Source organism: Siniperca chuatsi, linkage group LG4 (genome assembly GCF_020085105.1).
Source record: "Siniperca chuatsi isolate FFG_IHB_CAS linkage group LG4, ASM2008510v1, whole genome shotgun sequence".
Classification (NCBI taxonomy): domain Eukaryota; kingdom Metazoa; phylum Chordata; class Actinopteri; order Centrarchiformes; family Sinipercidae; genus Siniperca; species Siniperca chuatsi.
Genome location: NC_058045.1, coordinates 14,525,670 through 15,078,250, shown reverse-complemented (window position 1 = coordinate 15,078,250; position 552,581 = coordinate 14,525,670). Strand labels below are relative to the sequence as shown.

Sequence of the window (552,581 nt, the reverse complement as noted above, 5' to 3'; positions counted from 1 at the left end):
CCACAGCAAAGTAATTAGTTTACAGTAACTTCACATTGGACAGACTACCAAAATAGCAAAAAGTGTGTTAATGATATAAAAAGTGTCAGATGTCAGAAATACATTCAATACGGTATGTCAGGTTAGTCCACTTGGTTCGTTTCACTGAAAGGACACTCATCAGCCCCTATCTCTTTATTTGTTTTCTACATTAATGACACCGGTCATTGATAGGCAACAACATAACAGGTTAATTGTTTGCCTGACTGGCCATAGGATTTGGGCTCCTAATTGCTAAAAAGCAATGCAGTATTCTAATTTAATGCTATTAAAGGTGGGGTATGCGATTCTAATCCAATACACGTCTTTTTGTCAAAATTGATCTCCTCAGGGTCCGCTAGCTTTCGGTTCAGTGTGTGCGCTGAAAAAAACTCCGGTGTTTGTACACAGCCCTGTCTCTGTAAATGGGAACAAACAAAGTCGCTCGGACCGAGCCACACAACACTATTCCAGCCATGATTTGTGTGTCAGGTAATGTTAAATGACTTGCCCGCGAACATTCAGCGTACATTCTAGTTTGCCAAGTTATGCTGTTGTTGTGATGTTTGCTATAGTAGCAGGAGAGTTGTGTGTGTCGCTGTCTGGAGCTGGTTTGCTGGCTCTGGGAAATCGTCTCGTGCTCTCTGGCAGCAGAAACTCTAGGGACAGTTTGCTAACCCACAACCTAGCTAATGTTAGCTATATTACGTACTGTGTCGTTGTTCGCTCTATATCATGGTATTTGTCATGGTATTGGATTTCTCCAGAATCGCATACCCCACCTTTACATTGGCAAAGACCTTGGAATTTGCGTCTACCGCCAGTCTTCTTCTTTTGTTTTACGGCAGTTGGCATCCAGCTTATTGGTGCATTATCACCACCTTCTGCTCCGGAGTGTGGAACAGACAATAGACATAGAATCTAAATCCCTTCAAAATAAAATAAAATGAGGGGGGAAAACACGTACACACACACACACAAGGCTGAACTACGTTTTATCCTCCATGCAATCCATGTCAGCCACCCTATCACCCTATTCCTGTTTTTCCATCATATACTATTAAAAACCCCTATGTCCCTTAGAAAAGCTAACAGTACCCTGACCTGTGCGCTCTCACCCATGCTCAGTAATTCTTTTAATCTGAATTCTTTCACCCCTAATTCCCTCAGGTTATTTCACATCATCTCTCTCTGTGTCCCATACCCCCTACAACAAAGAATTACATGCTCCACTGTCTCCTCTTCCTGACATCCCTCACACAAACCACAGTGCCATAACCTTAATCATGTCAACACTGTTTCTCTCCTGTGTCCACTACCTACCCTAGTAACTGTGACACTTTCTTTGAATTTTATATAGACGATTTGTTTTTTTTCCCAGATTAAACATTTAACCTCTGCTTTACTGATACTAATTTGCATTTCTATATTTCTTTTCTTTAAAGCATCTCTTTGCTAACTCATCCACCCTCTCATTTCCCCTCACCCCTACATGCGCTGGAACCCACAGAAATTTTAACTGACCTTCCTGATGTGCTATTCTCGTGACTGACTGAAGGACTTCATATAGTATATCTTGACGGCTTTTTGAATGGAAAGACCTTAAACTTGCTGGGCTAAGGATGAATCTGAGCATATCAACACCTTATCTTGTTTACTTACTAGTTTTCCACGCACTGAAGTGTAACCAATGTAGTGTTGGTTACACTCCACTGTGTAAACCCCTAACATGTTGTTCTCCTGTTGATTCCAATTCCCTTTGCTGGTCTTGCCACCCCAAATCCTGTCACTCCTGTCTCAGGTTTCTTAGCACCATCCGTATAAATTTGTATAAAATCACTATACTCTTTCATTACATGGTTGAAAGCACTTACCAAACCAATTTAATCTTTTTTCCCTTTTTACCTCTAAGAAATACCAGTCTATTTCAGGCCAAATAAGCATCAATGGAGCCACCACAGGATTGTTACCTTTAAGAAGACGTCATTGATCATAATGATGAAAAATAACGGGCTTATCACACTGCCTTGAGGTGTGCCATTTCCAAATGTGTACTGACTTGACAAGTCTGACCCAAGCCGTACTTTTTGATTTTTCTTCCAAACAGAAATCCTTTACTAAGTTAAAAACTCTCCCACCAACACCCATCTTGTGCAGCTTAATTAACAATCCTTCCTTCCACGTCATGTCATATGCTTTTTCTATGTCAAAAAACACTGAAATTACTGACTCTTTATTTGCCTGGGCCTTTCTTATTTCAGTCTCTAGCCTTATTACTGAGTCTATAGTATTCCTTCCTTTCCTACAACCACTCTGATAACTTGCCAGCATTCCTCTGTTCTCAAGCTTATACGATAACCTTTCCATTATCATCCTTTCCATTATCTTGCAGAGATTTGATGTTAGTGCTAGTGGCCTATAACTAGTGGGTTTATATGGATCCTTGCCAGGTTTTCTTATCGGAATCACTACTGATTCCTTCCATGCACTTGGTAATCTTCCCTCCTCCCACACTCTGTTATAAAGCTGCAACTTTATAACAAGCTAAAGATAACAAGCTTGATCTTTTTTTTGCTCTCACCATCTCTGCCAAAGAAAATGGTTAATCAATTATATCATCTGCTTCTTCCCTCCTGTCTAACAAACCTGGATGGTGACTCATTGTTCTTTCCCTTCTTCTGATAAATTTTCTGAACTATGTATTTTTGTGAATGACTTGGCCATGATCTCTGCCTTGTCCCTATTGGAGACTGCTGTTTCCTCCTCAAATGTCATAACTGGATACTCCCATTCCCTTCTGTCTCCTCCCATCTTTATCATTGCCCATACCTCTCCCACAGGTGTTGTTCTTCCTATTTTATTGCAAAAATTTCTCCAACTTTCCCATGAAGCTTGCCGTACTGTTCTTCTCACCACTGCCTATGCCTTCTTATACTGAATTAAATGTTGCGTGTTATGGGTTCTTTTAACTTGTCTGAATGCTCTGTTTGGGTTTCTTACAGCCACTTATGTATATGTATATACACTTATGTATTCCTGATCATCTCCCGTTTCCAGTACCCTATATGGAATATCTTGTTTGATGAAAGTAGCACACATCTGTGTGACCAAACCTTTGACAATTAAAGCACCTCAGTGGCTTTGGCACTTACACTCACTGGGTAACTCATAAAACCCAGGAATACTTTATTTGGCACACTCTCTTCTTCAAATTTAAGCAATACTGTTTCACTATCCTTTTTCACTCCTTTTGTTGTTTTCAGTCTTTGCGCATTCACTACTTTGCGCATTCACTACTTTCACCCCCTTCTCCCTGAGATTCCTCTTTAGTTCCTCCACACCTAAACTCATTGGTACCCCTGTGATCACTCCTTTACATCCTCCACCATTTTGTGCTCTTGTTTAAGTTGTTCTTCATCCGCACATCTCACCACTAGATTGCCATCATTAAGGACCTTCGCATATAGTATCTCCCCTATCTTATTTGCCAGAGTTGTTGTTAGCATAAATGGGTTGACTTTCTTCATGTTTTCTTGAGCTTTTTCATTAAACCTTATTATGACAATATATTTCTCATGTCCTTTTTCCTCACTTTCAGATCTCTCATCATTGTCATTTCTTATTCTTTTAATCCCTTTGCCTCGTTTTTCATTCATCCGTCCCCTCATTTCCCCCTCATACTCTTCATCTCTCCCTTCATCATAATCCATTTCTGCCCAACTGCCTACCTCTGATCCATTCATGGAGCAGTTGTGCTCAACCGCCACCAAGAGAGTATCTTCATCTCGATTCGAAATTCCTGCAGTTTGCTGATTGTTGTTTCCTTGTTCACGTCCTGATGATGTCACCGAAACAAAACATCAACCGTCTCTTTACCACCAGTCAAATTAGAGGGGCTACTTTCACCTAAAAGGAGGCGGGGGCTTGACGCAGGGGCAAAATACCTGTATGTGCTGGGAAATTAAGTGTTTGTTTTCGGCTAAGTCAGCGGCTACACCTTTGTGGTTTCATAGAAAATCAAATGAATCAGTTTTTTTTGGTGCAACCATGGATTTGGGGAATATTATAGTTTATGATTGTCTACTGAGATATGGTGTGGTGTGATATATATTTCACCACCCCTTGTGGGGGTCCCAACCACTGGGTGGAAACCATTGGCCTATTATTTGTCATTTTTCTTTTACATTACAATGAATTGTTGCCTTAACATTTTTAATTACTTTATATTTTAATTTACAACTGTAATAACCAAATTACAGTACTTAACCATATTTATGGTAATTACATAACCATAAAAAAATACTGAATGGGCCTCAGATTGGGCATTTTAAAACATTTTGTTAATTGCGATGAATTGTCAGCAGGGTATAGCCTGAGTGGTAATAAATGGGCAAGGACATTCAAGAACACTGGTATTGTCCTTTAAAGAAAACACAGAATTTAATTGGATATATCCTAACAAATATAAGTTATATAATGGAATTCAAAATGATCACAAATTGCTCAAATGTATTAATAGCTTAATACAGTATATGTAACCAGGGCTAAGTCAGTTCATTTATTTATTTATTTAGTGGTTTTAATTTATTCAGAAATTTAAATTGACAACACCACAAGTGGGATGCTTTTGGACAGCCACTAAATAGTGTCTTTATTTTGGTTCCCATATTACTGTGAGAACACACAATAGTTTCTGATCTGATCTTCTAGATGTAAATTGCTTTATGTTGAGGCATCGATATATGTGTATTTTCTACAGTATTAGTATTAGCTTTTAGGTTACTTCTGTAAGGTCAGAGTATAAATAATGTATCTGAATAACGTTTTATTAAATCAGACAACACATTCAACAACTTGGAAATTTATTTGAAACTCAATAACTTTTCAATAACCATCGGGAACAGATATTTCACAATAAGAGGTTTCTGTCTGGATGTTGTTACTGAATACTCCGCCTTGGGTCAACGATGACAAGCTCCTGACTGCTAACCACAGTGGTCTCAGCTCTGAAGCCTCTCTGGACAGAAGCAACAACATCTCTCCCTGTGTACAAAACATGGCATTGGTCAGTTGCTGTCAGACTTGAGGATAAATAAGACACAATATGATGTGAGACATCATTTAAACTTGAGCATATATTCAGCTTTTCTGATTTTCATACCACAAACATGCTGTTCCTATATAACACTTGACAAACATGATCTATTTAGCTTCCTGTATTCATCTTAGTCAAAAACAAGGGAAACAGACTTCAGACCTACACCATATTGATGGTGTATATATCATCAAAGTGAATACTGTACTACTCACTCTTCCTGAAGCACCTAGGGTCACAATTATTTCCAAGAGAGGGTTGGCATACAACTGCATTGCAGTGGATATACACCTGGTCAAAACCAAGTGCATTGTTTGCAAAGATGTAGATAAGGTGATATTAACAATAATGTACAAACCTTTTTTTTAGATAGTAGGATTCAACCTTTTTCTTGAGAGGAGTCATTACCTCTGGATCTGCAGCCCCTCCCTTGCCTGGATTGGCAGCTCCAATAGCTACAAACGAGATCCTCTTGAAAATAAATTGCTTGTGGTGAGTTGGGTACAAGAGTTCTGATGAGGCACCCACAGGGACCAGTGTGGACTGGTAACGGTTATCGCAGTAGGGGCAGCTATGACAAGAGGAGTGTGGAAAAGGGATTGAGTATAGTATCAAAAAATGTACTATAAATGTCTATCTCCAAGTCAGACCAACACTTACTTACCCATCAATCAGCAAGTCCTACTGAGGAAGACTAAAAAGATCCCTGACCACCTTTTTGACAGGGTAGTTGGCATCCGGGTAAAAGGAGCTGTAGGTCACCTCCTCTACTCAAGCAGAAAGAGTGGTTGGTGACACAGTCACTGCCAAATGGGACTAATTGCACAAAATATCTCCTTCACACTGACCTTCCACACAACCCTTGCCATTACACTGTCTGTTGGCCAGCCAAGAAATAAGGTCTATATCAGTCAGTCAAAAAAAACATTTGAGTGGGGTTTGGCTTGTAAAATATCATAATGAACTAACCCTAACCCCTCGTAGAGAATTCAAGGTCAGATCACTGAGTCTTCTTGATACCACTGAATTCTCTGAATACTTTAAGCCTTAGCCTACATGTTGTAATCTTTTATGTTGTGACCACTCAGTGTTAAAGAAAGAAAAACATATCCTCATAGTTACTGTCCCTGGTAATGGCTCATGTTCTCAGATTATAACACCAGGTTCCTCCTACAGTAAATTGGCAGTATTTCTATCTTTATTACTACCTGATAAAAATTTATACAAATCAAATCGAACAGTCAAATGAGTCACAACTGTTACCATCATGACAGTTACCATCATGGCAGGTAGTGACAGGGAACTGGTAGATAGCAAAAGCTGAAGTGGTGCCAACAGGATTACAGTTTTGATCATTGAGGAAAGTGATTGACTCCAAGTTGATGTTGGGTAGGGTGGCGTCTCTGGCTATCACCAAGATGTAGTGGGCGTCCTTGGTGCACTGAAGAGTCACTGAGAACAACAAATTATTAAGTAAAGACCAGTGCTCATGCTATACTCTTTGTCACATCCATGTAGTTCTGTGAGGAATAAAGAAATACTTACCAGATTTGCCATAGTAGCACATACGTCAATCAACGCAGCGGTTTATAGTGTCACACTCTGCAGCAGGGATGCTAAGAGCCCCACATTGTATCTTGTAGTGCTCAGCCACTTCACAAGTGAGAAATACTTCTGTAGGCTGCTAGAGCCGGGAACCTGTGGCCTCTGAGGCTGCTTCAATGGTGGTGGTGGTGGTGGATATTTCGGAGCCTGAGGCTCCTGAGGCTGCTCGAAATATTGAGCATCAGCCAAACAGCCAAGCAGGGCAACTGCCAGAAGATAACCACAAAAGAACACCAGGTGCTGTGAAAAGCGTGGTGCAAATATGCTGACTTTTATAAGGTATTGGTAATGCTGACTTGTTGATAACTCACACCATATTTGCTGCCTGCAACTGCCAATCAAATGCTCCAGTTACTGGTTGGTCTGTGGTGATGCACTGAAGGGATTAACGGTAATGCCAAAAAAGTAAACTCAAAACAAATGACAGCAATTTCACAGAGATATTGCATCAGGAAATGTTAACAGTATACATGATAGAAAACTTAATTACTATTGCGTATACATTAATATTCATTGACTAGTATCTAATCCATGCTTGCCACAGAGAGCCCGGTGGTTGTTATTGATGCTGAGTGAGTGAAATTCCAGCTTGTTTGAACAATTTCAAAGTAAAATCCCTCACAGGGTCTGTATGACCTACAATGTGCAGGCCGTGCTGTATTTGTGCGGCACTGCTAGACAGAACAAATACCTCTTCTTATCTCTAAGTTTATTTGCCATTGCTAAACATTTAGAACATGATGAAACATAACCTTCTTGTATGAGATATAAAATGAAATTCAATTGAGAAGCATCAAGAATAACTTCCAATTCATCCAATCTGTAGGTATATGGCAAGCCTTTCAATATTCAATAGCTTGACTGGATCCACATTACATATACTGTCAATTCATTATGACAAGTGAAAATATTAGTTTAAAATATCTACAGTTCAGTTTTGACTTCCAAATATCTCCATTGTTACTATAAATGTAACACAACAAATATATCCTAAATGTAGTTCTGACTTTTAATTCAATTTATTTCAATTCAATTTTATTTATATAGTGCCAATTCATAACAGAAGTTATCTCATATATATATATATTAATTACAGAGACCCAACAAATCCCACCATTAGCGAGCATTTGGCGACAGTGGCAAGAAAAAACTTCCTTTTAACAGGCAGAAACCTTGGACAGAACCAGATTCAGTGGTGGGCGGCCATCTGCTGCTGTTGTGTTAGGTTTAAACCTGTCAGACTTGTCATGATTTTAATGAAAGATACTATCTTAATTATCCTTTTGGATATTTCAAGCTAAGATCTTAGTCAAAATGAAACTGTAGATATCTTGAATTGGAGTTATGACTATAGGCAAAACTAAAAAGGAGATATTACTATTACTTTTCAGAAATATACTAAGAAGATATGAATATTTGAGGTATTCTGGAAGCATAGTACTGGCTATCAATAATTAAATTCTGTATATCTACAAAAGCATTGTGACAAGTCACAGTTACAGTGTGACAGAATAATAATTCAAGTAGTTTTACTTATTTTATAAGAAATTCCTTTTAAGATATTTAGAATTAAATTACAGAAATAATCAAATAAATTCTATTTGTAATATCTAATTTCAGTAAAATACTGAAAAGAGATTCATATACCTTAGCTGGGGAAATATTGTGAGAATTGCGCACTTATTAGAAACAAAGGTGTAGAAAAAACACACATTTTTCATGTCTTCAGTTGGATTTTGACTCAAATTCAAAATAACTTTTTAGTTTTTACTAATTATATATTGAATGTGCAATTGCATTTTGACTATATCTTAGTTTAAGATATTCAAAAAGACAATTATATTATATTAATTGTGATGAATATATATCTAGTAGTAGTCACTTAAATGGAGATATCTGAGATATATTTAGTTTGATGAATAATGACAGCTCCATATGTTACATTTTCACTCAATAAATAAATAAATTAATGTCATTAAATGCACCAACAATAATATTAAAATTAATGTAGGCATTAAATAATTGACATAAATTGATATTTCTGTTTTAATTTGCTTCTGTATTGATTTACATTTGTATTAATTCCCCTATTTATTTACTTTCCTATTTACTTTATTATTTTATTTATTAATTTGTTCATTTATTTATTCTTTTATTTTCATTTATTATTTATTCTTTTTTTTCTGTAGTACAGGTGCTTTGGACCACCATTGTTTCGAGCTCCCACTCCGGGGAGAGTCAGGTAATCGGACCACAGCTGCATGGCTAAGTAGCTGAGGGCAGCTAACATTACAGTTAGCAGCAAGTGAAGCTATCTGTTCATCAGTAAACTCCATAAATCATAGAGAATTGAGGCAGAGCAGCCAGAGGACATCAGAGGGAAAACCAGAAAATATCTTCTCTATAAAATATGATCCAGATCAGAGCCCTTGTCAGAGACAGCTGTAAATCTCCTCGGTATGATAGTTGTGAGCCAACTGTTCCTCAGGAACACCACCGTTGTGGCAGCAAGGCATGTATAGTTGATGTATACACTCTAATGTCTTTCAACCAATAGGTGAAAAGTTAACCCCATGACACACAGCCCCCCTCATTTGCATAATGAAGCAGAAATGCATATAGAAATGTAAAAAGAAAAGACAAATAAATAAGTCTGGGGAACTAAATGGGGGGAAAATTCAAAGGGAAAATAATACATAAATAAATACATTAAATTAAAAAAACGAATAAATAAATAATGGGAAAGTAAATAAATAGGGGAATTAATACAAATGTAAATAAATACAGAAGCAAATTAAAACAAAAATATCAGTTTGTGTCACATTTTATAAATTGTTTAATGCCTACATTAATTTTAATATTATTGTTGGTCCAAACCTCATATTCCAAACTGTGCTCACATTTTCTTTATCTGAATCTTTTCTGTATCCTGTAATTTTTTTAATCCGGTAGCTACAACCTGAATATGAGATCAGCAGCATAAGCGATGAAATAATGGAATATTTGTCAGTGATACAATAATCTGTATTATTTGAAATAATTTTGTAAATGAAAGAAAGAAAAGCAAAGAAAATAAATAACTCTGTAAACATTGTCCCTGCTCTGTATTCACGGGGGATGGTTTGGATATTATAAATTATAAAATGAAATCCAAAAAAATATTTCAATCGAGATAGTAGTTAGACTAATATAATTCAAGATCTTTAACTGATGCAGAGGAGAGACAGATCTCTAAAACCTGAATCAAAATTTTGGTCATGTCACTACATGAGTCGTGTGTAGTGTTAAAATCATTTATCATGGTGGTGAATGTCACAAAAAAGAAAATGTTCTTTAGGAAATCTTAGACAGAGAAAGCACAAATGCATATTAAAGGCCTTGATTTAGTCGAGCATATTGTTTTAAAACACTAAGCCATTTCAAGCTCACAGGGTCCTCATCAGGTCAAAACTGGTTGGTGTTTTAAACCAATAAAACAATATGCCAAACTAAATAAAGGTTTTTAATATATATTTTCTCCTTATATCTCTTTGCTAAGAATGCTTGAAGAACATTTTCTTTTCTGAATACAGTTTTTTCATCTTTGCACCTTGAGGTTTTCTGGATTTACTGCAGGTGAAACTGACTGAACACTTGGCCTCTGTGTTCTTTTTGTATTTGGTGGTTAACCTCACTGGTTGGAGACATATTGATTTGTAGTCTTTCACAAAATGTACTTTGGCAAAATACAGAGTTTGACATGTCATGTTGAGGGCAGGTAGACCTAACCCACTGTCAGCATGACTTTTTGTGTCCACTACTTTCTAAGTAGTACTATTTATGTATAATTTATCGTAACTTTCAAATTACCCTTATGATGCTATTATTTATTTAATTTGGTACATTACCCTTATATTTATTTGTGACAGCACAGCACAACATAGTTTTGTGTTTAGATGCCTCACCAGAGCTGTATGCATCACTTGGTCAACAGCTGCAATGATTTAATTGGCTAAGATTTATGCTCATCGGGCTGTGGGAGAGGCCAACAGAAGGGGCGGAAATTTTATGGAAGTAAACATGCTCACCGTATTATAAAAGTAGGTGCACATTTCAACCTTCCTTACAGCACCTAGTGAACTGGACAGATCACTTGTTGTGAAGCCATGGTGAAGAAGTTCCTTGCTGTGTGCCTTCTGGCACTGGCCTTGCTTTGCAGCTTCTGTGATGCTCAATGGAGAGAAAATGTTTACAAGCCCTCAGTACCTAGATACCAGAAGCCAGAAACACCTGTGAAACCGGAGCCCAACAAACAAGTGCCTCAAGAGCCCCAACAGTCAAAGCAGACATTTGAGAAACCGCTCACCTGGAAATACCCTGAAGTTCCCAAACCTGATCCCCAGCCTGAGGTGCCTTTCGAGCTGAGACATCCTGTTGCTGCTGCAACTGTTGCTGTCGAGTGCAGAGAGAGGGATGCTCATGTGGAAGTCAAGAAGGACATGTTTGGGATTGGCAAATTAATCAATCCTGCCGACCTTACCCTGGGAGCCTGTGGTGTTATTGCAGAGGATGCTCAAGTGTTGATTTTTGAAGCTCAACTGCAAGACTGTGGCAGCACATTAACGGTAAACACAATGAAGATGCCAGTCATTGAAAAATAAATAATAAATTGAAATGAATATTAATCAAAACTATGGTAATATATGTTGATGTATGATGCTTTTTGTTAGTACTAATATTTATTTCTTTGCTAGATGACAGAAGATGCCCTCATCTACACCTTCACCCTGAACTATAATCCCCAACCCGTGGGCAGTGCTCCTGTGCTGAGGACCACCAAAGCTGCTGTAATTGTGGAATGCCACTACCCAAGGTATGCAGACTATCACTAAGAGGTGTGGCAAAAAATATACAACATAATTTGACGTAAAAATCTCATGAAAAAATCTTACTGATATGTAACCCATAGCCCTTGGCCTACGCAAATTATGCACATTAATCTCATAATTACTTTAGTTTTCTGATTTCTAAGGAAACATGTTTCATTTAGGAAGCACAATGTGAGCAGCCTTCCTCTTAACCCTCTGTGGATCCCATTCTCTGCGGTAAAGGTGGCAGAGGAATTCTTATACTTCACCCTGAAACTCAAGACTGGTGAGTTAAAGAAAGATTTTCTGCATATTTTAACTTTTGTGGAACTGAAATTTAAAATATATCCCATTTGTAGGGTTGCCACTGCGCTCTGACCAACTTGTGCATTATCCTAGATGCATATATCCATACAAAGAAGAGAGGGTCGCACTCAGAAATATGTCACTCAAAAAGTTTACTTAATCATCTGGCTGGCAATGAAATATATATTTGTCAACATTACTAAAATGCTGTTATCTCATTGCACAGATGACTGGCAAAATGAGAGGCCAAGCTACCAGTATTTCCTGGGAGACATCATTAATATTGAGGCTATCGTCAAGCAGTACTTCCACGTGCCCCTCCGTGTTTATGTGGACAGCTGCGTAGCTACTCTTTCACCTGACATGTCCTCCAGCCCCAGATATGCCTTCATTGAGAACCATGGGTGAGGTAGTTTAATGAGTTGTTGAGTACAGTGATAACAGATTATCACAAACACTAAAGCATTTTTTACATCCCTAATGTTATTTCACATGTTTTTTTCTGGGTGCAGGTGTTTGCTTGATGCTAAGATCACAGGCTCTACCTCTAAGTTCATGACTCGCACTGCAGAGAACATGCTTCAGTTCCAGTTGGAGGCCTTCAGGTTCCAGGGTGCTGACAGTGGCATGGTGAGCATCACCAAGACTGATTTAATATTTTCTGCTTTACATCAAATGCAGCAGAATTACATCTAATAATAACCCAACCCATCTATTATTCTAACAGCTCTACATTACCTGCCACTTGAAAGCAACATCTACTGCCTATGCCATCGATAGTGAATATAGAGCTTGTTCCTACATCAATGGGTGAGTCTGTGTGTGTGCATGTGTGTAAATGAAAAAGTGTGACTGGAGAATTGATCCTGTATCTACTGCTTGTATCTCTCTTTCTTCCTAGGTGGAAGGAGGCCAGTGGAGCTGATGCAGTTTGTGGCTCCTGTGACTCTGTTGGACCATCTGACACAACTGGTGGATCCTGGGGTTCTCAGACTACTCCTGGAAGGAAGACCCGTGATGTGACTCAAAGTGAAAGTATGTTAATAAAAATGAATTGTCTAAAGTATTTGATATTATATAAGGAAAATTGAACAGTCAACATATTACAACATTTTATCAGAGTTGATGTTACCACTATCCCGATGAGTTAACTGCTTACTGTATGCTTGCCTGTGTTGTAGGACAACCACAGTGGTGCTTACTGTAACACATGTCTTCTGTCTTTCTTCCTTAGTTTTCGAATGGGAGGGTGATGTCACCCTGGGTCCTATTCACATTGAAGAGAAGGTGATTGCTTAACTCAATTTCCTGCCATGGCTATGACCATCAAAATAAACATCTCATTGGTGCATAACTGTCTGTATGTTATTCTCTTGCTTCTTGATAAAAGTTAAGTTTAAACAAGGAAAGAAACCCCATTTACTCCATTAAATGTAATCAAAATTTGACATATCAAAAATATAATAAGTGTAAGAAATCAGAAGGCCTTAGGATGAAAGTGTAACTCGTTTTACATTGCCCTCTGGGTAATGATAAATGTTACATGTGGACCACATCTACTCAGTTCATATACTGTAAATCCTTCCATTTGATGGAAATAAAAATGCAATTGTGTGAAAGGCTTGTGATCACAGAAAATGTTTTCCTATTCTACTCTTATGCTGTACACTGAACATACAGTGAATTACTAGATGAATAAATGGACAATGATTTCTTATTAGTAAACATCATAAAGTGAAACAATTAAATAAAAAAAGAAAACTCATCACTGTTTGTTAGCTGAATAACTTAGTGAATCCTGCTATTTAGTGAATGAAGGTCTAACATTATAGGCCAATACAAATGCACTTGTTCTGTCAAAGGCTAGTCAGGATTTTACCAAGTGAGTGAACATTTACCGCCCCCGTCTGGCACAAATGGTAAACTGCAGTTTAGCGGTATACACTTCAGCACCACAGACAGTGAACAGCTCCACACTGCGCCTGCTCAGTACAGCATAATACCTCCTTGAGGTATCATGCTGTCTGAGGTGTGATCCACTGATTTATTATTCATTTACAATCTGTGATCCAGTGGTAAATAGAAAGGAAGGAAAACTTTAACCTCTGATCATCTTAAAGCGATGCCAATCTCAATACAAAATATAATAATATTCAACTATTATTATTTTCATGATAAGTTACAGTATACATACTGTACATTGTTTTAAATACATACAGTAAGTGCACAGAGAAACTATAACACCACCATCTTTTTGTGTGGCACCAATTCGTTGTACCTTACGTGTAGGAGATTTTCTTCTCGCATTTTATTTTGTGGCACTTTATTTGTAATCTTTTCTGTCCTGAAAACTAACCAGTTCTTCATTTAAATCTTTGCCATAGTGTTCGTTCTGTCTGCCTTTGCGCTCTGCATTGACCTGTTGTGGTTCATTTTGCACTGTGCTCTTCTGCTATCAGCAGCACTTTCTCTTTTCTGTCTCTTTGCCTTTTATGTCGTTGTTTCGGCGCCTGCTCTGATTTCTTTGTGTTTATGGACATCAGGATCAAGATGACTGACACAAGCGGGATGTTAATGGGGTCCAAATAAACAAACTCTAAACAATAAACAAGAGTCCATCTTAGCCATACTTTAAAATCATGTAAATCATGGACTTGAATATCATTGAAACGCATGTGTTTTCCGAGGAACTCCTAAGGACCTCTGGTGGTCCCCGGACCTAACTTTGGCAAGCACGTTTGCTCTGGCTGCAGATGTCACTATCAGTGTAATGCTATTGCAAACACTTTACGGAAATTGTGTTTCTACGCCAGTGTTTAGCTGCTTGTTAAGCTTGCGGGCTTTAGCTCTGCCTGCATCCACTCAGGACAGCCTGCTCATACGGTAACGGCACTGACGTTATATCGTCTCTGCTCCACACCCCCCCCTCCTCCGTCTCTGCCTGTCTCCGCACTGCTGGCCCGTATCCGCTGGGTGTCACATGCAGCATCACAGCAGCAGACATTTGGCGAGGAAAAACACGGACTGCGGGTGCATACTGTGCGCTTATGCTTCGCGTGGACGTATCGGGGGGAAATAGGATTGTATTTTAATTTCCGCGGCGTTGTGCACTGCCTCTGAAGATCATTTCTGCCTTGACACCCCTTCCTAGCCTGCTTGTGTGGATGGTTGACTGCAGATTTGATGGTGCTGAGCAGGCTCGTCTGATCGAAGGCTTGCGGCCAGGGGGCATCTGTGGGGCCGCAGAGAGAGAAACCTCTGTCCACGGCCGCGTCTGTCCTCTTCCCTGTGATTGTGAATGGACTGCGCTCCCTCCGTGATTTTCTGCAGTCGCTCTGAGTCATTTGTGGAAGAAGATGGCGGACAGGGCTGAGATGTTTTCCCTATCTACTTTCCATTCCCTCTCTCCCCCTGGCTGCAGGTAAGAGTTTACATGTAGAGCGACAGTGGAGGGATGATGGGGGACGATGCGCACGGTTTATGAAGAGGAGGAAATGACACTAAAGATCATACGCATATTTGTCCGTTTTGTTTTGATGACTGCAACAAAACGCACATTCCCTACCAGGGGTAGTAGGCTAATAGATATTTTGAATAACCTGACAGGCCTGCGACTGCCTGCCTGGGCGCCAATAGGTGCTGCAGCTGAACAGGGCCGCTTGTTTGTGTTTTGGAGCTGATACGTTCCTTAAAGGCAGCTGTTTTTTAAAGACAACTTTTATTATTCTCCGAAAAGTGTGAAGAAGGGTAGGTTAAATGGTAAAATAGATGGCAAATGATTGATCTGTAGCTGTCGCGACAGGCACCCGCCTTGCGCATTCTCTGTGTGAGGCCCACGCCCTGTTGAGTCCAACCCAGGCAAGGGCATGTTGCTGAACAATGATGTACGGAATTCCTGCTGATGTTGACGTTGGTTCAAACGCCTCTAATGTGACCTCTGCAACACACAATATCTGCAAATCTGCTTTCGTTTTCTTCTTGCCTAAACGCAATTGTGAGTGGGATTCTCCTGGCTGTTACCAGATATCGTTAACTTGTTCAGATTTAGTGATACAGCTACAGTATTCTCTTCAAGGTTGTCTATGTTAGGTTAAAAGGCATGACATGGGGTTTCTTTAGTGTAATTGTTTTTGGGGTGTGAATTAGGGCTGGTAAGATGTGGAATATTGCAACACTTCTGTGTGATTTGGAAATTGTGTGGAGGCTGCTGCAATATTCATATGTCCTCTTGCTTGGAAATATATAGGTATATTTTGTAGAGATATGCTAGATTTCATTGCATTTCTAATTTGATGTGATTTCCATATGCGATAATCTCATGCCTACTGCTGCTGCTCTAAGGCCTTTCTCTCTGTCACAGGAGAACAAATCCTATAGGCTAAAACAACAAAAACAATTATTTGTATTTGTCTTGCTTTACCATATTGTTTTGCTACTATAAACATTTTAACTCACCCCCATAGAGTGTTAGAAAGAAGAAAAGTAAAAATTGGCAAAAGTATGTATTTGATGTTGCTCTGAGGACCAGAAAGCTGAAATACAGGATAGTGGAGGCTCTCTGCACTAATGCCACAACATTTCATTGTCCCTGTGTGTGCCTCCACATGCCCCCTGTCCTTATAGAATGCAATCACATTAGCAATCCAGGTCCCAGTGGATTTTATATCCACAGCATGCACTCATGTAGGATTTAGTTACATACTGTAGCTTCATCTCATGGACGGATCATATCAGATCAATAGACCTGATTTTTTGCATGACTGCCAATGACCTTAGTTCAGAGCACAGAGCCAAGCTTTGGCCATTACATCAATATTTTAAATTTACAGCATTGGCAAACAGCTGGAGCAAGCTAATCTTTATCGTATCAGAGGAATAGAAGTCATTTCTTTATGCAGTCTTTTGACCTGCTTATACATTGTGTCACCAACTCCAAATCTAATAATCTTTTCAGTTTACTTCTCAGCTCTCAAAAATAAAGCCACTGTTACAGAACACTGAAGACATGTGAAGAGCTGCTGCTTGCATCACTCTATTAATTTAATGGGGTGGGGATTGATCATTTTCACTCTATTGTCTTCATTTAGTTTTGTGTGCATTCAAGAGAGTATTTATTTTGGGTCAGCTATGGATCATTGATTTCAGACTGTGAAATACCAATAAATCACTTTAAAGGAATATTAGTATTTGGAGCATATGGAGATGAGATGCCTGCATCTGTAGATTGTTTTTTCTCTAAAAGTGCATACATTTGTTCATTTGATAATGCTCGTCCATGTGTTTGTGTTTTCTCACCAATATGTTTGTGTGTGTTGCGTCTCTTTCTCTGTGTTTTTGTGTCTGACTCATTCATGGATGAAACCACCGGTGGTGTGATCGTGGGATACAGTCATTTGCCTTACATAACCCTAACTCTGTTTCCAATGGGCAACATAATCTGTAAGAGTCTTTCTCTCCTGCACACCAGAAATTTATGACTCCTGCACTGAGGGAGCACTCTCTCCACTGGAAATATCAGTCTGTACAGAGAAAATATGGTGCGCTTTTCAATGAATGTACATCTGTTGCTAAGAGAATATGTGAGTATATTCCGTCCAACATAAACTACAAGACATGGTTCATCAAGGCTTCATCTTACAGAAATATTTATATAGAAATGAACTCCATCCAGGTCATGGTTTGCCATGGTTTTTCAGAATAAATAACCCCTGCTGTGGTTTGTTGAAGCCTAAAACAAAAATGCTGACATATCAAAACGACCCATACCTTAGAATTCATTCATTAAATTTTATGACAGGATTGTCTGTGCAGTCTTTGGTAGATTTGCTGAGGCAGCAGTCTTAATGCTGCCTGGTGGCAGGTTGTTAGGCTGTGAGTATGTGGGAGGGTTGGGTTCAGATAGAGGGTTCCATTTTGGATCTGGTTCCAAGATGGTAAAATGTGTTTAGCTCAGAGTTAAACAAATTACTTACTGACTATTTAATTCTTGTGTTTTCAATGTACAAAACATTCACATAGTGATTTAGCTACAGTAAATAACAGTATGTTATGTGTGAAATCTGAGCTTTGGTTCTTTGTCAGTCCTTATGTTTTATTTTTAAATATAAAGTAATTAATTTTTTGTCATTAAGATTTATTTTTTTATATAAATCTTATCACTTAAAATTGATGAAAGCTAAACCTAAATGGATTCAGGCAGAGTTGGAATTATTAGCCAATTAATCAATTAGTTGATCAACACAAAATTGATCAGCAATTACTTAGATAATTGATTAATCATTTAAGTCATTTTTTAAGCAAAAATTCATTGGTTCCAACTTGTCAAATGTGAGTATTTTCTGGTTTTCATAGTCTTCTAAGACAATAAATTTAATGTATTTAGATTTTGAACCATTGATCAGACAAAACAAGACATTTGAAGACGTGATGGATATTTTTCACTTTTTTTCGTCGGATTAATCAATAATGAACATAATCTTTTATTTTCTTTTGAAGGTTTTTGATTTAATAAGATATTTTGATACCAGATTCAGATTTGATATAATTCCATCAAACCCCAGCTGTATTCCATAGTAGTACATCAATATTTTGAAACTACTACGAAATGTCCAGTAAGCATCCGTCTGATTTTCCCCCTCTATCCCTCTCATATCTCATATGTTTAGCAGTCGATGTTCCACTTTTGCCTTCCGACTCTTTGAAGGCTGTTTGAGTAGGCAGAGGGAGGGAAGTGAGTGGTGGTGGGTATGGTTACCATGGGGTAAGAGGCTTAAATCAAATACAGATTCATCTCTGCCTCCCCCTGCTGTCTTTCTATCTCTCTCTTTGTATTTGTGCATTTCATCTCTCTCTCCCTCTCTCTCACACTCTGTGTACAACCAACACTTGCCATGTTTTTGAAGGTCCATCTTTGCGGCGGCTGTTGCTATAGCTTTGTTTTTCCATTTAACAATAATTAAATGAGTCATTTACACAGTCCATGAGATTTGTTTTCCATCAGTATGACGGCAGTGAATGTTTCCCATCTATCAGCAGCATTCACTCTCCATTTGATGACTTCATTAATCAAAATCCAGCTAAATCAACATGAAATCATCTGCTCTTAGCAAACTGATGCCTCACCTCCACCTTTGGTTAAAAAATGGCGTAATCTTCGGGTTTGGATATGACACAGACAACAGAGAGTGCTTCATTAGGTTAAATACATGACTCGTGTGTGTGTGTGTGTGTGTGTGTGTGTGTGTGCGTGAGCGTGTTTGCATATGGGTGTGTATATGTGTGTGTGTCTACATCACTGGCGGTGAGTGAAAAGCCTGGGAAATTGATCTTGTTAATGATTCAGTAGCAACCACATTGAATGTCCTTGGCTTTTAAAGATGATGATGTCACTGTGAAGCAGGTGCTGATGGTTAAAAGGCAGCTTGATTACAGCAGAGACCTCACCGCCCATCCCCTTAATAATATCTTTGATATTATTATTGGAGTATCTTTTTCATTTCTTCTCAGGTTCTTATTTTTGTCTCATTTCATTTTTTGACTATGGACATCTGCTATTCTGCTATTTATACATATATACAACTTTATAGGCATTTACTTATTACTTACTTATTTAAAGAATATCTTATCTGGATGAAGGGTGCAACTACATTTTTATTTTTGTTATCAATTAATCTGATGATTATTTTCTGGATTGCTCTAACATCACAAAAAAGTGAAAAATGTCCATCACTATTTTCCAGAGTCCAAGGTGACATCTTCAGATGTCTTGTTTTGTCCAAAGAGAATCAATTTACTATAATGTATGACAAGAAAAAACAGCAAATTCTCCCATTTCAGAAATAGGAACCATCAAATGTTGGGCTTTAGGTCTTGAAAAATGACTTAAGCGATTAATCAATTATGAAAATTTGGAAGTGTGTAGTTGCTCTTCCTTATTACAAAACTCATAAAATTGTTAAAAGTAAAAGACAGCTTAACTCAATGAGACAGCTGTGTGAGCTTTTATCTCGGCATGTGTGAACATGCAGTCAGTGTATATACAGTATTATACAAGCCAAGATGACACTGAGCTGGTTTGACAATTTCTGGCCTGGATATGACAGTATCAGAGATGACAGAGAATAACTGTGGGCTGGAGAGATTGTTTGAGTCTGAGAAGGACGGGAGGGAGAAAATGAAAAGAAGGAGCAAGACCTGAAGACACACAGATGGGAGCAAAACCTTAGCAGTGGTAGTGAATCTGGGTGTGCCATTGCAGCAACATAACCGGCATCACTGAATGGTAATTTGTGCTGACTTGTTTTCTTGTGGTCAGACTCTCATTTTGCTCAGTGTCACAATTCAGAATAGGTAGAGACTGATGTGATGCAGGCCTTTATTTCTGCTCAATTATGGAGAGTGGTATAGTAATAATTGCTCTCCAGCTGTGAAGCCTCAGCTTCAAAGCCTAATTATTAAGAATCATCACAAGCAGGGGTGGACTGAGCGCAAGGGACATCACAGTGCGGTGCCGGATAAGCAGCGAGCGGTGCACGACATGGTGTGACGGGGACTGCACGCTCAATTGGATGCTGTCTAAACACCAAGCAGGAACGTGGACATGTAATGTCAACACTGCAGCAGTGGCGGCATCTCACTATGTGATATATTTCATATTCTGAAATCAAAATAATACATAATATTTCAGAAAGGGACATAGAACATCTAAGAGAAAAGAGGAAATGAGGAGAACAGGGAACTGATAGGTGTGTTGATCTTAAAGATGAGATGAAGAAGTGTATGTGCATGCATATGAGGTGTACCTGTATGTTTGTGTGCACGGCTGGGATCGGTCTATGTTTTCACTCTTCAAGGAGAGGACAGAGAGGCCTTTGGTCCGGGCATTAGTCTGTGTCTACAGTTTTTCACTGACACACATTTCTCAGGTTTTGCAGTTTAGGGGAAATGGGGCCACACTCTGTTGTGGCGTGTATTGCAGAGCTAACTCCAACACTAAGCAGATGAGCACACAAACAAAATGGAGTCTGGCAACACAGCAGAATAGGGAGCAATGGAGGAGACTGGATAAGAGATAAGAGAAAAGGAAATGGAAAACAGATGTCAGCCAATAATAAAGGGCCAGTTTATCCAAATTACAATCAATTACCTTTGGTGGTATGTAGCGATGCAGATAGTTTAGTTTAGTTTAGTTTAGTATAATTAATTTTAAAACGAGACCATCACAAACAACATCAGAGGCCTCCACAGCCTGTACTAGATTTGCAGTGGGTCAGATTTAACAGGAAATCAGTTGCATTGCTTCTTGTCACCATGAAAAATTGCTTCATGCCATGAAGCAAAAAAAAAAAAGATTTTTATTTCTCCAGTGCACTTGTACCTTTTGAATTCAACATTTCCACTTGCCTGGCTATAGGATTCTCATCTTTCTGCCTCCTTGTCCACCTCAACTCCTCTGATTACGTCCCTGTCTCCTGTATTCCTCTGTTTCTCCATCATCATTTCACATACAAAAAATATGATGATCTTTGAACAGATTTTTAATTATATGTCATTATGTGTCCCAGGATTGTCAGACATTTAAAATATCCATTAGTAGGAATTACACACACATACACACAGACACACACAAGCTCAAGTTTAATTATAAAGGGGGAAAACCCCTTTAATGTCCCTAAGCCCAGGACCTGTGCTGTTACAATAACAAGTGCTCATTTAGAAAGACAAAATGTTAAAACACTTGCAATTTCATCTTTATTCTGCATTAGCATGATACAATTTCATGGACACATTTAACCTTTTTTTCTGTTTTGAACATACAAATCCAACTAGATCTGTGTATACCAATTTGAAGATGTAAGAGACATGTATAACAATATTATATACTGTAATTTGCAGTGACAAATATGTTAATTGAATTAAATCCGGATTGTCCAAACTGATCATTTAGAATAATGCCAAAACAGATGTTTGAAAATAACCAAAGCCACAGTCACACTAATGACACTTAGGCAGCTGCAGCAAAGCCGACACGGTTGTTGGTGCGGTCGTAGATGGAGTAGTACTCTCTGAGGAACACGTCTCCAAAGATCCACAGGGGCTGGCCATTACGAGAGGGCAGGTAGGTGGGGGTGATGCCTACAGAGCAGTACTGGTATCCATTCTGTGTTTGCTGGAGGTGGAGACGGGAGATTGGAAATGTTCATCATTGCGCGTACACACAAATAGAAAAACATGGCATGTACATAAAGGGTCACACACATAAATACATGCTTATGCTATGCACTCATGTAGTAACTTGCCTCAATGATGTAAGCAGAAGGAGGTAGAGGGAAGGAAACGCCGCTGATAACAAAGGTGAGAGTTGGCAAGTTGTTGACCTGGCTGCAGTCCACCATATACTGGAGATCAAGACAACAAAGAGATACTGTTTGAGAGGGACAGGAACTCCAAAACAAACTGGTCCAGTTTGTACATTGTTTCATTACATTCCTGCTTCTCTGCTTTTGATATACATGTATGTTTTGTGACATTGACCTCCACTGCTAATAATGACTTTTAAATGATGCAGCCTGTGGACAGAGTTGGATCTTTATAAGGAATAATAATGGTGGCTTACTTTTCTACTGCTTCAGCTGTGTGTGTGTGAGAGAGAGTGTCGGTCTGTCTGTCTGTCCATCCGTCTTACCATTCCATACTGGCTTTGTTGGGCTCCAATGGCCTGCATGATGTAACCCAGAAGCTGGCTTGGGGCTGTCAGCATGGAGGTTCCAGTGTCCACAATGGACTGGCAGCCCTGAGAGCACCAGCCGGACTCTTGACCATTGATCTGGAATCTGCAAGCCATCGCACATGCCAAAAGTTGTTTTTCCTTGCAGTCATATTAGGACATAAAATATTCTCTAATCTAGGCAGTAATGCTCAATAGTAATCAGAAGAACATTTGATGTTTCATGTTGATGAAATGTTGAAAAACACAGACCCTTGAACGCCAATCTGCCAGTAGGTCTCAGAGGTGACAGGGGTCCAGTAGATCTGGCCCTGGTACATGCTGCTGTCCACTCCTCCAAAAGAGAGCTCACTGCCCTGCTGCTCTCCACTAAACCAGACAACAGACCAAAACTTAGCTGCCAGCTCTCCATGTTAGATCATTTGTTTAGTGCCAGTAGTGTGGATATGCAGTAATAGCTGATGCAGTATGTCCTGTATGTGATACTTAATGTGTTACAGTACTTAATAGAAGTCTTGTGTCTTGTTATACCTGGAAAGGTAGAAAGCAAATATGTCGGCATTCAGCAGGTTTTGGGAAATCATGTTGTCCATGACGGGAGTCGCTCCTCCAGCTGAGATGGTTGGGTAGGACAGGCCGAGGATGCCATCAAACTGGGCCACCGCAAAAGTCTCACCAGGTTCATTTGTGCTCAGACCAATCTCCTGGTTAGTGATCACAATGCCGCCAACCTATGGGTCCAAAACCAAGCAATATGATGAGTACGATGCTAACCATAGACTGTATTTATACAAGCTTCATACCTCTGTTGACTCTATCACAGTACCAAATCATTAAAATTATTCTAATTATACATTTTTGTAATATTGAAAGTATCTTGTGTATAAAAATACATATATTTTCTTATCTTTTCACTAATTCAACACTTAATACACACATAAAACAGAAAACTTCTGCATTGATCTTTATGTTTTGACACTTTCCAGCATGAGGGAGCAGCTCAGTACCTATGACTCAGTCCAGTCTAGTCTGCTACAAGTGAATGACAAAGGTGACAACTTGAATACTAGTCTTTTCATTTACTGATGTACTTGGTTTGTTTGGTGGGTTTGACTCACATCGACAGTGTCATATCCAAAGACTCCATAGAGGCTTCCAGCTCCATAGGGCAGGTAGAAGGACTGTCCCTTGGCAGTGAAGGTGGAGGACTGCTGGGGGTTGAACTTTGTGTGTGCGTCTGTAAATGGCATAGATCAGGATTATCTCTGGAGCCATTTCCATAAACATGTCATTATGCCTTGCAGAGCAACATACTGATAATTCACTTGATTATAGAAATCATAAGCTGAATTTTAACTAACACAGTAGCTGATGCTTCCCAAAGACCGAAAATGCTTCGTGGCATGCCTGTAATTACACTAGAAGTCTAAATGCCATGTATGTACACTGTAATCTCTTAGAAACAAGATGACAAACTGATAGCTCTACATGCTTAGCTTATATCAGCTTTAAGTCCTCTGGAGAAGTTCTTCAGATTCAAATATGCTCTGAAGAGAGTGGCAGATGAGGGATTTTGTAGTGTGAGGGGTTTGTACTCACTGCAGGCCTCAGTGTTACAGTAGACGGAGTCCACCCACAGGTTGGCAGAGCCAGTGTCAAACAGCACCTGGAAGGACTGGGGAGGTGTTCCAATGCTGATGGCTCCATAGTAGGTGGTCTGGGCAACAGATTGGTTGGAGGTAAAGAAAGAGAGGAACAGAATAAAGAAAGAATAAAGTACAAACCCATCAGTCAGTTAATGCTTTCATCAAAATGTTGTGTAAAGTATGTAAAAGTAGGATTTCTTACATCAGCGTAGTTGTTGATGTTCATGTTGGCAGAGCCGGCGAACTCATCGGCCTGGTACTTGAGAGCTGGATCCTGGTAAGGCAGCTCGATCCCTTTCTCTCTCAGGGCCTCACGCATAGACTTGTGCTTTCGCAGAGGGATCCTGAAGGACAAAGCAAAAACACAAAGAATTTTTACTTTCCATGGCTGTCACTTTAGCAGTGGACCTTAAAGTCAAAAGTCAGCAATTCTGCTGATAAAAAGAGCGTTTTTATCACAAAGCAGGCGCAGAATTGAGAAATACAGAGTGATAGTTTCCTTACTTGACGATTCCCTCGGCAAGCACCACACAGACCAAAACAGCAACAAGACACTTCATGATCCCTCCTGTACACACAGCACTCCTTGATGGATACAACTCAGCTTGGATCTGAACAGGCTTTATATACACGTTTAGGCCCATATCAGCCAGACCCTTATCAAAAATTCAGTCACTTCAGACAGGGTGACCCTTAAAAGCTACATACTTAAATTTGCACATCTCACATTAATTCAGTAAACACCACCCTGTGATAGCTACAGTCCACAAACACAGTCGAAAATTTCCTAATTAAAAATATTATAAAACAATGATATAATAAGATGTTATTCAGTTGAGTATATCCGATGGAATAATGTAGTGGTGACAATGACTAACTGTGGGTATTTAAATTCAGCACTTTAAGTAAAGTACTTACTTAACTCCTATTTAATGTACCATGATCAGAAACGTACCATAGGTAAATGATGTTCTATGTGAAAATCAATAAAATATGTAAGAATCAGTTCACATTTTTACATTTAAAAATCCCACAAGACGTATGATTAATGTTGTCTTTTAAGAGATTGATGCTGAGTACTGAGCTATGACTTTGAGTTTGGATTATTAATTCATTTCCAGCATTTTGTAATAAGCGCTTTCTGTTGTTTCCCCCGAAATTGTCTGCATGCTGCTGCAGCTTTAGTACAATTTTTGATATAAATATCAACAGCAAGGTCAAGCTTAATAGTTTGTGTGCAACTGTAATTTTCCACAAATGGAAAATGAATGTGTTATATCTAGGCTTCAGTATCAGTAGCACCTTAACCACACAATTTTATCTAAACCTTTCGTGCCATTCAGCTTATCATACCTTTTAATATTATTTAAATTTGATAGCTTTTTTTACTCTGATAAAATCAAGATTGGACATCATACAATTATATACATTTTATAGCAGTTAAAATGAAAATGTCTTTATGCCCATTAATTGATTTTATACTTTGTGCTTTGACTGAACTACAGTGGCATAATGGACCAAAGGCTTACTATAACAGGCAACATTCACTTATAAGTTTGATTGCATTCTCAATAACTTTGTTTACCCTTTAACATCTCCACATTGAGTAACTTTCTATTTTCCCAATATTTTCTGTAGCACTTTGTTGTACATTAAAGCAGACCAGTAGCATGGAGGTGCTCTATTAACTGTGACTTTTTCATGACACCCTTTGTTTTACTTTTATATGCATCAGCATGTCCTCATTTGCTCCACAGGACCAATGACATTGTGTAGACAGGACTCTATATTATTGCGTGATATAAGCTTGCATCCATACGTACTATGTGGAGTGTCCTTTTCTTAGTACAAAAGCTGCAATGCAGCATTTCCTTCAGCATATTGCAAGCAAACTGCTGTAGAACTGAGAGCCTGCTGAAACTAATGGAGCAAAGATGAGATAGAGCCTAATCAAGAAAACTTGCCATGCCACGGCTCATTACAGAGATATATACACTTCCCTGCTGTAGTGTGCTGTTGCTGTAAATAGAAGTTCAGACACTCTGGTGTAAAAGGCAACTGCCAATAATTCACTTCCAACACTTGTTTATAATATCCACAGCTCATACATATATACAATAAAATTCAGCTAACTTAATTTGAAATGTTGGCATTTCATTTCAGTATTTTATGTGTTGCTGTTGTTATTCTGCACCACTGAAATGTGTCACACCTTGTTAGTGTGGATTGTTATAAGGGAAGAGAAGATAGAGGACGTGGGTGTTTTTGTTGCTGCCTGTGTCCAGCATATGAGACTAAGACCCAGATAGACCGTGACAGGCCATGAGGTAGAGCAGGTCTCCCCCTAGAAAAGGACTCAGTGTGCGGGCATAAATCAATGAGAAATTCCCCTCTTGACTGTCACTGATGAAAGAGGCATATTGCAGATATGAGTGTTCTTCTTCACAACATGTAGTGAATATACTGTCTCTCATGTCTTTCCAGGCCAGCCCACGACATCAGCCTGGAGGAGTTTGATGATGAAGATCTCTCTGAAATCACAGATGACTGTGGGATTGGACTCAACTATGACTCTGATCCATATGAGAAGGTGGGGCCCTCCTTTGTTGTTATGCTGTTTCTTTTTATTGGCCTTTCCGTCTCGAATATGTGAAAATGCAAACTTTTTGTCCGCTTGCATGTAAAGCAGTTTACATGTGTACAGTGCAAGTCGTTTCACTGTTTGAAAACTTTGAGTATTATATGACTTGTAAACCTTTTGAAATTATGTATATTTTTCTGTTTTCTGCCAAATGTTGTAATAATTCCATAGACACACAGCTTATCTGTCTGTTGTTGCTCCTCTTTAGTTGCTTTGGGTGACTGCTTATCATGGTTCATTAATTACAACCTTCATGTAATACAGGCAGAAAATGACAAGAGGGAAACATGCAAGCAAGCTATAGTGAGAATGAATGAGCTTGAAAGTTTGATGTATTTAAGGTGACAGAAAGAAAGAAAGATAGAGACTGACCAGGTGTGTATAGCTCTTTAGTATTGAGAACTACTTATTTGCATATGGCTATCTTATGTATGCATCTGTGTAGCTCTGGATTTTCATCTACAGGCTTAGCTTACCAGCATTGCAGTCATTACAGTAATAACCATAAGCCTCAGGTATCCATATTATAATACCAGGGACAAAATGAGAAACATGCATGGCTTTGGTGAACAGAGTGAAGCATACTCCATGTTCTCTGATCAACATATAGATCATCATCATACATACTGGAGCTGAGCACACAGCATACATTCACTAAATTCCTCAGTATATAATAGAAATTCTAAGTAGCACTTCCACTAAGCATCTTATTCAAGTGACCGTGTTATGAAGTATATGCACATAATTGAGTCATTAGCTGTATCATCCCACATGTCCGACCAGCTTAGACCTTAATTACACAATTTCTGAGAACTATTAGCTCATACCCTCTCTCTCGCTTTCTGTCTTTCTCTCTCCATCCTGTGGGATGTAAATGTTTAATGCTGGTGGCATGGCGCCACGGCTGCAGCAGAGGGTGGGTGACCCAGTGCAGTTTGCTGCTATGCAGAGACAACTTCCTTCCCTCCCTCCCTCCCTCCCATGTGTCTTCCCTTCCGTCCCTGCTATGCAGAGTGTTGCTCGGAGACAGAGCTCAGATTCCCTCCTCCCTAGTTCTCTGCCACTCCCCTTCCCCCTTAAAGCTTTCCTTCCTTTCCTTTCTCCCTCTCTCGCTCTCTTCTGCCGAGGTGACTGGGAGCGGGAATTTAGCTCAGGGATGGTTGGTTCCGAGGGTTAAGCTCTCGCCATAAATCTGAGCTAGATATTTTGCTTCCTCCACTTTAATCCTCCAACAAAACACATTATGGATAGCCAGCAAAGCCCTTCTGTAACAAAGCTGTTTTTGCGTAACGTGAGGAGACCTCCAGAGAAAGAGAGAGATTTTTTTGTGCCAGAGAGGTCATACAGTAGTAAACCATGCATCAGTGCCCTCTTTCTCCTCTCTCCCTCCCACATGCGTTCACACACACACACACACACACACACACACACACGCATCAGACACATGTCAGCAGAGGCCCTGACTGCTCACTTCACAAATAAGAAAGCACAGGACAGGGATAGTGTCTGTCCTTGTTATGTTACATCATTGCCCAGAGGAGGTAATCTTGCTGACATGGGATGGATAGGACACACACCCAGTTGCCCTTTGAGTGTGTGCATGTACATTTAAATAACAGAGACAGAAAGACAGTGTATTTCACATGGTATTTGATTTTGCCTGCATCAGTAGGGTGGGTGACACTCTGTCAGCTCATCATCATCAGCAGTCGAGCGCTGCGCCCTGCTGATGAAGAGAGAGGTTTTTGGTTTTTATGTCAGCATGATTTGGTCATATTGGGCAGCACATCTTTGATGTTTAGGAAGAACAGCCAATCTAAACAGTGAGATTATCCTCTGGCCCCAATCCCCAGCTCTGATTAATTCCAATTTGTTATGGGGTTCAGGTTTTAATCTGCATAACCCTTTAGATCAGTACTTAGCCTTTGTGACAGGAGCACACACATACATGTGAAAAAAAACAAATAGACACACACAACACCTTAAAATATCTTATTCTTATTATAAAATTCTTATTCATCCGGAGTGAAGGCAGGCAATTAAAGATAGTTCACATGGGTTTGTTATCAATGTCTGATTTTATATCTCTGAGAAAATGGTAATTGCTATAACATTTCTGGCTCAGGCTGTCCTTTCCTACTGTCTGTGATGTCACTGGGGGTTAGGTTTGAAAATGTGTTTTCAACCGTGTGATTTGTTTTTTTCCCAGGACCTTTAATTTTTTAAACCCACCATATCAACATAAAAAGCAGAGACCACAACAGAGGGAGCCTCTCCCTTTTTTGTCTCCGAATCTTTCCACTGAGTCCCACCACACACACACACACACACACACCCTGCTGCTTTCTGCCTCGTCTCCCACCCGATTCTTCACTTCCTGTCTCTCTAACATCCATCTCTGTCACTCCACAGCCCTGATTGAACACCATGAGCACATGCATAATTCAGTATGTGAGCAATGGTCTCTGTGTCTCAACTTTGGTGCTACTCTGAGTTTGAAATGTGGAAATTTAGAGATACACTGATAGATGGAGGCCCTCGCTCACTAGGTGGTCTCCAGGCTAATCGACATCTGTCATACATTCCAGCATAAAATTCACCCAGATTACGAGCTATATTTGGTAAATGGGCTTTTTGCGGGCGTACATGCACCCACACACACACAGACACAATCTATACTATCATTGAACAACCAAAACATATGGAAGAGATGCATTTGTGATTATATCGATTATGTAGGCATAGCTTCATTTTTTATCATGATGTGAGCTAAATGAGCAACGAGTACAGATGTAGTAAATAATGAATCACCTCCCTTTTTCCATTATTTTAACAGTACTGCCCGAGTGATCTAAGACTAAATGCTTTGCAGGTGAATAGAGCCAACCATGCACCAGTGAACGTGTAGCCAGGAATTTATGCACTGAAAATACCCACTCCAAAATAAAACACCTAGCCGAACAACTGACTTCAACATGATCTCAGCCACGGCATAGAGGAATAGATAACTCCCGCACAGCTGCAGTAATTGGGCAGCATTGCATTCATGGTCAATGAACAGTTGTATATACGTAAGTATCTGCAAGGATGTTTGGCACTTCCACTAGACCCTTCCTGTTTTCTGTTGACCTGCTGCCTGTTAGATCTTAAAAGACCACTTAATTCTTGGAGATTTACCCTGGCGTACACTTTATTCGCAAAGCCACACAGTCAGTGTTCACTTGAGGATCATGTCCTCAGTTTTTCTCATCTGTCCAGTGGTAAGCACAGGAAACAAGATGGCCCTGCAGTTCAACCCAAAGCCTGTTCTCTCCCCACTGCTGAGAGCAGTGCTGTGTAGTGGAGCTGCCATCTCACTATCTTCTGATGTGCAGCAGCAGAGTCAGTAGGTTTAGAATTAGCCATACTGAACAAGCCTGTGGTCCGATAAATAGAGATGAAAAAAGCCGCTCTGACTTCATCTTTTTTTTGTTACAGTGATATCTCTTTGCCAACTGATCAGCATCCAGAGACGCTGCTACTGTTGAGGAGCAGAAATTACTATAAATATTAGTCATAAACAGAGCTGTTTAAAGAACATATGAATAATACATGAGTGTGTTTATGGACCAGAACAGTTGTATGCGTTAGGGTGTGTCTGTGTATGATACAAGGAATACCATTTTAGACTAATTTAATTTCCATTGACTGCAGTTGTACTCTCCAATGTGTGTGTATGTGTGTGTAAAAGGGCTAAACTCATTCATAACGCCTCCCTTGCCAGCAGGAGAGCATGCTTGTGAAAGTCAGCTGGGTGACAGAGGAGGGACAGTCATGGGGCTGGATGGGATGTCCTTGGGAACTGGAGACCATGGGGATCGATTCTCACAGACACACAACTCTTATTTATAGTTCTCTCCTTTTCTTTAAGCCTGCCAGCCTGTCTGTCAGGTGGCCTCGCTAAAGGATGTCTCCTGACAGTGCAGATTATTCTACCAGGAAGATGTGACATTTTCACAGCCCCATTGATGGATTTCTGGATTTTTACACTGTCATGGAGTTATAGGTCACATATCCCCAGCGATGGATTATAATGGGTCAGTGTGAGGAAACGTCATTGTGAATCTTGACAGTAGATTGTGAACTGAGAGTGCATATGCTCGATTGAAAGGTTTCTCATCACACACCAATACCTGACTCTTGTAAAAACATTTCATCACATCTTAACAGCTAAATCACATAAAAAATACATATGTTAATTAGTAATAACTATGCATATTCATGTGTACTTTCCAAGTAATAGATTGAGTCTTGATTTCTGTTGGTGTGGCATAAAGTGGATGCACCAGGCGTCAGCAGAATTATGTGCAGTGGATGGGCGAGAGGGAGAGCTTTGATTCCTACATTAAAAAGACTGCACTGAAAGGCAGAGAAACTGCTGTGCTGTTCAAACTGCAAACCAGATAAGTCAATCCTTGTGTTCACATTGTCATATTCAAAGTAGGGAAGAGATGATCAGAAAAAAATAAATACAAATGTTTGTGGAATTGACCGTGCACTCTGTCCATGAAAATTATGATGTAGCAGCTTTTATTGATATTAGCATTAGCAACACTTTTCACTCAATGCTTTTAGGTTTATCAGGGAAAGATGATGTTGTGATGTAACTTTCTCTGCTCTGTAAGGTTGAATGTAGGTGAGAGACCTCCTAGACTATTGGGCTAAATATAACATTCTTTAGCAAACAACTGGTTTTTATATTACAATATTGTAACGTGTAGTTAAATTGGATTCCACATCGCAGCTATATGATCAATTTTGCCTTGTCACAGACAATGCAATTGCCTCGTCTTCCATGTTTAGCAGACAGCATAAGGTGTGTGTCAATAAGCTACTTCATGGACCTCGCTTCATCATTATACCTTGTTTCTGGCAAACATAAAGGCTACATGTCAACACACACACTCATGGAGGTGTGGTCTATTAAACCTCAAAATCATTTTGTGCACTGCTTTCCAGTAAACCAGCTGAAACCTGAGAGATATCTGATTGATCCACTCTCATTTCATTGCTCCTCCTATGTTTTTCTTTTATCTGCAGAAAGAACATATCAGCAAAATGTAGCTGTTTATGTGAACTCTGTTGCAGAGTTGGCCCCTACAATGCTTTGATGTGGTGTCTGTGTTTTACAAATGCCCTCTGTGTAATCAAAGAACATTTTGTTGCATGCCGTCCATCTGCGCTCTCCTAGTTCTATTCATCTCTCAAACAGGCCTGTTCTTGGCAAAGCTTTTAAATGAAAAAGGACGTAGTATACAGTGAATAGAAGGTAGCAACCTTTTCCTTCATGTTGGTTCACAACATAATAGTTTCTTCATCTGCTGTCAGAACAGAAGATGCCTTAATTAGTCATCTGAAATATGCTGACGTGGTGTAAAAAAAAACATAAACCACCTTTATTTTATCCTCTTTACCCCATTACAAGTCTCTCTCTCCCTCTCTTCCGGCACTAGGACTCCCTCATTCTGGAGAAGAATGACATGCACCACCCAGTTTGTTCCTTCCAGGATGACTTCCAAGAGTTTGAGATGATTGATGACGAAGATGAGGATGATGAGGAGGAAGATGAAGAAGATGAAGAGGTTGACCCTGATGCACCCCCGTCCCCTTCTGCCTCTCCTCCTCCCTCCCCGACTCTTGGCACTCTTAAGAGCAGACCCACCACACTGAACCTCACCACTGCTGTGTCGCAGGTAAGCAACTTGAAGCTCTGGTCCTAAACACACACTAAACACAGATTATGTATAGTTCTTAGTATTTAATAGTGCTGTACAACTTTGTTGAATATCACCCTCTCTCTCTTCTCATTAGGACTCACTGAATAACAACAGCAGTCTGTCCCCAAAGAAAGGAAGCTGGCAGGACTCGTTACGCAACCCAGCCTCACAGGGTAAGTACATGATTAATTATCTGTAATAAATTATGTGTTTTTATTGTATTCATTTGTTGGTATGCCACACATGATACGTCACATGCAAGATCCTGCTTATTTTGACTGACGAGATTTTGATAAATCTTTCAAGAAATAATGAGAAAGAATCACTTCTACATCGTTTGTTTTTTCATCCATGCAGTTGCATGCAGTTCTTTACCCAACACTAATTCAGTAAATTTATCTGGACAACACTGAATGAGCTACGGATGACCCAATCACCTTTATCCCTTAATCAAGCCATTTAATATTGAGTATCTTCTGAAATTGAGTCTCATCCAGTATTTAGACACTAGAGGAAGCACATCCCTAAATTCAACATAATGAAACTCAAGTTGCGTATCTTGTGAAAATGACATGGATCAGCTTAAGTGAGGCAATTAGAAGGAAACAATTAAACATGAAAAACATTTTAATAATTAATACCTTGCCACAACAATCAATGTACATCATATTAGATTTTACAGTATTTTAAGTTTCTTGATTTTTTTTTCTTTCAAGGCTTTTGATTTCTGAAACGATTGTCCCAGATGGGCAGGGTTATTCTTGCCTTGTTTAAATTAAGCTCAGCTATTATAAATTATCATTTACAAACCACAGGCATTACACACAGTTAGAAAATATATATCTATTTCCAGGCCGTCTGTCTCCAACCCACTCATGTCTGGAAGATGGTAGCCATGTGACAGGCCAATGCCCAGCCTCTCCAGTTTCCCAGGCACCAGGGTCTCAGAGCAAAGGTACTTCACCAAAACAGGCAGGGGAGGGCGGGAACCCCCAGTCCCCTCACAGGCCCCTACTTTGCGACATGGAGGGCAACAGGCGGGAGAGGCCCGAATACGGTAACAAAAAGGCCAACCCAGCAAGCTTAGAGCTCATTCCATTATCATCAGTGTCATGTAGTGCTGTGATGCGAAAAGAAGTAATGTGATGTGAATTTGACTTGTTAAGTAATATACTGTATATGTAGTGTGTTTCTAATGAAGAAGCATTTGCTGAACTTGCTCATCCCCCATCCTTTTTTTAAAAACTGATTATGAACTCAAGGAAAATACGTGCAACTTGAATCTCTCTTCATTCATTATTCTTTATGCTCTTTCTTTTTCTCTTCTCTTCTCTTGTCCAAATTGCTCTTGCCTCCACAACTCCTCTGACCTTTCTCTTTTTCCATTCTCTGCAACATCTAGTTCATAATCCTCTATGTCATCCTGTATTTTCATTCTCTCATGGACTCCCTTTTTTCTCCACACCTTTTTGTCTTCACAGGCTCATTTGGTCAACACAAGTCCCACCCTTGCTCAGGCAATGTCAGTGAGCCAAAGTCAGACCCTTCAATCCAGACAGCAAGGGTACCTTCTGTAGACGAGCACTCCCAGTGTTCGGACACAGAGGTGGACCATGACCTCAACAGCGACCACAACCACAAACACTCAAACCGGCGTGCCACTGACACCTACACAATTACCAGCGAGTCAGGTATGGAACCGGAGAATGACCTAGACCCAGATGGAACCAGTCGCTGCTTGTCATCCACTGCACCCATGGGAGCCAACGACGGTGCCGATACACCCTTGTCTGATGAGGAGCTGGAGAAGGACTTTGAAGTGGAGTTCATGTGTAAGGAGACCTACGATATGGTGTGTAAGGAGAATCGGTCGTCATACGTGGAATTTCCCTCCATTGAACCCTCTGAGCTTGCCTCCTTCTCCAGCTATGTGTCCTCCAGCCGCTCAGACACTCTTGACCAGTCCAACAGTTCAGATGCTGCAGCAGTTTCTGCCATGGAGGCAGCAGCTAACGACTCCACCTCTCCATCGTCAGACCCAGGGATAGCAGATATGAACCAGCAGGGTTATGTGACTTCAGACCAGGACAAGGACCTCAGCTCTCCAGGCTCTGACTCTGACATTGAAGGGGAGTTGGAAGCAGCATTTGCTTGTGGAGGTCCTGTTGTCTCCAATATGATCTCCTCTATCTCAGAGACAGAGCTGGACCTGACCAGTGATGACAGTAGCAGTGGACGCTCGTCTCATCTCACCAACTCCATTGAGGAGGCCAGCTCGCCTACATCAGACCAGGAACTGGACCCAGATACAGAGTTAGAGCAGGATAGTGGCATCGTGGGACTGAAAGCGTCTCTACTTCTGGGCCAGCCTGACCCAATCAAAGAAGGGTCTCCTCTACCCTCTCCTTCCCCTCTACCCTCACCCACTATTGCTACGCCATCCCCTGTTGACTCACCCATCTTACCTCCTGAGTCCTACGATGATGGTCAAGCTCTGATGGGGCTGCAGAATGTGGACGATGAGCTGTCCTGCGAGCACCAGGCTGACCCAGATGAAACTCTTCCTCCAGCCCAACGCTGTGAAGACAGTCTGTCCAGACAGATGGTGCTGCAGATAGAACCAGACCACAGTCTGGAGAGCTTCAAACGCTCCTTCTACCTGCCAGTGGGACCCAGGCTAATGCCCAGTGCAGATGAATATGATGGAACCAGTGAGGGAGACTCAGAATCAGAAAGCGAAGACGACCTGAGTGAGAACTCAGACTCACCCTGGCTGCTCAGCAACCTGGTCAACAGGATGATCTCAGAGGGATCATACCCAATCAGTTGCCCTGAGGAGTGCTTCAAGAGGAAGGCGTCAGTGTCAGACACCATATCACCATCCTCAGACATTGGAGAGGGAGATGGTTTCAATGATGAGGACCAAGAGAAGAAAGCAGGGATGGAGGGATCAGAGGAAGAAGAGAAGGAAGGTGAAGGGTACAGAAAGGATAGGATGGAGCCAGGTCAGAGGAGGAAGAGTGTTGTGTCTTCAAAAGAAGGAGCAGTGATAAGTCCCTGTCTCTATATGAGCAACACTACTGTTGACGCCATAACTCCTCTGATCTTGGAGCGCTGTGCAAACAATGGGAGGGGAACCACAGATTTCAACTCCTCATATACCACTAAAGACTCTGAGAAGAACTTCACTGACACACTGTCTAAGAACGCCAGGAGACATGAGGAAGATGAAGAGCCCAATAATGACTTGATGATGCTAGAGGGGAGGAAGGATCTGGACTCACCAAACCTCAGTGAGAATGTGGTCAGCGACAAGGATGAAGGACGAGAGACTGAGCCCAGGCCAACGAGCCGTTCCTCAGCCTCTCTTGAGCGTATCACAGAGGTTAAACACAGCCTGACACTGGACATACCCACTGCCCAGACTAACCGCTGCTTCAGCCTCACCTACTCCACAGACAATGATGAAGAAGAGGGCGACGGGGACTCTTACCCATTCATGGGTGGCTTGAGGAAGCAGTCCTACAGGGGTAGTGATTTAGAGCTTGACAGTTCACCACCCATTGATTCCAGTGTGCAAGACCATCCCTTATCTGACCATGACCTCACACTATGTGAGAAAGATCTGGCTCTGAGGCAGCCGAATGAAGATGATGGACTAGCCTATGACTCCATGAAGTACACGCTAGTGGTGGATGAGAATACTACGTTGGAACTAGTCAGCCTCAGAAGGTATGCTCTGACAATAATATGTGTGAAAGCTAAGAATAAATTTAGAGTATGTATCTGTGTTTAAATTAAGCAGAACAAATGGAATATTACTTGCATTATTCTCCTTTTAGAGATAATATTGTATAATATTTATTTTTGAATTGAACACTGCTTTCTGTAGGGTGTGCCTTCTAGTGGTAAATCAAGCAGTTTACAGTAATAGTGGCTGTCTAGCCCTAAATTGAGATTTGAAACTGACAAATCTTGTCCTCTCAGGTGCACCTCCGTTCTGAGTGATGACAGTGAGCTCTCCACGCTATGTGACGAGGAGCCTTTGGAGACGGGAGAGGTGGGCTACGGTTGCAATGATGAGGAGGTGAGGCCAGAACTTCTCAGTTCTTCTGAGGACTCCTCCCCTGAGGCTGACCTCCCATTCTCAAAGAAGTTCCTCAATGTGTTTGTCAACGGCACCTCCCGCTCCTCCAGTAAGTCACATGCAATTCAGACACTGCACCCCTCTGGAAAACTCTGAGATGTGTACTTTCAATCAAAAATGTAATTTTTTCAAGGGATTCAAAGAACAGTTTAACATTTTGGGAAATACACATATTCGCTTTCTTTCTAAGAGTTAGATGAGAAAACTGATACAACTCTTATCTGTAAACTAAATATGAAATTACAATCAGTTGACAGTTAGTTTAGCTTAGCATAAAGACTGGAAGAAGGGGAAACAGCTAGCCTGGCTCTGTCCAAAGGTAAAAATATCTGACTCCTGGCTGCAGCTTCATATTTAGCGTACACAAATGAGAGTGGTATTGAACTTCTCATCTAACTCTCTGTAAGAAAGTGGATAAGCATATTTCCCAAAATGTAGAAATACTCCTTTAACTTAAGCCAATGTAAATTATATACCCTACAGGTTATGGCATTATTGCTAAAACTGTCCATTCAGGGTCCTTAGAGTGAATATACTGCATTGGGGTTAAACTCATCACTGTCAGCATGATACATTAACATGTGATCTAAATTTGGCAGGAAGCCCACACAAGACCTGTGGGAGGTCTCTGCTTCCCAGTACATCCATCATCAATCAGTGCTCTTGCTTCAAGATTCATATCCCTAATGAAGGGTGATTTGCATAATGAAAAGCTCATTACAAATACTTTCATTGCCATTTCTTTTTTGACAAATCCAATTAGCTTCCATTTAGACATGCTCACATAAAGTATACATGAGAAAGGTTCCCCTAACAAATAACAGGTTAGAGGAACAAAAAATTCAGTGTATTATATTTTGGACATTTAGCTTTCAGTTTAATTGGAAAAACTGTAGTTTTCAGGGCATTAACAGTCTAAGTGGTATCTGTTTGCTACGTAGGCACAGAATCCTTTGGACTTTTCTCCTGTACCATCAACGGAGAGGAGAGGGACCAGACACACAGGGCAGTCTACAGGTAAGACAACCTACAGTACACTCATTTTTGACAATGGAACATCAGTGCGAGCAATGAGAATTACAGCAAAAAGCAGATTAATAATAAAACATTGCATAAAATAGCAGTTGATTGTAGAAACGTTATGGTGGAATGAATTGCGAATACCATTAGCTCCAATTTTCAAATTACCATTTTGTGTCTGGGGGAAAAAGTCCTTGTGTAGATAAACAAAACAATATTTCTTTGAGGTTTCATGGTTTTCAGTGTGCTGTAGGGGTCATGTAGCAATAGTGAATCACTAATTATGTTAGGCAGGAGGGAAGATTTCCAAGCTACAGCTGGGCTTGAGAGCCACAGGGTGGCCAGTAATAATCACATCAGCCACCACCTGTGTCTGTGCTTTTGTGTATGTGTGCAAGGGTGAGCATGAGAAAGAAAGCTACATGTGCCTCCCTTGTATACATGTACATGTTGTGCACATTAAGCACATAAGTATGTCCCTACATGTAGAGTTCTTTGTGTCCCTCTACCCACCCCACCTCTGTCTGCTGTTTCATCACTCCTTTCACTCTGCTCCCCAATGGGAGTCATCTCAAACCCAAACAGATGCTTCCTGATCAACAGAGACGATTGTCTTTTTTTTGTCCTCCCCCTCTCTGCTGCTCTCTGCAGGTTCATTCCCAGACATGCAGATGAGCTGGAGCTAGATGTGGATGATCCTTTATATGTGGAGGAAGAAGAGGATGACTACTGGTACCGAGGCTATAACATGCGGACAGGGGAGAGGGGCATCTTTCCTGCCTTCTATGCCCATGAGGTTGTAGGCCAGTCTAAGGAGTTACTGGGTGAGTTGAGAGATACATCCACTGTCTTTTATTCTGTCTCATTGGGAATGGCAGAAGAATCACATGTTCTGTATATATGTGTCCACATTACACCCTGTAGGAATGAAAAGAAATCCAGCATGGATTGAGACTTTCAGCGTTCAATTTTTGGGGTCCGTTGAGGTACCTTATCACCAAGGCAACGGCATTCTCTGTGCCGCCATGCAGAAGGTGCGCTAAGTGGAAAACAGCAAAACACTGTGTGTATGTTATACTGTATGCACCATTAAAGCATGTTTGTTTTTGACATGAAAATATTTTCTGTCTCTTAGATTGCGATATCGAGGAAACGGACAGTACACGTGCGACCTCCTTCTCTGTGTGAGTTGGAGATTAGCTTGCAAGGAGTGAAACTGATCATGAGCCTGGAGGATGAATATGACACCCTCGATGAGGTATGGACAAATAAGTAAATTAATCAATAAATTACTCAGTCATATAATTCAAGTCAGTTATCCCTTCAAATATCAATTATCCCCATGCTTCATCGATGATTTAAGTGAGCTTTTTTCTTTCTTCTTGTCTGTCTCGTGTCTGTCTTGTGCATCTCTCTCCATCTTTAGTATGACAGATGTAGTCACTTCTTCCAGATGAAGAACATCTCGTTCTGCGGGTGCCATCCGAGGAACAACTGGTAAACAAACATGCTAGTTTCTCTGCCTTCATGTCACCAGTGTACACTGTAACATCTGATTTCATCATATTGTTCTTCTCTTTCTGCAGCTACTTTGGTTTCATCACTAAGCACCCGATACTGAACAGATTTGCTTGCCACGTGTTTGTATCCCAGGAGTCCATGCGACCTGTAGCAGAGTGTGTTGGGTAAGTCCAAATCACATTATTATATCAATTACTCTATATGAAATCTATACCAAGGGACAGTAATGACCTCACATTATTTTTGTGTTTCTGTGACTTTGTCATACTATAAGCCATGTCTGATTTGACATATTTACTCCACTTATACTGTAAATGCACTTTAATGACCAAAATGCTAAAAATGGTAACAGGCCTTAAAAGAGATTGGAAATAATGCAAACTATTTAGCAGTAAATCATTTAAATTTAAGGTTTAATTCATTTAAAGTGCTCTTTGATGGTTTTCTATTGTAGTCTGATCTCAAGGTCCTGGATTAAAGTGAATCTTACTCGCCATCACTCTCATCTATAGCTGGATAAGTGAGCAGTAATCCAGGTGTATTTTGCACCATAGGTTTTTATATGTGTGCGTGTGTGTAAGGTTAAATAATGATTGCAGGCGTAGTCATGTCTGATTCAGCCATATTAGGTTTGAATAATTAAAGATACTGTCTCTGGATTGAGCAAGGGCAGGCAGCAGAGCATGGGATGGGAAAAGCTGTTTCATCTATCAGCTTCTCATCCTGCTCTGTCTGTGGAATAGACCCTATGAATGTGGTTTTGTATTTGCACTAGATTTATTTTAATTAAGCATTCTTTGTGTTTGCACCAGCCATTTCTTAAACATGACGTGTAAAACGTGTAAAATTTGTCGCTACAAGAAGGATTACTATGGAAGGCTGTCTTCTAATAGCTGGCAGGTTTATCTTTAGTCATGCTCTCATCTGTCTGTGTTTTCTGCAGACGCGCCTTCCAGGAGTACTACCAGGAACATCTGGAGTACGCCTGCCCCACTGAGGACATCTACCTGGAGTAAGAAGTGTTGCCATGACGACCATCTTCTTTCTCCACAGCTTGTGTATGTTCATCAACTTTGCCACCAGAGGGCGCTGTCAGTGGGGTCTTCTCTCCATTGGTAAAATACTCGTCTGTGTCCCTCTAAAACTGGAATCTTCATTTCTACAGTATGCCAGGCATTTGACTGATTTCATTCATCTCTCTCTTGTTTATTTCCATCCTCTCGATGGATTGATTGCCTGTTTCTTTTATCTTTTTTTAATGATATAAAACTAAGACGCTGAGCACCTGTTTATTTAAAGGTTCCTCTTTTGAAATGAAAACAATATACCTACTACTACTGTTTCACTTTTCAATGCATGGCTAGTAGGGTTACTGCACACAGACACACCAAGAAATACACATATCCAAGTGAATGGCAAGCAGCTCAACAATCAGTAAAGGAATGGTGTAGAATCAAGAGGTTAGCGTTTAATTAACTGTAAATATGTATTTGATTTCTACTGATAGTGACATTGGAGCAAAGTAGAGAGATTACAGTGAACTGCCCTTGGTCCGAGCCTACCCCTGTGTCGCGTACAAGACGTAGTGTGTGTTGTAAATACATGTATAGAAAGTAGACATACAGGCGCCTCATCCAGACTAATTAAGAAACACTCACAGCTGAGACTGATGGAGCTGGTTTTGTTTAGTTGTGGGTATTACTGACTCACTCTGACAGGAGTAACTGCAGGTGTACAATTTTTTAGAATGACTTGGAATTAACTTTGAATGTCATTAGCCCTGCAGATACTTTATTCAGCTTGGATTATGTGCAGTACCTGTCAGCATATTTGGATGTTATGACAGAACCATTTTACTCTTGTCCAGTTCTCAAAGTTGCACTGCTTGCTGACCTTCACCGTGGGGAGCTTTCATAGGAAATCATTCAACTGTGAAAATTGCAAATCATAGATCACTGTATGCTTTGCTATGATTGATGTGACTTTTAGGTCAAAGAAAGCAAAGGTCCTCTGAAAAGCCATATTCTCACACCTCTGACTGTTTAACTCTGGTTTTCAGTGACATCCTAGTCTCCATTTTCTTTTGACTTGGCAGTTTCAATGAGGGAAAAGGAATGACTAGATTGAGTGGTAGCCACGTGTCAGTAATGCTGTATTGCAGTGTGCCTACCGTACAGTGAGAGCATCCTGCTAATACTTGGTCCTGGTATCACAATGTAATCAAACATTTAATAAAGCATTAAAAGGGAGGTTTTGTAGTTATGTAAATGGTTAAACTTGACTTGACTTTTTTATTTAGGATGGATAAAAGAGATGGCCACGTTCCCACATTTATGTATTGATTTTAGTCTAGTCAAAGGTTAAAGCATCATTCACACATTACACAATAACCTACTCTGGGGTTGTTGTAGCAAACCATAGCTTACAGTCTAGCACCTTATATAAGGGAGGCGGTATATTTAAAAAATGATGCGGTCACTACGGTCATCTGAAATTTCAAGCTTTGAGGTTTACCACTCTCAACCATCCCCATTGTTTTTTCAGACACTGTTTAGCCTTGTGTTCTGCTGCTTTCAGTCCACCAGAACAAACAACTCAGATCTGCAGGATTTCAGCGTTCACTGAAAGTTGATATGGCAGGCGGGAGGTAGGGTGTTATCTACATATGTATCGCTGTCAGTTAGATCATGTAAATACAATAGCGAATCTAAGATAGTGCTGTGTCCTTTATGTTGAGTATGTTATGAAATTAAATTAATATGTACAAAGAAATTTTAAAAAAAGATCACAACCAGACAAAAACCCCTGAAAGAAAAGAAAAACACATAAATATCTGTGATCTGCAATAATTTTATTTCAGTGTCTTATGTTGCCACACAAGATGTTAACTCTGTATCTGTCACACAGGTGGCATTTGGGTTCCTGCCAACTCCATAACTCTCTACAGACATACTTCAGCAGCACATTTAGGGCACATTTGTGAGATGTGACATCATTAGTGTGTGACACACCCACCAGACAACTGACCAATCTGCTGTTATAGCTGAATAGTGACTGAGTCAGCTGCCACTGAGAAACTATTATTGTCTTGCCGACTATAGTAACCGCCCTTGAGCTCCAACAGTGTGACCCATCTCTGATCTGTATCTATTTGCTTCTGATTATGTTTTTCTATCTTGTTACAGCGTAGTTAAAATCTTTCTTTCCACACAGCTACACAAAAACAACCTCTGAGGATGATCTAGTCCCATATAACCGCTGAGACATACATTAACAGTTAAACCAAACTTTTGACTTTATTACATTAACAAGATTCTTCACTGTATACCTAGAGCAAAACAGTATGTGACAGAACAAACATATCCTATCTTGTATCTTTAAAAACAAGGACTTGTAAAATTCCAGGGAAAAACAAAGAAAAAAATGACAAAAAAAATCACTCTGCCTTGTCATGGGTTTGGTCTTATGAATAAAATATATGCTTGATGTCCGAAACCTTTATTGTTGTCTTTATTGTACAGATCTACTCTTGATTGTGGGATTGAAATGTGTTGCAAAGCATTTTCACATAAAGCACCACATATTTATTCTAAAATGTATAATTTTAAAGAATGTTGAGGTGGAAATTACATAATCAAATAATAAAACATGTATTCAGATAGATTAAGTCAGGAAATATACAGTACATTGTTACACATTAGTTCTAAATGTAGTCATTAACATTAAGAAAAGCATCTCCTCATCGAGGAAACAGATGTTGCATGTTTGCAATATTACTTTTCAGTATGAACAGTAATTAAAGTGTACCTGTCCATAAGCACGTATCGATGCTTTATCAGATAATGACAAACTCAGCGTCACATCTTGTGCTTTCACAGAGCAATCTGAGGCAAAATCAGTGCAGTACCTCCAGCCTTTCCCACATTGTCATCATTAGCAGTTGGGAGAATTTGTCTCATCAACACTGGCAGCAGCTGGGCTTAGGGGTACACTGAGGATTGCAGCAAGGCTCCAGGTTCGGGTCTATTCCTTTTGATATCTGGCTCTCTCCAAACACCATGGAGGCTTCAAACTGCTGCTTGACTTTCTTGATCCTCTCCAGCAGGGCTTGGAGGTCTGGTTTTCCCATCAAGGAGAGAGGGTAGTTCTCCGAGGGGTCAGCCTCCAGGTCAAAAATAAGAGGGGGGTCATGGGCCTTGAGGACTGCAAATACTGGGCAGTCTTGGTCTGGGGTAGTACCGCTGTGGGTAGCACCTGATGCACAAACGGACAAGCAGGAGTCAAAAACACCTCAGTTCTGCCTGTGCGATTATGTTTGATCTTGGCATTTCAACAAAGTGCATATATGAAGCCTACTGTACCTCGTGTATAGAAGTGAGCCTTGTACTTCCCTAGCCTGAGAGCAAACAGGCCATACATCTCACTGGGATCTGTGGGGTAGAACACCATCATCTCCCTTTTACCCTGCAAAAAAAGACAAAAATGAATACATCAAGCTTGGTTTTCAAATTATTTCAATCTCTACAGAGTGAGAGGTATGATGCCACTACCTTTCCTTGTTTGACAAGAATTTCTGTCATATCAACCCCATCCAGCATCACCTGGGGTAGTTTGGCTCCTGACAGATTTGCGATAGTGGGGAGGATATCTAGAATGCTGGCCATCTCATGAGTCACACCTAAAGCGATGCATACAGAAAAAGAGCAGAGGTTTGTATTCATTTCATTATTGTATTTATTTTCATACTGAAATCAAATCAAAGGAGTAGTGTAAAGACTTGTGGTGTGCTTTTGAAAACAGTTAGCAGTAAAGCTTAGTATATGTGACTGAAATATGCAAAATCACCATTATGGTCTTGGAAAGAAAAAACTAATATTAGCTCAGTTTTCTTTAAACACGTAATCCCCACCAAATGATTTAGGGCAACAGAATTTTTTTTTGTCTTTGGAAGCATCACCCAGTCATTTTGTGAAGATGACTAGGGTGTCCTGACCTGGACTGATGATCCCTGGCCAGAAGGCGATGGCTGGCTCTCTCATGCCCCCCTCATATGTGGTGCCTTTTCCACATTTTAGAGGGCCAGAGTTACCTCCACGGGACATACGCATCAGTTCAGGCCTACACGCAGAGACAGGAATAACCCACCATTTGATTAAGGCTATAAATGCAATATCATAAGAAGGCAATAAATCAAAGATATAAACAAGGGCAAAGACATAATGCAACTTAACCTTTGAACGGAGGAAAAACACGCTACTGTGGAGGGAGATTAAAATGTCTGCATAAGAAAGTGTGAAAGGGACTACGAATATATACAGGAAATAGATTCATCTGTATATAAAAACAAACCAGGGGCAAAAACCAACCCATTGTCTGAAGTGAAGAAGACCAGGGTGTTGTTGATCACTCCGGTCTCCTCCAGGGTTGTCATTAGGTTTCCTATTGTTTTGTCAAACTCCAACAGAGCATCTCCAAATGGGCCCCGTACAGACCTCCCGGCTGCCTCTGGACCTGCATACTGGGGGTAGTGGGTGTGCTGTAGGAGAAAATAGAAGCAGGTGAAATTATTGTAGTATTTACTGTCTCACTGCACTAAATTGCTATAATCTATCTACATGGGGTTGAAAACATCGTGGCCTTTCTTGCTTTAAAAAACTCACTTGCACGTGGACATGAAATACATTTGAAAACACACATTTAGTCTTTTGAAGAGTTTAATTGACCAGGAGAAAAAGCTGAAGTCTAAGTGTTATTTTGCTCACTTGTGGGGTACTCTATCACAGACTGTTTTTGTTGCTTACATGTGAAGGATAGTAGAGGAAGAAAGGTTGTTTTTTCTTGGCTGATGTGGTTATGAAATTGGCTGCAAAGTCACTGTAAGCCCTTTCCAGATCGAGGAAGTTGACTGGTTGCTGCTTGATGATGTCATTGTGCATTAGTGGGACAGTTACAGTGCCGACATCACACAATCCAAAACACTTAACATCTGGAGGGAAACAAGTCAGGTTCCAACAGGGGCCCTGGGAAAGAAAGAGGGACACAGAAGAACAAATATTAAAATGGATATTGCAGAAAAGAATTTACTCTTAACAAATAACATCACAGATTACAATTCAAAACTTTTAATCATTTGTGAAATGCAGTTTGGAGCACAATTCAATTTGCACTGACCATGTCGTGGGAGTAGGGGATCCCCAGGTATTGGTCAAACCCCTGCTTGGTTGGAAGAAACATCCCGTTGGCCCCAACTCCCAAGTGCCACTTCCCTATAGCAGCAGTAGCATAGCCGAGAGGTTTCAACACTTCGGCTATGGTGGTCTCATTCAGAGGAAGACCGCCTATAGAGCCTGGGTACAACACTCCAGGGTAGATACCTGAGCGGGTCTGATAGCGCCCCGTCAACAATGATGCCCTGGAAAGCCATCAAAACAAAACAAGGCCGTTATTTAAGTGAGGTAGGAAGGACTGGAAAGTGTATAGAGGTTTGGGTTTTCATGTTGTGCAAGATAGAAACTGGACAGTAGAATCTAAACCATGTATTAATTTACAAATCTCTTAGAATTTCAACAACGTGGAGGTATTCTCATTGTGAACCAGCTGTTGTTGTTACACCCAGAGAGAATGTGAATTAGGTATGTGGATGAAAGATGAAAACAGAGAAGAATATGCATAGCATGTGTCTATATTCTATACCAGCTTACCTTTTCCAGGGTGAAACATTTTACAACATGCATGTATGCTGGAGTTTTAAAGGTGTAACTTATATGCTGTATCATACTGTGTTGTTTAATATAAGACTCTTAATTCCATCCTCGTTCACTGTGTTCAAACTCTGCAGAACAATGCAGTGCTGAGGTTGATGAAGTGATGTTTTCTGTTTTGGTCACCACATCTAGTTGTTTTTGTGTAAGAACCGCTTATTAGTCATGTGACTTCATTCCTCATTAAAACAATATGATCTGTTTTCAGTACCTCTCTCAAGTGTTGTACTCTACTGTAATGACGGAAGATGTCAATGTAAGCCACACTGTCAGACACTATTTAGTTTTGCAGATTTGGTGACACCATCCAATTTTTAAAAATAACACCTCTAAATAATTCTTCTCTCCCTTTTGTCCTGGCTATACACACACACACACTGAACTAGACTGGATTTATAGTGTGTCTGCTAATCAGCAGTGAGTTTATATTAACCACTTTATACTCATCTCCATTATTCTCACAGTTTTGCTGATATAGTTTCATCCTTCAAACAATTATTGAAGTATTCATATATGGGGAGCATCCATATAGGAGGATCCATTCGTTAAATCATTAGACCCCAGGAAATATGCATACTAAAAGTAGGCCTATGTGTGAAAAAAAGATGCAAAACACGAAGTAATCCTGCAGGTCAAAAGCATGTCATATACAGAGTGTTACTTTTACTCCTCAGTCTGCTCTCACATATGTGATTAAAGGATTCAACGACTTGCTGTAAGGTACACTTAACCGTCGCGTCCGTGATTTTAAAATGAGAGAGGGTTAAATAAAATTACGGAACTTAATGGGACCCTAAAATGATCAAATGTGCGTGCATAGATTAAAAAATGATTTGTTTGTCCAGTAGTGATAAACACTGTTTCTTCCTCTCACACACGGACATTAAATTCAGTCAGTCCTGCATGGATTACAGATACTATATCTGTATAGTTAGATACCTGGACGGGCTGCAGACGGGGCTGGTGCAGTAGAAATCTGTAAACCGGAGTCCTCCCGCTGCCAGGCGGTCCAGGTTTGGAGTAATTGAACTGGGGTGTCCATAACACCCCAAGTCCCCGAAACCCAAATCATCTGCTAAAAGGAGGACGAAATTCGGCGGTGAAGCCGAGCAGGCGCAAAAAAGGAAAACGTTCAAAAAGAGGATTAGGCCCATTCTGCGTCGTCCTGCGTTAAGATGACGATGAACCGCGGATGTATTATTGGAACTTATTATTATGGGAAGAACCGACAAGTCTGTAGAGAGGAACCAAAACAAAAAGTCACGTGTTTACTGTCGCGTACAGTTGACGTCACACACGCACGGCCAGAAAATGTAGTCTCACTTATTATTTCGGACTAGCCTACATAATGCAGAAACTGATGTAGTCTTCTGAATACAGGGTTGTGTTTTTATCTGCTCATACAGAGCGGTTGGGGACACAAGAACAAGAAAACAGTGTTCCAAACTTCAGACTCAACTGATACTTTTTTTTGTATCCCTAAACAATGTCTGTAACAGAAAAGCACGAAATGTTTTGTCAAGTCTTTCATATTTATTTTTTAACAGTCATGTCAGCTGGGATTGGCACCAGCCCCCTGCCAGCCCAAGAATAAGCGGTTATAGATAATGTCATGTCATTTAATCTATTGTTATACTGCTTTATGTTACGATTCTGGTGCTGCTGCATATATGCAGACGTTTGGTAGAAATTCCTTTTTTGCATAGTTCAAAAAAGTTGTTCAAAATTGTGCTTTATTTATGAGGTCCCATTTGTATTCTGTCTCTCCAAAGACATTTCATAAGGAAGGTAAATATTATCAATATGCTTAGCATTTTACTGGTTACAGCTGCTCCGCTGGACTTTATAGCAAAAGCTTCTAACACATAATTTGTATCAATATGACATGTCCACTGTGGCAGGACAGAGACTGTCCAGAATGTCCTAAACTGTTTTTGTACCCTGCACGTCTGATGTTTTGTCTGCCTTTTGACTGAAGTTGTTCGTCTGAGGGCCTGCGGCTGAGTTTCTGTCCTCTGTGGCAACCTTGGTTTCTGCCACTGATTCGACCTGACACATGGTCAATTACGCAAACAAGAGAAGAAATAAATCGCTGGCGCAGTGCTGCAGGAGCCACCAGTTTGAGGAGAAATGGCTGTCACAGCTGGTTTTGTACCATAAAGACTATAGTCCAGTACAGGGCAAATGTATTTATTTAAAAATAAGAAATAAGAAAAGGACTGCTTGCATTTAGATAAACTGGTATTGTGTGTGTCCATGAGACACAGAGAAATAGAGTTGAAATGAGTACATAGAATACATAGAAATCCCAACACATATGTAATTTTAATCACCAGATTCAGGTGATTTAATGCAAAGTAATGCTAACACCTGAAACAAATTCAGTGAGGAGTGGCCTGCTATTGGAATTCAGAAAATGGCTCTTTGGTCCTGATGAATTATGCAACACATCCACTGTACCTTTTTTCTACACCAGTGTGTGTGTGTGTGTGTGTGTGTGTGTGTATGGTTATCAGTTAGCTTGCATGCTGTTTAGCACCGCTGTTTAGCCTCAGGGAAGCGTTGCGCTGTGGCATCGACTGATAGATAGTTTTGATTTACCATTCACTTTCACATCTCTCTACAGGACTGACCTACATTCAGCAGTTACTCTGTGTGTGTAAAAAGAAGAAAATGAGAGCGAACTGAGATAAAGGAAGGTGGATGCTCCACAACTACTGATTCAACTTTATCAGCTGTTTTCTTATTTTCTGCTGTTTGGCTTCTCTTACTTGTATTTTTTTCATGCTGTGGGAATATCAAACTCACCCAGCCATCCATGGATAATTGTAATCTACATTGGTTTTGTATATACTTTATGTCATGAGTGTAATGAATAGAATTATTGTGTATGTATATAGCCAACAGCATGATCTTGGAGGAGGCTTACTGTTTGAAGTAACATCTTTTACTGTGATACTTGACCTACTGAACTAAAGAGAGTGCACACACAAACACACACTTATACACAAATATACATATGCATACACGCATACATAAAAGATAAGTAAGATAAGTAAGAATGAAGCTGTTGCATGCAGGAAAGCCAAAGAAGAGAACACGATCACTGTGAGCTTTTGAAGAACTACCTCGCTGCAGGAGCTCTCTTCATCTAATCGTCCGGAACCCTGAGCTCTGCAAACATCTCTGCAGGGAATCACATGATGCTACAAGCCTGGAGGGGGCCACTAACATTCCTCCTTTTCCATGGCGGGTGTTGCTTTTAAGCTTTAAGACCACGATGCTTTTCAAGGCATCATGCTCATTTCAGGTAAACAAGGTTTTGTCACCACTAATGAGTTGTCTGGGTGTTTGCCAGACAGTCCATCCAATGGGCAAGCATGTCTATGTCTTGTGGAGAAGAATGAGGAGAGCCGCTGTGGATGAATGACTGTGTGCTAAACAGCCATGCCTGCACTGTGATTCAGTAAAAGATGACTGCTCTGACCTTTTACTGCGAGTAAATGAAAACTATTGTCAGTGACAAAGACGGAGCAGAACAAGTAGCTTGAAGCAGCTGAGGCCACAAAAAGGTCCTCACCCCTGCCTGTGTGTGTGTGTGTGTGCCTGCAAAGCATCAGTTGCCATGTTTTCTTGACTGTTGCTCAGGATGGTGTCACTGCATTTATTTGGGATTGTTTTTTGGGCATCTTTATATAAGATGGATTGTCCTGCCAGAAAAACTCATCTGATTTAATGTCCCTTGACAGAGAGGGAGTGTGTGTGTGTGTGTGTGTGTGTGTGAATCATGGGCAGCTTTTTGCTTTGAACATCTGCTTTCACTGCTCGTGTGTTTATGTGTGTGTAGTTACAAGTTTCACACCTGCAGGGAGAGTTTCTCTCCCCACCTCTTCATCCCCCTCTCCTCACCTCCTTCTCCTCTTCTTAAGAATAAGATATTATGCTCACAGTTTTCTGCACAAGCTGCTAGTTTATTTGGCTTCACAAGAGGCACAGCAGGTAATAAATGGGATGTGAGCCAACAGTAAACAATCACCAATGGGGTATTATGGAAAAACACTTGTTTCTCGTCTTCTTCTTGCTGTTTGTCGTTTCAAACAATATTAACAGTCTGAACTGTCAAGTATAATGCTGCAGAGTTTGTGGACCACTAGTCTGGCTGAATCAGCTCCATAAGCTGCAGGTAAACTGTTTAAGCACTAGTGGGCACCATTGGATCACAGTTCCCCTCACATCCTTGCATGTATTTGTCGTAACAGTGTCTATGAAGGGAAAAAACCTCCATTTAGTCAGATGTTTATCATTAGTTCCACAGACAATCTCTGTTAAATCTGATCTGCCATGCTATGCTACACAATACACTCTGCAGTAATAGGGCCATTGAGGGTTGATATGTATCTGCAGCACATGTTAAATTGCAGCTCAGCTTTCTGACATTTCTAGGCTGAGTAGAGCTGGTCTTTCATGACTCCATGTAGTTTCCTCATGCTAGCCTTTCCAGCTCTGCCCTTCCTGCCATTCCTCTTGGTGAAGAAAATCTCATCTTATTCTCTCTCACCTTTTGTGGTAACTTGCAAATTGCTTAAGACTGTTGATAGATAGGTAGTTAGATAGATAGATAGATAGATAGATAGATAGATAGATAGATAGATAGATAGATAGATAGATAGATAGATAGATAGATAGATAGATAGATAGATAGATAGATAGATAGATAGATAGATAGATAGATAGATAGATAAATAGATAGATAGCAAATGAGTGAAAAAGAGGGGGAGGGGATAGAGAAAGGGAGGCAGGAGGATAAATCAGCGGATAATTCAGAACCATGGACAGCTCTTAATACTTTGATTTAGCTCTGCCCTGACAGCGGAACGTCTCTAAATGAGCGCGCCTGCTATTATCTTGTCGTCATGCAAATACATTTTGAGCACCATACACCACAACACTTTTGAAGTTGCTCCTGAGAGAAGATACAGTGATGAATAAGGGCAAATTGTAAATCATACCAAAAGTGTTTCATATCCTGTGGTTTTCAATATAAACTTCACAGAAAAACTGCACTTCATCGTGATGAATAACAGTTATTACACATATTGTCAGTATGATATTATAAAAGCATAAAAACACAGTGTAATTTAGTTTTAATAACAAGATTACATTCAAGATACTGTGAAGACAGCCTGAGGTCTTTGCTGAAGGTAGTTGTGTGAGCAGCAATCTGCTCAATGAGCAGGGATCAACCAATCCTTTCGTCGATGAAAAGTCATTGTTTATCTGGCTTGTGAGCTGAGGGAGCAGTGATAGAAAACATCCAGGCAAATAAACAGAGGTTCATTGGCACAATAGAGGCTGGAACAGAGCACAGAATTATGCAATGAAATCTAACAGGCCTCTGTGGAGCAACATGAGCTGAAGAACTCATAAATGTTTGAGGACCTGCTGGGGTAATATGCACTTTTGTCGACGTTCTCGGCTCACATACTGAAGCTCTCATTGTACTAAACATAGAGCAAATGTTCTCTTGAACTACACGTCACCTGTGCACAAAACACTGAAGAGACATTTCAGTCAAAATGAGTGTTATTGTCATTTTGTCTTCGCTCCATTACCACACACACTTTGACAGTCAGATATATATTTAATCAGCACCATCAACACCAACAACCCTTGTGATCCAGTTGGTGTGTCTCTGTGTGGCCCTTGGTTTCTCATGATGAACTACTGGTGGTAAGAACGACCTGCCCTTGTAACCATTTCCTCCACAGCTGCCTGGTAATATCATAAAGAAAGACAGTCTGAGTGGTCCTCACGCCCGCTGCCATCCTCCAACTCCCCTTCGGCTGTCATCTGCTGCCACACTGCAAAGCTGCTTCCACAAGTGATTTATTCTTTTTCAGGCTGACTCCTGCATCACCCCTGCTCTTGTCATGCGGACAGACGGGCCTGAGAGATATGACTCGAGAGGAACGGGCCTGTGCAGGGTAAGACATAGACTCAAAATGGAGTTTCTGCTGCATTTGTTGGGCTATGAGATAACTGGTGTATGCTAAGAGCTAAGCTAAAAATATCCAGATGAGTGTTACATGACATAAATGCCAAAAATGTGTACAGATGTTGAGATTTATCATCCCATCTCCTCCATCTACTGTTCAGCTCACCTTGAGATGTGCCTCGGCTCAGCTCATCCTCAGGGACAGAAAACTCTCTGCTTTGACTGTAAACAGCTCTGTCTGAATTTATTCTCATCTTCCACGAGTGTATAATAACAAAGACCAGTTCCTCACGTCTACATTTCCATATTCATGCAAATGTTGCTTTTGAAAGTAAATGGTAATTTCTTTCATTTTCCAATTTGAATTTTGCATTGTCATCATTTGTAATTAGAACAGACATAGCCAACCCACTAAGCTGCACCTTACTCATGCCCTAGCTTCTTGTGATTGATTAAAAAGAGTAACACGGAGCACTGATTGGATTTAATAAATTCTGAGTCTTACAGTACTCAGGTTGACAATTTCTTTACCTGTAGTAGTGTTGTCATCCTACTGAAATTCACAACAAAGAAGCTTTTTTTTAAGGATACATTCATATCACTGTGGAAAACCATACTTAAATCTTTTCACTTATAAGATTTATCATTCATCACACAGAGCAAACTGATGTCAAACTGATAAATGCAAACAGAATATATGTCACAGTAAAAGATGTAAACAAGATTGTTAGGACCTTCATTAGCAGCTTCAGTGCTTTGCTCAGTTACAGTGTGTGACCAGATCACTCCTAACTTGACGTGACTTTGGAGCCACACACAGTAATGGATGCAAAATGCATGAGCTGACTTAATGATTATCTTCCCAGTTGAGAGTTTATCTTGATCAGCTGTTGGTAGACGTGGCTTCCTTTGCAGCTCGTCCTGGGTACTGGGCGGACCTGATAAAGGCAAGAGTAGATAACATGCAAACAAATGGAAAGGTAGAGACTTCAAATGTCAAATGTCATTTTGTAAGTGTGAATCGTAGGATGCAGAGATAGTCTGTCTTATGATGATTTATTATTTACAATTTCCTTCATTAAGGTTTCATTGGTAATATATTTTTTAGCAGAAGCAATATATAAACACTTATTATTGTTTATAACACACAATATTACATTTGTAAGTATTGATAATGATTTTTAAGTGCTTGTCATAAATGTTCCTATGAAGCATCTGTAACTGGTGTATAAACAGTTATTAATGATTGAAACAGTGCAACATAGGTGTAATCATATTGAGCTGAAACTCGCTCTCCGTCAAATGGGTATTCAAGCTATCACACTGCATATTAGCTCCCATACAACAATGTTCCTGGGGTCAGCCTCCAAGCAGATCTAGATCCTTGAATCAATTACCACCCCAGTGCCCACAAACCCAAATCCCATTTCTCTGTGTCACGCTCGATAAAAGCTATTCCCTGTCTTTCTACTCTGTCTGTCTCTCAGCGCTGAAGCTGCTTCTCATTTGTCTCATCTGATCTTTAAAGGGCTGGCTATTTCACATTTTGTGAAGTGACTCAGAGCTCCAGCTGGAGTAAGACAACTGCCACAGGTGTGAATGTCATAGTTTAAGTTGTGACTTTACCTGCCATCACATTGACAAGCTGAACTCTCCTTTTTCCTCCCTGCAGAAAGAAACAGCTGACGAATACAAAGAATGCACATGGTAGTGTCCCCAAAAATTAAGTTGGCTACTACATCACTCACTGTAAACTTTTCTGCAGACTTGTACCTCTTCATCTACGCTTGAAATAAATTGTCTTTCATGAATGTACAAAACCCTGTCTGTTTAAATATGCTGATATTCAACAATTTCAAACAAGAATGATCAATAGCTGTCATCGCCAGAGACTACTGTAGCCCACTACTCACACACAGATTTACACACACATCTTCCTTTCTGTTGGGGACAGAGGCTAGTGTCATGTTTTCCTTGATGACAATGCAGCATCTACTTTGCTGACAACAAAGTCTTACGTGGTCCCTGGTGAAACAGATGGATATGTACATCACGTCCTTGCTGTCAACAAAATAAAACTGCCAAACACAATACAATTGTTGGCAAAAGGAAACAGTTGAACATGGGGATAAAGTCGTGATAGTATAAATACACAAACAAGAAAAACATATTCAAAGAGGTCCATTGAGGGTGGTGAGGTAAGTGTTGTGATGGTTTAAAGTAAATTAATGACAAAAGAGGGGAAATAAGGATAGAAACAGAAATTATATTGGATTGGAGTCCTGCACATTGCATTAGTGATTGAATTAGTACCACATTTTCCTAAATATTTCACTGGTAAGGGAGCAAATAATACAGCTGCAAGTATTGTATGTAAAAGCATTCATTGAGATCCTATTAACTGTTCTGCTTTTGCCTTCTTCTGTCTATATAGACAGCATTTGACACTGATCAGCCGAAATCAGCTGCCCCTTTCTTTGAAGGTGACCCTCATCAGATTTTGTCAGCATTGTTCCATTTCATCATGAATATGTAAATTGTCTTTTTTGGCTCCAATTGAGATGAGATCAATTTGAGGCTGAAGAGGATTGACTCGTGGACTGTTAAATACCCAGAAATCTCATTGACATGAGTGACAGGCGCTGCCCTTCTCAGGTGGGAGAGTGAGAGGAATATTAGGACAGTTGAGCAAGCATATGTGAATGTGCGTGTGGCTATGTGAGATGTGTGTGTGTGTAAAGTATAATTGTAACTATAAAGATGTCATGCCACAGCTTGAGAGAGGTAATTATCAGAAGTAAATCCTTATCCCCTTAATTCAGATCTGCTAAATTGCCAACCAGAGAAACTTTTGCTGACTTTCAATGCAGAAAAAAATACAGGGTGCAGATATTTACTGCACAGTACAGATAAACAATGGCTGGATTCCTTTCAGGCACACATACACAGCATTCCTCAGTTATTAATGCAGGTGTGGATTACCTCTGCAGAGAGGGCAAGTTTACACATAGTAACAAGTGATCCATTTCACTCTATCTGCCCCATTTCCTATTCCCACTTTCATCTCCATCAGACCCCCTCAGCCATAACATCCCCTTTAACTCCCCTACAGAACCTCTGAACCTGCCTCATGATGAAACATGCACACGCACACACAAACACACATTGATAGCTAATGACTGGCCAGTTGCTGAAAGGCTTGCCTCCTTCCTTCTCTCACAGAGGAGATATTCAGTCCCCCCACCTGCCTCTGTCTGGTCTGTCCTAGCCTGGCTAAGATTGGCTCAGTGTGACTCAGTTAAGTCTGTTCATCTCCCTTTGAATAGCCAGGTATTGTTTTACTAGCCAGGATCCTCTTACCATGGACAACAAAGAGAGGCCGCCTTACCTTCCTTACACACACAGACGCACACACACGCGCAGAGGGTCGACAGCCAGAGAGCAGTAGTCATATTTTTCCCAGGCGTCTGCCTAGAAAGCTGCAAAGGAATCAAGTTCTTTCCAGACTTTCAGAGGAGCAGATACATTATCTTCCTTCATGGTGGTTGGAGTGTTCTTGTGTACTTCTGAAGTAAATCTGTTGGCAGGACTCAGCAGTGTTTTCTCCTCCTGCTGTTTGGGGTCCATCTCTTCAGGTAGGACAAAGCAAAAGATGCATGAATTGTTTAATCATCTCTTTTCTTGTTTCTTGATGACTCAAAAAAATGGATAATCATTATCAATACATGTTTTTTCATACCTTAATAATCACTAAGTACAGGCTGACTAGCACTGTTTTTCAGCAATGTTCTTACATGAGGTGTATCTCTCGTAGATACATTGTGTTTACTTGGATGTATTTATTGGACTTAAATATAGTACATTAGTTTTGGACATATTATAATCGTATTGTTGGTCTTTATGAATTTCCTCGCCCAATTTCCGAATATTTCTTTGCAGTTTTCCTTTTTTTCTAGAAATGGGAAAAAGTTTGAAATGGGTCAAAAATTGTCGCTGTTTTAGGCCTGAAAGCCCATTGAGACATTGCATGTGATATTCAGGTATACAAATAAACTCAACTTGACATTTAAATTTAATTTACTTGTACATCTTAGCCAACTAGTATATAATCTTATCCAGAAGTTTGAAACAATAAAGCTGTAATTCCTGAAACAAGACCAGCACTCATAAGACCAGCACAAATATCAAGGACTGAAAATGCCAATACAACGATGTCAAGAGAGCAGGATAGGTGTATATTTTCCCACAAGTCTTCAATATTCAGGTAACTTCAATAAAAGAAACCAGGGAATAATAAAATAGCACTAGGTAATAACAGTGGAAGAAAACATACATTCCTGCAATATCTAAGTGTCACTATTAAATCAAGGACACCAAAAAGACAGTGTGAGGAACCGAATGAGAACCGAGGTTTCTTTTGTTCAAGTCAGAATTGGGAGGAAGTACAATAAATAAGAAAGCTTCCCCTCCATAAATTTACCAAGTTGCTCTGAGGACTTGAACTTGGAGCTTTGCTAGCACAAGCTTTAGTATATTTAAACAGGGTCTTTGGCAGCTGCTAACCTCTTGTGCTATAGTTGATATTACCTTTAATAACTTTGGGACAAATTAAAACAACTTATATGCAAAATAGTAGTAGCACATCTACTGATACAATTTGATGAGCTCTCTTTGCCAAAAAAAAAAGTTCATCTCTGTTATGTTATATATCTGACTTCAGCACTGCTCATTAAGAAGCCTCAGTTGGTAAATAGTGTTTGTTTACATGCACAGGAAAAGTGAGTGGGTCCTCTCTGCGTCCTCTCTTGATGGGTTTGACATGCTCTGTCTGTGCCTCTTTTCTCCTTTCATCACCTCTGCCCTGAGGGCTCATCCTCACCCTCCTCAACTCCTCCATCTGTTTCAATTAGCCGGAGTGCAGGGTGGAGTACAGAGGTCGATCACACAAGCACAGACCTGCAGGCGCACCTATACAGTATAGCTCACAGCTGACAAAAAGGAGCCACTCTGTGCCTGTTAGGGGGTACATTGTCACAGGTGAGAATATGAGGCTGTCATTGCTATAAGGGAGCTGCAAAGAGTATTTGTGGGATGACGGGACCATTTGGGCACATGGAGACAGGCAGTCAGTGCCAATCAGAGCATCAGAGGAACAGACACAAGCATACATTATCCACCCCCCCTCTCCCCCTACTTACTCATCTCTTCCACCCCTTACCTAACTCCCTCTCACACTGACTGGACTTCCCTCCTGCATCAGTGTGTCTGCTTTGCGTTAATAAGAGTGTTGATATGAGTGCTACTATTCACCTTGGATTAGCAGTGAATGTGCCTTCCTGAGTTTAGTTCTGGTGTTCCAGTACTGCTGAGCACAATGTACCCTGATAGGAGCTACTGGGAGATATAACTCCAGCTTTACACACTATGTTATTGGTGAGTGAGTGTTTTGCTTAACAGCATGTGCATCTATTTGTGCCTTGTGCCGTATATTGTGTTAATACATAGGTGTAATTTAACAAGAAAAAGCATTTAATTTGGTGGGTTCTCCAGGAGGATATCTGGTATGTAGGCCTATTCTATCATACTCTGTACAAATTAATTGTGTTGTTTATAAGGAGGAAGGGTGCTGCAGAATATGTTATTTTTTTTATTTCAAAGTGTTTTTATTGTTTTAAATGTACATAACACAAACCGACCAACATACATTCTCTTATGTCATACAAGGCATCCCCATCCACAAACCTCATACTTTGTATATATTATTTCACATATCTCCTTTCATTACAGATTTGCATCCAAGGTTTGTACAAGTACTGAGAATGTATACAGAACACAACAAACAAAAAAAAAAGAAAGAAAGAAAAGAGGAGAAGAGGAGATGAGAACCTGAATTTTTTAATCTAAAGAATTAGCATCAAATGCATTTTCATAATAATCCAAGAAAGGTTGCCATACATTCTGAAACCTTTCTGCTGAGTTTTGGACTGTAGTTCTTAGCTTTTCAAGCTGGAGGAAGGACATAGTTTCGCACACCGAATGTGAGTGTTTTGGGGGTGAGGGAGATTTCCAATTTGTAAGAATTAGTTGGCGGGCTAACAATGTAGAGAATGCTATTAATTGAGATTGGCCTCTTGAGACCCCAACTTTACTGTGTACAATCCCAAATATTGCAATGATAGGGTCTGGATCAATATTCTTTTTACAAATGTAGGTAAATGTATTAAATATCTCAGACCAGAATGTGCCTATGCTTGGGCATGACCAGAACATGTGAGCCAGAGAAGCAGGCGCTGGGTGACAACGTGTACAGTTGGGATCCACATTAGGATATATTTTGGCCAATTTGGTCCTAGAGAGGTGCAGGCGATTAAATACTTTGAATTGTATCAACCTGTGCCTAACACTATATACACAATGTGTATATTTCATGTATAGCTCTTTGCCAAATTTCATCCGTCAATTCTGTATTTAGATCCTCCTCCCACTGTACCTTAAGAGACAGAAGAGATGGGCATTTCATGGCCTGAATATCAGTATACAGCTGGGAGACACCACCTGAGAGATGAAGCTTGACCGTCAGACAATGATCAAGAGGGCCGATATTTGGTTTTGAGGGGAATGAACGAAACTGGGAACGGACAAAATCACGGTCCTGAAGATACCTAAAAAAATGTGTCTTTGGTAAACTTAATTCATTAACCAAATAGTCAAAAGAAATGAATGTGTCATCTACAAAAAGATCTCCCACACTGTTTATGCCTTTTCTAGCCCAGGTGAGAAAAGCCGTATCTATAAGCGATGACTTAAAAAGAAGGTTTGAGGACAAAGGCATAGACACCAAAGCTTGTATGTGACCAAAATGTTTGTGAAATTGGGTCCACATGCGTAAGCTGCCTCTTACAATAGGATTGTCCGTGTGTGCACCCACTGCCACTGGCAGTGGAGCACACAGCAATGAGGCCAAAGAGACAGACGAGCATGAATGTTGTTCCATTAGACACCAACTCGGACTAGTCCCACCAATAGAAGCTCCATACCATATTACTAATTTGTGAATGTTTGCAGCCCAATAATAGTATAAAAAATTTGGTAAAGCTAGTCCAGCATTCTCCTTACGTCTCTCTAGAACTGTTTTCCGTACGCGAGGTATGGTTTTGTTCCATATAAATGTACTGATGTGCCTGTCAAGTTCCTTAAAGAATGATTTAGGTATGAAAATTGGGACTGTTTGGAATAAATACAAGATCTTAGGTAGCGTTACCATCTTTATTGAGTTAATACGTCCAGCCAGGGACAGAGGCAGAGTAGACCAACGATTAAGGTTCTCCTTGATCTGTCCTAAGGCTGATTTGAAGTTCTTTTGGAATAGGTCCTTATATCTACTTGTGACACTTACTCCCAGGTATGTCATAGGGCCCTCTGTAGTCCTGAATGGGTATGAGTCAAAGGCTTGATTCCAAGCCAGAACATTAATTGGGAACAAAACACTTTTGGTGAGGTTAATCTTGACCCAGAGGATTTACCAAATTGAGAAATGGTGTCTAGGCATTCTGGGATTGAAGTCTCCGGATCTGATATAAACAACAGCAAATCATCGGCATACAATGACACTTTATGAACCAGGCCGCCCCTCGTGATACCCCGTATATTGTTGTTACATCGCAATGCTACGTCAAGTGGCTCAATGACCAGATCAAAGAGACGAGGGGACAACGGACAGCCCTGCCGTGTCCCTCTCTGAACAGTGACGTATTGTGAATTAAAGTTATTAGTCCTCACTCTAGCATGGGGTGCTGCATACAACGTCCGAATCCAAGAAACAAAGACTGGGCCAAAGCCAAATTTGCTTAGAGTTTTGAAAAGGTGTCCATACTCAATTCGATCAAAAGCTTTATGCGCATCTAGTGAGATCACAATTTCTGGCGAGTGAATCGAATGTTTAGAATATATTATGTTAAAGAGGCGACGTAAATTGTGAAAAGACTGCCTGCCCTTTACAAAGCCTGTCTGGTCAGGATGCACAATTTTTGGTACTATAGATTCCAATCTTAAGGACAGAATCTTTGTAAGTATTTTATAATCACATGTGAGTAGGCTGATCGGACGAGAAGACTCGCATTTAGTGGGGTCTTTGCCCTTTTTGGGAAGCACAGATATTGTGGCTTGGGTCATACATGTAGGCAGCTTCTCTTGTTTGAGTGATTCATTATAGACGAGGCACAGTAAAGGTATCAACTTAGAGGCAAAAGCCTTATAAAACTCAATTGGATACCCATCTGGGCCTGGTGCCTTTCTATTTTTGATTTAATTGCTTGACTAATCTCAATTTTAAGTATCGGCTGCTCAAGGATGGCCTCATCCTCCTCAGCTATAGTTGGGAGACTTACATTGTCAAGAAATACATGATCACTAGGATTATCTGAAGAGTATAAGGATGAATAAAATAGTCTGAATTGCTCATTAATGTCTTTGGGGTCAAGCTTAACTTCTCCATCCGCAGTTTGTATTTTTGTAATAAAATTGGCAGCAGAAAATTGATGCAGCTGGTGAGAGAGTACCCTACTTGCCCGCTCTCCATGTTCGTAAAAGTTTTGTCTAGATTTCAGAAATTTCTCTGCAGAATATGTTAAACCACAGCAGTGTGAAATGCTGGCTGCAGTATTTGAATAGCTGAATTCTTGGTGGACATGTAGCATCTGTTACTCACAGAATCTTGCTTAAATGTGGTCTCAAATTTAGAGAGAGTGAGACTAAAAAAAGTTCTCAACTCAAAGTAGTTGAAGATGTCTGTATATAATGCTCACACATGCTCGGAACACTTTTTGAGTGAAGAGCACCCATAAGAAAGAAAATTATATGACAAAAGGTACACCCCGGCATAACTGATGTGATTAAGTTGATTTTAATTGAGGTAACCATGGTTGGTGGCAATTTGTCAAGGAGATGTAAGATGCCACCTTTGTTGCCTCATAAGCTTATTGTAGGAGAATACAGCTGCAATGAATGATCAACTCATTTTACAACAATCACTCATCACTATGAGCAACTCCTTTCACATAGTGATTTCATCCATAAAAATATTAGAAAAAGGAATCTAAACACTGTTTATTGCTTTGTTTATTTTCAGTATACTTCTTTGCAGCCAGTGGGAACTTATGTCGTTATGTACGAGTCAGAACCCACAAATGCAGAACACAAGGAGTGAAATAGAAAAGTCAGTCTTTATTCAGACTACGGTAAGTGCAAGAATACAGTCTTTTCTTGAGGGAGGGGGAAAATAGAGCCGTCCACTGCGGCTCTTGACGAAGCGGTAATTCAAGGGGGATGGACTGCTCTGAACCAAGATTGGCGGGTGGTGATGTGAGACTGGTCACGGATCCGTAGAGCAAAGTGAGCTGGCTCCGAGTGGCCTGGAGGTTTCCCCGGTGGAGTCGAGGACACTGTTGGTTGGCTGGCCAGCTGGGAGACTGCTGGTAAACTAGCTGAGCAGGCAGTTCGCTGGTTAGCTCGCAGAGCAGGAAATTCACTGGTTGACCGGCAGAGCAGGGGAACCGCTGGTATCTTGTAGTGCAGGGAAACCGCTGGTAAGCTAGCAGAGCAGGCAGTTCGCTGGTTAGCTGGCAGGGCAGGAACAAGACGGGGTAACAGGTTAGCAGAAATCTGTGAGGTGACGTGGCTGTGATCACCGGCGAGAGGGATGTCTGCGGCAAAAAGCAAATCAGAGATTACTAAACACGAGATTTACAAGACAGCGCTACTACAGTACTTAACTGTGAGGCGCGAGGGGCTGTTACGTATGCTCGTATAGGTATACGGAGATGAGGAAGAGCCCGGTCTTTAAGCTGTGGAGACTGATGATAATTGATGACAGGTGCGCCGGTGATCAGCAGCAGGTGGGAGCCGGGGAACCTGGAGCACATACACACAGACACACATTGCAGACAAACAGAGGACACACAAGACATATGGGGAAAGAGAAACTGCAGGGACACCCGGCAGGGTGGCTGACCATGACATGTTAACTTATAGGGGCATGTCAACCACAGGGAAGATTTAGCTCCTAATTATATCTCTCAGTGTCAGACAAAATACTTTGACAGTCAAGTGCCACCGGTTTTTGTTTGCTGTCATAAAGTAAAACAAAACATCCTTCCTTGCTTGAAAGAGGCAGACAGACCATCAGTGGGCTTTCTGTCTAAAGGGTGAAAGAGTACAGTCATGTCCTGATTCGAGGTTTGGAGGCTTTTTAAGTTCTCAAGCCATGAGACTACAGAGAATTTTTAACATATAAAATTTAAATCAGGTCTTTTGAACAGTTAAAAGTTGAATTGGCATCACTTTCACTTTCTCAAACTTAGGGCCAAATTTTAACTCTTAGCGGTTTTATAATTGTACATATAGGTCCAGATGTCTGCCAGTCTGTGTTCCTGCTCCCGCACAGGAACAAGCGACTGAGTCATTTCAGGCCTGAGTCCATCTCTCTGTTCTAAGCAAAAGGCTCCCAGGCTGCTGGAAATGTCGTCATGAAGGTGATCAAAAGCCTTTAGATCTGTACATCTGTGTGCCCTGCAAATATTGCAAGAGTTACAGCCTCCTAGCAACAAAGGGCTCTCTTTGACCCACATGCTCCGCCACTGAAATAAAACAGAGGACCTCTAGGTTTGTGATTGGCCTAACAAATGGCAGTCAGGTCAGCCAATGGCACAATGCTACTGTGGGCCTCGAGAGATGGGTGATAGAGGATGTGATACCAGCAGAACAGAGGCAGATGTTGTTTAGACTTCCTGTCAGACACAGGGAAAGATGCTAATGACATTGTCCCTCAAGCGCTGAGGAGATATAGAGAGAGAAACACTAATGACTCTCTATTTCTCTGGTCACCAAGCCTGCAGACAGCTTGTTAAATCTCACAGCAGAGTAACAAGATGTTATTCTGAATGTTTGGATGCAAATACACAGAGAAAATGTCTGGCAATTTAAGGCATTTGTGTAATTAACAGGGTCTATGATGGCAATTTGAAAATGTTTTACGGGGACGTCCCCAGTGCGGTTGTTTCCCCTTAAACACCTGGCGACCTTGTATCCATTTTCAGTGAGTGTCAAACAAGAAGGTGGTTTTGTCTGTGGAGAACAACTGTACTGTGATGGTTCGACATTTTGGCAAATGTGCGTATTTGCTTTCTTGTGGAGAGTTAGATGAGAAGATCAATACCACTCTCATGTACGATGAATATGAAGCAACAGCCAGGAGAGTGAACTTAGCTTAGCATAAAGACTGGAAACAGCTGGCTTGGCCCAACTACCAGAACCTCCAAAGCTCACTAATTAACATGTTTTATCTCATTTGTTTAAAAACAAAAAACAAAGTGTAAAAATGACAAGATGTGACATTACTGAGCAGGGACTTCCTGGAGTCTCAGCTGGTTTCCTGGAAACTGTTTCCAGTCTTTATGCTAAGTTAAGCTCCTGGCTGTAACTTCATATTTAGTGAACAGACACGAGAGTGGTATCGATCTTCTGATCTAAATCTCTGCAAGAAAGCGAATAAGCGTATTTCCCACAATGTCGAACTATTCCTTTAAAGTGAAATGCATAAGTAAGGGCACATGCTGCAGTGTGTTCTGAATTCTGCAGTTCTGCATTTCAATTAAGGACTTTACCTACTTGCTACCTCTGAAACTAATATCTGTAATTGTTAATGGTGGAAGGCAGAGTAATTGGCTATATTACAGTCTCTTCCTCTGAGAATCCTTCCATGATTAAGGAAATTATCATGCCCCAGTGCGTGATACAGATACACGGATATACATGTGCAGGTACACACTAGTGTATTCACACATACAAACACTTACTGGAACTTCAGTCATCAGAGGGTAAATTGTGTAACAGAGAAATTACTTACGAAGCTGCTGCCAGTTTTAAAGCTGTTATTCAAAGCTGTATAAACATCCCTCTGACTTTTACTTGTTTTTTACGTGTTTTACTTCTATCTGCATCCTTGTGACTTTGTGTGGTTTACACAACCTTATTATTCTCAGTTGCAAAGCAGTTACATATTTAAAAAAACAAAAAAGAAAGCTACTACATATGAAAAAATTATTGGATGGCTGAGCAATATTACAAACCCCCTCCTCTCTTGAGAAAATTTCAGCATCATAAAAAACTTTGTCTAATGTCTTCCCAGGTGCCCCAATAAGCATTTCAACTTCACAAAGAAGAATTTCTCCCTCCGTCTGATACGTTGTTTCTCTATCTAGACATGAAGCTTGAGGTGAATTCCGAAGCTCTGCCTCTCCTTCATCCCTCATTGGCTGAGAGATGCCTACAAGAGGAGCCACCGCAAAGAATGATTGACTGTTTGTCTCTAACCTCATATCAAGGATGAGCACTTTGGGGCGAGAGTCACTCATCTGTCAGTTTCAGATTCCCTCTTACTGTCTCCTATGGGTCATTCACTGCTGTTATAATTTCACAAACATGGGGTGGGGAACTGCAAAAACACCTGGCTAAGGTCAACAAACTTATGGGCAGCCACTGTAAGAGGTTAAGCTCTGTGTGTGTGTTTCATGTTCTTATATCCCGGTGCGGACTTTAACCTGAATGCACACTAAACCAGACAACAATTGAGGTCCCCATGGGTAGAGACTGCTTTTTGAAGGTTAAGACTTGGTTTTAGGGTAACAATTGGGTTAGGGTTAGGGTTAGGGTAAGGGTTAAGGTTAGCCATTTAGTTGTGATGGTTAAGGTTAGGGTAAGGGGCTGGGGAAAGCATTATGTCAATGACTGTCTCCCACCAGGATAGTGAAACAAATGTGTGTGTGTGTGTGTGTGTGTGTGTGTGTTAAAAAAGCTCTGTTTTTTGTTTTACATTGTTTTGAGCTACATGAGCACTGAAATTAGACACTGAAATTGAAATTAGCTCCAGCTGCATATTTCAAATTTAGAAAACAGCAATCAGTTGAGGTATTGTTGGAAATAGAACATCCAGAGTTGTACAGGTGGTATTGATGGAGTGCAATAGAGTCTCTTTCAAACATGTGTTTGGCAAACTTGTATTTAAATTTGTTTTCATAAGAACTGGGTCAGACCAGGAAGCCATCAACCTCAAAACATATTCTGATGTGTTGCATAGAGTTGAGTTGACATTTAGCCTCTTCTTTCAACAGATAGTATCTGATTGCAGTAATGTTCCTCAGTCTACTGACGCGATATGATCTTCTCTGGAATGTGACACCACACAGAAGCTCACAGGGTTTAGAGTTCAGTGTTTTGATTTATTTAGACATTTAAATAATTTATCATGCAGATTAAAGGAGGGACAAATTATTGAAACAGCAGTACACTATGATATCATCTCTTACAATACATTATATAAACGGTGTCACCAATATAATGATCAGTGGTGGAAGAAGTATTCAGATCCTTTGCTTAAGTAAAATTAGTGACACAACAATATAAAAACTAAGATAAGATAATAAGTAAAAGTTCTGCGTGCAATCCCTTGCCTAAGTAAAAGCACAGAGCAAAATGTACTTAAAAGTATCAAAAGTAAAAGTGCTTACTATGGCCCCTGTCAGTTATGTTATATATTATATTATTTTTATAATAATTATTGTTTTAATTCTATTATATTATTTTAATTACTCTGTGTACTGCTGAGTGGTTTAATCTATAACCATGCTTAAAATATTATAAACTGATCATTAGGTTTTAGGTTAAATCTTAATCTGTAAAGTAACTTAAACTGTAAATGTAAAAAGTGAAATATTTCCCTCTAAAATGTACTGTAGAGGAGTAAAGTAAAGTAAGTAAAGTACATGTATCTCATGACTCTACTAAGTACAATATGTGAGTAAACGTACTTAACTTTCCACCACTTATGATACATTCTCTTCAATGTACAGTAGGTGTATTCTTGATTCTTAGATCATACATTTGTACCCTGGAAGTGTTCTGCTTTCTGTCAGTTTGCTGTCTTATATTACTTACAAGATGCTGCTGTGAGAATTCAAAAGGCCAAGACAGTTAATTACATATAGTTTAATCTCAATTGTCAATACAATTCACCCAAATTGAAAACACTTCATAATGCAGCGAACAAATTGAGGTAAAACTTGAGGTAATATATCTTGCATATAATGCAGAATCACCACTGTTACCTATCATAGGTAATGTCTCATTATAATATGTTACAGCTCCCCTCTTATTTCTGCCTATAATACTGATGATTCTGTTATTGCTTTCTGTGTTAGTTTTGCAGGGTCATGTGAGTATTGAGTCCCAGCAGCATTAGTGGTTATCTCACAAAGGTCATGTCAGAGCCTCTCAGCTGTGTTCTGAGGTGTTTAGTGTGTCTTCTCCCTGGTTCACCCCTCTTGCTGATCTAATCGTCACTGTAATGACAGTGTTGACTTTGCTGCCGGCTTCGCTGGTCTCTCTCATTTTCACTATAGTTTTGTCTCTTCATCTCTTTCTCTTACTTCATGTGTCTGCCCTCTATCCCTCCATCTTCAAGGAGTGATTCAACATTAGCATGACTTCAAAAATGCACTCAAGTACACCATCACTGCTCTCCATGTTTTATTATCTTTCTCTAATTCCCTTCATGTGACTTTTCCTCCCTCTGCCTTCATCTTTCTTGTTAAGGCAACCCTCTCTGGCCACTATGGACGAGGTCTGTATGTGTTTGATGTAATAACATTGTAACTGTTGATTGAATTTGATAGAGCTAATCATTCAATATTTCACATATGAGCTTGGTGAATAACTGCTGGTAGATGAGAAGTTCACTTGCATCCAATTATTGTGCATGTAGATCAATAGAACAAGAGGTTAAATAAAGTCATGGATTGTGTTGTAATATAATTCTCTTGCAGCCACCCAAGCATTACATTTCACTCAGATCATCACACAGGAATGTGCATTATGATTAAACATATGTTATTGGGTTACTCTAGGCTGTTGTCATGGCAAACACCCAAACTGTAATTGAATGCAATGTTTTCAATCAGAGAAGCCTTGCATGAATCATGTTGTTGTGTGGTGGAGCAGATATGTGTGTGCATGAGTGACGTGGGTAGGGTTGTAGCAGGAAAACAAATTAACATGTTGCATCCCTTAAGGTTTATCCTGGTGTCCACGCACAGTGAGTCAAGGAGCAGCCAAGCAACAGGGTTCCACCTATGCTGGTAGAGCTAAAGTGAAAATGCACAACCTTGGCTTTATTTCATGCAGGTTTTACCCTCTAATGGGCTCTATGGGCTTCAGAGTGTGAAGTCAGATGCTTGCACTCCCTGCCTTGACACCAGCACAACCCAAGGTTGCACTTTGGGTTATGCAAATAGGCGGGCTGGCGCTCTATCACCTTTCTGCAGTATGCAACGGCATTTCACACTCCTTTGTGCCTAAGCTTGTTTTGTTTTGCTACAGTTGTTCAGTGCATCTGTGCAGCAGATGTGTGTAGTAGCAACACATAGTTGACATCCATTCTATTTACTTTTTTGCTTTATGTGTCTGAGCCCTTCTCAAGGTCCATAGTTAGCATGCTCCCTGCTCTTCTGCATTGCAGAAGGTAGGTGAGAAGAGGCTGTTTATCCCTGACTGGTTTCTTCAGTTCAGACTTAAAGAGGGCTCTTGGATTAGTGGCAAAACATCTTCAACTCTGTAGCTTCAATTTAGTGGATGATTTTATTTTGACTTGATGTTGTACCACCTGGATGAATGAGGTGAATCAGTCTGTGACAGGTTGTGTTCTTTGGTTCATTATTATCACTTACAGACCTGTAGGTGGGAGAGATTTGAGATTGCATCTTACAGTGTTTGTACTCTTCTAAAGCTACTCTTGTGTCAGCTTTGACTTAGTGACCTACCACCATGGTCTACAGTGACTGAGGCTTGTGCCACAGGCTTGGGTTATAGGACTGAGCTTTCCAACAGGGTTTTACACAAAGCACTTCACCTATGCTCACAGAACTAAGGCTACAATATCTAACCACTCCTGTTTTTAGAACTTTTTCATCCTTCCATTGCTCTCTTATTAGCAGCCCCTAGCACTCAGCAGTGGTTAACTCAATTAAGTAGCTCCATTATAATCAGTGAGAGCTGAAACGGCAGCCTCATGAAGCTGCTGGAGGGCTCGGCTGCAGCTGTAACCTGCTGTTTACATGCAAAAAGAACTCACTGGCCTGGTTGGGCTCAGAGACGGAAAAAGGCACAGTTGGACATTGATTGAGGGCCTGCAATTTACATGCTGCAGAGCTGTGGAATAAGGTTTCTCTGAGTTTTACAGCTTCTGCACCTGGGGTTTTCGCCCCACTGTCTGGTATAAGCTGCAACACAGACACAGACTTTAGTAAACGGGCAGCATCAGATCTGTTGGATGGAGAGGATAGACAGCCAGGTACCCATAGAAACAGACAGAAGAACAGGCAGACAGACAGACAGCAGTCATGTACAAATGTGCACACAAACACACACTGAGTGAAGTAAATGCAATAACAGAGAACCACAGGGGAGCATATAAAACAATATGGTTGTTACACTTTCATTATCAGCAATATCAGCAATGCTTAGCCATTACAAATGGAGGGAAATTATTATAATAATAAGAATTCAATGATTGCAATCTCTTTCTGAAACATATTAAATTTCTGATTGAATTACTGTTTTGTTTTCATGTAAAATGGCCTAACCTAATTAACAGTGCTGAAGCTGAGTTCTGAGGGTGTGTCTTTGAAGTCTTGCCCTCTGCATACAGTTAGAAAAATGCGTCTCATCTGTGAAGCAGTTCCTTTTCTCTGCTCTGTGCCTTGGTAGCACACTCACTCTGATCACGATTCAGCTGTTGGCCAAAAACAAAGAAAACAGAGAAACTCATTACTGCTCTTCTGGCCTTCCAGTTGGATTTTTTTTCAAGGGAGAGCTTGCAAAACATTCCAGAAATACATACAGCATGTGTGTATCTGTTTTTCATGTGTGCCTGTGTGCATATATGAATCAGTAATGCTTAGTCCTGTCTCATAGGGTAAAAAGACCTCATAAATCTGACTGGGTGTTGGCCTTGCCCAAATAAGGATTTCTCTTAATGCCTTGTCTTCAACTAAGGCTATTTCAACATATTTTTAGCAACATACATTTTGTCTCTGTATTGGCCTTGGATTCATTCAATTCTACAAACATTTTCACAGAGACTGAGGCTGATGCATGCATGCAAAATGCGTAGCTTTAGATCCTAAAATCCATATTTGGGCAAGGCTAATGCAGTCCTACCATCCTGATTAATCTGTCTCTGTCACATCTCTCAGAAGTATTTCTCTTTATCAGATCTGGGCCCAAGTTGTGCCCTCATTGTCTGTCTCTGCCTTGCCAGAAGTGGCCACTGGACAGACATAGCCGGGCAGAGGTCTCATAGCCTCACATCTCATAGCTGGGCAGACGTCCAGACAATCCCTTTAGAGGCAGCAGATCTCTTCTCTTCTCCTAACTCTCAGTGGCTTAACACCACCAAACCATCAGCCAATAGCTCTATGTTGAAGCTGAGAGGCAAGCTGATAGGAGGAGTAATTAGTGCTCGACACAACACTGTGGTGGGATTCTTTGTGTGTGTGTGAGGCAGAAAGAAAAGGACGTGAGATAGAGAAGAGAGACAGAGGGAAAGAGAGAGAGAGGGCTCGTCCTTGTGGAGTCACAGTGACCCCACTACAACAGAAAACCAAGAAAAGTGATTGCTTGTAAGGGTGGTTTTCCTGACCTCATTAGCAAAATGGTTTCCCGTGGGGTGAAGGTTACGAATCAGAATTCAGGCCAGGGTGTCTGTAAGGGTATAGGTAACACATGCAATTATGATGGCTACTGTAAGTTTTAGGGCTTTAAACGTGAATGTATATGAATAGGATCCATTTGTGTGCATGTGTGTGCATGTATGAGTGTGTGAGTCTGTCTTCCTATTGACCTAAGTATGTGGTTTGCTTTCAGAACAGATGCTCCTGGGAAACTTTTGCTGCGTGCATAGGTCAGTCCTTGCTGTGTCTTTTATTAAGTGCGTCCCTCAGTCTGTTTCTGTCCTCTGAATGTCCTGTACAGCATTTGTTGCTAAATGACAGCACTGGACAGTAAGGTCAGAGCACAACGGCCACTGAAAACATACTGCTGTTAAATACATTTTTCAGTCCTATACTAGGACTAATTATACTTGGTAATGTGAGCATTGCAGAGATCTTTGGTGGTTTTAATCGCATGGAAATATGTACATTTCTAAAGTAAAAATTCCATCACAAATGACCAACCCCACTTTGATGAGAACTGAGGTCCCCTGCTAAATTTGTGTCAGTGAAAGTCGTTATAATTTAATCTGCATTTTGTTTTTGGTGCACAATTTCTTTTATTTCTTCCACATTATCATTTTGTTCTTTGTCTAGAGTCAAGAAAATTTTGAATAATAGTAATTCTGAGGAAGGCTATGATGTAGTTTTGAGCAAAGTTATGAATGCACTTTCTGCACAAAAAATAAAGTTTTCCCTCGCTAAATCAGAAAGTTAGAAAATGTTCGGTTTAAACCAAAGGCTTTTTTCCCCAGTAAATTTTATTGTCATTTGCAAATGTGTTCCACGAAAGAAAAGAAATTAGAGCCTTGGTATTCCCATTACAAATTTCAGTGTATCAACAACTAAACGGATCGGAACATGACGGAAGAGAACAAGAAGGAGAGCAATTTCAACTGCATTGTGTTTACTCCAGCTAGTTTTTATACCTAAATCTAGTAATGCTAAAATAATTTCTCTCTAGTATACAGAATAACAACAGCAGCTGCAAAGATATACAATGCATACTTATTACTGCTGGAGCCAAAAAGACACCCAGCAATGCTCTAGAGAACCACACTAACTGGCCACATAGAATCAAAAAGACTAAGTTTCCAATAGTGAGCTATTTTCCAATAAACTGAATTAGTAAGTAGAAATCTTTGTTCTTTGCCCCACCACAGTCAGTGACATTAAGGTTGCTTGGTTTCAAGGGAGGCTAGGCACCAGAAGTTTGATTTCCCTGTTGTCAAAGAGACTCTCGAGAAACCTTCACCCTGAAAAACCAATGTAGAGAAACGCCTCAATAATCACACTTTGACTGGAGCTCTAATCCCCAAACATCTGACACAATTACACCTTTTAACACAGGTAATTAAACTCCAAAAAGCACACACACATGCACTCCTTTTGTATTGTGTGAGTATATGAGTTGAGAGAAAGAAATGTTTTGCATGTTTTTTTAATTCTGTATGTAAAAGCAGACTTTTCTCTTGATAGAGTTAATTATTAGTTACTTTTATCATGAGATAAAAGCTGATGTGTTTTTTCTAAAGATATATGTATTTTATAATGTGCAAAATGCAGCAGAAATTGACATTGAGGGGATTTTGAATCTGTATTTTGCTGGGAAACTATATACTTATTGAAAAGAAATCTCTCCATGCCACAACAAAGAGTCACCACGCAAACAAACAGCTAATTCACTTTGTGAGATAGGTGGAGGGTTGAGGAAGATGAGCACTGAGGGCTATCTGAGCTCAACTGATGTCAGCTGGAGTTTAAGGTGGATTACTGATATGCTTTGTGCTCCTTGACAACCAGGCAAGTCACAGAGAGGTGAGAATAGGAAGGGCAGACAGACTGACGGACAGGAGAGGAAAAGGAGGAAATGAAGAAAGGGGGAATATCAAATCTGGTGCATTGGAAGTGATCTTGGCAGGAAACCTAAGTTACCATAGCGACCTGGTGAAAGCTCTGCAGCAACTAAGAGGTGAGAGAGAGACAGAAAGAAAGAGAGCAGACCTTGTGTCTCTCACTGTCTTGGTCTTTTGTAGCAACATTTTGAACATGGCTGTTTATTTAATGACTGTTTATAAATAGAGGACTTTGGCACAAGTGCACAATTGACTCTATCCATACTGAACACCTATTAGTGACATAATTCATGTAGTATTTATCTTAATGATCATGGTAACTCAGGTTTCTGCTATTTACTTCATCTCTTTCATTATTGAAGCCCAGTCAGGTTAATCAAAGCCCTGTTAGGCTCATCAGTGCACAGCTCCACAGTCTGACAAACCCTGGCTGAAAGGATATGAAGCAGAACTACACATACATTTACATCAGTACGGTCTTTGTAATGTGGATGGTAATTGCTAGTCTTTGATGCCCTGGACTGCTGGGACTGCTGACTTTAATAAGCTTATTCACGAGCATGAAGATTCAGATAGGGGTTCTGCACATAGTAATGCAAGCTATAAGAGCACATAACACTATACAGTCATGTCAGCCCACAAGCGCAAAGACACACACCCACAGATACACTGGAAAGGTGTCAGAGTATAGGTTTATCTGTCTGTCTATGTAACAGGACCTGTTAGGATTGTTCAGAGCTTGATATCCATCTCCCCAAAGATGCAACAAAAGATGGACACTTAACAGGACAAGATTACCATAGCTGCTACAGTTATTCCTTAACTCTTCCTCATACTATTCCTCTATCTCTCTTCATTTTTGTCTCTGTCACCACGACACGCTTTCATGCAGATTTTTAATATAGCCACCTGTTCGGTCACAGGTTTGGACAATCACCACCATCAGACAGATGAGGACCACCAAAGTAAATGACTGAATGATAACTGATGTCCTATCAATATTTCATTTCTTATTTTATTTATTCTGGTTCTTTTACCAGAAGTTCTGCTGAAACCATTTTCTAGTGGTGTAAGAAGTATTAACATCTGTTATGCAAAAGTTGCAATACCACAATGTCAAAATACTCCAACTTTTACAAAAAAAAATAATGTTGCAGCTGATAAAGGTGGAGTGTCAAATAAATGTAGTGGAGTAAAAATACAAAGTAGCATAAAACTGAAATATTAAAGTTGAGTACAAGTAACTCAAAATTGCAGTTAAGTATTTAAAGAAACGTATATAGTTAATTTCCACAACAGACATTTTTCCTACAGTTAGAGCTTCCTTTGACACCTCTTACAGGAGCAGTGTTTAGGCAGATGAGCCTTTGAGAAACCTCTGGTCATGTTTAGTAAGCACTGATAGACAAATGGGACTCATCCATCTCCTCTATTACATCCTGGTTGTCCAGACCCATTCCTGTTTGATTGCTCTCTCTCTGTGAATCCTCTACAAATGTCAAGCAAAGGCATTCCTTGGCCAGTTCCTCACTCTCCTTATCACCCGGGATTTTTGTGTATGTGTGTCATTGTGTTTGTGTGTGTCTCTGTGTTTGCATGTGTGTCTTTGTCTGTGTATGTCTTGGTCGACATTGCTGAAGGGTTGCTTTGTTTGTATGTTCTGGAGAGGCTTAGGAAATGTCAGTCAAACTCTAGACAGCACAACGTGACTCGCTGCCATCACATTTTTTCCATCCACTTACATGAAGTCACCTTTTTACCCAAGCAAGAGTGGATGGGTAATAAATCATTCCATGTTCAATCACTACATACTTTGTCCCATTTGGAAAGATTGCCAAGTTCGCTTCCTGTTCACATCCATTTCTAGGCGCGCGCTCTATGTGTGTGTGTATGTGTTATGGTGTGTTTGTTTGTCTGTCTTTGTGCAGTGTCATCTGGCACCATGTGTGAAAGCGATTAAGCATTTCCCACAAAAATCAAATTTCTCTCTGCTGCTCTTTTCCTAAGCATTTGTCACCATCCCAACAACTCAAACACTGAGAAGTCCAAGGGAGGGTATCCAGCATGTGCCTGTGTGTGTGTGTGTGTGTGTGTGTGTGTGTGTGTGTGTGTGTGTGTGTGTGTATGTGTGTGAGTGTGTGTGTTTCATGTTCTTATAGGAGGAGGAGTGAGGAGATGGTCAGGGGAGGCCTATGAGACACTGCAGGAATGCTTTGAGGTGACAAACTGGGATGTACTCTGTGAGCTTCACGGAGAGGACATTGACGGGCTTACTGAGTGCATCACTGGCTACATTAACTTTTGTGTGGACTGCAATGTCCCAACCAAGATGGTCCATTGTTATCCAAATAACAAACCGTGGATAACAAAGGACATCAAGGACATTCTGAATGCCAAGAGGAGGGCCTTTAGGGAGGAGGTGAGGGCTATCCAGGCCGACCTGAAGGTGGAAATCAGGGAGGCCAAGGAGAAGTACGGGAGGAAGCTGGAGCGGAAACTCCAGCAGAACAACATGAGAGAGGTCTGGAGCGGCATGAGGACCATCACTGGCTTCAGACCGAATGGCAGCAGAGGAGTTGAAGGCAGCTTGGACAGGGCCAACAAACTTAATCTGTTCTTTAACAGATTCGACACACCAGCACTGTGTGTCGGACAGCGTGGTCAGTAACACTGGGGCCCCTCAGGGGACTGTCCTCTCTCCCTTCCTCTTCACCATCTACACCACAGACTTCAGCTACCACACATAGTAACATACCACACATAGTGTTTTATAGTGTATTATATTTTTTTGCTAGTACTTTCTCCTGTGTGCACTGACGTAAAGGCGAGCTACTGTAACAAAGAGTTTCCCTTCGGGGATCAATAAAGTATTTCTGATTCTGATTCTGATATCCTGGTGGGGACTTTAACCTGAATGCACACTAACCCATGTGGACTTGTATCGTGGTGGGGACAAAAATTGAGGTCGCCATGCGTAGAGACTGCTTTTTGAGGGTTAAGACTTGATTTTAGACTACAGGTTACACTTAGGTTAAGGTTAATGTTAAGGTTAGGGTAAGGGGCTAGGGAAAGCATTATGTCAATGACTGTCCCCCACGGGGATAGTGAAACAAATGTGTGTGTGTGTGTGTGTGTGTGTGTGTGTGTGTGTGTGTGTGTGTGAATGTATGCTGTCAAAAGGCTACAAGAAGTGTTGAAAGCTTGTTTATTACTTCAATTAAAACTACTACTACTACTACTACTACATGATGATCGATTTCATGTTTTGCTGAAAGTTATGTGTTACATTTACTCTGTTACATGTACTCAAGTAACTTTTTTTGAGTAAATTGTACTTGTCAGAGAGTAGTTTTAATGCAGCATACTTTTTACTCTTACTTGAATAGATTTATAGAGAAAAATCAGGACTTTGGATACATTCATCGCGCTATTTTATGCTTTCATGATCCGTTAAGAGGCAGGTGGTCAGCTGGTCCCAGGTCTGCTGGCGCTCTGTTATCCTACCGCAGCCACATGACTCTGTTCAGAGGCAGAGCAGCATGATGGCTGAACAGGAGTATGGCTTTCAAATAGGGCTAGCAGCTAATATATTTACAGACGAATTAACAGCGTACAGTGCAGCGGGCTTCGGTTGTTAAGTCAGTACTGACACTGAGAGAGAGAGCAGTAAGTGTCTGTTGTGTTAATGCTAATAAGAATATATACACGCAGTATATCATGCTTCAAAATTACTAATACTCCTGCTCTCTGCCGTAATGTAAATATTCAAGCTAACGGTGTGCGAGCGGTTAACTAGTCATGCTCATTGGTGTAGCCTGATGAAGAGAGACAGAAAAGTAGAGACCAAATTCTAAGCACGAATTAAAAGACAAACTACTGTTATTTCATGTGGACATGACTGATATAACGTTTCAACCACAGATGGTCCTCCTCAGGTAAAAGTAAAGAAGTGAACACACCTGTATTTAATAGGCAATTAATGATAAAACATCACAACATTATCTCCTAATTAGCCTAAATGAGTCATCTGGTATGAGACATTTTCAGAACGATAAGAGACAGATTTTTTGGCCACTTCTCTAATATTATTGTCTTCATGTGATTGGAGAGACCTGAAAGTGGGGGGCTCACATCTGTTCTGTGGCTGTCTGTGATGAGAACTGGAACTTCGGACATCTGTACTGGAATAATCCAAGTTTAAGGACACATGTGACATGTTGACCCTCTTTATATCCTTTTTACTTTTTACATAACAGACACGGTCAAAATTAATGTACATGCACAGGATTTACTGATTGATTTGCCAAATCATAACATAATATAGGAGACAACAAGCAAAGAATGTAATAAAAAAAACACATTTGAGAGATACAGACTGGGAATATTGGCTTGTATATGTGGCAGGTTATCTAATCAGGAGATGATGACTTGTCATTTCATCACAAATGAATACAGGTGTATGTTCACTTCTTTACCTTTACCTGAAGAAGACCATGTGTGGTTGAAATAATTCCAGTCATATTCCCATCAAATAAAAGACTTGGGGAAAAAGACAGTCATGTGCTAATGTTTTTTTTATTTATGATATATTAATTTACTTGCTGAAGTAATTTTTTGTAGTTAGGAGTCATCAAAATAATTACTTTTACTTCTACTTGAGTACTTGTTTTTGCAAAGTAACAGTACTGTTACATAAGTTACAGTTTTTGGCTACTCTACCCACCTCTGGTTGTATGTTATCTATTGTGCCTTTGTGCATGTGTGATTTGCAAAGCAGTGGGTCATTTGCACAGAAATTGTCTGACAAAAGCTTTCTTCTGTGTCGCTCTCAGAAATGCTGCGGGGTCTCCATGGTTACCAGCAGGCATGCTTCTCTCTCTAATGTTCAGTAGAACAAGATTCTCCCATGTGGGTAAACCAACAGAAAACATCACTGTATATAACAGTGTCAGCTCATTTTTACAATGATAGAAATGCTCTTTTTGTTCACTTCCCTTTACTATTTATTTTTTTTTACTGGCTGTAACATTATAACATAGACTTTTGCATTCACCGTTTCACTGTCTGGGGCTCATGCCATCCTGGAGTCTTGTCCAGCCAAGTACCTTTATCAAGTCATATTTTACTCACCACCTTCAATTGTCCATTTAAGGCAATATACCAAAAATAATTCTTATTTTAACATTTTGAGGAAATGGTTGCCTTTTGTGTTGATGTAATCATGCATGAAAACTAAAAAAATAAGTCAACAAGTAGCCAACAACCATTCGCCCTGATTCACAACACACACACACACACACACACACACACACATATACAGCAAGACAAAGAAAACAGGGGGAGGGGACAGTAGATAAATGGCAGCTTATGTTTCATGAGCAAGTGTTTGTTTTTATGTCAATTAACAAAACAAGGGTTCAGCTTAATGAGGCTAATGAGGAAGCACCTCATTTGGCTCCGCTAGTTAAACAATCTGTCAGTGGAGGAACAAAACACACTTACACACATACATGCATGCACACACACATTTTCCACTCAGAACCACACATAAAAAAGTAATGGCATCTTATAAAACAGTGAGTAGAAAAGTTGATCTGATCTGATTTAAAACTGAAATCATAATAAAAAATATTGAAACTTAAAATTGACATTTTAAAATGGTTACAATAGAAACGATTTTCAGCCAAAGAAAATAAATATTTAATACACATTGTACTCCACCTAGTTAGACCTATCAACTTGATTATTTAAATTACTAATCAGTCCGAGTCATCATAACTAATAATGACTGTAATCAGAGTCTGTTTCATGGCTGATGATGAGTACTTTCCATTTCCATTATCATCATCATGGTAATGGTTGTCTGTTTAATCTACCCCATACTGAAGTTTGATGATGCTGACAAGGCTAATCAGCAAATATTACTGGTGGAGAGAGAGAGAGAGAGAGAGAGAGAGAGAGAGAGAGAGACGGAAGCCTAATAAAAAGCAAAACGGCAACAAATCATTTGATCAAGAATGCAAGACCATCAGAAAAGACCTGAGAAAAATAGCAAATGAAAAACATCGCCAACCAAACAACCCAGCCTTACGCACTAGGTACAATGAAATTTAAACAAATATTATCGTACAGTTACGAACAAAAAACAAAATTATACCCACATGAAACTTGAAGATATTGAAAACGCCATTAATCAAAATCACTTCCGGGAAATGTGGAACAACTTCAACACAGAGCAACCACAAGCACTACCCATCCAAAATGGTGACATCTAGAGAGCACATTTTGAAAATCTATACAAAGACATACCAATAAATCTAATTAATTCAGATCAATGTATTATGAAAGAAAAACTCCAAACATTAGAAGAAACTATTAAAGACAACCAAAACCCCCTTTATTTCCCAATTACTTGGGAAGAATTGACCACACAGACAAAGTCTCTCCAGCCAAGGAAAGCTTGTGGTCCAGACAGCATTAAAAACGAAATGCCCAAATGCAGTACCCCAGAGATGCAATATCGTATACAGTGAGGATGTTTCCCAGCATCTTGTGCAAAGGGCTCATTTCCCCCATTCATAAAAGTGGGGACAAATCAGACCCTTGTCACTACCGTGGCATCTGTGTCAGCAGTTGTCTAGGTAAACTATTCTGTAGTATTCTAAATAAAAGAATACAAAATTTCCTTGAAGAACACTCCATCTTGAGTAAAAATCAAATTGGCTTCCGACGAAAACACGACCATGTATACACCCTTCACAATTTAATTAACAAACATGTACACAAAGCAAAAATTGTAACATGTAACAGTCTATTTGGCATGAAGGGCTCTATTACAGACTTCTGCATTGTGGTATAGGGGGCAAAATGTGTGATCTGGTTAAATCAGTGTATTTGGAAATAGATGTGCTGTTAAAATTTGAAGATAAACAAACTGAATTCTTCACCCAGAGAAGAGGGGTTCGTCAGGGCTGCAACTTAAGCCAACTTTATTTAATGTGTATATAAATGATCTTGCTGTACAGTTGGGTCAGTATGCTGCTCCTGGCCTCTCCCTCCTAGATAGAGAGGTGAAGTCTCTGTTTTACGCTGATGACCTTGTTCTACTGTCTCCTACTGAACAAGGACTACAGCAACAGCTGGACATAGTAGAAAAGTATTGTCAGAGCCTTGGCAGTAAATATGAAGAAAACTAATGTCATGATTTTTTCAAAAATGCCCCAGATGTCAGGAGAACAAATACCAGTTTACCATAAATAATCGTATCATTGAACACAGTGTGAGTTATACCTAACTTGGTATAACCATAACCATAAGCATAAGAACTCTAAATGCAGCTAAGTGAATTTCCAAATTCCAATTAAAATTTGGCTTAAAATATTTGATAGTGTCATCCAGCCCATTGCGCTGTATGGTAGTGAAGTATGGGGTCCACTCAGTCATCATAGCTATACCCGACAAACATCCAACAGAATCTTTACATGCAGAATTCTGCGTATACATTTTACTCATACACAGAAAAACACCAACAAATGCACGTAGAGCAGAATTAGGCAGATACCCACTGATAATTAACATTCAAAAGAGAGCGCTCACATTTTTTAATCACCTTAAATCCAGCCCCCTAGACACCCTCCATTCCAAAGGCCTCCAAACCCAAGAGCTGAGCCCAGAAAAGACTCCCTTGTTAGTTTATGATGAGACTAACTGTCCCCCATCAGACACACTCTGACCAGTCTCACAACAGCATTGCTTTCCAAACACCAATAAGAGTAAACCAAATTATTACACAATGTAAAGAAACCTATTTGGAACATTGGAAAGAAACTAAAAGCCAAAGCCGATCAGAATGTTCTCTGGCCCTAAAAAGAGATTATGAAGTGGCAGAATATCTCTTTACTGTCAGAGATAGAAAGCAGAGACAGATCCTAACCAAGTACAGGCTCAGTGACCACAAACTGGCAATCGAAAAAGGAAGACCAACCAAAAGAAAACAGAAAATGTGTCACTGTTCGAAAGGTGAAGTTGAGACAGAGATGCACGTCCTCCTACAATGTACAACATTCAATGAAATAAGAAACTTTTGAACTTTAACAAGTTCAGCTCTGTAATCTCAGATTTCAAAGAGTTTAATGACCTCTCAAAATTAAAAATACAGGGCACAGGGCACATCTTGCTGCCCAGTATGTATCAACATGTCACAACCTGAGGGACAATGAATGACCTACACACACACACACACACACACACACACACACACACACACACACACACACACACACACACACACACACACACACATTCAAAATAAAAAAATGTTGCAGTGTTTATGTAGTTTTCACTTATTTGTATTTGTATTTTTAACTGCAAGTCTACAATTTTTTTATTATTATCATTATTATTATTTCGTATCTTACCTATCTGTATATATATTAATAGCACGTTTCTTCTGTTTATGTATATGTTTTTATTTTATTTCACACATGCTTTGGCAATGTTAACATCTGTTTCCCATGCCAATAAAGCCCAATTTAATTAAATTGAATTGAGAGAGAGAGAGCAAGAGTGTCTGTCCATGTCTATGTGTGCATATTTACGTGAATTTAAATGTGTTGTTGAGTATGTGTTAGCATGCATGTTAGCCTTGTTAATTGGCTTTGGTGACAGCTGTGTCAGAGTTAGTTCAGTTCACCTCTTCCAGCAGTGGTGGGGTTGTTGAGACAAACTGTGCAGTAACAGTAAACACTGGCAAAACTATGTTCCAGTGAGAGCTGTAAGCACCTTCAAAATGAGTTCAACTCAAAACATAATGTCTAATTATCTCCATCGGTCCTAGTCCAAATCAAAATTCAATTCAGGTAGGACTCAGAGGGGTTCGAGCTTATCTGTATCTACTTGGGGAAGACTCTCTTCATTTCCATTTTGCCCTTTAAACCAATGATTTGCTTCTAAGTTGTGTGTGAAGAATATTTTGACTGTTCATCTGGAGGGAAAAAAGAGATTAGATTCAACACTTGAGATTTAAGTTGACGTCAATTTCAAGTTTCACTCTATGTTGCATCAACTTTTCATTCTCATAATGTAGTTGCCATTTGTTTTGAACAAAGTGACATGAAATGTAATTTGAGAAAAGGTTCAGTGAAACAAAATGGCTTTGTGACACATGTTTGAACAATAGATTGATTCCATTCCTAATAACTAGTTGAGAAAAGTGGGGCTCTGACTAAACGTTTAGAATACAATACACTTGTAACATTTCCAACATGCTGTTTTTGTGTATTTATTATTTTATAACTAAAGCAGATAGAGGACCACACAACTTAATATTGTCTGTCTATCTTGTCTGCAATACAGCTTAGAATTGTTAAAAGTCTCTTCATGCCAGGTAGCACTGTGGTATTTGCTAAACCCACAACCTCTTAAATGGGTGTCCTTCACTAATGGCTAACCATATTCCCAGGTTGCTACAGCTATTTTCATAGCAAATCCTTGATGGTGGGCTAGAGACTGAAGCCCAGCCAAATGTGTGATAGCAGGTGTTCCAGGTTGTAGTCATGGTGGTTTGTTTTTGCCTTTCTGTTTGATTACTGTTTCTGTGTTCTGCATGGCTGAACACTGAGCCGCACAGCAGTACCAGCTATCTATCTTTCTGCCCAACACACACACACTCACACTCACACACACGCAGACGCAAACACACACAGTGAAACAAAGTAGAGACCAATTTATTTACACCACCAGCTGTTCACACCCATCAGAACTGGCTATCATAAACACTGCAGTGTCTGAGACAAGGTGGACACAAAATAGAATCTCTTTTACATGAATTAATTCAACCAACTGGCATATAAATATGAACTAAAGTGACACCACAGATGGGACAAAATGTGGCTGTTTAAACACTGACTTACACCCCATACTGCAGGTCAGTAAATGGTTTACCTGGCCTCTGTGGCCCCACAGCAACAGTTTTGAGAGTGGGCACTTTGTCTAGTTCTGACCTTCATTTATCAGGTTGTGTATTCACCCAGGACTACACACTATCCAGCCTGGCAGCAGGGATGTGGGAACAGTTGATGATGGATTAACAGAGGAAGACACTTGGATTGGTTTAAAGCCAGGAGATGAACTCTGTGATTTGGTTCATTATGCTTCCCTCCCAACACCGTTACTTCCTCTAATGGTCTCTCTCTCGCATTCATTTACAGGCCTTCCTGTTATTTTCTCAAATTTTACATAACACTTTTTTCAGTCATCAATCTTTTATCCAGTAGGCGATTTTAGTTCATTTTTAACAAGGGGTTGGCCCATTTGGAACACCACTCCCACCCTCACCCCTCTGCTATAGAGAATATAGATAAATTATTGAGAAATTTTGACGGAGCGTTTCTATTTTCAAGCCTTTACGGCACTGGTTTAGCGGCCGAGGAAACTCACAGACCAATTGTATGCGTTGTAAATCTTGTCACGTGATGTTACTCAGCCAATCAAATCTGTGCATTCTGATAAGCATTGCGACTCGAGTCAGTGAGTGAGATACACACACACAAAACGAGTTGGAGAAATATTTTCACATGCCGTGCTCTAAAAAGAGAAAGGTTGACAGCGGAAACAGAGCTTTTAATCAGGAATGGACAGAACAGAATTTACATATTCAGGCTTTCTACAGGTAGTTCAAAACCACTATGTCTCATATGTTCCGAGACCACGGCGGCTATTAAAAGCGGCAATGTAAAGTGCCACTATGAGACAAAGCACAGAGCATCTTTTGAGCAGGTTAATAAGGGGGATGGATTTTGGTAATTTTGCTAACAAGAGGGATAGCATCCCCCCTCAAATCGCCTACTGCTTTTATCATTATCCACACGCATTCAGAGTTCGGCGGGCAATCATTTTATCAGTCTCTTTATTCTGTTTTCTTTCTATTATCTGTTCAATTTGTCTTCTTCACAAACAATTAATCAATCTCCCCCTGCCAGGTGCAAGTCATCTATCTCTCTCCACCCTTCTCTTGCTCATCTGCATGCTGGTCTTTTTTATGCTCTCTGTCTCTTTCTCTATTCATTAATTCTTTCTCTCTGTCTCTTAAGTGGCTGTGTGTGGAATATAAACTTCACAGAGAGAGGATGTCATGATATTGTGTTTCCCCTGTTCACATCAAAATGTCTTGTTATCTTGTATATGCTTGTTTTAATTGAGCCTGACAACAGCTGATCAATATCCTTAGTATAGACACTCATCAAACAATAAGTATTCTTTGCAATTCTAATTTTAAGTCTGTATGTTAATATACCTGAAATATACTGTATATGATCAAAATAATTATGGATTGTCTTTAAAAGATAGAAGGGGTAATTTATCCTGTGTTGTTTTGTAAAACTCAGTACAACAGAAGGGGCCTGTCCAGAATCAGTGCTAAATTACCTCTACTCTAAAGATGGACTGATGTAAAAATACCTGTGGCGTGTTCTGAGTTTTTCCTCAGCTTTTATCTAACTCAGTAAAACCTGCTTCTTGGAACAGGTACAAGTGTATGGGACTGTCAAAAGAAACTTCAAATGACTACGATGTCGTAGCAGACTTGACTGTTTGTCATTTGTTTTTATTTCAAGCCATAATTTACTCCACAGAAAATGACAAAATTATTTCCAAAATGCAGGCCATTAATAATGCCAGATGTTCTGTTGTCTCAACTGATCTTAATTAGCAAACTGTAGCATGATATGTAGTTAGGATAATTCATTTATTGAGTTGCCATGTTTTGATTTAGTCCCATCTCCTTGTACAGCCACCTAACCTCCTCCTCATACTGCCTCCACTACTTTTCTGTCTTTTACTATTGCTGTAAAAGGGCTTTTCCACTGCTTACTGGGCAACAGTCCAGCAGAGGTTTTTGAGAAGATGGAGACACAGAGGTCCGCGGAGAAGAGAGAAAAGGGAGCAGAGGAGTGGGGTGGAGGTGGACTATGGGACTGCCCACAGGGTTGCTCCTGCCAAGGCGGCACAGAGGAAGGTTTGTATCTATGTTTGTGTTAGCAGTCCCACATGTCTTATCAGGCAGCAGAGGACCAGTTTGCCAAATCACAGATCTATTGTTGAGGCTCTGCTGCCAAGGCTAACAGTGGGCCCACACAGCCATCTGTTTCCATATACTGACCCACTGGTTAGCAGCTAACCGCTCAGCCAACCTCTCCCGTCTGCTGCCTTATGGAGCCAGAGTTCAACTGAGCACTAAAGGCATGATAAGCTAATATATGACACAGAGTGCATTTCAATCATTTCAATAGCTATGAGCCATTTGAAAGGGCATTATAAGTAATAAGTAGTATTGCAACAGCAGTAATGGAGGTATTATTCATACCTCTATTACTGCTGTTGCAATACTACTTATTACTTATATTATTACATTGCATTATTACACCGGTAAACCCACTTGGTACTTCACACTTATTTTATTTTATACTTATACCCACCTGGTACTTAATTTATTTTCTGACCTGTTTTTATAGTTTTTATAGTGTATTATATTTTTTTTTGCTAGTACTTTCTCCTGTGTACACTGACGTAAAGGCGAGCTGCTGTAACAAAGAGTTTCCCTTCGGGGATCAATAAAGTATTTCTGATTCTGATTGTGTGTCTTGTCATTAAAGCATTTAAATGGCATCATATTCTCTCATAGCCTACCTCATTACAGGCTGCCTTCAGACCCAAGGAGAAATATAATCAAAGGCAGACTCAAGCCCATCCTTTATATGTGACCCTTCAACAGCCCTATGTCCACGTCACCTTAGTCAAGGTCAGTTGTGCTCATTGTTCTGCTCTGGTAGAAAGGAAGTAAGGGCATGTCATTGGTTTTTGCTTCTGGGAGTGTTTTGTACAGGGTGGTGCTATTGATGATATCAACAACATACACAGTCCCTGCTTGTGAGTTCATTGTATTAGTTTGTGATGGGAGGACTTTGATGGCACAGAAATAACTTGTTATTGTAAAAGATTTTGTCATTCATGGAATTTCAGGTTAGATATAATTCCTGGCTAATTTTGATGATTAAAAAATGTCAGATAAATAGTTTGAGGTTTTTCTTTGTGTGACTTGTGACATTGAAAGCATAATAATAATGATAATAATAGCAACATAATAGATGGTTGATCCAGAGTGTCCTCTTCCTTGTTTTTGGAATGTCTTTTAAAAGGCATGGACACACAACTATACACAGGTGACATCTAGGACTTGCTGACTTTGGCATCAACTTAAAATGCAAAAATGCATCGGTTGCCCAGCATGTGTTCTCTTGTTTTAGTTTGTTGCTCTCAGACACACAAAACACACTTAAACACACACACACAGTCTCGCATGATTTGAAATTTCAGAAATGTCAGCTAATTTTTCACAGACAGGTTGACTTTTCACTAATGCTGTAAACACTTGACTCTTTTTTGTTTTCCCCTCCAGCACTCAACTTGAAACAGCACAATGCATTCAGGAATATTCTTGGGGGCTAGTACATTTGTGTTTTTTAAGTTTGTCTCTTTCATCTGACAGAAGGTTGAAGGAGAAGGAGATAAATAAGTTGGGTTGTTGTTGGGTGTACTATGCAGTATTTAGACAGTCAATTACTTCACTTGTTAAAGTGAAGATCATATTCATGAATATCTTAGAGCAAACAACCTTCAACCACAGGAAAATAGAATGCAAAGGCAATAGTGAATGCATTTCCAACTTTTCCCCTATCTAAAAAAATTCCTAACTTTATATTTTTTTTATTTCAGGCTCACCCACGCTACTACATTCTAGTTGGGACTCTCAAATGTTTTTATAGATACCCTAATATGCATACCACCACTTTTCAGCACTATATGTGGAGAAATATTGTGATACACCTAATATTAGACGAGGCATGCTTATACATAATTTAACTGAGGCAATTGCTTTTAAAACAGCATCCACTCTTGTGGAAAGCTTTTCCTCAAGATTTGGGTATCTGGCTGCAGCGATTTGCTCCTATTTAGTTACATGAGGGTCAGTGAGGTCAGCCACTGATGTTGGGCAATAGGGCCTGGCGTAGAGCTGGTTTTCCAAATCATCCCAAAGGTATTCGGTTTTGAAGTCAGGGCTCTGTACAGGTCAAACCTATTTCTTTTTTGGCCTTGCTTTGTGCACAGGGGTAGGAAGGGCCTTCCCCAAGCAGTTGCCATTTAGTTGGAAGCACACTATTGTTTAAAATATTATTGTATGTTGTAGCTACCATACAGTATTATTCATTTGTTTATTATAATTACAGGCCCCAGCCCTAATAATGAAAAACAACGTGGCACACAAGTATGCTGCACAAAAATATGATATGATAATGACTACTATCCACAAACGTTTGGCTATATAGTGAAGCATGCAGCCGCTCAGCACTGGGTTTTCAAAATAGAATTGTCCCATCCATCTTTAATAGATGGTTTCAGCGAAAATGACCTAGGATGCCTTTATTTTGGTGACAGTATGTGGTTGAGCAGTACTAGTAGCTAGACTAGCCCATCTCGTTCATCTGTGAGCAGTGTTTTGTCCGATGATAGCCCACGGTCCACAGTCACTGGGCACTTCTACATGCTTTTTCAGGTTCAAGATGTTTTCTGTTTGCAATTTTCACAGGCAGGCTAAGGTTACCTTGCTAACGTAAATTGTTTGAAAAAAGTTTGTAAATATTAGCCCTCATACAGGACCATTAATTAACGTTATCATACCTGTAGGTAATCAAAAACAGAATAACAAACTACATGACTCACTACCTACATGAAGCTAACGTTAGACCTAGCGTTTTGTAAATGCTGAAGAGAAAACCAAATCATAACCTAACGTTAGTTAAGTTGTCTCATATTGTATACAACTAAAGTTAAGTAGCCTAATTTATTGATAAGTGCAGTATGTAACTTAGAGTAACGTTACAGCGCAGCTAGCTTAGTTCTTACTGAAATAACGTTACTTAAACAGCAGACCTTTACAGCGGACATTCTGACATGTCAAACGCAGGTGTAATTAGTAACATGGCTGCATTTCATTTAGGTGTAGCGTTGCAATAGTCGTGGTATTGTGCATGCTGCCTCACTGGCATAGCCAACTGGCAGCTTAGTAAAAGCAGGACCATAATTAATGTTATTACTTACGCCTGTGGTTTCTCTGCTATGATATGTCAAAGTGAGAGAAGACTGATATGAAGTCTTGCATTGAAATTTAATGGCAACTGTTTTTTTGTCAAGCTTTCCTCAGATGTTTTACATGCATCCAGCTCAGGATGCAAGTATGCAAATCTGCTGCAGACATCCTGAAGCCTGATGGGGTTACGCTGCCCCCAAATCTCCCAAGTCCATCAAACTAGTTGACTAGTTGACCCAAAGAGTGAGTACATTCAACAGTTTTCAGTTCATAATGACAGAGTGACCTCCTCAAATCTCAGTCCACCACATTTTTTAGATGCCTTTAGCGATCATTTTGTATACCAATTGTGTTAAATGATATAAAGAGCAGTGAAATCAGGGATACAAACTCTTACCTGGACTATTATGTATGGTACTTTTGCCACAAGTCATCAGTTTATGCTTTTTGTTGATATGTGTCTTTTTTACTGGTAGATTGCCACATAAAGTAAAGTAATGTCAGTGTTAAATATTGAATTGGATATAGTTCACTGTTGAGTTTCAAGACATAAAATTTGATAGCACTCTGGATATCACTATATCAAAATCAGGGAGTGTATCTTCAATCTCAGATTTAAAGAGTTTTAATGGGATCTTTAGACAATGCCTTCCACTGAATGCCAAACACACTTTAATTAAGGACCCATCATCATAGGATTATTGTAGATAATACCCTGAGAAATATACTGTATGTCATAGTATTCAGATGTTCTGTCCTGTGCCACCTTCTGTGTTGTCACTTCCCAGATGAATAAGAGTATTGAGGTACAATGTGGGCAGGCAGTCTTTCCATCTATGTCGTATTAAATGGTTCAATGCTGTGCCCTGTGTTTCTGAGCTCTCCTCTGTGTTTGATGTCTCATTTGGCATTCCCTCTGTGCGCAGCCCTCGTTGTCGTATTCCTATGGAGTGCACTGGCATTTGACATGCAGACACTCTGGCAGCATTGCAGATCAACTGTCTCTCACAGCAGTACTCTGTCTCTGTGGCATTGTGTCTCTTCCTCTCTATCCTGTCTTACCTCAAACAGGTGATGGACCTTAGGGATCAGGGCTGTTGTCATTTGCTTAAGCCTTCATTTGATTTGAATCAGATCACTGTGCCTGCGGTGAGAGGAGTGTGAATCTGTGTGTGGCGTAGGAGATGACAGAGATAGAAGGCATGCATGCAGCTGGTTAAAGGAAAGCTTTTTGACATTTGAGGTTTTTCTCATTTGCATGGACACTTTAATGAACATGAGCAGGACATGGCTCTGAATTATTCCGATTTCTACAAAAAAGCTTCTACAGCTTCTGCTCACCAGAAGATACTGTTGTCATGATGGGAATGTCTCATGTTCCTTGCAATTGCAACTGGAATGTACCCTTTGCCACCTAGTAAGGACTTTATTTTTGTGTTGTCTTGTGTGCTTAGGACAGCTCTTTGTGTTTTTTGGTGAAAGATGTGACCATTTAAATTTAGGGAAAGAAAGATACTATGAGTGTAAAAGTTAATTCTTGACCTTGTGAACAGTAGAATTTTATTTTTAAAGATAAAAAAATCGTAACTCAAGGTCAAGTCAGTTTTTTTATATTGCCCAAAATCACAAATTTGCCTAGAGCTTTACAATCTGTACAACATACAACCCATCCTATTCTTAGACCCTCAATTTGAAAAAGGAAAGACTCCACAAAACATCATTTAGCAGGAAAAAAGGTAGAAACCTTAGGAATAACAGGGGAGGGATCCCTCATCCAGGACGAACAGACATGCAATAGATGTCAAATATACAGAGTAGACAACAATAGTAAAATCACAATGTGGAGAATCAATAAATAACTAAAGTCCAAATATAGCATATATGATCTACTTACTAGGCTTTTCTGTCCAAAAGAATGTCATATTTTCATCCTTGTTCAGTTATTGCTTATCTTTGAGTGGTTTTCATTTTGAAAAGGTAGTGCTGATATTTATTCACTTTGGCTTAGTGTCCCTTCAGTTTGTTCCCTTTTGAGCCTTGTTCCTCTGAGAAGTTAACCTGTTTTTTTAATCCTTTCAAGTTTTATTGATCGAGTATGACTTTCTTTAAGTAGTGCTTTAGTCCTTGCCGCCTTGAGGCCATTCGGAATCCTTTAATACTGATCATCTGCCTGATTTTGCTGCTACACAACTGCACAGTGCACATTTAACCTAAAGAAGCTATGCATCAGATTTAGCAAAGTTAGTCCAATTTTGACAAGATACTGTAAGAGTGACAGCTGAATAACTCTTCAATAAGAATATATATCCTGCATCACAGCTTTCCGTTAAAGGCTTCTTTTAATATTTTGTAGTGTCATGCAGTATTTTGGGAAATATTGGTGGACTGAAGTTCAGTGTGGAACTGTTGTAGCAGGAAGGTTTGGACAGGATTAAGACAACCACTTTTCTTCTCCAGCTTGTTGATAAAATGGGTGTCCTGGTGGCCAAGAAGCACACCACATAACTACAGTGTCTTGAGTTCAAATCTCAGAGACCCGCTTCACCCCATGTTTCTTGTCACTCTACTGTCAACTATTCAATAAAGGCCAAATGCCAAACACATCTTAAAAACAAATGGCCATTGTTTAAACTGGTGCAGCACCACTTGCCGACACTCGCAGTCAGCATGGATCTGCTGGTGGCTATTTATTTGTTCGTGCTGCTCCATGGTTCACTTGCTATGCAATGGTGGCATTTCAAAAAGGTTCCAATGTTTCGACGGGGCATTTCTGACAGCCGCTATATCTGGAGCGCAGTGGTTTGCAGTAGGGCTGGGACGATTCATCAACGTAATCGACATCATGAATATGGAAACATGTTGATTTGCATATCGTGCATTGATGCGTCGCAATGAAGTATGGCTGCACCCGGTCAAAGCATGGATTCCCCCGAGGACAAGCTGCAGCATTAAAACTTTGCCTCACCTGCTGTTGTGAAAACAGAATCGCAGGTGAAAAAAAAATCCAACACGGGAGTTGTGTTTTTTGGGCTGACAAAGAAAGTCAACAGTGCAGACACATACGAGGAGAGATAAACAGAAAGAGGCAGGCGAGGCAAGCCGGTGTGTTTGTGCAGAAACCAGAAGTGTAGGTGTGTGCGGGGAAAAGAGAACTGAAGGGAAAAGCAAAGTGAGCAGATTAAAGTGGTTTGTGAGTAAACACTAAAATAAGGTGGTGAATTAAGTAGAATTAAAATGGTAACATAAGAAATAACTTAGAAATTGTTACGGACAGAGCAGGCCGGAGACACCAGAATGAGATAGGATGCTTTATTGTACACAAGGTTAACAGGGAAAGAGGGAATGCTAACAATACCGTCCCTTGGTTAGCCGAACTGGAGTGTAGGAACTGCTGAGACACCCACAGAAGACTGGAGGTTTGTGGCAGTGGAGATGCACACGAGAGACTGGAGGTACACAGAACAGGGATCGGGAGTTCAGGAGCCAAAAGGGCGTCTTGATGAGGCAAGGTATGAGTCCGTAATGTCATTTGGGCTAGATACTGATATCTGTCCTTCTTTGAAGGAAACCGGCCCCTGACTGAGGGGATGGATGGTGTTTTATAGGGGAGTGGAGTGCTGATTGAGTGCAGGTGTGTGATAGGTGACAGGTGTTTTGGATTATTACTCAGATGAGGGAGTGCGATGTGTATGTGGTTACCGGCTGATGAGGACATGACAGGCTGTGACAGAAATAGGGTAACATTAATTTATTCTTTCAAATATTTTAAATATTAGAAGCATTACAGTAAGACAATCAGAGACAGTATAGACAAATATATTTTTGTTGCAGAATAATGCCCCGCAGTACATACTTTATTTCTTATTACATTTGTTTGTTTTAAAGAGAAAATGATTGAATAAAATATTAATGAGACAAGTTTCTGATATTTATTTTGGGTAAATTAATTGTTATATTAATCAAGTAATAAAAAAGGAATCTTTAGAATAATCGATAAATTAGTTGTTAGATTAATCGATTAAAAAAATAATCGTTAGGTGCAGCCAGACAGACAGTTGACTGCCTTGATCTGCCCCTAATACTGTAGATCAGTTTGAGACATATGTTAAAAAAATTTCATAATTTTTGTCATTTGTACAACAGACTATACAAAACGTTTTGATGAGATGTGTAAGTAAGAGTGTCACAACACTTCCTATGGCCAGGGGACACTTTTTAGGAAAAAGTCCCCCCTCCTTGGTGTTTAGATAAGCGAAAATAAAAGCTTTGGAACATCACTGGGTCACTGTTATGATGACTCATTTGGCAATAGAAAGTAGTAAAGTATCGTAGAAAAGGTTTCAGTCATATGTTAATCAGGTACTTAACAGTGATGAGGTAGGTGCAGCCAGAAAACAATAGGCCTGATTACTGATTACTGGGCCATCATTGAAACAATTAGGTCAGTTTCAGGTGAAACTAGCTATTAACAGATACTCAGGTAGACTCCTTCCTGAGGGCAGGGCTTAAGTAATCACAGAGTAGCTTAAATTTCTGAGTTCCCGGTCCATTTTTCACAATTGAGAATGACTTCCGGATGGGAGCCAAAACGTCTTGATTCTGAAAACAGTGTCCAGATGACTACGCCTGAAACCTTTTCTACGATAAGACGGTGTAGTCCCTCATTCGTCCAGGAGTGTTCTATCGTAGAAAAGGTTTCAGTCGTAGTCATCTGGACACTGTTTTCAGAATCAAGACGTTTCGGCTCCCATCCGGAAGTCATTCTCAATTGTGAAAAAATTGGACGGGAACTCAGAAATTTAAGCTACTCTGTGATTACTTAAGCCCTGCCCTCAGGAAGGAGTCTACCTGAGTATCTGTTAATAGCTAGTTTCACCTGAAACTGACCTAATTGTTTCAATGATGGGACGTCTTGATTCTGAAAACAGTGTCCAGATGACTACGACTGAAACTTTTCTACGATAGAACACTCCTGGACGAATGAGGGACTACACCGTCTTAAAGTAGTAAAGTGCACATATATTTTTGTGAAAACATTAGACAGAGTCTTTCAAAAAGATATTCGTCATTCAATCACAACATTAAATGGGTTCAAAATGTCTCCAAAATCACTTTAAATCAAGTCATAACCTTTTCCTTTGGTTGCATGAGCACACTAATTGTCTCTGAGTAGGGAATCAACAGTATTAGCTATTGAGGTATTATTTATAGCCTGTGGCGTGTGTTGGGATGAGGCCAGATGGACAGGCATGATCCTGTTACCTCTGTTACTTCTCACTGTTGTGTGTCTGCCTCCATATCCTGCATTCCCACAGTAGACCGTACACACAGACAGGTTTGGTTCTTCTGTTCATTAACTCTGAGCAGATCGAGTTCCCTGCCTATCCATTCAGAGAGCAGGACTGAGCACTGTTCATGGTATGTGTCTGTAGAGAAGGATTTTGTTGATCTTTGTTGTTGTGATTAGATGCTTGCATTAGTGCATTGTATTCTGTGCTGCGTGTCTTTTTAGTCTAATGTGGCAAAAGTATGCTCTCACAGATGCTAAAGACGGTGTAGTCCCTCATTCGTCCAGGAGTGTTCCATTGTAGAAAAGGTTTCAGTCGTAGTCATCTGGACACTGTTTTCAAATTCAAGACGTTTCGGCTCCCATCCGGAAGTCATTCTCAATTGAGAGATGAGAAAGATTGTTATATACCTGATGCTCTGATGATATTTTTATATTATTTGCAATAACATGGTTTCAAAACCTAAACAGGCAACACAATACAGCAACACCCCAGACTAAAACCTCAAAAAATATGATTTTAAACAAGACAGCTTTGACAAAAAGTTAAGCATCATTTCCTGGTGGTATCTATACATATGCTTATATCATATTTAAATTTTATACCTGCAATGGAAAATGGCACAGAAAGAAGTGTCAAAAGATTAACAATGATGAAAGATGAAGACATGAACTAGATATAATTCTTGTTAAACTGTTTAAATGGCTGTCTCCAAAATGGCAGTGATTGTCATGAGGATGCTTTTACATTTGAGACATTTTTATGATCTCCCTCGTTAATATGTATGATGACTTCATTTTCTTTTCCCTTTTTCTGATTCATGTCGCTTTTCTATTTTTTGGTTGGTAGATAGGGACACGTGGTGAGATGTTAGAGATCTTATCTTTATTTCCTTTACAGGAAGTCTTGGTGGGAGTAGGGAAATGATTTTTGATATAGATTTGTTTTTCTTGCATTTGCTCACGAGTAAATAGTTACATTCATCTACATGGTGGTATATCTGTCAGTAGAGACATAGTTTTGTTTCTGTTTGTAATATTTGACAGGATTCTGAATGTAGTATTAATATTTTTTCCATTTTATTATTAGATAATTTATGAGGCATTCAATAATTGAGAGGCCCTGTAAAAATGTATAAAGTTAGACTGCTTAAGAACAACTTGCAGCTTTTGGAGACCTTGCTCTAATGTTCTGATTCTGTGACATACTGTTCATAATTAATAAAAAAAAAAAAAAAGATATGGTACTGAATTTAAAGACCAGAGCAACACTGTCTTTCCTAGATTACTCTCTGGCAGCATTGGCATGGTCCCAGTGACGCAGGATGTGAGTTTAGTTTGTCTGATTTTATTTATTTATTTTTTAGACTACTGAACCCTGGCCGCTGCAATAAGGACTCAGCCTTAAAGATATGCGTTATACCAGGTGAGCTACCGTGGCGCCATTTTGTCTAATCTTATATTAAGGAAAATCCTCCAAAAAATCTAACTACAGACTGATTTCAAAACAACTTTCAGGAGACACACAACACCAGCTGTATTTTCTGTGCTGATGTATTGACAGGCACTGCTGCATTAGTGAGGCAATGGGAAGCAAGTGTTGTGTGTTTGTCACTAAGTCTGCTTGATCTTTCTGCGACAACAAGTTACTGTTTGTCACTTTGATCATGAAAGTTCATATCAACAGACATACATTTGATAGACATCCGTGATCCGTGAATAATACAGCAATGGTGACATGCTGCTACTGAATGTCTTTAGGGGCGATTTTGAGCATACTGCTTGCCAAGACTTGTTCGTATAAATCAGCATGAAAAATTGGAGTGTTTTAGCTGATTAATTTGTATTTCAAAGGAAAGTTTGTATCTTGACTGACTGATTTTGACTTAGAGAGCACAATCCTTTTTAGTCAGGTTTCCAAGCTAAGGCATATCTTTGCTCTTTTCAGTGTTCAGTGTTGGCTTTATGGAGATCAGATGTAAAAGTGAAATATATGCTTGTTTATGAGGTGCTTTACTTGAGGTAACACTGCTTACCTCCTCCCACGGTGAAATTATGAAAATGAGGCATGATGGGTCATTAACACAGCTTAATATCACTCAGACCTTGAAAATGGAGATGCATTTTACTGACTAAACGAGTGCATTACTCTGCACTGCCATGGGAAATTATAATGTGCACACAATAACTATGTCTCTATCCAGAATCCCAATCCATCAGTTGTTTGAAAGTGAACTTGCTTAACCACAGTTGTGTTATGTCATGGTACATCCATGGTAACATAGAGTGGCTTTTAAAAATTACTGTAATTAATATTGGGCAGTTAATATTTCCTTTCAATTATGCTGGCTATATTTTATTTTAAATATGCTCATAATATGCTTTCCAGTACTCAAAATTTTTAACATTCATTTATAATTTAAAAAAAGTCAAAAATCAGAATTTCTTCACCGAGGACATTGCCATCTTCATCAGACTCACCATCAGCACTCTCAGGGGCGTGTTCACAAAAGGATTGCACTGCTTTTGGGGCCAATAAACCCACACAAACAAGACAAAAAGAAGCTGTGTAATTCTCAAAGCACCTGCAAAGAGTGAAATGCACCTCTAACTGAGCTGCCAAGCAAATAGTGTCTCAGTTCTCCAGTGCTATTTGCATGTATTTAAATTAGGTAATATTCATGCATTTGGCGCAAAATTGACTTTCTGTGCATATGAGCCTCATTGCAAAAAAAGTCCAATTCACAAACACCAGTGCTAATAGCCACGCAAAGAATTAAAATTATTTCCGTTTTCAGAGAGTTGGTGGTAACTGAGGCACATTTATAAGGGGTGTCACACCCAGACTTTCCAGTGATCATGGCAGCATTGATTGTAGTCAGGTGAAGCAATAGCGCATCACAGTACATCATATAAGCAAAGACAGTAAAATAGGCTACCTGATATCCACCAAATAGAGACAGTGGTTATGCACTGTAACAGTCCAGCATAGAGCAGAGCAGGAGAGAAAACAGCTCTCCATGCGCCCAGAGGCATGAGGGAGAGCGCATAGTTAAAGCAGCCCAAATAACAATCACACTGGCAAAACACCATACTCCATACAGAATGAGTCATAGAAAAACGAGAGACATGCCACAGATAGAAACGAATGAAAGAGCAGAGAGAGTTAACAGATAATTAGAATAAGTTCTCTTTCAAATCAAAATTATAAGATATGAGTGGAAAGTATTATTGCTCTTACAACTGCATTTATACATTTATAAACTTTAACATGTCATATGCTACTTTAGTACACCTTAAGAACAAATATTACTGGGACCACTACAGAAAATTCCAGCAAAACAATGGCAAATTGCACTCAGCTGCAAAACCTTATGGCTGTGTTTGCGCTGTAATATTCAAGTCAATTTTGTTTATTTAGCGGCAGTTCATAACAGTAGTTATCTTATTGCACTTTTCCTACAGAGCAAATCTAGACCGTACTCATTATAATATTATTTACAGAGACCCAACAAATCCTACCATGAGCAAGCATTTGGCAACAGTGGCAGGGAAAAACTTCCTTTAAGAGGCAAAAACCTTGGACAGAACCAGACTCAGTGGTGGGCGGCCATCTGCCGCTGCCGTGTTAGGTTTTGAGAGAGAGAGAGAGAGAGAGAGAGGTTTTGGTGGTGGGGGAGAGGGAGGCACAATGCAAATACCACCTAGAATTTTTAAAATGGTAGTAATGTAATTGTAGTGTTAATATTAACTAATTTATAATAATAGGAATAACAGCTATAGGAAAAATAATGACAATATTAGTAGAAAAGGTTTCAGTCATAGTCATCTGGACACTGTTTTCAGAATCAAGACGTTTCGGCTCCCATCCGGAAGTCATTCTCAATTGTGAAAAAATTGGACGGGAACTGGAAATTTAAACTACTCTGAGTTACATAAGCCCTGCCCTCAGGAAGGAATCTGCCTGAGTATCTGTAAATAGCTAGTTTCACCTGAAACTGACCTAATAGTTTCAAGATGGCCCAGTAATCAGTAATCAGGCCTATTGTTCTCTGGCTGCATCTACTTCATCACTGTTAAGTGCCTGATTAGCATGTGATAGGCGTGACCAAGGTGATAATACACTCTGATAGACTTTGGGCAGATTAAATCTCAGACCACCATTTCTGTTCAAAGAGGGTTCTCTTTCTTCACAAAAATGGCTTCCTTGACGCCCGTTCAAACCAACTCTTCTCTCTACTAAGAATCTTCACCTCGCTGTCTTCAAATGTGTGGTTTGTAGCTTTTAAATGCAAATGCACGGCGCTCTGTAATCCTGAGTTAGCGTGTCGTCTGTGCTGATAAAGTCTTCTGTGAAGTGGCTGTTTGGTTTCGCCTATGTACCGTTCTTTGCAGTTTTCCTCACTGCACTGAATGGAGTAGACAACATTGCTCTGTTTCTGTGTGGGTAACCTGTCCTTAGGGTGAATGAGTTTCTGTCTTAAAGTGTTGCCTGGTTTAAAGAAGACAGGAACATCGTGCTGTCTAAAGATCCTTTGTAGTTTTTCAGACAGTCCAGACACATAAGGAATGGAGACACCGTTCCTTCTTGGTTCAGTTACACTTTTGTCCTGTTTTTTGGCTCTTTTAACTTTGTTGATAGCCCAAGTAGGATAACCACAGGCTGAGAGTGCATTCTGGACAATATTAGTAACAGAGCCAATAACAACAACTGTAGTAGCAGTTGGCCCACAACCACAGATCCGGTCTCTGCAGCTCCGGAGGCAGAAATACCTGCTGAAAGCGACAGAAGGAGAGAGGAAAGAAACGAGAAAGCACAGAACTACAGAGAGAAAAGATGTCAAGTTAGTAACATGCAGTAATGGGATAAAAAATGTATACAATCGAGAGGGCGAGAAGGAGAGAGGAAAGAGGTGCATCACTAGACTCCCGGAAGTCTCCCGGCAGTCAAGGCCTATAGCAGCATAACTAAGGGCTAGTTCAGGGCCAAGCCAGCCCTAACTATAAGCTTTATCAAAGTAAAGTCTTAAGCCTACTCTTAAATGTGGAGATGGTGTTTCCATCAATATCATTACTGCAATATATTTTTGTGAATCGGACCTTGAGACGGGGCAGATAAGAGGTTGCAAGTGATGCGCAATTCATGGTGCTATCAGCGGCTGCAATCCATTCTTCACCAGCACCTCAGTGTTATTCTGCTTTCAGCCATCAGCGGACATTTACATTCAATAATTATGCAACGTCACTTCAATTGCTGGTTGCAGAGAATGAGGAGATGAGGGTGAGGAGATAGCAAGTGCAATGGCAGATAAGATGGAATGCAATGTAAAAGGCCTATAGAGGCAGAGAGTGGTGAGCAACAAAGAGAGAGGAGGGCTAATAGTTGTTAAGTATTTTAATGGACTGTTAACCAGTTATTTCACTTGTTGGTTTTACAGGCTTAGTTTCAAGTTAAGAATTAGATAAATGGATAAATACCCATTTAGAATTAGGGCTTAAATGTTTGTTTGCCCACTTCGCTCTCTCTCCTTCTGTCATCCTGACTTTTTTTCATTTGCTTTAGTCACTATCTTCCAAAACATGCAAATTGAATCATAATTATGCAGACATCTTAGAAAGTAGTATGGAAGGGCTGTTTTCCATCTTGCCTGGTTCGCCATTTCTCCAGCACCTCTGCTTAAGAGTCTGGCTGCTTCCCCAGACTCACGATCCCTTTTGTCTGGCCAGCTGGTTTCAAAGTAATGTGCTGAGGTTTGATGTTAAAGAGCCATTTCTTTTCCCATGCTGGTTTAAAATCACCATCTGTCTCAGTGTCTGTTCTGATTTGAGTGGTCTCTCTGCCAGACTGGCCTGCAGCTGCACCTCCATGAGTCCAGCATCACACCCTGTTGCCTGTACAATTTTATACAGTGTATGTATATATGTATATATATATATATATATATATATATATATATATATATATATATATATATATATATAATACTGTATTTATTTCTTGTACTATAACATCTTCTCAAAATAGAATTGTTTTGATTTTTTGCCCAAGACACTGTTACGCTGTGGTGTGCCAAATAATTTGTGCCTTTGCACCCACTACATGCCATTTTTGTGTAGTTATTGTGGCCTATATATTTTCCCTAACCCTAACCCCCCTATTTTTGGTAGCTGGTCATCCAACAGAATCGCCTTAGTTACTGTCTTTGCATGGATATCACTGCCTTTGATTATTTTCCTTTTTATCAAAGGCTGGCTTAGGCAGCAGATTTAGATATCTGTGTATCTGTTCACTTATACAAAAAGGTCACAAACAGCTGGATACACACAGTATTTTAAATAATAATTATAAAATGCAGATATAAGACCCATTCCTTGTAAGTTGTTCCAACAGCAGCCTTTGAGAGAAGAGATTAGCATGATTTGCATTAGCATATTGGTAAAAGAGAGGAAAGAGCTACCTTTACATTGGCGGTTAATTGACTTAATTTCAAATGCATGCTTCTCTCTCGCTTTCTCTCTCTCTCTCTTTCATTATCTCTCTCCCTCGCTGTCATCCTCTGGGCTGAATTAATGAGAGATCAGTGAAAGGATGTTTACAAGATTAACAAATGCCTCAACACTTAGTCTGTGTATATGAGTGTCATTAGGGGTCTGTGTTATCCCAGAGGGGCTGTGAGGATTACACCAGCATACAATTTACCAGATGCATAAGTTTTCATAACAGCCCTGCATAGCACCAAACTGATATGAAACTATTATATCTGAACAATCTGAAATGACTTGTATATTATGTATTGGAATTACTAGTATGACGATGATGTCAATAAATAACACAGAGGTCATGAAGTAATATCTTTTCCATTCTCTGTTTGTACTGTCTGGTCAGCAGACCTAATACTGACCCTAAATTCCTCAATGTTCTTTGCTCAAGGGAAGCTTATTATCATAAAGTTATGTATTATTTTTTTAAACCATACTTAATCACATTAGTGGGCAAATATGGACAGTTTTTGGGAAATGCTGCTTGATTGATTTTTCTGCTGCTTTATTTTTCACTGATCATCCTCTCACTCTTGCTCTCCCTCTTTCTCTATTACTCCCTCTAAGCCTTTGTAGGCTTAGAAGTCATTCCACTAAAGAACATTTTTACACAAAATCTGCCACCTCAATCTGGGACTGTTCCTTGTATGTAAATGTGAGTTAGCATTGTAGAAGATATTTTATTCTTTTTCTAGTTTTTATGTGTCATAATTAAGCCCATGGTTAAATATTCATATCCAAAAGAATGTCCACAAAGTCCATGAAAATGCAAATACAAAGTCATATGTTGATATCAAGCAAGTTTCTGCAAAAAAAAATGGATCTTGACCATCTTTCCATATCGGTAGAACATCTCCTGCTTAAGTTTAAGAGAGCAACAGGTAATTACCATTGGCTAAGGGTATTCACACCACCGAGGAAGAGATGAGAGGAGATGCTCCACTAAATTATTCCTACTAATGACTTTCTCCCATACACCTACGGGAACTGTGTATGTGGGTTTAGTGTGGTTTACATGTACATGTGTATTTGAGTGTAGAATGTGAATTTGTGTGTGTGTGTGTGTGTGTGTGTGTGAGAGAGAGAGAGATGACTGTGTTTTTTTGCCTCCCAGTGCCAAAGGGGAAGCTATTGCAGTTGTCTGTGTCTGGCAGAAAGGCATCTTCAAAAGCCTTTAGCAAGCTGAAGGCGCACATTTTCCCCTAACAGCTACACTAAAAAACAATTTTAGCTTCTTTTGAACACGGAATTACTCCAATACTAAATTTGGCAAATATTTTTGTGACTGTACTATTTGTTTGGTATAATTGGTATTTTTTTAGCGTTAAGGCCAGTTTGTATGAATCAGCAATCTATTTCGTCAGTGGTATGTTGCTTTGCAGACATTACTAGACCACCACATTTAATCATTATGTGTCCATCTGGAAAAGATTTTGAACTCAGGATACACTTCATGTTACACACGTGTGTGTGTGTGTGTGTGTGTGTGTGTGTGTGTGTGTCTCTGTCTGTCTGTCTGTCTGTCCATGGTCCTTTTTGTTTCTACTTTTGTCTGTGTTTATGCATATTCCTCTTCTCAGAGCTTAAGGAAGATGACCCCATACTACAGGGAGTCCTTTTAATTATCCAGAGAAGGGAATCAAACCTGCATACATTACAATGTATGCATGTTCAACAATGTACAATGTAATCCCAAGACTGGCAATCCACTCATTACTCACTGTTAATCTAGATCAACCTCTTGAGATAATATTGGAGTCAAACCCAACTGTGATATACAAGCTCTTAACCTCTCGTGGGGCTAAGTTTTCCTAACAACCCCTCTGACTTGCATAATAATTTTACAACAAATGTAAGGTGATTGAAAGTAGACTAAATGGTGTGTGTAAGTAGATGGGAGGCAGTGGAAGAAGTTGAAAAATGGATGAGAGAAGTATGCCGATGTTAGAGCGTATGTGTGTGGGGAGGAGGGGCATTGAGTAATGATGCTGACCACACTCCAAAAAATTACAAAGCTTTGGATCAAAAATGGAAATGCAGGTACTATCCCATTATCCCACACAGGCTTAGTGAGTGGCATTTCAGTGAACAACATGCCAGTTCATTTAGTACACAAACAACTGTTCAAAATGGAATACAAATAGTATGAACATAGTGAAAAGGGGTTTGTGTGCACATTTGAAATGATTGCGATCACTGTCTAGTATTAGTATAGTTAGTATTACTCATGTGTAATACTAACTTCTTATGTGTGTGTTTCATGTTTTATCTCAGTCAAGAGCATATTCACTGTATCCACTTTTAAATGAACACAGAAATCAAAAATTGATTCATTATAAATCATCTTTAGCTTCTCTCTAGTAAGCAGCTGTGCAATTTTTGGTCAATTATTTTTATAGTCATGTGACTGGAAAGGGATGTTTTTATTGAAGCCTACTCTGACAACTTAAATGCAACCAACACTGTAGAAATGTCATATTTCTCGAACACAACTGAATTCACCTGGTGTACAGTATGTACAATGTAGCAAGGAACTGTCTGGCAAACATAGCAGTATCAAGCATTCACACCATTTTCATGTTTTCGGTGATGTCTGCCTGACTGATGCACAGACTAATGTTTAAACCCACTGGAATTCACCACATAAGTACATGAATATAAATGCACAAAACTGCTAATTGTTTCCCAATATGAATTTTTGAGTGCATTTGTGCTACCAAACAGCTGTTTTACACACACACACTACTGCCCTCATTATGACACCCCTGAAGATGCTCAGACATTTATGTGGTAAACATCTGGTTCAGTGGCAGGGCCAACTATAGAGCGAGGTCAGTGTTTTTATGCACCAAGCTGTTTTGGAATGAGAGTGCAGTGAGCTGTGCTTGACTTTTTCTTGCATTACACATTCACTTTTTTTTTTTATCTACAATCTTACCTTTCCATAGTTTTTTCCTGTTCTGAGTGGTGGGTGTGCTTTGTGAAGCAGAAAAAGGCATTGGACGCAACAGCTCTTAATTCACTGCCCAAGAGAGAGAGGGGAATCATTTTTCTCTGCTGGCTATTAGGCTGAAAGACCACAATTTCACATGCAGGCAAATGCACAAACACACACACACTATACACATGTGTATATAAAAACACACACACAAAAGCACACAGATCCCTGTGGACCTAGAAGTGGAGGTATTAGGTCATTACTGTGGCTTTAGAGAAATGAACACTTCATCTCCATCCCCTCTCTAGAGGCTATTGATTAGCCTTCCCCCTGCATATTTGTGTGGTAGTTTTGTGTACGTGTTGATTTTTAGTTTCAGAGCATGTTGCATCCTTCAGGAAATGTCAGATATGAATAAAGAATGGGAATATGAGTAACATACAGTAGTCTTTACCCAACTTCTATATTTTTATATTGCTGCACCTACAGGTCTCTGCCTCTTTTACCTTGATTTATAGTTTAAACAGTTGGGAATGGGAACAGTACAGTCAGACTGCTTACCTGTTTAGGTTCACATATTTATAGTTGGTGTGCATGATAAAAGCCTGGTGCGCCTCGGACGGACGACCCAGGGATTGGACCTGGGTGTTACGAAGGACTTCAGGCGGACAAACCGGGGATTGAACCAGGGTAGCTGAGGCCCTTGGGTGGACGACCCGGGGACTGGCCTGGTTTGGGGCTGAGGCCCTTGGGCGGACGACCCGAGGGCTGGCCTTGTGCGGAGCTCACCGCATGAGGTCCGTGACAAAGATCAAAGCCATCTAGAGGCCTGACGGAATGTCGGCGGTGAAGGCTGGGCGCCCTTGGAGGTCTGAGGCGAAGGCGGGGACCCTCTGGAGGCCGGAGGTGAAGGCGGGGACCCTCTGGAGGCTGGTGGCGAATGAGGAACCCCTCTGGAGGCTGGAGGCGAAGGCTGAGATCCTCTGGAGGCCGGTGGCGAAGGCGTAACCCCTCTGGAGGCCGGCGGCGAAGGCGGAGATCCTCTGGAGGCCGGTGGCAAAGGCGGAACCCTTTTGGAGACCGGTGGCGAAGGCAGAGATCCTCTGGAGACCGGCGGCGAAGGTGGATATCTTCTGGAGGCCGGCGGCGAAGGCAGGGATCCACTGGAGGCCGGCGAACCAGATCAGGAGCCGGCAGCGGGACAACTGGAGCAGGAGCCGGTGGCGGGACAGCCAGACAGGGAGCCAGCGACGGGAAGATTGGTAGAGGAGTGGGCTGTACCAGTGGAGATCGCTGGAGAGGGAGATCGCTGGAGAAGGGACGTAGGGAATATGCAGTGTCGCATGGAAGTCCTTGTACAAAACGAGGTCAGACAACTGGCTGGGGTAAGTGCTGGGCTTTTTATGCTGGCTGTGATTAGTAGCTGATGGGGAGCAGGAGTGTGATAGGGAGCAGGTGTGCTTCATAAGCAGACGGTGGAGCCTGGCGTATCCGTGACAACATTAACCTCATATATATATTTATGTATTTTTTTAATACAGGCATTACACAAAATCATAAGAGACTAATGTGTTTATAGTGGTTTATGTAATTTTTCTTGAGACATGTTACGTCCTCTCAGTATTTTACATGACATCTATATTGTCGGCTCTGTTTCCTCTGTAATTTTAGTGGCAGTTGGTTAAATGTCTGGCAATTCTGTGTATTATGTTGTAACCCCTCACCAGCCCACGCTGTCTGAGTAGCGTTTGCTCTCCTTCGTCAGAGAGTCTGCCCCCTTTGCCTACGTCACTATTGTCTTTGAGGTGCATTTGATAATAAAGTTATTTTTAACTGTGCCTGTTATTCCCAACATCATAAACTATCCACTGCTCTGGGCCCACTGCCAGTACTGTCATTGCAGTGTAATAGGCGATACATCAACAAGTGTGTGTGTGTCTGTGTGAAAGTGAGAGAGAGAGAGAGAGTGAGAGAGGGTGTTTGTGTGAGATCTCAGCATTTTTAGACATAAAGTAGGCATGTAGGAGTCTAGAATCACTACGTTTCTCACAGTACTCATCTTTTTATCAATGGACTACATCTAATAGATGTGCCCTGGGAAATGTGTGTGAGTGGCCTGGTCAGATATTAAACCTGTGACTCATTTTATACAATATACAATATGTTATAAAACTGATTTCAATGGCTGTGTGATATTTATAAACTCTAAGTAAATACATAAGGATAAATGAAGACAGTAAAATTTGTTGGTCTGGTGCTCTGTGTCATGCGGCAGCCTGTAGTTCTGAGAATGAGTTTTTACACCCATTGCCCTGTGCAGTCATGTTTGATATGCTGCTTCTCTCTCTATTGCTGAGCTCCTACTGCTGTACTGTAATTACTGCACTTGGCAGACAGTCACGACACATTGACAACAGATGAATTTGGGTGTAGGCAGGGGATGAGCAAAAGAAAAGAGAGATGTGGGGTGGGGATGGGTGTTGTGAGGAAAAAAAAGAGTACCAGGATCTTTTTCACAAACTTTTACTGAAAAAAAGACAGCAATGCAAGCAGATGCAGGTTGAAATATTTGTATGGTTGTGTGTGTGTTTGTCTCTGTGTCTGATGTGACATAGTACAGTGGCATGCTCACCTCGATAATTAGCAAATCTAGGTGTCAGTGTTTATATCTGATTAGTCCAGCAGAATTGCTTTGTGTGGCTTTCAGCCATTGTTGATGAAGAGAGTGATGACACCAAATCTCAAACTCAAATCATTTATCACTAACAAATCACTAACTTTTTTGCTATTCACTTTGAATGAACATCCAATCAAACCAAGATGTATAATGGTCGTCTCTGAGTTTTCATATGATATTGTTCCATTTTAACATTGTGTATTGGCATCTATCAGCATGAAATAAGGACAACATAATGTATATAGAACTGTGGTGTTTTGACTTAAATACAGCTTTAAGTTCAACAGCATAATCTATCTTGTAGGGCTTCAAGAAATTATTAATCTATTGATTATCAAGCTTGTGTCCATTATGAAGTTAAAATTTCCTATGTTAGGTATTTTAATTTGATATAATCTGATATGACCGTGTCCTTCACAAGCCAAATATTTCGAAATATCTTAATATAATTTAGTTGTTAACTTGTAACTAAAAAGAGGTTGTCAAACATTATTGCTCTTTTAAAATGTTTGAGAAATTTATTTTCCTCTCCTTGTAAAAAACAGCAACAATGTAAAAACCTCTGGTTGTTTTGGATGCGCTGCACAAATATATTATGTAATTTGAAACACTGTATACAATGGAGAAAAGCAAGAAAAACATTCTACTAACCTGTAAGCTGTAACCATGTATATTTAGCTTTTCTATAGGCATTTTAGTATGTTATATATGTATTTGTGTTATGATGTCAAAATTGTGCTGTCATGCTGTAATATGTTATGCTTGACTCATGAGTCTGATGGCAAAGTTTAAGGAAGAAATGCAAGAAATTCCATTACTGTTGGAAGCTTCTGATTAAGGAAAGAAGTGTGTGTGTGTGTGTGTGTGTGTGTGAGAGAGAGAGAGAGAGAGAGTTGTCACGTGCTGTGATAATATCAGGAGAAGGGGAATGGGAGTTATGTGAACGAAATTTAACAGATTTCTTTACTGTAATTTTAGCTGCATGTTGCAGACACAAACAGTACAAACTGCTGTCAAACACAGAAGAGGAGTTCCATTAAGCAACAGTAACTTAACCTTTTGTATTATGTTTGTCCAAGTAGCAGAACTTCTCTTGATGATATGGTGATCTGACAAATCTTCAGTTGGTGTGGTTCATTTCAGTAGTAGGTAGTTTATTGAAAGATGATAATCTAATTTTGTGTTGGAGGCCTTCATTTTCATTGTGAATGTATCACCTCAAACTTAAAGCAGGAAGTTGATTGTTTTACCTGTATGTACGAGTAGCGCAATTGATTAGTCCAAATTGTATTGAGTATTGTTTATAATTGTTAGAGAAAGCGTGCAACATTTGTTGATAAGAACAAAGGAAAATGGAAGAAAATCATTGTGGACATCTGAGCACCCTATAAAGCAATATGAAAGCAACAGAGCAGCACTGCAGCTCTAACAGATGAGAAAAAGCCTATGTGAGTTAACTTCTAGTCACCACCTTTAATGCACTCTGCACACCAGGTAATGTTGGTATGCAGTGGCAGAAGAGGGAAATAGCTTTTCGGAATCGATGATGCCTCCCAGAAAAGAGTTTTGCTAATGCATAAACTGGAAATGCAGGTTCAGAACACATTTTCTTAATGCTTGATGAAGCTGAAAAGGATAAAGACTATAAAGAACAAATCAACATGGAGAACTGAACATAGTGGTCAAAATCTATATGCCTTGAAATTATATGACTCAACAAATAAAAATATTGATTCTGGAGTCATTATAATAAATTGCCTTTGCAAAACCTTGTATTACATACAGTACAGCAGGGACAAACTGAACTGAAAATGTTTACAGCAACTAGTAATGATGAATGGTAGTGATGAGTAATATACTTGTTAATCATTTGCAAGCCCAAAAGTTAAAAGAGCATGGGCTCTTGTACAAATTATTGTGAGCATTTCAGTCTACAAAGAACACTGAACAAAAACATACATATTTGGCTAGCACGACTTCCTGTCGAAAGCATCTGGACAGCAAATATCAAAGCTAACGTAAAACCTGGCATTAGTATCAATGACAGCAAATATCCTGTTGGTAAAGAATGAAAAAAACATTTACAATATTTCATGGTTGTAAATACTCTAAATACATATAAAATAGGGATGTTCCAATCAAGTTTTTTAGGGCTGGTACTAGTACCTTTTTTAAATGTCATTATTCAGCTGAACAGGGTGCACGGAAATATTTAGACATCTCTGTTTCATGGTATCTGGGGACATGCATAATGGCAGCAAGCAGGCACATCAAATAGTATTTATACTGGCAAGTCATTGACACACAAAGCCACACAATTAAAGAGAGATTGAGGCTCTATCCATGAACAAATTCTCCATTCAGTGAAGGGCTGTCACTTTTCAAATGATGTCTTGATACCATCTGTGCACCATTGTTTTGCCATCTCCTTTAATGATTCCTTAAAATCTTAAGCATATAAATGCCACATCTTGTTTGCATAGCCGTGAAGAGGCTCACATTAAATACTATTCCATTTTTTCATACACCAATCAACACAGCATTGCACAGTGTAATTCACTTCCTCCTTTTACCTCCTCTTGATGTCACTGGCATCTATTTGTATGTAAATTAATTGTGATACATCAGGCAACTGATGCAAGCACTAGAAACATTGCAGGGTTTCAGGCATGTTAGGTTATGCATGTGAAGTTGATCATATTCATCATTCCAGTTGTGCATTTTGTAGGAAGCATTCACCACTCTTAAATTCAGAGTTAGAATCAGTTCAGAGAGATGCCACACACAAAAAAGCAACATTTTAGGCATGAAAGCACATCGCTTACATCAAGATCTAAATGCTGCTCACACATCAGGCAGCACAGTTGAAGTCAAACATGGATCAATCAACATGAGACTGGTGCACTGTTGTGTTCAGCAGTTGTTTTAGTATGACATTGCTATGCTAAAATAACACCGTGGTGTTAGCATGTTGAGTTTTCAACGTCAAGAAAGTTTAATTTGTTGCAACAATGCCACCTCCTAAGCACAGAAAAACCCCTCTCATACTTGTTTTCTTCAATATCTCCTTTGCAATAACAGAATGCAATGAAATCAATTAATGAAATCCAGTTCATTAATTTTGGATATGAGGCTAAGACTTTTTGCAGCAAGCAGCCATATCTAGGAACTGCCCTTTAGTAATGTGTAGCTGTTATGATCTACCCTTTTCCCTTCTCTTCCCATTACTCACAGTGATGGGGAGGGTTGGAGCTGAAACACTGTGATTCCTCCCAACCTTTCTGTTTTTATATCAGTGAAGATGACAGAGAGGAACAGTGGAAAAAGGGGCTGCTGCAAGGACTGAATAATGCATCTGTAGAGACTTAAAGTACTTGAGAATCCTGCATCAAAGATCTTCTCTTATGAGAGATTTGTTTACATATATGTTTTTACATATATGTAAACAACATTTTTTTCAAATTTACCTAGTGATAATTGGCATGCATGTGTTCGGCAGTGCTTTTCACATCCACACATTTGCACCTGGTAAGTGCCCAGCACACCAATGGTTATCTATTGCCCATTAGGCAGCCCTGTTGCAGGAGTTGTGGGTTAACTGGTTTTGCTCAAGGGCACCTTGTCATCTCTGAGTCAGTGTTGGTTGTGGACACACTTCCTGATTGTTGAGCCGATTATTTTGGTATCTCAACTGCTCACATCAAGTTGGATCCAGTCTGCTACCATCTGGGCCAGAGTCAGGAGATAAAATCATACAGTGTGTGGTGTTAAATGATTCTAATCATTTACTTTCTGATCGAGTTGCTGCCTGTAGTTATCATTAAAATAATTTTCTAAATGTTTGATTTTTACATCAGGAATTGGGACCACTGATATCACAAGTGAGTGGTAGAAATGATAAAAATAAAAAAACCCTCTCTGAAAATGTCAAATAAACAGTAAATAATGTGGATTGCTGTGAGGAAGAATTATTGCATAGCTTATTTCAGTTCATGCAAGTTTCAGTGCAGAGCCACAGTTCACCTGAAGTTCACCAAATGCTGTCCATATCTTTCCATCCACCGTGTCATTCAAATGCAGCATTTTTCCTCCATTTAATTTCCTTTTCATTCAAATTTGTTACATGAATTAGCAACTAACAATTTTTCTTAAGATGTGTGTTTTTATTTGATTTTGTGTTCTTGCAGGATCAGGGGGGTTGCCTAGCGTATTGTCCTCTGTATTAACTCAATCGTTATCTAGTATTTATAGATTTCAATAATCCTAATGTCCTTTCCCAGCACACACACAGTCACACTCACACACACCCACATACACACACCCCTTTCAGATTTTTTGAGTGATGTTTCTTTGCATGACGTCCCAGATCAGAGCTCCAGTCTGATGTGTCAAACTGCCACTGGACTGGATTGTGACCCAGATACAGTATGTTTCTCTCACAGATGACAGATGCAGATCAATAGTCATAAAAGCTTAGGAATAGATGGCTTAGTAATAGCTTATATCCCTGGTTGAGAGGGATAAAATGGGTTGATCTTATGTGCTAATGAATAGTGGCTTACCATCAGTCTGTTTCTCATTTCTTTCCCTAATGAATTAGGAGAAACACTTTTCTTTTTTCCATACCTCTCAATGTAAATTTTCCCTTATTATATCCTCTGTAATTTCTTTGGGAATTTTGCATAGATAAGGGTGCATACAAGCACACGCAAAGATAGAATGCTGTGGGGTTTAAGGGCAGCAATGGAGTAAACATGAAATATTTATGACTGTATGGAGGGAGGATGCCAGGCCATAGCGCCACATTGTAGTTGGAGACAAATATTATAAGTTGCAAAAAAGACATCCATATTAACCTCCCTCCATTATTATTCCATCATGATTCCTGCTGCTTCAGCAAGAATATAGTCAACAGTGTCTCACATGTCACAGATACAATATATGCACTCAGTGTGCATTTGGTTATTTAGCTAATTTTGTAATTGTAGGCCACAATTTGTTCTATTACAAAATTTATATCACTTCAGTCAGGTATTTAATTGTTTTCAGGCTCAGAAGATTGCAGAGTTTCTTTGATGACTTTTGACATTTTTTTATTCAAATATATCATTTTATTTCACTATGACTACTTCAGGGATTCATTGGGATTACCCCACGGTCCTGCTGTTGAATCAGCAGCTTCATTTTCTGATAGGGTGTATATGAAAATAACAGAGAAGGGAGGCTTTGGGAGAAAGTGCTTTGATGAAATGTACTGGTTTGGAGATACTTCCTTCTCTAACTGCAAGACCTACATGAACATTCAGATTAAAAAAGCGGTGGTACTGCTTTTTACCCAGCGGTACAGATTGTACTTTCTCTGTGAAAATGGAAATTTTATCTACAGTGTGTACCTTATAGAATTCATTAATGTGGCATTTGTAACCAAAATAATCTCACTTTCAATGAGATACTTTTCAAAGAATGAGAAAACAAAGGTTCACAGTTGTTGATCCACCTTTGGCAGTTTTGTATAATGAATTACTTGCTAATCTATGCCGATCTGCCCATCTTATTGTTTGTATACATATGCATCCCCATTCTTAAACATGTGACATACCCATATGGTGTATGATTGTATATAATCATGATTTGTATAATCATACATATGTAGTGTATGATAGTAGTGTGTATCTCTTTTTCTCATAAATCTCGTAAATCAGACGTTGTTTGCTGGTGAGTATAATTGCCTCATGTCTTCTTGTTTTTCAGTACTTTGATATATACTGTATGCATGTGTGGATGCAAGCTTTATTGTAAAGTTAAAGCTCTTGACCAGATAGAGAATGTCCCCAAAAGTGATAGAAAATGGCAGTTGTTTCATCACAGAATGAAAACTATGCTGCCACTGCTTGATTCCTTTTTTAGTAATGTGCAGCTGACTTAAGACCACTGGTCAGCTAATGTAGTTAGAGTCATCCAGACATTTCTTTGGTCTTATATTGATGGTCTGCACTATTGAAAATGGTTATACAGTAATATCTATTATTATATGGGGGAATAATATAATTTGAAATTAGGGTGATTGTGATATCGCTTACAGTAAATATTGACTTGTCATGGTCTGTAATTTTACATTACGTTGAAATTAACAATACATAAAGTTGTCCTTAAGCCTTGTTTTGGCTTTAAGGTTGCTTTTGGGATAGTCATTGTTTTAGCACAATTATTTCTACAGGTGAATGATCACCAAATCACAAACTGCTCTGCTGCGGTACTTCTTTGTATGGGTTGATATTTTCAAGTGTGTTGCACACCCTTATTAGTGATATCATAGCAGAGATTTGTTTTGGCAGCTATTGGGAAACACCTGCTATTACATAGCTTGGGTATATAGAAGTGCAGTGTGAATTTACCCTTTGATATTACTTTTCCATAACTTAAGCCATTAGATCTAGCTTACCATTTTGCAAACAGGAAAATATAGTGCAGTCAGTGTGCTCAACATGCATGGTTGGCTCTTTGCAGGAGGAGGTGTGCTGACAGTTAGCCTAGCAGGAGGCTGCTATGTGACAGCTTCTAATGAGGGAGCAAACATCTCTTTGTCATTGGCCATCTGAGATGTTTGATTGGGAAATGTCACGATGTCTAAATGTTAAGCATCCAGCAGCCCTAGTCTAGATAATGCTCTCAATTATAATCTTAGTTTGTTCACTTAATTTATTCATTTTTTATTGACATTTCATAACTCTTCATGTTTAAACATGGGTTATTTGATTTCATATCGTAATAAAACACCTGTATGTGTCTCACTTTACTAATGCCACCCATTAGTCACCCATCTCTTGTAATAGATTTAAGAGAATGCTGATTGTGAATAGTTCAAAAGCTCTGGTACTTCCATTTCCAGTAGTGTATACAAGTTAATATGTGCTCAACTTATTGAATGAATGTCAGTATATCAGTATATTTGATAGCATTAAGTTGAACCTGGCACAGTGACATCCTTGACCTCCCCAGCCTGCCTTTTAAGAGCTGTGGTGGTTTGTGGAGAGATAATGCAGTGCATGCTATGAAACAGGTCTTAATTGGCTGGCAGGCTTTATGAAATTCTCTCTGGGGAGCCCCACTGATTATTAATAGGTAGGCTGCATCAAAGAGCCAACTGCCACTCCAGCAGCAACCCAAGAAACACAGAGATCAACAGATACTGTACATCCACAACTTTCTGTGGTCATAGAGAGAGAATTTATAAACAGACAGACAGATAGTGAAAGAATGACTTGCATAAGAACAAGAGGAAACAACAGCAAAGATAGAAGGAGAAAAATCAGTGAGGATCCTGTGTGGAAATGTATTTTGGTACACAAGATGTTGTCCTCTGGATCCCTACAAATATACCTTAGCCATATACCTTACACACAACTTGTTTGAGAAACCCGTGTTCCTTGATGGATACCCTCTGTGATTATTTGTCAGAAGTCATCAGAAGAATGTCTAGGGCAACATTTTTTATCTTACAGTCGCCTCAGTCTCATGTTGTCTGCATTTGTTTCTTGCATATTGTTTAATTTCGCATATTAATAGAACTGTATGCATGTGTCTATGTTGTTGTCTGTAAAAGGATGGGGTACCACAAACCAGTGTTAAAAATGTCACATCAGCTCCAGTGATGCATTTCCCAGACTCAGTGCTAAATCTTTTCTGACAGAGCCTAGACATAGCTGTGTCCTCAAATGTACTCTTTGCAGTATAGGCAAAAAAAAAAGATCCATTAGGTTTTCCATAAAATTAAAATGTTTCTCTCTGTCAGTTTGTCACATTTCCAGGCATGTCTGCAGGGGTGACGGATTAAAAAGCCATAGTGAAGGAGCTTGCCAAGCGGGATTTCTACCCTGCCAACCAAATCAAAACAAATATTGATATTATAACTCGGCATAACATTATGATTGCCCTGCTGTGAGCCTAGGAATATCACTGTAGTTTTCATGTATGTCAGCTGTGTGTGTGTGTGTGTGTGTGTGTGTGTATGTGTGTGTGTGTGTGTGTGAGAGAGAGAGAGAGAGAGAGAGAGAGAGAGAGAGAGAAAAAGGAGGGGCACATCTGCTTGCTGCGTCAGCCCATGCGAACTGGATAGAGACAGTGGCTTTGGGATGTGGTGGAGCTACTGTACAGTATTGATTCCAAAAGCTTTTAGCGCATGGCTAATTTTCCATATGGGGCCTCTGCATGTGGCCCCGGGGCTCTGGATGGGTCAGGCAGTGTTTTGTTTACACTGAGTGGCTAATCCAGGTGAGCTGGCTGTGTATGCGTGTGTGCCAGAGAGAGAGAGGGAGATTGTTTATGTGTGTCGGATGATACTTTGATTTTGAAGGAAGCTACTGTAACAAAGCATCTCTCTATTCTAACATACATACAAACACGCACCGGCACACAACAATATTTGCAGTTCTATATGCTTCATATATTACACATTAAAATGGGCTTGGAGTGTATTTTATAGAAAATAATTGAAGTTATAATTTCAGACAGGCTACATACAGGGCTTCTCCAAAAGTCCTGCTTGGAGTAGAGGATGACTTCTCTCCTGCAGCCTCAGTAAAGTCAATCCAGGCTGTTAATCAAATGTTTGATGGTTTCCAAACCTTCTATTACATAAGATAGCAAGTGTTGCAGCTTGGTAATGCCCCCTCTCAGAAGTTCCTGGCATTAGGATGTCAAAACATTTCCACATTTGATTAAGGAACAGAGATGTCACCCATATGCACAAGCATAATGTTCTATGCAGTGCACACCTTGTGCCTTATTTCCACTGCATGGTATGGCACTGCTCGACTCAACTTGCTTGGAACCGTTTCCCATTGGCAAAAGTTGTGGATAGTAGCTGGTACCTGGTACTTTTTTTTGGTAACACCTCAGTTGAGGTTCCAAGCGAGATGAGCCGATACTGAAAGGTGGAGTTAAAACACTGCAGACCATTGATTGGTCAGGGAGAATCATCACAAGAATCGTCCAACTCAACTCAGGTGTACCCTGTACAGTCCCATCTCATGTCCTTGGAGACCACTCAATTATTGTGGAAAGGAACCCTCCTCCAAGTCCCACACTACAGTGCCTTCCCCCTCATGGTCCATTGGTGGCCCAGCCCAGTCACTGGTAGCACTTTGGAAAGACATGCTGCTTTCAAAAGCCTTCTCCTGATGCAGGGAGATAACACCACTGCTCCTGCCAGAGAGTGAAAGAGGGGAGAGAGACACACAGAAACAAAAAGAAAAGCTATAAATCAATACAAATTAAAATTAAATTCTGTGACTCGCGATATCTAATTCTCACCCAGTAATATCACATTTCTCATGCTAACTTAAGTCTAGGATGAAAAATTGATATTCATCATATTTATCTTTATTTAAAGTGAAAAATGCCTGTCTGCTCTCTTCTGAGGTCAGCTCTATTGAAAGACAAATCAGCCTATTACGCCTGGAAACCTGGTAGGAAGTGCAGAACAGACAGCTAAAACCTCATTCACCCTTTTTGTTTGATGCTTCTCAGCCTTACCAATAAATTACCTTCATTCAAATTCACTATGAGAGAGAGGTAGGTAGCAAGGGAATGGAAGATGGAATGAATGAAAATGTTTTAAGGGACAGAGAGATAATGTGTGTGTGTGTGTGTGTGTGTGTGTGTGTGTATGAATAAATGTGGTAAATGTGGCCCTGGGTGACTTCAGTTTGTGAGTGGCCATGACATTTGCTTTACCAGGTGTAGAGGAGCGTGAAGCAGACTGTGATGGGGTCTGTGAACAGTTATCACATTTACTCCAGGCCATGGGCTATGTGGCTGGTTTGTCAAAGCTGACTGTATGTAATGCTCTCCCTCCCTCTCTCCCACCCTCTCGCTGGCTCTCCCACCTTCCTTTTCTGTCATCACTCTGCTACCCTCCCTTTTTCTTCCATGCTCCCTTTCTCTCTACTTTTTTTTGTGGCCCACTGACTGTCTCAGCCACATCCTCTCTGACCCTCTCTGCTTCATGCAATCTTAGCCAACTGCTTGCCTTTATCTTTCTCCCTCCTTCTGCCCCATCCTCCTTTTTTTCCAGTGTGGAAGTCTTAGAGGGGAGCAGGTAGGGCTGGCTGATGGCTGGTAGTGAATTTCAGTTGTGTTTGTGAATGTCCTCATGTACAGCTCTATGGCAAGGACTTTTAAAGCCTAGCGGATGTTTCAGATACATGCATACATTGCACTGGATCCATGCACACGCTGCTCTGTATGGTCATGAATTATTCACTTTGTTTTCACTGGGCTGGAGCGCAAGAGATGGGGTGAGAGGGGATAGGGTGAAAAAGATCTGAGCTGAAGAGAGAGGCAGTGGCTGATAGCTGAGGCAGGGGAGCAAGCCTCCTTATAATTCTAGTCCACTCTCTTAATTTTTCCAAGCAATTGGAGTTAGACAGAGTGTCTGTACTGCAGTGTTAGGTACAGTCCTAGCTCCCAAATGTTTTTAAGTTAGCTCTGTTGCCAGCCAAGTCTCTAAAAAGGTATAAGATATCATCACACTATACTATACACATCATTAGAGGTGCAGGTGAATTTTGTCACTTTGCAATTATAGAGAAATATGAAAAATTAAAATATTGAATTATTATCCAGCCCTAGGTATGCCAGTGTATTTTTTCTGGCCAGATTCAAGGTCCAACAATTTCATTAAGTTGCAATTTCAAGCACTGAGCATTTATTCAATTTATGCTGTTTTCAGTAGTATAATGTTACAGGTACTGTCTGGCACCACGTAAACAGCTTATATGCTCTCTCTGGAAACAGGAGAAATAAATGAGACAAGGCAAACTCTGCCTCCGGTTTTCATCTCGCTCAGCAGAAAAAAAGGAAAACCGCGAAGCGGACAAAACTGACGTAAAGCCCCGTGGAGCACAATAAGCGCCACACTACCCCCTTCTGGCGAACTCCACAATTACTCCTGACCTCTATTTACATATTTTAGTGCATGGATGGTGGAACCAGGTTAATTACCCCTGAATAAATATTCAAAAACATTCATTATAACATTACAGAAACTACCACAAATGTGATAACACTTTAGTGGGCATCACACGCTCCCTGACAGAGAAGAATGGCTCCCGACATTTCCAAAAATCTTTATCTCAAAACAGTTTAACTATTTTTCAATTTTTAACCTTGATTCTCAAATCTCTATTCAACAAACAAGCATAGTAGGTGGAATGTATGTGGCTGGTGCTTGGTAAGGGTATGGCATGTATGGTGTCTGGGAGTAAAGGAGTGGGTGTGAATATGGCATACAAAGAGGCGGGATGTATGGATAGATGGAGTGTGCAGGTGTAGTGTGATGAGATGCTCCTATGACAGGTATATAGGGTCCTGTGTATCCAGTCACTGAGTTAACGGTGGCGTGTGTTTGGACTGATGGCTCACCGAATGACTCATAGGTGAGAAATCGGCGTGGCCTTTTCTCACGAGCGGACTTTCTAACGTCTGACTGAGTGTGCTCTACAGGAGGGGTCAAAGGTCGAGCTTCTGAGTCAGAGTCTTGGTGTCCATTGTTTCCCTCCCCTTCCACAGGTCCAGTGAGTAAAGGTAGGTTTTCATCAGCGTGGTGTCTCTTCTCAGTAGGATTTGGTAGGTATTCAGGTACAGTATGACTTTCTCTCCTTACAGGTGCTGGTTCTGACCCCCGAATCTCTGAATACCTGGTGAGTTGCTCCTGGTAGGTAACAGGTCTTTCCTCTATCCTTTCGGTCGGTCTCCTTAACCAGTATCCCGAGCCAGAATCATCATCTGAATCATTTTCACTGTCATCACTCGTGTCTGCTTGTCTTTGAGTGTCTGTCATTCTCTCTTGGTTTTGTCTGTTATGTGTTTTCTTCTCAGGAATAGATCTGGTGTCAGGTGGAGTGACGTCGACAGGTAAGTCGTTCACCAGCAACAGGAGATTACGGTGCAGTGTCCTGCTTTTCTGTTTGTCTCCAGTTTCAGGGCAGACAACGTACACTGGGTTCTCAGCAAGTTGACGTTTGACTATGTATATAGTCTTCTCCCAGTATGCCCTTAATTTTCCCGGCCCTCCACGTTGACTGAGGTTCCGGACCAGAACTCTGTCCCCTGGTTGCAGTACAACCCCTCTTGCTTTCTTGTCATACGTCACTTTTCCCCTTGCACTGGACTTTTGCTATTCTCGCTGGCAATGCGGTAGGCTTCTGACATCTTTTTAGCCCATTTATCTGCAAATCCTCTAGGTGAGTATGGTTCCCTTTCTCCAACCAATCCAAACAGCAAGTCGACTGGGAGATGTGGGTGACGGCCGTAGAGAGGAGAAAAAAACGGTGAGTAGCCGGTTGACTCATGTCTGGTGCAATTGTATGCGTGTAAAACATGCGGGAGGTGATCCTTCCACCGTAGTTTTTCACTATCAGTCAATGTTCTTAACATCTGGAGGATGGTGCGGTTCAGGCGCTCAGCTGGGTTGCCTTGTGGGTGATAGGGTGACGTCCGCGAGTGGCCAACCCCTGACAACTGCTGTAATGATTGGAACAGTTTGTTCTCAAATTCACGACCCTGGTCATGATGTAGTTTGGATGGATATCCGAACCGGGGTATGAAGTCATTGAAGATGCGCTCAGCAGCTGTTTTCCCACTCTTGTTCTTCGTGGGATATGCCTGGGCAAATCTAGTGAAATGATCAAGCACTACTAGAATATATTCATATCCCCCAGAACTGGTTTCCAGATGCAAATAGTCAATACACACAAGCTCTAAAGGGAAGTTAGATGTGATGCTGCCCATAGGAGCTCTCGTGTGTGTTGTGAGTCTCTTAGACCTGATACAGGGACATTTTCGGGTGACATAGTCTTCAATTTCTTTAGCCATAAAGGGCCAGTAAAATCTTTCCCGAGCAAGATGGAGCACTCTTTCTGTGCCTACATGACCCATCTCATTGTGTAGGTACTTCAGAGCAATCGGCCTGTGTTTCAGAGGGAGGACTAACTGCTTTTTCTGGTTCGTCCTTCTGTAAAGGAGGCCGTCTTCAAGTTGCAACTTACTCCACTCATGCAGCAGCTTTCGGGTGGCTCCACTTACAGTTTGGCGTATGTCATCTGTCAGTTTTGTGTTTGACTCCTTTAACTCAATAATCCTGCCTATGGCTTGATCCTCTCTTTGAGCCTTAACAAGATCATCACGGCGGATAGTTGGTAGGTGACAATGAGGTTGTGGTGGAGGATCTGGGCAACACATGTTAAGTGCTGCAACCCAGGCCACATCCTTCCGTTCTGCTGCCTGACTCCCATCCCATGTAGCCCGCACTGCCTCGTTCGAGAGCTCCTCTGTACAAGCCACCTCATATTTCCCCATGTCCAAGGGGAGCTGAGAGAGTGTGTCTGCATCCATATTTGATTTTCCCGGCCTATACCTGATGTCGAACTGGAAATCTGAGAGTTCTCCCACCCACCGATGACCAACAGCATTGAGTTTTGCTGTACTCATGATATAGGTCAGGGGGTTGTTGTCCGTGTACACAGTGAAGTGGGGAGCGTAGTACAGGTAGTCCCGGAATTTTTCACACACAGCCCATTTCAATGCGAGGAACTCCAGTTTTCCACTGTGCAGGTGATAGTTACGTTCAGCAGGTGTCAAAGTCCTCGAGCCATAGCCAATGACTCTCAGTTTTCCATTCTGGCGCTGATAGAGGACAGCCCCAGGCCCTGGTCTGAGGCGTCTGTATGCAGCGTGAAAGGTAGGTTGAAATCAGGATACGCTAAGACAGGTGGGGTTATAAGGAGAGTGACCAGTTGCTCTAAAGCTTCCTGATGTTGAGTGGTCCAGTCAATAGGCTGTCGGGAAGGCAGCTGTGGGCGTTTGGTGGTTTTCCCACATGTTTGAATCTGGGCTTTCCCTGATTTAGTTTGGAGAAGCTCATAGATTGGCTTTGCGATCCTGGAAAAATCCTGGATGTAGGAGCGATAATATCCCAAGAAGCCGGTCAGTTTCCTTACTTCACCAACTGTCTGTGGTGTCTTGCTGGTCAAGGTTTTGACTGCTTCAAGATCCCGTGGGTCTATCTTGATACCATCAGCTGACACAAGGCGCCCCACGTACCTGACTTCTTGTCTGAAGAGCTCACACTTCTCAGGTCTCAGTTTTACTCCGTGATGTTGAAGAGCCTGGAGCACTTTGCGGAGGGCCTCCACGTGTTCATTGAATGTTCTCGCATAACAGAGCACGTCATCCAGATAAGGGATGCAGCATTCATCCCTGAGGGTGCCTAGCACCTCCTCCATGCTCCGCTGAAATGCTGCTGGGGCATTTGAGAGTCCGAATGGGATACGGACCCATTCATTGAGGCCCCACGGGGTGACGAAGGCAGTCAGGTGACGTGAACCCTCGGCGATGAAACCCTGATGGTAAGCTTTTCCCTGGTCAAGGATGCTAAACCAGGTGTAGCCCCCCAGTGTGTCTGTCAGGTCCTGTATTCTGGGTAGTGGATGTCGATCAGGCACAGTCTTTTTGTTCAGGAGGCGATAATCAATACAAAGACGTAGGCTGCCATCCTTCTTCCTAACACAGACAACTGGGGCAGCATATGGGGACTTGGATTTGACAATCCAGCCCCTCATCAGCAGCTCCTGCACGTACTCCTTTACCTCTTTAAACAGTGGCTTCGGGACTGCTGATTATGCTCTCTGTACAGGTATCTCATCTGTGAGAGTAATCGACATTTGTAAGCTTGGTATGCATCCAATATCATTGCTGTCACGTGCGAAAGCCCCGGCTTCTTCACACAGCATTTGGTTGACTTTTTCCCTTTGTTTATCATCAAGGTGACTGAGGTCGACGGGAGGTTGCCATGATGATGGATGGGCATCAACAGGGGTCGATACAGCACTGTTAACAGTCACAGTGGGCTCGGGTGCTGCAGGTGAGTCTGTTGCGATCACTTTTTCAACACAGTGGATGCTGCCAAGTGCTGTCTTTCTTGGCAGAGTTACCGCGTGTTTAGTGTTGTTACCCACAGGTACAGCTACATAAGGTTTTCTTGGATTTTGTACCTCCAACAGACCTTCACCCATGTCCAGTTCTGTCAACTGCACATTGTCGTCATCAGGCTCAAATAGGAAGACTGTGCCATAGGTACTCATGTGGGGAGGGACTTGGCACTTGACCCAGGCTACCTGACCTGCTGGGATAACCATGTCCTGTCTGCCTGTCCGTAGGAGCCCGCACTGCACAGAGGGTTTGCTGGCTTGGATGAAGCTCACCATTAGCTCTGCCTTCTCTGCTGGTATACACAAGGCATTACAGAGTAGGACGACGAGGGTTGAAATCAGCTTTTCAGGTTGTTCTTGTATCATCTCTTCCAGCACGTTGAAACCCAACAGTGGTCTCTCCAGAGCAAGACTGCTGACAAGAAAAGGCACAGTGATTGACAGATTAGGGTCCTCATTCCCCATCAAATTGACTGTAAGGGCAACCCAGCCATCAAAAGGGAGGACATTACCGTTTACTGCATACACCCTTAACTTGTCTTTTTCGCCTATAATGTCACTGAGTGCCCTCACAGGAGTGTCAGGTAGATATTTACTCTTCCAGTCTCTATCAATCATACTGACTTGAGCCCCAGTGTCTAGCAGAGCACTGACTGCTAATCCATTTAGGTTACAATGGGTGAGAGCCTTCCTTCCAATGAGTTTGGCTAGACGTTCCCTTTTGCTGTGAGGTAAGTCATAAGTGAATGGATTGGTTGTCTTGTTTGGTTGTTTCCGTCTCTTTTCCATTATTTTGTCTTTTACCAGTCTTTCAATTCCAGGCTGATCAGTACGACAAGTGTCAGGTTGGGACGATCGCTGAGACCCGGTCACTGTTTGTCCCTCGGCAGGGACCGGCTCCAGTTTCCCTGACGTGTTGGTCTCTTTAGACAGCCCACTGCCCGGTGGCCTTCTTCACCACAGTGGAAACAATGAGGGCAGTCGGGACGATTCTGTTCCACGCACTTGTCACAGCAATATGGTTTCTCTCTCCTGCGGTCTCCTCTACCTTTCCCATTGTGGCTGAACTGTCCTGCCACCTGTGTCTGCATTGACTGTCTCATGAGTTCAACTGTACTTGTAAGCTGTTCAAGTTTTTCCGTTAACTGCTGGATCACATCTGTTTTTGGTACCTTCTCCTTTACACTAGGACACTGTGCAGCATTAACTTCAGACTGAGCACTGTGCACATTTGTTAGTCTTTGGCGGGTGGCGGGACCTAGCCTTCGCTGCCTTTCACTTTCTTCACACATCACTTTCTTCATCTGTTTTAAGATTAACTCATCCGATACCCTGGGGTCCACAAGCAATGGCTTCAGCTCTCTGCGGACATCATCATGCTTATGACCTAAACCCTGATATACGGTGTGGAGGAACACATCCTGCACTGTGCTTGCATTGTACTTTACATCAGTGTCAGCATGTTTGGAGGCCAGCATGATCTTCTGCTTAAGTCCTATGACTCTGTATAGGAACTGTTGGGGTGTCTCATTGTCTTTTTGTTTGGTGCACATGAGCTCCTGGAACAGCTCTGTGTTACTTTGCTCACCCAGGTGGGAGTGGAGGAATGCTTTTAGCTCCTCTACAGTCAGATCATCCTTATTCATCAACATGTCTTTAAAAGTTCCTGGCTTGACGACTTTGAGGACGGCTCTTACAACCTCTGCATCACTGAACTGCTCCTTTAAACCGTCTTCCATCTGCCGACAGACACTGTTATAGCTGAGATCTGACCCCTGGTCCCCAATCTGACCCCCCTGGATCTTCAGTTCCCTGCGATGAAGGTAAGACAACTCTCTTAAGGAGAGCAACTTGTCATGTGTTAATGGTGTTGAGTGTTTACTTAAACCTCTGGTGCCTGCTACGTTACTACTCTGTGTGGTGCATCCTATCCTTACAGATGACTGAGGTACAGACTGTGGAGTGGGTGTATGTTTGCACTGCATAATTTTCTTACTCGGCTCCTCATAACTAGTAAGTATTTTCTGCAGCTCTGTGTCATGTGTGTCACTAGCCGTAGATAGTGCCATGTGGGTTGTATTAGTAATCCCAGCACCGGTAGCATCACTATCATCAGTTGGGTTAGCATTATCATTAGCATTACTTACATCCCCACTGCCCGATACATCAATTGCTACAGCAACTTGTGAAGCACGACCCTGAATGACTATGTCGATTAACTCCCTTAAGTTTAATAAATGTGCCATCCCAGAATCCTCTAACTCCAGTAAAGGCTCACTGGACATGAAACTGCAAATGTACTCAAAACAACCCTCCTCATCTGTCGACTTGACGTGAGACTCGTCCATTCCCGGCACTGGACCCACTGACTTGGCAATCTGGAACAGTTCATCTACAGAGAGAGTGAGAAGGGTCTTTATTGATGGCCCACACCAACCTTTTCCTCTCACCATCCGCCATACTGCTTCCCAATTCCTCGCACTTGGTCACAAGAGTCCAGGATCACAGTTCACGCTCTGTTCTTGATGAGTGGTGATTTCAGCACGGCACAGTCATTGGTCTTTATTCCTTACAGGTAACCTCTTCATCCGTGAGACAGCATCGATGGTATCTGGAGATCTTTTCACTGGCTGCAGCTCGTTGGTTGCATCAGGTCACTTTTGGTCCAAGGTTGCAGTATCACTGGATCAGCTTCCGGCCACAAGGTGGGAGTGATCCCGGACGAGCCCCCAATAAACTGTTACAGGTACTGTCTGGCACCACGTAAACAGCTTATATGCTCTCTCTGGAAACAGGAGAAATAAATGAGACAAGGCAAACTCTGCGTCCGGTTTTCATCTCGCTCAGCAGAAAAAAAGGAAAACCGCGAAGCGGACAAAACTGACGTAAAGCCCCGTGGAGCACAATAAGCGCCACACTACCCCCTTCTGGCGAACTCCACAATTACTCCTGACCTCTATTTACATATTTTAGTGCATGGATGGTGGAACCAGGTTAATTACCCCTGAATAAATATTCAAAAACATTCATTATAACATTACAGAAACTACCACAAATGTGATAACACTTTAGTGGGCATCACAATAACATGGAATTAAACATATACATGAAAGTGGGTGTCTGTAAATATTACTCATACAGTACACTGTGCTAAACATAACATTGTAAGTAGGGCTGCAATGTACAATCTATTGACTGTTTTACTTGATTCATAGATTAATCAAATTAAATGGTGGAAAATAGTAATGACAATTGACAAGGTTTAATCAAGTTGACTAAAAAGGTGTACTGCATATTAACCCCAATTCTTTGTTCCCTGTCTTTTTCTCTTGCCATTTGTCCAGCCAAATAACTTGTTCCCTGTATCTATATAGATCTCTTCAAGTGCTGTTGCTCACACAGTTTATCCTTGTATGATGCAAGTAGGATGAAATCCCTCCCTGCCCCTGCCCCATCTAGGGGAATCATTATTGCTTATTGGCAAGCCATCTTAGGTCCCTTTGCCACATTCCCAGAACTTAATCCTTCTAATTTTGTGATCTGTTGTTATTTATTATACAGCTCATGTACTCAAATGATTCTAGATATCAGTCATTCTGAAAAATTCAAGTGTTTCATTCTGGCTGCTGATATTAATAAATACACAACTCAAAATTTTAAATATCTTATCATGTATCTTATATCATGTTGTTTGAAACTAGTGGCTAAATGTGTTGTTATTTGTTGGGAGATGTTGGTTATCCATTGTGTCAAATTTTATAGTACATGGAGAGTCATTTGGCCGGTACTGTAAGGGCACAGAATTGCTTTATAAAATGTGAATATTGAGCTACACTACAAGGTCTGGGTAAGAGTTTTCAATTTTCCTTGCCCTAAAGACCTGGCAGGCCGAAGTCGCATTCAGGAGATAGAGTGATCTGCTAAATCCTCTAATGTATAAGGGCTACCTGCCATGCTCTTTCTCCAATGCTAATGTGATTACATACTGTAGAGTGTCCAGGAGTGGCAGAGCACTCACATGCAAGCCTCTATAGTGCATTGAAATACACACAGTGTACCTTCTGCTGGGTGAATACAACATGCAGCCGACAATTTCCAATGAGAAGAAAATGTGTGACTTTGAATGATTTAAGTCCACATTTTCTTTTAAACCTGCGATGGGGTTAATTTTGTGAGCCAAATATCTTCACTAATAATTTGTGTTTACCTCAGCTGAAAGCAAACACGTGCCCCCAAATTAGCACATTGGTATCTACTCTGAGACTCTCCTGCCAGTTAGGTCTTTCCACAAGGTCGTTGAGCAAATAAGACAGCAGAAGGATTTGCTTTTAAACTCTTTTCTCTGAGAAGCTCTCTGCAGGAATCTGAATCTTTTCTGATATAATGAGGTGATATTTTGGCTAAAACTATCATCACAGGAAATCCAATAAGACATGCTAAATCTTTACAAGAGCAAGAACCACTGGCAGAAACTCTATCCCCACCCTCTCTGTCGACAGTCTGTCGTCTGTCTCTTCAATCACATACAGTAATACCATTTCTTAACTTTGTTAATCTAATCTGTTAATTGCATGTAGCTATTCTTTTAGTTTGTGTTTCTGGGTCTTGATATCAGCAGCTTCCATGTCTTCTCTCGGCCAACTTTTACAATACCATCCGGATGTCTGATGATTAGAAGAGCTTGAGTGATGATGGCCTTTAATCTTGCTCCCTCCATTAAATGGTAAATGAACTGCATTGACTACTCAAAGCGCTTTACAACACATGCCGACATTCACCCATTCACACACACATTCACATTCACACTGATGGCAAGGGCTGCCATGCAAGTTGCCAACCTGCTCATCAGAAGAAGTTAGGGTCTCAGTGTCTTGCTCAAGGACACTTCGACACTCTCTCTGGAGGAGCCGGGGGATCGAACCAGGAACCTTCTAGACGACCGCTGTACCTCCTGAGTCATACTGGCCCCAATTAACCTGACACTTCAGTACCTTTACCTGAAGTTTATAAAATAAAAAATATGTACTGTATGTGAATTGTATAATCAATTATTATGAAGACTTTGTCTTCATAAATCACCCGTGCAGAGGACATAAAGCAGAATGTCTGATTAATGTGTATATAATATAATATTCCTACAGCCTGTATTTTTGTAGGAGTCCCTTGTGTGTGTTTGCGTGTATACAGTATGTGTATGCATATATATTAGCATGTGTGTGTCCCCTCAAGTACCCACATTATCTTGTGTAACAGCAGCTTCAGAGCTTTCATCACTTGTATTCTCCCTGAAGTGCTTGTTTTAAATTCCACCCAATAAAAAAATGCTATCTTGGGGCTGTCAGGTCAACTTGAACAATGATGGCACTGAAAACACAGTGGAGCACAGCACTCACTTAAGATCACAATTAATAATTTACAGACCTGCCACAAATGTTTCATGGCACATTTTCCTTGCATGTGAAGCTTGCTTGTTCAAATGTTGGGATTTGAAACTGGCAATACTCAAGCCCTTAAGTATTTGTCTTACACACCACACAGAGGTCATGTAACTCTGATAAGCATTTCCACTGTTATCTTGAGTCCTGAGTTCTATTGAATATGACAGCAAGAACTGAATAGGCCAATACCTTAAGCATGTTGCTTGGTCAAGTCTTTCTTCATAAAACATGACAGTCACAGACTATGAAATCGCTTTGGGATGCCAGCGCACTTAGATTGAAATCAAGGTCAGATTGACATTATTTGTTTAGCCCTTAATCACACTTCCAGTCTCAGAGCTTGCATGATGAAAAAGTAAATGAAAACAGCACCCCCTATGAGAATGACCCTAATCTTCTTTATGGTAGCTTGTTCTGTCTATGTGTCCCGGTGTTTACCAGGGAGCCATTTGATCAGCAACACCCCACACAGATAGATAAAGTGAAGCAAATCCTGCCCAACATTGATCTGAACAAACAATCCCCCCTCCCCGTGCTGTCCTGACATCACCACAGTGTCAGCACACTACAGCAAGAGCAACAGTGTGTGACAGCAAACAATGTCACACTATGTGCAGAGTTCATTTTTATGTGGTACTGGAGATGTGAAGTTGCTTTACATTTGATGAATTTAGCATATTAAAAAAATGTGTAATATCAAACTAAAGTGAAAATGTTATCTTTTTGTATCAGCTGTCACATTAATTAGGTAGAGTTAAATAATTTTACACTATTCTATGAATGTAATTCCTTCAATCTTCTCAGTTTTATTTATGTATTTTTAAATTCCCCTGGTACTTATCTTTTCTTTTGTTTTTACCCTTCATCTCTTATTACCCCCTCCTCTTTGCCCATTCCCTCTCTGCCACCCTCCTTCCCTGCCTCTCTCTCCCTCCCTCTGTTTCTCTCCCAGGCGAGTGATGCACGCTGTAAGTGGTGTGTGCGTGCAGTGTGAGGTAAGCGAGAGCCATCGGTGTGTGTGTGTGTGCTTGTGTGTGTGTCTGGAGAGAGAGACATAGACCGAGCCCCTAACACGGAGCATGCCTCTGCGTCCGGCAGCCGGCAAACATGAGCCGCCCAGCCCTCCACGGCAGGACCAGCAGCAGCAGCAGCACACACACACACACTCATACACACTCACACACCCTTACACACACGCAGCAAACGGCAGCCAGGGGGCCAGCACTGACAGCGGCAGCTCCCGGGAAGAGGACAGCGGCGTTCCCATTCCTGTCGGTGTTCCGGCTTTCTGTCCCAGTGCAGAGTGGAGCCACAGTGCAAGAGCACCCATGGAGGAGCCGACAGGCAACACCGTGGTCATCCGCATTGGAATCCCAGACCTACAACAGACGGTAAGAGCTCATTCTGTAGCCACTGCTGGAGAGAGGATAAAAGAGAGGGAAGCTGCCTCTCCCCCTTCCTCTCTGACTGGGTGCTTTCTACCTCTCTTCTGACTGCTTTATGGATTTTGCTTTATTTCTTTTAAACATCTTCAGTTCTATCTTTTTTTCTTTTTCTTCACCCTCCTTTCTTTATCCCATCCCTTTTTTCTCTCTTTCTTTTTTGGTATGCACATTAAGTGGCTGTATTTGCTTGCTGGCTTCTGGGGGTTCCACTCCCTCCCCCAATAAATCTACCTCTTCATTAACTGGGCTTCAGCTGACTTTGACAACTGACCACTTAGGGTGAGAGCGGGAGTGGGAGGGTGGGGAGAGTGATAGAAAAGGCTATAAGGCTAAAGAAGGCTATGAGACGCATTGTAAATCCACAGGAAGACACAAAGTAGAGAATCAGGATATTGTGGGTATACCAGAACTGTGAAACTTTACATCAGCCTCTGTTTCTGTTGTTAATTTGTGTCTGACAGAAAAAGAGATCAAATCCTACGTTCCTCTTAATAAAATCTTTGTGCAGGAGTTTCCCTGAAGATGAAGCCTGTGCCTGTGTTGTATTGCAGCCACTGGAAAAAATGCAGAACTATTAGATTTTGATGTTGAACTAATTTTCCTATTTTCAACATACAGTATGAACTGTACAAAATCACTGTGAGCATACTGAGGTGTGTTTTTGTTTGTATTTGTTCAAGTTCAAGACCTTTATTTGTCCCAGAGGGTCAATTGGTAGCACATATTTGCTTGCTACAGAAGGTGATATGGAAGTGGACAAATGTCCTGATCCTAAAAAAGTTCATTTAATTTATTTTTCAAGCTCTGCTATTGTAATTCATGTGGATTCAGCAACAGCTATTCTATCATGTTTGAGTAAATGTTTGGGCAATACAACAACAGCCAATCTTAATGACTTGTTGTCGTAATGTTTCTTTTAGCTGTCTTAAAGTAAGTACTTCATTCTTTACTGTAAAGTAAGAACAATATTCCCATTAAAATGTCCTTTACAAGTCACGGGTTAAAATGATCTTGAACAGAAAGTGATTGCCTAAGAACTGTACATAAACGCAGAGAAGAAGAAACATTTCACCTTCCACTGGCTGTAGAATGAGATGAAGTATTATCGATTATTCAACATATCTCTAACCCCATGTGTGCTCTCTCTGTCTACCCGTGCTCTCTCTCTCCCTGCCAGTAGCACACATAAGATCACACTATTAGAGAGATACCATGTGACATTTTCTATGTAACAACACAGCATTAAGCGTTTTATCACTAATTTGCCTCTGTGTCAACACTTCTCTACTAACCCCTCCTATGCTGCTCTCACATTTTCACTGGAAACATCCTCTACTAATGGTATAGCAAAAGATTTAACTTTTACAGCCAGTCATTGTATATTTGTGCTCATGTACTCAGTTGGATTTCTGTAGGTGGTTTAGTTTGAGTGACCTTTTTGATTCTTTCTCCAGACATTGATGGCAAAGGCAGGAGGCTGTTTTTGTGGTTGTTATTGTTGATTACCTCATTGTTGTTGGCTACTTGGCTGAAATAACCCATTGAATCTGAGCGAGGCTCCAGCACCGTATGCTAGAAATAAAGACAGGAAGTAAAAGGAGAGCAGTTGAAAAAAAAGCATTCCCCAAAGGTGCTGCAGAATCGCCGTCTGTGAACAAAAACGGTTTTCGATCGAGCTCAAACATTTGCACACAAACACACACACATACATTCAAGCATATATATACATATCATATAGACACACACAAAGATGTATGCATGTACACACAAGCACATGCACAACATGCTCTTACATGCATGCACGCTCACACACAAACATGCACATATGCCCATAAATCCTAATCCCATTGCCGACTTCCCTTAATGTGCTTATGTAATGTAAAGATGCTCAGCAGATCATTAGTTTCACTTTCAAGGAGTCACATTTAGTCCAATATACGGACAAACAGGCAACAACACATACAGCGTGACATAGTGATACGGAAAGACAAACAGAGAGAGAGTCTGAAAGTCTGACAGACAAACATACCAGCAGATGACAGATGGCTAGACTCTGACAGTTTGAATCTTTTATCGAGCAGTCAAAAGTGGCTTGTGTGTACTCTGAGTGAGCAGAAGATTACACTAGAATAGTCCGCCTGAAGTAGGATTACACACCTCCTGCTGTGTTTCAAGCCTGGATGAGGAGAATGAAGCACCATGCAAAGATCACACCAGGCAACACAGAGAAGGGAGGACCGAGGCCTCACATAGAAGGAGCGAAACCTCATGTCTAAAATGGCTTAATCCCCATGCTTCCTTTTTTGGTGAATTTCAGTATTCAGTGCCCAGTCCTCATTGCAACTTTAACTAAGTACTGTGTCTTGGCAGTAGGAGACAGTAAAGTTGCATTAACAGTTGATACCACCATTGGTTCAGTCAGGCTATTGGGCAAATTATTTGCAAAGATTGTGCTTTTTTTCGGATCATGGGTATCATTTGTCATCCATCATATCCAACTCAACCAAAACTCTATTTCTATGATGGGAGCAAAAAGAGACATCTTCCCAATACTGCTAATGGGTGTCATTCATCTCTTAACAGGGGAGAGGGAGACACTGACATGAATAGTCATCCCCACTCCTCTGTACCTGCATTTATCCTTATTCTCCCTTTGCTTCTCTTTTTGCCTTTTTTAGTGCATTCTCTCTATTTATTCACAGAAGGTGAATGGAAAATTCCACCTTTTCCCACCCAGGCCGGCATGTGTCCTCCTCAAGTCTGGGTTCTCTACCATAGACCTATGAATCTGAGGGTTCTGCGCAGTATGTTAACTGTTTATAGAACAATTTGTGTGGTTGTGGAAGTCCCAAAACTCAGCTCTATTATTCTCAGCTCTGTTATTCTCAGCCACCCTTATGTCTGTTATCGAGAAAAAACAAAATGGTGTCCAGCCCTTACTAGGTGCATATTTTCCTGTGCGCATGTCTCACATACTTGGTTGTGCCATGTTGTTCCTGCTTGCATCTTACACCTTATACTATGTGCCGAACTTTCTGAGTGTCATGTTTGCACATTCTGCAACTATGGTCTTGTCTAGTGTGGTTAAACCTTGCTTCTGTTGACCTGGTGTTGAATGTCTACTCTTGTGCTGCTTTGACTTGTGTCCCGGTGCTGTCCTTTAGTCCATTGACCATTTTTAGCCATTGGTAGTATTTTTGGTTATCTGCCACATCTTCTGTCTGCCCATGTTCCTGTGTAGGGGATTGGCTTTCCAAGGGACCTCCTCTACCCTCTCTGCAAACATTCTACCTATCTGCTGCTGTTTTGAGATATTCTCTGAGCAGTTTATTTGGAGGAGACATTTCACTGATGTACTCGTGGATGCTTCATGTTACATTTAGTTTCCTTTACTAATGAGAAGATTTTTTAATGTTGCTGATGTTTAAATGACCTTTATGCCATCAACTACCCAACTATTCTTATAGAGTTTGAGAGTGCGAAAGAGAAACTAAACTTAAATTAAATCTTATTTTGTTACTTATTTGCAGGGAAAAAAATCACAGATACCACATAAGCAGAAGGTCAACAATAACAATGAGCCAGCAGCCATAGCTTTAAGTTTTGCAGGCATTTTCCTTCTACCACACAGGTAGACCCTCACTAATTTGGAGAGAGTGTGTTTGAGAAGTGCTAAAACTACACAAGGCACAGATTTTAGTTTAAATGACTACTGTTGTTTGATGTGGTATAGGAAGGCACTTCTACAAAAATTTCAGTCCGTGGTTTCTTAGACCTGAAATCATTAGCTTCCAGGTCCTGTCTTGGCCAACTTACCAGGTGAATATCTGATGAAAAGTAGGGCTTATGTGATGGCCTTGGACTTTCTCTTCATTGAGCTGACAGTTGAGTTATTGTCTTACTTACCTATAAAGTAAGTAATAGGTATAGTAGGTATAGGTAATAGGTATAGTAGGTATAGGTACAGGGATCGCTTGTGGAATCTCAGGTTCTTGTAGCAGTCCTGTTTACAGCACCTGCTATGTAGCCTTCTGGTAGTTCGATCCCTTTAGTCCCAATTATCCTTTCTCACCTAACTGCCCATGTGGTCAGTCTGAATGACATTCTCATGTCATTGTTGTAGTTCCAGGTAAGGTGAGGGTGTTGTTTTGCCTTAACTGTGCTGCTGGTAGGGCTGACCCTATTTGGTCAATAGATTGGTTGGTTGGCTGATATGCATGTGTACAACCAAGATTTCAGTGGCCAATTGCCATGAGTGATACTGCTCTCTTTTGACAAAATTCATTGTATATAGGGTTGTCGCTGTAGAATGTTTGCAAATAAAGAAACAAAATAACAATGACACTTGGATAACATAGGTCTTTAATGGGATGGTCAGCAGTCCAAACTGTACATGGTGGTTCAAGGAAGAAATTATTATTAAGCTACTCTCTTTTATTGCATTGCTTTTAAACTATGATTTTAACAAGATATTACTTTTTTTTTCAACCAACATTTTCTTTGGTTGTGGACAGCCCTAGATACTAGGCACCATCCAGTGCTGTTAGTTACTGTAAGAAGCAGGTGTGAATCAACTCAGGCCCTCATGCTATCCAATTCTTCATTTGCCTGTTGTTGGATGTCTCCTACTGTGGTGGTGACTGGTTCCTGCTACGGGAGAATGTAGTGGTCTGCTTTCAGATCTGTTACCCACTGAGCATCAGTGGTATGTGATGATTGTTTCTCCCAAATGCTCTTCCAGTAGTCTTCAGTTTCAGTTCTTGGTGGATCTGCTCTTGATATATTTCAGCACTGCAGCTGGTATTGCACAGGTTTTTTTTTGTTGTTGTTTTTTTTTTAAATCAGAGCATTTATCATTTTGGCCTGTGCTTCTCTGGTGTGTTTCCTTAGTCTGGCTGCCAGCATTGTGAACGTTTTGCTTAGCAGTCTCCTGGGCCTCAGTTATGGACATCCCATTGTATTTCTTCAGTAGCAAGGACCGATTCTTGATTGTTACACTTTTAGTTTTCCAAGGAGGACACTGGTTATATCTTGCCTTCCTGATCGTGTGCCTGACCAACAAATTGTTTGTATGGGGTAAAGTGGTAGTGGTGATTGTGACATCTCCTCAGTATTCATCATTTTCCAGTTGTGGTAACAGCTTTATTTTTGCCATTTTAGAATGTTCAGTCATTACTGTGGAGTTTGATTATGGAGATGATGGTTTATCTATATTTCCCCTGTCAATGGGATTTCTGTCATAGTAGCATTCCAGCAGATTTTGGTTTTCTCTTGTTGCCTATGAATCTTTTTTCTAGTAACTTCTTATATCAGACTGTCCTGGTTCATTAACAATTGATGTGGACCTTGTGTGTTTGTTAATATGTCTGTCAGTGGACCATGTGTATTTATATCTTTCTGCCTGCCTGTGAATGTTCCTATATATGTACATATACAATATGTATGTTTGTGTATGTATGTATGTACTGTATTCTATTATTTTATTATTTTTCTCATTATCTCTCACTTTGATTACTTTCATTATATCCCTTTCTTTTTGTCTCTTTCTCTCTGCTTCCTCTCTTTTTTACATCCCTTTCCACTGTCTTTCATCCACACTTCATGTCTTTCTCTCTGCAACTGACTTGAGTCTTACATGCAACAGTGGTTTGACAGTTCCTCCAAATACACTCAAACATTCAAACAGATTGACATATACAATGTTGAATCAGTGATTGGTGGGCATCTCTCTGGAAGTCCTCCCACATCCCCACGTTGCTATTTTTAGCTTTGTTCACAGTGGCAGCAGGGGTGCAAGACATGGCTAGCATATTCCTACCTCCATTTGCCCACAGCACCCATTAAGGGAGAGAGTTGGAGAGGCATTTGACCTAGTGTAACACCCCTTCTTCTTATTCTCATCTCACTTTCGATTCATCTCTCTTCCTCCCTAACGCCTTCTCCATCTGTCCATCAGGTCCTACCCAAAGAGAGATAAACCAGAGAGGGGGAAGCGGGTGTAAACAAGAATAGTGTAATTTTCTGGCATATCTGAGAGCAAGATGGGCAAAGCATGAGTGTGTTTTGAGATCAGCTATGCCAAACCACCACTTTTCTTACAGAGAACACAAATATTCCAGCATCAGTATGACCCAATACAGACCATTTTGATTCCCTGTTTTGAAGCTATCCCATACTTTCCCATCTCAATTCCTAAATCACATGGTACTGGTACAAGCTTGTTCTGTCTTTCATGCAGATACTAACGGTCTTGCATTAGTGAAAAAGGAAAGAAGACTTTGTGACTGTGATGTTACGAGATAATAAATGTTGTTTTTGGGACAATGCATTTGGATACTAATAAATTAAATCATAAGACAATTAATGTTCAGTCAACGATTGCCAATTCTCAACTCTGTAATTAGTTTATTGATCTGCTCTCCTTTTGGGGTAACTCTATTACATAGCTTCTTTTTTTATCTTTCCCTCTCCCTGTTACCGTCTTCTATGTTGTTTTTCTGTCTTTGTTTTCCTCCATCTCATTCTCTCGGAGTCTGGTCTGAGAGAAGCCTGGGAATAGATGGAGACATTAATATTAGCTCAATCAGACTGAGCTTTTGTTACAGGCCTGGGCTGAATATTCTTTGTGTTTGTGCAGGGGGAACACCTCTCACCTTTGTAATATTATCTCTATAACCAGAAAGGAGAAGACACTAGATTTTATTATGTGATTTCTTTTTTTAGGCATTGGATGGCTGGTGTGGCCTCCACCCAGAGATGAAATAGTCTAATTGAGTAATATTTTATGAGACTTAAGCTGTCTGGCTATGCAGATGAACTGAAACTGTATGTACAGTGACAAGTGCTCTTGAAGAGCGTTTGAACACAATCCTTGCAGTGAATACAGTAATACTATCCTCTCCACTTGTTGCCAATGGGAAAAGGTCCCCCTGGCAATTTACACACGTCCAATAAGCTGCACTACAATAGTGCTCTGCTACATTCCTCTTAACAGCAGGGGACAGTTTGACTATTATTATTAGTAGTTGTAGTAGTAGCTCAAAGGTAAGCTTCAAAGTAGAATGTGCTTGTTTTTCACTCTCCAACTTTACAATCAAATATAAAAGTAACCACAACTTAATTGCTTTTGCTTGAAGCTACAACCCTACAGCAAACTTTACAAAGAATCTAATTACATCTGTTAGTCATCATGGAAATCCATATTTAGGATCTCAAACATGTTCATTTTCAGACTCCGGATGAAGGTTCTCCTCTCTAAGGGTGGGTCGGCACGTTGTTTTAGCACAGTGCTACACTTTTCCTGAGATGATATACATAATGTTTTCATTCCCACTGCAGCTGCCCGCACCTCCATATTAACTTGATTTGGCCACATGGATGCACGTTGTGCACTCAGAGGTTGTAATTAGTCACGCGTTATGGAAACACTTTATAAGCCACACTGGGACTATTACTGTTACTTAATCTACATAATTTTTAATTGTGAAATTATAACATTGTTATTCATAAATAAGTACAATAATAAGTAATAAGTACTGGTTCATTCCAAGATATCAAAATGACTGGTTGTAGCTATTTGTTTTATAAACTTCATAAATTGTTGAAAAGTTGACTCTTACCTAATCTGGCGCGCCAGAAGGTTTGTTACACAGAACCATCTAAGAAGTCGTCCTTGGAAACTATTTGGAAAAGGGCAGGCACTTTAAAAAAAAACATCTGTCTATCACAAGCTAACTCAACGATTCTTGCCGACTTTGTAAGGAAAATTTGCGCATCTGGGGTGTCAGGTTATGCTATAGCAGCATCTACACTAACATCTTAAGGAGCAGCCTTTGTTGTTTTTGAACAAACAGTTGCTTCTCGCTGTCGTCACACCTAAACCACGCCCGTAGCTGCAAGTAATTCCTCATAGGACGCTGACTGGTCCAAACCACTGTTGGCAGCCACAAGCACATTACTTGAAGCCTGGCAAGATGGATTCTCACGTGATCTCATGATCTTACATGGTAAACTCTTACCAGGAGTAAGAATAAACATACACTTTATTTCTCTGCAAATATCTGTGTGTGTGTATGTGTTGATATGTGTGTCTATACTATATGTTTGTGTGTCTGTGTCTTTATTAGTGTTCATATCTCCCTGGTGACTGACGTTAAATGTAGATCTTGTTGGCATATTCTGTCTTGCCTGTCAACAGTAATGGAGAAGATGACTTTAATCAATATTTGTTGTGTGTCTATGAGTGAGGCAGATGTGAAGTAGAGGGCTGGAATGAGAGAACCTGCCCTTTACTTCTGACAAATGTTAAATATATTTTATAAAGCTCTGTGTATGTTTGTGTGTCACTGTGTGCACACATTAATGCATGGGAATATGCGCTATACTTGTGTCATGTGCTTCTTCTATATTGTAGCTTCTGTAGCATTTTCCTTATGACTCCAACTCACAACTGGAGTCACTCTTGTAGTAAATCTCTAGAAGCAGCAGAAGAGCGGCTTGTCACTCACTATATCACCTCTAATTCTAGTTGACTCCAATCTGGTTGTGTCCTCTTGTATCATGTTGTTTCTGCATGTGGAATTGTGTGTGCACTTCTGTAATTATGGGCGAGATTTAATATTTACAGGTGTTCCTGTGGCCAGTGAAGGTAACAGCTGAGCAATCAGACCTGTGTGCAACATCACAGCTTTAGAAAGGTGTTGACTGAACGTTATGATCATTTTAAAGCCTATAGTTTGTGGTGCTATTGTGTGATACTGAGAGGTGCTTCTAATATTTGGTCTAGCCTTATATAAATGGGGTTGACAAAATAGGAATACACGATGTATAATAAGAAATGTATAGGATATTGCAATCTTTATGTTTTAGCATGCAAAATAATGCAAATATATCCATTCAGTTGTACATATTGATGATAGAGTTGCATTATTAAGTAGTATTATGCTCTTCTTTTACTCTAGCAGCAACACATTTTTGGCATGTTAAGGCAGTCATTATGTAAAATCTAAAATAAGCTTTCTGATGTGCATTCGAAATGTGTCAAACCCAGCCCCGGTAGTCGTAAGTGTCAGGGAGTAAATACAGAAAGTGAAATCACGTCCAAATGCATTAACTATCATGCTGTATATGGATATTTTTAGAAGTGGCAAGGTGAAGGGTCACTATAATTTGTAACCCTCTTTCAATCCCTTGAAATCATGTCCCTTTACTCTTTGTTTTATTGCATTTTTGAATTCCATTTGTGTTATTACCAATAGAATTTAAAATGTTATGAGTTATACATGTGATTCTTTTACTGTTGTTTCATTGTTTCATGCCATACATTACACATTAAATCAATGACTGACACATAGATGACATTCCCACATGACATTCAGTCCAGTAGTTTCATCACCTGTTCAAAACAAAAAATGTGAGTTGATTGAATATTTTTTAAGGAGAAAAGGACTATTTAGAGCACATTCTAGTAGAAATACATTGCAAAGAGAACCCAGACAGCATCTGATGGACAGATAACCAGGGTGACAAAGCAGGACACCACCACAGTGGTGCGCCTGACATGTGGGAAAGGCAGGTTGACAGTGACATGTAAAATAAAAAGCTTACATTCGATGAAAAGCACACAAGGGATATTGGCAGGTGATGTGTCAGTATCGTACCATCGGTTCAGACATGCCAACAGCAATTACACTTGAGAAAACAATCCAGCCATACGACAAAAGAAACTACAACTCTTTTCTGATTTTGTCATTCCAGAGCTTTACCAGATGACTCAGGGCTATGACAGTGGACAGATAATACCAGCTGAGGTTTTTCTGCTTTGTGACAGGACCTGATATGTCAGTTGATTGCAATCTTCAGTTTCAAAAAAGAGACGGATAAAAAGTTTGACAAAAACCCCACAATTTTAATCAATCAATAAGATACTTTTTGAATCGTAAAAATCATGCACAAATATAAAACTAATCCTTTTAGAGCAGTTTTCACATAAATGTACAATATTAAATAAATAAATAATTACACACAGAAAATGAGTAATGAAAAGCATAAATACAGACCCAAATGGAAAAAAAGCTTGATCACTATTAAGATTAAAGATGCTGTACCACAGTAAAGAGAGAAAAAGCAAATAATAGCAGAAATTCATAATAACTATTCTATATCTTCCAATTTGCCTTTAGTTCGCCACAGCTCTTTTCTAACATTCTTCAAAGCAACTACAAGGAACTTTCATTTTGTGTTGATTCTGGTGGCCCCTGTGGACAAAAGTGGTAGTGTTTCCACTGCCTTATGTCGTAAAGATCTTGATCTGGTTAGTGCGTGCATTAGTTTTGGAAGCTAGTGAAAGAATGATGCAACTTATTTTTAATACTATTTTTCTGCTGTTTGCAGGACGCATAGCGATGAGGTAATGTATTTATTTGTGGCTATGTAAGATTAATAACTGTAATATGATGATGGTGAAACAAAGTAAACTTTGTTTTAGTACTGTTGATACACCTAGGTTACATGTAAGCCTACAGCTAACAGATGTGGTTTCGCTGTAATAGTAATTTTGTTGAGAAAAGCTAAAGTTATCAACATCTCCCAGTAATGTTATGTCTTCATAATAATAAGCCAACAGCAAGATATAGCTCGGTAGCAAGGCCAACATAAAATGTCATGTTATAAGCAAGTTGTATTACAGTAATGTCCACCGTGACCTATACCTCCATGGACTGTACACAGCCAAATAAAATAAACATATTACATACCTGTCTATAAAGAAGAGGGCCAATTCAAGATCAGTTTTGAAACCTTACAGATCCCTCTCCATGTGCTGAATGACCAACCAAGGTTGGTGTTGGTCTCTCTGTGCTGATCCTGCCCCAGTATCAGCTATGGCCACAAAATATAACAGCAGAAATAAGATTCTCTAAAGAAAAATCTCCTCCTGCTTGCTTTTAACTGGCTAACATACTACTCAGTGTGAAAATTTGCCTGGGAAAATGTAAACATAGGCTCTTCCTGTCTGCGTGCCGTAAATCGTTTCGTCTGATTTCGCTAGGATCGGACCCGATGACAGGCATAAGAATAACTATATAGAAATAGCCAGTGTTCTCGCTGATGGTCTCGTTTGCTTATGCATCCATATAGATGCATCTATATAGATGCAGCAGTATTAAATTGAAACTGTTTCTTAACCAGTTAAAAACTCCTTGTAGTAACTTTAAATGTCCTAAAGAAAAAAATCTGAATGCAGAATTTTTTTGCAGTTATTTTTTATTAACAGTTATTTAGTAGCCTATTTATTTGCATTTTCTAAACTGCCCTGTCTCTTGTCATTTAGCATGCTTATTTTGTGGGTATAGGTTTTAAATTATTAATAAGTTTACCTTGGAAAATGGAATCAATCAAATCAACTGTAGCATTGCTACACCAATGGTCAGATATAGTGAGAAGTGTCATTATACTCTGTAGTGGTTGAAGAAAATGTATATGCCCAAAAAGCTTCAACCAACAGGCCCTATTGGCCAGTTAGAAAATTTCTGCAAGTTTCCTTGGCAACCAGTTAGGGTGCACTGCTCCTTGGCACAGCCTGAGAGTAACTAGCTGATGATATGCAAATTTCGGGAAACAGAAGCTAAAGTGGAAAAAAGAAAGACTGCGAGGCAGGATAAATCTGTCCTGTGAAACAAAAATTTTTCATCCATAAAAATCTTCAGAAAATGTATACAGTAAGTTTACAGTGTGTTTACTGACTGCAGACATTGTGCCGCATCTGTCTGATGTGGTTATTAAGATGCAGGATAGTTCTCTGTGTTGTGCTGCTGTGGTCGGGGATGCTGAGAAATAAAGTGTACATTCAAAGTGTAAACAGACTGAGGCAGACTTGGAGTTTGGCATAGAGAAAGTGGCTGCTGAAGAATATCTTTGTGGCAGCACCTGTTTCTAACTGCTGTACGTTCGTGTATGTGTGTGTTGTGCCCTGTACATTATGTGGGGATTTTGGTAGTCAAGAGGTTCTCCCATTCACTAATTTTCCATTAGGGCCTCAAGTTTTCGTAAACAAGTTCCATTAGGGATAGAGTACTTTCAGTTCCATCTATAGTTTTGATTCTATGTGTAACAAGTTGACAGATAATTATCACTGTAGTAATGATAACACAATATTCCCATGTAGAAATCTGACAGTTTTACCACCTGTGATTCACAGGGGTTCAGAAAGGAGAGTTCAAGAAAATTTTGAGGTCGCCGGATGCTAGTGAGGGAGAGTTTGCAGTACAAACAAGGCCATATGCTGAATGTGAAGTGGCTGCCAGTGGCCACTGACCGCCGATTACAGCCTGCTACCTCTTTACAGATTCAGGTCCAGGGTTCTCTGCAGATGAAAGATAAGGTTTCTCTGAGTCTCAGCATTTAAAGCTGCTCAATTTGAAGCTGTTAGAACTACACATCTATAATCTCTCCCTCTTAACCTGGCACACACTAATACACTCCCTCTGTTTCTCTTTCTGGACTCATCTGGACACACACACACACACACACACACACACAGTGCCCCTTTTTACAGTAGTACTCTTCCTCCCTCCCTCTTGGCTTGAAGAAAATACTGTAAATTCCAGTCTGTAACTAGGTCTGACATAATAGATATCCCCTGGCTTTGGCTGGTGTGACTCATAAGAAGTACTCATGATAAACTGTCCTGGAATTAACCTGCTATATAATTACATGCAACATTTGCCTTCAGACAGAGAACATGGAGAGTTGCAACTACTATAAGATTCTGATCTTGTCAGTCATGATATTTGTTACCCAAATCTTTAATAATTTACCATTTCTGTTATCTACTATCTACATTTTGTTTGTGGATTTACAATAGTTTTTGTTGTCTTTGTAGGTAACAATTTCTTTGTTGGTCATTGTGCACTATCTTGTAAGATAAACAGGCATTAAAACCCCTTTTTATCACTGAGATGTGTGAGATTTGTACTGCTGCTTATAGCACTCAGCAGATTACACACACACACACACACACACACCTTAGCTTTCCTATCTGCTTTGCTTAAAAACATGCCACTTCTACACAAATTAAACTCAACTATTTGTATCAAATGGACAGCATTAATCACGCACCATTGTCCATAATTAGGGAAAGTCAGCCTCACCATTTTCTGTGTGAATAGTGTGTAGTGTGTGTTCACATGGCATCTTTTAAAGGTGTCTGAATCTTGATGGTAGCCCATTAATCCGAGTTAATTGAATCTGTGCTGTTTTCCCCTCCTTGTCTCAAGGGTGTAGGATGGTAATAGTTCAGATGTAAACCCCTGGGTGGTGTGTTCATTTTATGCTATGGGATTTGGAGATTGACTATAAAGTCCACTGTAATAAACCCGCAGTTAGTTTCCTATAGCCTCTAAGGCTTCAGATTAAAGAGAGAGGCTTGTTCATGGTATTTCATTTATAACACTCCATATCAAACAGATTGTGTTTTGTGTAGGACTGAGCTCAGCTGTAGTATGCGATTACCAAAAGGGGTCAGACTGTCTCATTCTACAACAAATGCATGTGGATACTGACTGTGATAGACACAAATGGAGACATGTCTATGTTTATATTAGTTCGTCCGTAGCCTGATGTGTCCTCATGATCTGTTCACTTGTAACAACAATGTTTCCTGGGTGACTTGTCACATGCAGCGATGGAAGGATCACAGGTGGAAGTAGGAAGCTTACGGGGACATTTTATTTAAAGTTGATGGGCTGGTTTCAGTATGCTGACTTAAATGTTCTTTGATATTAATTTTGGATTCATTTCACTGTTGCGAAGTGAAAGACCATGACTTTTAAATAGTTGTAGTCACAGAACCAGCTTTACAAACAAACAAACAAAACAAAGAAAGAAGACAAAGCCAAACAAGAAAAATAGGTTAAAAACATGGGCTACCTAGAACCTGTCGAAGCTTTGTGTAAGAAAAAGTAGGCTTGCCTTTTTAGCACTTGCTTAAAAAAATGAGATTGGAAGATCTGGCAGTGATCCATTGCTCAGCTCTTTAGCATATAGCTAACGAGGCTAAACAGAGAGGAAGGAACTTGTATAAGATATCAGCACACCACATTTTAGTGACTGTGTCTGCACACTACACACCAGTGAACGCCTAACAAACTTGAGTTTGGGGTGGTGAAACTTTAATTACACCACCCCAAACTGTGACTGATTTCCATACTCCATTCTAATTTGTCACTTCATATAAGGAACTCATTTTGTGTGACAGTGACTGTTTTCCCACTTCACAAACTTGTCGTGACAAATTTCATCAGCATAACCTCAAGGTTAAGGAAGTTGTTCTATGCCCAACAAATGAATGGCCAAGTTCATTCCCCTTAACACTCATATTATTAAAGAAAAGGTAATGCATCTACTAAAACAACAAAATATCATGAAAATATTATTCACTTTGTTCATTAAAGGTTTTAGTCACAGGATAACATAGAAACCTTTCCCTAATAAAGCAGAAGAATATCTTGAGCATTGATTATTGCTGTTACTGATGAATATGCATCTCAATTCTTTCTCGTGTGCACTGCTGTGACATATCTTTCTGATGTGAAATTGCATGCCAGGTCCCCTGTTTTACAGTGAATATAAAGTGTAGCCTGATGCCACTGATGTCATGTTTAATATCACATGGTGTTTGTCTTCTGATGCAATCTGGTACTCTTTTGACAAGAGTGTAAGATGAGCTCTCCCTGGCTTAACTATTCTGAAATTGATTGTTGCCTGTACTTATATATATGCAGATATATATGAATATGCAGATTGACCATTTGATCACTGAATCACATTTACATCACAAAATACATCTTTGGACTGCAATACTTCTTTAAAGCTGTAGAACAGGTAGTTAGAAATAGGCTAAGGTTGTGGATACAGAGGGTTATATTTGGACGTTTTTGAAAATATTGTTTATGTAACATCTTTGTTAGTAGCATATTGAAATATTCTCTTCACCCTTTGCTTATTATGATCAAGAAAAGGAGTCTTAAACTGGATGTTTTATGAGTCTATGGTGGCCAGTGCTATCCTGTATGCTGTTGTTTGCTGGGGCAGCAGGTTGAGGGTAGCGGACGCTAACAGACTCAACAAACTGATCCGTAAGGCCAGTGACATTGTGGGGGTGGAGCTGGACTCTCTGTCTCCCACCCACTCCATGACGTGCTGGTCAAACAAAGGAGTACCTTCAGTGAAAGACTCATCCCCCCAAAATGCACCACAGAGCGCCACAGAAAGTCATTCCTGCCTGTGGCCATCAAACTCTTTAACTCCTCCCTCTAAGTATCAGTCTATATGACCTTAAGTCGATAAACTGGACATTGGATCATTAACATCACTGTAATACTTGAATTAATTGTGCAATATTCTCTGTTTAATACTCCTGTGCAATATACTCTGTTTTCAGTTTAATTTATTGATATTTATTCAGAATTCCTATAACTGCTGAGCAATATCCACCGTCTCATAATGATCTTAATAAGCAACACTTAACTTGATGGTACATGTACTATTACTTATTACTTATATTATTACATTGTATTATTATATCGTACATACTTATCATCAACCAGTAATCCACTTTGTACCTTACACTTATTTTAATTTTACACTTACTTACACTTACTTAAGTACCCACTTGGTACTTAATTTATCTGACCTGTATTATAGTGTATTATATTTTTTGCTTAGTACTTCTATTCCTGTGTGCACTGATGTGATAGTGAGCAGTTGTAACAAAGAAGTTTCCCCTTGGGGATCAATAAAGTATTTCTGATTCTGATAAACATACTGTAGACAGAAAGAGACAGAGAAGCAGAGATAAACAGACTCAGTAAGCAGGAGGTATAAAGAGACAGAGTGAGTCAGTCACACGTCAGGCACTAACATGTGCTACGTCTTGCTGCTCATCTATTGTAAATTGCTGCTTTAACTGTGCTATAAAATATGGAGGGCTGAAAGATGAAACGGTATTAGTTTATATCCCTGTTGCAGAGTCTACTCCTACAGGATCCTCAGATTGAGACAGAGAAACATATGCACCTGTTATCGTCTTGGACTCTGGCCAAACAGAAGGAAACCCAAAGAGCAGAGAGCCAGGGGAGGGTACTAGGAGAAGACAGAGGTGGTTCATTTAGTCCTTCTGTCAAATAAATCCAAGCTTGTCCATGAGCATGCATACGTACCATACAGTAGTATCTGGTGGCAGAACTCTCTTACCAAACACATCCGCTGTTTGATCCAGTTCACAAGGGAACAAACACGTTAGCTATACTAGTGATCTGTATCATCCCTTTAGGGCATTGGTTAGGACTCTTAGCTCTTTCCACATCCAGTAGGAGGCTCAACACTGTTAATCAGTGCATATGTCATCTGGGCAGCGACAGCCAGAGGTCTTGGGAGATAGAGACAGGGCTGTGTGAGAGTCATTACACTCCATCATCTCAGCACTTCTCTCTTCTTTCACTTCACTTTACCACTACGCTTCACCCTCCTTTCTATTCTCTGTCGATGCATCATTTCTTGCTAAAAGGCAATAACAATGCCCTGTCTCTTTCTATTGTGACTGGATGCCATCTGTGCCTTTAGAGATACTGTAGTCATGTCCGGCTCCATTCATCATCCTTGCTTGAACAAACACACACAAACAACACATCTTAATTAGTAAGGCACTTTTGGGCCGTGTTTTGAATTCAGATGTGGAATGATGTAATGTGTGTTTGTGTTTCCACTTAGTTGACCTGTTTGCACTTATTTGAACTTGTGTTCACATTGGCTTGTATTTTTTATTTCCCACACAAACAAAACCCCTCTACCCATAGCCCTAACTTGTTTAAAATTTTCTCTGAGTTTAATGCATTTTGCCTTATTTCTGGGGCATTACAAAACAGAATACAGCATACTAATTGTGTCCATTAATGTGCATGCAGAACTTCAGGCCAGACCTGTTAATTATCTCGGCCAGGCGTAATCCTGGAGGGGATCATGCGTTTGGTCGTGTGTGTGTGTGTTTGTGCGTGTGTGTGTGAGTGTGTGCGTCTGTGTATCTGTCCGCAGCTAATCTTGCATATTACTAGACCCATCAACCTAATATTTTTTGTGCACATTTATGACTGTATGCTCAAGGGACCTCTTGTGGTTTCGGTGATTCACAATTTCTGAAAAACCTATTTTATTAGCGTTTTCAGCAGTATTTGCCATTTTACGATAAGCAAAAGGCGTTTCCGGCAATCGGCTAGGCTAAAAACAACGCTTACCTAGTCTGTTGTAGGCCACATTTTGGCCTTTGTTGTGGCTCAAAAACTGACATCCATAGAAAAGTTTGGTCTCATCTTGAACTGGAGCATCTGCAGATTAATTCTATACCTGATATGTTATGATCCACTAAAGTTAGGCACGATACAAGATGAATACATCCGTTTTTGTTATCTTCGCTGCCATCTTGACTGTAAGGGAGTCGGGATGGACAACTGAATGAAATTCAACTCTTTGTTTGGGAGGGAAGAGGGAGGTAGGGAGAGGTTTTATTTTGTGTGGTGTGTTAAAACAAAATGTTCTAAATAAATAATATAATGTTCAAATATGTTTCAATTCAGAAATTTGGACTTATCATCCCGTTGATTGTTTCCTTATTAAGTTTATACAGTTAGGCGAAACCCAGGATGCTCGGTTACAATACCATTACAATATTCTATACATCTTAAAGAAAACTGAGACTATACTATACAAAAACACTTTATTAAAAACTTGCATACATCTATATATAAGAAAACTTACCTTAACTATACCAGGGGTTCTCAAACGTATTACTCCAAGGTCTGCATCTAAATTTTATTCAAGGTCAGAGGTAATGATTGGTGATTAAAAACATAACATTTTACCAACTCATTTATAACTTTTCAGCAACATACAAGTTCAAGATCGTCACAGAGACACTGATCCAGATGTTCATTGGTCAAGCTGCTGCGGTATGAGCTTTTCACCACATTCATTGTTTGAGAGACAGCGGTGGTTGAGCGACCTATAGAGTGAATGAGGAGAGGGAGCGCCAGTAGCGAGAAAGCCGGTGAATCAGAGAAATAAAATTATTTTTTTATTGTTTCACAGGTTGGAATGCGGACCCAGGTCCGGACTTTGAGAAGCCCTGCCCTATACTATACTATACAAAAAAAACTTTCTCCCCTTCATTCCCCTACTTTGATGCATACACGCTGGACACACAGCCTGCCCTGTACTTTCTGTTCCCCACCCACATACCCCCAGACACATCTGGCGGAGATCTGCACTCTACTGAGTGCACTTTTCTAGTTAGTTAGTACAACTAGTCAAGAAATAATACTTTTTTTGCATTAGTTTAGTTTTTCACATCTCGTCTTTAGATACATACCTGCAAAGTCAACTAGGTAGGTAGACAAAGAGTTGTGCCTTGCTTATACAGCATGTTTTCATTCACGTCACATATAAAGTGCTGTGTTCAGACTGTAGAATCGTAAGAATTAATATATTTGTGATTCTTAGAGGCATAAAGAAAGACTAACACCTTTAAACCTAGTTAGCTTTACCCTCCAAATGCCCAGTGATCCATGTCTAGCTTCAGGCCATCTAATGTAGTGATTAATTGAAAACACACAGCCTTCTCTGTCTTCTGTCATGCTTCCTCTGTTCATTCTCCCACCATGCTCCACAAGTGTGACCTACAGTTTGTCTCTCATCTCCTCCCTCAAGCCCCTACTCTCCTCTCCAATCATCATTCACTTATGTCTCTAAGCAGACAAAAGATCAAGGCTTGGCCTTTGATGAAAGAGTGTGAAGATGAGAGGGAGACTGAAGAGAAGAATGTTACACCCCAGGATGTCTGACCTCAACCAGTGTGTGAATGAGCGTGACATGGAGGGACATTAATAAACACGCAAGGCCACACTGGCTACACATGTAAACAAACGGGGACACAACCAACACATACACTTTGGCAGAAAAACGTGATTCAGTATCTCTCATGAAAAATTACAGCTAAAGTGTGACCAGCCACATCGCTGTAATGTAGTGAAGCACCTCACTTAACTCTCTCGAAACATATGCCTGCTGCTGTGTCTTATTCTTAGATTCTAATATACTCTTATCTTGAAGTAAGCCCATCCAGCTCTCTCTTTTCTTTTGAGATTATTTTAGTGTCACAGGAGTGTTACTGTACCAAGATTGTATGGCTCTGATGCTTTCATGGACTGTGTAGAATTCTAGATTGTTCTAGTCATTATACGTTTCTAGATTAAAAACAGCTGCATTTCTAAAATGTAAAAAGGACATTTAACCATAGCAAACCATTAATGTGTATACGGTCCATTATATAGATCTAGGGCTGCAACTAACGATTATTTTCATTATCGATTAATCTGCAGATTATTTTCTTGATGAACCGATGAATCATTTAGTCTATGAAATGTCAGAAAGTAGTAAAAAACGCCCATACTGTACCAATTTCCCAGAATCCAAGGAAATGTCCTCAGATGTATTCTTTTGTCTGTCCAACATTCCAGAACGATAGATATTTCATTTACTATCATATTTGACAAAATATTGCAGCAAATCCTCACATCTGAGCCATCAGCTAATTTTTTTGCTTGAAAAATGACTGAAACGATTAATCGATTATCAAAATAGTTGGCAATATTTTTTTTTTTGATCAGCTAATTGATTAATTGATTAATCATTTCAGCTCTGAAAGAATCTGTCCATAGTATGTGTACATACATACTGTAATATGATAAAATAATAACACCAGACAACATTCAGAATGAGAGCTACCTCTTACCTTATTCTCCTTTTGTGTCAGTTTTCGTTTTTTCTTAGACTTGTGGCATGTTACGCTCTGTAAACACAGGGTCAAGATCAGGGCTTTGTAGTAGGAGAATGTAGTTACACATGGTTGAACATGGCATGAGAGGATGAGCACTTACTGGCCATTTCAGTGAGGATATACCCAGTTTGACACACATGCACATGCATTAACTCACATGCACTTTTGTATTTTCACTGTATCTCTCCCCAAACAATGTTGTGTAATTTGGCAGCAGGGTGCAACTGTACCATCGCAGCTGCTGGCTACCTATGGCATATTAAGTTAAGCTAATTAATATCATAAACATTGTTTATTGGCCCAAACTTTGAAGCTGATCTTGGTCCTTGCAACACATTATTACTTGTTAAAGTGAGTCTCTGATCAATCACTTGCTCATAAGCCAACAATGTCTTGCCTCAATAAGCATAAACGTAACTATAACTCCAAAAATTTAATAAATAAATAAAATAATCGTGGTTATCCTTGTCATAATTCAGTTTGACATTGCATGGCCTTTCGATATTGGGTGTAGGTAGTGTGGAAATACTGTATTAGAAATAAATCTGTACTTAGTGTGAGAGAAGTTATGACTGTTATGACTCTTGTCATTTGATATTAAAGTCCCCAAAGTTTCTTAGAACTAGAAGAGTGGCGACTTATTTTATGGAAAGAAATTTCAATGCTTTGCAAAGGTTGTTGTGATTGCGCTGTCAAAACAGAGCCCTTTGATCGACTGGCAAGCAGACACACAAACACACACATATAGTTGCATATACTCAATTGCACACTATCCTTGCTGTGTTAAAGGCATTTTTCACTATCCTGCTTGCTCTCTCTCTCTCTTTCTCTCTCTCTCTGGTTCAATCACTCCATTAATTTGTATTCTTTCTACTGCACTCACACTCTTTCTTTCCCTTTCACACTTTGAATGTGGTATCCAGTCTGGCTGACTCTGCATTGCAGTTCAGAGGCACCACTGGGAAGAAAGAGAGATTCATTCCTTTATTTAGACCTCTGGGACACTTTGGGGGAAGACCCTTGCAAAACAGTAAAACACGTGTCCATTCATTCAAAGCGTGTGTGTGTGTGTGTGTGTGTGTGTGTGTGGAGCACAGCAGAAAAATAGGACATGGAGAATACAGAGACAAGCAGAACAGAGACAATAAAGCAGGAGATTTAAACATTTTATTAGAAATAATTACCAGTGGCAGGTCAGCTGACCACAAATTTTCTCTTTATTAACAACATCCTCCACAATAACAATCACAAATAAACATTAAAAACTGTAGTCTTCATTTTGGTTTCATTGCATTATAAACACATTGGGTATGCCAGTCCAACATATTGTGCAAACTGTAAAAGAACTGACTCTGATATTGAGAAACAAAGAAAAATAATCATTTAGTCAACAGAAAGCAGTCAACTACCACAATAGCTCATGTTCTGCTGCTGTAAAGGGGGCAACAGCCTTTCCATTTCCAGAAGCCCTCTCAACAGCAATCATACAGTTTACATGTAGAGGCCAAATAAAATCACAGTGTTCTACCCTCGGCTATAGTCAGTGTTATTTTCTATTGGAGATGGGAATACTGTTCACTTCATCCACCAGGTCTTTTCAGTTAATTTGGGAATTTATACTGTCAATTTGCAGTCAGGAAAGACTGTGTAACCTTTCAACCTCATTTGTGTTGTTACATAATACTCTAAGTTATTCTATACTTGTTCTTAATGTCGTTAAATCTTTTAGACTAATATGGATTATGATACACAAGCTAGCAAATCTCCACTAACCATCATCTTCACTGCACTGATGTGCATTTGATTCATTCCTTTCAATATTCTTCATATTATTTGTCACTCTTGGCTTGAATAGTTGACTGCCAGGTTTAGGTTGTTTGTTTTGGCTTAAATTCATTTAATACTAATCTTAAAAAGATTTATGACTATGGATTGCTCTTTGTTGTTCTAGATATTAGAAAACCTTTGCTCAATGTGAATGAATAATGGGCATAATAAGGCAGAATAATGTCTCATTTCCAGACAGCATAGGCTAATGTTAGTGTTCGGCCTACTATGCCCAATGCACTGAACTCTTACAGACTTTAATTGACACTACCTGCATGCTCAAATTGAATTAGTGAGTGGAAGTGGGTGCAGCACTTTGTGACATCAAGGATAGAATTATGACTTGTGACTTTTTGTTTCTCCTCCTGTTTATAAGCAAAATAGTAGTGTTGATGGATTAAATCAGATTAAAAGAAGAGTCTGTGATTAAGGACATTGGTATCGGAACCATTACTGTTTAACTTGTGTGTTAGTCACTGCCATTATATGTTAGTTTCTCAATTGCTTAAACACATTTCTAGAAATTATGCCTCCTTTTCTCAAAACTCTAAACACAAATCCATAACTTCTCACCCAATTCCCCAAACTTCCTATTTTCAGGTCAAAATGAAGCTCTCCAGTCAAAACCATTCAATCTTGCTGAAAATCCAAACTTTAGCCTCAGACATGACACACAAGCCCTCAAAAAAAAAAACCACACACACTACAACAGTCTTACACACTGATGAGATAAATTCAAAACAATACTACAAAAACCAGTAATAAGTTATGTTGCTTGTGGTTCTCCCCCTCAAAAACCTTTTCACATGATGAACACAACAAAAGACACAACAAATGCATACATGTGCACATTTTTTATTCTTTAATGTACTGTACAGTACAATACACCAAACAACAACAAAAACATTATTCTGCCCCAGCTTCCCGTTTATGGTCTTGGACAGGCGAGAGAATTTCGTCAACATTACAGGCTATATTGGCCCTAGCCAGGCAGCGGGGGTAAAATCCTCTTGCTTGACTGATCCACCCACACATCAACTGAAATGTCTAGGCAGGCTTCTTCCTTGGCCTGGAGGAGGTGAATACAGATATGATGTTCTCAGTCATACACGTTCCACTGCCATGCTGGAAAAAAAATGGGTTTAGAAAGGGAGAGTATGCAGGCAGAAAGATGTTGGAAAACCTCGGGTTATGAAACCAGAGCAGCACGATGGAAGCTGACGTTATCCCAAACAAACAACAACGTAGCGATCTCTGGTTCTGCTGGCTCCTTCTGGTCAAGCTGGAACTCATGCTCTCTTAGACCATTAAGGAAACCAAGGAGGAGCATAGTGTTATTGGGTCCAAGAATGGCATGGCAGTGGAGTACCCCTCGTTTGCTGATGGCTGTGTACATAGTGACGTTCCCTCCTCACTGGCCAGGGACATTCACAATAGTACACCTCCCTGTTTTCCTCCCTGAAGGTTCTTATGATCGAGGCAACGGTGAAGAGACTCCAGTTTGGCTGTACTTGTTGCCCAGCCTCCCTCATAGTCATACCATGGACAAGGGCATGGTCATCTAGAGTGGCACGAATTTCAACCTGAGACTGCTTGTCTCCTTGCCCTTGCCCTTCGGCGGCGGCGGCATCCTCCTCCTCCTCCTCCTCCACTACCTCCTCCTCCTCCTCCTCCTCCTCCTCCTCCTCCACTCCCTACTGCTCCTCCTCCACCTGTGTACTCAATCTCTTCCTTCACGTTTCTCTGGATCCATTGTTCCAAAACTGAATGAACTGACTCGGGTCCTTTTATCTATCTATTGAAGGTTCTGATTGGTGTGTGATCAATTTTGACTCTTAGTGTTTCCACCTGGGTAATTGTGTGCTAATTAAGCTCAAGCTGTGCTGACTTGAGTGAACTATATTGAATGCTAGTGCTTTCTAAATGACCACATTGTGTAGGCAATGAGAAATGAAAGGATTTGTGTGTAGAGTTTTGCAGTGTCAGTTCAACAAATTTGACTCATGTGTCAAAACAGGGGAATAGTGTTTATAGTTTAGGGAAATGGGTGTGCTTTTTGATAAATGACGTTATGGTTTTGAAATTTTAGTTCAAAATCTGGTTTAGTGTTTAAGCAATCGAGGTGCTTAACTGGTGCAGTTGTATCATATGGTTTTCAGGTAGTATGTGAAGTAATAAAAACAGCCATGGAGCAACCTTACTGTTAATTCGTGAGCTAATGTAATTTAACTGGCTTTTTTTTTTTTTAGTGTGGTGTGTAAACATTTTGATTAATCAGATATTTTATTAAATTAACAATAGAATGACTGGACCAAGTATCCTAATTATGTGTGTAGAAATTACCATATTGGCCTGAACCTAAGATAAAAAGTGGGGTCCTATTTAAAGAGAAGACATTTAAATGTCATATTGAATTCACAACAGAAGATTCCAGCGCCAGGAGTGACAGATGGAGAGGTACGGTGATTGTTTTGGAAAGAGTGGCTCAAAAGTAGGCGGCATAAACCAAAGCTTCACAGGAATTATTGTGGCAACTTTAAGATCAAGGTGATTAATAAGACTCAGTGAGAATCATCAAACAACTGTCAAGTGACCAAGGAACACAGTGTCACAGAAAGTCATGTTAGAAGATGTTCGCCCAACACTTTCACTGTCAAGAAACAGATTGGTCTTATCAAATAGTCGGGCCAGCACAAGTGGTCTTTTCCTTGTTTTGTTGACTTACATTTGGGAAAGGGATCCCCTTTTCTCATATTTAAAACCCAAACAAACCAGTTGCATATGTGATTTACTCTAAAACAGCCAAATACAAAATTGGTGCAAATATCACATATTTGAAGAAAATGGACAGTAACTATACTGATACGGCATGGAAACAAGGTGCTGATATTTCATCTTCGTCTCTTACATCTACACATCTACACACTGTGATGTGTCAAACAGAACCTGCTGTCTTAATAGTAGGCAAACAAACAAACAAACTTGGTAGTTGTAGACCGGACAGTAACTTGACTTTTCTGAAACTGTTGGATTAAAATAGCCATTATCTAGAGGGGATGAGAAAGTGTCTGCTATGAAGTTCAGCTGACATTGTTGGTGCAGTTATAAACGTTTCAGTACATTGCAGCAATTACTCTTTTGGCCAGAGAGCCCTGCATGGCTTGGAACACGCAGAGTGAGAGACTGTAGATTTATCAGTGGAAATCCAGACAGTGATTTTAAATTAATCGTTGGTCCAGTTTGGTCTTGAATAAAGTTCAATCATACCGCTTTAGGTGCATGTAATGTTGGCTACATAATTCAGCCAGTGTAGAAACATAAACAAGGCTGACTGATAATTTGAAGACAAGACCCAAGTTCTCCTGGGGATAGAGGATAGAGAAGATGAGGGAATGGGGCCGTCCCATCTCCAACAAATCAGTGAACTTTGAAAATGCTGACAATCTAAGCCTTGTATGACTGTATGTTTTTCATTTTCAGTGGTAGCAGAGACTAGAGGCTCTGCTGTATATTGAATGAATAATTTCACAGATGAAGTTCTTTATTGAATATTTATATTTATGCCCTTGAATGAAAGTTTTACTACTGATGCTTCAATGATTACCAAAACAGTAACAGCACTGTACAAACAGGTGGGATGAGGTGCTGGCAGGAAAGAAGACGTGATGCAGTGAACGGGTGGACAGCATGCTGAGGTGTCAGGGTTTCATTCTAGCGGCAGTTGTGTTTTTTATGTGGATTCGAGCAAACTCAATTTACACACAAACAGACAAGGAGACACAGTCAAACACAGATTAACAAGGACGAGCAATGTACACAGACTCAAGGACCCACAATTACATAAATGTACATCTTGTGCTGCCAACTTCGAGAACTATAATCCTGGTTATTTTGCACAACAGATGTGGCTATACATGGGGCTGATAAGAATAATTGAAAGTCACCCTATATTGTTTGACCACTTTCCCAGTTTTAGATGTGTGCTTGAAAATGCTGTGCACACGTGCATTGTGTGTACAATGAGAGAAGAATTTCTTGTATGGTGTATTTGCATTGAAAGATGACACTTAGACACTTAAACATATACTGAAGGAGAGGAAACATATTTCAAAAACAACAAATAAAGAACAAATAGATAAATACGTAAATAAATTAACAACAAGAAGATGCCTCTCATAGCTACAATTAACAATCCATGTCTCTTTCCTTTTCTTAAAAAAAGCTCTTTGATGTCCCTCCCTTGTTTTGAGTCACCCTCTATACTGATAAGTAATCAACAGTGCCTAACTCTCTCTGTGTAACTGTGTTTTATTAGAAGTTGTAGTTTTCTGATTCCTACTGTATGTAGTGTGTACTGTCTCCAGTATAGAAATACTGTACCTTCTGCTCAGTGTTATAACAGTGTCCAGACTCCTCCAGAAATCCTGGAGGTAATATGTTTTGTTCAAAGTCACTATTAAAGAGGAGATGATGTTCACCTCAAGGAGCTTTTTTTTAACCTGTCACAGTTTACTCTCCACAGTAGCACCCTATTATTTTTGTACAGTATGTATCAGTTTTCACTTTCTATAATTACTTACTCACTTGACTTTGCTAGCTCTGACTCTTTCTGATTGAGTTTAATTTCTCTCAAGTCCTACACAAGGCTAATAACATACAAGGTCATTTTGCCATGAGTGAGCTTGTTTTATGGGTATTTCCATGGCTTTTGTTTTTGAGGTGAACTTTTCAAGGGTTGACCTCCTACATGTAGCAATTTGCTTGTGGTGAAAGAAGTGAGAAATGACTTCTGGTAAAGGATGGAAGCCTTGTTGTTAAAAAACACATGCACTCAACCAGATATTCAGTGAACATTTATCTTAAAGATGTCTCATGCCTTAACAAAATCAACACAGTCCACATACAGAAAAAAATATATAATAGGCATGCACACGCACAATAGAGAAGACAATTCATTAGGCTATGCAGGATGATAAGTCTCATAATAACATTTGATCATATATTCTTTTTTTGAAGTTACAGATATGTGTTTTTGTTTGTTTCTGTGTGTGTGTCTGTATTCATTCATTGCTGTGTGGCTGTTTGTAGATGGTAAAAGCTCACCGTTTCGACAAGACTATCCCAAGAGGCCTTCTTAAACCTAAGCCTTCAGTCTCTCCAACCCTCCATCATCTCTCAGTGTAATGAAAAAGACAACCTATCTCAAAGAGAAGATGCAGCTTTTTTATAGCTTTTCAAAGCTGTATTTGATGTTAGTTTTTGTTACATTGGGGGAAAACCTCTTCCTATCTCTTGTGTTCCCCAGGTTTTCAAGTAGACAGTGCCAGTACATTAGAAAAGTAGCCAACAGAGGGTTGAAGTTTGGAAATTTTGCTGCAAATTGGCATCTCTATGCATAAACACAGATTTAAACCCCTGGAATTTTGTGAATTATCCTGAAGGTTGCTGTTTTGATGGATTGTTACCACTACTCAGATTGGAAATAATTGTCACCATCAATGTAAACATTACTAAGAGATAACTAAAATGGTAGTGTCGAAAGGCAAGCAGTAGGCTTTTATTTTGGAGGAAAGATATGTGGCTGAAAGGGTTATATTATTGAGCTGCTTGTTACCACAACCTTTAAAGTAGCTATAGGCAGTTACAGTGCAGCAGTTGTCTTCTGTACTATATATAGCCAATTTTGTAGAATTTCCACTGCAACCAGACCAACGCAGATAGAGGCCTCCTAACAGAACGATAAAGAATCAGCATGTTTATGGTGTACAGTAGCACAGGCTTTTTGTAGGCTGTAGAGATATACATTTTAGTAATGGCTGGATTTGATGGCCTCACACAGCCAGACTACATGTCATGAGCTCAGTTTTCATGAAGCGATTAAAGTCCGGAAAAAACGACTTGAGAACCAATTTAGCCCAATCAGTTACTTATCAACCAATCAGTGAAAGTTTAGATGATAACATGACTCACTGGCTCTCTAAACTCCCAACATCATTATCTACTACATGTCTGAAGGAGGAAACTGTTGATCATCTGCTGCTTTTTTTATCAATAAGATTTATCATATCAAGGGTAATAGCACTTCTATTTTTGCAGTTTCCTTTCCCCTGAATTGCTTTAGGCTTATACCACTGTGTGATCTAATGGATACCATGCTGAACAAGACTGGTTCACCTAGTTCTCTTGTCATTATCCCTTTACAACTGTTAAGAGAGGTAATACGGGCTGTTGGCACTAATCTGCACTCTAATCTGTAATAAAAGACCACCTTCTTCTGGATGTTTACCAGACATTTTGAAATGTCTTATGTTCAACTGCTGCTAAAGACAACATTTCTTTTCATATCTATCACATCTATGCAGATGATGCTTAGATAATCATTCAAACCATGAATGGTGTCAAAATGATGTCAAAAAGCTGTCAGTCAAACAATCCTGAAGATTGGAGCTGAACATCTCTGCCATCAAATACAGCCACTCCTTTGCCACCTCACCCTAACATTATGTCTGCCTTAGTGTGTCTAGGTTTTTATTTTGCTAAGTTCAAGCCTGGAGCAACATACAAAGACATTTGTTCAGTCATGTTTTCTTAGTAATACTGTGTGAATTCTACATGATTATATGTCTTTGCACTTGCTCCTACTGTTATACTTTTTTTAAATGGAACAGAACTGCCTGTGTGTATCTGCATCTGGCCTGTGGTTGTTATAGTAGTTGCTGTGTTGCTGTGAGGAGAGGTGATTTCTCAACAGTTGTGTCTGAGTGTCAGAAACATAGTGGTGCTGAACAGGATAGAGTTGAGGTTCTGAATCAATATAGCAGGCAGCATTGATTGATTTATTACTTGTGGGTTTTGAACACTCCCTCTCACTCACTCTCTCTCTGCTCTCTCTCTCAGGCTCAGGCTCCACAATGTGGTAAATACAGGGAAGTGCTCTGCCTAGCCACAATAACCATAGTCCTTCACACTCTGAACAGACTGGAAAACAGCATAGTAATTTATTTCAAGTGTTAAATTTAGCATGACATTCCAGTCTGTGAGGTTCAGTTAACAGTCAACCAACCTTTATCTCATTTCTTAATATCAGTAGTTTATGGAAAAGACCACTAAGGTTATATGTTAGAGTTTCCTACCTGTGAACTGTTTCATTTATGACTGGAGACAGAGCTACTGCAGCCATTGGTGTAGCAGTTACATATTGCCCAGCTTAATTTTCAGAGCATGAATAATGCACACTCACATGTAGCCTCAAATTTTGTTGCTGAAAAATGGGTATCAGGAGAATGTTTCTTTAAGAGCTTTTGCTTATATTATTTTGTTGACTTCAGTATGGTAACTACCACTGCCTTTTAGGATGACCTTTTGTGAAAAGTAATGGATAATGGTAAAATGCTACCATACCTATGTGAATTGCTTATTATAATAAAAGACCTAACTTCTCCCCAGGGCATGACAATGGAAGTTCAATAAATTCCTCTCTGATGAAAGAGGTCCTATTTAATATTCTAGCACATTTTTCAGCACCTAAATGTTATGTGAATCAGTAAAGTATCACTCTTCAATCTCTTAGAAAAAAAACATGTGCTTAACCTTCTCCCCTCTTTTGCTCTTGTCTGCAGAAATGTATGAAATTCAATGTGGATGCTCCTATTTGGCTGTCCAAGCAGCGGATCCTGTGTACTCTCAACCAGAGCCTGAAGGATGTACTCAACTATGGCCTATTCCAGCCGGCTTACAACGGCAAGGCTGGCAAGTTTCTGGATGAGGAGAGACAGCTAAGGGAATACCCCTTCCCATCCATCGCTCCTGTACCTTACCTGGAGGTAGGTATGGATCATGTGTATGTATGAGTGTCAGTAGGAGAGATCAAGAGGTGGAAAGAGAGGTGGTACATGCCACCACACCATACACCATACCACACTTTACAAATCTTCCACCCACCTGTGATCAGGTGAAGAAAATATCACATCATATCATATCCTGTTTCACTCTTAAAGACCCGCAGTAGTACTGTGTTGTGGATAACGATGGGTTTCCCTGGTACTAGTGTTACAGCAGAGAGGGTGTTCTCACAGCTTGAGATATTAGTAACATTAGTATAGTAATACGTAGATCGTACTGCAAAATGTGACGTGCAGTGCATCTGTGGCTTTCGGGGGGCGAGGGCCCCTGGGATTTGGGGCCATTTACCTGCTTTGCCAGGTGAGTAATCCAGCCTTTGGAGAAAGAGAAGAGACTGATCAGATATACAAAAAATGTAGGAGTGAACTTCCTTAAAAAATGTTGAATTACTAGGTAACAACAACATGAGGGTATATGCAGCCCCCCAATATTCAACTTAATCATTTCAAATTGACCTTTAAGGGCCACTGTAGTGGTGCCTCAGGATATTTTCTTCATATAGACTAAACACGCAGTGCCTGTTAATCATGAATTGTGAATCATCTTATAAGCTATTGTTATTGAAGTATCTGGGGTAGTCTTTTTGAAGTTGTCTATATGCGTGTGTATGCATCACAGGCACACATATGCAGGCTCACACATGTTGGTGTGGGTTATGTGCATCATTGTGCATGCAGCATATGTTTTTTTTTTTGTCATGGTGTGTCAGTCAAACCTAGCAGCAATAATACCACGCTCAATGACAGTGTGTTGACTGCAGCAGCTGTCATCTTTCTGAGATAATTGTTGTGCTTGTCCATCAGGGTTTTTGATGTGAGAGAAACACAGGCATATAAAGATGTCTTGCTTTACAGACAGTGGTGTAAAGATGTCAGGTGGTTTTCTGACTGGGCGTCTTTGTTTTCACTAGTTTTATGATGTGTCAAGAGATGGAGAGCAATAAAGATTTATTTTCCCCCTTGAGCCTCAGTTTAATGTCAATCCCTGATGCATTGGGAGATACTGCTATTATTATTAACTACATTATTGCTTATGATAGTCCCAGCTTGCTTCGGAAATTGTAATATATCTCTTTAATAAAAAGGCTTTCCTATGTTTTCTTTGGTGGTACAGTTTTGACTATATCAACAATGATGAAATGTATAAGAATGTTGCAGGCTAGCGCTAGACCTATTTGTATTCTTCTCTTCTTTTTGTATCATTAATTGTTCTCCCTCACCCTCCCTTCTTATCATGGCTCTTGTTATTTCAGATTTGATATACTGTTCCAGTTGGGCACTTCAGCGGCAGTCAGTCAACAAAAGCAGACCTTTGAAAACTTTCAGGCAGGAGTTTCTTTCCAGGATTTCACCAGCCTTGATGATTTGTCATAGAATCAGAGACATATTTTTTAATGAATGCTAATATAGACTTGATTCAGAGGTGTTGAGAATTGACAACCCACCTTTAGTAAAACATTGTTTGATGTAACACACAAAAGCTGTTCATGGCTAAAACTATTTTTTGAGGAACTCAAGTAATTTGAGTAATAAGAATCCTTTATTCAGACATGCTGTGTATTAACTATCTGAGCTGAAAGCGATTATGATGGAAGAAAGGGGTGGTGGGGAGAAGAGAGTAAAACCTTCCATGTAACATCTATAGCCACACAACAACATATAGCCTGATAGGGTCAGATGTCTCTGACTAAGGGGTTATACCAGTAGAACAGCACTGACACATGCCAATACTTCAGGCATATGTCATTAAAACAACAGTTAAACTGTACACAACGAAGGATGTCTTTTTTTGTATGAGTGTGTACCAGGGAAGAAGTTAGTTTATGGAATGGATATTATGGATTTTTGTTAATATAGAATATTCACTGTTTGCATCGTACATTTCTTGTTCACTCTGAACTGTACTTGTTTTATCTGTATCATCTCTAACTTTGAGTCTATGGTTGTACTTGCAAAAGCTTACGATCTAGCTGAATACGTGTGGCCTCTGATTAGTTGTGTGTGTTAGTGTCAACTGCTACTCTGTTGGAGCACTGTATGTGTCATTGATTGACCAGCAGTTATTCCCTGAGGCCTGTGGTGTGTAGAGATGATTGATAGGTTTGGATTAGCACCTTAAAACCCCCTCTGCTCTGTCGTCGATTTGGTAACACCACACATCGGTGGTCGAAAAAGATGTGCACACACTAACACAAAGAACTGAAATACATTGTGAGTCCTGGGCAGTGAAAGTTACACATTTTCAAAGCTATTACAGGCTGTCAGTGTTCAGTGAAACCTGTCTATTAAACAAGCAGCTTGCAACAGACTTAATGAATGATCTGGCTTTTGACAAGTTGGGAAATGGTCCAGAGACCAGAGCTGCATAGTACAGAAAACAGAAACCATGCCAGATGATTTTGCAGTGGTGAAAGCTGTCATTGTAAAAGTGCAGAAGTCATTTTTAACAGTCCTTAAGAAACTTAATATTTACATTAAGGCATTTAAAAATGTTGTGAAGAAATTCCTTATAATTACCTGAATATAACTACATCTAAATACAAATATGAGTACCTTTTGTTGTCTTAAAATATTTAGTACCAGAAAAACATAAATATGTCTCAGTGGGCTAAAGCACATGCCATACACAGTAATTGCATTCCAGATTTCACTCTAAACATGGTCAAAAATCATCCAATTTATAAACATTGATATTGCAACACCGCGATGTGGAAAGGGCTTTGATATTTTTTAAAACTTTCGTCAATGTATTGTTAATTAGAGATGCAACAATACAAATACAATTTGGTTTGATTCACAGTAGATGAGTTGCTGCTTTTTGTCTCAGAAAATTGCTTGTAGCCACAAGACAACTCTAGTGGTTAAATAATCCATCCCCAGTTCGCACTGCTAACATAGCTAGTTGATAAGATTTTGTTGCAATTTTCAGCTCTATGATGTGAATTGTCACAATTTTATATTGCATAATTTTTGCCACAATATTCTTTTTTACCTTCTCATTACCTTTTAACTTTTTGTTATACAGTATGCTGTGTTTTCAGGATTGGTATAATCCAATCAATGTCTGGCCATCAGAGTTCAATGTTGTTGTTTTTTAACTTCTATTAACTATTTCATATACCACATTGACATTTCATTTGTATGAACAATTTTCAGTAAAAGTGGGGGAAAAACACTTCTATTTATTAAATGAATCCCCTCGCCTTTTCTAATTTGTCAAACCCGTATGCAATGTTCCTCCTGCGCATTTATTCAGTTGAAATTGAAAACCTTTTTTTATTGTTTTGCAATTTCTATTTTATGCTTAAGCTTCAAGGACCAGAAGATACATTTTCAAGAAGATGCAATATGTGGAAAAGATGACAAGCAGGAGCACTGGAAAAAGATGACAGCTGTATACAGGGAGATATTTGGTTATTAAATGAGTCAAAATTTCAGTTTCTGTCTCTGCTCTCTCTCGCCTTCTCTCTCATAAGACAATATTTAATTAAAAATTATTTGACATAGTTTGGTCTGAGGAGCTAAAATCTTTCTCCAAAAACCTAGGCGTAATTTTTGACTACCAGCTGAAATTTGATAAACACGTCACGACAGTTGGTCAGTCCTGCTACTTTCACCTTAGTAATATTGCAAAAATATGCCCACTGTTATCTCTCCAGCAGTTGGAAATCCATGCGTTTGTGTCCTCCAGCTTAGACTACTGTAATGCTATTTATTCCTGCCTAAGCCAAGACACTGTTACCCGGTTACGATTAATCCAAAACTCTCCAGCGAGATTACTCACTTAGACCTCATATTGCTCTCACATCACCCTGGTTCTGATGTCACTACACTGGCTTCTGATTAAATTTAGGTTTCAATTCAAGATCCTCCTCCTCATCTATAAGGCTTTCAATAATCTTGCTCCAGAGTATATTAGCGAACTGCTAATGCCTCATACCTCTGTTAGGCCTCTCAGGTCCTCTGAACGAGGCCTGCTAGTTGTACCTCGTTCAAGACTGAAATCACTGGGGGACTGCGTTCGCTGTCCTGGGTCCCAGGCTGTGGAACAGTCTCCCCATGGGAGTCAGGTCAGCAAACTCTCTTGGGAGTTTTAAGTCACAGCTAGTCAGACCTATCTCTTTTGTTTTTGTGCTTGAGTCATGTACACCATTTAGATTTTTGTTTTGTTCTTTTAACATTTTATCCTTTTGTACTTTGTAACCTAGGTTTTGAAATGTGCTATATAAATAAAATTGTACTTACTTACTGATACTGTGTGACAAATGAATTTGGAATGACTTTAATAATTAACACTATTATTGTTTATTTTGTTTGTAGAGTTTTTGTTAGGCAGTCAAGACACAAACAAAAAGAAAGGGTTAAAATTAAACTGCTTAGCATCTTCTTTTGTTCTTGTTGTGTTTCAGTTCCGCTATAAAAGACGTGTCTACACCCAGACTCACCTGGATGAAAAGCAGCTGTCTAAGCTTCACACCAAGGTAAGCTGTGCACTGTGTCATCCTGACATTTGAAGAGCTTATGCTTTGTGTAACCTTCTAAACTGAGTGAATGACACATATGCAGTACAAAAAACTGTGGTCAAAGTTTGGATAGCATGGTGGCCAAGTAGCTACAGCAAGTGCAGGGAGGCTCTGGTTACGTTTTATTCTCTAATCTTTCTAAGATGCTTGAAAAGACGACATCAGTAATCACTCAGCTATGTGCGTTTATTGGTTCATTCATGTGTAATTGAAGTTCTCTATTTAGGCCATGCAGAGCCCTAAGAGCTTTGTATAAGGACAATGTGTGCTCTTACACAAGGCAGCATGGTAGATGTCACACAGGCATGAACTGGATCTATTTTGTGCTGCTATAGCATGTTAAAATGAACAGGTGGAGATTAAAGTCATCGTGGTTTCACTTATATCCGGTCATGTGTATCACTGCAGTCCTATGTAATTGCTTCTGTCAAAATACTCAGCAGGTAGTACTATAATTTTCTTCCTTGTTGGCTTAATATGTAAAGCACATCACCAGCACACTAATGTTTTATTGTGAAAGTAAGACATACTGGGCATTTATGCAACCTTCTGTCAAATAATACTGACAAAGTCTGTATCAAATTTGATCTCCGATCAGGTTTAGAATATTTATATATAACAAACATTTGTGTATTAGTGGTTTGTTGATTACTGACTGGGTATGAACAGATGCATAAGGTATGAACTGTTGGATAGGCAAGCTTATAGACAGCAACAAAAAGGCAGTCCAAACTGGCAAACAGAACCAAAGAGGCAATGCTGGCAGACGGTGGTCAAGCTCAGGCAGGTGGTCACAAACACAGATACAGAGAGGCAGAATAGGACTAATAAGACTGGCACGGTAAGGCGTGACCTAGACAATCTAGCAGTGTGGCTGTGTTCAGAATCACATACTAACGTACTATTCATACTAAGTATGATGTCAAACTGAGTATGTAGTGCTTTCTGCATAGTAGTGGATTTTGTGTATACGAAAAATGCTCGGATGTATACTAGATTAGCAAGAATTGAGTATGGCACGGGAAGAGTATGCGCCGTGGCGATCATGTGATGCAGTCGCATGACTGTCTTGCATGAGTATACTTCAGTGTAAAGATTCTGCTGGCATACTTATTGGTTAATTTAGTAGGCAGTATGCAGTACATACTGATTGAGTATTTAGTAGGAACTATGTTAGTATGCGATTTCAAACACAGCCTGTGACTACTGGCCAGTGTTGCCAACTTTCGCGAGACAAACCACAGCTTCAAAAACAAGCCCAAAAGAAGCCCAATATTAATATAGTCTGTTACAGCCTCAATGTAAACAGGCTCAATAAATGTGCCATATGTGATTGTTGGACTACTCACAAAGCGTGATGTAATCTGATTACATTTAGTCTGTATAGCCAGAATATAAAAAGCCTGTAACAATGCTAACTAGGAAGAATCATGTGCTCCATTAACTTCTTTTATGATCTATAAAAAAAATTAATAAATCTGAGTAGCCCATATTATTTGGTACAAATAAAATTCAAATAGCCACCGATAATGGCTCGGATAAATGCCTTCATTCTAAAATGAAAGATGTGTTTAAATTTAATTAGAAACAACCAACCTATAAACTATTGTATTAACGTACTGTTTGTCAGTGTATGTCAAAATGTCTGAGAGCAATGTCAATTCATAAGAATGGTGCATTCTAAAAATAAAACTCTAAACCTATGAAATCCGGCTCGTAACTGGGAAGTAACCACAATACAACCAGATCGGTTAGGCTACAACATGACTGACATGAAATAGATTTTTCACTAATGAGGAGGAGGAGGAGGGGGCGGCATAGGTCCACATGGGGATTTGTGGGAGGGTGAATTACACTACAGCACTGATATTATTTTTGAGGCTGTGAGCCGACTGTGTCAATCAATGCACTGGAGAAAATAGCGATCATTAATGTAAAAAAATTAAGTCGCAGATTTTCCTAACAAGCAACCATATTTTTTAAAACAAGCCCAAAACCCACAAACAACCGCAAACTGTGATTTTTTTCAGGTGACTTAAAAAAAGAAGCCCAAAGTCGCGGATTATAAGTGGACTTGGCAACTCTGCTACTGGCTGGGCTCTGTATATACTATGATTAATTAAGTAATGGGGAACAGGTGTGCAAGCAGGTGACTTATCAGGTGATCGTCTGAAGCAGGAACTCAGTGGGGATGACTAGTGGACAGGTGAATAATGGCAGGTCTGAAATACCAGGATATGTTACTAAGTGTAGATGCAGATAAGGTAGAAGCAGCAGCGCAGATGAAACCATGTTTGTGTTTGTGTGTGTGCATATGTGGGCGTGATAAGTAAAACAGACAGCACAGAGCATTGAATACATTTGCATCAAATCCCATCAGGGGGCGGGAGATTTACACTGGAGGGAATTAACAGTCTCAATTGTGTGTTAGAGAGGAGGGGGAGAGAGAGAACAGTAGTGGGGAGCTGCTGTTGTGTACAAATCGTGGAACTGCAGTTTTGATAATTTATGCATCAATCAGTTCTTTTGACCCTTGTCATTGTCAAAAGCCCATTTTGCAATTTCAGCTCAACTTCACTGAGAAAATAATATTTTAGTTTTTCAGCATATTCTGATTTTGTCATCAAACACTATTGAAACATGCTGCATCACTTAATAATCTGATGAATAAAATACCATTAAGTTAGACCACAAAGTAAACCGCTTTCACCTCTTAATGTGTGACTAATGTTCTTAGATGGGCTTTTCTTATATTTAATATAATATTGCTAGTGAAAACAGTTTAATGGCTTATAGCTTTGTAGTGAGCTCCATACATATCCCATGAGAAAATTTTATTATATTGTTAATCCTTGCTATAATAGTTTGAGGAAGTAAACCAAGTGCCAGGCAAATATTAGGTGGTTTCCCTACTAACAAATTATGTTTTCCTTTTTCTTTTTTTCAGTATTAGTAAAAGGGCCTATACATACATTTTGCATTATTGGTGCATTGGTGTCTGCTACCTTTTATAATTGTCACAGTAATAAATTCGGCTGTCTTTACTGCTTTTGTATGTTTCTCAGTTGCTAGACATCAGTCTAGCCAGGATATTGCAAAATACTATTCTGCATACAATTTATGAACAGAAATTGTGGCCATAGGCATTGTTTTGCAGAAATGTGGCATACAGTAGGGCCTTTTTTGTCTGGGTCCAAATCCCTGTGAGAGACTTTTTCAACATTTAGTTGAACATTTGGAATGTAGAGGCCAAAATGTGGCCTGTTAAGATTCCTCCTGAAGTTTTGGGAAATCATGGCTGTGTCCTGGATTTGTGTGTGGGACATTTAAAATGTCAATGAAAATGGTTGGAGGGAACTTTGAGTTCATTGTTGGGTTTCTACTGTATATTCATGGGCAGTGAGTTTTTTCTGCTGTGTACTTATATTGAGAGTGCCAGAGAGAAAGAGAGTGAGAAATAGTGAATGAGAGGGACATGCTGAAAAGCAGTGATGAGAAGGATGAGTCATGCTCTCAAATATTGTCTCTTGTCTAACCAGTCTGTTGTGAGGTGCTGCCGTCTGTTACTGTGCTACATTGCTATGACAAAGTATGTGAGTGGTACTCAACTGACAGACTCAGCCAAGATCAGTTTCTGTCCAGTTGCAATTAGGTGGTAATTTTACACAATAAATCATCTATAAAGAGAGAATTAGTTGTGATTGCCCTGCCTTGCAGGCCAGTAGAAGTGAAACTGGTAAAATTCTCAAATGGAAAAAAAGAGTGTGAATCTCCCAGCCAAAAAAACACTATCTCACAGAGTAGAAACCTGAATGTGTGAATGGGCTGTGTGAAAGACACCGTGTTGGTTGAGCTACGTGAGTATGAGTAATCCAGGACAGCTGTGTTACAAGCTCCAGAAACCATAGCCATAGTAAATTATTGTTTCCTGCATGTCTCTGAACATAGAGACATCAGTCATTATAGTAGATAGCAGGTCTGTCAAATCTGTCATAATGCATGTACTTAAAATAGTGGTGTTTGTCTGTTTGGAAAATATTTTGTACAGATTTACATTCTGAATGATTGGATAGTTCTAATTGCAATTACTAAACAACCTGGCTGCTGTAATAGCTGCAGCTCAACTTGTGATACTATTCGATTCCATGGTCATATCCAAGTTAGATAGTTGTTGGCACTGACTTCATAATGTTTGCTGTACTTCAGAAGAACAGATATGCTTAATATATGCAAATGTATGAAAAAATGTCTGTTCAGTAAGTGGTATATTAATTATTTGTAGCAATAGCAGTAGTATGCTGATTATTCAATCATGAATGTTAAAGGCTTTTTACAGGTCTAGGCAGTGGTAATAAGCAAAATATTATCTTGTGCTCGCGTTAGTGAAGATTAGTTTTAATCTTAGCAAGTGATGTTACAAAGTGATGGAACAATGACTTTTGTTCACCTGTCTCCTTCTTTTGGATGGCAAATGCTTTTGTTGCATAATGACTTCCAGGGGTAAAGAGGGATATCCTGTTATGGGTGACTCTTGCAACCTTGGCAGTTAGGATGTTCACTATCCATCCTGCAGCAAGCTGCCTTGTTAGGCAGAGGTCAAGCATTAGCCTACTTTGCTGGTATGGAGCTCATTAGCTGCAGGCTAAAGTTTAAAATGAGGTCATAATTGATAGGATTTTCCCCTTTTTTTTTCTTCTCTTCCCCCAACCCAACCAGACTTCCACATGAAATCTCCACGCGAAACAGTCCTGGTTAACCATGCAGCATAGCTGCACAGAAAATTTACATAGTATACTTTTAAGAAAAAAAGAGTGCATGTGTGTGGGTGTTTGGTGTAGGAGGTCGGCCATGTGATAGACAGGACTGAAGAATGCGTGGCTTTCTTGCAGAGTGACAAAGGGCTTCCAGTGATAGAAAGTGTCCAACCCATTTTTTATCAGTAGCTCTTTAAGCAGTTTACTCAAACTGACTCAGTGACTGTTTAACATCTAAAACTTGATTAGACCCTTACATTTTCCCATATGTTAAGAGAGAACAAACTGTGTCTTCACTGTATTACAATATCACATCTATACCATGTATATATTCCAACACTTTGCATTAATATTTAACACAAGCTACATGATGCCTACAGTGTATTGAGTTGTAATTTTAAAACCAGGATGCCATGTACCTGGGTGGTGCCTTATAAAAAAAGTGTTAACTAACCCCATAATGACAACTAAACACATTTGATGAGGCAGGGAAAGACAGTAAGGTCTGTCACCAAAGAATGTTCTATGCGACAATGAGCAGATGCTGCAAGAAATTACAAAACCTCAGAGAATGTAAAACTTTACAGCAGTGGTAAGCAAATAGCGGCATGTGGGCCAAATCTGGTCCCTCATTGTTAAAAACATTGACATGATTTTCCATTAATCTACCATAGATAAGAATGTAAAAACAAGGCTTGTATAAATCCCAATAAATATGACCTCATACAGTAACATCTAACACTGCCCCAATGTGCAGAGAAGCAGCAGGCTTTCTGAACAATGCATGGTGCTGAAATTTTGTCTAATAAAAGTACCAGATGAATTACGTATAAATAATATAATTTAGCTTATTTTACCAGAACAGATTTGTGTCAACAACAGTACTTTTATACAAACATAAATGGAGCTAAATCAGCAAAAGCTCATTATTGTGGATTACAGTCATTCTTAAAGTGATTTAAAAGTCAGTGGTGCACAATACATTTCTTCAGATACATATTTTGTGGTGTGGTCTCAATTTATAAAGTTTTGCAGCAGGCCTCTACTGCAAAATGTATATAACGGAAACACTGTGCTGTATATGAAATTATGAATGATAGCCCTGGGCATCATGGCCATAGAGATGGAAAGGGAGGGGGTGGGTTGGAAGAAACTAAAGAGGCATATACAGTAGTGGAGAGCATTTAGTAACGCACTATTTGGTAATGTGGTCACGGACGTCACAGAGCACATGGCCAGAGTGAGGTCATTTCATATGAATAAATGAATAAAACAGTTGAGAAAACGCATACAACTTTAAAAATATAAAATGTGCTTAGTCTTTGGATATAAATGATTAGTCTTGTTTAGTATGATTCACAAGATAAACCAATGCTTACATTATGCCAATTTTTTGTTGTGTACAAGTGTGGGAAAGCATAATTCACAAAAGGCTCCCCCATAAAACATATTGCCGAGTAATGCTATTCCTCCTACACTAAGACTTTTTATTGTCAAGCTTATTGTATTTGTGACTGAGAATTCCTGCATTATTTTCAATTTACAATGAAACTACACAGAAAATGTAGCTCATTGTAGGTGTGATATTGTTCTGAGATGACAGATACCACCGAGCATTTGTACAGCGCCCAAACTCTCCTATCAGTGCAGTGTAATTGCAACTGCAGCCACAATGAAATTTGATGTGAGATTTCTGCATAATACACACACGTGCATAGGTATACATACATACACACACAACTGCATGGCACAGGATGAGAGGATGTTTCCAATGGGGAATCCCTCACACACAAAGAAGAAAAATGTAGTACTTTGAACAAAGTAGAGACATATTTGGGTAGAAACAAGAACACTCACTCACTTGTGCATGCACACACACACACACACACACACACACACACACACACACACACACACACACACACACACACAAACAAACAAATACAGACATGGAACTTGGGATTTAAAAAAAATATTTTCCCAGTTGTAGAGAGGGCTCAGCTGAAATTGTTTGTGCTGTTTCTAATTTGAGATACTGTATGTGTCTCTGTGTTTTTGTGTTGATGTGTGGAGTTGTGTAAGTGGGGGTATTTGTACAAACAATTTGTGGATGTCAATGTAACCATATTTTCAGGAACACTAAGATACAAAAACATGAGCATTACTTAATAATCATAAAGCTCCCACTGTCATGTAACACTTGGTTTAGCACGCTGCTGCAATAATGGAGATTGCACCAGCGCCCTACAGTATTTTCATGTCTACTAGAGATTTCCACTCTTCCCTTACTTCTGCCCATTATTTTCTTTATTTCCTCTCACTTTGGCTATTCATATCTTCCCTCGCTTCTACATCCCACCCACTCTCCATCTCATATTCTGTTTTTTCCCTCCCTCTATCTTACGTTTTCTCTCCTCCCTCTATTTTCCCTCCCTCTTCTCTGGCTCTCTCTTTCCCCACCCTCCCTCTGTTCTTTCCAGAATCCTGCAAAATCACCCCTTACCATCTCTCCGTCTGTCTATGCATGCACAGGAGTCAGTGTGTGCGTCCGTGCTCGGGTGAGTGTTTGTGTGAGTGACCAGTGTGCATGTGCTACTTTGACAGGACGAGAGGTAGTGAAGGAGAGAGAGAGAGAGAGAACAAGAGGAGAGGAGACAAGGAAGACTGGGACTGGATATGGCCATGTGGATGATGTTTTGGCATTGGGACTGTAGCTGACCTACGAGAGTTGGTGTGTGACGGGGAGTGTGTCCGTGTGTGTGTGAGTGTGTGTGTGAGATGGGATCTGCTCTGGGCAGAAGACAAGCAGCTGGGAGAAGGGAAAGCAAAACTAAAGTAACCAGGAAGGCCAGACTCAATAGTAAGGTACCCCAATTGCTCTCATCATCTCTTCAATTTAGCTTTATCATTATCTCTGGTGTTAACATATTATTCTTCCTCTGTCTCTCTGTTTTTCATACTTTCTATCTCCAGTTACACTTCCCAACCCATCCCTGTCTACCTGTCTGTGCTCTCTCTCTCTCTTTCTGTCTCTGGCTTTCGTTCTGTTGCTATGCTCTGCTGCATGTTGGCTGTGTGAAGAGCTGGTGCAGTCTTGTCTGAAACCCTGACAGAATGCTAATGTTTCTCTGTGCACTGGTTCAGTTACTAAGCGTGCGCTTGCATTATTGTTTGTGTGTGTGTGTGTGTGTGTGTGTGTGGATGTTTGTGTCTAGCTGTGGCCAGTGTGAGTGGTTGTGCTTTGCTTTTGGATCTCTGAGTAATTAAGGCAAACATATTTTTGTGTGCGCTTGTGTCTGTATGTGGCAAGCATTCCTGTATGCATGTGTGTGTCTGCACATGCAGGTGCACATGTGTATGACAATGTGTTTATGCACGCACATGCCAATGTGTCTGTGAGGATCTGCCAGTGGGTCTCTGCAGGACATAACTTGGCTTGTGGTTATCACTGTCTGTTATCATAATGCTCTCCTTGTGTCACATTGTTGTCATATTGAAGCTCTCTGATGGAGACTTTGTGTGTGTTTGTGTCGGAGAGAGATAAAGCTGCAAAGAGCTGAAAAGACAGTATAATAACTTGGGTACAGTGGGTAAACTTGTTAAGCTAAATTACTGCCATATACAGTATTTTCTGTGAACCTCTGCTGAGAGTCTCAGAGCTGTCAGTCTCAGTCAGTGAGGGCTCTGCAGGTGGCAGCTGTCAACGAGACAGCCAGCATAACTATTGTACAAATGGGCATCCTGACCTACTCTACAAAATATCCCATACAAACATGCCTCCCATGAGTCCTTCAGAAGTCGATGTTGTTTTGTAACTTTGTTATTCATATGCAAATTCAGCTAGTGTAAGTAACAGCCATTAAAACTACACTCTGTGCATTACAATCCATACAGTGGGCTACTTCTCCCAACCTAATGTATTTGTGTCTTCTGTGTGCTGCTGCTTTTCTAGCATGTGTGTAAGTTCTTCTATGAGAAATTGCAGCACTGTACTCTAATGTGTTATCGCCACAAGAGTATCTCACCTCCCCTCTTAATTTTTATTTAAACTGAGTAGGGTGGGTACAGTATGTGTGTGTAAGTGAGAGAGACAGTGATTAGACAGATTAGAAAGAAGGAATTGATTTTGTTGTGTTCAGTATAATATGAAACCAGGCCATGCAGAAACTATAGCCCCAGGCTCTTCAAATGAACCCCAGTAATAATAACTTTATTTATATAGCACCTTTCAAAACTTTACAAGTTTCCAAAAGTTACAAGTGCTTTACAAACAGTAAGCTCTATGTGGGTCTCTGCTTGTAGGTACTGCTAATGTTAATTATTCTTTGGGCTCTGTTTTTGTGATGTAAGTTAAGTATGATGTCAGTACAGTAGAAGACAGGGAGGAATACATTGTCCATAGCACCTCTTTAACTTAAATTTTAAACCAGATTATTCAGATTTTTACATGTCAAGTTCTGCATTGACATGTAAAAATGGGTGACATCCACAAATTAAATTAGGAAGGAGAACACCAATGTGGTTAAAAAGTGTTGCTCTAGTCTTAGTCTTTAGAACCATAGCTAATGTAGGAAAAGGTTCAGTGACAACAGGCAATGAGACAAGCAGAGGTTGGTTAAATCCAACAATTTCCTAGTTTGCCTTCGACCAGTCAGTCTCCGACATCTACAGTATAGAGAATGCAGTCACATTCCCCACTCTGTGCATTATGGCTCATACTGTACAAACATTTCTGTGGTAGATGACTTTACAGATACTATACACCCAACAGAAATGAAATTTAGCTGGCACAAAGCTCCACACACTCTCTGCAAAAATGATGTCTGTCCTTTTGTTTGTTTGTGTATGCATCTGCAATCTACAGTAAGGGGACATTTTAGACACTACTGATCATCACTGTTGTTTTTGTCAAAAAGTGGAGGTATCATGCATTTTGTATCCATCCATCCATTCATTCATTCTTTCATCCATCCATCCATTTAATCGAACTGGAAATGCACTTGCTGTTTGGTCTTGATGATGTTACACCTCATTGCACAAGTTCATTTCACAATAAAAAAATAACACATTGTACAGCTCTTGCTCCATACAGTATCCTAGCTGGAGACTCTATAATTCTAGGTCAGTCAGTATGAATAGATGACTGTAGAATAGGATGCCAGAGGCATAAAGTACAATGGAGTTCTAATAACCATCTGACTGAATAAATATGCAACCCACATACCCCTGTCTCAGCCTAGAGCTTGCTGGCTGCCCTCTTCTGTTCACTCTCTGTAGCCCGTACGCCTGTTTGCAGCCAAGGTTCAAATATAGGGGAGGATCATTTTTGCTATATTTTCAGCTTTATTTTGACATATGTTTTACTAGGCTGAGCTCCAGTTCACCTTTGGTCTGTTTACTTGTGTTTCATCCTCTGGCTCTGTCCCCCTACTGTCTGCCTGCCTGTGTCCTAGTGTCAGTCTGTGTATCTGTCTAAAAACACATGACTGGACCTGATTCAGCTCTTTCTTTCTCTGGACTGTTTGATTCTGATGACAGCATGCATTCCCCTCAACCTCCCTGACCACCCTGCTTACAAACACAAAAATACACAGTCATGCATACAAACAAACAATAGAGCTATGTTGTCATATTTCATGTGACATAATTTATGGACTGTAACTCAGGCTGCACACTGGTTTTTAATCATTACTTAACCCAAAATCTATCTTTTAAGTAACACCACGTGTAGAAACGATGGCTATGAAAAATATTTTCATCTACACCTGGTCAGCTTGCATTCATGGTGGTAACAATGGGTTTTTAATAATGACACAGTGGAGAAATGTATGATAATATCCAAAGAAACTTCTCAAATCACTGCTGTAGCATAATCAACCTCTAAATTATCCGTCTGTATGCTCAGCATGTTCCAAACAGTCATATTTCTACTAAAATATAGCCAGATACACTTTTGCCATCTGCGTCAGTCCTCACACAAAACGTTGTCTACCTTGCAAGCAGGTGCACCCAGTGGTTTGCAGGTGTCTGTCACCTGGTCTTAATTGTAATGAATTGTAACTTCCTTATGTTGAGCCTCTATTTACGTGAAGCCTGCAGCACGGCGCAGATCGCAGTCAAGTGTGCCCTCCCCCACCATTTGGTATGGGATGGGATCAGAAAAAATATTTTATCATACATTATAGGTGGGCGTGTTAGAGGTTGCTACAATCATGTACAATCACATTTGCTAATTGCATCCCCTTTAAACACAGGGCTCTGAAAATTTGGGAGAGATGATGACTCTTTTTAAGTTGAATTCACTAATCTGGACATGTTGAAGATCCTACGGTCATCATGTTTTCTGTGCGTAATAGTATGCGATTTTATTTGTCATCACAATGATCTGTACAATAACCATCTTCAATACCATCATAAATAAAATCAAAAGTAGAATTAAAAATGCAGTCAAGTTTTTTCATGTTATATTTTTGTATTTCTGAAATTATTTTCACTTTAATTCAGTTAGATTTGAAAAACAATTGCATGCAAAAATGATTTCTGACATTCCTACTAGCTGTCATGGATTACAGGTCTGTCATTAACACAGGTCTGCACATTCACATTTGTGTGTTCCTCTGTATGCTTATGCCTTCTTTTTTGCATTAATGGGTTGGCAAATAAGCCAGAACTCAATTGTAATGATGAATGAGACAATGCTGGACAAAGCCATGCTGCCAGTGTGGCTAGGAGGGTGGGTGGAATTGGTTGAGGATGCAGCAGAATGTGTTTCGGGGTCCACAAACAATAAGCCAGTGCTCTGCATGTTTGTGAGTGTGTTGATGAGTGGGAAAGAGGTAGTGGCTTTGCCGTGCTTTGTTCCCGCCTTTAGCCAACCATAGCAGAGTTAGCTCACACTGTCCCGCCTGCCCGAACTGTATTTCATCAAGAGGAATACTAGATATTATACAGAGCTAAAACATAATATTCCAGCACTTCTGAAAAGGATTACTCTGGAGGCACCATGTTACTACGTTCAGAGAGAGCTACCAGGAGCTGGGCCGCAGAGGTTAGACACAACACACTACTGCTAAAATGACTCATGTGATCAAGAGTATTTGCAGGTAACTGACACAGTGGGGCTATGCACTGTTCTTATTTATATACTCATATAGAAAGGAGGTTTGTGGAGCAACATTTAGGTTGTAGTGCAGCAGTGTTTGTTTGCCAGCTTTGGATTTTCTCGACTTCCTATAGTACACATGTTCATCTGGTTGTGACACAGTAAGTCATGTGTGTAAAGTACAGTTCAGACATCAATTTTGACGTGTAAGTGTACTTCATAAGACTGCCACTGCTGAATTTTTACTGTTTCGTTTATGAAGATTTTATGTTGACAGGAAATGACTGACCAGAATACATGAACATTTAGTGAAGCCTGCTTTCACATGTTCCATGTAAGAGAGATTGGGATTATGTTTCATTTTATATGGTTTAAAAACAGATAGCCCATATAATAGGGTAACTATACTGGTATGTGCATGCTGTGTCAGCAGATGGCATGAGTCCAGGTAAAGGCTGGCTTTAGGCTAGAATGCAGAAAGGCATTTTTTGTTTCTCTTTCTTTGTCTCTTTTTATTGTTGTCCTTTATCTGCTTTCTATTACCCTTCAAAAAACATCAATAAAGATAATATCAGGAATCCACTACATAAAGACAAACAAAACAAGTCTCTGTTAAGGGACTGTGTAAAATTCTCAATCTCTAAAAAGCACAAGGGACACTGGAGGGAGCAAGTTATTTAGAACGGGTATTAGGATTATTATGATAATGACTGTGTCTCAAGGAGAGCTAAGCAAGCTGTGAGATTGGGCTTCTTTCTAAATCTTCACCAGAGAGGAGTAAAATTGCGCAGAAACTTGTACGGTCAATGATGTGTTAGATGCTTTTGCTATAGTAACATTTTTTTTGTTACTGCACTCATGCATCATGAATAAAATGTGTGTTTAGTGTGCTAAATTATGAATCAGTAACTTGTTGTTGTTTTATGTGTGTGTGTGTGTGTGAGTGTGTGAAAGCTTGTGTATGTACAGTGGCAAGGAAAAGTATGTAAACCTTTTGGAATTTCTTGGTTTTCTAAATAAATTTGTCATAAAATGTGATCTGATCTTCATCTAAGTCAAGGGTACAAACGTGTCTAAAAATAATTACACAAAAAAATTAAGATCTTTCATGATTTTCATTTCTCTATTGAACACAGTCATTCAATATTCAAAATGGCAGTGTCTAGTCCTCTAAGTACAATAAATTTCATCCTCAGGCCTCCAATGCTTTTTCATGTGGTGTTAGTCTCCCCCTAAGCTTAAGAGTGTATTAAATTACTCAGAGATTTGTTTTGCTGCTATACAGTAAGGGTTGAAGATTCCCCTCACAGAAAATCCTATTCCTCAGGATCAAGTCCATACTCAGTCATACAGTATATTGGTCTTTTTGTAGCTGAGAGCATTACACGTTAAGCCTGTTAGGTATGGATATTGGAGATTACTTACTCTCACTTTCTCAGACAAGCATAGTGTAGGCTGAGGTCCGAACAGACATAGATACAGGCAGAAGTGCTTAAAGGCACACACAGCTAAAATGCACAAATAAACACCAATCTGTTCTAACAGGCGTGAAGTAGTATGCAGCAGCTTTGTGTCTTGGGGGAGTTTAAACACCCACATTAAACCAAGAAGGTTAATTAATATGTTCTTTTATTGGACAGCTTTACTAAATCCACCAGCAAGATATAATGCTAAACGTACAATCTGCCCCTGTTTGTGTGTGGTAAACATTTTACCAGGCAATGTGTAAACCAGGTCTTTTTGAAGGAATACTCCACCGAAAACCTTTTGTTTTGAGTCTCAAACACTCATTTGCTGAAGGCTTACAAAGTGCTTCCTTTTGGAGGATTTGCAGCAGTAGTTAACTCAGATTTACATAGTTTTCAATAGTTATTTAGATTCACTGCAAAAGGCACAGCACAGTGCCTATGATACACTGGAATACCCAGTTACAGTATATACAGGCTAACCCGATAACTTCAGCTCTTGTACATTCTAATGCATTCCAAGGCAATAGCCCTCGCACAAATACATATAAACTTAATGAAGCTTCAGTTTTTGTTAAAATAGTTTCAGAGAAGTGTTGATTTAGCTCTAAATAATACAGTCCAGTACAACACTACCACAAATTATGGCCCCAAAACTGTTACCACAGAGTGAAATTAACAAAGTGAAATATGTAAGCAATGAATAGTTGAACAGGAAGTTTAAGGTGCTAGTGCTTTGTTTGCTGTCATCGTATCAGACAGCCAGTCAGGATCCTGTTTGACTCAGAGCCATTATTTTGCTATAATAAGATTGGCTCACAGTCAGAGAGAGTGTACAATAGACAGCAAGAATAAAGTCTGGAAATCGTATGTACTGTAACAGAATTTCAAATCATCCAAAAATAGTTTGTGGTGACTCTTACTGATGTATCCACAAAAGACACATTTAACTGGTCTTTGGTGCTGGGCTGGTGTTTCAGCAAACCTGGGATGGACTGAAAAGAAAAAAGAATAAAAAATCAACAAATAGTCTGACTCTAGGATTTCTAATTAAATAGACTCGCGTTTGACTGTTTATAATACATTACATAACATCAACAGTAGTAAATTAGAGACCATCTTGCGATGGGCTCACACACGCCGCGGCACCAAATCGGTGTGTGTGGTGGAATGGAACATATGACATGAGAGGAGTGAGTCTGGTGAAACAGGTGAACTGTGCCAGATTTATTCTATATGTCTAACCTTCCTCGCAGGGGGGGCAATTGCAGCCGGTAATAATTATGTGTAGATTAAAAGGAAAGTGGGCCAGGGGCGTAAAGTAGGGGGGCAATGGCCCCTTCCCTACTTCCTACCCCGCTACTTCCGGGGCCCTTGCTCTGACTTTTGATGGAGTCTTTTATTTGCTTAAAGTTTTAAGAGAAACCAATATTGCACAGGATAAGAAAGACTAGAGCTGTAAAAAGATTGCTGCTCTGTTCTACTCTAATTTATCTTCTTCTGTCATATCTTGGCACTACTCTCCTCCACTCCTTCCCCTCACGTGACCCCAGTTTCTTGTGTTTCTTCCACACCATGTCATTGTGTTGCATTTTTAATGGGAACATGCTTCTAGATCTTCATACTCTGCAATAAATCCATGAATTATAGAATAAACTCACAAATAAAACTAGGTAAGCCATTTGCCCCCCCCCCGATGAGAAGAGGTTTAAAGAGAGGCGCCTCTGTTTTGATAGTGAACCTTAGTGATAGTGAGTCAAATGGAAGATGCAGTAGACCAGTGACAGCAGCTTAACTATACAGTCTCTACTCTCACTGTTTGCTTTGAGGTTTTGCCAAAAACTTGAAGTGCATCTTAGTATGCTTACATGATGCCTCTTGCCTTTATCCTCAGCTAGGGGACTGAGTGAATAGACTGCACGCTTCCCTTTATTTTCTTTACTTTGTGATTTGAGTCTGTCTCCACAACTACAAGTCCATATTTATACAAGATTATCAAAAAAGACCCATTTTCGTGAGCTATACAATACAGCATCAGATTTACTGTGCAACTGTAGTTTGCCATCGTCATCTTGTAAGAACTTGCCTTGTTTGTCCTGCTTATTAATATATCTACATGTATACATGTTATCTGTCTTATCAATCATACCTTCCCTTCCCTCACTCAGTTTTTTTTTACAGCTTATGACTCACCCTAGCACTATTTAACAAAGCAGAGCCCACATTTGTTTTGTCTGTTATAGAATATGCCTCATATTCCAGATTTAGAATAGAATCCAGCACTTTTTAGTCTTCATCTCAACATACACTACTCTGAGGATGTGCGTTATTATGTATTGTGTGATACTACAGTACATTCATTTAAATCCATTATTCACTTCAAGTTATTTTTGACAGATGTTAACTGTAAGGAAATATGGCGCACATATGCAAAAAAAGCACTATGACAAATGGTGTTGCTTTCTCACTGCTGTTAAAAGCTGTTGCGTGAGTTGGGGTTTGAGAATGTAGCCAGATTCTGCATGTATCTAATAGGGAGTTGTGTCTCTCTCTATTTGTGTCTCTAATTAAAATGCATTGCCCCTGCAGGAGGATGGCCTCTGTACAAAGCACCTGGGAGACGAGGGTCAAGGCCTGCCCTCTCTCACTCCAGCCTTTATATAAGTGACTGTCAACAAAGCACAGACAGAGGAACACTCTGTGCCAGATAAGAGTCTTTGCATTTGCTGATGTGACTACACACCAGAATAGGCACTTTTAACGTGTGACTGATTGTTGATTCCAGAATTTGTAATAAGAGCACCTCTATTTCTTACAATGAAACATAGTCAGCTTTTGGTAGGGTTATATTAATGGACACTGAATCTCTGCCCCCATGATGATTGTAATTTGGAATATTATTATTAATCAGACTGACCACAACAGTTTCAGCTGTTTGGGTCTGATTTATCAGTCAGTGTCAAGACCGTTTTCCGCACCACTGTCAGACAGGCTGAATAGACGAGTCACCTGGCATCTGAATAGGCGTCACTACACAAATATGACAGCTCGACGCTGGCGCTACCTGATGAGTTGGAAGATCGAAGTAGCCCCATGTGAGTCAGTTGTTGTAGCCACAATAAAATCAGTGACCATTTTTAACAGTCTACTTTGTTGCCAACTATCAGGTATTAACCTATGAAATGGCTCACTTCATTACACAACGCAGTAGGTCTAAACTCCTTCACATGGACTTTAAACACATGGGTGTTTGTCACACGTACGCGTCGGCAATAGGCCTTGATGTAATGTGGAAATATCTTTGACTCTAACCATGTGCTTGTCTTCACGATACAGAATTTGTAATGCGGCTGGCACTGACAGCAGGACTCTGTGTTGACGGGGTAAAGCATTACTTCCACGTCCGCTGGAGGCCTCTGCTCTTTCCCAACTGTTTAGGCTGTGCTCATCATCCTGATGTATGATGGTCCCCAGAGCATCCCCATGACCCACTGCACTGGCTCACTGTGTTTATTGCCTAAGCAGTTGTGACGCTTTAGAGCATGTGTGTATTGTACGGGCCAGCTCACATTAGGCCAGTATATGATCCTCCTGAATAAGCATCATGTTGCTGAGCATTGTAATTACTGCTCATCCATGGCACAGCATACTTTAGGTCAGCTGTGAGGGACCATGGGCTATGTAGCCATGTGGTAATGAGTGTAAATATGTAGTATAGTGTCTGACACACATATGTACATGCTGTATGGATCACACATGGATGCACATGAGGTATTGAGGTATTAAGTGTGTACACCTCCTTTTATGACGCTATGACAAAAACACTTAAAAAAAGGAGGAGAAAAACCAAAGAAGAAAAGCTACAGAACATAGTGAGTAAAAGAGGCAGGGAAGTCAGCAAGTGAGGCAGGGGGAGTCGTGTTGTCTCTGTAATTTCTGGCCTCCTACCCAGGCTTTTATCAGGTAGTGGCAGATAATCCCCCCTTAGTGGTAGAGGAGAGAAGAGCCTCCTCAGGGTACTGAACTAAAAGAAGGAACCTTTATCCACTCATTGTCAGCCTCTGATTGGTGATCATTTACAAGTTGCTGCATAGTATTCAGGACACAAATGCAAAGTGCTAATATTCAAACAAAGTCTGTAGGGGAGGGCAGAATCCTGAATTAGTCAGAGATCTGAAGTCCTCCAGGTGTAATTCTGATGACAATTCCCTGCAATTCCCTGCTCTTAAATGCAGTGGTTTTAAGAGTAACAAGGCTGCCCCTCAATATCAGGAGGTTCCCTAAACCCTGGCTTCTGGCTAAATAGTCAGCTACTGTTATATACTGCGGTGAAGTGTAGTTTTTGGGCAGGGGGTGTCTCACAGGTTACTGAATGAAGTCAACATTAACATTAGTACCAACTACTAATGTTAATGTTGACTTCATTCAGTAACCTGTGAGACACCCCCTGTGTCATTAATATATTACATTCCAAATTTCAGATGACTTTTATTAATAATCTATGTTTAGCATATTCGTTATCGGATTATTTTCTGGAAATTTCCAGTAGTATTAGCGTAAAAGTTTTGTTGCTGTCTGTGAAAAGAGTGGGTGGAGACAAAAATAATATTCATATCAAAAACAGCCCAAATCAAATGGTATGGTTGACGAGTAATTTTTAATCATAATATGGAGAGCAGGCGAGGACACCTCGTGCTCAGCATCAAACTGAATCTGCAGGCTATTTTCTTGGTTTAACAAGTTGGTAAATTGCCATAGATTTTAGGAGCTGATTATTGCTGCGGTATCTTGCACTGCTGCACTGAGATGAAACACTATCTTTCATTTCTCTGTTCCTCTTTCTTTCTCTTGTCTTTTCTTTGTTTGTCTTCCCTTTCTATTTTCTTGATCCAGCACAGCAGGGTTACTTCATCTTCATGACTATAGCATACTGTATGTACAGAAGCTGCATAGACTACCAGTCAAACTTGTAGTCAAAGTTTGGGGTCTAGACAAGCACTGCTAAAGTAAATATCTGAATGACTAGTGTTTAAAAGTGATAGACGAGTATTAGCTGCCTGAGAGTTTACTGCTGTATTGGTAATCATTATTGAATGGCTACTGAAAAGAAATGGGAACTGTCCTTCATCGGCCAAAATTAGTAAAGAATGACTAAGAGCACACCTGTCCTTCTAAAGTAAAACAGGAGTTGTGTGTTGCTTTTTCATAACACTGTGCAGCAGTCCTGTACGTCAGGATATGTGACTGAGGGGCTTTTTCTGTCTGTGATAAATTACTTTTTGAAGACTGTAGATTTCTTTTGTACTTACTTTTATCCAGATTGAGCTTCTCTCAGAGTGCCCCTCAACACTTGGTGGTATGGTAATGCAGAGTTACTTACTTGCCCCCCACCCCATGTGTCAGAATGTGTGCATAAGCATGCACAGGTATGTAGTAATTATGTCCATATGTGTGTACATATGTGTGTGTGTACATGTTGGGCACCACAGTGTACCACATCTGTCATTTTTATTCCTTGTTTCCTCTTTTTCTATCTCTTTGCTAGGGTTGCCCTTCCTCCCTGGAGAGGACAGTGGTTGCAGATCCCCATAGTGACATACAGGTGCATTTGTGTGTGCTTGTGTATGTGGTGATATTTTACTAGTGAACTCACGTTATCTATGGAGGTAACTACAACAGATGGGCATACATGACAAATTGTAATCAAACTGTAGAGCTGTAAGAATGTATACATGGGTGAGGCATAGCCGAGTCTGATGAAGAAGAGGTTATAAAGTACTGCCCCCTTTAGCTAATTGCAACTGGCACCCGAGAAACAACAGCAAACTGCCAAGTTTAAGGCTGGTAATAAAAAAAATGGATTTGTACTTCGCAAAATTAGGGGCATATATTGCACATTCAGGGACTTTCCCTAAGCAATTATTGTGCTTTTATCTGGAAATAGTTACCTACAACACGGTTTCACCAGTTCAAATACACATCCACTCCCTCAACAATGAGCTCAATCACAGCTCCCAACCATCTCCTATTAGTGTGATTGATTGGCGTTACTGTGTTAGTGGGTTACAACTTCCTACAGCAGTTTATTCAGTGGTTTTAGACCTGTCATGCTGTCACAAGAAGGGCTGACTGCCAGAGAAGCCTACATGCATGCCACAACATTTTGCTTCACACACCTTGTAAAGCCTATATAGTATATCAAGTCTGCCACAGTCTGACACAAATGTTTGTGTTTGAGGCTGAGTGATTTATTATTTTAGCTCACTAGATCTACTTTCAGGATCTTTGCTGATTATTGTAATGGTCAATATTTAGTTTTTCTATGAATTTTTGCATTGGAGTACAATAGTACTCCACTATTAAGGATGATGTCACTGGTCTTGATTTACCACCTTGTGCTTGGTCCAAACTAGTTTATCATTCACAGTCTGGCGTACTACTCATTTTTTTCTACTCCTTTTAAATTTTTCCATTTGGATGATAACGGCTTGGATGATATAGCAAAAGTAGATATATCTACTGTAAAGTAGTTGCTACTAAAAGTATTAGGTGATCAGTGCACAGATGGTTGAACATTAAAATTATCTACATTCATCTCTCTGTACCAGCTGAAGGCTTTTTCGCAATATTTTGTTCAAGCTAGGAACATGACAGGGACTTTTTGACTAAGTCAGTAAGAAAGAGAATTCCAGTACCTAAAGGAGGAGACATAAAAGAAGAGCAGAGATTAAAGTTTGGATGGTTTTTTGATCTTGTCAAAGGATAAAATTGGGGCAAATTAGAAAATGTTTTTGAGCTTGAAATATAAACTGTCTTACCTTTATTAAAAGTTAGATGAGTGGGTTTGGAATGTAAGTGAAATTAAGTCATTTTAAAATGTTATTTAGGATTTGATTGAATTTCTTATACAATTCTCTTTTTAATGGTAGATATTATTTCATTTTCTTTTATCATTTTCATGGCAAATTATTGGTCTCACAAAAATAACGAGCAGTTTGTGTTTATTCACTCCACCAGTACTGCACAGAGCTTTGACTTTCAAATCTGATGTATGACAGACTGTCGTCTTTTTGATTTTTTTATCAGAATATTTAGACAATTGTCAGTACGTCATGGTGACTTGGAAAAAATATTAAGAGTTTATTAAGACCCTCACCAAAGCAGATAAAACAAAGCCTTTTTATCAGCCCTCTGTTCAACAGGCAATAAAACACACATCAGATCCAGCTGATCACTGCCAAATCACCCCCGAGCCTCTTCAAGGCATTATCCTAGGCATTATGCAGGGTACACACACACACACACACACAGAGACACACACACTCACAAACACAACCTCAATGCTCTCCCCCCTCATGTGTACATTGGCTGCCAGAGCTGTCTTTGTATCCCATCACCATAACAACTGCCTCACAGAACATCTACAAAAAAGGAAAAAGCCAAAGTGAATTTCTCTCACTCACTTTGACTTGGAGATGGTGAGAGTAGCGGTCGGCAGCTCCTCGCAGCATGTCAGTGTGGTGTGTGTGAACAAGAGGCAGACTTGTAGAGGCAAGCGGGCTGCAGATGACTTGGAAGTGAAGAGAAAGGGGTTGTGTGATTGTGTGACTTTTCAGAACGAGGGATATACAGTATGATGCTGCACATGGTGAGTGCCAAACGGCTGCTGCGTTCTATTCGCATTCTTTCATGTGAGTGTGCGTGTTTGTATGTATGTGTTTATGTTTGTTATGTTACAGTAAATGCCTTGTGCTAAGTAAGTAAGTTGTGTAAAATGTATCTGTGTGTGTGTGTCTGGAGGCTTTGCACATGTGGATGTTACATAATGACTGAGGCTGAGAAACCTCAGAGAATGCAATAGTAATGTCATTTGGGATACTGCAGATATTGTGTAATTATACATCGTCAAGATATGTATTAGGCTGTCATCCATGTTTTCATTGATATTTTATATGTTCAATATTAAACTATAGTGTAGTACATTTGTTTTACTAGTTCCTTTTTTGACTTGATGTCTTTTGTAAGTACAGTACATAGTCATTAGATACATTCTGGCCTATAATGTTATGTCTCAGATAGTCCAAGATCGATTGTTGCCCTGATTCTTCAGGCTATAGTAATCTATTATGAAATGTTAGTGCTGGTACCTTGCTTATAGCTTAATTTTTCACTCTATACTCTACAGGCTTACACCCATCAGCAGAGGTGATGAATATTTTTAATCATAAGTCACAGAGGAAATTAAGTGTATGTGTGTTTGTGTACACTATGTGTGTATTATGATTTGGGTGGGTAGGATTTGCAGGTTTGTGCATGTGTCTGTGCTTGTTTTATGAAAATGGTTTTAAACATCAATGTTAGACCCAATGATGTAAAAGTCTTATCAAGCAATGTACAATATTATTAGCATTACATTTGAAGTCAAAATGTGACATTAGCCCCAGGCTCTCATTGTTTTGGCACTAATCTCCAAAGGAAAGGTCTTCATTTCAGTGTTACTTTAAAGCCCTTTTCCTTTTCTTTTTGGTCTATCCTATTATAGCTTATATCTACTGCACATGGTCCGTTTGCTTGGCATGACAGAGCAGAAATAAAACCTTTAAACATGGAAGGAGAGAGTAGCGACTTTAGCTTTCATCTCTGAACTGCATTATTAAACATCCCCATCCACATGAGTCTGACATCACCCAATCACAGATGTCTCTTCCTCTGCTTCCCCCTCTCCCCATTCTCTTGTCTCCCTCCATTAGGCTAACCTGAAGAAGTTTATGGAGTATGTGCAGCAGAGGAACATTGAAAAGGTCTCAAGGTTCTTGGAAAAAGGCCTGGACCCAAACTTCCATGATCCAGACACAGGAGGTGAGGAAGTCTGTGCTTAGAAATATTCCATCCCTACCCTGCTCTAATTACGTAATTGTCTTTTTTCAACCTTGATTTGTCTTTTCTCTTGTGCTTTCTCTCTCTCTCTGCCTGTCTTCGCCACAAAATGACCATGTATGGATTTTCTGCAATAAGCCTTCTGCATACTGGGCAAAGCTGGATTACTCTCTTTGCTAATCTCCTCTCATTTATGCAAATGTTTGTCCAGCCATAAAGGAGATTTCCCTGTTGGGTGACGTGTAGTCTGACAGAGGCACTGTGAAGCGAGGGGAACGTGAGAATAGGTTGGTTTAACACCAGCAGGAAGCAGCCGCTTAGGCAGACCGGCAGGTGACAATCACGACAGCCAAGGCAGTATCCAAACACAGAGTCACTGAAAACGCACCCACAGTTTTAATAACTGTAGTGGGCAATTTTGTCATCAAATATTGACAGCTTCAATTGTTGGATGTTCATTTTCTAAGAAGAATGCACAATAATGTCACTGGAAATATGTTGATTTTTGATGTTCTTTGCTTGCGCATCCTTGGATTTTACAGAATGTCCTCTAACGCTGGCAGCACAGCTGGAGGGATGTGCAGAGCTCATCAAGGTGCTGAAGAGTGGAGGGGCACATCTGGATTTCAGAACAAAAGATGGCATTACTGCCCTACACAAGGCCGTGCGCAGCAAGAACCATACAGCGCTTATAGTGAGTATATCTCTCACACACACACACACACACACACACACACACACTCATTGCAGAAAGCTGACTCATCTTTTTTATTTCTTTTGCTACACCAAATGCCTGCTTGCAAACTTTTCCTCTGAGAAAGGAGAGTTTACAGGCAGGCAATCTCTGGCAGAGGGTGCTTGAGCAATTGAGTACAGAGGGTGCTTGAGCAATTACTAAATAGGTGAGGCTGAACATGCCCTCTTTAAAAGGGCTGGCATATTCAATGAATGGCCTTGCATGTGTCTGGTTTGAGGAGGCTTGTAACCTAAATGAAAGGTTTACATGAGTCATATCATTAATATCTTGTTGAGCCAGAACTGTTGAAATTGGAATTGGTTATTTCCGCTCAGTCATTGTCATTATCCAAATATTTAATGTCACTGGACTGCTGTTGTGGGTATCATAAGTCTACGAAAGGTCATACTCTAGCTAATGTTTGCTAATAAAATCTATAATACTTTATTTACAAATATTTGAAGAAGAAGAATGTTCATAATACTGCACTTGTGGCGGTGTGACTGAATTGATCAGTACCACTGAATGAATGATTCCTTTGTTGAGGTTTCTGGATTTTTTCTTGAGACAGCATTTACCTAGTGTTAATAACATATATATAATATAGCCCTATGTACTGGTTTCTTTGTTCTTCACATTGCATGCTGATCATAGATGCCACAGAGACTGTGGACTGTATGATGTCCTTTAAGCATTATTCCCCCCTAACCTTCTTCTTTTCACACTAGACACTGTTGGACTTGGGTGCATCACCTGACTATAAAGACAGCAGAGGGCTGACTCCTCTCTACCATAGCTCGATGGTAGGAGGAGACCCCTACTGCTGTGAGCTGCTGCTGCATGATCATGCACAGGTTGGCTGTGTGGATGAGAATGGCTGGCAGGAGATACACCAGGTAATACACACTGACACACACACACACACACACACACACACACATACACAGATAGAACAATGATGGGTTGTGTGCAGAATACAGATACAGGTGCAGGGTAAGAGGTCTTGTCTGGTATTCAGAGTTTCATTGAATTGATTTTTGTGTTTTCCTCAGTTTGAGAATTTTTGTGGTTGTTGAACCCCTTGGGGGGGTCATGTGCTGGTGGAAAACTCCAGCTTGGGAAGGAAGTCTTTTTTTTTCCAGTCTAAAAGATTAGATATTCACCATTTTGGCAGACTTTTCAATCAATCTGCACTTTCAACTGCATTTCCAAGCTGAAGAAATAAATACAAATACTTGAAAAACTGTTTAGTTTTTCTGCAAATGTATGTGGGTTGTACATGGCATACTTAATTGTATAACCACCCACACCTATACATGTACACATTCACATTTTGACACATTTACTCAGAAGTATGCAGTACACCAGCACAAACACTGACAATAACTAAAATGTCATTACCTATACATATGTGTTTCTATATTTAGTGAAGTAGCGGGCTCCAGAAATTAGGTGTTACTGGGACTTCGTTGATACCCACAAAGTTAGTCATTCTACTGTTGCTGCAGCTGTATCTAAGCTAGTGCCTGGCAGTCCAGGTGGTGTCTGTCTCTGTCAAGCGTAGAAATAGGTCCTTGACTTACGAAGAGCAAACAGCATATTGTGTGCATTTTATACACATACCGCCTCAAGGCATGCCCTGCTCTGTAAACATAATGGGGACTTTTGCCTACATGCTGTTTTTGTTAGTGTCAGGACTTTTTAGCTTATATGTGAGAAAAACACGGGAGGTCTGAAGGTTCTTGTACTGTAAATGGAACCAAACAGACAGCTGTGAGATTCATCACTTCTATCGCTGACACTGAATATGAATAAGTGCAGAGGAAATGTTGAATGTCAACATTTTGCTGTAATAAGAGTAGGGGAATCAAGCTAATCCTGATGTTAAATAAACACTCAAATGTGGTATATTTGTATGTAAACCTACTTGAGTCTTTTCTTGAAAAAATGTCTCATCAATATTTTTATCATAGGAGATGACACTTTTTATTTATACTATTTTATCTGTTGCCACATTAAATATATTAACTAATTTGAGTAGCAGGAGAAACCCAACTTGGCAAATACAATTGCAAAAAGAGTCAGTGAATAAACCATGTCAGTCAATATTCTATAGTCTCCTTCACCACCTTTCATTACTCGCAAGTTCCCACCAACTTCCCCCCTTCATCTGTTATTCTCTCTTTCATAATTACTTAAGCTTCACAAGTTGCTTTTTTTCCTGGGAAAAGCTGAACTGAACTTTGTAGTCTAGGATAAAACAAAAAAAATTAACCAAACATTTAAATTAAACTCATCAGATAATGGTGAACTGTGCTAACCGTTGTGGAGTGTTTCATTGAACATGCCAGTTCAATAGAAACTCACTTAGAGGCACATTGGTTCAAAAATTCTGTACTGAAAGACAATGGGCCTCATGCAAGAATCAGTCTGTCATACGCAGAGATTTGTGGCACATTGGACCGATTTTGTCGTGTAGTACGAACTAATGGTAGAACCCACAATGCAGAACACACGAGCGATAGTGATTAAAGTCACTCTTTATTGCCAAGCAAAAGGCGGAGAGGGAAAGGGGGGGGAAGATCTTCAGGGCGGAGTTCCCAGTGTAGCCTCGGCAGAGACTGGCCGTCAGTGGGAACCCCAACTTAGAGCAGGACGGTATCACCCGGGTCTGGCTCCGTGGAGAGGTAGATGGGAGGAAACACAGTGGAGCATAGGAGGGGCAGGCAGGCAAATGGAAATTCAGACAGGAGCAGAGATGACTGTGATCACCGGCACAGAACAACCATGTGGCAGAACAAAGACCAGAATAAGAACGAGATATCAAAATACTCAATAGTCGGTACTTATCTTGAAAATACTTGGGAGCCGTGCCGTAGTGGTCATACTAGTGTACGTGGACGATCTGGCGTTGGTGTTGTGGGAAAGCCTGGTATTTAACTGTGGAGACTGATGAATGATTGCAGCCAGGTGAGCCGGTGATCAGCAGCAGGTGTGGAACCCACGGAGTCAGACCAGGTGACATACATACATACACACAAACACACACACACACATATCCAAGGACACGTTGGGGGACACACAAGCCACATGAGGAGGGGGAAAACAACAGAGAACACAGGGCTGGAGGAGGTAAGGTGGCAAACTACCACAGATTTAAGAGAATTTGTGGCGTTCACCAATTTTCTCGCACTTCATATTTTCTCTAAAGTATGAACGGAATTCACAAGTGGGCCAGACCTGTCGTACAAGTCATGAACAGATGGTTTTCACAGGGGGAAAACACTTGTTTAATCTAAGAATTAAAATTAATATAAAACAAACGTAATTCAATATTAATATTCTGCCTATTTACTGAGAGGTTGGTCACTGTCCAGCATCATCTTCTGTTGCACCTGAAAGTGTAACACCTAAAATTCAGTCGTCCCCTTGACTGCCTCTCATATTAGTCCTGGACTGCTTTCTTTAGAAAGACATTTTTTTAACATCTAACTTCATGTAGCCCAAACTATTCCCTCTTTATGTTTGTCATAATATACAGCTGCACTGATGACACGTCGTTGTACTCAGCTGTACTATTAATATTTTCCTGTTTAGGAAATATTTTAAACAACGAAGTGGTCGTCTAATACAACCACTGACACTGCTAAATTGGTTATGGGTTTGTATCTGATTTCTGATGGCAGGCTCCGTGAAATTATTCTTTTTACTCTTGTATGACATTTTTGTGAATGCCCACACACAGAGTGGAACATTTAGCCTTATATGGCAATTTTCGGGGGGTTGATTATGCTAATGTTTAAATCTCATGAATGCGCATGTCCTCATGACCAGGTGGCAGCAGAGAATTTTAGGATGAAAATGTTCTTGCGTGAGGCCCACTAATTGATTTCTGGTTTCTTGTCTCTGGGCTTCTTAGTGTTCAGGTGCTACCGTAGGGAGCAAAGAAGATATACACTGAGGGAGAGAAGACTGTGACGGGTTGTTTTTATACGTGTGCCCTTTCAGTGTGCGGATACAGTAAGGGGTTTAAATGAAAAGAGTGGTAGTTCAACGCTGAATCAGATCATGTTTCTTTGTTTAGAAATTCAAGATACTGTACAGTAAATCCAACAATCCGTCAACCCTACACATGTTCTCCCCATTTAAATTCTTTCGCCTCCTTCTAGTCGCTCCCTTTTTCTGTGTTCTTTCCAGCATTAGTGTCAGGTTCAAGATACCTAGAACATTTAAATCATATACAAGGAAAGAAAGACAAAGGCATTAACTTAAGTTTTACTCGAGGAGAGTAAGCATAGATGCATTCAGTTACATCTCCTACTCACTCTGAAGTGCATCCATGCAGCCTCCTCTTTTTTATTCAGTTTAGGAGATTCCCTGTTACATAGTTTTCTAAAGGGTGGGGGAAGTATATACTGCTACAATAAGAAAAGAAACAAAGTGATGTTGTTAGGTCTATCTCGTGAGAGCGGCCTTGATGGCAGCCACAACTCATGAGACCATCTGGTGCGGTGTCAGCCTGCCCTGTCGGTATGGCAGGGTGCGTTCCTGTTAATCTCACAGACACAAGTTTAATAACACACATATACACACAGCATTGCTGTGTACTTTAAAGGCTACTAAGAACAAAACATAAATGGGATAACTTATGTACATTTTTATTCTAACATTCCCTCCTGTTTATCACATTTTGTTCTCAAATTCTCATATCACTCAATCAGTCTCTTCGCTAGATTTTCGACTGCAAGATCATTTTTATGAGTCTGGCAAAATGTTTACACTCAGAGTGTGTGTTAGATTACTTACAGGGGCGACTCATAGTCACCTGGATCAGGGAACAAATCAGGCCAATATTCTGATTCGTCATCTGTGTCTTCATCGTCATCTTGATTTTGTTGCAGAAGTGGATACATCTGAGTTAAGCGGTCCTCCATAGGTGCAATTGCTGTGGTGATGAGACGAGTAGACAAAGAACGCAGGCACGGAATACAACAACATCCACATAAGGTCAATATTGCAGCAAAGACTGCTAGAGATATTAGAATTGAGGACACCAGGGTTCGGTATTTCCCAAAAGCATCCAACCAAGAATCCCACATAGTGGCGTCTACACCAGATTGATCTTTCATCTTACCATTCAGAGTTTTCAACCCTTCTATGGCCTTGGTGAGACTGCCATCCGCTGCAGTGTTGTTAGGAATGAAGGTGCAGCATTGCTCTCTGAACATAGCACACACACCTCCTTTCTCTGCAAGCAACATATCAAGAGCTATGCGGTTCTGGAATGCCATCAGTGACGTAGAGGAAAGCTGTCCATGAACAGCCTCAAACCCACTCTGTGTCCAATTGCCCAATTTCTGTACGTTATAATGGATGTAATTGATTCTGTCTACGTTTTTGTTATTCGTGCACCACCAACAGAACAGGGACTCAAACCCTGCAGCCACCTGATCTGCTATCTTGTACTCGTCTGGTACGCCGCGAGGAACTCCTATAGCGTCTATATATGTAGGATCAGTTTCAGAGCGCCAGGAGGAGCGTTTCTGTCTCCACTCACTGGACATTGTACTGGTTATTTGTGTATACAGAGCGTCAGCTGATATGGGTTTACTGGTAGCAATAGGGTTACCAATGCCCACAATCCTGTATTACCTTTAGGCAATTTGTCAAATAATCTCTCATCCCCACACCACCACCATATGTCAGCCCGAGACACTGGGGTGAAGGGTGTAAAAACAGGAAATGTAACTGGACATGCTATCTCTGCAAGGCTACCTAAACGCGGTCCCCTACCGGTCAGGTTAATACATGAGAAGTTTCCTGGTGCTACATGTTTAGAGAATAGAGGTTTGATTCTTACGCCTTTTGTTACTGGAAAGATACCGTCCCAATAACTGCAATTTGGTCCTGGAAATGTCTTACTCATGACAGTCAACAGGCATTCAGCTGGAATAGGTGCAGGAACTATTTGTAGTAAGGGGCGGGGGCCCATACACACAACACAGTCGGCTTTAGTTGCATTTGCTGCCTGTTCTACCATTAACAGCCAATTATTGTTTTTCCCTGAGACTCCAGTGGTTACTTGAAACCACTCGTCAGTGTCAGGTCTTTTATTGAGGATCTTTATCTTTACTTTAGTTGTGGACCTAGGCCCCAACGTCAGTCCTGGCACAGGTTGCAAATCTGAGTCTGTTGCGGCAGTGGGTGTTTCTGTAATGTTAGGGCACAGTGCCACATAAGTGCATGGGTCTGTATGACTTGGCCAATAGGCACACAGAGCTAAAATGTAACAAGGTGGATTTGGATAGTTAGGCATTGACGGGGGTTTTTCCAATAATGGATTGACTGTGGTATTAAATCTTAAAACTAAGGAGGGTGAGTTTCCAAGTTTTATCTTTTCTAGAGTTAACACACGTGACCAATATTGTGCCCATGGTCGCCAGCCATAGGAATCGGACCTCCAGGTTTTATCAGTGGTGGCGAAAACCCATCCCCAGTCTATACCTGTTTGTTTAAAACCCACTGAGTTTAAATAGAATGTCCAATCATACCACTCGCTTCCTACATAACCGCCCAACTGAAAGGAGTTCATAGGGATGATTACTGTGCTGATAAAGGTAGTGGTATTGTAGCAAATATAGGTCCTAGACATCGTTTCTCCGGTCGCATTACATGGATTTTTGGAAGTCGTCAGAACGCTAGTGGGCCGATAATATCCTACTCCGCGTTTTACTCTAGCATGTGGTTGGGTGATACCTTGGGATGAAGTGGGCGGAACATGAGTGCTATTTAGGGAAGTTCCAGGAGCTTCCCATAAGTACCAGGTAAAAAAAAATTAATATGAATACAATTGTCACTCCCCAGCACCTAATTGCATCGCTTATCCATCTAGTCGCCATCTTCCCCGAGAGTGTCCTCTAATGAGTCTGGTGTCTTGGAAATACTTCACTGACTTTCGAGTCTACTCAGGTTCTACACACCTGAGTCCACTCTATTATCAGACTGTGAGTCACTTTTCTCTGCGGAACTATCGGAGGAGATGACCTTTTTGCAATGAGTAAGATGTACCCACGTGGATCTTTCAGCTATTTTTATGGCTGTGGGAGTGTTCAACAATACCTGATAAGGCCCTTCCCACTTGGGAGAGTGCCAATGTTTTCTCTTAATGCTTCGTATCAGCACCCAATCGCCTGGTCCCACTAATTGGATCTCCTGTTGAGAAACAGAAGGATTTTCATCAGCTTGTTTTCCTTTTTGTTTTTCTAACATTTTTCTCATATAGTCTGCTAAGTTGGTTTCTTCACTCAGCTCCCATTGATTTTTAAACTGTGGCAGCCTGTATGGTCTACCAAACAACATTTCATATGGAGTTAAACCTGAAGTTGCTGTTATGTTGATGTACATTTTCACTAAATCTATGCACTGAGTCCAAGGTCTCCTTGTTTCTTCAATACATTTCTTTAAACGGTTTTTATAGTGCCATTCATTCGTTCCACTAATCCTGCACTTTGAGGGTGATATGCGCAGTGGTTTTTTAGATTAATGTGAAACATTATTCCTATCTTTTTGATCAATTGGTTTACAAAATGTGCTCCATTATCACTATAAAGTTTTTCCGGAATTCCATAACGGGGTATTATGTCTTTACATAACGCTTTTGCCACTGTTAATGCGTCTGGGTGTTTGGTTGGAAACAGCTCTACCCATTTAGAGAAGGCATCTATTATGACCAGACAATACTTTTTTCCTTCACTCTGATTTAACTCTATAAAATCCATATGTATTACTTGAAACGGATACTGTGGTGAGGGGAAACACCCTCTTCTAGGTCTTAAGTTTCCCTGAGAATTGTGCTTAGCACAGATCAAGCATGCTCTACAAAAATGTTTTGAATAAGAGTTAAATCCATAGGTTGTGTAATGTTGTTTTATCTGTCCCACCATCCCTCCTGTTGAGACATGTGTAACACCATGGCTCAATATTGCAGCCCATTTATATAGGTTGTGTGGAAGGATTGGTTTTTCTCTGGTCATACATAGATGTCATTTTGTAGTTGTGCTCCGTGTTTTACCCACAAATCCTTTTCTTTCTGTGGTGCTTGTTGTTGCATGTCTTGGAGTGTTGTATCAGTCATAACAGTGTCCGAGGTCAGCATAAGCACTTTTATCTGTCCTCGGCTGCTTGTTTAGCTGTTTTGTCTGCAAATGCATTCCCTAGTGATACTTGATCTGTCCCTGAGGTATGAGCTGCGCATTTACAAACTGCGAGGTGTTTTGGTAACACTACTGCCTTGAGCAGGTTAGATAAGAGGTCTGCATGTGTTACTGGTTTCCCTGTGGATGTGATCATTCCTCTATTTTGCCAATACTGTGCAAAAGTATGGACTGTAGCAAAAGCATATTGACTATCTGTATAGATAGTAGCGTCTTTATTCTTCATTAATTTACACGCCTCTGTTAGAGCCACTATCTCTGCCGCTTGGGCAGAGTAGTGTGAGGATAATTGTTCAGCTTTTAATATTTTATCTTTGGTCACTACAGCATAACCTGTTTGTGTTTTTCCTAGATAATTTTTTTTTTGAAGAGCCATCAACATAAATAGTTTCTCCTGTTGTTAAAGGTTGATCAGTAAGATCAGGTCTGCTTTTTGCTGTTTGTTCAGCAAGTTCCTGGCAGTCATGTGCATGTCCATCATCAGGAAGTGGCAGAAGTGTAGCTGGATTGAGGGTTGTGCATCGCTCAATAGTTAAATGAGATTGTGAAAGCAACACAGCCATACATGACAGATGTCTCGCTGGAGACAGAAAAGTCATGTTTGTCTGCAGCAGCAGCGCTGAAACTGCATGTGGTATTTTCAACACCAGTGGGTGAAATAACACAATAGCAGCGCTAGTTTCTACTGCGATAGAAGCAGCCACTACCGCTCTAACACAGTGTGGCTGGGCACATGCTACGCTGTCTAATTTAGAGGAGAAATAGGCTATAGGTTTCATCTTATCGCCATGCTGTTGTGTCAAAACAGAAGTCATAAATTTCCCTTTGCAGTCTACCATTTGCACAAATGTTTTGCTGTAGTCAGGTAATGCTAAAGCTGCACTGGAAACGAGAGTTTGTTTTAAAGTACAGAACGCATTTTCTGCTTCTTCTGTCCATTTCAATGGAGTAGTCATTTTAATGTTTTCATCATACATTAATTTCTGGAGTGGAGCAGTTATTTCAGCATAATTAGGTACCCAACACCTGCAGTAATTCGTTAACCCTAAGAGTGAACTCATTTTTTTTTTGTTTTTTTGTGGTTTTGGAGCCTTTAAGATTGCTGTCTTTCTGTCTTCAATTATTGTTCTTCCTCCTGAGCTAAGATTATGACCTAAATATTTTATTTGTGTTTTGCACAGTTGCAGCTTATTTTTACTTGCTTTGTGGCCTTGCTCAGCTAAATGTGTCAACAGTGCTATGGAGTCTTTTTTACAAATGTCTTCGTCTGGAGAAGCTAAAAGTATGTCATCTACATACAACAAAACTTGACTGTTTCCTGGGGGTTGGAACTTAGCCATGCTAGCACTCATCACTTGTGAGTATATTGTGGGACTTTCACAATATCCTTGGGGCAATCTGGTATATGTATAACGTTGACCTTCATAAGTAAAAGCAAACCAAAACTGACTATTTTTGTCAACTGGGACTGAAAAGAATGCATTGCTGATGTCAACTACAGTAAAGACTTTAGCATCTGGTCTTAATGAGTTCAAAAGGGTGTGCGGATCAGGCACACAAGGTGCTCTTTGTATTACAGCATTATTTACAGCCTGCAGATCTTGTACCATTCGCCAACCCACTGACGGTGCTTGTTTTTTTACTGGAAATATTGGTGTATTACATGGTGAATCGTCACACTTTATAATGACTCCTGCAGCTATCAGATCTTCAATCACTGGTTTAATGCCTTCACGTGCATCTGCTTTCAGTGGATATTGTTTCACACAAGGACGGTATTCTGTTTTAACTCTAATCTGGACAGGTAATGCTCCTTTAACTAGCCCTACATCTGTTGGTCCCTTGGACCATAATGAGTCAGGAACACTTTGAATTAGCTTTTCTTCTTCCTGAGTAAAAACACATGTCAATTTTTACACTAGCACCACGGAGGTGCACGCCTTTTGGACTTGGACTGACCAAAACAGTGCTTTTTTAGTCAGGCCTGTGGACGCGCTTGTCCATGTGTTGACGGAGGTCGCTGTCCAGTCAGTTGCCGCTTTGGCTTGCTGAACCAGCTTCCCCAGGTCTTTCCACTGCAAGTTTTCATTTTTGTACAGCGAAATATGGGATGGAAGCCACAACCTGTTTAGTGGTTTTAAATTATCTGGTATGATTACACCTGCAACGGCAGTATTTTCTGCATCCGAATAAATGTAATCTATTGTGATTTTAACAGGTGTCGCTCTGTCTAATTTTGCTTCATACTCTGTGTCTGGTCCTGGAGTGATTTTGAACCATAGAGTGACATGCAAATTTCCTTCCTCCATTTTGTCTTGTGGTCTGGAAATAACTTGTCTTCCCTCTGTCATTAATGCAGTTGCAGTGCCGTGTGGGGGTTTATTTGGGACATCTAAAGAATAGTAGTAATAAGGTAGCCCTGAACCTTTTAAGACAAAGATGTCTTCCTGGGTTAGTTCTGCTTTTCTCTTTACCTCTATCCTTCCCTGTGATGTAGGAACAAGAGCTAATCCCAACAAAAACAAAGCATCTCGTCCCAACAGATTTACTGGACACTCTGGGAACATCAAGACAGATATCTGACATGACTGTCCCTGCGGATCCCTCAACCAGACTGGCTCAGATTCTTCCACGAGTCAATTTGCCATCTGCTGCTCGTACTGCAATACTGCTATTACTAGATTTAGCCCTAGGGAAACTTTCCTTACAAGTTGTTCTGCATGCTCCTGTGTCACAAAGAAAATCAATTGGTTTTCCATTTACACATAAAGTCACCATTGGTTTCTCAAAATGTACTGCAAGCAAGTCCTGGTAATTTATTAGAACTTCATCGTGATCACTGACGTCATCTAATCTTGGTGTCTGAGTAGCATTAGCTTCTAGTCATGCTTGTTGTTTATTCTCAGGACAATCTACAGCAAAGTGTCCATCTTTCCCACAGTTCCAACACCCTGCTTCTCTCTGTCTGTTTCTCTGTCCAAAACCTCCTCTGCCTCTGCCTCCTCTCTGTCCTTTTCTATGAAATCTACGCCCTCTATTGTTTCTCCCCCTCTCTCTATTCTGGTCATGGTAAAACACTTCCTCAGTCTCTTCCTCACCAAAAAACGTTCCTACTGTCTTTTTCTTTTTTTCTTTAGCAACTTTTTCTGCGTGCAAAGCATGATTAATGTACTCATCAAGGGTACCAGTAGACAGTCCAATGTAGTGCCTCTGCACCCAGCTTCTGATTGCGTCTTTTGAGCCCATATGTAAAGCATTTTTCAACTGTTGTCTGTAAGCTCCTTGGTCATTATTGTCGTCAATTAGTCCCGAATGGATTTTAAACACTGTAGTCATGCGGTGTCTATAGTCATCAAAAGTTTCATCGTCTTTTTGTCTTGCTCTGCCTATTTCAGTGTAATTTGCTTTTTGTTTAAACCTGGCTGTGGCTCTGGTTGCCAGACCGTTTACTTCTACTGCCATTTGTTGGCTGTCCCATGGAAGGGGAGCGTCACCTGCTGCGTTCAGAGGATTCCAATCTCCTCTAACATTATGCCAATCTGGTCCCAGAGCACACATCCAGATTTGTTGGACTTCTTGTCCATTTAGATGATAGGATTTTCGCACATTTTCCATGTCAATTACAAATTGCGTGACATCTTCTTTGTATGGAGTTATGCCCTCTAAGGCTTTTTTAACATCATTCATGTTCCAAGTTCTATAAACAAGGATTGTTGGTGGTTGGCCTTCGTTCGTGTTTGGATTAGCTACTTGTATCATAGGATACTCATCTGCTACTTTTATATCAACGATTGGAGTATTAGTTGGGGAAAAAACTGCTCCCAATGTCTTAGACCATTCGAGGCCTGCAGTACCTCGGGTTGATCTTAGTGCTCTGGGAGGTGTGGTATTATACTCAGGGGGTCCCTCTTGGGGAATATCAGGGTATAGTCGAGCTGTAGGAGGAGGTCCCCCTGAGGCACCTTCCTCATTTCTCTGTTCTGCCCTTCTTCCTACCGGCCCTGTCTCATCATCCTCCTGTCTGTGAAACATTACTTGTTTTTCTTCAGTTTTCTCATCTACTTCTCCTATTTTTTCCCTCTTTTTTCTGTCTCTTTCTCCAGCTTCACGTTTTTCAGCTACTTTTATCCAATATTTGGTTTCCTCATAACCTGACTTTTTCATCTTTTTAGGATCTTTGTTAGTGTTGTTTTGTATTGTTTCCTGTAGTAGCTTAATTGTTTTGACGTTTAGTTTACCATTAAACCCGTAATCTTTTACCCATTTATCCAAATATTTTATTTTATCAGGATCCTGTTTTTCTATATACTTCCAATCTTTACACTGTAAATCCTCCCTAGTTTTGGGCTTACTTTGACTCTTGCCCATACTGGAGCTGTTTTTTATGTATTTTGGTCCAACGCTGGGTTAACACCTAGGGTGTTCTAAACGTTGGGATGTTATCAGTGGGGCAATAATTAAAATACCTTTCCAGGTAATTCTCACTTCAACTCTTTCGAGTGGAGAATTCTTGCCTTTGCTTCCTGTAAGGTTTATTGCTTTCTTTCCCACTGTTTTGGTATGAGAAAAAAAATACCAAATGGTATTTCTGTCTCCGTTCACTCACACAATCATCCACACTCCTATTTACTTATTTACAGACGTCTTTTTCGCACACTTTTGAGGCCTACTAATTTACCATGGAGTTTTAACTTTTAGTCTCACTAAAAGGGGATTCCACCCAAATTATTCTCTTGCCTGATAGGGTCTAGAATCCTCAGGGCTTTTCTTTTTTGACGCGCTAAACAGCCGCAGTCACAAAGGTTTCCCTTTTGACGCGCTAAACAGCCGCAGTCACACAGGTTTTTAACTTAAAACCTACTCACGGAATTTAAGTCAGCGACAGGACTCCGCCATCCTCAGCCTTTCGTCTAACTCCTCCAGATTCCGTCAATCCTCGGTTTCCAGCCAACGAGGAGGAAATCCAGTTCCTCTCAAAAGGATCTTAGGAGCCCACCTAGGGGCCGCTGTGCACAGTCTTCCTGGAATCCTCCGTGTCCACTGGAAACTCTGGATATGTTGGAATCCGGCTCGAAGGACCAAGTTAATGTCAGGTTCAAGATACCTAGAACATTTAAATCATATACAAGGAAAGAAAGACAAAGGCATTAACTTAAGTTTTACTCGAGGAGAGTAAGCATAGATGCATTCAGTTACATCTCCTACTCACTCTGAAGTGCATCCATGCAGCCTCCTCTTTTTATTCAGTTTAGGAGATTCCCTGTTACATAGTTTTCTAAAGGGGTGGGGAAGTATATACTGCTACAATAAGAAAAGAAACAAAGTGATGTTGTTAGGTCTATCTCGTGAGAGCGGCCTTGATGGCAGCCACAACTCATGAGACCATCTGGTGCGGTGTCAGCCTGCCCTGTCGGTATGGCAGGGTGCGTTCCTGTTAATCTCACAGACACAAGTTTAATAACACACATATACACACAGCATTGCTGTGTACTTTAAAGGCTACTAAGAACAAAACATAAATGGGATAACTTATGTACATTTTTATTCTAACAATTAGTATTCTAGTGGTATACATCGTGTACAATAGGATACACTGCTGAAGGTCTGATAACCAACAACAATCTCAGCATCATTTGTGTGCTGTCTCACTGCTGTCACACACTCTTAGCGAGACAGAACACAGGAGGGAGAAAACAATGCTGTGGGGGGAGTTGGTGTGCTTCTTTGTCAATGACACAGGACAAGTGGGAGGGGGGAAAAAAGAGAGCAGATAGATAGAGATTAGATTAAACGTTTATTGCTCCCAGTTATGTGAAATAAAAAAGCAGAAAAAAAGCATCACTCTTGTCAGAATAATTTTAACTCACAAATTTACATTTAGCCTCAGGTGGTTTTGCTTTTAGAGACTGCTAACAACTTGAGTGAGGAGAATTAGCCCAAGGAAAAACACAAGGATATGATTCAATAGTTTTAACATTTCTGAGGTTTACATGTTTTAGTTTTTGTTCACATTTGTTGTGTAGGTGATCTGTGGAAACATGTATTTGGGCTACCTTTTGTATTTGAGAATATTATTCCATTATAATCACTGCTCTAACGCTTTTTTGTGGCAAAGGAAAAAGGAAGGTTACATTTAAAATACTGTCTGGTTTCAGCCAAACAGGCAGAGCCAGATAGGGGCTGCTGCCAAACTCTCGATTGTTTATGTAATATCATTGTTGTATTGTTGACTTATTTGGCTAAGTTGTTTTTACCCATTACATCCCTGGTTAAAATCCAGCGTGGGACCTTTTACACACCTCATTTCTTGATCCTCTTCAGTACAACAAATATGACTGTCCTGCTCATGTACATTCTTTTCTCAGAGACTTTTGTTTTTGTAAGTAAACAAGGGTTAATTTTGTAAAAAACTAAAAAAAGTTAATCTGTTCTTTCAGGCATGCCGCTACGGCCACGTGCAGCACCTGGAACACCTGCTGTTCTACGGAGCTGACATGAGCGCCCAGAATGCATCTGGAAACACTGCCCTGCATGTGTGTGCTCTCTACAATCAGGTACCAGTTATTAAAAAAATGTATTATGGCTTGTGTGCTTGGGGAGTGGTGGTGGGTCAGTCTCTGTGGAATTGCATTCATATTGGACAGTTGCGCATTACACGATTTACATCCAATGCCAGTGTTCTTTCGCAATGCAGGAGGAAGTCTCATATTCGCATAGCAGGGCAACATGTTGGAGTTAAACTGCCATTTGACATGTTTACCTTAGATACCAGTGGCCGGGACTCATGTCCCATCTGAGAGTCTTTCTTAAATGATTGGCTATGACCACAATCTTTTCTTAACCTTCTGTGGTTTTAGTCGCCTAAACTGTTTTTGCCACTCATAGACCTTGTATCAAGAAGGACTCAAAAGAGTTTGCAGTGAACATTCACAAACATGGTCATTGAAGTTGTTCTGAAGAATCATCCAGTGTCAGTGTTCTTGTTCACAAGTGGGTTGGTGTGTCTATATGTGAAGTGCAGTATTTATGTGTGGGCATTATGTAAGTATGTAAGCATGTAAGTTTTTGTCTGTTTGCTTGTCAAGAGTTGTAGGAGCAGTGTGCTGCAGCATTGAACCCGGTGGCTTGTAAAGGACACTTATGCAATACAGAGACTTGCTGTTACTTTTGATTTGCAGCATAACAGTAACACCATGCTTCGCTCTGTGTGTGTGTGCAGGCACATGCACACGTGTGTGTACTTGAGTGGCAGTCGGAAGCAGAGGTATCCTTTACCTGGTCATTATCTCCACTGTATTTGTTGTGTGTTGTGATAATGGACTGAAAGGGGAGATTGAAGAGAAGTGGTCCAAGTGGGAGTGTGGTACCAAAATGGCCAAAGATTAGGGATATTTCTGTCATGTGGGTTTCCATCATTGCACATTAATGCAATCTGTGTGCTGCAATTTGGATGACAGCAGCAAACAGTTTTTTGCTTATTTTTTGATGCTTTGTATTTAATATGTGACTGATACCTTAGAGACTATCAGTACCAGACTGGGTCTGTGTGCAGTTGTACACCTGTCCTCCATAAGGACCAATGATCAGCTTTGATTCTTTGTAATACTGTGACAACCACAAGCTCTAATTCATGACTACACACTGAGGTCTTTATTGGTCTGTAATAATTTTCTCTACAGAAGAGTTCAATCTTAAAAGAAATATATAGTTTTATAGATAAAATAGGTGGACATTTTGTAAAACAGCTGGGCAATAAAAAATATATATAGAACATTTCCTAGCCTTATCCTTTAAGTCATTTTCTATAATTTCCCCAAAAATCCAAACTTTGCAGTTCCCAAGTGAGGAAATTTTCACTGCCTGAGTAACAGTTGGGGTGGTGGTATTTGTATCACATTCTATGTGAAATACCGGAAAACTTAAATGGTAGTAACAGCTAATAAAGTAATATGACTTTGGGGTCTTATCAGGTTGTGATAACAAAGAAACAAATATATAGAGTGGACATTTTAAAATATAAATGAATGTGTTCTATATCAGTAGCGGTACAAGAGGACAGGAGATGAGGGCAGTTATAAACCAGCATTCTTCTGGGAAAATGATAAGTGTTGTTAGATACAGTATGCCCATGTGCTGCGTGTCCTGTTTGGTTAGAGGCTGCTCGAAAAGAAACATGTAACTGGGCATTCTGGAAGAGGCTTTTCTGCTCCTTCATTGGGAAATAGAGAGAAGTGCTCAGTTCATGAACATTACATGAGCACTTTACTCCTCTCTCTCTCTCCGACTCTCTGTCTCTCTCTCTCTCCCATTTGCATACAAACAAGTGTGTGTGCATGTGTGTGTGTGTGTGTGTGTGTGTGTGTTTGCGTGTTGTAATTGTAACTGTATTGCTCGGCTAATTCATGAGGAATGACCTGCTTCAACTGGACTGGAACACCATAGTCTCAGGAGTGAGAAACTGTGTGTGTGTGTGTGTGTGTCAGCATGGGTTTGGGAAGCACAGCATCAAAACTTAATACAAGCTGTTTGTAACACATCCACGTGACTGAAGTCATTATATGTTCCAGGGGTTGTGTGTGTGTTTGTGAAGCAAGGGGGGATATAATCAAAGATAGATTGGGTGAATAGTTTAATTTACAGTCAGTTGTACAACTTCTTGTAAACAGTCTGGTAATGGACCTTGCCCGAGCTCCTGTGTGCTTCCACTGCTAAGGATGGCTGTTATCCTGCCAGTGGAAGCCCAATACCACGTTGAGTTGATTGATCCCAGAAACACTGTCCCTTAGCAGGGTTCCAGCAGGCTCAAAACAGGCCTGGCTCGGATGATTATGTACCATTACAGAAAGTATTGGGCTGGTAGAACTGACCGTGAAACTAGTTGTCCAGTGGCAAAGATTCTCAGAAAGAGGGTTAGATAGATGAAGGTGGGAGAGAGTGGATGAATGACAAGATAGCATAATCAGCAACAGAATAAGTCCCAATTCTGGGGCATGGCTGGCCATTAACATTTACTAACTGGGCTTTTAGCTTGGCAGGTGTGATTAGCAGCAGTGAATGAAGGCACGGCAGATGCATTGGAGGTGGTTGGATGAATGATTGAGAAAGGACACATTAGGTAAGGGCAAGTGGGGATAACACTGATGAGTGAAATTAAAGAGATGTGGCACAAGACACACATAGAACTGTCCAAATCAGTCAGATCAATGAAATCTTAGGAGAACTCTATAATAAGCTGTATAGAGGAAGTATCACTGTATTTCATGCTACATTATTTGTATTACACTATTGTTGTGCACACTAATGAGAAAGAATTCAACTCTTAAAGTGTTTCAGGTTTAAATCATGCAACTTATGTGCTTTAGATGTCAGTCACAATCCAATGTAAAAACAAGCTCTACATTCAGTGGAGGATGCCAAATCTGCTCTTTCTATTCTAATGAGAGAAGGAATGCTCAACTGTATAAAACATGGCTATTTCAAGGTACCATCTGTCACACTCTTTATACGTGACTGACCCACATCATTACTGTAAAGCTTGACTTAGCTCACTGTGTATTCCTATGTAGCTAATGTAATCACATCTAGCAAACCATGGTGAGGACTACTGGAATGGTTTCCTTAATGAATTCCTATAGGAAGCCTTGGAGAGAAGAACAAGACAGATGGCCAGCACTGTAATTGGCCTCTGTGTGTGTGTGTGTGTGTGTTCGCGCACGCGCCTGTCTGTGTATGCTATGCATCTGTGCAAAATAGTGTAGAATGTCAGTCAGTGGCACGAATTCAATAATTCAGCTGTTGAGATTTGTTTGATTATTTAAGACACGTGTTAACTTCGACACCAGGCACAGACACAATAAAACAAGGTTAATATCTTGTAACATGCATGTAAATGTAGAGATTCAGGTGTACCAGATGGGCTCTGTGTGTAACCCTTAGACCAGTGGTTTAAGCAGAAGACAAGTGGGTACCGCGGCACCGTGGAGTGCCTTGAGGATGGGCCAAGGGTGCTGCAAGTTTTATCATATCATTGTTCATTTATTGTGTGTTTTTGATAATGTTTCACTACATAAAAAAATTGCTGACATTTACATTAACTATGTTTTATGTTACGTTTTCAAACATATCAAAACAGAAGAAAAAAGCAATACATATCAAAATTAAAAACTTAATATGCAGTTATGCCACAGCTAATGACATGACAGCTCAAGGATGCTGGTTGTCATAGTAACACAGAGTTTTCCAGGAGCTCAATTTGGGGTGCCATGACAAAAAATATCCTTTGAAGGGGTGCCCTGGTCTAAGCCTGTAAATAGACAAGAGAAAGGGGAACTGATTGTGCCAGCTTTTGTGCTTCACTTGAGTATGCCCTGTATCGTTGGCAATAATTTTCCTTGTAACATGTCTCCAGTTACTCTACGTACCAGCTACCTCTTTCACTAGATTTATCCTTAAATTTCTGGTAATAAATACATTTTGTCACTAAGGCGGAGAAGTACAAATACACATGTATTTGCACATGCACTCAAAGATCTGTCTGAATAAAACAGAAGCTCATGCACAGTTAACTCGTCACATTTTGTTTAAATTACTTTGGAGATGGTGATCATTGTGACCCTGAAAAATGTGTGTGTGTGTGTGTGCATTGTGCATACAATTTCATAATGTATGGGTGGTTAGCAATTAGCTAAGCTAAGAGGCGTTTATCTATATAGGTTTTTAGATATTTTAGACCCTTAGTGGTTGTATAGGCTATTAGCATCAAGAGTAATCATGCATTATTCATAACACCTGCTCCATTTACAAATAACCCCATGTCTTCACCATCTATGTTTACATGGACTTTACAGGTTTATGTAGGTTTTCTGTGTACCAGCTGATACAATTTTAGTCATTATACCCTCTACTCAGTTCAGGGCAGAATCAGGCTCAGCACCCACATAGCTACCATCTGTGTGTTTTACCAGAAGAGGGTGCTCCAGTTCATCAGTGTTAGCCTCATAGAGTAGTCTATCTGATATAATACAAGAGTGGTTTGTCAGATATACCCAGCTTGATGAGTAAAATCACATTAACGTTATTAACTGAACCACGTGTTCAGTTCATCTGTGCGTGCATGTCCCTGAATGTGTGACTCAGTGGTGACAGGAGTCACCAGAGTCATTGTGCTGATTGTAGAGCGAGGCTAGTCCTGTTAATTCTGCTCTCAGTGTTAAATTACATATCGACCCTCAGCCAGCCAGGACATGGACACATAATTATGTCTATCAATCTAGAATTGGGCTTTTTTTGCCAGAGGGGCCTGTGCTCATTTACACACACACACACACACACACACACACACACACACAGAAAAATATGGCAATAGTCTGACACACAAAAGACAGAAATGTGTGGTGGTGAACTAATGAGGATGTCAGTTTTGTGCTTTTTGTATTATGTTCCTTGTATTAAACTAATTTCAGCCACATGTTGCTTTTAGTTATAGTTTAGCCATTGCTTTGCCACAGGCTCTACGTTGAATGCCTTTTATGATAACCATTGTCTTACTACACTTACTTGTACACTTGCCCGTGCCAAGAGTGTGTTTCTGCAGGGCAGGTTTGGGTCTCTTTATAAGGATTGTCTCTCTATTTTATCTTTTTTTTTTCCTGCTCTCTCTTTGCGTGGCAGTGTAAATTGAAGTTTGGAGACTAACCATGTATATCAGCATGTATTTTTACCGTCATAATTTTTTTGTTGAATGCAGTACAAGTAGGCATGGGACGATATGAAAATTTCATGTCATGTTATCCTGGCCAGATTATTTGCGATTCACAATATTATCCCAATAATCATCAAAATATGCTTAAAACTCATAAAATGGCACCAAAACATACTGGAATCACTTTACCTTACATTTTGTTAAGAAACTAATATTTTTATTGCATCACAGATAGGACGCAGCTTTTAGTGAACATCCTTTTTAGTGAAAAACAAACAAACAATCTGAAATAAGGTCATCATAAATCATAAGGTCCCCCTGCGTAAATAAAGGATAAATAGATAAATAAAAAATAGCAGCATTGTATGAGTCTGTTCTTTCTTAGATAATGCTTGTATTTTTTTTTAAATCAGGCTCTATTTTTCACTTCTCTATCATGCTGTCAAATGGTACAGACAACAATGTCATCAATTGCATCAGTATATATAATTTACCGCTGATTGAAGAAATACAGTAATTATCTTTTAACCAAAATAAAGTCCAACTGGCATTGTGGCATAGAGTCAATCTGTCCTACTTTGGACCCATTTTAGTAAAAAAAAAAAAAAAAAACAGTCACTCGTGAGTATATTCATGATTATCCCGATAATGGAAATTCACCAAGATGAACTTATCTTGAGTGTTTTTTTTTTTTTTCCAATCCACCAAAATATTGTATATCCCCCCCATCCCTAAGTACAAGACTAAGACCCTGCTAAAAGTTAGTTATACCTTACAGTGGTTGTGGTGCCAGAGTTTCATACATGTTGAAAGCTAAGAGCTTATTTCTGCAGAGCTGATGCTCTGTGTATATTCTGTTCTTCCTTTTTCAGACAGCTGTACAACAGCTGCTATACAACTTCAGGGTTGCTGTGCTTTGGGTGAAATGTTTGCAGATTGGTATTACATACTGTGAATACATGTTTTCATGAATGCCTCAAAGCCTTTATTTGCAACAGTCTGAATGGGAATCATGTTTTTATGTAGACTCACAGTTGCAGCAGCTATAATGTCCTTCCACCACTGGCTTTTCTTATCATAATGACATTGACTAGTAGTCAGTGACTCAAGCAAAGATGCTGTGATTCCTAGAAGCACCTCATGGAACTGGCTTGTCACAAATTCACAAACTCATTCACATTTAGCCGCCTGCTGATTTTCCACACGAGGGAGTCAACTGTCAGGTTGTTTTTCTTTGCATTTGTCATTAGCGAGGACATTAGTATGAATAAGTTGTTTGTACTAGTATACAAAAAAAGTATTGGTTTTGCTGCCAGTGTGGAAACTGAAAATCTTTTTTGCCAAGGCAAGCAGCTTTCCACTACCTTCATACACAAATCGACGACTAATTTTTGTACCAACCTCATGCAGCTTTAAAATCATCTGAGTGTCTGAATTATGTGACCGGGGCTTCATTTTCAGCAGTTTCTTTCTTTAGTTTCCTTAGGTATTTACTATGCTTTTGAGAGAGAGAGAGAGAGAGAGAGAGAGAGAGGTGCAGCAGGTGAGATGGTGTTGATATATCTGATGTAATAGTAGAGTACTGAGGTAAATGTAGTAAAAGAAATATCATAAAAGTTCAGTTGCAGCCTGTGGTAATATTACAATTATTTGAATGTCAAGTCCAAATTCAAGTTTATCACAACACAAACCACAACTGCCATCTGCTTTTACAATCTGACAGAGGACATTTAATATAATTTTTCTCTAATTCTTTCAAAGAATTGTTTTTTACGTTTTTGTTTTATTAGTTTAGCTATTTTAGTTAACTTTGTTGCTCTCTAGATAATTGTGTGGTGCGCTCACTTTTAATCTTATGTTATTGATATTCCTGTAGATAAAATGAATGCAAGTTTCTTTTCTCAATCACAACCTTCCTTGTGTCTTCCATTCTGTGCTGTTTTTCCATCTGCTCTTTTTTTTTTTAAACATACACCATATAGTGTATGTCTGGGGAAGAATGCAATACATTTGCACCTAAACACTGTCGACATCTGCCCCACAGTGACCTCTCACGTGATTCTCAAATATCGCGATTATTTAATCCAATCTTGGATTTTCTCCAAATGGAATAATCTTGTAATCAGTACACCTGGTTTGAGATCAGTTGTGTATTTTGTGCACCTTCATGTCAACAGGACAACAGTCTGGGACAAAAAATGTCTTATGGTGTGAGCAGCATAGCGACTTAGACCTTTTCAAAGTCTTGTAGTCTGCATGTGGCTTAAGGAGCATATGTGAGTGTAAAATAGTTAATGAGTAAGAGTAAGGGAATTACCTAAAAATGAATATTTAACAAATTTCTTCACTGTATTTATACACATTACCTCATCATAAAATATCAATTTCTTCACCCCTATATTCCACCCAAACCTACATAATCTTACCTCAGCTAGGTTGTGGAGATAACCACATGCACAGGACAAGGGTTACTCAAGTGGTATCCTTATTCGTTTTACACTGAAACTACAGCTGCCTCTGTCGGAGTCATTCTCAAACAGTCCTGATACTTGCAGGCATGTTTCTTTTGGAGGTGATCAAAGAGGTTGCTTGTAATGCTGCCTCTGGCAACAACTGTCACACTGCAAAGCCCAGTAATAATTGTGTTTCACCTGATATTTGGCTTTTTAAAACTGAATCATGTCCAAATTGTATAAAAGTTTGTTTTTCTAACAATTTTGTAATCATTTAGTCCTGCCTCTGTAGCAGTGTGTTGTCCATTTATTCACCTTCCTTTATTTATTATTTGTTTTAGCGAAATGAGTAAATATCTGCAGATTTAAAAAAAAATGTTTTGGCCTATCAGTGATATTGCCATAAATAGCTGCACTGGCTAATACACAGTGAGTCGATTTGATGCTTTAAGTGGACTTTGTGACATTTAAAATCCTGTCTATACTGATTCAAACAGTACAGCCAAAATCAATTTGATGGCACATGATTTATACTTTGTATACCACCCACCTTTGATAGAGTGACCAATTAGACACTTGAAAAAAGGCACCCACAGGAGCTCCATACATCATTGTGTATGTGTGTTTGATTGTGTATAAGAAACATGTGTGCATGCATTTGTTTGTGTGTGTTTTTGCCTATGGTAAAATCGAAAACAATGACTTTCGAAAAGTTGTAACACACATCTCTTTGTTGTCATTCAGGATAGCTGTGCACGAGTTCTCCTATTCCGGGGGGGCAATAAAGAGATAAAGAACTACAACAGCCAGACCGCCTTTCAGGTATGTGTGGTATCCAAGAACCACTGATTGTTACTGTGTGTATTATCATGCCTTACATCTTTGACATGTCAGAGCTGAATGAATTGAATGACTTGTCTTACTCAGCTTAATGCTGCTACATTGAATATGTTGATTGCTATTGAAAATGTAAGCAGCGTAATGTCCCCCACCTACGCTCACCATTGTGGTCTGTGTCTGAATTCCAGCCTTTCTGGTTGATGAAGTCCTTGTGAAATTGACACCGACACAGATTTCCTGTGCAGATCAAAGTTAATTTGTTTGTACACAAGGCAGGCTGGTCCACACAGTGCCCAGAACATTGCCACACATACAGTTTCTACACATCTGCTACAACAAAGGACTAAATGTCTAAAACATTTAATAGGAGAGTGAGTGAGAGGAAAAATGGGATATATAATTATTCATTTATTTTTGTGAGTTGTTTGTTTTTTTATTTTTCCATAGAATAAAATGCTGTTTTCCACTTTCCGTCACTTATGTGTATGCCACTTTCCCTTCCCTGTACTCCTCTCTTTTCCCCACCTCCAGGTGGCTATTATAGCAGGAAACTTTGATCTGGCTGAAATCATAAAGGTCCACAAAGTATCAGATGTTGGTAAGTTGACAGCAGTGGTAGTATATCACCAGGCCCCCTCAGTGTTTTGTAGGTTTAAACGTGAATGTAGTGTCAGGGAGAAATCAGACTGAAGAATGGCTGAGTGGAGATAGTGGAGAAGCTCTAGGAAAGTGATAACAGGTTATATACAGAGGTGTGAGGAATTAAAGGAAAGCAGATGGAAATGAATTGCATGTGGAGAAGGTTTCAGGGCTTTTTTGGATCCCTGCTGAGTTGTGACATGGACATACAGGAAAACTCTGCCATCTAGTGTGAACAGAAGGACTGCCCCACTTTTTACATTGTGAAATAGTATTATTCAAATATTTGATGCCTTAAAATAGGAATCACATGTAAGGTTTTGGAAATTATAGTTTACAGTACATTTTTAATGATGAGAATATTTAATTCACAGCTACAATAAAAATCCAGTAATGCTATTATCAAATATCCTAACCAGCTTTCCTTATTCTGTATTGGGTTCTTCAGTTTTCAGTGATCAGTATTAAAATATCATTATTAATATAAATATACTATGTTGTAAATATAATTGATAAGATTAATTCAGCACTGCCATGGTTCAATAATCTCATCTCTAAGGCTTTGCTGCAGTGCCATCACTGCCAGATCCATTGTATCATTTAATCCTTGTGTAAGAGTTTGCATATAGTTTAAAGCTATGTAAATACATTGCAAATTAAATGGAATCACAGCCTACTGTCAGATTAGTGTGACATAGTAGCAAGTTTTAAACAAATCTGAATGACCTTGAGATGTTTGGCGTTACAGCTATTTCCCCATCAGTTCTGTTCATTCTGCTTTTTACATAGTGCAGCTTTATATAATATGATAAGTCTGTTAAGAGGTGCTCTTGGCTTGCATGTGTCTCTTTCTCCTCTCAGTGCCTTTCAGGGAGACCCCCTCCTACACCAACCGCCGACGTGCAATTCCTGGCCCCCTGCCCTCGCCACGTTCCTTGCTCCGCTCTGCAAGTGACAACAACCTGAACGGGGACCACGATCACATCCACGGTCAGGCCCCCAGAGAAATGCGTGGCCGTCAGGGTCACTCCTCTGTCCCCTCACTGCGCAGTCTGCCAGCTCTTGGGCAGCAGCACAGCAGCTTTGGAGAGGTAAGATGGAGCTAGTGAGGCTATGCAGGTGTGTTTGAATTTTTGTGTGTGTGCACATTTTGGCATGACATTCAGAGTAGACGAAACAAGTAAAGGTAGTAGTTTTGGTCCATATGTTACACAAAGACGATTGCAATGTTTTACACGTAATACCGATACACGATAAACATGATACCCGTCTCTTCTTCCTCTCTGTGTCAGAGCCGTCATGGAGAGATCCCTGACAGCAGTCTCCAAAGTACGGGCAGCTCAAGATCCTCCCATTCTCGCTCGCCTTCACTACATCACATGCACGAGGAGGACAAGCCGGTTCCCAGAAGGTCCCACAGCCATGGCTACCCTCACGGATACAGCCATCGTGGAAGACTCAGGTCTGTAAGATCTGGTTTAACCTCAGCTCAACCTAATATGTTATTTTCATCAATTACTCAACTAAACACTTAGAGAGCTTTGTAAGCAAAATATTTTTCTTCCTGTTCCCAATTCATGTCTCACACTTACCAGTCTTGGTAGCTATTTACTTTAAATAGATAATCTGTGATTGGCCCCATGATTAAGCACCAACTTTGATATTTAAACCAAATTTCAAGTTAGTCACCAGGCAGCATTCTGCATCTTATTCCATCTGCTACCGTCTGCTACTAGTGATAAACATGACATAACATCAATCAGTGCAAAATATTGTGGATTTATTCATACATCAATCCCAGGCACATATGAACGTCGTTTTCCTGTCGAAAATGTACTTGCAAACTGCCCAGAAAAGAGGTCTGTTACAATTGCATTTGGTGTAGCCGTTGTGTGGCCCATGATCTTGTTAGGGTTTGAGGGCAATGATTAGTGGCATGGTGTGTGTCTGGCATAGACAACAGCCCTGTTTATGTAACAAGCTGGGCTGAAATGCAGCATTTGTCCTGCTGGGAGGACAGAGGGCAAATAACATACTTCAAATCTGTGTGTTTGTTTATCTCTGTGTATGCGTGAGCGTGTATGCATAGACACTTGCACACAGCTTTGTGCATGGGTTCTTGCACAGTTCAGAAATAGACAGATGGAAATCGGCTAATAATGATCACCATGGGGACCAATTGAAGGCAGCCAAGCTGTGAATGTGTGTGTATGTGAGTTTGTATGAGAGAGAGATTGAGAGACAGAGGATAGATTCTGAAATTAGAGCGACGAGTAATGTCATTGGACGGGCCACTCAGTTCAAAACAGCTTGTCACTTGATTGATACATAAATCGACAGATGTAGTTGTGCTGCTGGGGTGCTGGAACAAATCTCCTTCCTTGTACACTGAACCTTTAGACAAACTGCAGTAAACTAGGGCTCTGATCTTATCTCGACGCGATACATTTAAGTGGTTTACTGACACTTGGTTTGTTAAGCTTTTTATTATGATCATATGTCAGAGCAAGATCACCTACGTACAGCACACACCTAATGTGATTTTTGGATGCCATGCACTGGGTGTATGTGTGTGTTTGTGTGAAACTGAGTCTGATGTCTGACAGGGGAATTGCATTACAGACACAGCTCCGGCCGTACTCCCCTCTCCCGCTAATACTCTCCTGTCACTTTACTCCATCCATCCATCCAAGACTCTCTTTCTCTCTCTCTCTACCTCTCATTCTGTTACTCATACACACACACACAAACACGTACACACAGTACCATTATTCTGTGGTTTGCAGCCAGAGAGCAGTCAACATCCTTTATTAAAACATGCACACATCACACAGCATAGAAACTAAAGCTCTGAAGGACTAAATTGTAAAGGCATTGTTTCCACAGTTTTAAATTTAATTATATGAAGTGAATTTAGTTCATTAATAAATTCACACTGGAGTGTTTAACCGGCCTCTTCTCTTTCTATCAAATATTATGCCCCATAATGGTAACAAATTAAGTGCATCATCCTCTGCTATATCTGGTAATACATTGGCATAAATGTTCACTGACAGCAATACATATCTTTTGCTCTGTCACTATGCTCATTTTGTGCTCAAGGTTGATTAGTGCGAAGAAAGGGAAAAGGATAGATCTGAAAAAGAAAAAGGAGGATAACAGGTTTAGTATGTCCGCTGTGTCCTGGCCTAAATGGCCTTCTGTACATAGGGAGTTGAGACCTTGTTCTTCAGTGTGCATTACCCTTACAAGTATTAAAGTGAGGTGAATGTATAAAAAGCCAAAAACAAGCAGCTGGTCTCCATGGCCAGAACCTGCACCCAAGAGCGACTGATGCTGTCCTTGAATATTTTCCCTCTAATATTTCTCCCTCCCTCTCTCTGTTTCTCTCTCTGACCTTCTGTTTATGCCCATAGTAACTCTAGAGGCATTATGGATACCAGGGGAGTGTGAAATTAGCTTGGCCGGACAACAGCCCGCCCAATGGCAGACTCCAGCAAGTTCCTGTGGAACTCACCATCACTTCCTCCTCGTTGCACGTGTGCAGTGCTGCCAGGGTTCAATAGCTTGGCCAGGCTTCAGCAGTAAGTTTAGATGGAGACAATAGAGAGGATAAAGATAGGTCAGAGTGGCATAAAGCATAGAAGTGTGAGTATAACAATCACTCCCGCTGATGCAGTTGACAATATAATAAGACATGAAGCTGGGTCATAATATAACATGGCAACATTTTATTTAGAGCAAAGCCAATTTGCCTGTGTCATAAGAGGTTAATTGGTTACTTACCAGGACACTTGACAATGTCAATTTCAGAAATAGGAATATTGAGCTGTGTACCTTAGGACCTAGTTGTCAATCTTGGTTTGGAAGAAAACCTCTCAAGCTGCCAGATAGACATTTTCAACCAACCTCCTTTGCAATTGTCATAGTGAAATTAGTTTTTCACCAGTATTTATTAGGTAAAAACAGTTATTACATGTCTTCTGACTGGTTTGGGAAAGAGATGGATATGTAAGATGTTTTGAGTTATTAAAGGACTGCCAGCACAGGTTCTGTAAAATCCCCACCCAGGCCTTTGTTTGGGCAAAATGTTGAATGTCAGGATAAGCTCTTGCTACCCTTTATTTGAAAATTGTGGGAGGAGATTTGGACACAATCTTCATTTCAAATGAAGATTTAGTCACACACATTACCTGAAACATGTTGTCATGTAAGGTTGTTGTGGTAGCTTGTGGTGTCAATGAGTAAGAAACTGGGTCCTGCTGAAGTGCTGCATTGTGCCCCCTCATGTGATGTATAATGGCAACAAGCCCAGCATGGGGGTGTCTCATTTCCTTCACCTTTAATTCTTTGTTTTTTGCTGTTCTCCTCACCTCTTTTTCACCCCACATCCCTCCATTTCTCTTTGCATTAGTCACACCAGTGGCTGTTGCTGTGTAGATTATCCATGGCGTCTTAACACAGCCAAAGGGCTGGGGTACACAGAGAAGAAAGGAGGACAGGAAAAGGGAGGAAGGGGAGGAGGAGATGAAGAGTTGAGCTTCTTTTGCTTCACCTGTGGAGAATCCACATCAAAGGAGGTGTTGGGATTTACAATGGTTAAAGGGGGGCACCCACTTGTGTAGGTGTGATCAATTAATTATGGCTTCAGAATTAATCAAAATTATCAAAGATAATCATAAATAACAAATGAATGAGTTAATGAATAAAGTCCCCGGGGGCACCACTCTTCTGAAAGAAGAGCAATGATAGCCAATGAATTGACTGAGTCTCATAAAATACACTAAATCAATCAATTTGGAGCTCAGATTAATAATTAAATTCATAACTATAACCATAATTACCACCAATACCTAGTAGGTTGAAGGATTTAGAGTTCAACATAGAAGAGGTTGGCAAATTACTCACTCTTGTGCAACATTAAAGAAGCCAGCATAATTATACACCAGCATTTATTTAAAAGATAAACAAAGCAAAAACATACAATGTGAAGTCTAACTCTAAAAACGAAACTACAGAACAAAGAGAGTGTATGTGTGTGTATGATCTGTTTAGGATAACTGTTAAAGTTAAAAGGAGTTAGTTAGCATGCAAAGACTCCGTCTGTGTGGAGATCATGAACATCAACTTAGCGGTGGTGAGAACTAATACTTATTACAATAATAACCTCACGTTAACCATGGAAAAGATGACAACAATAAAACCTCAATGAAAACATCAGTAATGTCACATGTACAAAAGTTAAACAGTCCTTTTCTTAGCTATATACACTGTTACTCTATGATATAGCCATCCCTGGGGGGGAAAGAGAGATGGCTTTGGTGCTGCTGTTAACTTGCGGTCGAGCAAAGTTGGGAAGAATTGTGGTTCTGCTGTGGAAGCGTCTTTTGCTGTGCAGTGCCTGCTTGTAGAGATCAGAGGAAGCCGGTCACTCTGCCTGTGGTTGTCCTTACAGAGTTATCAGCTCGGTATTAACTTTCTTCGTGCTTCTTAAAGTTAGCTAGCAGGCTTTGTGCAATAGACGTTGGTGCTAAACTTTATTGCAGAGATCTAACAGGTCTTCGCAGCGCTGCGGTAGATCAGGAGACTTCGTTTCTGTTGCATGTTGCATTGCTGTTTCTGCTCGGAGCAGATTACACGGGAGTGGTAGGAGGAGAGAGTTCAGGTGGGTGTGTGCTGGTGAGCAGGCCACACTGAGAGGGAGACAGTCACGGCTGTCCACTGCAGTGAAGGATTCCAGGAGAAAGAGACAGAACAAATGGTCGCTGACTTTTTTATTGACCTGGTGACATCCGGGTCACAGGTCAGACTTGCCAATCCTGTGTTCAGTGGCTCTCGGGATTGTGGGACAAAAGAGAATGCAGTCTCCTAACAATAGTTCAGTTAATAATCACCCAAATTAATGAATTCATCTGTAGAGTCCCAACAGAGGACACTATTGGTCTGTGCACATCCAGCCTGGCCACACACAATAAATAAACACTACGGTCATGTCATGCAGTATACAGCCCTTTGATTCTAAGTGTTAATCAGGATCAGAATGCATCAAACAATGTGGATATGGTTAACAAGCAGCAGAGCTTCCTCCAAATATGGTGACTGCCAGTAGTTGCAGGCACAGAACTGTAACATGCCAGTACCTCAGGTACCTAACTACTCTTTAGGATCGTCTGCCACTCATTCTGGTGCAAGTCGTGGTAGCAGTAGGATAACCATGGTAGCCTTATGTCCTTGCCAGCCACATCCTCAAGCATTTCCTGGGAGATTCCAAGGTGTTCCCAGGCCAGATTTGATATGTAATCCCTCCAGTGTGTTCTGTGTCTGCCCTGGGGTTGCCTCCAGTTTGATGTGCCTATGAGGTTTTACTCCAAGCTCCTTCTGCATATCTAAGCCCTTCACCTTGTCCCTGAGGGGGAGCCCAGAGACCCTGCTAAGGAAACAAATTTTGCCTTCTTGTATCCGTGAGTTCCCAGCTCATGACCATAGGTGAGAGTTTGAACATAGATCAACTGAGAGCCTCACCTTCAGGCTCAGCTCCCTCTTCACCATGACAGTCCAGTACAACACCTACATCACTGTAGGCGCTGCATCGATTAGGGCTGTAACGGTTTATGTATTCATGCCGAACCGTCATGATACAGGGGTCACGGTCTGGTGCACGCAGACTACACGGTATGTCTATTAATGCAAGTAATGTGGAACCAAAGTTTACAAGTGTGAATTCTGCCTGGAAACTTTTAGCTGTACACGTCAGCATGTGCTGAGGTTAGGACAACAAGCTGATTGGCGTGCCAGAGAAAATGTAATGCCGGAGCTGGAAGACATGCCTGCATCCTTTAAATCTGTTGTTTGGGAACAAGCTCTCTGAACTGTGACTCCTAAACCAGGGTATGAACCGAACCATGACTTGTCTCCGAAAATATCACAGTATCATGGTTTACGGTATTACGCAATTATCATCATCATTATTATTATTATTATTATTATTATTATTATTATTATTATTATCAGTTACAGTGACCCTTAAAGGAATAAAAACAGAAGGGTTTTTTGGTTGAACAAAGGCTTGAATAGTGTACTAACAAATGTTGTCAGTATGCGCAAAGTGGTTTGTTTATCCGGTCCTCCTCCCCTTTCTCAAATTGAGGTGGAGTTTAGGGTTATGTGATGATCACACCAATTGACCCTTTCTTCTAATTTTGCTTAATGGTAAAGTCTCTGCGAAGCATAAGCTGTCCATGTACAAACAGATTTGCTCACAATCTTAATATGTTCTGGCCAATGAGTCCACATTCTACTTCCACCTTGATAGCCATAAACACTCCCACGTTGTGCAAGAAAGAATGAGAGAGCATATATTCATTCAAGTGCAGCAAAGCAAGGAGAGACTGATTATCATTAGGATGCAAAGTGTGATGCTGATTATGACTGTGTTTACAGTGTGCTCATATCACTTTAGAGAGCTGGGCTATTTTAGAAAAAAGCAATTTACCTGAGAAGGCAAGGCAGTCATGTGAGAAAATGCTACACTGAAGCTGCTTAGTTTGATCTGTGTAAATGGCATTTAATGACATTTGCAGTTGCATCTTCAGAATTATGTGGGCAGTTCATATATTTTGACTTCCAAACTGAGGCAGCTAGACTCATTATCGAGCCGTTCAAATGTTAACCTGTCTTTAGTGGGCTCATTGATCCTAATCCAGCATCTGATAGCTGGCATGCCCAAGTTATTGGCTTTAGGACTTCTGATAAGGGCCACTTATCTGGAACAATCTCAAGTTTGGTCCAATCTCGAAAACACAGATGAAGAGGTGAAAGGCACGTAATAAATAAGACGCAAAATGTACTTGTTCATGGTTGCTTTGAGCAACTCACAACCTAAAGTGAAGATATATATTCATGAACAGTTTGTTTGAATTTCAGTTATTCCCAGTCTGACTCCCACTATGAAAACCAAATGATTTTTGGTGAAACCACAAAACAGACAACAAACAACAAAATCATGTTTCAAAGATATAGTTAATAGCCATTATACCACTTTTTCACAATGGTTGGAACCCCACGTACTCTACACCATTTAGGATAAAATTAATATTTTCATCTTATTTCATCTGATATCCCTTTTATTTGTTTGAAGAATAAAGCAATATTGGGAGTCAAGGTCACTATGATCTGTGCAACCTGAATTACTACTATTTCATTCAATAGCTATAGTGCACAGTTTTTTTGTAAGATTACTTAAATGTGTGAGATGAGAATAAAGAGAGAAAATAGTTAGTTGGGACAATAATCTTTGTATTTTGAGGCAAATGATTTATGACAAATTGACGGTTATAGAGATCCAAGTTCACACTATTGACTTAGTGCATTGTTGGCTATATTTTCTTTCCTTTTATTGACAGTTGCCATCGTTACAGAGGCAAGGCTGGTGTGCTAGGAAATGATGGAGCTTTTGTAATAGACTGCATCAGAACTTTGTGTATATGTGTGTATGTGTATACTTGCGTGTGTGCATGTAATGAATCCTACATCTGTATCTTGTAGAAGCCACATATAATTAGGCACAGTGAATGAGAAGGAAAGAGAAAAAGGGTGCAATGAAACAAAATAAGCAAGAAAAAAAGCTATTGTGTCAAATGCTGGACAATTTTGCATATGTAAATGGAGAATCATGTCATCATATATAATTCATCGAGCGAGTGGCATGTTTAAAATCTAAAAACCAGGCATTAGATGTGTAAATCTTATGCTTATGGAAAAAAGAATAAAAATCATGCTGAAATAAAATTATAGATCTAGGTAGAATACTATTTTATGTGCAGTATCCAACAGTAACATATGAACAATGAAACAAAACAGGCATGAAACCTTTTAAAAAATATCAAGACATACAACTCTGGAGAAAGGCAAGGCAAGTATTTGTCATGTCCCTCTTGAGTGCAGATGAGAAATAGATTAGAAATGTATAATTAGAAATACAATTTTTTCAAGCTTCCTTGTCACTATAACAACAAAGAAGAGTCTTTGCTCTCATTTAGTCTAATTTCAAAGTGGCCGTACAAAGCTTTCTGCTAGACTATTCCAGTGGGCTGTTAAACTGTATTACAGCCAGGAAGGATATGAAATCACATAGATATTACCAAAGACAACTCATGGGTGGACCATGATACTAATGCTTGCAATTGTAACTTAGACTATATATATAGTAGAAAATAGTAGAAATTTAATAAATGTGATAAAAGACATTTAGTTTTAGAGTTCTTGAATTTCTGATATCTAATCTATGGTCATTCAAATGTTGTTCATTATTTTTTATCTAAAATGTTGCAGTTGGCAATTTTAGCCTCATCTCGTGAATCATGTGTCAACCCGACCATCATCAGCTCAACTGCAGGGAGCAGCTGAGGTCACGTTGTGTACATAACCTCGTAGTAGGTGTATGCTGTGGCAGAGGTGTGTGAATGGAGGAGGCAGATTTGAATCAATGAAATAGATCCTTTAAGGGATCAAATCTGGCTGTCTATGTCACTTTGACTTTAGCCTCATCTCCCTGCTTCTCCAGCCCACCCTCCTCTCAGCTGTGTGTGCTGCTGATGTTCAGTGTTGGGGCTCAGACATTAACATGCGGCAGCCATCCCGGCCCCTCGGTCCCTGCAGTAATTGGAAAGCCGCCAGCAAGCCTTTGTTTCAATGGAGAGGGGGACGGAAAAAGAGAGGCTGTGTGAGATGGGGTGAGCAAGAAAAGCAATAGAGAGTTGGGGAGACAAACAAGGCTTGAAATCAGGAAAGGGGTAGACAGAAGGATGGAGAACGAAGGGGAAAGGGCACAGGAGGCTGGAATCAGGTGAACGAAAGAATGAAGGCTATAAAGTGACTGATACAACGTGCCGGGGGAGGAATGGCAAGAGACTGAAAGAGGTTGAAAGATGGATAGACAGGGATGAAGGAGATTTCTAGTCTTTCAAGGAAATGTTGCAGAGAATAGAATCAAAGTCCCAGTTCAGGGCATAATCAAGTCACTTGTTACAGTGAATGAACAGTGAATTTGTCTGTATTTGTAATACACACAAACACACACTCAAGCAAATCAGGTAAACATCTGATTTTATTAAGTATACACTGTATGTAATTATTATATATGTATTACTTGTGTTTTTGATGTATATCAAAATATGCTTGAGAAAAAGCTTTGACAACACAAGCAGCGGAATGTTGCTGAATGCAACTTACACAGTGGTGGTAAAGTAGTGGTGAATGAAGACTAGGCGGAGCTCTGCCACTGCTGTATTAGAATTCACTGCCAGAGAGAGAGAGAAGGAAGGAGCGAAAGTGAAGATGCAATGCGAAGAAATGTTGAGAAGGAGAGGGATAAGAGGGTGAAATGGAAGTGAGAGAATGCGAGAAAGGAGGGGATTCAAGGCTAAGGGAAAGAGGGAGGAGCGACAATTAAACCAAATGGGCTGGAGCTTTTTGCCCCCCGCCCCACTGCACACAAGCACCCACACTCATTCACTCTCTCTCTCACACACACACACAGACAGACAGACACACACACACACACACACACACACACATACACATACTTTCACAGCCTGCCTCAGGGAGCCATGGCACATGCACGCTCGCAGGCAGACAGGCAGGGGGAGATCAATCGTGCTCTGGGAGTGAGTATCAGCGATGTGTTAGCAACATGCTGGTGATGGCGTATGCCATGCTAGTGGAGGTGCAATGTTAGTAGGAGCGGAGGGGGCTGTCTGTGTATGTGCCTGTGCGCACGGCTAGAATGCACACAGAGGGCTTGTGGTGTGTGAGTGTGAGCGAGCCGTCAAAGGGGAGGGGAGCCACGGAGCGCAGCAGCAACAGCAGCAGCATTGCCAGAGTGTGTGTGAGTGAGTGTGTGTGTGTGAGGGGTGGAGGGGAGAGGAGAGGCAGACGCGGTGGGACTCCTGGGAGAAGGAGCGGGAGTCGGGGAGCAAACCCAGCCTCTCTCCTGCACAGCAGGAGAACCAGAACCCAAGGACAAGGCAGGATCTGTAGCCCCACCTGGAGCAGCTGGAACAGGGGACACACGGGCGATCTCTGTCCCTCTCTGGAGGGGGCTTCTGCTGGAGCCCCAACTCAAGATGTGTTTGAGTCCAGACGGATCTGACAAACCCACACAGAGAAAGAAACAGTGCAGTCCCTCTTACCGTTAAACATTTTTGCTTCTACCTCGGTTAGGATGCGGGGGAGAGGGGAGAGATAGAAGGAGAGGGTGAAAGGGAGCAAGAAGGATATTGTCTTTGCTATTAAGGAAGGAAGAGAGGGAATAAGAAGAGGAGGGGAGAGAGTGCTTGGGAGGAGTGTACTCTCCTCTCATGACTCTCCCATGGAACACTGACTGTTGATCGGCAGGCACTGGGACTTGTTTATGAATCTCTCCCTGGCCACTGTAACAACAAGGGGGTGTCACCAGGTTGCTGTGCCACTAATGACCATGTCGGTGACCACGGGCTTCAGTTACCAGCTCCCTGGAATCACTACAGTAACATATGTGTTTGTTTACAGCCCTGGCTCAGTGCAGCGAGACCCAAGCCCCCCTCATCACACCCCTGCAGCGCTGACGGGCCCCCGCGGGCCCAAGCGGAAACTCTACAGTGCTGTCCCAGGACGTACCTTCATCGTGGTCAAGCCCTACACGCCACAGGGGGAGGGAGAGATCCAACTCAACCGTGGAGAGAGAGTCAAAGGTAGGTTGTCTACTATTATTTGTCTTACTACATGTTTTATTCCTTCACTTACCCTACTACTGTAACTAATACTTTTTTACCCTACTGCTGTTAATATTCTGTATTTCATAGCATATCAACAACTCTCTATCATCACCTCTAGTGATGTTTAGGATCTCCTGTAAAGCTCATGGCTACGTGTGGCTTTTATGACTGTCAGAGCTGGGTATGTTGCAAAATTAAAAAGCAGACATTCCTATGCTCTCATACTTCTCAGATACAAAGCACACCATTACTTCACTGTGTTTTGACTGCAAAGCAGTTATGTAACCTCTCAACCTGGAAGTCATTTCAGTGTCGTTTGAGCTTGACATTGTGAATTATCATTTCATTCACTTTGTAAATGTGCTGTTTTCTGCTTTACACAGAGGTGCAGTGGCTTCACTTTCATGTGTTTGTGTGTGTGCTTTTGTCTCCATCCATGCCTCACTCAAGACTATGACTGTAATGACGTAGAAGGTAAACTCCATAATATTCTCCTCACCCTGTATCTCTCCCATACACTTCAGTGTGTCAACCCTGCACCTACAGTGTAGCAATTAGTTCCTGGCCCTGTTTGAATCCACTTGAGATATGTGTACAATCTCAGTATAAATCTGTTATTACTTCAAGGAGAGGGCATGCAAATTCAAACAGGTCCCGTGTGTTTTTGGTTGTCGGTATGCATACACACACTGTGTCCTTCCTCCTCTCTGAGAGTGCTTCTCCCTGAACATACAACTGCTTATCACCTGCCCACAGACACCCAGCTCCACATTGCCCCCGCACCCTACATCCTGCCACTTCACGTACATCACCATGGATCAAACCCACATTAGCTTAATGGAAACAGTTCCCTCATGTCCTCAGAAAGGCCGTAGAGAGAGAGGCCTCACTCATGCTGAGACCTCTTATGTTCCTTTCAGATCTACAGAGGCACAGGAAGTACAGATTAAGGGTCAATTTGGAATTTCAATTTGGAATTTGTGCAAACAACTGCAACACACACAAACACTGTTATCTCTCTCTCCCTCTTTCTCAGAAACATTCAGTAGCAAACACACAAACACTATTCTAAACCCACTGAGAAGACCTCTTCTCTCTGCCTGGATACATACTCAAGTATTTCCACCCCTTCCTAGATGTTCTCTGTCTTCCAGCTTCTCTGACCTTAAAAACCTTTACCAGCAGACCTCCTCCTGTATGCTTTGATGCCTCTTCTTTATAGTGTTGTGTCTGTTTTATGGAAACATTGCTGTCATTTACACAGGAATTACTAAAACAGATGATAAACAATTCAGATTCAACTATTCAGACTCATGTTTTTGCTGAAAACAACCGAATGATACAGCATTGTCTGGAACTGTGATGCATACTGATGTTGACACAAATGTTATCGGAAATGTGATGACTCAACAGCAGCCAGTATGCCTCCATCTACTGAATGGATCTGCTGTCAGTGGCTTTTCTGTTGGTGCAGCTGAATCCATAACCCTGCCACTAATGTGAACACACAGTTTTTTGCCATTCTTTCATGTTGGCCATGCAGGAAACAAGCTTGCAGTCGCATGGCTGCCAGCACCATGGCCCAGCCAAGTAAACCATCTGGCTCTGTTATGCAACACTGACCATCATAACCATTACTGTGTTGCATTCACTATGCTTCTGTAGCCCTGGGATATAAACTGAGAAACACATCATTGATGTCAACTGGTTGTTGGACAGCTTAAGGCCCAGGCAGTTCAGGTTCTATGTAAAAGATTTGTTTTGGTAACCAAATTCTGTTTAGTCCTAGCATGTAGTCCTAGCAGGGAATGACCGGCCCTCCTGGTGCATAGAGAGGCTAGGCCTGAAAAGCCACTTCCTTTAGGGATGGATGACCCTTGGTTTGATACATAATGCATTTCATCTAATCTGCATTCATAAATGGATGAGTTGCTAATAGTGATAGGGCTCATTTGCAATGGAGGACAAGAGGAGGTAAGGCAAGTAAAAGAGGAAAACGATAGGAGGATTTATTCCTTTATCTTTTCTAGTCTCATCCTCCTGATGAGGGTGACAAACATATCAAAAACATCTACACCTTTAGTGATGTTGATTAGCCCCAAGTAAAGACTAGTTTGCATGTGTGCGTGTGTGAATGCACATGTATGTGAAGTAAATATGAACAGCATTGTTTGTACCCTGTGGCTAACTCTGATTCTGCCTCAGACTACAAACATGTTGATGATTCAGTTATAGTTATAGATTACCCTCCCCTAAACCCCCAAACACACGCACTCTCACACACACACAGTCACTCATACACTCATCGCTGTTTTCCTTTTAATGTCCTCACACCCTTGTTACTCACCAGCCATACCAGAGGAGCATCTTTATGACGAGATCAGACTGGGTAAATCTCACTGAATGATTTAACTGTTTGTGTTTGTGGGTGTCTGTGTGTGTGTGTGTGTGTGTGAGACACTGTCTATTAGCTGACCTGTTAGTAGGAAACATTGAAGGCCTATTGAGGCAAGGAATATTAGTACTACTACATAATACTGTATGTACAGGGAAATATGTGTCACATTGTGTAGTTTAAGACCATTTATTTTGTTCTGGTCAAGTGTGTTTATAGCTAAGCTTTTTTTTAATATAAGATTCTTGAAGATTTTAGAATTGCACAAAATGATGATTTCTTGTCTACTTTTTTGTAGTGCAGGGTGACTATCTGGACTCAGATGGTAAATACAGTAAAGCTTTATAGCAAAACCCACACCTGAACTAACTGGACTAGACTGTATCATGTGACTTAACTAGGACATTTGTCTTAACATGAAAGCCTTGGTATTGTGATTATTAGTATTATTATTGGTTTTTGCTCACTGCAAGATATTCATCACAATTTGAGTGGAAAATTACATTTTTCAAAATTGAATGAGAGCAACTGAAAAGTTCTTTCAAATTCCAAAACCCATTTTAGGTAAACTGAACAGTCTTCCTAAATAATATATTGCTTTTTAAACAGCATGACAGTTTTCTGGCAGTGTACAATAGCCACCTAAAATTCAAAACTCCTGTTATTTCCTGTTAAGATTCCCCATAAAAGTTATCAGAGATATACAGAATGTAATCCATGCTGTAGCAGTATGGAAGTATATTAACAACAGAAGATTTGAGCACAAAACAAATTCTGAGCTCTACTCAGTCTGCAAGTCAACATTTGAGAGCACACAGGCACGGACTCGTAAGAGCAGAATCAGAATCCCATGCAATCCCGATCATGTGCGCGCTCATTTCTGAGTTTGCTCTCTCAATTTTCTCTAGCTGTTTTGGCAGCTTCTGAGCACTCAAGAGGTCATACCCTCATCCAGACGTCAGGCTCATGTCTTTTTCAAAGTTAAAGTCTGCACAAGGAAAAAAAGTCTGCTTTTAAATATATTTAAAAGACCATATGACTATTTAGGGCAACATTTAATTTACATATTTTATGCTTATATGCCTTATCGTTTAGCCTACGCTTTCAATTATTGAGGGTATGTGGCTCTGCGCTGTAGGTTCAAGTTCAGCCAAATTCTGGTGATCTGAATCCCCTTACTGTTGTCTAGTTTATTTATACTTGTATGTCGGATTTGCACCATGCCTATTCTGAAAATGCTATAATTCTGAATGCAGCCACAGCCCATAATGATTTTATTATGGCCCGAGCGCTAACAGGCAGCGAAGGCCCTATTGAAATGCAAGGAATTATTATTCTTCTTTATGATTCCATTTTTCCAAATGAATCACATTTTTGAGGGCCTAAAGGTGCTCGAAAAGTTGTGAAACTTTGCACACTCATCAAGACTGGTGAAAAATTTGATATTTTATGGGTTTCAGAAATGTGCAGGGCAAAATGGCTCTATAGCGCCCCCTTGAAAGTTTTAAAAATTCCGCCCCTCCTTGCGGTTTCACCCACATGTACGAAATTTATGCACATGTAAGATGCCAAGACGAATAAAAAAGTCTCTTGGAGCTATACCCTGAACCCAAAAGGAAGTCAGCCATTTTAAATTGAATGTGTACTTTTCAGCCATTTTTTGGCATTCAAATTTCAATGTTTCGCCATGAAACGGGAACTGGTTGTAACTTTACTGTACATGGTCCCATCTGAACCAAACTTCACATGTATGATAAGAGTTCCGCCCTGAACACATCTATATGACATTATTTAGTTATTGTCATAGCACTACCTACTGGCAACAGGAAGTCAGCATTCTGTGACAAACATCATCCGATTTACATCTGATTTACATGGTGTGGTCTACACATGATATCCAGCAAGTGTTTGTTCTGTGTGTTCTGTGTGTTAGTATGTGTTCTCTAGCGCCGCATAGTGGACACCGAAAGTAATATTTAAACAGGAAGTTGCTGTAACTTCAGTTTACACCATCTAATCTGCATCTAATTTCATATGTTTGATAAGAGTCCCACCCTGATCACATCTACAGGCCAATAATGACGTAAAGTCATAGCACCACCTAGTGGCAACAGGAAGTAAGCCTTCCATGGCAAAGATTATCCAATTTGCATGAAATTTTCTGCATGAAATTTTCGGTGTGGTCTACACATGATATCCTTCAACATGGCGCATAAAGTGTGTTGTCTAGCACCACATAGTGGACACAGGAAATTACATTTAACTCCTGCATGCAATGACCAAAACACAAATCACAATTTAGAGCTGCATCCAACAGTCAGCGTCCAGCAAGGACGCCACGGCTGCAGCACGCGATGTCACGGTGTGAGGCCCCAGTTATCGCTGTTTGCAGCTGTAATTATTATTATTATTATTTGTTTAATCCAGTGGTGTTTTGAATCCCACATGGAGTCGGATCAGATTACAGTAAACCCAACCACCCCGTGTCAGGCTCATTAGATTTCTGAGGGCAGCACTCGGTACAGAAGTGAGAATGAGCATCATTCATGAACGATTTTCTGATAATGGTTCTAATAATGTAATGTTAAAATTATTCATAAAAACAGAAAAAGAAGAAATAAGAAAACTCTACATCTGGTTCAGAAAATCGCGAAGCTAACATGGCCACTATGATATATAGCTAGTAACTACTAGTGACGCTCTGCTCTAATTTTGAGTTTGCGTCAGGGTATTCAGACCGCCAAAAGTGAGCGCAAAAGTGATCATTACGAGCATGAGAATCCCTATTGCCGGCTCAAATGTAGTTACAAACAGTAACTACAATTAGCAATTACGCTTGCATGCTCAAATCATCTGTAATGCTCTTACAAATCAGTGCCTGTGCGTTCTCAAATGTTGACTTGCAGACTGAGTAGTGCTCGGATTTGTTTTGTGCTCTGTCAAATCTTTTGTCATCAACATACTTCCATAAAGTAGTAACATACATTAGTGTATGTTGTGGTGGGATAGTGCTAGTAACTTAACTGTAGACAGCCAGTACGAATGTTCAGATTTAAGCATGTGGTTTTATTAATTTGTTTACTTGTACCATTGACAGTAATGAAGTATAAACACTATAATGAAAAAAAAGTTTTTTATCAGTTATGTATTAATGCATGTGATGCCTTATAGCTGACCTCCTGTATAATGAAGATGATGACGATTATGCCAATGACATTAATGATGATGATGCTGAACATGAAGGTAAAATTAATATTTATTTTTTTTAATTTTGAAAGAAGGATGACAAAGTGGTTGAAAGTGTAAATCATTAAGGAGACACAATTATTTACCATTCTGCTACCATAAATAAATGATGTGAATGTTGCAGGCTTGGTTTCTATTTAGGGACCTCAATGACTGAGAATCTTCAGGCTTATTTTCAAGTTCACAAGAAAGACTTTTTTGATTCTCAAAAGTGGCATGTAATTCCACATTTTCATTCTTCATTTTCACTTAGACTAACACTGATAGATGCATATACTGTATAACCCCCATGAACAACAGTAGATGAGCCTTAAATGTGTGCTTAGTTTCAATGACTAAATCAAATGCTAGTCCCCATGAGCACGTGTTTTATCCAACCAGTTTCTCCTCCATTATGAAGAATTTCTTGGAAACACTCCCAATCTTCACTCTGTGATTGTCAGTCCATTGGTCTGCTGTCTGAGATCAATGTCTCTAGACTGCCTTCGTCTAGACAAACAGCCCCGCTGTTCGCCATTTAGCAGGGTCATCCACATCCAGCTCTCCAAGCAGACTGTTATTCTCAGGTAATGAGATCTGTTTGTCCTTCCTCACTCACAGGACCACAAAACTAGAATGCACTTGGTATCATGGGGTGTTTGAGGGTGTGTATTTGTGTGTGTGTGTGTGTATGTGTGCTTATGTCAGTGAGGTGGTTCAAAGAAATGGATGCTTCCAAGATTATCAGATTTTGTGGTCTGCTTGTGTGTACATGTGTGTCAAATCACAGCTGTTAGTGCGTGTGTTTGATGATCCCTTTGGTACACTTCATTAACAGGTCACTCAGGCCCATGCCCCCCACCCTCATACATCCCCTCTCTATACTCATTCCCCTTTCACCCCTGTGTTTGTTTCTGTTCTTTCCCTTCATTGATGTAATCTGATCTCATCATCCGGATGGACATCTCTTGAAAGGCCACTTACAATCACCATGGTAACAGGGACACATGCCACCTTAACCTGGTCAAGCTTTTTGCGCACTTGTGCACCAATGCACACCCACACTCACAGATACAAACACATTCACACAGATGTACACACTTGCTCAAACTCAAAACACAATTGCAGGTGCAAAGGTAACACACAGAAACACAAAAACACATTCAAATGAACAGATGTGTGTATCACCGTGCCCCCCCCCCCCGGGAGCATGAACTGCACGTTCAGGACATTCTTCTCCTCAACAAGGTGACACATTTAAGACCATGCTTCCGTAACAATGTATTACATCTCACACACACACACACCACATACACCTTCTCCAAACGCCATTATAAATCTTGCAGACAGCCATGAAAATGAAACCAGTGCAAGTGACGTTGAGATTAGACATTCACAAACATGATTAATGGGGTTTGGCCGCACCCAGTGTGTGCAGAATATTAACACTGCTTTGGGCAGTGGAGGATACCTGGACCAGCTATACCATCACAAACGCATATATATACTGGGTTTTAATGGATTATTCCAGGTCTAGCTTCACACAGGCTCAGAAAGCAGCTATTACTGCTGTTATGATCTCTGGGAATACACACAGTAGCTCAGCCATTTACTAATGCTGGCATACTGATCACCTGTCACAGAACTAAATCAGAATCAGCTTTATTGCCAAGTAGGTACACATACGAGGAATTTGTGCCTGACAATAAACATAGTACAAATATTAAGAAGTATAAAGAAACATAAAGCAAGTACTGCAGGTCAAGAATCGTAACTATAAAGTTGACAATAAGATATTAAAGAATATCAAAACAAAAATATTCTAAGGAAATAATAATAAAGAAAATGTACAATATGACACATATTACAGTGTGTGCAATGTGCAACATATTTACATGTGGTTTACAGTATTACTGTACTATAACGTGGGGAGGTGGGGGGGTATAATGCATCAGTGGGGGTCCCTGGCCTTGTTAATGAGGCCAGCTGCAGACAGAAAGAAAGTTTTTGTGGCGTGAGGTTTTCTCCCCTGCGGTCCAGCAGGGGAGTGTCTGAAACAGTTTGTGTCCAGGGTGGGAGGGGTCAGCCACAATCTTTCCTGCTCAGTGTCCTGGAGACGTACAGGTCCTGGAGGGAAGGTAGATTGCAGCCAATCACCTTCTCGGCGGAGCGAATTATACGCTGCAGTCTGCTCTTGTCCTTGGCAATGGCAGCAGCGTACCAGATGGTGATGGAGGAGGTGAGGATGGACTCAATGATGGTGGTGTAGAAGTGCACCATCATTTTCTTTGGCAGATTTAATTTCTTCAGTTGCCGCAGGACGTACATCCACTACTTGGCTTTCTTGGTGAGGGAGCTCCCACTTGAGGTCCTGAGTGATGATGGTGCCCAGGAAGCAGAAGGACTCCACAGTGTCGACAGGGGAGTCACACAGGGTGATAGGGGCGTGTGGGCCTGGGCTCTTTCTGAAATCCACAACCATCTCCATTGTCTTTAGAGCGTTGAGCTCCAGGTTGTTCTGGCTGCACCAGGTCACCAGGTGTTCAATCTACCACCTGTAGGCAGACTCATCACCAACAGAGATGAGCCCAATGAGGGTGGTGTCCTCCGCAAACATCAGATGGACTGGTGACTGGAGGTGTAGCTGTTGGTGTACAGGGAGAAGAGCAGAGGGGAAAGAACACAGGCTTGGGGGGAACCGGTGCTGATGGTCCAGGAGTCAGAGACATGTTTCCCCAGCCTCACGTTCTGCCTCCTGTCAGGCAGGAAGTCTGTGATCCACCTGCAGGTGGAGTCAGGCACACTCAGCTGGGAGAGCTTGTCCTGTAGCAGAGCTGGGATGATGGTGTTGAAGGCAGAGCTGAAATCCACAAACAAGATCCTGGCGCAGGTTCCTGAGGAGTCCAGGTGCTGGCGGCCATGTTTACTGCATTGTCTACAGACCTGTTGGCTCTGTAAGTGAACTGCGGGGGGGTCCAGGAGTGGGTCTGTGATGGCCTTGAGGTGGGACAACACAAGGCGCTCAAAAGACTTCATTACCACAGAGGTCTGGGCGACAGGTCTGTAGTCATTAAGTCCTGTGGTCCTTGTGGTGTGTTTTTTGGGGGACGGAGACGATCGTGGAGGATTTGAAGCAGGCTGGCACATGGTATGTCTCCAGTGAGTTGTTGAAGATGTCCATGAACACTGGTCAGCTGATCGCACAGTGCTTCAGGGTGGATGGAGAGACAGAGTCTGGTCCAACTGCTTTGTGGGGTTTCTGCCTCTGTTCAGTCTGATAACGTCGAGTTGTTGTTGCAGTAGGGGAGGGGGCAGCCTCTGGGGTGGGTGTTAATGGAGTGGAGGGGCTTAGGTTTGTAGTTGGTGATCTGTCTGAGCCTCCTACAGACAGAAGCAGAGTCTCTGGCTGAGAACTGGTGGGTTAGTCTCTCTGAGTACCGTCGTTCTTTCACCACCTTGCTAAACCTGTACTTTGATTCCTTAAACCTGTCCCTGTCTCCACTCCTGAACACCTCTTCCTTTTCCAAACCTTTAGCTGTGAACCAGGGTTTGTCGTTGTTGTAAGTCAACCTGGTACACAGCAGTCCTCACAGAAGCTGATGTATGACGTCACAGCCTCCATGAACTCATCCAGACTGTTGGTAGCAGTCCTGAAAACATCCCAGTCACTACAGTCCATGCACACTTGAAGGTCCTCCATAGCTTCACTGGTCCACTGCTTTGATGTCCTTACAACAGGTTTACAGAACTTTAATTTCTGCCTGTATGCAGGAATCAGGTGGACCATGACATGGTTAGAGTGTCCCAGTGCAGCACAGGGGGTGGCGTGATACACTGCTTACTGTAGTGTAATAGTGATCCAGGATATTCTCTTCTCTGGTTGGACATTTAATAAACTGTCTGTATTTGGGGCGTTCATGGCTAAGATTAAAGTCACAAAGGACAATAACTAAGGAGAATGAGTTTCCCCGCTACAACCACAGTATCTGGTTGGCGATCGGTGGAATGTAAGCACCAACCAGAATGAATGAAACAAACTCACGGGGGAAGTAAGGGTTTGCAGTTGATGAAAAAATATTCCAGATCAAGAGAACAGTGCTGTTGAATCACTGTCATGTCATTACACCAGCCACTGTTGATGTAAAAACAGATACCTCCACCTTTCGTTTTGCCGGAAACTTCATGATCCAAGAGTTGGAAGCCTGCCAGCTGCAGGCAGGCAGGCAGAGTCCGGTATCGATCCACAACCACCACTCCGTGAAGCATAAAACGGAAGATGAATAAAATTCTCTGTTTTTCCTCACCAGTAGCTGAAGTTCATCCAGTTTATTGCACAGTAAGCGCACGTTGGAGAGACCAGTGTGCCTCCCTCTCCTTCATCGTTTCACTGCATGAGCAAGGGTGAGAGCACCTTTGACCAGAATGTCTAATAATTCCACTGATGGAAGCAGAAAAGTGGGAAATAAGGCTGCTGGTGTAGTTCCCCTGATGTTCATGAGCTCTTCTCTGGTGAAAGAGCTCCAGATATCACAGAAAACTGAATTTACAAGCAAAACAAGACAAAACAATGCACACCAAAACACAGAGGCAGCCACCCATGGCACAATCTTGAACTCGAACAGCTTTCTGTTGAACCCATTGTCTAAAGGTATGCTTCTCTTCTCATGTACTCTCCAACAACAGCTACACATATATGCATATTGATATGCGTGTGTGTTTTGCACACGGCCAAGAGCCAGTAGATTAAACAAATGATGCGGTGCACAATGCATTATGTTTTTGACAACACAGCTTGCTAAGACTAAAATGCATATGCATCTATCCGTTACCAAGCAACAGGTGGTAAGTGCATTACAGCTCAGATCTACAGATCTGCTACTTGCATATCAGGTTGGATGAGAGTCTGTGTGCTAAGTGCTGAATTTAGGCTAAATATCTTCGTTAGTTTCCCACAGTGAGCTTAGGTGGAATTAATTAGACTTCCTCTCTGTCTGGTAGTAGCATGAAGTGTACTGTGTGTGCGTGTATGTGTGGGTATTTCTGTGTATGTGCAAGTATGAGCATCTCTCCATTGCTGTTTACATCATGCAGTGTGTGTGTGGTGTGCGCACATGTGTAAATATGTAAGTGTATGTCTGCCTGTGTGCTTGCCTTTGTGTGTGTTTGTCTTTGTGCAGCATAGTGTAAGTAATTGCCTCCCACAAGTTAGATAAACAGCATCCTTCAAGTGTTCAGCAACCAGCTGTCCTAATATCCGAGGCACATATGGAGCAATGTCTCTCTCTCTCTGTTTTTCTCTGTCATTCTCTCTGTCAGTCTGTCTCTTTCTGTCGTTATATCGTTATATCTTATATATATCTATATATCTATATATATATATATATTTATATATATATCTCCACATACAAAGTATACATTTATTTTTTCCATGAGTAGCAGATGTACACTATGCTTATACAGGTTTGGTGTTTTTTGGTCATTTTTATTTTGCAGTTAACGTTCTGCAATAGTTTCTGCATGTCTTCCACTCATTTACTAGCCACCAAATGTTTGTAGTGATTTGTGTAAAGAAAACCCCTGCTGTCCTGTCAACATGTGCGACTTTTTGCATGTGGAAACCAGATTGCCAACGGACCAGAGGTTGTAGTACATGTGACCTCTTTAATATGATTTTAACAATGGCACTATTAAGCCACAAAAATAGTGGAGATATTAAACTTTGACTGATTAACTGACAGAATCCATATATGCTATAAATACACAAAGTATGTGTCATGCCAAGGAATAGTAATGTAGATGTGATTTTGACAGTGGTCACATCCTTTTATTAGTACAGTATTCAGATCAGATAATCACTTTTTCAGGTATGATAAAGTAATTTATAAAATATATTGACTGCCATACTATGTTTGCTGTTATCACTTGAGATAATAAAAGATTAACTAGAACCCCAGGAAACAAAGTGTCAATTCCTGTGAGGTTTTTTCACTCAGATACTGGACAGGAAAAACTGCAGAGAAACTGCAGCCACGTGCCCTATTAAATTATATATTCCCCTTTATTGTGTGCACTGTGTTCCTAAAAGAACCTTTCTTAAGACTAAAATGATAGAACCCTTTTTAAACACATTCTTACATTTGCGAGGCAAATGTTTAGCTCTTCTTATTCATGAACCATATATGTGAAAAGTGTAGCTACAAGAGAGGTGAATAAAATGTAATATACTTGAAAAGCTCATTTCAAACATATTATCTGTTGATAGTATGTTCTCATGCCCCTCGCCAACCCCCACTAGGAAAGCCTGACAGACCACAAACATGTTTAATAGCATAGTGTAGTCTTAATGGGAGTATTTGAGGAAAGAGTGTGTTGGGGATGAGGGTCTTAGAGTGTGTGTCCCATGTTCCCCTGGAGAAATTAATGTTATCACAATATGGACCTGAGGCTAGTCAGTTTATTAACAGATTTCACACATTGGTCATTCATAATGTTCCAAGCTGTGTGTGTGTGTGTGTATGTGTCGGTGTGTCAGTGTTGGTGTGCGTGTTATTGATACTGGACAGGGTCACAAGCCTAAGGCAAGGACGTTGATGTCACAGCTACCCTTCTAGCTGTCCAATCAAAGTAGCAGCAGGGTGCAAAGTCCCGCCCACGCACCTACCTGCTCCCTGCTGAACACACCACCTGTCCTCCTATTACACTCTCATCTTCTTTGTTTTTTTGATTTTTTTGTTTTCCAAACATGCCCATATGGTGTACTTTAGCTCATAGGATCATCCCACACTTACCCTCTCATTGAAATTAAAACCCATGCTTGCCTAACATACATGCAATTTATTGAGATGTAGCCTCACACAAAATGCTAATTAGAAACACAACAGGAACAGCAGTTGCAGAGTTAATCAGTGTATGAATAAACATGAACAGGAAAACTGCTGCATAAACAGGAGCCATAGACTGACGCAGATACATATTCAACAGAAACACTGATATGCATTTGATTTACAATCACTCTCTCATGTACAATGTGACACACACTGAGTCGGGCACGGCAAGGGCAGAGTTGAACTGACTTATTGACTCCTGATGGTTGTTAGCAATAGGTGTTTTCTTTCCTGCACAATGACAACCTATTTTGCAGTTGTTGATGTGAAAATGCGCATGTAACGGTCATGTCCTTACCCGGTAATGTCAGGGAGAGTAGCTTTTGAAAAACCTTGTGTCTTGACCTCTTCTTGTTGAGCTCTCTCCAAATGCATGCAGAATGGACTCAGTTTCCTAAGAGATTATCCTTGTTATTAATGTCCTTGAATTCAGCCCCATGACCACTCACCAACCCAACAGCAGCCACATGCAATTTCCAGCCAGTAACAGGCATTTTTGTCATGTCATAATATGTAGCAGAGACTGGAGCAAGGGTGCTGGTCAGCCCATTACAGCATGTTCATTTATCACTGCATAAACACCATCATTTATATGACACCCTGACTCGTCAATCAAACGATCAGGTGTGTGATTAACAACTCAACAACAAACATCTATCACTGATCTATTAACAGTTAACAGACAATCAATGGTTGGTCTACAGCTAATCAATCACTGGCATACTCCATTATTTTTTCTTCCTTGCTGGTCAGTGTACCAGGTGATAACATTTGGATATTATTTTGTCATATCCGTGTGTGTCCATGTTTTAATGTAGATTGTCTTGCGTGATAATTCAGCATTGTATTTAATATAGTTTGATCCTTGTTTGAAAGGAACTGTATTGCACCAATTACTACTACGGTGTCAACCGTCTCAGAGAGTCATTTACCACATCTGATGTCCAATGGCCACGAGAGAAATGAAGAGGAGGCAGTTGTAGTAAATCGTATTAATTTACTCTTTAAGATGTTGAATATCAACAATCAAATACATTGTGTATATATTTACCTTCAAAGTAGATCACAAAATAGCAAATATAATGTACATTAATATACATACATGAAATCGCTACAGAAAGAGATCTTAAATTTGAATTATTTTGCTGCTTAACAGAGAAGACTGCAAGACCTATGCTTTCACTCTGCTGTTTGCCCATTGAAACTGATCCGCTCTCGCGCGATCGTCAAACAGGCCACGCCCTCTTAATTCAATTCAGTGACCAACATAATAGCTGTACAGCCATTATGATAAATTAACACAAACTGAACATGGGCTTTTTTACAATCCTCTTTCTGTGCCATCAGAGCCAGGCGTGACGTGATGTGATATTGCCCTGGAGTGAGAAAAAAAGACAGAGCATAACTATTAGGTAGCCTGTTCTATTTTTGTCTCCACCTGAGGGTTAATACAGAAGGAGAAAAAGGAATGAGAAATGGAAAAAAAAAGCAAGTGAGAATGAAAGAAGAGGAATGTCGTGTAGCTCCCCTCAAACCTGGGAGGGAGGGAGGAGATGAGATGAGAAGAGAAGAGGGATCCCTGCGAGTCAGCCTTGGAGTTTTCCTCCCTCCTCTCTTCCTCCTCCTCCCACTATAATTTACAACACTCCCGCCCTCCTCGCCTTTCCTTTTTTCTGTAGCCTTGTTCCTTTGTTGCACTCCTTCTGACTCTGCTGTCATTCACAAAAAACGTTTCTCATTGTTTCCATATTTTTTTTCTTAAACTTGTCAAGTCTTTCAGGCTCCCCCTCTGCTGTCATTCACAAAAAACGTTTCTCATTGTTTCCATATTTTTTTTCTTAAACTTGTCAAGTCTTTCAGGCTCTCTCTCTTTTTCTCCCCCTCTGTTGAATACTGATGAGCCAGAGACTGCGCCATTCCCTCGCCCTCTTCTAAGCAAAAGAAGTCCTGTGAGGACGAACACACAACAAACCACATTTGACTCAGAGCAGTGTGACTATCCCTCTTCCTTCTTATTTATTGGCTCTCTACTTCATTCAGTCTTGTATCTACTCTGGGGTCCACTCGCCCTTTTCCACATCACCTTCTTAATTGCCAGCTACCTCTACTTCTCCTATTCCATGTCCACCTCCATCCTTATCATTAAACTTCTTACCTATTCATCTCCTTTTTTGCTTTGCTAACTGCTACTAGCGGTATATTTATATGGTCCCATGTGTCCTCTGTTTTCCCCCCAGAGCATTAGTATGTATCCTGCCTCTCAAATATTACAGGTAATATGTTGCACTACTGTACATAGTCATCCCCCTTTCTCTTCTTGTTGTGTGTGTATGTAGGCATGTCCACCTTGTTTTATAAAGATGCAACTCTGCTCTCTCTCTATTACATTGAATTGAACTGAGGTTTAATAAAGAGTGCAGGGATCCAAATCTAATAACAGCTCCACTCTGGTTATTGGAATGCTCTCCACGCTCACCTTCACACACTTTGTGTCACACACACAGACACGGCCATGTAGGCTCAGATATATACTTCCTGTTTATTCAGAAAAGCCTTACTCAGCAAGTCCATCTTTCACATTATATTGCACTAAATGTACATTGCATGTAAACACACAATAGTGCTGTAAATTGTTTTCAGTAAAGCATTATAACAATAATAGAGAATAGTGGGATCTCCACATGTGATTGTGGAAGCTAACCCAGAAGTCAGGACCACAGGTGGGGTAGTCATATTTGTTTGATATATTTATCATTAAAAATTAATCTGAATACTCTTAAACAACTTTATCTCCTTTAACTTAAACCTAATTTTTGAAACTGTTGGTTCATTTCACTTGAGGTTGAGGTTTTTGTCTGTCTCACATGGTAACACCTCTGAATGTTACTGAGTTACTCATTACGCCAAAGAGAGACAGGAAACTGTGAAGCAGAGCACTGGGCATGAAGTGAACAGCAGGGAGCAGCAACAGAATGGCGAAAAAATTACATTAGCCTGTGTTTCGTCAGAGCTCCTAGTTACAAATGTGTGTGTAAGTGGATGCTATCAAAAGTAGAGCAAGCTACCAGGTGTATCTATCAGGTAGCTTACTAATTGCTGTCATTTCTTCACTCTGTTTCACTGTTTCCCTATGCTGTTATGTCTGCATTATGCAACTGTGGAATATGGCTGCAGAAAATGTATGGTCCATCAGTTTAAATGTGATTCATTTGGATATATAACAGCACTTATTTATGTCTGCCTGAAGACCACAGTTAGAGTGGAGTCTGGAAAAATGAAAATTACATATTTTTTTTATAGAGCAATTAAATGGAAAGCATTAAGAATAGTATGCAGCAGATAGAGAGACAAATTGAAGAGGCAGGTTACCTGAACAATGGTACCATGAAGCAGCACATCTACTTATCAGCAGTTAGGAATTAAATAGTTGTACAAACTAGTTATTCATCACCCCAATATATCATTTTACTCCTTTAATATTACTACATCCCAATATTTCCATTTGGTATGTGAATAGTGACATCAGAGATGCACAGTTTCCCTGTGGTACAGCAAATCCAGTGTGCAGAAATCTTATCATGGCCTTTTATGGAAATCAAGCTGTATTTTGGCTTTGGCAAGTCCTCCATGGCATCTCCGTCTGAATCAATGTGAGTGCATCAGTGGCAGAAAGCCATCAGCTTCTCTCAGCACAGCTGCATCCTTTTATTGTCTGTTTCTGCAGGCAAATACAGGAGTTCAACGCACCCACTGGTACTTGTAAAAAAAAAATTTGTGTGTGTATTTTGAAAAGTCTACTCCTTTCCTCACCAGCTGTCACTCATACATTCATTCATTCATGACAGTTGACCTCACTCTGTATGAGTGCATGCATGTGTGTGTGCGTCTGTGTGTGGTTTCTTGGTATACAAGCAAAGATGATGGTAAACAAAGATGATGAGAGAAGGAGAAAGAAAATTAATGACTCAGCTCAAAGCAATAGAGCAAAGCAAGAATTAAAATGAGCTCAATCGGTCGTCACGTACACAGGCACGTGCGTGCGCAAGCAGGAATGCATTGAAGCTTGCAGGCAGGGTGTGCGAAGAGTATAAATAGCTCTGCATCCTCACTGATGCTATTTTTAAATCAGGAGCCGTGACTGACTTAAGGGCAAAACTCAGAAGTAACGTACGCACGCACGCACACACACACACACACAAAGAGACACAGAGAACAATACTGTACCAGACTTTTCACCAGACAGCAAACTTCTTGGACAGTCATGAATAACTATGCGCTTGTGGAAACATAGCTCTTTCCCTTTGTCAGTTTGTGTCTGTCTTTAGCTGGCTCTCATCTCTCTTTGTCATTGCTGAATGCAAGCCTCTTTCTGTCACATTCTTTCCCTTTATTTCATTCTCTGGGGCTCCTTTCTGGTCACATTTCATGCCTTGTTTGTATGTTATTTCTATATAAGCTCAGAATTTTCCATTAATGGCCCACTGAGATGTTGTACAATCTACTGTGGGAACTTGCTGTGAATTTCTATGAGGCCTTACAATCAGTATTTTGTACTTTATAAGTTCATTATTTTTAATGTCTCATGCTGGCTCACATCTGATTTGTTTGTCCTGATTCATACAATATGACCCCAAATATATTCTGTACTTCTGGACTGGACTTTGAGCTGATTGACATGTTGTATTCTCAGTTAAATTAAAGTATATAGGATTATATAGGATTCAGACAACTTATTCAAAATTGTGATTTGTGAAAGAACTGGAACATCAAAACCGGTCCGTTAAGGAGAGTAAAATTCAGGCCGCTTTTGCATTATGCTGATGAGAAAAATCAGAATTTGGCACAAGCAGCATGAATCCACAGAGCCATCCTGTTAGGTGTAAACATCATAGGCTGGTTGTGGCAGTGTGACATTGTGATGAATGTTTTTTTGTTTTTTTTTTGTATACATTAGCACATTAGGGTTCCTGATACCCACTGAAGAATGGCTGAACAACACAGCATATCTTAACACAGTTGAAGACCATGCCAGTCCCTCATGGCTACAGTTTATCCACACCACCAGCATGATGATGCATCATGTCACAAGGCACATATCGTCATCAAATGGTTTGAGGAACATGACAGTGGGTTTCATTGCTTCAGCGGCCTGCACAGTTCCCGAACCTCAACCTCGGACACAGTCAACTCCACATTGTACAATACTCCCACTCAACGCATCCAGCGACTTGCAGAATCATTACCAGACAAATATACAGTATGCTGCACAAGGTGCTACTACTGTAAATAGGTGTACATAATAAAGTGGCTACTCAGTGTATTATCCATGTGTGCAATGTGCATGCTCATGGGTGACTGTGTGTATGAATGCATGCCAACATATGCTGTGTCTTTACTCCCACTAATTTACCTGTGGAGGTGATTATGACTCAGCATGGCAGGTCACTGCTTCTAGTCATACAGTCGAGATAGGCCTGACCTCATATTGTGTAGTAGAGGGAAAAGCTGGTGTCCAGCTGAGATGCTGATTGCCATATTTAGTGAACCATTGTTTAGTTAAGCACCAATAGACCTCCATAGAGAGGAATTTATTGTTTTGCACTGAAGCAACTCTTCTTAAAAACAGACTTCAGTCTCCATTGTATGCATGAGTCCAACCTACAGTATCTAAGTGTATTTCTTTTACAGCCTGAGCTCAACTCATGCGTTCGTTCCATATAATTATTCCTACAGGAGACGTCCATTAAAGAAATAATTGCATTATTCATTCTGACCCAGGTACACTTTAAAATTAAGTTAAAAATAACATGACCGTTCAGTATGAACATCAGGTGTTGCCTGTCCTTCTGCTTCAAAATTCTACTTCTTGGTTATTTCTTTGGCTATAGAACACACTCGTTAGGCCATAAAATCACTTCTAGTGTCCACCCAGACAAAACAGCTACACCAAGTGTGTGGTCTCACCTGCCCTGACAGACTGTGTGATTTGGCAGTGAGAGCTTGAGGAATACTACCTGAATCTTAGTCTTGAACAGAAAACTAGACTGTATGTAGTCCCTGACAGTGTTTGAGTGGGGACATTTTTGCATATGACAAATGCCAAAATTAACAATATCAGCAAAAGTTTGTTGAGATCGATAAACTTGTAAGAGCATCTGAAGAACTAATTGCCAAATGTCTCTGCGGTTTATTATACTTTCTTTCTGCAAAGTGACCAGCAATCTGTACACCACTCAGCTAGAAATACTTTATCTCAGAATGTGACCTAACAACTCTGAGAGTGGATGAGTGAATATAGCTTTCTCAAATGCAGTTTCATTTGTAAAGCTAACCTTTTTGCAAACTTGCAGAGATTGTTTTGGATTTGATCTAAAGAACCTTTGACTTTGATAAATTCAATAATGACACCAGCCCAGCTCATTGTGTTAAAATGGTCCAGTATGGAGGCCAATAATACAAACAATAAAATATAGTAGTAGTAATATAATAGTTTCACAGTTGTGACATATTGTAGACTGCCTTGACTGTAGACATGCCTCTTCCCACTACTATCTACAACTGTAGCTCTGCACATGGCAGTGGTCCCAAAGCAGTCTAGTTGGACGAAAACATCAACACGGCACACATATTGTAAATCCTCCTGCACAGACATGCACTGTTTGAGTTCCTTTCTGCCACTTGGCTCCTGTGAGACCACATCTGATTCACAAGGACAGTTGTCATGCCAACACAGTGTTGGCAAGCACCAAAACAGTGTGGCAGTGTAAGGTAGAGGCTACTCACACAGCAAGGAGCTCTCTAAGTACACGTAAAGGCATATGCATACTGTACATGTGTGCCTTTTTGCTGTGTGGACATATACCATACATGCATGTGGTTGTAGTGTCTGTTTGTGCCTGGTATAATGTAAAGCCAATAACTGGGAGAACTATGGTATTTGGAAACATATTTACTGTAAAAACATGGTATAACTTAACTCTATAATTTTGCCAAAATAATAGCCCAAGCTGTTTTGATTAAGGACTTTCTATGAGTGTTAGAGTGGCAGTGAGATTTTGTTTATGGTGTTTATTTTTTCTTGTGTGTATGCAGACTCACTGCTATGCTTAGGGCATTGTGATGATTAGTAAGCATGTTATGTATTAAAATACTTCTTTGCCAGTGTGTGTGTGTGTGTGTGTGTTTCATCGACCTTTTCTTGACTTTACTGACAAGCCATTAATTGGCTTGATTACAGTATTTAGAGCACCTGGGGTTTGTTTAAAGTTAATTTAAGAGGATGCTTGTATGTACATTATATATTTATGTGCGGAAGAACAGCCTACAGTATGAAGGTGTACATGGATATTTCATATGTGTAAAATAGTGAATTTTGCTCGCATTCTTAGATACTCAGTGGTCGATTCTGTCCATATTGTCAGGTGTTGGTGTCAGGGACCAGAAATGGATTAGTAGTGGGGGGATACAGGAGTGAGTGAAGTAAGTTAGGGTGGCCTAGAAGATCAATCAGAGGTCTCACCTTTTCTTTCATTTCTGTCAATGGGGAACAGAGAGCACAGCCGGAAACTGTCTACTGCAGGGACACCATTACAGTATAGACGGACACACTGACAGAGACAAAGAGGGGGATGGAGACAATGACCAGGAAATCATTCAGAAACACAACAAAGGGGACTGGGAGAGAAAGATGTGTATAGCAGAGAGAGAGAGAGAGAATAAAGGGTTTAAACATGGGAAAAAAGAGACAGAGGGACTCTGTTCTCAGGAGAAAGGCAGGAGAAAGTTGTGTTAAGCTGAGATCAGAGAGGGGGATCAGTCCATGCATCCTGGGTGTGCTGAGTGTCATGTTTTTTACAGCAGGAAGTCGATAAACAGCCAATCTCTCCTCTCGCATGCCACTTCACTCTTAGCGAGTGTATGTTTAGCCTGGCAGAGGCGAGCTATGGATGGGTTAGCTGGGTTTGCATCTTCAGTCTCCAAGTGGATATCAAGATTTCAAAAATGATTAGCATGTACTTACGCTATCTTGTATTTTTAGCAATGATAGTAAATTGTTTCAGCAGCAGTGTAGAATAACGACTTGTAGAGGTAGCTTATTTACAAGGAATCCTATGAATCCTGATATTTGAACTTTTACTATCATATAACTTAAGATAAAGTCCAGTTGGCTGTTTCTCATAGTGCCCCAGGTTACATCACTGTGACACATCCCCATGCCAGTGTAGAATATAGTTTAGAGGAAGTAGACTACATCATTTAGTAGGCTGTCTGCTGGCTGCAACATCGTACTGCCGTATCCTAGCAACCAGTCTAGAAGAAGGGCTTGCTCTGGCAAAGCTTCAGTTCCAGCTGGTGATCTCTGAGGAGTGTGTGCGTGTGTGTGCGTGTGTGTGTGTCTGCTAGCTTGCTGGGATAATGGATGAGTGTTGTAGAAATGAGTGTGCTGGCTCAGTCCTGCAGGGAAGATCAATATCAACTATACATTCATCTCTAATTACCACAGCGGAACTTCGAAGGAATCTCTCTCTTTCTCCTTCCCGTCCTCTTGCTCTCTTTCCCCATGTTTTTTCTTTCATTCTTGATCTCCCTCTGTCTATCTCAGTCTATCTTTCTCTGTATTTTTCTAATTTATTGGCATGAACGAGAATAAAACCTATGTTGCCCAAGCACCTCGATACAGTACATTAGCTACAGACCAATATTTTCACATTACAGTTTCTCCCATCTTGTAACAGTGTGCTTTATCTGTGTGTATTTGTAAAGCAAAAATCTTTCTCTCTCCTTCTTTTTTGTCCCTCCTTCCCTCTCCCTTTATGCACACTCCATTATAATTTATGAACCCAGAACATAAAAACCTAAATACCTCACTCTGCTATATGGCCCTTTGTCCTTTTTTGTCTCTTTTCCAAGGCTCTACAGACTCCACAACCTCACAATGATGACAACTAGGCTTGTTTTATGACAATATTTGACTGATTTAGACCCCCTCCCTCTATTTTTTCTCTCTCTGACAGTGCTGAGTATAGGGGAAGGAGGTTTCTGGGAAGGCACGGTCAAAGGGAGGACAGGCTGGTTCCCAGCAGACTATGTGGAAGAAGTTCAGATGAGGCAGTATGACCCACGGCTAGGTAAGAAGTCTACATGCACACAGACACACATGCACACACATACATGTGCATACTGTACACTCACACTGTTACACTCCAACAAGTTTCTGCTATAGTGTGTTGCACTGGTGTTGGGCCATAGCTCTGTCCGTGGTGCTGAAAAGTAAAGTAAGTCCTATAGCTCTTGGTATGGTGTCAGAATATCTGCATATGTATTTATCAAATAAACAAAAAAATCTGGCAGTCAAAATATTTTAACATTTATGTTTATGTCTCAAGTGATGTAATTGTTAATTAATTGTAAATACCCTAAAAATATAAATAGGGGGAAAGTACATTGTAAATTCATTGAAAAATATTTCCATCCATCCATTTTCTGCCACTTATTTTGGGCTGGATCACAATGTCCAGACTTCCCTCACCCCAGCAATGCTCCTCCTGGGAGATCCAGAGGCATTCCAAAGCCAGATGAGATATATAATCTCTCCAGCGTGCTCTGGGTCTACCCAGGTTCACCTACCTAGAAAACCTCCAAAAGAAAGCACTCAGGAAGTATTCCTGATCAGATGCCCGAACCACCTCAACTGGCTCCTTTCGGTGCAAAGGAGCAGTGGTTCTACTTTGAGCTCTTTCCAGATGTCTGAGCTCCTTTCCCTATCTCTATGGGTGAGCCCAGCCACCCTGTGGAGGAATCTCATTTCAGCCACTTGTATCCATGATCTCATTCTTTCGGTCACTACCCAAAGCTCATGACCATAGATGAGGGTTGGAACGTAGATCAGCTGGTAAATCAAAAGCTTTACCTTCCGACTCAGCTCCCTCTTCACCAGAATGGTCCAGTACATCGCCTGCTACCACTGCACCAATCTGCCTGTGGATCTCATGCTCCATTTTACCCTCGCTCGTAAACAAGACCCCAAGATACTTGAATTCCTTCACTTGAAGCAGCAACTCACTCCCAGCCTGGAGGTAGCAATCCACCATATTCCGGCAGATAACCATGGCCTCAGACTTGGAGGTGCTGACTCTGATCCCGACTTCTTCACACTCAACTGAAAACAACCCTAGTGCATGCTGATGGTCATGGTCTGATAAAGCCAACAGAACCACATTATCTGTAAATAGCAGATGAGCAATTCTAAGGTCCCAAAACTGGACACTCTCCTCCCCCCAGCTGCGCCTTGAGATCCTACCTATGAAAATCACAAACAGAATCCGTGACAAGGGACAACCCTGGCGCCCAACACCCACTGAAAACGTGTTTGACTTCCGTCAGACACAGCTCTCACTCCGGTTGTATAAGGACTGGCTGCCTCATAGCATAACAGACCCCCATACTCCTGCAGTACCCCCCACAAGACTCCCTGAGGGACACAGTTGTAAGCCTTCACAAAAGCCACCTCAAAAGCCACCACAAAACACATGTAGACTGGATGATCCCTCTAGTAACCCTGCAAGAGTAAAAAACTGGTCCACTGTTCCATGACCATGACGGAATCCGCATTGCTCCTCCCGGATCTAAAGGTTGGACAATCGGTCGGAGCATCCTTTCCAGCACCTTAGCATAAGCTTTCCCAGGGAGGCTTTGCAATGTGATACCCTGATAACTGGAGCACACCCTCCAGTCCCTCTTTTTAAAAATGGGAACCACCACCCCGGTCTGCCATTCCACAGGCACTGACCCTGACCTCTATGTGGCATTGAAGAAGCTTGTCAGCCAAGACAACCCAACAATGTCCAGAGCCTTCAGCATCTCAGGGTGAATCTCATCCACACCTGGCACCTTGCCACTGAGGAGCTTCAATTTTTGTTTTAATTAGCCACCATTGTCAACTACAGAAATTCTCTCAATAAAAATAGCTCTCCTGCAACCATCCCCCACTGCCTACAAAATTGAATATTGATTTTGAAAATTCTAAGTAGGGGTTTTAATGATCAGGAAAATATTGAACCACAATGCACAAAGTGGCAATGACATTACTTGTGCATCCCCAGGACATTGCAATATTATCTGCAAATTTTGTCAACAATAAGTGAGCAGAATGTGCATACAACTCACCTCTGACCATGTAGATATAGTCTTATTGTAAATAAACACCAGTTAGACCAGTTTCCTCCTTCATTAGTTGACATTTGCCTCCCATGCTGACTGCCGACTGTCTTGAGTTTTCCACCAAAGACTGTCAGGCTTTTAGGGACATATAATTAGTGCTTAATTAAACGCAGGTGCACTGAAAAGGTTGACTAGTTTAGCCTGTATTAAAAACAGGACCAACATCAATTGCAAGATTGTCAATTGTCATGCCATGTCAACATTTCATCATTCACATATTTCTTATATATTTTCTTAATTTAAACATGTTCCGTTTTAAAGTGTTTTTAAATTTTAGCATTAATAAAAAATGCTCAAATTGTGTGATTAAAAACTTGTGGCATAACGCAGCATCAAGTGTGAAAAGCACACACACAGATTTACAAGTGACAAGCTCAGTTCAGTAAATTGCACTGCTAAAGAGCATGTTTACCTATTATATTTTTTTAAACTGATTAACCCACAGCTTGAAACAAAATGCCATCCTTAAATCCACCCACACTGTTATTCATGGTATCATTAATCTGTGATGTTCATCAACTTCATCAGTTTGTTATTTACCTGACTGTTAACAGCCACCTGAGAATGTGCATGAACTTGAGTTTCAAATCTATCATGTAGGTGAAGAAAGCAATCGTACTTAAAATTACATAGTATGACCAAGGGAACTTGTCAGACGATAGGCAGAGAGTAATGGCCCGTACTCAAAATTACTCAAAATGCAACATGCCTCATTAAATTTTATTTTGGCTCCAATACATCTGTCATTTCAGCAATAGATTTATTGCTTTATTATTATTTAACCTTGACACAAAATCAGGCTGGCAAAAAATCACCAATATTTGGCATTAATCCCTGATGTTTTAGAAAGCTGATTAGTTTGCCAGCAAAATCAACTTTTACTGCACTAAAATGACTCATTGTGATATCACAACCAAGAATTGAAAAAAACAACAAAACGGGCTTAGTCTTGCAGTCACTAATGAAAGGGTATTAACACTGTAAATCTGTTCAAAGGTCAGCATTTTTAAAAAAAAACTATTTTGTGTGGATTATCCTCCTTATTACACACTGTAAATATATGCTGACCATGATGAATCGTCATCCATGCTACTATGAAAGATTTCAATGGAACCATTTGTAAACAACTGGTTACAACTGGTACATCAGATTAATGTGACCACATCCCCATTTAGTCATTTAATTAACAGATGGCATTTTGTTTGTTGTGGTCTCAGGGGCAACAACATGTGCAGCATCATGAAAAACATCTGGTCATTGTGTGAAAAAGTTTAGCGAGATGCTGCAGCAAGTACGTATATTGGAAATGAGACATGGACAAGTTTGTCATAAATACCTCCCTATTCCTTGCGTGTTTATCATGTATCTCCTGGGACCTATTTTTGAGGCAATTGGGGCATTTTCCCTTTTCAAAGGGTTGTTGAGGGATTGAGGTTACCTCAGAGTAGGTGTGAAGAGATGAGAAAGGCCGGAATCTCTAAATACCCCATTTAAATGCATTGTGAGAAAAAGGTAGGGGAATGTGGGAAAGAAAGAGCCAGATAGCGAGGGAGACGGATGGTGGAGCATACTCTAAAGGACAGCAAAGTGGAGATGGCAGAGCGTATCTTTTAGAGAGCTAGAAAGAAAAAGAACGAGGACAAGGAGGGAGGGAGGGAGGGAGATGGGCCTGATATTGAGCCCCACTCACTCATAAATCCTGAAAATCTCAGAACCCACACATACCTTTTTCTCTGGGATTAAAAGTGTCTTCTGCCTCCCCTGTCCTTCTTCTCTGAAACTACGTATTGTTGTTTCTCTTTGATATTAAACTGGGATGCTTGGTGTCAGCATACATTTATTCTTACTGTTAATGAAAAGGCTGATAGTTCACCAAACATCTTTAAATACACAGTGGGTCCCTGTGTTAATTGTTCCGTTATGTCTTATTATATGCCAAATGTCAAAATTCCTCTTTTTTCTCTTCTTGGAAAATGTTAAAATAGTTTTCTTGACTCATCTTGAACTTGGGGGTGTATACATAAATGAATCCCATCAGATGTGATTTGAGCCGACTAGCTAACTCCATCATATAAAACCACACTTGGTCATTAACTCTTGGGTTGTAGTAGCTTGCAGAGAGATATCATAATAGGGGGTGTGTGTTTGGATGGAACACTTTGTTTACATTTCCAAAGAATGTGGTTGAGGTCTAATTTATTAATTTCTCTCTCGTCCTCCGCCTCCTGATCTAGTAACACTGTTGAGGGAGGTGTGGGTGGAGGCCAGCAGTCGTCTACAGCCCTGTATCTCTTTACAGCTCTGTATCACTTTGTTTTTACTAAACCACACCCACTTTTAATGATCCAATCAAATCAAACAGTTTGATTTAAATCCCTCTCATCACTATACTCCAACCACACATGCCGTTTCACTCAGAAATACGTCACATTAGATTGTCTTTATCTTTATGTAACTTTCACTGACCCTTTAAACCAAGCACCCCAGGAACAGCGCTAGGCTGTGAGGACATTTTTGGCAGTATTGCAGTATCACATGACCCACAGTGGTCCCAAAAGCCTTTTTCCCATACACAATCACTACAAAAGGAATGGCTGAAAAACAATGAATACATTTTTTTGAGTGTCACAAATACACCAAAATGACTTTTTGAATAATCAGAATTGTATCCAGGCGGTCCAATAATATTTGGAAAGTCTAGAAGAGCTGTATTACTAAATTATTGTCATACCATTTTTGTGTGCGTGGAGACAGCAAACAGCTGGGCCAGAGAAGGCCTTTTTGAATGGATTTTCTTGATATATCCATGCTTTAAACTCAAATCTTCGATCTGTAAGAGTAATTGAATACTTTAAGTACTGCATAAAATGTTGACAAAATATTTTGAAATTGTGTTTAATGATCAAAATTATAAAAGTATATTATGCAGTGCAATATATTTAATATATTATTTAGTAACATGGTAATTTCTCAATCTATTGAGGCATTTCAAAGCTAATCTCACCCTCATCCTTAGATTCATCAACAGCAGAATAACACATACTGGGACACACTAAAACACACACAGTGTTGTTTATCTGAAGGCAACCACTGAGGCATCACTGAGAGTTAGGGCAATATGTCTCGCCTAGTGAAGCAGGAAAGACAGCCCTGTCTACAATTAAGTAACCCAAACAGTACTCTCTCTCGCTCCCTCTCTCTCTGCCACTGTACATCATCCATGAGTTATGACTCTGAAAGTGCTATCCCTCTTTATCTATCTCTGCCTCCATCTCTTTTCTGTCCTGTCTGCCAGGTTTGAAAGTGCAATGATGGAGACAGGGTAAAGACCAAAAAATGGGATGATGTAAAAAGCAGTTTCAGTTTGGGAGAGCGAGAGGGGATGGGTAAAGGTTGCTAGCAAGCACTAGAGAGACAGAGTGAGAGAGAAAGAAAATGGAAGCAGGTGACCATGTCAAAGAGGCTCAGTTTAAACCATCACTGACTCGCTTGGCTATTATCTGTCACCACACTGCTTTTCTCTCTCTCAGCATGGCCAGGGCTACCTGCAGCCAACAGTTCATCTTCAACTGGTGCTCGAGGGGACAGAGAGAGGGAGGAAAGACAAAAGCGAAGTGTAGAAGTCAAAGGGGAAAAAAAGACAAAATAGGAAAGACAAGAGCATGAGCGACTGATGGAGAAAATGAGTGCGAAAAGCGAAGACTTTTTATTCATTAAGAGTACAGTGAGTGATGCAGTGGTGAAACTCTAATGGCTGTGGGCCATGGCTGATATGTGTTTTTGTCTGGGAGGTAGCAGTGTCCACGTGTTATTATAAATCATTGTACTGTTTAAGGTATAAAAAAAAGAACTGTGCTCTCCAGACTACTGAGAGTCCAGCATTTTTAAAAAGCTGAACAATTGTTAAAACTGTAGAATATGTCTGAATATCTTTACCCATCCTGCTAACCCCACTCCCTCTAACACACACACAGCACACATGCTGCTGGCCTGTATGTGGGGGTTAATAGTAGATGTTTACCCATGGTAATGGAGGGGATAATGATGTGAGTATGAACTGCTCTTCCCTTTCTAATGATGCTACCAAATTGCTGGGGGCTACTCATTTTCAGCAATAGTACTGTTAATCTGTTGGCTACAATCTGTTGGGATCTTATAGTTCTCCAACCGAAAAAGACTCCACCCCCTACTCTGCTATGCCCCAATAAGAAATCGCCTTGCTACAGCCAAATAGACAGACAAATTCTGCCAAATGGTAAATGAAACAGCCATAAATTTTTACCAGCCCCAATTTCCATTATATTAGCCTTAAGTTTTCTTAGGTTGCCCTGCAGCCTCAGATGTCCTTAAGGACCTCTACACACACACACACACACACACACACACACACACACACACACACACACACACACACACACACACACACACACACACACACACACACACACACGCAGCATAATAATGCACATTTTTCTCTGTGATGGGATAAGCAATGCTTGATTTTCTCAATGGTTTGATATCTTAACAAGCGTACAAACTTTTATTTCTTTTCTCTTTGTGCTCGTTCACTCTATTCCCTTTCTCTCCTCACACCGCGGCACAGTTGAATGACTCACAGCCGCATGAATCAGCCCAGTCAGATCCAGCCTGAGCTATTTTTAGCCTGCCCATTAAGAAGTTTTGGAGTGTGTCTGCACTCCCCTAGAATGCTTAAACATCAGCGTTGCTGCGGCAGCTGAGAATGACATGGGCAAAGCAAGCTGGAGGGTAAGGTGGAAAAGAGAGGTAAGAAGGGATAGAGAGATGGTGCAATGGATTATTGAGGGATCATACAGGGAGTCATCTGGTCAAAACTGTGACTCTATCAGCATAGTTTCCCCAACAGCAGTGGGTCTGCGTGGGCTGCGTAGCTTTGTTCTTCCCCTCATGTCCAAGATGCAAGGTCAATAGTTATTGCTGCTACAATGATGGATGTAAGTAATCATCTAAGCCCATTTAACGATAGTAGTAGAAATTTTTTGACACTATTTCACAATGAGTTGCGATATCCTTCATATTGTCACTTTAAAAGACGGTTACTGAGGATGTATTTCAATGGTGCAATCGCAAATACGATTTAAGCCTCCTGTATATTACAGAGCATTTGCCTACTTGACAGGAACCTGGCAACTTCAACCTTTTACCTCCTTTCCATCACCCTTTTCATTTTCTTTCTTTCCTCTCTCATCTTTATCATGTGCATTTCAAGGACAGCTGCAATCACCACCCTTTACACCTAGAATTTCATACTAACACAATGAATATGAATGTTTTTGTGTAAGGCCAGTCACACCAAAGACATGTTGGTAACAACAGATTCTTTCTTATCACACCTTTTCCCTCTGCTTGCTGTGGAGGGGACAGGAAATCACAGTTATTTCTCCCCTATTTATTTTATACCTTCGTAGAAACCATGCATGTTTAAGGCTTAAGAGAATTGCTCAATGTCAGCTCAACATAAGCTGTTAAGTGAGACAAAATTTAATGCCTTAAGTTGCATGCTTTAGAACCCAACATCTGCCTACCAGGTTTAACATAATTATTAGAATATAATTTTTCAATATTATATATTTTAAAAATAATATTTTTAAGCGCATTGCTGTCATTTAAAAGGGACTAACTGACTGACTTAACCGATATATGTATGTTCATTTAATTTTGATTCAATATAGTCCAATTCAAGACCATGAAAACCAGAAAGCTAAAGACCAGATCTGTGATGGTGGCAAAATGAAAAATGCAGAGCTGCTCCATAGAAAATAAATAGAATACTTATTTGAATATAAAAATCACAAATATTGCTCTGATCCTCCAGTGTGTCCTCATCCATCATCAAGCCCGTTGTGCTCTCACAGTCACCTTGTCCATCTTTTATTGTGATTTATTATATCAGCAATTCTACATTTTATGCCTTATTGTTCAGATTTATTCAATCTGTAGTTTTAGTGTTTTCAAAGGTTAAACTGAGCAAGCTCATAAAAATAACTAACAGAAAAGCATTTACCTTTCAATGACAAACTACTCTCTGTTAAGTTCTCTCATGGTGCGATAAATTTGTCAGTACAGGCCCACATTGCAAATCACGTAGATAACGAGTTCAGTCAGTAACTCTCTAGTGGCGACTTGTAAAATACAGAGTGAGTATGCAAATGCTCACGCCACAGAGCATTGTATGTGCACGCGCATACTAATGGACAGGCTTTTTTACACATGCATACTTATACACACGCACACACTTCAGTTATTGTATATACTGTGTGGAGTCAGCAGATAGATTAGCATAGCCAACTAATCCAGAGAGAGAGAGAGAGAGAGAGAGAGAGAGAGAATAAACCACAGTTTGGAAGACATGTCTTTTGTAATAAAGTTTAGCTGAGTCAGTGTTATAGACTGGCAGTTCAAGAGGAGTCCTGCCGTTTACCCATGTAAAAAAACTTGTGTCCTACAGTGGAACATCTCAAGGTGTGTGTGTGTGTGTGTGCGCGCACGCGTGCGTGTGTGTGGGTGTTTGTTTGTTCGCAGCAGAGTGATGGCCACTATCTGTACTTTTCATCAGAAGTCAGTCAAGTGTGTTGAGCCATCTCTCTCTCTCTGGAGGACAGATCCATATCAAATCATAATAGATGGCGATGCTATTTGAACAATGAATCAAAGCTGAAGCCGGTCCCACAGTGGAGCAGAGACATATCACATTTGACAGGGGCCACATTGGGTGACAACAGGTTACCTGCACACACACACACACACACACACACACACACACACACACACACACACACACACACACACACACACACACACAAATAAACAAGCACGTACACACATGGGCAGGTTACTGCATTTCTAGTCATTTTTACACTCTGCATACACAGTTGGTTGAATAGTTTTGTTTACATAAACTCTTTTACTGCCATGACTTGACTGCTACTGTGTTTCATTGTTGTGGGGTGTCACATAATGTGGCAAGGCACACACACACACACACACATGCACACACACACACAGCAACTTACCTGGCAGAGCTATAAAACATCCCTCTGACTGGGCATAACTACTGTAATCCCACGCCTACCTTTACACCAGGGCACCCCTGTTTTTCTCTTTCTCCATATTTCACTCTCCCTATCTCCATCTCTCTCTCAGCATCAGTCCCCCACTCTCCTGTAGAGTTGGAAGGTGGAAATTATGAATCTCTTTTTTGCTTTGAATTGTTTTGCTCAGTTCAGTTAAAAGATTCATAGTTTCTGACTATGTAGTTCTTTTGATTTTTTAAGCTAAACGAACATCATAAACCACTAGAACCACCACAATGCTCGCTTTCGCAGTCTTTTAGTAAGCCTTTAAACAGGACGTAACACTGTATATCATACTGCTGAGCTGACAATGACGCTTTCAGACTCCAGCGAGGGAACTACCAATGCATAAATGCACTGACCAGTGACATTGATGATTCAGTACACTCAGTTCAGCTTGAGGATTCAGTGTTAAAGATACATTTGTACCTGTGCTGAACACTCCTACTTTTCCGCTTCCCTTCTCTTTCCTAAAATATGTGTTTTTGTGTCTGTTTGTCTGAATGCATCTTTGCTTATCTTGACCTTGACTCAAAGGCATGTCGTGATGAGCTGTCACAGCATTTGAAGAGCTTGTACAGTAGTTGCTTTTTGTTGTCTGAATTTGACTGAATTATTCAAGGCTTCCACTTTGACAGAGTGGAGGTATTTATAGCTGTTGGTCTCTGCCTCCGACACTTACACGGTAACAACGAGCTCTCTGAAGGCTCTTCAACAAACCAACCAATTCTGAAGGAGAGGAGGAGAAATAAAGACAGCAGAGAAGCAGAGATGTGAAATATATGCTGGAGTTGTTTGCTGGAGGCTGAAACAGAATGGGACATTAAAGCCAGAGACACTGACACAATTTTCAGTGCTACTCGTCCAGGAAGTCTTATTTCACTCTCAACAGGAAAAAAACTGGAAGTCCTTTTACAGGAAAATGGTGTTGAGGAATTTTGAATTGCTGTCTGCACAAAATGGAAGTTTCAGGAGTGCTTTTAAGCATCTCTAGGCGAGGATCAGGGGAAGGCCAGACCCGGCTCTTCTCAGTGATTCAAGCTGTGAGACGGACCAGTGGCAGGGTGGAGGGACGACCTCCTTGTCAAAGTCTTAGAGAGGAAGTTGTAAAGATAGAATTGAAAAAATGGACTGTTGTCCAGTCATGGTGTCAGATCTGCCTGTGCTGTGTAGCAGGATAGACGGGGTGGTAACGGTCGTGAAGGCAGAGCAACCAAACTCCATATATCATAACCGGTTCTGGGGTAAGTCACTCCCTGTCCTCAACTCTCTTCACTGTTCTGAAATTAGCACACTGTTGTAGTCATACTGCATGTAATGTTAAAATGGTATCTTGTAGGAGAACCTAAAAATAGCCCCTTCTGTAAATGTGTGAAACTTACAATATGACTCAGCATAAGGGGGAATGTAATAAAGACAGAAGAATATTGTCTGTCTGCAAGTGTACAACTGTAACTACTACAAATTTAAGTGACCATGACTGATAGCTTGACTGATGCTCAAAAAAACACATTATAATTGGAGCGAGTATTTGACTACTTGTCAAATAAATATTTTATAATGAAGAACTCATTAAAGGTCTTCTCAATGTCCACTTAGATGATAATCGAAGGTCCTACCATTTGTCCACTTTTTCCTTTGTTCTTGCTATCCTTTACCTCCTCTTCATCTCAGCCCTACCCTGCTCCACAAATGGAAAGCTTTTTTTTATTATTATTCTTGAACATTTTTGTGTTTGGTGATGGTTCTTACTAGTGTGTTCCTTTTTAATATAGATATGTCATGATTATCAAATAAATGCCATCACTCAAGCGTCCTTCTATTGCTCTTAATGAAATAAAAGAGGGCAGATCTGATGAACTTATACAGCCCAGGCAAAACGTTGTCCAGCTCTCACACTTGATAGCTTTGTTGAACTCTTTTCTTTTAGTGCTGGCATTATTAGATCTCATCTCCTATTCTTTTTTATTGAAAGTCTGTCTTGCAATGTCATTGGCTTAGTCTGTGCTTTGATCAAAACGCCTTGATGAATTTATATCCAGAAACAATCTCTGCCCTCCCTCACTCCCTCTCTCTTTATCCTCCCTTCTTGGCGTCTACAGTGTTAGACAGTAAGTAAAAGTGCAGGACGAGACTGTCCTTACCAGAAATATGACAGCATTGGTCATTTGTTCAAAAACATGAAACAGCTTATGTTTACGACTTGTAAACTCTTGGTATTGTGCAAATAGTGTCCTTCACTACAAAACCTTTTACTGTAAGGACGAGTTCAGAATGATGTTTGGGCGTACGAAGTGCGTAACTTTGACACCAGAAACTGCAGTTCGCGTTATGTCTTGGTTTTAATGATGACAGCCATCTTTCCCTAACATTAGCTATGCTCATGATTTTTCCCTTAAAGTTCTGGTTGATTTAGTTACACCAATGGTTACCGTGGTAACAGCACTTACGATTTAATATTACAGGCCCCATAATTCTGAGGGCAGCAAACACCCCTTGAGCAGCTGCTCTTTCAGAAATACAACAGAAGAGCAATTGGTGTATCTGTTTACAGCACAGCCAAACAAACTCACATTGTTTTAATAAAGTAGTCAGTCAAAAATAGTGGCAACCGCAATCTGATTTCATGCTTCGCACAGCACGAGTAATTTTCCTTGCAACAGCAGGTCACAATAAAGTTGGTTACCTTTGAGGAGCTGGAGGTGTGCAGCCTGTCATCTGTAGCTCTTAATCTAACAGCTCACTGTGGCTGCTCCTTCTCATTCCATTACTCCCTGCAATATTTTAAAATAATCATTGTCTTGTTTTGTATATGCATTATTTCTGAACGATCACGGTCAGCACTAACCGCAATAACAAATACGCTGTGTTTCCTGTGGCTGCGTCACAATAAAAGCCACCCCGTGTTAGACCAGTTGAACACTTCTAATGTGAAGCAGCAGCATTAGGATGTAACTTTTGTTGTCCAAACTGGTCAAGGCAGAAGTAATTATAGCTGTTCCAAACGACCACACTCCAAGGCGGAGTGAAAAGCCGGCTGTCATAGAGAGGGCAAGACACGATAATCATTTTCAAAAAGGGGATAACGGCACACATTTTTGGACTATTTTCATAGTGTTGCACTCTGTTGAACACATGAAAACTGACTGAAATAGTTGTGTCAAGAATGAAAAAAGAGAGCTAGAAAGAGAAGTTTAAACCCTGGCTCCTTTCTCACCCCCACACAGCTGGCCAATCACGGCTTGAAGTGGGTGTGAACGTTGGATTGTCAGTTTCAGAAAGTTACAGAAATTGTTGAGCACAGCAACCCTAATTCCAACATCGGAAAGATGTGGGGGGAGGGAGTTTTCGAAGCTATTCGACCAACCGACAATTCTGATGGAGCACTGAATACTGGTGCCATTGACAACGTGTAAAGAGACGAACAGACTGTTATCAATGAGGTAAACTTACATTGGATTACATGCATGCATCGTTTCCTGTGAGTTCCTCATGCGTGTGAAGGCAACTTTACTCTAGCGTTGGGATGGCAGACTCTGCCACTAACAATGAAAACTACTATATAGAGAGGTAACTACTGAATATAAATACATCAAATAGTTATTGCAGAAAAAATGTAGATGATAGTAGTATCAAAAATGGGGTTTGATTTCATAAAATCTTCAGGATTATAACTTTAGATCAGAAAATGATCAATGTGAATTAATCATTTCTGGAACTGTCATATTGGTTGTTTTGGAAGATACTAATGAGGGCTATTGGGCAGGATGCAGATTTATTAACTATTTGAGATATTTTCACTGTCAGTCTGTCATCTAGTGCCCTCCCTCCCTCTGGTTTACTCAATTTCAGTCTTCTAGTTAATCTGTCCTCCCTGTCTTTCCACTGTAACATTCTTTCTCTGTTTTTTTTTCCTCTACATCTTTCTCATTTGGTCCTCAATTTCACAGTTAATTAAGCTACCCTACATTCTCCTTATCATGTCCATGTATGCAGAAATGATTTAGTAGTGCATCATACCCATATCAAAATATGTGCTTATACAGTTTACGTTTTGTCACCTTTGATGTTAAATATTATCCTGCATATCTATTTGATTATTATTTGAATTCCCTGTATGTACAGAATAGATAAAGATTAAATTGATACAGAGCCTGCTTTAAGTCGTTCTTTACTGACTTTTCTTTTCCTTCAGTGTCCTCTCTATCACACTGTCCTATTGTGAGCATGACTAATTTCATCCAGGAATGGAAAAACTATTCTCCTTTCTTCTAAAGTCTTATTCAAGAATTGTTTGGAGGAATGGGAAATCAGGAATAGACACAGGAAGATGAAGAGGAAAAATAAAATGAAGACATTGCTCTGTCCTCTGTGTTGTGTGGAAGTGGGTTAGCCTTGTATCCACCTGCACGGTCCAGCGACTCCCTGTTGGATCTGTGGAACGACAGGCACATTGTGTGACAGCACAAAAGCGAAAGAAAGAGAGGATGATTCTGTCTTTTTTTTTTTTTTTTTTGTCTTTTGCCACAAGCATCTCCTCACAGGCTGTGTGGCTCTTGGGAAGTTGTTACATCAGGGAGTCCAGCATTGTTCTGGTTCATTTAAACAGTGTTTTATTCATGGTCTAGGGAGCCCTCAGAGTTTTGTACACCCCCCTGCTTAGTCTTCCATCCACCTGGTTTAGGAGGTTAATGTGCATGTAACATGAATGAGGAGGCAGAGAGAGAGAAGGAGAAAAGGAAAGGAGGGATAAGTGATGGTGTGGAAGCGAAGTATTAAAAAGTCAATGAGGCTCACTTGATAAGTGTGTTTGTGTGAGCGTGTGTGCATGTTTGTCTGCAGCTCTTATCACTGGTAAAACAGCATAGGTTAATTCTCATTCAGCAGGGTTCAGAGACAGTGTGTGTGTGTGTCTGTGTTGGTTTGTGTTTCCTTGCATCTGTGTGTAACTTTTGTGACAAGGACAGTGAAGGTGGTACAATCTGTCCAGAATGGAGAAGCACTGTGGGCTAAGACAGGGACTTTTACAACAGAACTCTCAGAGATGTAGCAGGTTTAACAGAGTGGCAGAAAGAGCTGCATTGTTTCAGCACGACATATAGCTTGATGTGCTAACTATGCTTTCGTCTCGACTATAAAACAATGTTCACAGCTATCGCCAGGGAGAACAGACAAACAGCTTATTCTCACATTTTTATGGATGAGTTATTGCTCATGACACATAGAAACGAAACCTTTCAATCAATACCACATTAAGTCTGTAGATCAGGCAGACGCAGAGCGCTTATCTCTGGAAGTTAGTGAAAAATCAGTGCTGTTGGTAAATTCAGTACAATACAAAGAAAAACAACCTTTTTTTTCTGTGAAGCTATAATGTTAGCATTTGTTGACATAAAAAGAGTGTGTGCAAAAGAAAACAAAAGGCTAGATTTATAGTCATGTGGTGCTGAGAAGAAAAATATGACCTTGTGGTTTTTTGGGGGTTTTTTTGGTGGTACTGTAACTAACTGTTACCATGGTTAGCAAAATAAAAAATGATCTTGGCCTTTATATTCATTATGGAAAATGCTTTAATAAGTCTTGCTAAAATGAGCTACTAAAATGAGCGAATAGGTTGAAGAGCACAAATATTGTCCTTCCTACAGTGCTGTATCAGACATTAAAATTCACAACACCTTTACTTTAATGAGCTTGGGTGTAGAAGTGTTGCTGCGTCTTATCAGTCTGTGATAGAGACAGGGGCGACTCAAGAAATTGTAATTCTATATATTGTACCCGTCATACCTATTGGATCTATCTATGTCTGTCCATCAGCAAGCAGCTCAAAATAACGCTTTTACTTAGACCAAATGTTTCCATTCTACATTTCATGCGCTACACATTGTTTTTCTAAGGACGCCATTACCGCGTCACCAGATGCAGCATCTACAGTCTAATGAAAATGTCATTCTCTCAAGATCTGTTTTATTAAACCACATGCTGAGGTCACCTCCTAATGTGCACTCACAGGCAATCGGCCCTCATTTTGTTCTCAGAGGGAAAGGACCTTCCTCTCTTGCTTTCTCCCTCTGTGTGTTTACTAAATGCCATGCAGTTATACTTCACTATTTCTTTGTTTTTTATATATTTTGCTAATGTTCAGTATTTTTATTTTCTACTGTTTCTTTCTTTTCTTTTCTGTTTATCTGAAAGAACTGTAGCTCTTTCAGTATTGTGTGAGTGGTTTCAAGGAGAACAGGAACTGAATTTTTCATCAGGACATCGATAATCTCCACAAACAGCGACAGTATGTCTAAAACCAACCAACTGCCGCTTTTGACATGGTACTCGAAATAGGCGGTAATCCTTTAATATGCTTTATTTTAACATGACTGTATATAAATAGTTTACTGAGTAGCACCCAAGGAGTTCATGATTGTCTTTGTTCTCTGAAATCTTAGTATGCTTATCTTCCCCTCTGACAGCTCAGATGTTGTAGCTCTGGTGCAGATTTAAAGGTGTTTCTCTTTGTTTTATTCCCATCTGGTGCTAAACTACAGCCTGTAGTAGAAAGCAAACCAAAAAAAAACCCCAAAACAAAATAATAAACCCTCCTAATGTACGTTAACTTAAACAACAGCTTTTACTTACAGTGGACGCCTGTTGTCCTGTCTCTCGATCCTTGTGTGTGTGTGTGTGTGTGTGTGTGTGTGTGTGTGTGTGTGTGATAGATGGAAGTGGAGTTTAGGTTATCTGTGCTATCAGGGCCCTGCCTTTAGATGCTCCTGGGCTGTACAAAATAGATGACAGCTGTGATGAATGAGCTGCATTTCACACTCTTAGACTACATCTGGTATCACATGGTGTGCACACAGGCACACACACATACTGTTTATACACAAATGCATATACCACTCACACACACAAAATACTGTCAGTGGGCACATTCACACTCACCAGCTCCCAACATTGTCCAGAATTTGGCTGATTTTCTTTTTCTTTTTGATGATGTGTGAGTCTGAATTAGTGTGTGTGTGTGTGTGTGTGTGCGTGTGACAGACTGAATGTGTAGGAGAAGGCAAGTGCTGACTCATCTACAACTTTCTCCCCAAATATCACCTCTTCTTTCATCACTACTTTCCTTTGACATCCAGTGCTAACAAAAAGCCTCGTCTTTAGTAACCTTCTAACCCAGACAAAATATCAGAAAGTTCTCACCTAACCTCTCTTTTCGCCCTTACCTCCTCTGATAACCGATAACCTCACAAAAACACCTACTCAGCTTCATTCTTAATTACATATCACATTATCTGATACTCAAAGACTCTTGATCAAGCTACACTTTTTTTGTTTTGTTTTTTTTTTCATGTTTTTGGGGAGGAGGAAATGTACTTCATTTTCATGCAGCCACTTTCCCTCAACCAGCCTTTTCTACTTCTATTTTAGTTTGATTTTGCACATTTCATGTCTGTGTGCAGTCGTCTTAATCATTCAGGTTGTAAGATGCCAGAGCAAATGAAAAACAATTGACTGTGCTTCATTTTGGCATCAGAGAAAGCTAAAGAAAGACAGTCTGATTGGAGGTAAGGGACGATGACACCACTTATCTGCTGCTTACAATATTTCCATAACATCATTACCTCTGCAGTTTGCCAACACACCTATAAACCCAGTCCAGGGAAGTGGGTGCCAAAGGAAGATACCCTCTGCGCCGTTGTTTTCAACTACATGTCATCCATATGATTTATCTCCACAGGGAGAAATGTTAAGGATTTCCTCAGATGAACAACTAAAGGTTTTCATTTCCACAAAGTCCAGTGGATTTTGTAATTTGTTCTTACACACATTTCCCAGATTTACTTTTGTCTGCCCTCAGGGAACAGGCATGAACTTGTTGCATTCAGTTGTGGGTTATTTGTGTAAGTGGAGAGAGCAGTAATTGATAGCATAGTAAGGGCAAGATAAGGAGAGACAGACATAAGACGTGTCCTGATGAATAAAATTGGACTTTCAGGTCAGTCCTTATTTTGATTAATAAAGAAACACTCAGCCTCTGTTGTCTTAATGAATGCATTTATTAAAGCACTTGTGCCAGCAGCAAATTCTACATGATAGTGGCTGCATATGATTTGCTTGACAAAAACACTTTAAATAGGCTAGATATACTCAAGAAAACAAGGTCACAGAGAGGGGTGTGTATGGCTCTTTTTAGCTATCTGGTCTAAACAACAGAATTCAGTCTCCATCTAGCATATCTCGAGAAATTGAGACACCCCAAGGTCTTCTAATCTTTCAGACTAGGCAGTCTGAACCTTCTCTGATGTCAATGGTCACAATGCCCATTTTGAGTTGTTCATTTTACATATACTGTACATTTCAGCAACTTCAGTAATTTTCTACCACATGTCCCTTGAATGCAGATGCTGCTGTTGGAGAAACTGGTGTCTCTTTAGCTTTTTCAAGCTGAATTTCTCTCTGTATTATTGAACACTGCAGCAAAATTATGAATCGCATGCTTTCTTCTCCTGATAGACTGAACCCAAAACTCGATGTTTGATGTTGACGTTAAATACCAAATAGCTGCCAAACTCTCGTTTGTGGCTGTGCTGCAAATATCTTGACATGCTGATGATCCATGAAAATAACAAAAATACAATTTATTTTTTAACCTTGAAAAATGTTTTGGGTGAGAATTTTCCTTTCAACTAAGCCACAATTCAAATACACAGCCAGTGACGAGGAGGTGACTCACTGACCAACTGACTGAGGTTCTTGCTCTGGGAAGAGATGGGCCTTGTTGTCAAATACTGTAGGCAGAGCTTGGTCTTGTAATTTCGGGTGCTTTCATTAAAACAGCCTCCTTCCTGTGAGTGGGGTATGTGTAGTGAGGGTAGAGGAAAGCATCACATTTGCAATCATGCTGAAACAAATGAATGTGTAAGAATCAGAGAGGTTGAGATTCACACAGCAATGCTCTTGGAGAACGAAGAACACAGCACAGACAATCAAGATTGTAATAGAAAGGCAGCTGAAGAAAATGAGACAGCAGGTGAGAGAGAAAGAGCAGAGGACGATGGTTCAGATTTAAGCAAAAAATTGAGAATTTGGAATGGCTGCTAAATGCTTTTTCTATTTCTTTTCTTCTGGTGTGTCACCAAGTGTCAGTAGATGCAGTTATCAGAGCTTCAGCTGACAGTCTGTCACTCACACACAGTCAGATGGACAGGCGAAGAGGATGAGGATGCTAGCCACTTCAAGTCCGCTCACTTACTTTGATCTCTTTCCCTATTTGCGCTTTACATGTCTCTTTCTTTCTCATACACACATATATGGGATACCTCAAACAGCTTGATGTATTGAGTTTAATATTTAGCAAACTGTAAAAAGTGACAGGAAACAGAGAAGTGGGGGGACATGTGACCAAGGTTACAAGCCAGACTCGTGGCTTCATGCTGTGTTTCTCACTTCGCCACCAGGATGCCCCTCGCTCTCACAGCTTTGCCCAATTAAGAGTTTCTGTGTGGCCTGAAAGGGTCTTGAGGTGTGTAGTCAGCACATTGCTGTTTAGTGGAGTTGCAGTGTGTATTATAGGGATGGAGAGAGGGCATCGATCTCTATCAGCACTCCAATAGGATAAATCCACCCACATGTTGACAGGAACCACACACACACACATACTGTGCACACACTATATTAATTGAGCTCAACACATTCCCATTCTAGGGCATTTGCCCGCTTTTAAAGAAACACTTGTAGAATTGTGCAATTATTTTACTGTTTCAAAAGCAAAAAATGACTATGCAACAATTATACTCTGGTAGGTTGTGATAAATGAAGCATGTAGATGATAATTACTTCTCTGTGGTAACTTAAGTCCTCTAAGTGTACTAACTGAATTCAATTTTTGCTTGACATTTTTATACTAACATGCTAAGAGCTGGGGCGGAAAGAGCCTTGACATTTTTGGATTTTTATGGATTTGTGCAAAGTCACTAGCAGAACTTCATCTAATCCAAAAAATAAACCTGTCCTTCCTACATCATATTTAAGCAGTGCATTCCTGGGAAGTTTTGAGATTCAGCTCATTTACTCAATTCTGTGACAAAATGCTGCAAGAACAACACACACTGGCAAATTCGGCTGACCTTGCTTTCAAGACGCTGCACTGCACTAGGAATTTAAGCCTTGGATGATGTGTGGGTATTTGCAATCAGAGTGCCTCTGATATGAAATTTGATGGTATTCCTATTCACCATTCTGTGTGTGTGTGTGTGTATGTGTGTTATAGGTAAATCAAAACCAGGAGTGGTTTGTTTTTTCACAGTATATATATCTTATCTTCTCTGTTAAATTTCAATTGCTCTACTTAATACCAAAATCAGGTGTACTTATACATACAAAAGAATTACCAGATGAGGAATTGACAACTTATAATACATTATTTTAACCCAATGTGAAAATATTAATAAAATTTAGCCTTTCAAGAAGTTTTCAGTTCTTGATGTCAGCATACAATATGGGGTCATATTAATGCAGAACCTGGAGGTACTGGATTGTCTGATTAGTTGAAAAGGTATTTAATCTGTTTTACAGAGACTCGGGAGGACCGCACTAAGAGACTGTTTAGACACTACACTGTGGGATCCTACGACAACTTCACCTCATACAGGTACAGCCTCTTTCTCTGAGCTAGCATGCTACTGCAATGTGCAGGCCATGTGTATTAGTGTATACTGTACTGCACAAACCATATCTGTCACATCACAGACTGCTTCCTTACCTGAACATGGGTAATGAAGTTCATGTGAGAAGGTGTTGGAGTGTTATGGAGCTGCTGCCATCTAAAGGCATAAGGCTGCCAGTGCACTCAGTTCTAAATGTAAAATACACATTTGTATTGCATCACTCTGTTTAACAGTTTGTTTTTGTGTGTATGTGTGGGTGTCTGTGCACTGTGCATACACACGCATAATATATACTCTACATGAATGCATGTGGGCACATGCATGGTTTTTTGCTTCATATTTCTGTGATTTGCTACCAGGATGTTCTTCAATCTGTTTAATGTTTTATTTTATGACTCTTAGTCCATGTCTTTCTTTTCTTTTTGCCGTCCCTGTCTCAAACTGGCATTTATTGTGTAGAGAGAGAGAGCGTGCTCCCTGTCTTCTAAATCAGATTGTTTTGCTGATGGTGGAGTAGCAAGCTATGTGTGGTTTTGTTATGATGCATATTCCCGCTTTAATGCCACATTGTGTCAGTTTGAGATGCTGCGCTAGTCTGAGTGAACATTGTTTCCACCCACTTTCTCAGCCTTTTATAAAATGTCAGGTTCTTGTATTATAGGTTTTAGTTGGATTAAATGTCACTTCTGTTACCAGGGCTCCAGGTTTGTAGAATTAGCATTACCACAGTCACACTAGCTTGTGATAGTCTACATACATGGTATGTATATATTTTTGTTTTGGAATGGCAGGTACTACCTTTAACCAAATACAGTTTAGTTGAGACCTGGGAAATAGAAAATGAAGTAAATTTCTGCTTTCTTGCTTTCCAGAGGTACCACAGTAAAAATGAACACAGCACAAAATCATTGCAGGTTACAGTTATGAGACTGAGGTTTGAAGGAGAAGATGCAACATGAATGTCTGTATAAATACCAGTTGCACATGCCAACACAAGGCCGAGATAGGACAGAAACTTATTGAGTTACATTTTACAATTTCTTAGATTGATAACTGAACTGCAGTCTTGGGAATATTAGAATCACAAATGTCAAAGGACAGGTTCATTTTGAGGAAACATTTACCATTTTAAATTGTGAGTCTTACATCAGAGTTTTTTCTTTATTGAGTTATGTAGGCGGATAGAAATTCTGAACAAGGGCAGTGAGCGTATTGCATTAATGCAGCATTTTGGGGCATAGAGCAGAGATGAAAGCATAGTGAATAAAAGGGTTTGGACTGAAACAAAGCATCTGAATGATGCTTTTTTTGTGCATAATAATTGGTTCAAAAGTTGATAGATAGCTTTTTATGAAACCAAACCTTTGACCTCCCTCCTGCAGAAAGGTTTGTTACGGGTCTCCTGGCTCCAACAGCAGGAGCTCCGTGTTCCCTTGGTAAGTCTGAGAGAGTGGAGTGTAACTAAGCTAATGGAGATTGTTGCAAGTCTCGCCTAGTTGCAACCTGAACACTAGCTCTCTACATCTGCCTCAGCTGTGAGGTAGGATGACTGATAATGCTGAAAATCACAAAATACTACAAAACTCTTGCCTTTTGTCAGGGTGTTCAGGCTGTAAATTGGCAGCAGTCCCCTCAGTCAAAGTGTGGTGTGAAAAGACTGGAATATACAAGTAACGCAGCAACTTCTTTGTCGTTTGTACCTTACTAACTCTGCTTTGGTTTTGGCTCAAAGGCTCTGGACACAGATGCGCTGAAAAAATAAATCTAAGTGTGTGCAGAGCAGCACAGGTTAACACCATTTAATAGCCTCTGCCCCTCAACACTCAGGAAATTTGGGCAGTGATGAACTGCTCACTTACTTTTGCCTCCTATTCCCTCTGTCATTAGTCAGGGGATAATATTGCATCTGAGCCATCTCTGTCAGTTTCTTTAGCAGAAGCCCTCCCACCCTCCTCAGCTGCAGTCTCATCTGAAGGATCAGCCAGAAGATTGATTCACTCTTAGGTTTTATCCCAAAGATACTTCAATCATGAGGGGGTACTCTATCTCGCCTGCTCACTCTCTCACACTCTCACTCTTGTTCTCTGTCTCTCTATCTGTGTGTGTGTGTCTCTCTCTCTCTCAAAATATGAGCACAACCCCTGGGAATCCTGAGCTGTGGTTGCTTCCTTGGCTTTTAACTTGATTAGTTAACAAGAAAGGAAGTACAGGTGTCTGTTTGTGTGTGTGTGTTTGTGCGCGCGCCTCCATCTCCTTCCACTTGTCAACCCCCTCCTGACCGACCCTGTTTACTCTCCTGCCCTCCCTCTTGCCCCTCTCTCTCTTTGTTTGTGTGAGGATAGTGTTGGATTCATACATGCTTTCCCTCTGCTCTGTCCTTCACAGTGACTATGTCATAGAGGAGAAGAATGCTGTTTTACAGAAAAAAGAAAATGAGGGGTTTGGCTTTGTCCTGCGGGGAGCCAAAGGTGGGATACAAACACACACACACCTTTGCGAAAACATTCACATTCACTACCTTTCAACGTGTGAGAATTTTGATGCAAGAAGTAGTTTGTTGTTTTGAGTCACTGAGTACGGCTCAGTCTGTATTGTTACTGTGTGAGTCAACAACATAACCAGCTTTGGTCAACACTCAGCTTGTATACTCAGATGCACTCAGTCTTCTGTGTGTGAGTGTATGTGTGTGTGTGTGTGTGTGTGTGTGTGTGTGTGTGTGTAGCCCTTTTGGTGGCGTCATCCTTGGCTGAGCTGTCGGCTAGCTGTCCCATCTGTTCCCCGCACATGGCGTTCAGCTTTAGTAGAGACACACTCCTCTCTCCCCTCTTCTCTTATTTCTCTCATCTTTGCACTGTCTGTTCTTGTTTTTGTTCTTCTCCGCTCTCCTCCAGCTCCTTCCTGTCCATTATCCTCTCAAAAAAAATGTACGCAGTCGCTTTCATACCTTCCGCATTTTAAACCAGAATCCCCTCTCTACTCATCTCCATCACCACAAATTAATTTTACTCATGCACATGCCAACTCTCTACTCAGGCTGGTTACCATGGCAACCCCTCTCAGCCACCTTGCCAGGAGTCTGAGTGTGCTTCACTGCTCCATCACTCACTAACATGGATCTTGGCTCACCCCGCTCTCTTTTACTCACTCTGTATTTAACTCCCCAGTACCCTTAAACACACACTCCAGGTCTCTTAGTGGTCCTCTGAGAACTCTCATGTGTCAGTGATTTAGTTGGATTCGCTCCAAGATAAAATGGAGTTTGTGGTAGTGCACTCACTTAACAAAGTGTGCTTGTGTACTGTACGTGTGTGTCTATTTTGTTGGAACATGCATGTAGTTGAGCAAAGGAAGCTATAGCTTTCACTGAACTGTTCTGGGCGGGGTTCTCTGTGTTTCTTTTCAGCTGAGACGCCCATTGAAGAGTTCACCCCCACCCCAGCGTTCCCTGCCCTTCAGTACCTGGAGTCTGTGGACGTGGAGGGAGTGGCCTGGAGGGCTGGTCTGAGGACAGGAGACTTCCTCATTGAGGTCAGCTCTTCACTTGCTGTTTCTTCGTCTTTATCTATCTCATTACTGAACAGACTGGTGATGGGCTTAAACTGTCTGCTGATTGTGAAAAGTTTCTTTTGCACTTTGCTGGAAAGGTGGAGTTAATAAGATCTGGTATCATCCCCAACCCTGCCTTTTTGGATGCAGATCATCTGCTCAGGGATTCTTTGAGCAATTTTTCTGCTGTTACTCTGCCTGAACTTGCAGACATCATGTCTCTTATAAGAGTATCCTCCAGCCCTCTGGACAAAATCCCAACTAGGTTTTTATTGGAAGTTATGGATTGTATTGCTCCCCTTTTACAAATTATTTTTAACAGCTCGCTGTCTACTGGCTGCGTCCCTGATTACTTTAAAACTGCATGTGTCCAGCCAGTCCTAAAAAAATCTGGGCTTGATCCCACCCTCCTGGACAACTATCGCCCAATCTTCAAACTGCCTTTTATTTTGAAGATTCTCGAAAAACTTGTATCTAAGCAGCTTCTTGCTGCTGTGGAAAACAATAATGCCTTTGATAAGTTTCAATCTGGATTTCGTCAGCACCACAGCACTGAGACAGCCCTTCTCAAAGTCACTAATGACCTTTTAATGAATGCAGACGCAGGCATGTGCTTAATTCTTGTGCTACCTTTGACACAATTGATCATGGCATTCTTTTAGATAGACTGTGTCACTGGGTGGGCATATCTGCCACTGCACTAGACTGGTTCTCATCTTATCTGTCCAATAGGAAATTCTGTGTCAGCATTAATAACTTCATCTCATCCTCCTATATCAAGTACGTGTGCCTCAAGGTTCAATTCTGGGACCAATACTGTTCTCCTTAAACATGCTTCCCTTGGGTGATGTCAACTGCAGATATGGGATTTCTTTTCATTGATATGCAGATGACACATAGTTGTACCTCCCTGTCAAGCCCACTGACCTTAGTACGCCGAGTTCTCTGCAGGACTGCCTGTCTGACATAAAAAAATTGGATGTCGATAAATTTTCTTCAGCTCAACTCAAATAAAACCGAAATCCTTGTTATTGGGCCCCAACACATCATTAAACAAATACTGCCATCTACTGGTAACCTGTCACAACATATCAAGCCTGTTACAAGAAATCTTGGTGTCCTGTTTGATAGCAATTTATGTTTTGAGCAACATATCACTAAGCTTGTCCAATCATGTTTTTATCACCTGAGAAATATTGCAAAAATCCAATCTATTTTAAATCTTAGTGATGCAGAAACTGTTGTACACGCTTTTATCTCCTCACGCCTCGATTATTGTCTTAATCAAAAAACTTTGACACGACTGCAGACTGTACAAAACTCAGCTGCTAGGCTGTTAACCAGGACCAAGAAGTACGATCACATCACACCTGTTTTAGCCTCTTTACATTGGCTCCCTCTTGGTTTTAGGATTGATTTTAAGATCTTATTGATTACTTTTAAGGCTCTTCATGGCCTGGATCCAGACTATATTTTAGGCCTTGTAATCCCTTCTGAACCTTCACGTACTTTGAGATCTTCGGGCAGGGGTCTTCTGTCTGTTCCTGAGTCCAGGATGAAAACTAAGGGGGACAGAGCTTTTGCCATCAGTTCCGAGGCTCTGGAACAACTTGCCCAAAGAAATTAGGTTGTCTGAGTATTTGTCTTCTTTTAAGTTTTTTCTCAAAACACATTTTTTATTGGAAAGCATATCCTGATTTTACCTAAACTGGCTGTCTATTTTAATGCTTTTATGTATTTTATGTATTTTCTTTTATATTTCATCATTCACTGTGGTACTATATTTCTCTTTTTGTGAAGTACTTTGTACTTTGTTTTGATAAGTGCTCTATAAATAAAGTTTTATTATTTATTTTTATTAGAAGAAAAACTTAGCAACTGCAGGATTCTGTACAGTCCTATAGTGCATTTATGGATATGATGCATAGGTCTTCCTGTGCCTGCAAAGAGGGTTATTAGAAATTTGTGATTATTTGAAGTTAATATACGAAGATATGTGAAGCGTCTAATTTTTTTAATTAATGAGATACTGCTCGATAAGAGAATAGAGAATGAAGAGTAGATGAAGTTTGATCATTTGAAGTATCCCACCCCGATTGACCAGAATTTGGTAACTATGGTGCTTTAATGTCTGCAGCATTGGGAAAAAACAAGGTTACACTTACGTCACCATGTCTCATTCTGCCTTTGTATGTGCTTTCTCTTAGGTAAACGGGGTGAATGTAGTGAAGGTGGGCCATAAGCAGGTGGTATCCTTGATCCGGCAAGGGGGCAACAGGCTGCTGATGAAGGTGGTGTCTGTCACACGTAAACCTGAGTCTGAGGAAGTTGTTCGCAAGAAAGGTAAAGACCAGAGGAATGGGATAAGCTCCTCTGTGCTCACCCTTTTAAAAATGTACATGTTAAATTCATATTTCCACATGTGAAATATCACAAAAACACATGTATATTGTGTGAACTGTGAAATCACATGAAATGCTGCTTCACATATGGGCTTTTTTTTGAGAACCAGCTCAATTTCTATTACACTTATTCATTAGTATAAACAATGATTTCAGTAGAGCACTAATTATATAGTATGTCTTAATTTAAAAAAAAATGTTGTGTGCTCATATAGGGATTTTAGCATGGCACATGTCATTTCTCATAGGATGTCTTAGTTATTTGATAATGAATTGTACTGTAATGTGATGGAGATATGTAAGTTGGTTTTATGTACAGAGAACTTACAAAGATAGGTGTGTTTCCATTGTCAAGGTGATTTCTACCATGTTTCCCTGCTGTAAATCCATGTGGTTTCCATGTCAACCACAGCTCGCCATTACTCAGCTCCCACACAGTACTGGCACTATGACCTCAGGACTGTGTACACTTCAATTGTGTGTGTGTAGTAGAGTGGTGTGTGCACCTCCTTTGTGGTTATTGAGATACAGAGACAGTGATACATGGGTTTGACCTAGTTTCATTGGGACAGTACTGTATCAACTATATCCTGCTACCCACGGTCTCTCTTAATCTATCTTTCTGTCTGTCTCTCTCTCTCTCACCCCTCTTGTTTTTGTATCTTTGTATCGTTCCTTCAAAGAACGATACATGTTTATTTACATTGGCCATCATTCTTCTAGCTATTTTTGGAGCTTTGACCCGAATGTCACAGTCTTCCTCAGTGGATTGAGTTTGCTCAGTTGTCATAATTTAATTAAAGCAAAAGTTTGACATTTTGCAAAATACACTTATTTGCTTTCTGGCAGAGAGTTAGAAGAGAAGATCAATACCTCTCTCATTTCTGTCTGTTAAATATTAGACTACAGCCAACAGCTGGTTAGATTAGTTTAGCACAAAGACTGGAAACAGAGGGAAACAGCTGGCCTGACTCTGTCAAAAAGTAACAAAATCCTCCTACCAGCATTGCAGAAGCTAATAAAAATGATATATCTTGTTTGCTTAATCCATACAAAATCTGAAGTTTAAAAATTACTATTTGCCGTTTTATGGGGGGTTGTGTGCCAGACTATTTCTTGGCTCTGGTCTCCATTCTGTTACTGGTTCCGACCAAGAAATAGTTCCTGTAAAAGGAAGAGTTTTTGAATGGACGTTTTTGAAGCAAACGAGAATGTGTTATGTAATGAGCTTTAGAGGTGCTGGTAGGCGGGGTTTTTTTACATTTGGACAGAGCCAGGCTAGCTGTTTCCCCGTTTCCAGTCTTTTTGCTAAGCTAAGCTAACCGGCTGCTGGCTGTAGTCTCATATTTGACAAGATATGAGAGTCGTATCGACCATCTCATCCAACTCTTCGCCAGAAAGCAAATAAGCGTATTTCCCAAAATGTCGATCTATTCCTTTTAACATAATAGATTTTAATAATTCAATAGTTTGTAGAGGGAGTGAGGTAAACTAAAAAGATGATAGTTGGTAAGCTTCCTTTATTGTGAATCGAAGAAAAGATGGGCAGACTGAGTGCTAAGACACGTACTGTGAAAACAGCTGTGACAAGATGGCGTGTGTTTAGCATTTCAGAGCTGTGGGAGAACGGGATTCTTCACTCCTGTTTCAAACTTCTCCTAAATGTCATCCTAAGCTGTGTTGAACACCCTCTCCTGCCATACTACTCTTCCAGTGGGACTTACTCTGCATATTGTGCCGCACCTTTGAACACATCCACAGACGCATGCTCACACACACACACTCACACACAGAGACTTGCAGGCAAACACACATCCAAAACACACATTCTCTGCACCATGCGAGGCCTCACTACTGCCACCGTTGCCATGGTGACTACACTGCATGTTTGAATTAGGCATTACATTACAGCAACAGCATCTCTCTCTCCCTCTGACTCTGTCTCTGTTCCTCTCTCTCTTTCTCCATCTCCTCTGCTCCCTGCTACTGTACCAGAATGTGCAGACTGCTGAGGAAATGAAGATGTTTGATATGGACTGTACTCAGGATGGCATATGTACACTAGATCTGCAGCCGTTGACGACAGCAGGATGGTTAGGCTCTAGTAAGGCACTAGGGCATCTGTGGGATTTAAAGATCTATCTCTCTACAGTGGTGCATTGAGTGTTAGCTGGTCGATCTCAGGTAGAGTGAGCTGATCGAGTTGTATTGTGGGGTATTGTTAGGAAACTTGGGTTTGTTATAGAATGTAGAGACTGCTGCTGTATATATTTATGGTCTCTGTCCGACTGCATGGCATTACGTTGTTACTGCAGACTTAACATGTTAAATATATGACCACATTATTTTTAATTAGGTTAATTACAGTGTTTGTTGTAACCTGATTTAAAGCCTTTTAATGAAACTCTGTAGTTTGCATTTGGAGCTAACATTTGGTAGATGTGTTTTACAGCTTTGAGTGGGATGATAACAGCCCAGTTGCCTTGTGTTTATAGTAGGATTGGGTGGCTCTCATGGGCATTGGGGTATAAAATCTGCAGCGCATCATTTTTCTTAGCTGTTGAATTTACTGTCATCTTCTCGTCTGTCAGCCCTCATGTCATTATGTCCTCCCTCAGGGAGTTTTCTCTGTGTGTCTGCATGTGGTCCCGTATGTGGGAGGATATGCATGTGTGTGTAAGCCATTGTCGTGTCTATGCGTTTATGTCTGATGCACACCTGCTAAATTCCAGACAGACAGCATATTAAAAGTAAGATGGACGACTTTCTCCCTCTCCTTGCCTCACTCATTTTACTTATTCTGCCTATTGTGGCAGACAAATTCTGTTGTTCTGTATGTAATGGGAGAATTCAGAAAGCTAGGGATGTTACAGAGAGGACTGAGCTGTACATTTGCTGCCTCTGGGCTCCTCAACAGAGAGGAATTCTTGCAGCACAAAGACTAAAAAACTAAAAGTCTTGGAGACAGACTGACAAATTCACAAGCCATCGGACCAACAGAGAACAAAACATGAAGAAGTTGGGCTCCAATCGTAGCCTGAACAAGGTCCTGGCTAAGTGCGAGGCGTCCAGTGCGTCTGAATTTGACCAGATCAAAGCAGTGAAGACGGGATGGACTGGCCGTTTGGGGGATGCCAAGAGGGCACTCAGCCGCAAAGCCAAAGGATTTTCTTCCCCCTCAACTTCATCCTCAACACCATGCCTTTTCTCCACAGCTCCCCCACCACCCAAGAGAGCTCCCAGCACCACCCTGACACTGCGCTCTAAGTCCATGACCGCTGAGCTGGAAGAATTGGGTGAGTGCCAGAGAGCTGGCATGCAAACTCCACCTCTCTTCCTCCTTTTCTGTCACATTTCTGCTTTCCCTTTGTCATTAAAACTTGGTGTGTCTCCTAACTTTTAGAATAGTCACTTCTGTTGGCTTGTTCTTGTCATTTTCCCTCCTCTGCTGACGCAATCTTTTTCCCACCAAGCTTCTGCTCGGAGGAGAAGAGGAGGTGAGTCTGAGGCAAGAAACCGACACCTCTCTGAATGTCATAAAGATTTATCACTGCTGTGTCATTTTAAGCAGTGTTTAGAACAGAAGAGCAGAACACTTGAAACTTGTGGACTCTATCTTTCTCCACTTGTCTTTTTTTCTTTATCTCTGTTTCTTTCAACTCTTAGTGCTCGCTCCCTAGTGGTCATCAAGAAAACACAGTGAACTTATATTGAGATAGTGCTGTGATTTTGTACAATACCACAGAGCATGACCTCACATTGTAGTGTATAGCTACATTTTGGAGATGCCTTTTTAATCACAGTTTGTATTCTCAACTGTGTCAGTAATGCCAGAAATGATGACACAATGTTTCCTTGGTCTTATGTCTCAGTATTTAGTTCTGGCTCATTTCTTTCTCAACAGAGAGACTAGATGAGATGTTGGCATCCCAGGAGTCTATGTTGCGTTCTCAGCCCTCTGAGACAGATTACAGAGCAGCCACTGTCAAACAACGGCCTACCAGCAGGAGAATAACACCAGCAGAGATCAGTGTGAGTGCACCTACACACAGCACACTGGCAGACAGGATATGCCCCAATGCTGGCATACATACAAACTCAATCTGACACATAAGATACTCCAAAACACCTGGGCTACATAGCATTACGCAACACTGCATACATGCATGCATTAACTGCTTTGTGCTACTTGATACGTTCTTGATGTTCTGTATACAGTTTTTAGGAGTTTTACTAAAGCTTTGAAGGCATTAAAACTGTGTTTCAAAACACGGTAAATTCTCGGTTCTATTGTGCTGCAGTCACTCTTTGAGAGACAAGGGATGACTCTACATGGAGGTCTTCACCCAGGCATTGAGAGAGGTCACATACCACTACCAAAGGGGATGTCCAGGACCAAGTCTTTTGGTAAAACAATCACCCATCCTGTACATATTCAAATCAGGTGAATGATAGTGTATCTTATGTACAGTATGCTTATAGGTAATATATTGACATGTAGAGAATATAAGATAAGGAAGCTCCATTCTTTTTTCGTAAATTGCATCACTACACCCAAAAAGAATAGCATGTAGACAGCAGTACAACAAATAGAAAACTGAGGATGAAGCTGCATCCTAATCAAGCTAATTTAAAGTTTCTACTGACAAGAAATAATTTGCTCTGTCAGACCTTGACAGATAAACAAATGTTAATAGTTAACGTGGTTACAAATACACACTTACAGTACATTGCATTGATACATTATTGCATTAGATGTTCAGAATGTGCAATGTGCTTATTGGATATTCACAGAAACAGATTTGCAGAGCAGATGTTCAAGTACAGAGCTTCTTTCAAAAGTAGATATACATTATTAATACTCTGTATTATTAACACTTTTCCTGTTTTCAAGTACACTTATTAATTGAATGTTGAATTCATTGTCATATAAGTCAAAAATAGTTAGAATTACATGTTTAATTAAAATATTGTACAGCTAAGTTTGAGACACCTGATACATTATTAACTGTGTGAGTTAACAGATTTACAGATGGATGCATTACAATGTATTTTTCATGAAGCAGCTGTGGACCTGCTATGCTGGTATGAAATGGTCCTTTTTCATGAGCTTACTCCCCATCACCAGATGATCTGTGCTCTCCCTTCCCTCATCAGGTGCCACTGAGGAGGATCGGCTGTCTGCCCTTGCAGGCGAGCACAGATTTCCCCGCAGTTCCTCTATGACAGACAGCCTCAGAGACCACTCACAGCCCCATCCCATCCCTCCACCTCCACAAATGGCACCTCCTCCTCCTCCCTACTACCTTGACACTGGTCCTCCCCCAGCCTTCTGCCCCCCTCCTCCCCCATCTAGGACCCAGAGTCAGGGCCATGAGCCTGGAGGACGCTCCAGCTTCAAACCCTCCTCCTTGGACCTGCCTTATGAGGCCACTCAGCGCCAGGCCACACACATTGAGCGACAGAAGAAAGCTCGCTCCATGATCATTCTCCAGGACTCTTCCCATCTACCTGTAGAACCCACAGAAATTCCACGTCCTTCTGCTGCTACTCCACCTGAGCGAATCAAAAGGAAGGGTCGTGTTATTGACAACCCTTATGCTAATGTGGGTCAGTTTAGCATTGGACTGTACACACCCACCAAGCCCCAGAGGAAGAAAAGTCCCCTGGTGAAACAACTACAGGTAGGTTGCATATTGGGGATGGTCTTCTGATTTATTATTATTTTTTTAATTTAGTGCCAAAGACCCTCTGACTTTGACATGTTTGGTTGATTTTTTTTTTGTCTTGTCTTGCAGGTGGAAGATGCACAAGAAAAAGCTAGTTTGGCCTTAGCTGCTGCCCACTCCAGAGAGAGCTCACCCTCAGGACGACACCCACATACTCATGGGCACACACACACCAGCCGTGCAGACTACTACCAGCAGCAGCTGATGGCTGAGCGAGAGCGTATGCGTGCCCAGGGAGAGATGATGTTTCAGGGTAAAGGTCCCTTCGCCGCTGCAATTGCTGGAGCGGTGAAAGATCGTGAGCGCCGCTTGGAGGAACGGAGGAAATCCACTGTCTTCCTTTCTGTTGGGACCATGGAGGGGGCGTCCACCACCAGCTCTGATGCTCCCTCTTTGACTCAGTCTCACTCCATCGATGAACGGATGCTCACGCGAGAGCTTGGACAGCTGCCTCCCCCTGCCTTGGCCCTGAGCCCCTCACCTAGTGGGACCACCTTTATCCATCCGCTCACAGGAAAGCCCCTGGACCCCAACTCTCCACTGGCTCTTGCGCTGGCCGCAAGGGAGAGGGCACTGACTTCCCAGTCCCCAGCTAGCAGCCCAGAGCCTAGGACTAAACAGGAGCGGGCAGGCCAGGGCATAATATTCATTGACCCTCAGACCAAAGAGTCTCCACACGGGGAAGGGGCACACACATCTCCCCCTTTCTCGCCTAACAGCGCCAAGGCAGCAGGGTATGGAGTTCCCCCGGCATCAATTTTAGTTCCCCAGCCCACCAAACTCCAGTGGGCCACATCACCCTCGCCTGTATCATTCCGGCAGGAGATGGAGGCCAGAGTAGAGGAGAGGAAGGAGGAGAAGAGACTAGAGGATAAAAAAAGTATGTTGATCAGTATTATGGATACGTCACAGCAGAAGACAGCAGGGCTAATCATGGTCCACGCTACCAGTAACGGCCAGGCTGTTGGTGTGGGTTCAGAACTAGAACAGACCCCTGCCCCAACGTCCATGGAGCCCAGCAAATCTCCAAGTCCACGGGCTAAATCCCCCAGTCCCACAGTCTCCCAGTCCCAGGCCCAGCTTCAGGCACAACCTCAAACTCCACGTCCTGCCAGTCCCGCCCAAGAGAAGAGTCTGGCTCAGGGAAGCTCAGAGGAGGATGTGGATCCATACACAGTGACCCTGCCCCCTGCAATGTTGTCCTCCAGTGATGAGGAAACAAGAGAGGAGCTACGTAAGATTGGAGTTGTTCCACCACCAGATGAGTTTGCTAATGGGCTGCTGGCACAGGCACAGGGGATGCCAGTGTCCCCAGCTAAACCTGCCTCCTCTGCCACCACCCCTACAACACCAACACCCCAAACTCCCTCAACCCCAACAACACCAACTATGACCCCCACCCAGCCTCAGCCTCCCCAGCCCCCACCTCCACCCAGTGCAGTAGCTGTCTCAGGGAAGCCCTCTGACCCTCTGGAGCCCCCACCGGTGGGCGAGTCTGGCTCTGCAGCTGACTCAGGCGTGGAGGAGGCTGACACGCGCAGCTCCAGCGAGAGAGAGCGAGACCACCATCTCGAGACCACCAGCACCGTCTCCACGGTTTCCAGCATGTCCACATTGTCCTCAGAAAGCGGCGAGCCTGCCGACACACACACCACGCACACCTCCTATGCCGACGGGCAGACTTTTGTGCTCGACAAGCCGCCAGTGCCTCCTAAGCCCCGACTCAAGTCCCAGATAGGAGGCAGTAAAGGCCCCGTCACCTTCAGGGACCCTCTGCTGAAGCAGAGCTCCGACAGCGAGCTGCTATCACAGCAACAGGCTGCAGCCCTGGCTGCTGCTGCAGCTGGAGGAGCTGGGCTGCCCTCAGGTGGTTCAGCTTCAGTGACTGGACTAGCCCCCACCAAGCCGCGCTACCTCTTTCAGCGGAGGTCCAAGCTGTGGGGGGACCCAGTGGAGCCTCGTGGCCCAGGGGTGGGGCTAGGTATTGGGAGTTTGGGCAATCTTGGTGGGCTGGGACTTGGGCTGGGTGCAGATGAGGGAGCAAAACCATCTGTTATGGGGGAGCTCAGTTCACGACTACAGCAGCTAAATAAAGACACTAGGTCATTGGGAGAGGAACCAATGGGAGCGTCACTTGACCCTGGGAGGAAGTCACCTGTGGCAGGTGCCAGGTAAGAGAAAAGCTAGTACAATGTAATGCAAAACTGTATTTAACACTGAGTGACAGAACAAATAGTTATATCAAAAGTAATGACTTTAAGTTCCATTCATATCTCTTACTCATATGGTGGCAGAGACATCAGAGTTAGCAAACTAAAGCAATTCCACTGCCCAGCCTTAGAAAGAAGGGTGTTAAACTGAATAAAATTGCGTACTTGTCAGACACAGAGTTTGATTAATTTCTTGTTTCTCAATATCAACAAGCCCACTGGAAGAGAGATTGCAAACACAGAGGCTTTCATTTATTATTTAAAAGCAAACATATTTTATAGACCACGATTTGGAGTCTATTTTAGTCTGAAATCTGATAGCATTTCTATGGAAAGAGGGAATCCTAGAGACTAAGTCAAAGACAGAGGCTTTAAGTTTTATTTCTGTGCATGATGTGGTTTTACTCGCATTTTAAAATATGCAAATTAATCCATATTTAAGCCAGTCCACTGTGATGGTAAGTAATAATGAGATTAGAGATCACCAGCATTGCTGGCATTAGCTTCCCTGACAATGTTAGTGGAACAGCATTGTTAAAATGTGCTATACCTTTCTATGGGTCATACAGTTTGTTGCACACCAACATCAGTATAGAAAAGAGACACAGCAACAACACCAGGGTTATCTGAAGCATCTGATGCACAGTGCTGTTTTTTTGTCTATTATCTGTGGGTTTCTTTTTTTCACACCTTACTTGAAAGTACAATGAAGTCCTTTATATTTCTGCAGGTGTGAGGACACTGAAGAGAGTAAACCATAAGGTTATAGCCCCTAGGGTAAACTTAAACTTTTTAAATATATTTTTTCCTAACTAGCCTATCAACTAATCCCACTGAAAGAGAACAACCCTTTTATACATTTTGTTTCATATATTCTCTTTTAAATATTATTTGTTACCTTGTTTGCATCACCTGATTGCTTCACTTACAGAATCTTTCAAGAGTAAAATTAATTAAAAACAGAAGATAAAATATTCGGCTATAGTACTGTATTTTCAAGAGAAATTATTGGTTTTAGAGATATTCAGTAGTACTACAACTGATGGCTGTGGTCTAGGGTCTAAACTTCTCCTTGTTTCCATAGTTACAATTGTAATCCTTGGCCTCATGTTAAGTGATCTGTGTTGTTTAGTACATACAGTAGTGAATAAGTTAGTGTTACACAGTTTGTGCGTGTGTGTGTAGTCAATTATCCTTTGGTGCAAACAAGGTAACAGGGCTTGGAGGCATGCACTTCCTGAAAGCCTCTCCTCATCTCACACACACTCTCACTGTTGGGTTCTAACCTATGACCCTGCTAGTTCCTACCCTTCCAGCTTTTCCTTGAGCTTTTTCCAGAGTCCTTGTTCAAGTGATACATAATACATCCTTATATCCATAGCTCTTTGCAGTCATCACTGATATACATTTGTTAAGACCAGAAGCTGTAGTTTGCCTCTTATCACCGCCCCCCATCCTGCAGTAATATCAGTGATGATCTCAAAGATTTAAGAATGTATTTTCAAGTATTTGAACATGACTGAATTATAATGGTGTGTCATGTTAAACCATCCCCTCATGATTCTATCCTTTGGGATTAATAAAGTTCCATCTTATTTTATTATCTTGGCATTAACAGCCATGTTTTCCTGACCTTGTCAAAAGTCCTGAGGTGCCATGTGGAGTAACTGTAATAAATGGTGGAGTCTTCTCTTTTAAGCTACTCAGGATTTAGCTTAAAATATTCATAGTTTTTACGGCTTGGCAGGTTGGAAGTTAACATCTGATGTTTGAAGAACAAATGATGTCTTTTTTGGTTGTCCATTGTAGTTTTACTCAACCATGAAATTGACACTATTTGATTTTAATTTTAATGTGCTGGTCAGGAGAGTCGTTCATAAACAGAAATTAATCAATCTAGACTCTACAGATGCAGTTGATTTTTATAGCCTTACTCCTCTCCTTTCTTCTTCACTCATCCTCATTTCTGTTCATGTAAATAAGGAGGTTGGAAAAAATGTGTTTCCATGTTCACTATACTTCACCGCTGATTATAAGGAGCTGAATGATATGAGACAAGGGACAATTTAAAATTGAGAAGATGTTAGAATAGACTCTTCCGCGGTCCTCTCATTGTAGTGACATTGGTAAGAGGAGCTGACCAACTCCACACAAATGAAATCAAAGGGCTTCATACTTTGGGGTTTCCACCCAGCTGTTAACTAAATTAGTTACATAGCTATCTCAGAAAAAAATGGAAAATCTTAGCTACTAATAATTGGCCATTCATGCTGACTAGCGTTGACGCTTGGTAGAATCTTTTAACCATAACTGTTGTCCTCTACATGGGGGTGACAGTGTAGTTTGGTGTCAACAGAAGTCTGCTGCTACTTCTTGTTGTTGCTTCTGGACTTCTTGGATGCAGAATTTACCTCCGATACCCCCATAAATGTAGCAATGTCATGTAGTTAGAGCATCAGTTCTTTTAAAATGGAAACAGTTTTGTAAGTATAAACTTTTCTGTATTGCAAAAGCCTCATAAGCATGTTTTGCTGTCCCATCATTTTTACCAGTATTATACTATTATTAGTAATTGTTTTCTGTTACCAAAATAGGTTGGGTGAAAAGCTCATTCATACCTATTGCCTAAGACAATGCATTGCCTGGGTGACCACAAATGAGATATGAAGTCACCATGTGACACTGAGCCAAATTCAACCATCAGTCATTGATTCGTACCTCAATAACATCATGATCCCTGGATGGAAAATGTGACCATGATATCAAATACAACATATCATGTAACACTCACTTCTGATTGGGCTCATCCTTTCCTGAGATTATACAATCAATGTCATCCCTACCACCTCCATCCTGACAATTGATTGCCCTCGGCTCTGACAAAGATGATCATGCACACCATTATTTCTCTCTCTCTCTCTCTCTGCCTCTGCATTTGTTTCTCCTCACCTGCTGGAGCAATTCACATATTGCATAGGCATCCCAGCACCCTTAATTGTAATGTTACTCCATCACTTACCCCATCCAATGTGTGCCCCATTTAAACCCTTCCAAAAACCACACTTGCTGCCATATTATGTCTCTCGTATCCACCTCGTTCACATGCGGTGTATCATAGCTTTGGGTGGTTTAGAAACCTGTGGTTCTCATTTTATTTCAGTTGTGCTCTTTGGTTTTCTGTTCTTCTCTGTTTATGTAATTTGCATAACTTTGTTTTGTTTTTCAGTGATTGTGTTGAGGATGGCCATGGTCCCTGACTGTCTTGCTTATTGGACACTGTAGGTTTCTTAAACCACGCTAAAACAGAACAGAATATTTTGCAATTTTTATGTCTTGATTAGAAAACACAGAACCCCCTATATACAATGCAGCACATACAAATGTAAACTAATAACTACTACTTGCACAGTAAATATATAAATGTATGTTTGCCAACAAGAATAATAGTTCTCTTAGTCCACAATTTCAGAATAAGTACAAAAACAACCACAAAAGTCAAGGGACATGTGCCCGCCTTTTATTTGTTTGTTTGTTTGTTTTTCTTTGTTTGTGCAGTGTTTGATATGTGAATAGTGTGCTCATTTCTCTCTCATGTAGCCCACTGGTCAGACCTTCCAGTCCTAAAGCCCACTCTGCTGTCTTTGTCATGCTTAGACATCAGTAACACTATCACATGCACACACACATAAATAAATGTGTGCATATATGTACTCACAGCTACACAGTCACATACACACACCTGTACACATGCATAAGGCATGTCACAGACAGCAGAGTTGGCTGACGCAGACTATAAGTCTGGTTGGCAGGCTGCGTCTCATGGAGTGATGCTAACATTCTCTCCCATTGCTCTCTCTCTGCTCACCTTGCATGCTCCGCCCTGCTGCTCTGATCTGATTGGTCTAGAACTGACTGTGCGCCCAGGAGGGCAGGACGACTGTGTAAGTGCGCATGGAGCTCATCTCATATCCGTCGGCTCCCTGTAGCCTGATCATTTTTCTAGCCTGTGCGCTACCTTTGTTTCATTACACACTTTAGTCCAAATCACGCCCATGCCAAAGTTTTCAAACATATGCAGTAGAGGGAAAACATGTGCCACACCTGTACATTCACACTCGCTAACATGCATGACTAAAACAGACACCATTGCACTAACGCTTACCACATTTAGGCCTCTCCTTTCTGCTTCTCCCTGCTTGCACCAAGCTAGACAGAACTCTCATGTTAGCCTTGATGTCTAATCCACCCCTCTTCTCCTTTCTGACCATCTTTTCCTCCATTAGAGCAGCAGTTTGCTAATGGCTAATCAGCCACTTTTAGGCTTTTTTCTATTATTTTTCAAAAGAGGGTCAGATGTAAAAAGGTAGATAAAACCAGCATTTATTGTACCTGTGGAAGAAACTTAAGTGACTGCTGTTGCTGTATCAGATTCCTACTGTTTAAGAATTATTGCCAGTTTGTGTTAGTGCATTTCTTCCTCTTCATGCTGCAGATGGTAAGATTGGGTTGGTTGGTCACTGAGATTCCCTGAATGGTAGACTTACTGCATTGAATCAAATGTTAGCTGCACTTCAGAGATAAATAAGCATTCATTTGATTAAATTAAACTAAACTTTGAGAAAAGATGCTGTTTTGTGTACCTCCACATGGCCTTTAACAGAAGTTTAAAGACATGATAAAACACAAATTTACAAGTAGTATGCAACGCAAAGCTGAAAACCAAATATGAAATTTTACTTACTGTAGATCTGCCTACTGTGTCTAAATGTAGGTAAATCTGTGTGTGTGTGTGTGTGTGTGTCTGTGCGTGCGTGTGTGTGCGCGCATGTTTTTACTGTATTTGTCACATTAAAATATGAATATAGTGCTTTCAGGTTAATGCTATCTGCAGTTTCAGTGTAAAACACTATATCTGTTGGATACTGTATCTTATCTAATTCTAAGCCTTTTGCGGTTTGTGGGTCACAGTAATCACTTCAAGGAAGCATATCGTTCTTAACAAGAAGTAGCTTTTGATTAAATTCATTAGAGGAAAAGGAATTTCACTAATGGTCAGATGGACTGAGTGTAGGATGGGTGTCAGTGAAAATAGCTTTGATGTTGCTGTGATGTGAGACTGGCTTGGTCTGTCTAACAGTCATTAACCTCTAGTCTATACTAACTTAAACTTTAGAAGAACTTACAGGGGTTTATACATATAACATAAAGCTTTGTCTCCTTTTCTTCTTCTTTATTTTCCCTTTGTTCACCTTCTGTCCTTCTGTTAACATTTCTGAAACCCTCTCTGTCTCTGTCTGTCTCCACCAGACTTTTCAGCAGCCTAGGCGAGCTCCACACAATTTCTCAGAGAAGTTATGGCACCACATACACCATTCGCCCTGGCAGCCGTTACCCCGTCACCCGACGCACCACAAGCCCAGGTTCAGGCTCACCTGATCGGGGCGACCCTCTTGGACGATTCTCAAGCTACGGCCTACCGACCTCACCGACTACACCACCACAAACCATCCTCAAATCCTCTAGCCTCAGCCTACCCCAGGAGCCTAAAGAGGTCCGCTTTGTAATGAGGAGCTCCAGCGCCCGTTCCCGCTCTCGTTCCCCTTCCCCGTCACCTTCCCATTCCCCTGGGCTGGGGTCACCCCTTTTAGCCCTCCGGCCCTTCCACCAGAAACCCCTCCACCTCTGGAATAAGTACGACGTTGGAGACTGGCTGGAGAGCATCAATCTGGGGGAGCACAGAGCAGGGTTTCAGGAACATGAGATCGAAGGCTCTCACCTCCCAGCTCTAACCAAGGATGACTTTGCAGAGCTGGGAGTGACACGAGTTGGACACCGCATGAACATTGAACGAGCACTAAAACTGCTGCTAGAGAGCTGACCCCTGCCCTGAGACACAGCAACATATGGATAGAAAGATGAAGATAGAACAGGCAAGATATAGAGTTGATGAAAGAGCAAACATAGGGACCGCTCCTCTTTTACTCTGGCTGCTTTTATGTTCTGAATCACAAATGTTTACTTGTGGTCCTTAGCGAAGCTTTACGTTCCCGTTCTGCATTAATACCCTGCACTTGGCACTGCACTGAAGAGGAGGAGTCAATACATTCATCCCCCTCTACTCGGCCTTTAGTGTCTGCCCACCTCCTTGCCTGCAGCCAATTAGATCAGACCTCAAAATGGGCTCTGGTCTTTGCCGAGAAGAATCGCATGACCTCCAATTAAAACATTTGATTTGTGAAAGCTTCAGTTGTTCCCTTAGTAACACCCACACTTTCTCTCTCACTATTCCCTCCTCTCCTCTCTACCTCTATCCCTCCTTTTTTAGGCCTCTGAAAGCCTTTAAGCAGTTTGAGTAAAGGAGGAGGAGGAGGAAGAATTTTCGTTCCAAACAGAAAGCTCAGTTGCCTTTCAAAATATTTATACAGAGATCAATAATGATAAACACAGGACTATGGACATAGTGCTGACACAGCTCTGAAAAGGTGCGTCTTCTCTATTCCTGCTGTTGTTTTTAACCCGAAGACTTTGGAGCCCAGAGGTGGAGCTCCACAAAGTAAACCACGGGAGAAAACCCCTCTGCCTTGGTACCCAGACTGTGCTATCTATTATATTTGGAGAATGTTTAACCAACACTCGTGGCTTTTTTCATAATCACTTTTTGGTTTTCCAAAGGGAATATTATATATATATATATATATAGGTATTATATAATATGATATATATGTATCTAAATATAGCTTTCAGAAGAAAAGACAATGTTGCAAAGAGGAAATATAATAAATTTATCTGCGCCTGTTTTTGGTTTTTAGTATAGAAGGCACAGAGAAATCTTTAAATTTATTCCACCAATAGTTTACTCATTTCTACCATATATATATATGAAATTTTAAAAAGTATATAGATGTGGAAATGAAATTTTTGTCATAGGTATACAACTTTCCTTATGGTCACCCTTTCTTGAACCGTAGCATGCTGAGTTGCATCATGTCTTGGACAGAGAGTTTGTTGTTTGTTTTTATTTTCTTACGGTCTTCCTTCATACTAAAGGGCATCCCGTAATGTGAGGCTGAGACCACAGTTGACACCCATCCCTACTGCTTCAGCTACAGATCTCCCTGACGTGGTTCTGACTCTACTTTATCCACAACAACATACAGTAAGGACCGACTAATGAGACAGCTAATTGGTAAAAGGGGCTCTTCATCTTTTGCCTGTTAATCACTCAGGGATGGAAGTTTGGGGCACTAGCATGGAGAGGTAGTTGGCTGTTGTTTTAATACTATCAATTTAAATTCCTACCTGTGAGGACAATTTAACACCACCACAGTCTGAAAAATGTTAGAGGGCTAGTAAAATTTCCATCCCTGTGACTCCTGATGATGCTTCTCAGACCAGTCTGCACTAGGTCTGGAACAGTGAAAGAAGGCGGTCAGGAGAAGAAAATATTAAGATTTTTATCATCACCAGTGGAGAAGAAATGATCATGGAAGATAGCAGAAATATCTTTCAGATTTAATTTTTGCTACAGAAGGAAACCACTATTATAAGTTCCAAGTGTGTGAACCTGAACCCAAATTAAGCTTAAACTGTTGAAATAAAGCAAATGTTTGTTTTCCTTAAAATCAGCTTTTACCTGGTGTGTAACCAACAACAAGGTGTAAACTTGTCATACAAGGGCTTAAATGAGCTAGACATAAAGTCTGTGCCCTTCTGAAATGCCACTGCAGGGAATGTGTCTGTAGTTTATCTGGCTGTGGGTATGGGAAAGCCTCTGTAAGGTCTTAAAGAAAATTCAGTATTTTACAACCTGGCCATGTCTTGCAACATTGCTGCTTCCCTGTATCTCTACGATTTCCTTAGTGAGTAAAATATTATCATAAACGGTGGCAACCAGAACTCTAAAAATAAGACCCAGGTTGTAAAACATCAAACAAAAAAAACTGAATTTTCCTTTAACAATACAAGATCTGCAATTGTACTCATGAGTAGCTTCTGCTGGCAGTGAGAAACAGTGAGTTATATTCATGCAACAAAAAGCATTTTATCCATAGCTTTTCTCTAACAAAAGGCCAGGTAATCTCTATTACCACTAAAAACCTCCGTACATCAGCAGCATCCAGTCAGTTTGCCGAGGCAGTTTCACTTGGCAAGTTGTGTGCATCTTTTTTCTTTTCTTTTTTTCTAACAGTTTGTAAAAGCGGTTGGTGAATATAACGTCGTATCTGGGTTGTAGGAATAGCACTCACTGCCTCACTGTGACCTCACTGATTATTTTACTTCTGACTCCAGTGTTACAGTACGTCTTCAGACTCATTTGGACTTTTTGTGTTTATGGTTTTATATTGTTTTCTTTTTTGATTTGTTACCCTCGGACACTGTGGGTAGATTTTTGTAGCGTGTTGAACACTCATTTGAGTTTTAGAGTGACAGAAAAAAGAGAAAAAAAATGAATATCCTGTCCATTCTAAACATGAACAAACTACGAAAATTTGCTCTCTTTTTTTTTAATCACAAGCAATGTATATATGATAGATTTCATATAAATTTTTGAAAACAAGAAGTATATAGATCTATATATGAATGTTTGGCATATATGCATAGTTAACCACCTGTGGAAAAGGTGAGCAGATTTTATTCTTTCTATGAACTCTTGAACTTTTGAACTCTGAACTATGAACTAGGGGATGATTTGCACAAAACAAGGTGACAAGGTGCTAACATAAAAGCCACCCAACGTCCAAGCGCATGTGTGCATCTGGATTCCCTGAATCTCTTTGTGTGGTCGTTCCTCTTCACCATGTGTGTATGACTGTGTGTAAATGCTTGCTTATGTTTCCATTTCTTGTATGTATTTGTTTGAGAGAAAGAGACAATGAGAATACACGTGACAGTGAGAGAGTGTGTGGATAATTGTTAGGGTTTACATCTTTGGAGTTAGTCCACTATAGCCTTACTGTATTACCATCAGAGATTCCCGGCAGTGGCTGTGTCACACAAACACACACACAATACATACACACACAAACAGAAAAATGCACACATACATTCATCTTCTATTCGAGACTGATCATTGATCTGCATTCTTGTTTTGTAGTAAGTGAAGTCTTCAAAAATTGGACTGCTCTGCCCAAGAGGCAGAGACAGACAGATAGAGAGAGGTTACCGCAGGGTACTGAACAAAACCATTGTCACATTTTATATTGTAAGACAACTACAACTCACCTTTTAACTATGTAGGTACAGCTTATGCAGTGTCACTGTTTTGTAAACCCATTCCCAGATGGCTTCTGCGCTCCTTACCCTCCACTCTGTCTGGCAGTACTCCTTTTTCCTTTTTCAGACCTTCAGTTTCTGAGTTTTGGATATGCTATATGAGGTGATTCAGTGAGGAACAAACAACACAAAGGAAAAATGTGCCAAAAAATAACTTAACTTTTAACTGTATATTTGTCTTTGCTTTAGGACTATCTTAGTTACAGCATTCTTGAGCTGTTAGACTCAATAATATGGTGCCATCTCCTGGAAATCTTGAGAACTACAGATATTTGTTAGATCATTCTGTATTCCTGACAGATGGAAATACAGTCATTGTTATTATTTTGTAAAGAAACAGGCTATTGTGTGTGTGTGTGTATGTATATATATATATATATATATATATATATATATATATATATATATATATATATATATCCATATAGCCTGTGTATATCTACCTGTGAGCTTAGCATTAACATTTCTATTTAAATTTTGAGAAGTATCGCAATTGCTTGATTTTACTGTGATGAAGGTTATTATCCAACTTGGCTTACTGTTCCCATATAAATACAAACACTTAAGAGGTAAACGTGTACAGTCCGGACTCACACAGGCTGGCCTGGTTATAAGAAACAATGCTGTAGTGAATACCTGGTCAGATGGGTGTGTAAGTTTACCACAAATACAGATGCAAAATGATTCTACAGAGCAAAGTGTAACAGACTTACACATCAATAGGTCAAATAAGTTCAGTGAAGGGTTATCTTTGTCTTATTTTCTAATCAACAAAGCACAATCTACATAATGTAGGGGGAGCAGTGTAACTTTTTTAAAAACCTACTGGGGATCCAGTCACCCACTGGAACCAGTGATCTTATCATCAAAGTTTTTTTTTTTCTCCATTGTTGGTTTTCTCCTTGTTTGCACTGTGAAGTTTAGAACGGTGGATGTATCACTGCAACGCCTCAGCCTTGTCTCACATGTGAACTTCCCCTTCTCAGCATCCGATGACCAGGCAAATCATCTACGACCTTTCTCCCAGCGACTTCTGGACGCTTATAGCATTAGAACCTGCCCCCTCCATTTTAATACATGAAAGCCCAAGTAGAAATCAAAGTTAACCATAAGCTACCTAGTATTCTTCATGCAAACAGAATAAGGGTGACAGTGAAGGCTGAGGCCTGTTGCCCAGGATATCTCCACCACAAAGATATATGTTTGTTATATTATGTAATAAATTTATAATTAAAACATGAACTGCATCAAAGTCTGCTAATTCACTGTCTCAGTAGTAAAATTATGTTCCAGTGTGATTTATTGTGAGTAAATGCCACAAAAACAGTCAAATATAAATAGAAAATATATACACAGTGTTTCTGTGTACATCATATAGAAATAATTGAATGGTGTGTCACTTTCCGACAGAAAACTGGTTTAAAGTTCTTCATGGCAACATTCACAAATCCATCATGAAGGACACAGCTGGCTGAGCATTTCACAAGGCTGAGACCATCACAAGAGTTCAATACAGCTGATGTCTACTCATACGTGACTGGCAGTTCCATCTTATAATATGCTGAAGTTGACTACGTAGTGCTCTTGTGCCTACTGCTGGATCACAGCAAGTCAGAAAGAGAGACATGATAACAATTTGGTTACATGGTACATTAAGTTTTCATTTAAAGGGCGCTGAAAAACACACTTTACATCATAAAATGAATGCAACAAAAGCAGCCAACAGATGCAGCTGGCACTGCACACAACGCTACACACAAATATTGAGAACAGCAGCAAATACAGTTCATAATCACATGTTCTCTTTGCTCTGTGAGAGTTTGTTTTCAATGCTTCACATTCTTATTACATGACAGAAAATTAGCAAACATTCAGTCTGATTGTAGTATTTTCTACTATTATTATAGTAGATATTGTTAGACAAAGTATGAAGGACAAGGCTAAAACAGCACCTATATGAACCTGGTAAACAACACAATTCCTAATTATTCCATCAGGTCTATTTCCCTGTAATTGTCACTGGACAGATGGAGGGCAGTGACTTAAAACCTGACTAAAAGACGGTGTGCCAACCTCCAGTGGTGGAGTTACAAACCAATGTAAACCACCAAAATTACATAAGGACAAAAAATGTACTTGTTGATGGTGTCGGTCACAGAGGATCAGAGATCTCTGACATTTTGACTAAAAGCATAATCTATTCACAGCATCAACCCCAGAGGAGGATAAATTATCCATGAGACGACAGGAGGGTTTGGAGGATCTGTAAACATCTATGAGAGCAACTCGGGACTCTCTGCTTTCAATCCGTCCTCATCTGCTTCTGAATTATCTTCCTTCTTCTCCAGGTCAAAGTTCTATAAGATGAGTGCAACACATGACATCAATTCAAACTTTTTTTTCTAGTCAAAAACGCTGAGACAACTAATTTCAGAAACAAAGAAAGTACATCAGTTTTTCCACATGAACAAAAAAGTGATTTAAAAAGTAAATTGTGTTGGAGTTTATGAATACTCTAGTTTAAATAACACAGGTTTTGAGTAAGCATCTGTAAAATGTCTATTAAAAAGCAGTAAAGGCAGATTATAAGGCAATTAAGGAGTTTCTTAGAGCAAGTATTGCATGATAAAACATGTTTTTATTCTTTGCAGTCAATATCCTTTAGTTGGGGCTGTATAAAACTACACCAGTTTAAAAGATGAGCACATAAGTGATCAGACTGCTTTGGTATTCAGAGAGGTGTACCTCTAATTCTTGCATCACTTCATCCATGAAGTCGCTGGGGTTTTGCTTGTAGTCCACTGCTCTCTTGATCATCTCTCTGAACATCTGTTGTGACAGTTACAGTCAGAACTATCAACACACAGGGGCAGTGGTCTGGACAATTTATGAGATTATACTGAATTATAGGGTGAATTAATCTGATACTTTGGTTTATAAAAGGAGCACTGTCAATCCTGTTGTAACCTCATGTCTTGTAAAGTTACATAGTTACACAGTTAACTGTAAAACTACTGATGAGTTTGAAATGCATGAAGAAATTAACTTAGGGATCACTGACATTAATACTGCAGGAGATTAAACAAAAGTTCAAACCTTAACTACATTAGTCCCATCAGCAGCTGATACAAAGTAAAATGGGAGTCCTTGCTTCTTCCCAAAGTTAAAGCTTCTCTGTGTCACCTTCAAATCAGCTGCAGACATGAAAAAACATACATGTGTACATCTATAAATCTAAAGTCAATTCTGTTGGTCAAACAATTAATGGTCAAACGGACAGAGCAAATAGACAACGTGTGCAAACTAAAAAACATGTAACATTCACATTTAATACAATCGTTAAGAACTGAATATTCATTGCTATGTGCAGTGTCAGAGCCAGACTCACCATCGATTTTGTTGGCAACCACACAACAGGGTATCTCTGGTCTGTACTCTCTCAGCTCCTTATACCAGTTGGCCAGATTCTTATATGTGATCTTCCTTTGAACATCAAAAACCTAAGAGAGAGAAAGAAGAAAGGTTTACAAAGCAGTTCAACCTTCTTTGCTGACAGTGTGGCAGCAATAATCAAACAAGTCCTTGTTGACGTCTCTGTGAGAGGATCACCATCTTCCATCTTCATCTTAAATCCCAAAACATGACTACTACACTACAGAGGTGCATCTTAACCAGAATGCATTGTGATATTTCATCATTTCCTTTGCACAATGCACAAAGGAGGGCCAAGTGACATAAAAGTGTAAATAAAACAATATATAGAGGTTTTATACCTTTTTATGCACTTATTATTCTCAGTTTACCTGCCTGCAAGTTCCTGGCAGGGAGCAAGAAAGGGAAGGCTAAAGGATTACTGAAAGGCACCTGTCTTGAAACCAAGAGTGTGTCATACCATGATGCATGCATGTGCTTTGTGGTAGTATGAGGGATGCATGCTCTGAAATCTCTCCTGACCAGCGGTGTCCCAGAAATCTGTGAATCAAAAACCATACCTGCTCATTTACAGACGATTTTCAACTGGGTAAAAAAATTATTTCCATTATTTTCCTCACTGAGAGAAGAACAAAAGCAAATTGCTCAATACATACCAACCGCTACTGTCTTGTTTCCAACACTGGCTGTGTGTTTGTAGAGAGTCAAAGCATAGGTTGACAACTGCTGGGGACGACTGCAGAAAGAGTAAAGGATCTTAACCTCTTTGGACAAACGATCTGCTTTTTTGGAGGCACGCCAGCTTGACCTTAAACAGCATGTTCATGTGCAAACAATGGCTGTAATGGCTATTATAGGATGATATAATATGACTTACAAAAATTACTGATAGCGATATGTTACATTTTGAATTTCTAAAGCTGCTAAAGGATACTATTCGTCCATGAGAAACCTCTCCATCAGCCTGATAAAGAGAGAGAAAACAGTCAGAGTCAACGCAACAATAATGTAATGTTAAACAGGACAAATGATAATCTACTGAGGAAAGTTAATAGATATTCTACTGAGAAATTATTATGAAACACAAAACAGCTACAAGGAGCCTAAGATTATTACAGCAAATACTCACTTAGATTTACCAACTGCGCTGTCTCCCAGACAGATGATCTTCACTTGTTCGTCTGCATCGTACTTCTTTTGGTCCAGTTCAGAGATGCTGCCAACGTCGCTAGCCATTTTCCTATCTTTTTGAACCTTATATCGCTTTGACTAGGTTGATTGTACGGGCCAAAGCTTGCCTAGCTGAATTTATAAATACCTATAAAGGGATCTAGGCTCCTACAGGAGCTAGCATCCGACGGCTATTGACAACGAGAATGAGTGTTAGCTAGCGTGCCATTGGTTAGCTGAGGTTAACATCGTGTGGTTCGGCTTGATATCACTCATTTCACTGGTTCGTCGTCATCAACAACACTGATGCTAGCTGAAACAGAATAGCACAGAGACGGCCACTGGTTTCATTTGTCTTTTTAAATTCTTCTTTGAGTAACTGTTACCTTCACAGTACATCATGAGCAACTGAAGGAGGCAACGACTGCTAGTTAGCAGTCGGCTAGCGTCGCTAATTGAATTAGCGTTGATAGCATTTGTTAATCAAGGGTACTTATCCAAATGTCGCTGACTGTCTTGTGTATATTCTTTTTGACTATCTCAAGGGAAAATGTATTGATTCCCTTCACTCATGTAAGTTAGGTATCCAGACATTAAAAGTTTGTAAATGTTGCACGATTTTCCCGACAGTTTTCGTTTCTATGCAACGGGGACGCCCGAAGGACCACTTCTTCATGGTTCCTGCTGTCCTTACAGGTGCCTGTCAAAAATGCTCTGCGTTTCTTCCAAATTTGGTTAGTTATTTTTTTACTGAACGAAACGCAATTAATTGCATGTGTTTTTACGAATAAAACTGTGGGACAAAATATTTAGGAACATTTGACCAAAATGTGACTGCATTTCAATAACCACATCTTTATGGTAAATAACTAACATACATGGTCCATGAAGCCAATTTTCCTATCTTTTTGTTTCTTATCCTCGGTTTACAAATCGCCACAGAAATGTTTGCTCTGCTGTGAAGGAGACGCCGCGTCCCAGTGGCTCCAAGGACTACAGACCGGTGGCACTGACCTCCCACATATTGAAGACCCTGGAGAGACTAGTGCTGGAACAGCTGCAGCCCATGGTCAGACATCTCCTGGACCCCCTTCAGTTCGCCTACCAGCCCCAACTGGGAGTTGAGGATGCCATCATCTTCCTGCTGAACCGCATCCACACCCACCTGGACAAGCCGGCAAGCACGGTGAGGATCATGTTTTTTGACTTATCCAGTGCTTTCAACACCATCCGGCCTGCCCTGCTGGGTGAGAAGCTGGCAGCGATGCAGGTGGATGCCCCCCTTGTGTCCTGGATTGTGGACTACCTGATTGGCAGACCACAGCATGTGCATCTGCAGCACTGTGTGTCGGACAGCGTGGCCACCAACACTGGGGCTCCTCAGGGGACTGTCCTCTCTCCCTTCCTCTTCACCATCTACACCACGTACTTCAGCTACGACAGAGTCCTGCCACCTTCAGAAGTTTTCTGATGACTCTGCTGTGGTGGGATGTATCAGCGGTGGTGATGAGACTGAGTACAGGGCTGTGGTGGGAAACTTTATCTCATGGTGTGAGCAGAACCATCTGCAGCTCAATGCTACAAAGTCTAAGGAGCTGGTTGTAGACCTACGAAGGGCCAAGGCACCAGTGACCCCGGTTTCCATCCAGGGGGTCAGTGTGGACATTGTAGAGGATTACAAATACCTGGGAGTACACATGGACAATAAACTGGACTGGGCTAAGAACACTCAAGCTCTTTACAGGAAGGGCCAGAGCCGCCTCTATTTTCTGAGGAGGCTGAGGTCCTTCAACATCTGCCGGACAACGCTGAGGAGGTTTTATGAGTCTGTGGTGGCCAGTGCTATCCTGTATGCTGCTGCATGCTGGGGCAGCAGGTTGAGGGTAGCGGACGCTAACAGACTCAACAAACTGATCTGTAAGGCCAGTGACATTGTGGGGGTAGAGCTGGACTGGCGGTGGTGTCAGAGAGGAGGATGCTGGCCAAACTACATGCCATCTTGGACAGTGTCTCCCACCCACTCCATGACGTGCTGGTCAAACAAAGGAGTACCTTCAGCTGAAGACTCATCCCCCCAAAACGCACCACAGAGCACCACAGGAAGTCTTTCCTGCCTGTGGCCATCAAACTCTTTAACTCCTCCCTCTAAGTCTGTATGACCCTAAGTCATTAAACTGGACATTGATCATTAACATCACTGCAATACTTGACATCATTGTGCAATACTGCTGTGTAATATACTCTTTTCAGTTTAAAATTCCCTATTTATTGATATTTATTCATACTTCTATTACTGCTGTGCAATATCCACCGTCTCATTATAACCTTAATAAGCTACACTGAACTTGACAGTTCATGCACTATTACTTATATACCGTATTATTATCATCAATCGGTAAACCTGCTTTGTACTTCACACTTATTTTAATGTTATACTTATACCCACTTGGTACTTAATTTATCTGACCTGTATTATAGTGTATTATATTTTTTGCTTGGTACTTCTATTCCTGTGTGCACTGACGTGATAGTGAGCTGCTGTAACAAAAGAGTTTCCCCTCGCGGATCAGTAAAGTATTTCTGATTCTGATTCTGAAAGCTAATGCAATAAGGACTTGCTATTCCATTAAAAATGCTCAAATTCAAATTAGGACATGCCTTAAAGTATTTACAGTAAAACAGTTTTCTAATAATTTCCCTTGAATGGCAGTGAAGTTAGGGATTTGGAAAAGTACTCTGCCTTAACTCTGCAACTGCTCTGCAGGCCCAAATCGTTAACTTTAAAGTATTCAGAAAAAGCAATCAAATTCTACAGCCAGATTATAAAAAAGCAACCTGTTACCATCAGAGATTGAATAATATACCCCTTCATCTAAACGCCCAGCACATCTTTTAGGACATAAAATCCAAGCTACGATAAAAATGGAGAAGCATTCTTTCCAGGTTTCATTTATCCCCATTACTATCTCTATACTAGAATAACTGCAATGGATATAATTAGGATTTTGTTGACATGAATGAACAAAATATAGACTTTAATGTCAGAGCAAAACACATTTCTGCAAATTGATATGAATTAAGTAGAGATATAAAACACACAATTCAATTCATGAATATTTAACCCCTCAGCTCAATCTTTGGCAGCAATTATAGCCTTCAGCTATATATATAGCCTATGTGGATTGGTCTTTATCAGCTTTGCACATCTGAATACTGCATGTTTCCCTCATAAACTGCTCAAGCTATCCTAAATAGCAATTTTCAATGTTTGGTTTGCCCACTCCAGTACATTTACAGCAACGTTGTTTTTCCTGTGTGGCCTTGTATTTGAGATCATCTAGATAGAAAATACATTTACTGTCAAGTCAACTTTCTCTTTAAGACTGCAGCATGTTTTTCTCATCATTTTACATTGTGGGGGCACTGCCATCGGGCCCTGCATCGAGTAGTGTGGTTAGGGTATGTAGACTGGGACACTTGATTTGTTCAGTGCACCAAAAACCACACTGTGACATCCTTGATATTTATAAAATTCACTTAGTATCCTCGTCGCTGTTACATTGATGATTTATTTGCAAGATCAACAGACCTCTCTTAACAAATAAAGGTGTAGCTAATAGAATTAACACCGGCTTCATTCCATTTAGGTCAATCCAGTGCCAGAGCCTTGCTATGGTGCATGCTGGCTCCCTGACATGATTTACTGGGACTCACAAATGGAATGGAGCCATCTTTAATGTTATTAGTGGCACTTGTGCTTTTGCTGCTATGACATGTCTAATTATAATTAATACTGCAGTAAGTAACTAAGTAATTAATTAGAGTTGCCTACTGAAATTGTTAATCAACCAATCCAAATAATTATTTTCTAAACCAACAAGAAATAGCTACCTTGAAAAATAAAACTCTCAGTTACTTACATTAATACAAATGTCAAACATGTGCCAACTTTTTTTAAAAATTCAAAATAATTTACTTCAAATACTCATAGTGGTCATAAACCTGACAGTGACAAGTATGAATAGGGGCTATAACTGTGGCAATAAAATATGATCTCAATAATCTTAAGCCGTTTGCTTTTTGTGCTTTATTCGATACGGCTGAGCAAATTTCCAGTTAAAATAAGCGATCATACATGACATTATTCAGTCACATCTACAATGAGGGGTGAGATGTATTGTGAGTGACGCAGTCCAAAGGAGAAGCTTGGAGCTTTTGCTCTTGTGAACGTCACCTAGGAAGAAAGAAATGTCAGTGAATGGACAAAATGCACAATATTTGGGGCCTTTGTGATGATCAAATAAGACATAATGAGGGTTCTTACATGCTCAGGATAGTGTGCTCCAGGTCCTGGTTTCTTTGTGGTTTCACCAGGTGTGAAGTTGCGGCCTGTCATGCTGTACTGGGGAGGTTTTTGCCTATAAATACAAGGATCCACAACTTTGTAGGCAGCAGGACCAGGAGTCTGGAGGGGAAACAAAAGTATAGAGAACAAGAGTAAATCACATGAGTTCTAGATTTTTTTATTTTCATTTTTTTATGACCATGTATATCTACCTCCTTCAGGTCCTCATTGAAGCTTCCGGTTTTGCTGCGGCCACAGAGTGAGTAGGTGGGAGCTGAAGATGTGGCCACAGTTTTGGGCCCCAGCACAGGGGGCAGACTGTAGGAGGCTGGACCTGTAGTATGAGTGACAGGTAAAGTTTATATTCTTTGTAATCCATAGCTTAAATAACGTTGACACAATATGTTACCTGGTGTTTGGTTATTGCTGCCTTCTTTGCACCTCCCAGATAGAGAATAAGCAGGAGCAGAGCGGAAGATTGATTTTCCTGAAAGCTCTGGGGAGTATTGGCCTGAAACACCAAAGAAAGTTATATAAAGACACTGCTGACTGTAAAGTGACATATTGTCAGCTTTCGGTGGATAGTCTGCATATATCTGAGATCAGCAGTATTTAATTTTCATGTGCTTTTATAAAGTCTATTTTAATGTGTAAGGGTTTTTTCTGACCTGGTCCAGGGACCTGGAACAATCCTGGATCCTTTGGACGGCTGTAGAGTGAAAACGCAGGCATGCCGTCTCGACCGTCTCGGGTGATGTTGGAGGGGACGAGGTATCTTGGTCCAGGTGAGCAGTCACAAGTGGCCTGGTCATGACGTGTCCCGAAGCTGAACATTGGAGCTTTGTATTTAGTGGGGTCATGTTTAGAAATACCTTTATGGAGGAAACAGAAACAGAAAATATCAATAATAATAATGGTGTTGGTGGTGAAAAAAGGCTTAATGGCCATTTTAGCTATACCTGTGAGTCCAGGTAGTGCATACTTGGGCCCTGGGCTACCATAGAGGGCAGCTATGGGCCCTCTTGGTTTGTGGGGCCTCCAGGTCCCAACCCAAGCTTCAGTGCTTGACATTACACTGAGACAGAGAGAGAGAGAGAGAGAGAGAGAGAGAGAGAGAGAGAGAGAGAGAGAGAGAGATTGTGACCAAAAGCAAATTGTTAAATTGGCTTTTCGGGTATGAAGAAAAAGAACAACAACAGGAGCACTTCACCAATGCTCTTGGAGGGGGAAAGAACAAAAAAACAAAAAAACATGTGCTCATCCATGGGTAGGTTGTGGCTTAAACAAATAACAAATTAAAGCTACTCAAAATAAATAGCCTTTAATATATATTGGCTAGTACATTATGAAATAGCACCAATCAGTATCTGCACACATATGTTTTGAATGGCAAATGTAGCATTAGAATCACTTATAAGTCTGTGTGGTGCCTGCGGTATTTTTCTAGATTCTGTGCTTCAAATACCAGGGACTCAACAAGCTGTTAAAAAGGGGGTATTATGGGAAAGATTTATGATAGATTTTTCTGTTATAAATGTTATTTAGGTGTTACTAAACCCTGAATGTAGTACTCCTTAAGGTTTCAGCAATGTTTTGATGTAATGGAAGTGCACCATTTAAACATTCTGCACCATTCTGAACTGCTTCTCAGTGTGATGTCACCAGGAACAGCAATTTTACCAGCCAATCACAGTAGTAGTTTTTGAATGATAATACTATAATAATAAATAACCTGTGTTCATTTGAGATGGATGTGAGGCACTAACTACTTAGTTTTAGAACGTTTTGGTGGACAAACTTTGGGGGGGAAATGCCACCAATGTGCTTCATAGACATACTGTTCAGTACTCAAACCACTTTGTCACAAAAATAAGAAAACACTGACTGAGTTCAAAAGATAAAGATTAAAAAATAGTCTGGTTTGTCTAAATAAACTGTGAGTGTATTTAAATGCCATTGTCTAACAGATTTTGTAATTGTTTATCTAACAAATAGATAACAGATAGCATAGCAGATTTTTTTAAGTTCAGGTTCAAGTTCACTTTATCACTTTTACCATGAAAATATATAGTTAGCTGAATGAAATATTTAGGGTATAAAAACCAACAAAACATAAAAACCTATAAAAAATATAGCTAAAAACATCAAGATCTCTCTCTCTGTTTCTGTGGTTGATTATTTCCTTCACTATTCACACTTATGAAAGAGAACACTTGCCCTGTTAATGAGTTAGTGTGAATAAATCAGCAGGCTGGTGAATCATTCTACCGGCCAATTTAATCTACTGGTACCAATTTCTGTAATTTACACCTTACACAGCAGTGAAAATTACTGCAGTAGTGTCAGTCACTGTCCCTTATTTAGGCCATCTATCTTAATAAAATACATTTTGGGCAAGCTACAATATGCTAGAATAGAGCCCTACTGTCTATTGGATATTTGTGGATGAAGTGAAACCGATGTTACACCAAAACCAGTGATCTGCATTATACACCCAGAGTAACCAGTACCAAAACCACAAGATGTCTACCAAGTGCATCCAAACCTATGACATCAGTGACTGCATTCAATTTGGTTCAGTTGCTGACCTAAAATAAATAGATAAAAGATTTTACCTTATAAAAATCCTGATCCTGTTGTGAGTTTCCCTCTATGCCAGGTTTTATCCCTGGAACTCAGCATGTGCACTGAACCCAAACACAGATTGTTTAGTGCTTGTCAACTTCACTATGACAACGTTGCCATGGAGACAACTCTGACAGGCATGCTTAATATGTTGTGTTGTGTATGAATGTGTCTGTGTGTGTGTGTGTGTGTTTGTGTGTGTGAACAGTGCAGGAATTCCCAAAATGTGAATATATAAAACAAAGTGTGCAGATGGTGTAAATGATTTATTAGGTACGAAAGGCTGAAACAGGCCACAAGGTCACACTGTGGACACACTGTCTGGATATAATCTGCTAATACTAAAGTACAGTAGTACATATACTAAAAGTAGACATGAAAGAAAATGTATTAGCCTACAGTAAACATTGTATCAATGTCATTATTGCATTCTAATTTAGGAGCTTTATTTCAAGTTTAACTACTGTTCCAGCACAATATGCAGGACTGGCCCATGACATAAGTGAATTATGGATCATTCTTCTTAATCCACTGTAACCACACAAGACTGACTTTGTACCAACTGTTCATAAAGGGCAAATAAATGCATGAAAATGATAGGGATATAAACGCAAAAATCTATATGACCGAAGACTTCACCCAAAACCTTGTATCTACTTACTAAATCATCTTATGCTCCTTTTTGAGTGATTGGGACATTTTCATGCATTTATTGCCCTCTGAGTGGTGGTAGTTTGTGAGAGTTCAGTTAAAACTGAAGCAGCGAGAGTCAGCTTAGGCTGGGACACGAGTGGGAAGATCACAGTTCTTATTACAATATCTAAATATACAGGTGTTGAATCCACATCCATTGTGTACTTGTGATAAGAGGAAGATTTAATTGGGTGGTAACAGTAAGATCTGGAGGAGGACTCCAGAAGCCAAATCTCACCTAGGGCTCCAAAAAGATCCATAGTAATTGGCCTTTTTCACAGCAGACAACTTGTCATAGTAGGAAAAACACAGAAGCACAAAGGTTTTACTAATAACATTAAGGGTGGCTCTGTTCTATTGAAGTGTCCCAGTAAGCCATGACAGTCTGACAGTGATCCCACATGGACAATACCAGGACCCAGAAACTAAAGCAGCTAAATGGAATTTAGCTATTGTTTATTTTATCATTTACACATGTGCTTTTCTTACTGTGACTTGTCAAAATGTCTCCTGTGAAAAGGGCCTATTATATTTCTTGATTTTGCCCACAATAAGGTGCCCAGATACCACCAACTTTTAAAATAAAAACTGTAACTCTGTTAGTTTTTGGTTCTGATATGGACTGTGCTCTTCAAAGTGTAGCACTGGTGCTGCAGGCCCTTGTGAGGTATCTGTAGTTGTGGAAGGTTTCTCTTAAACTCGCCTTCAGGACCTTCATCAAAGTTGCAAGGCTTCCCATTTCCTCTTGGGGGCGCTGTTGTTTTTAAAAAAGACAATTATTGAACTCAACTATACACCCTCATATCAAAGCGTTTCTAATGTAACAACAGCACACACACACTTTAACATTCCACATTTGCCTTACCCTTGTAAGTGTCTGCATCAGTCGTTGCAGCACTGCATCCTCTCTGTGTGGACACAGGCTGGTCACCGTACTCACACAGCTCAGTAGACAATAGATGGTGTGTCTCTGTGGCTGTAATGTTATAATATTGAAAATCATTTTTTAATCTTTGCTGAAGATTTTTCTTAAGAAGAATACTTAAAGAGTCAAAGCGGACTTATCAGTTTCCTTACCTTCTTGAGCACACTGAGAGGCATCCTGCTGTTTGCTCCACAACTCAACCTGTCTACATCGTCTGCACTCAGAACAGGCTCCTGGATGAGGTTGGAGGAAATAGAGATAGGACTGAGAGAAAGATGTTTACCACAGTATGAGCAGTGTAAACTGAAATTCAAAACATTATGGTGCATTTTTTTACTTCACAGCCCCAGCACTAATTGGGAATACTGGTATTATGTCCTCTTGTTTGATGCCACTGACCCTTAACTTGTCCAGCCAGGTCCACAACAAGCAACTGAGAACATGAGGATCTGACTCAGTGACCAGCAGAGCCCAGCCACAGTCGCTACTGTTCAGCTCCTCCTGTTGAAAAGGCGTGCCAGTATGAATTCAGTGGCTTTAGAGCTCAAAATTACAGTTCTGATGTAAAAACCAGGTTTGCACCAGTGTTTTTCACCTGCAGCAGAGCCGATCTTTGCAGAATAGTTTCTCCTGGAGGACCATGGTCTGCCATTGCCTTAGCAACAGAACGGGCGACTGAGGTTGGGCCTGGATTATGTGGATTTCTGCACAACTTCATATGGCAGAGATCAAAATGTTCACAATCAAAGTATTCACATCAAAGCTTTCTCTATCATCAACTTTTTTCACAGTAAGAATCACAGTTACCTCAATGTTGGAGCTGTATTTGGGAAGTGCCTTTTTAGCTGTGCACTTAGACCTCTTAGCACAGCTGTTGCCTGTTCTCATGCTAGATATTGGGATGTTGAGTGTATGAGATTCCTTTTTGGTAGTCCGGTGGCCTGGTGAAAGTGTGGCAAGGATCAGACTAACTGGCTTCAGATCAGGCCGTATCAGATCCTGTGCACACCAGTTTCTCTCATTTCCAAGTGCTGGGGTGCAGTATGGACTCAGCTCCAGATCCTTCAGGACAGAATGCAACAAAGTGAGAAAAGCCTGACCAGTTTGATTTTACAGATGACATTCAGAAACTTTAGGCAATTCTGGACAAATAATGTGAAATCGGACACATTTACTGCAATCTTGCTGAGGTCAGAGTCGCTGTAGCTGCGTTTGTCCAGCAGCACCTCTCTCTTCCTCTCCAAGAATCCCAGTGGCTCTTCCCAGAAGGATACTGACCCTGAACCCACCCACGAGTCCTTATGACCCTGCCTCAGTAAGGGCAAGTAATGTTTGGCCACCAGGGTCTCCCTCACAGTCGTGCTCAGGGTCCTCAGTGCTGACCTCTTCTCCAGCTCAGCGTGGACCTCTGGAGGAGCAGGGAGACCCAGGGCTAAGCAGGAGAGACACACACACAGGAGGTACACCACCTAATGAGATGGTCAAGAGGAGGTCAGTAAGGAGGAGGAGGTCAACTGTTCTACAGTACAGTCAGGTATAGTCATGACGCAGGACTAATGTATAATGATAAAGTCCTGACCTTGGGTGTTTGTCTGAGGGTGCGAGCCTCCTGGCCATGCAGTAGTAGCGTCTGTCGGTTTAGGTAGTGCTGCAGGGTGAAAGGGGCTCCATGTCGCAGGCTGAGGTCTGGGTATTGGACCAGCTGTGTACCAAGCAGGTGAGCAAAGTCAAACACCTGGCCGATCTGTGCCCGGGTTTGGATAGAGCGAGGCCGTTTAACCCGCACATAATGGATGGCCTCACTCGGGCTGATGCGCAGGGTGTAGATCAAGTAACAGGCTATCAAGACACCTGTTGAGCAGCAAGAACACAGCAGAGACACGCTGGCAAACACACTGAATATACATGAGAGCATTACATGTGCACAAGCGTTTACACAAACAGTAGATACAATATGTGTGTTTATTACTACCTGTCCTGCCCAGGCCTGCATGGCAGTGCACAGCCACTCTTCCTTCCCTCACTGCAAAGGCCAAAACCTTCACCCCATCAATTATACCAGCGAGAGAGGACACACCGAAATCTGGCATCCCAAAGTTGTAAAAGTAAACTGCAAATATACAAATATGTGCACACATGAATGCTTTTAGCAACATAATGGACATTCATAGGGATTATGTGTTTGTGGGCTACTTCATAATGTAGAAACACAGTACACATCATAATAGTGTAACTCATAATTAGCTGCTGCCCTATTAGCACAAACCACAGCTGTCTCTCATAATATTTATTCAAACCATAAATAACTGTTTCTGTTTATTCACATCTCCCACATTGTGTGTGGTGCAGATTTTAAAAGGGCAGTCTTAGTTAGTTTTAACCTGAAATTGTCTCATCAGGGAAATGTCCAAAAATACCTAATTGTAACTTCCATGTTGTGTATTTACTGTATCAAGATCTCACTGTCATTGTCCATGAAGATCTGTGGAGAGTACGTGAAACCACTTTCAGGGTCTAGGGGCGGTCCACAATGAGCATGCTCTCCATGCACCTGCATGTTGATGATAGATCTGATGTTCAACCTGGGAAAAAGTCATAAATGATGAAGGCAATGGTTGACACTAGTGCTGAGTTTGTCTCAGAAGTAATATTTCTTGTTACTCATTTAAAAAGTAATAATATGTCCACAATTGGAGGAATTGATTAGTGAAATTAAAAAGCAGTGATGTCAGACATATTATCCTCATTTTACCCAATAAAAGTAACAGAAGGTTGTTGTTTTTTTTGTGTTTTTTTTTTACATATTTCTCATCTAGATTCATTTCCCATTCTTTGTTTTCAACTAATTGCCTGTATATGCACATGGGGTTGTACAATAAGGGGCCCTAATGTTGTCACACCTTTTAAGAAGGCTCATAATTCCTACAACTGTGTTTCATGCATGTCCACACACTGCATAGACACACAGGAGAACAACACAAACACTGCAGGAATAATAATGAACAGCGATTACCTTCGAAATTGTTCTATGATGTTGTATTTCTCAATTAGATGAGTGGATGGTCGTGTCATGGCAATAATGTCATCTGTCACCCTGCAATAGGAAGAAGCTCATAATCAGTAAACTACCACTTACTCTTTTTGATACAGCACATAATACAGCAACATTTATGAGACTGCAGTCACATAGTCTCACCAGGAGGAGAAAAGGCCTCGAATGACCTGTTGATTTAGTTTCCAGCACTCTGGTCCTTCATAGCGGCAGTCTATTCCTCCACAGGCTAGCAGACAGAGCAGCTTGGGTGGGATAGCCTTCACCAGGTTCTCCCTGGCCTGGGTGTATGAAGGCTGAGGTACTGGTATGTGCGAGGTCAAGGTCGGCATCATCCTGCACCAGGGGGGAACCCCCGAGATCGGCCTGAGCTATCACACTGAAGATATGAAGGACTATGCCCAAACTGGGCCAAGTGGCAACCTCATGTCACCTTCTTGCCACTGTATGCGAGCTTTTGCGTGCTGTTACTTTTTGCAGTAATTATATATATTGTGCATGAGTCTTAGTACTAAAGTTGAGTTAGCTTCTGCATCCGAAGTTTCCGACATTTATTCTAAACGGCCTGTCAAAAAAAATAAATAAATTAAATAAGTCGTAGGGCTGGTAAGGATATCAAAATTAGTAAAGTATCCAGAATACAAAGAATATATAATATTCTATATAATATACTGATATAATCAATCACATTTAAAACTTACCTTTTTGAGTTTGTGTTGGACAGTGAAGCTGTAAATCCCATTTAATGTATTTCCTGAGTTTAAGAGTGCAGGAAAGTGAAGAAAAAGGGTGCTGAAAGCAGAAGAATACACATGTGCTCCTCTATGCTGACCCACCCTGCTGCTTACAGATATACACACACTGCGCTGACCCAGCTCCTCTAAGCCTGATTAGCTGTCATAAATACATTAGAACAGACATTCACACATAATAGCAAGCCAATTATATAATGCTTATACCTTCACCTATAAACACTGTATGAATGTCCTAATTACCTGGCACCAGCTAAAGCGTCATCCATGATTTTACTTAGATTGCGATCCAGAGAAAATATGAATTGTTGATCTCACTACTGTTAATAAGCACCAGAAGGGTTTGTGTTTGCTCTGAAATTACAATATAATGTTGTTCATGTAGCCCGGTCTCATATCCAAACACACCAGCACTGTCTCTCCCTTCACCACTTCCCAGCTATCTGAACAGATTTAAAGACTTCATAAAATCTATGAAATGTATTTCACTAGAATGTCTTAAGGACCAAGCATGACAGCAAACTGACACATATCATAGTATTATTGTTTTGTGCTGTTGTAGATCACCCCATGTCTGCTGCAGTGGTTCTGGACATATCGCCCCCTGCAGTGCCTTAATGGGAACAGCTAGATAATGATGGGGATGAAAGTAGTGAGGTGACTACATCTACTATCCCTCAGTCTCAGTTCTTACATGGTGTTTCTCACACATTTTGGGGCGGGCGTAATGGGGATCCATGGTGAGAATCCATCTGGTATGACCTGCATAATATTGTCCACCCTAAATGTGAAAAGACATTTTTATGCTTTGTTGTAAAGACAAAATTACTGAAAATACTGAAAATAATTTGGTGTGTCACATTATGAGAGTAATTCAGAACATAAAATTATATCAATTATAAACAAATAGGTTTTGAAAAGGAAATAGACAACACATTGTGCTGTGTATATGAAAAACGAGGAACATTTTCAATTAGATATAGCAGTGTTACATTATTATACATTTTCTCTGTTGGTTAAAATTACATCTTCCCAATAGCTTTATAAAATGAATGTATTTTATAATTGTTTCCCCACTTCTCTGTATCATCATGAATATTTATTTAGGCTTTCTGCCTCTCCCATGCACACCATATTGTTTGTTATTGTAATGTACTTTTGTATTATTCTAACTTATGGAAATAAACTCTACACTCTACTATATGTGTCTGCATGCATGTGTGAACCTGGTTCTTAACTTTGAAGTGTTCCTCTGAGTTTCCACAGATGCCTGAAATATTTAATAAATGATAATTAAAAAGCATTGTTTATAGTGTTCTGTTAACTGTCCACTTTCACCTTAATTTCCATGCAAACTGCTACAAACAACCATTTACTGACCTTAACATGAAGCAAAAATGCTACAAAACCATACACAGTAGATGTTGAGATGTTCTCTCTGCACTTCTCTCCCAGGTATCATCCAAAAACAGAGGTCAGAACAAAGTTCAACTACACGTAGGCTCAATGCCTTGCTCAAACGTAGCACTGATAGGCGTTTAAAATGTATTGCTTTCGACTCTCCACTTGTTAGTTTACAGCTGTAAGAGAGCCGCATGACAGCTAATTCACACCCATAAACCTTTAGTTCTTATTTAAAATAAACTTGTCTGCCTGGGGCTATTTTCAACATGTAGAAGCAGTATATTTTGCTGTGCAGATTACCTTAGGCCACCCCCCAGCTTAGACAAAGATGTATTAACAAGATGTAAGTTGTTTCAGGAAGTGTGGTGGTTTGTAAGTGAGTAATGCTTAACCAAAGACAGACCGGGGATAAGATCTGTGTCTTAAGTCACAGGCAGAGTGGGAAGCGAAACACCTCTTATGCTTCCTCTTATCAGGCACAGTTCCTGATAGAAGATGCCAGTTTTTTTAGTGAGCTATTATGAAACTAAATTTTAAAATTAAGAAAGCATGATGTGATTTGACCTTTTGTGAATACAGTAATCAGAAAATGTTTTATATTTTGAATAGATAAAAGCTTCAAGTCTAGGTAAGATGACAACCTGTTCTCAACAATGAGTGGAGACCAAAACACTTTTTTTTTTTCAACACTGGCTTTATTCAGAGATTTTTTTGTAAAATATTTTTAGCAAATATTTTTTTAAGTGTGGCAGCTCCAGCATTTGCAAGCAGAGGTTGGAATGTATACACAAATAAATTGAAGGGCCAGTATGTTTTTGTGACAATAAGGGTAGAATAATTAAGAATATAATACAATATTTGCCTTCAGACAGTACAACAAACTCAGCACTAAGCCCTGCCAAAAAAGGACAAAAAAAACAAACAAAACAACAAAAACATGCTACTTAACTGTGTTGCACTGACACTGGCCATGTGTCAACACTGAAAAGCCGCTTCCTTCCCCCTTTTAGGGTAAAAAGATTTTCTGTTAGTGTGGATAGAAGAACTGAAATGTTAATTAAATCATTTTTTCATGGTGGCTATTTAAAAAAAAAAAAAGGAAGGAAGAGGAGTGAGGACAAATTCACAAATGTTCCAACAGGATAAAATACTGTTGCAAAGTCAAGTTGCAAAGAAGCACTCAATACTCACACTGGCTGCATCCGTTGCAGCACAAAAGGAAGTCTTATTGCATTATTTTGTCTTTCAAAAGCAAAAAAAAAGCATCTTAGGAGGGAGCATGACCTAAGAATGAGATAAAGAAAGGATTACTCAGATTTGTGTAAAGAAGATCCAGAAGGAACAATGTTCCTTTTTGGATCAATTTACTGGGAGGCCATGTGGTTCCACACTACTAACAAAATCTACCTGTGAAATCACTGCAATCCTCATCCATCTCATTGTACAGGCTACAGGCCTTTACAGAAATTAGGTGGCATGATATTGAGGACATGGCAGTGGAGAGCAAAGGGTTAGGTCTGCAAGGGAGTCAAATATCCACAATGGGTTGTGGAGATGAACAGCCTACAAGTAGTTTGTCGCCAAAGCTCTAGGGTTATATTATCATATCCCCCACCCTAGGCTCGACAATGGCTGTAAGTAAATCCAACAATTATACAAGTGGTTGATTACTGCAAATGTTGCCTAGACAGGAGCCAAGGTGTCAAGTGGAAAAACAACTCCCATTACTCTGTTCATTGTTTTCATGAAATTTCCCCAATAGGCCATTTGCTCATCATGTAACTGAATGTGTAATTACAATGTGTTACCATGTAAGAATTTGGGAACAAAAGGTGAAAAATAGAGACTATGTCAAGAGATAATACGGTAATAGTATTGATAATAAAAGAAAAAACATGATACTAAAATTTCCCAAAGATGATTATATTGTCCACCAGCCTTGTCCTTTTTGTGAACATTGGTGCTGGAAGACCAAATGTTTCTGGATTGAATGTCTGTGCCTTCTCTCCTCTCTTGTGGTGTTCAGTCTCTCTCTCTCTCTCTCTCTCTCATATCTGTCCAGCCGATCTTTCATTAGTTCTTGGACAACTCTTTGGATAGCCAATCAAGTCCTTCATACAGCCCAGTGCCCTGGGTGGCGCAGGTTGACTCAATGTGCCACTGTGGGGTCAGAGATTATAGATTAGATATGGATGCAGCTCTGCGCATGCTTACCGATTTAAAACTTACTGCAGGTATAGGGAGCATGTTTCTACTCAGATTACTTACAGTTTTGTTGCGGAGGGCGTGTAGGCCGAGTTTGTCTGTGAGTTCGCTGACTGATAAGGCATTGGGAAGGTCCTGTTTGTTAGCAAACACCAGCAAAACAGCATCTTTCAACTCGTCCTCCATCAACTAGAGGGGCAGAAAATAGATTAGAACATCAGCTCTATTTCATGTTAGGGTCAAAACACTAAACTGGGATTTCATTACTTTGAGATATCACTTGTTAGTCGTGTCGAGTCCTTAAGGAGGTTTATAAAATCTCAAGAAGTCTAATTGACATTTTTCCAAAAACAGTTTTAGTAATATATAGGGGTGTCCCGGTGGCTTAGGGTTCTGTGAAGCAGACTACGTCATCACAACAAAACGTCCCGGGCCAGACTTAAACCAGGGACGTTTGCATGTGATCCCTCCTCTCAAATAAAAGGCAAAAATGCACACAAAAAATACTTTTTAACACCTCCCGATTTAAGACGTAGTGCAGCAAGAGTCATGGTTAAACAAAACAGATTATTCACATTTTACTAAAAAAACAACTCTACTCTGATGCTCATTCCCCACTTCATGGTTAAAATAAAAAAGGCATGTCATGTAATGGCAAGCTAAAATAATGACTGTCAATGTGAATTGATTATTCAGTGTAAAAATGTTCCAAAAATTGAACCCTGGTGAAGTGGCATTTCATTGAGTGTATACTTTTTTATTTTTTGACCTTACCTAAGAATATTTTGGTCACTCATCAAGAGGCTGACCTATTGTAATGAACAGGCTATGTTAGTAACACTGACGCAGCACGAGGCAATTATAATATGAGGATTAAGGCGACTGAGCACTTGTATCGTTGGTCAGCTTGGTTACCCAATGCTTTTAAAATGCATGTGTTAACAATGCAATGCAGACATAAACAGATCCTATTCTTTTTTGATATATTATTTATTAATTTACATTTTCCTAAGGCATGAACAAAGAGGTTTTACAGGTCTTAATTTGACTATGTACAGATCCCGGTGGTGTGAAGGGGTTGTCAGCCAATGTAGAGTTGACACTACGACCCATGACACAAATAGCACACACAGAATCCAGCGAAATGAATTTGAAGTTGAAGTACATCTTGCAAAGATTAGGTTTCCGGCCTAAAACTGAGGACATAATGCGACTCTGCTGTTGTAACTGGCGTGGGCAAGTCATTCCACATTTCATTCCACATGTCAAGTCATTCCACGGAGCCAGGAGGTAGTTGAGTCTTTGCACTGCGCATATCTCGGCGTTTTTGTGTACCCGCCAGAAGCTTCATCTTAAACCATCATAATTGACATTTTATCGCCGGCCACAACTATCCCAGGGACAGCTGATTGAACTTGGCGGTCTCCACGATCATCGGCTCTGCCTCCTCTCATCCCCCCAACTACTCTGATAGTTGGAGATTCCATAGTAAGGAATATCTGCTTCGTTAATGCGGTCACACACCGCTTTCCTGGAGCTATGACTGCCGACATCCTCAAAAAGCTCTCTGGACTGCTGCACTCCCGACGACTATCATGAAAATCAAAGTCCATGTCGCACCACCCGTCAGCAATCTGAGTTGACGAAAGCAGACTTCATCCACTTCTTTGAACTGCTCAACAGCACCAGAAAGCATACTTTTATTTCGGGTCCAATTCCAACACTGGGTCATGGAATTGGCCGTTTTAGCAGGATCTTCAGCCTTCATACCTGGCTCCAGTCTGTCTGCGGCACCCATGACGTTGGTTTTATTCACAATTTAACTTATTCTGGGATCGTTCTTCCTTGTTTGCATGAGACCGTCTTCACCCAAACAAGTCAGGTAGTTGCATGCTGGCGGCTAACCTGCAGCACGCTGTACTATCCTCCTCCCGTAGTAGACTATTTACATCACCTGTTTTCCTTAATACGAAACAGACACAGCCGACATAGCAGTAGTAATAGTAGTAATTTAATAAAGATCGGGGCCAGCACCCTACGTCCAGTCTCAACTTCAGGTCTGACCCAGCACAGACTTTTTAAAATGGCTCTTCTCAATATAAGATCCCTGTCTAACAAAACGTTTATTTTAAATGATTTTATGTTTTTAACTGAATCTGAAAACTCCACCTGTGGAAATCAGGGACATGTTTGTATCCGATCACCTATGCATTGTTTTTAACTGTGAATTAGAGGCCGCTAGTACTGAATTATCCTGCTCTAAGTACACGCGCGTCCTTGATGAGCACGGTGCCTCAAAATTCTGTACACTGTTCAATTCTCCTGGGAATGTGTTTCCCGATTCCTCCAACGCCAACAATTTGGTAGATTCTTTTAACCACCTGTGTTCTTCAACCTTACATCTCATAGCTCCTCTGAAAAATAGACCAAACACAAAGACTAGCTGTAAAAGGAACTGCAGAAGAGCAGAACGCAGATGGAAGAAATCTGGTCTCCGGGTCCACTTTGTGGCTATGAAAGAGTTATTACTCCTTTATAATAGGATGGTGAAGGATGCAAGAACATGTCATTTCTCTGCAGTTATTTCTGCACATCAGCCCAATGCCAGATTCCTATTTAAGACTGTGGTCAGTTAGTTAACCCAGCCTCTCCTTGTGCCCCTGCTGATTGTGATGCTGATTGTGAAAAGTTTCTTTTGCACTTTGCTGGAAAGGTGGAGTTAATAAGAACTGGTATCACCCCCAACCCTGCCTTTTTAGATGTGGATCACCTGCTCAGGGATTCTTTGAGCAATTTTTCTGCTGTTACTCTGCCTGGACTCGCAGACATCATGTCTCTTATGAGAGTATCCTCTAGCCCTACGGACAAAATCCCAACTAGGTTTTTATTGGAAGTTATGGATTGTATTGCACCCCTTTTACAAGTTATTTTTAACAGCTTGCTGTCTACGTCCCAGATTACTTTAAAACTGCTTGTGTCCAGCCAGTCGTAAAAAAATCTGGGCTTGATCCCACCCTCCTAGACAACTATCGCCCAATCTCCAAACTGCCTTTTATTTTGAAGATTCTCGAAAAACTTGTATCTAAGCAGCTTCTTGCTGCTGTGGAAAACAATAATGCCTTTGATAAGTTTCAACCACAGCACCACAGCCCTGAGACAGCCCATGTGCTCAATTCTTGTGCTGTTGGACTTAAGTGCTACCTTTGACACAATTGATCATGGCATTCTTTTAGATAGACTGTGTCACTGGGTGGGCATATCTGCCACTGCACTAGACTTGTTCTCATCTTATCTGTCCAATAGGAAATTCTGTGTCAGCATTAATAACTTCATCTCATCCTCCTATATCAAGTACATGTGCCTCAAGGTTCAATTCTGGGACCAATACTGTTCTCCTTATACATGCTTCCCTTGGGTGATGTAAACCGCAGATATGGGATTTCTTTTCATTGTTATGCAGATGACACACAGTTGTACCTCCCTGTCAAGCCCACTGATCTTAGTAGGCTTCTCTGCAGGACTGCCTGTCTGACATAAAAAACGGGATGTCGATAAATTTTCTTCAGCTCAACTCAAATAAAATAGAAATCCTTGTTATTGGGCCCCAACACATCACTAAACAAATACTGCCATCTACTGGTAACCTGTCACAACATATCAAGCCTGTTGCAAGAAATCTTGGTGTCGTGTTTGATAGCAATTTATGTTTTGAGCAACATATCACTAAGCTTGTCCAATCATGTTTTTAAATCACCTGAGAAACATTGCAAAAATACAATCTATTTTAAATCTTAGTGATGCAGAAACTGTTGTACATGCTTTTATCTCCTCACGCCTCGATTATTGTAACAGCCTGTTCACTTGTCTTAATCAAAAAACTTTGACACGACTGCAGACTGTACAAAACTCAGCTGCTAGGCTTTTAACCAGGACCAATAAGTATGACCACATCACACCTGTTTTAGCCTCTTTACAGAGCTTTTGCCATCAGGGCCCCAAGGCTCTGGAACAACTTGCCCAAAGAAATTAGGTTGTCTGAGTCAAAGTCTTCTTTTAAGTTTCTTCTCAAAACACACTTATCAGAAAGCATATCCTAATTTTACCTGAACTGGCTGTTTATTTTATTGCTTTTGTATATTTTATGTATTTTATTTCTTTATATTTCATCATTCACTGTGGTATTTTATTTCTCTTGTTGTGAAGCACTTTGTTTTGATAAGTGCTCTATAAATAAAGTTTTATTATTATTATTAACAATAATATTATTTGTTCTGATTTAACTACATCACAGTATGAGATGACTAAGTCAGAGACAGCTACTCTGCATGTCATGACAACAATGGCAAATTAGAAAACTCTCTGCAATTCATCACTGCACAGAGAACACTGTTCTTGCATTACAGTCCCTTCTGAACCAAACATTAAATACCTACCATCTTCGAGAGCTCTTCGCAAGACTCTGCCACTCTTTCTCTGTCATTGCTGTCCACTACAAAGATAAGGCCCTAGAAGAAAAAAAAACAGCAAAGTGGTTAGACTTTTCTTTTTTTTTTAGAGCTGCAACGATTAGCCGAATAATTGATTAGTTGATTGACAGAAAATTAATCTGCAACCATTTTGATAATCAATTTATCATTGTGAGTCATTTTTTAAAAAAAAAGAAAATAAAAATAAAAAATCTCTCTCTGGTTCCAGCTTCTCCAGTGTGAATTATTGCTGCTTTCCTTAATCTTCTGTGATTGTAAACTGAATATCTTTGGGTTTGGACATTTGAAGACGTACTGAAACAGCTTTCCTTTGTGATCTGAGTAGAAGTATTTGAGAGCTCATACCTGTGTATTCTGGAAGTAATGTCTCCAGAGGGGTCTGATCTTGTCCTGGCCACCTACGTCCCATACAGTGAAACTGATATTTTTATATTCTACTGTCTCCACATTGAAACCTTTACAGGGGAAAGAGAAGGGACAGGTCTTAATAACACTGTACACAATGAGCATGAGTCAAACATGTTGAGGTACACATTAAACGATCAAAAGGACCATAACTGAACTTAAAAGTAACTGTTAGCATCATCTCTTACCAATGGTTGGGATGGTGGTTACAATTTCACCAAGCTTCAATTTATACAAGATAGTCGTTTTTCCAGCAGCATCCAGCCCAACTACAGGGGGGAAAGTGTGATTAAAAATCAACTTTTATGTCATGTCAGGAGTGGATATCAGTTAGAGCTATGGATAACAACCTGTTATAAATTGCATAACAGGCGTTTTCCTATAGATCTAATCATCAGACAGCAGAGGACATTGACTGCACAGAGTGAATCGTCTGTAAGCTACTGATCCATTTTCATCAATTAGTATGAGGTAAAAACAACCCACAAATATTGAAGCTGATCGTAATATTAATCTACATTAACTTAATCGAGAACATACACATTATCACTCTCTAACTATACGGAAACAGGACTGAAAGTTAACGCAACGTCACACGTCATAAGGGTTACCCAATAACAAGTTAAGGAAAGTAGAAAACAGAAAATGCCAAATCGAGTTACCGTCTCACAAGTTTGGTTAACTAATAAAAGCAAGTTATTTCAAATAGATTAAGAATTTTCTCCCAACTACCGTTAATGTAACATTACTGTTAGTAAAGTAATTATTCGGTTAAAAAAAGGCACACTTGGCAATAGCAGCCAAACCTTGTTTTAAAAGCTGTAAGGTAAAAACATTTTACTTTAAACCGTTTTCGGAATAAAGTTGCCGTTAGCAAGCTTCATTGCCAAACTTGCGTCAAACAACACCCGAAATTTATGAGCTAACGCTTGGTGTAAAAGCTAGTTTCACTTTTTTCTCACAACAATTCAGTACATCGCTCTTAGTTGTGTTTTAATCTCCCTTCTGTGCCAGTTTTATACTTTAAAGGTTTGAGAACTGCACTGCCATTAAAAGCTCACCGAGAACTAAGGTTAACCTAACGCTAGCTAGAGATAAAAAACCGCGCCGCTCACTAACGTTAGCCATACACAGCTTTCACTCACCCATCAAAATCCTCATTTGTTTTTTGCCAAAAAGCTGGCTGAAGATCGACGAGATGGTGAGTCCCATAACTGGCCGAGGATGTTTGAATCTACGAAAGAAGCACGGATATTAGCCACAGCAGAAGCAACGCGTGATAATTTTACACACTGGACTACTGGCTACTGCCGAGTGCCACGTCCGGGCCAACGTGGAATCCACGACGTCATCACTTTGAATCAACTTTATCAACACACATCAACATCAGTAAACAGTGATTTTTGGTGATGTTTGTTTTTCCATACATATAATTTAAGCTGTTCTATTTTATACACTATACCCTGAGCCATCATTTTGGCTATAAGCAGAAGACCGTTTGTAACACAATGGGAAATGCTACATTCATTTGTTTGAAAAAAAAGAGAGTTGTTTTCATCACATGTCGTAAAATGGAGGTCCGATTCATACCACTAGATGTCTCTGTAACACAGACATTTATCATAATATGAGTGTGCTTTGAGTGAACCGAGTAAATGTTGATGTTGATGTTAACTGCGTCTGTGCAGTGCAAGTATGCGTGTGCGTGTGTGTGCGTGTGTGTGTGTGTGTGTGTGTGTGCGCGCGCGTGTGTGTATAGCTGTTGGTTGTCAACGCAAAAAGTTATACATCACAGAGAAATTACCATGGCAGCAGATGATAAATATTTAGCACGACAGCAGTGTAAATAAGGTTATCTATGCTACATCTGTTAATTTGTTAGGGAATTATAGACTCTGATAACCAAGAGAGGGTAAAAATCAAAATAGTACAGAGGAAATTCCGTTTTACTGTTGTCCTGTTTCCCTTACTGTAAGTGTGTTTGTGTCTTGAAAGACTAGAGGTAAAACAAAGAATATTCCTACTCCATCTGGGGATTCCCATTTGAAAGTATTGCAGTGGTACTAACCTATCAAGTATACACTCACAGCAGGTGGAGTTAAAGCGGCAGCGCGTGACAAAGTGCAGACTTTTATAGAGGTGTGCTTTGATGAAAAAAGACATTTTCACAAAGGCCTGTTATGGAGACAGGTTATTCCGCTGTGCCCAAACACAGTGTGAGTGCTGAATAGACTGATAATTGGATATTTACCATGGAGCTCAATGGTATACTGAGTGGAGATCAGGTAGGCATTGCACTTAATACCTTCTGTGCATGAATACATTAACTGAACACAAAAAAAGCTTCTTTGCATAAAAACTGTTAAGGGGGAAATAATAAGTAAATTTCTGATAATGTGTTTTTCAGATTGATGTTCTCTCTACTGTGTATTTAGTGTTGCTCACTCCCAGGTAATATGCTTCCTCATACTTTCTCATGCTTGGTTCATCTTACCAGCAACAAATGCTATTATTTACATCAGGAGTTGATATAGCAACCACATTATGGCATGTAAACATGTTTTAAAATTAGTTTTACAGTAAGCGTATTATATCAGCAGAATAATGATTTTATAATTTCAGTTTTCTGATTGTTGAGTGGTTTGACAAACCAGCCAGGCAACATGTAACAAGAGGCGGGCTTATGTTTTCTTTCTGAAATCCTCCAGTATTCTCTTCTGTTCTATTAAGGGTATTGCCACCTATGTTGCTTACTGAAAATGTAATATTCAGCACTGAGTTGTAGCTCACAGGATAGTTGTAGCTGCTGAAAACTTAAAACTTCCGTCAGTGAACCCTGCTGCTGTATCTTTGTTTATGAGTCTCTTGGTTTCTTTCTTTTGCTTGTGACAAAGAAAGCAAAACAATAAGAGAGGACAAACTGGTGATGGAGTAAATGCAGGGGAAAAACATTCTCTGTGCCTCCAGTTAGTTTTTATGGAGCCAAGAAGAGGGTTATGATTTAACATGTGTGTCATTTTAAAGCTTTTTATGCAGGTGTCAGACACAGAAGTCTATCTCTTCAGGGACTCTGACCTGTGTAATAAACCCATCTTGACTCAGGTTTAGTGTTGATGTGCCAAATTACCATCAGTTTGCAACCTCATGTAATGTAGCTTTCATTTTAAATCGTGTACACAGGGTTGAGAAATTGACTAAAATGAATGCAGTGCTGATATCATTTTGCACCAGCATTTATGGTGTTATTTAATACTTCACATATTTCTGATTAACTGCAGTGTGATTGGGAGTCTTTCTGTCCTGGTGGTTTCCATAGTGAGATGGAGGCATCTAAAAGAACAGGTGAGTCAGGTTGTATGTATTTGTGTATGTGCATGCCTGTGTGTGTGTGTCTCTGTGTGTGGTCAGGTCAAGTCAAATTTATTTATATAGCACATTTCCACATTTCATACTATGCAAGCTCAGTGTGCTTCACATACAACAAATGTGAACAAAATAAAATAAGACATGAATACATATTGAAATACATATTAAAAGAAAAACAATTTCATCCATAAATCCATGCATTGGATGGACGGACAGACAGAAGCACTAGCTAGTCATAGGCCTGAGAGAACAGGTAGGTCTTAAATTTGCTTTTAAAAGATGACACAGTTGTGGTACATCTTATATCGTCAGGCAGTTTGTTCCAGAGAGTGGGCCCATAATAACTGAATCCAGATTTACTACTGATCATGGGTACAGTGAGGGTAGAGTTAGGACCAGTAGTGGTAGCATGTGTATTTGTGTTACTGTATGTTATGGTTAATTCATGGATTATACATACTTTATTTTTGATGGTTTGTTGATATTGGTGTAGCTCTGCACCTTGTTAGATTAAAGTGTTTTGGCACAGGATGTTTCAGTGACACAAAAGGCAGCAGGAAATGTGTTGATTTTTGTTTTCTTATGCATGTCACAGTTTTACAGCGAAGCAACATCCTTTATGTGTATTTGTTTGCAGGTGCACCTCCTGGTGCAGCTCGCCCTGGCAGACCTCCTGGCTGCTCTGATCCTGATGTCCACCAGTGTCATGAACAAATTCAGCACTGACAACAGTGTAACCATCTGCCAACACAGCTTGCCGCTGTCACTGGTGGGCGACAGTTACTTTCACTCTGTTAAACCCCTTAGCCCTACAAATGGATCATTTACAAGATTGTTTCCTGGTGATTCCTGAAGTTTAATCTTCTTAAACAAGACAGGAAAGTTGAGAGCGGTGCAGAGAAGGAGAGGCTTGGGTAAATGCATCCACTTAGATTTTGGTACTTCCCAGAAGAAACATCTGTAGTTTTCAGGGTTGAAGGTCAGTGTCTAATTATATAACTGCGGGATTTTCCCTGAGTCACTTGGGACTGTAACTGAGACCAGTCATGTCATTCTAGCAGTAAAATATAAGGAACACAAGGTAAAGTCAAAACCTTGTGGTAAGCAGTTCTGCTGTGCCATGTCTTCAGTTATGCAAACATCTCTGCGTCGTTTCATTAGACTGAGAGCTGCATGTGTCATGCTCTAATAATTGTTAACATTTTAAAGTGTTAAAATGTTAGTCTGTTGTAAACTGCATCAACTTAAATTTAAATCTACGTTTTCTGAATTCATATTGTATTTTACAATAAGAGTTAGATATTGACTTTACATAAAACAAACATAGAAAAGAATGTAATGTAGGAACAAAAGCAGTGTTAGTTTCATTCAGTTCAGATTGTGGATTTCTTTCAAAATGCAGATATGGAAAATATTTAGCCTTTAAAAATTCCAATATTTAATCAAAGCAAAAACGGGCCGTAAGCCTAACATGAATAACTACCTCCACTGTGGAATCCGCAGAATCTGTGGGCTTCAATAGGCATTGCAATGGAGCTGTTATTATTTTGAACCAACAAGAAAGACAGAAATTATAAAAGATCTATGAGATGACATTAGCCCATAGCAAACTACTAAAGGAATATATATATATGCTAGTCTACATTTCAAAGTTCAGCTAAACTAGTAGCTCACATTTATAGCAGAAGATCTATAACCTCACTGCTTCCCTCCTGTTAATAAACAGCTACTGTTCAGCATATGTAGAGTAGTAGTGAGTTTGAGCCCAACAAAGCACAGTTATCCTGATTGCTAGGGGTGTGATGATAAAGTCAACTCACAATATGATACACTCACAATATTATTAGTATTTAATGTATGCAAACAAGAATTTGTACTTTTGGGAAGACATAACTGATCGGATTCAAGTGATACTTCTTTCAGCTTCATGATGCGTGTTGCCACATTTTGCATCACTAAATTTTGTGCTACAACATATTATTACACTATTTCACTGTTGCGTCTTTGTGTTTTTGTGCGTTCTGTTCCAGACATTTTATTTCATTTCATTTCTGCTGGTGGCAGTTTACGCATGGAAGTCGAAGAGCGCAATCCAAGGGTGGAGAGCAAGACCCACAGAGGATCAGGGTGGACAGGTGAGGCGTCCACTGCATTTATAGATTATAATATGTACAAAAACAGTCAGGACTAATTCAGTCATTTCTTTCTCCTGTATCTGTCTGGTGTGCAGAGTCTGTGTAGAAAGAAAATAGTCACTATACCTGTGTATGCCATTGTGTGGTGAGTTTGTTAATCACATCTTTTTCAATAATATATTTTTAATGACCTTATCCCTGGTGTACACAGTTGAATTTTGTATCTCTGTTTGTCTAATATCACAGGTTGATCCCCATTGCAATATACTTTGCATATGTGCTCACTCCATTCATAAAAACTACTTTGCTGATTCCAGTCACTGACAAACAATTGAACGTGATCGCCCGTAATGACAGCAAATACTGCACCAGGTGAGCACACAACCTTCATGATTAACTTCCTTCACAGTCACTGAAGTGTCAGAGAAGTTACTAGTTAGTGAAATGGGTCTGTCCCCCTGTGTTTTTGACCTTTTTGATTTTTCTTTTTTCTCAGTTGTATTTTGTTCTTGCATGTCTGGAGGGACTCCTGCCCTGATGCTGTGAGTATAAAACTGTTTATAAACTTGCTTTTTAAGACTTTTATTGTATACATTCATTTTGAATTTGCAGTGTTTTATTTCACAGAATGTGTTTTATTGTTATTTTACTGAATTTGATTAGTATTGTTGCATATTGTATTTATTATATAAACATATAATTATAGTTATAGTTATAGTTTATCATTAAAAGAAATGCAAGGCAGCTTCAACTAATAAGCAATGTGCGTTTGTGCTAACATGATTTTTTTTTTCTTTCTAGGAGATAATCCATGACATTTTCATCAGAGTTTTTCTTTTCCTCTTTGTGATCCCAGTGCTGACGTCTTGCTCTGTAAGTCTTAAGCACATTATTTTGGGAGGAATTTGGACATTTTACATTTACTGTTTTGTCTTGTATATTTACTTTTAACATCTATTTAAATATGGGTATGACTGATAATTTTACATCTAGTTTAAACACACGTGTGTAAGCAGACTGTAATCATTTCTATTTTCTTGTTTCAGGTAATTTACTATAAGGTTGGTAAATGGTATGAAAGACATGAACAGGAGGTGCTTTTTCCTGTGGAGGGAGATGGACGGTCAAGAAGGAGATTCAAAAGAGTGTTTTCTACAGCAAGAAATATGGTGATGGTCATCTTATTCTGCTGGACACCAGGTACACACACACTCTCTTACAAACACACATTTAAAGCTAATGTAACACTTTTCAGCATCTTTAACATCAGATTGATGTCTTGTGTTTCTTGCTGCTGTAGCTCTTGTCCTTATTCTGCTGTCTACCCTGATGATCTGGACAAACGTTGAACAACGCAGCCTATTTGGCTTTTATATGATACAGGTAAGTTTAAGAAGAACAAGACCTGATTTCAAATAAGAAAATTTAAATTTCATTAGATGTCTGAGTTGTGGGTTATAGAATTTTTTGTTCATTTCAGGCTGCCAGTGTGTCCCTGCAAGGCTTCCTGAACAGTATGGTTTACGCATGGAGACGGCCCAACTTCATTGAGGCCGTTCTTGGGGAGAATACACCCCTGGTGGCACATGACCGCCTGGCTTTCTTTGAAGAATCACTGCGGAGCTCATCTTGATTGTTGACTCTAAACTCTAAATGCACTGAGACATTGTCGTGCACAACATACTGAGGAAGACTGACTGCATGGAAACAAAGACTCTTTAAACAAGCAACAACTGATGCAATGTTTTTCATTGCATCTGTTGAATAGAACAAAGTCATAGCATTTTTTTTTTAGAATTTTTTTTAGAATAAATGGGGTCAAAAGGGACTTCTGGATAAACTGTAGAATTGTGTTGTATTTATGTACTATTGATGTACTGTTTTATTAAGATTTAAAAGATGTCATAGTGGATTATGGAATTATCATGGTTTCTATTTTATTATGTTTTGTCACATATATTTATATTGTTTGATAAGGTGCTTTTTGACAATTTTTTTTATTCAACAGTCCCTCAGTCCTCCATAGTTCAAGACAAGAATGATGGAAAACCTGTCAGGCTTGCATTCTTTGCAGTCATTGTTGTGTCATTTCAGAAGCACGTGTCACCTACGATAACACAGAGTTCAGCGTCAGGAGCATATACAGTATGTGTTGGAACAGTGAGGAAGACTGAGTTGTTGCAGACAAGAGAAGGAACACAATATCTGCTTTGTCATGTCTGTGTGAGACCACAACTGATAATGTATCTCATAAAAAAAATAATACAGTGTGTGGTTGTGCAACTGAGGTCAAATGAGGCATATCTGATATATGGTTGTTTACACACACACACACTCATAAACATGGGCACAAAAATCAGTACACTCTCATGACACAGTATCCTAAACTCCATGATCATATTCAAGCGTGTGTGTCTGTCTCTGGGTTGAACTCTCTGTTAATGGCTGACAGATGGCAGGTTATGTAAGTGATCACCTGACTCACTCATTTATTTACTGTACTGTAAAGTTAACTTGATGTTCAGTTGTGGCTGTGCACAGTCACCAACATGGGATTGATGCATACGATAAAACATAAGGGTTATACATAACGCAAGGCTTGTAACCATTGAATCAGACAGGAATAACACTGTTAGAGCTTTGGGATATGTCTGTCTGTTTTTTTTTTGCCTGCTTATAAACAAGTTTTGTTCTGTTCTGTGTGTTTTTCTCCGTTGTGTTCGCTGTGACTTCAGTTGAGGAAAGAATAACAAACACCTTTGTATGATGATAAGTTGAGCTATTATCACAGATCCAAATTGTTGCGTCATTTTACTGTAATAAAAAGCTATGCAGCCTTTATCAGCCTCACCTGTTGACCTAATTTTAATTTTCTTGGAGCAATCCATTACCTGATGTGTCCTAGATATCCTGCCTATTCATGGATATCATGTGATAAAAATAATGAGTGTGTACCACAGTGTTACTGAAAAAAGTGAATATAGAGTACCTGGGACAGACAGAGATTTGATAAATCTTGTTCCTTCTACGGCCATTATGAGTAACTCATTTACACTGTTTATCAGCTGTTTGGCCATATTTTTTATTATTTTGGTCATGTGTATAAAGTACTATCTTTTTCACAAGTATTCACAACACTGTAGAATGCTCCCGTTCAAAATGACTAAGCACCTGGACAAAAAAGATGTGCATGTGTTTTTCCCACACTGATTACTGAACATGTGTAGAAAGTAGCCAACCAGAGCAAACCTTTTATTATTGCATTTATTATTCTTGAGCATATCAGACTATACTTAAAGGTTAAACACCAAGTGCATGACGGGGCTCACTGGCATAAACAGCACCCATACTGTAGTGACAAGCCTGCATGTTAATGTGTTTGTCTGTGTGTACGCATAGTTGCTCCATTAATTATCTGCCCAGTGACTTTTCTGAATATGATGAATGAACCCCACAGATTCGCTGACCCCACAGATAAACTGCCAGGCTGTGGCTTAGAAATGACTGTCTGGATTTCTAAATGTGTTCTGTTCTCTAGCTCCAAGGTTATCTAATTAGTTTGACACACTGAACACAAAGCTGTGCCTGCGTGAGAATAGGAAAAAGTAACACATATATTCAGGGGAATTTCAAAAAACACTTCTGTATTTTCTGGTTACAGTATGTGAACGGGTTTCACATGAGCACATTTTCTGTTTCTCATCAACATCATCATTGATTATGTTAAAAGCAGTCTACTGACATTACTGGCACTCACACTGTTTCATTTCTAATTAAATTATTTCTTGTCTTAATGTTGACCTTGCTAATCAACAACTTTTATTCTAACATTTGTTCGGTTTTCTACATTAGGCAGGTGTTAAACCTGCCAACCCATCAATTATATTCACTGCCTACATCCAAAAGGTTTTCTAGTGTTTGATAATGATGGGTGGTGCAGTTTAGTGCTTTTGGTGGTTATATAATTGGATTTTACACCACCAAATGTTGACAATTAACTTTATATGGGAACTTCCAACCAGCATACCGGTGTGACACACCTTTTGAAGATTCCTAATCAACACACACCTCCCTGGGAAGGAGCGCTGCTGACCTGCTAAAGGTAATTTTATATTCAATCACATTTTATTTATATAGCGCCAATTCATAACAGAAGTTATCTCACTGCACTTTTCCTATAGAGCTGGTCTAGACCGTACTCTTTATAATATTAATTACAGAGACCCAACAATATATGTGGTGTCAAAACTGACTCAAATATCAGAGGCAAGATGAGACTTTTCTTAAGCCAATGGTGAAGAATGTATCCTTTACTACAGGTAATATAAGATTAAACAAAAACTGAGAGGTGATTTTTTTAAATTGTTTGCTTCAAATGTAATCGCGCTTCCTCTTAAAAACCTAAACACTGATTGAAAACATATTTCAGCTAAATCTATTTGCTTTACAGTAAAATGTGTTTAACAAAATACATTGATAACAACAACAATACACAGCATTATCATCGGTCTTCACTTTTACACTGATTACAAATACAATAACAGCTCCTCGTCAGCTTCAGTGTCCGAGCGGAGGCGGCAGTGCTTGAGTATCTTGAATTTCTAAAAACTCCTGGAGCACTGCTCTGTAACAGACCCTGTGTTTCCCAACCTCACTGAGAAGTCAAGGATCACTTCTTTATAATTATTATTATTATTATTATTATTACAAAGAAGGTAACACCTCTGTGGTGTTAAATGACACTCAGTCTCCTCTCTTTTGTAAAGTTGTTCTGCCCCAAATTGTGGCACTGATTGAAAAGCTGTTGTAGTATTTATCATGTCAACTTTGTCTTTTCTTTTCAGAAGTCCATGGACAAGGATCTTTGCTGGGCCATTTCATAGTTCCCTCTTCGGCTTCCTGCTCTGCGGACATACACATCATACCTTCCATCTTCCTCCTCCTCTTCTTCTTCCTCTTCCATCACTCTATCCTGCCGCCCCAGAGCTCTATCCCCCATACTATGATGGCCATGTATTTGGCCTTGTTTCATACTAGGCCAGCTCTTCTTCCGCAGACTGCTGTTCAAGTCTCTGAAGGGAGGCAAGGTGCTCCGGATGTCCCCTCTGAAAGGGGGAAGCTCCATGGATCCCCTGCCCATGCCATGTGCACCTTGACTGGCTTTGACGGAGTTGACAGACGCCTGGGAGCCACAGTGGTGTTCGTGAATGCAGCGCGAGCCTGACGAGGATCTCCTGAGCGCCTGCAGAGACTGGAGTTCTTCTGATAACTCCCCAAGGTCCCCAGACATCTCCTAAAAAAGATAATGTGGTTACATTTGAGATTTTAAAAGAAAATCACCATGCACAGCTAATAATGTATTAAAGTAATCAAACTAACCTTGTCTCTGAGAGTAAATAGTTCATAATGTGGAGGGTCAAACACCTCCTGGAATTCGCCCCGCTGGAATAGGTTATTCTTATGTACCAGCACCTTCAAATTATGATTGAACACACTTGATAAATATTTATTTATCATAGCTATTTCTATACCAATATTTTGCGGCATGATACTAAATAATTTCATTGTGAGCTGTCTTAATTACCTTTTTTCGTGGCTGTTTGACTTGCACCAGGATGGAGATGATGAGGAGCAGTAGCACCACTCCCGTAGACACACAGATTATTGTCCCATGAGTCTTTGTGATCTGGTGAAAAAGACCTTTGTTCTTTTTCTCTGGATGATGGATATAAAGAGAGTGACAAAGAGAAATAATATATGAGGGACACTTAGAGGTACTGAAAGTACATCAGTCATTTACTTGTTGCTATCCCCGTCAGGACAGTCTGTATCTTTGGTTGCCAGGAACAATTCAGAGCCTTCACTAAAAGTCAGTTTCACTGATAAACAGCCATCTCAATCAAAGGCCTTGAAGGTCTTTTAGCTGGAAAGACGTTAAAGATGATGAGATCATTATTCTCCTGCCAAGAGGAAATTCTGAAGGAATATTCTGTACTGTCCAACATTTACCAATATGCACTGCTCTATGGTATCAGGGTGATACATTGCAGACATGCTGGGACATTTGTGAAAAACAAGAGAGGGGGGCCTATGTGAGAGTATGAGAGTAGAATTATAGCCACAGATCCTCAAGGAGGCTCAATATGACACAACAGAGCCAGACACGACGCACATCATATTACATACCACGGCACAACTCATTGTAATACAGGACAGCACAGCAGATTTTCAAAGAAAAAATTACAAAATGCTTTAGCACAACTGGAATACCTTTGCAGTTGCTTTCATCCCATGGAAAGACACAGTTTTGTATGCCATTGCACACCAGAGAAGTGTTGATGCACATGTTACTGTGGCAAAAGAATGCACTGCTTGCACAGGGTGCTGTAACACAGACACAGGTGTATTAAAAAAAGCTGCAGTATTGAATAGAAACCACAGGAGGGTGCAGAAACTAAACTAAAGGGACACTGGTAAAAGTGTAAAATGACACAGGTTAAGAATAATCTGAAGGAGAAACTCACGGTCTGCAAAAGAAGTGAACAGCATTCGGAAACGGCTGAGACGGCTTGTCTCATCAGCCCACATCCTCACTACTCCCACACCAGTGTCCAGCATGATGTCATTAGCTACTGTACTACAAAACTTGGCCTGCAAGAAACCACACACCATTTTCTCTTATAGTTTTGGATGTGTAGTCTCATTGATGCCAAGGTCTGTAGAACAGTTGCTACGTATTTATGATTCAGATATTCTAATTAAAAGGAGCATGTATGACAAGGAAAGTAAGATACACCCTGTTGTGTAGCAGAAGGAGAGAGAAATTCAGAACCGAAAGTATATAATACAGTATAATGTGCAACAAATAAAGTACATCAGATTAAGGGGCTTTAGTTTTACAGTCTGGAGGAACATACTCTATATAATATATATTTTATAAAATATGTTACCTTTAGGTCCTCAATGGCATTACTGCCATCATAAACAGCCACAAAGTTCTTCTTACATTCATTTGAGTTTTCCATCTGGTATTCCAAGAATCGCAGGTAAATCTGGAATAAGCAATAAGGAGGGATATAATGTACATTTTGTTAATTTTCTATGTAGTTCAGTGTATTTTGCTTAGCTATAAGAAGACATTCTTTGAAGGCAGATTTCTTCATTTGAAGTCATCGCTGCATTAAAGGATCAAATATAAAGCATTTCAAGCCATCTTTACAGTATGTGTAGACTGTTGGATTATCAATGCATATGTTTGTTTTATACTTCATGTTCACATATGTCAAGTTGTGGATGTACTGTCAGTCAATGTTTGATAATAAAAGACTTTACACGTATTTATCTTGGGTTTTTGTGATATGAAGTTGAAATCCACATGCTTTGTCTTTATGATTATGTAAAGGATATGGAACAAACACATCACAACAGATCTGGAGGCTCTGCAGGATGCAAAATGCACTGCAGGCTGGAGACTCGTCTTTTCAACCACTGTACTGCAACTCTTACACCATACTTACCATCACTTTTCTCAGCACTTTTTCCTTATAAGAGTATTCAGTTATCACTAATGTGGATAAGGTAGGAAATTAAGCTTATTCTGCTGTTGTGCATTAGATAACTGGCAAAAATGACAATGAACTTTAACATGTCACATGCCATACCCTGTTGTTTGTTGGGGCTCGTATAGTCCAGATGCAGTCCACTGCCTGGTCTGGCTTCACTTTATACTCCTCCTCCACCTGACTGGAACGGATCAGGCCGTCAGCCCCAGACAGCTCAAACTGACAATCTGACCCACAGACAGTGACAAAGGGTAATAACAAAGAGCCAGATAAAAGGAAAACATAATAGAGAAAAGGAGATTAGAGGTGAGGGTAAAGGGAAACCATGACCATGATGAATCTAAAGATCTACAACTGAACTGCGAGCTGTGTGGTTGCACTACCTGGGATGGGGTTTAAGAGTCCTCCCACATGCAGATGAAATTCAGGGTCTTTGGGGGAAATCATAGAGACAGGTAGTCAAATATCACACTATCAGAGGAATCACCAGTGGAAGTACAGATATTTGATTGGCTAATAACAGCAGAAACATTTGATTGAAGCGTTATTTGAACAGACCGGATGAACATTCAATGAGTACCAGGACGGCGCAGTGAGAACATTGCCATACAGGGATCGATAAACCATTCCACTGTGTTTTAATCACCTGCAGTAAAGCTGTACTGGACCTGGAAGCCAGTCCCCTCCAGCTCTTCATCACTGAAGAAGCGGATCCACATGAAGCGTCCGCTGGAGAGGACGAGCCCAGGACTGGCCGAGCCACAGAAGCGGTTGATGAGTGGCGAGAAGCTGAAGGGGCCGTCCCGCACCTCGATGTGGTCGAAACGACACTCAAAAGACGCCTCGATGCAGAAGGTGCCATCAAACAGCAGCTCTATCCTCTGGCGGGGCAGGGCTGAGGGAAGCAGAGTGGCATGTCACATCTACTGCCACAGAGGGGATCCAGGGATATAATGCTACCAGAGAATGGACAGTGCAGTAAAAAAAAATATTTGCTCCTTTCAAATTTTCCTCAGTGTTGTTGATGTTTTTATGTAGAATTGCTGTAGGTCAGACTGTTTTGTGGGCTCCAGTAGCAATTATAGGGAAGCTGATGCACAAAATGACAACAAAGATTGACGCATTCTTTGGTGTGCAAGATAATGAGGTATGCACTGTGAAAATGTTATTGTCTGCCAGCTTGTTTGTACTTGAACGGCCATAGAGGGAAAACATTAGCATTGCATAATAAGTTGGTCAGACATTGTCTTGGCTTTATTACCAAAACAGATACTATCAAAACACAAAGAAAACATCCTTAAATACTGTATAATCCAAACATCATGTGTGACCAACTTATGATGAGCAATGTTAACATTACATCACAACAACTGTTGTGCTGTTGCATTCTTGATCATATTGAGCAACACAAATTTAAGTGTTATTTTGTTCCAATTAGATTCCCCTTCATTTCCACTAGAGCTCACAAAATACAAAATAGGAGCTCAACTTTTCACAGCAGTGAAATTATCAAGCTCAGGTGCATGTTGTTGGTTACCTTCCAGTACATACAGGCACTCCTTGTTTGGAGGGTACGTATTTGGGTAGTTTGGGGAGCTGAAGCTGCCACCATCTGTGTTTCGTACCCAGTTTCCACAGTGATGAGAATTTTGTGGCCGTTGAGAGGGTTTAACCACTTTTGATCCTGCGCCACCATCTGTATGTATACGACAGCCAAGAGACAAAAGACTTTCTATCATTATTTGACATTTAATGATAGAAAGATTATTTGTGCAGTTAATGATACAAAGTGAAGGCAATCAACACCTGAGAGGCAACTTCCCTGATCTTTAATTAAGTTACATTATGTGTCCTGATTTCATGTAGTCCCTCTATTACAGTAGTAAATATATTAATCTTACCTTTAGTCTTTTGTGCCAGAGCAAACCCCTCCTCAATGAATAGGAGAAACATCCAGACTGTAAAAGAAGCCGACAGTATGCGAGCAAGGGTTCAATCAAGGAATAAAGGAAAGAGAGAGACAGAGAGATAGAACTTAGCAGGATTTGTGTGTATGTGCTTGTTGTCTTAGTGCACTCAGCTGAATCCCTGAATGTATATAACAGGTCAGGGGTGTGGAGTTCAAAAGCTTGACAAGGAAAGGAATAAGGACACGCTCCTTCCACCATCTGCTGGGTTAACTCTTCCTCCTATTTTTACATCCTCATTTTCCTTTTCGCCCCCTAAGGTTTATATGCAACACAATGGACGAGAGTAGGAACTACTGACAATCTGCTGTCTGCAAAGATGCTGTGCGAGGACGTCTCATGGCAAATTAAAAAAGGGGTTTCTGTGTCATGAAATATCTTAATATCTGTCCATCTAATATATAAAATATGACTTAAATAGAGCAGCCCAAGGCCACTAAAATTTTGGTTTGAGTTTTCACCAAAGTGGCAAGTTGGCATGTTGGCTGTGAACTTCAACTCACAAACTGCAAGACACAAAACAGCAGTTATCATATAGGCTGTGGACATTTGTACAGTGTGTTTGTTGCATGTGGCTGTGACAGCTGGTGACCCAGGGAGGGACCAGTTTAAAACATTTAAGACATTTTTCCGAGCATGACTAATATCTATGTTCTGGCATCAGTTGTTGTTGATGATTTATTGGTTGCCTTCTACTTGTTTGTAAACTGCTCACATGGGCCTCTAAATGATTTATTCCATGTTACCATGTGTTATGTTAAAAATAGAATGAATGAATAGAAAATGGTCAAAAATGTTCAATATCTATAAAGAATCTGAAACCAGACATCCAGAACTCTAGAAAACCTCAAATATGAAAGGAGGGCAGGGTACTGTAACAAAGAATTTCAATTAACTGATGGCAAATTGAGGAAAGTGTAGTGAAATTTAGCTACACTGTCAATCTCTACAGTGTCTCCAGCTGACTGACTGACACTTCATGGAAGAATTAAGGGTTTTTGTTCATTAAATGAATCTACTCCACTGAACCACTTTGACAGAGAACATATACTGTGTGCGTGAAGCAGGAACTGAGGCGGCGGCAGCTGCCCAAACTCTCCTGTCCAGGCACTGAGCCACCACATGCTGATGCAAGAGGGAAAACAGATTTCCCCCTTTAGAAAAGCACAAGTGAGGAAGCACAAGGAGCTGTCACTTCAGCACCACGAATCGCTACATCAGAGACATTTTCAAGACAGAGAGATTAGTTTGGCGTTTTCCTCTCATCGAGATGACAGTAATCATTTTGTGCAAAACATGCGAATTGCACCTGTGTAAGAAGTTTGTCAACAACGTACACGAACGTGTAAGGAGTCTGCCAAGAAAACGACATCTCGAAAAAAGATCATAAAAGATTAGACATCTCTCACTCTCCCTCAGACACAGAAAGGAAAGGAACAATTTCAGCAAACGTCCGAAATAATGCAAATATGGATTATCCCACTCACCTACATGCATCCTCTCAGATGAAATCCGTTTTCTTGGGTTTGATTTCAAACTTGACCAACTGTGTATCCCTCACATCCCTCCGCCCGTTTAAATCAATGGTCCGGAATAGCGCCCACTGCTTTCCAACTGAAATTCAACTTTCACCTTTTCATCCTAATCCCGTTGGTCAAGATGAGAGAAAGCTTGTGGGGCAAATAAGAGCTGATGAACTTACTCATCATCAGTCTTCCATTATAGAATAAAAAGAAAAAATGTCAGTGTCATGAGCACAATTTCACAGCGCAAGGACGCTGTTCCTGCAGAGCTCAAGTCTGTGTCAGTCTGAGACAGCCGTCCTCGCACATAAACGGATGATCTGTCTGCGGCTGCTCGCGGTTTTAAGATTGGGCTCAGTTGGCGCGAGAAGGGGGAAGAACTGATTGCGCATGTGCATCATCATTCATGAGTAATACGTGATATGATAATCATCTCATAGCCGGTTTGGCATAATGATGAATACATTTTTTTTAAATTTAATTAGCTGATACAGGGTCCAGAAGGCAAATTCACACACACACACACACACACACACACACACACACACTGTCTCACACACACAGGGCACCTGTGCCAAAAAGCTCACTGGGCAAAAATCAGTCAACACATTGCATTCTTGTGCGCATCTATGTAGAGCAGAGCTCATTTTTCTCGAAGGACACACAGCGCCCAAAGCCTAAAAAAGCTGGCTAGAGCTGCAGAAAGATGAAACTGGAAGCCAAGCGTTGGGTGGGATGGAGATTTTCCTTTGATGTGTTCCAGAACCTGTCACCATGTCCACTTGCAGATTTGTGCCTCTTCAGCTGTTTGGTATTGCTTCAAATCGTGGTTTTGTTCACAGAGGTGGACAATAGGGTGCTCCTGGCAGCAAATGAGTGATATAGTCTGATACCCTCCCATCCTTGGCTTTCACACTCACACTTGGATGGTCATTTGCATCCATACTACAAAACTTTTTTTGTAGTTTCTTCTAAACAAACTGCCATTTATCAAGTAAGAAGCAAGGGCCTAAGTATACCTAAAACAGCAGCATTTTAATTTCCCATATGACTTTAGATTGATCATCAAATTTTCATTCTTCATGGCAAAAAACTGATACCAGCCTTTCTAGTGTTGTTGTTATGGTACTGATGCTGTCATTGAACTGATTTAGTAATGTCAGTCACACAGCAATATCAATCTAAAGTTTGCTAAGATTAACCACCATAAGCTACTGGTCATACCAAAACAAGTGAGGTTGCATCGGCAAAACACCTCAGTGTATGGTGCGTTTTATTGCTTATGAATTCAACTCAATTCTTTCAAAAGTTACATAGTATTGCTTTAAGTAAAAGTACAAAAGTATTATCAGCAAAATATACTTAAAGTATCAAAAGTAAAAGTACTTGTTAATGAGCAGAATGGCAGTGTTTCATTGTTACTACTTTATTATTGAATTAATATTAATGATGCATAAACATTTAAGCCAAGTTTTTATGTTGTAGTTGGTGGAGGTGGAGGTCATTTTAACTACTTTATATACTGCTGGACAGTTTAATCTTCATATGTTATAAGATGATCATCTGTAAAATCTTAGTCTGCAAAGTAACTTGCGACTACTGTCATCAGATAAATGTATTTGAGTAAAGTACAATATTTTCCTCTGAAATATAATGAAGTGAAAGTATAAAGTAGTGGAAAATGGAAATACTCAACTACCTAAGAATCTAAGTACAGTAATTAAGTAAATGTACTTAGCTACATTCCACCACTGCTTACCAGCTAATCACACAAGCAGTAGATGTGGTGAGATTAGTACCTTCCTGTAATTTATGTTGAAAAAGTCTAACCTATTATTTGTGTTATATCTTCTGATGATAATGATCTTATTTCCTTTCCTGCATCTTTGAATTTCGGTTTCTCACATAAAACCTCCAAAACAAAGACAGAAGAACAACAGCAGCCATCAAACTTCACAAACAACCAACAAAGCACAAAGCAACACATCCTATCAGAAAGCCCAGGGGCCATATTTTCAAAGTCTCCAAGGTCATCATTATTCAGTAAGGTGGGACCTATTTTTCTTTTGAAGTAACAACCTCGGGGGAAATTAATTCGACAGGAGATGAACACACTCAGCCACAAAATATATGCACGAGCATAAAGTTGCATCATCTGGGCTGTGCTTTAAAACAACACTATCCCCTTGTGAATGATTATAAGGTGAAAGTGTTGAGATGCTTGAATCATTTATTTTCTGGGGTGTGTTTGGTTTGGAGGGACTGCTGCGACACCACCTCATCCTGAGCTGTGTGACATTTGAACTGCAGCGAGAAAGTGTGAGTGACTGCTCGTCGACAAGCTTCTATGAACACCAGCTGTTATGATCACATGCCACAGTTGTCTACTATAACTTTGTTTGTTACTGTCTGTCTGTCTGTCTGTCTGTCTGTCTGTCTGTCTGTCTGTCTGTCTGTCTGTCTGTCTGTCACTCATTCAGTCACCTGGAAACACACACGCAAACTGACAAATTGATACGCATACACCTGTGTTTACTGCACATCAAGTAGGTTAAAATCTGCATCTGTTGCCATGGCAGCCATGCTGCTGTCGTGCCTGCTTCTTCTGAGGCAATCAGGGACCTAGAAAGCAGAGGTTTTAGGGGTTTTGACAGAGACGGGGATCAAAGTGGAGCAAAAGACAAAATCTCAGCAGACTGTCTACCTGTGTTGCTGCTGCTGCTACTGAAGCTAAAGCCAATGGAAATACTGTTTTCTTTGAATCCCCTGTGATTTACTGTAATGTTGGGAAAGCTTTTGTAATACTGAAGTGTGCTTGAAGTATTTAATTAATTAATTACTGCAGCCCAGCAATGTTTCTGAATAAAATGCGCTGTGAAACCAACATGCTGCATGTGTGTGGGCTCTCTCTATAAGAACTATTCAACAAGCAGATGAAAAAGAGTATTCGGATTTGCTTAATTGCACAGGTGCTGAATGAACTGAATTGTATGTTTTGCACTTACTGAAATGCAACTGCAGCTTTGTAGGAAACTAACATGATTTCTTTCAGCAAAACATTTCATCTCATCTCGATCAAAAGGAACAGCTAATAATGGACCTTGTGGTGAGATTGCTTTGCCAACTTTCACTTTTAACATTGTTTTTGTATAAAAACAAAACAAAACAACCACTAGAAAACTTTTTTGTCTCTTGAGAACTGTAACAAAACAACCATGTTTTGTTCAAAAGCAATCAAGTATTGGTGTTTCTTCTTTGTGACACATGAAAAATCTGCATGCATACATGTAACCATGCCAGTTCTTTGTTGTATTTACTTGGATTCTAGTGCGTTTTTTCTTTTTTTTTTTTTTTTTTGCCTTTGTAGCAATACTAAATGCATGGTGACTGGCACGATTGCACCAAATTAAACCTTTATAACAATTAGCAACTGCACAGAGTAACGTCGTTTCAATGCCAATCCCCAAAATCGCCCACATCACACTTAACCCTCACAAACTGTGCCATTCCTCCAGCAGCTGTGGATTAGACTCATGCATTATGTGTAAGAAAAGAAGTCAACTGTAATGTGAAGATAATCGGAAATCTTTTTGTAATGTCACAACCTTTTTGGCAAATGGGATGCATAACCACCTAAAGGAAGGCAGAGACAGAAAAGTAGAACTAAAGGAGGATAATGAATCCTCAACTATTCATTTGCAGGGCCATGATTGTAATTAGCATTTTAAATGGAGTCCTAACCAGGCAAGTGATTGCTCTTATTAGCGTGTGCTTAAGGATGAAATGAACATCTTTAATTTGGCAGAGTCTACGGTTGAGTGAGCCAGGTGACACTGCTGGGTGACATTCTTTCTTTTTTTCCTTACTGTGACAGAACACATGCACACACTGTCTGCATGAGTGCATGTGCGCGTCTTGTATTCAAAATAACTTTGTCTGAAAAAAACAATGAGCTTTTAAGGAAAGGGTCATCTTTAAGGTCAGGGATTACACAGCAGGACGTTTCATGCAATTCAACAGCAACATTTAACAATAGGGATAAGAAGTCCCAGGGGCTCTTGAAACTATCCAAGCACATTACCTCCATAGTCGTACACTATCTGGAGTTGCTTTGAATCCATGCCAGTGTTGCTTGATCTGCTCTGTGCAGTAAAACACACAACGATTGACAAATTTCGAAGAAAAGCACTTCACATCAGCTTCAGAGGAAAAGTCATTAAGATACTACCACGAGCCAGTGACTGGCAGGAAATCCTTGTGGATTTGGCCTATTACTGTTGATGAGGAAGCACAGTGGCCTACAAGTCCTGACTTTAATAGGGTGGAACAGATTACTGCCTCCCAGTGACTTCTCATTCATCATCACATTGATTTGTGGGGGGGATTTTTTGTCCTCACACACACATTTTAGCGTGACTGATTTTATTGCCTTTGCTCACGCCATTGGGAATTTGGTGTTACAACTGTAGATTATGTCGCAACTAATCTTCCTCATGCACAGTCCACTGTGGTAAATCCTACACTTAGCTTAGGAGGAGAAAAACACAGGTTATCTAGTGAAGCAATAAAAGCCTTTACTTCAATGTACAAACAGCATAATTTACTTTTTTCCTTTCTTTTTTTTAAGGTACCAAAAACAGTTCATCAAAAAAATAGCCCACACAACATTTTGTATTGAAATTTGTATTTGATCATCCCGACAGATGAATCCTTTCATAATAGTCAGCTTAAGGTTCAAAGCCAGACTGTCCCAACAGCACAAATATCCTATTCCTGGACAGATTTAGACATATGTGATATCATGCAGCAGGAAGAGCTGATGCTAAACTCCATTCTTATCTCTGGCCCATATGATAACAGATTAGACGGAGAAAGAAAGGAAAGAAAAATGACCTCGTTAATCAGAAAAACAACTATACTATAAGCCATCAAAACAACCCAAAGCAAAATCCATTGTAAAAAAAAAAAAGTTTGGTTGATTACTAAACATTTGAGATTACAAACTCCCTATTTCACTTTCACCCTAATCTTGTGTCTTAGGTTATCTCTTCTTTATAATCCTCATAATCTGTTTATGCTCATCCTATGCTGCATCTTTTCTTATGACAAATTCACATATGGTTTGCTGTGTGTGATGTGCGCCTGATATCTTCTGAGACCAATTCATCAGAGACAGAAGCAATCACAAGAAAACAACCACCCACACACACACACACACACACACACACATTTTCACAGAAAACTTTTGGTTCCTACTAATTTGACATTGGCAATCCTTTAGTGTCATGCAACTAGATGCAAAAATAATTTACTAACTTTTCTTCCTCTGAGATCAAACCTAAACTGTGCGCATCCTTGTGCAAATGAATATTTTGAGGGGAGCAATGTTTTTTTTCTTATTCAGGATATGTCATCTGGGAATTTGTTCCCTAAAGCATTTTCCTCATTTTCAAAGATGTGAAGTAAACCAGGAATGAAGTGTCACTAAAAAAAAGTTTTTGGCAAACACCCTGTAAGTGAGGAGAGGGGGTTTGTAGGATGTTGACGAGCTGATTTTTGGGTGCATTGCTCACTGGTAAAACTTTGTTTACCTGTTGGCTCAGCAGACTAAAGTATGCAAAACTTTCTAATTATCCGGTCAAATCCAAATGGATGATCTTTACCATGAAATATGGTGTATTTCCTGTAATTATTTTAACAATAGAAGGTTTCTAATGTTTTAATGGTCACATGTTCTCTCTGTTTTGCTTTTCTTTTGCCAACTGGCATAGAGATTAGCTGATGATTCAATTTACACCTTTCCATTTACTTTGGTGAACATCCAGTGTCAAATATATCTTTCCCGTGCACAGGAAGTGTATCAGCAAAGATGTTACCAAAACGTAAAAAATACACACACACACACACAAAAAACAAAGATATCACAGATTAATGTAGGCAACCACATGACCATGACCATTGGTCACGTGATAGAAACATTACGTACAGCAAGTTCTAATCATGCACACAGCTATCAGAATCAGAATCAGCTACGCACATCAACAAACAGTATATGTACATAAACACACTGAATGAGTGCTGCAAGATTGCGTTGTCTTTGAACATGGTTTCATACTGGGAATAACTGGCTCCCATGTGTTTTGCAGCAATCAAAGCCAAGTGGGAGCTAAAAGACCCCTTAAAGGTAAAAATGACTTCCTCTTTTCCTCAAGTGTCAGACTGCGTGAGTCTGAACTCAGACATTTGAAGCTGTCTGTGTGTTCTTTGTGTGTCACTACACAAGAAAGAAAGAGTTACTTTAAGTTATACCAAACTCTGCATCTGTGAACATACACCTGCACTTGTAAACGTGCACACACATGCACTAATATGATCCTGGGTAACATAATGAGATGATATTATGTCTCTCCCAACACATAAAATCACTCCCTTTGTGACCCGTGGAATATATTTATTCAATTTAAACATCCTGCTCTCCCTAAATCTTGCTCTCTCTTACGCAATATGGCCAATCACAACGAGTGTTTCTGGGACAGATGGCCAATGGTAATGACCCTTACTCAAAGCAGGGTTAAGCCTAGGAAGACAACTAGAAGATTAGTCTGGTTCTCACCACATAGGGCCCTCACAGTAAGAATGCCATGTGGTGAGGAGGCTGTGGAAACCGAGAGCAGATATAGATTAGATTTGGTGAAAATTATTCACTAAACTTTCCTGATCAAGTCGTTTATGTCCTATTCAGCTTATATTTTCTACACAATAGCTTCTCATCTTCATGTCAAACAAAAATCTGCAGTACATGCCCTATTCATATGTATGCATAATGTAATTATGGATCAGTGTGTTTTGCAAATCTAAATATTATTTAGAAAAAATTAGGCTCATTATAATATTCATTGTAAACTTTAAAAAAATAAATCCTGACAACAACATCAAACCAATGTTTAACAAAACCACAGCACTCATGCTTTCATGTCAGTAAGTTTAGCAAACATTTTGGCCATGTTCGACCCACAAATTCAGCAGCAACTAAAGCAGTGACAAGCTTTACAGCTTTAGCAAACAGAAATCTTCTTAGCACGGCCTGATCTGTGGATGTGGCAGCAAGCCCTGAGGAGGATAAGTTCAACGCCACTTCAAAGGTTCTTCAAAGATTTTTAATGTTTAAATCATTTTTTACAATTTATTTAATTATTTTAACAATGATGGTGATGAGTTATAAATAATTTGTTTTGGTTTCTGGTAACAAACAAACGATTGTTATTAAAAAGAGATGGATGGGATGCAGCTGTGCAAGAGAATTGTCTGAGATGTCGTGTGTTTCACTGGAAACATGTTCATGGTGATTATCAATTTGAGCTTGGTGGAATTTTTCTAGTGGTGTTACATAAATAAAGAGATAAGCTATACAAATGACAAAATGTCAATCAGTAATACAGTTATTTTTAAAAAGTGCCTCTGTTGACATCTGTTGTTAATACTAATATGGTGGGAGTTTTTGAGGATTTTATTTTCATTTGACACCAGTTCGCCCTGTGATTACTTGTCATTCCTAAAATGCGTTGAACTTCAGAGCTTTACGGAAAGTGACATTGTGTGTGGATCTGGCTGTTAACGCGCTCTTTGCCTTGAGGTTTTTTCCCCTCCCTTTCCCCCCACTTTTTAATTTAGTCAAATATACAAAGCTGGTCTTTGCAATCAAGGTCTAAGCACTTGTAGGAAGGGGCTTTAGAGACATAATTAAAAGGCCTGAGTGAGAGAAGGCAGCTTTGGGTACAAAGTGACAGAGAGTGAAAGTCTGAGACAAGGCTGTTTCGAACATCAGAGATTGAAAGAGGGGGATAAAAGGACAGCGAGAGGAAAAAAGAGGGGAAAGTGAGAAACGACTAGACTAGCATGGATTATCTCCTTATCTCCAGAATAAGGCACACAGGGCTAGAAGCCATCAGTGCCTCAGGATGATCACACATACCCAGAATGCATTTCAACAATAAAAAAGCCATCAAACAACTACAGTGTTATTATCTGACCACATCAAGAGAAATTGGAGTTAAAAATACTGAATGTTGATGGTGAAACTGATTTAATGTAAATTTCTAAGGAAATGTTGCTTTATGTTACTGGCATGAGACTCAATATGCAAATCAAAATATGTGAGGAAAAAGCAAGAAATGTTACAAAACGGTGTTTTGTAATATTTTCTTGTGACGCATTTAGCGTTTTGTCCGCTAAGTGGCGCTAAAGAGTTAGTCAACCAGTGTGGTCACGTGACTTCACCAAACTCCAAACCCCCGGATACGTAGCCTAACCTTTGTGCAGAAGGTGTGCAAATGGTGTAAAGTTTTATAACATAGAGCCAACATGTCGGAAAGGCACCGGGTGCTGCCGTCATGGATGGCGAAGAAGAAAGAGAAAGTGAAAGAGAAGGAGCCGCTGAAGAGCAGGAGAAAACGGAAAACTGCAAGGTAGTTGGCGTTGAAAAAACAAGTCTCGGTTTTATGTTTCAGTTACACCTCCTTCCGTCGTGCGTAACAAATACGCACTGATGTGTTTTCAGGGCTGCTTTCTACTGTATGAACGAGAAGGAGCTGGTAGAAGCTGCCGTTTCATATCTTACCAGCGGTGCCTGCGAGGACGTGGCTCTCCTGACTCACCAAAAGGTGGCGCTGCTTCTCTTTTTTTAACGTTTGAAATAGTTTCCATACTGTGAAAAGCTGTAAAAGACCCAGTTATTTATATATATGAATGAAATATAAATACATGCTATTATTGTTCAGAATAAATGTGTGAGTGTGTGTATATATATATATATATATATATATATATATATTAAAAAATGTAAATGAAATGAATCTCCCCCCCCCCACACACACATACACACAGGTTGAAGAAAAGGCAGACACCACTGTCACAGCAAAGCTGGTGACTTTAGAGGAGGAGTCGTCAGACTGCGGCGATGTCCAAGGAATGACATGTGTCTCAGAAACAGACTTGGACATTACCGAGGTGGAAACAGTGCCGTACACCAAGAGCCCACAGCATCAGGGACCTCGGGGTCAGAGGTCAGGACCAGTTCAGGATCACGGCGGCCTCATGAACGTTGGACTGGGGGCTCAGAAAAAAGAGGAGCATCCACAGATGCCGGCAGATGCAGCAGAGCAGGATGCCTTGCGGCTTGTGCGAGAAATTTTTTTCACCTGATGATGAACTGGTTTGAATACCACTGAAATGTGTGCACTAAGCCTGGTTAAGTGTTTGCACTAAATGGAAAACATTCTCTTTGAGGGCAATGCCACCCAAATTACAAATTCACCAGACAGTCCAATCAGTACTTGTGAATGTGCACAGCTCCTCCATAAAGCTACAATTTGGAGAAGTGATCCTTTAATTGATGTCACTGATATATAAGCTCCATAGACAGTGGATTAAAAGACTGACACTAATAAGTTTTTGCATCAAAATGAGGTCTAAATGCCAGTGTATACCTTTTAATGACAGCATCTAGCATCTTTCAGTGCGGCTTCACAAAGTCTGAGGTCCATTCAGTGTTAATGGAGCTGCTACATCTTTTACATCCCACTGTACTGTTTGATTTACCTGTCTGTGGGCAATGAACTAACTTGAATTAGGCTAATTGGAATTCCCCCTGACAAAGATAACGAGGTATTTTTATACATTTTAGACGAGATTTTACTGAAAGCTTTAACCAGAACCCTTTTGATGGTGAGTAAGTAATAAAGCTGATCCCTTGATAATGAATGAATGTTACAGTACATCAGCACACAGTTTTAGTGGTTAGAAAGATATGGTTCAACCAGAAAACCTAAACCCAAGCCCATGTGTGGGCAAGCGCACACTTTTCCATGAGCAAAGCGACAGAGTTTCTACTAATTTACTGAGCACTTTACTGTAGCTGTACCTGTGGCCTCTTTAATAATAATTTCCGTACAGGAATCCGTGTCAGAGATCCACCAGCTATTTCTATTCTTTAGTTACAGACTTGGCCATCACTTTCACAAACCAGTTTGTCTAGAATTCAAAAACACTGTTAGGGCACACAAAAGCAATTACAATATGTTCCCAGTTGATTTAACAAAAGAATACAGTTTATTATAAAATCTGTCATAACACTTCATCAGCATTTGCCCCAAAGCAAAGATTCGACCACTGTTTAGTGAAAACATAAAGAACATATAACAAAAATAATTACATTTGAACTGTAAAAAAACACAGTTTTGATTATACCTTCATTAAGCACTGTTTTGAAGCTCACGATTCAAGTTTCCTTTCTGTCAACAAGACGAGGATGACTTTTTATTTGGACCCATCTATTTCCAGTCAGACGTTAGCCTCCTCCCTGACACATGGGTCAGTGCAGTTATGATAACCAGCTCAACCTGCACAGCCACACAGATATAGAAACAGAGGGTCATGTGTTCCCAGCTCACATACGACTGATTGAGTAGCAAAAAACCAACAATGCCAGTCAAGATGAGTAAGCTTGATGCAGCCTGGCAGGCCATGCTAAACCAGAGTGCTGCTCTGTCTTTGGTGTGAGCTGCTAACAACATGGCCAGCAGGGCAAAGGCCACAAGCACCACTGGAATGTACAAACCCAGAGTAACCACTGTTGTGAGGATGTTAATTTTTATCTCAGATTCAGCTGCATTGACAGGGCTCCTGTACCTGTCGCAGGACAGTTCGCCATGTTTACTTCTTAGACAAAAGTGAAAGGGGCTGATGAGGGCTTCGTTGGAGAGGATGAACACACCAGCAGAGAGCACCAGGGAGGTTAACATCTGAATGAAGATAAGCAGGAGAAACAGCAAAATCCAAAAAGAGCGCCCTGTGGGTCTCCTCACAGAGAGAACAGCCATAACTGAAGCCGACTTAGGCCTTATCCCTGACCTGTAGATTTAATATTCATGTTGACAGAAATCCATACAATCAATTAATCATTTGGAAAATGAAACATAAGATCTTCAAGAATCAGCCTTGAATGGGATGGTTGTCAACCTCTCAGCATAAATGTGTCATGTTATTCAACCCACAGTGATCAACATTAAGCTATTTGCCCATCAAGATTGCATTACATTTAAGTAAAATGGACTGTGGTCAACACTGAAATCACCAGCTTTCATTAAAAAAGAAGTAACAGTTTAAAAAACTCTGTTGGTGATCATTTTGAAACATGACACAGGTGTAGCTGGTTCGTCAACATTTAATACTGATTCATTCATTAAGTTTGATTGAGTAAAGACAAACGTGCAGTTTAATTTTGCGTTGTTTACCTACGTTTAGGTGAGAGAAAAGGCTCTGGCTCAGGAAGTGTAGTGGTCCGGCATTGTCGCACGACACGCGCCGTGGCCGCGCCCGGTGCGCAGCCGCGCTCCGCTGGTACGCGCTTCAATGAGAGGACTATTTGGCTTCAACAGACAGTCTGACGTGCAGACTTCCCCAAGTCGAGAGTGTGAGATCATCTGCGACTTTATCTACTTTTACTCCAACGCGAAGAGGTTCAAAAGGTTGGTGACGGTCATCTATTTTTTAGTGCACGTTATAACCGGGGATGTTTTTACTGCTGTACACTTTGGCTCGTTATAAATTTGTTCAGCACGAGAGGGAGGCGGGGTCATCTGCAAGAGTTTCTTTGTTCGTTTTGCTTAAACTAGCAATTAATGGCAATGAGCACAAATATTGATTGCATTGACAATAATTATAATCTGAATATTTGTTATGTCATGTTATTTAATAAAACAGTTTGAATTGCGTGTGGCTATGTGGATCCATGGTTCTGACAGACAGCTCAGCTCGGACAAGGTGTGGTTGTTTTACAGAATACAATGAAAACAACGGGAAAACATAAACTTTAATTTTCTTTGGGAGGGGGCTGTTATGTGTTATGAAGTGATAAACGTTTTCAGTGCGCGTCTAAACTTGTCCAGAATTTATTTCTACTGGAGTTCAGGCCTGAGAGGTGGCATGCAGTGCAAAGCAGCCAAGAAAGAAAGAATCAAACAAACAAATGCTTTAAATGATCCTTGGACACTGCAGAAATATCCACTACCCAGACACGCTCAAATCGCGACACTGTATAAGACATGATGTACATGCAGCCCGGGAAGGGTACAAGAGAACACAATGTACCATAACACACAAACTGAAATATTTTTGCTCAACCAGATCAGTGAATCCTGGGAAGTTTAACAAAGTGTCTCTCTGCATTTTCTGTTTTTGTAACCTTGAGCAATTGCATATTCATGAATTCTGAAGAAAAGCTCCAACTTAATCAATGCAGGAAGGAATCTTCTGTAATATTGAGCTAAAAAAAGTTGGAATTTACTTTTTGAAACCACTTAAAGAATAGAATTTGACATTTAATTATTTAAAATAATTGTATCCTCATTTTGAACTTGTGCACAGGTTCATCATGGGAAACAGGCTCAGCAGAAAGCAAGACACCCCAGGCAACTGCACTGAAACTGCTGCCACTGAACAGAACACTGCAGAGGAGCAAGCAGCTGCACAACCTGCAGAAGACTCTGAGATAATGCAAACTCAGGAGGCCATTGAGATAGAAAATCTAGATTTGGTGTTGGGAGAGCCAGTGAAACTAGTGGCGTGTTTACCCCCTGAAGAATGTACATCAGAGTGTAAGGAGGTGGAAGCTCCTGCTGCCCCACTAAATGATGCTGAACCAGAGCTTGTGGCAAAGGAAACCCCAGTTCCAGTCCAACCTGAGCCTGTGGTCTTAGTTAGCAAAACATCACCTCCAGAATCAGAACCAAAACCTGTTGCTGAAGCTCAGCTTGCTCCAGAACCAGCTCCAGAGCCTATTCCCGAACCAGAGACTACCTCAAATCCAGAAGCAGAAATTGAGGCAGTCCCTGAGCCCATCTCCGAGTCAGTCCCAGCCTTAGCTGAGGCCCTGGAGCAGCAGACAGACCTGCTTACTCAAGAGTCTCTCCCTGAGCCGGTGCTTTCTTCACCCCCTTTGATCGACCTGGGTGTCCATGATGTAACTCCCCAACCTATTAACACTCCTCCCTCCCCAGTTTCCATCCCTTCCCCAGTTAATGCCGATGAGCCCTCAGACATCCCCATGACTCAGGAATGCCAAGACAGTGTTGAGGTTTCTGTGATTTCCACATTTGAGTTGGAAAGGTCTGAGTGAATGGATATTTTTTTTGTGAAACCCTCTTAACCCTTTACATGAATTCAAAAAGAATCACAGATACAAGGTTTGTCTATTATTATTATTATTATTATTATTATTATTCTTATTATTGACATCTTAAGTGGCCTAATAAAGGCAAACAGCTATTTCTCTTTAATAATGAACCAAATGTGCCAAATCAACTCTGGAACAAACTGATGTCTTGTCGGTTTTCACACAAAATTAAATCTTGATACATTTTTGATACATGTATACAGCCAGCGCATGTGTGGGTGAGGGGTGAAGGGGCTCAAACAGCACCGGGGACATGAGTGCACTTGAGTGTATTGTTGGACAGCAGAGATCTTTCTCTATGCAAATTCACCAAACAAGAATTTAAACGTATTTCTTGTAGGGACTTGCCATTGCTATATAACAACCCTACACCAGGGAAGACAAGTGTGAAAGCACAGAGGGAAAAGTAAAAACTTTTTTTAGGTGGATATGTGCGTGCACAGCACTCAGAAGTTAATGCAAAACAACAGGCAAGGGACAGTAGCAATGCAACCAAAGGTGGAGACAGTATATGCATACCACTATATAGCAGGATACAAGTGTCCAATAAACATGTATGCCTTAACATACTTATATTTGGACCTTGTAATATTCCTCTAACAGGTGTGATCATCATCTTATTGTATTTGCAATACAATAATGGGATTTCTTAACCCAAGTAGTGGCTTGCTTGTGAAAATAAAAATATTATTCCAAGTGTATGGTCATCTGTTGTTTTTTTTTTTAACTAGAAGAAATATTATATCTTGGAGACTTCAAGAATGGAAATGAGGAAAAAACTACCAGATCAAGATAAAGGCGAATTGGTGCGATACTTAACATTCATTATCTGTGAGGCCACAAAGCTACGGTAGCTGTAGGCTCCTCCCATCATTTTGAATGTGGAATATGACTTAGCTGGCCTAAAAAGTGCAGAACCTGGATCTGTTAAATGCATGTACTGGAGCTTTCCCCTTTTATAGAGCATGTTTAACAACACACCAGTACATGTATGGGACACAGTGTACACATGGAAATTAAATTCAGTTAGACAGTGCCTTGACACGAGAGAGGATGCGAGGGAGGATGAGAGGGAGGGAGGGAGGGTGGGGACATTCTTTCTAGAAGAAGGAGGTTTTCGGGGGGCCTGGGTCAAAAGTCCGCATTTCAGTCCATGAGAAAGCTGCTTCTCACATGCCTCTCCCACCACACTCCTCCTGCCCTCACTGCATTGCTATCCCAACATCCTGACAAAAGAGTCAGTGGATTGGTATGAGAGGCCACTTCTGCCTGCCTAAAAATGAAACTTAAACTATTAACTTTGCCAATTTGACAGGAATACTAGCTAATGAAGGGAGGACTATTCTGCAATGTCATCGAGATGTACAACGTGGAGCTGCTCCATTTAACATTTAAAATACAATAGTTAATCTATATCAGAAAATCATTGTGGTGCACCACTTGTGTCTTCTCCAGTTCCATAATCATATTAAGTCTCACTCCCACTTTTGTCTTGTCCAACCACATCTTAACAGCCTACGTCTCAGGACATGGCGAACGGTTAAGTCCTACGGTTTTGGCAACACACTGATTAGTCCACGTCGAGTGGGAGAGGCACTCTTCAGACAGGGATCTCAGTCAAGCTAGCCTTTAGTAAAGTATACAGTTAGCAGACCGAGCTGCTTCTTGATGCACACAGAATAGATAAACAGCATGATTTGCACTATTTGTGATTCCTGTCATACCAGAGGCCTTCAGCTCAATAAACAAAAGTGCTGGACTTGAGTCCCCCCTTTCCTTGTTGATTTCCTGTCTATAGACTCTGATAGCCAAAGCACAAAAACAAAGAAAACAGAACTTGGTTTTTGCTTCTGTGACACAGTATGTCAAGGAGGTAACAAACATATAATATTTGGTTTAAAGGGTCCAAGCAGAAGTGCAGGAACTATTGTTTTTTATTTGCATTATTCTTTTGTTTTCCTTGAAAGTATCTTCTTGTTAGAAATAAAAAGTTACCAAACTTGGCAAATTTAGTCATTTTGAAGAAACAAAAAACCCTGATTGATGCACTACACGACTGACTTTACAGTACGCTCTGGTCGATAACTGCTGAAATGGACATTACTTTTTCATGGAGTACTTGGGTCAAATCACATCCAAATAGTTGTGATCATGCCCATTTCTGCTGGACTAGATTTTCTGACATTTTGACTATTTAAAAAAAAAAAAACTTGATTTGCTTCTTTGACATTTAAAGTCCATTATTATCCAGACTGGTAGACAGCAAATCTGACCTGGCTTATGATACAGCATTGGTATAAATGGTTGCCAAAGAGAATAGGGTTGGGCCTTTTTACTGCCACAACTCACGAACACATCGTGCTGTTGCAATCATACCTGGCAGACGTACATGTGACAACACCGTGGTGGTGATTCATCACTAGGTGGTGTCACAACAAAACAAGGACTTTAAAATGGCCCTTACTCAAAGATTATACATCTAAGTCACTCAAAATCTGGCACAATTCATCCTTACAAAAAGTCCCATTGGTTTCCGATTTAGTGTACCAGCTACGTATCTAATTTAAAAAGTTAATGAAAGTCTGTTTGCATGAATCAAATACGAAAACATACTTGACAGAGAAGACACTGACAGAGAAATTTCAGAATCTCAAACACCTGTTTTAATGCTTTAAAATATGATAAAAAGAAACAATTAACAATATCTGTCAAAGCTCTAAAAACTGCTGCAAAAACAATTTTTAAGACAGTGCAAACCATATACAAAGTACTAAAAATCTATATAAATACTGAGTACAATATATTATAAGTATGTAGTGAAGTAAATGCTTCTTTGGATTTTTTCCAATAAATACAGAGTTTTAAACTGAAGAGAGTGAAGGTATTTTATTATCTAAATAAATAAAATCTAATATTAACAGAGAACCATTATCAATGGGTTTGCCCAGGATCTCAGGACCAGGATTATGCACAGCCAGCATCCTGGACTTTACCTTTCTGAAGGCAAAAAAGCAAACAAACAAACAAAAAAACAATCAGGCAGTTAATCTAAATGCAGTATGACAATTATGATGGAAAATATCAAATAATTTACTTAAAGGGTATGTTCTCTTGTTACCATTAGCCGCCTGTATTTCTTGGCCAGGTCAACATTGGAGCGTCCAGGTTGGAAGGGGTATGACCACAAGATGGAGTTCCAGGAGAAGCCAAAAGTCTTCACTCCGCACAGTAGGTAATGCACCTCTTCACGGCTGAAGTCTTTCCTCTTCCTTCTCTAAGAATGATAACAAGAAAGGCAGAAGAGACAAAACTGACATTGTATTAGATGGACAGGAGAGTGTGGATTATGGGACAAATCACATGTGCATGGATGCACACTTGACAATATTCAGTACAATACCTGTGCCTCTTACGTGTAGTTCATCCTTTCCCAAGATATCTGACTGCCTCACTCTGCTTGTGCTCATTAAAACACTTGGATTTAGACCTGTTACTGCCTTCTCCACTGACACATGGCCTAGTTACTAATGCTCTGCTTAATAGAATAATAAAATCTAAAATAGATGAAAAAGGAGAAAATGTGCTTGCAAACTTTTAATTTTTTCATTTAGTTATTCCTATTTAAAATCATGTGCTAAAGATGCCTGTGTGAGTAATGTTAATAGATCATACTGGTGGTTTTGCAAATGTCAGCCCATTAACAACACATGACATAAATCACTCCCAGCCATTCTGCAAAGCATATTGTACAATTTTAAAGTGATTTTCCAACCTCCATGCAGCAATTAGTTTCAACTTATTTTAGTATGCTATTAAAATCAACTTGTTGAGACTTGACATTTCATGTTGTTACATTTCATGTCTCTTTGTTTTAAAGTTGCATAATGATTGCATGGTAGTACAGTTACAAGGACCGTTTTGAAAGTCCTTCTGCTGGTGTGTTCAAGGACGCTCTGACATCTGTGTTTTAAGACTCTGCTACCTTTTCTAGCGCAAGACATGACCAAATTCACATGATCATTTTCAGTTTCTACATGCATAAAATAATGCAGCCAGTTGTTCACTGTGCATCTCAAGCAAAGTTTTAATTGATTTTCATATTGCAATGAAATGAAGTGAAACCTTTGTCTGCCTGAAACTGGCAGAAACTTATCGGCAGAAAACTACATACATTTTGTAGTTGATCGGCTAAAACTTGCAATTAACAAATAAATTAACAAAACCATAATAATCCTTAAACATTATTATCACATTATCTTAACATTAGATTTTTACCTTAGGTAATGTATAGTATGTATGTATGAAAAATGCAGCATCCCTGTAAATGAATGGCATTCATTGCCTCCAAATTTCTTTCCAGTTTAGTAAAATACGTACATACATTCAAACATCGTTTCTCCGAGGATTAGATTTCACTTTAAATCAGTTTTGCATCTCAGTATTACTGAGCGTGCAGGCAATGATATGAGGAAGCAGCGTGAGAGCTAAATGATTCTCAGGAATTGAGCAAACCCAAAATGGTCCTAATGGAAACTGATTGTCAAATCCCACTTTACATCTCCTCCTTTTATTACTCAAATATTTTTTACCACTTCAATGCCCTGCAGCATACAATCGTGGCATTAAAAAGGCTAACAGGCCGTCTAAATATCAATACATACATTTTTGACAAAGAAAATATGCAAACTCTTACAGTGGAGCAGTGATCTGAGCTAGTCGTCGGCTCATCATCAAGAGCATGATGTCCACTATTATTCCCTCCTCTTCTCTCTGTATTTGAAACATTAAACAGTGTTTGTGTATATGTGAAAAAAAAAAAATACTGAGAGAACGCCAGGTTTTTACAACTCATTCTGTTACTCAACAACACATCAACTGGCCCCAGAGTATATGGAGAGACACTTTCTCTTTTCTCTCTTGCCCTACTCCTCCTTAGTGTGATATTACATCACCAGTTATGGTTAATACAGCTGCCCTACAAACAACACAGGAGGAGAAAAATGACTGATGAAGGAAGAGAAGACAAGAGAATAGAAGGGGATGAAATGAATACAGGAAAAAGTGTAACAGGGAAGAAGAGAAGGTTGGAAAAAATAGCTGGACAAAGAAAGAATGAAAATGTGGACTGTGCAGTGGAAGAAAAACTAGTTTGGACTCACAAAGTGAGCATAGGAAAATGCATTTGGCTGAGAGGTTTAAAAATACAGTAAATCTCAGCATGACAGCACAGAAAGACTGCACTCCACAAAAGTGCCTCTGCATCTATGTTGCAACACTACAGCAACTTTTAGGCTACAGAAAGTCTGACATCTGATGTGAATTGGCAACATTGGAAAACAGAAGGACAAAAAGGAGATGGATGGCAAATATGACCACAAAATGTATATATACTTTTAGCACACAGTATAGTGAATGAACATGCAAAACCATAATGTGTAACAGACTAAAATGCCTCTCCTTTTATTACCATGTCAGTGGCATAATACAAAAGCATCAGAACACACCCTTTCAATCTCTCTCTCTCTCGCTCACACACACACACAGTGTTATACAGAGTGTGAAACAGCTTAATACAGCTGTGCTGCTCTGAACCAGCTCTGGCCTGCACTGTGAGAACACTGGCTGCAGTTCAACATTCCTTCTGCTCTTTGGTTTGTCAGCTGCCAAGAACACACTGCAGAGGACAGCTCCCACCACAGGCTCTCAATCATAACATTCACACACACTTAAAGTAGTCCACTGTAAATACCCATGTCAATATCACATATCTACCTTCAGGAAGACGAGACTTTTTCTGGGGAGTTAAGCCTGGACCTGAGAGGAGGGGTGATGAGATCAATGCTGTTGAATATGACACATACAAAGGACAACAATGAGATGTTGCTGTGATAATGTCACATACATACCGGTCTTGTTATAAGAGGTCAACATGTCCTTTTTAGCTCCTCTGTGCAGTGGAGTCAAACTGATGCCTATGATAAGCGGAAGAAGAAGACACCCCAAATTACACACCAATTACACACTGAATATTGTGCATATATGTGAGTTCAGTGGCCTGCATCTAATAAGATCAGGCAACAGCTTGCAAGTATTCAAATAATTTGTTTAGCTTTTAACAATTTGTTTGCGACAGACAAACTGTTTTCTGGGCTTGTGTTATGTTCCTTAGTTTAGACTTGACTTGCATAGTTAAGAAGACATGTTTTGTCTTTCTTGTGCATCATTTTTGTATATCTGTGCTATTGTTGATTTTTTTAATCTAGATAGGCTCATTCCCTACAGTCCTTTAAGACATCAGTGTGTTAAAAAGCTATATTAAAATCCCCTTGCTGCATAATTCTTACCATTGTGCTTCTTCCAGTGATGTTCTGGCAGGGAGCTCTTGCCTTTCCCTGCTCCTTTACGTACAGGAGTCAGGCAGACCTCTTCTACAGTGGAGTAGAAGTCAACATTTTATAGAAGTAGGTAAAGAGAATAATGTGTGTTTCATACTGAAGATACTAAAGTAACAATTAGGAAGCAATGTTCAAGGAAAATGAGATTGCTTGATTGGAACAGTTTGGAACAACAACACGCAGGAGGCATGTTTACTGTCTGAAAGTTTCTCTCATTTAGTCAACTCCAGACAGGATCTCATGTATTCATTGGTACATTCATCTTGACTGAGGTAATGCACTATGATAAAGTTCAGAGGAGATGTTAGTAGTCTCCATAGTTTACAAATACAACCTTTTAATGCTGTCAAGCATGAGTTAAGCACAATAACCATAATTCAGTGTACCTATAGCGTGGTGTATATTACACAACTATGTTTTAATCTCTGTACATTATATTATCCTGCAAAATGCAGTAATATTTAGTCCATGTTGCAGTAGCAGGTTAGCCAGTGCTAGCCTTAGCAGGTTATAGTCAGTAGGGTAACAAAATGTAGAACTTGAACAGTCATAATATGTCAAAAAACTGCTAAAACAAAACTCAGTAGAACAAGCACTCACACATAGGTGCCTTGTAATTGTGAGCACCCACTGGGAAATACTGTGGGGTGAACATACAAAAGATAGCATTGAGTTTTAACTGTGAGGAAAATTTGTGTCCATTCCTATATTTAACTTTGATACAAAGTGCTTCATTTTGCATTTCTTTGTGAACTGGCTGTTATTCAAACCAAGGCCACTGCAAAGTGAGCAAAACACTTTCCATGAGCAACCAGACTTGAAAAAAAAAGTGTGTTTAATAAAACATAAAGAGGGCACACATAGAAGTTGTAGCGACTTGCAGTGACGAGTCAAATGACCTCATTCAACACAGTGGTGAGTAAGCCACATGGTAGCTGTGGGGCTTTTCTTTGGTACTGATTTTTCTTGGTTGATTATCTGTCCTATTTGAAGATAAGGTGTTTTTTTTGAATGATGAACTAAATTACCTAATGTTCTATGGTCATGTGAGAAAAATAATCTGCAGTAAACCACAAAAGTACATTTTGCTAACACCTTTGCTAACTCTAGGAAGCACTCCACAGTTGGGGAAAATAAATAAATACAAATTAAATTTGCTCTAGTTAGCACAACTATCACTTCCATAATCCTGTTGTGCTTTACAGGAACTATTGGTGTGGCTGGAATATAGTCTTTAACCAATCAGATAACGAGACTGGAACTACGCCTTTCGGTAAAATTACTTTCTGTGCATTTCAAATGTTAAAGCTTCTTACCGCTCAAGTTTTCCCAGCCTCTCTGTGGCTCTGGTGCTGACACTCTCTCAGAGTCTGGGTCTGTCTGCTCCACAGTGTTGTCTTGGTACTCTCTCCTGAACAGAAGGTTGCAGTGATGAGTCCTGAACCGCTCTGTGGCCTCCTGGAGAGCCTTGTGCATGTCACAGTTGTGGTGGAAGGAGCTTTGGAGAGACATAAAAGTGCGACTGGTCACCTCCTCAAAAGGCAACACACAACCTAAAGGAGAGGAAGAACAGGGATGCAAGGATTTAACTTATGGCTTTACAATAATCTAACTGAATGACTCCTTATAGTTTAGAAGTATAAATACAATGATGATTATTTGAGTGGGCTTATTACACAGTCCCAAGCTTCCCAAGTAAGCCTGGACATGTAGAGGACAAAGAGTAACACAAAATGTGCTTAAAATAACACTGCACTACAATACACTGAAACAGAACTTTACATGTCTGGACTTACTTTGTTATAACTATAAGTAACCGAAATTCTCTGGACCCAAACTATCCCCACAGCCTAGATCTACAAAAACTCTACAGTGAAGATGTCTGGTTTATTCTTCACATTAAGGTCAGCAAAATATTGAAAAAAGACAAATTCCTTGTTGTTAAAATATGGTATAGTAAAGGCTGACCCATACACTATGCTTGAACTCTCAACAACCATTTGATAATAAAAGATGGAAAGCATTTCACTGAGGGGCAGCATCATGTTCTCCTACCTGCACACCGGATATGAGAGAGTGAATGTTCCTCCACTGGGATTTTCCCCACCTTACTCATCTCACGGCCCTGCAATTCTTAACACAAAAACATATTACTTGAAAAAACATGTTAGACACTACTCTACTGAAAACAAAAATTCAAGCAAAGGCATTTTTTAATAAATTTTTTTTGTCTTTTTTATAACAGTCTGTTAAAGGCATGAAGCTGTGACTCTTACCTTCTTCATCAGTGCATTTAATCTCTTTTGGTACACTGTGCCTCACTGGTGCTGGGGGCTTAAACAACTGACTAAATAAAAAACAAACAAAAACAGACGAAACAATAATTATGAAGCCATCATTTCATTTGAGTTTTCAAGCAATCAATAGTCTACTGACTTGTCTGCTGTATGAGGCTCTCTGCCTCCCTCTATTGATCGCAGATGGGAAGACATTAGAGCTCCAGTACCCTTGCACACTGAACACCACACATCCCCTCCATTGGTTTTAGCCCTCTCTTCCTGCATACTTAAATTGGAGTTCATGTTCTTCAGTTCACTGTCTTGCCCATTCTTGAGCACGTGTCTGACAGTTTGAGGTTTAATGTTGTTGTCACCCCCTGCTTCTACATGCTTAAGAGTGCTGGTCTGTCTATATGCTGTGGGGATGGTTTTAATGTTCTCCTTTGTCTGCAGAGGCAGAGGTAAGGCAGGAAGTAGAGATGGTTGGCCTAGCTCTTCAGTGGAAGTTGATGTGTCTGTGTATTCTTGCTTATCCTCAGCCTCCTAAAGATGAACATAAGCACAGAGTCACCTGAGTCATCACACTATCTGTACATGCTAATTATACTGTGGCCATGTGTGTGAATGTATGTCTGACCTTTGCCTGTCTCTTCTCTAGCAGGCCAATTCTGTGCAGCAACTCTCTTGCTGAGGTCCTGAAGCCTTCCATGTTTGTAAGGGGCTCCACATTTTCACCCTCCCCCTGTCTCGCTATTAGACCAGGTACTCCCAAGGACATGGCTTCACAGACAAAGACAAACAAGTCATTATGAGAGCTCCATATTCTACATTCAACAGCACATATTATTCAATCACTTATTCTCTTTATCCATTTGATCTCACTTTCACTCTAATAAAAGTAGAAGTAATCTACAGAACTAATTTAAGTATGCAAGAGTTAAGTGAAGGGAATGCACACTTAAAGGGTTAGAGAAGAAATGAACCCTGGTCTTTACAGCCTCAAGACCACAGTGCTACACTGAGCCACCCTGGACCCAGAGTTTCCACTTAAGGCTTTCCACCGTATCTGTCATTTCTCTTTAATATGCAAGAGTAAGCAAGCTAAATTAAATGACCAATATTTCAAAAGTTGAATTCACAATTGCCCAGTATACAAGTAAACATAGGGAGGAAGGGACTTTTAGTCAGTAGTGCAAATAAAGCACCTGTATTACTTGCTGAGTGACGGTACTAAATAACAATGTCACAGAGTGACTTTGAACCCATAATAATATGAACTACATTATGCTTGGAATTATGGTCTATGGTCTTCTAAAGAGTCCATTTTACATGATAAGACTACAAGACTACAAGATATAAAAAAGACTGCTTGACTTACTGGCCTGTTTGCAGGTCTGCAATATGAATGTAGCAGCCTTCCTAACCTCCTCACTTGTATCGTCTGTGAGTAGCGTTATGATATGGGGCAGGCCTCCGCACTGCACCAACTGGGACTGTTGCTCCTCTACAGACAGGAAGAAACACACAGTTGTGAAAAATCCATGAATAGCATAATTACTCATGTTGTACTTTCAAGGGAAGACTGTTGAAGACTGTAGCAGTTGGTGAAAGTCTCTAAAGTGTATAAAATCTAAAGTTGAAACAAACTCCAACAGTACTAGAAAATATTAAACACAAACAGCACACTACTGTCAAGTCTTACCAGAGGCCTCAGTGCAGTGGCCCAGGGTGAGTAAAATAGAGAGCCTGTCCTCAGGGTCCAGATGTGGGCTAGCCAGCAGGGAGAAGAGGTGGGAGACCACACCATACTGAGCCAGACCTGAAGCCAGAGAAGCTACAAAGAATAGATTGTGAATGGAGAAGGAGACACTTTGGTTGTTTAAGTGAACTGTTAAGGTGTATGTATGTGTGTGTGAGATTGATACGCACAGTTATCTGTGATGCAAGCTGACAGGGTCTTGGATATAATGACAGAAAGCTGGCAAAACAACAAGCTTGTATCTGCTGCAGAAGCAAGACAAACCAGTGCAAGAGTGAGAGTATCCAGACCCCCTGAGACAGAAAAACTCTCCTGAACACAGGCTGCAAAAACAAAGAAGTGATGAACATTTAATCACTTGGATTTTAGTGTCAATTTAGATGTTTTACATAAACATAGAAAACCACAGGTTTAGCACAGGCCATTATACATCTTTTACTTACAGTTGTTGGCAACTGTCATTGCTATGAAGGAACATATGGGTTGAAAAATCTCAGTGCGTGGCAAATCAATCTGCTGAAGCCAGATTTTTATTATGGGAAAGGCTGCCACACAAATACGCTGACCCTCATCTGGAAGACAAAAAAACCCCCACACAATTGAGCAAAAATGTTTTTGCTCTTACTCCAGATATAAACTTAACACAGCATCCTGTGGTTTGACTGGATGGCAAGAGCATCAATGTTTTCCATATTAACTGCTCAGTACAAGACACAAATACACAGATGACATTACCATTCTGAGGGTTGTTGACACATCCACAGAGGGCACTAGACACAGATGCCCAAAGTTTGTAGGTTTGAGTAGCATTAGCTGCTCTCAAAGTAGCCTCTGTGGAGAGGGGGAAAGTGGCCCTGCAAAAATATATACTATTAAACGTATATGTATGTGCTTTTATGAGTGGGTTTTTTAAATTACATTTTTGGCATACCTATTTAAACTTGGTGTGACTGATGTCTGACTACATAAGATTACAGAGCATTTAACACTGCAAAGTACCTGAAGAGGTCCAGTAGAATATCCAGGCAGCCAGTGGTTTGAGCTAAAGTCTGTCCTGTTTCTGAAATAGCACACAGACACATGAAGGCTACAAAGGTCTGCATAACAAAAGCAAGCTGATCATACTCTCAGAAATCTTAGATCAAATTTACTTTTTTCCCCCCACTACAATTTGTTCCACGTATATAAAATAGCTTTCATGAGTTTGAAACTAAACCAAAGAAAATATCATGTAAAGTGACAGAAAAACTTGCACATAAATGGGACAACTGATCCTGTAGCTTTAACTCATTATGTCAGTTGAGGAGCCTTGATCTTACTGTTGTTGGCTACCAACACAGACAGCAAATAGACAGACACTGTCTTCTGTGTCAGCGGGATGTCTTCTTTCATCAACCAACCAGCAAGGTCTACAAAGGTCTCTTTTCTGCACAGAGAATTCTTGCAATACACTACCAGAAGGAAAGATAAGTAATGCATTATGGATATGTAAAACTGTCATTTACTTAAAAATGACTTGCAGTTGAAAATACCACATTACACCAATACAGTGATATTATATACATATAACTGTACACAGGCTTGTTGTACACTTGTCAAATAAAATACACATATGCTGCATCTCAATTCAGGACCACAGCCTCTGATGTCTACATTTCAAAACAGAACATGTCATTATGGGTAACAGGGAAACAAAGCTATCCTCTGTGTGTCCTTTGCAGCTTTTAGTATCCCACAATCTACAGAACTAGAATTACCGCCCTGCGGTTGTATGCCACTGCCAACCAGTCAAACTGCAGTTTACATCCATGTCTGTTCAGACTCATATATGTAGTGAATACTTGGAAGGAATTGAATAAAAAGGTTTAAAGTGTATTTTTTTGCTAAATGGAAGTTATCACTATATTAATGATACATATGTATGATTCCAGTGAATATACATTATTGAATTGATTAATGAAGGATAATAATAGATGCATTGGCTAAACAGGTGCACATGTACTTGATTACTATGTAAAGATGGATTCTTATAGAGTATAGCTACACAAAAGGTGGTGCTTTTGTTTTCTCCTGGCTTTTTTAGATGCAAAGCCTCTCTATGAGCTGTAGGTCATGAAATTTACTCACTCACTCACAGGATCATGATTAGCTAGGCACGCTCCAATACGTTGTTTGGAGTCACATGATTCTGATGATGCTCAAAATTCAGAATGAGGCAGGAAGTGAAAGGCAGAATGGACGAGATGGAGGAAAGCCTGTACTGTGCTAGTTATTATTTACTTATTGTGTCATCCCTGTCAACATGTGTGTGAAATCTGGAATCGCCAAATTAATTCTTAAATTATGACTAAAAACCTATTTTGAGTTCACAATGACCTTTGACCTTTGAGTCAAAAGCATCACTTATTCTGTCCAACCAACTATGAAATATAGTCACAATCTCTCCTGCTGGTACTGAGTTATGGTGTTGAATAATGGCCAAACAAGGACATCTGATGTCACAGTGAATTTGACCTTTTACCTTTTGGGTAAAAAAATGCCATCACTTCATCATTGTATCTCATTAAACATCGGTGTGAAATTTTGTCATAATTACTGCATAAATTCTTGAGTTATAGCCAAAAATGAGTTTGTCAAAGTTGAGGTCACAGTGACCTTTGACCTTTGAGTCAAAAGTATCACCAATTCATTGTCCGACCAATTGTGAAATATGGTCATCAATTCTTGAGTTATGGCCAAAAACGTGTTTTGTGAGGTCACAGTGACCTTGACCTTTGATCACTAAATTCTAATCAGTTCATCCTTGAGTCCAAGTGGACATTTGTGCCAAATTTGAAGAAATTCCCTCAAGGCGTTCCTGAGATATCGTGTTCACGACAATCGGACAGATGGATGGACAACCCAAAAACATAAAAATGGAAAAAAATGGCAGTTATCTATTATTTATTTTAGTGCCTAGGTTTACCACTGATATTTACCACTTTGACAGCTGTTTAAGGGCAACTTTCTGCCTGTAAACCTGGAACCTAAACCTAAAAGTTGACAAGGACTACCTAAATGCATCCATAGTTTTGGTTCCTATAAGGCTGTCATTTGGGGAGGACGTGCATATTCATCCTAGGCTTCAACTGCTGCAAAGGACACAACTTTTTGGACTGTATCCTTCACAAGATGCGCCCCTGAATTGGAATTCAGCAACTATCAGACACACATGCCTACCATTGGCTTCTGCTAGCGTGCCAAGCGTAAAGAGTGCAGTCTCCTTAACATCTGAATGAACAATACTGGATTTGGAGAGGTTATACACAAATGCCACACCCCCCATTTCTCTCAGCAGGTCCACATTATCCTCTGAAATAATGAAAATTTAAAGTGAAACAGACAGTGGAAAGGTATCATGTCAAGGTGTTATGCTGAATACTTAAATATATCACTGATTAAAATTATTCGATTAAGTATTCGTCAGCAAGAAGTGTCCAAACAACAAATCTGACTGACTGATGAGGCTGTAGGATATGGTTAGTGTGTGTAGGAGAAGGGTATGGACATAGAATGTTTCTATCATTGATGGTTAACCATTACCTCTCTTTTCACAGATTGAGTGAATGGCGAGAAGAGCTTGTTTTTGCAAATCAGGACATTTCATCTGAAACTTCAAACACTCAAGCAGTAAACTGAGATCTGTCCTTGTGGCTGAAAGCAGAACGAAATCAGTGAGGTGATGGTAACCATACATACATTTGTAAATGTAAATGTATAATGTTACATTAGCTATGTCCATCTACATTAACAAAATGTGCACATGTGGAGTTAGCAACAATGTAACTTACTATTACAGGTGTTGCTGCAAACCGCTGTCTTATCCATTTCACTCTTTAAAGTGGTTTAAAAAACATTAACAACGGTTAAATGTCACCTAAGTAACAGTATGGCTAACTTAATATTACAGGAATAGCATCTCTTATTCCCCACGTCGAGCCAATCTAGCGTAATTTTGTGCTAACATTAAGAAATGCTATTCTCAAAACTAACGCTATCTAGCTAGCTAACAAAAAATAAATATTCAGCTAAATTAACTTCGGCTAAGCCAGCTTATCTTTCAAAGTACAATTTTTCTTCAAGCTAATATCCAAACTTTTGCTTCATTAGTAGCAAATCCCAAACTTTCTCTGAACAAAGGTTAGGGTAAGTTAAGGTGACAAAACATTAACTTTAGCCAATGTTAGCTAGCTATTGTGTTTGTCTTTCAGGAATCATTACAGTTGGTGATAGAACGTCGGCACTTTGCGTTACCATAGAAACAAACAGGGTGCGGCCCACTTGCAAATAAACTGCACGTTTACTAACGCTATGAGCCAAGCTCATCGGTAATAGAGAGGACAACTGATAAACTAGAAATATTATGTGTGTCTTTATACACTATGATTTAGCAAAATTTCAGCTGAAAAAAATGATGTGTCATGTAACCTATATGATTTTACATTGCTAGCTGAGGGAAAGAAGAGGGCTAGTTAACTACCAGATAACGCTTGATGCAAAACGCATAACACCTGCCATTGAGCACTATTCCCCAAGTATCAAGCTAACAAACAAATAAAATGATACATTGAGAAAGAATAAAACTAATTAGAAAGATATGGCCTCAAAACTTACAATTGAATTCTAAAATTATACTGGACCACTACATATTATGTGACTTGATGTCATCAAATAATTAGGTTTGACCTGTGAGGTCGAGCGGAAGTTGTCTAAATCAAAGATCGTCTACAAAGATTGCGCCTACAATGTTCTCCTCATACCTTTCTTTCTTCTCCCAAATGCGACCAGCAAGAACTACAACAGCGCGTCTGTTGGAAACGTCTGACGTCGTGGCGCATCGCTGTCATGTGTGGAGTTGGTGTTTGTTGATGTTGATTCATTCGTAATTGTACTAAGTTTGTACGTATTTGATTCATTTAATGTTTATTCAACGAACTTAACATATGTACCATGTCAATCTGTGTGTAAACGTTTAGCTCAAGTATAGGTTTTAGTACAAAGTCGCTAATATGTTAAACGTTAACGGAGCTATCCAGCTAGGAAGCTAACTAACAACTTTTTATGCGTGGTCAACTCAATGTTATGTAGCCAGCGTGCACCTATTAACGCCACAGAAATGTCATTAGGGGAGGCAATGCTATGCTGCTTGGTATTGTCTTATAGCACGTTGACTATGGTGTTATTATACAGCTGGCTAACTCACAGAACAACTAGCTTGCTATCTTTTTACGCTAGCTCCTAGATTGTCAAGTCTCTTAACAAGAATCGTGCTGGTATCACCATGACCTTATTAAGTTCCCTTTTCCCTCGACAGTAGACATCGGGGTGAATAAGTTGCACAACACCATACCAACAGCGTTGGATCATTAGAGATGTCTGGACGTGTGTACACCAGCATCCTTCAAAGAGCTTCAAGCTGCACACTGACACTTTCCTCTGCTACCCCATTCCAGGTTTGTGTCCTGATTGTTTAATTATTATATTTTTATGTCCCGTTTTATTTACGGTATATCATATTCTAATGTTGCCAACACTCTTTTTGTTCAATCAGTATACCCACTTTGTAGCATTTCCCTCTTCTCAGCCTCGACCAGCCCACCATTGTCACTTCTCATCCTGGGGCTCTTCCAGAACAGACCCCCTGTGCTTCAGTGGTGAGGAGTCGGGAAATTGGGCTCAAAGTGGGCGACACCTCTCGACTCGTCAGGATCTAGACTTCCAGCTCAGCCGGGTCCAAATCAAAAGTATTCTGCGAGCTAATGAGCAGGTAATGGATATCATAGTATCTCTCTTCGGGATTAGGGCGAAATTGGCACTATCTAATAAGACTTGTTGGATATGAAAACACACAGAAGCCAAACATGTTTCTGAGGTCGGAGTTGGGTGAAAAGGCTTGTTTCCCCCCTTAATCAGATATATCAGCATTACATATAGAAAAACTTTGCAGTTATGAGTAACCCTGTACACTGGTGTGTTTCTGTGTCTCAGACTGTGAGTGTGCCAGAGTTTGATGGCAGGGGACTCAGTGCTGTGAGAAAGTTTGAGAGCAACCAGCTGGCTGCTAACACACCGAATGAGGACCGTCGCAGTGCAGCCACCTGCTTACAGGTATGCATCTTCTCCCCTCTGTCTGTGCATCCATCTCCCTACTTCTCTCCCCCTTCTTGTACAATTTAATGCAGTTTTCTCTTTCTCCTCCAGTCAAAGGGCATGCTCTTTGGAGTGTTTGACGGCCATGGGGGCTGGGCGTGTGCCCAGGCTGTTAGTGAGCGGCTGCTGTACTACACTGCAGTTGCAATGATGCCAAAGCAGAGCCTGGAGGTGCTTGAGAAATGCATGGAGCATAGCAGACCTGTTCCTCCCATCTTGCAGTGGTACAAACACCATGCAGACTTTAACTATCGTGAATCTGCTTCACTCTACATTGACCACCTCAGAGTCTTCTGGCAAGAATTACTGGACAGTGAGGAACATGGTGAAGGCATGAGGTAAGAAAGCATGTATGTCCATATACATAGATATCTACATATACATATATACCTATATGTGATCGGTGTTCCTTTTACATCCTTCTATCATCTCCCTTTTCTTTTAGTCCTCCAGATGCTCTGGATTGCGCTTTCAAGCGGCTGGATGCTGACATCTCCTTGGAGGCTCAAGTCCCTCTTTCCAATGACCTGATGAAAAGCACAGCCATTCAGGTAATCTGCTGTTTTATGAGTCTGTGGTGGCCAGTGCTATCCTGTATGCTGTTGCATGCTAGGGCAGCAGGTTGAGGGTAGCGGACGCTAACAGACTCAACAAACTGATCTGTAAGGCCAGTGACATTGTGGGGGTGGAGCTGGACTCTCTGTCTCCCACCCACTCCATGACGTGCTGGTCAAACAAAGGAGTACCTTCAGCGAAAAACTCATCCCCCCCAAAAGCACCACAGAGCGCCACAGGAAGTCATTCCTGCCTGTGGCCATCGAACTCTTTAACTCCTCCCTCTAAGTTAGTCTGTATGACCCTAAGTCATTAAACTGGACATTGATCATTACATCTCTGCAATACTTGACATAATTGTGCAATATTCCATGTTAATACTCCTGTGCAATATACTCTTTTCAGTTTAAAATTCCCTATTTATTGATATTGATATTTATTCATACCTCTATTACTGCTGTGCAATATCCTCCATCTCATTATAAATAAGCTACACTTAACTTGGCAGTTCATGCACTATTACTTTATACCATATTATTATCATCAACCGGTAAACCCACTTTGTACTTCACACTTATTTTAATTTATACTTATACCCACTTGGTACTTAATTTATTTTCTGACCTGTATTATAGTGTATTATTTTTTTTTTTGCTTAGTACTTCTATTCCTGATGTGATAGTGAGCTGCTGTAGCAAAAGAGTTTCCCCTTGGGGATCAATAAAGTATTTCTGATTCTGATTCTAATAACATATGCCTTTCTTTGTTGCATGAGTGTATTCAAGGTCACACAGTGTTGATACACGGGTATCATTATCTGTCCAGGTTGCGTTTGCCGGTTGCACCGCCTGTGTGGCTCATGTTGGCACAGATGGGATCCACGTGGCGAATGCCGGTGACTGCCGAGCAGTATTAGGGGTGCAGGAGGAGGGCGGTTCATGGAGCGCTTTGCCCCTTTCCCAGGATCACAACTCACAGAACCAAGCTGAGATGGAGCGGATCAAGGCCCGACACCCACCCTCAGAGAGAGACACAGTGGTCACAGATGACAGACTGCTCGGGGTGAGAGTTCTTCATAGTCTAACACTAAACAGGCACTGTACAATTAGTTGACTGCTCAATTTAAAAAATAAGTCACTGCTCCTAAACTTTTATTGTGCTGTCAGGTTCTGATGCCCCTGCGTGCGTTTGGTGACGTAAGATTCAAGTGGAGCCGTGAGTTGCAGCAGAGCATTTTAGACAGCCTGGAGACCGGAGTGGACCTGGACTCTCTCAACCTGTACCAGTACACGCCACCTAACTACCTGACTCCGCCCTATCTGGACGTGGCACCCGAGATAACCTATCACAAGCTGAGACCTCAGGACCGCTTCCTGATCCTTGGCACTGACGGGCTGTGGGATGAACTGGGGAGCGAGGAGGCTGTAAGACTCGTTGGAGAGCACCTGAGTGGGATTCACCTACAGGTTTGTGTGTGGAGTGAAAGTGACATGTATTGTTATTCCCCTGATTAACAGCACACAACTATAAACCACTTGTAATTTTCTTGTGTTTTTATCCTGTAAACTTAGCCTGTAAAAATGCTAACTGTCCTTTCATTTTTCCAGGCTCCAGTTTCTCCATCTGAGAGGCAACTAAAATTGGGTCAGATGCATGAACTCTTGCTGAAACGCCGGGCCCGTGCTTCCCCTGCCTTAGACGCCAACGTTGCCACGCACCTCATCAGACATGCTCTTGGCACTGGGGAGCATGGAGAACTCTGCCAGGAGAGACTGGCCTCTATGCTCACTTTGCCAGAGGACCTGGCTCGAATGTACAGGGACGATATCACAGCTACTGTGGTGTATCTGAACTCTGACCTGGCCAGACCTCACCACAGCTAACAGAAGGGTTTTTACAATGGTGCACAGAGATGGAAAAAATAGCATAGCATTCAGCTCTGTGAAGATCATAGCCAACATTTTCTCTAGGCTGTCATTTTCTGGATATTCTGGGACAAAAATTACAACCTGTTACATTATTAATTTATAAATTAAATGAAGGGTTTCAGTATTATGTACAAGTAAAATCACGGTTCCACAGACTTAACATAAGTTACATATTCATAGTTGTTGCATCTATCATGTCAAAATACAGATTTTGTGGAGAAAAGCTTTTGGTCCTTCAGTGTACTCATGACATTTTATAGACATCAACTGGTTTGCATGTCAAAAATGGAAATGTAATTACAAGGCTACAGATACTTTCTTTGCTCCTTGTCTTGTATTTTGCACAGTTTGCTTTATTCAATCCATCTGTGACATTTCTTTCTGTTTGCTTTCTGTTAATTTTACCTATGTGTAAGCTGTGAAGTATACTTTTAATTTTGTGTAAATGTACTGTCTTCTGTGTGATTGTTAGATGTGTTTAAGTCGACACTCCACTCAGTGGAAGAAAGGTGCATATTAAACAATTGAGAAATTATTTGTTTTGTGTTTTTAATCAGAGACATTTGGATTAAAAAGTGATTGAAATGAAATACAGAGGCCAACAAGAGAGTTTGACATCCAAACTATATGGGAAGAAGAGTTTTCAAAATATACTGATAGCATATTAGTCGCCGAGTGTCATGCCTGAAGTGTTATGTAAACATTGCTTTTCTAAGAAAGGTGCATCACTACACTGGCCAAAAGGTGAGAGTGGGAAAGCTTCACTGCATAAACATGCATGTCTGATGCATGTTTGAGTCCTGATTCAAACAGAACAACTCTGACAAGGACCTTGAGCAGCTCCCCCCCACTGAGTTTCCACACGTGTCTGGCAGACTGAAGAGGATGAAGAGGGAGTGGGTTATTACAGCAATTAACTTTCCAGAAAATGAGAGGGTTCCATACCCCATATTCATGGTGAATGTAACCACAGTAGTATTAAGCAAAGTACAATGTTTTGAATGCTTTTTCACTAGATGCATTTTCTGTGACTAAAGCCGCCTTGACTGAAATATCTGTATTATTGTGCTTTAGATCAAGTCAAGCAATGAGGAAAAGGTGACGATAACCTACAAGATCACTGGACCAGGGGCTGATCAGCCCCCTGAGGGTTTTTTTTACGGTTGATCGGTGATCCGGGGTGCTGTATGTGATCCAGCCACTGGACAGGGAGAAGACAGCCAAATATAGTGTGAGCTAAAAAAAACCCAAAAAACTTAATCTCACTTTTTGCAGTTAATCCCATAACTATGTCTTTGTTTCTGTTATTAGAATATACAGTACGTTGTGTGTTACAGATGTGGGCCCGTGGACTGATTGAGGACATTAAGGCTGAGGAGCCCATGGAGCTCATTATCAATGTCATTGACCAGAATGACAATGCTCCAAAATTCACTCAGAACCCTTGGCAGAGTGAGCGAAGGCGCTGACATTGGTTAGAGAAAGATTCAGAAAACGTTACTTTACTTCCTAAAATGTGAATTTCAAGTCCTAATAGTCACTGGTTTATTGTTTTCCTCAGCAGATGAATCCATCATAAAGATAACAGCAGTGGATAAAGATGACCCACACACAAACAACGCTATAATAAGGTACAGGATAAAGGCTCAGATGCCTCTAATGCCCAAAGAGGACATGTTTGCCATAAACCCAGTGAGTGGAACGATCAGTGTGATGGCAGGTACACTGGACAGAGAGGTAATACAATCATTCAATGATGATACACTACTCTTCTCTTTCCAAGACTTTCTCATTCCTAATTTCCATTGCAACTCACTTCCCTGTGTTAGACTTACCCAGAGTACAAGCTGATCATTGAAGTTGCTGATATGGAGGGGGAGGGGCTAGCTGCCACCTGCACTGTTATCATTAGTGTTACTGACAACAACGATAATGCTCCACAATTCAGCTTCAAAACTGTGAGTTTAAAATGTCCAAATACTTCATTATAATGTTAAAATAAGTTTAATCTGTAACTGCATTTAGAAGAGTCTCTTGTTTTTTCCCAGATATCCACATCAGTCCCTGAGAATGAGGTTGGAGTGGAAGTAATAAGACTAAAGGTCACAGACAAGGATGAGTTAGGATCTCCGAATGCCACCACCAAATACTCAATAATCAAAGGCAACGAAGGGGGAGACTTCAGCATCACCATAGGCTCCAATAAAATGGAGGGAATCCTCAAAACAGTTATGCTTGGGAAACCCCTGTCCATTATTTTATTTAAGTCTTTGTTGTTTTACTTAACATGCAGAGTACATCATAATTCTTTCCTTGTTCTCCATCACTTCCAAGGAGCTGGACTTTGAGATCATTCCTGTCTTTACTCTGCTGGTAGTGGTGACAAATGAGGTGCCGTTTTCTGGACCAGTGCGACCTCGACAGCCACAGTCACAGTCGTGGACAAGAACGAGCCTCCTGTTTTCAGACCACAAGAGATCCATGTAAGCATGTCAGAAGATGCAAAAATAGGGAGTTCTGTGGCCGACCTCAGAGCTAGGGACCCAGACACAGCCAGGAAACAGCGCCTTAGGTAATAATAACACATACATACATACTGTTTGGATGACGTGCATGCACACAGTATTCTGTTTTAGTTCTAATCAGGTTGTTTCTCTTGGTTTTAGATATAAACTACACAATGACACTGCCACGTGGCTGAGCATTGATAAACAGGATCAGTCAAAGTTAAAAGCAGCATGGACAGAGAATCACACAATGTCAAATACAGCAAATACACAGTCCTAGTTTTGGCTTACGACAATGGTAAACTTCTACTTTTTTACCTAACAACACTGTTACAGCCTTCTTTCTTGAAGGAACTTCTTGTGAGCTGGTCAACTCTAATGAGGAAGAAGGTTTCAGGAAACTCAGGATGTCTTAAGCAGAAATATTTTTTAAAGATTAAAGCGAGGGGAAGAGAGGAGCAGTACAACTGAATCACTGTGTGTGCCACCCAATTCTGAAGGTTTCTTCCTGGCTCCCCAGTATTTAACCCTTCACTGGACATATGGAATCTACGATGTTTCCCATACAAGGTTATTCTTTACTGGCCTAAATGTGTGTAACCATCTCATTGGACCTTGAACTCTAATGTTTACCTAAGTCACATTGTAATTAGCAGGTCGCATGTAATACATTCTAAGGAGGTGCCAGTCTGTCTCTCTTTCTAAGTCTTAGACAGAGAATGCTATCTTCTGGCCTTGGTTGTCTAGGCAACAGCTCTTCCTTGCTAAGCAGCTGTCGTCATGCACATACGCAGGAGACAGTAGAATGAACTATTGCTAGAAAGACAGTGGTCATTCCATTTCTAGGTTTGCACGTGACTCCAAGCTTGACATGTGTATGACCTGCCCCTTACTACCATCTACCCACATAGGACCCCTTAGGAAAATTCCTTCACACTTTCCATTTGCCAATTTTTATACCTGACTGAACAATAACCCTGCGTCCTTCTCTTTTCATCCTTCTAGATACTGTCCCAGCTACTGGGACAGGTACGCTGGATGTGAGTTTATTAGATGTGAATGACCGTTGTCCTGTGATCAAGCAGAGGAAAGCCAGTCTATGCGATAGTGACCCTTTTCCTGCCCTGCTGGATATAACGGACCAAGAAGGACCTAGTCATGCTGGACCGTTTATTTTGGAGCTTCAAGGAGAGCACAGGATCAACTGGACTATTAGCACCAATTCCACAAGTAAGAAATCTCATTAATAATATACAAACCCAATGACAAAAAAGTAGAAGTTGTCATTTAAATGACTACTACTAATCTATTCTTGCAAGATTGCAACATTTTAATCACATGCTGTATCACTTAATATAACAGTGATGTGCCAGAGGAAGTCCAACTCTCCATGACACACGAACATAAACACATATTTACTCAAAACTCGAACCAAGCACTCCTCAAGTGTTAATTCTGCATCTTTTCGCATCTTATCTTGCAGGCAATGTGGCAGCCCTGGCCCCCAAATGGGAATTGTCACCTGGGGTCTATTATGTGCTGATGTGTATCTATGATGTTGGCATGCTCTACCAAGACAGCACAGTGGAAGTAGAAGTGTGCCCATGTCAAGGTGCTGTCTCTACCTGCTTCATCCCACGTTCTGCCCCTCGTCTGCACATTCCTTCTCTTGCAACCTCAGTTCTGGGAGCAATTTTTGGACTTCTGTGAATGTAGCAGGTCTTTCTTACTCACTGGATGTCTTAAATTTGTTTTGGTTCACTTGTTCTGTCTTTAGTTGCTCAGATTTCTCTGTTGACCGCAGTACTGCTCTTGCTGCTGCTGTGGTTGCTGAGAAGGACAAGGAGGGCGGAAAAGAATGTCCCTCTTCGTGAAGACGCACCCAGAGACAACATCTTCTACTACGATGAGGAGGGAGGAGGTGAAGAGGACCGGGTAGGAGCAGCAGGTTTTAATGCAGTTGTTATTGCAAAACATCTGCGTAGTCAGATGTCTGCTTACATTGGATTATAGAAATATTCTATCTGCCTAAAAGTGACAGGAATGGAAGTAGTAGGGACCTCACTTTGTGTTCTCATCACATTTTGCCCTTGTGCGACCTAAGAGAAAAATAAAATAGTAAAGTAAAATAGTAAAAATAGTAATAGTAAAATAGGCCAGAACATGGTTGGTGAGTAAAAGTTACTCAACATTTTTGCTTTAGGCCAATTGGACTCAAAAGGCACTGCAGTAGAGGCTCAAACAATCTACACGGTCTACCTTCAGGCTTACACTCTTTAACAGAGAAGTAGGCAGATTCAGCAAAAGGCAGAAGGTGGTCATGAAGTAGCCTGAGAGTCAGGAAAACTAAGGCAGGCAGACTAGACAGGAGAATGGCTGGACACCTACAGCAACAAAGCAACATATACAATGTAGTAAGGGGATGAACGTTGACTGAGGTCGTGCAGGAAGTTGAGTGATCCAATGGCTAGCAGAGGTAGAAAGCTTCCTGAGGGCAGCTGGTAGGTGGAAGAGGAATAACCAGGTGTGGAGTAACAGGAGATACCATATTAGTGATGCAAGAAGGAGAGGAAACCATGACACACGCACAGCAGCACATGCCCCCCCCGTGAAACAAATCTTCAGTCATGCTAAAGTCAGAAACAAATGTTCTTTGTTGCTCTATATTTTTATGTCAGAATTGTTTCAGTGGGATATTAGCAAATTATTTCCTCTTTTTGTCTTTAGGAGTATGACCTGAGCCAACTCCACAGAGAGCTTGATAACTGTCCTGAAGTCTTCTGCACTGATGTGCTTCCTACTGCCCAGAGCCACCTGTGCTACCGCCTACAACTCCAAGCCAATGAAGAGATTGGCAAATTCATTGAGGATGTGAATGATGTTAAATTTTATGTACTAGACCTATAGTATGTTTATAAGAATATCTTTGGTATATAAGTGTGTAAAGATCTACAGAATGTATCAGTGCTATATGTACTGTATGTTTGTGAGTGCTCACTCTCCCCTGTAGAACCTGCACGCTGCAGATAGTGACCTCACAGCTCCTCCTTATGACTCTCTTCTGGTGTTTGACTATGAGGGCGTCGGCTCAGAGGCGGGGTCGCTCAGTTCCATCAACACCTCAGACTTGGATGAGGAGCAGGTCTTTCAGAGCCTGGCCCACTGGGGACCACGTTTCAGCAGGTTGGCTGATCAGTACACAGGCAGGTTGGAGGAGGATGATGACACAGATACACTGCCAGGAAAAACAGAATGGGTCTGACATTCCCCTATGTTTTTATAGATCCTCCAAATTTGTGTCCATCTGCCCAAGGTCCTGAGAGTGCTGTATGACCTCTTTCTGCTGCCTTCTGTGGCTTTTTTTAGACTGGGTTGTGGTCTGAGGTGGGAGATGCTCATGCTCTGGTCACGTGTCATTCTTAGCTTTCCTGGCTTGTTCATTGCACGGGCTTGTTGCCGGAATCTGCGGGTAAACGATGACATTTACAAACCAAATTATATTTAATACTATGTGTGTCCTGAGCTTACTGAAAATCAAATATTCCACACATGATTGTCTCCATGATGTCATATTATTGTTACTTCTTTTATGCCAAAATCTGATTGCACAAATAAAAGTAAACATTGTTTTCTCTGATGATAATGACCAACAGCGTCATGCCACTGGAATTGGTTTATTCAAAGCTACTTTTCAGAAAGGTAAAAGTGGACGATATTTGCAGGGATTGAGTTGGGTACTGTGTTTATAGCATACAACTTACTGCATTGGCAGGCCTGTGATGCAGCTCACAGGGGACTAACATTAGACTCCACCTCAGCATGTAAGAAGAAATGATCTCAACAACAAATTTAGAATGATGTAGTGATACCAATAAAATGTGTTTGTATCAAGCCTGCTGCACTTCCATTAAACACTCACACTTAGCCACTACTGAGAGTCTCGGGAAGGAATATCTTAATGACACAGACCAACGAGCCCAGGCTTTCTGTATCATCTTTGTAATCCTGTGGGTTTTTTTTTTTTACATAGTTTTATATGATGTCTTTACCCTATTATGTTTATCCTCATAACATCTTATCACATATTTTTAACATTATTTTGTGGTCCCTTGTTTTCATTTTTTATATTTTCTTTATTTTTTTCCTGTTTCATTTTATTTAATTGTTAAAATCTTTTTTGAGAGTGTGTTTAAATTTTGCTTCACAAATAAAAACACATTTTATTTATGAACTTGGGGAAGTTTGTGTATTATCTAAAGTAGTATGTATTTTGGTTCTTGTACTACATGAATGTGAGGGTTAGGGTGCAGGATGTAATGAGTGTTCGGTCACAAAGTATAATCTCAGTCTGTCTCTAAAATGAAACCAGTCATCTGGTGCTAAAGTAAGCTTTGCCTACAAGCTGATAAGCTCTTTAGTCATTACCAATGATCTCCCTCAATCACTTCCTCAAGAGTGGACTTTAACCATTCATTATCATCCAACTCAAGTGAACTTTGACCCTCTGGATCTACTGTACTACACTGAGGAATAACAGCAGCGAGAAAAACTGTTCAAATGTTTCCTCTTTTAGCTAGATGACATTTGCTGTTGATATGAGGGCCTGTGGATAAATGAGTTAAAGTTTTACAACATTTGGGGAAGGTAAGTGACTAAAATTAAGTGTGACATCTAAATCAAGGTGTGTGTGTGTGTGTGTGTGTGTGTGTGTGTGTGTGTGTGTGTGTGTGTGTGATTCACTGATTTGCATGCAGGAATAATATATGGGTAGGGCTTTTTCAACATCCATTTTGTTTTTCTACAAGTTAACCTTTTTCTTCCACAACAGATGACGCAGAACATGTTTCAGGAGGGGCTGTACCAGGTGTTTTTTAAGGAGACACCCTCAACCCCCCCACTGACCCAGGTTACCAATCATGGGGAGCTAATCAATGTCAGGATTCATCGTTGGTTTGGGACTGTGGTTAATACCAGACTTTTAGTCACTGGGGTGAGATTCTACTTTCTTGTGCTTTTCCAAACCATTTGTTAACAGAGTTTTTTTAAGCATTTAAACTGTCTGCCTGCTTCATACTGTGTGTTCTACCTCAGGTGGTGCAGATACTCAGTGCCTTAGCTTGCATACTAACCACAGTCACCCATGCATGTGTGAGCTACAACTGCTCTTTCTCCCTGACAACACCAGTGTGGTCAAGCCTTTTTGTGAGTCCACATCTGCTTCAGCTGATATACACTCATACACTGCAAATCTTTTAAACAGAGAGAAAGAGAGAGCGTGAAATACTTCATAACTGTTTGTGTTTTTACAGTATGTGGCTGCTGGGTGTCTGGCAATGGAGGTTCAGAGGAAAGCTAATAAATTAAAGGTAAATACTTTGTGTAAGAATTTCTAATGTGACTTTTTTGCTCATGCCATCAGCTGCATCACTTAATTTTGCATTAATCATGAACAGATCATCGCTCTGATGGGTCTGAACCTCTTTAGTCTACTGTTTGGCTTCTCTGCTCTCCTGGTTAACAGCCTCACGTCTACACAGCCAGTCGCACTCAACACAATCCAACTGGTAATTCTGCAAATCTATAGATACTTTTTACATTCATTTATAACATTGTGATTGTGTAAAAATCATTCTGTTTATTTTTTCCACCAATAACCCTGGACAAGAAATTTCTAACTATTATGAAAAGCTTGTTTCAACTCATGGTTTTATATACTGAATGTGTAGAGATAAATGCTTTCTGAGCTGTGAGTGAACTGTCCTCCTCTCCATTGACTTCTTCTCACTAGCGTGCTGGTTCATATGTTGCAAAGGGGAGCTCTATAGCATTTACTGTACTGTGTTTTCTGGCGTCAGTCTACATACTTTTCCTGTCCTGGAGAGGCCTACATCGCTACAGTCCTCCCCATACTCAGGCCTACAGCCGCCTCTCACAGGTAAATAAAGTAGGATAGGATATACAGAATATCCTGGGCATTAGAGAGAGACTGGTTTATTACCTTGGGTGCTTTGCTTATTCTCTGTTAAAAATGTTTGAATAGTCGGGAATACAGTTTAACTCTGTCAGCTAATTTGCTGTGATGATGATAGATGATGATGTTTTGTGGGAAGTTGCTCTCAAAATACATTGCCAGCGAAATAAGTCAGAGATACCAAATTTTAAAAGCACAATATTCAGTCTGGATTATCATAGATTATTGGATTTTATGGGGTCTTTATGTTTTTTGCTCTTTTTGGGGCAGGATCCAGATGAAACCAACGGGCCTCTACTGGAACAAGTAGAATTCAGTCTGTGAAAGTCAAAGACCTGAAAAGGTGTTTCAGTTACTGTTGTTGATCAGCGGCTGTATGGTTGGTATCAACAGTTTATGCAAGTCTCATGGAGGAAATTGTTTTAGATATTGTGAAATTACTCAGTATCACTTCTCCTTTAGGATTCCCCAAAACTTAAAAACCCCAAAGTCAAAAATACTTACTATGGCCGCAGTTCTGATCATAGACTCTGGAGTCCAATCATATCAATCCGCAGAATGAAGTCCTGTGGCAAAAACCCCCGCTTTAGAATAATTTTTAAATCAATTACTTCAATATTTGATGTGAAATTATTGATTTCTTTAGTAATGCAGGACCCCTACGTGAACGGAGTGGTGTAGAATTACACCCTGAAAAGTACATTCTCCCTCACACATTTTCCCTCTTACCTGTAGTGCTATTTATCCATCTAGATTATTTTGGTGTGAGTTGCCGAGTTTTGGAGATATCGGCTGTAGACATGTCTGCATTTTTGGAATATAATGGAACTAGATGGCACTTGGCTTGTGGTGCTCAAAGCGCCAAACAAACACATTTGGAAAAACTCAACAGCAATGTCTCTTTCCAGTAATCATGACCCGGTCACTCAAGATAATCTACAGATTTGTTGTGAGCAGTTTAACTAGATGGATAAACAGCACTACAGGTAAGAGGAAAAATATGTATTTTTGATTTTTGGGTGAAGTGTCCCCTTAAAGCCTAAAAAAAATAAGCAGCATGTTAAACGAGTAAGGGTGTATATAACACACCGCAATGACTCATTAAATTAAACTAAACTAAATATATGCATGTTTTCACAGTTGAGCAATCTCATTATGTTACAGATTATTGTTAAAACTGATTATAGTTTTCTTCATTTTCTCAGATGCTGCCCTTTGGTCAACACTAGAGGGCAGCATTGCCACTGCTTTGACATATTGTACAGTCTGATCCACAAGTCAACATCTTTAGTGTAAAAATAGAGGATGAAATTGTTTCACTTCAGATGCCAAATATAAAGCTTAGAATCAGCAAGTGTTGTCTGGTGACTGCACACCAAAGACTAGGTGCTGGTCATGATAATGACATGTATTGAAGAGAAGATGACATGATTTTATTACTAATGTTTCGGCCACACTTGGTTTTCCTCAAGGAAAGTTCAATACCAGTGTCAGATATAGCCTTATACATATACGTTCCACACCTGGTGGTAATCCACAACCAGTGACATCATCAACAAGTTACAAGGGTTCGCCTAAGTTCATCACAATCATTGAACATTAGAAAAAGTTATGAGAATACATCAACATTTCTATCCATATATATATTTACCAAGACATCATAACCACTAAAACTTCTGGAGTATGCCCCAAAAATGTTCAGATGTCTCAATAACCCAGCTTAAAGAGGACAATCTAAAGGAAGGGCTACAAAGAAATGGACACATGGGCCTGTGTCCATTTAGCCAGTACAAAACATTTATAGTAAGTGGCCCAAGTCTGAACAACTGAATAATATAGATATATAAGATGTAGTACAAACAACATTACAAGATACTTTCATCAATAGGGAAAAAAGACAAGTCTATAAGACTATCTATTACAAAACACATAAGCAGACCTATCTGAGTACATACTGTATCTGATGTTAACTTATAATTATTAACCATTGCTATGAGGATATATATACATCAGGTGTGGGATTTATATATATGCTGTATATATATATATATATATATATATATATATATATATATATATATATATATATATATATATATAAGGCTATATCTGACACCTTTATTGTACTTCCCTTGAGAAAGGCCTAGTGTGGTTGAAATGTTGGTAATAAAATTATGGGAGCTTGGTCATCTTCTCTTCAATACATTGTCAGGAGCAGGGGGCCTCTTGTTGTGTGAGAATAACAATATGATCTGATGATTGTGAATCCACTGTTTTAATCTAATGATCGCTATGTGTAAATAAATGTTCTGTTTTAGTAAGCTTGCATTGATCTCTTCAATTCTCCAACAGACCCTAATTTCAGAGCAGATATTTATGTAAACTAAACCTAATTCTAACCTTAACCCTAAAACCAAGTCCCAGCCCTAAAACTGCCTTAAAGGACTTAACAGAATGTCATGATGTTGCAAATCTGTCCTCACTTATATGGTGTAAAACTCAAACTGGTCCTCACAAAGAGTACAGAGGGTGTGGTGTGTTTGAGTATTCAAATGATGGAGGATTTCATTAAGAATATAAAGCAAGGTCATACACCACTCCTATAGCAAGCACACACGCACACACACCAACAGACTTGAACAAGTGAAAAAAATCACAGAGGAGCTAGTTTCTCACGGCATGTCTGCCTAACAGCTTCCAGCTGTTGCCTGGTTTGGGAGAGCTGCTATGGGAACACACCAAGTACAAAGAGTAACATGGGATTCATTAGTAAATGGGCACAGAAGGAGAATAAAAGAAAGCAGGATGACGAGGTCGGGTGTCCTCACAGAAACTGAAAACTGATTTCTCTGGTAGAAACCACTTTTCTAAGTGGTACAGTATCACAACTACTGTTTGCGTGTGTTTGTAGTTTGTGTAGCTAGTGTTTCATGATATGAGCGTCCATGTTCATTTGCACAAATCATCCATGTGTTCAGATGTCTGCATCTCCTGCCAGTACACTTGAATGGCTCCATGTTGCATTTACAGAAAGAAAGATCTGTTCTGTGTTCTGAGTTAGCAGCCAACCACATGACATAGAGGCATGCAAATCTAAAACGGCAAAATGTCTGACTGGATGTATTTGTGCAGCTGTTTAATCCCGTGCTCTACTGTTGGGTGATGAGTAATATCTTTTATCTTTGGAGTGTATCTTCCTTTTGACTCCACAGGAAATCCTCCTTCTCCTTCTCTGGGAGGCCAGAGTGTAAGAGGGAAGTGACTGAGGCCTGGATGTGATGACAAGAGAGTGAGTGTGTCCAGAGGAGTGGAAGTGGTGACTACATGTAGAGATTCCCTTTGATAAGTCTGACTGATACTCTGACCTTTCAGCACAATGGCTTGGAAGGATTTGATCTGAGCCACCTGGGAGTGAGTGAATGACTAAATAACTTCATGTTGATGTTGATTTTAAAAAATGGAAAAGAGAGAGAAAACAAAACAGACAAAGGCATAATCTTGAGAACATTCATCAATAATTTATTTTTCTTACTCTCAAGAACCACCACGGCTTCTCATCTTGAAAATTTATCATCAATTTTCCAACAACACAGTTTTGAAAAATGTAAAGTTACTATACAAATTTTTAATAGAAAAAAGAATAAATTAACTGTGGAATTCAGTTTTTTTAATCAATTCCACATTTTTTCTACAACACCTTTAATGTATTGTTACAGTTGAACAGAACTGATAAAATCAAGTTACATGCTCTATTGTCTGGTAGGGGAAGTGTTCTACTATTAAACTGTTTGTTAAAATAAGCTTCATTTTGCACACCTGGTATTGAATCTATTGATAACAATGGAGAGATGTCTAGATCCTACGTGACAAAGCAGTAACTGGTCATTTTGTAGCACCTGAAAGGGTTGTTACAATGTCAGAACTAAAAAAACAAAAACAATACTGGTTCATATAAAATGGAACATTGTTAAAACAATGAATGTGAATGTTAAAAACCCCACAAAACCTTACAGTGCCCCTCCGTACATACAGGAAAAGACTGATAAAAGAGTTAGTTCATTTCTCTTGGAATATTACAAAAACCTCACACATTTCTATGGAGCACAGAAAATATGGTGTGTTTGGAGCTACAGAGGGAAGGGACGTCACACTTCTTCACATCGGTCTCAGAGGTCAGAGATTACCACAAGGTCAAAATGGGGCTTTCTGGGGGAGAGGAAACACTATGGAGCAAGACGTGCTAATGTTATCGTATAGAAGTCGGATGCGGAACGTCTTTGGGGTCTTTATTTGTCAGTGGATTTGCGTGGCATGCAATGGATTGTGTCTTTAGCACTCAAACGGTGGGCAAAGACTTTGAGTGAGCAAAGCAGGATCAAATGTGTACTCTAATAGGTGACTTGAATACACTGGAGTAATTAATTTCTATGAGACGGTAACCAGGGAGTGCTGGTTCCAATCCTGGGTAAAGACTGATCAAATTTGACCAGGCATGGGTGGACAACTCTTGGAGAACCAACCATGCAGGGGGTGTGCTAAACCTTCTTACTTAAATAGTCTAGAAAGTGGCAGATTACAACAACTGATGTCGGTGCATAAAGGAAACACAACACAATGAGGGACAGGGTAAGATACGTTCCATACAGCATGTTACACCGATTATCCAGACATAATGGTGCTATAAGACTGAAAAAAACATGTCCACTTCTCTCTATCACTGAGATGTTGAATCTGTCATTAGATTAATTCAGACTTTGTGCAACAATAAAACAATTCTCAACATATACTCTGTTTAGGGAAAGATGAGGGAGACTGATTCGGGGACAGCTAAAACATGCAGAGTTCTACTTCCTTCGTACAAAACCAGGTGTGCTTTTCTAACCCTGTTCTGAATATCTGATTGTTGATTGGGATGTGTTTGTTAAATAATTGTTTGTTTCAGCTCTAGCTATGGCTTCTCTTCTGCCCTGACAGTGGGGTATTAATTGCTGTCAACCTGAAATTCATCAGTGTCCATATACTAATAAAAAGAGCACTATTGTTTAACATCTTGTCTGTGGTTCTAGCTTTTCTAGTTTTCGCTTATGCACTTTGATACAGCTCATTAAAACATTGAGAGTGGAAAATAAGAACACACTAATTGTAGGTCCAGCCCTCATAGACATTATTAATGTTGTGCTTTTCAAAGTCCAACTCCTACTACACCTGATGCCAAATCATAGAGAAGTCTGTTGAGTGTCTTCTGGCTTGCTGCTGTTTTATACAATGGCTATAGACTGTGGGGATTCACTGCTGGGATTTGAAGGGGTTTGTAGCTTGAAGGAGCGGTTGTTTCAGAGCTGATTTACAAATGTAAAGCACCAACATGTTTGGCACTGATAAACTTGTTCTCATGCGTGCCCATAATATAAGGTGTTGTGACCGTCATTGTGTGTGTTCTAGCTGGCACTGAGTTCAGACTGCTCCTGTCATGCTGAAGAGATGGACAGAAAGATGAGAGAAAACACAGTGCTATAAAAGGGACTGGCAGATGCTCAGCATGATGAGGACTGGTACAGAGACAAGACCATTGGAGAAGACGAGACACTAGTGATAAAAAAAAGATGATTCACTGTAGAGATTTATCACTGAAAAGCCTCAATATCAAACACAAGTAATGCCAACAGCCAATCATCTTTTACTTGCAGGGGTGAAAATGTGGAATATCAGAAAGTCTTGTTTCTATATCAAAATTACAGTCAAAATCAAATGTTGGAGTACTTGTGACTTGATGTGGTCATGTTACCACCCCGAATGACCCTTCACCCCCCCGCCCCCCACCGCTCTGGCTTAGCATTGATCACAATGCACCATGTGGCCAAACAAACTGTTGTGGAGAGAGAACTTGTCAAGACTAAAGACATTAAATAAACATGAATGATGAAGTCACTGAAATAAGCATAGATTAATGCCAAACCCAATAACCACAACTCCAAATTCTCCCTGTGATGCACCAATAATCCTTTACTCCAAGCATCACAAGGCAGAGAACACGGCAAAATGCCTGCTTTCAATTCACTCCGTAGATTCCAACCAGTTCATATACTTGTACAATGTTTGTTATTGCTATAGTCCTCATCAATATCCCAGATAGAGTCCTATAAACCATTCTGATATTGTCACTGTGAATTCACTCTCATACAGATGACTGACGGTCACTTTTCTGCAGGGGCACCAACCCAGGGACCCTGGTGTGACCAGTCAATCCAGTAGTTGTCTTTGGTTGTGGGTTAAACTGAGAGGGGTTGAATTTGTCATCTAAATGTTTGTTAATCCAGATTTCTTGAAAAGTCTGTCATCTTCTCTTTTTATAAATATGCAGGGAGAAATAAACAAAAAAACCAAACAACATTAATGGAACACAGTTCATTTGGGCCTGGAAATGGGTTTTAAACTGGTGGCTCAAATCCAGCAGGTATCCTCTGATTGGGTGGCAGTGCACTGGAGTTAGTAAGGTCTGGGGATCAAAGATGAGATATGAAACAGATCCTGGAATGGCCGATGTTGGTTCTGTTGAGTTTGAGTTGTATGTTTGATATTTTTCTGTGCTCTCTCTTCCCATCGCTCCTTCCCCCTTGCCCCATTGCATGTGTGCTGAGGGTGATTAAAGAACGGGCTCTGATGTGCTGTAGGGCAACAATTCAACAGCTGAGGTGGCACTTCTCAGTCTGTCCTGTGAAATCAGCCCTTATCAGAGCCCAGCAAGTGTGTCCCTGTCCAGCTGAGCTGTGATAGAAGGGCATAATAAAGAGGTGGTGAGATGGATGGAGGGCAGGATTTAGGGAGGAGGGAGGTTCATGTCCAGTCCGCCAGTCCGGTCAGGGCAGGGTTTTTGTAGGGCCATAAGGATGAGGTTGTCGGTTGTCGATGGGTAGTATTGAGGGACAGTAGGAGAGGGCAATGGGACTTTTCTGGGCCCTATAGGAAGGTCTCAAACCAGGGTTCCAGGTTTGGCCTTGTCGTGTCCATACCACTGCACATCTGCCAGCTCTGAACACAAGGGGCTGCTGAGAAAACAGCTGTCACTGAAAGACCTGCAGAGGACGACACAAACCAGGATAAGACTGACTTCAGAGAAAAGCGTTTTATTTCAAAAGGCAAATTAACATTCCAGATACTATCATCTAAATGGTTTCAAGTGTTTATCTGCTCTTGAGATAGTTTTCTTTTGTTAAAGAATGTTCTCTGTTACAACACATACAGCAGATGGTTAAGTATTTCTATTAGTAAATCCTGTAAGTGTCAGTGTCAGACCACAGAGCAGAGCACATGCAGAGATCAGACACAGATTCAGCCAGAGAAAGAGTACATGACACAGATACCGCCAACGTCAAAAAGCAAGAAGTTGTGCACATTTCCCATTGTCAGCCCCCCACAGTTGATGATATAAGTGACTAGTAAACATGTCGCATGAGTGCATAATACTTTTAGAATTGTGTACCCACAGATTTCTATGAATAAAAGTCTGATTGTGAGTGACTTTGGCACTGCTGTCCCATTATATTTTTTGTTCAAGGTTATTTTCTCTCTGTTATGCCGCTGCTGTGTTTTCCCAACAGTACATTGTAGGTTTAGACCACTGGGAGGCTGAGACCACAGACAGTACCTCTATGCGTCAGAGCTGGGCTGAGGGGGAGACTGACAGACGTCCTCAGTAGGAGAGCTGTCTGCTGTGCCTCTAAACCAGGAGAGAGGACACACACACAAGGAAAGGAGGGTTAGTGCAGACAGAAAGAGGGACGAGAAAGAAATGACAAATATTAGGTAATAAGAGAATTTTCCATGAGGGAAAGATAATCAGAGGGTGTGAGAGATGACAGGAAGAACAGAGGAAAAAGAGTGAAGAAACAAGGAACAAAGATGCAGTGACTGAAACTTTAACACAAACAGCAGAATCGAATAAAAAGTCAAGAGGAGTGACATCATTTGATTATGAGTATGAAAAAGGTTTGGAAATAGAACCCAAAATCATATAAAAATTATTCTTTAGGATTGGGATTAGTTCAACAGTGAAAAACAAAATTAGCTGACACAGATACAACAGACAGTCAAAAGCTTGTGAGGATGTTAGTTAGGTTTGGATAAAGATGGAGAGATAGAAGCTGAGTAGCCAAGATGCAGTTTGTCCTAAATTAACATAAATTCATATCCGGCTTCAAACGTCTTGTCACCCCGGTTTGCTGCTGCTGTGTGTGTCTGTGTCGGTGTGTCTCTTACCCGCTCTGCCAGTTGAGGATGTGCTGTGGGCTACAGGGGGGAGTGGGTGTGGCTGCGTGTTCGCTGGAGGGCGTCATACTCCTCTGGCTGTGAGGGGATGCAGCTATGGGGAAAACTGAAATGTCAGTCATGCTTAAAGAGATACAACACATGCAGCATGAGATACAGCGACAAAGAGAAACACACATAACAGAGGGTACAGTGAGGTGAGGGGCAGAGGAATTTCAACTACGTATGGGGTTCGGGGGATGTCGTCTCAGTATCACAAAGCCCATTTGCCTCAGGCGTCATGTCACATAAATCCTACATCATGCTGACCAATACAGACCTTGTTGGTTCAGTAGGTGGTGAGTCTGTTTCATAATCTGAAGGCTGTGAGTTCAAATCTCACACAGGACATTGATTCTTTTTATCTCTTATCCAGCCCTGTATTACTGTAGACTTGTCAAACACAGTCTTACGCTGTATCCAGATTTCCATGAAAAAAAAAAGACTTTAATTTTTGATGTGTAAGTTTAGTTGATGCAGTGATATTTGATATTGCTAACAGATTATGCATTGGCCAAATAATTTGGATTTATTTGTTATAGCAGCAGAGACAAGCAAAGATGAATTGTCATCCAATGAAGAAAAAATGGGGCCACCTACAATAGTAGAGTGTGCATCGCTACTCTTTGTGCTCAGTTATTGTTAGAACATGTAAACACAAATTAATTATCATATACAGGCCTCAGTGGCGCAGTAGGCAGTGCGTCAGTCTCATAATCTGAAGGTTTTGAGTTTGACCCTCACACCGGGCAGTATTTTCTAAACTGGACATTTATAATTAGAACCTCTAAATAAACAAAACTTATGCTAATCGTAACAAACAGGGACAGTCTAAGGCTTTTACCTAAAACACATGATGATACTCTTTACCCATATGAGAAGGGTTTAATGAACAAAAGAATTAGACCCACCTGGTGAGCCCTTGGCGAGTGTCCCTACTCTACTCCCTCGACCATGTCCCAGAGTGCCTTGCTGCGACCCTGTCTCAGAGGAAGTAGACCCCGAATGTGAGTGACTTCTCTCCTTCAGGCTCCCCGAGGACCTCTGGTACCAGCACCGCAGCTCTTCAGACACTGCTGCTCTCCCCCCTCCTCCGCCTCCACCACCCTCTCGCCCCAATGACGGAGTCCGTACGATCTGAGAGCGCGATGGCGTAAGTCGGCCGCTCCCCTCTCCTCCCTCCTCTCCCCCCCAGGCCTCCTTGTACAGTCCCCCGGCTGTGTAGGAGCTGGAGGTCTTGAACTGGGCCTTCACGCTGTAGTGACCCTCCTGATCACTCTCTAGGCTGCGCACCACCACAGGGTTGGGGCTACCCTCCACGTATAGCGGGTACTCCTTGATGCGGTACTGGGAGGAGGGCTGGCTCTGGCTGTGGAGGTAGACTCCGTGGTGTCCCCCTCCCATCACACCTCCACCTGAGCCTCCACCAGAGCCGTTCTTAGCTGCCAAGTTTGGCATGGAGCCGGAGTTAGAGGAACCCAGGTGACCTGCAGACCTGGGAAAAGAACAAAAGACAACACAAACATCAATCTCGCTACTGAACTGAAAAAAATATAATAATAAATATATATAATAATAATAAATTTCTTTACATTTAATACATTTTGTCAAAAAAATGGTTTGTGTAAAGAAAGCCTCTTTTCCTGCATCTCTCCTGCTCTTACCTGTGCCTTTGCCTCTGCCTCTGCCTGGCTTTGGAGGGTGAGTCCTCTCCCAGAGTAGAGTAGTTGGGGTTGCTGCCAGGGGCTCCACCAGAGGGGTAGTAATGCTCTGAGCTGCTTTGGCTGGTGCAGGATGAGCAGTCGTCCAGTGGGTCAGAGCCATTGGAGCTGCGTCCTGGGCCCAGAAAGAAGTCAGGGCTGCCCAGTGTGCCCAGGGTGTGCGGGTGAGCATCGGGCTCGGAGGCCAACAGTTTGCCCTGGGACTCAAGGCTTGAGCTGCGGTTCCTAAAGTGCTGAGCGAGACTGTGCAGACGTGTGGGACTGATGTCCACTGACCTGTAAGATGTAGAACCAAGAAGAATGTTTACAAGAGAGATATAGGTCTTGGACAACCAGTAAAAAATTGAAGGTATAAAGACTGACCTAGTGGAATGTACGTAGTGTGGAGTCCTGGTCCTAAGGTCCGGGGTTGATGGCATGCTGGACTGAGAGTTCCAGTGAGGGAGGCTCCTGATGGGACTGCTCTGCAGAGAGTTGCTACCCCCTGCTTCTGCACTGCCAGAGCTTGGGAAACGCCTGTGACTTGACAAAGAGGCAAGGAAAACAAGCATAATTTATAATATAATACATTCTATTACAAATATACTCCTTTCACAACCTACTGCACATTACTGCTAATTTTCATTGGATTAGTTACATTTGAGATGACTAAACAATTCTGCAAATTGTGCACTTGTGGTTGATTAAAATAATTCTGGGCAGCCTCACACATATATGTTAATATACAGCAGCTCTATTTGAAAGGGCTAGTTAAGATAAACTCCCTCATACCTGGAGTGAGAGGAGCGCTTCTTGACTTTTTCATAGGGCTCATCCAGTGACGATTCACTCCACATCTTGGGTTTGATGGGTGATTTATCGTAGTCAGAGCGTGTGTAGTGTAGGTGTCGCAGGCCATCCAGGGACTGCGGTGGAGGGGGCCGACTGTGAGATGGTGGTCGAGGAGGGAGGCCCTTGTGGGGTGATGCTACTGGAGAGAAGGTGGGGGTACCTGTAACTTGAGGATCATCTGAAATACAGTGAAATTGAAGACTGAAGTTAGAGCAATTAAGATAGGATAACATTCAATAAAATCATTATCATGAGCCACAAAAGCACACGCATCAGCGAGTTAATGTGAAAGATAGAGACTCACCATCATCCAAGACCAGTGCATCAGACAATGAACTGTCTTCAGAACCAATATTGGCCTCTATAAGACAGAGAAACAAAAACAAGAGATTAGACATCATACAATTACAAAATCTAAAAGCTTAAAACCCTCATGTTTACAAATCTTTGATGTATAAAACAACAATGTTGGAAAAATCCAATGTATGGACTTCTATTACCGCTCTAAACAGTACTTGAGAAGAATACTGCTGTGTGTGGTGACAACTACAGCTAATAGAAAAATAAGAGATATGAAAACAATCAAATTTTCCTCCAGTGAATAGGAGTATATTGGTACCCTCTATGATAAGCGATGCCCTCTGCGTAGGCTTCTTGCCAGAGCGGACCCGGTACTCATTGATAGAGTTCTCAATTTCCTGGAGCTTCTTCAGTGCGTTCAGATAAGAAGTCTTCCTCTGTTTCTTCAGCTTCTTGCTGCTCACGTGAGGATCGCTGGCAAGACGCCTGGCTGCCTCTGTAATCTGGGACTGAATGGCAAACTCCCGCTCCAAACGCTCCAGTTCCTCTTCCTGGGATAAGCACACACACACAAACATGAGTGCAAACTCTGAATAACACAAGCACAAAAACACTGGATTCACTCACAGTTTTAGCAACAGATATTGACGCACAATCCAAAAACAACAAGGCTTAGTTTGCAGACAAGTATTCAGACGGTAACTCTCCCATGCAACGTATTTGGTTAGACACACACACAAAGCCTTGCCAGAGAAAACACACTGCGGAAATCATTTATCTGTGCTGCAGCCCTGCATTTTCTCACCACTGGATATTCTCTATTGAGACCCTCTGTCCCCCAATAATAACACCTCTCCATCAATCCATCCTCCCCTCCGTTTCACTCCTCCTGAGATTTGTGGAGCAGAGACTATTAGGTGGACCAAGTAAAACATACTCTGTCATGCTGCAAATGTATTGCATATATGTTTACTGCACTGCAAAATGTGTATCTACATACTGCAATATATATGATGTAGTATCCTGTTGAATAGCATAGTATAGTAAAAACTTGTGAATGTGATTATAGACAAGGAAATAAACTCATGGCAATCCTGTGACACACACTGTGTACAGCGTGCATGTAATATGTGCACTCATATATGTGAGAACACACATGATTTCACTTGCCTCCGGAGAGACAGAACGATGATGTATTCACTTGGGTCAACATCTTACTAAACTACCTCAGTTCTGAGGAATCCCTTTCTATAACAATCCCTTCACACTACTGCCAGAGTGGCTTCTGTTTCTGTGTGTGTATGAGTTTAAGGTGTTCAATCTAAATTAAGAAACATCTTTCTGCTTGCAAGGCAGCTTTGTGAGATTGTGTCCCTGGATTCTTTTCAAAGCATACAACCTCAGCGACACACACCCACACACACATGCCTGCACACATACAGGCGTGCACACAATCCTACTATCACCACTTCCTGTGGCGAGAATGCTGCCAGACTATTTTTAGAAGTTCTGCTGCTCTGGAAAATCTAGCTGTGGCACAAAAAGACAGCAAGGCAAAGATGCAGTGCAACTACTTTTACAAGGTCAAAGACGTCTCAGACTGTGGCTTTTCATTGTTATCTAATGTTCCAAATGATTAGGGATCGGTTAACTTATCATTATGTCATTCATCATCCCAACCATTATCTGAGCATTTTAAATGAAGTTAATCCTGAACAACTGTATAACTGTATAAGAACTTTTAAACACCAGTTCTGATCTATAATGCCCATCATAAATGGATCATTAACATCGCAACTGGGTTAAAAGGAGATAAAAACTATTGACTAATTAGCACTCCATTCGACATATTGCACTGCAGCAGAGTGCATGGCACAGGTACTTGTGGTATTATGTATTTGTTTTAAACATTGACACCACTAGATGACCTCCTGCTTTTATTTGGCCTGTGTGGGGAGTGGGGAGATTTGAGAGTGTGATAAAGTGCTACTGAGAAGAACAGGGAGTTGGAGCTTCACCTCTCCCTTAGGAAGAATTTTCTGCTCGTCCAGTTTGAAGGCAGTACCGATCTTCCGTCTCACTGTGGGCGGCTCTTCTCCTGGATCCAGAGGATATTCCTTAGGAAGCTTTCCTGTCAGCTCCTAGGAAAGACGAAAAGGGGACATGGAAATAAATTAAGTTGGAAAGGAAGAGCTGAAAAGTATTCTGGTTTTCAAAATATTTGCCAAATCTGTCTGTGTTTTCTCATACCGCCTCTCTGATGCAGATGCTCTTGAGTTCTTCAAGTCTCTGTCTTAGCGTTTCCTCCAGAGCATCCTGCCTGGCCCTCAGTGCTGCCAACATGTCCTTCTTAGCTGTCTGGGAGCTGTCCGATTCCTGAGAGCCTGCAAAGTATAGACAACACATAACATGAGGGCAGGGGTCAGGAGCATGTGTGTGTGTGTGTGTTTTTTTGGAGTTGTGGGGACTTCTTTTGAGCCAGATTGTGGAGGGGAGGTAGAAATTGTGCGTGCACCTGCCAGCCTTGCAGGATGTTTACAGGGAAGTGAATGGAACGTTTCGATAAGGAAACTGAGTTTTAGTGTTTGTGCGAGGGTGAGTGTTTCAAGGAAGGGACAGTATAAGACAAAGTCTGTGACGCACAATCTCCAAGGTCCTGAGATGGTGCCAGTCTTGTTTGCAACATGCCTTGTTGAAAATAACACATACACTCACCCAACACACATTCTGTTTCTCTCTGTTGCTCTCTCAGTGACTCTATGTGGTTCACTGTCAAACATAGCAACAATACAAACTAACCACTGCTGAAACAGTTGTGGCAGAAAGAAACATTACATGGCTCTCTATTGTTCCAAGATATACTATATTTAAATTCAATGTTTCTACACCTATTGTTTTGTAGGTACACAAACCCTTGCAGTGACCATCCAACTGTTGTTACAGCTAAAATACATTCAGTTGGGTGTGTTACGTGATGCTGAACAATCATATTTCTGTAGAGCCTCATTTGCAGCCACCAGGGTTTCAAATTATCAGACAAACTCTATGATCTAGATCTGGCTATCTGGACAGCCGCAGTCAGAGATGTATTGGCTGTGGCGGAGAGGGGAGTTGCATGGATGTGACATCACAGTTCCTGTGACATGTTTATGTTGCTGGGCAGAGAAGGCCTCCAATCAGCAGTGGATCATGAAATCAACACACTGACATCAATGAGACAAGGGACAAGACACAGACAGATAAGGCAGAGACACCCTGTATGATGTGGGGTGGGGGTGGAACTAGAGAAGAACAAATAGTGGTGAAAAGGGAGATTGGAATGGACTAGGAATGGATAGTTGACGAGATAAAGGGAAGGGATTAGGGAGGAAGGGGGGAGATACATGTATCTATACTGAAAAGAGTTGTAAAGGAAAAAACAGATCCGACCAGGAAGATCAAAATGTGGAGAGCATGGTTCGTGTACAAATCATCCTGTCACACTCATTACTTGTTCACTGACCCGCTGTCCTTTTCATTCCCTCACCCACTATATTTAGAGAGGGCAGGGGCCTCTGGAGGATGAGTCTGTGTGACATGGAGGGTGGGAATGGTGGTCTATACATACAGAAAGACACTGGGTGGGGTATGTGTACAGTATGTGTGTGAGAACATTCAGCACAGAATCAATGGCCTCTTTCCAGAAGCAGCTGTTTCTGTTTCTCTCCAGTTGTCAGCGAGACTCCCCCTCACCACCACCACACACACACACACACACACACACACTGACCACGTACTGACCTGAGGAGAGCAGACTGCCACTGCTGCCACTTATAATTTTGCCCTTGCTGCCCATGTTGGCCAGTTTGGAGGTCTTCAGAGTTCCTGTTTCTGTAAGGTCTATAGCGATCTCACTCAAACTCCGCGCTGCATGGATCTTAGACTGGACAGACAAGAACGGAGAGGGTGTGTCAAAGCATATCATTAAGCAGTAGGGGTGTAACGGTTCTGAAACCGAGACCAAATCTGCGATACAAACGTCCACGGTCTCAAGATGTAGTTCCGTCTTACGTGTCACAAAAACTGTATGCTGATATTGTTTAACTGCAGTCGGATATGTCTGTGGAAACACTTCAAACATGACATTTACGAGGGCATCACCTGAATGTATCGATTAGCGGAGCGTGATAAAACGGACTGAAAGACAAGAATTTGTGCATATGGTCAAAGCGGTTGTGTCTGCCCTGTATAAATGAGTGCAAGCTGCAGTCAGACTCTTACGATGGAGCATTACTGACATTTGTGCTATTTATTCTTAATTATATGTCAGTATTTGAGTGCATTAACTGTTACAGTAAGAATTATGGCCAATGAGCCCCTGTTGAATGTTTTTTTTTCAAAATAAATGACAAAAATGTTATTTTCTGCATTGTTTTGTTTTCCCTGCTGTACTGAAAACATACCGAACCGTGAACCCAAAACCAAGGTTCATACCGAACCGTGAATTTTGTGTACCGTTACACCCCTATTAAGCAGTTTAATTGCAACTTTCTTATTGACCAGGGTTGCTGAGTTTGCTGTATGTCTTGTACATTTCAAATCATGTCTGTGGTGTGTGTGCGTATGTGGTGGGCCTGACTGACCTTGCTCTGCTTGCGGTCCAGGTAGAACTGGTGTTGGCTGATGGCCATGGCCCAGATGGACTTGATGAGGGCAGGACAGGCGTACCACGTATGCACAGCGATGCCACTGTGACCAAATGTCCTTCTTGTCACCGACGCCCTACAGTAGGAGCGGACACAAGGCCTCCTTATACACACTGAATACAAAAGATGGCTACATATTTACAACAGTGAAAACATTCGAACCTGACTACAATACCGCAACAACTCATACAATTACTACTGCTGCTGTTAAGAGGGAGAAATATATTAGAGGCTTGAGAAAGAAAAAACCTGATAGATATTTTTTGCAAAGCCACACACGTCGTTCCTCATTGTTTACTCATCCTTATTTAAACACACATCTGTAGCTGAGCAACAGACCAGCTCACCCTAATGACAGCTTCCTTTAAAGAAAACACCACTGCTCTCTGTTTCACCCTGTCAGTCTCTTTTTCTCCCATTCCCTCCCTCCCCCTGTCTGTAGAATAACACTCCACATATACAGCCATGTTAAATAAACACAAGAGAGGTCACTTCCTCCACAAAACAGCATTCGCACAGCCATCTATCCTTCTGTGGTCAACTATCAAGGGTTTACCCTGTGTGTGTGAAAGCGCACATGTGTTTGTGCATGCATGTGGCTGCACAAGTGTGTTAATAATCAGCCTATCAATCTGTGTCAGGCTCCACCGGGACATCCCCAATATCTTGCTCAATTGCCAAGATAAATGCTGCAACCATTACTGAATTAGATTCCAATCTCTCCTTTCCTGTACTGTACTGTATGTAATTTGAATCTTAACACATTCACATATGGCACAGTGGTAATTTACAGTAAAAGCTACTGGAAGGTGTCCATAACTGAGGGAAAATTCTATCACTTCCAACTAGTAGCTGGAGAAAATTCAATCACAATAACATTCAATCACTAAACTAGAACTGGTACGAGATAATGATCATCCAACCAGAAGAGCTGAGTCTATCATGCAATTCAATATGTTTTTGAAAACACAGATAATCAAACTGTTTCAACAAAAGCACTGTAGCAAGTTGACACCATCTTATATTTGTGATATAAATTTACCTTCTGGGGTCATGAACTTCCACTGAAAACTTCTTCTCTCTGAAGTAGAGGTTCTCCAACTGACGCCATTGGAACACCTGAGGTTTAGGAGAAACACACACTCTTTAGGGCTACTCACACAAAAACATGCTTCACATTAAATCCACACAGCCTTCAGCCAAATCCTCTATTCTCTTCTCTGTATGTTCCCATTTGTTTTGAGAGAAAATGCAATGGATAATGAGGAGGAGGAGGAGAAAAAAAGGAAGCTGATGAAGAGGAGGAGTTAGGAAAAGAGAAGGAGGTGGAGGGAGAGAAGAGAACCTAGTCTGGGGCTCTCTGATCAGGTCCAGACCAGGCGGTCTTGTCCACAGCAGATCCCTTCGCTGGATGACCTCACTCTGGAGAAAGACAGCGTGAGAGGGAGGAGGCTTTCTTTCCTCTGCTCGGCTTTTCTTTTTGTCTCTTTTCCGTCCCCTTTATGAACCATCAGCTCCTCTTTAAATGCAGCCAAAGCCAGCTGGGTGAGAAAGTTTCCCCCAAGACGTACTCCACAGCATGTGTGTATCTTAAATCCTCCCAGACGCAGGGGAACAGAACGTTATGAGTTGGCGGGTGTTCACCATCTGTAGGCATGTGTGTGTTGGTGAAGAGAAAGTGTGTAAAGTTAAGTTTCCTCCTCTCCTGTAGCTTTGCTAGGAAGGTTGAGGAGGGAGGGGGCGTTTTATGCCTCCCCTCCTCCTGACCCCTCCTCCCTCCCTCAGGGACTGTGCTTCCTGCTCTGGGCTCTGTGGTTGGGAGGTGTGTGTGCGTATGTGTGTGTGTAACGAGGGGTCAGAGGAGGAGTGATGAAGGGGGAAAGAAGCTTTCTGTGGCCCCAGCAATTGAAGTACCCTAGCTTTGTTTAGTCAGACCCCTGTATGTATGTGCGCACACACACACACACACACACACACACACAGACATTCACAAAATCTGAGTCTGTTTCTTGTTAGAGAAAGAGTAGTGTGTGGGCTATTTCAGAACACAAGTGGGCCTGCATCTATCAGCTGGAGCAGACATGTGAACACACACACACACACACACACACACACACACACACACACACACACACACACACACACACACACCTCTGATGTACACTGACCAACCATTAGTAAAGGAAGTAAAACTAAGCAGCAAGAACTGACAAATGTGAGAAAAGAAACAAAGTATAGTAGAAGACCCAGCTATGACAGGATAAGGGAGGAAAAGAGGAGAAAGGGAGCTAAGGGAGGAACAGGTCACAGCCCAGGAATTTTAACAGTCTGAGAAAACAATGGACAGAGGGATGAGAGGGAGGAAAGGGGAGGAGGTGCAGAAATATTATGAAAAAGTATGTAAACACAGCCTAATGTATGTTTTTAAGTACTGTATGTGTTCACAAGCATGAAGAAAGAAAGTCAGCACTCTTATCAAAAGTGTTGCTGTACCGTACATTTTCAATGGAGTGTGAAGTGCTAATGTAGCATGGTGCTAAATATAGCGGGCAGGGTAGATAGTGCGTGAGCGACCATGCAAGTGTGTGTGTGTTGGCTACATATGGGACAGAGCTGGGGAGATAAGATAGGTGTTTGTAACTGTGTTCAGGCACGAGACCACTAAAGCTGTAGACTTTGATGTTTTAGGATAAGTTGTACATGTGCAAGGTGCAATTAAGTCACCCTCCAGTTTAAAATTAGACATTTTTGTTGTGATTTTGTGCTGTTTCAAAATGTTCTTCAGCTACATAAGCCGATTGTATTAACGAAACTGTTGTAGTCTTTATGACGCGACTGTGAATAGCGTGAATATCTGATAAAAACATGCTGACAGATCCTTTCTTAGGCACTCAGTCAAAGCCATTGGGTGCTTCTGTTCTTAGGGCGAGGGTGTAGCGTGTATATGCTATCTATCCTCTTCCTTTTGACTGTAAAACACTTGCACACAATGGCCCAAACACACACAAGCAGAGGAAGTGACTGGTCATTATTCATAAACAACTGGGATCTCATGTGCACAGACCCACGTCTGTCTCTTAATAATGTCTGCACCTAAGCACTCATTCATTACAGACGAAAAGGTCAGATCTGATAAGAGTGTAAAGGGCTTTCTTCGGTGTAGTGGACTCCCTGGGGATTATGGGAAGAATAGAAAGTCTAAATAGCATAGGCCAATATAACTGTAGTGAGGCCAGATATTATTCTTTTCTAGAACTGGACCTGAGGTTCTCAAAGACTATTGTTTCACCCATGGGTGGGGCTTTGGTGTGCAATACTATACCCACCAGTCATGGAGATGCAGATATACTCTGAGGGCACTTCCTGTTGTTTGTGTATTGGTTGTGGTGTTTTGGAGGGATGACATATATGGAAAACTAACCAGAACCGGCTGAATATGCCTATTTTCTCTAAATGAAACACAGACAGAAGCTCACTAAAGTCAGTGAGTGTGTACTCTCAATCCACTGCAGAAAAAAAAAAAAATCAATATGCAGTGAAATGCATGTGAGAAATCATAGTTTGCTGTGTTTGATTAAACCTTCTTGCGGCTTCTTCACAGTGTTGACATGAGCGTTTCCATGTTAGTAAGTCAGTCAACACACAGACCCTATAATCTCTGCATAAATGAATCAGAACACACTAACAAGGCATTAGTACGGTGTGTGGTTCAGTTGTAAACCCCTATCTGTGTGTACTGTATGTGTATGCATGTGGCCTGCGGTAAGCAGGGGAAGAAAGGTATTTTAACATCCTCAAATAAACGTGGAGGGTGCGATAGATGGTCTGCATTTAGAAACAACAGGATCTCCCCTCGTAAAAATACTAACTAATTAAACACAACTGTCTCCAGTACACTCACACACCTATTATACAGCTCAACTTGAAGTCACTTAGTCGCTTATTAATGAATAAAAAAGTTTTACTGCGACAAAATCTAGTAATGTCTCATAATTAGTGTTCTGCCTGAGTCACAGTACTGAAAACTTGAGCAGTGACAAGCTAGTGATTACACTCTGAGTCAGTGGTTCACTGGTACTGGACCGGCTGGCTGATTGACTAATCACCAAATCAGCTGCTCTTCCACTGGTTTGTTGAAATACCATACTATAACATATGGAAAGCTCCTAGTGTCTGTTCCTGTGAAACACTGAACAGCTTTGGAGAGAAGCACCACCCACCCTCTTCTGTCTACCTTATTACTGAGAAGAAAAAAAAACCTTACTGTGTTCACTGGGATTCAGTCAGTCTTGTGATATTGCATTAACAAGACATGCAGTCCACAAATCTCTTTTGGGTCAAGCTCCTTAGACTACATTCACACTTGTGAGGTGAGGAGGCCCAGTCTTACTCTTTCTCTGCTTCCAAATGTGTGTATGTGTGTGTTAGGGTGAGGGTGAAAGAAGGAGAGGAAGACAGTGAGGGGGTCAGTACTGAAGCTTAACGGACCAATGACTCACACTGACTGTTGCTATGGCAGCTGAATGCTTGATAAGTCTCTTGTGTGGGAATGCTATTAACTCTTTCTTGTGTGGGAATGCTATTAACTCTTTCATCAGTTTTCAACAGAAAACTGCAGATGAACATTTAACAGACAGAAAACAATGGCAAATTTTATGGGCGTGTTTGCACTGTAATATCATTACCGCAATATATTTTGTGAATCTGACCTTGAGACGGCACAGATAGCGGTTGCAAATGATGCCGCAATTCATTCTTTGTGAATTCGCCCCACAGTTTGTGACCTTTTCACAGGTTTACCAGCATGTTTTGGCGTTTGTGTGTGTGTGAATTCGATGTGAGATAGAGTGAATTGCATTGCAAGTGGACTGCATTTTTTTTCCATCACCATGGTGATTTAACACCTAAGCAGCCACAAGATTTGGAGTACTTAGGAATGAGGCAGGAATGGGGCTTAGTGGTGAGATAGTCATTTAGACTGGAATGCACTAATCAAGACGCACACACACACACACACACACACACACACACACACACACACACACACACACACACACACACACACACACACACACACAGAGCACAATGTTAGTGGCAAACAGGAAAGCTGTGGCAGACAGGAAGTATTCATCAGGATGGTGAGTTCAGAGTTCAGTCCCATTCCTGTGTGTGGGTGTGTACATTCAACACATACACTGATACTGTGAGCAACACAGTATCAGTGTATGTGTGTGAAAGTGTGTTGGTGGTCAGTCAGTTTGCAGGGATGCTGTTAACCCCATTAACACCCTATGAGACAAGGCTGAATGCCAAAGATCAAGGCCCTTAACATGACTGGGGGTCGGAGGTAAGGTGAGAAAGGCTTTCACAGATGACCCACTGGGTGCACTGACTGGAAGGAGGACACCATTCACAGAAAGGCAGAAATAAAAGCAGGACAGGATGCAAAACATTCCAAGACTGAATGTCTCCAGACAGTAGTATTTGTACAGCATTGTTAGTGCTCTTCCCAAACACAATATCCTGACTTACTAAATGAAAAAAAATGGACAGTGGTGACCATGAAAACAAACACAGAAATATGTCATAAATTTTACTCTGTGGCAAAATAGTGTGTTAATAAGGCTGTGTTAAATCACAACCTTTTGCGATTTTGGAAATTATACCAATTCATGTTTTTAAAGCTCATTGAAAGAGGGGCTGAAGGCTGTGCAGAGGACAATTTAGTTTGTGGTGCAGAGAGATCAGAGGGAGCATCATCTCACCTTTCTGGGTTTGACTTTGTCCTGGTGGTCATACTGAAAGATGCCTTTATAGCTCAGACCCAACCACCATGGGATCCCCTGCTTGTCCTAAAACACACAACAAAAACAAAATACCTCAGGAAAGGTTGTGCATGTGTGTGAGACTGACAGAGAGAGAGAAAGAGAAACTAAAAGAGAGACAAAGATAGAAAGACAAAGTACAAATAGCTTTAAGCTCCATCATGTCTCCAAATCCCAAACTGCCTGCTTGCAGGTCCAGAGTGAATAAAAATGTGTGTGTGTGAAAAAAGAAAAGGCAGAGTAGTAAAACTGTACCTTTACAGCATAGTAATGTACTCCATATGTGGGCAGAGACTCTACAATGCTCATATAACTGTGAGGAGCAGAAAGACAGACATGTAAGGGTTACAGAAAACACAGTTTTCCATACAGTGGACAAACATAACCAAAGACACATAAACACACTTACTTTACAATAGCTTGTCCTCTGGACTGCCCGCTGAGCTTCTTGTAATGCTCTATGACCCTCTCCTCACTGTAGGACATTAGAATAAAGAGAAAAAAGGAAAATTATTAAGAAGGAGAAAAGGAGAGCTTGTGCAATGTTGTGGTGGTTTTCTGGATAACTGACTAGTCTCTCACCAGTAGGCCAGAGATGGGTGCTCCTTTAGGGCCTGGGTGGGCAGAGCAGGCAGCTTTTTCAGGTCAGACCTGGTTGCATCATTACTGGGAGGAGGAAACCACAAGACATGGTCAACACTACTTCTGCAAGAACAATCATTCTCTGCTGTAGGCCTGACAGTTTCATTCAAAAACTGACTAGGCGATACCACTGAACGGTAGAAAAGGGAACATTTCAAATATTTAGTACAACAAGTTAAAGCAAAACAGAATATTTCCCAGAACTATCTTAGTAATGAAATGTTAACTTTGGTAAAATGGTGGGAAAGGAACTCTGTTTAGTCAAGAGAGAGAGGAATGAATGTTGATGGCCTAAATGCTCTTTATTTCAGAGACTGGGCGCTGTCTATCTCAGAACAGCTGCAGAGACACTCACTGACTGTTGGAAACTAGAGAGAAAAGAGGGACAGAAACACAGACACAAACACCAAAGATAAATAATGAAAGATAAAAGGAGATAAAAGCAGGGATGGAAGGGAAAGATAAAGACAAAGATAGTAAATGAGACAGGGAACCACGCAGAGAGCCAAAGAGACTTGGCCCCAGATTCAGTTTTCAGACCTCCAGTGGCAGGAGGTCTTAATACCCCTCTCTAATCCCCTAGCCTCTCTCCAGCCTTTGCTAAGGCCCCAGAGGATTGGGGAAAGCCCTGGGAACATGACAACCTATGAGCTAAAGCCCTGGAAGCGATCCCATCCACCCTGCCCGGCTGTTCCTCAATGTGTGAATGCTGCTGTGTCTGTGGACTGGTTGATATCCATTCAAGTAACTACTCATTAGGTATATGTGGTTGTGTGCACAACTTTGGCATTGTACGTGATGAAAGGGCAGGCAAGAGCTCAGTTTGAACAAATACAATGGGTGCACCATGGTATTGTGACATGTTCATCTTCACAAGCCACTTCTTACGTGTCTTAAAATCCTATTTTTCTTTAAGTAGTTTGAAATGAATATGGAAAGTCAACTTGTTTATAATGCAGAGTCATTTGTTGCAAGATTTTAAAAATACCTGTACATTTTTAGAAAGACGGCAAACAGAATAAGACTCATAAGGCTTATACTGTATGGTTATGAAGAGATATGCAGAGGACAGGATCTATGAAGATTTTAGAGATGGGAGGTATGTGTGTGTGTGGGAGGAAGGGGTAAGGAAAGGGGGAGGAGGGTGAAAGGAATGTCTCCAGAGTGTGTCACATTCCAGTCTGCTGCAGGATATTGTGTTTATTTACTCCTTTCACTGGTGGAAATGAGGTCAGAGGTGATGGCTGCTGTAGTATGTTATCTGTGCTACAACAAAGGGATGAGGGATGACATACATTTAGGCCAACATCCCACAGATGTACATGTGAAGAGCCACATGTGGAACGTAGCTCACATGAAACATGTACATGACTGGAAAGCTCCATTAGCTATAGGGTTTAACTAATGTGAGTTAAAAGACATACATTACTAGTGATATATTAGGAATGTATATGTATATATATGGTGAGCCCTGTCGTCTTTCATTACACACACATATTGACACACACACACACACACACACACACACACACAGACATACAAACACTGAAAAGAGTAAAAGTGGAACAGGGATGGCAGGAAAGAAGGAGGGAGGGATGTAAATAAAGCTCAGAAACAACTCAGTGATGCACTTCAGTGCTCAGGGGAGCAGAGGAGCAGACAGACCACTGACATTACTTCTATTGTCCCTCTGTCTGTGCCTCTCCCTTCTGAATGAGCATGTATTAACCCAACTACCCGTCACTAGGGAAGAAACTTAGAAGATGATACAGAATATCTGTTTTAAAATTGGAGAATAGTGTGGTAGTTCACTTTTTTCTTCAGATGCTAATATCTAATGAATGACATTCTTAATGGTTGGAAGTCACCTGTGTGGCAGCATGTTAGGGTTGTTGAGAAAGGCAGCTGGTGCTTTCCTCTTTATATACCCTTCTATTACCAACAGGAAGGGGTCTAACATCTTTTTTAAACAAATTGTAGCACCGTCCCTCTTAATCGACTCTATGACCTGTACTCTAACACCCCTAGCTACAACCTATAATTTCTTACATGTACATTGCATATAATCATTACAAGTTACTAGTGTTCTTACCTGGTAAAATCGCCTTTAGCCTCCTGTAAAACAGAAAGGGAAAGAGAAAAGTAGTAAGAGAAGAAAGGACAGTTTACATATATGGATATGTGAGCACTGAGCAGTGACCATAATATGTGTGTTTATGTTCTGTTTGCATAGGTGAATGTGCAGCCAGGCTTGCTGTGCTGGAATCAGAGAGAAACATTAAACCTCCATCTGGAGTGAAACCTCTGAAGGCCTACAGAGCAGATACCTGATACTGTACATCTGCACCTGCATAGAGGGCACACACACACACACACACACACACACACACACACACACACACACACACACACACACACACACAGACAAACCACTCAGCCCAGTCAATGTGTAACATGACCTTGCAGCATCATGGCTAATGGACTGACCTACTCTGAGAAAGGGACAGGAGAGAGAAAAGGCTGGAGTTAAGGAGAATTTGTGAAGTAAAAGAGTTTCCCTGCTGCTCTGTGTTATATTAGCACTGACTGACTGCACCAAGAATTTAGCTGGTAGCCAAGAATCTTGCTACCAACAAAGACAGTTGAGGTTTTCAGGATTTCAAACTTCCAAGTGTCACTACAGATTACTGACAGATTGATGACTGCATTAGATAATGTGAGTTTAATCATTGCCAATTATGACTGCAGTAGATAATGTGAGTTTAATCATTGTCAATTAGGATCAAAGGCTGGTGGAGACATTTTGGAAGAAAACTGTTTCAGAACTGTTTCAGAACTGTTTCATTGCAGAGCAACAGCCCACACAACAGTGTGTTTGGCTCCACGTGCCAATGCTGAAAAACAGATATCCAGACAGACATCCACACCCACACATACACACACAAACAAACACACTTTATCTTACTTGTAGAATATAGGAAGCCAATTCGAAGACAACATCACTGTCCACTTCAATAAGCTCCTGCAAGAAGAAGAGAAAAGAAAAGAGAGGACAGCAGCCATGAATGACACATTTTCCTACTGCTGGCAGCAATTAAATAAATAAAACACACACTGTGCCAATGTTGGGAGTAAATGATCATCGTCCATTGGATACAAGATGGGTCGGTAGGTCCTTTCATCTCCCTACCACTCCCCCTCCATTTTTCTTAATTTCATGACCTCTTCATGTGGATGGAGCGCAGAGATTAGAGGCAAAGTGAAGGGGGTTGGGAGAGAGGGTTTAGGGGTTGAGGGTAGGCATGGAGTTACTGGTTACTGATTAAACGTGGACATTCCTGGGGAAAAGGTAGAGGGATGGAGGATAAGAAAGCGGGGAGATGTAGAAGGGAGGAGGCAGAGAGGTGCAAGCATGGATGAGTTAATGTCTCTGTGTGAGAGAGATTTTAGGCTGCATTGAGATAGCTCCTTTAACGGCATGATGATTAGTATTGGTTTGTGTTTGTGCACGTATTCACCGACCATGTGCGTACATATACATGGGGTGCTATGTATGCAATGAGGGGGAGAAGGATAAGGGTTAGTGGGCAGTGAGTAGTGGGTCAAGTATGCCAGGAATGTTCCCTTTACAATCCACCTCTTAACTGGTTGGGAGATCAGACAGCCACGATGAAACACTAGAAAGAACAAACCCACCCTGGATGTACCACCCAGTGTGGCTCCAAATCGTCATATACTGTGTGTTATTGTACTGTATGTTTTCCCACGGCACAAGAAAAATGTTTCTCACTACTTATATAAACATTGATTGCAGAAGGTGAAAATATATCCTGATCTACTATATTTTATCTACTGTGTACGTGCAACATCTTTTCTAAAAATTCGATGTGATATTTCTTTTCTTGCTTTCTTTTTGCCTCTCTCCCTCCATAGGGTCGACAGGGTCATCTACTGCTGGAGCGGGTAAGGAGATCATTTGTACTTAACACTGTTTTTAGCTAATGTTCTTATCAGGGGTGACTTGTGATAAATGAGCAGACACGGATCTGATATCTCATTCAAAGACATTTTAACAGAGATACTGGTGGGACTGAATCAGAAACTGTCTGTTCTGGAACAGTCTCTCCCTAACTACTTGGTTACAAAGTCACTGTTATTCAAGTTTCAGTGTCTCCCTCATGGACACTACAGTAAGACAGATGCTTGTATATGGGGCTTGAACTCAGAGTGTCTAACAACTAGGCTTAAACTACACAACCTAAAGCATCCAATGTAAATTACTATTTGACAACATTAGTTACAGAGGGCTTCCATTAATACCCCTAGCATACAAGAAACCTGTGTATGAGGCACTATACTGAACATGCATTCAACAAAGTTTTGACCCATTAAAAACTTCAAACATTACAAGTAAGAAGAGCTGGCTCTATGTTCATTCATGGATGATACACTACATTAAAATGTACTAGATTTGGCTCTGATGAAGCTTACCACCACTGTCAGTACAGAAAATAATGGGTGACATTATCACAGTTTTCTATAGGGCTTTAACTGGGATGTTTTTGCCCCATTATTTCCACATACGCCCTCTTCTGGACTTAACAAATAACTGCTTGACACTGGTGTCACTGCATGTACTGTACACTAACCATGCTACACTATATCTATGTGCAGGGGTAGCTAATGATAAAAGAAGTGAGTTGTTAACTGTTGGGCATACAAATGGTCTTCTCTGAGTAGGATGTTTTAAGTCAATCTCCAAATGTGCAAATTATATATTTGTCAAAAATAATTCCAAGTGCTTTTTGCCTTTGGAATTTTCTTTTTGGGCAACTTGCTGTTAGTGTTTATTTAAACAGCTGAAATAAACGTGCTTACAGAAGGCAGTAAATGTGTCAAATTATTCGCTAGTTGCTGGAATGTGGTGCAGCACATAACATGATGGGTAACAGCTGATGCAAATGGTTCACATTTTCAGTGTGGAGCACCAGGATCCAAGCTGGCCTCTTCCTTTATAACCAAAAATGGGCTAATGAAGTGACATGCTTCTAACAACATACTCTGCATAACTCCAGCTTGAAATATACCCACTGAACACCTCCACCTTCTTCTAGCAAAAATCTTTAAGTCCAGAAGAAAACCTTGGTTTCAAATACAAAATTACAAAGTATTCCTACCACCCATATCTGTAAAATATTTTATACATACATACATCCCTCCATCATCAAAAGCCAACAGTATTAGGAATCATGCATTATGGCAACAAAATAATGAGTTTACCTTGTAGATGATGGACTTGGCATTTAGGAAAAACAGCTCAATAGTGGCATTGTCCTTCAGATAGGATATACTCTCTATGTAGAACCTGAAAACACAGAAGGAGAAACATAGGTTGACCTTAGATCCTATAAAGAGGATCAGTGAGTTTTATTTTGTATTTGCTTCAGAAACAAAAATAACACATGAATAATGTAGGAGAACGAGTTAAACATGCAGGCTATGGTAATGTCATTTGCCGATGTGACAGAAATGGTGCAATGACCAAAGTGACCAGAAGGGGGCACACCATACCAAAGGCTGACCCTGTATACCAACATCCTTTCACGTCCCCTTAAAACAAATCTCTCTCTCACCATGGTGGTTGGCAATGATCCATTATTAGTTTGTGAGTGTGAGCACATTCCATGATCTGAACGCACGCACACACACACACACATGCGTGCGCGGATTGAATGTGCACATGATGCACTTCACACATTGTCTGCCTCTCTGCATCATCAGCAGTGTGTAGTGATTCCACATGCACATACAGTACTTACACACACACACACACACACACACACTCTCTGTCACATACTGGAGAGAGAAGCACAGTAACCCAATTCTGGCAGAGCAGTGAGGAGGGAACTAACATAATAATGCAGTCTAAATTTAGCTTATGAATGCATGCAGAGCCAGAGGGGCGCTACGATGGTACGCTAGGAAGCTACTCATTGTTACCTCTTCTCTGGTGGAAACGTACATCAAAATACAACATATTAAACACCTTCAGTATATGACTTGATGTACTCCCACAAATGTTTATAATGTGACCTAAGCACATGCCCTTATGAACACGTGAATGAATGCGTCGATTTGTGTGTATGAGTATATCTATGAGTGAGAGAGATTGTAGGAGGATCAATATTGGTGGGCTTAAATCACGTTACCCATTGAGCTCCAAGAGAGAATGAGAAGAGTCTTGTCAATATTCAATGTGGACATTTAATTAAAGCCAGTGTTGATGAGACATACACACACTGCTAGCAAAGCAGCAAGCATGCAAAAAGGCACCCACTGAATCAGCAGGAGGTGGGCATCTGCCTAGCATTTATTTATTGGGAACACACGCATACAAACACTGCATAAGCATGCAAATACATGACGTGCTTGCACCTGCACAGAGACGCACATGCATCCACACACACATAAACACACAAAAAACCTTATATTGTGCTAATGAAAACAGTATACTCAGACTGATAATGGATTCAGGCTTGACATTTTGGCTGATAGTTGTTCCATTATAGTCCTGAATCTGCGTATGTGTGTGTACGTGTGTCTAAAAAATAGTGTGTGTGTGTGTGTGTGTGTGTGTGTGTGAGAGAGAGGGGGGTGTAGTCAGTGTGACATTTGGAGAGATTGAGGTTAGAGATTGGACTGAACTGTGGGAGAGAAGGGGGGATGAAGCCTAAAAATGGTGTCAAAGTTCACAATGTCACAGCACCACCACTACATCCTCAAACACGTATTAGTCTATGTAAATACACACACAGTGACCCTCACCCTGACCACCCCACCACCACCACAGACACAGTTGTTTTATATGGTTCTATAACTGACCTAAGATAAAGAGAGACGGTAAATGTGAATATCAATGCAACTTAAATGAAATAGTAGAGATGACTAAAACAGCAGCAATAGCAACCAAACATATGTATCTGCACATCTTTTAAAACAGTTAACAATGATACCATTGTTCACTAAATAGGGTGAACAATAGGTCTATGTGCTAAGAATACGATTTTGCTATACAGTCACCTCATTGTGTCATGACTTGAGCTGTGTCGTAAATGTCGACCTGGAAATGACTACTCAATGAGATTGTTAAGCAGAGTTAATGTGCTACTGTGCGTCACGTTACTATGTACGTTGCTAACCAAGGCTCAGTCCCTGGGGTGTATATGACATCAATGAGATATGTTGGGGACAGAGAACACCCGTGGACCCAAAACAAAGGCTTGGCTTTCCCTTTCGGGCTCTCACGGAGAGTGCATGTGTGTGAGTGTTTGTTTTTGGGCAGAGAGTTGGTTGGGAGGGCATTTTCATTTCAGCAAATCTCTTCTCAGGTCAGGTGCCTTTTTCTTTCTTTTTCAAATGCCTACTGAAGACACCCACATACACACAAACAGACTCTTTGACACTTTGTATTTCTGTCACATATACACACATGATCCAGTGCCTGTGTATATATGAGTGGGGCCATTGTATGAGCAGTACAAAGAGCTGAGAAAGGAAAGTGGGACTGTAGAGTGATTTCGTAACCCCGTAACAACAGGTCATAGAGTCAGAGAGTTGGCTTTAAATGAGGAGATGAGACTCCAATACAGCAACAGCAAGAAGAGCACACTGCAAGGGTACATGCCTCATCACAGGTTGAGTCAAGTACTAGAATATTTTCTACCCTGTTTAGCATTACATTGACAAGTGAACCTTTTACAAACGAGTCAGCAACAGCTCTTGTCAAATTGCTTCTACATAAACATGTATAGTACTAACAGAGAAGAAATGGTAAGCATTCGGCCATCTTGTTTGGAGTATGCCACTTTGTAGTCACCACAAAGCTATCTGATGGGATTTGTATGAAGCGCATACTAATAAGGTCCAAGAGGCTCATGATTGGCTGAGAGGCCCCATGGCGGGAGTTAAACACCGGGGTCAAAAGCAATTTCATAGGGGCCGTCATAACTAACCTTGTTAAACTGTTCCTATTACCACACGCATGGGCATACACAAACACATACACTGATGCACTCCCTTTCTTTCTCTCTTCCACACACATTCAAACACCATCTTTAATCACAGATCATGGAATGTGTAAGTTAGATGATAAAGTTAATGAAGAAAGACTCACCTGACACAGAAGTAGAGGATAATGGGACCAGACTTCTTGGGGAACTCGTGTTCTAATACCCTGCGGTCCAACTGCAGCCAACTAAAATGGCCCCTGATGAGACAAAACAACCGATTAATGCTATTATTCAGAGATGTCTGAATATCCATTAAGGATACACAAAAATTTCATCTTCATCTCATGAACATTCTCCTTAAGCCTCCATTTTTCTTTTCCCGTTACCATTTATTTCCTTCTGTTTTCCCCCACTTCCCTCCCCCTCTCCTCCATTGTCTCTCTCCCTCTCCAACAGAGAGAAAAACTACAGAAACAGCTTGTCACCCTGGTAACCCTGCATGGTCTCTTGAGCAACTGAGCAACATCTCTCTCAAACTCTCCCTACTTCTGTCTCTGTCTCTTAGTCCCCCCCTCCAACACACAACCTCTTTGACCCTTAAGCGGTTAGAGCTTAGGTGTCTGCTCTCCCCAGGCACATGCAACAAATCTACACATGATAGAATTAGCCCTGGGGGAGTAAGACTGCAAAGTTGATATTGCTTTGCTGGACTGACACTGGCTACAGTATGTATCATAGTCATGTAAATGCCATAGAGTAGAGGCCAGCCTTGCTTGACATCAGTGGGTGCATGAGATAAAACAAAAAGGAGAGAAAACAAAGGCCATGGCAAAGTTTGCCTGTATGTAAATCATTTGTATGTTTGCACGACTAGTTCTGGACTATGCTGTGGTGCTTGTCTTTCTAGGTCACCAAACACAATAAAACACATTTGAATGTCATTTTTTGCATTTCAAAGTACAGTTCTCGTAGAAAGCCTTCTGGCAGACATAGACTTGTGATCTTTTACTAGCCCAGAGCAAGACAGTAATAGCCTCATCATAACATTGAAAACATTCATAACTAGAGATCTTATCGTACATCACTTTATGGCTCAGTGTGATATTCATGATGATCATGATAATGTTATTTTGACCAGAATGAAGGCAGCCATGGCTATCTAGGTTTTTTAAGTTAAATGTTGAAATGTTCAAAGATTTTTTAAATCTAAGAGCCATTTCATTCCTAAATAAGCCTACACAAAACATAAACAAAACACAATTAAGTATATAAAGCACACTGGAAATTCATCTGGAGAAAACCACGCCAAAACAGCCACATTTTACTGCAAGATCTCTGAAACCATATTTAAAACTCAAATAATGTACTGGCAGCTGGAGTTTTCATAGTGGCACTTTTATACATGGTGCAGTGTCTTGCTAAAGTATTTGACAATAGCTTTTGTCTTTTCAAAGGTTTTTAGATTTTGCTAGAAAGGTCCAAGTGGGTACATGCAATTTCAGTAGTATTTCGTTGCTTAATGTTGAAATGAAACAAAAATACTGTTTTGTATAACAAACAGGTCTTGGATAAGACATGTATAACACTTTGAAAGCAACAATGTTTTAATAATAAAACCAAAACATAAATGTGGTTTGGCTTTTTGAAGTTGGTTTGGAAACCAAATCTGCTTCAACACATTCTGCTTAAAACATGACAGAGAATCCTCATTTCCACTTTTTCCACCTCTGTTGTCTATGACCATAGTGTCATTAACAATAATTACAAGCAACCAAGAAGTTCACTGGTTTTCTAAGACTGAAGAAACATATAAACATGTTCACATACACTCCACTGCACTGTAGTTCTTAATGGCATTAGTATTAGAATGTGACTTACGTTTCATCTGTGTATGCAATTCCAAAGTACTCCTTCTCCTTGAGGTTGAAGTGAGAGGCCACAAGGTCCAGCAGGTCCTTAGCCATCAGCTTGGGCTGCGGGGAGGCAGAAATATTAATATTGTTCTCCTTATGGTTTTATTTATCAGTTATAGCTTGCCTTGTGTGTGAGTGTTTATCACATTGGATTTTAATTGGAACAAGTACATGTGGTAGAGCTTTATTGTTAATGTATTCTATCAGCTATTGATTTACTGCTATGACTAAGCATTCTGACAAACACTGGGGAAAAGAGGAAAAGAGCAAGAGAGGAGGAGATAAATGAGAGAGAGAGAGTGAGAGAGATGGATGGAGTGTGTGGATGTTGCTGACAGTGCAGGTACCTTGCCCTTCCTCTCCCTCCCTCTCTCCTTTTCGCCTCTCTGACCCACACCTCTACTGCAGAGTCATGGCTTTGGGCTGTACTGCAGGGGGAGGACTGCAGCTAGCATAAGAGCTTGCTAGCTAGTTAATACTGGATACAGTCCAAGCTATACGTGATGACAACCTCCATTCAACACAACGCTCAGAGCATACAGAGCATCTTAAAGCCAAGCAGAGGCTGGGGACTGCTGCCATATGCTGCTGGTTTGTGACATCCTGAGTAACCCCACCCTGAGGTTAACCATGGGTGTGCCTCACTGCCTACGTTTTCATTACAAGCACACATATCTGCATACACATATGCACACACAAGCCCATACACAACATGAATGCATGTGCTGGGTACATACACGATAGAGGAGGATAAGAGGAAAACATACTGTGTGCAACCAAATATGCACACACACACACCACACAGCTACATGGGCCATAGTGTGCACATTCTTAAGAATCTCATCCTGAGGTCCTGTACTATCTACTCGCTGCACAACTACAACTTCAGTGACAGAAGCTACTGAGAGCTATTTAAAGAGAAGGAGGTGATGTCATGCAGACAGCAAGCATACACACACACACACACACACAAGCACACACGCAACTCCAATGACCTAGATCTAATATAAGTGTGACGCCTACAGTGATCCTGCAACACAAAGGCTCTGGAAAGAAGCAATAGAGAGAGCTTGAGGAGAAGCTAACATATAGGTTGATTCTGTCTATTCTCATGTATCAGATTTATGTACCAGCATGTAGTGTTGAACAGAGAACATGGCTACTGTAGTAGCTGATTCTGTCTCAATGTCCCTGTTTCTACAAAACCCTACAGTATTGATAAATGATCTATCTCCCATACTGCTATGTTAAGAAATATTGAGGTTATTATTAAAAGAAAACTTTCAAATGCATATTTACAGTAAGAATGATAAACTCACCTCTCTTAGCAAAGAATAAGATCATGAACATGTTCAACTTGTATTTATACTATGGTTACATGTAGTTTAATATTTCACAAGCAATGATTAAAGTGCTGACCTTAACTATGTTTAAGTCCAGATCTGTCTGACTCTGACACAAACTGGTAGTCCCATCCACAAAGGCTCTGATTGGCTCTGTTGTTTCTCATGAGAGCAACACTAGATCTCTTTGAAGTGCTCACAAACATTTTAGATGTGGAAATTTTAGGTCTGGAAGCAGTCTATCTTTATTGTATTAGCAGTAATACATGTTTTGGTTCAGTATGAGAAACATACAGTGGTGGTCTCTCATTACCACACAGCAGTCAACTGCCTTGGCAACAATATCAATTAAACTACATCCATTCCACCACAGCATAACAAACAATGAGAGGGGGACCGGGACACGTGGACACATACAGTAAGCTGTTGCAAAGATGATATGGAGACAAAATGAACCCCAGATACAATGTTGAACATAAGAAGTGCATGACTGAAGATGAAAAAGAACAGATGGACCCCTGTAAGGTTAGGCTGAGTTTCTTGCCTCAACATTGTTATGAATACTAAGCAGAATGTAAAAAAATCTCTCTTCAAGCGACGACTCACCCCTTCCACACATATACACACATTCCGACACTACAGCTTATCTGTGAGATGGCAGATACCTAACGGATGTGTAATAATGTTGTGGAAGATACCAATAGTGATACAGACAGTGAATGACAGGTAATATAGTAAATGATATGGCACACTAAACACACACACACACACACACACACAATAATTGAGACACACAATCCAGACATATACAGACAAAGGAGACACATACTATATATACACACACACATATACAAACACACTATGGAGCCATCTGTCAGACTGTAAAGCTATTTGCTAGCTTAGGCAGTATCTACTACTACCACTACTAATAGACATTTAGCCTGTGCCTCCTCAGCAGCACAGGTAATTAACAGCACAAGAATTACAGGGAGGTGCAAGTGAGGAGGAGACATGCTAAAGCAAACCTCCAGACAAGTGACAAAACACACAACAGTAGCTCACTTGGCTGGCTGGCAGCAAGTCACGGTCCAATCTCTGCGAACAGCTAGCCAGGCCCTTGGCGCCTTCAGGATTGGTCAGATTTATGGGACGCTAACTGATTTATCAGTGGCAGTCCTTAAGAGTCCAAGGGTGGGTAAGGAAAAGGTTTTTAGGCACATGCCCTATAAGTTTTAATATTTTAACTAATACTTTGTATGCAAACTTATGCTGTAGCATCTTACCATCTTACAGTAAAACCCTGAAGTATCTCTTTATTAATGTAGAGTTCTTCACATAAACATCAGCATGGAAGAGCAACACTGTTATGCAACCTATTCACTCTTTAACCTACACCACTCTAGCCTTAGGGAGTGATAGCCATATATGACTGACATATTTTCAGCCAGTGGTGTATTTGGTGGTTAGCTTCAATCTTTACGGCCTGGTCAATAGGTGTTTAAGCCTTCTGGCACATCGTTCCCAGCCGATGAGGCGTTGCTCCATAAACAAACCACAGAGGGCACACAATCAAAGGTAGGAGGAATGGGATAAGGAAGAGGAAAAAGGTGAACAACACTTGTGGGATTAAACAGCTGGTCAATGTTACAAGTCAGTGACAGGAATGAGAGCCAACCTTTCAGCTTGGCATGCTACAGGAACTTAAATGAAAACCTCAGCAGGACAGAGTTGACCACACTGCTGTTAAATGATAAGTGAAGACATGAAATAGCCCAACGGAGTGTTTAATACTTGTGTACAGCCTTAACATTTAACACTGTTTTCTTTAACTGTTTGCACTGCTTATGAATTATGATCATCCCTTCAAGAAATACTTTTTTGCAAATGAGTGGAGGACCTGACTGCTCCATAGTTCACCGGAAAACTAAAAATAACATTGTAATTCTCTGTGGTCCTACTAACAACTTACTGGCCTACTGTACATCTGTCTAACAGAGAGAAGCGAGGACAGAGAGCAAGAGAAAAGGAAAGAAAGAATCCTGATTTATATGACAATAGTTTGTTAATAACATCCCCTCTTCCGGAGTTTTTGTAATGCCTTCTCTCTTGCTAATACCATTGCCAAACTGTAAAAATACCATTTGTCATTGTGTATATTATATGGTAAATATAATTTTCGCACTCACAACTTATCTTCATGTACCTGTAAAACTCTTTAGATAATTAGATTACTGTGATGTTTGTATTCAACTCTTCAACTCTCTTTTTGTTGATTTCCTTGTTATTTCCTTTCTTGATGGCCAAGAGGATGAAGTATGAGCGGAAGAAAGGATGGATGGATTACATATGGAGCTGCTGCAACTGTATTTGGAGATTTAAAAGGAGACAGAGCCCGGGAAAGGCAGGTGAAGGCAAGAAAGTAGCTGAGTGAGAAAAGAAGACATGAAGAGTGAAGAGTGGAAAGTCAGAGAGATGGAGAGAGAGAGAGAGAGAGAGAGAGAGAGAGAGAGAGAGAGAGAGAGAGAGAGAGAGAGAGCAGAAAGAAGTACCAATTTTAAAAGGAGGATCAGTTCTGGCAGAGTAATCAAATCAGAAAGTCAGCAGACCTAGCCTCGGCTCTCCCCTCCATTTTCTCCTCTCTATTCCCTCTCTCTCTTTAGTATCATCTCCCGTCTCCCCATTCCAAAGCTCCCATCTCACGTTTCTCTCTCCGTCTCAACCTCCTGAGTTTCTTTCAATCTTTCTATTCTCAACTTGCTCTTCTTCTCCTGTTCCAGGGCAATTACCTTCTTTTGTCTAACTATCTTTTTCCAGTGGAATTGGGTAATGGTCAGACTGAAAGAGGGCTGAGGGAAGTTAGGAAGAGTGGAAGGAGCTTCTAATGGAACTGCTTCAGACAAAGCCAAACCATCAGAGGGGTCTTACAGATGATCAAAGTGAATGTCATATACAATCAATGAAGAAAAAGAGGAAGTGAAGGGAGAAATGACTGTGCAGGGAGGGCCACACAATTTACAAACAACAAAAAATCCCTGCCTAATGAAATGTGTGTTAATGTGTGATTTTATAAAACTTCCATAACTAGGTTTAAGCCTGGGTATAGAACAGAAAGCAGACCAGAGCTGTGTTGTGGGTGCTGCTGATACCTTTGGTCATTACTGCAGAAAGGACTACTGGGAGGATTGAAGGCTGAAAGTAGGGGGAGGGGGGCAGCATGCTGCTTTGTTTTTCCAAGACGTTTGGAGGATAAGATGGAGCATTTGTAAATTTATATAAATTATAGTTTATATAAATAGATAGATGTTTTTGTTAGATGATTCTGGCATTCTGGGAGGGCAGTAGGGATGGGTGATGAAGAATGTGCAGTGAAGCATAAGTTTAAGGGAAGTAAGACTTTCTGTGTAGGACATCATTAGGACTGAATTTTGTATCAGGATGCATGGCTTCTACAGGAAGGGTAAATCAGGGCAGGGTCCGTGGCACACACGCTCATGTGTGATTTTGTGTGTGTGGAGAGATCAGGTGAGCATCAAGAAAGTGCAAAGTCACCTACTGCAGACCAAATTTCCCTTGGTCAGCAGTAATTGAGTCCCTCAGGACACCAGACATCACTTCTCCCTTGCTCTAAGGAAATGAGAGTCTACAAAGAGAGAGGGAAGAAAGGGAAGAAAGAGTGAGAGGGCGGAAGGAAGAGAGACTCACCTGTACAAGGAGCTCTAGCTTCCTGTCGTCCAGGAGATGGACCTGACATCGCCTCCCCTCTGTCATCTGAGAAGAAGAGACAAAAAAACAAGGGCCTTGTTAACATGCTTGTTTTTTAATTGGCTGCAGGTATTACATGTTATACTGATACAAATCAAAAGCAGACTTTTGTATAGGTCTCCACTGATGCCAAAGGTACGAAGAAAATTACTTTAATCTCCAAATAACAAACAAGAACATGATGCATCCCCACATCACTTAGTATGAGAGACATGTTGTATGGCAAGCTTGGAGTGTGCATGTGTGCTTGTTATCTCAGTGAAGTCTTAACTAGATCAGCGGAGCTAACTATACAATGGGCCAATAGAGACAACGTCCTGCGCTGCTCTCTTCCTTACGGACATTTCTAGCATTCCTCTTTGAGCAGGAAATCTATTATCCAACAGTGGACTAAAGTGACCAGAATGAGTGAGGCTGCCTGCTGACAATGTTCACTAGTGTTTGTCTGTGTTGTTGATATAACGTTTGCTGAATAGAGTTGCAAAAAACTGATAATATCCGTCTGCAAAGTTCAGGCGTAAACACTGAAGCAGGTGCAATGATGAAACAGTCGACTGTGGGAAATATGCGCCACATACACACGTTAGACCAAACATTTCACATGACAGACAAAGCAAACCAAGCGGTTTCTCCAGACCTCTCCGAAGGTTTGCTACTGCATGATAAAATTCAAATGAAAACAAGGGTTTAATAATTCACTGCAGAAATGAAATCAAACATTTCAAGAAAAGATGTACAAACTGTACCAGAGTATTCGGCATGTTAGTGTGCGTTTGTGTGTGTGTGTGTGTGTGCGCTGGTGTTTTCAGCACATGTGGAATTTCTCTACAATTTAACAGGAAGCGGGGACCCTGAGGAACACAAACACCCCCTGGCTCCTCCCACACTTCCCTCACATCTGGGAGACGGGGGGGATTTTGAGAAGAAGGAGTAGGGAGAAAAGGGGGAGAGACAACCTCATTGTCAATCATTTGATGAGAACTCCTTCCAAAACATAGATGCCATAAACATGAGCACAAGCGTAACCGGTTTGTAACTCTTCACCCTGAGGATCATATTGACCACCTGAGGCTCTTGCAATGTGGTAAGGGTGTGTCCACAACATGAGTACATATAACATACACCTATTTTCTCACCACTCATGCCAGCTTACACTGAGGTGGCAGGTTGGAGGTGAGAGTTTAGCAGAGAGATGAAGATACCAGAAAAAGAGAGAGGTAGAGGAGTGACAGAGTTGTGTCTCAACACTCATCTCTGTGTGAACTCTGCTGAATGCCTACTGGTGTGTGTGTGTGTGCGTGTGGCTTCTACCTACTTTTAAGGGTTTGGTTTACCCTCCCACTCACCATTGATCTACTGTGGTTTAGACTGAGTGCACCTGTGCACACAGTGACATCCATCCCCCCCCCCACACACATAATTACATCTTCCTACGTTGGCTTTTGTTTTCATCTCCCACCCCCCTGTCTTGGAGTTACATTGCCTTTCCAAAAACATTCCATGTTTATACTGTATATAGTGATTTTAATTACTACAATGACTACTTAGTAGTAGGTCAGTGGTGAAAACACGATTAATTTTAACCAAATATAGATAATAGAACAACCCTGAGATGTCATGGGGATCAAAAGTTGGTGCAAAGTTATTAGACTGTAAGCAAATATCTAGTGTCTGAAAACATTTTGCTAGTTAAACTAATCTTCTTTCTCCATTTTTGAGCCTGGACATGTGATAGAAGAGAGGACAAGACTACAGTATACTGACCAAACATCTTACTTTAGAATCTTGTCTGCAATACTTTCAACTGCAATGCAGAAAGTGTGTACACACACACAAGCACACACAGTCTCACTTGCACTCAGCTTGAGGCACCTGGGAATAGTACAAATCTTAACGTCAAGATAAAACAAATCACTGCCTTGAGGCTAAAATTAGGCAGCCCAATCTGGCAGAGACAGGAGCTTATTGCTTTTAGTCATAAACTTTGTGGTATTGGACACATGCTACTGAGTTTCTATCCACCATGAAACCAAATGCAATAAAGTTTCTATGAATAGCTTCTTGTCATTAAACAGGGTTGAGAAAATAGAAAATGTGGAATATTTCAACGTCATGTAACATTGCTGCACCACGAGACTGTTCAGTCAGGTAGTTCACATTATTTGCATCAAAGTGAGGAGTCTTTTTAACATGACAGAATCAGTGAATCTTGACGCTGACCTCTGATGTATGTTGTAATCATTACATTACAATGTAGTTCCACTGAGAGAAACATAGGCTAAAAACACGTTGTACTTTACATCACCTTGCCCTGGTGTGTGATTCATGCAGGTATGTAACGTTAATCCACCAACATTTCTGACACATTACTAGTCAGATTTGAATTGGCTAACCTCCATCCTCAGGCTTGACTCACTGGCAAGAAACGGTGAGATTAAAAGAGAGGAAAATGAGCAATGTATAAAGCAGCCATGTTCACAATGTTTCATTATTTCGCTGGAGCTGACACCAAAATTACAGAGGCACACACAGACAGTTGACAGTGATGATTGGTTAGTGCTTGCGACGGCAGTAACGTTATCAGTAGTTACCTTGCAAACAAACGCTCCCTGTGAGGCTCCCACACAAAAACCGGCTCCAAGAGGGAGAGGGGGAAAAAACCCAATTATTAATCCCAGAAAGAAACAAGTCGTGTTACGGCCAGAAAATCATCCAAAAACACCCCTTTTCCCGGCCGGCCAAGGGGAGGAGGCACAACAGCATCCATGTTAGTGACCATTAGTGACCGTTAATTACAAGCGACGCAGCTCACTGTATATTCCCTGTATCCTCCACTGAGCCGTTACCTCTCATATCCACGCCAGTCAAGCTAGAGATAACTCGGCGGTAACGTTAATTAACGGCGACCGTGGAGCGTTTTCCTAGGCTGGCTTCCCTCCCTCCTTCCGAAAGCAGAGCGCTTATCACTGGGCTAGTCCCGGTCGACCAACCCACCCCCCCCTTCGCTGCCGGCACCGTGAAATAACGGTGAGTGAACGTGCGGATAGCAGGAGACCGTACCAACGGTCAGCAACCGAGGGGGACGACCGGAAGAAATGGCCAATGGTCGAACGTATTCCGGACTGCCTTCACTTGCCAGCTATGTCTCGCGCTGTCATCGGAGTTGCTCCGAAAACACGGGAATAATGGAGGCTAGATGTGGTGGCGGGGGGCGGGGAGAGGAGGAGATGAGGGGAAATTTTCTGCAGCAGCTCACAGCCATGAGAAACTGCAGACCTCTCTCTCTCTCTGTGTGTGTGTGTGTGTGTGTGTGTGCGCGCGCGCTTAAACCCAAACAGACATCTGTGTCTGCAGAGCCCACCAGTAGTCTGCATTTAAAACAAGTGATGCACTGCTGATACATAACAATGAGCAGTGATCACAGTCAATGCAGGCTTTGTGTGTGTGTGTGTGTGTGTGTGTGTGTGGGGGGGGGGTGTTTCCCTTGAAAGATCCTGTCCTCATATGACTTATTACTTTGACAATACAGTTATGTGCCAAGCCTACAGCCTACCACGTGTATTTCTGATAGATATCTATAGGCCTAAAATGGTTAGATGATTCTGCAAAAAAGCAGGAGTTTCATTTAGATCTGTACATCGCTGGTTTGGTCTCTCTCTCCAGCTTGTCACTTCCTGTCTGTACTTTTAAAACACAGATCTCCTTGCTCTCAGGTTTGGCTTGCTTGAATGATTTCTGGCCTTCAGTCCACTGCAGCCGTTGGACTGACTCATTTTTTTTTTTTTTTTTGCATGATCTAAATTGGGCACTTGTGTTCACCTTACACAGCTGGAGCAGCAGCCGTTGAAACCACAAGTTGTTAACATAACAAAATCAGTCCAGTTTTTGGTTCCATAAATAGATACTAGTTTGTGCTGTGAAAGCAGGGCTAAGCCTATACCTACTGTCAATAAAGTCTTTGAATGACTCGGCAAGTGGTGGCTAGTCTGTTTTCTATTATTGTATTACAGCACGAGTAATCCCCGTGTTATGAAAACAATGTGAGGCCACAGGTAGCACATGTACAGTATGCATACATATGAAGTACACCTTCTGCTAAGCTGTCAGCATCAGGGATACTTGACCATTCGTTGATTATCTTATCTTTTCAGATAGACATTAAGCAATACAAAGATGCAATTAAATTAAATGTGCTTGGCTTGAACAGTTTTGTTGCTGCAAGCCCAAAATTCAGCTTAGTTTGCTGAATGTAGAAGGTCACATGAGAAACGAGGAGGTGTATCCTTTCCCCTCCTGCTGGATTTTTCTGTTTCTGGATATTTTTGGCCTGTTCCAGACACCGGAAACTGGCCTGTCCAACTTAAACATCTCCAGATGACTCTTTCTTTGGCTTTAATACATACACCCGTCCCTCCTTCGCTTTCTCCAGTCAAATACATATCTCCCTTTATTGGTTGCTTCCTCAGTTTGCTATCACAAGGACCCTGTTGTTTGACCAATGCAAGGGAGGGAGAGAGAAGGGGGCAATGCAGGCAGTGGGGGAATGGGGTGAAACTGACAAAGACAGAGAGCTGAACCTGAACACTTAAACTACAAGAGTTCATGAATTACTGTTTGGAATGGATGGGAGCAGCACCAGAGAAGCTGAATCAGAGGGGGGGGGCAGATTCAGAGAAAAAGCCGGGGAGGAAAAGGAAGGAAGAGAGGAAGCAAGGCAGGAAGGAACAATAACAAACTGCTGTGATTTAGTGAGCCTCTCTGTCCACTGCTCATGCCCCTTAACTTTCCTATACATGGTCACCTTTCAGTGACCTACAGAGAGTGTTGCCAAGAAGCACAAGGTGAGAAACACTTGCAGGTGTGACATATCTGGGCCCTGACAGAGCCTTGTTACAGAGCCAGTGGGCTTCTATTCTGGGCTGAGGTGTGGTTGTAACGAGGTGCTGATCTGGTGTATTTCTATGGAGTAGGGGTCCAAAAGGGAAAAATCTGGATGGGTGAGGTGGGTTTAACAGGCAGTGGGTATTAGAGTCAGGTTTTAGGGCCATGCAGGGGAACAGGGTCGATGGCCTGTGCTGGAAAAGGTAACCTATATTGGTGGAATGTGATATAAATGCTGAATGGTTAATTGAAGCAAGATGGAGAATCTCTTTAACCCTGACTGTGGGACGCTGCGGTAGGCAGTTAAGACACACACACACACACACACACACACACACACACACACACACACACACTCCATGCTCTCACTCTGTGTCTTGCTGCTCTGTCTGTCTTTGTCTGCGTCTCTCCCATATTTATGGAGACTAAACAAACACACACTCTTAAACACATCACTTTGAAAGCAAGCGTGGCCTGACACGAGCAGTCCAATGATGATTTATGATGCTGAGATCATTATAGCTGAATAGGCTTTATGGCTCGTCGTCACTTTTAATGTGGCAGTATCTGCATATGGTGCAGATTAGATTACAACACAAGATTCAGCAAAACACACTGTAGCTCTCAATACTCTACAGTTTCAGCTGAATGGGGTATTGAAAACCTGATGGAAAAATAATAGCAGGGCCAAATCCCGTCCTCTTCTCCATCTAGTACTTCATGTAGCGGCAGAGTGAGACGGAGCAGGGAGGGTCATGGAAAGGCAGCCAGGAATGTCAAGAGAAACGACTGACCGGGAGAGATCTGTTTTGTTTGTTCAAGTGTATATATATATATATATATATAGATATATATTTATATATATCTATATATATGTGTGTGTGGGTGTGTGTCTGTGAGCTCCACCCTCCCTGCCCGTGAGTGACTTTGGGACTGAAATGTGGTTCCAGTTAGGGTGTTTTTAAATCAGAAACACACTGGCACTTCAAACAAACTGGAGATATTTCTGTAGCCAACTCTGCTTTGTTCTCATTTTACTACAAAGCTCCATTCCCAGACTTTAACCAAAGTCATTTTTTTTCAGGAGATGTTTCCCCACGTCTTTACACAGAATCAAAACTTTCACTAAAACTGACAGATGGAGATGCTTATGAATTTCAAATACTACATAGGCACTTTTACTGGGAACATTGCTGTGAGGTGTTTCAGTTGGCACAATAAAGACATCAGAAATCATGCTTTATGGTAGACTTTGTGTGATCCAAACTTTAGTTGTGCTGAATCCACACAAATCCATCTCTGCCTCAGTTCAACTTCACTGCATCATAAGCATCCAGGGGAGCCTCAATCCCCAATGAATTACAAAGATTCAGGGATCGTCTTTTGGCTCATGATGAAAAGCCCCAGAAGACATACAAAAGTTGCTTCTTACATGTTCACCACACATCTATAGTTTGCTTTCAAACTATAGATTGCAACTATAGATAGAAACTATACATATATATATATATATACATATATATATATATATATAAATTCAGGCTAGTAGTGTCCTCTTTTAAATCTTGTCTGAAAACCTATTTTTATATAAAAAGCCTTCTTATAGTGAACATTTGATTTATTTTATTTTATTTCTACTTTATTTGATCTTTTTGCACTATTCCACCAGTCTTTGCTTACCTGTTATTATATTGCTATATAAAAGCACTGTGTAACCCTGCTTTCTTTTAATGTTTTAACTGTATGCCCTGTTTGTAAAGCACTTTGTAACTATGTTTTGAAAGGTGCTATATAAATAAAGTTATTAGTATTATTCTAAATAAATAATATAAATATAAACATGCAAAATATGAACCAATGGTTTGCACTTTGCAACAGAGAGAATGACTGTTGTGTGTTAGACAAAGAAAAATAAAAGGGGTGAAGATAACACAGGAAGGCAATGAGTTACCATTTTGTATTGGTACAGTAAAGTATACCTTGTAGTCATAACACTAACAACCTCACCTTGTTTCTGATACATTTCTGATGGTCTGAAATTCTTCTCTCCATTCTTTTCAGATTTCCCACTAGAAGGTCATATTGTCTGATCCTAAAATAATCAAATGCTTGTTTTGAATATCCAGCCCAACTAAGTCATTACTGAGTATTGGAGTGTCATGCTGTAAATTTGATCTATTTCTTAGCTGCTATTTTCCTAACTATTTTCCACTACATTTCCAAGCAAAAGACTGCTAATGGACCCGCCTGCTCTCTGTTAGCCCCTAGTTTCCACATCCTTCTTCTTTACTCATTTGTTTCCTTTCCTTTCTCTTCCTCTCCCAATCCATAATGTACTCTTCTGTTGCTTTCACTGATGCTAAAACTATGTGGTTGAAAAAAACTGGGTCAAAGAGATGTACATGTGTGCGCAGGCACTCATATAGAGCCTGAAGTTATATTTAATACAGAAAGCTCTAAAACAGGACCACAGCAAATGTCCAATCCAAGCAAAGTCTTTCATGGACACAAAGCGATGATACTGCGCCACAGTGTGTCAGTTTGAGAGCAAGTCACCACTGGCCACTTTTTGCATGCAGGTCATCCTTCTTGTATCCTTCTTTGCCCTTTACTGACACGAGTTGGACATTCCTTTAATTCCAGCTGAAAGGGAGCACTTGCTTGATAAAGCCATTATTACCAGTTGTGTGTGTTTGTGTGTATATCTTGGTGTGTGTGCCTCTGAAAACGTAGCTATACATCTGCTCTGTGTTTTGGATGAAATGGATCGGAGGTGATTCAGTAACTAAAGCAGCTTCTGAGGAAGGACAGAGGACAAAGCAACAGGGGCGAGAGGGGGAGCCAGAGCACCGACAGCCTTACAAGTAGAGCAGAGAGGCTCGGGACAAATAGGAACGAGTGATGTCATGTCTTTAGGACTTTTATCTCAATGAAACACAGTAGTGATCATGGAGGTTGATCTGCAAGGATCTAGGTTGTCAGTGTGTGTGTGCATTCACAGGGGAAGGATCTTTTACCCTACACCTCCTCTCTTCATCTATAATTTACACAGTGAGAAATTACCAAGTGACCCTGTGTTCACTAATACTGCCGACACTGCATGCAGAAAGACAAAGTGACGCAAAGCAGGGTACTTAGTTCTGCACTGCTAATAGTATCCTATACATAAATGTATACAGTATGTGTGTGTGTATTTGTATGTGCTCTCTTTTAGTGCCTGTAAACCCAGTGAACCTTGTTGATTGATGAATCTTCATCCATGACCTCTATTTATCTCTCTGTGGCTTCTTCAGTTTCTCTTTTGGTTTCTCATAAACAAATAAAACACACACACACACACACACACACACACACACACACACACACACACACAGCTCGTGGCCTAAACTAAAGGGCACTGTGTACTGCAGAGCGCTTGAACTCCAGTGGCCTCTATCTCCTGTCCTGTGACTGGATAGAATACCAAACACTCTAATCATTTAGCATGCTGAATATCAAACAGTCCTGTCTGCAGACTCCTATATGTGTGTGTGTGTGTGTGTGTGTGTGTGTGTGTGTGTGCGCGTGTGTGTGTGTATGTGTGTCACAGTCCTAATGTATTCTACAAGCCTATTAAACATGTATCCTGAGACCAGAACAGCAGGGGAGAGGAGAAAAGGGGTTTTGGATAAAAAGGGCTCTAATCCTCTCTGTTCTGTGCTAATTTTGCCCGTGTGTGTGTGTGTGTGTGTGTGTGTGTGTCCCTGTCCTACAGGGGCTCCAAAGACCCTCCAGGCTTATTAGGGAGACACAGAGCACACAGAACAGAGCAACATCATTCAAGGCACTGGCTTTACAGGAGCTCGGTAAGCTTCCATCCACATAATAACTCTTAGCTTTTAAAAGCACTTACTTTTTTAGTTGAGTGGCATGGACACGACCTGCACTGTCAAGCATGCACACACACACACACAGACGCACACATGCACATAAATGTTTGACAAGCCTCACTCCCCCCGTGCTCTCCAACCTAAGATGCAAACAAAAGTTGTCATGACAACTTTCTGGGAGATCTAGCTGTCTCCACCATGCACACTCGGCCAGAAATGTAGGGCACTTAGAGGAGGAGGCGCTGTAAGACAATGTTAAGACACTGTAGCAGGCAAAGGTATGACCCAGGGGTATAAACTTAAAGTAAAGGAAAGCAATGAACGTTTCCCCACACAAAGTGATTCAATCCAGCTGGGTATTAAAGACAAGGGAAGCCTTCACTCCATAAAGTCAACATACACTCACAATTTTAAAAAGACAGACTCCCCCCCGCACATAGGGTTTATGTGCAAGTATAGGGACAGATATATAGAAGAGGTACACAAATATACACTTCAACAGTCAAGACATTGAGGCAAGAAATGCACAGGGGAAGCGTCTGAAAAGGGTAAAGCAGACAGGTAGGACAGAAAGTGGGAATAAACTGGAGATGAAGCAGACAGACAAATAGAGGCAACATAATAAAGAAAACAGAAGCAATGGAAAGATAAGAGGAGACGGAGCGAACACGCTGCAGCCTCAGACCTTTCTCTCATCTTCCCCCAGGAGCTAGTCTGAGGTATTCTAATGACAAATAGAGGAGTGAAAAAGAGCTATATGCCCCTCCACAGGCTCTGTCCTCCAGCCTGTCTGGTCTGCCTCCACTGTGCTCCACAGTCGGGATTTATCATCCCTCCATAGCTTTGGCTCAATGTGACTGTGCTCCATTACTACACACTTGATTCCTCTGAGCCAGGGTAATGAAAAATGACCCAGCTCATCTGCAGGGAGAGCCCTTTGGCAAGTATGTGTGGTCTGTGTGTGTGTGTGTGTGCGCACGTGCAATTCCTCTTGTCCAAAGGGAATCCCGTCATTGTAAAAGTATTGAATGTCTTCCATTTGGCCATTTTGCCTCGGGGGGAGCCAGAATCCGAAGGTAGGAGGTGGAAAGCTTTTGCTCAATAAATAAAAACACCTGATCAGTCATGTGCCACAGTACCAGATGAGAATTGAGTTAATTTTTTAGCTTTAGTGGTTGAATTATTTGATGAAAGCTTGTGCTGTATGTCTTCCAAAACTTTGAAATTCATACACACACAAACACACACACACACACAAAACAATACAGGCAACATAGAGTTGTAGAGCCTATGCAAGCATGTGCACATCTTTCTGCAGTTTTGTGTGTCCAATTTATGCATGCATAACTTAGCATACAGGGGTACATACTTGAGAGAGACAGAGAGAGTTCGAAGGCATTTGCAGTATTAAAGGGCATACTATAAAAATGTATGAGAGCCAACAATGAGTCCTCCAGCTTTCAAATTTACCTCAAATGATGTAACTTATTAAACATAGTGGAGTGGCTGACCATGCCTCCCCAAAGGACCATGGTAAATCAATGACTAATCTCCACCTTGTCTGAAGATGTGTGCATTGTATTTTCCTCTCTCATTCAGCATTAATGTGACTAATACAGTAAGCTGTCCTGTTTCTACAAAGTGTGTTTATAGGGAAACATACTGTGATCAGATTATGGAGAGGAGGCTCTTGCTGTGAAGCTTTGAATATTTTGGTTCGGGGAAATGATTATATTTCCTCACTCATCTATAAAAGTTGACACACATACAAAACGTTAAACCTCTGTTCGGTAAACACATGTGGACACACTGTTAGAGGATATAATATCCATACAAACAGAGGATCTGAGAGTGGGAAGTCCCTGAGAGGGATTTCCTCAGATATTCACCAGATTCCCCTAGTAATCCTCTGGGATTACCATTCTATACTGAGGCCCTAACCTCTGAATTTAAAACATTATAAACCCTTACATCCCCATCACTTATGCCACAGTTAAACTTATCACTTCACTCAATAGAAGAGGACCACCTCCAAAAACCTTATCATGTTCGCTCTGGCCACTCAGTTGTGACTCTGGCCCCGACTCAGACACACTTAGAGGATTTAGAGGGATACCAGCCAGATTTATCAAGTAGGCCGCTGAACCGTGGCCCAATAAAACACCAGCAAGATATTGCAACCCGTGTGTTTTATCATGTTTAACATCTGAATAGTCTCCGTCATGGCAACTGATATCTCGGAAAGTGTTTTATTTGGAAATCCTTTTATATGAAATCAAAAGTAAAGCTTATATCATGTTTGTGTGTCATTCAACAATAATACGTGATTCCTCATGCAGCTTTTCTGGAAATGCCAAAGTAGAAATACCATCCTGTTTTTCATTCAATAATATGCCTTAAATCAGAGAATCAGATAAGTCCTTTGGGATGACTGTGTGGCACACGTGTGAGGAAGTGAGTGTGGAAGCATGCAAACGCCTGTAATTAATCAAGTGAGTGGCCATCCCATCAAGTAGTGTGCCATATTGTTACATTACTAGAGAAATTAGATTCTGGCATGGCTAAGAAGCTTATGGTGCACAGCAACTAGGTGACATGGTGCATGAGGGAGGAGGGGTGTCATGCTTTAAATGTTTAACATGTAACAAGACTGCAAATCACCAATGGACTCGTCAAGCACATTTCTATCAACAAAATATGAATGAATGACAAAATTTTCATCATGATTTATGATTTATGGAGTGGCTAAAAAAGTGTTTCCCATGGTTGAACTGATGATGAATCTCTACAGGAATCTTTTTCTTAAGTTCAGACATCAACAAGCCTTGCCCTCTTCTTTTTTCTCTTTCACACACGCATTTACACTCACACACTGGGTATTTGATAAACCTGGGAATGGAGCAATGGAAATGTTTTCCAGACGAACTATGCAAATAAGACCTAATCCCCAGGGAGACACTGTAAACGGCTTCAACCACCAACAGAATCTACAGAGGGGTGTTTGTGTGTGTGAGTGTGTGCGCCTATGCAGGGATATCAAACAAAACATGCCTCCAGCTATTTGCAAACAAATTAGAAAATGAGCCCCCCAAAAAATAAACAAAGCACTGGAAAAATTTGAGACAATGTCCGTTCTGGGCTGGCCCTCTACCCCTCCCATCACCAAACCTCTCTCTCTGTCGGTTCTGGGAAAAGATTTTCTCACATACAGATCCTGACTTTGGCAATGAGAACAAAGATGGCTGCCAGGGATAGTGATCAAATTCTTCAGTAGGAAGTCACAAGTTCAACTTCAACCGCTATCCAATAATTAGTTGGCTGGAAAACAGGGAAAAAAGGAATAAGGTTGGGAATTAGCGAGGACACGCACAGTTCCTATTCTGGATATTTGCCTGTCTGTCATGAGTGTATTTATTGACATCTGTTTCAGTGGAATATGAAAACAAATAGATGATAAATTGAACATGAGAGTCAAAGAGACTTCAACTGAACTGAGTACAATCCTGTCCTGATTCAGGGGAGCTGCTGGCAATCACAGTGGACTGTTCTTCCAAGAAATCCACTTGCTTGAAAACACCATGGTTTGACTGAGACCCACAGTTTATCAGACCACAAACAAACGAAGTAACTGAACAGACACAAATGAACCAGCTCCTAGACAGAGGGATGATTGTGTATCTTGGTTATTTTAGAGTTGTGCTGCTGCGTCTCTGCTTCGTATCATCATGGTCTGGGACTCGTCAGGGGTAAAGGAATATGATTAGTGACAGAGCTATTTTCACAGACAACAGGACCAGATGAGTTGAGTGGGAGTAAGCTGGCCTGGGTTTCAATCCTAAATATGATGCAGTAAAGTCTGCAAGCTAACAGATCAGTGAGGTGTAATGAATATGTATGATAGATGTGACATAATGTGAGATTTTAAATATGTATAAAACTTTTCAGTGGAATTGTGTTGCTAGGAAACAGCTTGGATCTAAGCTTATTTGACATCTAGGAGAACCAGCTTCCTGTCAGCTACTGTTATTAGCTGGCACTATAACAGGAAATAAACTTGGTGTATCTAGGATGTTTTTTCTTGTCTGAAACGATCTACAAGGATGTTGAACACACTGAGGATGAGTTTTGCATGTCACTTCACATTCTTAAGAACAAAATGACAGCTTGTAGTAAGTCTTCAGGACAGTGATGATTACAGGTAAATAAGAAACTCTTGCAACTGAGGGGAAATCCAACCACCTGTGTTTGCTATAGTCTTTACCCATGCTTCTTCCCCAAGCAGGATATCCTGCCTTTGGGATGGGGTGGTAAGAAGGGGGGGCTGGTAGGAGAAAAATGAGAGGCAAAAAGATACAATGTGCACAGATGAAATCAATGCCAAAGGAAAGCAACATGAGAAATGACAATTATCCAGAGACACCACAGCACAGCAGAGCACTGCCATCACACGCCTGTCAGTGCTAACCCTATTTAAAAGGTCATACCACCAGAGGAAAATGTGTGACTGGAGGCTGTTGAGTCAATATTACTCAGCCTGATGTATGAAAGTATAAACACGCGGCTGCGTTCTCTCACGAGAGAAATAAGAGCATGTCTGTGTGAGCAAACAACATTTCATAAACGTTGCAGTCTGCTAGTTACTGCAATGCCACAGTTCAATCACACATGCTGCTGCCTCACCCAACGTGCAAAGCACCTTGAACGTAAAATTATCACCTTGACATATGTGTCACACACCGAAGCGCAGTGAAATATCTGGACTGGTGTCCTGATTGAGTATGTAGGACTGCTGGTGACGGATGTCTTCTCCAGTGAGAGCTGAAAAGAGGCTAGAGAGAGTTAAATACGAAATGAATAAGTAATTTAAGTAGGAAGAAAAGCAAAAATAGAGTGTCAGAGAGAAAAAAGACCCATGCTGGAACAGGCTTAGGTCAGAGCACTGGAGTGGAAATGTATTTTCATTTCAGGATGAAATGGTGGGAGATGGTAGGAAAGCAGTGGAGAAAGTGAAAACAGGTTAATGAAATATAAAGACACAATTAAGTTCTCTCTCTTGCTCTCTCTCTGTTTCTTTCTCTCTCCATTGTGTGTCTGCCAGTTGTGTGAGGCTGGGTATCTCATTAACAGTAATAGAGGAAGCTGGGCAGGGAGGCAGTGCATTGAGCCAGGGATATCCCCATCCTGCAGGCTGACACACTGACCCCTCCTTCCCTGCTTTTGCAACTCCCTCCACTATTAACTGCTCCACCTTGGACCGTACCACTTCGCCAGGCCAGGGGGAGATGTTGTTTTTAGCTCATCAAAGCACACGTCTAGAGGATGTTTGGGAAAGTTTTAAAAGACCTCTGTTTGAAAGGTGTTGCAGTGTGGCCTCTTTCAGATGTTTGTGTCTCTAAACCAGGAGGGGGTGTTAAGGACGGGCTTGTCTAAGGGAGGTCTGGTATATTATTTCAGTTTCCTCTGATTGTGTTTCCCTCCCTCAGGATGCTTAAACTTAGGAGCCACATAAAAACACATCTGAAGACAAAAGTTAGAATAACAATCCAGTTTATCTCCCTCTTGAGGATAAAAAGGGCATTAGAGCAAAAAGACAGGAAAAGGCACATGGTGTTCATGTGTTTATGTTTCTGTACATGTATTTAAGTTACTCCACTGATGCTGTATAATGATTTTGTACGATGCAGTACAGTGTGTGCCTTTTGTTATCTAGCAGCAGGCCTGGCAAGTCTCTCTCTGTGAGCCTGTTGGGTTTGTCCTGGTGGTGCCAGCTGCATACAGGGCAGGTGAGACGCCTGGGGAATACTAATGGCTCCATGAAAGCCCTGAGTACCAATTCAGACATGGTGAAGTGAATACTGATCAACCATTTTGCTGAATCACAGCTAGACAAACACAAAGCACAGAAGACACCGTTGCTTTTAATAAAACAATTAAAAATAATTCATTCACCAGTGAAACAGTTTTCAAACAAACAGACATTTAGAGTGTCAAAAGTTACCAGGGAGTTCGATTAAGTGTATAAGACGATGGAGGCATGGTGACAGACCAGACAGCCTATAAAACAGTGTCTGTGTGTGTTTTGTGTGCAAGCATACCCCTTTCACATATCCATAGAAACACCTACCAGTTTAACAGCTTAGTTACCGGCTTCTTAATAGTGACCCTGGCAACACAACTTCCTGTTAAGGCTCTGCATACTGAGCACAACAGCTACAAAAGTACACTCTACACAGGGACAACAATGTAAAACAAAGCAATGTTTTCTATGCAATAGATGAACTTGGCAGAACAACACTCCACATGCACCTGTGTTTTATAAAACTATGTCAGCTTATGTGTCCCATTTCACTAGCAGGAACACTGCCACAACTAACCCAGTTCTGTTCTCCATGCTTAATGAAACAAATCAGTCATGTTTAACCCTGTCCCCATCTCTGACCCTGGTCTATCGCCTTAAGGGCATACCTGGGGCCACAGTACATCATCTGTTCACTCCGTGCCTCTCTCCTTCAGTCCTAAGCCTTGACACAAGTGTGGAATCATTCACTTATAATAATTTCCTATACCGGATATCCATCTCCACAGGTCGCCACAGCTTGCAGACAAACTGCATTAATTAAGTACCTCTTAACAGATGTATATTTATTTGGAGTTAAATCTGTAATAAATGCCCTCTGCAAGGTTGCTAGTTTGAATGCATATGCATCCAGTTTATGTTTTATTTGTGTGTATGTAAGGTGCAGCCTACCTGGTAAAGAGGCCTAGAAACACACCTGTGTGTGTGTAATAGATGCAGGGGTGCAGGAAGGTTCCTGGCATGCACACGAAGGCGTCGGAGGGCTGTTGAGGTGAGAGTCCACAGCAGACCCTGCCGAGTACAGACCGCCTCGTCTAGACCCAACAAGATTGCCTCCATTACTTTGCTGACTACAGGCTCTCTGTGATGAGAGACAAACCTCCAGAGGTATGTATAGTATATCCACAAGTATCACATTAACAAACCTTTATTTGCACAGGTGAGCCATTACAGGTAAAATCCACAGAGGCCCAGGTAACAAGAAGGAATGAGCCTTTATTGTCCTCTTGATACCACTTCGCTCCAGTAGATAATAATTAGGTCATCTCCAGAGGTAAGCCACAGAGAGACAGGATAACCCTGTGGCTGTCTCCCCTGCTGCCTCTGTCCCTCTCTGTCCTCTCAGTCTCTCTGGGATTCAGAGGTCTGATGCTTCTTCAAGGTCAAACCCTGCTAGTCCTTCTGTCCCAGTCCCACACAGCTAGTTGCCCCTGCTGACTCTTTCTCTCTCTTTTTCCTCCTCCCTTCCTCTCTCTTTTCTTCTCACTAAAGCAATGCACCCTCTGTCCGTTGGTCTGAGCGCCACAAACACAAACATTCCCACTAAGGAAATGCAGCCGGTCTCTTAGTCTCCCTGACTCCTTGGCAGTTGTTTTTAAAGTGATACGCACGCTCATACTGCAGCTCACATGGAGAGCAACAAGTCCAGTGCCAGAGAGAAGAACAGATGACAGCACTTTCTCTCACGGTCTCACTTTTCAAGGAGAGAGGGATGTGTTTACAGGCTGCACACCTTCTCACACACCTGTTCAGACTGTACACTATCTGTATGCTGTCATTCTGAATATATGAAGAAGACACACTCAAACACACACACATGCACATACATACTGTACACAAGAATGCATGTATTCATGCATACACAGACCAAATTAGAGTAACTGAACAGAAAAACTCTGATATTTGGTTATAAGTATGCTGCTCTCTAACAGCACTGGGATCTTAGCCAGAATGTTTTTAAAAAAGGAGACATTCTTGCTCTGAGCCAGTTTTCCCAGGCTGGAGTATCCTGACCTGACCTATCTAATTCTTCCAAAAATTCAACAATGTCTGCCTCGTCTGCTACTCTCTACCAACTCGACACATTATCCGTGCACAGAATGTGCAAAGCATGTAAATATGATTGATTACATCAAACTTAATTGTTTATTTGAGATAGAAATCCACAATGAAGCTTATCTTACATTTGCTTACACACACCCATTTGCAACAATGGCCACATGGAGGCAATACAACCCGTACATACAACCTGTGCCAAGCCTACAGTCTGTGTGTATATCCTTGCCAGTCTGTGATAAACCCTTGGCTTAACAGCACTGCTAAAACAATAAATCATAAATGATCAATGTTCTCTGTGTTATGTGTGATAATGTTAAAATAATTCTGAAATCGAACACAGACAAATACTTTTTTCTAGCTCCAGTAGACCTTTCCCAAGCTTCCGGGTCACTAAGGATTTCTTATATGTGAATCTATACATTAAAAAAAAAACAAAACTCAAATGTCCGATGGTTTTACACAGCCGAACTGATTCCTCTTTTCCACTTTCCTTCCACTTTCCTCAGAGAGCCTTGATCAATATAGAAGTCAATAATTCTGTACTGAACAGTAGTAATTCTCTACCTTCCTACCAAACCAACCTGACTGTGGGTGGATTAAATAACCTTTCATAGCCCACTCTGATTTATTGGGGGGTTTATCGATGCAAGGGGTCACTGCTGTACTGCTGAGTTGGTATGTGGTGTGTATGTGTGCATGCAAATTGTTGTATGATGCTCATACCATTGGTTTGTTACTGAATGCCAACATGAGCATGAGTAAGTTACTGCCATGGCATTAATCAACTACAGTATATTGTACAAAGTAGATATTAAAAATTGTATTTTTTACTTTTCCACAATGAGAAAATATTACTTGTGTTGTCAGTAACGCCTTGGGAGCACTTTTTATTTTTCTCTCCCTTTCTCTCACTGTGTGTGCTACTTTCTCTATCGCTCTCTCTTTCTCACTCATTTTGCACAGATGGCTAATTGAATGGATTGCAGGAGGTTCATTGCACAAAAAAGTCCTAATCCTCATAATGCAATAAGCTTTCATCTTTTTAAATTTACTTAATTTCAGCAACCACATGCTCCAAGATCCCTCATTCCACAGCACCAGTTTCCCATCCCTCTATCTCAGGGCCTCATGTTGCCCTCTCAGTGGTGTCTTGAGAAACCCATGAGGAATGTGTGGCAATCCTATAGTGTGAATTTTCCAAAATTAATCAGGGTTTGGCTAGAGCTACACAAGAAGGCTGGAGACGTTCACCTCTCAGCCACTGTAATTTATGAGGGGTGTAAATATTTGTTGTGGTAGGGAGGGAGGGTTAGGTATGACAGTGCACTGTTCCCATGAATCTATGTGTGTGCAATGTCCCGCTGAATCCTGGGAAAGGTCACACAGGCCCTGTGATGTAAACAGTCTGGTTGGCTATTACCATAGTAAAAAGATGGAGAGAAGAAGACAGTATTTGGGATTTTACAACCAGCTTTGAGATGGACAGGAATTGACAGCCAAACACTTTTCACACACATTCACCCACATGTTGATGATAAATTAAACCTCAAACCAGTGGTGGAAAAGACTATATACTGCTGGGTAGCTTGTGAATTTACCAATCAATAAAGTCTTATCTTAACCTATAATAATACTGCATAATTTATTTGTTGATTATATTTATTATTAATCTCAATCCGCAAAGTAACTAGTAAATAAAGTTATTAAACTGTAGTTGAGCAGAAGTATAAAGTAGCAGAAAATGAAAATACTCAAATACAATTACCTCAAAATTGTACTTAATTCCCACCACTGCCTCAAAACCTGTAAGCACTACCCAGTCAGTTGTGAAGACATCCCAGTCCTGACATAGACAGGAAACAGAAAAATCAGGAGTAAACTTTCTCCACTCCATCTCCTGCTCTCAGTATTCTTTTCCACCCTCTTACTTTCTCCTGTCTCCATCTCTCTCTCTCCCCTCTTTCATCTCTCCCTCATATCTCTCTATCTCTCAATCTTCCTCCAGCTCTCTGATCTCCACTCAGGTGTGTTATAATAGAGTGCAGGCAAGTCAGAGAGAGAGAGAGAAAGGGAGAGCAGTGGAGGGAAATGGGTCACAGACACCATAAATTCACAAGAACATTTGCGTGTACAAGAGAGTAAAAAGTCCATATGACACACAGAAAACGTCGTACAGGTACCACGCGTGCACTTCTCTTCTTTTACCGTAAATTTTGAGTGACAATAATCCTGACGTGGATTTTGCAGGTTTAATTTTCTTATAGGTTCATTTTCAACACACCCACACACACACCACCATCACTGTGACAGAGATTATAAGTGACATACATGTATAGACTCAGTCTGAAATTCAATTCCGATCAGTCTAGTTTAATGTGATTATATTAGAGGTGCAAGCAGGAAAATCAATAACATACGTAATGTGGCTCAAGAGAGGGATGAAAGCAGGGAGTTTTTCATGTCTATGTGTGTGAGAATGCATGTGCATGCCATGAACGTTGGTTTCCCTGTTCATGCGTATGCTTGGAACAATTAAAATGAAAATACTGTTTACTGTGCGTGCAATGAAAGGCCCCCACGATGAGACAAAACCTTTGAAGTATCGGGAGTTGTTAGTCTCTTATGTATAGAATCTGACCTAGTTCATGTGTTGTATGCTGTAATATGCTATACACACATGCAGAAAGGGGTGTTCACTCAAGAAAACATGCACACGCACGCACACGCTAACACACACTGTCAAGCTAATCATTCTCTCCACTTTGCCTGGCAGATAAATATTAATGAGGATTACTATGTTACTGCAGTACACCCACGGGAAAACAAGAGACTGCACCTCTCTCACCCGCTCTTTCTCTTTTTCTAACCCTTTCTAACTGTCTCTCTTTGTCACTCATGCACACATGGCCACACACACACACACATGCCCGCACACACACACACCTACTAGCTTCAAAATCTTCAAGAAAGTCTTTACCATTTTTTTAAATTTTACAACACATATTCTTTCTTTCTGTCTAACTCTCCTTTCTGTTCCTCTTATTCTGTCATGGCAGGATTCACACACAAACTCATACAACACACGCACACACACAAACTATGAATAAACCCCTTCATATGAGTGAGTCACAGGCAGTGCCTCCGTTCTCATTGAGTCGTGTTATCTCTGTCTAACAAAGGGCACAGATTGTACTGGGATATTTAAGGAACATTTCGGGGTCTCCACATCCTGTTTTGGGGGAGATGGAATTTAACAGACTCTTTCTCATCAACCCACACTCGTCTTTTTTCCTCTTTCTCTGCTCTGTCTCTCTGTTTCTTAAAAGGATTCCATGCAGTCATTTCTGAGAATAGAGAAGCAGAGATAATGAAGAAATCATTCTGAGCTCTGCATGAAGGTGGCAGAGGATGGGAACACACAAACATACACACACACACACACACACACACACACACCCATTCATCCACTGGGGATGTTTTGGCAGAGGACAGAGGAGTCCACTCTCACCATAGCTACCCTGCTAGCGAACTGTCTCCATAGAGAAAACACATTATCAGCAGCTCACTGCCTTCAGCCTTCACTCACAGTTAATAGACGATCATCTCTTCATTGTTTGATCATGCTCTGTGCAGATTTACTTTGAACTTGTACGCAGCTGTGCCGTGTGTCTATAGGTCTGCGGGTTGATTTTGGACGTGGAATAAAAGACAGAAAAAAAAATCATAGCAGAGAGTGATGAAAGAGACAGGGTGGAGAGGAGGGTGGGAGTCTCCCCTGTGCCCCCCCCCCCCTTTTCCTCCCCTGCTCAAAAACATTCTTCCTTCTGAGCTGCCTTGGGGAGAAAAGGGGGGTCCCCTTTCATGCCGAACAGGGTGTGGTGCAAGAGAGGGCCTTCAGTTATTCCCACCTCTTTCTTTCTTTCTCTTTGTCTCTTTAATTGGACTGACTGACCACAGCTCTCTCACCTACAGTAGGGGGGGGGGGGGCAGGTTGATATCCCTGGGAATCAATACTGTAGCAAGGTAGAGCAGAGCTGTGGAGGCAAAAACTCAAAGCTCAAAACTGATATTTGCTAACAGAGGGATGATAAAAGAAAATTAAACTTATTTTGAATGTTGTTCCTTTGGTTTCCACATCAACTTTGCAGCTGCTTAAATGAATCCTGACTCTAATGTCGGGACAATTAGATCAGCCTGATGTGACAGAAGCTGAGTATCAGCCTGACCCACAGAATGCCTGAGTCCAGCGCTGACCTTCTCTGTGATTGGTGCAGACAAGATGTTTAAAGGTAACAAGGATCAATTAGTATTCTTGCCTCAACGCTTGCCTGGCTGCTTCTAGCTTTCAGGCCTATAGTGGTAAATTACAGTCATGCTACTGACTGTTTGCATTCCTATTCCGCTCATGAATGTGTGTTTGGAACATGTGTATGTGTCTAAGTCAGTATGTGTGTCTGTGTGAACTTCTCCTTCTCCCGACAGTGATCCACCCCTCCCACCTTTAAACCCTCTCTCCCCTGCGGTGCCCCTGACAACAACATGTTTCCTTGGAGAGCGATTCAACCTCCTAAAATCTGAAATGTTTTTTGTCTGTTTTGACACCCCCCACCCCCACCCCCCCACAACACACATACACACGCACACACACACACATAAACACACACACGCATGTTTCGCTTTTTCTTGCACCCTTTTTTCCCATTGTTTGTTTGTTGTTTTTGTTCTTAATTTCACAGAAAAGAGCTGAGCAGCTTAATGTGATAGCAGGATAACAAAGGCGGGTGGCTAATCTTAATTCAGACTGCTCACCGAGGTAATCTAAACAGACAACATCCACTAAAGGAAGCTGTTTTAAACTGTCAACACCAACTGTGCAATTTATCATCATCATATTATACTGTAAACACCTAGTGTTTTGCTAGAACTATCTATAATACCTATATACCTTCTATCCCATTTTGTCCATGCTGATCTTTCATGTGTTGCCACTTTAACTTTCTCAAAACTGTTGTAATGAAAGGTATGCAAGAGAAAGGGGGGATGAGGGGAAAAGAAACATGACAAGTCTTGATATGAAGACAGGAATTTTGAGCCACGATAACGAGGAGTAGAAGGAGAAAATGAGGTATAAAAAAGAAAGTAATTCATAGAGAAAAGGGGGAGTAATCAAGTTTCCCTCCTCTACTATTGTTCTGTGGTTAACGAGGCATGTTTTGTTCAGATGTGTCATAGCTGTTGACCATGAACAAAGATGTCTATGTTTTCCCTGTAGATATTACTCAATTAACTGTGATAGAAACCCACATCCATCAGAAACTACTGACATAGACGTGAGACCATTCATCTGCATTAGATAAAGTGACAGGACACAGATGAGAAGATGGTTCGTCTTTTTCACTCTGCAATCCATAAGCTGAAAAGCAGTCTGGAGGTTCCATTTTTAAGATATCTTTCAAACAAGTTACGAATGCTAATGGTTTTGGAGAAAAGTGTTTAGTCAGTCGTGATGTGCACCCACTATCCACTGCATGTTCAATGGGAAATGCTGAAGGATATGAAAAACTAGTGTGCTTTTAACTGGATCTAAGTTTGCAGCAATAAACATTTCCACTTCATCATTCCACTCTGCTCAGTCAGCTGCTTACAGATACAGATTTTGTCAATTTGTTTTCTCTATGGTGTTACTCCCAGTGGCCAATAGAGGGCGCTAGGGTGGCACCCTACCTCAGCCCTTGAGCCACAAAAAAACCTATTACTAATAACAATAATAATAATAAATTAAACAAATTGTCTATATTTGTGTGTTTGGAATATGGAGTGCACTCAGTAACATGTGTAAAATATGACAGAAAATCATCTACACAACACATATGCTTTTCCTGCATGTCCCCTCCTCTTGTCTGCATGTCTCAGCAGCTCTGGGGTGATGGAGAAATCGCCCACAGGAGGCGGGTCTGAGTAGCAGTTTAGCCAAAGATCAACGTATGACATAAAATTTTGCCAATGAGCGTCCTCAAATCTAAATCTGAAAAGCCTGGCTAGCTGGATGAAGTCATGCTAATGGTTTATTTTGCTTTCTGTACTTGCTTTTTTACGGGGACAGATCCAGCATGGAAAGTTATGGGAGTGAGGGATAAGAAGCACCTGTCTGAGAAAGTAAGGAAACATGAGAACACCAGGACACACAGGGATAATTCTGTCAAGCTAACGTTAGCCATATTAGGCAGAGTGAACATCACTACGCAGCTGGACGGTACAAAACGAGCTGTTGGACTGCATTCTGTCAGTGCTAAAGGATTACATTCTGGAGGAAGTAGGGTGCTGATTTTATCGGCATTCAAGCTGACGAGACAACTGACATTTCCACCCACTGCCAGCTGGTGCTTGTGCTAAACTACATTGACGCCAACGGTAACATCCAACAGCGGTTTTTCGAGTTCATTACCAACCGCCGACACCATCTACAACGCTTCAAATGGACAATGAATAACCAGGTATCAAGCAGATGTACTGAAACTTTGACTGGTAGTGTACATTTGTTCATGCTCAGCCCCAGTGTGTGTTTTTGTGTGATGTGCATTCACATTTTAAAGCAAATCTCAAACTATTCCATGTGTTAGAGGTTAACTGATATTTACAATATTGTTTATGTTGTTATTTTGGGTATTTCTTCTGTTAACTGGTTTATATCCACAATTTATGTTTGAGTATAATTCAGTTTAATTCACTTGTGAGAGAGTTTTGAAGCAGAAGTTTGCTGGAGTTTACTATCCCTACACCTCAGAGCGCTTGACTCCCAAGCTTATGTCCATTAAAGTGTTTGAATAGCAACTTAACACCACTAATTGCACTTCATGTTTACTTATCCTGATCATTACCTCCTTATTGGTTTCTCCCCAAAAAACAAGTTCCATAGGGGCATTTCAATAAATAAATATTTTCTATAACATGTTTTATATTATACTGAATTTGCCTGTGTGGATGACCAAAATAAGATGTTCTGATGTGTTTGTCAAGGCGTTACTTAGTGCTTTATGTTGGAATAAAATAATTGTTCAATATTTAACTGCAAAGTAGTAATTCCTTTTTGATATATTCACTTTTTTGCATTAAATCATACTGGGATGTTTGCTGAAATTGATTGGATGTGGCACAGCCCTACCTAGAAAGTTTTCCATCAGCCGCCACTGCATATAGGAGTAACTATGGAGCTCATAGAGTTGCATAAGGCAGAGATTGGATGATAATGCAATGAGTTATCTAACATGACAAGTCAAAGCAGGACAAAGCTGCAGCTGTGTATAGAAGTGAAAGTGTTTCAGTGCCTCAGTAAAGACCTGGGAAGGTTAAGTTATAACCCAACAGACAGTCAACCTTTATAGAGACTAGGGTAGAAACCAGCAGATCACTGAGCTTTGTTCACCTGCCATCACTGAGAAGAGGAATCAGTCTGATAGTCTGATGATTTAAATTCTCTTTTAAAAAACATCTGTCAATTTATTGTACACTCTTCTCTAGATGACTATTTTGAAAATCTGATGCATTCACTACCTTACACAGGAAACTGATAAACATCCAGTCATTTTTCTAGCACAAATGTACAATAATGCGAATGAGTGTATGTAAATCACAACAAGTAATCCCCCTTCAGTCTGTCGGCACACAACTGGCTGCAAGAAGAATGGGAGACAGAAAAAGGGAATGCAATCAGGAGAGAGAGAGACCTCCCTCCGTTCTTGTGTGAGAAAATCAGCTTTTCTCCATTAATTAAGGTGATCCGAGTGACTGTGTGTGTGTGTGTGCACGTATGTGTACAGGCACCAGCCAATCAACCAGTAGCAATTACTTCTCTCAAAAGGACAGTGAATATTCAGTTTCCTCCAATCAAGCAGTATTATGACAGCCAGCCAGATTAGATCACAGTTAATCAGCCACTGCAGAATTAATGACACACAATCTGAAGTCTTTGGATAGTCAGACTGTGACAACCCTCTGGCTCTGCCACGGCCTGTGGGTTTGTCTTGCCCTGGGCTGCTTGCTTGTGTTTTGTGTCTCCCTTCAGGTCCTGGTAGGCAGACTGTATTAGTGCAAATGGGTGCACCTGGCCAGTCCTTCCAGAATGCATTTAGGATCAGCCATCCCCTTTCTTGTCCTGTCTCACTCCATCGCTGGCTCTCACCCTTGCACCACATGGTTTCTTTTGTTTGGTTTGGTTTAGTTGTACTTATCTGTATCTTACACCATACAACACTGCACTCACACATCCACTCGCTAACACTACTGATCTACTGATTGCCCATTTCATACATTTAGTTAATGTTTTCTGTTGCAATTACTGTAAATAAACATAACTGTTTGTTCTTCCCAGTACATCTGGGTGCCCTTCCCTCCTTTTGTCATGACCTAAGAGCAGGCTCATAACAAGACCTGATAGCATCAGAACAAATTCTAACTTATATTGTCTGAGACCTCTCGAGTCGCTTACTTCAGTGCAACTTGACTTTGGCAAAGGGACCAGGTTGTGTTTTATGTGTTTCTGTGTAAGGAGATGGGAAGGTTAAATTAGTTATTTTGGTGTTGAAGCAAGGTGGGAATATGTATATCTGGGCTTATTAAAGTGAAAGCAGTTTTCATCCAATATAGAGAGACCACACTGTGTAATTTATGATAGCGTGGGTACAGTGTGTGTATTACTGTATCCTCTGTGTTCATGTTCAGTCAAAGAGAGAACTACAAAGAGGCCAGCAATTCTCAGAAGAGCTTGTGGCATTTAGAAGTCACATTCACTCAAAGAGGCGTGTTAATGAAACTAAAGTCACATTACATCAAGTGGGAAGACTGAGATTTTAGAAATTAAATTCAGTATGATCCTATAAGCACCTCATAATTTTGGGAAAGCAGTTTGGATGAGCTGCAAGCCCAGCTTGCTGCACACACACTCTACTAAATCTGATTCACATAATACCAGTGTATTTACAACATTAAAGAGTGCTGACAAGCATCACAGAATGAATGCAATGGGGAGTCACACACACGCACATGCACACTCACAGCTGCAAACTTGCGTGCTACTTTCTTTACACACATATGCAGCTTTCTCGAGGTGTAAACAACTTCGCAGAAAGAGCAAAAGAGCAAAAGAGGTGAATCACCTAGCAGGTTACAGCCTGTCCTTACAACTTACATAAAAGGTTAACTTTGCAACACGCATTCCACGTCTAAGCTGCGCTGGAAACTATTATCTTCTGCTTCAGCCCACACCCACCAGATTTACACATACACATAAACACTGAAGCTTGTGATGCCTGGCAGAAACACTGATTTCCACTGTGTGAAAAATTTGGTGGGACAGGATCCAGCACTTTAAATCACGCTGAAGGCAAGGCTACGTGTGGCTTTGCTTGATAAAAGGAAGCTAACTCATGTCTCAAGTCAGTTCAATTGCATTGACAGTAGCAGGCAAACAAGCTGCACTCAAAGACAGCTCTCCCACAGTGAGACTTCCCTGTAACCTTGAAAACCGAGGACCGCAGTGGAATACATTAGCAGTGACAGAGACAGACTAAGCGCTGGAAAGATTGACAGACTCAGACTGACAGGAGGAGAAACACAGAGAAGTATTGTCCACTGGAGAGATTAAAAGCTTTGCTCGTGACTTGCCTTCAACCAACTCAAATCTATTACCGTCCCCTGGATTAGCCAAGAACCTTTTTAAATCCCACTTACACACACAACAGCACACCAAGACACTGTCTCAGAGAGAGGGAGAGGCAAAGTCAGAGAAGAATGAGAAAGTGAGAAAGAGGAACTGAGGGAAGCTTGTGTCTTACCCTTTCTCCACTGTTCCTCCGTAGAGTCCCCACCGGCAGTTTAAGCATCAGCCGGCGGGTTCTCCCGGGCGTCACTGCTCCCTGGACCACCATAGTACGCTCCAGAGTGTGTGTGTCCGTGGGTGTGTGAGCATGTGTGTGAGTGTGTGAGGTGGGTGTCCTCGCCGTCCCGTCCAGCCTGGCAGCTGGGGTTCACGCGAGCTTGCGCGTGGGTGTGTATGAGAAAAGGAGTGTGTGATGTTTGTATAGCAGCCCCACAGTCCTATGTGCCTCTCTCTGCTTCTATTTCCCTCTGTGTTAAAACACTTCCCATTCTGCTCCTCTCAGCTACGCTCCACTCTGCCGCTCACGAGGTGAATGAGTGTGTGAGAGGGAGAGGGAGTGCGCTTTGTCTCTCCTCTCTCTTCTCCAGCTCTCTTCTCCAGCTCTGGCAGCTCCCCCTCCCTGCCTCCCACACTCACTTCCTTCAGTTGGGGGCTTAACCAGGTCACTGGATTAATGTGACGTTATGGCTGTTATTAGCATACGCGCTCGTGTCACGTGATCCAATAATAATAGTGTGTGAGCACATATATATATGCCCACCATCCATCCACACACACACACACACACACACACACACACACACACACACACACACACACACTCAGCCCTTACAGGGGATCACGTGGGGAACCTCAAAAGGAATATGGGATGTTTTGCCATCTGGTAGGGAGATTATCTTTGAAATCCCCCATCCAGCTTTCTCTCCCTGCACTGTCTGGACTAGGACACAACGGGGGAATACACACACACACACACACACACACACACACACACACACACACACACACACACAAAAAAAAACATGCATCCTTGCAGTCAAGCACACAAACTTCTCATGCATGCTGATATTGATCATCCTATCACTTGGTTCATCGTCTGCATGCACAAAAGTGTGGAAATTGGCCTGAATTTTTTTTCACAAAGCTGTGACAGTAGTGAGCATTTTGCTGCAAGGCTCCAGAGATCTTTTATTATGATGGCTGCAGCCACAGAGAGCTGAGTCAGTCCTCTGCATCCACCACGGTGGTCTTTACATGTCCATTAAAGCTATTGGAATCATGAGTTACAGCTGCACCTAGTGACTTACTGTCATATTCTCATCATCACTCACCGTTGAGCTCTGTTTGCCTCTCTGCACATCAATACTGAACTGTCAGCTGATTAACTTAAGTGGATCAACACACATGCACACACACATGCAGGCATACACAGATGTTTGGTCTGCACACACACACACATGTACAGTAGGTTCACACATGTAACAGCAAAGGTCTTGTATGGGCTAGGTAGCTGTTGTAAGCCAGCAGCACTGGATTATAACCAGAAAGATTTAGCTTGGTTATCACAGTTATAAGGTGATCTGATGCTGGGTCACAGGGTACAAAATCAGATTAAAGCCACTAATCAAAATGAGCAACCAATCACGCCTTTTTCCATTCCCCATATCATTTCTTTAAGTGAGGACCCCGGACAGTTTAAGTGACATGATGTGCTTGTATATGTCACACTTAGACACATAGAGACACACAAAAAACACACACATTGTGCTAAAGCTGCACGCCAAACATACAGGAGAATCATCTGCAGTGGTAATCCCCACTAAGCATTATTTATTCAATACCCTGGCCCGCATCAGTGTGAATGACTGTGGCCTACATGAGAAATATCAGAGGGCTATTTATAAACTTAGTGTGCAAACATCCAGGTCTTGCAGATGACATACTGGAGAAAAGGGACCCAAAAGATACGATTCATTTCTCTTTGCACTTTCACTGGTACTCTGTGTGATGTGTGTGTGTTTGATGTTTATTCAGATCACGATGACAGAGATTTACTGCCACTGCTGATTCGGGGGAGACAAAACCCTTGCTGCTTTCATAGGGATCTCATATGACACCTTGACAGGGAGATGACAATACAGTCTCCTAATTGAACAGTTTAAGTATGGTTTGTGTTTGTTTGTTCTCCTCCACAGCTCTTTGTTTTTTTTTTTTCTTTTGAGATGCCACTGCCTCAAATCCAGTGAGGTAATAAGCTCTTGTCTTGAAAGGAAGTAAAAAAAACAACGTGTCACTATTCTTGATGCCTCAGACTAGATGCACAATGACCCATTTCAGTCAACAAGAGCACAAAAATAAAGGCAAGGGATTTGCACTTGGTAATAAAAATGTAAAACACATAACTGCATACACAATTACCCATAAAAATACAAAAATCAGGCATAAAGCTGTTAGATTTTGACATGCCTAACTGTACTGGATCAGTTCACACCAGCTGTCTTCAAAATGAACTAACAGCTATAATACATTTCCAAAAAATCTGCAGAGAACGAGAGAAAGAGACAAAAAAGAGAAAGAAAAGAAGAAAAGAATGAGAGAAGATCGATATCTGGTTAAAAGTGATGCTGATGAAGGAGGTGCAAACAAAGCGCCTGGATTGTCTGGGTTTTATGTCTACTGCGTATTTGTGTGTGTGTGTCTGCCTGCTTAGTCTTTGTTCGTAATTGTAATAATAAGAAGCAATGGTTCGCAATTGTAGAATCCTGGCATTGTTATGCATTAATTTACCCTGATAACCCAGCCAGTCTCTGCCCACGGCTGTCTGACTCATCCCAATGGCCCTGCTCCTGACTGTGTTTGTCTGTGTGTCTGTGTGTGTGTGTGGGCGGGTGTGTTTATGGAAATGCCCCCTAGCTGGACTCTCTCCCCATCCGGGGCAGCGAGGGAGGGGGTTGAATGTTTATGTTTTGAGACTCCACAAATTACAAAGGGTTGAGTTACAGCGCCATTGCACAGAAAACACAGATAAACAGTTATATAGCTAAACAATACCACCCTGATAGCTTAATTCAATTCATTTCTCACTGTGTGCTTCTGCCTATGCTTCTAAGCGCATGCTAGTGTTGTCTTTCTCTATCTCATGAGAGTGAGATGAGCAGAAAGCGGGGCTTCCCACCCTTCATCAGGCCAGAACCAATCATAATGACTTCTCCACAGGGGAGCATCCACTTCAATTATCATCCCCTCAGCGGTGTCTGTGTAAGAAGGCCTGGGAAACACTTTTACATGCTCAGAAGGTAACAGATAGCCTGTGGGATTTTTTAGAAAACGGGGACATTTCTGTGAGTCATTGTGAAAACTAGGACATGTTTATATTTTGGAGAGATTTGGTGGAACACAGGGACAGGTTGTCCTGGTCAAACTGTGTCGCTCGGCACAACATCTGCTCAACCCCTCTGTGAGGTGAGTATGAGGTGTATGTGTGGGTGTGTGCACGTACTGTATATCTGCTTGTGTGTCTTTCAATATGATTAAACTTTCAGCCGGTGGCACCAAAGGAATGTAGACAGACTGAAAAATCACCTCCATCTTTGAATGTACTCTGTTTATAACCCTGACAAAGTGCGTAGACATTGCCTTGAAAAAAGTGCAGTCCACATTCAGACTCATACACTGCCATTATAGCCTACAGTCATCTATGCCTTAACAGAATTAGAATATATCATTCCAATGGGCCAATCAGTAGTGTATTATGAGGGCAGCGGCAGACTTGAATGGGGCGCTAGATGTGCAATTTGCTCCAGTGAATACTAAGGCTTCTGAATTATTCACCTAAGTCTACTGGAAAGCCTTTGCGTGTGCTGGGCCAGTTGACATCAGAATCTGGACCATGCATACGAAAGAAATTGAAGGCTGAATGATAATGGCTGATTAGTTTATGGATGTGCACATAAAAATTGGATCAGGTTTATGATAATTGTCTTTTCTCTATGTATTTAGGCGATTCTACAGTCAGAGTGAAGACTAATGAGGCAAGAAAATGTGACACATCGGATTGCTAAATCTGACTATATTATTCAAATTTCATTCATACTATGGGGGGAACTAAAGTTTTCCCAGAACTTTGAACAATAACAGAAAGTGTTACTCTATTCTCTATTTTTCCTTCAACGAATCCCATGAAAAGACCAAGACTAACAATGAATTGATCTTACTAACAAGTATTGTCTGTGTAGCCACTTCAGGATATAGCTTATTCTTCTGTGCCATAGACCAAAACAAGTGAGCCACACCATTGCACTGGGTGACATGTTCCTTCATTACAATGAACATATTTTGAGTTGATATCACATACACCATCCTGGTGCTGTAAATATACACTAGCACACCTTGCCCGGCTGTTTTAGGAAATAACTTACTCAAATGAAAAAAAGAAACTATATATTTGTGATCCGTTTTAAAGATTTAGGTCTTCAGTAGGAATGAATGGGCTTGGGGCTGAATGCCACAGACAGAGTAGGGAGTATTAATAGACAGACTAACGCAATGTTGGTTTTGGTCTTTTTATTGGATTTGTTGACAATAAGAAAAAACATAGAATACACAGCTGGGGCGTCCTGACAGCTGAATGGTTAAAGCGCATACCACATAACCATAACGTCTGCAGTTAGATTCTGGCCTTTGTTGCATGTCATACCCCCCTCTTATGTAAAGCACTTTGGGTTGCATTGTTGTTGAAAGGTGCTATTCAAATAAACTTGCCTTGCCTTGCCTCTGTCCCTTTTTTTCTGTTTGCCTTTATGCTGTCTGCTATCAACTAAAGGAGAAAATGCCAAACAAAATGAATTGTTAAAGGACAAGCAGGGTAAGGTTGCAAAGAAAAGGCTTTAAAATTTCTCAAAAGTTATACCTTGGTCCTGGGAGGACTCTACACTGTGACTCCAGCCTCATACCAATGCCACTATCAGATTAATGTAGACAGGATGACAACTATTTGGTGGAAAGAGAGACAAAGCACGAGAAAGAAACATGTAGAGGGGGAGAGTTGAGAGAGAGAGAGAGAGCTAGAGAGTGAGGGAGAGAGAAAGAAGGAGGTCAGCTTTCTATAATTGAACAATTTTGTCCCTGGGCAGAGGACACACCCATTACATAACAGAATGGTCACACATAATACATCCAGTCAATAGCCTCTATCTGAAACAACGCATCTACAGTAGCACAGTCAAAAGACAACAGTACAGGAGAAAAGGTTATGCACATGCACATAGACACACATAGTATACAATGCTGTGATACAATTGCAGAGCGGAGAGAGTACACGCTCTTGGTATCAGTACGTCACAGTGTTTGTGTTCCTGGCAGACTAAATGCTCTCAGAGACCGCAGGCCCTTTGTGGCAGACCAGCTCTCCCAAAGATATGAACTAGTGCTTTATGGCTGCTGGAAAGAGAGGAGACAGTGCTGAAAAGAGCAGAGCAGTACAGCTGTGATGGAAACAATCCAGACCAGCTGAGACCTTCCTATGTCAGGAGGAGGCGAGGGGGGTGGAGGAGAAAAACGAAGATGAAGAGTGAGAGAAGGGATGTTTAGTTCCAGGCCTGCATCCCAGAAGGGATGAGGATGTTGTTGGAGAGGACTGGGAGGGGGTGCACGAGGAGGAGATTCAATTAAACTACACAAGGATTGAATGCATTTTTAATCACAACGCTTCATTTCCTGACGTAACTGTCAGCCTTTGTGCGAGACTGTGAGGCAGGAGGAGGAGGAGGAGCTGCCATCTCTCTCTCTCTCTCTCTCTCTCTCTCTCTCTCTCTCTCTCTCTCTCTCTCTCTCTCTTTCTCTCTCTCTCACTCTGTCCTCCCCTTGCAGCTCACACAGCTCAGCGGACCAGCAACACAATACACAGCAGCTTTGGCAGGAGCTGATATGACGCCATGAACGGACATTTTACAGCAGCCAGAAAAATAAAAAATCCAATCAGCAAATACAGATCTTGTTATATTATTCATGTCAAAGGGTCTTGTCACTGTGCATGTGGCAGTGTTGCTAAGTCTGTTGCTATGTGAATGAGACCTCTGTGGCACATATGTCATCTTGCTGCAAACTTTAGGGGAGTCAGGGGGAGCTTGGCTCCTATAAATAAGACATGAACTCCCCTGAAAACACGATTTGGGAAATTTTGGGGGGTCTCAAAACTATTGACAATGTGTTGCATTTTTATTTTTCTGTATCTTCATCATCATGGATCATGCGTAAAATCTGGATCTGGACTGGATCCCAGCCTGGACTCTTTGTTGGTATTTACAATGCTCATGCATGTACATATGTGTTGTTATAGGCTAGTTTGTTGATGACCCTCGCATTTGATGTCCTAATTGTACCAAGAAATTATTGTCCTCATCTGTATATGATGAGTACCTTTAACTTATAGGTAGTACATCGCTCTGCACAGTATACTCTGTGCCCTGCTTTAGTTGGCCGTATAGTATCATACTGTGAAGTTTGATTTTGATACCCGTGTGGAGGTTTGAAGTGGTCATTAACTGATTACTGTATATCAAATGTGCTGACACAAAGCAGGCCTACATGCTTGCAGCTATGAATTTTTCTTTGCAACACGAGTCACAGTCGTATTTCATATTTTAAATTTCCTTGCTTTTGTGACAATGGCAACACAGTGTTCCTTGAAAATATGAGCTGATTTTAACAGTGCTGATGGGTTTTCTTACTAGATTTCCAGATTGTACGCTGGTAGGCATGATTTTGTAACTATGTCGTGTGCAGTCATGTGCTTTAAATCTTGACATGAAAAATCTAGTCTACAAGTCTACAAATGACTCCGCTTCGACTCCAGCTTCCTGCAAGCAATCAAGGCAACAAAATAGTGACCTCCTTTTCTTGTAGTAAAAGAGGTTGTGTCGGATCCTCTCAGCTTTCCTGAATCATTCATATGCTGTGCTAATGAAAATAGCTGTGCACCCTTGAATATTGCACTCAGCTCCTGCTTCAAACCAATGAGCAGCACAGATAGGACTCTGGAGGTCCTTCTCTACTGGAGGATGGAGAAGCACTTTCATTATTCTAATGACCCTTAATATTCCTCAAACGACCCCTGTCTCTGCTCACTGCTGGGTTAATTCACACATACTGCCTTCTGGGTATCCTGCTTTGCTTTCTTTGTCTGTCAAAGCACTTTGTAAGCTCTGTTTTTAAAGGTGATGATTATTATTACTATACAGAAACACTTACATGTATGCTGACCCAGTTACAGTCACTGAACTCACACTCTACACTTAAGTTCAATATATACAGTATATTACTGTTAGACTGCTGTTTTGGAACACTGACAAAATGTTTTCAAAAATATAAGATGCCTGATCCATGACACACGTCTGCTGCTGGTAAGCCTTCACATAAAACCATTTAATTCACCCTGCCTTTATTTGATGGTTCACTGAAACAGGCCTCTTCTTAGCTCACGTCTGCATGTCGTAACATTTGTGTGTGTGTGTGTGTCTGTGTGTGTGTACATGTGCATTTGGATGTATGCATGCATTGCCATATGCTCGCTCAGGAAGCAACCAGCCTGGAAAGGGTGCAGGCGATTTGAATATTTCTCATTTAAGTATGTAAAGTGGCCAGATAACTCTCTGTTTTCCAGCCTCTTCCAGCAATTAGAGAAATAAATAAATAAGCAGCCTAATTAGGATGCTGAGAGGAAATGTAGAGAAAGGAAGCATTTTCCTCCCATTTTTCCATCCCACACGTAATGTATGAATACTCCAAATCCTGTTCTGGCCATAAACACTATTCTTTATTGCTTCAGTCATAAATCATCTATTGGATATATGAAAATGGCCAAATCTCCAAAAGAGGTTGATGGATTCAAGCATCAAATCTCTGCATATATCAGTGACATCGATGCCCTGCAGTAGTGGAATGAGGGCTGCTAGTGTTCATTGGAAGCACAGTATATCTCAGGAAAGGACAGATTACTGTTCCCTCCAACAGATGCCTGTGCCTGTAAACAATGTTAAAGGGAAACAGCGGCTTAACGACCAAACTCATTACAGCAACCGGCAGATCAAAGCAACTAGGGGTTCTAATGTCGTATTTACAATGTGTGTGTGTCTGCACGGGTAGACTGCATGTGCCTGCATGTTACTGTATCTAAATGTGTGTGAGTGCACGTTTATGCATCTGTGTGTGTGTGAGGGATGCAGAGCAGTTTTTCATTCCCACAGCCCGAATGCTTTGTAAATCACAGGGGCCTGAGTAATCTACCTCTAACCAAGCGTCACAGGCAATAGAAACCTGACTATCACATCCATCAGACTTTCCTTCTCGTTCCCATTCCGCTTTCATCCCTCATTTCCTCATTCTCAATCCTCACTTCCTTCACTTGGAGATTTCATTCATTCCTAATCAAAAGATTTATGGCTATCTGCAGATAAATATGAAGGCTGCAGACCACAGAAAGCACAAATAAGCCCACTACCTAGATTTAACTACATTGGAGTTGGTTGGTTGGATGAAAGCTCCTTACATGCTGAGTTAACATTCCCAAAGAATTAAATCAGTGGGCTAACCCTGTGTTGAGTCATGTATAGGCTATGCAGTCCAGGTTAGATTGCTGGTCAGCCAGTTTTTTCCCTAAATCTCCCTGTGCAGAGAGTTTGAAGATGAATCAGCATGTTGTTGGGTTTTTTTTTGTCCCTATTAATGAGAGAGCATCTGGAAAGAGACGTGAACATATGTTGGCCTCTGGTCTCAAACTGCAATTATGCACTGGAGAGGTCACCCATATGAAGCACACAGAGAGAGAGAGGAATGGTGACGAACGACTAAAATAAATGCATTCAGTTAAGTGCAGTTTATGACAGACTGTAATTAAAAACAAAATTGAACAAAAGATAGAGTGGGCAAACTTACAAAGACATCCATAAGCATATGCTCCAGGGTCACCTCTAAGTCCTCGAGTCGTGCTGCAAGAGTCATCGTTCAGCTGATCCAAAAACACAACCGAAGATAATAGAGATTTAGACTCTAAATCAAGGCCCTCTTGCTCTACAGCCTTTTTTCTTCCTCTCTGTTATTTGGTGTAATCATGGCATACTGACAGATGACTTAAAGGAAGTAGTTAAGCCACGTCAGTCATATAACATCCCAATTCTCCAAATGTTTGCGCCATATAAGCTTCTAACAGTTGAGCATAATTTGTCCACATTCTCCTGTCATTTTTCATCCAAGACGGCTTCCCAAACGACAAGTTGTAGTCCAAAACTGATAAACAAACGTCTATCTCCACTAAACTTGGCTCCGAAAAACTGTCTGGATTCCGATAAGTGCTCCAAACATTTCCAAAAATAGTGTGGGGTCTCCTCAAAGTGCTTCGATCGCTCCTTTGAGCAACCTATGGCTACTGCTGAGGATTTGTGACAGACCAGAACCTTGTAGTCCCCTTTTCAGATCTGAGTTATGATCCATGGGTGAGATAAAGACACTGACAACTCCCTGGCAGACAGAGGGCAGTGGGTGGGTGTCACTGTTCTCTGGATGCACAGAGGAGGAAGAGAGGAGGAGGAGGAAGCATAAGGCTTGATGGGGAGCTAATAGTCAGAGAAGCAACTACTATGAGATGAAGTCATACATCTGTTTCATATTCTGATATCTTTCTCACATTCTCTCAGTTGTTTGAACAGGATATCTCCCCCCCCCCTTCTCTCTCTCTCTCTCTCTCTCTCTCTCTCTCTCTCTCTCCCTCTTTTTCTCTCTGCCCTTTCAGGTCTCTGTCCACAGTGGATGTCTTTGTGTGGAGGAAGAGCCTAGGGCAGCTGATGCCCAGTTCTGGGTGCTCTTGGCTGGGGTCATCCTCTCTCACACTGGGCCTCTCATCAATGGGCCTTTGTAGGGGCCTCATTAAGGGCTGTCCTGGATGCTGAGACTCCAACAGACACAAAGGGGGAAAACAACAGCAATATGGCCTGGATCTATCACTGGAAGCTTATGTAACAGTGACGGGGAGGGGTGGGTGGGGGTTTGCAGAGGACAGGGCAAGGGTGGGGTAGAGGGCTGATTGGGAAGGAGAGGGGCAGAAGGGAAGATAAGGGTGCATTGCAGATGGGCAATGATTCAGTGAGGGAGGAAGGAAAGTAGAAGAAAAGAAGGGAAGCACGGGGGACGAAGGATGTTGGTGGGACGCTCCATGGAGAGGGGTTGTTTTTGTTTTTCTGGTGGAATGTACCCCCCGTCTTCTCTCAGTTAACCAGACTTACAGAAAGAAACAAACAATGAGACTGTCACAGACTGAGTCAGACTGTGGGGGGTAATGGGGAAAGTGAGTGTAGCTGGGCTGTACCAACAAACAGGATATGACTGTATAAAGTAACGAGTTGTAAGAAGGGAGCCACCTGTCTTACAAACTGGGGGCATGTAGTTTGGAAGATGAGGCATTTAACAGTCTGGAAGGGTTGCATTATGGGAAATGTAGGATCCAGTGTTTTTGGACCTTGACCGATACTTGGGACTAAAAGTCAGGATATCTTGGCATCTGTTGCTTCGATTTTGACCATTCTTTTGTTAATCTGTCTCCTGTGAGTCTGGCACCTTTATTGAAGTACAACTGCTGGATCACCCTTTAACTTTGGATTAAATTATTATTTGTGATAAAAGGATGCACTACTTTGTGTAAAAGTGTTTCATGCACTTGCGCGCTTGTAAATACCCCATTAGAAACATAAATGCATATACAGTACAAAGCAAAGAAAGCAGGTTTAGAGTTTTCAGGAAAATGCTAGCTGTTTTAACCAGTTCCTGCAGAGAACCAATAGAAACCATGCAAAATGCAGTGATTGATGGGTACAAGCCGGATAATTTAGTGAGCCGTTTTTAACATAGGAATACATTGCTCTCATTGAATCAGTGTATTTTGATGAACCCTCTAAATTGATGGTCACACTTCCTCCTCTCTCTCCAAATCAAACCCCTTCACTCTTTTGGTTCCATATTTCACATTTAACCTTTTTCCACATGCTACTTCTCTCCTCTCTCTTCTTGCTTAATTTCTCTCTCTTAGCCCCACTGTGTCTCAGAGACACTCTCCCTCTCAATCTTATTTCTCGCTCCTGTCCTCCTCCTGCCCTTTTCCTAAGCCATACAGACCCAGAGTGCCAATGATCTTTGCCCTCTGACCTCTTTTGGTCGACAGGATCAGCCACTCATCAGTCCTCACATCAACTCTGTGGTTAGGAGCACTGGGATGTGACTGAGTCTAATGCACAGCCGTGAATATGTGCACACACACACACACACACACACACACACACACACTTGCATGCACACATTCACACAGACACCATAATACACTATCACTGGGTGTTAAAAACAGAGTGCCCAGATCCATCAGTCCTTTGTTGCCCTCAGGAGGCTATCCTGTCTTCCTGAAGTCGCTCCTAATGCTGCCTGCTGTGAGAATGTAACACCCCACCATTAATAACTATAAATATCCCTCTAATTCTCATCTGCATGCCGCTCATGCATTATAAATACCCTCCAGCATGGTGAAGATGGACAGTATATGGCCACTAAGACATGTGAAGCAGGTGGCACGTGGAGACTGAATGCAGTGAAGAGTGTCAAGAGCGGCAGGTAGCCTAACTAGACAAGCATTCATCATTAGTGAGGAGCTTAGCCCCTGACAGAGAGGCGACACAGGACAGCATGTCCCAGTGTGACTCCTTGACACGGCTAGGGTTAAAACCTAGATTTCTGCTAATAATTCAGTATATGTGAGTGTGTGTGTAATGGCAAGTGAAGGTAGTGGAATGAATCGTTGGTGCAATGTTTACAACAGCCATCTCAGAGAGAGCTGAATATCACCTCACCTCTTTGCATAAGATACAGAAGTAAACGATACATTATGTTCCATCACACACATACAACGTACAGTCACATGAACTTAGAAATGCACACACACAAACATATTAGTGTGTGATTTGGGAGTCTGAACAGCCAAGTTACTGTTTCTGCACACATTTATTTAAATTTTATATATAAAGGTGGAATTTACAAGGATCCCCTGTGAACACTGCCTCATGATCATTATAATGCCGACATGAATACACAATAGCTATTAAATAAATGTATAGATACACATAAAAGCAGAATGAAATGGGAGAGAATTCAACAAATAATTATTCAAAAATGATTTACATTAAAACTACCAAACCACAGACTTGGTACATCAACTAGTGTTAGCTAAAAATCAACTTCACTACATCTTACAGTACCTTAAGATGAAACGCACTGAAGCAGTCTAAATCTGAGGAGTATGTCCATCTTTCTCCACCACCGGGTTCCTCGTGGAAGTTGACTGTTCCAGTAATCCAGTAAGCAGCAAGAACACCAGAGTGGTGGATACTGCAGCAACTCAAACTGTGCATCACAAAACTGGCCTTGACAAGTCTCTCTGATTTTGATTCATAATAAAAGCTCTGTGGACAGTTTTGGTCTTTAATTCAAACTTCAGCAAGAGTACAAAGCGTGTGTCTGTGTGAGCCCAACTGATCTTGATGTCCACCTGGCATGGAAAATAGGGATATGTGCTAATCAAACTCTGGGCAACCTTCCAAGTGGTTTGAAGTTTCTGCGCACACACTCAAAAATAGTATCTATTCCAGACATGTTGATAAAGCCTCTTAAGCACCTGTTTGCAGCTAACTGTCTAAAGGGTTTACTGCCAGTTTTATACACTGGACAAGTATGTGTTAAAGTCTGCAAGTCTGCAGAGAATGCAACACACAGCACATCTGCTCACATGTCTGGCCAAATGACCTAAAATGGTTTTATTGACATACTGTAAGTTTATATCCTTCTGTTGCATTTTCTATGCCTACCACTCTGCATGATTATTATTAGCATTACTATTATTAATATATCTTCATATAATGTAGGTCTGCTTCTTTCTTTCAGTATTTTTATCTTTTTGCTGACAGTCTTTTCCTGTTTATCATTCATGTCTTTTTTTGTGAACCTCGAGTGATGAAGGGCAGAAAGTGCAGATGAAAGGGATTCTGCTAAGTCATTCTCTGCAGCACTGTTAGTAATCTGAATTTTGCTGTGTCACTCCGCACCCCAAATCTGTCATTCCACATTACAGTGAATGTCTCTGTGTTACTTGTGTGTCTCTCAGGGTGCAGGCGTGTGTGTGTGTGTGTGTGTGTGTGTGTGTGTGTGTGTGTGTGTCTGTGTGTGCATGGAAGTGTGTGTGGGTGATTTCTAGAAAGGCCTGTGAAGGGAGAGGCAGGTGCACTTTACTATCTTAAGTCATTCTTGCTGCAGTGAAAGTCACCTTGGATTTCAGTCAGGCCCATTCATACTCAGACTAACCATAGCAAACCTTCTTTGAAATATCTGAGTAGAAAATGAATAGAACATCAGATATGCAGGATCAAAAGGCATTCATAAAACAAATACACCTTCCATCTTTTCTAACTTGGTCGAAGCCTTTGCTTCTTTCTTTCCTGTCCTACATACAGGCCTCTCACCACAGAGTGAGTGTGTGTCTGAGAGGCACTGAGCAGACAGAATGCGACAGAGGCATATTTTAGAGGCTGGTTGCATGAAGGCGCTGGATTGAGTCACGCTCCAGCATTTTCTGCCCCAGTAAACTTAGCCCACTTTACCTAGTGCCAAGGAGGCTTCCCAGCCTACACCATGCACAGAAATAGACACAGATAGACGCACAAGTACCCACCAACACTGTTAAGTGGATAAGAAAACATTGTTTCCCTAACACTGATTTAACAATTAACACTCTGGTAAGCAGGCATGGCTGTCTGCCTGCAAGTCTGCACAACTTTTATGAATTACTCTAGCGTGCAAACAGCGCACTCACATCAACTTAGGATCAAGACATACACGTGAGTCCCCATCCCCAAAGTCCACCCACGATTAGGAATCTGATTTGTAGCAGCGTGAGCGTTAAATGTTTGATGATACGTCTACATATTTAATCTTTACAGGCCAGATCATGAAGGGAAATGGGTTATACATGATCGTACTCCCAGGGGGAAATATTGGGATACTAGGAAAAAGGGGAAACACGGGTTAACACATTTTAATGTGTTTATGTGTGTGTGTGTGTGTTTGTGTGTGTGTCTGTGCTTTGTGGACAGAGAATTTTTAATGGATCACTTTCCTATATGTTGATTATTTACTATAGATATGAATGGTTGTTTGCACTCAGATTTAGGGGTGCATTATTTACAAAAAGTATGCTCCAAAGCTGCTATTCTATGTCCTACGTTAACTAGGATTTTTCAATTTTAATTAATCTGTTGATTATTTTTCCAATTAATTGATTAATCATTTAGCCTATAAAATTTTAGAAAATAGTTTCAAATATCCATTACAGTTTCCCACAGTCCAAGATGACATCATCAAATGCTTGCTTTGTTCAAACAACAATCCAAAACTCAGACATTCTATTTACAATTAAATAAAACAAGAAGAACAGCACATCCTCACATTTGAGAAGCTGTAACCAGTGAATGCATGTTTAAGCAAATGTCAAAAGTGTAGTAAAAATTGTTGATTAATTTACCCTTGATTGAATAATTGATTAATCAACTGATCATTTTGTCACTGAGGCTAACTACTGGAAACCCATAAACTAATGTAAGTTTTTCTGTATTTCTCACACTCCAGCCTAACAGTTTTCATTCCTCAGACCTTTGCGGAAGACTCATTTGTCTACATGCAGGATGCAGCTGTGCTTATAACCCTCGTAAACCTCTCAGCCCCTCGTAACTACACAACTCTACTTCTTTATAGACAATGAATCATTATGATCCCTCAGGCATGCAAACCAAAGTATGTGCACAAATAAATGCAAAGTACAAATGAGATGCACCTGTACACACCGTTCTACACACACACATACACACACACACATATACTTGCATTTCCTTGTTCTTCTAATGAGCCAACATGATCTACTCATTCGATAACCCACAACACTCATGCATGCGTTCTCCCAGGAGTGCGGTAACCCAAGCCAGACTGTGCCAGCTCCATCTCTTGCTGCAGGCATGGGACTAAGCTGCTTGTTACTGTACAGATGGGCCCCACACCTCTGACAGGTGCACACGCAAACCAATGCAGAACGCTGGCCAAATGACTCAGGCAGATTGTCTTTGTTAACATGCAGAGGAAGAGGAGGAGGAGGAGGAGAAGGAGGAGGAGAGCCCTTGGGGTTCATGTAAAGAGAGACGTAATTTGAGGAGATCATCTCCACCTCCTGACATTACTCCAGGCCATCCCTCTCATCATTGTGAATGTAAAATGTAGACTCACGGCTGTGCAGTTTGTGTCTGGATGGTTTACACTGATGGTCAGCTACTGCTCTGCATGTTTTCAACTCAAACATTTAAGCCACATGTCTAAAATTGATGGTATGAAAGAAAGCTCCAGAGAGGGAGTGGGCTGACAGAGGGGGGGCAGACTGACCCCGTGGGGATATAGCCTCCACTGGAGTCCCCTGCTAGACAGACCAGTCACCTGCCACCTCCTTTCTCATGCCTTTGTCCTTGCTACACCTCCTCACCGCCACAGCAGGCAGTCAGAAAAAAGATGTGCTGTGATAGGCAGAGCTTGATCAGTCCCAGGTTTCCCTTCAAGCCAAGGTCCTGTCCCTTGGTATTTACCACTTATTTACACTCAGCGCCCATTATCACCATGGGAACAGAGGAGCTGCTGAAGCTACGACAGTGAAGGGAAGCAGCAAAGAGCTGAAGATGGGGCGCATTAAAAATGAAGGACTGGGGGAAGAGGGGGGGAGGATTTATTGGGAAGGGAGCATGGGGGGGTGAATCCTATGTGATTGCCCCTCCAGTAGACAGCAGTGGTAATGGGATGGCCACTCGGTCACTGACAAAACTCATTATTAATCAAGTGCAGCCTTTAACATATGCTTCCCTCCTTCAATCTCTTTGTCCCCTGCTGTCCTCCCCTTTCTCGTTCTTGTCATTTTCTTTCTCTTGATTTGCTATCTTTGCTCTTTGTCTATCGCCCCCTCTTAGTCTCCTTCTTGGACAGCAGGAAGAGCAGGATGAGGTCATTAATTATACACATAACACTTCCCTGGTCACCTCTCTCTCTCTCACACACATACACGCTCCTCCTTCCACACCTGTTCCCCTCTACAAGCCCTTGTGTATCTGAGAAAGCTGTGATGACAGATGAGAGGAACTGTGGAGTTGTCCAATAATGCTCAGTGTTTATTGGGGCCAAACGACCAGCACTCACACACACAGAGCAAACCACTGCTCAACAGAGCTGAAGGTAAACGCTTATTGGCTCCATACATCAGACAGGACATGGCGAGGTTGCATCTGACAGCCGCAAATCTTAAGCAATGGAGTTTTTCTAGTTCTGACCTTCTCAATGCTCACTTCTGTGAAGAGATTCTTCTAACCTACACTTTACTGAAGGAGCTAAAGGAAGAAGTATGGACAACACTTCAAACAGGGCCAAGAGAGCCTGCTCTTCTTCAGCGAATGAAACTCAACTGGACTTTCAAGTGGTGAGGCTCATGATTTAGGGAGGCCTTGAGCTAGGCAACAGGAATCCCATCACACAGCACACTCTGGTGATCAGAGTATGAAATGCAGCTCACTGGTGACAAGCCCTGGAAAAGGGTAAGATGTGGATGAAATAACAGAAACAGCACATGAAAATTGACTTTATAGGAACTAAAACACAGCTACAAGACTTGAAAGAGGCCAAGAATTCAAAGGAAGCCAAATGACACCTGATTACATGTGCAGTGATACAGTAAAAGTCTCATAAAATGTCATCATATCACAAAATCAGACAATTAACATTGATAAACAGATACAGTGGGTGCAAGCTCACACACATACACAACAGGATAGTAGCAACACACTGGTTGCCACAGAATTCGATCAGAATTAGAAACAACAAACTTTTGCCTCACCAAAAACTATGTTATCATTTACAAAGGTGTTTTTTTTAGCACTATTATTTTGAAACTGCTTGTATTCAAGACCAGTATATATAATAATTACCAAACAACAACTGCACCCACTTCAGGACTTGTAGGACGACATTCCATGTGGGATTGATGGTGTACTGAATGAAAGGGGTCGGCCTCCTCTTAATTGTCACTTTATATTCACGTATTATTAGGTACTACTTTGGTTTTGTTCCTGCCCTGCAGAAGTGTAGAGATGTAGCTTAAAATATGTCCTGCATGTGGGAAAAAACAAGCCAAAGTGTCTAATGTTGAAAGCTGTTTCAATGTTTAAAGACATTATATATGTGAGAGTTGTTCATACATAGAAAAGAAAAATATTCACTTTTCCAGTCAAACATTTTCATCAGTTTTTACCAAATGCTGTTGTTTTAGCTTTTGTTGTGTGTTTTATGTGTATGTTTATGGATGCACATATACATATCTGCATTTCTATAATTGCAGACAAAGAAAACCAAAGCAGGAAGGATATGATCCAGTCATTTTCCAGCTGAAAAGAGACACCTACATTGACTATCTGGAATGTCAGACAACTTGCAAAGGTGCATGTACAAACACACTCCAAATAACAACAGCTGTTGACGAAAACCACATGCAAACACCTCTAGACATGTATTAATGGCCTTAACTGCAGTGGCAGATGCTCACATCTGTTCAGAATAAAACAAACACATGCACATGCACACACACAAACACACACAGGGGTTAGTTATAAATCTGACACACATCACATTTAATTGTTTTAACAAGCAGTAATGAGAGCATTGAGGGTCAGCGAGACACTTAGGATAAGTATTCCTTGGAGGATGGATGAGCATCAATCTGGCAACCTTGATTTCATATTTGGGTTTAATTCAGTGTAATGGCAGCTGTCTACACATGGGAGAAGGGTGGTAATAGGATTCCTGGCAACTACTGCACATTGTACGTAACTAGAGAAATGGATTGATGATGAGAGGGGACAAAAACTGACAAGAAGGGTCCAACAGAACACATAGTACTACCTACACTTTGGTGATGAAGCAAGAAAGAAGGTAAGCATGGAATTATCGAAAATCAAAGGTTCGATTCCCCACACCAGTTGAAATATACTTAGTGAAATGACCCCCAATATGTGCAGCAAACACACACACTCTTTGGAAGCAATCCCTTCGTGTAGGCCTGTTTTAGAAAGACATATTTATTAAAAGCATGCTCCTCTCTGCTGCATTTTGCCTCTGAGAAGCACCAATAAGATCTCTAAAGCCGGATGGGATTGGTAAACTGCCTGTGGAGTCATGAACTGCTGCCTCGGAAAATCAAGAGCTGAAAATCAAGAACAGCTCCAAAGAATCACTTCCCTCTCCACATCCAATTTGCCACTTTAAACTGATTTATTCCTCCTTCATCCTGGCACCATCACCATCTCTCATTCTATTACTCCCTTTCCCCTATCCATCCATCCTTCTATAACTTCCAGCATCTCTGAACCTGGTATCCCCAGCCTTGCTGCAGGGAGGCTGACAAGCCACCATCAATAAGGCTGTCTGGTGGCAGCATATGGGTCCATATGTCTACAGCTGTGCATGTACTGACCAGTGTGCGTGCATGTGTTTGTGGGTATGCACTTTTTGTGTGTGCATCTGTATGTGTGTGTGGGAAAGTGTTCAACGTCTTTGTCTCCTTGAGCAGTCGTGTATGTAAATCATGAATGAATGAAAGGGCGCTAGAGCATAAAAAGAGCAAATGTAAAATCTGTGCATGCTATTTGACTTTTTATACTGAAATGAGTAAACTGTGAAAAAGGGGAAGGAAGCTATTCTACTGAACAAGACAAATATGAAATATTTAGAACGAGATCTGTAAAATCTGTGACGTTATAGTCTGTCATGAAATGTCCCACTAGTATTGCTTTGTCTTGTACTAAGAACTGAACAAATATTCTACAAGGACAAGACCTAAATACCTTTTTGAAACAGGCATATTTTGTATTTTCTTTTGTGTTTGTTCTTCTTTTTTTCTCAAGGCAGAAGAATTTTTGGAATGGCCAATTCCTCCTGCAATGCAGTTTTTGTTGCTACAGTAATAACACCCTCTGTTGGCCTTGTGGAGGGTGTAGACCTCCGATACACATGGATTTGCAAGTTGCTTCTTTTCATCTGCCAGGAGGAATTCACCAGGATGCAGTAACACATGGAGGTCCAAGCAATCAACCCTATATGGGTGCTCTAGCCAACCAGTAGTAGTAATCAGTGCAGTTACAAAGATATGATCCTCTGTGGCTTCCTACCTGCAATTTTGCCCATTACGCTCAAAGGGGCACCCAGGCCAGAAGCAAGCAATGTCACGGCCAGGGACTGAACCTGAGTCCCTGCAGTGGTGGGGGAGTGATTTTCCTCTGCTCTACCCGGTGCTTCAGGCTGCATTTGTAATTGTAATAGAGCCAGTATCCCTCAATGCATGTGAATAGGTCAGAGCTGGAACAGTGCAGTTGCCCTTGGAGACCAACTGCGAGTATTAAATGTTGAGTTGTTTTATGGTGTGTTTTTCTGTTGATATGGATGTGAAATTAGGTTCCACAATACATGCTGTTCTTTTGCCTCTGTCTTCTCTTTCCTCTCTCTTTTCTACAGCAACACACACCTCTCTCTCCCCTCAGGACAACGTTGACACCAATCCAGTTCTTCATCAGCCAATCAAATGCGAGGAGTCCTGCTACTGACTGCTGCCAGCTTCTTCTCTGCTCATGTAAAGAGGTCACAGTTCAGAGCTCAGGGAATGATGTGTAGGAATGGAGGTAGGATGGCTTAAAAGAGGGGAGAAATGGTGGGTCTCTGGTGGGGTTGAGGTGGAAATGACAGAATAAAGAGTGAAGGAAATGCTTAAGTGCGTGTGACTGGAGGAGATAAGAGAATAATAGGTAATGGGGTGAGGGGTAGAAAGAAACTCTTATTTCCTGTGTGAGTGTATTTGTGTATGCGTAAAACTGTCTGTGCTATGTAGATCTACTGATAGGGTGATGTATGATACCTGTTCAATGTAGGGTCACCCTTTGTTGCAGGGGTGACACCACCAATTCTCTGTTCGTTCATCACAGGTGCCTGTGTGTGTGTGTCTGTGTCTGTGTCTGTGTGTGTGTGTGCGTGTGTGTGTGTGTGTGCGTGCGCTTGTGATTATATTCCAATATAGGAAAGTGTAATTGCCATTCTGATTCTCTGAAGGCTAAAAGCAGTATGTAGAAAAGTCTCTTGGGACTGTCCATTTTATGCAATTACACAGATAGAGTCAATAAACATCATAGGACTGCTAGAGGCTCTTTAATCTAAAGTGCATGGTTTTCAACACTGACACACAAACACAAATGCATTTAATTGAAGTATGGTGTTACAGTGAATTTCTTATTACAATACTTCTGTGTCTTGCTGTGTCTTCTACCTATCTTTGTGGACACTTGACTAATTTTCCCTCCCATCTTTCAATTGCCTTTCTTGGAAATGATTTTAAAAATGCCTGCAGACTGATGGCAGCCAATGAAGTGGAAAATCTGCACCCTGTGTTTCCATGACAACACTTAACATTAAGTGCATCACTGGTTTGCTTCTCTGGTTGCTCAATTGCGCTCTGATTGATCTCATCGTTCGGCCCTCTTCAGGGGGACAAGAGCACATTTGACATGCTTGACACAGCAGGGCATGCTCATATGCTCAGACACACACACACACACACAGACACGATCAGAGATGGCGTATGGCTGACATGCAGTGCCACATCTTCAAACGGGGAAAGTGGAGATGTGCAGCAGAGAGAAAAAGCTTCAAACAGGGAACTGTGGGAGGATCTACATGGCATCCCACTGATCTCATCTTACACAGTAAAGCAACAGTTCTGCCTCTCTTTATCTCTGTCTGGCTCTCTGTATGTTATCAATGCATAAATTTATGCCCCAACAGACATGTGATTCTTATGTCGGGATTAACATTTTTCTTGTACTGTCTGAAGACATCAGAAGCTAATAAATGTTATTAGCTATAACAAGCTCTATAATATTGTGGCCACTTCGCCACGTGAGCACAGGCATATCAAAAAGTCAATTTCAGTTTCCCCTCATTCAATTATCAAAACCAAATAATGAATCTATCTATATTATAGCTCAAATGCAAAGATACATTGCCTCTGAAAAAAATATGCTTTCTTCCAAAAGGGGGCAGTTACATATATTTAATACTTTAAATGAAATCACAGTATGTAGTGATTAAATTTGCAACAGACAATCTATTGTTGCACTGTCCCTAATAGAGACTACCCTTGATAGTGCACTTGGTAGGCTAAGATGACAGCTGGGAGATGGGGCTCTACATCCAATGAGTGTGTGTGTGTGTGTGTGTGTCTCAGCATATGTGTTTTTTTGCATATGCCCCATGTGGTTCCAGCCACCAGACATCCCCCCTTTGCTGCTTACTTTGGCCTTTAAATGCTGCCAGGCAACCTGCTGTGCATTGACTGTGTGTGTGTATGTGTGTGTCTTAGTGTCTGAGTGGGTTGCCAAAGGCAATACCACCTTGTGCTGCAAATCCAAACCCCACCAGCTCTGCCTCTCTCTCCTAATTATTTTCATCCAAGCAGCGTGGCGGTTGGCTTCAGGGATGTGGGTCTGGTCACTTCCCTTTTGGCTGCTTCGTCCTCTCCTCCGTGCCACCCTGACCTTAACCATCCTGACAGCCGCCTGCCCGCTAATAAACCAGGTGGATGGATGGATGAATGGATGGAGGGGGAAAGGTGGGAGCGAGGGGTTTGGGGGGTGGCAAAAGGAACATGTGGTACCCATGGCTTGTAGGGATTTTGGGGGGAGGGAGAATGATGAGTCAGGGTGAGGTCAAGTTGGATTGTTTGTGATGGTTTGCATGTATGGATTTGATGCAGTGGCGCTAAAGCAACAACACAGAAGAAGGGAAGGTGAGTAGTGTGTGTGTGTGTTTGTGAGAGAGAGAGAGAGAGAGAGAGAGAGAGAGAGAGAGAGAGAGAGAGAGAGAGAGAGAGAGAGAGAGAGAAATGGCCATTCTTTAATGGAATAAATATGTGTTTGTGGGTGAGTGTGCATGAACTGTATGTCCAAGCCCTTGGGCCACTTTGGTAATGGCTCCATCGGTCATGGGCAGCTGGACATAGACACATGCATGTGCACACACATGACCTGAAGAGGAAAGAGGCTAGAGACAAAACAGTGAGACTGTGCCAGCAGAGGACTCTGATTAGACTGAGAGAACATTGACAGGGTTAATCTCTTGATAACTACTCCCTATTGATCCACTAACACACAGGTGTTGACTGGAGAGCTGACACACACACACACACACAACCTAACTGATGTGTGTGTGCCATAAAACAGCACACATGTTCTCGAGAGGAAGATTCTTATGAAGCTAGATCTCCTTGTTCTACTGACCTATATGCATTACATGCAACTGGGGATACCAACAGGGAACTTGATCTTTCTCTTTCAGATTCTGAGTGTGAGTCTTTCTGTTCAGATATGCCTCTCATCTTGCTACAAAAAGACAAGAAGTGGATCGTGTGCACAGTTAAGCAGAGAAGAGATGTGGAAATTGTGTGCAATAATGTCTATGTGAATCAGTAATGTCCCGACCGAAATAACTGCAATACCAAACTATAGCATCACATTAAAAAGACATAAAGAGAGACTATAAAATAATGAGGAATAAGCGTGAGCAAAGTTTATGGACAGTGAAGATAACAAATTGGCTACTTCTTTCAGATTCCCTCAGGATTCCTTTGCTCTCTATATTCTGCATGCTCTGTGTGTTTGTGTTGACCTGCTTTTCCATTCTATGTAACTACACAGAGGCAACACAGACACACAGCTCACTGATGCTTATTTTATTCCATTTTCCTGCTTCAGTGCCCATTACTGTCATCCTAAATAAAGAAACAGAGAGGAAGAGTGATACAGAGTGCAGGGGAAAAAATAGAAAACGTGTTGGAGTGAGGTAGAGGAAAGGGAGCTTTGAGGAGATATGAGTACAACTCTTCTCAAGTCCACTAGATAGTCTACACAGCCATCTCAGCACAATTTTCCCATTTTAGTGAGCTGGGGATTAGGAGTAGTGCAGCTTTTACAGGCTATTGCTATTCCCTGTCTGTTATCTTGAGGTTGAGGTCGCCATTTGTGTATCCCTGAAGCAAGACCTAGAGGCATACTGCCCTACACGAAGAAAGACAAGAAGAAATTGATTGATTGTGAAAAGTACTGAATTTTGGTTTTAAATCACAGAAATCACATCCATAAAAGCTATTAATGCGGTCCTGCAACCATTTTTGTATCAAGGCAGAAGAAGTCATTTTTCTCAGATTTACTACAGATGCTGTTGTGCTCTTTGGCTGCAAGTATAGTAATATACTGTTTTCTACTGTGAAAACACTAACATTTTGTATATCCTTTCCTCATCTCTGCTGCTGTTTACAAGTAAACAGAAAGACAGGACGAAACACAATCACAAATGAAAGTCACTGTTTTCACTAGATTCCTTGTTTATCTTTGAGGGTGAGAAGTGCATTAAAACGAGATTATGCAGTGTAAACTTTGAGAGACTCCTGCACTGGCTCATTATGCTGTGATTCATTCACATAAATCTACTAAAGTGACTTTGATGCCAAAGCTGAGATAGACACATCGACTGTGGGGCATGTGAAGCTCAATGTGGCTGATGAAGATAAATGCAAAAGTCATTTAGCCATTGAAAGTGATTCCCACAGCTCTTGGGCAAATCTGGCCAGGGTGGCAGACAGCACAGATATAGCAGGCTTGATTCCACAGCATATCTTTGAAGCCAAGTCTTCCTCCAAACAGCCCGCTAATGCTCCTCTTTGGATTAGATCATGGGCCGATCTGCAAATACCAATTACAGCGCTCATGTTAACTGCCAAAGACACAGCGAGGGGCAAAGAGACAGACAGACAGGCAGGTGGGCAGACAAACAGGACAGTGAAGCGCGAAAGAGACACTGTTGACTTAAATGCAAAAAGGAGTGTGTGCCGCATCGTGCACAAGGGAAAATAAAAAGGGGCCAAAACTACAATGAAATGAAGAGAAGAAGAAGAGCGGGTTGTAAAGGTGAGGGAGGAGAGGTGAGCAGACGGGTGTACTCGTGTGTGACAACACCATCAGGTCATCCCAGTGGCTTAACCCTTTCAGCATCCTCAAGTTGAGGCTTGTGTGGGAGTCACAATATGGGTTTGTGCTAATCCTATATGTTGGAATATGATCAAATAGACCATAAAAATGTATGCAAATTTTCACATGTATAGTTGGTGGAGGTTGCATCGAGAATGTATTTTTGGTTATATAGGTCTGTACCAGTGGTGACAAAATAAGGAGGGGGAAGGGAGGGTGGAATATATAAAAGAGAGCCAGGTTGCTAAATCATCCTTGTCTTCTTGGGGAGAAGCAGGCTGAAGGGAAAGAGTGAAAAAGAGTAGAGACTAAAGAATACCAAAATAATATTATTTTATGGTGCAAAGCTAATGTCAAATTTATATATTTCACAGTTTATCCTATGTTAGGGTAATGTCTGGATATGGTTGTAACTGTAAGAAACAGTAACAAAATCACTCTCCTCTCCTTCCAAAAATGCAATGACGCCTTCATAAATATTAATAACACCATCACAGCTTCTATATTACAGTGGTTACCTTTTCCAGCTAACTCTCCCTCTCTTACACATTACACACACTAACTCTCACTATGATATATCTCAAATATAAAATCCCAGCCAGAACAAACAGGTTTTTATCTCAAATCTCAACTGGGAGGGAGACACTCCTCAGGGTCCATTACTGTCCACACAATTGTGCTGGATGTCACATGCAGGCACATGGATACAGACAAATAGCCTAGTGTGTTCTGACAGTGACACACATTCACACACACATAATTTTCTTCTTTCATTAGCCTTTTCTGTATGGCAGAGACACAGACATTTACTGTCAGACAGATGCTCTGAGCACAGTGTACTTTGAGAGATCAACCTAAAAGCTCCCATGTTAGACAGAGACATGAATATCTAACACAGAAGGTCATGTATAACAAGAACAATAGTGAATTGCCACTTTCAGATATTTACCCAATTCACTGTACAAACTGAAGCCAGTTCCTCCCTTGCACATCTTTCTCCACTCCTTCTTTCTCTATCCTAAATCAAAAGGCCAGTGGTTGTACTAAAGGGAGATAGGCACCACTCTGAAACACTGAGTCATTATTTCAAAACAACCCCTTGTTAATCTGTGCACGGACACAAACACACACAAATGCACATGCACATGTACACATTGCATGCAAACTGAAACTGTATTTTCTGCAATACTTAAATATTTTTATATACTATCTGAGACTTCCTGTGTCTCACACTCTCACTCTCCCAGCATTCTGCCTATTGCCCCTAGCAACGCCGGTAGCTCGGAAACTTGTCAGCTCGAGTTCTAGCATCACCACGGCGACAGAGGCACAGACTGATTCATTTCAACAGTCCAGCAGCTTGCAAGACATGCTATCTCCATTCTGGTGATGGGTTCCTGTGGTGGAAACTGCAATTGGGATATTCTGTAATCCCCATGGTAACCTACCCGTGTCCTCATTGGAGACAGCAGTCCCTCCATGGCTGATTCGGTTGGTTCCGGTGGGCTCGGGTCCCCTCAGCTGTGTCAGTGTATTATCCCAGTCAGCAAATAGATCCTGTTAGAAACGCTGTCTCATCCTCAGAGCGAACATCTCCTCTACAACGCAGCTCCCTACCCACCCAGAGAGCCCAGCGCACTGACAGGCACACAGAGAGAGCAGCGGGGAGCAGGAGGAGAGAGGGCAGTGCCAAACTCCCAGCGATTCTCCTCCTTCCTCCGACCTGTCAGTTGGTGTGTGATCTTCCCCTACAAAGCACTGTGGTATTAATGTGCAATGTCCATGGAAGGTCTCTCTCTCTCTCTCTCTCTCTCTCTCTCTCTCTCTCTCTCTCTCTCTCTCTCTCTCTCCTTGGCTTCTCGTTCTCCCTCTCTCTCTGCCTGTCCCCTTCTCTCTCCCTCTCCCTCACTGCCTCCAGCTACATTTGTTCCCTTCAATGTGGCAAATGATTGCAGGTCTTTTTTTTTCATGGTACAGCTCTCCTGCTAGTGCTCTCCTTCTCACACTCTCTCTCTTCCTCTCCTCCTCGCTCTCCCTCTGTCCCTTCTCACCCTCTCAGCTTCCCATAATGCTTTTCTTTTTCGATCCTCCTGCTCACTGACAACTCCTTGTTCCCGCCCAAGCCCCAAGCCGGGGGGGGTCAAACAAAATGTACATGTATAGTGTGTGTGTGTGTTTGTGTGCGTGTGTGTGAAAAAGGAGAAAGAAAGCAAAAGAGACACAGCGAAAGAGAAGAGAGGGTACCCTCGGGTCCACTATTGTGCCTCCAGACAATAGTGGCTCTTAATCGCCTAGCAACCTGATCACCCTCTATTCTCTTAATAGACAAGGCATGAGTCACCCTCTCAAACACACATGCTCACACAAACCTTGTCCCTCCTTTCCACACATGCCCACGCTCACACGGCTACAGCTGCACCATAACCTACTGTACATATTCATAACATGTAACAGGTCATCTGGCATATTGTAGGCTGTTATAATAGTGGTTTGATGCAACGTTCTTCTTGTTCACTGAACGTTTTTGGCTTGTTAAATGTAACAGAGCTGCCATTAAAGCCAAACTGCAAAATTAAGGGTGATGGCTGAGTGCCACTGCATATGCATCTGTGTGTGTGTGTGTTTATGTTAAGTGTGTGTTAATGTTCTTCCTTTTAGATGGACGAAAACACGGCCAAATCATCACCTCTGCTCCGAGCTGCATCGTGCCGTTGCCATGGCAACAATGTCCGTTACGATAGGAGCACAGAAAAGCAGTGAGACCATTAAAAACTGAAATAAATAGATAAAATCAGTGCATTCCTGTGTCCTTTGCCTTTCTCAGTCGCAGCGGTTGGATCTAACTGTGTGGTGAGAACACACCAGTGGTTGAGGTGACTGCCTTCTGACAGCAACAAGCCTCACTCTTGGACTGCATGACACCAAGTTGAAGTGCTCACTCTCTCTCTTCCTTTCACTCTCAATTATTTTTAGCCTGGCTTCTCTGTATTGACCCAGATAGGACAAAAAAAGCATTAAATTAACCAAATTAGCCACAACGGACATTACCGTTGAGGATCCCTCATTAGCTTTTATGCAGAGTATAACACATCCTTACCATGCCATGTACCAAAGAACTAACAGTTTTGACCTTCACATTTGAAGTCACAGATTAACCAATGTACATATCATGATTATTAAAAAAAACCCCAGAAAGCTTTGCATAATCAATTGCTAAACAAGTGGATGACCCACTCACTGGTCATTGGGCCACATCCAGTCGTGGAAAAAACATCAGTTTGTCTTTTCTATAAGAAACAAATAGGTCTGATGATGATTTGGTGTTGAAGTGTGTGTTAACATACATTTGAATCCCTATAGCTGGTGGTCAGTGGCCTGCTGATTGATTGGTGCTGACAAGCTGAAAACGTATGGCAACTGCTACACCGTCACATAACCATTGCAGCAATGAAAAAGCAGATAGACTGGAACCTTCTGTCACATAACAGCATTGATCGCAGACTGGCCTGGACGACATAGACATCTCAGCACAACAATGTGTGGCCGAGATCAATAACATTGAACCTGCAGGTGGCACGGCCACTTTGCTTTGCTTTGAATTAAACTGCGTGATCACAAACATGAATGTATGCTATGAACAAAAAACATTGTTCAGGGGCCTAGAAGGTGAACAACATTCAAAATCAATGAACTAATTAACATCTAATTAAAATTAAGCTCCATGAACAGGGTTCATAGTCATGTATTTCATTTATGAAGCATATTTAAACAGGAGATTTCCCACAGGAGAACATTCCTTGGTCCACTTCACATCAGACAATTTACCACTTCACACTGAACCATATGACGCCATCAGACCATATGATTGTATCACAGCACACATTCCCACACTCACACACAAGGACACAAAACAGACACAGATGAATAAACACACACAGGCACACACTATATCAATCCCCTAATTCTCCCCCACACACATTGATGATGTAAAAACTTGATAAGTGCTGCAGAGGTCTCTATAGGGAGGCAGTGGGAAGAGCTCAGATCTCATTATTCAGCTGACCTCTGACCTCAGAGCAGTGGTAGACCCAAGGCAGTCTCCTAAATGTAGCCTTATAATTAAACTTAGAGCACCATTACTGCCCCCATAATGCCTTCTCTCATTTTTCACCCAAACAATGCTTCATTTGATCCATTTTGTATTTTGGTTACTCTCTCTTTTCCTAATGTTGGCTGAATTTACAGTATATTGCTACTTTAGCTTGGCTCTTATTGTGTTTATGTTTTTAGGCAGAACTGTGTTTTTGCCAGGGTAGAAATATTGTTTTAGGATGAAGTGAGGTTGAAAATGTGCTTTTCATGTGCATGTGTCTGGCAAGCCACAGTGACATACAGCCCCATATATCACCATTACGCATTACTACTGACGGTGAATGTTAACCTGTCAGCGAATCCCACACGCACACACACACACACACACACCTCCCCCCTCCCCCCAATCCTTCCCAGTCACTATTAAAACTGCACATAGCCATACATAAAGGAGAGAATGGGTGGAAGGGATATAGGGGGTGATACCTATTACAATCACAGGACAATACTGCAGAGTGCAGTGCACACTGCAATATACTGCACATTGCCCTTAAACCCATCCCCACCCCCTTTGTCTCCCCATCCCCCTTCTCCCACTCCCCTCTCCTCCTTCGCACTCCTGTCCCTGTCACCCTAGCTGGACCCCAAAATGAATCCTGTGAGTGTTTCCTTCACGCAGATCTGAACTGACACACCTTGGTCAGAGTGTGTTGATTTATCGCTCCAATGCCTTTTGGTTCTTGTAGGCTTTATCTTTTTGATATAGATATTCTGCAGTATTTAATTCTTGTAACAATACTTTCTGGTTCACGTGGCCAAACGCAGATCTTACAGTGCAAACAACAGCATTTGCACTGAGTAAATATGCAACAGCCACATCACGGACAAATGTGAAAATGGTATATAATTTTCTCTGGCTGTTTGTGTTTCTACTGAGAGCTGCAATTACACTATAAAAAGCAGACGTCCAATGGGCTAAGGTAATTAGCCGCAGCTTAACAGACTTCACAAGGAAACAAAGGAATTAATTGCAATGATTAGCAATTAAACTACATCACAGTAAGAAAAAGAGCATTTGAGGATCTCTTCTTTCTTTTATAGCCGCTCTAACTCCATGCTTCAACCCGATGTCTTTTTGTCTTTTAATCTGTTGTCCCATCTGCCATTGTGGCCGTTCCAAGTCTGCTGTTTATTTAGCCAGACACCATTTGTTTAGTTTGTTTATTTATTTTGGTTTTTGATATTCAATAGTGGAATTTCATCCAGGGAATATCTACTTGTGTGTGTGTGTGTATCTTTAACAATACAAGACTGTATCAAAACGTACTTGGTCCAGCAACCCAGGTGAACAAATTGATCAGATGCAGGTTGGCAGCCCCATGGCAGAGCATAACAGAGAGAAAGAGACAGCAGGAGCAGAAGAAAAAGAAAAAGAGAAAAGTCATATTCATTGTAATTTACTGTGTGTGCCTAGGTGTTTGGTTGGGAACAGAGGGACCCATAAGTCAATGTGTGACCCTGTCACAGCATTACAGCTAAATCAATGCCACTAGAGAAGGAACTGCTGCTGACTCTCGTACACTGCACTGGGACTTCTCTACACAGACCAATAGCATCGACTCAGGAGGGAGTTGGAGAGACAAGATGTGTGCCTGTTAACAATCACTGTCAATACTGTGGGTGGTCTGATGGAAAATTAGATAGACTGGAACCTGCTGTTACAGGTTTTACATGTTTGGGCGCAAATTTCAGTCGCCAGCAAAGGAAAAACAATTCATGTTTTGTTTTATTTTGCAGAAGTTTTTTTAGTTAGTATCAACCCAGAGTCTTCTACTGCCATGTTTTATTTCAGCATCCAGATTAAGCCATTTACAAAGGCAAAAGAGCAATCCGCTAAATTAATATTGACAGATCTCTGTGGTATGTATCTGTGGGATTAAAGCAGTAAGCCAAGAAGAGTGTTAATTATTGTCTAAATCAATTAACCACATTATCGTCATTAAATATTTAAAATCCTGCTTCCTGGTGGAGACTTGAGGTAAGATGCTGTACAGTAGATGGGTTAATCCAGGAATTACTCCAGCAGTGATAGGCGGTGATATCTTAAAAACTCACACACATACTGTAGGCCTACATCTGAAGACTGAGAGAGGTTTGTCCCTGCTCCAGGAGATTTCAACAAGATTTTAGTGCAATTGGTTACTGCTGTTTGGTGTCGGACTCATGGCCAAGGCTGAGACTTACTGTGATATATTGGAGTGTGAAACTACTTTAGCCCATTCCCAGAGCCAAGGGTCCTGGCCATGTTTGAGAGAGCTGGGCTGATTGTTGCCAGAGGGAATTTGTCTGACATCCAATCTAAAGTTCATTAAACAGCAATCCCAGAAAACATGCTGCACATGCACATTGATACACACACACACACACACACACACACACACACACACACACACACACAAATGTCCTCCACCAATATGCACAAAGATATACATTTGCTTTGTGTGGCTACCCTCATTGGCCTACAGTCCTGGAGGTAGTTAAAGGGCGAGAGGGAAAGCCCCTCTTCTCTCACACCTCACCACAGCTCAGAGGGAGGAACATCTTATCTCGCCACTGCAGAGAGACAGAGAATTAGAGAAGGAGAAAGATGGATGGTAGAGGGTAATGTGAGCAGGGTTTTGCAGGAGAAGGACATAAGGGATTGGGAGACAGAGAGTAGGTAAGAGAGAATAGCAGTGACATAGAGAGAGTAAGAGAGAGAGGGAGAATATTTAATCAATCTAATTTCCATAACTTTCATCCACCAAAGAAGCAGCCTTTGTGGTCCTACTGATTAGAAATGTGTTTAAGCCAGATTCAACAAAAACACAAGCATCAGACTGACTACATTCACATTTCTTCCACAAGAACACATCTCATGGCAGCTACGAAGCTTCTGCTAGATGTGACTCCCTCTACAACGCGGCACTAATATGAAAACACTTTCTACCCACCACATATGTGTGTACTGACATATTGATATCAGTGCTATAAAATATATCCCCCTATCTAAATGCACATTCGCGTTAGAAGGAAAAAGTGAATTGGTTTTATTCATCGTGACCCACGGTATAAGCATGCCTGATGCTATGAAGTCACTCCAGAATGGTCTCCTAGCAACTGTTGTCACGGGAAACCAGCATTCTCTGCAGACAGCACACCAAGCCTTGCAGAGAGAGAGAGACACATAGAGAGTGACAGCATGGTTGAGAGTTGACTGTGGTCAAATTGCTGTTTGCTGTGTCTTCATGATGGTAACAGCACCACAACATTTGCATCCCTAATCCAGATGAATCATCTACCATCATGTGTCATTACTCGTATAATGGTTCATGAAAAGCCTATTCCTATTCACAGAGCCAGGCATTTGCATGTTTAGCATGCTAATTTAGATTTTTTTTCAGGCACAGACACCCACAGAAATCTGACCTATTTCTATATTTCTGGCACATGGTGTATACTCACACACATGCCCAAAGCATGGCCAGATACTCACTATTGCATGGACTAGTCCTGACTTGTCGCCCACCCACACTCACACACTGCCCTCTACTGCTACACCTCAAACAAAACATACAGGTTTTTCCTCTATTCAAATAAAATATGACCTTCTTAAGGCAAAGTGTATGAGGATTTGACATTACAAATGCATATTAATTTTTCTATAGCAGAAGCACTAAGAGACAAACTATTCTGACACCTTTAATGAAAATGTACAGTATCTGTCTACACCTAATACAGATCTTCTGCTCTTTTGGAATGGATTGAAGGCTACTGCTTTGTAGGTATGAATCTGGAGGGCATAGTCACACATCAGAGGGGGCGATGAGGAGGAGATGAAATCATATAGGCCATAAAGGATTCGTGAACAGAAACAAATATGAGTGTGTCCTTTGGTCTTCTTCAGACTTCTGATTCATAATGCTTAAAGGTTTCAGCTCTGTACTGGCCTGATAAACAGATGATGAAAGCAGTAAAATGCTCTCTCCTACCTCATTAGCTGCTGCTTAGATGACCTTATTTGCAAGGAACTTAACTCCTGATGGCTCAAGTGAAGCTGCTCAGTGGTCAGCACTAGAAGACTGTGGGTGCACGTGCATGTTCAGTTCTTCATCTATGAATAAAGGATAGTTTATAGAAAGCAAGAAAAGAAAACCCAATGAAACGTAAAGGTGGAAAAAACACGAATGCTGTGATCCATATAATTTGGTAAGCTTTGGCATCTACAGTGATGTAGATGATATACTTTACACAGAATAACTATTAGAATCTAATGTGTCTGCTGGGTAATGTATTATGCATTACAGAGGGGATTAGTGTGGCTAAGGTCTTGTAATGCTTAAAATCAGCAGCTCTGATATCAGTCATGTCAGCCTGACAGCCTATTAGCAACACCCGACTGCATTAACTGGGACAAAAAACAGAGTTCATTTAATAGTAACAACCGTGAACTGTGTTTGTGTGTGCGTGTGGTAAAAATGTGAACAGACTCATGGGGAGATGCCATTTACAGTAACGTGCTGTGGAGAAGCATCCACTGATGACCTTCCTGCGCCCTGACCTGCTCATACCTGCAGGGGTCGCACGTTTAACGAAGCAACTGTGCTCAGACCACCTGTTGAAATGCCATTCAAAGGACAAGACAGAACACACGGGCACATTACACTCCCTGCAACCTCCAGGGATCCAATAAGCCTTGCAAAATTCATGGAGCATCATTAAAAGTACAAATAAGCATGATTTACTCTTTCCTTATGGAAAGTATGAAACTTTATTTGGATCTGATTCAGTAGTCTTCAGCTCCCTCTAGAGGTGGACAAGAGAAGCTACAATAAACTCTTTACTGCATGTGCCCCTCCTCCTCTTTCTCCTGCTGTGTCCTACTCTTTCATCATCTCCCTTCTGTCATTGCTCCATGGTGAATCATCTGTAAAAGGTGCGTGGTGGTAATATCCCCCCTTACTTTTCTAAATCCTGTAACAGCTCTACTATTATGTCTATATGGTCGATATGGTAGTGGAACCACTACCATATTTAAAACCACCAAAAAACACCATTCCTCCTTATATACAGCCACCCAGCACAACATTGGACATTTTTCACTATTTTCTGACATTTTATAGACCAAATGATTAATCTATTAATCCAGAAAATAATCGGCTAGTTGCAGCCCTAGATTATTGATGCACCTTTAGGTGTTTTTTATTTGTATATTTCCACTGTGTTTATGACTGGAATGATAAATAAACTTGAACTTAAAAAAGTATTAATTTTGTGTTAAAAAATGTGTCCGCCATACTTCAAATGGCTGCATCAATAGTTATGAAGCAGATCATTTCTTCCTTTAAGCTACAGATTTTGAGAAAAAGACAACTTTATTGCTGTAAGTATATTTTAAGTACCTTTGGGGTAATCATATATTAATTAGTTTATCAACTTTTGTACTGAGCATTAAAGGGAGTATTAAAGATTTTTTCAAAATGCTTTGCAGTAAGGCATCTGTTGCTAGGATGACCAAGGTCACACTTTTGTCTACGGAAGTGAGAAACCCTACAGAAGAGATGCTGCAAAGTCATTCTCTGAGCTGGACTAAATTCAGTGGTGATTCAGCCATCTGCCTGTTAGTGGCTACTATAATCTTTACAGATAATATAAAAAATAATGTCAAAAATGAACTAGTATAAAAATGTAACTGTGAAAGTCATTGTGACACCATTCATTGTGCAGAAACAAATGAGACAATAGTACTCTTAAGTGGTACTGGTAGTGCAAGTGTTTCTCAATATTTATTTATTAAAAACTATGGGGCTTCCTGTTGCAAACAGGATATTGGTGCTTGCCCTAACCCCTTCTGATTTCACTGTTTCACTGCACATGCTTTATTTCAGTCAAGCAAAATGGAAACAATATGTCATTCACCTCTACTACCATTTGCTATGAGCCAACAGATAATAAATCTCTACCACAAGAGACCAACAACTCCCCACCTACTTTATAAATATAAAATATATAGTCTTTTCAGAACATTTGCTTAGTCTTCACTGAATATTTGAGTCAACAGGTGTGTGATGATACAGGACAATTGTTTTTCAATGGTGAAAAATGTGTAAGCTAATGTCCAAATACCACAGAGTAAAGAAGACACTACAATTGTTCAAATAGAAATAGAATACAAATAACTATTAAAGCTATTTCACCTCACCTCCAATTCACATTTTGACCCAGATGAAAACAGAAATGCTATCAAACCATTATTTTGCACATTAAATGCTGTAAATCCATCAATGTGCTCTGGCCCTTCCTCTTTTCTAGTCAGAAGGCTTTAGTTTTTTGCTCCGGTCTGCTTTCCATAATGTCTGGGACAGCGGCTTAGTCAAAAAAGAGGAATCAGCTAAATGTTTTATATATATGCACATGTTCACCTCACAGGTGTGTGTGTGTACTGAACGTGTGTGTTGTATGAAATTTTTGCTTGTGTGTGTCAATTAAAATTTTGAAAAGCGAGACACTCATAATCCTGATGGACAGTGGAACCCTGGTGCAAGAGAGGGTGAAGTGAAAGGGTGTGTAAGAGATAAAAACAAAGCCCTTCTCTCTACTTCTAATTTTGCTCAAGAAAAAAATGGTTATTTTTGTTTGTTAAGTAAAGCTTGAATATGGTTCATGTGCAAAGTGATTCACCAGTCATATTGGCTCTGCCTGGCTGTCTATCGTGTAAGTGCTGCTAACAAGGCAGCTCTTCATTATGACAAGGACCTGTTCTCTGTTAACTCACTCCATATGGAAGACAATCAGCCCCACTGGGACCTGTGTCAACCAGAGTGTGAAAAGGCAGAAGCATGCACACACTGTAGCGCACACCAAATTTATACACATGCATACATTCACAGCAACAGACATACACACAAAGGGAGAGAAAGCGAACTAGGAAGCAAATTGAGATTGGCCTTTTCTACTCAGACATCTGCTCAGTCCCAGAGACAGATGGTGAGCCAATCAGACCGCCTGGTGCCTCTGCAACTCTCCGCCTCCCATGCCACCCTGCTGCCCCTCCCCTAAACCTGCACCCTGGCACACATGACAGGTGGCACCTGCCAAATGTGACACCGCCATTGCCCTGGAAAACAATTTATGTATTCATTACATTTAAACTAGCATGCGGCAGATAAGCTGTAAACTAAAAATGTGAGTCCAACCCTCTTTGACTTCTTTTTCCCTTTCACAACAAATTTGTTCACAGAAAGTTCACATTAGATCAAAGGCAAGAGATGAGGTCAAAAAGCAGCAAACAGAGTACACCAACTAACCTCCTCTGCTGGTAAATGCAGTGCATCTATACCATACCCAGAGACTTGCCTCAGATTCAGCTATGATTGATTAAATTGGAATACACTGAGCTTATTGTGTTTTGATGCTGCAAGACCGAGCAGAAAACCCTCATTTATCTACCCTGAAAGGTTTATTTCCACGGCAGCTTGACCTTCTAAAGGGGACAGCCATCAGATAAATGTCATATGTGGGCTTTGCTGTTGGCAATATCCTGCAAGCAAACTAAAATAAGAGGGGAATCTCTTAAAGCTGGCGCAGGAATTTCATCTCAACATTTTGTTTGTTCTGAAAGCATTGATTGACTGCACCATGTAGTAGGTCAAGTGTGAGTGTAGTGTGCAAATGTAGGAGTGTGTGTGTGCGAGATGGAAAGAAAGATGTAGTTCTTTCTCATGCTGCTGTTTGATCAATAAAATGGCCAGTATCTTAGAGTTAATGCAAATACAGATCTCAGCCTACATTTATACACAAGCTCATATACTGCATCAACCCAAGAATCGCATAATTAGCAAGCCTTGTTTCATGTGAGCAACTTCAGTGCACCAGCAGAGGTAGCTAGAACAGAGATGGAGAGCCCTAATAAACATCATGATGAAGGCAGAGAGACAGGACACAGGGATGCACTGGCACACTTTGATGAGCATCTGCCAGGGTACACATGCAGTGTCACGTCCTGCTCGTTAATAGCTGTTTCATTAACCCCTTCCTCACATACACCTACACATGCTAAGCTCAGTTGATAACCTGGCTAACGGCCTGTCGGCCATTAGATGCAGAAGGAACGCCGTCACGCTCCACTGAGAGCCTGCTGCATACATTGACATGCAGGAGGGGATGCACTGCGCACACACACACTCACACACACACACATCACACACTGCAAACACTTCACAACTGAGACCTTCCACTGGTAACACACACGCACACAAATCACCACAGCTGAGCGAGCAGATACTCTGGTGAAGTCAATTAGAACTGAGGCGCCTTCACCTCTGCAGCTCATCAATAGTCCTTAAACAGGCTGCAGTGTAAACAGCTCAGAAGATTTAATGGTATACTGTGGTCTCTCTCTCTCTCTCTCACACACACACACACACACACACACGCACACATACACTAACCCTTATAGATGTGGTGAGCTTCCTCTTGGTTACTCTCTTCTTCTCTCATTTATGTGTTTTTGCTTCCTCTCACTCTGAAAATAGTGACATTCTTAGCAACATAGTAAATCAAAACAAAGTAAAACATAAGGTTTAAAATCTGTAGAGAACCATTTCAAGTTACAACCAAATCCAGCCTAAAGCAGACTTTCTTGATGTTAGACAGGCCAATCAATAGGCCTACTGTGATTATGGAGAACTTTCAAAGCTGGACACCAGAGAATCAAAGCTCCAATCAATATTAAACCTGATCTGTGTCCATGACTTTGTGGGCTCAGCAAATGGTTTTAATTCAACCTTGAAGCAACTAATTAGGTAATAACAACCAGATAACATCATAAACCTGCATTAATCAGTGTTTTTATAGTAGCGTTAAATTAAATGACTATGTGTAATGTAAGTGGTCATTCATAACAAGGAACCCACAAATAATTATCACCATCTCTGCAGCTCTATTTAGCTTTTCTGCCCATTTAAGCCCATTGTCTAAGTTTAAATATCTGCACATTTAGCTACTGTATGGTTCAGTATCAGTTCTCTCATTAACCCTGTTTCCAGCAGCAGCAGGCAGCTGTTTTTTAAAGACAAGCTCAGATAAATCCACTGTATGCTACCTGCACAGCAGCAAAGTTAGCAAAGACCAAGTTAGCTGCTAGCTAACATTAGCTGCTGAAGAAAGTCAAGCAGCTAGCGAGCTAAGGACAAAAATATTTTTCTCAGCAGTTGAAGGACTCCAAACCAGAGTTAAAAGGAAAATAAATATCAGACTTACATTTTTCCAGGTGGCCAGAAACAGCACTCCTGCAGCTGCAGGATGATAAGGTTGCTCCAGTTCTGCTGGATGTTCGGTAACACTTCAGCCATAACAACTTTATGAGGCCTTAACAGATGTGTCTGTTGGATTGCTCTTCTGCCCAAAAAGCTTACTTACTAACTTAGGCCTCAGGCCTAAACTAGGCCTGCTGCTGTTTTTGTGTTTGAGACTGACAACTATATAATTGCAAGTGTCTAACCCATAGATCAAGCCTAACTTTCTTTCAGGCCATTTTACTCTAGTCTTAGCTCTATGTCATCTAATTGTTTCACAATGAGCCCAAAGGTGTCGTCAATTTTTGTAGAACCTGTAAATTGGAAATAATAATCATTTTTAGAGCATCAAAGGTGATTTGCAGGTCACTGATATATACTCAGCCACACTGCATTGAGCAATGAAAACAAAACAACAACGACAACATCAATTTAACGAAATTGTCCCAAAAGGATAAATAATTTTAGAATAGAGAGAGATCCAGAATTTAGATCTTGATAGTTGCAGTTCCTTAGGCTATATCATGTGTTTTACTATTTTACATGTAGGCCTACATTTTCAAAACTTTAAGTATACAAGGTTCCTTAAAGATATGCTATTTAGGTGTTTATGATATGCTATTTAGGTTTATTTAAATGATCTTACCTCACACAACAGCCTTCATTTGTGTTGTAGGTATAGCCCCTCCAAGAACACACCAACCCATTAATATTCATATTTATCAACAACTACACAAACAGTCAAGTGTATTAAATAACATTATTAATTTCATTATCATAAGAAAAAGAGCAGATTGAACACAACTAGCAGGGTGAGGTGTGTCAAAACTATTTTATTTCTGTTGTAAAGTGTTGTAAAGTGTTTCTTTCCCCCTGCAGCAACTACCAAGCTTTAGCTGATCTTAGTTAGCTGACAACAGCAGAACCAGCTCCTAACATCACTCAAGCATGACTGTTCTGCAGTCAGACTGCAGCTTTACGGAAATGATGGAAAATTTATTTATTTATTATAGAGAAACTAGCACTGAACAAATAAGCAAAAAGAGAAGTGGAGAGGAAGAAGAAGCACAATAGTTCTGTAGTGGGACAAGAACAGAAAGTGGCAGATATTGAGACAACATCAGTAAAAAGTAACCACAATAATGAAATGCCATCTGTGCCTATGCTTCTCATTCATACTAATCACCCATAAGAGGTAGGGATCTATGCAGGGTATAAATTGCTTCAGCACGAGAACATCAAGATTACTTTATGTTCTGGCAGTAATATGAAGGTGTGTGTGTTTGTGTGTCTGTGTTGTGTATGGTTCTGATTGTACACATAGGTGTGTATTGTGGGTAGATTTAAAAGTGACATGTTGACTCATAGCATTTGACGGTGTTACTGAAATATTATATTATATTATATGAGATGTGAACTATTGAATTACTGTACTCTATGTGTACGCTCCAACCAGATGCATCAAAAGTACCAAATAACTCTACAGTTACATACAGGCACACACACTCTTACACAAAATGCTATCTGCTTCTCCTCCTCTGCCATTGTTACAGAGCAGTAATCAATTATCTCAGTATGATGTCATTCTGCTAACCCTCCCCCATACTGTTTAGCCGTCCTCCATTTGTACACTGGCTGCGCTATCGTAGTGTGCATCAGATCAGGAATGGAAAATACAATAATAATCTTATATAGGGAAAAATAATCTCCAAACACTGATAATAACTCATGTTTCATTGTCTGGAGTACTATATAGATAGATATATAGGTTTTTAGGGATGAGCACCCATATTCTATCACAACAGACATATTTCCTAGTGTTTGGAAGTCGCCCCATGTAACTCCATGACATAAAGTAGGTGATAGAAATGATCTAGATAATTACAGACCAATCTACAAATGATCTTGTTTAGCAAAAATCCTGGAATCTTTGGTAAATAACCAACTCAAGACATTTCTCTGTATTGTGCATAGCACTATTTCAGCTATTACATTAGTTACAAATAATATAGTATCTGCTTTAGACAATAAGAAACATCGTGCTGCCCTTTTTATAGACCTGTCAAAAGCATTTGATACAACATCATCCTTTGCTGTTACAAAGGTTATACAGTATTGTCTTTGATGGCTTGTGATTGGTTCCAGAATTTTTTGTTTGAGAGACTTCAGTGTGTGAAGTGTGTCCAGTCTGAGTTCTTACCAGTTGCAAAAGCTGTTCCGCTAGGCTAAAGTTTTGGTCCTGTCCTCTTCACCATTTATATTAAAGATATTACCTCTTCACTGAGTGACTGTCAAGTCCGTCTTTATGCTGATGATACTATAGTGTACTGTATTGCGGATTCTGTACAACAAGCTATTGAGAACCTGTAACTTTCCTTTAATGCTCTAAAAGATGCTCTTATTAATCTTAAACAGGTACTTAATGCAAAAAAACAACAACAACCTAATCTGTGCTGTTTATCAGAGACAGAGATATTGGATATAATAGTATGCATATAGCCACTGTGAATTGATCTAACATTAAGAGTTACTGAATATAAATATCTTGGCATTGAGATGAGGCAGTCACTTTTGGATTTTGGGGATGGCTTATGTTTAAGTTCCCCTGAATGGGGGCTGGATTTGGAAAGTCAGCCTTTTATTTTAGTGCCCCAAATATTTGGAATGATCTTTAACATGCTAAAAATCAATACTCTAATAACCTATGGACAATTTAATACCATGATCACAAACCTCCCTGCTTCAATGGGTAACTGTTTTAACAAATTTTTCTTTATTCTTTAATTTGTCCTATTTATTTTTTAACTTGTGTGTAACTCGACATCATTGCAAATGAAATCAACCTCAATGGTTCTTCGAGTTTAAATAAAGGTTTGAAATGAAATGAAATATTGACACAAGCTAATGCACATTGCAATTAAGTCACATGTATACACACACACATTCAGTACATCACGTCATAGAGCAGTGATTTGATTACCGCTGAATGAATCCTCTGGCTTGATCACACTGAGTCATCTGGTCTCCAGCCTAATAATTGAATGAGGGACAGTAAAGAGACATTGATGCCAACCTGAAGGGCAGACTAAGGTCTTTGTTTCTGGGTTGCCTCTCTTTCTGTGTACTTATAGGTTTGTAGCTGGATGCTTGCCCGAGTATAAAAAACACCTCCATTATCAGGTTATCAACATGACTTCACACTGGACAAAGTGCAAGCCACTCATTTGTGGCTTTATTCACTTGGGAATTGCTTTGGCAGGTGTGCGATGATGTCATCTACCACACCAGAGCTTTTCCATGCAGGAAACAGACAAAAGGCCTCTTACATGTATGCTGCTGTATCACTGAGGAACAGTAAAGCTGTGAGCTGCTGTTTTCTCGCTGTATGCAGAGCAGAACCCCTTTAGCAATATGAAGATAATCCACTTAGCCTTTCTGTGTGTCAAGATACCAACTTGTCCTGGTTTCTCTGGTGCTCTCTTCTTTGCTGGGCCAGATAACAGATAGCAAAATGCATATTGATCAGCTGCCCCTGCATATGGAAGAAGACAACTACTCTGACAGAACAAGAGATCTGCAAAAATAAAACAACATGAGCCAGAGCAGAACATTGAGATTAACTATGTTCCCATTTTTTGACAGCCTCATCCCCTTCTCTAATTATAATTACATGCAACACTTCATCTGCATGTGCTGAATTTATGATAAATCCTGGATTAGCTGCATCAAAAAAATAAAAATTCTGACTTGAGCCTGTGAGATGTTGTTGGATTTAATCTGTAATCATTGCTGTTGTTTACCTCCTATGCTCATCAAAATGTACAGATTTAAAGCAGCTCTTTATGAAACCCATATTTCATTTGGCTTTGTTGGCATTTAATTTTGCACCACAAGGTACCCCCCCAGGGTATACCCATCTTGGAGATAGCTAAGAGCTGCTCTTCTCGGAGCCCTCAAGAGTGGAGCTAATCAGCTCAGTGATGAGCATGGTGGCAAAGACCATATCCGGTCCAGTTCTGATTCAAAATACAAAAGGAACCCTGCAATCAAGAGCACACGCATTAGTTTGAACCACAAAATGAAAGACTTGCCTGTAATCACACAAAGATCAAAAGAGATGCCAGTCTTGTGTAGTAGTCACACATTCCAGTTTAGGTGAAGGATAAAGCTAGGAGACATGTCAAATCCCTGTGATAGAGATCTAAGCAGTAAAGCTATTGCATGTCCCATGTTAAAGGGCCAAATGATACCATCTACTTTGTGATCTGTTCCAATATCAGATGACAGCATGTCCCTGTGTGTCTTAGCTGGAGACAGGCGTGTTATTGATCTCTTCATCCTTCCCTAAAACAGAAACCCATCAGACCGGACAGACACAGAGAGAGATACTATGTCTGTCCATGTAGATAAAATTGGCATGAAATCCCCACTATTTTATACATATAAAATGTACCCATTTTTAATTAATCTATGAAGATGAAGACTATAATTCCCTTAAGACTCATTCATCAAGTTCTCCTCCCAGTCATAATATTTTATTGATCTAACCCATTCATAACAATATAAGGATACTGGCCATAATTCTCCCCCTCTTGGCCCAGTCTCTATGACAGACATGAGACCATTCAGTTTTATAGCTGAGCTAGTGCAAGTCTGGACCAATCACATTAGTTCCAGACCAATAAATAAAATATGAATACACACAGAGGCAGGAAGCATGATCAATATTAATCTTGGCACACCCACAAACACACGCATACACACACACACACACAAAACACACACACATGCACTGCATAAACCCCCATTAATAATTAAGATAGGTTCAATCTCTGAACATGTCAGCATGAATAAATGCCATGGACTTTGTGAACAAATCACTGAGTTCTGAAATTAGTTATGTGATGTCAAGCTTCTTCAGCATGTAGGCTATTTAAAGGAAAATTCAACAGAGAACAGATTTAAGTCATGTTATTCCTTAGCCATGGTGAGCCATGAATAAATCTCTGCCAAAGAAAACACCAAAAGAGGCAGTGATGTCCATATTGAAATGTGTTGCTCATTGCCAACTGGCAAAGAGTGGCTCTGAATGGTGAGAAAATTGTAGATATGGGGCTGAAATCATAAATGGGACAGTGACAGTAAAAAGTTATGACAGTAAGCTAGTTTTCCTGTGCGAGCTGGGGTGACAGAAAAAAAAATTGGGGTGACAGGGGCTGTCAACTATGACAGGAAGAGCACTTGTAAGGGAACGCCCTCTATGCTAATGCTAACACATGCAGAGGCAGTGTAAAATGGACACCAACTGTCTTCCAGCGATTTAAGACGATGCTAAGCAGATTAACCCATTCTTGTCTCCAAGCCATACAAGACCAGAAAATCCCTTAAGGATGAGTCTAATTTGGTGGGAAAAATCTCTTCAGTTTATTGTGATAATATTTATTGTAATGTGCCACTTCCTGTGGAAATAAAATCACACTTTCACTTTCTCCTCCTTTTCTTATTCACTCCTTCTATTCCTGCCCTTATCACTCACACTTTTTTCACCAGCCTCCCCCTGCCCTGTCCATCATCTCATGCACTCTTCTCACACCCTGCTCCTTTTACCACTGCCTCTACCCTGAGTAGGGTGCATGGCCTATCGCCATAGTAACAGACAACCGTGACAGGTGGAGATAGCAGGTAGTGCGGCGATGCATGACTCCCCCTGGGACTGCAGAATGCCAACACTATAGAATGAGAATGAGCAGAACACGCTCTCTTATATAAAGTCACCCTGTGTGCGTTCAATTAATTGAAGCTTATCATAAGAGGAGTCCGAGCCTTATCTGTATTCTACACATGCAGCAAAGCCACACTGCCATTGTTTCACTATGTGGCTGGACAGAGGGGAGAGAGGTGTTCAATGGATTTAAGCATGTTGTGTGTTTCTACTTCATCACTCTCTATGGCCAGAGCTGAACCAGGCCAAGCCAAGCCAATCTGTTTTATGTCAGTGAGAGACTGGATTCTACACTAACAAGATCCTGCAAATCCTCTGCCATGGGCTACAGAACAACTGTTTTCTCGATAATGTGTAATTGAATTGATTCAGTCTTGAAGACGGGAAATGATCGCACGCTGATCTTTCTCTCTCTCTCTCTCACACACACACACAGAGCACATCCGTTTAGCAACTTATTTACATGCACTGCAGACACCCACACACGTAATTTTCTCACACCCATATAATATGATATAATAAATGACATCCATCTCCAACATGCACAGACACCATGTTCAGCACCGCACCCCCATGCCTACAATAGCCTGTGAGGGATTTCTCCCACACTTGGCCACTGCAGTAAGTGAACACATGGAGGAGTTAGACAAAAAGCTAGAGTTTTCTGAGTTGGATGCAAAAGACACATGTTTCTTTAGTACGGAAAGCAGTTTCTGAGCCTCACTGGGAAGTTATAGGAGGTTTTTAGGCTTGTAGATGGTAGTAAAGGGGGAAGCAAACAAGTAACATCCCTTTTAATGAGATGACAGCTCACCTCCTGCTTTAGTGGCTGCATGGGCATTTGCCAATGGGGGGCGAGTCATGAGAGAAAGCCACAGCAGAGAAACAAAGACAGACAGTAGACAGCGCCAGCAATACTATACCCCTCTTACCATCACTTACCATGAGCAAACACACGGCTGATTCAGGCATGAGTTGGACAGCCATGATGGGATCCTCCTATAGATTCTTGTGAAAGGGTAATGTCGGCAATTTCCTGGAGGGACTTTCTTCGTTATCCTCTTTCTCGTTCCTCTTTTTCTGAGTCTTCACTCAGGAAGCAAGCTCACCTCTGTCCAGATAAAGTCCTTTGACTGGCCCTCCCACTCTGTTTCCTTAACCACCTCCCTCTGTCTCTCAGTCAGTGCTGCAGACAGCCTCTGGTCTCTAATTGTAATGCCACAGTCTCTCGAGAGTCTGTGACTCCCCAGTCTCTCTGCGACTCTTCAGACTGAGCAAAAAGCAATCCTCCTTCTTCCAGTTCTTTGATCTAAGAGCAGAGCAGACCCCCCACCCCCACCCACCCCTCCACACACACACACTCTCCTCCTTTCACTTTTAAAACACTCCCAGCAGACCCCACGCCCACCTCCCCCAAACCCCTGTGACTCGGGCGCCTCTAACCGCTCCCCTCCCTGTGTTGCTGCCTCCTGCCTCCCTTTTTCAGTCCACTCTCCTCACAACACAAAGCACATCCAGGCGTGCACATGGGTTTTCGGTCTATTCGCTTTCACCTGAGGCTGTCCTGTCGCTGCTCCAGAGGATGTAACCTGCATCAGTGATGCGCCCTAGAGTAAAAGCACTCCTCCACTGTGGTGGGAAAGACAGTCGCTCACCTCTCCACTCAGATATCCAGCACAGAGAGATCCCCTTTAGACTAATCCCCTGCCTCATATATCATGAGCATGAGACAAGGAGAGAGGGAAGCACATAAAGGATAGTATGATAGACGGTTTCAAAAGGACAGAGGATGAGATAAAAGGCAGCCAGGAAGAGAGAGATGTAGTGGAGAGAGCAGCCACTGGTGAGAGAGGTCCACACTGTGCTGAGCGTAAATGAAGGTGGGTGGAGAAGAGGGAGGGGAGAGAGCAATGGAAATGCAGTGAGTGAAAGCAGACCGCGCCTATTGATGCCGGCTGAAACAGCAAGGCAGCATGGGATGTGAGTAAATACACCTCAGCTCAGTTAATGAACGGGATGTGCATGTGTGATTGCACACACATGATTTAGATCCATGGTAGCTGTCAGTCTTCACAGACACCTGTGCTCCAGACTGTGATTTTTTAGACCAGTGTTTGGCATTAATAATTTAGACAGTGTCAGCGTGGCTTTTGTCTTATGTGTGCATGAGAGAGTATCCAAGATAGAGAGATAAAGAGAAGCAAAGAGACACTAGAAAGGAGGTTTGAAATCATGTAATCACACTGCAGATGAATGTTATATCCGGAATGAAAGCAAGGCTCAGTGCAATGAAGTAGCACCAGCTCAGCTTTAAATATTGTGAAAATGTAATTTATTCCATTGTGAGCAAATGCACGTGTATGTTTCTGTGGGTGGGTGTACAGTTGAGTACATAATCACAGTATTATTGTCAAATTTGTAAACTTGTAATATGTTTTTAACAATAAAAATTGTAATCTTTAATTGTAGTATGTAATATGTTTTATTATTAATTTTTTTCCTCAAAAGAACCTGCAGGTTAAGAACTGGTTGAAACTAGTACCATTACATTATACAGTACAGTATGGCACTGTTATATATAGTATTTTATCCTGCTTGATCCTATGTGAGTGGGCTATTTTTCATATATCTCAAAACAGTTGTGAAAGGGCAGGTGTTCAGAGTTTAGAACTAAAAATAATGGAGAAAGAATAATTCACATTTTACTGACTGAAAATCTTTGAAAACTGTAATTTGTTGGCTTAACAAGAGATCACATGTTTATTCTTTATCTATAGTATACCTCTCCTTCTCAGCAAAATTTCCTTCCTATAGATCAACACAAATCTCAACCGAAGTCTGACATAGATAAGAGACTGCCAGATTTGTAATCAATGCAGGTATTCTGCATGTGTTTTTTTTCCTACCACACCATCACCCCATTCTGATTTTTTTTAGAACAACTATGTGCCCTTCACATCCTCTCACAGTGCATCCTTGCTACCGCTCATGTATGAGGAAGTAAAAAAAGTGTCACAGCATTTTTATAGCCAATATAAAAATAGTAACAAAATGGAGCAAATTTTCCAGTTTGTATTTGCACCTAATTTCACCACAGAAAAATCAGTTGAAATCAGTGTTGAAAAGTTGAATGCTGTATGTTATTTGTGGTCTTATTATATCAGTATTTTCTCTGTATTTCTTGGCTGTAATATTAGCAACACATACTTGCCATTACCTGAAATAAAACTGCAGTCAAACCTTGTGGGTAAAAGCATTTTAATTCAGCTTTTCCTCAGTTAAATTCATTTTAATAGACAATTTTCTGATATAACAGGAAATGTGACCCATGCTATTTTCAACTCCTGCAGTTCATACAGTCTCTACAGTTATTGCCTAACTCAAGTTCTCTTCAGTATAAACTCCTCCCCCCAGCAACAGTGTCAGGCTTTCTAAAGAACAGGGACAGGAAACTGGAACTTGTATCGACTAGTTTTGCCACGGCTTTGGTATGATCTAAATCTTGAATCTTTATTTGAGGAACACGTGAGGGGATATATGGTGAGTAGAATCCAGGTGTTTAATAATGTAACAAGAACAAAACACAAGGGAAATGCTTGTGGAAAACGTTTGTCAATATCTTCATAACCAAAACTTGCTCTTGCTCTAATGACAAAGACACAGTGTAAGCAGTAATTACAATGTAGTGTATAAAAATAAATAAGTTGTGCAGTCATTGAACCACTTTATTCATGTTTCGTAGCTTTTTGCTGTAATGATTTCCATCATTGAGGTTACAGTTGTTCTCCCTGAGTTCAGCAGAAGATGGAGCTGCTCAGCCACAAGACTGAGCCAGTTGGCGATGAAAGCTTGGAGAAATGGAAGCTAGTTGGCTCTGGGGGATTTGGTCGTGTCTACAAGGTCAGGCACAAGGACTGGGGGTTTGATATGGCCATTAAGATACTTCACGATGGTGTTTGGTAAATGCATAAATATCTGCAATTTTTCTGTAACTTTAAAATGATGAATTCATGCACACCCATACACGTTATATTGCAGTTCAAGCAGCTCTGTCTCTTTTGCTTTCTCACTACTGCTCTCAGCAGTCACCTTCCTCATTCCAGCCCCTTAATGCCTAAGGAGAAAGCACTGTATGAAGAAGCTAATCATATGGAAAAGGCTTCCTGTGAGTTTGTGCTGAGGCTTTATGGAATTTATCAGGGACCATCCAAGCAACACGGAATAGTGATGGAGTTCATGGAAAGAGGATCTGTTCAGTCCCTGCTGAATTACTTATCTGCCCCTCCACCGTGGCCCCTGGCCTTCCGCTTGGCCCATCAAGTGGCTCTAGGCATGAACTTCCTCCATAAAAATAACCTTATGCACCACGACCTAAAGCCAAGTAATGTGCTGCTGAATGACGACCTTAACGCCAAGGTAGAGTGCCTTCTAGTTCTCTTATGTTTGCATTAAAGATAAAGCTGATTTAATTGTTTGTTTAATATTATGTTTGCCTTCTTACTCTGTAGCTAGCAGACTTTGGTCTGTCCAGGGTTTCCAACAGTGCTTTGAACAGCAACAGAGAAGCAACAGGACAGATCGGAGGCTCATACAAGTACATGCCTCCCGAGGCTTTTGAGGCATCATATCAACCTGTCCGTTCTTTTGACATATACAGGTTAACATTAAAAAAGAATACCTATAAATAGGAATACTACTGTACATGGTAAAAACTTTAACTGTATTAACCTGTTACGTGAAAACTCCTCTCTTTCTCACTCTTGATCAGCTATGGTATCCTGCTCTGGTCCATTGTTACTGGTAAAGAGCCCTATCAAGGTATGTAAAGTTTATTGTATTGTCATTAAACTTTCCACCCCATTGTTTTGTTAAGTTATTTTTTAATAATTAGGTTTCCAATCTTTTATTCAATGAAACCACAATAACAATAATTATAATAACAATTATTGCCCTTACAATTTATCTCTGTACCACTAAACTAATCACTGTATATACAGTATTATGTTCAGTTCACACACATGTACACACACTCAGTTGTGTTTGTATGTTTCATGTCTTTATCACATGTACTATAGCGGCTGATTACAATCTTGTGGCGCTGAGGATCCCTTTGGGAGACAGACCTTCCTGTGAGGAAGTTGACCAGATGAAAGCGGAGGGGTTGAAAGAGCTGGTTGACCTCATGCAGAGGTGCTGGGATAACATGCCCTCCAAGAGGCCTACCATTAAAGGTAGGTATTTAAATATATATATATATATAAATGCTCATTGCCACCATATTAAAACATTTTCTATTCTGAACTATATATTTAAATCAAACGCACTTCGAAACCTTTTGTAGACTAGCTTGACACTTATGATACCTCTTGCCTTTGTGAAGCCACTGCTCATTCATTCCCACTGTAATTTACAGACATTATGTACATACACTATGTATTTAAAATGAAACTTGGCTTCTCTTTCAGAGTGCCTTGAAGTCACTGAGAATGTGCTCTCTAAGCACAAGAAGGGAATTCATGATGCGGTCTATCAAGTCTTGACAAGACTGGTAGAACTGGTACAAAAATTAAAATGAAATATCCTGAGTCCTGATTAATCAAGATGCATAATTTACTTCTAACTGGTTTATTTCTTTCTCCGATATATAGTATTTTCTCCTTGTTTTACTGTAGGAGTCACCAACCAGCAATCAACATTCAGACACAAGTGTTGCATTCAATTGTCTTCAGACACCAGGTAGATCATTCAACACTGTTAGTCGCATGTGTTTAATCTTAAACTAATTAATTAAGTTATTCCTTTCTTTTTACAATAAAACATGATGTTTCTTTCTCTTTTTCAGAACAGTCCGAGTCAAATGATATTGTGGATCATGTCAGATTTACTCAAACTGAAAGGTCTTCAATACAGGTACGCCAAATGCACTTTGACCTTTGCCTCACAGGAAACAAATTAAATAGCTTTATTTAATCAGGCCATCTCATTATGATCAAGGGAGTCCTGAGAACAAAAACACGTAGCCTTCAGTCAAACCTAGCATACAACCAAAACACCAGTGAGCAAAGAGATATGTCAAGGGAATGTAATATGAATTATATTTTATTATTTTTTGCATCATTAATTTAAATTCATATTATTTTGACAGGAATGTCATCGCATTCTCAGTGGTTTATTATCATGTCATACCACACACATCAACAAAAACAAAACAACAGTAGGCTTCTGAAACTAGTGTATAATACATTTATCAATAATAAATTACACGATATAGACTGAAAAAGGTTATTATTTTTGCCAACAGGATTCTGTCAATGTTTCTACTAAAGTAATGAGTGATACAGCTAAAGGTGAGTATTTTTCACTGTACAGATGCTCTGTGTCATGAAAATGAAAGTTCTCTATTGTTAACGTTTCCTGTGCGTTAAGAAAAAGAACAAAATGAGCAGGATGTTGGAATTTATGAAGGGTCACATTAATTGAATTATGCTTTTTATGAACATGGTCTCATTCTTCTATATTTTAAAACAGCAAAGTTTGTTGATGACATGAGGGCAAAGTTAATTCAGAACGTTTCCGAGGTAATGGCAATAGCAGAGGAGCTTGGAGACATGGTCCACGGTGAAACCTACTCAGTGATTGAAGCTAAAGAGACAAGCCAGGATAAAATGAGAGTGCTTTATCAAAACACATTTCGTCCAGGAGGGTTAAAGGTCAAAGCAGCCTTCTACGATGCCCTCAAAAAACATCAGCCCACACTAGTGGAGAGGCTCGGTAGGATTTCCTCTTGGTAAAATATTCAAACATGGTAGTTTAATCTATGAAAAGTTATTCAAGATTTTAATTTCTCTTTCCCCTCCCTAAGGTGGCTAATTCTAAAGGAGTTGTGACCTTCCTGCATTTTATGGACAGAGGTGTCAAAGACTTTTCCTGCCTCTGCTCCTACACTTTTATCTTTATTTTTATATTTTACATATTCTTTATATATTCTATTCATATGTATATATGGAATTTGTTGACATTTTACTACACTGTACTTGTTTTACAGAAAGTCGTGAATGTAAAGAACTTTTTTTCATATGTTTTTAATAAACATATTTAATCAGAAAGAGAGAAAATTCTGACTCCTCGCCTTCTCTTCTTTTTTAGTTAAAAAAGTAAGATGGTGCGTTGTGTAGGGGTTATGGCTTAATTATCAGTGACAAACATGCTTGCCATTGTTAATGTTATGAAGTGGGGACGTGGCTTGTTTCTTCCAATGGGTGGGAGGGAGAGAGAGGGAGCGAGAGAGAGAGTAAGAGAGAGAGAGAGAGAGAGAGAGAGAGAGAGAGAGAGAGAGAGAGAGAGAGAGAGACTGGTAAGAGGCTTTTCTGGTTCAATCCCTCAGTAACTGTCACAAGCAGTCAGTCAGTCAGTCACCTGCAGATGATGGTATCGAGGGCATCCCAGGCAACAAAGTTATTCTCCTGTCTCAGTGTATTGTACAGGTTTGTTGTTCACTACTCTCACACTGAATAATGGCCCTAACAATGAACTGATGGAGACAAAAAAAAAGTATAAGACAGAACAGATTTGCTTAACGTCCTTTCAAAACCACCTTCCCTTGCATTCATTAACCTTGTTTTCTGACTGGCGGTGGTAAAATCTAATATTACATAACCAACAGTATTCTCAAAATGTGAGTTTCTGTGAGTGTGTATTTATAAGCCTGTTGTGTTACACTACTATGACAGAAAATAATGACAATGTATTAATATTAATGGCATGTATTTCAAGGCACTCTTAACATTGTCATTATTTTCTTTTAGTAATCAATTACAACATGTTGCCTTTAGAAGTTCTTCCTTTCGTCACACACACAGAGACACTTGTATATCTCTATCTGTCTGTCTCTTGTTTCTCTGTCTCAAAGGCGTAACAGTATTCTGGAATTTGACCGTTGTCTCATTCACAGCTCTGTCTCCTTTCGCTCTGCAAAAAATACATACACCTCTACGCCATGGTAATCCTCCGAGGGGAAAGTGTGTTCAAGTGTCATCTCGACCCACCCTTCTCTTCCTCAGAACTTCTGCCTCACACCACCCTACACACCCATCTCACCCCACCCCATCCTGTATTAATGCTCCCAATCCTCTTTGTGGGAGAGTGACGTCTGCTACTGTCAGAAACAGAGTTAAGCTCAGCAGGCATCGGAAGAACGGAGGGGAGAGAAGCTCCACAGATAACCAAGCAGCACTGCGTTCTAGGCCTCCAGTGGGACGAATCTCTGCCACCTAAGCAAGACCTGACTGTCCTCCCCCAGTGGCTTCTCATGCCTCCAGCTGGAGAACATACAGGGAATTTGGTGTGTCAAGAAAGTCAACTTCATCAACAGGTTAGCTAAAAACTCCATCCCTTTGCACGAGGGCCTTAATGACCTCAAACTCCAAGAATATGAGCTGACAAAGTGGAATACAAACTCTCCTCTGGGCAAACAACATATTTTAAAGGACTTTTGTAGCTGTTGCTTCTGCGTTTTTTCCCTTTTTTTGTAATTCTCACCTGCAAGTATACTGCTGCAAACTTGAATTAGTGACATCTTGTATTTTTGGCCATTTGGGTTTAACTGCTGCACTGGCCACAAAACAGATGGAAAGACAGCTTCCTCCCATGTCAGGTGTGTCTGAAAGGTATTTGTGTGAACCTGCACTCAAAGCATTGGGTATTTATGAGTGCTTATAATTTTAACAGCAAGTAGTGTGTGTTGCTTTGTGTCTGTTTTTGAGCTGCTGGGGCAACTGTTTGCTTGGAGTGTGCAGGTGTGTGTATGAAACAAGTCCGAAGTGCTTGAAGTGTGTGTGTGTGTGTGTGAGAGAGAGAGAGAGAGAGAGAGAGGTGGTGGGGTCCTGTAGAGGTCGTAGCCCTGGATTTCCTGGAGATGGAGGGTCATGTTTATGACCGGTTTGGAGATGGGGAGAGGGACAATTACCAAATAGACTACCGGAGGATTGTAGGGGACATGGAACCAGCACGGCCGCGCATCTCAAACAGAGATGGGGAACAACCTCATCCCTACGGGGCCTATGCCCACCCAACGCCGCACGGACATGGGCATGAGACTGCAGCCCAGCGATACAGTGCTACACGTATCCAAGCTGGATATGAACCAGAGAGGTCAGTCTCATACTCTTGCTCGTTCTATCACCACACTGCAAAAGGTCATGCCCTTCTCTGATTTGCAGAAGTGATTGTGTGAAGCCTTATAACTCATAAACATTGTATCTCCAGCAGTTACTGAGATGTTTCTAGTAGCATTGGTTGTGCACCCATTTATCTGCTTCCTGGGCAGCCAACCAAATCCTCTTACCTAATGTACTGCAGTCACAGGTGTATAGAAGGAGTTTCCATAGACAAGGATGGATTCCTTTTGTTAGCCTTTCCTGTCTCGACTCCAGAATTTGTAATAGGATCTGGCTACAGCATGTGCGTAAGAAACAGAGGTCAAGAGAGTGACGAGCAAAACAACTTGTTTTGCACAAGGGATAAATACCTCCAGAAATAAATGGCAGAATAAACAAACATGTAATTTTAGTGACAACAGATTTATGCACACTGCTTGCAATCATGGGTAGTAATGGATGGGGGATTGTGTTAAAGTAGTCAGTAATATGTTCATTAAAATATTCACAATCTGTAACAAGAACTATAACCAATGTAAATTCAAATCTAGCATTAACTTTATGGAGGGGTGAAGTTAGGGTACATGACAGAAATACAAGTGTCAGACCTGGCACTGAGTAATTTATGTTTTTAGCTATATCATGTGTACATGTGTGTGTTTTTACGTTATATTATTATTATCATTTTTATTATATTTCAGCACGGCAGACTACTTGATCAGTGGAGGCACAGGTTATGTTCCTGAAGATGGCTTAACTGCACAGCAACTCTTTGCTATTGGTGATGGACTTACATACAAGTAAGAAATGCTAATGAAAAAATACACATATACAATTTAACTGATTTCATTTTATGGTATTACATACTTAACACACTAACATACATGCTTGTCTGCATGTGCACATACAGAAACACACGTACGCACTTGAGTTATGCAATGTCTTCCGTTAAGTGTTTAGTAATATCAGTGATGACACATTTGCTTTTATATTGAGGATTATAAAGAGTAATACTACTTTCAAGGATGACCCTGAGTCGTGTTACAGACATTAAAAGCAATGTGTGTGTGTTTGTGCACATATCAGTGTGTTAATGGGTGTCAGTGTAGTTTCCTTAATGGAGGCTATATGCAGGGTTTATCAGTGTGCAGAAGATAAATGCAGAACATTTCAGTAGGTTGAAAAAGGCTAACAGATTATGTCTGCTCACTGTCAGCTGAGTTTAAACAACTGCTGCTTTGTAGGAATGGATATGTGCTCTACAGTTCACATACACAACTAAAGCTACATGATACGTGTTTATGGTGGTGATTGTTACTAGTAATATTACATATTACATAATATTACATATATTTATGTAATATGTTTTCTAGTTCCAAAGCAAGATGCTCTTCTCTCTGACCACATGTGTCTGTTCTGTCTCTCCTCTTAGTGACTTCTTGATCCTCCCTGGTTTCATAGATTTTACTTCTGATGAGGTGGTGAGTATCATAACACTGTCCAGCAAATCACAAGCAACATACTATAATGTTCCCCGGTGCACTGTATTTTGTTGATTTTTTTGTTTTTAGGTGATAGCACAAAGAATCATTTCTTAGTTAATAGTTACATTTGTCTTAAGCAAAGGGATTAAAGGACGCTTGGTGCACGTAATGCGTCTGTACTGTTTATTTCATGTTGACAGTGGCATGCCATTCCTTTGGGCAACAAACATGTTCTTGTCCTTGACATCATAAAAAATGTTTGCTGATGTTTCCTGACAATAATTCACAAACACAAACAGGTTTTGCTGGAATCGTAACGAACTCCTAACTCTTTGTTATGTTGCTGTTATGAGCACAGGGTTGTTTATTTGGCTTGCTTTGTTTTTGTCTTTGCAAGCTCTGCTGGGACACTGAATTAATTTCATGCCTTGGTCACATGGGTTATTGCTGGATAGCAGGTGTTCAAAACAGACACACACCCGTGTCATCTAACATTCAGCATATGCCCAGACTGGCTTTTACACTCATTCAAACTTTAACATTTGGTTAACAAATGTGTTGCCTTTGGGCTGCAGCTGCAACACTGTAGGATATTATTAGTAGGAAAGTAGTATCATGCTGATTAATCCCCCCGCATCAATGCATACACCTTTGGAGTCATTTAGAGTATGTCATGGCACAACAATTAAGATTATGTTTTAGATTTACTTTGCTGTATGTGTTTATCAGTGTTTTACGATCATAAGGTGATGATTCTGTTTCCATTGAACCCTATTTGTAGGATCTAACCTCTGCATTGACAAGAAAGATAACCCTTAAGACACCTCTTATTTCATCTCCCATGGATACAGTCACAGAGTCATCCATGGCCATCGCCATGGCAGTGAGTACAAACATTGCACAACCTTACACACACCACGCCTACTTTTACCCTCAGTTTAGCATCATCCTGCTCCACAGTGCCAAGTGCACTGAAGGCCTTGGTTACTTTTTCACTGTTATTTGTTCTTGGCTCTCATGTCTCTGATTGGCTGGTTTCAGTTGATGGGTGGGATTGGAATAATTCATCATAACTGTACTGCTGAGTTCCAGGCCAATGAGGTGCGCAAAGTCAAGGTAAGACAGACCAAGTCAACAAAGAGATGAACTTACAATAGACATGTGTGAATCTGTGACACTGTATCACCCTCAACAGCCCTCTTTCAGAATACAATGTTATTTTCAAAACAATGTACTCTGAAGGTCCTCTAATCACTCAACACTTGTGTTTTTGTTTGTGCCAGAAATTTGAACAGGGCTTTATTACAGACCCAGTGGTAATGAGTCCCCGACACACAGTGGGGGACGTGATTGAGGCAAAGATACGCCACGGCTTCTCTGGGATCCCTGTTACAGAGACTGGCAAGATGGGCAGCAAGCTGGTCGGCATAGTCACCTCCAGAGACATAGACTTTCTGTCTGAGAAGGACCATGACAGACCCCTGGAGGAGGTGGGTGTATAACTGATGTATGCATGTGTGCATGTGTATGAGAACATAATATATGCAGCAATTATGTGATGTCATAAAAGTGGGTGGTATATCGATATAGATGTACTTCACTGTTTGAATAAATTTAACTTCTTTTTGATTCAGGCAATGACAAAAAGGGAAGATTTAGTTGTTGCACCCGCTGGGGTCACACTAAAAGAGGCTAATGATATACTGCAACGCAGCAAAAAAGGTAAATCTGTGAAGTAGGCCACGCTACTGTAGACCAAAAGTAACCAGCACTTGGTGTCAGACACACACTTGGGCTTTTTTCTTTCTTCTTTCACTCATTTCACACTCTGACTCTCCAAGGTAAGCTCCCCATAGTGAATGACAGTGATGAGCTGGTTGCCATCATTGCTAGGACTGATTTGAAGAAGAACAGAGATTATCCTCTGGCTTCCAAGGACTCCCGCAAACAGCTGCTGTGTGGAGCTGCTATCGGTACGAGGGATGATGATGAATACAGACTGGACCTCCTCATGCAAGCTGGAGTGGATGTGGTAGTCCTGGTAGGTTTTGACTGTGGACTGTGGATGAGCTTTTGGTTATTTTATGATTTGATTCTGATGTCATAGCACACAACAGTCAGACAAATCATCAGCCTCTTGATACAGGGAGGATGAATGTAGTGGCTTTGGAGCTTCTTGATGATTCTATTAAATGGGAACTGTTCTAATTTACATATTTACTGACTTAAATTAAACTTAAAAGTACATTTCGCACAGTAGTGTGCTCCATCTCTCATTGAAACTATGTCACTTTTAATTTTTATAACAGGATTCCTCCCAAGGAAACTCAGTGTATCAAATCAACATGATAAACTACATCAAACAGAAATATCCTGAACTACAAGTTGTTGGAGGAAATGGTAAGCTCCCCTCCTGTCTTTCTTCTGCATTTGTGCTGTGAAAACTCCCTACAACCTATTACGCATGTCTCCCACTCTGAGCTCTTTACTGTGCGTCTGTCTCTCTCTAGTGGTGACAGCTGCTCAGGCTAAAAACCTGATTGATGCTGGTGTGGATGCCCTGAGGGTGGGCATGGGGTGTGGCTCTATCTGTATCACCCAGGAAGGTATGATAAAGAGTGCAGTACTGTGAACGCCAGCTGGTTTAAATACAACCTTGTAGTTTGAAAAAGTTAGCAAAACACCATCTATACACAGATGCATTTTTTTTTGAATTCTTGGATTAGAGATACAACACATTAGTTTACTTTTTGTACACCTAAAGCAAGGAGCATAATAATGTATTCATCTCAGTTTTATTGGGGATATTTTGCTGCCAACACAGCAGTTTGTGCTCTTGTTCCTCAGTGATGGCATGTGGACGGCCCCAAGGTACATCGGTTTACAAGGTTGCAGAGTATGCCCGACGTTTTGGAGTGCCAGTAATCGCTGATGGAGGCATTCAGACTGTTGGACATGTGGTGAAGGCTCTGGCCCTGGGAGCATCTACAGGTAGAAAAAAATGCAATATACTCCTGTTTCCTCAAGTCTCAATATTTTTGGGATTCACATTTGGATCATTCAGTGGACACTTCTATGTAATGACAAATTGGTCAGGAGTTAGGAGGATGCATAACAATTGATGGGCAGTTCTAGTGATCTCACTGTTTGTTTTTTAACCAACAGACTACTTTTTCAAAATAAAAGCAGTGTTTGTTTGTTTTTGTTTTTTTGCTTATTTGTTGTAGTCTGCCTGTTGTCCTTTTCAATCAGCATCACTTCATCCCATTTTCTGGTCTTGTCATATTTCTACCCTTAGTGATGATGGGGTCATTGCTCGCGGCAACCACTGAAGCTCCAGGAGAATATTTCTTTTCAGATGGTGTGCGTCTGAAAAAGTACAGAGGAATGGGCTCCTTGGATGCCATGGAGAAAAATAACAGTCAGAAACGTTACTTCAGGTGGGGGAGTGGGGTTACAGAGGTCCTTTGCTGTAAAAACAATTATTCTAGAAAAATGTATAGCCACAGCATGTCAAAGTGACACATTCATCTCTTACTCTGTGTGACTTGTGTTTGTCTATCCAGCGAGGGAGATAAGGTGAAGGTGGCTCAAGGTGTCTCAGGATCAGTACAAGATAAAGGCTCCATCCATAAATTTGTTCCTTACCTCATTGCTGGTATCCAACACGGCTGTCAGGACATAGGAGCCAAGAGTTTGTCCATTTTACGGTAAGTGTGAAATTGTGTGTGTTTACTGTGAGTTTTTATTGTGTAAGGGCTTTTGTCTAGAATGAGCTGTTTGTCTTTGTGCCAGGTCGATGATGTACTCTGGAGAGCTGAAATTTGAGAAGAGAACCATGTCTGCTCAAATGGAGGGAGGAGTCCATGGCCTCCACTCGTAAGTTAGACCTCTGACCTCTGACGCCCGGCTTCTGACCTCTCCCCCTCTTCTGCAAGTCCCTCTTACCCCTTTATCTCTTTTCTGTATTCTCCTTTCCACTGTCTAAATATTTTGGTGGCAGTGGTAGTGTGGTGAAGTCTGTCATCATCTGTTTCCTGATGAGTGATATTTACGTTATAACAGCAAAGGCACTAACAATGTGTGTCTAAGCTTCACTTGTATTCAGTCCCTTTGTCAGGAACCTGTTACTGTGGAATGTAAATTGCCTGTGGTTAGCAGCATCAAGATTGTCTTCTCTCTCTTCCTCTTTTCTTACCCATGCTATCACATTAGATATTCTTTTGTGCCATGTAAGTACATCCATGTGGTTATCACACCTCCATCATCTTCTTTCATTCATTAATCTCCATCCAAGATTGCCTTTGTAGTGGTTTAAATGTTATCACAACACAGGAAACGCTTACACTCTTCTTTTTCTTTTCCATGCGTAGTTATGAGAAGCGGCTTTACTGAGGCGGGAGGAAGAGGAAACACTCGATCAGGACCTAACGTCCCAACCCCAGCAGCTATGAGCAGATGCACCGGGCGCATGTGATCAAACTACAAACACACAGTTGCTGTACAACATCCACACTCTAAAATCTGACACTGCTTCTCTGTGTCCTCCCCTCATGTTCTCGTCTGTCCCATCTCTGACCCCTTCAAGGATAGACGAAACAACACACTTTAACCCGAGTCTGAAGTTCAAAGGAGAGCCTTTGAACTTCAGATGCAGTCACGTCCGCACTCTTTATCTGTCTTTCTCCCACTGTGGCCAAGGTGTAGTGAGAGTAATGTAATTAACTACTGATCCCTTTCAATAAGCAAACACGTGTCAATAACTACTTTAGGACAAGCTTATCATTGCTGATCTATTGAGAGGCCCATCTACTTGTTGGCCTCTGAATTGCACCCTGATACAGAAGAGTATACAACAAACCTTGCAGAGGTGCAGCCTTATATTTCCATGCTCATTTAATATATCACACAAGATACTTTATTTTTTGCAGGAAATCAGGCAGTCAGATACTTTATTTACAGAATAAAAGACACATAATAAAAAAGCAGCATGTCGTTGGTATATTGTTTTAAATGTTTAAAGTTTAATTTCATTAATAGAGGAAAGTAACACAAAAGGTAATTACTTTAAGACAACTTTCTGCTGATAATGAAAGCAGACTACAGAAGTGTAAAATAATTATATAATAGAATTATATATAGCCATGGTCACATTTTATAGCCTGCGACCTTGTGTATAAAGCTTACTGAGCCAGGAGGAAACAGTATATACAGCATAGTACATATAGCACAATCATGTTCTCATTATCTTCTTACTGCACTGGTTAGTTTTTGTTCAAGTAAATTCATTTCTCTGACAGGTGAAAATGTGGCTGTTACATGATGGATGCCCTGCATGTATCTCGCCCCCAGTCTATGAGAAGAGACCAAAGCTTAACATCAGCCTTAATTCACATATACATATTTGTTACAAGGAGAGCTTTAAAGGAGCGACCATGTGTAATCTCATTTTGGATTTTCCTCTGTTCATTTTATTTGGCATAGAAAAGGCTGGATAACAAAATGTTTGAGTGACAAAACAGGAGACCATCCACCCTTAAAATTTCAGTTATCTGATTATAATTCCAAACATCGTCCCCCTTTTTAGATTCATAATGCAAATTAGTCACATTTGCTTGACATGTTGCGATCTTCCATAATTTCATTTTGCAAAAACACATTATTAATTACATGGCTACTGACTGTACACACTTACATACATATTGTAGGTAGTTTGTATTTTCTCAGGCTCAATATTTAAAAAAATTAAATGGTTAGTCAATGAAATAGGGCTATGGAGTCAGTGCATAAGGGTAGTAACAAACCAATTGCAAGTGATTTATTTCTTTATAGAAGTGTAGACAAAAGTTGATTTATCAGCTTCCAATGCGATTACATATTTTTCTGGTATGTACTCAATGTCTTTGGTATTACATATGTCACTCTACGATACACTCTGGATTCTAATTTTGCAATAACTTGCAACCAATTGAATGAGCTATTGTACTGGTTGACAAATGTATTTGACAGTTCCTTAAGAATTTCTTATTTGAGGGTTACAGAAAATACAGAAAATATATGTCCTCTTCTATCACCCAACCTAACTAGATTTCAAAATTATATTTACTGTAAATAGTGTTGCATAAATAAAGATAACATTGACACTGGCATTTTTATTTATTATTTATTTACTGGCATGTTATTTTTTGACATTTTTGTCATATCTTCAGATATATATGAACCAAAATGTGTCGTTGATTTTCCATTTCAACATTCATGTTTCACACAAGTTCTAACCTTGGCAATGGTTACACAATGCCACAGTTTGCCACCCATTGGTAATTTAAAAAAGAGCTCAGATCATTGCAACTTTGACAGTACGGGCTGCTAAAATTTCAAAGATGTCACGCAAATGGTTGGCTAAGCAGGCAATAAAAAAATACAGAAGACAAACTCATCCTGTGTATATATCAATTTTCCGTGAATTTCCATGTTTATTACACCACACTGAAATAACATATGATGATCATGTGAGGAAAGTACTACATGCCAAAATGTCTGTTCCATTGATGAAGTATAAGTTTGGCAACTTAGATGTACACATCTTAATGGCCAGCAAAGTGCTGATTGTGTGTCAGCAAAATATTATGCTTCACTATTACAATCAGACTGTAAGTTTTAGCTCTCTCTGACGATTCGATTTTAATATTTCCTCATATTGTTTACCACTGTAGATGAAACTGTGTCCATACAATCACAACAGGGAATAGGTCAATAGGTCGCTTATCTCATTATATGTTAAGTCCTTTTGAGCATGTCTCACTTTTTCCACTATTGAAAACACAACAGTACATCAACGGTGTAAAATGAGACTTGTTTGAGCCCTTATTGTTTGTCCACTTAATATTGAAGAAGACTCTCCTTTATATTCCTTTCACAGACTCTTTGAATTTCTTTCTGCTGGATAGCTTATAATATAAAAAAGCTCAACATGTCAGTTATGCAAATATTAAAACTCCCACTAAAGTTAACTTTTGATAGCAATTTTGCACTCTTAAGCAATGGATATTTGATCCTTGACATTCATGAATGTCTAAATGGAATGAACATTTAAAATAGAATATTGCCACAACATTTGAAAAAAAAAAAAAACATTACTAAGAGAAGAGCTTAGGGACATACATATACACATATTATATCAATAATGTCCATTCCGCTTTCATTAGTTCAGGTAATTCTTTTCATCTGTATAACTTTTATGATGTACAATTTAATTCCTCCATCTAACCTAAGCAGAGTCTGCTATTTCTGTACAATGTCATGTGCATTCCAATCACAACTGGACTTTTACAACTTTCTACAATTCAATAGTGTCACTGCAAACACTCAGAGCATCGATTTGTCTGCACACACTGACAAACTCTGCCTGTACAGCCAGATCCCATTCCAGCTGTTTGCTTTCACTCAGGTGTTTAGTCCCTGCCAACCGGCCAGATCCGTGACCGTCCTGGGAGGCTAAGCTCAGGGTTTGGTAACGCCGGTGGTAAGACAGGTGGGGGATTGCTCGTGGGAGGCTGCTCTGAGCAAAGTTTTGACCTCTGTTTGCCCAGGGATGTGAGCGCAGCTTTCCTGTCTCCTTGGGATTGCTACACAAACCCTGGGTTGAGCCAGAGACACTTCCTTTCCAGTCCCATTGCTCTGGTGACATTGGTGGCTTGCTGTGAGATTTTAAAGAGCCATGTGGCGGGGAAGGTCTTGATCTGGACAGGACGTTCTCTTGATCCACGTCTCCACAGGAAGAGGTTCGGTATAGGGCATTTTCCACAGAGCTAGGCCCTTGGTTTGACGTACCTTGGCTAGGAGAGCTCAAAGAGAGGCTGGAAGAAGCCTTGAGCAGTCTTGGCAAACCAAAGATACTGTGAGAGAATAGGGATTCACTGAACAGAGCCTGGTCAATGCTGCGGGACAAGTCTATGGGAGATGGAGGCCGCAGGTCCACAGAAGAGTCAGTTTCCAGTCCTAGGTTGTCCAGTGACGATATCTGAGACTCAACTGCATTTTTAGGCTTGTGTGGAGGGCTTGGGGGTGTAGGTAGAGGTAGTACAGTGTTCCGGGTTTGGCTGGACTTGGGGACACAGTCTAGTCCATTTCCAGGAGGATCCACCATTGAGAAAAGAGGAAGAGCCTCTGACTGTCCCTTAGTGATGACATCACAGACCACCAGCTTTTCCTGCTTACCCTGGGACCAGGAATCGTGAGAGGAGAGGACAGGAGAATTTTTACCTCCCTGAGAGGGCAGGGTGAGCCCTCGTGAAGGGGAGCTGCAGGAAAGGCGGGACCAAGATCCTGGCCGAGGATGAGTTATGGTCTTGATAGAGGAGGAGTTGTGACAGAATAGAGGGTGTGTACCAATGAGAGACAAACCTAGACACACCCCAACCTCACAGAGCCTGCAGCCTACCTGGTAGCCCCACCAGGGCCAGGGCTGGAACCCAGAGCCATCAACGCCACCCAAACCAAGGGCATGCAGGATCCCATAAAGCTGGAGGCCTCCACATCCTAACAAACACAACGAAGCACCTACTCCAGCTCCAGCTGCCCTACCCCAGTCCTCCACTTTGGCAAAGGGGCAACTTGCAGGTTGCATCACTTCAGGAGATCCTCCACTCTCTCCATTGTCATTCAGCCTGTAGATGTGTTTAGTGTTGACTTGTATAAAGCAGTAGAAGATGAGGTAGGAGCATGAGAGAAAGATGGTGAGACACACAAACACACCCTGAGGGAATAGCAGGATCATGGTGGGGAGGCTGTGGAAGAGCTCGAGCATGCCAACACACCCTAGAGAGACTCCAGAATGCAACAGGGACATACATAGTAACAGGCAAGGTTTGGGCAAGGCTGAGAATGAGGTGGAATTAGCAAGTGGGAGAGAAAGATGCATGCGTGAGCGCAAGGAAAGAAGGAGAAAGGCCAGGGAGAAGGCTGAGATCAAACAGGGGAAGGGCAGCTCAGAGAGCAGCAGAGAGCCCAGAGGGGGAAGACGATCTTGGTGATTGTAAGCATCATAGAGCAAACAGAAAGCTTGGATCCCTGCAAATGCTAGGAGAAACAAGTGCAGCAGGGTGAAGTAGGGGCTTCCTGGGGGACAACGCAGGAGCAGGCCTAACAGGCAGACCACAGAGATTAGGCCAAACGCAGTGAAGACAGACCCCAGGCCATAGATGTGTGCTTCCCACGCAAATCCCCATGTAGCAAGGGCAGAGTTCCAGTCCGAATACAGAGGGACAAAAAGGGCAGAGTTGAGAGCCAGAGAGGGGCGCAGGGACTCGTTGGGAGTAACATCATCTGGGTAAGTGGAAGTCCAGGACTGGTTTGATGTTTTGCAGGGTGTGGTGGATGTGTCCATGTTACCATCAAGCAAGAGTGTGCCACTGGTCTTTGAGACACGTAGGTCATCATCCTTGGAGTCACCTGTAAAGCAAGTACAATAAAATGAAACATTACCAACTTATTTGTTTTGCTTATTTGTAACAGAAAACCAAAAGGTAGAAATTTTGAATACAGACATAACTTACAGTTTTTAGCTGGAAAGTGCATGCTAATACATTAATATATGATGGATGTGCTAAACATTACCTGCAGAACATCAGCATGTTAGCCTTGTCATCATGAACATGTTAGCATGCTGATATTAGCATTTAACTCAAAGCACTGCTGTGACCAAAATACAGCCTCACATGGCTGTGTTCTCTTGTTATTATATTTTTGGTCTAGAGTTATTAATTGGCAATATTAATAATTATGACATTCATTTACCAATAAACATAATACATAACAACATAATAATCTTATCAATAATTACAGGCCGAAGTCAATTGCATCAACAGTCTTTATTGTCCAAAAAGAGAGCAGGGGAGAATCTGCCGTGTGTGAAGTTAATCCATAATAAAACAGAGCAGGCTTATAACTGGGAATGTCTAACTGGGTCACAGACAGAGCGGAGCAGAGTGTGTGTGTGTGTGTGTGTGTGTGTTTGTGTTCGTGTAAAAGAAAGAGAGAGATGTGTGTTGATTAGCCAGTATTGACCTCATTGCTGCCCTCCTTTTGTGTGGCTATTATTAATCATGGTAAAGAGGTGTTATGCTATCATTAATGTTGCAAACTTTCAACAAGACTCTGCAGAGGTATTTAACTTTTATATCCGACAGTGATTGTGTAACCAATGAATAATGTAAGCATCTCATTCTCTAGTGAAATAATGTTCAGGGTAAGCTGTATGGAGCCACCAGAATCAGAGAACCTACTGGATATAAATGGAATGTGTCCTATTTCTGGTGCTCCATTAGTAGTGAATTGATTGTGTCAATGTGGAAGCAGCAAACAAGTAGTGAGTGACCTTTTAAACAAGCGATTTTCACTGTGTTCACTATAAAATCTAAACAAAATATCTTGACGTGTAAGTCCTCATGTGACACAAGTACTGTATTTGATATGGTTACTCAACAAACAGGCTGAATTGTTATTAAATGCATAGACAGCTTGAGGAAGGGTAATTTCTCACACAGTTCTGTCAAAGCCCTCCTCCCACTATGCACGTGGACACATTATTTACTTTGACAAGTGAGTGCCATCGCATGTGTGTGTGTGTGTGTGTGTGTGTGTGTGTGTGTGTGTGTGTGTATGTGTGTGTACAGTAAATACTGTATGTGTAGGTATGCAGCACATTATCCAGCAACCTTTGGATGTGGGTAATGGACACGGACTGCAATGGGAATGACCTGTTTCTACATTAACAGGATATGAGGAGGAATGAGTGGGAGAATCTGTGATAAAGAGATGTGGGAGCAATACAGGGGAGAGGGGGTTGGAGAAGAGTTAGGGAAAGATTTTTGAGGAGGGTGAAAGCTTGCGGGAGTGAAGTGATACAAACCATTCTGTGAATGTAAAACAACTGTGTCTGCCAGCAGAATACATATCATAAAACACTGCAGTCACACACAGACTTGGAGTCCTGTAGATCTTATTTTAGGTATTTAATGAGGGCAACACTATAAATCAATTATTCACAATAGCCCAAGTGAGCCTGTTAACTTTGATTGGTGTCAGGTTTAGTAAATGATGGATGCTCCAAATACATTAAATGACATTGAAGGAAGGACTCTTACCGTTATCTGCCTCCATGCTGTATAAAATACGATCTGTAAAATCAATCAATCCATCTCCGGTCTGTTTCACTGGGTCAGTCCCCTCCTGTGTCTTTCCCTGTGTGATAACAGAAGGGCTCGTGGTCCATCCCCAACTGCCAGTGGCTACTGGTGGAGTGGGGTGCTCAGGGATGGGCCCAGGTCCAGCAGACAGCGGTGAAGTGGAGTCCTGATCTGATGGAAGTGAGCCAGACAGAGGAAAAGGTAATGGGCTTTTAGTCGTCTGATTCACAGAGGCTGGGAAAGTTGGCTGATTCTCTCCAGTCTGTGTAGAATGCAATAAAGATCCAGTGCTAGTCTCAGCTGACGGATTCTTTAATATTTGTTCCTGGGTAGGCTGAGACGGTACTCTTCCTGATGAAGACCTCATTTGTTGTGTACTCGCCTTGGAGTTAGCATCTTCTGTAGCACTATCTGTGTGTCTGGATATGATACGTCCATTCTCATTAGGATACAAAATAGACGACTCTGTGCTCTCCTGTAAATCACTGTATTCACCAATCACACCTTGTCTATCTGATTCCTCAGATGATGACAAGGGCCAACTCAAAGGTAGACCCAAGAAGTCAACATTCCCCGATGCTAAACCAGATCCATGAGGTCTCTGTGAGGGCTGTGCGAGACGCTGCATTGCTGTGTCAGTGTCTGGCTGTTGTGTTTCCTTGACATTCTCTCCAGAAAAGGCTATAACATGAAGTGAGAGAGGCAAGGAGAGGGGGAGAAGAAGATATAGATTCCACAGAGAGAGCATGGCGAGGGTCTACAAACTCTACTGCAAAGTCACATGCTGTAGGTCTTGAGGGGTATTGTCCAATCACATGTTTGACAGATCTCTAACCTCAGGTCTCTGGGAATCTCATGCTTAACACCCCTTGAGAAAAAAGAAAATCATGTTAAAGACACAATCAGTGCAACCACTTATCAAATACTGTGTATTGCAGGAATATCTGCAGTAAATAGCTTGAATCTCTGCACGTGGGGTGAGTACTATGCAAATATTGTATATGAAAAGTGTTCCAATGAAGTATATGAAAACACTATCTTGAAAACCCTATACCCTATACACTTTCTCTTTTAAAGTCCTGTTACATACACACAGTACAAACATTAGAGTGCAGAGATTCATTCATAATAACAGCACATGAAGAGACATTAAGTACACAACTGCTTTCTTGTAGCCGGTCTCGTTTCAGCTTTCTTACCTCATCAACAGCCCACTCTGCTGCAGCCTGTAGTGGCAATTCCTTCGGAATAAAGAAACACTCAAGGCAATCACTTGTCTTTCTGTAGGTTTACTTCAAGCGTCTGCAGACGGACTCACAGCAGCAAAAACATACATCAGTATAATCTGACCTCAGCCCGGGAAGAAGAGTGTCCCTGAAGTCTGGACATAACAGTCAGTAGGATAATTTGTAGTTCCATGTCATCATTATCAGTGTACTGTTCTCATCTCACAGTCCAAACAATCATACACAAAAACGCCTAACAATTATAATAATATCTGTATATTATTATATCAGAGAGTCTGTTTGTTCTTGCCATTACAAGCCTCTTTAAACATATATGCTGCTCTGTGTCGCTGCATGCCTGCAGTCTCTCTCTGCGTAGCACTCTGTGTCCTTTCATACTCACTGTGCTGTGCTCCTCTTCTCTCCATCAGGCAGTCGACACATGGGACAGACCCCACCTCCTCGAGACAACCCCCGCTGTCCAACACTCTGCCGCTGCACTGATCTGACAGTGAGTTTGACTGTTTGCACGATCCCATTCTCCTAAATGTGACACACCATCCACACCACACTCACTATCATCTCTTTTGTAGTTGCATAGGAAACAGTCCTGCTGTTCGTGTTCCCCACATACACTCTGGTGTGTATGATGCACAGTTTGTGATGTTTAGTATGGGTGTAGAAGAGAAGAGAAGAGAAGAGAAGAGAAGAGAGAAATAAAGAAAAAGAAAAGAAAAAAAGAAAAGGCATAAATACAGTATGTCATAGGGGCACGCTCATCAACCAACAAGCAAGCAGTACCCTGCACTGAACTAACCAGAGCTACAGATCAATACATGCTATTGAGCATAATTTACAACTGATCCCGTGCCCTTCCTCTTAAAGTAGCCGTCACATGAACAGTTCAGTTTGAAACATGTCAGGATCAGTAGATGAAGAAGAAAATTCTCTTTGAAATGCATACATGCATAATGCATGATAGTAGTTACTTGTATGCGTATGCACAGTACCTCTGAACCAAATGGATGCCCTTTTTAACAAAGAATTGCTAACCTTAAGTCCGTAATTACCACTTGTGACCTTGTTGCCATGTCAGTGGCAAGAGCCTTTGACATGAATGATCTCTCTCTGTTGATGCCATGTTACTCGCTTTCTTTATTTTCCTCCTTCCAGTGTTATCAGACCTGTTCACGTGTGCTGTTTTTACCCAATGGGGGAAGTCCAGTAGCCTCGTAGCCTAATTCAATTCCCAAGGATGATTCTAAAATAGACACTGATCCACATACCTTTGGTGCATTTAGAGTCAGAGAGTTTAAAGCGCAGTCACACTTATATGCTGTCTCTGTCTGGCAATGTAAGGATCTTTTTGAACTCTCCACTGAACATTACTGAATTAGCAGGGCACAGGATTTATCAAGCCAGGATTATTGTTGCGTAGGCATTCTGCCAAATGCACACTGACTCTTCTTCTATCCAAAAAATCTTGATAAATATGGATCAAACTGTATCCCAAACAAATCTGCCAAACATGTATTTAGCACAAAACACAAAGACATAAAGGCATAAAGGCTGGTTCTGCATGCCAAGAATAATGTTGGCTGTGACAGCAAATACCACAGCCAATAATGAAGAGAGCAGTTTACCAGCTGTCTCCTAAATTTCATCTTGCCTCTGCACAAGCTTCTGCGTGCAGGATAAAACAATGTGATTCAGATTCACATAAACACAGAATGAAAGACATTGAAGGCTATTTCAGATCATTTAGACAGTCAGTCATGTGATGAAGATAGGAAATTCCAGAGGGGTGTGGTTAACCCGCTGTCTGATGAGGACACAGGAAAGCACCAACCCAGCCGTAACTAAAGGGACTGGAAAGGAACAATGACAGGTCAAACATATGAGCTCAGTGAGGGACATAGACAAATGATTGCCGCCTCATACTTGCTATCCTAATTCATTGGGCAACTGGTTTCTGTTTAGACAAGTCATCCTCCAACAAGACAAAATCAATAGGGACTGGGGTCCAGCTGGGAATGTGGACAGTCAGGACAAGACACAGAAACAAAGCTGCACAAGCAAAGAGGAGGATAAAAACAATTCATAGCCCTAGTTAGGATCAAGGGTGTGGAAAAGATACAGTTATATGCTGCGTATTGAGAACAAAGATAGATACTGAGAACACATTTCTAAAAAAAATTAAACCCTGATGTTTTAGGTCTAGCTGATTTCATGATTTAATGACAATATAACACTTCCTTGTTCAACATTTAGAAACTAGTCTTTCTCATTTTTTTCTTTACACGTTTGTTCCTTTTAAGGTTTAAGGGGTTAACAAAACCAAATCACAGTCAAAAAGACACTTGAATGTCTTGGGATATAATGTATAGGAAGGAAACTTGTGTGAACAGTGGTGCAAGAAGTACTCAGATCTTCTACTTATCTATCTTCTACTTATGATTATAAATATTGATGCATTAATGTGTACATCATGTTAATGGTGCAGCTAAGGTGGAGCTAATTTTAATTACTTTAGATACTGCTGGGCAGCTTGTGGAATTGAAAATTCAAACAATTAGTACATTTGAATATACACTACAGAAATATCAAAATTAAATATAGATATGTCAATATCTATGGACATTTTAGGACTACTAAAATCTTGAGAGACCATAGGACATGAAAACAAATACAAAAAATTGGGCTTTTGATAAAGTCACTATAAACTCATTAGACCCATTGTATGAATCCCTGAATGTTATGTCACTGTGATTTTTCTGTTAGGTTGTTATTGCTAGTTATTGTGTTCACCATTTAATTCCCCTTTAATTTAGTCTTTAGTCAGTAGTATTTTGGATAGACACAGGCCTGCTGGCACAGGCTTGGAGATTACAAACTGGTCAAACCGGTCAGAATGGTATTCTTTTAGTGGAGTCTGTTTGCGGAGCTGTTCGTTTCCGAAGGAGGGCAGCAGCTCGCTTGAGATTAGACTGTGCTAACTGCAGACAACACATTTATCAGATGAAGAAGGCGAAGAGAAAGCTAGGAAATGTAGAAGAGGGACAGGACGATAGTTTTAACAACGGGGAAAACACTGACTTTGTTGACAGAGGATTTGTGTTTAGTTTAGCTAATTTACACTACTGACAGAAGAGCCATCCTCATTCATCAGATCATCACTGGCACACAACTGAAATCAGGTTAGTAACTCAGACAGGATAAAGTTAGGGACTTAACGTTACAAACAGTTTTGACATTTATGTAACGTTAAAGTCAATTTAGCTAACGTTACGGCTTTATGCTAAATTATGCTAGCGTTATTTTCGTATGTAACGTTAATGATCTCAGATTACGGTTTTACTCTTCTTAAAAATAGCACCAATAAAGTTATTCAGATAACCTAACTTAGCTGTGAAAAACATAGTTGCATGTTTAACTTTAGGTTCAAGACGTTTATTAACGTACAGGAGAATATGTGACGTTAAATTAACTTGAATTTGTCAACACAAGCTAACGTTAGTTAGCATATGTGTTCTTAACACATCGCCAACGCTATAACTAAATCTAGGTGATTTTAGAGTAATCTTAGGGTTAGGCTAATTCACCATGACGTTAGCTCTAAACAAGAAGGCACACGCAATGTTTGTGATTGTTATGTTAATATGTTTTATGAGCAAACGGTTGGTAATGCTGCTAACTGCTTTCTCATTTTCATTTTTACGTGTATTGTTTTTCCCCCCTTCATTTTCATTCTTGTCTCTTCTCCAGACACTCTTGTCACCTTTAATCTACTGGGAAGCCTGACAGCAGCTACTATGTTGGGCAGGACAGCCCTGAGCAGAGGCATTACTGCCCACCGCCTCAGTAAGAATGTCACTTTCTACATAAATGAATTAGCATCTCCAGTCTCAGGATGTCAGGCCCAAGCCTCTAAAGACCACACACCCCTTATGCTGATGTTGCCATGGTTGGGTTCGCGTCCCCAAGCTGTGGCCAAGTATTGTGAAATCTACTTCCGCACAGGCTTTGATGTGCTTGTAGTGGAGAGTGAGGTAAGGACAATGTAAATCAGTGGAGAGATTTACAAAATTAGGCTACACATTAAAGGTGATATTGAACATAGTCAATGCTTTGCATAGCAACCATATAGAACTGTTATATGTTAAAAGTGAGCTAACTTGATCATTACTGTCACAACTGTATTCTTAAGATTTATGATGAAATATGAACAGCATAGCTGTGGTTGCTCTTTCTCTGAGTTAACTATTACATAGTCAGATTTAGATACAGGGAACTGCTGTTTTTAAAGTACATACAATTTGCATAATATTTTGGTAATTTAGAACACGGTAGACTAGAGATGCGTAACATCCATGCATATAGAAATGTGCCTTTTGCCTAAAAACAAAGTACAATTAACATACCATTTCAGGCATCTGAATTCACAGAAGCCCATTTGTGTGTAACCAAGATAAAGAGTTAATTGTTAACCTCAGAGATGTGTGAGTTAAGCAAGAGCATTGTATTTGGAATACCTCTTGAACTTCATAGGCTACATTTACATTACAGGCCTTAATACTCATATAATACTTATATATTTTTTGTATATATATTTATGTTTCTTTTTACTCAGATCTGATCTTTCTTTCATGACTGTTCACACTCAAGTTTAGACATCACATCACCCATATCCCACGTCAGTGTGAACAGACCTCTGACCTGAAACGACCCACATAAACACATTTACAACAACAAGTAAGACGTGCCACCATGAGTGGTTCAAAGGTTCAAAATTTCAGAGATTATTTGTTATGGAGGTTGTATGGCAGTTGAGGTCAGTTACTGTGGTAACATTTGCTACAGGTCTGGAATTAAGTCATTTTAGGCCAGGGCCACTTTGGCCTTTGATAAATACTAATTAATTGGGATATCACGGCCAAAATGTAGGGCACCAAGGCCAGAACCAAGGGTGCAGTAACAATAAGTGATAATTACATGTATAAAGACAAAACAGGATACATTCAACAATTAGGAGTCAGTGTATTGAAACACAGTACTGAGTTTATTTAAACTATACACTGAATGTTTGACTTTTAAAGTGTGATGATGGAGACACTGGAAAACGTGAGTTTATTTGCTGCGTCGCATGTAGTTTTAAATGAGGAAATCCGTAACTATCTTTTAAGGACACAATGGCCAGTTCAAAACAGGGCATGCCAAACTGGCCGTATGGGTAGTTAATTTTAGAAGGGGCATTACGGCCACACTTGGGGGCATCCACAGCACTGGCTGCTTGGCCATGGTATAATTCCTGCCCCTAATGCTGTGAACCTAACCTGCTCGCTGGCAGATTTTTTTTCTTCAACAAACCCTGAGTTTCTCTCCGTCATATGTACAAAATATATGTACAAAATGTGCTGCTGTCTGTCTCAGGCTGCATACAAGTTACAGACTACAGGCAATGACAGATCCAAGACAGTCCTGGTGTCCTGATCAGGGGACATATAGTCTACAGTCCTTTCTGCGTGTGCCAGATATTGAAACAGACCCTCTGTGTCACAAAGTATGAGGGCATGTCACATGACAAACAGCCAACTGTGTTTTCCAGTGGCAGAGTGTACAGCTCCTTCTGCCTGTGGTGTCTGCATTCCGTTTAGGCACATCATGTCCATATGCAAAATAGTGCAGCTTGTGTGAAGCTGCTGGGGGATGGGGTGCAGTGTATCTCCTGCTAGAAGCTTGATGTCTTCACTCTCTGTACACTAAATATGCTACAAAAAGGAAGAAGTTCCTGAGGGAGAGCTTTGAGGATCACCTATGTGTAGCTGCACTGGACCATAACTGTAATATCAAAAGAGAGACAGCAAAAACAAAGGAGGGTTAGAAACAACACAAACACCAGTACTCCAAAGGTGCTTAACAGTTTGTGGTCACACCAAGAAAGGTGGACAAGGACTATATCTTCAGAAAGAACATTGTGTCCGGTGTGATCTGCAAGTCTGTGTCCATCCGTGCGGCACTGCAATAGCTAAAAACGAAGACAACAGTCACCCTGGCCCAGCACAACGGTGTTCAAAAACCTGAAAAAGCTCTCTCAGTGGCAAAACATCTGAGCAGATTCGCACCTTCACTGCCCCAGGAAACTCACTGAAAAAGATAACAGATAAAAAATATCAACATAGCACGAGATGAATTACTATTTTAAGGTGTTTGCACAATTTTACAGCACACAGTAATTTATCATAATTACATTTGTTCGATCTTTTCTTTATTCCTTAGCTTCATCAGTTTAAATAAATAAAAAATATAATCAAATTCCTATTAATTTTTATTGGGAAGAGGGTAATCATATAGTCAATAAATATAAGTGATAGTCACACCCTACTAGACACTTCAATCTAATACTCTTTATTGCAACATAGTTACTGCTGTATTACTTTACCTTACATACACCAAGTTCATTAAGTTCCTGGTAATTTTTGTGATGAGATTTCTGAACCTCTGCATTGACTAATGTTGATTTTAGTTTTTGTCTGACTGGGTTGAATTGAGAAATCTTTTATGTTTCAAGTCAAAATATGTTGTACTGAATAGTTTTTAGTGAGGTTTACAATCCTATTTTAGGTATTCATATGAAAAAATAGTGACAGAGGTTATGAGAGGAAAAATAATACATTAAGAAAGCATAACATACATACCATTTAATGTCTTTGCCCGGGGTTTCTGCTTTCTGCATGTAAAGAGACTGGACACAAACTGTGAATTGAGATACAGCATTAGGCTGTACATGCTGAAATTAAATGTCATCGTAGAAATATTCAAAGCCATGGTATTCTGGCGGTCACCACACAAGCTGGAATAGGGATCCTGTTCCTCCTGCTTAGGTGCCCTATGGCCCAAAAGGTAAACTGTCTGTATGCAGTTAACCTGAACAGACTGACCAAAAGTAGCCATGCTCTCTATCATTTGTTGTCACATAACATGAGTCAAAATATACACACCATAAACAAGGTAGCTTAACTTGCAGCTTGTTTTTTGTAAAACAAAGTCTATAATATTATGCCACCTTAAACTAACGCTTTCCAGTCTCATACTTTGTAATCTAGCCCCAAATACATGTGGTTCAAACTAGAAATTTCACTAACTTTATGCAGCGAAATTCCCCAAGCAAGTGATCCACATTAGCTTCCTGACAGCAGTTCGACTCTCTTGTGGTCTGTATTTCAGTGCAGTGACCACACGTGCACCAGGTGGAGTTGCCCAACCTCTCTGCACCTCGGGGAACCGATGGCTGCTCCTCTGAACAAACTTGAGTTTGTACTCTTTCTCTCCTCCTCACTGGGTCGAATGTGTAAGCCTTTGTGTTTCTGGCAATCTCCTCAAAATACCTTTCAGCTTCATCTTCTGCCATATTTTGTTTGAGGTAACAAGCACAATGTTTCGCTCGAGAAATTCCAGCTAACCAACCTCATGACATAGTCAGTGATGCAGCGGCAATATGGCGGCAAGTCAGAGCAAAAGCCTAAGTTAGTACCAACCATAAATCTATTATGATTTAACGTGTAATTGTTTTATATCTTTTGACTGAAAATTCTGAAATGAAATTGTCGGTCTGCAATGTATTGCTGCAAAAACTTGAAACAAATAACACAGTCATTACTTTGCCTTTGATTTTGATTTGATTTCTTCCTGCGAAATAAATGCACTGTGCTCTACACACCCCTACACTACCTGGGGTCATAGGGACTTTGTCAAAGGCTGATAATCAAATGAGCGATGCTTCAGCTTTCTGTTTGTTTTACACAAGGTGCAAGAGTTCCTGTGGCCTCGCTGGGGTCTGGATCATGGGAAGAGGTTGCTGGAGTTGCTCCAGAGTGAACGCTTTGTGTCCCGCCCACTGCTTGTCCATGCCTTCTCTATTGGGGGCTACACATTTGCTCAGCTGCTGGTACATGTGTCCCAGGACACACAGAAATATCAGGCGTTCACACAGAGGATCAAAGGCCAAGTCTATGATAGCTTGGTGGTGGGCTCTCTGGAGACGATGGCTGTAGGTCAGTTCAGTATTAACATGATTTAAAACATTAATTCATTTCATTTCATTAGTACCCATTATGCATAATCACACTGGCTAGACCCCAAATTGTATATTTTTACAAGAAATGATAAATGTATGAATAGGTGTGAATGCTTTTTTCAGTGCAAATGAATGAAGTGTGGGTTTCTCCTATCTGCCCAGGTCTAGGTAAGACTGTATTTCCACGTTGGGAGATACTGGTAAAACAATTAAGCCTGTTATACTTTGGCATGTTCAGACGCCAAACGGTGGACTACTTTAACAGAAGCATTGATGCGTTTTGGAACACTCCCATCACCGCTCCTGCGCTGTTCTTCTTTTGCGAGAACGATCTGTTGAGCAACCCACGAGCTATGGAGGAAGTGATTGATCGATGGGAGAAGCGTGGGATGGACATCACAGCAAAGAAGTGGGAGGATTCAACACATGCAGGTCACCTAAAGAGGCACCCACAGGAGTATCTGACCACCCTAGACATGTTCCTCCAGTCACTCCGCATCGCCCCGCTGAAGGCCAAAATGTAAGGTGGTGTCATTTAAGCATAATGCCATATTAGCTTGACTTTGCTTGTTTTCAGTTTAATCTAAAATATTTGTTAGTCTGCAGTGTGTTACTGTATCAGTGATAATTAGCATATAAAATACATTAATTTAACTTGTAACGTGTAATGTAGGTGGAGTAATGGTAGTCAACTTTCAATTCTGTTCAATTTAATTCATAAAACAGGGCCTATGTGCCCTGTTTTGTTGAATTGTGTACTAAAAAAATGTTTTACTAAAAATGTTTTATTCCTTGTTAAGCATAAAATGTGCAACTACAGTTGCACCAATTGTTTCACCATTGTCAGTTTATATTAATGATATGAACGGCTTTAAACTTTGCAAGCACAGTGACATCTGGTGGTTTGCACAGCTTATAGCAGCCCTTCAAGACTGGGCCCAAAGCGCTATAACACCTTGCTGATTATGAAGTTTCAGTGTCGTGTGCGCAATAAAAGCAGCTACGTGTTAAAGTCATACTCTTGCTCAGAAGTGCTGCAGTAAAAAAACAAGTTGCCACATGTAAATCCTGCTGCCCTTCTGTTAAATACAGTTCACACAGAAGACAACGTTCATGAAGTTCTGCACATTTGCTGTTACTGTAAGTGTGTCTTTCCAGGGAAAATTCTGTGACACTTCCTTCTTTATCCTTGGTTCCTCTGTCAAGGGACACAGTACTGTTACATAAATTGTTTAGGCACAGTGGCTTTAACTGGCTTTGCTAATAGTTGATTGTACTCATCTCGGGAAGTAAACTTACTGAATTGCTTCTTTGAGTAAGTTGCATATTGAAGTTGTACCATTTGTATTTCTCACATTGGCACTGTCACAGTGAACACAGGGAAATGAAATGTAGCATTTTACTTGTGAAACCAGCCAGCGTGTATCATCGAATGTCAGTGTGAAGAAATCTCCCTTTCCAGTTTCTTGTCAGTAACCTCACATCTTGGAAGGATTTTGTGTATATAGTCAGAAAGGAGATTTACAGTGCCTACACTTCAGTACTCATAATTTACATTGAGAAGCAGAAAATGCAAGTTGTTTCCAGAAGCCATTGTGCATGCACTGTTTTCTACTTTTTCCTAAGCTAAAACCTAAATGTATCACCGCAGCCTTTCATGCAGTGCATCCGGAAAGTATTCACAGCACTTCACTTTATCCACATTTGTTATGTTATAGCCTTATTTCAAAATAGATTAGTCATTATTTTCCTCAATTCTACAAACAATACCCCATAATGACAACGTGAAAGAAGTTTGTTTGAAATCTTTGCAAATTTATAAAAAAAATTCTTTGCAGGACCTCTCAAGCTCCATCAGGTTGAATGGGGTCATTTTCAGATCTCTCCAGAGATGTTCAATCAGGTTTAAGTCTGGGCTCTGGCTGGGCCACTCAAGGACATTCACAGAGTTGACCCGTAGCCACTCCTTTGTTATCTTGGCTGTGTGCTTAGGGTCGTTGTCCTGTTGGAAGATGAACCGTCCCCCTAGTCTGAGGTCCAGAGCAGGTTTTATTCAAGGATGTCTCTACATTGCTACATTCATCTTTCCCTCGATCCTGACTAGCCTCCCAGTTCCTGCCACTGAAAAACATCCCCACAGCATGATGCTACCACCACCTTGCTTCACTGTAGGGATGGTATTGGTCAGGTGATGAGCGGTGCCTGGTGTCCTCCAGACATGACGCTTGCCATTCAGGCCAAAGAGTTCAATCTTTGTTTCATCAGACCAGAGAATTTTGTTTCTCATGGTTTGAGAGTCCTTCAGGTGCCTTTTGGCAAACTCCAAGCAGGCTGTCTTGTGCCTTTTACTGAGGAGTGGCCTCCGTCTGGCCCCTCTACCATACAGGCCTGATTGGTGGAGTGCTGCAGTGATGGTTGTTTTTCTGGAAGGTTCTCCTCTCTCCACAGAGAAACTGAGCTCTGTCAGAGTGACCATCGGGTTCTTGGTCACCTCTCTGACTAAGGCCCTTCTCCCCTGATCGCTCAGTTTGGCCGGGCGGCAAGCTCTAGGAAGAGTCCTGGTGGTTTCAAACTTCTTCCATTTACGGATGATGGAGGCCACTGTGCTAATTGGGACCTTCAATGCTGCAGAAATGTTTCTGTACCCTTCCCCAGATCTGTGCCTCGATACAATCCTGTCTCAGAGGTCTACAGACAATAACTTGGACTTCTTGGCTCGGTTTGTGCTCTGACATGCACTGTTAACTGTGGGACCTCATATAGACAGGTGTGTGCCTTTCCAAATCATGTCCAATCAACTGAATTTACCACAGGTGGACTCCAATCAAGTTGTAGAAACATCTTAAGTATGATCAGTGGAAACAGGATGCGCCTGAGCTCAATTTTGAGTGTCATGGCAAAGGTTGCGAATACTTATATACAGGTTTTTTATTTTTAATACATTTGCAAAGATTTCAAACAAACTTCTTTCACGTTGTCATTATGGGGTGTTGTTTGTAGAATTTTGAGGAAAATAATGAATTTAATCTATTTAGGAATAAGGCTGTAACATAACAAAATGTGAATAAAGTGAAGCGCTGTGAATACTTTCCGGATGCACTGTATTTACACAAACAACTCCAGGGACCAATGATTCTTTTGATGGTCTATCGGTGCTTAGAAGAATATTTCTTCTTCCGCAAGAAATTCCACCATGTTGGTGTGACGGTGCTGAACAAAACACCATATGATAGTACCATAATACATTCAAGAGTTCATATGGCCTCTTGAGACAGAGATGGCATAATGAGCCTCAGTGGTAAATCTGTATAAATGAACAGTGCTTTCACAAACTACCAAAGCAGCAAGTAATCAGTTATACTTGAAAAATGTTAATATCTGATAAATGTTAGCTTAGATTTCCATTGTGCTCATTTCCAAATGTCTGTTGAAGATGGTTGTTGAACTTGAAACGGTGCCTCTGATATTGTAAAGCTTTGTGTCTCATAACTTGAACATTTTTTAAATTGCAAACACATTTTTGTTTTCTCTTGCCTTGTGTGTGGTTTGGAAATAAAGGTATCTTGTTTGAGGTGTGATGTTATCTGTTTTCAGACTCTTTTCCTTTTAAAATGGAGAGTTATTATGCGTTGTGTGTTAAAGTGCCAGTGACAATTTCCACCTTGAAGGTACTAACAGAACACAAAGGTAATTCTGGGTAACTGCAGAAGTGTAGATCAGATTCTGCAGATGATGGGAAAAAACAAAGTGAAGAGAAACTGGAATCATTAAGCTCAGCTGTGACAAAGAGTCAGGATCATTCCTGCCAGCTGCCAAACAAGTATCTTGTTTGTATCCTCTGTGTCCGGAGAGCGACGTCCTCCCTTCCTCATATAACCAGGACAGACTGCTCACCTGGATTTATACATTTATTTATTGCATTTATTCATCACATCTCTTATATTACAGATGCATCTGCTGTTAATCTTTCCAATCCTGTGTTTTTCTTTTGCACTTCAGACCCTCAAGATAAACATCTGTATACATAGTGTAAATGATTCCTATATTAGCATATATTCAGTGCACATTAATTAATTCTGTTCAATGTTCACAGCGAATTCTGTACCCTACTGCATAGCTTTTATCTATATCTACTTGACTTGCACTAATGTGTATTCTATATTACTATCGTTGTAGTGTCAGTGCATATTAGAGTTCATGTTTTAGTCGCATCTTTAGTCTCTATTCTGTCAGTTTATTCTATTTTCGATTTTTATATTGTGTTCAGTCAATGCTAGCTCTTTATCAATCTACGTAAGTAAGCACGTAAGTAAATATATACATAAATAAATCATTAAATGGGAGCGTGATTGCAAGATGTAAACCTCCGAGACGGTAGGCGGCGCCACAGACCGGCTTTCTGCGAGTAACTGCGAAGCCATTTCCGTTAAGATTCGAAGATGGCTGCGCACATATGTAAACATGCGACCTAATCTGGAAGCTAGTGGTGTTCAAGTTAAACAGTTCTGTATCATGTATTCATCTAAGTGATTCGTGTGATATCGAATAGTTTGAGAGTAACCTTCAATGCTGGATTGTTAACAAATTAGACATCAGTTTGTGAATTATTACCGAGCCAGGCAGGCTAACATTAGCAAGATAACGTTAGCTAGGCAGTAGACAGCCATGCCAGCGCAGACCATATTCGTTGGTTCTCTACCAGCTTCAGCTTCAAATGAACGCTTAGAGGAAATATTCTCAGAAATTGGACCGGTGAAGCAATGCTTCGTGGTCAGAGAAAAGGGTAAAGTTGTCACTGTCATTTATTCGGGGTCTTTTACTAAATAAATTAACGAGAAAATGTACTATAACGTAACTAACTGTTGAACTACTAAGTTACTGCTTACTAAACATTCGCAGTACAAGTAAAAGATAAACTTTTAACCTATTCATATTCATAATCCAGGCGCAGAAAAATGTCGGGGATTTGGATATGTCACATATTCCATGGAGGAAGATGCACAGCGAGCCTTGAAAGAAATAAAAGAATACGACGGACAGAGACTTTCTCTGTCAGTGGCGAGGAAGAAAATGAAAGACAAAAGGAAAACCGGTGTGTATAAAGGCATGTCCAGAAACTAGCAACTGGGAGAGCTCTCACCTTATGTCTACTTGATAACCTTACTCATATCTTTCATTTAACGTTAGCACCTAAAGAGCCAGCTGCAGCACCAAAGGAAGACGAGCAGAAATCCAAAGGCTTCAGGAAAAACACTTTGAAAGCTAGACTCATCATAAGGAACCTTAGTTTTAAGGTACAGCATGCTTACATGGTTGTGAAATGCAACAACAGACAAGCACACTTTGATCCAATATCTGAATTTCAATTATTATCTGCTGTTATATCTGCTGTTAAAGAGGTACGCTCGTTCCTTGACCTGTAAATGTTTTGTGTTACAGTGCTCAGAAGATGATCTGAAGCAGGTTTGTGTCAAGTTTGGAACAGTTCTTGAGGCCAAAATCCCCCTCAAACCTGGTAAAAATGGTTTTAATTCTCACTGGATGTACAAATAAGCACAACATGTTGAACTGTCATGTGACCCTTGAGCAGGTTGATTGGTTATTTTCTCATGATGTTTATTTTTGTCATTTTTTTTGTACAGATGGGAAGATGCGAGGATTTGCGTTTGTCCTTTTTAAAAATGTGTCTGAGGCAGCAAGAGCGCTCAATGCCTTGAACCTGAAGGAGATAAAAGGTTTGTGAGTGAGGCACTTGCATTGCTGTTGTGTGAGAAACACTGTTCATTGTTGACATCTCACTTTGGGAAATTAACTTTTAGTTAGTTTGTATCATGTGACTGCATTTTAAAACATTGTTATCATTCACAGGTCGGCAGGTAGCAGTTGACTGGGCTGTGCCTAAGGACAAGTATATTGCCACACAGCCATCCTCAAGTGCAGGTAATTTTCCACATTTGTCATCTGCAAGGGTAAACAAATACTTCTCTTTTTATTATCCACTGCACATTAAAATGACAAGAAAACACTTGTGTCCTAGTAGTCATTAGAATATATATCTACATCAAAATAAAGATAGGAATCATTATCACTGTTTTGCTTTAATAGGAAAGAAGAAAACTGAGGAGGCAACTGCAAAAGAGTCAGACGCAGAGAGTGACACTGAAGATGAGGAGGAAGAAAAGACACAAGCAGCACCTGAGAAGAAAAAGTGTGAACCTCAAATATGTATACCTCTATTAATTTGCCACTAGTGTTAAAACTGGTTACCTTTACTGGTTAATTTTGTGCCACATCTATACACAGAGTCACTTTGAAACCAGCTGTGCAGCAGGTGGAGGAGTCCCAATCAGAAGATGAAGATGATAGCGAGGAACAAGACAGTGAGGAGGAGGAGGAGGATGATGAAGATGAAAAAGATGATGATGTGTCCCAGGAGGAGGAAGAAGATGATGATGATAAGAGTAGCCTTGATTCAAATGGTGATCAAGATGAGAGTGAGGATGAAAAGGAAGATGAAGACAATGAAGAAGATGAACAGGGTATAAATTCTCTGCTTTTTGTGTATTTGCATGTAATGTAAATATTTTCTTTCATAAATTTAATGCAATAAATGTTTTGACACTGCTCTTCTGTCCCTAGCTCAAAAGAAGAAAACCTCAAAGAAACTTCTCCTTTCAGATGTGAAAGAAGGCAGAACAATTTTCATCAGGTTTGCAATTCTTCTCACTACTTAATCTTAAACCTGCTTTAATTTATCTTACTCTACCCCATTTCTCCATTTCTTCATTATCAAATTCATGCTCATTTATTATCTTATCACAATCTTTCTTCATCTTACTCCTGGATGAGTTAGGAACCTGTCCTTTGACACGGAGGAAGAGGGTCTTGAGGAAATTCTCCTAAAGTACGGCGAGCTTAACTACATAAAGATTGTTCTCCATCCTGACACAGAACATTCAAAAGGTCAGTCAGCAGTGCTTGAGTGAAACACTCTTCTCTCTGTTTGAGAAAACAGGTTGATTGACTCATTTTGGGTTTGTTATTTTGCCAGGTTGTGCATTTGCTCAGTTTAAGACTAAAGAGGCTGCAGACAGATGCATAGCTGCAGCACAGGATGAGGCAGAGGTAATATGCAGTCTCATATGCATTCAATTCTGAATCATTAACTTAAAAAATGTCCCTGCCTTTTTAATGGCACGGCATCATCTGTTGTCCTGTTTTGTGCAATGAGTTGATGTTGCTGCCTTGTTGTAACTTTGGGTTATTTTGTGCAGAATGGTGGCATTCGTGTAGATGGCAGAAAGCTTTTCATTGTGGCAGCAGTGAGCAGAGAGGATGCTACCAAGCTGAAAGTGAACAAGGTGAAAGTAGAAACAGGCACCAGGAACCTGTACCTGGCCAGAGAGGGATGTGAGTAAACCCATTTCATGCTTCTCTTTTCTCCTTCTTTACCACCTGTCCGCTCTCTCACTCGACTCTACTAGTGATCCTTTCACCTTGACACAAGTTATTTGATTCACTGTCAATATTAAAGGTATCACATTACACATGAAACTGTCATGATACAGGATTATATGGGGAGACATAAACAAGATGATATCTTAAATCACAGAACTGAGTTACTTAGGAAAGCCATGTCTGCCTTGTGAGGTTCCTATTTAAGTTTTGAAATAGATTTAGTTGTCACTCTCCTTTGCTGAATTGCTTCTAAATCTGTTCTTATACTGTATGTTATTCTCTTTTGTCTGCAACACCCAGTGATCCGCGCTGGGACCAAGGCTGCAGAGGGTGTGCCTGAAGCAGACATGATCAAAAGAACCAGAGTGAGATTGTTTTCATTAACCATTTTACATTTCTACTTGTAGAATGATTTTCAATGCATACACCTTTCTTACGCTTTTCATCTCTCATTATTACTCTTATGTTGACGCGTATATTTGGTGTTGTCTATTTCCCTCAGTTTGAAGAAATAAAGAGGGCCAAGCTTCGGGACATAAAAGTGTTTGTGTCAAAGACTCGTCTGTGTGTCCATAACCTGCCCAAGTCAGTGGACAATAAAAAACTCAAAGCACTCTGCCTCCAAGCAGTAAAAGGAAGCAAGGGAGTTCGCATCACAGAGGTGAGAAACATTATGGCATACTGGTAGACATTTCATGAAATATGGCAGTATCATTATAGCAGTTATTCGTTTGCAGCTTTGTAAAACATTCCCGGAAATAGTTTTGTTTGAGTAGCATTTATGAGTGTCAGGCTGACATTGAATTCAAAACATTGTGTCTGTATGCCCAGTAGGGGGTGCTGTTGTCATTATTATTCATTCTGTTTGTGTGTGCACCTCTTGTTTCTCCTTTTAGTGTCGGGTGATGTATGACAAGAAGCCAGAGAAGGGTCAGGTGATGGGACAATCGTTAGGTTATGGCTTTGTCCAGTTCCAGGGCCATGAACATGCTCTCACCACACTTCGTTACCTTAACAACAACCCTGACATCTTTGGCTCACACAAGGTACATTTTTGTACTGGACTACTGAAGTGCTGAAATCATTATCACTGTTTTTAAAAGATTAGATTTATTAGACTTAACAAGTTGTGTTTATTTGGTTTGTCACACTGGATTATATAACAAACATTTACATTACATACTTTTCCTGGTCCAAAAGCAATCTTGTGTTGGTGAGGCATAACAATGCATTTTATGTCATCCTGCAGAGACCCATTGTTGAGTTCTCCTTGGAGGATTCAAGGAAACTCAAAATAAAAGAATTGCGACAACAAAAAAACAAGGTGTGTTTGTATCAGTTTGTGTGATAGTTAGATTAAATTGAAAAATGCACCCCCCCAGTAAACCTAAAGTAACCATGTGTGAATATTTTTGCAGGAGTTTTTCAGAAATCAGCCTTTTAAAGGAGGAGCAACACCTCAGTCCCAGACAGCCGGAGATAGAAAAGCACCTAGGAAAGGTGGAAATCAAGCACAGTCCTCATCAGAGCAGACAGGAAAGGAGAGAGGTATGAAAATATTACTTTTTTCATGTGAGAGAACATATTGGGCAGTTGGACATGAGTGTTTAATGGGTTGCTATTCTCCTGGACAGCTTTTGATAGTTGATGGGAAAACACCTGCTCTCATACATACATGCTGTTCCCCATGCTTGTACTGTACTGATTCAGTTAACCATGTATAAAGTGATGAAAAACATGATACACTGTCACAACACAGATACAGTACAGCACACTAGTGCTGTGGAGCAATCATATTACCTTTGAGTGGCTGTAACACTGAATTAAACTCAGCTAAACTTAAACCTTTTTATTTTTGCTGTTACCATTTACATTCTTCTTACTTTTTTTTGATTTTCTCTCTGACTGCTTTTCTGTATTTATCAGCACCTCCTCAATGCCAGAAGCAAGGCAGGCGCTATTTTGGCTTCCAGACCAACCCTGAGGTCGAGCACATAGATTTGGAGAACGGAAAGAAACGGAGGAAGGTTCTACCTTTGCCTTCCCATCGGGGACCTAAGATCAGGTACAGTTTTCAGTTTACACTTTTGTACCGTAATCTAGCTCTACTCATTAACAGCTGAGAGAAAGTGCTTTGACTGTTTTTCCATTGGTACTACACTTCTTGCTTGTTTTTACATAATAGCAGTGGATTTTTCTCTCATGTGTTTGCTGATCTGCCTTACCTTAGTGCAACTGTAGTGTGTGTGTGTGTGTGTGTGTATATATGTGTGTGTGTGCTCGAAACTGCCAAACAAAGGCTCCAAGCCTTGGCCAGCCGCCTAAACAGATACACGAGAGATAATGAAGCCAGAAGAATAAACCGGCTGTTCGCAACTCAACCTGCGAAAGTGTACGCTCAATACCAAGGAGATGCTCTGTCCCACTGTTCTGCATAGGACTGAACCCCCTCAGCCAACTAATCAACAAGACCGGCTATGGATACCGACGGGGCCACCATCAGTCACCTCCTCTACATGGATGACATCAAGCTATACGCTAAGAGCGAGCGGGACATCGACTCACTGATCCACACCACCAGGATCTACAGCTCTGACATTGGGATGTCATTCGGGCTTGAGAAGTGCAGTCGAATGGTGACAAAGAGAGGGAAGGTAGTCCACACAGAAGGGGTCTCACTCCCAGAAGGAACAATGGCAGACATTGAGGATGGTTACAAGTACCTTGGAATACCACAGGCAAATGGCAACCTCGAAGAGGCAACAAGGAAGACGGCAACGGCCAAATACCTCCAACGAGTAAGGCAAATCCTAAGAAGTCAGCTCAATGGCAAGAACAAAGCCCAGGCAATAAACAGCTACGCCCTGCCAGTGATCAGATACCCTGTGGGAATAATAAGATGGCCAAAGGAGGAGATACAGACCACAGACGTTAAGACGCGAAAGCTCCTCACCATGCATGGAGGGTTCCATCCCAAATCCAGCACCCTGAGACTGTATGCTAGCCGTAAGGAAGGCGGCCGTGGACTAGTGAGTGTGAGAGCCACTATCCAGGATGAAACATCCAAGATCCACAAGTACATCCAAGATAAGGCCCCAACAGATGACGTGCTCAGGGAATGTCTCAGGCAATGGAGAACAGAGGAAGACGTGCTGGAGGAAGGACCATCATGGGAGGACAAACCCCTACATGGGATGTACCACCGAACATAACTGAAGTGGCTGATATCAAGAAGTCCTACCAATGGCTAGAGCGGGCTGGATTGAAGGACAGCACAGAGGCACTCATCATGGCTGCACAGGAGCAGGCCCTGAGCACCAGAGCAATAGAGGCCCAGATCTACCACACCAGACAAGACCCAAGGTGTAGGCTGTGCAAAGAGGCCCCTGAGACAATCCAGCACATAACTGCAGGTTGTAAGATGCTGGCAGGAAAAGCATACATGGAGCGCCATAACCAAGTAGCTGGCATAGTGTACAGGAACATCTGCACTGAGTATGGACTGGAAACCCCGAGGTCAAAGTGGGAAACACCTCCAAAGGTGGTAGAGAATGACCGAGCCAAGATCCTGTGGGACTTCCAGATCCAGACTGACAGAATGGTAATGGCGAACCAGCCTGACATCGTGGTGGTTGACAAACAACAGAGGAAAGCCGTTGTGGTTGATGTGGCGATACCAAGCGATGGCAACATCAGGAAAAAGGAACATGGGAAACTAGAGAAGTACCAAGGGCTCAGAGAAGAGCTGGAGAAGGCCTGGAAGGTGAAGGCAACAGTGGTGCCCGTGGTCATCAGAGCACTCGGGGCAGTGACCCCCAAACTGGAGGAGTGGCTACAGCAGATCCCTGGAAGAACACCAGACATCTCGGTCCAGAAGAGCGCAGTACTGGGAACAGCAAAAATACTGCGCAGAACCCTCAAGCTCCCAGGCCTCTGGTAGAGGACCCGAGCTCGAAGGATGAGACCACCCGCGGAGGGTGAAGGACAAAGTTTTTTTATATATATATATATATAATATATATATATGTGTGTGTGTGTATATATATCAGAGCAGTCTGAATTTTAAAACCTCTTGGACTTTCAATGCAGGAATTAACTGGCTGATGATAAAAACTCTAGGTCTGTTTCCCTCAAGTTACTAAAAATATAAAGTAGTATACTTGGGTAACTGATGTAACCTATTTTGAGTTGTCAGGTACTAACAGTACTTAAACAGTTATGTAAAACAGTCGCTAAACATATCCTTCGAAAAACCCATATGACAAAACTGACTATCACTCAACAGTGGGCATCAGGCTTAAAGTTGACAGTTCAACCCAAAATTAAAAATACATATAGTGCTATTTATCCATCTAGATTGTTTTGGTGTAAATTGTGAGTTATGGAGATATTGGCCGTAGAAAAAAATAAATTTGATAAACTCAATAGCAATGTCTCTTTCCAGAAATCATGACCTGATTACTCAAGATAATCCACAGATTTGTTTTGAGCAGTTTCACAACAAGGTCCCTTTAAGGCCATACACTACTGGTGAATAGGGTAAACATTTCAACTAATAGATATCACCATGAAACTTCCCCAGTTGATTACTTACATTAAGACAATATTTTTTTGTATTACAGGTTTTCTGAAATTTTGTTTAAATATGCTAAATGTGTATTTTAGGTGTTTCCTGAAAGTCTGAAAGATGACATGTTATGGAAGCAAAATAGCCCAAAATTGACCAGTGCATGAAAAAACTTTGCTTTGCCTGTAGTGTCTTGCCTTAAAGCTAGGGTAGATAATGTTGGAGAAACTAGCAAGAGACAACTAGATTTTGAAAGTATACAACCGAAAAAATCCCAGCCCTTCCCTTTAGGTCGCCCTCCAAAGCCACTCTCCCAAAACACATTTTCATGCGCAGTGCAGGGGCAGAGTGTGCGCAGGTAGGACAGGCAGGCAGGACAGCCAATTATTTCATTCGGGCCGGGCCGGATGAAATGTTTGGATGGGCTTATTACATATGGGCTTTTTTTTTTTTTTTTTTTTTTTTTTTTTTTTTTAACTTTTTTTAATTTTTAAAGAGAATTTCAACAAATATACCAAAAAATACATTACCTTCCTTAGCTTTAAGTTACAGATTGTGAACTGTTGTCTTTTGCAGGATGCGTGACAAAGGAAAGCAACAGGCCCCTCCACCCAATAAAGCAAAGCCTGGATCCAACAGGAAAGAGCGTCAAAGACGACAGATGGGACAGATGGAAAAGCCCACACAGCCTAGAAACCAGGTTCGTGCATATTCTGTTGTATATGCTTATTTGTAGTCTTTGGTCATATTCACAACACATCTTAAAGCGAAGAGTAGCTGCTGAGGCACTGATTTATTAGAAACGATGTAAAACAGTGGCTTTGTCAGTCCTAATAATTTCTAAGGCAAGGACGTTTGAGTAACCTCAAGATGCATTTCAGCACCAAAAAAAGTGAAGAGGTAGTTGAGAAGACTACCTACTTGAAAAGAGCCCAAAACCAAATCAAAATGATCCTAAAACTGGCTGCTGCCGGCAGTCTGTCCGGTAGACCAGTGGAGGGTCAAAGTGTTTGACAGATTTAACAGTACTGACATTGTAAAAACATGTATCACTTTATCACAAAGATAGACTGGATTAAAGCATGAAAAAAAAATCATTCACTGAAGACAGAACATTCATGTTTTCCAGTAGTTTAGTCAATATGAAATGTAATGCTTTGGCGGCACCAAGTGAAATTGTAGTAATATTATTTTAGAACATAATATTTTGTCAGCTGTTTCAGAGCCATGCATTTCAGCTGGGCATTAAACAATTTGGGTTTCTGACAAAATGGAAATAATGAAAATAGGTGTGTGACCTTCTGTCTGGCTTCTCTATTCTGTTTATGAATTTTTGTAGAAGAGGCCGATTTATCGGCCAAAATTAGCTCATTGTCTGATAAGAAATGGCAGTACAGAAATACTAAAGATATTTTTTAGATAATTTAGAGACAGTGTCTCCATGAAATAGCTTGTCAACTAGAGCAAGTTTATGTTCCAACTGTAAAATGTCCCACTGGGTACATATCTTGGTCAGACTTCTTACTACCAAAAATGTTTGTATAAATGTAAAAAATCTATATTGGCTGATATATTGTTATCAGATTTTTTAATCCCTTAAATATAAGTATCGGCCTTACACTGCAACTAAGGAAGACAATGTTAGTTGGTCTGTTTGTTGACCACTGCAGTTACTTTGTAGCAAGCTGTGTGTGGTTTACACCCTGATCATTCTGTGATACTTGATCAGGCCCTTCCAGAGTAATGGCGGTAAGCGAGAAAATGTGTTGTTTTTCCTGGGTGAACCAACAAGGCTAGGTAAGCTAACAACACAGACAAGTTGAAAATTAAAGAAAAGTACCAGAAAATAAAAGAAGTTTGCAGGAGGAGAACAATGATTTTTCTGGCATTGTGTTTTCACTTTTTAAAGTGCATTTCTGTGTGATTGGCCCTTTTCAAAGAGAAATTCTCACAAATCATTGAAATGTGGCTTTTTAGATTAAAATGCATTGATGAATGCAAGTTTCTGGTACTGAATTAAACAAAACAGGTTGTAACGTAACATTTTTTGGTTTGATGTCATGAGATCTTGACAAGTGATATTGCTTATTCTTGCCCGCAATGTACAGTGTAATTCTTCCAAATTTACGTTGTAGTTTTTTGTACTAACGGTGTACCAGTACAGTACGTTACAATAAATACATGTAAGTACAAGGGAACGAGATGTGAAGTTGAGGAATAAGGGTAATCTGTAAACTTAAAAAAAACATTTAATATTGTGTTGTACAGTATGGCCTACTGAGCAACAATCTGGCGTTTGAACTCATCGGCAGATTGTTGACTTATTTACTGTAAGTATTTTAAGTACACCGTCAGTACAAAGAATTTCACGGTGAATTGGGAAGAATTATGCTGTATGTTGCGGGCTGTAATCTAAAGCCTAACCCATCACGATCACACATCTTACTTTTTACACTAATCTCTGCCAGCAGTGCTTTTAAACTTTTTTGAAACAATAGCGTGTTAGTTTGGTAGCACTTTATCGGAGTTGTCCTGTTACATCTCATGACTGAGATATGGAAGATATATTGTCCCAGCAATAATTGTGATAAACAATATTATTGTCATTTTAAGGGCAATTCCATCGCATTCATTTCACTAATAAGAGTCTGAAAAGTCCCTAAATTTAGCGAGAAAGTCGCCAAGTTGGTAACACTGTTGTGTGTGGACTGGAGAAAGGAGCTGCCCGAGCCCCGCCCATGGTGAAACTCCACACAGAGAGCAGACAACAAGAGAACAGAAGCAGCACGACCAGAAATGACAGCAAACGTGTTTCTGCATAGTTTTTTTTTTTTTCCTGTTCATTCGGCTTAGGGCGCAGCGTTTAGGTTTTTTTTCCACAGTGCCTAAGTCTTATAATGTAGGGAAAACCCTGCTGTTCTTTCTGACATCATGTTGGCTAAAATGTTGGTGACATTCTTATGTAAACAAACACGCTTGTCGAGGTCAGCAAAGTACAATAAGTCGATAACGTAATTATCGTGATAGGCCTAACTCTTTATTTTGTTGTTTACCAGAATGTTAAAATGGCAAAGAAGCATTTCAAGAGAAGGGATGGAGACCGCTTTGACAGCCTGGTGGAGCAGTACAAGAAAAAACTAATGGGGAACAGTGACAAGAACACCAACATTAAAAGAAACAAGTGGTTTGACAATTAATTGTGTGTGTGTGTGAGAGAGAGAGAGAGAGAGAGAGAGAGAGAGAGAGAAAATGTTTTGGAATCTTAAGTGTTTAAGGCTACCACAATAGAGGTCTTTTATATTCCACATCCTGAGGTTTTGCTGTAAGTACAATGGTTCTCATAAATGAGTTTTGTGTCAAATTGTACAGTATATGATGCCCATGTGTGAACCTTTACTGTCACTTAACTTCATTCATCCTGTTCCTGAATTTCTGTAATCCATGCTCATGTTGTTTGTTTTTTACAACTAAAACAAACTGAATAATGTAAGGATTGTGTTTTTGTGTACATGCCTTTTTATGAAAATATAACAAAACCCTTGAATTTGTGTTTTATTGTTAATCTTTACATTTTGGTATTAAATCCATATTTGTTGGATTCACAGATGTCAGTTCATTATGACCATTGCCATTACATTCACTTATTTTAATGCTAGTTTTTAACAGGAGTTAATCATAAGCCGATAGCTCTGGATAAACACGTCCCACGCATGAACCCTTTAGTGTGGCAGGAGATGAACACCCACAAATGACATTATATTTTAACCTGGTCTAAGTTCCTTTTTCACTCCATTCTGATCTTTCTCATCTCATCTTTCACTCATTACACAACACTGACAAACTTGCATATTACAAAAAATATATTTTAGTTAAATATTTATTCATGGTTTTAATCAAATAGTCATAAAAAACATTGTACAAAAATATACAAAATATCATCTGTGGATATAAATAGCCAGTTTGGAAGAGCTGATGATATTGCCCTGAAACAAAAGTTGCCCTTTATCCTTCCTGTCCTTGTAGTTATCATACAAACACGTCTTATTATTATTCTTGGCAAGCATCAAACCAGTTTTCAGGATTTCCCAGGGATGACATTACTGCTCATCGTGACGTTTCCTCTGGCTGTAGTCAACTTTACACAGCTGATTCAGCTTTTTGGCTGAATGAATATGTAGATGCATATTTTTTCACGCAGAACTTTGTTGATGAACAGTGATGTCATAGTACAAACCTATGGGCAGCTGATTTATCTTTGAGTGCAAAGCATAGATCAGTTTGCATATAAATATTCCTGCGGAAACTACAGTTGCTGCAAACATCCTGATGACAATGTTTTTTGTAAAATACATATTTTCTAAATACAATATATAAATAAATACATATGTATATAAATAAGAGCATGTTCAAGAATACATTTCCTTCAAAACACATTGCAAAAGTTAAGACTTGACAATTCTTGTCAAAAATCAGGCCAGCAACTTACAAATATTAGACCTAATGTCCGTCTTTCAGCAAGTCTTAAGATGATCCAGATTTTTCATCAGCAGATTGAGGAACTCCTTCACTCTCATGAGAGCCTCGATGCTCACAGTGTGAATGAACTCTTTTCGACTCTGTAGCTCCTGTAGTGGCCCCGGCACCGAAGGCTTCGGCCGCTGCTCACTGCAGTGCCCCTGCCTCCACTGATCGAGGTAACCCGTCAGCGAAGAGATGTCAAACTTGACCTGGGAGACCCCGTTAAGGGTGTCAGAGATCAGGCTGTTATAACCCTCCAACACCATCACTATGGAGGAAGGTCCATCCAGATCATCAGCAGGTGGACTGAGAGTCAGGCCAGCGGGGACCTGCAGCAAGAGAGAGAACCAGATACAGTCAAAAACACACCAACTTTTGTAAACACTCCAGATTCTGTGTCGCCATAAACAGAGCCATAAAAATTACCTGGAAGTCTTTGTCCAGCCTAACCACCAGCTGTTCAGCCATCCACTTCACTTTTGATTTCATCTTCACTACTTCCACTGGCAGAGGAGCCGCTGTGCCCACACTTAAAACTTGCAGCAGAGAAAACAGGACGGCCAGAGTGTAGTCCATATTTGTAGTATTTCCCCGGATGTACAGAATTCAGAATAGCACTGGTATTCCTAGGAGAAGAATGAAATTGAACCTGCGCAGATATTATGCAGATTATTCTTCCTTTTAATCTTTGCAGTTATCCATCTTTCACTTGTTGTTTCACCATTGTGTCATGAAGACAGCAGGCATGAGTTAATATCCGCATGTCATCATTTTATACATACACACATGCTTCCTTCCAGTAATTTACTCAACATGTTTGATTTTAGCAGCAAATATTTGTGATAGAGACACCTGTGAATTTTTGCCTGTGTAACAGGTACAAAGATCACGTACTTTGGCTAACACGATTCTTCTCAACCCCCCTGTTTCCCAAATCTCTGCTACATGTTCTGTGAAGAATGGACTGAATGGTAAGCTCACAAAAACCTCAGCTAGAAGACACAGTCAATAACCAACAAGCATTTCTCTAAAAACAACACCTCACTTGTCACTGACATCTTTTACAAATAAATCCAGCATTCAAACTTTCCAAAAAGCTGTTATCTTTTAAACTAACATGAACAAAGGAGACAGTAAATGCAATGAAGAGGAGACATGACCTTACCTTCGCTGGTGTCTGAGTGTACGCCACTGTTAGGCTCCATCGGGGTATCTTATAGTGGAGGGCTGTTGACTCATCTCTTACTCACATCTCTCTGACCCCCGTTCCCCCTCATCTACTCCCTCACTTACCTCTCTCCATCTCATACCCCTGAATCCCCTGGTGGGACTGCAGGGGACGGGAGGTACTGTAAACTGAATAAGAAGTACATTTTTGGTAACTACCCAGTGACATATTTGAGTCACAGGGAAAAAATACAGACAAGGTATTTTTATCACAATTAGGAAGTTTGCTAAATAGTTTTTATCCCTTTTAGAAATAGTTTGAAAGTGAGTTTAAAATGTGTCTTACTCTCACAGTAGCTGCTAAACAACTTCACTCTCTTAGGCATTTCAGCATTAATATTTAAGTAAAGTTAAGCAGTAAAGTACTGCCTTTTGACATGGCACATCCACAATTACACCTCCATATACCTGTGTAAACCTTGGAATACAGATAGTTTACAGATAATAATAACAGCAATGTTTCCAATTTTGTGACTGCAAAAAAAATGTTTGCGACTCGACTGATCAATATGCCATATATGTCATATCCTGTACTGACACTTATCTTCGCTGCTCTTTCTAAACATTGCCTAATGGTGTCAGGTGCCAAGATTAGTTACGTCAGTATTTATTTAGGTGTACCATCACACAGTGTTTCTAAGCACACCTGGAAAGTAGCAGAAAAAAAAAGAACTGAAACAATAAAAACACTACAAAAAAGAAAAACACATAACAGCAGTGTTACAAAACAGATCTTCACAAAGTAATTTATGGTTTCTTGTCCAAATAAAAGGAGCCCAGTATGACACAGTTCTTCTCCTGACTGATCTCATGTTTATTTTTGGAATATATAAATGAGCTGCATTTACAAATGGAGATTCCTGGCATTATTGCCTGATCATCAGAATGCATAAGCATTTCTTTCATGTCTTTATAGCTTCATCATTGTACATTATTCATTTTATTTTGTTCAGTTAGTTATTTCTTGTGTACACAGAGTTCAATATGATTGTATCACTCGGTATCAAATATCAGAGAAAATCTAATAGATGCAAGTTGAAATAATCAATACATTTTTGGTGACTACCAGCCACACATACAGTAAATGAGTCACAGGGAAAGCATCTACTCACATACATAATTCACACATACTGTGGGATTTGATAACTATATAAGGCAACAAACACACACACAAACAGGAGAATTTTGAAATGTCACAGTTTCATGCAGTCTAACGCTGCATCTTGGAATGGACATAAGTTGATGTTTGTCTGAGCATTTTTATATTTAACCCGAGGAAATCATCCTGCGTGATCTTTTCCGGTTCAGTTTGACAGATTAGGAGTGTGATGTTCTGAACGTAGGTCCAGACAGCATTTACATTTTTTTCAAAACGTATTGAGCAAAGCAAAATAGTACTGTATAATCGTACAGTACTTTGCGGGTGATTCACTTCCACAAAACGATTGAGATAAGCACTCGGTAATACTTTTTGATTACAAGATCTAATGTGGGTGGTGATACTCCTTTTGACGACACACACAAAGTAGCACTACACATACACAGTATGAATGCATTCTACCCAGGATTCTCACTGGCATACAGGATCCAGTAAATTACTGTCACTGTTGTCCACCCAATGTCAGCGGTCATTTCTGAAGAACAAAAATTAGGAATATTTGTCTTTCATTTTGATCCACCAAAATTATTATCACACATCAAAATGTTAATTATTAAATGTCCAGAATGAACTTCTGCTGAACTGAGGCTTAAGTACAGTCTTCCATTGAACGACAAAAGGAATTGTTATGTCATGTATGGACGGCAGATGTTTCTAATGTAAGACTCCTGTCTTCATAGCTGTCTCCAACACATTTCAAGCACATATGTCTCTACCATTTGATTAAATTATCTCATATGCTCTAATTAAATGTGTTTTGAAATGTGGCCATTTTGGAAGCAGTTTTCTGTTGCTGCTCCATGGAGAAGGGGGGGAGGGGCTGTGCATATTTCTGTTTCTCTGAAGCAAAAAGAGGTCAGAGAGGCCAAGAAGTGTGTTAGAGGGAGGCAACCACAGGGAACAAAGCAGGACCGTAATGGTAGTTCAGTTTTCTCTCAAGGTAACTTACAGTAAATCCTGAAAACTATTTACTAACTCATGCACATGCTCCAACATGCCCAGGGCACACACACACACACATACAGAGGTCTCATGAAACTATTAACAGACGGTCATTGCCACACTTTGGGCAGAATAAACAGAAATGTGAAAGAATCTGAAAATTGCTGGGAAAAAGACACACTAAAGGATATATTTCTGGGAAGGAAAGTGGATGGATGACACGGTCCCACTTGTATTTTCAACAGGAATAGTGTATTATTCATGAAAGAAAAACATAATGGAATGAAGTGGAGGATATAATTGGATGGATAGTTTCCAAGTAGTGTTAAAAGTTTCTTCAGAGCTCTTCTCTGGGGGTTTTGGGGGCTCTCTTACCAGCAACAGAGCAGGTCTCATTGCACGCAGAAAATATTTTCCTGACATCTGGGATGAATAAAAGCTGCCTGTCGCTAAAACTATTTTTAAATCAGGATTTTGCCTGCCAGTATGTGACATCTCAGTATACAGGAAACATGCAAGATAATGTAGATGGTCAGTCTTGACTAGGTTATTTATTTTACCCCACAGTGGAATACATTCATTATATCTTTGTTGCTAATCTGTAAACAAACAAGGCTGTCATGCTTTATCTTTATATTTTAGATGAATCTGTGGTGTTACCGACTCCACATCAAAGGTCAATCAAAATGTGTATGCCTTTTCTCAGTTTTTTCATCAAAAAGCTTCTCATAAAAAGCATGAGTCAAATGCATTTCCTCTTCCTCCTCCAAACAGAGTTGTTAGTTTATGAATGTGTTTATTTAGCCCATGGTTCTCAACATGCACTAATTAGTTCCAAACAGAGAAGATACACATTTGTGCTTTTGTGGCTACATTAGAAACCAAAAGTGCAAAAAAACAGCGGTGTGGGTCCAGAGTTTTATGTCTGGATGTCCCTTGTCCCTGGGATCATGGAGGATCTATCAGACTGCACCCCTGCAGGACAAGAAGTCACCTCTTGGAGCATGACAGAAGGACACTGCAAGGCTTCATTAATAATTCATGAGGACTTTGTGTCACATGTCTTATGGGAGCATATGAGTCACATCCTCAGAAGAAGTGTGTGCCCCTCTTTTATCAAACTATACACATGCACTTGCACACAGTAATACTGCATGTAGAGTATTCATTAATCCAATAAGGTTAGGAGATGGGATGTAATTACTTTACCAGTGAATGATGTAGAATGATATACAGACCAAAAGGTTAACAAAGCATTGCCTGTTCCCCTTGTAGCACTGGCTGTGCCATGTCAGTGGACCTTACACAGTATCGCATTACTTGTCCAGATGCAGCATGGAAACCAGGAATTCTGCTCAGCAGCACCTGCCTGGATGAGTCACAGGAATGTTGGGAATTAAATGTAATCCTGCATGTGCTGCCATTCAGGACGCTGTGTTGTTTTTACCCGGGGACACTTGAGAGTGACGTTAACACCATAAAACCTGTCTGAAAAGACCTGAATCAGCTTTTCATTGGGGGTCATGAATGAGTCGGAGCTCTGTAAAAGTGCAGTCACGGCAAGCAATATCTTTAACAAAATAACATGTTAAGCAACACTGGTCACACGAATCCTTTCATATTTTAAAGACAGCAAATACTAACAAAAGTGACCTATTACAAAGGAGAAGCGAGTAAAAGTGTTAAAACACGAATGAATTCATGAAGACTATAACTAGTGACGTGTTATGCAAGGTCCAAAATATCTGGCTGATGCCCTTTCCCACCAGCTGGCTTTATATTTCTGTGGATGTTGAATAATACATTTGAAAGACACTTACAGTAATCCCTGTTTCAGCCAGTCAGATCCCTGCAGTGTCAAAGTTTTAGCCAAGCCACTGAAACTGTCTTACTGTAAATAGATGCAGAGATCTTTCTTTGGATTTTAATTCTAGAGTAGGGGTTGATTTGTCATTAAACAGCTAATATAGCAAACTCAATATACCACATCGGGAAAAGACCATCACTGGAGATAATTTAAGTGCATGTAACAGTTTATACAAATCTGTTTTAAACAAATACTATAAACCTTTTTTGTGCTATGGGATACAGTGTAATTTTTTTTGCTATTAATTCATTCTCAAATGTCTGGTGCATATTCACTTGAACACAAAGTCTAAGTCTTTTGTAGGACAATGAATGTATAAATACAAAGAACTCAGCTGAAATCAGTCAACGGACAACATGGATGAGCACACAACAATAAAATTCACAAAATACATATGAAATAAACCTCGGTGATATTAGGTCTTCAGAATACAGTGATGCACACTTTCATTTTGATAAAATTTAACAAAAGAGGTGGGGTACTGGGAAAATGCTTCTATTTTTCCATTGTAATACTTTGAACTTACATTATTATGATGCAGCTGGATCTCAGTGTTTTCTATTAAACCTGTACTACTCAATAATGAAATTAAAACTAAAGAAAGCACTGGACAGGGAATGCTGCAATTGCAAATCATTTTTTGAATCTCTCAATACTAAAAACTAATGTTTCAAATTTTTACTTCAAAACAACAGGAAAGTCTGCTCTTTGCTAGAGATGAGTTACTGTACCTGACATGGGATTAGTGTGTCATTAATAGTTTGTAAAAAAAACTGTGTAATAAGTGTTTTAGAGTGATTCAACCCTTCATTACACAATCTTTGAATGAACATAAATTCGATTTTAATGAGACAGATGTTAATTTCAGAGGAAATATTAGTAGTATATGAAGTAGTTGATGTGAAAATGTTGAGCTAAAATCACCAGACCATATATTCCATTAGTATTTAAATTTGAAGTAATGAGAACAGAAGGTCCAGTAGTGAAGTAAAATGTAGTGTGTAAGGACTATGCTACACTATCAGAAAGAAATTGCACAATTTACTTTAAAATACTGGCAGCCAGTAACTGTAATGTTTGGAGTAAGTCTAAGAGACTGCAACAGAAACTGAATCATTTTAGAGTATGTCGCTATATCCTCCAGATGTTCAACAAATCTGTTCTGCAGAGCGTTCTGTCAAAAATATGTGTGTTCAGCATGACAAAGTGCAGCGCATGATCAAAACAGCAAGCAGGATCTTTGGGGCTGCAGCACAGCTGTATAATGACCTTATTTAAAAAAGGCTGATCAGAGCCTCAGTGACCCTACCCATCCTCTCCACTTGAAATTCTGAGGGAGTAGCAGGTCAAATGGCAGAATCCTGCAGCAGAAAATTAAAACAAGGTACAACAAATCATTTGTGCCTACAGTAGTTAGATTACTAAATGAGAGATAGATGTATACTTATATTGTTAGGTCCGTATATTTTGATTGTGGAGAAAAAAAGTTAAATACAGCATACTTGGCTGATTTAACCATTAATTACTGGCCGCTTTATTTTTAAACAAACTACTTACTAACTGCATAATGTTTGCCATCTATGTTGTATAATGCATATAAGTAAATTCAGCTAGAATTTCATTTGACATATATTGACAAATCCTTTGCAGTATCTTAATCACAGAGTCATTCAAAGTTAATTTAAAACATATCTGACATTAACAACTGTTCAACATGGTCTTAAATACAAAGTGCATAAAAGATCTTTTGAAACTTCACATTAATTGACCAACATAGTCCTAAAAACATCAGGTGTATGTTTTGACAATAATAGACACAGAGAGAGATGATGGATAAACAGATACTGAGATTATAGATAGACAGAGAGGCTTAGAGAGAGAGAGAGAAATAAATTGGTTGATGTGTGTATGCTACACATGCATAAACTTTATAGCTGACATCTGAACAACACATTTAAGTAAGTATTCCCATGCTAACTGGCCAGATTGACATGGGAGCTACACCAGTAGAAGTGGACATGAAAACACGTGTAGTCGGTAAGATTAAAGTGCACACTTTTAAAATCGCTTACCCAGGCTGACAACTGCACAACTTTAAGTGGACGGCGGAACTAAGTAAACAGTAGTAAAATCTGTACTATATTGATGAGAAGCAGCCATCTTACTGTAAAATCATGATCTGATTTGAACAGCGATTCATTACTGTGCACCCATGATCTTTGAGACCAGATCACACTGTCATACAGTGTATTAGTAAAACCACTTGATTCAAAATTTGATTCTCTAAAAAGTCATAAAATGGAAGTTCGGAGAACATGAGCATGAAATAAGGGTCCCTTAAAGGATAGATTCACATTTTTTCAAGTCTATCTTGCAAGAGTTATTAGTAGCATTTTGCCTGCATTTTGTCCCCCATTACTTACACTGAAATTGCTTAAAGAATGGCTGTCTTTGTGACCAGTATGGACAGGAGGAACATTTACAGCGACCAATAACCCTTTCAATGTACATATGGGCATGTCAGCATTGTTTTAAGATAGACTTGAAAATATGTGAACTTATCCTTTAACCTAACATGCTCTATTCATAGCCCAAATGAACTAGACCTGCCTAGCCTTGTTAATATATAAAAAATAACCTGTTACAAAGCAAATAATTTGTTTTTGATGGTCTTTTTTTTAAATACATGTTTATTGTCCATTGGTAAGTGAATCCAGGTTTTGGTCAGTGGTTTGTCACTGCACCTGAAATTATTGAAGTGCAGGTCACATCTCTTAGGGGATACGGCCAAAAAACCCACAGTGGAGACTCCAGCAAAGATTCAGTATGAAAGCTCACTGTGAGAGCAAAAAATTAAAGCAACAACAGTTTTCAGTGGCCTTGCAAGAGTCAAACAAATAGCTTCTGTCGGGTATTGAAAAGAAACAGCCAAATTTTTGTTCCAGTTCCAGTATCAACGTAACAAGGATGTGGGTGCAGCCTTGTGTGGTAGAGGGAAAAATCCAGTAATATGTCTGCCAGTTCTGCATATCCATGTTGCAGAACTGCTCAAGCATTTATCACCAGAGCACCTCTCCTCTCTGCAGTGTCGTGTGAGCATCTCCTCATTTTATCTGTTTGAATAAGTGATTCAAGACTGAGCAGGAGGTCAATAGATATGATGATGTTTTGGTGTGAGTTGCCGAGTTTTGGAGATATTAGCCGTAGAGATTTCTGCATTTTTTGAATATAATGGAACTAGATGGCACTCGGCTTGTGGTGCTCAAAGCATCAAAAAACTACATTTGAAAAACTTTCTTTCCAGAAATCACGACCCGGTTACTCAAGATAATCCACAGATTTGCAGTTTCAAGTAGGAACTATTTTCTTTCTACCGATAGTTCCTACATGAAACTGCTCACAACAAATCTGTGCATTATCTTGAGTAATCGGGTCATGATTTCTGAGTTTTTCAAATGTGTTTTTGACGCTTTGAGCCATATAGTTCCATTATATTAAAAAAATGCAAACATCTCTACTGCTGATATCTCCAAAACTCGGCAACTCACACCAAAACAATCTAGATTAATAAATAGCACTACAGGTGAGAGGAAAAATATGTATTTTTGATTTGTCCCTTTAACTGCTGGACACAAGTTGTCTCCTACTTCACTGAAAAGTAAATTCTCAATGTTTGTGCACTTCAAATTGCATATTAGACCACGACTGGTTTCCATAGTAGTGTTACAACATACGTACATGCCTTACACTCAGATTTAAGGTGAGCACAGAGAAACTTTGCACCATCAGCAGTCTTCAGGTGTCAAACTCTGCACATACATCATTCTGCACAGTGAAGGTCAAACAACCAATTGAAGTAACAATAAGCAAAACACATTTTTGAGTGCAGGTGGACTTTAACATTTTGACATAAGCTCTCCCAATAAAAAAGAAATTAATGACTGACAAAAGCAGGTTGAAAAAACCCCCTCCACAACCATCATTAGGATAAAGAGACCAGGTGTTTACCCAAATTGAGGACATTAGAAAGTGATTGGTTCTGCTTGTGTTGTTTGAGAAACACAGTAAGTGGATCAAACAGAAATAGAAAGCTGGATTTCTTTCTATTTTGTGGAATAGGTTTGGAGTCAATGGATGAAGAATTGTCTAATAATTAGTTTGTGTGTGTTTTACTGGAAGCTGTGCAGAAGTGATGAAACAATCGCTTTGCAATTGTTTTTTGATTGTGCTTTTAGCCTGTTTTTCATGATACCAAAGAATGTCTTGGCACAGGAAATGCAGATTGTTGCAGAAATGAGTAATAAATAGGAAATGACAAATTTCAGCAGAAGTTGTTTATTGAATCTAGCTCATAATTCACTTCCTTCACTAGTACAATGCTGTGTAGGCACTAGCGAGACAACAGCGTCTCATTCACTTTATGGACAAACGTATTCCTCTGGATTTTTTTTTAATGTATTACACACCTACACAGTCAAACAAATGTATAAAAGTAAACAAATGTTACAACTGGGTTACATTAAAGCATTGTAATCATGTATAAGTGCAGTGAATTACTAACTCATGGCATTATATGCACATTGGCTACACAAAAACACATGGTCATCATGTTAACTGTCTGTGTATCTATGGATTTATAGTGTGTGTGGATTTAAATAAAATGTTCTCAGAAAACTTCCCAAAAAAATTTCCCCAAAAAACTTGAGCAATGCTGCTACCTTCTGGAGGAATTATGTGGTGCTTGACACATTTAGAATTGGAGTAATGGGTCTCAAGTCTGGTCCTTATTTCACAGAAACCTGATGGTTTTCAGTCAAACCAACTAATCAGGAAATGATTTACATCTTGGATAAAAGTTTAAACCTGTTACTTCGTTGGGAGGAAAAGTAGCACTGCACTACTCTGGGTAATGATGACCAGAATGGGAACCCCTGGATAAACGGCAGTTCTGAAAAGTTTTTTTAGTCGACATGGTCTAAATTATGTACTTACCTTATTAATGTATTACTACTTAAAACGCACATTGTGTTGAATCGGAAAGTCAAATACACTATTTCACAATTGTATATACTCACACTTAATTGATGTATAAATTGAGAAAATCGGGCTTCACAATATATAAATTCAGCTTAAGTGTCAAGAGGGAATTTTATGTAAATCTTCCTTGATGTAAGGGTCCCTTGCAGATGCTTTTTGGGGTAAGGGCTTCCTGGATAGTCATTTGACAGCAAGCCCAGACCGCAAAAAGACCTGAAAAGAACAAGACTGCTCAGCTGAAATCATGGCCATGACCATACACCGTTGGTCCAGCATCTGAAACACACAGTTACACATCCATGAGACTGAACGTAAATTAGGAAGAACATAAGTCATATATAACGATACCCGTTTGGATTTCATGTATTTTCTAAGCCCTTTTTTTGGACTAAAATGTCTCAGATAGAGTATAAATTTGACTTCCAAACCTCAAGCTTCGAAGAAGAATAGTGATAATGTTCAGCACTCTTTTTTATTATCCACTGTCTTAGCCAGTTTAGTTTCTATAGGTGAACATTAACTAAAACTGATTTTTTTAGTAAATTGAAAAACATTCCACTAAAACAGACAACAACTATATACATGTGATAACACGATCAAACGTGCAGACATTTTCTCTGTCCAGTAGGCCTCAATCCCATAAACTTCAGTGTCTGTACCATTTGTTATACATTTCACTAATAGACCACAAAAAAGAAATGGAAGAGATGTAATATGACAGCATGCATGAGTTTTTTTTTTGTGTAAATATTTCCAAGTCCATTTGGATGTGAATACACTAATAACACTCTGAATCCCTTTTTTAAAGTAGAAGGTTATTGTTAACAGGTCAGCACCAGCTTGTACATTCTGACGTCATCTAGATGTCTTTATGTTAATGTTTGTTGTGTTGTGTCCTCCTTTTTAGTCATAACTGCTTTTGTTTAAATAGATTTAAATGTACCAAAACAGATGGATTGAACAAACTATTATGAATTGAGTTATTGGCTGATTCTGAGTTTAAAGAGGGATGTTTAATAACTGATGTTAAGGTGCATAAAATCAGTCACTGATCACTGTATGCTCGCACTATCAGTATTGATGAATACAATACAGCAAAAAACAAATGGGAAAAGTGAATCAAGAGACTGTATAAGAAGAGATCCCATAGACCCAGCCCAACAGACAAGCACAAATGTATCATTATCAAGCCTATCAACAAAACAAACCAGTAATCCCTATAAAAATAATCCTAACTAAATGGAAGGAATTATAGTTTTGTGAAATACTGGTTTCTACACAGCTTCCTAAATTCCTCTTTGTGATTTACCTTCATCACACCTCACACCTCAGAAAGGCAGTTACTGACAATGGGGTGTAATGTCAATTGGCACAATATAAAGTAAAAAAGCATTTGAGATTGACATGTTTTTTCTACTCTATTAACAAAGGGAATTCAATGAAACTGGAGTACCTGTGAATAACACTGAAATGTCCCAGAGCATGCTGGAGCCCTTCGTGAGTTTCTAATAGAAGACAAGAATGTTTGTGAATTAGAAAAAGGGGAGAAAAAAGTAAAAAAGGTGAGAATATGAGAACATTTTATGTGAAATTGTGTATCAAAGTATAATTAGGAACAAAGCCAGAGAGGGGAAATCTGGGTTTCAGGTTTCAGATGTTAAATGTGGACTTGCTGCAGGTGTAAAGGCGAGATGGTGCATGAACACAAATATTCAGAGAAATCATTTATCCAACTGAATATTATACAAAGCATCGTTATCATTATATGTGTTCCAATACAGGTATTACCCACATAGTGGACAGCTGACGTCATTTCACACAGGTGCCAAATAGCAAAAACTTGATGGCTGCAGGAAAAGCTAAAACATGTCATGTGTGGGGCCTATAAGTGATTAGAAGGTTAAATATCTGTATTGCTGTTCTGGAAAATATGCTCTTTAGGCAGAGTTCTCTGGGCTGTTTTATGAAGTGCCATTGCCAAACAATGATGCTGCAGCTAGTACGGACAGAAGAGAGAAGACCACGTTGGATGAGCTTCATGTGAGCTGTCCATGGTTCTGAAAGCCTCACACCAGCCCTGCCGGTGAACGCCCTAAAATCCCCCCCACCTTCTCTCACGACACTGTGCATGTGTGCAAGTGTGTGCGTGTGTGTGTGTGTGTGTGCTTGTGCGTCTGTCTGACTAAATGTGTCCGACAATGTGTGTACGTGTGTGTGTGTTTAAGCAGGATCTTCTTGCTGCATGCAACATGCATCTCTCTTGTTTTTTTTTCTTGTAGCAAGGGGTTGCACTGTCAATTCATCCTGCCTATCCCCATGTCACCTGGCCAATAGCCTACTTACTGAAAAATAACCCTCCTCTAATGATGGATGTGCTCGCAATCAGTGGGAAATAAACACACAGAAATGATACCATGAACACTTGACAAACACTTTGAACTTTCACTGTAAAGAGATGATCCACAGGCGAATTCAAAGTTTTGGAAAAGACAAAATCTCCACGCATCACCAACGTTTGGCTGTGCGCGTCGCCAGGTCGCCGAGCTGCGAGCAACCATGACGAGCACAATCTTGAGCTACAATAACTGATATTCCTCTTACTACCACACAAATCCTGATCAGCAATTTATAGACAAAATCTGGCACACGAACAAAATCATGTCAAAATGCAAGAATAAACGGCCAGTAGCTGTGTTATTTGATGAGATGTGAGATGAGGGAGAAGGTGCTCGTTACCTCTGTGCGTCTAGATGCGAGCGCTTTGAATAGGTCGGGATTGTGTAAAGCCCTTGGGAGAAAAAAAGAAACAGAAAATGCAAATAAAACAGAGTATAATCACATGTAGCTAATGGCAGAGAGACACACAGCACATAGCGTTACGCAGGGAAAACAACACAACACGTAGGCTACACACAAAGATCATACGAAGAACAAACAGCCGGCGCTGAGTACTTCAAATCAAATCAACACACACAAAAACGCTCTCGAAAATATTATTCCACAAGGCTAGTCACTGGCAGGTATCATCCCACAGATGCGCTGTGGATGAGGAGGAAAAAAAGCATCCTTATATACACACCTCCCTTACTATCGCTGATGCTCGAAGGGTTGGGGCGACGTGCTGCCACTGTGATCATTTTCACTTCTGCATTTTGATTCACCTCTATTTTCGATGCGTTTGTGAGGAAATACACTTCCATTTTGTACTCGTTTCCATCCTTTCTGTAGGAAATACTGCAAAAGCCCCAAATGGAAGCCACTCAATTCCTCCAGTCTGCGATTGACCCGCATTGACGTCATTGCGTCATTAGGTCTCCCCTGGAAACACGGGCCTCCCAAAAATAGCAACACATTAATTCAGCCTGCGCTGGGGTTGGCTTGGCGGGGGTGACTATTTGTATCAATCCATAACCCCTCCTCTGATTCTAAGCAATAATACAGTCCTCTCTCTCTCTCTCTCTCTCTCTCTCTCTCTCTCTCAAGGACGAGCTGATCACGACTCACTTCTATTTTTGGAAAGAGAGAGAGGGAGAGAGAGAGGGAGAAAAGAGAGAGGTGGGTGTGATGAGAGACGCCCGCACCTCTGCTCTCCTCTCTGCTGGCTGGCTGAGAAACAGAAACAGCACCACGGGGATAAAAATAGCAAAAGAGCGGTCATCCAGCCCAGCCAGCAGTGGGGTGTGGGAGGAGAGGCCAGACCCTAAACCTAGTTAACGGCCATCAAAAAGGCCCGGCCATCGGCCACAGTGGACCAGCCTGTCACTGTGAAGTGGCCTCTATAGCCTTTTATTCATTCTACAAAAACACACAGGCCTGGCTGTTCCTTCATTCATTGATCAAGAAAGAACCGTTCACTGGGGTGATATACCACATCAAGCTGATTTCACTACAAAGGCCATATTAGCCTCTCCCACCCGTCATAGAGTTGAAATCTGCCAGCTGGCCACTGAAACTGCATCATCTTGTTTGTCCCTTGAGGCCCCAGATTATTCACTCATAGAGCATAGGTGAGGCATGACACAAAGCCTCCCGCATGCGCTGTTACCAAGATGATCAGAAATGAGTTTTTCATTGCAATCTATTTATTCATTTGTCTTTTGTGCCAGTAACACCTCTCTGCATTGATCCAGATGCTTTAGATTTCTCATTGTTTTCAGGCTAATGTGCTATACTAGCATTGGTTATTTTACTCCTTGCTTCATAGGGCACCTGTAATTTCCATAAAATATAAACCATTCTTATACAATCATCAAAGTGTCAAAATAATCATAATTCTACTATCAACTTTTCTCACTGTCATTAATGGTCATATGGAAAGCAGGTGAATGTCATTGTTTAAGTCTTGATGTTACAGTGTTTGGCTTAAATAAAAGAGCAGTATTTACAATGAACGTGTCTAATCTAACAGCTATTATTACACTTCATGTTGATTTTGAGCTTTGAGGCCACAAGTGTTAATCTTAAACTGCTGATGCCATCTACTGGTTATTTAAGAGACCTGCATATAATAGAAAACTGTATTGCATCATCCTTGAAACAGCACAGGTAGAAGCTTCTGTCACTCCCTAACCTACTGGTGCAGATTGGTATTACCCTGGTATTTAGCATTAAAGCAGTTGGAAATGGTGTGATGGAGACAAAGTCTGCTTTCTTTCTTACTCCTTCTGTCCCACTGAAAATTGGGAAATGATTAATGGACACCATTTTCAATTTACATGTATTATCCTCTGCTGCAAACAGATGAATGTTGGATTTCTTCTGACAAGCAAAGATCTGCAGACAATGTGAGCTGGGAAGAACGGAACCGGTTGAGGATGAGTAACATTGAAGAAGCTGCAATGGGCTGCATAAACAGCAGGTGGCAGGAGGGAACACTATCTGGAGGCAAACCTGTTGCAGCACATCCATAAAGTGTAGTGCAGCTGATGTAAGCCTTTTATTCTGATGAGCTGCCAAAGCAAGAGCCCCTGCAAGTTGTAAATAACTCTGTTTGTGAATATGCATGCTCACTGTAGCACTGATAGTTTACATATTCTCATATGTTAGCCATGAGCAACCAGAAGGTGAAAACAGTTTTTTATATTTGTGTACGGTGTGGCGGAGACATTGCTAATTGTGTGTGTGTGTAAGATAGTTAAATGGAGTTGGGGTTCCTTACTCACTTACTCTTCTCATATGCACATCTGTACGTACATTTGAGACATCCTTCTATCCCAGCACACTCATTACGACTTCCATCATTAATACCAGATTTATTATTTTTCCACTCTAAATTTTCCAGCTCATCTCTCACTAATGTTTCTCTTCTTCTCTTAGCTCTCGGGACTCATCATGAGATCCACAGTAGGAGGAACAGAAGACATTTTATATATGGTGCTTATTGAAACCAAAATTGCCTGTCTTAGTGATCAATTTCAGAGGCTTTCAGTGTGTTTTTAATTGCACCATTTTGCGCCCATATGGTTCAAATATAACACAGTAGGGTACCTTGGGAGAAATCAGTGAAATTGCCTTGGGAGAAAATAACAGCAGCAATATCTATCCCCAGCCACAGAAATTAAGAGCAGACGCTGGCATCCATTACAGCTCCTGACGGTAAGCAGTTTAGCTCAGGCTGCTGTAAATCACTGCCACTGGAGACGCGTGCTCTGCACTGGCTTTATGTGTGGTTTTATCTCCACATATTCATGATTTATCAGCTCTTCTTTTTTGGCGAGGAATAAAAGTACCATAGCTTCACCTGGTATAGCGCCCCTGCACTAAAGAATTTATTGATTTATTCACCAGCAATTCTTTGCATACAGTAGGAGGTTTCTGATGTTTGTCCTGCATCAGGGTGTGTGTCTCTTTAACAGCTTTATAAAGGCACTGCAGGGAGACATAGACTAGTTCATTTTCAATTAGCCAGAGACTCGCATTAACTGAAGATATTAAAGAGGAGAGTAATGCTGTTGTATAAGCCAATAGTCTGTGAAGGCTAGAATCTGCTGAGCCTGCATTGTATTGTGTACAGGCAATACGCAGATGCTAACACACACCAACCCACATACACACTTGCCTAGTTTAAAGCTCAAAACACCATTCCCCAATGTATGTTCAGGTAGGGACACACTTGTCATGCAGTCAGAGTCATTTATGGGTGAAATGGTTTTACAGTTGCATTTGGTGGTACATGTTTTACTCACTTGGTTGCTCCTGGGCAGATTTCCAGGCAGCATGCTGCAGATTCCATGGGGAACACCATCAAACCCCCACAGAATACATAGAAGAGTGCTCAGCAGATTCAAATGTGAGATAGTGAAAACATAAATTCAAGAAACAACCCTGTAGAGCCCTACAATCCTCACATATTGATTAACGAGGAGGAAGTTGGGATGGTGGACGGAGAAACACCAGCTCAGCCAGAAACAGCAGTTATTGTGTTGCAGATACAGTAACTGCAGTTTAAATTGGCCAGCTTGTTGAAATATCAGAATGTACTTTGTGCCCGTTTGGTCAGAGATCAACTGATACGGTGAACATAACTTACCTGAACTACAAGCTTCACTAAGTGGATTAAAACATTCAGAGGCACACTTTGCTGCATATGCCCAGCATGCACTGTATATAATTCCTACATCTTTAATTTATAATTCATGCATGTTAAATTATCTTTACGATTCTTAATAATCTAGTAGTGTACTTGTGCATGCGTAACTACTACAGATCTTCCATGCTCTTCCAGATGGGAATGCCACTGAGCCTTATAAAAAATTTAATGTGCCTGTGGTCAAGTAAGATAGGGAAACGGAGACACCCACTGAGACGTTGATGTAGTTTTATTCATAACTAACCCTATAAACAATGAGCCTCTGTAGCACACAAACTAGCAGCCCATGAATATCAAGAAAAAGACTGGGTGTGTGGATTTACATGTGCATGTGTGTGTTTTTAGCCATGATAGTGGTATGGCTCTATGGAAGTTGGTCGGTCGTTCCATAACTTTGGTCCAGACTGAAATATCTCTACAGCTATTTGAGGGATTGCCATGACATTTTGTACAGATATCCATGTTGCCCAAAGGATGAATCCCAATGACTTTGGTAATCCCCTGACTTTTCCTGTAGCGCCACCAGCAGGTCAAAGTTTTTGTTCTTCCAGTGAAATATCTCAACATCTACTGGATGGATTGGCACCAAAATTTGTACAGACACTCGTGGTTCCTATAGGATGAAGCCTCTAGCGCGCCCATGAAGTTTTGTGTGAAATGTCTTGACAGCTATTTGATGGATTGCCTTGAAATTTGATATTCAAATTCACATCCCCGTCAAGATGAATTATAATAACTTTCGTGATCCCCTGACTTTTCATTTAGCACCATCATCAGGCCAAAATTTTTATTTGTCCAATACTTTGGTTTATGACCAAACACCTGCAAAACTAATCACATCAGCCTGAACTGTACTTTATGTTTAGTGCTAATTAGCAAATAATAATAATATTTATAATATTTTTTTATTTATATAGCACTTTTTAGAACACATAGTTACAAAGTGCTTCACAAAAAACCAAGTATACATACATACATACAAAGAAAGAAATACATATGCATGATACATAGAAAGAATTAAAGCACATGACCAAAAATAAACAAAACTAAAGGCAAAACAGTAAGTATTTATGAAAAAGCTAACCTATAAAAATTTAAAAATTGAATTTAAAATAAACCACAGATTCAGCAGATCTGATGGAATGGGGAAGGCTGTTCCAAAGTTTGGGAGCTACAAAAGTTAAAATAGGAGTGGGGAACAGATGAAAGGCCTTGATCAGGGGATCGGAGAGGCCCACAGCTGGTATAGGGGCTCCACAATTCTGCTATATATATAGGCGCCAGGCCATGCAAGGTCTTGTACATAATTAGTAAGATTTTGAAGCTGATTCTATGTTTGCTAATGTTATCATGCTAACAGACAAAACTAAGGTGGTGAACATGGTAAATATTATACATGCTTAACATCATCATGTTAGCACTGTCATTGTTGGCATGTTGACATTAGCATTTAGCTCAAACCACCACTGTGCTTATGTACAGCCTCACAGAGCCGCTAGCGTGGCTGTAAACTCTTAGTCCTAATACCTTATCATTTGTGTCTGTAGTTAAAATTTTCATATTATTGTTTGTCAGAATTTGTAAAAGATCTAATGATTTCATATCTTCAGAGCTATGTGTGACACACTGTTGCTCTTTATTTTGATGCAACGATACCACATCAATGACGTAGCTATGAGCAGGTCAGCCCAGGAGAATCCATATCAATGCCAAATTCCATTATTTACCTTGAGAGAGGAGTCTAAAGGAGTTGATTGTTCTGTAAGTGAATTAGCAGAAAAGCTATTGACTGGTGCAGAATGTGGACATCTAACAGGATCACTCCAGTAATTACTGGACATGAGCAGGATGGTAAAACTGAGAGAAAGTTGCAGTCAGGGTTTATCGTCAGCCTCTGAGTTCTACCTGAACTATCTGTATTGCTTACCTGCTGAGTAGGACGATACAACAGGACCAACTGAGGCAGCGTAATTCACTTCTCAGCAATATTAAAGCAATATCATATATCATCGCTTGTATAAGCATTCAGTGTCCCACTGTTTGGCAAATATTGATAAAGCTGCATCATTCAGAGGAAAAAGAATGAAGCTCTTTGTCAAGCAGCGGATGGAATGATTTTATATTCTGCCTTCTAGTGTGATGGATGATGAAATGCTGGCCTAAAAAACAAAAGTGAACAAACAAACAAAACAGCAAACTCGGCTGGAATACCCAAAGGACAGTCACTGGAGAAGGAAAAAAGAGATTGATATTCTATCAACAGTGTTTGTTTGTTTTGCTGTAAATCTATTGAGAATATGCCCACACATATTAATAGAAGGAAAACTTTGTATGAGTTATTTTTTTGAAGACATCTGTCAGCAGTATTGCTCCCCAGAAATCACTGTATGTTTTGTTTATGTGAAGATCAAATATTTGTACTTATTTTGCCTTTGCTTTGGTATATGTAATATTACTATCAATATGTTAGAGTGAGCACATCATAATACTCAAGTCTGGGATACGTCCCATATCGAGTTGCAAGGTTGGCAAAGCTGCAGGGTTGGGAAGTATTTTTCACAATTGTAAACTGTATTCAGTTTTAATTAATATCTCAATGTTTCTAAACTCAGAAACACTACAGCCTCTTTTGTAATTTAAAGGACTATCGCAGTGTGTTTTAGCGCTCTAAAAATAATGTCTATTTAACATTTATGTATTTTTTCGATTATATACGGTCTGTTTCCTGTTCCAGGCAGCCATTGTTTTCTATTCATTTCCATATGGTATAAAAATCAGTTTAAAACAGAGTCATTAAACTTGCTTAAGATCTGTAGTCCATCACAGACTACATTAAGTCTGCAATAATTTTTTAGCAGAAGCAGTTCTTTAAAAGCAGTTCTTTGTGATTACACAACTCAAGAAAGTTTCAAGAGTCTGCTAACTCATTTTGATACCGTATGGAAAGGAATAGAAAACAATGGATGCCTGTAAGAGTAGAAAAACTGCACTCAAATTCTAAAACATGATAGTGTTGTTTGTAGTGATTAAAATATTAAAATATGCAAAAGCACTAGGTATGGTCCTCTGACATTGTCAGGGAGGACATTTTGACATGTCACAGTAGGAAAAGCACAGGTGTAAATAATAAAATGAATGATGGCTGAATTCCATTTAGCTGCTTTGGTTTCAGGGTCCAGGCATTGTGCATGCAGGCTCACTGTCACACTGTGACAGAGAGGAGCCATCGTTAATGCTATTAGTAACACCTGTGCTTTTCCTGCACTGACAAGTCAAAATGTCTGCTGTGAAAAAAAGGCACATTGGCTGGAAATATTGAAATCAATTTAGTTTAGTATGTTGAATGGCTCTAAACACTACTCTACCCAGCATTAGCCGTTGTTGCACTGGAGAAGGATTATAGTGTATTCAGAACACTTCATCATTGCAGTAGTGAAGGAAACACAGCACCATAGTTGCTGAATTGATCCAAACTTTATTCAGAATCCCAAATTGATTCACGCTGCTGAATGTATTTATCAATATCTACAAAGTTGATCTTCTACCATCAGCTCACCACTAGCAGCATGGGCAATAGAATTTTAAGCTTGATGATTGGATGTTTCTTACCGCAGTGCTCCTTGGGATGTGTAGTTGTCTTCTCTCCTTGTGCTTTTGACGTTTCATCAATAAACCATACTTTTTTAACACAGTTGAAATTGACCCCCCCCCCCCCCACACACACACACACACACACACAAAACAACAGCAGTCACCTGGCTGGGACTGCCTGGAGAGAAAATGTCAGTGTGATCCACTCGATCGCCACCTTCTCAGCAGGGAGTCTGAGGGGTGTGTGTGTGTGCGTGTGCACTCATGGGTGCCTCTCTGAGTCTTCATGCATGGTGCACTTAAGTGGAGAAGCAGCTGGAGTCCTACCACCATATCAGCCCTCCTGAGGGACAGGGAAGGACACTGGAGAACGGCTTGTGTAAGACTCATTCTACATGTGTTGGATGTAAGGATGTGTCGGCCAGCAGTTACAACCTTTGTCCTGTGTGCGGCAGCAGAGATACAGCCCTCATGTTCCTCCATGATAGCATGGTGATGACTGGCTGATGACTGGCACTGCCGCAGCACTGACACACATAAAAGCATGCGCGCACACATATGTGCACACACTGAGACGCTCACTGGGGTCAACAGGCTGGACACACATTTAGACTGGACACAGTAGATCACTGGCTAGTCAAGTCTCTTCATTCCAAAGTGACATAGATGGCGATGGTGTATAAAGTATGTGGACGGGGAGGAGGAGTAGGTGGTGACGGACTGGGAATTGTTATAAATCTTTGTCTTGTTTGGAACAAAGAGATTTCATCCCACACCAACAGGCGAAGGCTGTTTGTGACACCTTTTGTAAGCCAGCTGGGACAGATGTGTGTGGTTGATTGATGGTAATATTTTGCTTGAAGAATTGGAAATAGGGTTAGGAATGCATTAAGGCAAGACAGAGCGGGCATGAAACACTCTGCTTTCTGAAACTACGCTTAAAGGATAAATATGATTCTGTCCTTGAGGAGGAAAGGGAAAGAGCCGCAGAATATGATGGTGTCCTCATGTAATGGGGTAAATGTAAGTCATTCTGTGTAATCATTCATACACTGAGTAATTCTTCAAGCACTTATCACAGAATGATTGACAGTCAAGACATTTTCACTTCATTTTAGAGCCATTCTTTTTGTCTAAACAGCCCCGTGATGAGTGACAGGCCACACATTACTACTTCTTGCCCCAACAGGTGGTGCATAATGATATAATGATGTGTTTTGGCCACACACACACACACACACACACACACACACACACAGACACACACACACACACATTCACACGAATTGAGGGCATGTAATCAAGAACACCTGCAGCCTTGACAGCTGACACTAAAATGATAAATATTAAATGGTTATTTGGATATGCTAAATATGCGTCATGCTAATTAACTAAAGCGGAAACAGCAAATGTTTTAACAGTGAAACTCATTGTCTTGCTGCCTTGGTATTCTCATTAATAGATTCATGAGGCAATATTAAGTGGTCCACTCAAGGTCGGCTGAAATTTCACTCAATGGCCAAGGTGGTGTGTGGGAAATAATGAGATCTGCCTTTTGGTGATCATTAAGGGGTATACATACTGTAAATCTTTAACCTTCTTAAATCTTAGTTTATTTACATCTGTCCTGTGTCCCGCTCCCCACAGTCCCAGATGCTGACTAATGATTTATATGTTTGTGGGATATAAGGAGGGGCTTGAGGAGGTCAGAGGAATGGGGCTGAAATAGAACTGAACCATGAGGTGTGTGTTTATTGCACATGTTCGTGTGTGTGTGTATGTGTACATGCATGGCTTGAATGACCATGTGTGTGTATGTTTAGTTCCATATGTGTGTAAATCTCACAGCACAGCTCAATGAGTGGCTGATTAATGACTACAGTGCTCAGAGGGCATCTTGTTGGGGCTCGCCCCAGCCAACACATGACATACACACACCTATACTCACACATTCTCTACCATGTTTTCTCCTTACTAGCTGTTTCATTACCTCTATCAACCCTGGCTGGTATAACTTACAACCTATAGGCCTTTTTCACAGTAGACATTTTGACTTGTCATAAAATACAGGTGTTACTTACATTAAGAATGGCTCTGTTCCCAGTGTCCCAGGAAGCCATGATAGTGTGATAGTAAAACGGCATGCACAATGCTGGACTCTGAAACTGAAGCATCTAACTGGAATTCAATCATCATTAATGTTATCATTTACACCTGTGCGACATGTCATAATATCTTCTATGAAAACAGCCTATTGTCCAAGAAAAGGCTCACCACTGACTATTATACTTTGTGTATAAAGCTGCTTTTCTTTTGTTCTGTGCCCTTCAAATGAAGCAACTTACTGCAATACTGACAGGAGTCTTGAAGTAAACATAAACAGGATTACATTGGGTTTCAATAGACTGCTCCATCGCTACATATTTACTCCTGAAACCTTTGCTAACCACTGTGACAGCCTGAAAACACAGAAAAGAAAAATGAAAACATCCTGTTGGTTTGTGTGATGCAGAAGTCACATAACCAAGCAATCAAATTGTGGAAGTGGAGGATTGGCAGATGGTTTGAATTTGTTTGTTTGTGTGTGTTTCACATGTGTGTATAGCACTTTTAAACTGAAATCTGTGACACCACACTTCAAAAGAGCTCAGCAATCAGCACTTGGAAATCTAAATGGGGAGCCACTGGCAGCCCGCCTCATGTTCTGACTTATGGGATGTTAAGTGGCTTAGCAGCTTCCCCTTAAAATCCCATGAAAGCCCAGTCTCTGTCATCAGCAGTCTAACTTTCGCTTAGAACCTTGGGATTCAAGATGGCATCCCATTATTATAGACAGCAAGAAACTCAGCTGTGAGGGATTACTAAGAAGAACACTCCAAAGGGATAGCATCTTCACCAAATATAATTAACATGATTCCTACATTTGCCAAGCTGGAGATAAGGGATATGATTATAGAAGGCTGTGTCAAATGTGCAATGGATTCCTAAACCATTGAAACACATGTATTAATTCACCATGACATTTTAATTTCCACAGATCCAATTCCTATTTTGCACACACATGTGAAGTGACAGTCAGTGTCATGATTCATGTATGGTGAATTAGCCTCTCACTTAAAGTTTTCATCTCTGTGAGAAATGTGTCATTTTCTCTTAAAAGAGACCTCTAAAGAAACTGCCAGAAGTGCTGCAGTCAGTGTATTTTTACAAAACCAGGGATCACTTTATTTCGAATGGTAAATAGATAGATAAATGGTAGAATCAGAAATACTTTATTGATCCCCGAGGGGAGCAAATTAGAAAAGGGTAAAGACAGACAACATGTTGCAAGTTCAATTTTCTCTACAAGAACATAGTCTAAAAAACATCCACTGAGAATCAGTTGGGGCCAGCAGCAATTAGTAAACTAGAGAGAGTGTTTAGATGATGATGGGACACACTGTTTCTCAACACACCTGAACCTTGTGAACAACTATGTAATTCCAGGCCTATATTTATTCTAAAACAGATTTGGTGGAGGTTTTAGGAGACATTTGACCCACACCAGATGGCATGTTGAAAACCACCATGTTGAAACTCACAAAACCCCAAGCAACAATTTAAAGTAGGTGTTGTAGATATAAATAAAAGCTTATTTCTGTTAATGTATTCAAAACCATTTGTAGTGTTTAGGACAGGAAATCATGTTTTAAGGAAATTAAGGAGATATCTGGAATAAGGTGGAACAGCTGCTATGTTTTGTAAATTGCGACTATTGCGTTTGTATAAGTAAGAAGTGTTTGATGTCTGAGTGAAGGAGGGTACTGTCAGTCATCTATTATGCAGCCTACCTGAAATCACGTATTTGTCTTCCATGGTCTTACCAGACTAAAAAGAGTAAAGCCAAACTTGTTCTCGGTAATACATACGTTTAACTTATGAACGTGAAGCTGAAGCTATCACTCCAAATGTTTGGAACTGTTGAGAGTCTCCATCATCTGCTACTGCAGTAAAAATCTTTCCCGATACAGTGAATGTGACTCTCTCTCTTTCTCAATAGTCTGTCCAAAGGAAATGCCTGTTGAGTGTTATCAGACCACAACGATTGAAGCAAGTGGTCTGGCTTTGTGAGGCTAATAAAATGTATTTTATGTCATAAAAAGTATAGCTACGGGTGACTTCTTTATGGATGGGTGATTGATTTCAAGGTTTAAAAAAAATGAAATTACTGTCTGCCTCAGCCCTTGCCCCATGCAACTATGGGGAGGAGATTATAGCCACCGATATTAAGATTTTATTTTCCAGACAGGTCACAAAAAAAACAACAACATATTTACAATGACAGTCTAGCAAGAGGTTAGCATCTTGGGGCGAAAGGTGAATGGATAACTTATCTAACAAATGAATCAAAAATCATTGCCGATTCGTAATTCAAGGATATGTCACTGAAATATTTATGTATACATTAAAATACAAATGTCTCTCAGGCAATGAATCTATGTGCTTTTGGTTGCTGTTGGCAGATGCATAATTAGATTTTCTGGGTGGCAGCGTGCGGTAAATGGTGCTTGTGCTTGTACAATAAGAAGTAGGAGAGGTCAAAGAGAACAGCCTTCGTGTTCACTTTACACTGGTGACTTGAAAAACGGGTGCAATCCATCATTCACTCAGGTACAGATGAGTGAATGTGAATTGTGTTTTATGTGCCTTGCTTTTTATGGGATAATGAATAGACTGCAGGATGCTGTCATAACTGGTCCCTGACAAGGAAGTCTGTGCACAATGAATGCATGAAAACACACACGTACAAAAAAATGTACATACAGTATGCACACACACACACACACACACACACACACACACACACACACACACATATACACACACACTGATCTGCAGTGTCACAAGCGGTGTGATCAAAAGGAAATTGCAGTGTGCTTTGGGAACCCTGATGGGATGAAATTAAAGAACGTGCTTAATTCATGCGACACATCCATTTACACAAAGTAAATGACTACTACTCATGTGTACATATACTTTAAAAGTCACCACAGGATATATGAAGAACCTGGTGGGTCGAGATAGGATAGAACATGGACATGTGATGTGTAGCATGTAGTACAGGTTACTGTCTATTCAATCCCAGAGTTATTGAGCAGAGTAGAGGAAGAAGTCTCACTTGATTAAATTCAATCCCCAGCCTGGCTTTGAAACATGCTTTCATAAAAATGGCACATTTATATTCAAGTTTACTGCATATATACAACTCTCTCTGAGAATGCTTTTCCATTTCAGTGTCTACTAATGTGTTGTGATCCCTTGCGTTTTCCAATGCAAATATGAATCAAGAGCAATAAGCTCCTGGGCAGGTGATGCTGAATTCTCTGTCTTCCCACATAAGACTCCATGTGCAGAGTGAAATAGATTAAACACACAAATTACACAGTAAGCCTGCCCTTTTGCCAGTGAAAATCCAAAACTGGAGCAATGAGCTGTAAGGAGGAGGAGTGCAAAATGTCCCTGGAGTTAAAAGGGAAGCTTCAGTAAGACTTGCATTGTTGTGAAGCAATCATTTGAGCTCTGATTTACAGCCACTCCATGTTCCAGTTTCCTAGAGATGTCTTGTGGCTCTCCAGTCTCCCAAATCCCTGAGGAGCTAGACCATCTGTCAGCGTGGACAGAGTCATATGAAACAAGGGAAGAGGACGCTGGAACTAGAATATAAGTGACTTCTGCCTTCGTCGGCCCTTGTGTTTCCTGTCAGTGAAGGCAACACCAGTCCACTGCATAAATCACAACACAACCATTGAAATTCTGATCACCAACATCCATGCAATTCCATGACACTAGTACCTCGGGAAATGTACTGTGATAGACAGTGATGTGTATTGGCCCAGTCCTTGAGAGGTATAATACACTGCCAGTTTAGAGTAATGCTTTGCAGATACTACAGAAAGGAGAAATGATCTGACACTATTATACATTATGCATTTATTGCTCATTACTCCTTTCTAAAGGCCGAGCTCTGACAGTACACAGCCACTGTGGCTGTGACCGCAGCTGTAGCTGGTCTGCCTGGCTGTGGATTGAGCTATGGTTGAGGCAGTGAATATGGTTATTGCTAGTGCTCCGGCTGCAGTTGTGGTTGTTTCTGTTATGGACGTGACATTTTGTCTGCATTCCCTAAGTGTTTCCAGCCATTATTCCCCTGCCTGGTGTCTCCTGTCTCTCCGCTGTCTGTCTCTCTGTATGTGTGTGTGTGTGTGTCTCCGTGGGCGTGGCTGCTCCTCCTGTTTACCTCCACTGGCTCTCGACTCCAATGCTCCCACTCACCTGATGCTAACTCGCTCACCCTTCTTCTCTTTTATCCAATAAATCCTTTTATGACATTCAACCTCCTTGTCTAAGTCCTGTGTGTGAGTCCAGCCCTGTTTGTTTGCTCCTATTAACACTAGCAGAGAACGCATTGTTTAGCACAACACTCAATATTTGAACCTGGTGCTTTACCACAATGCTCAGCCAGCACAACAATGTCAATCCACTGCACAAACACACACAAACACAATCCCTGCATGTAGTTACTGTTACACCTATTAAAAACTAATGTTACACAGTCTTGGTCATTATAACAATCAAAGCCACAGCCATGACTACAGCTATCACAGCTACAGCAAGGAGGCAATGCAAAACTTGTGACAAAGGAAGGAGCTCTGTAGGCATCAAATCACACACAACTAAAAGTTGAATGATAACACCAGAAAGTAAAAGATATTTCCACTGTGATCCTTGGTGTAAAGTCCAGGTGACCAGACACAGCAACAAAGCAAAAACAATTAATACATATCATCATTAATAAAAACACTCCCAGTCAAACATATTTAATTAAAATAATTAAATAACATTTTTTATAAAATAATTAATTTTTAAAACTAGGATGGTAAGCTTACACTTCCAAGTTTCCCATACGGGTGAACATATGTTACAGAACAGAGACATAAATAAACCCCCAGCACAACTGTTGCTCTTAGTTTAAATGTTTTCATGTGTACAAGGTTCAGCATAATCAACGTTTTATTCCCACTCAATTAAAATGGAATTATTCTTTCTAAAGGCTTGAAGGAAATAATAGAAATGAAAAGAAATACACACATACGCACACTCTCATCATCTCTCCTTTGCTGTCTTTCTAACTCACTCTACTTCTCTGCCCTAATCCCCTGTTCAGTGCGAGGTGTTTCATTCTGTGCCTGTCAGCAGTTTGAAACGGCAGGCTCATATCCATTCATGGCATTGTGTTGTACAATTACACTGACAAATGCTTGAGTGATTTTCTTGGCGGTGTTTCATTAAAAAAAAAAGAAAAAAAATCTACAGTACAAGGGGGGAAAAGAAATAGCTAGAGAATAAAACTGTGTTTTCCCACTACAGGGTCCCTCTCATTAATATTGTAATTGTCCAGTGATAGAAAGAGAAAAGGCAGCCAGAGATATTTCCAGTTTTCTGGTTAGTACAGGAAGCCTAAACTTGTCTGCAAGCTGAGTATGGGAGATAATAAGGGAATATCTAAACAGTATCTTCATCATAATGCCATCCCATAAAGGGATGACAGTGCAGTGTAAAACATGCAGATTTAGCAGACAGAGCTCCATGAGGAGAATAATAATTTTGTGGTGGTTTGCACCGTATTTAATCAGAAAGGCTTCTGCGATAAACATAGAATCTACTCTACAGTCAAAAATGTGTGTGGAGATGTGTGTTTCTGTTATAAGTCTCAGCTGGGTACACATTTTGAATTACACACACACAGTGACGGGGGGCAGCTTGTCGAACTGGAGACAAAATCTGTGTTCCTTATTTAGTTTCCCTGTAGTAGCATTCAGCATGAGCTAAATAGTTTGTGTCATTAATCCAGTTAGCTTCCAGGTAATGAATTTAAGTCATTGTGTGTGTGTGTGTGTGTGTGTGTGTGTGTGTGTGTTTATGTGTGTGTGCTTGCCTCCATGTGTGAGTGTGTCGGTACAGGCGGCAAATATTATCTCAAAAATAAATGAAAGGGTGAAGTGAGTTGCAGGGCAATCCTAAAGATAACACTGAGTGACAGCCAGCAGAAAGGTGCTAGGCTTCTCATCACCTTTAAATAATTTTTCATGGTTGTGTTACCCACGCTGCAGGTGAACACGAGCGCAGTGTCTACACTAATAAGCACAGGCTCAAGACATCTAATAACAAGACAATGGGTAGAGGCAATTATGATTATCTTAATATTTCCATGTCATTGTAGTGCAGAACATTGAGATGCAAGGCGACATCCCACTACCGTAACATGATTAATTAAGATGCCAGTTGGAGGGTTATTGTGGGTTGAGCTGATTAGCAGGGTCAAAGGCTTCAGGCACCCCTGCTCTACTGAACTACACACTGTTAGTAAAGCAGCATACCAGCAAGACACAAAGTGCAGCAACCAAACACACACTCACAGTTATAAACAGAGACAGACAAATAGAGACACAAACACAGGCGGACAAGTGTGTGGATAGACAGGCTGACAGACACATAAATACACTGAGAGAGTGGCAGAAGCATTACTTTTCATGCTAACTAGCTGTCTGCCAAGTGGCAGAGACAAATATAGGTGAAGTTTCAGTCAGGAATAGAATTTCTACCCTATTCTATTCTATTCTATTCTATTCTTCTTCCCACCTCCTCACTTCATCTTTAGTGTGATGGCACCCATTCATCTCTCTCTATCATTTTATTAATGTTAAAAGAATAGTTTAAAATGTTGGGAAATACGCTTTTGCCTTTCTTGCAGAGAGTTAGATTAGTAGCTTGATGTACGGTACAGTAAATGTACAGTAAATGTGAAGCAGCCAGTTTGGTTAGCTTAGCGTAAAGACTGAACACGGGGGGGGGGGGGCTATATCTGCATACCAGTACCTCTAAAACTCATTAATTAACACTATATATTTTGTTTGTTTAACCTGTACAAAAATCAATGCGTAAAAACAACCGCTTGTGCTATTAGAGGGGGTTATGTGCCGCAGTCACTGTCACTGTGAGGTCGCCAGGCAGGTCGTTTTTACTCTTTGTTTTTTGTGCAGTTTAAACAAATAGGATATAACTTGTTGAATAGTAGTCAGGTAGGAGGGAGTTGTTTCTGTGCGTCATGTAGATGCAGAAAAACCATATAATGTATCAACTTGTTAGTACAAAGTCCCTTTTTGCTCCAGAAAAAACCTACAATGCTCCCTGCAATCGCTGTTACAGTAAACTGCAAACATCACCGTAAAAAAGCATTTTATCGTCTCTATCGTCAAACAGTGTGTGAGTTTAAGCTCAGTGCTCAGTGGCACATACGCTCCCATAGGTGTTACAAAACAAATGACCTGGTGTAGTATTACTTTGATCCTCTGAGGGTACATGCTCTAACTCACACCAACTGTGTGTTCATGTTCCCATTTTCTGAATTGCTCACTCGTTCTTTCTCTCCTTTCCTCCATCTCTCCGTCCCTGGATCTTCAGTCATTTTTTGGTCCCAGGGGTGGGGGTTGAATCTAGGACACATGAAATATTAAAATCCTTCTTGGGAAGTCCTCATCATCAGCATATGCTGCTCTCATCTCTGGTTCACTCTCTCTTTTTCTTCTTCAGCTGCTTCCTCTGTTACTATTCCTCCCACTCGTGGTGTCAAAGGTCTTTCCATAGTCATTCAGACTCCTCTCAGGCATTCATTCATTTATTCACTCATTCATTCAGTTGGAGAACCTCTATGCCTCTTACTGTAACAGAGTGTTTTGTTTAAATGAGCGGCCTTATTCACCTGAGATCTATTTGGCACCATTCAGCGATACCACCCCCTCACTGGCATATATGTGCCTGCATGTATTTTAATATCTGCTGCTAATTACTTTATATTCATGCAAGAAATATGGAAGGGATTTTTTATGTGTCTTTGATAGTTTAAAATATTAAAAACCCAAAAGCAGATATAGCGATTAGGGACCCTGATTACTAGAAGCTGAATCAAACAGCTTTTAGTCTTTTTTTAAATGGTTTTGTGCGACTTCATTAGGTCTCTCATCATTTCCTCTCGTCAGCATGTCTACTCCTGTCTTCACATCTTTGGTCTTCTTATTAGGTCCTTATCCTTATGCTGGCTTGTTATTTTCAGGTGGTTCCAAGAGTGAAAAATGTCTGCTGCTTCGAGGTACTGAATCACCCACTTGGGAAATGAAAAAGAGATGAGGTAGAGAAAGAGAGATGAGAGCAAGAGATGGCCCATAAAGGTAAACTGGGAAAACGGCCAGACATTTAAAGTCTTCCTTTATAGGGAAATAGCTTCATCAGATAAACAGGTGTGCTGATGTTGAATGCCAATAGGCAACACATCCGACCTGAGGGATTTATAGACAGAAGTCATTCACTCCGAGTGTTGTTTGACCTTCAGGAGCAATCTGACACTCTGTTAAGCTTGCCCCACTTAGTTTCATTTGGCTGTAATTGGCTTAATGGCCAGTAGACATGACGAAGGGGTAAAGTTTCCTCCTAAAACAGACTTTTTTATGCTGGGCATGCTGCTCTACCAAGAGGGAATCTTCACTTGGTGGAGCGGGGATGGAAAGTGTGTAGCTGTTTGTTTGATTGGGACAAAAAGAAAAAAAAAGCGATTTCCCTCCCGGGGCAGAGCAGTTTCCTAAACACATTTGGAGTGTTTTTCTCAAGTGGCTCAGCAGCAATCTGTGTACGTGTGTGTGTGTGTGTGTGTGTGCCACAGCTACATTTTGTTGATGATGCTGTCACTGCTGTTGGCATCTTGGATGCTTCCCAGAGTCTCTCCAGGCAAAAGGAGGGGACGATATATCTCTTCTAGTGTCAGATACACACACACACACGCACACACACACACACACACACACAAACACTCACACGCCCTGCAGACTCCTCCCTCCTCTCTTCTCCCATGTGTGGCCTTGGTGGGCTGTCTGGGCTCTAGTAGGAACAGAGAGTGTGTAACTAAGCACATCCTGTCAGACAGTCATGCTATCTTCCCCTGGTCCAGACCTCGCCTTCCCTTCATGCTCCGTTTGCC

The 552,581-nt window shown here is 40.6% G+C and overlaps 25 protein-coding genes, 1 long non-coding RNA gene and 2 pseudogenes across 75 annotated transcripts; 13 read left to right on the top strand and 15 right to left on the bottom strand.

The window, feature by feature from the left end:
• Positions 1-4,863: 4,863 nt before the first annotated feature.
• On the bottom strand, positions 4,864-7,069 carry LOC122875168 (annotated as a pseudogene).
• A 3,742-nt stretch (positions 7,070-10,811) lies between these two features.
• On the top strand, positions 10,812-13,225 carry LOC122874690 (zona pellucida sperm-binding protein 3-like). The gene is made up of 8 exons (XM_044192895.1): positions 10,812-11,322; positions 11,452-11,570; positions 11,748-11,851; positions 12,098-12,275; positions 12,384-12,501; positions 12,599-12,681; positions 12,773-12,906; positions 13,106-13,225. The coding sequence occupies exons 1-8, from the start codon at positions 10,864-10,866 to the stop codon at positions 13,168-13,170; spliced, it is 1,260 nt and encodes a 419-aa protein (XP_044048830.1). The 5' UTR covers positions 10,812-10,863; the 3' UTR covers positions 13,171-13,225.
• A 1,563-nt stretch (positions 13,226-14,788) lies between these two features.
• mapk8ip2 (mitogen-activated protein kinase 8 interacting protein 2) lies at positions 14,789-42,823 on the top strand. 3 transcript variants are annotated; one of them, XM_044192891.1, is made up of 14 exons: positions 14,789-15,292; positions 26,728-26,833; positions 32,377-32,616; positions 32,735-32,813; positions 33,494-33,595; positions 34,122-36,372; positions 36,628-36,836; positions 37,729-37,804; positions 38,459-38,631; positions 38,732-38,841; positions 38,943-39,065; positions 39,234-39,304; positions 39,394-39,492; positions 40,272-42,823. In XM_044192891.1, the coding sequence occupies exons 1-14, from the start codon at positions 15,228-15,230 to the stop codon at positions 40,342-40,344; spliced, it is 3,777 nt and encodes a 1,258-aa protein (XP_044048826.1). In that variant the 5' UTR covers positions 14,789-15,227; the 3' UTR covers positions 40,345-42,823. The 3 variants fall into 3 exon arrangements, with proteins under 3 accessions (XP_044048826.1, XP_044048824.1, XP_044048827.1); XM_044192889.1 differs by having other exon boundaries at positions 33,494-33,697; XM_044192892.1 differs by lacking the exon at positions 33,494-33,595.
• Positions 21,491-24,898, bottom strand: LOC122874689 (gastricsin-like). Its single transcript, XM_044192894.1, has 9 exons — positions 24,748-24,898; positions 24,446-24,587; positions 24,197-24,314; positions 23,716-23,834; positions 23,129-23,328; positions 22,850-22,966; positions 22,556-22,703; positions 22,170-22,268; positions 21,491-22,039 (listed from the first exon to the last, which is right to left on the bottom strand). The coding sequence occupies exons 1-9, from the start codon at positions 24,885-24,887 to the stop codon at positions 21,875-21,877; spliced, it is 1,248 nt and encodes a 415-aa protein (XP_044048829.1). The 5' UTR covers positions 24,888-24,898; the 3' UTR covers positions 21,491-21,874.
• On the bottom strand, positions 42,161-47,365 carry arsa (arylsulfatase A). Its single transcript, XM_044192893.1, has 8 exons — positions 47,029-47,365; positions 45,500-45,740; positions 45,130-45,348; positions 44,695-44,864; positions 44,322-44,446; positions 43,879-44,006; positions 43,690-43,792; positions 42,161-43,582 (listed from the first exon to the last, which is right to left on the bottom strand). The coding sequence occupies exons 1-8, from the start codon at positions 47,241-47,243 to the stop codon at positions 43,287-43,289; spliced, it is 1,497 nt and encodes a 498-aa protein (XP_044048828.1). The 5' UTR covers positions 47,244-47,365; the 3' UTR covers positions 42,161-43,286.
• A 69,128-nt stretch (positions 47,366-116,493) lies between these two features.
• Positions 116,494-118,041, bottom strand: LOC122875167 (uncharacterized protein K02A2.6-like). Its single transcript, XM_044194018.1, has one exon. It carries the CDS (start codon positions 117,832-117,834, stop codon positions 116,494-116,496), a length of 1,341 nt encoding a protein of 446 aa, XP_044049953.1. The 5' UTR covers positions 117,835-118,041.
• A 2-nt stretch (positions 118,042-118,043) lies between these two features.
• On the bottom strand, positions 118,044-121,793 carry LOC122875166 (the record flags this gene model as incomplete). The annotated part of the gene is made up of 3 exons (XM_044194017.1): positions 121,784-121,793; positions 120,308-121,725; positions 118,044-118,766 (listed from the first exon to the last, which is right to left on the bottom strand). Coding segments are annotated over exons 1-3 (2,151 nt in total), but the record flags the coding sequence as incomplete, so codon positions are not given.
• Positions 121,794-125,737: 3,944 nt separating this feature from the next.
• Positions 125,738-284,788, top strand: shank3a (SH3 and multiple ankyrin repeat domains 3a). 12 transcript variants are annotated; one of them, XR_006377837.1, is made up of 28 exons: positions 125,738-126,162; positions 155,548-155,751; positions 160,239-160,310; positions 179,220-179,276; positions 182,425-182,533; positions 183,094-183,245; positions 184,016-184,183; positions 197,938-198,054; positions 206,399-206,476; positions 207,026-207,092; positions 207,995-208,224; positions 208,426-208,595; positions 218,681-218,862; positions 219,337-219,360; positions 240,405-240,518; positions 260,295-260,370; positions 262,772-262,854; positions 263,790-263,914; positions 266,140-266,275; positions 269,550-269,630; positions 269,808-269,831; positions 270,239-270,366; positions 270,636-270,741; positions 271,492-272,018; positions 272,133-274,234; positions 277,500-277,551; positions 278,180-278,214; positions 279,581-279,687. XR_006377837.1 is itself a non-coding variant. In XM_044194846.1 (27 exons), the coding sequence occupies exons 1-27, from the start codon at positions 125,851-125,853 to the stop codon at positions 279,595-279,597; spliced, it is 5,496 nt and encodes a 1,831-aa protein (XP_044050781.1). In that variant the 5' UTR covers positions 125,738-125,850; the 3' UTR covers positions 279,598-279,738. The 12 variants fall into 12 exon arrangements, 10 of the variants coding, with proteins under 10 accessions (XP_044050781.1, XP_044050776.1, XP_044050780.1 ...); XR_006377836.1 differs by lacking the exon at positions 277,500-277,551 and adding an exon at positions 275,004-275,050; XM_044194846.1 differs by lacking the exon at positions 277,500-277,551 and having other exon boundaries at positions 279,581-279,738.
• Positions 187,813-196,497, bottom strand: LOC122875554. Its single transcript, XM_044194852.1, has 2 exons — positions 196,366-196,497; positions 187,813-190,499 (listed from the first exon to the last, which is right to left on the bottom strand). Exon 2 carries the CDS (start codon positions 189,937-189,939, stop codon positions 188,860-188,862), a length of 1,080 nt encoding a protein of 359 aa, XP_044050787.1. The 5' UTR covers positions 189,940-190,499; positions 196,366-196,497; the 3' UTR covers positions 187,813-188,859.
• Positions 284,789-284,828: 40 nt separating the features above from the next.
• On the bottom strand, positions 284,829-288,801 carry rabl2 (RAB, member of RAS oncogene family-like 2). The gene is made up of 8 exons (XM_044194853.1): positions 288,108-288,801; positions 287,913-287,942; positions 287,635-287,714; positions 287,439-287,518; positions 286,935-287,046; positions 286,643-286,740; positions 286,292-286,375; positions 284,829-285,903 (listed from the first exon to the last, which is right to left on the bottom strand). Exons 1-8 carry the CDS (start codon positions 288,212-288,214, stop codon positions 285,820-285,822), a joined length of 675 nt encoding a protein of 224 aa, XP_044050788.1. The 5' UTR covers positions 288,215-288,801; the 3' UTR covers positions 284,829-285,819.
• Positions 288,802-292,220: 3,419 nt separating this feature from the next.
• On the bottom strand, positions 292,221-295,244 carry odf3b (outer dense fiber of sperm tails 3B). Its single transcript, XM_044194838.1, has 7 exons — positions 295,109-295,244; positions 293,453-293,568; positions 293,162-293,365; positions 292,903-293,004; positions 292,706-292,827; positions 292,473-292,613; positions 292,221-292,382 (listed from the first exon to the last, which is right to left on the bottom strand). Exons 2-7 carry the CDS (start codon positions 293,562-293,564, stop codon positions 292,290-292,292), a joined length of 774 nt encoding a protein of 257 aa, XP_044050773.1. The 5' UTR covers positions 293,565-293,568; positions 295,109-295,244; the 3' UTR covers positions 292,221-292,289.
• A 125-nt stretch (positions 295,245-295,369) lies between these two features.
• On the bottom strand, positions 295,370-302,493 carry zgc:77752 (uncharacterized protein LOC393862 homolog). 2 transcript variants are annotated; one of them, XM_044194832.1, is made up of 14 exons: positions 301,921-302,493; positions 300,490-301,810; positions 299,933-300,353; positions 299,750-299,830; positions 299,200-299,318; positions 298,709-298,846; positions 298,316-298,587; positions 297,906-298,205; positions 297,544-297,798; positions 297,332-297,448; positions 297,136-297,237; positions 296,889-296,969; positions 296,677-296,787; positions 295,370-296,565 (listed from the first exon to the last, which is right to left on the bottom strand). In XM_044194832.1, exons 3-14 carry the CDS (start codon positions 300,121-300,123, stop codon positions 296,443-296,445), a joined length of 1,890 nt encoding a protein of 629 aa, XP_044050767.1. In that variant the 5' UTR covers positions 300,124-300,353; positions 300,490-301,810; positions 301,921-302,493; the 3' UTR covers positions 295,370-296,442. The 2 variants fall into 2 exon arrangements, with proteins under 2 accessions (XP_044050767.1, XP_044050768.1); XM_044194833.1 differs by having other exon boundaries at positions 297,912-298,205; positions 300,490-302,493.
• Positions 302,494-302,617: 124 nt separating this feature from the next.
• LOC122875552 (ADP-ribosylation factor 4-like) lies at positions 302,618-310,391 on the bottom strand. The gene is made up of 6 exons (XM_044194840.1): positions 310,187-310,391; positions 309,230-309,310; positions 308,982-309,091; positions 308,583-308,654; positions 304,213-304,338; positions 302,618-304,104 (listed from the first exon to the last, which is right to left on the bottom strand). The coding sequence occupies exons 1-6, from the start codon at positions 310,251-310,253 to the stop codon at positions 304,018-304,020; spliced, it is 543 nt and encodes a 180-aa protein (XP_044050775.1). The 5' UTR covers positions 310,254-310,391; the 3' UTR covers positions 302,618-304,017.
• A 136-nt stretch (positions 310,392-310,527) lies between these two features.
• Positions 310,528-317,383, top strand: si:dkey-30c15.2 (uncharacterized protein LOC558938 homolog). The gene is made up of 12 exons (XM_044194836.1): positions 310,528-311,326; positions 311,449-311,492; positions 312,320-312,383; positions 313,045-313,176; positions 314,438-314,542; positions 314,638-314,687; positions 314,789-314,914; positions 315,039-315,084; positions 315,344-315,415; positions 315,589-315,742; positions 315,843-315,925; positions 316,023-317,383. Exons 1-12 carry the CDS (start codon positions 311,294-311,296, stop codon positions 316,173-316,175), a joined length of 1,062 nt encoding a protein of 353 aa, XP_044050771.1. The 5' UTR covers positions 310,528-311,293; the 3' UTR covers positions 316,176-317,383.
• A 405-nt stretch (positions 317,384-317,788) lies between these two features.
• On the bottom strand, positions 317,789-336,978 carry neto2b (neuropilin (NRP) and tolloid (TLL)-like 2b). 2 transcript variants are annotated; one of them, XM_044194835.1, is made up of 12 exons: positions 336,890-336,978; positions 324,006-324,062; positions 323,642-323,800; positions 322,751-322,999; positions 322,488-322,535; positions 322,204-322,331; positions 321,493-321,594; positions 321,067-321,193; positions 320,813-320,926; positions 320,127-320,257; positions 319,922-320,014; positions 317,789-319,835 (listed from the first exon to the last, which is right to left on the bottom strand). In XM_044194835.1, exons 2-12 carry the CDS (start codon positions 324,055-324,057, stop codon positions 319,383-319,385), a joined length of 1,656 nt encoding a protein of 551 aa, XP_044050770.1. In that variant the 5' UTR covers positions 324,058-324,062; positions 336,890-336,978; the 3' UTR covers positions 317,789-319,382. The 2 variants fall into 2 exon arrangements, with proteins under 2 accessions (XP_044050770.1, XP_044050769.1); XM_044194834.1 differs by lacking the exon at positions 336,890-336,978 and adding an exon at positions 325,559-326,918.
• Positions 336,979-336,989: 11 nt separating this feature from the next.
• On the top strand, positions 336,990-339,521 carry LOC122875550 (protein TsetseEP-like). Its single transcript, XM_044194837.1, has 2 exons — positions 336,990-337,119; positions 338,018-339,521. Exons 1-2 carry the CDS (start codon positions 337,004-337,006, stop codon positions 338,766-338,768), a joined length of 867 nt encoding a protein of 288 aa, XP_044050772.1. The 5' UTR covers positions 336,990-337,003; the 3' UTR covers positions 338,769-339,521.
• Positions 339,522-341,467: 1,946 nt separating this feature from the next.
• Positions 341,468-354,015, bottom strand: terb1 (telomere repeat binding bouquet formation protein 1). Of its 5 annotated transcripts, XM_044194824.1 has the most exons (22): positions 353,912-354,015; positions 353,089-353,131; positions 352,841-352,951; positions 352,478-352,609; positions 350,578-350,709; positions 350,258-350,318; positions 349,994-350,112; positions 349,702-349,830; positions 349,429-349,581; positions 349,202-349,333; positions 348,878-349,003; positions 348,137-348,279; positions 347,657-348,042; positions 347,497-347,567; positions 347,276-347,353; positions 346,537-346,773; positions 345,170-345,253; positions 344,732-344,797; positions 344,598-344,639; positions 343,519-343,595; positions 341,944-342,099; positions 341,468-341,822 (listed from the first exon to the last, which is right to left on the bottom strand). In XM_044194824.1, the coding sequence occupies exons 2-22, from the start codon at positions 353,123-353,125 to the stop codon at positions 341,790-341,792; spliced, it is 2,505 nt and encodes an 834-aa protein (XP_044050759.1). In that variant the 5' UTR covers positions 353,126-353,131; positions 353,912-354,015; the 3' UTR covers positions 341,468-341,789. The 5 variants fall into 5 exon arrangements, 4 of the variants coding, with proteins under 4 accessions (XP_044050759.1, XP_044050761.1, XP_044050760.1 ...); XR_006377835.1 differs by lacking the exons at positions 343,519-343,595; positions 353,912-354,015 and having other exon boundaries at positions 353,089-353,817; XM_044194826.1 differs by lacking the exons at positions 352,478-352,609; positions 353,912-354,015 and having other exon boundaries at positions 353,089-353,813.
• A 46-nt stretch (positions 354,016-354,061) lies between these two features.
• pdp2 (putative pyruvate dehydrogenase phosphatase isoenzyme 2) lies at positions 354,062-358,465 on the top strand. Of its 3 annotated transcripts, none has more exons than XM_044194831.1 (9): positions 354,062-354,196; positions 354,612-354,750; positions 354,882-355,064; positions 355,286-355,405; positions 355,499-355,785; positions 355,893-355,998; positions 356,828-357,064; positions 357,169-357,468; positions 357,610-358,465. In XM_044194831.1, the coding sequence occupies exons 2-9, from the start codon at positions 354,670-354,672 to the stop codon at positions 357,883-357,885; spliced, it is 1,590 nt and encodes a 529-aa protein (XP_044050766.1). In that variant the 5' UTR covers positions 354,062-354,196; positions 354,612-354,669; the 3' UTR covers positions 357,886-358,465. The 3 variants fall into 3 exon arrangements, with proteins under 3 accessions (XP_044050766.1, XP_044050764.1, XP_044050765.1); XM_044194829.1 differs by having other exon boundaries at positions 354,849-355,064; XM_044194830.1 differs by having other exon boundaries at positions 354,073-354,196; positions 354,615-354,750; positions 354,849-355,064.
• A 145-nt stretch (positions 358,466-358,610) lies between these two features.
• LOC122875162 lies at positions 358,611-364,573 on the top strand (annotated as a pseudogene).
• A 318-nt stretch (positions 364,574-364,891) lies between these two features.
• On the top strand, positions 364,892-368,732 carry si:dkey-30c15.13 (uncharacterized protein LOC558731 homolog). 2 transcript variants are annotated; one of them, XM_044194823.1, is made up of 7 exons: positions 364,892-365,081; positions 365,266-365,427; positions 365,529-365,639; positions 365,747-365,803; positions 365,891-366,001; positions 366,293-366,372; positions 366,679-368,732. In XM_044194823.1, the coding sequence occupies exons 2-7, from the start codon at positions 365,266-365,268 to the stop codon at positions 366,716-366,718; spliced, it is 561 nt and encodes a 186-aa protein (XP_044050758.1). In that variant the 5' UTR covers positions 364,892-365,081; the 3' UTR covers positions 366,719-368,732. The 2 variants fall into 2 exon arrangements, with proteins under 2 accessions (XP_044050758.1, XP_044050757.1); XM_044194822.1 differs by having other exon boundaries at positions 364,912-365,081; positions 366,226-366,372.
• A 1,174-nt stretch (positions 368,733-369,906) lies between these two features.
• Positions 369,907-474,723, bottom strand: frmd4a (FERM domain containing 4A). 13 transcript variants are annotated; one of them, XM_044194821.1, is made up of 25 exons: positions 419,242-419,424; positions 403,684-403,749; positions 398,604-398,698; positions 396,890-396,982; positions 393,997-394,081; positions 391,682-391,738; positions 390,809-390,831; positions 388,657-388,740; positions 388,484-388,549; positions 388,330-388,387; positions 388,015-388,101; positions 383,292-383,368; positions 382,187-382,325; positions 381,345-381,486; positions 379,815-379,948; positions 379,583-379,705; positions 377,884-378,115; positions 377,569-377,625; positions 377,205-377,442; positions 376,797-376,955; positions 376,377-376,709; positions 375,624-376,207; positions 374,665-374,767; positions 374,054-374,125; positions 369,907-373,481 (listed from the first exon to the last, which is right to left on the bottom strand). In XM_044194821.1, the coding sequence occupies exons 1-24, from the start codon at positions 419,407-419,409 to the stop codon at positions 374,056-374,058; spliced, it is 3,273 nt and encodes a 1,090-aa protein (XP_044050756.1). In that variant the 5' UTR covers positions 419,410-419,424; the 3' UTR covers positions 369,907-373,481; positions 374,054-374,055. The 13 variants fall into 13 exon arrangements, with proteins under 13 accessions (XP_044050756.1, XP_044050746.1, XP_044050749.1 ...); XM_044194811.1 differs by having other exon boundaries at positions 382,187-382,328; positions 419,242-419,383; XM_044194814.1 differs by lacking the exons at positions 374,054-374,125; positions 419,242-419,424 and adding an exon at positions 474,376-474,723 and having other exon boundaries at positions 382,187-382,328.
• A 2,105-nt stretch (positions 474,724-476,828) lies between these two features.
• LOC122875537 (ankyrin repeat and protein kinase domain-containing protein 1-like) lies at positions 476,829-481,707 on the top strand. 11 transcript variants are annotated; one of them, XM_044194806.1, is made up of 12 exons: positions 476,829-476,973; positions 477,232-477,392; positions 477,519-477,849; positions 477,942-478,090; positions 478,202-478,251; positions 478,509-478,664; positions 478,899-478,990; positions 479,106-479,169; positions 479,276-479,343; positions 479,735-479,780; positions 479,962-480,204; positions 480,296-480,543. In XM_044194806.1, the coding sequence occupies exons 1-12, from the start codon at positions 476,971-476,973 to the stop codon at positions 480,301-480,303; spliced, it is 1,371 nt and encodes a 456-aa protein (XP_044050741.1). In that variant the 5' UTR covers positions 476,829-476,970; the 3' UTR covers positions 480,304-480,543. The 11 variants fall into 11 exon arrangements, with proteins under 11 accessions (XP_044050741.1, XP_044050740.1, XP_044050732.1 ...); XM_044194805.1 differs by having other exon boundaries at positions 477,516-477,849; XM_044194807.1 differs by having other exon boundaries at positions 476,838-476,973; positions 477,213-477,392.
• A 623-nt stretch (positions 481,708-482,330) lies between these two features.
• Positions 482,331-490,221, top strand: impdh1a (IMP (inosine 5'-monophosphate) dehydrogenase 1a). Of its 2 annotated transcripts, XM_044194794.1 has the most exons (16): positions 482,331-482,583; positions 483,290-483,388; positions 484,021-484,069; positions 484,854-484,955; positions 485,114-485,188; positions 485,356-485,562; positions 485,707-485,794; positions 485,914-486,113; positions 486,382-486,472; positions 486,583-486,678; positions 486,920-487,063; positions 487,371-487,512; positions 487,639-487,782; positions 487,868-487,951; positions 488,288-488,304; positions 488,446-490,221. In XM_044194794.1, exons 1-16 carry the CDS (start codon positions 482,348-482,350, stop codon positions 488,547-488,549), a joined length of 1,878 nt encoding a protein of 625 aa, XP_044050729.1. In that variant the 5' UTR covers positions 482,331-482,347; the 3' UTR covers positions 488,550-490,221. The 2 variants fall into 2 exon arrangements, with proteins under 2 accessions (XP_044050729.1, XP_044050730.1); XM_044194795.1 differs by lacking the exon at positions 488,288-488,304.
• On the bottom strand, positions 490,222-497,605 carry prrt4a (proline rich transmembrane protein 4a). Of its 5 annotated transcripts, none has more exons than XM_044194791.1 (4): positions 497,538-497,605; positions 496,888-497,121; positions 495,217-495,429; positions 490,222-493,522 (listed from the first exon to the last, which is right to left on the bottom strand). In XM_044194791.1, the coding sequence occupies exons 2-4, from the start codon at positions 497,021-497,023 to the stop codon at positions 491,409-491,411; spliced, it is 2,463 nt and encodes an 820-aa protein (XP_044050726.1). In that variant the 5' UTR covers positions 497,024-497,121; positions 497,538-497,605; the 3' UTR covers positions 490,222-491,408. The 5 variants fall into 5 exon arrangements, with proteins under 5 accessions (XP_044050726.1, XP_044050724.1, XP_044050725.1 ...); XM_044194789.1 differs by lacking the exon at positions 497,538-497,605 and adding an exon at positions 496,458-496,571 and having other exon boundaries at positions 495,217-496,126; positions 496,888-497,004; XM_044194790.1 differs by lacking the exon at positions 497,538-497,605 and adding an exon at positions 496,458-496,560 and having other exon boundaries at positions 495,217-496,126; positions 496,888-496,911.
• On the top strand, positions 496,615-497,169 carry LOC122875538. The gene is made up of 3 exons (XR_006377834.1): positions 496,615-496,651; positions 496,916-496,995; positions 497,078-497,169. It is a non-coding gene; the product is annotated as an uncharacterized LOC122875538 (long non-coding RNA).
• A 1,795-nt stretch (positions 497,606-499,400) lies between the features above and the next one.
• On the top strand, positions 499,401-508,141 carry si:dkey-5i3.5 (uncharacterized protein LOC565091 homolog). Its single transcript, XM_044194786.1, has 4 exons — positions 499,401-499,681; positions 500,250-500,533; positions 504,289-504,535; positions 504,721-508,141. Exons 2-4 carry the CDS (start codon positions 500,297-500,299, stop codon positions 505,080-505,082), a joined length of 846 nt encoding a protein of 281 aa, XP_044050721.1. The 5' UTR covers positions 499,401-499,681; positions 500,250-500,296; the 3' UTR covers positions 505,083-508,141.
• Positions 508,142-508,964: 823 nt separating this feature from the next.
• On the top strand, positions 508,965-520,181 carry rbm28 (RNA binding motif protein 28). The gene is made up of 20 exons (XM_044194785.1): positions 508,965-509,341; positions 509,504-509,650; positions 509,746-509,852; positions 509,998-510,073; positions 510,201-510,293; positions 510,427-510,498; positions 510,664-510,766; positions 510,862-511,097; positions 511,198-511,267; positions 511,412-511,521; positions 511,610-511,683; positions 511,833-511,968; positions 512,317-512,381; positions 512,519-512,677; positions 512,913-513,062; positions 513,266-513,340; positions 513,435-513,564; positions 513,943-514,081; positions 517,160-517,283; positions 519,640-520,181. Exons 1-20 carry the CDS (start codon positions 509,224-509,226, stop codon positions 519,778-519,780), a joined length of 2,325 nt encoding a protein of 774 aa, XP_044050720.1. The 5' UTR covers positions 508,965-509,223; the 3' UTR covers positions 519,781-520,181.
• A 261-nt stretch (positions 520,182-520,442) lies between these two features.
• Positions 520,443-522,404, bottom strand: LOC122875534 (leptin-like). The gene is made up of 3 exons (XM_044194787.1): positions 522,267-522,404; positions 521,528-521,727; positions 520,443-521,430 (listed from the first exon to the last, which is right to left on the bottom strand). Exons 2-3 carry the CDS (start codon positions 521,675-521,677, stop codon positions 521,095-521,097), a joined length of 486 nt encoding a protein of 161 aa, XP_044050722.1. The 5' UTR covers positions 521,678-521,727; positions 522,267-522,404; the 3' UTR covers positions 520,443-521,094.
• Between the last annotated feature and the right edge of the window lie 30,177 nt (positions 522,405-552,581).

Excerpts from the sequence above, each read along its gene's own strand:
- LOC122874690 (XM_044192895.1), top strand. The coding sequence starts at position 10,864 with ATGGTGAAGAAGTTCCTTGCTGTGTGCCTTCTGGCACTGGCCTTGCTT. Across the intron at positions 11,323-11,451 it reads ACTGTGGCAGCACATTAACG|ATGACAGAAGATGCCCTCAT; the intron begins GTAAACACAATG and ends TTTCTTTGCTAG. Across the intron at positions 11,852-12,097 it reads CACCCTGAAACTCAAGACTG|ATGACTGGCAAAATGAGAGG; the intron begins GTGAGTTAAAGA and ends CTCATTGCACAG.
- si:dkey-30c15.2 (XM_044194836.1), top strand. The coding sequence starts at position 311,294 with ATGGAGCTCAATGGTATACTGAGTGGAGATCAG. Across the intron at positions 313,177-314,437 it reads ACAGCTTGCCGCTGTCACTG|ACATTTTATTTCATTTCATT; the intron begins GTGGGCGACAGT and ends GTTCTGTTCCAG. Across the intron at positions 315,743-315,842 it reads CTTATTCTGCTGGACACCAG|CTCTTGTCCTTATTCTGCTG; the intron begins GTACACACACAC and ends TTGCTGCTGTAG.
- odf3b (XM_044194838.1), bottom strand. The coding sequence starts at position 293,564 with ATGTCAAGCACTGAAGCTTGGGTTGGGACCTGGAGGCCCCACAAACCA. Across the intron at positions 293,005-293,161 it reads GTTCCAGGTCCCTGGACCAG|GCCAATACTCCCCAGAGCTT; the intron begins GTCAGAAAAAAC and ends TTGGTGTTTCAG. Across the intron at positions 292,383-292,472 it reads GAGCACACTATCCTGAGCAT|GTGACGTTCACAAGAGCAAA; the intron begins GTAAGAACCCTC and ends CTTTCTTCCTAG.
- LOC122875554 (XM_044194852.1), bottom strand. The coding sequence starts at position 189,939 with ATGTCTAGGACCTATATTTGCTACAATACCACTACCTTTATCAGCACA.
- si:dkey-30c15.13 (XM_044194822.1), top strand. The coding sequence starts at position 365,266 with ATGACGCAGAACATGTTTCAGGAGGGGCTGTACCAGGTGTTTTTTAAG. Across the intron at positions 365,640-365,746 it reads CAGTGTGGTCAAGCCTTTTT|TATGTGGCTGCTGGGTGTCT; the intron begins GTGAGTCCACAT and ends GTGTTTTTACAG. Across the intron at positions 366,373-366,678 it reads CCTACAGCCGCCTCTCACAG|GATCCAGATGAAACCAACGG; the intron begins GTAAATAAAGTA and ends TTTTTGGGGCAG.
- LOC122875534 (XM_044194787.1), bottom strand. The coding sequence starts at position 521,677 with ATGGACTACACTCTGGCCGTCCTGTTTTCTCTGCTGCAAGTTTTAAGT. Across the intron at positions 521,431-521,527 it reads GGCTGGACAAAGACTTCCAG|GTCCCCGCTGGCCTGACTCT; the intron begins GTAATTTTTATG and ends CTCTTGCTGCAG.
- LOC122875552 (XM_044194840.1), bottom strand. The coding sequence starts at position 310,253 with ATGGGACTCACCATCTCGTCGATCTTCAGCCAGCTTTTTGGCAAAAAA. Across the intron at positions 309,311-310,186 it reads ACAAATGAGGATTTTGATGG|TTGGGCTGGATGCTGCTGGA; the intron begins GTGAGTGAAAGC and ends TCCCCCCTGTAG. Across the intron at positions 304,105-304,212 it reads ACGCCCTCCGCAACAAAACT|TGGCACATTGAGTCAACCTG; the intron begins GTAAGTAATCTG and ends CTGACCCCACAG.
- prrt4a (XM_044194789.1), bottom strand. The coding sequence starts at position 496,006 with ATGCTCTCTCTGTGGAATCTATATCTTCTTCTCCCCCTCTCCTTGCCT. Across the intron at positions 493,523-495,216 it reads CAGCATGGAGGCAGATAACG|GTGACTCCAAGGATGATGAC; the intron begins GTAAGAGTCCTT and ends CTTGCTTTACAG.
- rbm28 (XM_044194785.1), top strand. The coding sequence starts at position 509,224 with ATGCCAGCGCAGACCATATTCGTTGGTTCTCTACCAGCTTCAGCTTCA. Across the intron at positions 510,074-510,200 it reads CAAAATCCCCCTCAAACCTG|ATGGGAAGATGCGAGGATTT; the intron begins GTAAAAATGGTT and ends TTTTTTGTACAG. Across the intron at positions 511,268-511,411 it reads GGCAGAACAATTTTCATCAG|GAACCTGTCCTTTGACACGG; the intron begins GTTTGCAATTCT and ends TGGATGAGTTAG.
- impdh1a (XM_044194794.1), top strand. The coding sequence starts at position 482,348 with ATGGAGGGTCATGTTTATGACCGGTTTGGAGATGGGGAGAGGGACAAT. Across the intron at positions 485,563-485,706 it reads ATGACAGACCCCTGGAGGAG|GCAATGACAAAAAGGGAAGA; the intron begins GTGGGTGTATAA and ends TTTTTGATTCAG. Across the intron at positions 487,513-487,638 it reads AGTCAGAAACGTTACTTCAG|CGAGGGAGATAAGGTGAAGG; the intron begins GTGGGGGAGTGG and ends TTGTCTATCCAG.
- shank3a (XM_044194841.1), top strand. The coding sequence starts at position 125,851 with ATGCCTCTGCGTCCGGCAGCCGGCAAACATGAGCCGCCCAGCCCTCCA. Across the intron at positions 160,311-179,219 it reads TGTCTAAGCTTCACACCAAG|GGTTGCCCTTCCTCCCTGGA; the intron begins GTAAGCTGTGCA and ends TCTCTTTGCTAG. Across the intron at positions 260,371-262,771 it reads GACAACTTCACCTCATACAG|TGACTATGTCATAGAGGAGA; the intron begins GTACAGCCTCTT and ends TGTCCTTCACAG.
- LOC122875537 (XM_044194796.1), top strand. Across the intron at positions 477,850-477,941 it reads ATGACGACCTTAACGCCAAG|CTAGCAGACTTTGGTCTGTC; the intron begins GTAGAGTGCCTT and ends CTTACTCTGTAG. Across the intron at positions 478,991-479,105 it reads TGACAAGACTGGTAGAACTG|GAGTCACCAACCAGCAATCA; the intron begins GTACAAAAATTA and ends GTTTTACTGTAG.
- neto2b (XM_044194834.1), bottom strand. Across the intron at positions 323,801-324,005 it reads TCTGGCACAAAAGACTAAAG|ATGGTGGCGCAGGATCAAAA; the intron begins GTAAGATTAATA and ends GTATACATACAG. Across the intron at positions 322,332-322,487 it reads ACTCTTAAACCCCATCCCAG|ATTGTCAGTTTGAGCTGTCT; the intron begins GTAGTGCAACCA and ends TCTGTGGGTCAG.
- rabl2 (XM_044194853.1), bottom strand. The coding sequence starts at position 288,214 with ATGGCTAGCGACGTTGGCAGCATCTCTGAACTGGACCAAAAGAAGTAC. Across the intron at positions 286,376-286,642 it reads ATGGGACTAATGTAGTTAAG|ATGTTCAGAGAGATGATCAA; the intron begins GTTTGAACTTTT and ends CTGTCACAACAG. Across the intron at positions 285,904-286,291 it reads AAGTGATGCAAGAATTAGAG|AACTTTGACCTGGAGAAGAA; the intron begins GTACACCTCTCT and ends CTCATCTTATAG.
- zgc:77752 (XM_044194832.1), bottom strand. The coding sequence starts at position 300,123 with ATGATGCCGACCTTGACCTCGCACATACCAGTACCTCAGCCTTCATAC. Across the intron at positions 297,238-297,331 it reads AAAGATCGGCTCTGCTGCAG|GAGGAGCTGAACAGTAGCGA; the intron begins GTGAAAAACACT and ends CCTTTTCAACAG. Across the intron at positions 296,566-296,676 it reads TGATGCAGACACTTACAAGG|CGCCCCCAAGAGGAAATGGG; the intron begins GTAAGGCAAATG and ends TAAAAACAACAG.
- LOC122874689 (XM_044192894.1), bottom strand. The coding sequence starts at position 24,887 with ATGGGCCTAAACGTGTATATAAAGCCTGTTCAGATCCAAGCTGAGTTG. Across the intron at positions 23,329-23,715 it reads TTGGATATGACACTGTCGAT|GTTGGCGGCATTGTGATCAC; the intron begins GTGAGTCAAACC and ends TTGGACCCATAG. Across the intron at positions 22,040-22,169 it reads CTTCTGCTTACATCATTGAG|CAAACACAGAATGGATACCA; the intron begins GCAAGTTACTAC and ends CTCCACCTCCAG.
- frmd4a (XM_044194809.1), bottom strand. The coding sequence starts at position 419,409 with ATGGAGGCAATCTTGTTGGGTCTAGACGAGGCGGTCTGTACTCGGCAG. Across the intron at positions 383,369-388,014 it reads ACAAAGTCAAACCCAGAAAG|GTGTTCCAATGGCGTCAGTT; the intron begins GTGAGATGATGC and ends CCTAAACCTCAG. Across the intron at positions 379,706-379,814 it reads GCATCTGCATCAGAGAGGCG|GAGCTGACAGGAAAGCTTCC; the intron begins GTATGAGAAAAC and ends CGTCTTTCCTAG.
- terb1 (XM_044194824.1), bottom strand. The coding sequence starts at position 353,125 with ATGGATAAGACAGCGGTTTGCAGCAACACCTGTAATA. Across the intron at positions 352,952-353,088 it reads TTGCAGCAACACCTGTAATA|CCACAAGGACAGATCTCAGT; the intron begins GTAAGTTACATT and ends TTCTGCTTTCAG. Across the intron at positions 346,774-347,275 it reads CTCTCATATCCGGTGTGCAG|GTTGTGTGTTGCCTTTTGAG; the intron begins GTAGGAGAACAT and ends CCTCTCCTTTAG.
- arsa (XM_044192893.1), bottom strand. The coding sequence starts at position 47,243 with ATGGGCCTAATCCTCTTTTTGAACGTTTTCCTTTTTTGCGCCTGCTCG. Across the intron at positions 45,741-47,028 it reads CCCGTCTGCAGCCCGTCCAG|GGCATCATTGTTGACGGGGC; the intron begins GTATCTAACTAT and ends ATGGCTTTCCAG. Across the intron at positions 44,007-44,321 it reads GCCAGGGATCATCAGTCCAG|GTGTGACTCATGAGATGGCC; the intron begins GTCAGGACACCC and ends GCATCGCTTTAG.
- LOC122875550 (XM_044194837.1), top strand. The coding sequence starts at position 337,004 with ATGAGAGGACTATTTGGCTTCAACAGACAGTCTGACGTGCAGACTTCC. Across the intron at positions 337,120-338,017 it reads AACGCGAAGAGGTTCAAAAG|GTTCATCATGGGAAACAGGC; the intron begins GTTGGTGACGGT and ends ACTTGTGCACAG.
- mapk8ip2 (XM_044192889.1), top strand. The coding sequence starts at position 15,228 with ATGGCGGACAGGGCTGAGATGTTTTCCCTATCTACTTTCCATTCCCTC. Across the intron at positions 37,805-38,458 it reads ACACACAGGGCAGTCTACAG|GTTCATTCCCAGACATGCAG; the intron begins GTAAGACAACCT and ends TGCTCTCTGCAG. Across the intron at positions 38,632-38,731 it reads CCAGTCTAAGGAGTTACTGG|GAATGAAAAGAAATCCAGCA; the intron begins GTGAGTTGAGAG and ends TACACCCTGTAG.
- LOC122875167 (XM_044194018.1), bottom strand. The coding sequence starts at position 117,834 with ATGAGTACAGCAAAACTCAATGCTGTTGGTCATCGGTGGGTGGGAGAA.
- pdp2 (XM_044194829.1), top strand. The coding sequence starts at position 354,670 with ATGTCTGGACGTGTGTACACCAGCATCCTTCAAAGAGCTTCAAGCTGC. Across the intron at positions 354,751-354,848 it reads CCTCTGCTACCCCATTCCAG|TATACCCACTTTGTAGCATT; the intron begins GTTTGTGTCCTG and ends TTGTTCAATCAG. Across the intron at positions 357,065-357,168 it reads CAGATGACAGACTGCTCGGG|GTTCTGATGCCCCTGCGTGC; the intron begins GTGAGAGTTCTT and ends TTGTGCTGTCAG.
- si:dkey-5i3.5 (XM_044194786.1), top strand. The coding sequence starts at position 500,297 with ATGTTGGGCAGGACAGCCCTGAGCAGAGGCATTACTGCCCACCGCCTC. Across the intron at positions 500,534-504,288 it reads TGCTTGTAGTGGAGAGTGAG|GTGCAAGAGTTCCTGTGGCC; the intron begins GTAAGGACAATG and ends GTTTTACACAAG. Across the intron at positions 504,536-504,720 it reads TCTGGAGACGATGGCTGTAG|GTCTAGGTAAGACTGTATTT; the intron begins GTCAGTTCAGTA and ends CTATCTGCCCAG.